We start from the raw sequence: 526,021 nt of genomic DNA, 5'->3' as shown, positions 1-526,021 counted from the left end.
TGTAGAAAGATGCTCCTCCTCCTACCCAAAGGTGGTACTGGCACCTTGTTTTCCTCGAGCTAGTACCACACCAGGGTCAAGGAAGTCACACCCGTCTGGACAGTGGTCAGCACCCAAGGAAAAGGACAATAGCCAAGTGCATTTACCAAAGCCTGAAAGCAACAGGGGGGCTATGCTGCTGAAGCAAAAAAAAAAAAACTGAATTCTCAGCAGGGCATGGGGGTGCGTGCCTGCAATCCCAGCAGCCTGAGAGGCTGAGACAAGAGGATCAAAAGTTCCACATCAGCCTCAGCAAATTAAAGTGACCCTGTCTCAAAATTCAAAAGTGTGACTCAGTGGTGAAGCACCCCTAAGTTCAGTATCACAAAAATAAAACTGCATTCTGACCATACCCAGCTCTCAGTACTGAGATGGACATTCCTTCTTCGAAGCCTGCTTTGGTACAAGGAGAAGCTTGTCTTGAGCAGCTGGGCCGAGTCTTGGGATAGCAGGGAGGAGTGGGCCAGATGTCATGCCTCCTCTTCACCATGTAGTGTGTCTCACTGGGTCCTGGGGGTGACCTATCACAGGCCTGGGGTCTTCAGAACCAGGCAGATCAGGTGTCTCTCACACCTCCTCCCCACCTTGAACTCACAGAATCAAAATGCTGTGAGCTTTTGCATTTGAGAGCCTTGGTGGCATGGTCCAGGTTTAGAAATAGAGGAGCAAGCAAAAAGAAATGGGGTCCCTCAACCAAGGGACCATCAATAGTCCTCTAAATAAGACTTAGATTACAGTAATAACCACTAGGCTTGTCAAGCTCTTGTTACACACCAGACACAATTTCTCCTCCATGGGTAGCATTCTTAGGTACTCACTATTATCAGCTAGGGAAGGTGAGATTTGGGGCAGTTAATTGATCCATCCCTATTTTCATAGCCCTACCCCAACCCCCAAGTGGCAGTAGTTAGTCCCTCATAGATTTGCTGTCACTCTCCTCTGGGATCACTGAGGCATTGGCCTCCCAGGATACGCACACCAGAGAGGAGTGGGCTCCCTGCTGTGCGATTACTGACTGGGGGAACAGGAGATGTTACAAGTCACATCTTTCACTGATTGCAAAAGGCCTTCCCTCTGGTAACTATAGGAGCAAGCTCTTGGCAGCCTTTGTGAGGCAGATACAGCTGCCTATCTACTGAGCAGCGGCCTTTATATCCAGACCCTACAAAACTTACAACTGATGATATTTCCCTTTTTGCATTTGCATTTGTGAAGCCGAGGGATGAATTTCTATCCCCCTCTAGCAAAGCATACAAGACATTGTACTATGAACTTGGCATGTAACAAAATCAAAAAAAAACAAGTTTTGTCTACTCTTTAGGGGTGAATTTTCATGGTTTTGGATTTAGCAATAGTTTCTTAAACAGGACACTAAAAGTATGATAAAAAAAAATAGATAAACCGCAATCCATCAGAATTAAGAAGTTTCGTGCCTCAAAAGACATTACAGAGAAATTTAAAAACAACTTACAGAATGGGAGAAAATATTTTTAAATCATACTCTAAAGGAGATGTAGTATATAGAGCGTGTAAAAAACTCTTACAGCTCAACCACAAAAAGACAAAGAATCCAATTTTTTAAATGGGCAGAAGATTTGAATAGATATTTCTCTAAAGATGATACACAAATAGCTAAAAAGTACATAAAAAGATGCTCAATATCACTAGTTATTAGGGAAATGCAAATAAAAACCACAATGAAATCTCACTTTGTATCCATTAAGATGACTGTAATTAAATAATAATAATAATTTAAGAAGAGAAAATTACAAGTATTGGTGAAGATATAGACAAATTAGAACTCTTAAATATCACTATTGGGAATGTAAAATGTTCAGTGACTGTGGAAAACAATTTGGTGGTTCCTCAAAAAGTTAAGTATAGGGCTGGGGATGTGGCTCAAGAGGTAGCGCGCTTACCTGGCATGTGTGCGACCCGGGTTCGATTCTCAGCACCACATACAAACAAAGATGTTGTGCCCGCCGATAACTAAAAAAATAAATATTAAAAAATTCTCTCTCTCTCCCCCACACACACACTCTCTCTTTAAAAAAAAAAAAAAGTTAAGTATAGAGATTCTGTTTAAGACCCAGCAATCCTGCTCCTAGGTATATATCCAAAATAATTGAAAACAAGTACTCAAACATGTATTTATGCATGGCCATAGCAGCTCTATGTCGTAATACCCAAAAATAGAACCCCAAGAGTTCTTCAGGGGTTGCATGGATAAGCAAATTGTGACATTTATATATGATAGTATATTTTAAATATACATATATCTATATGGAAAGAAAGGAAATATTGACACATTTGCATTAGTCAGCTTTCCACTGCTGTGACAAATATCAGAGATAAATAACTTATAAGGAGGAAAGATTAATAGGAGCTTATTGTTTCAGAAGTTTTGGTCCATATGTGGTTGGTCCTGTGACTAGGCATCATGTCATGGTAGAAGAATGTGACGGAGGCCACTTGCTTCACTCATGAGAACTAAGAAGCAAAAAGAGATAGAGAAGAAGGGGCTGGAGCCCTAATATGCCCTTGAAGGGCACACCCTTGGTGACCTAACTTCTTCTACTAGACCCCACCTCCCTAAGGTTCCATTACCTCCCAGGAGGGGCAAGCCTGGCAACCAAGCCTTCAGCATATGGGCCTCTAGGAAATACTGAAGATCCAAACCACAACCACGCTACATCTCAGATGAGCCTCTAAAACATGCCAAGTGCAAGAAGCCAGATAGAAAACGTCACAGGTCATGTGACTCGATTTATGTGAAATGCCTGAACGGGTAAGCCACAGCATCAGAAAGCAAGTTGGTGGTTGCCAGGATCTCCTGGGAAGGAGTAATAGGGTGTAACTGCTTTTTGGTTGGGAAGAAGGTGAAAATTTTTAGAACCAAATAGATGTGGTGGTTGCACCGCATTGTGAATGCACTAAATGGCATTGTTCACTTTAAAACGCTTACATTTGTTTTATGTGAACATCACCTCAATGAAGAGGAAATCGAGTAAAACAGATAAGGCAACTTTTAAAAGTTTGTGAAAATAAAACAAAGCTGCCCAAAAGTAGATATCAAGTCTCATTCATCTTATGTGATCTTTAGTACAGACTGGCAGAGAGAGAGAGAGAGAGAGAGAGAGAGAGAGAGAGAGAGAGAGAGGATAGTGTTTGCCTGAATAAATGAATCATTTAAAGAAAGGCCATATGTAAATTTAGGGGGTTCTGATGTCCTATAGGATACATCTTTTTTATTTGTTTGTTTGGATGTCTCCTTAAATTTTCATTTCCAACTACAAAAGCAAGACCCACAAGAAGCTACAAGCAGCAGAGGGATAAAGAAAGAATTCCCACCATCTGCCCACCCCATCCCCAAACACCATGCCTCTGTACTCACTAGGTTCCTGATGTTCACAGATTAACCGTATGGTATGTGTCTTTCCACCACTTTCTTGTACTTATTCAAATATCCCCAAATGATGCAAGCAATCCTCCTCTAGTTTATTATCCCAGAATTAGTATTCTGAGGGCAAGTGGCTCTTGTGTGCTTTTATTCCCTCATCTCCTCCCCCGAGATGCTGGAAGCCAGAAGGAAATGATTAGGAAGCATTTTCCCGGGTCAAAGGACTGACATTTCCATTGCTACATGCGCTGTCTAATTACACAAAGTGGGAGTTTGATTTGAAACTTAAAACGAGGAAGCTTAAGTGGGTGAGACATTTGGCAACACCCTTTCTCCCACCCCTATGGCTGTGCGTTATTCTCTAACCATCCCCATTCATCAGTAGTGACCCGTCCACCTGGAGCATAGATTTTACTGGAAAGCATTCCGACTTGTCTTTGAAGATGGAATTTCATCAATTTCAAACATTTACTCATTTATTTACTCATTTTGTTCACCGTCTGCCTCCCTCATTAGCCTGTTACCTCCACTGGGCAGAGACCTTAGTCTGTTCCCCTCCCTGACAGATAACCAGCACCTACAATTCTGCCTGGCACATGGTACGTGGTATGAGATATTTATTGAATGAAATTCTGGGTAGTCTCATCTTGGGGCCTCTTGGAAGGTCACTGCCTTCTAGAAAAAATCAGGGCAGAAGTCTGGAACATTTCCTCTCCTCTCCTTCCTGGTTTCCCACGGAGAAGATGGCACTTGCACGTGGCAATGGGGGCTGGTTGTCTGAGGCCCTGGCTTGCCTGCCCCAGCTTCTCACCTTGTTAGATCCCCAGTGGAGGTCAGAGAAGCCCACCATGAGCATCGCCCTGTGAGAGTCCCTGAGCCTCACCACAAAATCTCATCAGGTCCTTAGTTAGCCTCCTTTGGGGGAGGTGGGAGAAGGCTGTCCCATTTCACAGACGGGCACTCAGGAATTGTCTCAGTGACAGGAGAGAGCTGATATGAGAATCCAGACGCCCACCTTCCTGCTCAGGCTGATCTGCATCTCCATGGTCAAGGAGAAGCAGCCTTTCTCTCCTACAGGGCTGAATTTTGAAACTCTAATTCAGTGCCCCATTTTTCTTCCCCACCAGGGAGTCTCCTCCAGAAATATCCTGAGACGGATAAGATACAAAAGCAGAGGCTCAAGTTGTCTTCAGAAAGTCTCGATTGATCCTCTGTTTTGTTGAATATACCTTGATTTGGGTTTGTCTGGTGTTTTGTCGTGATCAGACTGAGGTGATGCGTTTTGGGGAAAACTTCATCTAGATGAAGTTCTGTTCTTGGTGCAAGAACAGAAAAAGTGTCAAGGTTGTCAAAGACAAGGAGAGAGTAAGGAATTATTAGAGACTGCAGAAGAGGAGGGAAAATAATGAAAGGCAATGTGAGATCTTGATCTTGGAAAGGATCCCCAGGACAGAGAAAGAACACCTGTGGACAGGCATTCAGAGGTGTGTGGTTTAGTTGACATACTGTGCCAGTGTCAATTTCTTAGTCTTATAATTGTGCAATGGCTGTGGAGGTGAATATGGGGAAGCTGAGAGAAGTGTTCGGGGAGATAGTACTGTCTTGCAACTTTTTCTCTAAGACTAAAATTAGTTTGGAATAAAAAGCTTAAAAAAATGGATTTGTTCAGTCCTCGTTCTCTCCACCTGTGTTTGCCTGGAAAGAGAGGAAAAGACACCTGATCTTTCCAGCTGGTTTAGGATCACAAAGATAGATGCACCTAGGTCCAAAGCAAAGACTCCAGATTGCTCCTGGACCCAGAATGGATGACCAGCAAGGAATGGGCTCCTCCCGGCGGCCCAGGTGCTCCGTCCCCCACAACTTGCTGGAATCTGTCTTCCTGCGGCTTTGTTGCATCCTAAAGAGACCAAATTTATTTATTTATTTATTTATTTGTTTGGGTACCTGGGATTGAACCAAGGGGTGCTTAATCACTGAGCCACATCTCCAGCCCTTTTATATTTTATTTAGAGACAGGGTCTTGCTGAGTTACTTAGGGCCTGGCTAAGTTGCTCAGGCTGGCTTTGAACTCATGATCAACTGGCCTCAGCCTCCCAAACCACTGGGATCACAGGCATGTGCCAGTGCACCTGGCTAATAGTCCAACTCTTTACCCATGTGGAACATACTTGCTGCCCTGTCTGTCCACCTGCTCTTCTTCTTGTGGGCAAGCAGTTCTTGGCATCTTAAAAGCTTATTCCCCCTTACCTGTCCTCACACTAACTCTGTCATAACTTAAGGTTGACATTTTCTTCCACCATCCCAGCTATCAGTGGACTACTCTGTGTGTGTCTGTGTGTCTGTTATGGTTGAACTAGGTGGTGTCCCCCAAAAGCACATGTGTGAAACAAAACAAGAAAGTTTACAGGTAAAGTGATTGGGTTATGAGAGCCTAACCTAATCAGTGCATTAAGCCACCTGACTGGATTAACTGTGTGGTAACTGTAGGCCGGTAGGGTGCAGCTGGAGGAGATGTGTCCCTGGGGGTGTGCCTTTGGGGTATATATGATTTTACCTGGTGAATGGAGCACTCTCGCTCTCTCGATCTCTCTCCCTCTCCTCCCTTCCTCCCCACTCTCTCCTTCCTGGTGCCCTGTCCTGAGCTGCTTTCCTCTGCCATACCATTCCTCCATGCTGTTCTGCCTCACCTCTAGGCCAGATCTATAGAATCCGCCATCTGTGGACTGAGACTTGTGCCACCTCTAAAATTGTTCTTGTCAGGTCTTTTGATTACAGTGACCAAAAAAAGCTGCCTACATCAGTGTTTATGTGTCTGTGTGTGAGCCTGTGTGTGTCTCTGGGTTTGTGTCTATGTGTGTTCCTGTGTGTCTCTCTGTGTGCCAATATGAGTAATTTTCTACTTCCACTATATAATTTCCATGCCAACAAGCCATACTTGGATTAATATTTTAGTAGTTTTTGTGAAGTTGAAGTCGAATCAATTCTTAAGAGCAAAACAAGGTATTTCCAACAAACTCTGCCTACCACATCTCATTTATTCATTAAATGTGTGTTGGAAACCTTCGAGTCAGGAGCTGCAGAGCATGGAAGTAACATTCCCAAGCCTGCTTTCCACAGCACAGAGCATGAACCTCTTTGACCAGCCTGAGCCCATCCGTGACATCAAGAGGTCAAGTTTAGTCTGGACCCTGCAATGAGTGCGCCCACCGACAGAGAGAGCAAAGCACAGGATCCCCGTGCTAGACGTTTTCCAGGAATGAGCAAAGACACTTATTATTCATTGCTAACTCTTTTTAAAGGGCTCAGGCCAGCTTCTAGCATGAGTCTTTTATCAACCAACCTCAGTGCCTATTTCTTCCTATAGTAGATTAAGTCCTGGGTTCATAAGTGGCAATGAAAAATAGGAATGACTTGAGTCCAGCCTGGGTTCTGGAGTTCTGGATCCCCCACAGAGCAGCAGAGGGACGAACCCACGGACACACAGAAAACTGCCAGGCCCAGCCCACCTTTGCAGATATGAGCAGTGGTTCTTCAGAGGCCACTGACCACACCCCAAGCCCCTCATCTACTGTCACCCAGACCACAGGGCCTGCTGAGCTGGGGAGGTGACGCCACAAGAGCGCTCCAAACTACCTTCTCTGCCTGCTGAGAGGAGCCGCTTCTCATTTAGTCCCTTAAATGTCTCCCAGCGTGAGCGAGATGCGGCCAGATACCTTGTTGCCCCACACTTCGGGGAAGTGAGGCTGCCCCACATCTGCTCAGCCTGTATTTTTAATTGCTTAATAACACCGAGTGGGCTTCCCTCCTTCCCTCCAGCTCGGCAGCGTGGGGGGCTTTGACATTCAGGGCCTGGTGTGTGGGCAGGAAACACAGATGAGGCAGGGAAAATGTCAACCTCCTACAGCTTCTCTCCCAATTAATCACCACGCCATCTGACAGGGCACACCTCATCTGAGGAGCACTGGGCTGGCAGTCCGGAGAGCTGAGCCCAGCTCCACTACTAAATTAATTGTGTGACATGGAGCAAGTAGCTCACCCTCTGGGAGCCTCATGTTCCTAACGTTTTGCAACAATTTGAAGGCAATGGGAATTAGTCACGAGCATATTTAAGGGATTGTTTTATGGAATAGGGATAAGAGTATGAGCTTAGGATTTAAAGCATCTGGGGCTAATCCAGAACCCACCATTTGCCAATAGTAAGATCCCAGGAAAGTTAATTCGCCTATCTGTGCCATGATTCTCTCAAGTGCAAAGTGAGCAGGAGGGTACCTACATGAGGTCACTGGAAGGGCTTGGAGCAATGCAGAGCCGGTTCATGCACTCAGGAAATGGTCGTCCTGATTACTGCGACTCCAGTCATTTAATTTAATTGACTATTTAAAGTTCCAAGGGAAGTATTTTCAAAGATAAATAAAACATGGAGTTTGTCCCCCAGATACTTACAGTCTTAAGAGGAAGATAAATAAATACGTGCATAAAACCACGGGGGACGGTGTGGACTGCCTGCAATGTGGCCTGTGGTGGAAGTAAGTGATAACGCCACGTGCCAGGAACCATGTTGAACGCCCTGCCCGAATGGCTCCCTTGTAATCCTCACTCCCCGCCCCACCCCCAGACCTGTGAGGCTGGTCCCATTATATACAGTGGAAAGCAGTCACAGAGAAGTCAAATAACTTGCCTTAGGTCACACACAGCTTCTAAGTGGCAAAAACAGGATTCAGACCTGGGTCTGAAGTTGCTGCTCTTCACTGTATCTCTGGGGGACTGGGTGGAGTTGGGGAAAGTTGCAGAGGAAAAGGTGTTTGAGCAGCCCCCACTCTTGTCATTAGGAAGAGGCAGGATTTCTAGAGCAGCTCTCAGCCAAGCTTATTTCTGAGCTCTGTGGGTGAGTTTATTAACTGAGCCTCTGAGCCCCCATTTCTTCATTTTTGAATAATAATAGTGCCCTCTCTGGAGCTTCTGGGTGGTGCATAGAAAGCTCTTCACAAAGCATCTGGCACATGGCACACTTGATAGATGCTGGCTTGTACCATCATGATCTTTGTCATCGTTGTCGTCATCGTTATCATCTATGCTCAGTCCCCCATCAACTGACAGTCAAGATCACTGATGGTTAAAAAATAACCTCCATTTTCAAAACGGGTTCTCAAGACCATTTCCAAACTACTTCCTAGCAGGAGCTTGAAAATATGACAATCAGCCACTTATTCCTCTGGTTAGGCATCTGTCTTATCCTGGACTCTCCTCCTACACACAAAGCCACCGAGAGGAATGAGTAACACAGGCAATTCTATATAGTGATCAGTTAGTTGAGAAAAGAGTTTGTGTGCCCATCAAGGGTAGAGCAAGGCAAGACTAGGAAGATGAAGCAGAGGAAGAGAAAAGCCATGACACTTGGGGACTAGAAAGTAGGGAGGGGGGGTGCTGAACACTGTCTTCCTTGCAAATCCTCCAAGGGATCCTTGTCCCTGACTTTGGAGAGGCTGAGCACCAGCCTCTGGGTAAGGGTGGTATAGGAGCTGCACCCTCATTAGCATGTGCCACTGGAGCTCAGCGGGTGAGTGATAGCTCCCCCAGGACTGAGGCGGGTTTGATGTTGGCTTGTCAGCTCTGCCATCCTTCACTGGGACCTGGGACCAAGATTCATATCCTCTGTCAGAGGCTCATCCAACACCCCGAGCGAGCCTCCACCAGGGTCCAATTTTTATACTCTCTCCCTGAGGATGGCAGGCAATCTTTCAGTTCTTGGAGATGGAGAAACACACAATGATACTCCATTTTTTCCTGGAAATTTCTTAAGGATTGGAGTCAGGAAAAACCAAGAGGAGGAAGAGGATTCAGAGGAATGCATTTAATTGAAGCTTTTTACCTGATTCCTGCCATTATTGCTCATGCCCTCACTCCCCCAGCTGGTGCCAGGTTTGCCAGGCAATATCACCCTGAGTAATGGTTTATTATTCAGAATACGTTCAGGATACTACTCTGTCACAACAGAGAGGAAATGATGCCATGACATGCCAAGGTCAGATTCATAGGAGAAATAAAATTCTCCAATCAAGATGAAACTGTTTGAGTATTTTAGTGGATGGTCTGTACTGCTTCTTCTCCATTCTGTGCCTCACTCAGGGTGCCATGTTTTAATCCAAGTCATTAAGTCTCCAGTGGGTGCTGAGGAGAGTGTTGGGGGTCAGGAGACACTGGGCAATGAGTTTGGCCAGTCCCTCCTCCAGGCACTCACAGCCTTGAGCCTGTGACTGTAAAGACAAGCCAGGACAGGAACTAGGTCTCGTGTCCCTCGCTCTTTCCCGTGGCTTCCACAGTGACTGGCACATAGTAGGTGCTCAAGAGTTGGCACTTCAGTGCTAAATTTCAGTAGCATCTTTCCCAGAAAAATGATGCAGAAACCAACAATGGTGAAATCTTAGATTATTTTCCTTTATCTGATCTGTTCCAGGGGAAAGAGTATTTTCCTCATTTTTCATTAAGATTGGACAACAGAAGAGATGCTACAAAATTTGATACCACACTCTCAGGCAATATCAGCCTTTGGTTTGTGTGGTCCTGGCAGAAAGAATCCTAGGCCAGAAGCCTCCAGTTAATGCTGGTTCTGCCCTCATGTCACCTTGGAACTGTGAAGCCCCTGGACTTGCCTGGGCCTGGTACCATGTTAGGTTCATGCTTCTACTTCATAGATCAGGACGCGGAAGGCAACAGGAGCTTGGTGGCACTATCAAACAGGAGCCTGAGCTGGGTCTGTGGGTTCACTCTCACAGCCTACAACTAAAGAAACAAAATAATAGGCTCGGATGCGGTATTTTGGCCCATGCGGGGCTTTAAAGAAAATTAAAATCATTCCAGCATTTAAAAAATCAGGAAACTCTATATTTTAAAAATCTAGTTTCCAGCTGCCCTTGAAAAATATCAGAAACACCAGACCAGAAGCTGAATATGAGAACAGGCTTTTGTAGTTGAAGGTCAAGTTAGCTACATCCTTGAGACTGGACCTATGCTCCCTGGGTCCCCATTGTCCCCACCCCAAGAGGCTTCTCTCTTGCAGGCCACCTTCTTGGACCCCGTGGGCATCTGGTTGGTTAATAAATTTGACCAGATTGACCAGTTGTCCAAGACAGCAAGTGTCCAGGGATTTAGAGTTACCAGAACAAGTTCCTCCCAAAAATTCAGAGGAAAGAGAGCCCCAGGGTGTTGGGAAGTGGTCAAGGAACTGAAGCTGATTGAAATCAGGGTGGAGGGCTCTGAACTGGGAACAAATTGCTCCTACTGATAAAGGAAGCTGAACACCTGCAACCCCACCTTGACAGGCACCAAGGAAGCTGGGGGCAGAGAGCATCCCCTCCTTTGGCCTGACTAACCAGGCCAACTAAATCTACATATATGTATTTCCTGCCCTTTGTCTGATTTCCCTGCCACTCCCTCTTCTCCCCCACCTCCTCTCCTTTAAAAGTTCTGCTCAATTTCAGGAAGTTTGAAGATAGAACCTTTGAAACAATTAAGTTGCTTCTAGCATCCTTCAAAGCTGGCTTAGAATAAAACCTATTTTCCTACCAATTTGATTCCAAGTATTTCTGGAGCAGCGAGCAGTGTAGCCCAGCCTCTTCCTTCCCGGGTGAAATTAGAGGCACGAGGTGACAGAACGTGTGCATGGTTCTATTGGATGGGGGTCCATAAGTAAATCATCTGGTCAGAGTAGGGGTCTGTGCAGAAGAACAGGGAGGGGTGGGGGAACGTGGCTGAGAATGGTAAGTTGAGCCCACATGTGGAAATGAGGGTCCTAAATGCCAAGTAATATTATTCTCAGCTCTTCCTGCCAGAAACTCCAGATCTAATGTGAAAACTGAGGGGCCAAGGTTGCCAAGCTTACCCCTGCACACCCTTCCGCCCTCACCTTCGTGACAACAGTTGAAGTGGGAGTCCAGGCCTCAGGACACACAAGGCTGAATACACAGTTCTGAGAACCACCCCTTGGCCTTGCAAGCTCCTCCTTCTTCAGGTTTCCTAAGGCAGCCAGAGGCAGCCGGCAAAGACCCAGCCGCAGCAGGAGGCCAACATCCAGGTTGAGTCTTCCCAAAGCACATCAGGGGTAAGAATGGGAGAAAGAAAGACGGGGAAAACCTCCTTTCAGCCTCATTAGAGCCCCTGCTTAACTGAGCTAAAAATAAAACTAATTGCTTTTGCTATTCTAATGTGAAAAATCAGTTTTTAAAGGATCAAGATTCTCTCCCTGGCTGGAGAAATCACTGAATCGGTAATAGACTGACTGCCAATGAATTATGAATATCGTAATCAAGTCTTCTTGGAAGGCCAAAGTCTTGGTTACAAATGGGCACTATAATTAGAAATGTGCTGAAGCTGCCTAAAGCAGACCTCCTTTGTCTTTTTTTTTTTTTTTTTTTGGTTTTTTCTTTTTTAACAGGGAAGAGGCATGGACCGCTCTCCATGAAGTATGTGGCTATTTGGCTTGTTCTTGAACTCTACCTTGTTCTCACCACTTAAGGAGACATTGACACGAAAGAGCTCAGGAGCACCGTCCCATTCCCCTTCCCTTCTAAAAATTCCCACCAGTGTCCCCCCAACAGGAATTGGTAGAAAGCTTCAACTTGCTCCATCTATCACATGGGAATGCTAAAAATGGAAGAGATATGAGGACAGCAAGCAGCTCTTCAAATCCAAGAAGACTCGGGCAGTGTCAGGGGTGTCATTCAGTCACAGCCTAATGGGAATTAGATGGGTTCGATCCTTTTGTCTGCACTAGCTGAGCTCTGCAGGGCTGGGAACCAGAGGGAATGGGGCATGGCCATCCATCAGGGAGGAAAATGAGAAAAGGAGGCCAACATGGACTGGGAGGCTCAAGGGAGGATAAATGTGAATAGGGCTGCCTCTCAGCTCTGAGCCTGCAATCAGGAAGGAGGAGCAGTCTCCGCCCACCCACCCCCAAATCAAGGCAATGCAAAAAGCCAATGAAGCTTGATAGAACTGATACTAACAGTAATTTTCTTCTAAGAAATTCTCATGCCTAAAAATGGGTTATCTTACCTCATTTTTTGGAGGATAGGTGGTTTTGAGCAAAAAATGCCCAGAAGTTGCTGTCCTTTCTTAAATGTTTGCCTCTAGAGATGGACTCGGCTCCAATCAGAGAGATCCTTCAATAGGAGCTACTTCCAAGAATTTCCCTTAGCTCGGCCCTGGGGTGGCCAGCTGGGAACAGGTCAGGGCTCTGATTCTCTCTGAGTCCCAGATTGAAGGAGAACTAAGCTGCTCAATCTTTGTCCCCATTGGCTTAAGTGACTGATTTTCAGCCCTGAGTACATATTATATTCTCCTGGGAGATTTTAAAATGTTGGTACTCCATCGTTTCCAGAGACAAATTAAATGGAACATCTAGGGGTGGCTTTGAGCAACACCATTTGTAAAAACATTCAAGTCATTATGAAGCACAGACATGGCTGGAAACCACTTAGTTAATCATTCAATTCCTGCACCTGTTCTCTGATGTCTGCCTCTCCCCTCATTTCCCAGAGGCTGAGGGCATGAGATGCTCTGGAGGCAGCCATGACTTCATCTCTTAGGTTAGGAGCCTCTCTGTACCCCACCTCCACATCATTCCATTAGAAAATCCCTTAGGGCACATCTTATCCAGGGTAACAAATACAACCCATCTTTCCAGCCAACACTGTTGGACCAGAGAAGCAGTTCTCTAGGGCACTCTATGGAGAAATCCTTCTCAACAGGATATGACCAATCTCTATAAGAAAGAACACCATGATCAACTATGAATGTCAGCAAAAGGAGCAGGGGAAATGACACAAAAGCCTAGTAATTGTCTAGCCTCAAAAAATGGTCCCATCTAGCCTCTGGGAAAAGAGAGAGACAGACAAAGAATGAGGTATGCCCATTCAATAAATCAGGCCAGCTTTAAGCGTTTAAAGATTGGCTTTGTGTCCAATACTGCAGAATCTTCTTGCTCTAAGTGAGGTCCACAGACCAACAGCCATCAGCACCTACTGGAAGACCATGACAAATGCAGATTCTTGGGCTCCACTTGAGACTTACTGGATCCACATCTGCTCTTAAACAGGTTCACCAGGTAATTCATTCTCATAATGAATTTGGGAAAGAATTTCTAGGAAAGAGATAGAAGATGGGCATACAGTGAGTTTGGTCCCAGTCTGGCTAAGGACAACTGGGAGAATAAAAATCAAGTCAAGAACAATGATTGGAAGTGTAAGAGAAATGCTGTGTGAGCCCAGGAACTGAAGGGATTCATATGCAAAAGCAGAGAAGGCTTCTGAGAGTAGGACATGTTGGGGCCAGGTCCTAAATGGTGGGTAGATTTAAATAGGCAGGAAGACACCTGCCACCCTCCAGCAGCTCTCTTGTCACTTCTGGACCCTCCATCTCTCATGATTTCCCCTGCCATAACTCTGGATATGAACCAGTTGTTTCTGGTGGGGGCCTCCTCTCCCTAACAGGCTTGGGAGCTTCTTGAGCCAGGGATGGGGTCCCTCTGCCCAACGTCTCCTGTGCACATCCTCATGGGATCAGGCTCATAAGGACACGTTACATTTTTGAGGGCATACATTAGTAACAATAAACAAAGGACTGAAATCAGGGACACAGAGCCTGGCTCCATTCCACCTTGCCCTAGTACCATCATCCCACATGACCCAATGGAATTCAAACTGGTACCCCAAATTATTAGACTATGACTTTTAAAAATAAAAACTTAATCTAAAACTCCCAAGCTCGCTCAGTTCTGTTTTGGCTGCTGATTCACTGGGTCCTTTCATTCTTCAAGTGACCTCTCCAAACTCTGCGGTTCCCAACATTCTTGCTGAATCCCAGAGGGAGGCTTGAGAAGAGTGGAGGAGCCCTGCCTACAGTATTATGGGAGGGTCAGCTCTCCTGTATTCAGAAGGTTCCTTCTGATACAGTAGGGCTCAAAGGGCCCCTCAGGTCAGTCCTGCAGACCTCACCCACCCCACCCATGCCATCCACAAGGTCAGCACATGTGGAAGGGCTATGTAAAGAGATATGCTATGTAAAGTATCATCATTGCTGTATGATGGGAAACTCAAATCAAATCTTAGAGTCACAGGTGTTTCTCACACCTTTATTTATTCACATAGCCATGCACTTGTGGACTCTTTAGAAGAAAAGCGTGCAGGCTCTGGGGTGACACTCCTTGTGCTTGAATCCTAACACTGGCACTTTTTAAGTGTGTGACCTTAAGAAAGTTGTTTAACTTCTGTCTGGCTCAGGATTCTCACCAATAAGACGAAGATGACAGTAATAAAAGCTACCTCACAGTAGTGCTCTGGGGATTACATGAGCTCTTGCAGATATATGTATGTGGCTTAATTCCTGGAACACACTACATATTCAGCAAATGGTAGCAATCACTCACCTGACCTTACAGGGTTCACCTTCACCAATTACCACCCACCTTACAACGCCATCCCATTACTTCTCTCTACCTCGTGTCCTCTCTGTTAATGCTGCTGCTGGTGGCCCAGGTCCTCCCATGGGTCCCACCCAGTTCTGGTGTAGGACAGTATCTCAGGCTTCAAAGGAATCAGAGCCTTCTAACATTTGCACAATCCCTGTTCTCTCAGGGTCTGCTCAGCAAACTGGAAAGAAAGTATTTGATAATGTCATTGATGTGTTATAGACCTATAGGTGTTTACGTTCCTGTAAAGGTTTATGATACTTGCTTTTAGAAAGGAACCTAAAGATAGCAATGCCTCAACCAAAAGGGATGGAGCCGCCACTACTGAAATTTCAGGCACAGTCACAGATCGGGTGGGCAGGTGTTTTTAAGCTGAATGAGGAGAGAAATCTGAAAGCTCAACTGTGTGGACAATCCTCTTCCTAACGTGATATCAGAAGACAAGAAGGCCCTAGGAAGAATTGCAAGGTAAGTGAACGATTTGATTGATTTGCGTGGTTCCTGAATTTGGGGTCACCCTGTTTTGGATAAGAATATTGGGAGACAACTGTGTCTCTGTTATCTCCACCAATAGACCATCCTCTTACAACCACAGACTGCAGAAACTACCTTGGCCATTAAGGTCAAAGTCCCCACTCTGGGAAAGTGAGTCCCAGGAACTGATTCTCCTAAGCACTCTTCAAGCATAATCCAGAGAAATCTCTGCCATTTTCTCATCTCCATCCAAGGAAACCACCTTCCCTGAAGGTAGGACACGGGGCTAGGGCAGAAAGGCAGAGCAGTGCTAGTCTCACCTTTTCTAGGGCAGATTGAGTGCATCAGCAAGCTGAGGAGGGAACACCTGGATGGGCAGAGAATGTGGTCCAGGAGTGGTTGCTGGGAACTTTCTTTACATTAGCAATTCAGGCTCCATTTAAGAGTGTGATAGGAGTCCAAAGGGAAGAGTTGGAACTTTATTTTCTAATTCTTCCTGTGCAGTTGGCATCTGAAGCTCTGGCATCACTTCCCCACTCCATCACATCAATGTTAGGATTCTTGCCATTTTTTACTTTATCCTGAGCCTCTTTATCCTGCAGCAGTAAAGTCTTGGTTATGTGCCTGCTTCCAGTCTTCCTGGCACTGTTGCCAATATGATTCCTGCTAGAGCTCAGCCTTTGCCCCTCCTCTGACAACAGACCAGCCCTCTTAGCTGCCTCTTCTCCCCAGTAGCAAAGGCCTGTTTGCCATCTGCAGATGTCCACAATCGAGAAGCCTCTGTCCTGGTTAGAACATGCTAACAGTTCTGAGGGGTGGTCTTTACTTATGTAGTCATACCTACCTACCGTTGGAGAAGAGGAGATGGCATAAATAGGAGGGGACTAGATCCTAACTCTCAGCCACCAACCATCCTCAAAAGAACAGCCAGTAGCCTCCATGTGTCCCTATATTTAAACATTCATCCTGTGCACAATCTACAAAAAGTCAAGACTGTTTAGGGGAAAGAATTCATGATACAGGAAGAAAAATAGTGGAGTCTTATCTCAAATGTTGTCTCATTCGTATCCTCTATTAGTATCATCTGCGTTCCTGATGAGTGTGTCACTTGCATGCACAGATGCACCTTGACTTAGGATGTGGTTACATCCCAATAAACCCACTGCAGGTTGCAAATATTGTCAGTTGGAAATGCACTTAATAAATCTAACCTATCAAACATCAGAGCTCAGCAACACAGCACACTTCAGAGTGTCGCTGTTTACTTTGGTCATTACAAGGCTGCCTGGGAGCTTCGGCTCACCATAGGATGATGCTGCCGACCTGGGAACAGGCGAAGATTCAAAATCCAACTTACACTTTCTACTGAATGCCTTTTGCTTTTGCACCATTGTAAAACAAAAAAATCCCTAAGTTGAACCACTGTGAATTGGGGACCGTCTGCACTGTTCATTTTCTTTTCTATATAAAAAGAGAGTCACATACTCAAGAAGGAAACAAAGGTGGAGCTTAGAGGATGAAGTGGAAGAAATTGCTTCCATCCAGTGTTTAAATGCTACCTAAGAAATAAAATGAGGGTTTCCTTTTATACTTGAGAGAGAGAAGATGCAATGACTGACCACTTAGGAAGGCTAGAATCTCACTTGGTAGTTGGCTATGGAAGCCAGATGCTGAATGACAGGAAAGCTTACAGTAACAAAGAAAGAATGCGTTTTGGAATCAGAGAGAGCCAGGTTTGAATTTCAGTCCCTCTGCTTGCTGTGTATCCTTGGACGAGGTTCTTAAACTGTGTGGAAATTTAAAATGGCATCATAAAATGTGACACATAGGACTGCTATTAAGATTAAATGGGCCACTGAGTGTCAAGCCCCTGGAATTAAATAGATACTCAGTAAAAGGGGAAAGTGCATTGACTTTTCAGTTTTCCGTAAGGATTTTCAATTTCTCCCAAATAAGAGTTGCCATGTTTTACTGAAGTGGCTTTCAAATTTTTTAGAGAGAAAAATATTTTCTTCAAAATAAACCAAACAAATAAAATTGGAACTCCTATGATCCCATCAAACCCCTCTCCTCCGTAAGGATCCCCTGAGACACTACCCTACACCCTTAAGAAACTAGGGGCAAAAGATGATCCAGGTAGAAATTGGAAGACCAGGATTCTGATACATGTTATGCCACTAACTTCCAGAGACACCTTGGACAAGCCACTTTCCCTCCCTAAATCACAGCTCCCCTATTGTTAAAATGAAAAATTTTGAGTATATTATCACTAAGGATTCTCTGATTTCTAGAACCCAAGGAAGACATTGATTAATGCATCTGACAACTGGTTTTTCTGTTTTTCCATATGCCTACTCCAAATTGTTATGTATAATAAATATTTATGGGTGTTCTATGAGACAGCTATGTCCCCATCACTAGAGCCTGCCTATTTCTACTTAATGCAGCAATATTATCATGTGTTGTCTCACTCCACACCTGAGCATTTGCATGTGGCAGAATATGACATGCAACTACCATACTGAGAGCAAGCTAAAGGCTCTGGGAATGAGGCTGTGGCTTTGGTTGAAGAGGAAAAAGAAGCAAAAAGAGATAGATGTGAAGACCCTGAAGTATGCTCCAGAGCGGGAAATCAGGAGCTGCAGTTCCATGGGATTTTTAAGACTACATCATTTCTCTTCAAAAGGGAATGCACTTAACCTCAGGACCTAACAGGCAAGTTGCCCTGTGCTGAGTCAATAGCAAGAAGTTGAACAGGAATCATGTGAAGGCTGATTCTTAGTAGGAGACAGGCAGGAAAAGGGATTAGTGGAAGGACCTGGCTTGGGCAGGGTTTAAGGAGTCGATTTTCGGTCTGGGCAAGATGACCACAAGCATGAGGTCAAAGATCTAATCATTTCAGAAAAGTCTGTCATATGGGATCTGCAGGCAGGGCATGAGGGACCTAATGAGAAGTTAAAAATAAGAGCATAAATACGGAAAGACTTACAAGTAGGCAAGGACATGTGGTGTACAGTCAGGATCCTGAACTACTCCTAGCTCCTGCCTTTCACATACACAAATTATGACTTGTGTACCTCTCAGAAATTATAGTATAATCAAACCAAACCACACTTTGTAATTCTTTGAAAACAAATGTCTGTCCATCATAAGTTGCTTCTTACTAAGGTATTGGAATCAGAAAGAAGCCACTTGCAGTCAGCACCAAGGACAGCTACCAGTAGGACTAAATGCGCTCCTGGTCTTCCCCGGATTCAGGATCCTCCTGTACAGACTTTTTCCCTGGGATAACTGTTGGGATTTTAAAAACATAATTTTCTGGGACCTGTCGCGACCCCCTTGCCCGCAAGGAAGACGCAACAACAGGAATCTTCTTTCAGCCGTTTATTCAGGTCCTTGATATTTCTTCTTCTCCTCTCGGATGCCTCTCCCAGCCTTAATAAAGCATCTCAAGCCCCAATGCGAAGCTGCCACGTGGAGCTTTCTCATAGGGTGTTAAAAAACCATGCGCCAACTCTCCCAAATAAGGAGTTGTTTGTTACAGACCACAGCGGAGCCAGCGCCATCTTGTAATGGCGACCACAGTCCGCAGAAACGGCTCACCACAGTTCCCCCTTTTGTTTTCCAAAAACAATACAGGCGAGAGTAGAGGTCCTATCCCACTGTGCAGAAGTGGCTGCATAGTATGGCTCAGCCCCAAGGAGGGCCCTTCCCCAGATCTGAGTCCATATCAGCCGACGCCTTTTTTCGTGGGACGGGGCGTGGACGCGTCTAACCCGCATGCAATAGGACATGCTCTCCTTGAGGTCCACTTCAAGGATCACTCAAGTGCAGTGCCTTGCCTCGCATCCTGTATCGTGATGATGGTGGACGAAGGGGGATGGCTGAGGCTGAACTGTGGCTGTATAGAAATACGACGACAAACAAGTTGGCAACACCCTAAAAGAAAGGCACGGGTCTTAAGGCGATAGAAAAGCACTAGTGTGGAAACCCATCTGCGTGCAATGGCAGTAAAGCCGGCAGAGTGCAAGGGCTTTCCAACACTAAGAGAATAACAAAGAAAGACATGTCGATCCCAGTGCAATGTTCATAAAACTTGGGGTGCAACGACCATGTCAAAGATTTACTGTTTAATCTGCGCAAGCCAGACTTGAGGTGAGATGCCATTTTCTAAAGCTGCAAGAGCTTGTATGATCATAGCTTTATCTGGACCAATTTCCGGCCAAATATTCGCCAATGATACGGGAGGCATTCCTGGAATCATTAAATCATGAACCGGCATCGGCATTGGCCAAGCCCGTGCCGCTGCCCACCACTGCATTGGTGTCGTCCATGTCATCGGCACCAGCACCAGAGCCAGAGCACTCAGCAGAATGAAGATCCTCATCACGGGGTTGCTGTGGTATTTCTTGTTGCTGAGTAGCTGGCGTCAAGACTCTTCTTGTCAGGCGTTCAGGGACCCACAATGGTTCCGTGCGATCCTGGGAAAAAACACATACAGATCCTCGTGCCCATGTCAGCACGGGGTCGGGGCCGTTCCATTGGCCCGTAAGAACATCTTTCCACTTAACATAGCCAATCACAGAGGGCTGAGGGGACACATGTCTATCGGCCGCAGAGCGACCGTGAATATCCAAATTCAAAAAATTAATGGTAAAGAGAGCTAAGGACAGGCGTTCTTTAGGAGTATGTTCAGCTCCTATTCCCCCCTTTTGTTTTTGTAAAGTTTCCTTTAAGGTGCGATGAGCACGCTCAACAGTAGGCTGCCGCATAGTGGCAAGCACACATAATTGGAAAGGTTTATCACTCTGGAGCCTGCATAAAGTAGCATGTTGTATAGCTTCTTCTACTGTCATAAGGGCCGCTCTAGCCTCTTTAGTGAGGCTACGAGGGGAAGTAAGATCTGGATCACCCCTAAGAGTAGCATACAAAGGCTGTAGCATAACATTAGAAATATGTAAATATCCTCGTATCCAATTAATATCTCCCAGCAGTTTTTGATAATCATTTAGAGTTTGGAGATCCTGAGTTCGTATGGTGATTTTTTGTGGTCGTAATTTGCCATACCCAATTGTTGCTCCCAAATACTTAATAGAATCCCCTGTTTGAACCTTTTCAGGTGCAATATGCAGTCCATATTGAGCTAACAACTTCACTAGGTCTTTATAGGCCTCATGAATTGTCTGCTCTAATTTAGCAGCCAATAATACATCATCCATATAATGAATGATCTTGATGGAGGAATACTTTTGTCTGAGAGGTGCGAGTGTCTTCCCCACATACATCTGACACATTGTGGGACTATTAGCCATTCCCTGCGGCAACACTTGGAAGTGACTTCCATGCCCGAATGCAAATGTTATTAATTTGATCATATACCTCAAGAGGGAATCCTGTCTGTTGATTAGCAAATCTACCTTGCCCCAAAAGCATGTCCTTATCCCAATGAGGATGTCCCGCCGCATGGTTTTGGGCGGCCTGTTCTATTGCGCCCTCTAACACAAATGTTCTCCAGTCCAAATATTTACCTGGGGAAACACAAGCCCGAACAAGGCTAGCCCAATCAGAGGGAGTCATACAGTATCTAGACAGACTCTCCACCTGAGTTAGTGTGAAGGCGGCATCCACCCCATAAGTGCGCACAGACTCCGCCAGGGTCTTCACAATTTTAAAATCTAAAGGCTCATGGAATCTTCCCCTATTATCGTCCTGAAAAACTGGATAAGCAAGACCCATCTCAGCGTGAACAGCCTTCCATGTTTGAGCATGGAAAGCTCTCCCCGAAACACCCCCACCATACGGCGGTGGATCCGGAGGATCACATTTCTTGAGCCCCTGCTTATCTTTGCTCCCTTCTCCTACAGCTAAACTCCCTAGCTGGCGAGACAGCCTCCCAAGCTCCTCCTCCTCATTCTCCTCTTCCTCTGACCCACTTTCACATGGAGGTGTGCGCAGCGCACTGAGATCTGGATACAATCGCCTCTTCCCCTGTTTCACGCTCCGCACACTTCCATCCTCCCGAGATACCTCACTTCCTGCCGTCTCTGATTTCTCCTCATGTAATTGTTCTAGAACTTCCTGTCCTTTAGTAAGTGCGTCATGACATCTGTCCTCTGTGAGGCAACTACGGACTATTCTCCAAAGGGGTATCACCCCGCCCTCTAATATGCCCTGCTCAGAAGCAAAGTCAAGATCTTTGCCTAATTTATCCCAACTAGGTATGGTAAGGCTGCCCGAAAATGCAAACCACGGTGCAGCAATATCTATCTTCTGTAAAAATCTCTGTAAAGTACGATGCTTCACTTCCAGGCCCTTGGAACGCAACAGGCCATCTAGGGCCAGGAGAAGCGGACTTGAAGATGCGGCACCCATGACACAACAACAAAAGAAACACAGAAAACAAAAGACACAGACGACAAAAGAAACACAGAAAACAAAAGTGAAAGTACACATTGCAGCTGCAATAAAATATGAGGCTCTCTCTTTCTTTGTAGAGGAGCTGACCCCGCTTTGGTCGCGGATCCCACTTACTGGGACTATCCCCGCTTTGGTCGCGGGTCCCACTTACCTGGGACTATCCGGTGCACCACCCCTGACGACTGAAAGTTCTGGTTCCCCGGGTTTCGGCACCACTTGTCGCGACCCCCTTGCCCGCAAGGAAGACGCAACAACAGGAATCTTCTTTCAGCCGTTTATTCAGGTCCTTGATATTTCTTCTTCTTCCTTTCGGATGCCTCTCCCAGCCTTAATAAAGCATCTCAAGCCCCAATGCGAAGCTGCCACGTGGAGCTTTCTCATAGGGTGTTAAAAAACCATGCGCCAACTCTCCCAAATAAGGAGTTGTTTGTTACAGACCACAGCGGAGCCAGCGCCATCTTGTAATGGCGACCACAGTCCGCAGAAACGGCTCACCACAGGACCAAATTCTCCATAAAAGATTCCCAACATATATGTTACATTTCAGTGCAGTGTTTCCCAGTAAAAGAGCAACACAACTGGGGAGATTAACCAATGGACTGCATCGAGTTAACTTCCATTGTCTTCTAGGGATATGTTTCAAGGTCTTGAAGGGTGGGTTGGACCCGTAGGCTATAGTTTACTAACCCCTAACCTACAGGGTCAGCGGCAGATCATTTCAGGAAGGATTAGATAATCCTTACTGTTAAGTATTCAATGTGTGACCCAATTTGGTTCGACAATGAGGAATATTTAAGAACCATCCTTTCATTATGCTGGACCTCAACTTTGACCTTTATTCCAGATAATCATTTGAAAGAAATTAGGTAGTCCCAGCCAACAAATGGTGAATATGGAAAAGATCAAGAGAAGGAGAGAAAAAAAAAGTTAAGCAGTCATGAAAATTTAGTGGGAAAGCAAACCATGGACACATGAAGTTTTAGAGTTGACCTTGCAAGAAACAGTGATTTAACTGGGAGAAGCATTTCCAAAATATAAGAGTGAACCACTGAGGACTGAATGAGAAGGGAAATCCATGATGTAGTAGAGGCAATTTAAATCAGGAGGATTTAAGGAAAGGATAGATACAAGGAGAGATTTCATCTCAATTAGGCATCTAATTCATACTGGAACCCCCACTGGGAGATCGGCCTCTGTTTTTGCATTTAAGTCCCCTCCAGTGGAATAGTGCTCCTATTCAAACATGAGGAGCAGGAGGACATGAAGGGGAAACCAGATGAAATGGAAGACCATCCAACATCAGAGCCCATGCTCCCCCGACCCCTGCTCTCTGACTGCCTTCAAATTCAAAGGTAATGAGTTGCTTGAAGAGGCTGAGTCACTTGTATCTGAGAGACTCAAGTCCACAGAGCTTGTGACACCTCTCTCCTCCATGACAGCCCCATTTCACCTGGGGACACTCCAACTCTCTCAACAGCCTTCTCCATGGAGTTACCCAAATTGGGAACAACTCTCCCACTCTCTTCCTAACATGCAAGGGGACTGTGGCCTTCATGCAGCTTCTTGGACAAGGCAAGGGCCCACAAAATTGAGACCACTCAGAGGAGTCAGCTTGGAGCTGATGAGACTGTGTGGGGATCGGGGGCTCCTGGAGGTATTCTCTCGCTGCACTCCTTGTTCAAAGAGGACCTGATTGGCAGCTGCAAACTGCATGTGAAATCCATCCTTCAGGGCTGCCAAGTTGGGGGGGGGGGTGTTTTAAGGCAAAGCTACAATATGCCTGCAATAAAAATTTATCAGCTTTTATATAGGTTCCCAATAATGAGAGGAGATATTTCAGCAGCTCAAATAGTGCTGTGAGAGGAAAAGCAATTCCCAGCACCATCTCTTTAAGGTGAGGCTATGCCTCCCCCACATGATTCATAACCGGGAGTTTTTCCCATTTAAAGGGGACTGCATCAACTTATGTGTCCCTTTTATTCCTTATCAGAATTTGTAAAGGTTTCTCAAAACTTCTAAGTGAAAAGAGTCGAGAAACTGACTTTGCATTGACCAGGGTGGTTTAATTTTCACATCTCCCAACTTTGGAAGAGTCATGAGCTACTAAAACAGAGAGGTGAAGAGGTAAGGGATTGTGGAATGCTGCAGTCCAGGGTGGGGGAAGGAGTAGGGAGAGAAAGTGTGCCTTCAAGCCAGAGTCCTAGGAAATAAGATGGGGCTGTATCCAAGAGCTACAGCAAGGACTTTAAAAGGTCACATCCCCTGAAGTGTTTCAGAAACTTAAGAGAAAGAGTGGAGAAGAGTCTCCCAAGGTAACAGGAAAGAAGGCACAAATGGAAGGCCAGAGAGAGGATGACTGGCCACTTGGAAGCAGAGAGACTAGGAAGGGTCAGAGAAAGCAAAGGCAAAGGTAAGGGGGCAGCATGAGGGAAGCCAAGATGAAGGCAGATGAGCCAGCTGTGGGACCAGAGGGAGAGAAGCCTGCTCTCCACGGCACCCAGAGGGTGAGGACTCTTCTCCTCCCCAGGGAGCCGAGTGCAGCCTGTGCCAAGGTGTCCTTGGGATGTGATGCAGGCCTGTGGGGCCCCCTGCGATTCTCTGTCTGACGTGCGTCTGTCAAAGCTCATTAACAGAGACATGCCCCAGTTCAAACTTGGGATCATGAGGACCCAGACAAAACTCAAGTTATATGAGCTCTCAGTGAAAGGAGAGTTTGTTACACAAAATGGAATTTGTGAAAGAATTGGGGGCAAAAGGGATAATTAACCTGCTTGGGGAAAAGAACTAATTTCAAGAACTTGGCCTGACATTGGCTCCTCTCTCTTTGCATCCAAGCAGTGTCACTTACAAATGATTGCCGTGTGAGCTTGGCATATGTCCATCAGGTCTCTGCCTCCAATGCTTTGTTAGTCACTAATTGGTGTTCTGCACATGCCTGAAATGTCCACAGTAACTCTTCTTTTAAGGTTCAGATCCAGTCACCCCTCCTCAAAAATGTCTTCTGAGTCTTCTCAGCCCAAATAGCTTTTCCTAAGGTATCCAGTGTCTAGGGCACCTGTGTGCAGTTTATGGGCTACCTTAACTAACTTAACTTCTCCTGTCCTGGGCCCAATGGCCTGGAAGTACTTGGAGATCAAAAGTCAGCCTTATTTATGGCAATTTGCACCATTAGGCCACTAGGAACTATATTGGTTAATTGAAAAGGACATGTAATTTTTCAGCAAAGTCTTTATATATGGATACTATGAAACACTAAGAAGCAATTAAAAAGAATGAGTTGGAGCTACATGTATTGACTGACCTAGAAAGATCTTCATCTCACTTTTAGTGGAAAAAAAATTGATTATAGGGCTATACACATTATATGATGCCATTTTTGAAGGAAAAAATCCTTGTGAATATTTTATAAACATTTAAATAGGCTCGAGCAAGCACAGAGAGAAGGAAGGAAGGATATATACCAAACTGTTAATGCTGTGCTCTTGAATCGGGAGAGCGGGGGTGGGAAAGAGGAAGAAGCTTGGTTTTCCTCTGCCTCTGCGTGGCTGATAGCATGGGTGTGTGTGTTGCTTTTTACTTTGCAGAGGATTCAGTGAGCATTTCAAGTAGCACAGAGTCAAGCTTGGTCAACCTTTGCAGGAACCCAGACAATACTGCCTCTTCCCCATGTGGCCGAAGGCCAAGCTCAAGGTGGGCAGAAGGGCCCTCAAAGACAATCCTTCCTCCTTCCACGTGGCACCCACACACAGGCTCCCTGGGGAGCTTTGTGAAGAGTCTTCATAAGCTGCACACCCTTCCCCAGCCCCCCTCAGGTTCCATTCCCATCACAAGAGGGTCTCTATCCTCTTCATCTGAGAAAGCCCTGTCTGAAAGGAGATAGCACTGAGATCTAGGTCTGTCTGCTCTTTCTTGCAGAGCCACTGCCACCCTCTTTCACCAGTTGGTGGCTTGAGGGGCCTGGCAGCCATGGACTATGCAAATAAGACTCCCTTACTGCCTTCCAGATCAGAGGACGGGAGAGAGAGCTCAGGTCTGTCCTGGCCCAGCTATAAGCTGATGATAGCTGGTTCTCTGCTGAACATCATGGCTGATGCAAGGCAGCCTCTTCTGATCTGCAGCTGTCCCAGGAACAGTAAGCGGCAGGTGCTTCGGATCTTTCAGAAATAACAGTTTCTCTCTATTGCTAATCCCCAGGTGCTTCACATCCCTTACTGGTCCCCTCAAACTTCCCTACACCCTTGGGACCTGTCCTCTTATTAAACTCTCCTCAGCTCCCCCCTTCTTTTTAAACATGCCATCTGTCCTGCAGGGCCCCTGAGCAGCTGCTCCACTCTCTGCCACCAGCAAAGGGCCCCAGGCACTCCATCAGAGAGCAAGAGCTCTCAAATGCTGCCTGTGCTGTGACAGCCTCTACAAGTTGGGGACACCTCTCCAGCAGGCTTCCCAGGTTTCGCCCTGAGGGTGGTGGGGGCGGGGGGCTTCAAAAAGCACAGTGAAACTTCTTGTTTCTTTCACCCACCACCAGTGGAAGGAGTGGCATGAGTCCAGTTTACCCCCTTGCAGTCCATTCGAACAAAGGAATCCAGATGAACTAAGGCATGGAAATCTCCCTGCCCCCTCAAGTGCTGGAAACAATCAGAGGGGTGCTGTGAAGTCAGCCACTGTAGCCAAATATCTCCCATAGCAAAGTCATGCTCTTGTGCCTCTTACCCAGCGGGTGTCAATCAGGCAAGGAACAGGGAGAGAACAGATGCAAACAAACCAACTAAAAATACCCCAGTTTCAGAATTCGTTAAATGTGCGGGAACATTCTTAGTCCCCAGGGGCGATGATGGGACCTCGAGATCTCAAGGGGCATAAGAGGAATGGCAACTAAAGTAAGACCCAGTATGAAAACAACAGAAATGATGGCTCTGTGTGTGTGTGTGTGTGTGTGTGTGTGTGTGTGTGTGTGTTTCCGATGGAGGAAAAATGTGTTCGTGCTCATATGACCAGTTAGTTCTTCATTAACCTGAGCAAGAATGAACTGTTCCCTCTAAATCAACTTCCTTCTGCTGTCAAAAGCCCATCATCCAATCTGGGTCGGCTAGTAATCCCATGAACTCTGGTGATGTGTGGAGGGGACCCATCCCAGGCCCAATCCAGATGTACCAGGAGACTCCAAACAAATAGGGCCTGAAGGGCAAACATAGGTAAAACTGACAAGCAAACAGACCACCCCCTCACTTGCTCCTAGCAGCAAGAGAGCTAAGGATGTGCTAGACCCAGATTTAGAACAGCCAAGGGACAAAGATTTGTTTTTCACTTCCATCAAGGCAGATGTGAGAAAACTGATGGCATGTCCAGCTTAAATCAGCATCAGCAGAAACGGGGACTGACTGGCTCATTTAACTGAAAATTCCATCGGTAGTTCAGGCATGGCTGGATCTGGGTGCTCGGTGATGTCACCAGGAACCTCTGTCTCTCAGATCCCCTTATCCTTTCTGGTGTGGTGATTCTCATCCCTGGTGAACCCTAGCAGCTCCAGGCTGCCACATACTATTGACCATAAGAAATTTTACTCGCCTTCCCCAAGAGTTCCCATGTGAGTCTCAGGTTTGAGTTTCAGCAGCAGGCTTTGTTACTTGCCCCTCGGTAACTTGTCTCTGTAGCCAGAAGAATGGAATGCTCTCAGAGTCCAAGGAAAAGGGCTCTTCTCATTGACCAGGTCTGGGTCTCAGAGGTGAAAGAGTCTAACACATAGTTGTCACTCAATAAATGTATAGTGACTGCATGAGGGCACGAAGGGATGAATGGGAGGCCCAGAGATAGGCATGTTCATAGCACATGGAGGACAGCGAGCTGGTTACTGGGGGTAAAAGCATGTGACTGGAAGTCCAACAATGGACAGGCCTGATGCAGTTGCCATGGGTAAAGCCCTTCACCAACCACAGCCACAGCTACCAGAGACACAGAGAAGCCCAGGGTGGCTATTCATCTGCAGAGCTTCCAATCTAATAGAAGTGACATGCCAACCACATCAATGCCACGTCACAAGGGAAATGTGGTGAGATTTCCAGGAGCAGAGAGGGTGTCCTCCCACCTGGGGAGGGAGTCCCGGGTCAGAGACTTTTCAGTGGAGGACCTAGGCAATCTGTTTAGACCTGGTGAGCATAGGTTGAACAGGTGAAAACCAAGAGGAGCTCTGTAGACAGAAGGGGGCTCAACCAGGTGGGCCAGGGGTCAGGGAAGGTAGGTCCATGGAGGTCAGTCCTCTGGTAGAGGACTCCAGGTCCTGGAGGGCAGGCCAAGGCTCAGGGGCTTTGTTCCAATGGCTGTGTGGCCTCCAGGCCTCCCGACAGGCTGCCTCTCTGCCTGGGCCAGGGAGTGGGCGGGTCCTCTGTGGGGGTGACAGTGTCAGGCTGCGAGTGGCCCTCCCTCACTGTCCACTGTGCGCAGCGACGCCCGCCGGCCTAGCTCATGTTGAAGTGCCCATTTCCCGGCAGCGTGCTCAACTCGACTTTAAACTGATTATTGAAATCTACAAGCTGTTAATCCAGTGGCTGCCAGCAAAGCCCCATTCTCTCCAGAGTTTAATCTTTACTTACGATGACAGAATTCATATGTCCTCTCGGCTGCTCTGGGCGGCCCCCACCGTGCCTGCCCGAGACCTCTCCTGCAACCACTCCACGCGGCAGAGACAGAAAATCCGCGCCCCGCACCCCACGCACCCCCATCTCTACTCCTTTTTTCTGTTTAACCAAGGTGGAACTAGATGCATCTGGAATTAATGATCAAAGCATGTTAAAAAAAAAATCACCAAGGGGGAGGAAATTCTGTGCAGGGGGACTTACTGCATTCTCAAGGGTTTTTACAAGGGCTTGCCCACCTGATCAGGGGGTGCCCCCCTAGGTTGGGCCCCTCAGCTGTGCGAGCCTTGCCCAGGGCCTTTTTGAGGTAACCTGGTAGCATCCCCACCAGGTGGGGCTGACCCATCTCCCCAAAATAATCAAATAATGCAGGACTGGCGCTCACAGATGTCAGGGCCTGGCGTTCATCTGACCAAGTCACAGCTGCCTTCCTGTCCCCAGGCCAGGTGAACCACAAGCACAGAAACGGCCAGGGCCCCACATCCCCATCCTCATTAGCCTTCAGTCTGACCCCACTCTCAGCCAGCGAGGCAGCCTGAAGTGGCATGGATTCCTCTCCAGGCTGGGCCCACTTACTTCTCCAGCCTCCTCCGCCCCACTTCTCCTCCTAAACCCTTGCATCTAGTCAAACTGAGCTGCTGCTCTGCCCCCAAGTCCTCCTGCCCTTTCTCAACTCTCTGCCTTTGTTTCCTCTGACTCCACCATCATAGCACCCAGCCAGGAGCCGTCCCTCCATGATAAATAACCCAATTCCCAAAATCCTATTAACCTTCAAGCTCAAATGCCACTCTGCCACAAAGCCTTTCCGGGTTCCTGAGACCACATGGGCCCCCCTCCTCTGAATTCCTATGGCACTGATTGTATCAAATACACCGATTGCATTCGTGGACATTTATCCTGTTCTATTTCATATTATAACCATTCAGCACAGACTCAAAGCTTTGCTGTATGCCCCTAAAAAAGCACCTTAGCCTCTCTGTACCTTGATTTCTTTTTTAAAAAAAATTTTTAAATTTTGTTTATTTACTCTAATTTGTTATATATGACAGCAGAGTGCATTCAAATTCATAGTACACATATAGAGCACCATTTTTCATGTCTCTGGTTGTTGACAAAGTAGAGTCACACTATTCATGTCTTTATACAAGTACTTAGGCAATGATGTCCATCTCCTTGATTTCTTAATCAATAGGAATGATCTTCCTACCTCAGAGATTTGTTGACACACATGCCTTGGGAATGCTACAATATGGCTTCTATCAAGTACTCCTAGTCCTTCTCCTCTACATCCAGAGATTCCAAAGGAAGAAACTTTTCTGTCATGCCATGAAAGTACCAGCAGTCACCTCTTCACTCTATCTCTTGCTTTTGTCCCAAACCAACATATTAAAGCACTTTGAAGGCCTTTGCTGTGGATTGTGCAAGAAAGAAAATAAGAGGAGAAAACTTTGTGAAATAAACTTGGGAAACACTGGATTCACTAAAGTTAACTAGGTTTCCTTGCTGCAGAGCCTCTCCGAGCCCTTTTGATGTTCACGAGTTTCTTGGGCCTATTTGACTACACAAGCCTTTCCCACAGAGCTTCCCCTGGGCTGCCGTGGTGCCCGGGGACAACTTCTAAGACTTGCCATCCTAAACCACCTCCACCCCTAACATCACATGAACTGGGCAGTGCTATAGCTTGGATCTAGAATGATGCCCAAAGGCCCACCTGTTAAAAGTTTGGTCCCCAGCTAGGTGCCACTGGGAGCTGGTAGAAACTTTAAGAGATGGAGCCTAGTGAGAGGTTTTAGATCCTTGAGTGTGCCCTGGTCACTCCTTTCATTTTTGCTTCTCACCCATGAGATAAACTTTTGCTCTGCCTTCTAGTCCTGCTATGATGTGCCACCAAAGGCCCCAAAGTATTGGGGCCAATTGCAAACTGAAATCTCTGAAACTGTGAACAAAAACAACAACAACAACAACCAAAAAAACCTTTCTCTTTATAAAGTTATGATCTCAGGCATTTTGTTACAGGAACAGAAAGTTGACTAGCACAAACAGCTCTGAAAAGACTGCTCCCTCACTTGGAGAGTTTGGACTAGAGACTTGGACAAATGCCATGGTTGGTCAAGAGCAGGCTGCACACTTTAGTCACCCAGAGAGCTTTGAAAAAGGACTCTAACCCAGAGATTCTAGGTCTTTTCCCTGGGGCAGAGCATTGCTATTTTGCAATGCTTTCCTGATGAATAGAACATGTATCTAGGAGGAAATAATGTAAATTAATTGAGTTACTTAATGGATCAGTTAGGACTAGGCTCAACTGTGAGAATAAGAATAAATTGTTTAAATAAAATTGAAGTCTAAAGGTAAGTAGTCTAAGGCTGATATGGTAGTTCTGCTTTATAAAATTCTCAAGCACTAACACTCCTTACACCCTTAAAGTATGTTCCAAATCCTCACAGTCCCATATGACAGCCAAAGCTCCAGTCATCACATCTGTGTCTCCCAAACAGTAAGAAAAGCATAAAAAAGAGAAGAGGCAGAAACATATACCCACCTCCTTAGTGAAGTTGCTCCTAAACTGAGCAGTGACACTTTCACTTATATCTCATTGACTAGAACTTGAACTCACACCATCCACAACGAAGGTTGAGAAATAGTCTTCATTCTAGTAGCCATGAACCCAGATAAAAATCAGATGTTCTACCAAAGACAGAAAAACGCATATTAGAGGATGACTAGTAGGCTCTGCCACAGGTAATGAGAAGTTTACTGCCAAGCATCCCACTTGGCTACAGGTGACCACCAAGAGGCCAAATTAGTCTCGAAGTGTGGCAGAGGGAAGGACTCACTTGGCAAGAGGGATTATCCAGGGGAAACGTTCTAGAAGCCTGCTTTCACTGATGAGCAAAGTGTGCCCCCTGGAGGCTGTACAACAGCCCAGAGGTGGCAGAGCTTGGCTCCAACCCCGGGCCTGTCTGGGTGGGAAGCTCTGAGGCTTGGTTGTCTGACAGAGGGAGGAGAAGGCAAGACAACCTTTAACTGAAACAAAAAGCACCCAGCTCCCCCCGGCCTTGCTTTATGTGTGTGAAGGCACAGAAAAATCTAGATGATTTTCTGGAGCGGAGACTCTAGCAGGCCCTCCAGGTGCCCATCCTCTTGCACCAGGGAGAGGCATCAGGGCCTCACCAACACAGTGTTGATGAGCATCTGGGCACCTTCTTCCCCAAAGGTAGAAAAGCAAGGGTAGAGGCAGAGCCAGGAACCTAGAGGGGAAAGTTCCCTGTGGGTGGAGTCGGGAGGGCTGGCATAGAAAAAGAAGCTGACCCCAGGGGTTGGTCTTCTGGGGCAGGGTGAGCTGCCCACTCCCTTTGTCGACTTGACCCATTTGCTTTTCTCAGCACGGGAGCTCCCTTCACTCAGAGGTGCTGGTGGTGGTGTCTGCTCCTATGGCTCCAGCCGTCCAGGGCCAGCGAGTTATGGCAGCAATGGTACCCAGAGCCCTGTGCTTGATCTAGGCCAAACAAGGGTACAGAGAGGGGTCCATGTGCATCCAAACTCAACTCACACAAACAACAATTGCATGTACTTACCCTGTACGTGGGGTTTCCATGTACGTATGCATTGTAGAATAATGAAATCAAACTAATTAACATATCTAATTGATAGGGGACAGATGGGAGCAGTGGAAACATGAGGTGAAGGGGATAGTTCTCTAAATGGGGCCCACTATGCTGACCCCCATATGCTTTTTTTTTTTAAAGCAATTTGCCTACAGCCCTGCCTGGCTTAAGTAGAGAGGATATGTGACATTCCTCAGCAAACTACCTGTTATCTGCAGGAGAAATGCAGATCTAAAACGCTGGTAAGAACACAAGTTACATCAAGGGGTGGAGGGGGACTTTTGTGACCCTTAGGCCAGATCCCATAACTCAAGGAGATAAGGATGATTTCTCCCTGAACCATAAAATTGGTAAGAATGGGTCCACCACAGGCCAAAGTGACCTAGACATGGCACGCGCAACAAGGGCTTGAAAGTCAGATGTCATTCTGCTGTCAGTCAAAAGTCAAGAGGTTACTTCATGGAACGTTCTGGAAACATTCCTGGGACCCACCCCCCCAAAAAACTGTAGAGGTCAGGAGAGGCACACTGTCCTTCTTCTCTCTGAGGACACCCAGTCTCTCCCATGAGAGTGTCCCCTTTTCCCCTTTCCTATGCCTTCTAATAAACTCATGTCTGTCACTCTGAGCAACATGTTTGGAATTTTTCTGTCATGATTGCAAGAATTGGGGTTTAAAGAGGGGGCCTCTGAGGTTGCCTCAGTTTCACAGCAGGCCTCTGGCCTGTAACACAATCACCTCACCTACTTTATGTGTGTGTCTCTGTGTGTTGTGTGTATGTGTGTGTGTGATGAGAATACAAAATCTACTCTCTTAGCAATCATTCTCAAGTATACGATATTAGCTGTTGTCACCATAATGGACAGAGGAGCTCATGAACTTATTCCTCTGACAACAGAGATTTTTGTCTTCTTTGACCAATATCTCCCCAATCTCTCACCCCCTGCCTGATCTCACTTACCTAGGGGAACTGAAAAAGTTGAACTCACAGAAACAGAGAGATAACCAATTTACTATTATGCAAACATGAATGAAGGGGCATCAGCCTCTGCACTTTGTTAAGGGGCAAACTTCAACAACTACATGAAAAAAACTTTCAGCATCATTAGCAATTAGGGAAATGCATATCAAAACTACACTGAGATTTCATCTCACACTAGTCAGAATGGCAGCCATCAAGAACACAACTAATAATAAATGCCGGAGAGGATATGGAGAAAAAGGAACACATTTACACTGTTGGTGGGACTGTAAATTAGTTCAACCACTATGGAAATCAGTGGTTATACTAATTTAATGGAGAATCCTCAAAAGACTAGGCATGGAATCGGCATATGACCCAGCTATACCACTCCTTGGTATTTATCCTGAAAAATTAAAGTCATCACCCTACAATGATTCATGCATACCCATGTTTATAGCAGCACAATTCACAATAGCCCAACTATGGAACCAACCTAAGTGTCCATCAAGGGATGAATGGATAAAGAAAATGTGGTGTATGTACACAATGGAGTTTTATTTGGCCATAAAGAAAACTGAAATTATGGCATTTGCAGGAAAAATGGACGGAACTAGAGACCATCCATTTTTCCTGCAAATAAAGTCAAGTGAAATAAGTCAAACTCAGAAGGTCAAGGGTCATATATTTTCTCTCATATTCAGAAGCTAGAGTGGAAAAAGGAAAAGAAATGTGGGGGCGGATCTCCTAAAAGTCAAAGGGCAATCAGGAAAGGTAAGGGACCAAGGCTTGGAGGTGCCCTTGCATTCCCACCTCTCAAAATGAGGCACTGGTTTGGGGCCATCCCTGAGCAGTTTTTAAGAAAGCAGTCTCACATGAATAGAATGCATTTCCCCACTTCAGATTTTAGCAACAGAGTCATTTCTCCGGGAAATAATGATAATGAAAAATGGCCTCCAATTATTCAAAGGCTGTTTCCATGAATAATTCAGGAGCAACCGAGCTGGGCTCCTTACCTGCTTGCCACATCACCCCTTCTCCTCCCCCACCCCTCCCTTGCTCCTAGGATGTTTCTTGATTCCCCAGAGATGACTAACTCTCTGTGCATGAAGACACCTCCAAACTCTGCCACTTGGAAATGCCAGTTAAGATGGCGCCAGTGCTTCTAGAACCCACGCATGCGCTGGACACTGGGGAAACAGGCTGTGCGCACCTCACATCTACCCCTGAAAGACTCTGATGTTAGCCGTATCTTATAGACAAGGAAGCAAAGGTTCAGAGGGGGCGAGATCTGTGCCCAATTCTACATATAGGTAGAAAGCGATAGAGAAAGACCCAAGCCCCGGAGATGTGAGAGCCTGGCCTCTCGTGCAAACCCTCTGCTGATGTCCTTTGACTCGGAGGGGCGGGTCAGTTCCTGGGCTGCCTTGCCAGTGACCCCTTGTCTCATCCCAACTCTCACCTGCAAAGCAGGGAGGCTTCTTTCTTCACTCCTGGGCTTCAGGGTGTGCATGGAATCATCCCTCTTTCTAGGATGTTCCTGGACTCTGAGTTTATAAGGTTAGCTTCTTGAAGACCCATTGGGCGGACGGAAGACTGGGAAAACTTCTTTGGCATCCAGAGAAGGCTTGGCCTTATTTCAAGTCTAGCTCCTTAGAGAAAACTCTACCAAGTTTTCTATGTAAGTTAAAGAGGCCTCAGCATCCACAACCCCTCCTCCTCTTCCCATGACCATTACAACCCCCACCCGATGGATGATAACTAACAGGAGAGATGGGAGGGGCAAGCCTGAAAGTGGGACTTGAGCTTCCTGTCTGTACCTGGATCTGCTCTGCTTCCTTACCTCCTCCTGTGAGATGCATGTCTCGGCCTCTGCCCCACATTCGGCGAGAAGGCAAGACCCGGCCAAGCCAGACCCCCACACAGGGGGAGAACAAAGAAATCACAGCCCCCTCTGCCTTCACCTGGGCTCTTAGTGAGAGGGGTGAGTCAGCGCTGAGTAGAGACAGCCAGAGGACTTCGGCATCCATCCCCCTCTTCATTAGAAGCAGGGTCCTGAGATTTATTCTCATGTGCTGTCTCCAGGAATAAAAACTACATTTCCTGGGGCCTCCCTGGGCAGCCAGGTTCTCTCCACATAAAATGTAAGCAGAAGTAGGGCAGGAAGTTTCCAGTAAGTCTTCTATTTAAAAAGGGGTGGGGGAGGCCTACTTTTCCTTTCCTTCTTCCCATCTGTGATGGCAGCAAAGACCCAGAGCCACTGCCAAACAGTAGGACGAGCGCCCCTGGCCTCTCTGGTCTCCTGCCTGCCTGGCACCTGCGGGCCCCTCCCATTGGTCAGACCCACCTGGAAGACAAAGGAGAAGGAAGCTGAGTAGCCCTTAGAGGTTAGCCTCTGGGGCCTCAGAGCAGGCAGAGGGTGTCGAGGATGGATCTGGAGGGGCAGGTACAGAAGAACTAGCACAGCCCTTGATTGACAAGCATCTGATGCTCAGCTGAAGGTGTTGATTTCACCTACAGCACAGAAGCCTGAAGGTGCCTCTGTCTCCTCCTCTAGGGCTAAGGAAACGAAGGTGCTGCCTGGTGATGGCCTCAAGTCTTCCAGGCTCAGACAGGGGACCTCCACTGTGGGCAGCCATGACTCCCAAAGACCCCTTACCCTTCCTCCTTAGGCAGGATCCAAGTGGCTCCTATCATTTCTGCTGCTTCTCCCCCCACCCCACCCTTTAACCCACCCACCTTTGTCCCAGCTGAAGAGAAGGAGCTGTGGCCAATTTGTACACAGGCCGTTATTTGCACTCCCCATTCTTTCTGTTGTTTTCATTAGTTACTGTGGTTAAACACACACACAATAAAATTATTCTACCATTGTGAAGTACTCAGCTTAGGAACATAAGCACACCTTGTTGTGCAAATATCATTATTACCCATCTCTAGAATTTTTCATCATCCTGAACTGAAACTGTGTCTGATAAACACTAATTTCCCCTTCCCTCCTGCCCCAATCTCTGGCAACCACCATTCCACTTTCCATCTTCATGAGGGACTCCTCTAGGGACCTCAAGTAAGTGGAATCAGAATGTGTGTCCTTCTATAACTGGCTTATTTCACTCTATAATGCCTTCCAGGTTCATCTGTGCTGTAACCTGCATCAGAATGAGATTCTTTTTAAGGCTGACTAATATTCCACTGTCTATACCATATTTGTTAATTCATTTATTCACTAATGAACAATTAAGGGTATCTCAGACGCTTCAGGCTGCTATAATAAAGTACCGTAGGACTTATAAACAGCAGTTATTTAGTTCTGGAGGCAGGAGGTCCAAGACCAGGGTCAAGCATGGTTGGATTCTGGCAAGGCCTCTTATAGATTACAGATGACCATCTTCTCACTGTGTTCTTAAGTGACAGACCAAGGGTGTGAGCGCTCTGGGGAGGGTCCCTTTTCAAGGGCAATGAGTGAAATTCCACCTCTGGGACCTAGTTACCTCCCAAACACCTTTCAACATATGAATTTTGAGGGGGGCCCAAACATTTGGTCTAGAACAGGTGGCTTCCACCCTTTGGGTACTGTGAATAATGCTGCTATAAACCTGGGTGCACGAGTGTCTCCCCGAGTCCCTTTGGTTTCTTCTGGGTAATGCCCGTGAGTGGAATTGCCGGGTGGTAAACTAATTTTTGTTGTTGTTTATTCGATACCAGGAATGGAAGCGGAGCCTTGCACATGGTGAGCCTGTGGTCCTCCACCAAGCCACACTCCCAGCGTCTCTCAGAAGGTCAGGTTTGAGGAAATGTGCTGTTTCCCACCGCGGCTGCGCCATTTTACGTCCCCTCACCCCGATTCACTTTTTATGGTCACTGATTCATTTTTCATCTCGTTCCCATGACACTTTATGCACCTATGTGTGTTTCCTCTGCTTAGCAATCAGGGCCACCAGGTGACAGCGCCTTCTCACGCAGGAACCACGGTGGGACCAGCTACAGCAAGACGCCACACGCATGAACAATGCTGACCACGACTCTCCTAGACTCAAGGAGTTTATTTTCAACCTAGAAAGAAAAACAGCCGAGAAGATACATGCAGTGACCGAGGTCTGACCTAGAGGTGACGGAAGGTTCCCACGGGCACTCGAGGGACTTCCTGGTAGACACAGCACTGGGCTCGGGCCTTGGAAGGCAGGGAGGATCTCCACAGCCAGCACTGGAGAAGGGAGATTTGCGGAAGGGAGACAACTAGAACAAAGATGCACAGGATGGAAACTTCTGGAGTGTTTAGGGACTCACAGGTGGGAGGGGAGGTCAGCTCCTGGAGCACAGTGGCAGAGGACCAAGAGGCCAAGTGGAGGAGGTGGGCTGAGGCCAGGATGGAAGGCCTTCTTGGCTGCCATGTTGGACTTTATTGAGGAGGCAATGGGGAGCCACTGAAAGTTATAGAGTAGGGAATGTCATGATCACAGCTTAGTTTTAAGATGGTTAAAGCAACAGCAGTGCATGATGGATTTGGAGGTGAGAGATCAGAGGCAGGGAGGCAAGTTGAGAGACCATTGCAAATTCGACCTACATCACATTCTGAACCTTGAAAGTGACCCTGGGGATGGGAGTCTGTGTTTGGAGACCCCTATGCAGAGTTCCCTGTAGAGCATGGGCTCATCCTCTCCAAACTGTGGGAACCTGGTTAGAGCCCCCATTCCCAGCCTCTGTCACCTCACCTGGCATGGAGACTCCAAGTCAAGAATCTGGTGGCTGCATGCTGGGCCCTGTGGCAGGAAGACATGACCCACTGCAAAAGCCCCACAGAGGCCAGCTGCATGGGGCTTGGAGGGAGGACCGGCAAAAATAGGGTGCTCTTAGAGGAGGAGCTAAGGGGAGGCCAAGACAGGGTCTCTACCAGACTCCAGAGCCTGGGAGTTGCCAAGCCTCTGCCCTCCTCCCTAGTGTCAGCCAGGAGACCAACAGTCAGAGGGGCAATGGTGTCACTGCAGAAGTCACGCAGACCTGAGAATTCCTGCCCCTCGGTGATTTGGTAGAGACCCTGGTCTGCCCAACAACACCTAGAAGCAGGGACAAAAATAAGAGAAACTGAGCAGTGGTCCAGATAGGACTCACCCTCAGAACCCCAGCTCTGTGATGGCTCAAACGGCAAAGCCACACGCTCTGCACAGCGAAGGAGATGCTCTCACGTGATCTATTGTCCCCTGCACTTGAAACAGGACTTGCCCTTAGAAGCCTGTCGTCACGTGGTTTAGCATGTCCTGCACCCCTGAGTCAAGAAAGCAGGGCCAGACCACCTCTCAGGACTGTGGAAAGACACCTGAGTATCCATGAGGAGAGCCTGGGTGTGGGGCTGAGGAGCGGAATCGTGGACATCCTGGCAGGTGGCACACTGTACGAGGGCACCGAGTAGCCTGGGCAAAGCTCCATATGGAGTAGAAACGGTCCTGATGAGACGAAGGCAGCCTGGGGCTTCAGAAATCATCTTCCCTCCCTGATGCCCCAGAGTCAATCACCTCTACCACTTGCTCTTGTAGCCCCTCCTTCACCTTGCACTGTTCCAAACTTTTATTTGCTTATGTGATTATCTGTCCTTGTCTACCTTCCCCCGGGGAAGCTTTTCATTTAAGTGAAAATGACTGTTCCAGCCAACGGCCACCACCGGATCCTGAAGGAGGTCATCCATGCCCCAATTCCTGTCCCCAGCACCGGGCTCCGTTTCCCTGGAGAACTGCTATGGACTAAAAGTGAGTGGGAAGGAACGTTGCCCTCTTGCCTGGCCATTGTCATCTCCGGTACCTCCAGATTTTGAAGGGAGCCATTGTGTGAAGCTCTCCAGCCACAGCTAAGAGTGGAAACCTAATTAGGCTCCCTCACCTCTTGTGTCCTGTCCCGTATGCCAGCCACAATGCAATGCACTGGCCAGGAAATCCCATGACAGAATGATGGAAAAGTCCAATTTTCTAAAAGGCATCTAAGTCAGACTCTGTCTGAAACCCACACACCCTCGTGTGCGCACAGAGACATTATTTTAGGCTGCAGAGTAACAGCCGTCAGCAACAGGAAGCAATGTGCTTTGTAACTAGGGGGGAGAACGTGATGCTTTTCAAAGGAATCCAATTTCTTTTTTTTTCCCTCCATAAAAGTCATCACCCTTCAGGTTTAGACAGCAACAGGCTTGGCTTTCAGAGGAAGATCTTTGGGAAATTTTCCGTCTCCCCCACCTCCCTCTCGTCTTCCATTTGGATAATAACCAGCCAGTTCTCCCAGTCACTCCTTGATGTTCCATTCTTTCTAAAATCTCCATGTCAACCCTTAAAGACAGCCAACACCACAAGCCCTTGTGTGATTTTCAGCCTACATTTGAGGTGAACAATTACATTAAGCAATGGTTGCTGCTTAGCAAACCACCTCCGAATCTCAACGGCATCCAACAATACGCATTTATTTTTCGCTGAAAAGTTTGCAGGTTGGCTGGGGCAGCTCCGCTCCAGCGTTTCCCATCCTCATCCTGAGTCAGGGGCAAGTCAGGTGACAGTGAAAGCACAGAGGGCAAGTCCCCATCACAAGAGCACAAGAGCAGTTTGAGCCTCTATTGCATCATGTCACATGTATCCATCCCATTGGCCAAAGCAAGTCCAATAGCCAAACCCAAAGTCAAGGGCAGGAAGTAGAATCCACCTTTGTGAGAGGAAATGCAAAGTGACATAGCACAGGGTGTGGATAGAGAGGGGACAACCCCACCCCTGCAGCTACAATATATATGTCTGTGAATGTATATGTGTGTGTGTGTGTGTCACCCATACCATATACACACACACATGCATGCATGTGTACACCACTACACACATATAAGGCTACCACAATGAATTTGACAGTCTCCACTGTCAAGGAATTCTGAATCCAATAAATGGATCCATAGAGGTATAATTTGATATGACTCACAGATCTCGGGACTAAGGGAGGGAATAACACATTTTGTCCATGAGAGTCAAGGATTACTTTGAAGGGAAGGAACTTCTTAGGTAAAAGGAAGAGGTTAAAAAGGAAACAACCCTCAGTTCACCAACCAAGAGCAAGAAATCCCAGATCTGAAATGATGGCCAATGTTGGGTTCTTTTATATTGTAAACTTAGTTAATAATACTGAATAACGAGAATCCAGAGAACACTGGAATCCCCACATGATTCCAGAGGTCACCTAATCCAAGCAGTATCAGGACCCCCACACTCAGCCAGGCCCTGGGAACACAAAGGTGACTGAGAAACAGTTCTCTGCCTTCAGCTGGGACAGTCATGAGAACACTCAGCATGGATGGGAAAGGCTGGTGTGGGGGAGGAGGGGTGGCGGGCACGCGGCTTGAGATCATCAGAAATCAGCAGGGCCTGTTGGCAACTGCAAAACCACACAGCACCAACAGAGCCTAACGTGGCAGCCCTGGGGTCAGCAGAAACGCCAAGGGATGGCTGCTGGGGGCCCACATGCTGTCCCTTTCTCTGGAGGAGGATCGGAATTCCCTCTGCAGGTGACTTGAAGCCTCCAGACTCCAAAGGGTTCAGAGGAAGCCGACGGCCTGGAGATTAGCAGCAAGACTGCTCTTCAGATCCACCCGTTCTTGGTCACCCTGGGAAACCAAGGCAGCATGGTAGACCCTTCTGTTGCTGATGACCAAACTGACTGGTGTCCAGGGGCATCTAGAGGAATTCTCAGTGTGGGGTGTGGGGATGATGGCCAGAGATGGTGAACACCCTGAAAAGACATAAAATGTGTTTTGTGTCTTTTGGAGTAAGAATTCATAACTTCAATTTCACTTACGTTTTCAAGGTAATTATGACCTACTGCTATAGTTTGGGTCTGGAATCCTCCCCAAATGTCCATGTGTTAAGAGACTTGGTCCCAAATTTGTCCCTGTTGGGAAGTGGTAGAAACTTCAGGAGGTGGGAGCTTGTGGGAGAACAATGGGTTACTGGGGGCGTAACTTTGAAGGGCTTGTAGGATGCTATTTCTTCCCCTCTTGCTTCCCAGACATGAGGGGAGTGAGTTTTCTTCATCACATGCTCCAGCCAAGATGGGCTGCCTCCCCCAAAGCAATGGGGCCACCTGATCATGAACTGAAACCTCTGAAACTGTGAACCAAAATAAACCTTTTCTCTTGACCAGTTGATTATCTTAGGGATTTGTTACAGTAGCAGCAAGCTGACTAACACATCCCCACTCGAAGAAGTTAAAAAATTTGGTCTGCTCATTGCTTCATTTGTTCCATTTATTCACCAAACACTATCAATGCCAACCATTTGGAGCCTGCATACCCAGCAGTCAGGATTTAGGGAGCATAAAACACCACCCCAACCTCCAGGAAGAATCTATATATCATCTTGAGTTTCCAAGGGGCCTGTTAGATCAGCAGAATTTTAAACCCTTTCAAAATGTGGGCCCACCCAGCCCATCTGACATTAGTCCTTATGATTCCCCATGTCTTTTCCCCTCTTCCCCACTCTTCCCCCAGCCACCCTTCCCTTCCTGCCTTCAACTGACATCTAAGCAGCTCCCCTGTCCTGGCCCAGGCTGTACCTTGCTGAAATGCCAGAGCCTTGCTTTGGACACAGCAGTGTTCAATGCAGTTCATCTCTGCGGAGAAAAGTTCTAAGTCTCCTCTTCTCTTCCCCTGTCCTCAGGCCACCCTAGAGGCCACTGTCTGCCCCACCCCAGCCGTGGAGGGCTTCGCTTTCCCCCTGTAGAGGCTGTGATGAAGACTCCCACCTTTACGGTTTATGGAAGAACAGCAGAGAATCGCCATGGTTACAGGCCCGTCCTGCCTCCATCTGAGGACCAGAGGGAGTTGGAGGAAAGCCTGGCGGTGGTTCCCAGTGCCACTCAGCCCGGAATCATCATTTCAAAAAAATGTTTACATCAGAGGAGAAATTGCTTCTCAAATAGCGAAGGGAAAGCGCCGGGTTTGATGAGATTGTTACACGGAATCTTGGCTGGGTGTCTCTCCCGCGCTCCCCTTCCCCGGCCCCATTATTATTTAAGGTTGTATTAAATCAGGCAAAGGGAGCTGATGACAAAATGCGAGTTCACGCTGACTGTGCTGGCAGGACGCCCAGGCCTCCGCTGGCCCCGCAGCCCGCCTCTTCATCTCCAGCAGCCGCGGAGACAGTGGCCTCTAGGATCAGCATCTCCCTGCAGGCCCTGTTCCTAGACCAGCCCAGGGGACACAGAATCAACCCACTCCTGTCCCTGGAGGCTGAGAGGCTCAGGTGGACCACTGTAATACTGAAACAGAATGAGGCCAGGCTAGGGCCCCGTGACCAGGGTCTGAATGCAGCCCTGCTCCTCGATAGCTCTGTGTCCTAGGGCAAGTTTCTTGACCTCTCTGAACTACACTATTCCTTCCTTTAAAACAAGAGCAGAGATAACCATCAAGAGAGCAAAGCAGTTGGATACTGAGTCTAAGAGTCAGGCTGCCTGGGGTCCCATCCATACTGTACCACTTTGCTGGCTAGGTGACTCTGGGCAACGTACTAACCTCCTACGCCTCCACCTCCTCACCTGGAGGACAGGGTAGATGACAGGTCAGCAGCACTGTGAGGACACACAGCCGCGCTCCGAAGCAGGCAGGACCGTGGCAGATGCTTGGTAAACGGGCTTCGTCATTTCAGTAGCTACGTCACATTCTGAGTGTCTCCATTTGTTCCTAAAGCACAGAAACCTCGGAGAGGAAGTGTCATTTGGGCTGTCAGATGGAGGAAGAGGCTGTTGGCATTAGGATAGAAGGACTTTGCCTCCCACTTCTCTCCCCCTCCTCCCCAACCCCTCCCTCTTGATGAATGCATGGACATGCAGGTGACCGTTGCCCTCTGAAGGGCTCATGCTAAGGGGAAGCTGGAGGAGGCCCCCCTTCTGCCACAGGTGTGAGTGGCCTTGACCTGGAGCTCCCCTGGTGTCCAGCACCAGCAGGGGCCAGGATTTCTTCAGTCCAAGCCTGGAAGCAGAGATGACTTTGGGGTGCTGTTTGAAGTGGGAGCTGAGAGAGGGGACCCTGGGGGAAGCCATGAGCTGCAGGTGAGGAACCTGGTCATGATCCTTAGTGACAAAGGGTGTTTTGGCTGCAGCAGACTCTGTGCAGGGCAGAGTGCTAGCCTCACCTTGCTGCAGCCCCTGCTCTCCCTGCTTTACATAAGCAAAGGGTAGCTTTTGCACAGGCTCACATGGCTGGCTTCCATGTAGCTGAGCCTGACCTTGACCTTGGAGTGGTTTGGGCCTGGCTCTTCACCCCTTTGCCCGGTTTCCCAACAGCTAGGAAAAGAGCCGTGGTCGTTGTACACGGTTCTACAGGCTGCAGACCCCGGAGGGCCAACCTTCGGACCTTTCTTTCTCTCTCACCCCTATTCTGTTCTGTTGTCTCCTTGGGATCTGCAAAAATGTAGTAAGGGAATGAAAACCCAGCCTTCTGGGACGGTGCAGAACCAGGAAGGGGAACTGAGCAAGCAAGAGATAGTCTAAGGGCGCCCACACCACCTGGGACGTTTCACCGGAGCTGGTCTTAGACAACCAAGCCGGAGTTCTCCCAGGACAGGGGCTTCCTCACACAGGCCTGGGTGCCTTAGTCCATTTCATGGGTGTAGCAGGGCATGTGAGAGGAGCATACATCGCGGAGGCCTGGGTGCCATGTACCCTAGAGCCTCATACCCTGGGCCAGGTGCTATATTAGTTTACATACATCATGGCACTCACTGTATCCCACAACCATCTGGTGAGATAAGCACTGCAGTGATGCCCAGTATAGAAAAGGAGCATTAAGTGGCCACAGAAAGTGACCGAGTCAGGATTCCAACTCCCGGCTGTCCAAATTCTGAATCCAAAGTCCTTTCTCTGTTCCCACAGGATCCCCTACTCAAGGCAGACCCTGAGAAGAACTGCCGAAAGAGCATAAGGCAGGTCTATCTGACCCCAAATCCCTGCTCTTAGCCATTAGAATAAAAGCCTCTTCTCGAGAAAATCTCACCTACTTGGAGGACAGGGGAGCTAACAGAAGCAGCTGCTACAGTTTGGGTCCCCAAAGGCCCATGTGTTAAAAGCTTGGTCCTTGGCTTGCCACAAGTGAGATGGTAGAAACTTTAAGATGTGGGGCCTCGTGAAAGGTCTTCTGCTCATTGGGACTGTGCCTTCAAAGGGGATTGTGGGACCCCAGCCTCCTCCTCTTTCCCAGCCATGATATAAACTGTCTTCATCCACCATGTTCTCCCACCATGAAGTACTGTCTCGCCACAGGCCCAAAAACAATAAAGATGATTGGCCATGAACTGAAACCTCCCAGACTGTGAGCCAAAATCAATCTTTTCTCTTTTTAAGTTTATTATCTTAGGTATTTTGTGTTATAGTAACAGAAAGCTGACTAAAGCACCAGCAAAGTAGCACTGTGAAAAGATACACAGTGAGGAATGAGGCAGGAGGTGTGCTCGGGCTTCCAGGAGGAGATTCTCCTGAGGGCTGCCGGGAGGACTTCTGAGGAAAGATGAATTGGCAAAACTAACTCCTCAGAGCAGAGGTGGGACCCGTCGGAGCAAAGGCGGAGATGGAGATTGAGATGCATCTGGAAGTGGGGGTGTCCAGGGGCCCCCGAGTGGTAAATGAGAGCACAGCCACTGCCTGTGGGCAGTGATGGGTGGTGGGAGATTTCTGCGTCAGGTGTGTGGTGGATTTCACGGTCAAGAGCCATCCTCTGCCTGTCCCATAGCATGACCCTGCGAAGCTGAACTATGCAGCTTGGACCAGGAAGTCCAGGATCTGCAGCCCCTCCCACCCCAAGTCCCACTCAGAAGGAAAAGTCACTTTCCATATCAATATATCTAAGTCCGAACCTGCTGACCCAGGAATATACCTTCCAGTGATGGATTTGTCTTCTCTTTCTAAGACAACCACCTCGTTATTTTAAGTCGCACACATGGCAGGGTCAGGCCGGGCTTGCAGAGAAGGCTACGGAAAGCAAGGAAAGGGTCCCTGGCCCAGGAAAGCTTTGCTCAGCAGGCCGGACAGAGCACTTTGGGTCACAGATCATGAGCACCTGACAGGCCCCAGGTCTGTGATTGGGCCAGGAGAGGCCCCACCAAAAGGAAGTGTGGGTTCATGGTAAAACAATGTCTGCAACTTTTGCTCTCCCTACCTCCCTACCTCGGAAACAGGGTACCTGTGTCCTGGCAGACACCCCAGGAGAGCTTTTGTGGATTCTGCAGGGACTTGGGGGGATCAGAAACAATTTAAACTTCAAAAATGCCTTGTATAGTCTCAGTAAAAAAAAAAATGACAAGTAACCCTCACACACAACACACACACACACACACACACACACACACACTCACATACACACACTTTGTCCTTTGCTGGAAAAGGATGTGTGTTTGAGATTAATCAGATCAAAACCAACTCAGAAATGGAAACCCAGTTCCAATGGGTCAAATGTTGATTCTGCACCTGGCACTTGGAGCTGGGATGGCCAGTGGTCCCTGGAAAGAAGCGCTGACCTGCACAGGGGGTGAAGTCAAAGGCCTCCCAGCCACCCTAGGCCAGACAGGCAGCCAAGCAAAAAGAGCACGAACTTGGGAGTCTGTGAGCACCTGGGCTCAAAGCCAGCTGTGCTCCGGCAGCATGGCTGCAGGTGTGCTATTGCAAAAAGGGGATTACTTCCCCTTCTTCTTAGGCCTCACTCTTCCCACTTGGTGAGATCCTTCAAAGCTTGTCTGTGCCTGGAAATACGAGCTGACTACCCCCCTACCTCCCGTGACCTCCTGGCACCTCATGGACATTCAGCGTGTGGTCTGTTTTCATGTCCTGCACTGCATTGTTTTCAGGGTGGATGGACTGACCACTCAATTATGGGAACCGTTGCTTGGAGCTGAGGCTGTCTTTATACTTATTGTGGATTGTCTCTGGGATCTAGCACAGGGCTGGCATGGGACCCAGAGGCAGGGGCAAAGGGGAGGACTCAAGCATGTGTTGTTTAACTAAGTGATCACGGAGGTGCAAGGACTTGAGGGCCAGAAAACTTAGTCTGCTGAACTAGACGGGTAAGGACTGGCTCAGTGCACTGAGGATGTGGCCTCAACAGACGAGGAAAGGAAGAAAGGAAGGGAAGAAAGGAAGGGGGAGGGAGAGGGAGAGGGAAGGGAGGGAGGAGGAGGGAGGGAAGGGAGGGAGGAAGGGAAGAGTTTGATGGGTGAGTAAATGCATATATGCATGTTGCAAAGAGGTATGGATAGAATGACCTTATTCAGAAGAGATTTCTCTGGCTCTTAATCCATTCAAAGTTTACCCTGAATCCTTACCTTCTTTCCTCTTGCATAGACTCAGCTATTCCAGCCAGGCTGCGCCCAAAGCCTCCAGGGGCAAGCTGATTCGTTTTCTCACTTGCTTCGACATGGAAGTAAATAATATAAAAGCCAGTGTCATATCCCAAACATTTCTGCTGGTGTATCAGCCTCCTAATTAATGCCATTGCCTGGCAGGTGCTCAGCAGCCTGTCCCCCTGAGCTCCCCCTGGGCCCCCATAGTTCCTGCCAGGCCTGGTGCAGCCTGCATCCTCCCGTGCCCACTCTAGAGACAAAGACATTTCAGACAAGTTCAGCGAGAGGCAGCTGAAGGCCATCCCGTTCCTAGAGACATGTCACAATGTCGTGTAAGAAAACACTTTGCCTTTGGGATTGTCCCACCAGAACTTCCTTTCACAGCCTCAAGTCCGCCCCAGCCAGGAAGCCTTCCCTGGTTTCTCATCCCTCGTTAATCAGGTCCTCCTCCCTCTAGCCTTCACCTATGGGGAAGGTGCAGCTAGCTCTTTCCCTGACTCTTATTTCAGCCTCGGCCCATGTGAAAAGGCATGTCTTACTAGTTTGTTCCCCAGAGGACAAGGAATTACAGATCAGAGTTGAGAACATTCACTGGGCCACATTTTATTCTTGGGCAGTTACCAGGATCTTATTACTGGCACAGGCCATATTCAACTTACTTGTTCCTTAAATAAAGCAGGATGGGGCCTTAAGTTTGTGTGATCTGAGCAGCCCTCATTAAGAAAAAAAAAATACAATGTTGCAAATACAAAATTCGGTTGAGGCCTAATTAGGTGAAGGCTAACCTTAGAAAGCTTCCTCTTTGCAACTCCTAGAAATACTGTACACTCTGTCCACTTCCTGCTCTGGCCAACGAAATGGCTGCCTTTGGGTTTGGCCTAGACGGTGCTCTTGGAAGCATCCCTTTCAATCTCCAAGAGGCACGGCCATCCTGCCGGATGCAGGGCTGAGCTGGCCGTGCCCAGAGCTTGTCCAGGTGGCTGGAGGGATGAGTGGCCATAGGGGCTGCTTCACAGAACTTCTTGTTTCAAGGAAGCACTGGTCACAAGTCCCACAGGGCATCCAGGACCAAGCCTCTTAAACCTGATCTACCCAACTAATAGCATTTTGTGTATCTCCACTGGTAGGAAAAGTTAATAGAGGAGACTTTCACTTTCAATGAAATAAATAATCCCAAAGTATCAAATAAATATCCACAAATCCATGCTGATATAAATAACTGAATCAATTTTATAATGGGAGGGAAAAGACAAAACTCCTGTGCTGAAGAATTCCAAATGATTGATGTAAATACTCCACCCCCTCCCCCCGGGGAAGGGAAGGAAGTACAACTTCCCATTCTGTAAGTAGGAACCGTGCCTAGAGACTTTGGTTTAAAAATACAGTGTGGCAAAATGAGAAGTTTTACTCCATATATGTATGATATGTCAAAATGCATTCTACTGTTCATGTATAACTAAAAAGAACAAAAAAAAATTAAATATGAAGCATTAACTTTGGGCTCCATGGGCTGGGAGGGTTCTTGGGTTCATGATGAGAGTCTTTACAGCTAGGTCCCAGCAACTAAGATAGTTCATTGCACTTAATAGCTACTTAATTTGTTGAACTTAAATAAACAAATATATGAATCATGAACGGATTAAAACGTTCTTGACTCAAAAACAAACAAACAAAAAAAAGTACAGTGTGGTAAGAGGGAAAAGTTTAACTTTATAGTAAAGAAATTCAACAAAAGATACCTAAGCTGGGTGATCAAGTCAAGACCAACAGGGATGAAAATGGTCCTTTACCAACGTGGTCTTCTCCCCCAGACCCCATAAACCAATCAAATCCTGAGGACATCAGACTCCCATAAAGGGCTGTCGTCCAGAACATCTGACCAGTGCTCCTCTATAATGTCAAGGTCATTGAGAACAACAAAAGTCTGAGAATCTGTCACAGTCCAGAGAAATCTAAGGAGACGTGACTATTAAAGATAACATGGTATCCTGCACAGGGTCCTGGAAAAGAAATAGAATATTAGGTAAAAATTAAGAAAATCTGCAGAGACTTTAATTATATGTAAATACTGATCCAGCGGATAGAACAAATGTATCATACTAAAATAAGATGTTAATAATAGAAAAACTTGGTGTTTATTACATGAAACTCTCCGTACAATCTTTTTTCTACCTCTAAATATAAAACTGTTTTACAACTTTTTTAAGTTAATTGAATGATTTTGATTTAATTTTATTTTTTAAAAGTTAACAGAAAGGCTTGGGAGTATAGCTCAGTGAAAGAATGCTTGCCTGGCATGCATGAGGCCCTGGGTCCAATACAAAACCCCCCTACCCTGAAACCCTAACACATATACACCCAGAGAACATGTTCAAACATGGCCTCACATTTTCAGAGAGTGTCCTGGCACAGAACCAAGCACATCACTATTGGTCTTGACTTGATCACCTAGCTTAGATACCATTGATTGAATTTCTTTACTATAAAGTTAAACTTTTCTCTCTTACCTCACATAGTAGGTCCTCAATAAACATCTGATCATTTGCCCCCTACGCCAACAAACTTTGGGGGTGAGAAGAGATGGTGAGCGTTGCCCAATCGTGAATTAAGGGTGGTTGTATTTTTCACAAGGAAGTCAACAGACTGTCAGAGTCTCAATGAGGCACATTAGCACAACTGCACCATCAACTGACCTGCATGAATGATAATAAGGCACAAGTATTGAGCCCTCGTAATATACCAGGTGTTGTGCATCGCCTCATTTAATCCTTGCGAGAGCTCTAAGTAGAAGGTGGTTTCTATCATTATGATCCCCATGTTATAGATGAGGACCCTGGAGCTAAGTAAGATGGTGGGACTTGCTCAGTGTTCTGGAACAACCCGGCCCCAGTGTACGAGAACTGGCCCCAAGGCGCAGTGAGACTGAAGAAGGAGGCAGATGGATCTAGGATTGCACAGAGTGCAATTTCCTGGGGACTTACTGACAGAAGTGTCAACCTGAGGAACAGCGAGGTCAGTGGATCCCATGCTTTGGGTCAGAAGGAGGAGGCTTACCAAGTGGCCAAGACCCAACGGACTCTGCCTAAGCTGGAATATACCTAGTTTATCTTATGTGAATATGAAGGACATCAGACGTGTCTCTGGTGCTGTCAACACAGGTGCTAGTACTTGTACTACTTACCAACCCATGTCGTTCATTTCAACCTGTTTCTCAGCATGGGCTCTGGGTGCCAAGTTCAAATGATTACAAATTCCCACTGAGCAGGTCAGAATAAACAAGGATGTTCGGAAGTCTCTCTCCAGACTAACAGAGGGGAGGTCCAGAGCTTCTGGTACAGCAGCTTCTCCTCCTTAGCAGAAGGCCTTAGGTCTTCCATTGCTGCTATAGTCTCCATTCAGGTCCTGCCTGTGCTACCCAGTGGCTGTGTTCCCTCAGCCTGACCTCAGTTTCCACCCTGTGCAATGAGAAGTTTGGACTAACAGGTCTCTGAGGTCCCCTCCAACTCAGACATTCCAGGGCTCTTCAGACACAAAAGGGGTCCCCGAGGGGACAGTCCTGCCTATGTCAGAACACTGGGGTGCGGGGTACAGATGGGCTCACGGACCAGACACATGGCCCTGCCCCATTCTTTCACTCCAAATAATCCCAGACTAACCCCTCAAAGCTGCAGCTCCATGATCTGTACTCCAAGGCCCAGATCTCAGCAGCCACCTGCCCACCATCCCTTCCCCTGGGATTAATTTTAGTTCCCACAAAATCCTCTACAACAGGGACACACTCAGCCCTAGTATAGGAATTCCCTTGAGTAAGTCAAACGAGAAGAGCTACCTTAAAGAATTCCCTCGCTCATCCCTGGTTTGTGTTTCCACCCAGTCCTGCTGTCCCAGGGGGCTCACTCATTGTCAGGCTATTGGACATATCCATAGTGTTTGCCACCTGCAGGCTGGCAGGTGCCACCAGTCTGCCCTCAACAGCCCCTGCTGATGCTGCTCAGGACCTCCTAGAGCTGCAACTGTTGGTGGCTCTCCCACCAAGGGGCAGAAGCAAGGTACAGGCTCCCCATCCAAATAGGCCAAGGCCTCTGCTCGCCTCCTGGCTCCAGCTAGAATCTCTAGAAGCCACCCCAGGAAGTGATAGCCTTACCTGGCCCTCTAAGGAACCAAAACTACCTGGTGCCAAGTGGGAGGTTGTCATGGACAGAGCACCCGGCTAGAGTTTCGGAGACCTGACATCCAGTCCCAACTTTGGCACTAGTAGGAAGCTGTGAGTTTTGGGGGAGATTGACCATCCCTCCCTGGGACTCTACTTCTATATTTAATTATTTTGAAACATATGACCTTTTAAATTAATACCTTACTATAGAAGGATGATACACCCTCAACCAGGGGTCCACCACAGGGTAGCTGATCCCTCCTGAGCTCCTCATGCTGCTGAACGAATAGGCAGAAAAGGGAGCCAGGGAGAAGAGCGGGGTGATGGAACTGGAGGAAGCTATGGAAGCAGAGGGAACTGGGTGGCTCTTCCACAATGGAGCAGGGAGACGGTGTCGGGAGCTCTGGGAGCCGTGGTGTACCTTTGGAATTCTTCTGTCTGAGAGTCCCGGTCAATGGAAAAGGCAGCAACCTAACCAACTCATATATCACAAGAATAAGGCTTAGGACATATGCCAGGTGATGCGTCCCACCCCAGGAGCCTCCCCAGAAGCCTTTCCTAAGCTTCTTTCTATTTCTGAAAGGAAAACCCCAGGCCCAGTCATTCTACATAGTTCTTTTTTTGTTTGTCTGTTTTTGTTTTAAATTGCAGGAATACTCTGCTCTAAAGACCCAATCACAGGACCTCCCAATGGGCAGTCACTTCAAAAGTGGTTCAGTTCAGAGATACCCACGGTAGTCAGATTCATAGAGACGGAAAGTGAAATGGTACTGCTGGGTGGGAGGAGACAGGGAGTCCGCACTTAATGCCTAGAGTTTCTGTTCTGCAAGATGAAGGGTTCTGGAGATAGTGCACAACAATGTGACTACACTGAAGTCCCTGAACCGTGCATTTTTAAATGGTTATAGTGATAAATGTCATGTGAACTTTGCCACAATTAAAAAAAAAAATCAGTTCAAATAGTCACCACTACCACTCTGCAGCATCCTAAGAGGCCCATTCCATCCCTACTGATACATGGAGAGGGCAGAGGTCTGCCTGGGCACAGTGGGAAAGGGAGCTCAGGGAGAAGGGCCAGGGGTAGGAAGCAGGAGAAACAGACCTTTGCAACTCTGTGCTGGGGACACAGTAGAGGCTCATGCTTGAAAGGTACATACACATGCAAACACTGGCATGTGCACACACACACACACACACACACACGGTCCTCACCCCACCCCTGCTGGCTCTTTCCAGCCTTTCCCTTTCCCCAGCTCCTGTGTTAGCTGACTTCTTGTTGGATTAGACCAGTAGTCATCAGCAGGAGTGGGAGGTATCAGGGTATCCCTGCCTTCCCTGTGTGGCAGCAGCAGCTTCTGTGTACACCTTCACTTCCATCACAAGTGACCCCCTTCCCTTGGAACATCCCACCTTTCTGTTGTAGCTAATCCTGGCTTGCCTCACCCTCCCTTGTAGCTGGAAGATTCTCCATCACACAGCCTAAGTGCCCAGAGTCACGAACACTCAGGGATGTCAGTCTCCCTGGCTAGGCTCTGCCTTCTAAAACCAGCCAGCTGTTTACGCCAGAGTCACAGCCTGGAAGCAAATCACTTTTGCTCCCTTACACTGCAGGCAACTCAGTAGCACCTGGGCTCCAGATGAGTGACCTTGGACCCCAAGATACTAAGGGAAGTGCTTCCTACATCTCATGATCCCAAGAGATCCTGCCCTAGCAACTCCCTGCCCATGCTCTCCCTCATTGTGGGTCCTACCCTGCCTCCAGATGTTCTGAGCACTCAATAGCCAGCTGTGTTCAGAGTCCAAGAGGCTGGGAGCACCTGCTGATGACCTGAGAGTGGCGAGGTTCAGAAGAGGGTGTGGGAGCAGACCCGGGCAGCCTGTAAGGAAGCCGACCCCCTCCACACTCCTCCTCTGCCCTTCCCAGGTGTTGGGGGTTCTGAACAGCAGTATTTGGAGGCCACTCCCTTCTACCCAGGAGCAATGTCATTCCTAGACCTACATTGTCCGTAACAGTGGCCATTAGCTACATGTGGCTTTTCAAACTTCACATTTAAAAGAATTAAATTTAAATAAAGTTCAAATTCAGTGCTTCTGTGGCTCCAGTCCTGTTTCAAAAGCTCAACTTGTGGCTGGCTGCGGCAGCAAATATGGAACATTCCCCTCAGCAGGGAAAGTCCTACCGAGCAGCTCTGTTTGTAGACAAAGCTGAATGTCAACACAGAAAGAAATGGAACCTGCATAATACAAATTAACCAATTACATTTTAACAACTAAACATTCCCCCTGCCATGTGTGTGACCAGGGGATGATTGGGTTTTTATGCAGAAATGGCTTTCAGTCGGACCGGATGGGTTCAGGCAGAGTGGAAGAGGCGGAGAGATTATTTTCTAATGTTTCTCCCAAAGATGCATGAATAGAAAGTTGATGGGATTTATGTAAGTGCATCAGCCCACCAGAGCAAGAGGAGCTTTTTTTAAAAACCAAATGAAAGATATTTAGTTAAATGGAAAAAAAAGAAGAAATCACATGTTTACTCTTTGCTCGGTTCTCTAAAAGAAACAAAAGAGCATCCGTTCTTAAAACATCTTTGCCACCCAAGCTTAGCAGAGCAGGGCTCAGAAGACAAGGCTCACTGTGGTAAATGAGATATTTAAACTGTCTGCTCTGACAAGAAAATTAAACACATTTGAGCAGGGCATTAAACTTAGAGAAATGGAGATGGCTCCTTTGGTTATACCTTTTCTCACTGCAGCCTTGGGTTAGAAAGCATAATCTTTCTTTCCAGTTCATTCAAAATATAATGGGGGGGGGGGCTCTGACCTGAAGAGAGAAGGCCCTTTCCCAGGAACTGGTCTCACTGGCAACTCACCAGTTACCTGTGGTCACTGGTACCTATGATCCAGTAGGTCTGGGGCCAGAGTCTAAGAATTCACATTTGAATAAGTTCTCGGGAAGCTGGTGCTGTGGGTAGAGGCTGCGTTTTGAGAATGACTTCCCAAAAGGCAGCCCAAGGGTGGGCTGAGGTCATGATTGTCCTTCCAACTCGTCCATGTTTGAAAGAGCAAGAGGGAGCACTTCCCCTTCAGAGAATGAGGTACATTCAATTTGTTAAAAAGTCCCATTAAAACATTTTTTTATCTTGATTACTGAGGTGATCCAAGGTGATCCCTGTTTTCTCAGGGATGTGCAATGACTTGCCCAAGAACACACAATAAGTAGAGTCATCATCTAAACCCTCAGGGCCTTTGCCTTCCAAAATCTAGAATTCCTTCCACTAAACAAGTAGATCCCTAATGAGCGATATTTGGGCCGGCTGTGCCTATCATGAGCCGATTTTGTGGCCACCCCTTACACAACGCAAGAGGAAAAAAGCAAGGCCCATGCATCTGTATTAACCACATGCTCTGCGCAAGAATGTTTCCAATTTCTTATTTCCACCAAAGACATTGCACACCTACTCAGTGCAGACAATAAGGAAAATTCAGAGCCTTAGGTCTCAGTTCCAACCCCCAGGATTTTGCATACTTATCTCTTTCAGGCAGACAGAGAAGCTGGTCCATCATGCATAAGGCCCAGATCATTTTTTCAAAAAAAAAAAAGAGAAAAACAATAGCTCATTTTTAGCAAGAAAGAAGATGCCAGAAGGTAATTGGTTTGCAAATGACTGTAAGTTATAAACAGATCAATGATTTTTTTTTCCAAAATCGGAATCAACTATAATTAGCAATATGCAAATCATACCCTAAGCCTTTTGTAGCCCACAATGAAGTGGGAGGCACCCTCAACTCTCAGTTATATTCATTCAGAGGAGGCCGGTGTGAACTGAAGGAAGCAGAGACGAGCAGAGTGGAGTTGCCCGAAGGTTCTGCCTGAAGCTGGGGACCAGACCTGAGGTCACCCCTCACAGCTCTCCTAGCCAAGCCTGCCCCTGCCCCAGCTCAGGCCTGAAGGAGGATTTCAAAGGTGTGCATTGGAAATTACTTCCCTTCCATCCTTCCTATACAAGAAGGTTGGAAGACGGGCAAGGAAACCATTGGGATTTAATTTCCTTGTGAAACCAGCATGCCTGTCATCTGAACAAGGAAGCTTCCAGGGGAGAGGAAGCACACTGCCCAGGAGAGAAGTCTGGGCACATCTCCTCACCAGCCACCTCGCCCTGCTGGCACTAGGTTCTTTGTTCATAAAACAAGGGGGCCGGACAGGTGTTCCTTGGGTCCCCTCCCTTCATTTTTTTCACTCACTACAAGCACTTATTCTGCCTTCTAGTGCCAGGCACTGTCCCAAGCACAAGGGACAGAAACACAAACAAAACCTGTTCCCATTAGCAGGTGTTCACAGTTCTCCACATGATGTTCTGTCTCACCTGGGGTCCCAAGGAATGGAGCCAGCTATCTAGGTTCTGAGACCTCTGAAACCGTGAGACCCAAAATAAACCTGTCCTCCTCCTCTAATTGTTCTGGTCAGGTCTTTTGGTCACAGCAGTGAAAACGCTGACTAACACTGATCCTCCTCCCTCCAGATTTCTCCTTCTGTTTCTCTCGCTCTGTGCAATAGAGGCTCTTCATCTAGCTTCTGCCTGGGGAGCAGAAGGCCAGGGGGACATTGTAAGAGAGAAGAAACACCTCTTGGCAACACTCACCCCCAGATCTTCACCTGGTAGGCTCCACACTGTCAATCAGGCCTCAGCCCACATGGCACCTCTCAGTCTTCCTGGACCACCCACTCCATTAGTCTAACTACTGTCTGTTCTACCATCCCTGGGATAGTCCTTTAATCAGTGACCCCAAATAGACCATTCCTCCCAATACGTAATCCATACACAGTCCTGTCCCCTGGAATCTGTACTGGTCCTGTGAGTTTTATTTATTTGTTTGTTTGTTTGTTTATTCCAGGGATTGAACCCAGAGGTGCTTAACCACTGAGCCACATCTCCAGCCTTTTTTTAATCTTTTATTTTGAGACAGGGTCAAGCTAAGGTATCTAGGACCTCTCTAAGTTGCTGAGGCTGACTTTGGTCCTCCTGTCACAGCCTCCCAAGCCGCTGGGATTACACGCATATACCACCACACCTGGCTGAGCCTTTTCTTTTTAAACCGTAGAATATACCAGAGGTGGGCCTTAAGAAGGACTGGTGGCTTTCATTTTGAGCTTGGAAGCTCTGAGCCCCCAGGTAGGAAGTCTAGCGTCACCCCTGCCAGAAAGACCATGTTGAGAAGTCACATAGAGAAGACGGTCTGCACTGGAGAGACAGGGGATGGGGGGTCCAGCTGATCTCCAATGATCCTAGATATCAACTGACCTGCAAGCTAAAAGCAGCCGCCCAGGCAACTAGCAAGGAACCATGATGGTGAGCCCAGCCTTGGTTGTGAGCAATGAATAGTTATTATTTTAAGCCACTGAGTCCTGGGGTGGTTTATTATTCAGCAATAGACACCTGGTACCCTATCACTCTGTTTCCTTTTCTTCATACCATCTAGCAAATTACCAAAGCCATTTGTTCCCTCCTTTAGAAGATCAGCTCCATGAAATCAGGGGCTGTTTGCTCATTGCCATGTCCCTGAATCTGATACTTGTGCAGAAGCTCCCTCATGTCGATAGAATGAATTCACCATCAGCTCATGCAAACCTTAGGCCAGACTAGAAGAAACTATAAGAAAATAATCAAAAGCCCAGCAGCTTCTTGGCCTGAGCTAGAGTCAGAGAGACAATGTTGATTTTTCCATTAACAAACTTCACAGTAGTCAAAGCAAACTTTAAAGGATTAAATAAAAAAAAAAAACAGCTAGCAAGACATTTTATGCTTGTTCAGAGGTGCCATAAACAGCTGGCTTACAAGCAGCAAACGCTGCAGTTCCCTGGGGTCACAGGATGCAACAGCCGAGACCAAATGGCATTGGCACCGATTCTTGCACAGTCCCAGAGCTAACATCTGGCCTTCTGCACTCCAGCTCACCCTGGCCACACAAGGAGCACACCCCCCGACTAAGGACACTTTCCAAGAGGGGTCCGGCTGCCACTTCCTGCCCAGCAGAGCCAGCTGCCAGTGCTGAAGGACACCAGAGCCCCGTCTGGGGGTGGCCAAGCTGCCTGCACTCAGGACAGAGGCAAACAGTGAAGATGCTCTCAGCTGCTTCCTCAATGACCCCTAATGCTAAAATTTGGGTTATGCCCCCTTTGCCGCTCTCTGGGCTGTCCCCACTTGCGTGCTGTTCTGTCCTCTCTCTTCTCTTCCTGTCTGCATTTGCAAAGGTTTGAAGGAAACTTGGAGAAAGTGGCTGCTAGACAAGAAAGTAAGGGAAAGTGCTACCTCTGGACGCTCCCAAATGCCCCAAAACAGTCATGGTGGGACTTCAGAAGAGACCTAGACAACCCTCTTTGGCCCTTCTAGGTGTCTGTATCTTCTTTTTAATAAGCAACTCTCTTAGTATTTTCATGAGGGCTAAATTACACAATTTATCAAAAGTAGCAGTTCTCAAAAGTTAGCCTGCATCAGAATCATCTGGAGGTTGTTAAGACACAGATGGCCAGGTCTCACTTCCAGCATTTCTGTAGATCAAGCAGGAGGCCCAAGAATCTGCATTTCTGACAAGTACCAGTCAACAGTGTTGTTGATGGTCCAGGGACCACACTTTGGGGACCACTGACACAACACGGGTGGAAACACAAATGTGAAAGCTACAGACACACACATGCACACAAAAAGCCCAGACTTTCTGGAACTGTCCCAAATCTTAGTCAAGGGAAATACATAAATCACTTTAAACAGCCTCTACTATAGTCCTCAAGGGGCTGTCAAAGGAAAACAGCCTTCCCTGCCGCAGAGAAATTGTAAAGAATGCAGAGAGGAGGGGAGGACAATTTCATGAGCTTAGAAACTAGTGTTCCTCACACATTAAGAGAAGGGCCAGGGAGTGAAGGGAGAGGGAGGGGGACCACGCGTCTTCTGAATCCATTGGCCAGGGAGGACTTTAAAGACGGAAGAGGGCTTGTAGGGCTGGGGGCATGCTGGGGTTCCAGGGTAGAGTGAACATCTCTTGCTAAGATCCACCTGCATAAGAACCTCAGAGACGCAGGCTCCCACCCTCACTCCAGACCTGTGAAACAAGAATCTATGAGGGGAAGATCTAGAAATCCTTATTTAAGCATGATCCCCAGTAAGACTTACACATACTTTTTTTTTTTTTTTAAGATGTTGATGGACCTTTATTTTATTCATTTATTTATATGTGGTGCTGAGAATCGAACCCAGTGCCTCACACATGCTAGGCAAGTGCTCTACCACTGAGCCACAACTCCAGCCCCATTACACATCCTTTTTCTAAGTTGTCTCAAAGTTCCGTCAAGAACATAAGGACTGCCGGGCTTGGTGGCACACGCTTGTAATCTCAGTGGCTGAGGCAGAAGGATCACGAGTTTAAAGCCAGCCTCAGCAAAAGCGAGGTGCTAAGCAACTCAGTGAGACCTTGTCTCTAAATAAAAATATAAAATAAGGCTGGGGATGTGGCTCAGTGGTCAAGTGCCCCTGAGTTAAATACCCAATACTGAAAAAAGGGGAAAAAAAAGAACACAAGGGCTGGAACAAGGAGGAAATGGGGAGTTATTATTTGATGGGGACAGAGTTTCAACTTGGAGAGATGAAAAAAAAAGTTCTGGAGAGGAACTATGGATGTAGCTCTGTGGTAGAGCACTTGCCTATTGCCTCGCATGTGTGAGGCCCTGGACTCAACCCTAGCACTGCAATAAATAATTAAATAATAAATAAGTAAATAAATAAAATTCTGGAGATGGATGGTACTGATGGTTGCACAACATGAATTTCCTTAATTCCCCTGAGCCATACACTTAAAAATGGTGAAAATGGTCAATTTTATGTTATGTATATTTTATCACAATAAAAAAATTAAGTCCCATCAAGGAGATAAAAGTGGAATATGTATCTGACCGACTAAAGTTATCTTGATAAAGTTGACATTGTGTATGATTGAACATTGGATTGTTAAGGGACTATCTCCAAATTCCCATATAAATCTCCAAATCTCTGGGGTTTTTGGAAGTGAAGACAAAGGCTTTATTGCGAGCCATCAGTCAAGAGCACAAAGACCAAGCAGTTCTGCAACCCTCAACCCCCACTGAGGGTAGGAACAAGCTTATAAGGCTTAAAACCACAAAGAAGCGGGGTCAGGAGAAACAATCATAATCACAAGATACATTTCATAAAAGTGGAAAATCACCAGGTTGTTCCATTCTCTGAAATTTTTGAGAAGAGCAGAACCTCCATTCTCTGAAAAACAGTCTTGCATTAGTCCCACAGAGTAAGGATATTGCGGTCAGGGTGCAAGTGGGTGGGGGTACAGGTGTCGGCCTTCTCTGCGAGGGGGCTCATGTGCAAAGGGGCCAATTTCACAAAGAGTGAGGTGTCTGAACAAAATGGAGTAAGTCCGGGCTGATTTTCAGATCAGCCCGTAACAGGATGAAGTATAGAAAGGCAAAAGCCCTAGAGGAATAATGTTTGGGGCACACTCTGTCCAGTAGATGGGTGGTTTGATTCTATTTTTTTTTTTTTAATTTATTGTTGGTCCTTCAAAACATTACAAAGTTCTTAATATATCATATTTCACAATTTGATTCAAGTGGGTTATGAACTCCCATTTTTACCCCGTATACCGATTGCTGTATCACATCAGTTACACTTCCATTGATTTCCATATTGCCATTCTAGTGACTGATGTATTCTGCTGTTTAGCCTATTCTCTACTATCCCCCTTCCCATCCTCTCCCCTCCCCTCCCCTTTTCTCTCTCTACCCCCTCTACTGTAAATCATTTCTTCACTTGTATTATTTTTCTCTTACCCCTCCTTTCCTCTTATATGTAATTGTGTATGACCCTGAGGCTCACCTTCCAATTCCATGCGATTTCCCTTCTCACTCCCTTTCCCTCCCACCTATCATCCCTGTTTAATGTTAATCTTCTTCTCAAGCTCTTCGTCCCTACCCTGTCCTTGATTACTCCCCTTATATCAAAGAAGTCACTTGGCATTTGTTTTTTAAGGATTGGCTAGCTTCACTTAGCATAATCTGCTCTAATGCCATTTATTTCCCTCCAAATTGTATGATTTTGTCATTTCTTAATGCAGAGTAATACTCCATTGTGTATAAATGCCACATTTTTTTTATCCATTCATCTATTGAAGGGCATCTAGGTTGGTTCCACAATCTTGCTATTGTGAATTGTGCTGCTATGAACATCGATGTAGCAGTGTCCCTGTAGCATGCTCTTATTAGGTCTTTAGGGAATAGACTGAGAAGGGGAATAGCTGGGTCAAATGGTAGTTCCATTCCCAGCTTTCCAAGAAATCTCCATACTGCTTTTTTTTAATTTGGAAATTGGCTGCACCAATTTGCAGTCCCACCAACAATGAACAAGTGTACCCTTTTCCCCACATCCTCTCCAGCACTTGTTGTTGTTGGACTTCCTAATGGCTGCCAATCTTACTGGAGTGAGATGGTATCTTAGGGTGGTTTTGATTTGCATTTCTCTTTTGGTTTGATTCTAATAACAAACACTTCCGAAGGAGCCAAAAGTATACAACCCCCCTTACTCCTATTCTGGGCTCCCTAGGCAACATGGCGATCTCCATGGGGGGCCTTCTCAAGCACCCCTCTGAACTCTCAGGAGGCAGGGACCTCCCCAGCAGGTGCCTGTGGCTGGCCTCTGACTTCTAAAGGAGAAGGCCTTCAGTGGTAAATTTCCACACAGGCTGTGTGCCTCATTCCCCAGGGAGTAGAGGACTATTTGGTCCCAATAAATCCCTTGCCTCAATGCCTGGCCAATTGAAAAAGCTGAAGTTCCAAAGCTATGAAGTTGAGGATGCAAATGGCCCCCAAGAGGGACACTTCAGTCCTGGAAGCTCCACCTGGGAAGGGAACCGCCAACTCTGAGCACCCCCACCCACCCCCACACACCTGTTCACAACCAAAGCTTAAGCCAGCTCTGGGAAAGGCTCTCATTTTGCCCAGCCATGGGAGAAGCATTATCTGCTTATGTTTTCCAAGCTCATCCCAGGGATCTATGAAGTCCCACTTTCATCTCACCTCCTTAGCAAAATCTTGGCTGAATTCTCCAAACTCCACTGATCTCCCTCTCTCTCTCCTAACGACTGCAGAATCAGAATCAAGAACTTGACATCTAATTATGCCTGGCCTTGTGTCTTTTCCTGGCATAAATAGCTTGATGGCGGTAGAAAAGGTATAACTTTGGTAGACAGAAATTTTGGGTTGAAGCTAGCTCTCGCTAGGTGACCATTTGACGCAAGTGAACCTGCATCCGTGCTAAGGGAATTCAGAAGCTTGGTCAAGGTCACACAAGTAGGAAGGTGAAACAATGACTGCAAGAGTTCCCAGAACTGGGCAGGACTCCGATGATGTCCGGAAGCTCTTGGGCGTCAGAACTCTTCCCCCAAACCTGCTGTTAACCCTGGATGTGTATTAGAGTCTGGCAAATAGCTTTCGATGCCCAGAGATCCTGGGGTGGGGCTCCAGCATCTATTCTTTGAAAGCACCCCCTTCCAGCCACTTTCCTAAAGTGAACAGCTCAATAAATGTTCCAAAAGAACTTAATAAATTGATGGAGACGCCGAGTTCTGGGACTAATGTGATTGGCAAGATGGGACCATGACTTGCAGGTGTCATTAGTATTAGGTTCCATTTTTAATATGGAGAAAACCCTCCAGAATGTTAGGTACATCCAGATGGCCGTGAATTGAGCTGCCAAACTCTCGGTGTTTAGGCCAACCATCTCAACAATATTCTTGTTGATGGTTCCCATTCAACATCAGTGTCTCCTCCCATACTGAGTCTCCTTATTAGAGAAATAACCATCTTCTTCAGTTCATGCTTTGCTGTGGTGGTGAAAAATAAAGAGGTCATGAAAGAACTTTGGGAGGCAGAGTTAAGAAGCCCAGCGGTGTATGAATAAATAGTTGGGTGGTTACTAAACTTGACCCCAGAGTCACATAATTAGAGAACTGGGGAAAACCTCATTAACTACAAAAATCATTATTGGAGAAAGAGAAGGGAAGGCTGGTGGTGGAATTATTGACTGCCAGGGAAAGCTATGCTGGAGGAGGCAGACTGCAGCTGGGACCGGCTCTCTGGTGGGTGCAGAAGTATGAGAGATACAAGGGAGGCCCAAGGGTGGACAGTAAACCCCCGACGCCCACTCGGGGGTTTCCATGAGAAAAATAGAAGGGGTTGAAAATGCCTAAGGCATCTGAATGACCAGTCCCCACTTCCTGGTGTCTTTGCCCAGGATTCTACAAAAACACTGTATAGGCACAGAGACCTGCAAAGGAATCCCTGACCCTCTCTGATGCATGCATGCTCACAAGGAGTCCTCTGTGATCTACAGAGTAGCAAAGCAGAACTCAGAAGGAGGCTGAGAACCCAGGTGAGTCTGTTAGTTCCCAGCTAGTTAGCTCTGCCTGATGCCTGCTCCCCAAATCCCAGCTCCCACTTCTACTCCCAAGCCTGGTGACTGCCTCTACCCCAGCAGGGTGAGCACTGACCCCTGGATGTCCCATCATCTAAGGAAGGATTTGTTCCCTTTGACTGGATTCATTCAGCTAACAGTGAGCTGAGCTCCTACTCTGATTCAGAGGCAGGAAGTACACACACAGGGGTTATGATGAATGGATGAATGAAAGGTAGCTATTACTAATAAAGATAACTAGCATTTATTGAGCATATGTCACATGCTAGGCACTATGCTAAGTGCCTTATGTTGTTATTGTATCCTTAAACAACCCTGAGGAAGGTAGTATTATTTCAGTTTTATCGATTGGAAAATTCAAGTTCCAAAAACAGGCAGGCAGCATAGTCAGGAACTGGTGGAGCTGAAATTCAAGTCTGCATCTGCTTGACCCAGCATTGGAAGAGCTCAAAGCCTACTTGAGCCTCAGGGGAAGTATTCAGAATGAAATGCTGAGGGAATCAGAACATCACACGTGTCCAGCAGCCGAGCCGAACAGCAGAGGAGAGAAAGACCAGGGCAAAGAGGCAGTGGGGCATGGTGAGGGCCAGGAGACGGGTGGTTTGCCTACACATTTGTCCAGCCATTTCTTAAGGTTTCATTTGGATTCATATTGGATGTAGAATATGTACTACTCCCTAATGTCTTCCCACAGTCTGAAACACACATGGGTCACATCCTATGGCCCAACACACATGGCCCAACTCCTATAATGATTCACTTTGAGGACCAGGAAGAAAATTGGAGCCCCCCCTAGGCAAAACTAGTTTCCCACAATAATAAAGTTACATGACAATACTCTTTCCTTTATTTTTAAAATACACAGGAACTATTTTTTAACCTATTTGCAGGTGGGGTGTGTGTGTGTGTGTGTGTGTGTGTGTGTGTGTGTGTGAGAGAGAGAGAGAGAGAGAGAGAGAGAGAGAGAGAGAGTGCCTAAACAGTGAGGCTCCAAGCGTAGAATGCACAGAAATTCTCCATTCACCCTCAAAGCAGATATGCCTGCGACATAGAATGCCCGGGCCCTGGCTTTCCTGTTAAAGAAAATAATCTTGACTTATTAGTATCCTCTGTACCCTTTAGAAAAGAAAAGTCCTTCACAGGGCCACTGCCAAGGATTTCAAATTCTCTATAGGATTTTCACAACGATCCTTCATAATGTGTACCCCTGTGCTCCCTGGCGCAGGAGAACAGGAATAGAATTACAGGCAGTGGCAAAGGCATGGCATCCCCACCACGGCCAATGTCGTCTAGGAATGCTCAGGAGACAGTGTCAAGCACCCAAACATTGTGAAAAATGACTGGAATATGTTTTAGCAGACATGGCCGCTTCTCTGGAGTTTCTGCAGTTCCACTATACTTGAACTGTCAGCATCTGCAAGCAGGACAGCCCCTGGGCCTCAGGCAAGTGTCACTTGAGTACAAGCTGTAGGAAGAAGTCAAGAGACTGTTTACAGCCTGACACCTCGATGTTGCTGCAGCCCACAAAGTACCACATGTTCCTAGACGGTGCAGAAACCCCACCCCCAAGCCAAGCGTCTTCAGGCCTGGGTTCCCTCTGATCCTGAGCCAGCTTCCTCCAACAGCAGAGCAGGGTCATTTGAATGATAGAAAGTTCTGTCCTGTGCAGAGGAGCAGGAGAGTGGAAGGAAATAGAACGTATGTTCATTGCCAGGAAAGTTGGAGTGAATAATGGGTCTGTTGGGGACCCGTCGTTCTGGGGAACATCAGCATATTCACAGTGGCTCTCACAGATTGTTCAGGAAAATAAATCTTTCTCCTTCAAGAGAAGCAAGATCATGCCTTCGTTGTCAGACTAGGCCTTCCAAGAGGCGAGCCCAGGTTTCCTCATGCTTTGTTCAAATAAATCTTCTTGAGTATGAAGAACCAAATCCTTCATCCTCACCTACCTCTGCTCACAAGGGGAATATTTTAAGTCAAAGTCAAAGAACTTAGTAGCTGTTATGGTTCGAATGTGTCCCTGAAAGTTCATGTGCTGCAAATTTAATCCCCAATGCAACAGCATTGAGAGGAGACCTTTACAAGCTGATAGGACATGTGAATGGATCAATGCGCTTATCCTCATGAATGGATTAATGTGTTGTCACAAGAGTAGATTTGTTATAAAAGCAAGTTCAGCCCTCTCTGCCCTCCCCTACACACCTGCTATATGGACCTCCTCCCTTTTGCCTTGGGATGCACAGCAAGAAGGTACCTGCCAGATGTGGAAACCTCAACCTTAGACTTTCCAGGTTCTAGAACTGTAAGAAATAAATTTATTTTCTTTATAAATTACCCAGTCTTTGGCAGGCTGCAACATAGCAACACCAATCAGATTAAGACAATACTCATAATGATATATTACACACAAATAGCCACTGTGCTTAGATGCATAGATCAATAGAACAGTCAGACAGATGGGGAAAAAGAGGGTGCAGATCCCATCTTGAGCCTAAGTGGTATCAGATCTGAGACTCAGACGTGTTTTCCACTGTTTGAAGCATTGGTGGCTCCCTTTAGATCACTGTAAGAAATGGTCAGCGTACTGGCTGTGAATGGCTCAGAGGATAAAGAGAGAAGCAAAGAAGTCTGATCTGGTGTCAAGTCCTCAGGATGAGAGGGGTGGTATGATTCTGCTGATAGCATGGACTCTATCACTTGTCCCGGAACTTGCCCAGGCTGTGCTGAATCATTTGGACCCTATTAGTTAATTAAAGCCAGTTAGAATTACAGGTCATTTACTATGTACCCCAAGCTTTAGGCTCAAATGATCATTTAGGCTCAAGTGATCCTGAGTTACTCTTTCTTAGTGCTATTTCACAAATGAAGATTTTGAGGCTCAAGGAAGTAAAGAACATTCCCTAGCCCAGGCCACTACTGATGGGAAGACTGGAAGTTTGACCCCTAATCAATGGGACTTGTCACCGGGGTCTGACCTCCCACTTCCCTGATCTCCTGCGGGAGGGGACCTTAGCACTCTGTCTGCATATACTTTAAGGCAGCAGCTGCAGCCAGGGCTGCTCTGGGGAGCAAAAAGTGGGGAGAGCCATTCAGCTCTTCCCCCAACATTGCTGCAGATCACCACGCTCAGCACCTGGAAGCTTCTGAGACATTGGTGATGCTCAGTGCCAGGATATGTTCATGGAGGGAGACTCTGGTCCTCTGGGGAAGATGACCGTCGGGTCCAGGAGAAGGAGCAGCACCCTGGGGATATGGTGATGTGGGCAGAGGTACACAGAGGCTCAGGGGCACCTGTGACAGCTGTGCCCAGCAGACATCTGTGCCACTGACTACCCAGACCACTCCCTGTCTGCCCAGGACCACTTGAGGGGCTTTCAGCAAGGGTTGGGGGTCTGTATTAGTGGGAGGGTGAGAGGTAGGAAACCACAGGGTACCCATGGCACAGCCCAGGTTCTACCTCAGGCTGTCAAACCTAAGGTAACTTTCCTTGAAAGCATGAGAGAGACAGAGCACGTATGTCAAGCTGAGCTTTTTTTCAATGATCCTGATTTCTTTCAAATAAAAAGACCAAGTTAGACATTAAAAGTTTTTTGCATCACAATGAGGATAATAGTTTTAGTCATCCAACCCCATACCTGTTAGACATCCTCAATATTGATGAGAATCTTTGGCTTCAGTTTTTCCAACGTTCTGACCGTCCCTGACCATCCAGCCAAACAGCTACTAACCCCATGAGCAGAAGCCACACCCTGTGTCCCTCAAGCCCATCCATGTACCTATGAGCCCTCAGGAACCCAGACCTCCGAGAGCCACTGCAGACTATGACTCCTGACAGGATAGGGTTAAAGACTCAGCCTTGTTCTCCTCAGCAGATGCCATGTGTAAAAGTGCTGGCCTGGCAGTGCCCTGTGGCTGCAGCAATCAGGCAGCGGGGCTAATTAGTGAGTCAGACCCACGGGGAGAAATGCTGACAAACCAGCAAGCAGCAAGTGCCTGGTCCCACAGCAGGAGGCGGAGCCACAGAAGGCAGAGGAGCAGCAGGTCTGGGGCAGGGGAAGGGCAAACAGGTGTCCTCCACAGAGCCCTGACCTGGTCGCCTCTTCAGCCTTGATTCCAGAGCTGAGTTTAGAGCAGGATCAAAGAAACCTTACCAAGCTCCAGGCACTGTGCCCATGCTCTCTGTCTCTCTGACACCTGTGCTCCTGGGAAGGACCAGGAGTGGGTGGTAGGGACAGGCAATTGATGCCAAGGGTCACAGGGTGTCACAGCATGCACACAATACACCAGAAACCTAGAATGTCAATTCTCTGCCCTAAACTATGGAGGCAGAGAGCATCATTGTCTATCAAAACAAGTCTGGGTGTATTACAGAATGAATTGCTAACTCTGCAGGGATGTTTAAAACACAGCAGAAAGTTTTGGGGCTCAAGCGACACTCCGACCCCCCACCAGCACATGGTCACTGTTGTCTGGAGTTAAAGCACATCATTGGAAAATCAGGATTTTTTTTTCTCTCTTCATCTTTTTCTAGCAACTCTAAGGGTTATATTTCTGTATCTCTTTCTCGGGGGGGAAAAAAAAAAAAAGCTTAACAACTTGTTCAAGTTCAACCAGATCACTCTTAGTGCTATTTCTTAGTGTATAAACTAAGTGTGTCCTGAGGCCAACATCCCATATCAAGAGGGAACCTGGGAGAGTTTAAATCTCCTTCCAGAAATCCCACAGGAAGTGAAATCAGTATATCAAAGAGGTACCTGGACTTCCACCTTTCTGCAGCTTCACTTAGCCCATGTACAAATATGACTATGTGACTGGTGTGATTCTACATCATGTACAGCCAGAAGAATGAGAATACTCCATTTATGTATGATCCGTCAAAGTGCATTCTACTGTCATGCATAACTAATTAGAACAAATTTTTTTAATGGAGAAAAGAAATAGACAGGATGTAGAATCAACCCAATGTCCATAAATGGATGAATGGACTTTTAAAATGTAATAAATATACATACATTCTATGTTGTATATATTATATGACCTTGAAAAAGAAGACAATCCTCTAAATTGCAATAACTCTGATAAAACTAGAGGACACAATGTTAAGTGAGGTAAGCAATACATAGAAGGACAAATACCATATGATCTCATTTATTTATAGAATCTAAAAATACTGAACTCTCTTGAGAATAGAAAGGTGGTTACCAGGGGTTGGTACCAGCAAGAGGGAGTGGTCAGGGAGATGATTGTGAAGAGGTACACAATTTCAGTTTGATAAGAGGAATAAACCCAAAAGACCTACTGTATAACACTATGATAACAGTTAATAAAAAGAGTATAATTTACAGTACTTGAGAATCATGGAGCAGATTTTAAGTGTTCCCACCACAAAAGAATTCTAAGTATGTGAGGTCATGCATATGTTAATTAGCTTGATTTAGCAATTCCACAGGTATACATATGTCAAAACAAGGTGTATACTGTAAATATAATTTTATCAATTAAGAGGCTTTTAAAAACATTGAAAATCCCTATTCAGACTAGAATGGGGGCATTTAGGCACCTCAATTATTTCCCAGGTTTTCCTGAGAATACTGAGGGTACCCTGGCAGGTAGAGAGAGATCACTGTCCAGAAAGAGGCACTGGACAGGCCCAGAGAGGATCCGGTCACCCACACATACACAATACCCCAGGCATAACAGTACCAAGAGAGGGGTGAGCTGACCTCACTCCAGAGCACAAGGAAACGATGAAAGAAATAAACAAAAATTGTATCTTCCCTTGGAGAGCAGGTGTAGTAGACACTGGGTTATATAGAGAATAAAATGTTTCTTAATTTTTCATTTCTTGTAATACATCTTCCTTTTGATGTGTTGTGGCTCAGGACTTCACAGAAGCATACCAGGTGTGAAAATCTGATTTTGATTTAATAAATATATTCACACACTTTCTGGACGTTGGTGGGAACATTAAATTATAGTGATTTCCAAGTATTTCTGAAGATTAAAATACATAAAGCTTGGGTGAGTTTTTATTTCATTGGCATAGTCTTATTTCATTGATTTCCTTACACGTCTTCCAAATTGAAAGATACATGGCAGAAAGTGAACATTAATTCTGGAGGCTGTGCAGCGAGGAGACACTTGCAGCGATGTGGCAGGTGCAGCAATGACCACTGCCTAGAGAACCTAGAGTCTTCCTGCATGGGCGGTCCTGTTTCATGGATGTAGCCCATCAGAGGAACAGAGGGTGCGCCATTTTGGAATTCGCTAGTTCAATAGACATTGTTGCAGGTAACTTTTGTAGATAGTAGGAACACAAGAGTGGCCAAAACAGTCAACAGTTTCAGGGAGCAACCCAACTGGTGCAGAACTGGAGATTCTCTGGTAATAGGAACAGTAACCCCAATAATAGCAGGAGCTAAACACGTTGCTTCGTTTATATAACCTGTTTGAACTTTAGTTACCTTAGTTTCCTAGCCAGAAGGTGGGAGTAACTAGCCATCATCATGAAACGATGATGACTACCTCATCTAAAACATATATAAGAGAAAACACAATATAGCCCAGTGACAATAACATGGTCTTGAGTCAGAGACCTGTGTTTGAGAATGTGATCTTGAAGTCAGTCATCCTTTGAATTGCAGAGGATGTAAACATATATGAGAAAAACTGAGAATAATGCATGGCGTATATAAACACACCACGAAATATCAGCTTTTATTTTGAACAACAGTAAAAACCAGAAGACACAGAACAAACTGCTCAGAGAATGGCATGTAGTAAGTGTTCAATATATGACACCCTGTTATTCCTCTTCTTCCTGTGCCCACCTGAGTGACTCGGGGACTGGGAACACATTGAATGATACACTGAATGATGGTGAATATGTTTGTCCAACCTCCGGCTTGTGTATAAACCAAACAAAAAAAAAAGTGATTTTGAGCTTCCTTTGGTTTCTGTATCAGTTGAACCTGAGAAATACTAAACAATGTTTGTGACTGCATCACACTGGTCTGGTGCTCAGGCACAGGAGCCCAGATCCAAGGGTTTTTGGCTAAAATTTCGTTTTATTTATCTCCTTCAGTGATTCGAACCATGAGCTTGATTTCTCCCTTAGATGGGGCACTGGAAGTAGCTCATCCTACATGATAAAAAGACACAAATAAATGAAGGGGTAAAAGGGATGCTGTAACTTATCAAGTGGATAAAAAGAAAACCAGATCTGCGTCTCATTCCCAAATAGAAATGGGACCAGCTCCACCAAATGTAGTCATTATGTATAAAGCGCAGCTCCGGAGCATGCGGCTCCCACTGCCTGTGCTCCCTCCCCCTCTGCACCCCCCACTGCCCTACTGCAGGGCTTCATGGGAGGGGGGCATTTTTACAAAGAAACAACAGCTAGGCAACTTAGCAGGACCCTGTCTCAAAAAATAAAAAGGACTGGGAGTGTAACTCAGTGGTAGAACTTGCCTAGCATGTACAAGCTCCTGGTTTTGATCCCCAGCACCGAAAAGGAAAAAAAAAAAAAAAAAAAAGGAACCCATGAGGACCTGAAGGGAACAGATGTCTCCATTTTCTCTCTGGGCTTCTTAATGCGGCTCTCAGCTTAATTAGCCAGCTGTGCTGCCTCACACCTGGATGGGATTCTGGAGGGCTGAGCGAACACCCCTGGGCCCCTGAGGGCTGCCTCTGTCTCCTCTCTGCCCTCCAGCTCAACTGGAGTTCAGGAATCTAAACCAGTCAGCAGGTCTCTCCTAGGACTTGGGCTGCGCTCTGCATCACAGAAGGACTGACTGCGAGGGCAGGATCTGAAGGGCAGCCGACTTGAAAGAAAGGCCCTTACTCCCCAGAACCCAGCCACGCTGGGGTCCTCCAGAGGGTCAGAGCAGGATGGCAGTGGGGGGAGATTGGATGATTTCAGTAAGTGAAAAAGCCGGCCCCATGCCCCAAAGGAAGACCCAGCCACCTTGCCCAGTATTTTGGTGGCAAGGACCTAAGAGTCCTGCTACCTTTATTCCAGACTAGCTGACACTTTAGGAAAATCATTTAATCTCTTTGAGCCTCGTTTTCCTCACCCATAAAAACAGGGTAATCTTTACTTCCTACATCCTAGAATTGTGAATGTAACATAATACTTGTAAGATGCCTCTCACACAGTACCCCCCAAAAAGTGAATGGATCAATATCTAGTAGCTCCATTTCTATGATTACTAATATGGATAATTTTATATAAAACAGAGCTCCCAACCTCTAAGTCAATTTTCAGAAACTCCTTATCTCTCTGTTCATTGATTAAGATAAATACCTAAAGACAAAAACTTCTTGAAGTTAATAAATCTTTTTAACAAATTTGTATTTTTAATAAATTTTAAATCTAAATCAATCAAAATCTAAATAAGATCTAAATATGTAAGCTATCTTAATAAATAAAATGTAACAATCTCAGTATTTACATCTAAAATAAAATGTATTCAACCTTTTTAATAAATTTGCACTTTTAAATAAGTTTGTATTGCACGATCATAAAGCAGTTGCATATATTTAAAGTATCAGTAAAAGTGTGGAACAGCCATGGAATTTAGTCAGCCCTCCTATCTGCCAGCATGTACATGGACTTGCAAGCACATCATGGTAGCTCCAGGATCTCTCAGCCTCCCTAGCCACAGAGTGGGAGAGTCTCTTCAGGAGTTCATCATCTACAAGCCCATGATAAATGCCAACATTTATCCGTGCATCTGCAGGGTGCAATCTCATGCTGAGGCCACACAACACACCACACTAACCAATCACAGATGAGAAATGATGAGCATCCCGTGTGTACTTTCTAGGTGGCTGAAAACTCTCATTTTAATGCCAATCTGTTAATGTGATTTGATGGCAATCTTTCTAACATATTTTACTAATTTCCCCTGTCTTCTTAAGAGCACTTTGAATAAAGTTGAATATTTCTTCATCCAACCAGGATCAACAAAATCCAAATTTGATTAACCATGTAACCGTGCTCAACTGTTGTGTGTAGTACTGGCTGCAGAGCCCACTCAGGTGTACTGAGATTTTTGCCACTGTGCTAAACATCTCTGACTGCTGTGTTTTTGTAGGTTTTCTAACTACCTTCCATGGGCTTGTCTCTTTCCTCCAGCGTCACTTGCCTCTTCTTCATCACTGTCCATGCATGGCTGATGAGAAGCCCACAGCTTCTGCCCCACACTAACTGGCTACACAGAGGACCTTTATTTTACCCACCAGGTGCGGGCATCATTTAGCTAATGGAAGCAGATTATTTACTGGAGTCTTCTAGGGCTCAGGAACTATTTTCTAAGCACTGTACACATTGTATCTTATCTAATCAACACAATTACCCTCCAAGGATGGATAATAATATCCTCATTTAAGTTTTGGAAATCTAGGTATGGAATATTGAAAAATATATCCAAGGTCGCATGTAAAGAACAGGCAGTGACCAGAGATCCAGCTCACTCTGCCCCCTCGTTTCATCACATCAATTCTATTGTACCAGAGACATTTCTAATAATAAGGTTGGCTTCTGGATTTGCTCACTCTTTCATTCATTCCTAAACATTTCTCACAGATTATCAATGAGGTAGTTAGAAGTCTTGACTTCTGAAATAAAGAAATATAGACATATAAGACACAGTTCCTATCTTTAAGAAGTTTGCCATCTGGAAGGAGAAACAGAGTCAGATACACAGAATTATACTCCTAGCTATATGTGTTAATTTGTTGCTTCTATAACCAAGTGCCACCAAATGGTGGCTCAAATCATGGGAGTGAATTGTCTCAAAGTTCTTGAAAGCTAAAATCTAAAATCAGGGTGTCAGCAGGGTTGGTTCATTCTGAAGCCTAAGAGGGGTTACCTGTTCCATGCCTATCTCTTAGCTTCTGGTGGTTTCTGGCAAGTCTTCGTTGTTCCTTGGCTTTTTAGATGCATGACCCTGAACTCTCCCTTCTGCTTCTCACTGTATTCTTTTGTGCATGTGGCTGTCTCTGTGCAGTTTTCCTTTTCATAGGGACACAGTCATATTGGATTAGGTCTCACCCTAATGGCCTCATGCTAACTTGATCATCTGCAAAGAGCCTTATTTCCAAATAAGGTCACACTCACAAGTACTGGGGTATAGGATGATGAGATCTTTTGCAGGGACACAATTCAATCCAGAGCACTGAAAGGCAGTTAAGGAGGGAACGAGGACATGAGAGTTACGAGCAGTCTGCCCATGTCTTTTACCCCTTCTTTTTAGACTTCACAGTTCCAACTATTTGCCAATTCCTTCATAAATAGATATATTGAACCTACTGATGATATCATAATAAGGCAAAATTACAAATGAAAGAGTCTTAGAGCATAGCAGATAACTAAAGTAGAAGTCATGAGCTGGGCTTAGAACTATTTGGGTTGGCTCTTACCATGATTTTAAAGTAATAAAGTGAGTTAGCCAATAATTAAAGATTGAGATAGTTCATTTTTATATCTTGATTAACATCCTTTCTTGAAAAATCACACTCCGTCCTGTAGCAACAATCACCCGGGAAGTAGCTGCCCTCCGTGGGCAGAGCACACCACAGCCCACCACTCCCTGCTGCCCCCCTGGCCTAAAGCTGGATGTCAACACCAGTTAAGATCAAGTGTGTGCTACAATTTTATGGATTGGATTGCTTCATTTATTTATATTATATGCCTGGCACATTTATGTTTGCAACCCCCTACACTAAAGGAATAGCAATTGGTACTAGCGAACTTCCATGCTGGACATTTTTCTCAATATTTTACACGTTGAGTTAATTTGCTCCTGAAAACATTGCTAAAAAGCAGAAGAGATTACTCTTTTTTAACCAATGATGGAAATGAGGTACAAAGAGATTAAACACACCTAATGCCTCACGGCTAATGAGTAGCAGACCTGGGGTTAAAACCCAGGCGTTCTAGCTCTAGAATCTGGATTCTTCACCACGACACTAGTGGCTTAGCAGATGAGTTCACCAGGCAGCATAAATGGTGAATTATATTAGATTTGAAAGCAAAATATAGATGGTACATTTGAAAAGCTCAGGAAAAGCACAGCATGTCCGTATAGTGCTAAGCTGCTCCAGGCAGACGGACAGAGGCTGGAAATGCGGTTTCTGTTCGAGAGAGAGTCAATGTTTAATTACAGTGATAACATTGGTCAAGCAGTTACCCACATGCCTAACATGTTATTTCCATTCTACAGAAGAGGAAAACTGAGATTGGAGAAAGAATGTGTCCAAGATCACACAGCTAATGAGAACTGGTATTGGGGGGTAGTTCTGTCTGTTTTCTGAGGATGTAGGCTTATCCTAATGCCAGGTGAAAAGTCATCACTCAGGTCAGGCACAGGGGCCAGTCAGAAACAGGAAGAACACTCCTCCACCCTTGCTTCATGCTGCAGGACCTTTTGGCCAAAGGAGATGAACTTGACCCTGTGCCCATCAGGCCCATCTTCAGCTCTCTTAGCTCCTTTGGGGAATAAAAGCATCTCAGGCTGTAACCCCCATCTCCTGCAATGCAGCCTCTCTCCACCAGGGGGACTGTAGCCTGTCTTCAGCAAGGTTGTCTTCTCCAAGCCCCCAGGAGAATGGACACGTGGCTGGAGGCATCTGATCATCCTGGCCTTGGGCAGCGCATGAATCTACCTTGGAACTCTTGTCCAGCCTACTTGATCCCCACACCCACCCCAATCCATCTCCCCCAGGGACAAAAAAAATAATGTGAGAGCTTTTCCAAGGAAGTTCTCTGTGGTTTAGGTTTTTTGTAAGAAGACTATTTTGCATGTTTTGAGACTTTTCTGAAGCTCTGAGCTTGGAAATCCATTGAGGTTTTCCCAACTCACCATTATCATTTATTTGGCATGTAATAGATTCCCTATCCTGCCCCCACCTCTCACTCTTCTCATGGGAGCATGTTAGCAGTGTCTCAAGGTGTGCTGAATCACCTTTTCCTCTGCTTCCTCCTCTATAAATAATCTTCAGCTACATAACAGGACCTCACAAGGGCTGTTGTGAGGACCAAGGGCGGTCTTGAACCTGGATCCTTGCCTGTGGCAAGTGCCGGATAAATAGAGCCCTTACTACTATTCCTCCTATCTCCCCTTCTCACTCAGAAACTAGAAACCCCAAAATACTTACGATCCCTGATCCTAATGGGGAACCAATGGGAGGGGCCAACCTGAAAGTGGTCTCCTTGCAATACATCCAGCTTCAGGAAAAACAGACTATTGGAAGTTCATTGATTTGCACAAGGAACATGATTAGTTCAGATTCAGAAGGACTTCAAAACCAGTGGTTCTCAATCCTGGCTGTATTTTAAAATTACCCAATGGCCATTAAAAAAAAAAAAAACAGAAAGTACCCCAAGCCTTACCCCAGAAATTCTTAGCACTTAGTCTGTAGTGGCGTCAACAGTATCTTTTAATACGGAAAGCTCAGATCATTTCTTTTCTGCCCTTCCAGGCTGCCTCTCTGTCCACGTGCCTCCTGTGCAAGCCCCCTTCTGTTCCAGGTGGGCAGGGCATGTCATCAGTTCCTCAGCTGAAAATTTTACTTGATTTTTTACTTCCAGGTGCAAGGGCTCCAGCCCATGCTGACCACAATCAACATGATCACTTACTGAGCTTCTATTGAGTGCCTGTCACTGTCTTGTCACTCGACCCCTTTATCACTAGTCCTATGTCAGAGGTTGGCTGCAAAAAAATGTCCCACATTCTCCACCATTGACTTTTTTTTTTTCTCAAAAGAGATGAGGACTGTCCAGGGTCCCATTTGAAATCTAACCCTGCTGCCACCTATTCTTGACAGATTAGGAACTGAACTCCCTGCCCTCCCAAATTCTTTTCTTTCTTTTTTTTTCTTTTTGGTCCCAAGGATGGGGTTTCACTTGGTGTCCAACCAGAAAGTGCATATTGTGATTTTTTTAAATCAAATCAACATGTTAAGATGTCTAAGCGCTCAGAGCAGAAGTGTTTGCATCCAAACCCTGAAAAAGAAAACACTAAAGATAGTCAAGTTTTATTGGAGGAAAGAAATTTCTCATGTTTGGGGGTGACTTCTAGATAGATATTCTCATCTAATCTCAGTTATAGTAATAAAATTATTTACTCAATAAGGCAAGAGAATAGTGAGCCCCAAAACACTTTGTGACAGCCTATCCACAGTGATTTCATCATTGTGGCATGGACATGCACATGCCTCTCTCCAGTGTCTGAAACAGACAGGGGACAGATCAGACACACCATTGACACATGGAGTGAATCAAGTTAATGGCAAACAGTTCATGCCACTGTCAGGGCCCTGCTGCTGCTGTTGTCCTGGGAGTCGCCTGATTCTCTCCTTCCCTGTGGCCTGAATGAACATCCAGGTTTTACTTGGTTTCCAGCAGCTGCGTACTCTTCCAAGCTAACTGCCCGGCCCTTCCATTCCTAGAAAACATGTGATCTCTATAATAAATTGATTTTGCTTTAAAAAATAAAATGTCCTTCCCTTGCAAAAAGTGCCTGACCTTCTAGCCTGAGTTCTAGTGCACTAGTTCCAGTGCACTCAGAACCCCTGGCAGCCTGTTGTGGGTCTCCCCCGTCACCTCTGACCCTGTGCCAGGGCTTGTGCATGGCTGAGGAAGGATTCAAGTGTGGGGTGGTAGGTCCATCCCATCTTCTCATGGAGGGACAGGGATGAGTGCAGAGAGCCTGGCTGGGACCCAGAAGAAAAGGGCAGGGAGGAAAAGGAGCCCAGTTTTGTTCTATGACGCTTGCTGCCAGCTTTCCGGCTGCCACAAAGACAGCCTGGGTGGTTTCCCAGGCTGAGCACTTGGGCTCTGGGAGCTGGGAGAGGGAAGAAAGCCACCACCAAATGGCAACCACCTTTGCCAAGGCAATAAACTGCAGTTCATGGGAAAGGTGACCTCAACCAAAGCCGTTACTCTAACGAAAAGCTGTGTGCGGTAGGAAGATGGCTATTGTATAAGAGGCCTGCGATCCAAAATGGAACAACTTTTGAAAGTTGTATTTATCTATATATAGTGTGTGTAGTGTGTGTGTGTGTGTGTGTGTGTGTGTGTGTGCATGGACACACTGCACTGTGTGTCCTTGAACAAGTGACTTGTCTGAGCCTTCATTTCTTCATCCATTTACAAAACAAAGGATAATAATATCTGTGCTGTGCTCATTCGGAGGCTTGCAGGACCTAATGTATAATGCCCAGCATGTATTAAGGACTCAATAGGCAGAAACTGATTTTTTAAAATCATGTTGTTTTTTTCTTTCTCCTCCAGTTGTCCAAGATTCCTAAAACAGAAGATGGCGGCCCTAGCCCTCACCATGAGGAAGAACCAGGAGGCTAAGAAGGTGATGAGTCCCCTGTTTGAGAAAAGGCCTGAGAATTTTGGATTTGGACAGGACATCCAACCCAAAGGGAACCTTGCCGGCTTTGTGGAGTGACCCCACCAAGTTCAGCGGCCAGAGCAGAGGGCTCGCTGGGCTCTGCAAGCAGCTGAGAGCGCTTCCTAGGCTCACCAGTTCACCTAGACCTTGGACTGCCAAACCGCCACTCACCTGCCTGAGCTGGTCCACGACCTCAGCCCAGAGACACCGCAAGAGGAGAAGCAGAGGCTGCTGGCCCAGGCTGAGAAGAAAGCCGCAGGCCAAGGAGATGTCCTTGCCAAAGCAGCACCTGTCTTTCAATCTTGTCACTCACTACCTGGGGGCAAACAGGAAGGCTCAGCAGGGGTTGGCTGCACCAGGTGGCTTCCATCTATCTAGCTAACATCTTCCTGCCTGCCCTGGGTCCCTTCCACATCATGAAGGGGACAGCCAGACTCGGGAGGCTACTCTACAGAAAGGCCTCGCCCTCATCCACCCCCACAAGATAACTCAGAGACACAGGTGTCCCGTCTAAGCTGGTGGGACTGTCAGGACCAGTTGCAATGGTGGACACCTTGGGGACCGCTGTCACTAAAGGGGCAATGTGCTGGATCCGAGGTCTGTGGCTCACACTGTCTGCAAAAGGCAAGGCCTAAAGAATTTTCCACGAAACTGGGTTAAAAATATACTAAGTTTTCTGTATGAAAAAAAAATTATAAAAATTCTCCTCTAACCCGGTCCATTGGGCATTTTATGTTGAAGGAAAATTTTTTTATAAATTTAGCTGGACATAAGGAGTCCTTGTCCTACAACAAGCTCAGTCTCTTCTAACCCCTTGCTGGCTGGGTAGGATAGGAAGCTCCACCAGCATTCAACAGAGCCCCCCCACACTACCCCTGACCCCACAACATTCTTCTGGGTAATCTCTTCTCCTTTACTGGAAAGTTGTAGAGGGAGAGAGGCAGAAGAGGAAGCACCAGGGAACAGGCCAACACGCATGTCCGTCAGGAGCCCTTCACCTCCATGTCCCCATCCCCATCGCAGCAGCCAGGCCAGGCCACCCTAAACCCTCCCTACTCTGTGTGGACAATAGGCTGGAGCACCAGCAGCTCTCTCTCGTCGTGGAGGCACGTGGCTTCAGTTTGCAGCTGAACCCCCGTTCCCCACTGCTGACCCCTGGCCCGCTGCCCTCATTTCCACTGCTTCCCTGACCCACGGGCATCTGCCCATCTGGTCTGGAGCCGTGGGCCTGGATGCTTTGCTAGCCAAACCCCTCGTCTCCATCAGGCCTTGATTTGTAAAGACACTCACAGCACAGGTCCTGGTGGGGTCCTCAGGGTCCCAGGGCCTTAGAATGACGACACGAGAAACCAGGACAGCAGTGCCTTCTGGGCTTCTCTCCTTTACCAAGGGAAAGAGAGCCCTGGGCTAGGGTTTGGCCTCCAGGAGGGTGTGAGGTCCTTGTCCCCTTGCCACCTATCTGGACTTGAGCCTGTCCTCTGATGGATCAGGAGGATGGGAGGAGAGGGGCTCAGAGGCTCATTTTGGTGCTTACTGGTTATAAAGCAGTCAGTCTCTGCGGTTCGGCTGGGAAGAAGCCACACGAGCTGGCCATGCCCTGGGTTTCCCCTTAGCGACAGGCAGAGTTGGACACTCCCAGGACTCTCAGCGTTCAGGACGATGAGCTAGAAACCCTTGTTTCTGGCTTCCAGGACAGTTCATTTACAACCCAGAGGCGCAGGGGGGTGGGGTCAGAAGAAGTGGACTCCTGGCTGGAGCCGGGCAGCAGTAAAAACTTTGAGAGAAGAAAACCTTTAGAGCAAGGGGGGATGGGGCCATAAAAAAAAGGGCGGAGGTAGAGGCACCTCGCTGAGAGCCACATCACTCTGGACTACCAAATTAGATTCCGAGAGGATGTGATTCAGCAATCTGTATACGGGGTAAAAATGGGAGTTCATAACCCACTTGAATCAAACTGTGAAATATGATATATCAAGAACTATGTAATGTTTTGAACGACCAACAATAAAAAAAAAAAAAACACTGAAAAGGGCCATCAGTTCCCGGGGTGACTTAATCCGGTGCCACCCGAGCTCCTGGAGCCCTTTGAGCCTGGCTCCTCTGTCCCCTCCCTTTGGGCTGAGCTCCCTCTGCTGATAGGCCTGCCCCCCACCCTCTCCCCCGGCCAGCCCTGCTGCTTCCAAAGGAGCCCTGGGTTCTGTAGCCGCTTTCTTAGATGCATCTGATGTAAAACGTTCCGCTAGAATGATTCTGTTTTTATTTCACCAAGCGAGAGAAAAGACCTGCGATGCTGGGAACAGCAGCCCAGCCCAGGCGGGTTCAATAGGCCAGTGGGCGGGGTGAGAAGAGGCACAGCGTCTTAATACAGATGTAAAAGCAAAGTGAAAGCTGGGGTGGGGGAATACCTGCAGTTCAGGGGAGTAGGTAAATCTATACTTCACCTGCAATCCACGACAGGCTCTAGGAAAACAAACAGCCACTACCACGTCCTGCCACCCATATCCTTGAAGCAGCCCTGGACTAGCAGAAGACCCCACCATTGTGCAGAGATGGGTGGCCTGATGGGAAGGCGCCCCGTGCTAGCCGGCCTATGGGTGACACCTAGGGAGACCTACATGTGCTTTTTCCAGAATAGATATATGAAGTCCTAGGTTTTTCAGGAAATCAGGCTAGGACTTCCCTTGTCCAGACGCTACATGACACAGGCCCCTGGCAACGAGAAAGGAGACCAGGCGAGATCTACACCTGGCCAACTTATGTGTGGATGGTGGCTCTTCTCTAAATCTGAGGTCTGGGACTTTCTCTGGGAGACTAAAGTGAAAGGGAGTAGCTCCCTCCATGGTATTGACAGGCTTTACCTTATCATGAGCGGTGGATAGCTCTCCTGCACCCTCCACCCCTCCCACCCATCCTCCTACTGCAGCCAGAGTCATCTGAGAAACTGAATCTGGTTGTCTCAGGGGAGAATTTCACCTGCTGAAAGCCGTGTAGGAACTTCCCATTTTTTAAGGTAAGAAATACCTCGTCAGTGTGGCCTGAGAGGGGCTGAGGACTTTGCTCATGTGTGCTTAGCATGCCGAGGCCCTGGGTTCAATCTCCATCCAGTGCTGCAAATGTCAACAACATGGCCTAAAAGGGGGACCATACATTGTGTCACCTAAACCAAGACAGTGTTGAGAGTAAAAGAGACTCTATTCCCAAATTGCTAAGGAAAGAGGGGTGAACAGGATCGTTCCCTACAAAACGATCCTGTTCCTAACAAAAATCATTCCCTACAAAACGATCCAGTTCCCTACAAACTGAGATGCATGGTTTCCATCCATGCAGGCCCCACATGGCCTGGCCCCCTGACTCCCTCACCAGCTTGGTCTGAGCTGTTCCTGAGCTGGCTCTGCGTCATATCCAGTCTGGTCTTCCCTTACTCCCCCGGAACTCCTCCGGCTCTTTCCTACCATAGGACCTTTGCACACGCCAATCTTCTATCTGGAATCCTTTGGCTCCTTCTGTTCACCAGGTACCTCCAGTCCATCGCTCAATCTCATTTAAGCTAGGCTTTGAAGAGGGGCGTTCCCTGACCTCCTGTGCCCACCTGGGGCCTGCCAAGCTGTTGTATGTTCCCAGAGAAAGCTGGACCTTCCCTTCAAATCCATTGTGGTAATTTCCCCTTTTGTGGAGTGACCTGGCTGCTCTCTGTTTGCCTTACCAGACGATGAGCTCCATGAAGGAAGGCATTGAGTGTGTTCCGTTCACATAATGCTCTCAGTACCTGGCACAGTGCCTGGAAGAATTTTTTTAGTTTTTGAGACAGGGTCTTGCTAAATTGCTGAGGCAGGCCTCAAACTTGTGATCCTCCTGCCTTGGCCTCCTGAGTTGCTGGAATTACAGACATGGGCCACCACACCCAGCCTGCTTTGGAACATTTTCAAGTGGCTACATGGGTTACATGTTACATCTCCCTAACAAATATAAGCTCAAGAAATGAGAAATGGAAGGAATCTCCAAGTTCTTCCCACTCCCCTCTCAAGTGGTTCTCAGCCTTTTCTCTTCCTTCCTACCCCAAATGAGATGTGCATTCTCTCAGTAGACTTGAGCTCCATGATTAAGAGCACGTAACAGAGGACAGACTCTCTGGGTTCCAATTCTGGACATCCTTCATTGGCTGGGTGACCCTGAGCAAATTGGTTTACCTCTCTGTGTCCTCATCTGTATATAATCGTACCACTCTTGTAGGGTAGTTAAGAGTTTCAATTTATGCGTACAAGACATCACAATAGGACCTGACACACACCAGCATGCAACAAACCACAGCTACTATACCCAGCAACACTCCAGCAACGACTCTCCAGATGGTGGGATGGTAAGCCTCAGAATGACCCCTAGTCATTTAAATACACATTCCCCTGGGAGAGGCCTGTTCCCATCCTACCCACATTGTCACCACAGAAAGCTCTGCCCTAGTGACTCTGTGAGCCATGCAGAGACCCCCTGCTCTCTTCCCCAACCCTTGCTCCAGGAGCTGCAGGCTGAAAGCACTGCCTCCTGAGACGGGCTCATTTCTTCACATCTTCGGTCCCTGACTCCTTCCATGAGCATTCTGCAGGGCTCTGAGGACTGGGGAACCCCCCTCCCCCCAAGCCAGAAACCACATCTCTTTGTCCACTAGTGGACTTCAGTTCCCAGTGAGGTCCTGGTGCACAGTGGGTCCCAAGTGGGAACCATTGACTCCTTTGTATCAAGCATTGACTGGACACAAGGAAACTGGATGGTGAGTAAAAAGGCAGACTCTCTGCTCCAGAGCGTTATGTCTAGCTGGGAAAGACCTCAGGACCAAGTGCCAGTGCTAAGGAAGCATTTGGACTCAGTCTTCTCCCCCAGGGAATTTAGTCTAGCGCAGGGAACAGACGAGAATCCAATAAGAAGTGAACAGTAGATGAGTAATCATAAAAGGAGATGATCCAGAACATGACTTAGGACCTCAAGTGGCAGGTCCTGTTGATTAGCTTGTCTTGATACCCCTCATGCTCAGAGGACCAAACGGGAACACACAGGATTTAGGTTCCCATCCCAGCTCAGTGTCTTAAAAGCTAAACAACACATTCTTCAAGTCCCTGACTTGCTCTGAGCCTCAACTCCCTCATCTGTAAAACGGGAATAGCTGCTCTACCTAATTCATAGAACCTTCATGAGCATCAGTTGAAAGTGTGTATGGAAAAAACAACCATAAATACTATGCAAATACAAGATACGATTTTAATACATCTTTGTCTCCTTACAAAATACAAACCCATTGTGGAAAATATAGTGAAGCATAAAAACCTAAAGATAAATATTTGATCTGTCTTTTTAGTCATTATTTCTTTGCATATGTGTGTGTTTATCATCTCAAATAAACACTGAGAGCTCACTGCATGCCGTTCTTTTTTTCTTTTGGCTATAGATCATGATCCTTCCCCCAAGTCATCAGATCGTGTTTCTACAACATGGTTTTCAGTGGCAGCAACGTGTTCCATAAGATGTTGTCATTTTACCCTCAGAGCCCATTACTTCCTCCATTAGCAGGTTGAGAGAGAGTCCAGGGAAGTCCCCAACTGCTTTCTCCCTGGCGCTGGGCCCACGGAAGCTGCCAGCACATTCAAATTCCAAAGTGCCAGGTTCCTAAAATCCATTGTCTGGATGCCTCTCGGCAAGCTGGACTACGAACAAGAAAGGCCCCAGGGGGGTCACCAGATCCCACCCACACCTGTGCAGTCCCATTCCCTGCTATTAGGCCAAGTCCAGATGACAGCTTTGTCTCGCAGTAGCAATGGGTAAGGTCGCTGCGTGGATGGAATTCCCCAGGTGTGACCATCACGCTCCTCTTTCCAAACCACTTGCATGTGGGTTATTTGGGGGATTTCACCCTTCCTTTGTCACTGTGAAGCTCCACAGGGCTTTAATATTTTCCAAGTTCAGGTGGACCCGGACCTCGGAGCAGCACTTGTGTTGAATTGGTTTTCAGACTGTGCCACGTTAAACATGATTCAAGAAAAATTACCAGAGCCTCCACTCCATCTGTCTCTGGAAATGGTCTTTGTGCTCAGATCATTTGCCAGCGACACTCCATCTCCACAATTACCTCAGCTATTTTATCTTTATCTGTCTGGAACACTGAAGGGGAAGCAGCAGATGATGCTGTTGTTTAAAAGGCTCCTTCAGCTTGAACTTTCGGGTGCCTTCCAAGCGGCAAATACCCCCAGGCTGCACTGCTCTTTCTTGGGGGACCAGCCTCAGTCCGTCTTGGGGCTTTAAGGATGGTCAAGCAGGTGGCCAGTGAAATGGCTGGATCATAATGAGGCAGCTCCCTTACAGACTCAGGGATGGGGCTGATCCCGGCCATCACTGAACTGTCTCTTCCTGTGTCTCCTGATTCTCAGCGAGGCCCTGTGGATAGGAGGGTATTTTAACAGCCCTTCAGTATTGGTGTGGCGTTTCTGCACCTGGAATTCTGCAGTGGGTGAAGCTCTAGCAAGCCCTGAAAGTCAAGAAGGAAGAGCAAGGTCCAGAGAGCCAGGATGCTAACCTGCCTGGTCTCTGTGGATGGATCCTCTCATACCTCTGCTATGTGCACAAACTACAGACACCAAGAGAAGAGAGATGCTGCTCTGTTGCCTTCAGGGAGATAAAATATCAAAAGATAATGAACAAAACCAGGCAGTACATGACAAGTTAATAATAACAGCTAGCATTTATTGAGCTCTTACTGTGTGCCCGGGCATTCTGTTAAGCACTTCATCACATTTTCTTATTTACTCTTCGTAACTATGCTATGAGGTGGTACATGATGAGCTTCATCCTTCAGGTGAAGACACTGAGCTGTAATAGTGAGATTAAACAACATGCCCAATATCACACAAGCGGCAGATGCAGCCATGCCATTTGCCTCATAAGAAGACATTGCTGCTTTAGAAGGGAGCCCAGACTTGCTTTTTTTTTTTTTTTTTTGTACTAGGGATTGAACCCAGAGGTGCTTTACCACTGAGCCACATCCCCAGCCCTTTGTATTTTTTATTTTTTATTAACAGGGTCTTGCTAAATTGCTGAGGTTGACCTCAAACTTGCAATCCTTCTGCCTCGACCTCCAGAGAAATTGGAATTATAGGTGGGCACACAGCACCCAGACCAGCCCCGCTTTTGATAAAACCAATCCATCTGTTCCAGGAGCAGAAATCCAGAAAGAGCAGGCCTAGAAGTTTCCATGGATGGAGAACTCAACTGTCAGGGCCCATCTTGCTTGAGAGACACATCCTGTGCATCAAGTCCAAGGTGTGCTCCTTTCACTATTCTCTCCTCTCCTCCTTCTAGAGGGAGGCTTTCTCTTTCTTTCTGTTCATTTTCCCCTTAAAATGAGATTCTATTTCCTCCATCAAGTACTAGGCCAAAGCCAGCAAGAATTCTAGCCACAGAGGCCACAGGAGAGTCCTGGGAGTCTACCCGGGTAATTGCCTAGAGGAACCTGGATTAGATATGATCCAAGAAGTCATATAAATACAGAATAAGAAAAGAGCAAGAAGAGCCGGTGACAGTATAAGACAGAGAGAGTCAGGAACAGGAAATAGCATGAGGCTGGGTCCCCCACCCCCCATCTGAGTCAAGGCTCTGAGAAAGGCTGGTTGTGTGTGGTTTGTTTTGGGGGTGACTGAGGAGCAGTGGTGGGGAGTGCAGAACTGAGACATGGAAAGGAAGGACATGTTAAAAATAAGTTTGCCTTTGGGGTAGCTGGGGCTCCATCCTACTGGGCAACTCTGGGAGGCTCTGTAGAACAATCCCAGGGTTGTCCTACCTGGGGGTTAGGGAGCTGGGTATCCACCTACCTCCTTCCCACGGATGGTTGAGGGCTGTTCCCATGGATCTGCCATAACTCTCAGCATTTCAGCCAGCCCCGTCTGCTCAGGTGAAGCCAAATCTTCCTGCAGCTCCAGGAAGCCCACAGGCCTACAGATAAAACCCAGTTCTTCTGCCCGGGGACCTGGCAAGGTCAGAACCAGAGCCAACAATAACTGAAGGATAAGAGTGTGAGGACCCAGTTAAGCCCTCAAGGTAGGAGCAGCAACAGGACTGTGAGCTCACAGGTACACCATACTGATGACCAGGGCTGGGGGGCAAGGATCAAAGCTCAAGGGCAAGTGGCTTGGGCCTTCTGCCCCTCCCAGACCTGCTCTATGGTTCCTTCCCTGTCCCAGGGATGGGCTGGCCTCCTGCCTGGTCAGACTCCAGGAAACGGCAGGCCTCCTGCAAGTCCTTCTCTCCCTCCCCCAGCTTGCTCTAAGTCCCAGGCACTTGTTCTGTGGCAGAGGGCAGGGTGACTGCTGAGATGGTCCCTCCCTTCTCTCCAGTGGAGACCCACAGCCTGACACTGTGACAGTGGCACAGAGCCATCACTCTGTAAATAATTGTGGCTGGGGTGAGAGGTGAGGAAGCCAACCCGAGGATCCAAGACAGACACCTATAATCTCACATTCTGAAAAGCCCAGACCTTCAAATCAAAGTGCTATTTCAATCTTCTCACTTCCATTTTTCTTTAACCTTAGACTAAGGGAGAATAAACCCTCCTTGATTTGTAGACTGAGTTCTTTAAAGAGACAGCTTGTTCTTTTCTAAATTTATTTTTTCCCTTTTCCTTGGGCCAGACACCAGGGACCTAAAATGGGACTTTGGTACTTTGGTCAGATGGCTCAAAATGCAAAAGAGACTGTAGGGAATATTGTGCTACCAATCCATCTTTCCTATGAATCCAAAAGTCAAATAAGTCCACGAAGGGCTTTTTTTTTTTTCCCCTAGAATTTCAGGCTCCCTGAGGGCTAATTTCTCTGAAAGCTGCATTAAACTAATAGCACCATAAAAGGCCCATTGTGAGATGTAATTGGTTTGCAGGACTTTCCTATAAAAATAATAAAAAGACTGCCAAAGGCAGTTTCCAAAGGTCAATTATCTTTGTGTGGCTTGAGCTGAGTGGAGGTCAGTCCCAGAATTCCATTTTATAGGCATATTAATCAAAATGGGTCCTGCCCTACCCATCTGACCCCATCAACTATGAGAGAAGTCACAGGTTCTACCCTTACACTGATTGCCAAGAGGGCGCTTTGGGCTCCTCTTTTCCCAGGAAAAGACTGGCCCATTGTCACCAAAATGAATGCAGAGCTGGACGCTGAAACTTTCAAGGCAGAATAAAAGGCAGAAGAGCTATATCCTGAGCACAAAGAGGAGATGATAACTCAATGAGTCAAGCAGGCCGTGGGCCAGGCAGTGTGCACTTAGAGACTAGGTCAGCTAGGCCCCTTCCTAAACAGCTGGGGAAGCACATTATCCATGACCCAAACCAATTCAACGAGCTTAAGCAAAAGTAAAGTTAGTTGGTAAATGTAACTAGGCATCTTAATGGATCCAAGGGCTCACACAATATCAGCCACACTCTTGCTCGCTCACTCTCTCCCCCCACTATCCCCCCCACACACACTATTTCTGCACCCCTAGTCCCTGCTCTCACACAACCTCACTGCCACATGGCCAGCAAGAAGCCATTGGGCTGCCCACTTGAGTCATTTTTCCCATTGAGCTTCCTCATTATAAAATGAGACTTCTTCTCCTAGTGCTCACAAATCAATTCCAGGAAAAACTCTGGTTAGCCCTGGGTGGATCACATTCCACCCTGGACCAATCTCTATATCCAAGTGGTTGCAAGGATATGATTTGCTGAGATGGAGGTCAAGTGCTCATCCCTGTCACTAAGGAGGTCTGGAGAAAGAAGAAATGCAGCATGTTTCACAACTAACTTGACCACATTGAGTGAGGGTAAAGTAGTTTCCCCCAAGGGCAGGATGCTGTCAAACAAAAACCTATCCTCTCTCCCAAAGAAAGTTAACCAGCTCCAACATGTACCTTACCAGCCTAACATAAGCTGACTTGATTCCAAATATCCAAATATTCCATTGACCAATCTAATCTTTCCCTTCAGACTAATGCAGGAGGTCAAGCTCAGCAGCCAAGACCTATCCACACTGGCCAGCATGTGATCCAGGCTCACAGTAGGCCCAGGTTCCCCCCTCCTCTGGCAGGCACCCTCAAGAGCCCAGCCTCTTGCACAGGACCACCCTTGCCGCTTCCGACCAGTGGATTACCACAGGAGGTCAAGCCCAGTAGCACAGATCCCACCCATACCATCCTGCACATGACCCAGGCTCACAACTACCGCGGGGGCCCTGCCCAGATTTGCCCATACCGACTAGCACAGGACCCAGGTCCAGGGTAGGTCCAAGTTCCTACCCCCTCACCTGGGAGCCTAAGCCTAAACCAATTCCATCTTGGGACACTGCAGTCACCTAACTTTTTGACAGCAGACAGGACCTAGAAGCAACAGCATCTCAGAGCAGGCATCCCAAAGAGAGTGTGGGGCCCACCCTTTCAGCCCCATCTCTGTAAGACATTGCTTCTATCTTGAGGCACCTCAACTATTATCTCCAGTTACCTTGGCTATTGCTGCCACCACCTTTAGGTACAGTAGCATACATTGAGGGACACCATCAGGGTGTGGAAGCCCAACATCAAGGTGAGGTACAGACAATCTGCACGGGCACTACAAGAATAAAGGGAAGAAACTGTAATATCTTAGATCCACATTTCAAGAAAGGAAGACACATGGACAACATGAAAAAACAGGGGAGGAAAGTGCCCCAAACAAACCAGGACACTATAATAACAGAACCCATGGACAGAGAAGTCGATGAAATGTCAGAGAAGGAGTTCAGAAGGTTCATAATTAAAATGATCTGTGAATTAAAGAATGACATAAATGAGCAAATACAGGCAAAAATTGATCACTCCAACAATGAGATAAGAGAGCAAATACAGGTAGCAAAAGATTACTTCAAGAGAGAGATAGAGACTCTGAAAAAAAAAACAGTCAGAAATCCTTGAAATAGAAGGATGCAATAAACCAAATAAAAAACACAATAGAAAGCATAACCAGCAGACTAGATCACTTGGAAGAAAGGACTTCAGATAATGAAGACAAAGTATATTATCTGGAAAATAAAGTTGATCACACAGTGAAGATAGTAAGAAACCATGAACAGAACATCCAAGAATTATGGGACAGCATCAAAAGATCAAAGCTAAGAGTTATTGGGATAGAGGAAGGCACAGAGTTTCAAACCAAAGGAATGCACAATCTCTTCAATAAGATAATATCAGAAATTTTCCCAAGCATGAAGAGCGAATTGGAAAACCAAATACAAGAGGCTTATAGGACACCAAATGTACAAAATTACAACAGATCTACACCAAGGCACATTATAATGAAAATGCCTAGCATACAGAATAAGGATAAAATCTTAAAAGCCACAAGAGAGAGGAATCAGATCACATATAGGAGAAGACCAATTCGTATCTCAGCAGATTTTTCAACCCAGACCCTCAAAACCAGGAGATCATGGAACAACATATACCAAGCTCTGAAAGAAAATGGATGCCAACCAAGAATCTTAAATCTAGCAAAACTAAGCTTTAGATTTGATGGTGAAATAAAAACCTTCCATAATAAACAAGAGTGAAAAGAATTTACAACTAGAAAGCTTGCACTACAGAACATCTTCAGCAAAAATATTCCTTCTATCCATTCACCCATCCATCCACCTATCCATTTAATCAGCGAAAGACTGGTTTTATAGGAAGAAGTTTTCCTGCTTCTTGCTCTTATGTAAAAATTAATCTAAAACACAATTGCTCTTGTAGATCCCTAAGTTGTTAAAAGAATGAACTATCCTCCAGCCCTAGAATATGCAAATCTCAATAAGAAAGCATAGAAAAGTATAGAAAAAGACACCAAAATATTAACAATGGTTGTCTCTAAGTGGTATACATGACTTATTTATGTCCCTTTAGTACATATCACTTTTTCTAATCTTTCCACAATGAAAATGTATTGCTTATGCAATTTTACAAAGAAAAAATAATGATACAAATCTTCTCAATCTCATTATTCAGATTCTATATGCACCAGGCAACTCTCCAGGGACTTAACTTGGTTTCCAAAGTCACCTGCTACTAAAGAGAGGATGAGCTGAACATTCAAAATTCTCAGTGACTATGTTTGTTTTTAATAATAATGATACTCTGCTGTGATAGTTTAGCCAATCTTTTCTCTCAGTCTTAGATATAAATTTCTGGCTCACAAGGTGACAACCCATCAGCTGGCCTCTCGTTGGCCCACTCAATGTCAACATGGTAAGGCCCTGGAGGATGACAGTGTCTGCCTACTCACAATAGCCCCGCTATGACTGGCCACACTTTTGGTGAGCCACAGTGCCAGCAAGTACTCATTGGCAGCTGAGCAAAAGCAAATGCACTTTCTATCATCTCCAAGAGGTGGGATGTCTGTTCTCCTGATGCAATCAGTGACCATCCACACTAAGCATAGAAGGGAAGTGTAAGTGTCATCCCTGGAAGCAGCTGAAAATTTTCCAGCAGAGGTCAGGAGCTCCATCATCATTTCTGTATTGAGAATAAAAGCAGAAACTATCAGACCTTTTAAATAGCTTAAAATTAGATCTTAATATTTCAAATAGAATCAAAGGGCCCTTGGTATCATACATACTTTTTATGTATGATACACAGGTATGGCTGTCACACCGGTATGGCTGTCCACATGCATGTCAATCAAAAGTATTTTCAACTTCTATATACAGAGTCATCTCAAAGAGGAAGACTTGCTGGCCAGATAAGGAATGAAATTTTGAAAGGGTGTCGATGCTTCTTGGATGTGAAACTGTGGAGTGACTGAACACCAAGTTACATATGTAATATTCACAGGGACTCTAAATCAAATATGTTTCCCAGGGAAAATGGCTATTACTCAAACACATACTAACATCACCATTCATCTTCTATGATTCGTATGTGTAATTTCAAGAAGTCCCTTTCAACAAGCCTACAAGTTTTTAAAGATGAGAAGTTAATGTACAGAACTAGAAACTGGAAGAACCAGAATTTAACCCCAAGTGTGTCCCATCTCTCCTTCTAGAAAACCTCTGTGCCCTTCTCAGTGACGCCCCAGCTGTATCTATAGGCATCCCACTGTGATAAACTCATGCGACATCCCAAGGACCATGTTTTCTGCATCTTCTAACATTCAAATCATAGAAACAGTGGCCAAATGAGAAAATCTCAAATGAAAACAGGAACCCAGAAGGTAGAGTTAATTTGACCTTCGCTACCTCAAAAGAGGGAAATCCATTTAACTTGAAAGGTCCTGCTTCCCACTGCAGACAAAGCAGCAGCTGGCCAGTGGATTCTGGGCCAGCTTCACCATTTCTGGCTTAAATACCTTTCCAAAGGAAATTTCTAAGTGTCATGTGGACATACTTCTAAATGTGGCATTAGACATCAGCAGAGAAATAAACCTGCAGTTATAAATCCCATAAGGAAAGAGTGAAATGTCCCTGACTAGATAACAGCATGGCACACCTTTGTGTCCAGAAAAATAAACATAAATGTAAGTTGCTGCTCACTTTAAAGAGGAGCTGGTGACAGATTCACTCCAATCACTTTGCCAAGCCCTGCATAATTAGTGCTCAGAAAGTTCCAGGGCCCAGGAGCCTGTTGTCAGACCCCAGTTTCTGAGAGGGGTGCTGACCAACCTGGGTTTACTTCTTCTAACTTTCAGAGTAGGGAAAGTACAAATCTTTCCTTAGAGGTTTAGAGAAAACAAGACTGGCTTATTGAGAATATGGCTTTTTTTGTTGTTGTTCTTTACAATAACAAGAGGATTTGGATACACACTTGGGTTTATGAAGTATAAATCCTGTTTAAATCTGTAGCAGTTAAGATGGTTCTTTGGAGAAGAAAGCAGCTCCTGACTTGAATTGCACTGAGCAATATTCTTTGTTGTTGCAAGATATTGATAAATCTCCAGGTCCTCAACAAGGAGAGTCAAGAATAGGAAACTCATTTCAAATCATATCTCAGGTAGGCGTCTGAGCTGAAATAAGATGAAAGTCATTAATTTTTTTTTCTATTAAGCCACCAAGCACAAGTGGAATAGTTCTCTGCTTTCCTTGCTTCGACTTGAAATCTGTTAAGGACATGAGCCAAGATTCCTATTCCAAATCTTCAGAGAACTGCCCAAAATTGTTCTTTTCCTTTTTCCTTAACAAAAACAACAAGGTGTGAACAAAACTGTCATTTAACATGGTAATTAATACAGGGAGACGTAATTAGCTGCTACAAGCATTCCTTTCTTGTCTCAAACGTCACTGAAGCCAAGGAGATCTGTGTCTACTTATTGCTGTTAGGGTAATAAATGCACGTGATGGATAGATGAGTTCTACCTGTCTTGATGTGGTAACGTGACATCTCAAATTAATTTCTAAATGATTTCCCAAATCCTCTTTATAAATAGCAAGAGCTTCGGAGGCAAAGTGCTAGCTCAGGCAAATCCTTATGCCAAGATGCTTGACTTTCTATAAGACAACAGAAACGTGGGAAGACTGCCCAAAGGTAACTTTGCAACTCAGGGCCATGCTAGAACAAGCTTGAAGGTAACAGCTAGACAGTTAGGGTCAGGTATTTACCCTCCAGTACCAAAAAAAACACACTACGAGCAGCCCATGCAACATCCACAACACATCTGCAGTAGGCTGCGTTCGGAGGAGGTCATGCAAACTGCTCTAGACCTAGCTTCCCTTTTATTTCATGAAAGCCAAGGTTGTTTGAACAGAAAATAAAGCCGAGATTGCAGTTCACCAATGATGAGCCTACTGCCCCTCTGCCCTGTTCCGTACCTCCAACCATGCTTCCTCCATCTCAAACAAGATGCAAGCTTCTAGTCTTCCTCCTACCTTTTCCCCAGGCCCCTTTTTCTCCCACCTCTGCATCCATTTCTCACCATCTTCTGGAGTTCACATACTTCGGTCATTTCACTGCAGTCTGATATTTTTTAAAATCAGGAGTTTTAATGAGGTCTTCCCCATATAATCAGTTATTAGGTACAATTACTTCTTTATGGGTAGAATTACCATTCCATCAAGTCTATTAATTCTTCAAGAAAATGAGGTTGCATAATATTTGTGTTGGAAGTGCTTCCCCAGTGTCTCTGCTCCAAGCTTTCTCCAGTGAACAAGTCCTGTCTTTGCTAGCCCAGATCCATGATCTCCTTCCACCCCACTTCAATACTTAGAAGGTCACCATATTTGAGGCAGCCCTCTGCATTGCCAGTCTGAAAACCCATAGAACATCCTGCCTTACAGTTGCTGGAGACTGTTTCCTACGACTTGAGTCTAGAAAACAGTCTCCCTCAGGAGCTCCCCAGAAAATGCCATTCCCCTTCTGAGTTGGTAACCCCCCAACCAATAGGGAACAGCAATCAGCAGGAGCACTGGGCTCATATATCCACGAAAGGCACAAATCACACGGGGTAGGCTACAAGGGACTGAGAGGACCCAGAGAGAAGCTCATTCATGAGGAGCAGCCACGAGTTGGCACCATGTGACCACTGTCCTAGATAAATGAAGATTCAGTGCTGCCAGATCTTCCCAACAAGAGAAGCCTTCAATCTGGATTTGTGTGTAAAATTTCTCTGTTTTTGAAAGTTGGCAATCAAATCAGAAAATAGATTTAAACACCATGCAAGCCAAATAAAATATATCTGCAAAGCGGACCCAAACCACAGAACATGAGTTGGAATCCACCTCTCTAAAATCTTCTTTTCTGCAATCAGAGGTGTGTTGGTTTTGATGACAATGGTGAACATTGCTTGGAACCCATTTTTATTGTTATTGTCCCACACGCTGGCCTGCAGAAGTGATTAAGCATCTTGCTGAGAGCATATATTTTTATTTGCCTGAATGTTTTCTTTTTTAAAGCATTTCAGCCAAACTACTCTCCACCCAAAGCTTGTCTTTATAAATATAAGTAAGATGGCTATAAATTATTTAGGTAATAAGTCAACATTATTAGCATACAACATGTTTGGTCTTTAGAAATTGATTTAGCCTCCCTCAGCCTCCGTTTCCTCATCTGAAACAGGATACAAAAATATCTTCTTTGGTGAAGTGTGATCACTACCACCTCTTTCCAGGTGAAGGTTTTGCCAGAATTAGGAAAAGAGTCTGGAAAGGGAAAATCAGAATTTTAGTGGAGAAACTTGTCAGATGCTACCCGAACCAAAAGATAAAGGTGAGCACCTCCAATGGAGTCGTGTGGCCATCACATATCTCCTGAAATGACAATCTTGACAAGTAAGGCCTCTGCAGCATGAGCAGGGTGCCCAGGAGGGGGACAGGTCGATGGATACAATCCAAAGGACTGGTGGGTGGTACAGCTACATGGTCCAACTTCACACATACACTGTTGTTGAAAGGAAAAGAATAATATGAAAGCAGTAATGCCAAGCAAATGTGGCTCTCATCCCACATGGCCTCAATCTCAAGAGTGTGGTGCATGTGATATTTAACAAGAAAAAGGTCTCCATTCAGGGGGGCTCCAAGGGAGGCAAAGTCCATCCATGTCTCCTTTAGGACAGCAGAGGAGGGGACCTTCCCCTGAGAGAAAACTTCCATATGAGCATACATGGAAGTTTGCTCACCATGGGGAAGAGTTCAGAGGGCACAGTGATAGAGAGGCAGGATGGGGGATTGGGTAAATCCAATTAGATTGGAGACGGAAATAAACTTTGATGTGGGTCATAGTGGGATCAATCAAAAAGTTTATCGGTTCAAGCCTTGCCTTTGGAAGTCAAGTTCTGTGACCCAGGAGGTTAGTTTCTCGCTCCCTAGTGATGCTGTGGGAATCTGAACAGGGCTTTCTCCCAGAATATACTGTACGGGAAAAAAAAGCCAGTGATGCTCAAGTCTGGCTGAGCACCAGAACCACTGTGAGCTTTGGAAGTTCCTGATGTCCACACCACATCCAGGCCAGTGAAATCAGAATCTCTCAGGAGGGACTCAGACATCAGTATTTTATCAAAAGTTCCCCAGGTGATTCTCACATACAAACAGGTTTGAGAATGTAAATACCATCCCCAAAGATTCTGGAGTGTGTCTGGACATCAAGGTTTTTAAAGCTTCTGAGATGGTGGCTATTACTACTATTATTATACTTGTTAAATTCCATGGCACTGTCACAGTGAGAAGGAAGAAAGGGACTTTTTGTTTAAGCCATAGAAGAGAATAGTGTTATTTTGGAACCAGAAGAAAGAGTTCCTGGCATTCTGTCTCATATGAAGTGTAAAAAAGACTGATCACTTATGTGAAAGAGACAGAATTGACACAATATACTTTATTTTTTTAAGAGAGAGAGACAGAGAGAGAGAGAGAGAGAAAGAGAGAATTTTTTTAATATTTATTTATTTATTTTTAGTTTTCGGCAGACACAACATCTTTTGTTGGTATGTGGTGCTGAGGATTGAACCCGGGTCACATGCATGCCAGGCGAGCGCGGTACCGCTTGAGCCATATCCCCAGCCCCGACACAATATACTTTAATAGCCATTCAATCTTTTAATATCTATTTAAAGAGCATAATGCAAGGCCTTATTACCTAGGGAAGATTCTTGACCACAGCCATTCAGATAAGTTAAGCAGCTTCTCTGGTGTTTATTATCTATTCACCTGACCACTTGGAACAATACTTTAAAACCTCCCAGGCTACTCTTTAGGAGCAAGGAGATGACTTTGAGACAATAACAAAACTGACATTCACTGAGCACCTACTACATGTTGAGAATTGTGCAAATATCGCTTATAGTTTCCTGTAATCCACATAACATTCTATGAAATGGGTACTTGCACATTTTACAAAATGAGAATCCAAAAGCTGAAGAGGCTGCTTAACTTGCTTTTTTTTAAACAGTTATAATTGAAAGGGTGTGGGTTCGAATTAAAAAGAGATATTTGTTCTCCTGTATTCATTGCAACACCATTCAGAGTAGCCTACAGAGTTAACTGAAGTAGCCATCAGTGGATGGGTGGACAAAGGAAATGTGGTTCATATACACATGGAACACTGTTCAGCCTTAAAAAGGAAGGGAATCTGCCATTTGCAATGACATAGATGAACCTGGAGGATATTGTGCCAAGTGAAAGAAGCCAGGCGCAGAAAGACAAATGCCGTGTGATCTCACTTATATGTGAAATCTAAAAAAGTTGAACTCAGACTCATAAAAGTAGAAAGTAGAATAGTGGTTTTACCAGGGCTGGGGAGGGCAGGAAAAGGGAATTGGGAGTTGTTAATTAAAGGATACAAAGTTTCAATCAGACAGGAGGAATAGGGTTTATGATGTACATACAGCAGAGTAACTATAATAAAAAAAGGAATACTTCAAAAAAATTGAAATGAACCTCTGCTCAACCCTCACACCATACATAAAAGTAACTCCAAATGAATCATAAATATGATATAAAAGCCAAAACTGTAATAAACTTTTGGAGAAAAATACAGACAAAAAAATCATGACTGTCTCATAGTGGGCAAAAATTACTTAGGACAATAGAAGCACAAGCCACATAAGGGAAATAAGAACAAATTGCACCATATTAAAATTTAAAATGTCTGCTCTTCAAAATACATGAAAAGGTAGGTATTCAAAGTAATGAAAAGGTAAGCCACAGGGCTGGGGATGTAGCTCAGTAGGAGAGCACTTGCCAAGCATGTGGAAGGCCCCAGGTTCAATCCCCAGTACCACCAACAGAAAAAAAAAAGAAAAAGAAAAAGAAAGAAACTGAGTGGCTTGTTGTTTGCAGACTATGCAAAGAACTTTTATAATCTAAAAAGAAAATTTTTAAATGGACTAAAAGCTTGAAAAACCTGTCACAAAATAAATCTTATGAATGACCGAAATCACATGAAGAGAGGCATAACATTATTAGTCATCTGGAAATAGAAATTTAAACCACGCTGAGATAGCAATGTCCATCAGTTGGCATGGCTCACACAATGCGAACACTGACGAGGATGTAGGGCAACTGGAGGCCACATGTTGTTGGAAGAATGCAAAATGGTACAATCAGGGAAATAGTCTGGCAGTTTCTTGTCAAGTTAAACATGCCTTCTCCCTCTGATCCAGAAATTCCATTCTTTCATAAATACCCAAGAAAGATGATAATACATGTCCACATAGGGACTTGTATATGAATGTTCATAGAAACTTTATTCATAATAGCCAAAAAAAACCCAGAGGCTACTCGAGTTCCCATCAACAGGTAAAATAAATAAATTGTGCTATTTCTATATGATAGAATATTGCTCTGCAATAAAAATGAGTGAATTGGTAATACACACAAAAACATGGATGAATCGCAAAAAAGCATTGTACAACCTGAAAATAACGCAGGCACAAGAGAGTATATAATGTATGATTCCATTTATGTGAAACTCTAGGAAAGACAAGTCTAATCTATAATCATGAAAAACAGATCCAAGGTTCCTGGAGTTGGATGAGGCTCAGGATATTCACCTGCCCAGGCACAAAAGGGTATTCTGGGAGGTGGGTGCAGGTTTAGGTTGTGTCAGAGATTACTTTGGCATGTGCATTTGTCAGAACTTACCAAACTACACGTTTATCTATAAGCATGGGTATACTTATTAAAGATCCAGAAAGATATACTTACAAGTATAAAACAGCCGTATTTCAAAGGTGATACAGTAAAAATACTTTAACAATTAAGAAACACAAGCACTGACCAGTCAGAACAAGTGAAGGGGTGTGAGCAATTGATACAGCCAACCTACAAGAGCAAAAACCATGTGTTAATCAGGAAACCAGAAGTTCCAATGTGTGTTGAGATTAATGAGGACTTTTTTCTTATTTTTGCTTATCTATATTTTCTAATTTTCTGTAACAATCAGGTCCTCTAAAATAAGAAAAAAAATCTATTTTTAATTATAAAAAAGAAGAATGGTACCCTGTTGATACCACAGTTCCTACTGTTATAAAATTCTAATGGATCACAAAACCCTAATGGAACTTTTAAATAATAGATATGAGAAATGGTTTACTAAAACAGCATTGAATTAGAAGTTCAAAATGGATAATGCAATAAAAATATTTCCACCTATTACAAAGAAAATGGTGAGATATATTTTAAGTTATGACAATTTTAATATTTTAAAATGCCTTCCCTTTGCTTCTATCCCATCCAGATCTCCACATAATTGATCATGTTTAAGGAAGAGACAGTATCTTTATTTGTTCAAATAGTCCCACCTCTGAAATGCCATCCCACTCAAAATTCATTATGTAGTATTTTCCTGTGGGTCTCTTGGACTAGTTCAACTTCAGAGTCTGTCTGAGCAAGTGAGGAAACCAAATGATAATTATCAACCCTGGATAAATTCTTAGAGCAGAATTACAGCCCTGACAGGGAGAATTGCAGCCATTGCTTCCTAGCACAACTCCCATAGTCTCTGTGGCTTATCACAGCAACAAACCTTTGCTCTGAGCAATTTTTCAGAGGTAAGCACAATAACAACCTGGCTACAAGGGCAGTCACTGAGAAGCTATGATCAACAAATAATGATCAGGGAGTCCCCTTTATCATGCCTCTCTCCATTAACAGGGAAACCATACCAGCTTCCCACCAGCCCAATTGGGAGCCAATGGATGGTTTAGCAACAGGACTTCTTTCCGAAACTCAGAAACCCCCCGGGTAAAATCATGCTACTGTACCATCTCCTCATGTTGCTCTACAATGGAGCTCAAATTTGTGATTGTAAAAGCACCTCAGCCCACTGCGAGTTCACACTTAATCTTTCATGATTTGCAAATCCCAGTGTTTTTAACAGCTCTTTTTTGTCCATGGAAACACCTGCACCTAAACAGTTATTGCTAAGAACATCCTGGGCCATCGGGAGATGCCATAAATGAGAGGCCGTGACATTACCTCCTCCTTCCCAGGCTTAACTCATTGCTCCTCCCTCTGAACAAAAGCAAGTGCATCCACCAGAGCTCCCCTGTCAGCTCTCAGAGTCCTCTTGCATCCTGACTCAGGGGACCTCTGACTCAGCCGAAGCAGACCACCCTGCTCTGTTACATTCAGAGAAACAAGAAGAGGTAGCAGAGGCCACCAGGCTCTCTCCCTCTGGTGACTGGAGCTCTGACATCTGAAGGTGAAAGGAGCCAGGTCCGTGGCTCAGGTCTCTAAACCCAGTTACTGGGTGGATTACAGATTAGAGGCCAGCAACATAGTGAAATGCTATCACAAAATAAAACATTAAAGGGGCTGGAGATGTAACTCACAGGCAGAGTGTGTCTGGATTTAATCCCCAGTACTGGGGGAAAAAAAATTGAAGCTCAACGATCACTTTGTCCCCAGATCATATTATAGGAAATATAGATAGAATGTTTCATAAGGCACTCAACATGCCATTTCTGGAAGATATTCAATTATAAATTACATTACAAAAAAAAATCCAGCTTCATCCAGACATTTTGGTGTCATCAACCCTATAATGAAAATCAGGCTCACCTTTATCGTTGATACATTGTATGTGACAAACAACCTTTCTTCTCTGATTTCAAAACATTGGGCATCTCTCAGGTAACGATAACAATGGCAGATGTTCATTGAGCAATCTCTGTGTGCCTGACACTGCTCTAAGTTTAGATGCATTAACTCATTCAATCTTCAAAACAATCTTTGCTATAATGAGCCAGGTTCTGAATCCAGAAGCAGTCTCCAGAGTCTTCACCATACTGAGATAAGTCAAGACTCCATTCCCCTAGAGAAGTGAATCCCTTATGAAGCCACCCAAGAACTCAGAATGAAGTTGGCTTATGGTCCTACTTTAGAACATCTCTGGAAGGATGGGAAAATCGTCAGTGTTGTTTCTTTTATCTAAACAAAACACAGCTGGCTCGGGGATTACATCATCATTTGTTTTTCAGAATGGAAATGGCTCTACTATGGTTTTTTTTTTTTTTTTTTTTTTTTAGATTCAAAATACTCTTGGCAAATTCTCTAGGGGAAATTCCCATACTTCGTATATATCCTTGTATAGAGCCCGAATTGCTGATATCACATCTCACCACAGGGTCACCATGGACAATGGAGTTCTATTATAGAGTTGTCTGTTATAGAGTTCCTTCATGGGGCCCATTTGGGAGAAGCAGTAGAGGATGATGCTCCCTGGCCCTTACCCACTTTCATTTCTAACAGTCACCACCTGCACTCTTTGTCCAATGGCTGCCATCAAGCTGACAGAACCTGCTTTGTCAGTAGGCAGAGAGAACCAGAGGGTCCCTCCAGAGCAGCAGTCCTTGGTCAATGATTGACAGCATGGGGATATAAATACCCCAGCTTTCTTAACCCTGATGGGGAGAACTCTGGGATGTTATGACATGGCCTCTAAAGCTCCCTGCAAGATGGAGCCAAAGTCTCCCAACATGGAACTCAACTCGAGATCACATCCTTGCTTGGCCTCCTTCCCTTGCCCGTCTCATCTCCCCACTCTCTTCCTGGTTTTACCTCATAATGCATCACCTACATAGCCATCAATATCTTTGGTCTGCTTCTGGAGAACCCCACCAGAGACAGGACACTGTCCTTTGTGGACTGAAGATGCTCCCCACTAAGTCCCACTTCCCTGTATAGTCTGAACAAACATCTTGGGCCATTAACACTTTTGCTTTCACAGGGGGAATCTTGGTCCCTTTGCACAAATGGAATGTTCTAAAGATGCACTGACATGGTTCTTGTTCATCCTGAGCTACTTACTACTCAACACCTTTGTAAAGATTACAGAGATCAAGCTATTATGAGAGAGGTGACCGGTGAGTCCTCAGTGTCCCCACATAATGTGAAACAGTGAGCTGGTGCCCAAATAAATGTGGTCTTGACAAAAATAAAGCACAGTGGGTTCGATGGGTTAAAAAGTTGTCTGGAGCCTGAGAGCCAAACGGGTCCCTGTGCTAAACAACCCCATGCTCAAGCATGAGGTCTAGAAAGGCGAATACAGGATGCCAGTCCAGACCCCTCATTTTAGTCTTCATTCCTCTGAATCAAATCCTTATGTTAAACATTTCTCAAGGTAGTTTTAAACTTTAATTACATCCACTACTAAAGCAAAGATCAGAATCTCAATAAAGGTTCTTTTTTTTATTTTTTATGCTTGTTTATTGGCATGTCTCTTTGGAATAGATTTTCCTACCCTAGGCCTGAAAAGAAATTCCACATGGATATCCTTCTCAAAACATGTTTAAAGACTTGAGAGTCTGTTCTTTCTCACGTCATGCAATGACTTGTTAATGAGGAATAATTAAAAATAGATTCTCAGTAATAAGAGGAGATACATTGCCTCTCAAAAATATTTTCAAATATAAAACTTTCAATTGCACAGATATCTATAATAAATAAATGAATATCTACAGCTTCACTCATACAGAGTATCTAAATCTGGTGCATTTCAAATCAATTGATGTGGTTGCAACAACAAGATCACTTTGTGCAATATGGCAGCCTTATTGAGTCCAATAATGATCTGCCAATATCCTCACAGTCCAAGTGAAACATCTTCACTCTTTTATGTACATGACTATGACAGTTCTGCATTCCTTTCCATCCTGGAATCTGGGCACCTGATTTCTCTAAATATCTCTGATCCAAAGGATATAAAAAGAGATTCTGCCAAAATTTTCCAGAGCAAATTTCATGAGCTGTTTAACCTGACCCAGCCAACAGCTTCCAGTTAGGACTTCGTTTTGGATGTCTTGCTGAGGGGAAATCCACCCCCGGTGAAGCGAGGGCCTGTGGGTTCGGCCACTGAGATGCTGTTGTCTATGGGTAGTCTGTTCTTGTTTCTGTAAGAGAGGAGGAAAGAGTTAGCTTCCTTAACATCTTTTTCCTCTTCTAAGTTTGATATTCTGGTAAGTTCCAAGGGTGAGTGAGTCACCAAAAACAATGTTGATTAAAGCTTCTAGTTTTAGATAAGGTGGTTGTATAAATCTAATTAGGTGTTTGCTGATAACACAAAGAATCAGAGGAAGACAATTAAATGTGAAATGTGCTCTCCTAATGTTGATCTAAATATGGACAGAGGATCTCATTATAACTCTAACGCTGTGAATTTGGTGGCTTTCTGACTTGTAAACATCTTTGTTTAAAAAAAATTTTTTTGTTTAGTCCCAAAGATCAGTCAGAAGAATCTTTCTCTTGGCTCAATAATAATGGCAGAATCATCATTTATCAACTGGTACATTACAAAGTACTGGTGAAACTTACAAATGAGTTATCTTCATCAAAATTGGACATTTATAAAAATAAAAACTTTCCCTTAACTCTAGACAAGCAACAGTTATTACTAGAAATAACTTAAGATCCAAGAAAATTTGAGGGAGATAAATAAGATAGGGGTTTTTTTTTTCAACAGATCAAGGAATAATTCCCTAAAATCTACAATGTGTTTTCTATATGGATCTCCTTTGGACACTCACACACACACAGCACAGCACACACACACACAAAACTGCATAATAAGCTCAGATTTACACAAGTTGCCTTTTGTGTCACTAAGGGTCTTACAGAAACCACCAATGGAATCCATTTTAAACAAAAATTAAGCGAATTAAACTACAGCTAAGACCAAAATCAATTAGATTGGACGACTATGGATGGTTTATCCTATGGGAACAAACTCTGCCTTTGGGGAAAGAATCTAACTGGTACTGCAAATTGTAGACCAGTTTGGGGGGCTGGGGTGGTGTGGGAGTCAGGAGCAGGAGGGGTGTAAGTGAGGACCAGCGAGTGACAAAAAGGGTGTTTGGGGAAAATGAGAGAAGGCAGAAAGGTAAAAATGCTATGAGTAGCTATTTTATAAAGGGCATGTGTGGGGAGAACATCCACAGGGAGAAGTCTCAATTATTCCATTTGGAAAGATCCTGGAGAGGATTGGGTAATCAACCCAGCTGTCTCTTAGCAGAACTGATTTCATTATTGTGAAAAACCATCCTCCACAAATAGGACAAAAGCTTTCTCCTTGAGTGGATCCTGCAAAGAAGGCTCCTCCATGTACTTTGGCAACTCGTCCAGCTTGTGATTGGTCTTAGACGTGAGCAGCACCCGCTCCCCCTTCCCCCTGCACTCCCTCGCCTTAAATAACCTAAATTTTCCTTTCTGAAGGAACTTGGGCTTAATGCTTCTGGCTTGGTCTAAGCTGACTAATGGGAATACTGTCTCCTTTGCATTATCTTCTTAATGTATTTATAGACCATTATAATGACTCCCTGCAGCCTTCCTCCTTCCAGTCTAAACTTTCTCAGCACTTTTGTTCTTGCCTCTGCATATTTTTCTGTAGCACCTTAATCTTTTTTCGCTGTGCTCCTATGCACTCATCTGTCTACCAGTGTATGGATCCCCCAACCAGATGGAAGTACCAGTGAAACCCTAAGCAGGTCAGAGTGTCTACTAACAGTGAACATTTAAGGACAAGAAGAGGACAAGTACAGGAAAAGATTCCAGAGCAGCACTAGCCAATAGGTCTTTCTGCAGTAATGGAAAAGCCCTGAATCTAACCCACAGGCACATGTGGCTACTGAGCATTTGAATTTTGGCTATAGCAACCGAAGAACCAAATTTTTAATCTGATTTAAGTGTGATTCATTTAAATTTAAATAACCATCAATGGCAGATGGCTGGGGCAGAGTTCTAGCGGACAGGCCATCTAGAAGGGACGCCACTGCAACATTGTGTAACCAGCTAACAATGGGGTGGTCAGTAAGGTTAAAGAAGACTAAGCCAAACCCCAGAGCAAAGGCAAGGAACTAAATCAGCTCTAGGAAGATGAATAACCATTTGGCCAAATCAGCTGTTTGGAACTGTGTCATCTAAACCACTGGTCTTCAGCTGAGGTCTGTGAGCCCTTGAAGATGAGTAAGATGACCCACTGGTGTAGAAGGAAAGTATCATAGATTCTACTTATGCTTTTATCTTTAAAAATTAAAAAAAAAACTATACTTATCAACAGTTGCAAAATGATGATAGTACTTGCAAGTAATTTAGAAATTAAAATATATAGGAGGTAAATTTAAAACTATTCTAAGACAAAAAATTTATTTTAAAAATATGTATATGAAGGGGAGAAACTGAAAGTTTCAAGAATCTTTTACTGACCAGTGAGAACCACTTCAAGACCACCGAGCTAGTCACCAGCCTCTCGTGGGAACTGGCCATGTTGACATTTTATATGCAGCATCTCCATGTCCTTAAAGAAACCTACAGTGTTGCCACTGCACTGTTCGTTTAATTCACATCATTTATTTCAGTGGTTCTCAAACTCCCGTGTACATGAAAATCACCTGCGGGGTTTGTAAAATCACAGATTGTAGAGGCCCATCCAGAGCCTGCTGGATCCAAACATCTGGAAATGGGGCCTGGGAACCTGCATGTGTTTTAAAATGTCACTAGAGATTCTGATTCCTACAGTGGCTAGCCCACACATGAAGAGAGACGTGTCTGAATTACAGCAGTATTTTACTCTACCGAGAAGTTGGCATCTGAATGAGGAATGGGGGAACACTCTGATTTATTAGAAAGGCAGATCTTAAGTGGCAAATGAATTTGCATCCAGTTACTTTATATGCTGTTTGCCACCAACGGATCACGGGCAGAAGCAGTCAAACCGTATTTCACCATGTCCCTGAAACATCCATGTGGATGAAATACCAAACATGACTTTCAACCCACCAAATGAGTCACGACAGAATTAACTGGATGTCATGAATGTCATGCATTCAAAACGAGTTTCAAACCTCTTGATTCATCCACTCAGCCTTCACCCCTCACCCTAGAATCAGGCAAATGATAATAACAAAGTGAAGGGAAGGTTTACTTGTCAACATGCAGGTTTCTGAAACCCAAAATGTTAACCTCACTTTTGCATTACCGTCTGCTAGGAGAAGACTAACTCATGGAAACCCCACCACAGATACTGAAATCTGTTACTAGACATAGGAGCTCTTTCAGAGACAGTTGATCTAAAATGTAGGAACTATTAGAATTACAGTGGTAAAGCTGTATTACTTAAAAAGAACTCTTTTATTAAGCCCTTCTCCCTTGGCATGTGGTTTCAATTGTGAATATGCTTCAGCCTGTAAAAGGCTGATTTTGAACTTCATTTGCAAACATAGTCCTGGCTGGTTATCTCCATACTGTGACAGGGAGCTGGGGTGTCACAGTATGGCTCCCTGTGCCATGTTGGATCCACAGGTGAACAGATACTCGTGGATTCCTTTTAGGTCCTAAGAAGGGGCCTCAGGATTGGAAGAGACTCTGATCTTGCTCTGATCCAAACCCAGTTAGTGTTCCGTGGAATGTCATTTGTTCACCTTGCAACTTAGTTTACCCTAAAGAAAGCTGCAACTCTCTGAATATTCACCAAATATTTTCTTATGAGCAGCTAATTGGCACAACAAAATTAGAACATTTAACCAGTTCTTACTTCAGAATGAGTTCTTTACGTTTCTGAGCCAGGTATTTTTTCTTTAAATTCATCAGTTCATTGCCAAGTTTCTCGATCTCATACTTATATTCTTGGCTCTGTGACTCATACATATTCAATTCTGAAGACAAAACCTAATGTGGCAAATAAAGCAGCATTAGTCAAAATATCCAAAATGAGACATCATCCTTTTCTGAAAAACCTTTTTAATCCGCTACCATTTACCTCAGTGGAGCTAAAGCACAAAACAATGCCCAGGTTTAACAAGGAATCTTCATGCTTCCCAGCGCAAGGCCCGTGACTGTGGCAACACCTGGCTGAGGGCTGAAGACTCATAATCAGGTGACAAACTGAAATGAAATGTCATTCCCCTGATTAAAAGGAGAACTCTCCAGAAACATTCACACTGGCTCAGGTGGATGGTATGTGTTTCAAGGAATATTGTGATTAGGGACAGAAAAACTCCCAGATACACTCTCTAAACCTGCTTTTAAAACCTTAAATAAAAGAAAAGAAGCTCCAGAAAAAATATCACTTGGGAGTGTGATTCATTAGAGGATCATGTAAGAATTATTCTTTGGTGATTGAACCTGAGGGTGCCTAATCTCTGAGCCACATCCCCAGTCATTTTTATATTTCATTTAGAGACAGAGTCTTCCTGAGTTGCTTAGGACCTCACTGAAGCTGACTTTGAATCCTCCGGCCTCAGCCTCCCAAGCCACTGGGATTACAGGCACGTGCCACTGTGCCCAGCAACAACTATTCTACAATCATCCTGACACTTCCAACTAAGCATTCAGTCTATGTGTTTGCCAAGGTCATTCTGCCAAATGTTTATGACCTCTTTACTGGGTCATAGACAGTGTGTTGTTGATCTGTCCCCCTTCATCACAGTCCTGGGACTCTGATCTCTAAGAAACAGAGCCATGATACGTGCACAGGAGAGCCCAGTGCAAGACAGGCTGTGATACGAAGGCTGACCGCCCACTGCCATGGCCATGTGCAATAGGGACTACTGGTCTCAGGCTGGACGAGAGTAGGAATTGACTCATCCACATGGGACAGAAAGCGTGTCCAAGCAAGGTGTGCTTCCCACCAAACCAAGCCAGGAAAGGCAGGTAGTTGTTCTAAGGGACATGCAATAGACTCCATTTAATTTTCCTCTTGCTTGCTATTTTTAAAGATTTGCACAAAAGAGACACATTCACCTTTTGAGTATTCATCTGCTTCCCAACTCTTTTCCTCTTTATTTCTGTGAAAATGGTTCTGACCTTGCTCTCATGAGCTCAAGAACATGTTTTCATGTTGGAAGAAAACCTGTCTCGATAGTTAAGTGTCTATTAACAAAGATCCTATTTCTAAATAACAAATGAGGAATTTCCTTTGGAGTCCAGATGATGATGTTGAGCTGTCCAGACACCCGAGGTATACCACATCCCTGAGAACCTCTCCTGTGGAGTGTCACATTTCATTCTGAGCAAAAACAGGGATTTTCTGAGATAAAGGGTTAAAGTAACAAAAGGCCCCCGCGAGAGCCATTCACTGACATCGAGAGCTAAGTGAGGATAAGACATTCACTTTTCTGATCTATATCCATCCTGAGAAAATGAGAAAATAATTTTCTATTTTGTTTGAAATATTCAATTGTTTCTAGGAACAAAAATAACCAAAAGCGTATGCCTTATGCAAAAAAAAAAAAAAAACCCTCAAATTATGTCTCAGACTGTTCACATGAAATGAACATTCAGAGTAATCTGGATATGAATGTTCTCATTAGACTTCTGTTTCATCTGCCCTTTTTACTAAAAGGATGTGATTGTACAAAGTCCTACTTTTGAAAGGCTCAGTGCCCTATCAGTAGGGAGGCATCTATTTTACCCCAAGAACAGAAATAATGACAATTACCCTCCCTGGGCAGATAAGTGCCGGAAGTCAGCTGGCAGATGCTGCATCATGTGGCTGTGTGGGTGCAAAACTTCCCTGGCACACCAAGAACATGGAATACGCCCTTAGGAGGTAAATCTCAAAACATCCTGTGAGCACGGATGATTTTTTAAAAAATTTTAGCAAAGTCACATAGAATAGTGAAATATCCCATCTCTCCAACTGATTTTCTTCTGTCAATCAGAAGGGAATTACACTAACAAATTCTTGCATGATTTTATTTCCCTTTCATGAATACTTATCTGACACATGGTCATGAAGGGTGCTGGGGAGGAGCCTGAGCTTCAAGTTCATTCTTGATGGAACAGCAGAAACCTGCTTTGGCACAGGGGCCTGCTTTGGTTGTTAAAGTTCTCCCCTGCTTCTTTCCTCCATTCAAATTCTCTAAATCATCTTGCAATTATACACATAAATCCTGTCCCCACAAATTTCCATCCCATTGCTTTCATCCTCTCTCGCCACCCCACCCCCCAACCCTTTCCTCGCATGCTCACCTCCTTCTGGAAAGGAAGGTGTTTAATAAGCTCTGAGAAAGCTGATCTGGATGGAGCGTGGCATGTGGGAGACCAGCTCACTGTGCCATTGCAGTGGACAGGTCCAGGTGTGTCCCCTGAGTGTGGACACCCTCTGACCAGCCAAGCGCAGAGCCTGCCACTTACCTTAAGCTGCTTGGTCTTCTCCCGCAGGGTGTGCCGGTAGATCTGGAGCTGTTCCGCAGCCTCGGGGCCAGGCTGCCGGGCCAGGATGTGCTTCAGTTCCACGTACAGTTTCTCCTTTTCCTGGTGGAGAGTGTAAACCCAGAGCAGGGATAAACAGCCAGACCAAACAGGGAAAGGGACTTTCCCAGCTCGCCAGGAGGCTTCCAGGCCTAAACTACATTCAGCATGAGTCAAACCAATCCATATCTAGGGCCCAGATGTGCTCAGTACTTGGAAACAAATAACAAGACAAATGAATAAGAGAAAGTCCCTCTCTACCTGGGCACAGGATCACACAACTGAGACCATCTCAACAAAGTATTGTAACCAATGAAAGCCAGCAGTGACTATGACTTCAGAGGTGGGGGAGGTTTTGTAAAAATTGTCATTTCAGTATCCCCTCTAAACACAAGTGTCCCCTCTAAACTTGAGTGTTCCCCAAGCTAAGAGAGAGAAGAAATTTTTAGGCCAAAGTTCTATGATAGGACAGGGGCACAGTAGATCCAGCTCAGGCAAGAGCACAGGGCAGGAGCTGGGGAGAAGTGGAGAGAAGACCCTGTATGGGGGTGAGACCAGCTGTGTTTGGGACCACATCCTGCAGGCTACCGGAAGCCAAGATGAGCTGTGCCTGCATTTGTCTTTGGGAGAATAAGTCCAGCGGCAAAGCAGAGGGCAGGAGAATGTCAGGGGCCCCAGAACGAACAGAGGATGAAGAGAGCTGTACCTCACGTGCCTAGGAAGGAAGGGAATCAGATCAGAAGACACTGCCGAGGTAGAATCCCAGGGACGCGGTCAATGATCAGACAAGCGAGGAAGGACGGGACAGGGGCCAAAATGACCCCAAAATCTCTAAGTGGGCCCCTGGGGTGAGGGAGGGGAGAGGTGATGGGGACAGATGCAGTGAGACTAGATGAGGAGCAGAAGTCCTTCAGAGAAAGGTGCCTGCCAATCAGAGGGTGAAGTCACGCTGAGCCCTCTGGGTATCTGGGAGAGGAGCTAAAATGCCACCCATTACTGAGCAGCAACGGGCTAGCTGGGTCAGAACAGCTGGGTCTTTGAGAGAACAAGAATAAAAGGGGCAGGTAAGGAAAAGAGACCAGAGAAAGAAAATGAGGGAGAGAAGTGAACATCCCCCCAAACCAAGAAAAGGCAGATGATTAATAAGGAGGAATCACTTGAGTGGTCAGTGGCCTCAAGTGAGGGACAGAGAAGCAGCAGCAGGACTGCCGACAGCCTTTGACGTGGTCATCAGGACGTCATGGCTGACCTCACTCAGAAAGGCTGCAGGAACATCTGGAGAGCAAAAACCACAGGTTGAAGAAAATGAGTCTTTTAAGAAACACACGGATGTGGGAAGAAAAGAGATCCGGATACCGTTTGAAGGAAGAATTGGGTAAAAACCCAGGAAAACGAGGCAAAGTTGGCAAATTTGTAGGACTATAAGAAAGGATTCCCTGGAACCTAAAATCGGATCAGATTTCCATAATGTAACTTAAACAATAAGCAATACAGAATTCTCATTTGTATTCTAGAGTCTTCGGGTATCACATACAAGTAGATGTTTTCCTAATGCAGCTCGATTCCATGTTCCTAAATCTCTAAACATTAATGAAGACTCGTGTGGCTACTCATTACTCTTTGTACATACTTACTTCCTTAAGATAATTACATTTTTTTAAAAGAAAATCTATAAATATAAGCCCTCGTGTTAAATGAAACATCCAGTCAAATGGAAACTAATTTCTACCTGGAGCTAAGTAATCTTGGCATTGTCATCAAATAATCTTTTTTTTTTTTTTTTTTTGCCATGGCACTTAAAAACCATTTTTTAAAAATAGGTAAAATTCATTAACGAGGCACTGTTACCATTTGTTTCAGTTTTTCCTCTCCCTCAGCCAAATTACAGAAACTTAATTATAAAGACAGCTCTACCTACAGAAGAGTGTTTGCAACTTAAAATGCGTTGGATAGAATAAGCTTCTAGAGAAACATATCTTTAAAAAAAATAGTACTTGCCATTTAAGACATAATTCCGCAAAAGGCGAGGAACCCCAAAAGCCTGTGCTGAAGAAAAACCTGAACAAATAGAATTAGAAAGTGGTGGTTTTCCTTTGCTGTATGACACCTCTGTCACACCTCACAAAATCTTCTTCACAGTAAGTGGGTATAGCAAGCAATGAGAAAGATATCAGGAGGTGAGTTTATTTTCTATAGCCACTTAACGCCTGCTCTGTTGAAAAAAAATAACACTCTGACAAGGCTTCAAGATTCAATTTGGAGAGGGTAATACGTATGTGGAGAAGCCGGCGAAACTGTTTTGTCCAGTTCTTTCAGTCTGCCTGTCCTTATTCCAGAGTATAGAGAGACTTGAAAAGCAAAGCACCTCACAATGACAAAGAGGAAACAATCTAGTTTGGGATATGATAATGTCTTAAGCTGGGAAAAAAAAATATCTTACCATGAAATGTTTCTCTTGTGTGACTCCTTTCAATTACCCGGGAGGTAGGGAGCAGAGAGACATAGGGAAGAAAGTTTAAAGGAAGAGACTATGGTTGCCTCACTTCATCAGTGAGCCTTCCGGTGTCAGTGGGAATTAAAGGTGCATCCAAGGTCTCTCGACCTGGATATAGCCTTGGCTGGGATATAGCCAAGAATCACTTTTCTCCTACAACACTTCCTCTGGGGTTTGAAGGTATGCAATCACCCTGAAAATCTGGATCCAATGGAGCTACAAAATTCCTGGAGACAACAGATAACATCACAAGAAGACCTGAACCAGAAGGTGCCATCAGTTCAAAGTCAGTGAAGGGTAGAGGAAGTAAAAGATGACCAACTCCTCTCCTAACCACCTGAACCAGCCCTGCCCATGTCTTCTAACAAGAAATGCAGTCTTGACACAGAGCAAACGATGCTGTCCTTCACGCTCCTGTCTTATTTCAACACTTCCATCCCCACCCCCACCAAATGTACTGAAATGGATTTATTCTAAAGAATACCTCAGCAACCCAACAGTGAGGGCCCACAATTATGGAGAAAAGTGAAGAAACTGAATGACCATTAAAACTGAGTATTCAAAGGGTGCTGAGAGCTAAATAACCCAGGACAGATGTTGTCCATGTGTCCATGGTTGGGGAAAGAGAATGCCAGGCAAAGCTTCAGGGGCTAAGATGTGGGATACAGGAAAAGTTGTGGCAATGGTGGGCAGAGGCCAGAGTGCTCAGCAGGCTTTAGTGTGGGTGGATTTGGGTCTATGTTTGCAGTGGAAACCCTAACTGATAAAACCAAAGTGAAGTCTGGTCAGCATTAACATTCTAACCACGTGTCTCATACAAATTTTTATTTTGGGAGAACGTGCTAGTAATTTAGATAAATATGGAGAGCTTGATGGATTGAAGGTCTTAAGTACGATTGTCTTCCAATTTATTTCTCTCCTAACCCTCTACAAGGGCCAACCAAGCTCTTCAAACATTGTGCAATGGTGTGTATAATAACCCCATTTAGAGACAAAGCATGCAATTCTATTATAAAGAGAATCTATCTTATACAACAGAGACTCATTAGCTGTCCCATGTATATTGTCTCCATAAGCCAGCAGTGGCAGAACCAGCTGCCTCATAATACATATCCTGTCCTTCTTCATTAAGCCACATCCATTTCTCTTTAAACCCAGTCAATTAATTTGTCACTTGGTTAGAAGCACCATATGTCAATGAAACATCATAAGAAAATCATAAATAGTTTATTTCCTCACCAACAAAAGATTACATCTTCAGGTTGGCATTTATTTATTCAGAGTTTGTTCTTAATGCACGACCATATTACTTAGTAGCATGCTTTGCTATTTTATGAATAGCTATGCTGGAATAAAGCTAGACTATTAACACCAAGAGACTAGTTTTCTCTTTGGCTGAGCATGTGAGCATTGACCATAGTATGTCCATCCTTGAAGCAATGTTCTCTAACTAGACTTTTCATTCTTTCCGTTGGACAGACTGTCAGACACGATTATGGATTCTTTAGCTGCTAGAGAGTCTTCCAAGGTACGCTGCATAATGGCACATCTTGTTGTAAGTCTGAGCTTGGTACAATGGTAAGAAATTAATTCTAGTATTAGTCTCAAATAATGCTTGGTGACAGTCTACAATTCGAAAAGGAAATTTCAGATGCAAACTCATTCAGACTTTAGGTATTTGTATTTTACCTGACAAATTAAAAGTCTACACTGTAGGGCTGGGGATGTGGCTCAAGCGGTAGCGCGCTCGCCTGGCATGCGTGTGGCCCAGGTTCAATCCTCAGCACCACATACAAACAAAGATGTTGTGTCTCCAAAAACTAAAAAATAAATACTAAAATTCTCTCTTTCTCTCTCTCTCTCTTTAAAAAAAGTCTACACTGTAAAAAAAATGCAAATATAAATTCATGCTCTGCTGGGAACAGTGCAGAGGAAGAAACTGAGGAGCTCAGAGAACTCCTTTCCCTACCAAACTGCAGTCTGGTGATCATCGTCTGTTTAAACTTTCTGCCTTTTGCTTTGTATGTTTGGCTGAAAACAGAAGGTGGTTCACACTCAGCATGCACTTCAACACACCTTCTTCCTTGGCTTGCCTACTTGAAGCAATAACTGACCAAGAGGAACTAATTTACTCTGTTTTCATTTAAACCTGTGTTTGGCAAATGCCAGTGTATTGATTCTGCTCACCCCAGAGTCAACAGTTTGCCTGGGCAAGGGTTGGGAATAATTGCCTCGTCCCTTGGGCCAGCTGACTCAAGGGAAATAGAGGCTCTCCTCCTGACCAGAGATGCTCACATAGCTAACCCACCAGGGCAAAAGCCACCTGCTCAGATACCAGAGCACTAGATACTCCTAGGAAAGACATTCTGTCTTACCTTTCCACTAGCCTCATCCAAGGGATTCACGATGAGGTTGATTAAAACATTAAGATCTTATAACCTTGCTTCTGGGGGGAAAAAAAGCTATTTCACAGAAAAGCAGCTTTTTAGATTGTTAACACATCATCCATGGACCCACTACAGTATTTAATCTTTATTAATTCATTCTTTCTTTCCAATTGAATTATGAGCCTTTGCAGTCAGAGCTATGATGGATCTCCACGCGTACCTCCTACTTACCGTTGTGCTGGACTCAATCTGGGTACTCAATAAATTTATTGATTGCATTTATATTGACAGTACACTACATTCATTGTATTTTGGTAGCACATATATCAATAGAGTCACAGATTTATTTGTGTTAGGAACTTTTACTTGGATCAGACCAGTGGAAAACATCTTCCAACAAGCAGAATTTGCATAATCCACCCTAGAGAGCTGGTACTATGAGCCTCATCTCTTTAAACTAAATTTTCTCATTGTATCTATCGTGGATAACTCAGGAAATCACTTGATGTACAACTTTGATCTTTTAGTCAAATGTTTTTGGAGGTTTTCTGATAGTTCAAGTGGTTCCAAATACTTTTTTCTAGTTCATCAGTCTTGCAAATGTATTTAGGTTAATTGACTCTGAAACCAGTACCTGTACACGCATGTACATATGGATCCATATAAATATGACAATGTAAGCATGCCTCTTAAACTATCTTCCTTAACTAAATAACACTTTGACTTTTTAAACAACTTCCTTAAACAGAAATCCTAATTGCACACATAACTCGGTTCCAGAAGTTTTTTCGTAAATAATACATTTTTGCCTCTGCTTGGTTTCTATTCCTTTTCCTTTCCCCCATGCCTGTCCACTATTCTAAACTAAAAGTTAAAGCCAGATTTAAAATTTTAAGCAAATTACTCCCTCACCCCATATAACAGCAATTCCAGAACCCTGCCTAATAATGTATCTGGAAGTATCTGTTTTTATTAGCAGAAAAATTAATTAGAAACTCTGTACATTTCTATCCATCTTTGGAAAAGGAAAAAAAAATAATGGCTGATACCATGGGGCCTTCTTGTTTATTGGCTTTATAACAAAAATGTCAGCTAAACTGAACCCTGGGCCCATCTTGTTTATGATGTCATGAAGCGGTAAAGCCCCCTGGAGAGGGTGGGAGAGCTGGAATTGGGGATGAAACTAAATTTCACAGTTGAATTCTCTGTGAGCAGGGAACTAGTTGGTTACACAGTGGTTCGTGGCTCTGGATATAGATGATTAAGTGTTTTATGAGGCATAGGAGAAATTTGCATGCACTAACCTTCACCATTTTTGTAACAATAGGAAAAATGCTTCTGGCACTTTCTGATACAAGCAACACAAATTTTCTTGAGAGATCCTTTTGCAAGAGATTTTATTTCCAAAATGCAAATACATGTTTCTGAGATTCTGCACAAGTATATAATTCCCTAGACTAGCCTAAACTTTGTTACTGAGACTGCTTGCTTCACCTTTGAACCTTATCTAGTAATGAGTGCATGTGAGGTATTCGATCATATTAAATCATGATAATGTTGATTTTTATTTTGGGTACCAGATATTGATCCCATGGGTGCTTGACCATTGAGCCACATTCCAGCCTGATTTTTATTTTTTATTTTGAGAAACATTCTCAATAAGTTGCTTAGGACCTCATTAAATTGCTGAGTCTGGCTTTGAACTTGCAATCCTCCTCCTTCAGCTTTTTCCAAGTCACTGGGATTATAGGCACATGCCACCATACCCAGTTAGTGTTGACTTTTCTTAAAGCCATTAATTGAAACAGATCCAGAGTAATTACGCCAACTAAGTATTTATCTATGCTTTGTACTTATCATACAAACGTTAAATGAAGTTTGAAATTCTGAGGGGTTTACCATCCAGTTAAAGAAAACCAAACAACTTACTCATTGTAAGGACTGAGTAATGCCAGGTCCCCAAGACGCGGTAGGTATAATGTCCAGTACATAGGTAAGTTCAAAAGAGGAAATGATGTCCATTTGGTAGGCCAGAGAAAGGAAAATATTTCAGATGGATCTTGGGGAGGACTAGTTAACAGTAACCATTGCCTTAATGGATCAGAAGAGGTCTCCATTATCAAAGGACAGATTTAATAGATAAAGCCATTTGAAGCCAATCTCTGTGATGATTACTTTTCTAAAATGAAGTTTCTATGAATATACAGAAACAGGGCTGAGGTTGTGGGTCAGTAGTAGAGCACTTACCTAGCACGTGCAAGGCCCTGGGTTTGATCCTCAGCACCACATAAAAATAAATAAATAAAATAAAGGTATTGTGTTCAACTAAAACTAAAAAAAAAAAATAAATATTTTTAAAAAATATATACAGAAACCGGTCTTGAGGAATTTTATAGTTATTGATGTATCTGTTAAACTGATGACAGATGTAACTCATCAGTCCCCAGAAACCTTTTCTGATGACAGTATCTAACATTTTGTCTCCTATTAGGTTGTGTTAATGATAAGGGTCTGGATTCCAAACCTTGAAGCTGGATCACTGGGTTCAAATCATAATATGATAGGATAGGGAAGGTAATTATAAAAATTCATGGATGGGGATCAGATTACCAGGGAGATGGGAATGGATTCCTGCCCAACCAAAAAATATGCAGGTGGGATTTTTTTAAATTCAACTTAATTCTGTGGCTCAGTGACAGAGCACTTGCCTGGCACATGAAGGCCCTGGGTTTGACCCCAGCACCATATAAAAATAAATAAAATAAATGATCCATTGACAACTAGAAAAATATTTTTTAAAAATGTCTTGATAGGATAAATTGGCCTAATAGAATTGTATTTTGACTGTGTGTGTGTGTGTGTGTGTGTGTGTGTGTGTGTGTGTGTGTAAAGGGAGGGAGCAAAACAAAGACCTAATGATATATGCTGTAGGAATCTCCTTGGAAAGAGTCAGATGAGCAGATAATAAACATTGAAAGATGTATGGGATAGTAAATAAGTAACTCACTTCTTAAAGAAAACAGAACTGGTATTGGACAATAGGTTTCCAATTAGCTATTATTGTTTTTCTTTGAAAATACTAGCTTTTTTAAAAAATGGAGGGAGAGCCTAGAGGAGAATAAGAAAGGATTAAAAGTAGACATGACTAAAGCATGTATAGAAATGGAAATACACAGAAAAATCCTTTAAAATTGTACAATTTATATGCACTAATAATTATAATTAAAGTAAGTGTCCAACTTTCATAAATAATAAAAAAAGATTTCCTTCTTTGTTTTTATTGTTGTTTGTGTTTACTTTTGATTTTTGGTTTGGGGGGAGCCAATTTAGGGCCTTGTACTCCCCCAGGCAAATGCTCCGTGACTAAGCTACATCCTAGCCCTGTAAAAGTGTCTTGATGGGCTGGGGCTGGGGCTCAGTGACAGAGCACTTGCCTGGCACATGTGAGGCCCTGGGTTTGACCCCAGCACCACATAAATAAAATTAATAAAAATAAATGATCCATTGACAACTAGAAAAATTTTTTTTGAAATGTCTTGATGGGATTTTTTTTCCTTTGAAAAACAAAATTGGTCTAAAACTCATAAGAAGGTTGTCTTTTTAAAAAAATATACATCTTAATCATAATAAGGTATTACAAGTTGGAACAGACAATTGACAATAATAGAAGTACTAGTGATAATAATCAATACAAATTAAAAATGATTGAGATTTATTGACATAACTAACATTTATAGACTTCCTTCATATATCTTTTTACAACATTCTCTGAAATTTGTATTATGGATCATACAAAAGAACATATGTAACCCATACATTATAATAATAAGATAAATGCTCTTTATCTTAGAGTTGGGATCCCTCACCCAACTTGTAAAACAGAACATTATCAGTGCCATGAAGCTGCCTCTGTGCTTCCTCCTCCATCCCATCCCTGGGCCTACACACCTGCCATCTTCATCCATGGACATGCCATTCCGAATCCTGCTATTATCACTTGATTTTTTTTTCATACAGTCCTATCATATATCCATTATTTAGTTTTGGCCCTTATAAAAATATATCCAAGTGAGTCTAGTTTTCTTTGACTTGCTTGTTTTCCTCAACATTATGGTTCTAAGATTTATTGAACCATAAATCTTATGGTTATTATGTGTTTCTATTCATGTAGTTCATTTGATACTTCATTGGGTGAGAATTCCACAAATTACCCATTCTCCTGTCAGTGGGTATTTGGGTTGCTTCCAGGGCTTTGTTTTTATGAACCGTGATGCTATGAATATCCTTATGCATGTTCTCAAGTTCACAAGAAAAAGTCTTTCTAGAATATACACCAAGGGGTGGAATCACTGCATCTCAAAGATATATGAGTGTTCAACTTTACAAAATAAGACAATATTATTTTTCTGAAGTATTTTATTAAACAAATCCCACTGATCTGCATTGCTTAGTATCGTCAAGCATTCCCAAAGCAAAAGACACAGTGAAGCCATACCCAGACCCCAGAGCCACTGAGATTACAAGATATGTATTGTTTTTAGCTACTTAAATGTGTGGGGTTTTTTTAAATATATATATTTTTAGTTGTAGTTGGACACAATACCTTTATTTTATTTATTTATTTTTATGTGGTGCTGAGGATCAAACCCAGGGCTTCGTACATGCTAGGCAAGCACTCTACCGCTGATCCACAACCCCAGCCCAATGTGGTGGTTTTTTAATGGAGCAACAGATAACTAATATGGACCTCCTCACTTTCATCCCTCTAGAACCAGTAAAATGGTACTTCAGTGTGGTCATGCATTTCATCTGCCTGCTTCCAAAATAGGGTCGAGCATCTTCTTCCTGTTTTCTCACCATTTGCATTTCTTCTTCTGTGAAATGCCTCTTCACACACTTTGTCTTCCTGCTCAGTAATCTTTTGCTTATTGATTTGTAATTGTTTATATATTCTGGATATATAAAGTTTATGCCTTACCTTCTTTATGACTGATTTCTCTTAAGCAGCCAATGCTCTTCATTTGAATGTAGTAAGATCCATAATTTCTTTCATGGTTTAAAGCCTTTTGTGTTTTATTTAGGTACTCTGACTCAGTGTTTCATTTCAAAGATTTCTTTCAGCAGAAATATACAAAGGCTTCATTCACTCCTTGTAAATCTCCTATTAATCCTCGGATATTTAGAACATTCTTTTTTGAGGTGCCTGCACTTATCCTGGTTCACTTTTCTCTTTCTTCCACCAGATCCATATTATCTATGATTCTGGCATTTTCCTAGGATTACCTGCATTGACTTCATGATGTCTGACATCTTCTGTAAGGTTTACAATTTTATTTTGCAAATACCTTGCACTGTTTTTCCCTTGTACGGTTAAGATTTTAAACACAGTGGACAATCCTACTGAAAAAAAAAAAAGAGAGAGAGAGAGACCAGTGATGTCAGATGGGCAGGAGTTAGTCACAGGCGGCTGGGGGAGGACCTCTCGGCAGGGAACAGCCATCACGCAGGCTCTTCAGTGCATGTTCAGCTGTGACCACCTTCATTTTCCCACATAATCTCACAAGGAGAGGAAAATAGACAAAGAATACTAGAAAAGAGTCAGAGGAGCAGGAGCAGCAGCTCTCACATATAGACAGGTATTAGGAATGTACCAGGCAAGGTGCTAAGATCAACACATGTTGTTTCAATAGCTCATTGCAGTAAACCTGTGAGCTGCTTATCATTATCTCTGTCCCCCCAGCCAATGAAATTGTGGCACAGAAGTATCAGTGGCACATCCCAACCCCACAAAAGGAAAAAAAAAAAACGAGAAAGTGGCAGTACCAAGATTTGAACCTATATGAAATATATTTTAGAAAATGTGAGTGTGTGTAAACATGTTTCCTGCTCTTCCCCACTACATGTACTACTTCTCATAGCAGGTGGAGCCTAAAGATAATGACACAAACAGGCCTAGACACAGCAACTGAGAGCGTGTATGACCACCAAGCAGTCCAATTTGGCTCAGCCCGCAGTGTGTGCAGGGGAGGTCTTAAGGGATGGCCTTATAGATGAAAAGAGGACTATGTATATCTTGAAGGACAGGCAGACAAGCTTGTTTTCAGTGATTTGCCATAGAAAGCCATTGAGGGTTTCCTGATGTATAATATTAATAATATAAAAAATATGATATTTTGTATGTATTAGTCAAATTATTTATAATGTAAGACATATAAAACAGAACATTTTACAGACCGAGATTAAAATGCATATATGTGTAAAAGTTCTGGTATTTCCTCCATCACTCAGTGGATTGTGGGAAGAGTTCTGTTTTAGAGAACTGGTCTACCAATACAGGGAGACCTGTATGGGGACAATGCTGGCAGGGGTGGGAGTGGGGATGGGGGGCTGAGGGAAACAAAAACAAAAGTTTGGAAAAAAATGCAAGAGCATGGGAAGTTGGAATTGACATGATCCGCAACTGATGGGGACAGGGATAGGAGGAAGATGGAGGATTCAGAGTGACTCTGGTATTTCAAGATCTGGAGACCTGAAAAAGCCAGCCACTCTACGAATGTGCATACTCAGGCCATGGAGGAGATGACTCAGGCAGAAGATGGTGAGTCCAATTTTTTTTTCAATACTAGGAATTGAATTCAGGGTACTCTACCGCTGATCTACACCCCCAGCCCCTATTATGTTTTATTTTGCCATAGGGTCTCACTAAATTGCCCAGGCTGATCTCAAACTTGCAATCTTCCTGCCTCAGCCTCCCAAATCGATAAGATTACAGATGTGCACCACCATGCCCAGCAGTGAGTCCAATCTTAAAGAGCCAATAGGAGGGCTGGGGCGGTAGCTCAGTGGCAAAGTACTTGCCTCCCATGTGTGAGGTACTGGGTTTAATCTTCAGCACCACATAAAAATAAACAAATAAAATAAAGGTATGCTGACCATCTACAACTATGAATTTTTTAAAAAAGAGCCAATAGGACATCCTTTTGACAGGTATTAAGAAATTTGAGGCCAGAATGCAGGAGAGTCTAGAAGAACCATTTGGACTTTGTCTACCTAAAGGTGTTAACTGAAGCCTTAATAAAGAATGAGATCCCTGAGAGCAAAAGCAATGTTTAAGGATATGCTCTGGAGAATGGTTAACATTTGGGGAATAGGAGAAGGTAAAAAGAAAATCAAGACAGACAATCAGCAGGGGGAAGACAATCTATAAACTTCTGAGCCTTGAAAGATAAGAGGGGAGGTGAACTTAGAGTGTTTGATGGCATCATATATGGTAAACAAAAAGGGCAAGAGCTGAAATTGTTTATTCATCTACTTAAACATACATTCATTCAACCAGTCAATCATCCAACTATCTATCCAGACAACACATGCTGATGACATGCCCGGCACTGTGCCACACCCCAGCCTTGTCAAGGCTGCATGGTGGCTGCCCTCGTAGTCACCAGCATTAAGTAACCACTGCCTGCCAGTCATTTTTTTATAAGTCATATTCAAGCCTTTTAACAATTCTGTAAATCAGTGAGTTTCTTCACCTTACAGATGAGAAAACAGGTAAGTTGACCAAGGTCACTAGTCCTAGAGCTGTGAAGCAAACTCGATTCCAAAAGACCAGACTCCCTCCTGCAGAATGCACGGTTCTCAAGGAATTGAGTCCAATGGGTGAGACAGACGAATGACGCAAATTTATGTTGAGATAAGAGCAACTTTTAAGTCACGAAAATCAGAGAAGGGATATTTTTGAAAAGAAAGGCCCCTGAGATCCCATCACCATTACATCCAAGAGTCACTTGGCTGTCCATGAGTTTGTTTTCCCTGAATCAACCACTGTCTCCTGCCCCCAGAAACCTTCCTTCTTGGTGATGTGTTCAGGAGTGGTATGAACTAAGCTGTTTGAGTATTAGGATTCCAGAGACAGCAAGCCTAGGGGCATGCTTCATTCAAACCCAATTTCCTTAGACCTAAAAGGGGTTCATTCCTCAGTCCCTGTTTAAATTATCTAACTTAGTAGGAGACTGTAAGCCTCCGACAACGTGTTGTTCCTTTAAACCTGAGGTCAAGAGTCAGCCCAGACAGTAGACTCTCAGCTTCCTCTCACCAAGGTGCCATTAGAGGTAGGAAATTCTACAATTCATAATATGAATGATTAATAAAAGGCAGGATGACAACAATTACTTTAAAATAGTAATTAGTCAGACACGGTGGCACATGCCTATAATCCCAGTGGCTCAGGAGGCTGAGGCAAGATGATTGCCTGCTCAAAGCCAGCCTCAGCAACTTAGTGAGGCCCTAACCAACTCAGCAAGACCCTGTCTCAATTATAAATGGGCTGGGGATGTTTCTCAGTGGTTAAGCACCTCTGCTTTCAATCCCTGGTACCCACCCCCAAAAAATAGTAATTATAATAATAGTTAACATTTATTGAGCACATACCACAAGCTGAAAACTACTTTATAGACCTTATCCATGTCATCCTCACACACCAATTCCATTTTGCAAAAAAGGAAACAGGTTCACAGAAACTAAGGGATTTTTCCAAGACCATGTGCCTGTGGATTGCAGAGTAAAGATCTGAACCCAAGCCAGTGTGGCTTCTTTCAATCAGTGGCCAAGCACCCTCCCTCCACCACTCTCAGGCGCTAGCCAAACAAGAGGGACAGCCACAGCAGTGAGTTCAGGAGAGAACAGAGCAACTACGGGTAACTACATGAACAATCACAGCTGCACAAGGAGAGGAGCTTGTGGAAGCAGCTTGTTAAAACGTACAATGGAGCCCATGAAAGGCGGCTCTCTGAAATGTCATCACCTTGGAAAATCCTTTGGAATAGTACGCCAAGTTAAAATTTGAAAACAAGAAATACTCAGATGGAATTAAATGCTCAGAGTTGAAGTAACTCCAAGTAATCTGGATTTTGTGATTAAATCCTAAAAGGCCTCCAAGCAACAGTGAACCGTGGCATCAGGGGAGGGGCCCAGAGCAGAAAGCGCGCCTTGGTGGCTTTGTTCCCTTGGCATCCCTGCCTGCCCATCACACTAGTCACTGCACTCCTCACCCACCAGGTTCTCTGAAGTCTGGTCACTTTGTTCTGGTCACAGAATGCCCTTCCCCTTCTTTCACCTCTACCCTTGACAAACTCCTTCTCATCCTTCAAAGTCCTGCTCCAGGGAACTTCTTTGGGGAAGCTTTTCCAGTTGTCTCAAATTAATTTTACCTTTGGTGTCAGCTCAGTGGGGTTGGGTTTTTTTTTTAAGCTCATGTTGATCTAGTCATATCTTCATTGATTTATTCAAGGTCATCTTCAACTTCTTAGCCCCATAACACTACAATAAATATCCTCGGTACAGGCATATACAACCTGATTTATTTATTTTCTCTGGATTCATTACTATGGTAGAATATTTTTTAAAGATTTCACACTATAAGGACTTTAATATGTACTACCAAACTGTCTTTTTTGTTGTTCTTTTGAGTTATATGTGACAGTATATTTTGACATAATTATATAAACAAGGAGTACATCTTATTCTAATTAGGACATCTTATTCTAATGAGGATCCCAGTCTTGTGGATGTACATGATGGTGAGATTCACTATGGTGTATATTTTTCATTCTTTTACTGACAAGATTATCATTTTTACAGGCTCACTAGTCATTCATGTTTCTTCCTTTGTAAACTGTGTGATTATGATAACAATTTATTTACTGGAGTATTTTCTGCTGTCCTGAGGATGTTTCAAACTTTTTTATGTAGATAGAGCTATACTATTCTTCTCCTTTACGATTTCTGCCTTAGCACTTCCCCTGCTTCTAGGTACGTACCATGGAGAGATGCTCATATATACACAAGAAAACTTGTATAGGAAGGCCCGTTGAAACACTTTTGCAATAGTGAGAATTAGAAAAGAAAAAAAAAGCTAAATTAAATGTCCATCATTAAAAAAATGTCTATGGTACAGATGTACAATGGAATTTTCTACAACTCTGATGTGTATCAACCTGGCTAGATCTCAAAAATAGCATGTTGAGTGAGAATAAAAGGAAAGAAATGAAAAATAATGCATGCCATATATCACCATATGTAAAATATATTGAGTAATCCCAAACATTGTTTGTGGACGCATCCATTTGCAGTAAAAGCACCAAAATATAAGAGAGTATTACACATCAAATTCATGATCAACTTTGCCTCTAGGAATGCAAGGAATGAAATGAGACTTTGAAAGAGATACAAAGGAGTCTTCACCTAACCTGAAAATCTATGCACTTCATTTTAAAAAATCTGAAACCAAACATTAACATTTGCCATTTGGGGTGGAGAGAGGATGATATGTCACATTTTCCTGTATTAACATTTTATCAAACAAAACAAAAACCAAGAGAAAAATGAAGCTTTCTCCATCCTTAATAGTATATAAAAATTCATTTCCATTTTAGACTATAACTTTTGCAATATTTCTTAGAATTTCACATACATATCTTATGAAGTAGGACTCTTAATTTTTTCAAACATAAATCCCATAACATTTTGTCCATGATTCTGTGTTTATCATACTGTGCTATATAGTTATTTGTTTACATGCTAGTCTCCTCCACTAGACTTTGCCCACATCATCAAAAAGGACTGTGTTGGGCTGGGATTGTGGCTCAGTGCTAGAGCGTTTGCCTAGCATGTGTAAGGGCTTGGGTTCAATTCTCAGCACTACATATAAATAAATAAAACAAAGGTTCATTGGCAACTAAAAAAATATTTTTTAAAAAAAGGACTATGTCTTTTTGATCCTACAATAAGCAAAAGATCTGGTCCTCAGTGTTTGTTGAATGAGTGAGAGAATGCAAAGAAAAATGAATGAACAAATAACTCATCTAAACAATTAAACAATTCTCTGCCAGTCCCATGAAGACTCATTCAGATAACAACAAACATTCTTATTAAGAACTCAGAAGCCAAGATAGTATCAAAATAATCACCATAAAATTAACCTGTGCTGGTCAATATGGTAGCCATTTGGCCACATGAGGCTATGAAGCACTTGAAGTGTACATAGTGTGTTCACACATTGCTGGTGGGACTGCAAATTAATGCAACCACTCTGGAAAGCAGTGTGGAGATTCTCAGAAAACTTGGAATGGAACATTCATTTGACCCAGTTATCCCACTCCTCGGCATATACCCAAAGGACTTAAAATTGGCATATTATAATGATGAGGCCACATCAATGTTTATAGCAGCTCAATTCACAATAGCTAAGCTATGGAACCAACCTAGGTGCCCTTCAACAGATGAATGGATAAAGAAAATGTGGTATATAAAAAAATGAAATTATGGCATTTGCAGTAAATGGATGGAATTGAAGACTATCATGCTAAGTGAAATAAGCCAATCCTAAAAAATAAAAGGCCAAATGTTCTCTCTGATATGTGGGTGCTAACACACAATAAGACCCAGGGGCAGCGGGAGGATAGACGTTCACTGGATTAGACAAAGGGGAATGATGGGAAGGGAGGGGAGATAGGAATAGGAAAGACAGTAGAATGAATTGGACTTAACTTTTCTATGTTCATATAGGAATATGTGACCAGTGTAACTCCACAATCTGTACAACCACAAGAAGAGTATCCTAATTATAATAAGTTATACTCCACATGTGTATATGTCAAAATACACTCTACTGTCATGTATATCTTTCAACAAAAAAAATGTAGATAGTGTGAACTGTTATTTGCTGTCAGTCTTAATACACACCAGACAGTACAGACTTAGTAATGCAAAAAGGATTGTAAAATATCACATTAATAACATAAAATTCATCCAATGTTGAAATGGCATTATTTTTAATGAATCAGGTTAATCCGTATATATTATTAAAATCAATTTCACCTGATTCGTTTTATGCTTCCTGATTGTGGCTGCCAGGAACTTTTAAATCACAGCTAGTGCTCACATTATGTATTTATTGGGCAGCTCTGAAATAGAGCAACGGGATTGCTTTGGACTGAAAACTACAGAATAAAAAAAAAAAAAAAACAGGTCTGGTTTTCACACCTGCCTAATTCAAATGCAAACCAAGCACCTCTTTATATAAATAATGGCAAGAAACTAGATGGAAAAGCATGAGGTCATTACGTTGCACAGACGACAACTTGGAAAATCAGAGCTTACGCAAATTGTTCCATAAAGCACTTAATAAAATTTTAGGGAAGTGGAAAATTGTGTAGCAAGTTCTGTATTACAAAGTAGATTTGTTTCCAGAAGAAGAGCCTAAGGTGGGAAGGTAAAGTGGAAAACCACCACCATGAGGCAGTGGACTTTCACGGTCAAAGTCATGTTTCTCTTGCACACACATTATCCCTGCACCAGCTCATGCTATTTCAGCGGCCCAGGGGTTAGTTGTTTTTTTGATGCCGTCTACTCTCAACACACCATGATCCCTGTGGTCCAGTCACAGAGATGTGGTCAAAGAAAGTGACCAACAAGCATCTGTTTCTCAACCACTGTGAAGAGGCTACCTTATCCACCTCAGTACTTAAAATTCCCCTCCCCTCATAACACACAGCGACTCTCACATCCTTGACTTCAAAAGTCCTAGAAAAACGCCTTTCATGTGCTGCCCCTCACTGTTACCATGATTATGTACCTCAAAAGCCACGAGAACTAGACTGGCAAAGACAGACCCCTGCCCTGAGCCAGGCAGAGGGGCTGGCAGAGACAGTGCCGAGCCACAGCCCCCTCCAGCCAGCAGAAGACAAAGGCCTGTGAAGAAAAGATTAATTTTATATCTGAGGTCCTGTGCGTGCCAGCCAAAGCCAGGCGCCTACAATGAAAAAGTGGAGTGTTCTATGCATAACCCGAGGTTGACGGGGGAGCTCAACAGATAAGAAAAAATAATCTGTTTTTATAAAACAAAAGCAAGGGATGGTCCCTTCGTGGTCTTGAGTCATTTTTGACTTAGAAGTTTAGGTTGTGTGAGATCTGGCGGAGAGAAAGGATTTCACAAGTCAGAGAGCAACAGTAATATCCGATATCAAGGAGGAATTGAGGCTTTTCCAAATAGGTGCCATTTGGATACATATCCATTTCAGAAATAACACCAAGAGACCCTTAAAAAACAAGGACGTTGTGATAAACAAATGTGAGGGACAGGGCCCGACAGGCCACAGTGGGCACTGGCTTTTTTTTTTTCTTTTATCTGGTTGACATATGACACCTGAAACTCCATAGCCAGTTGAACATGAATGTCATTCATTAATTCAAGAGCTGGCTGTGAAATGCTCCAACGCCACGTGCCCTCTCTCCGATGCAGGCTGCTGACTGATCGTGGCCCTCCCGCCTCTGCTCTGTGCCCCAGCGGGGACCCGCCATCACTCAACCTCCCACTCCACTGGGTCCATCAGCCCCGGCTCCTGCCTTCCTTGTTCTGCTTCCCCACCTCAAGCCCTCAGTCTGATACTTCCCGGTGCTATCCCTCCCTGGTCCCCACCTCTGTCACAGCTGCAGGGCACTAGGCCAGCACCCCTGTCCAACTGCTCAGCTCTCAAGCTACCCTGTGCCACAGGAGTGCCAGGCAGAGCCGCGCAGAGTGAGGCCTTTGCCACTCAGAGCTCCAAACGCTGGTGTGTTCCCTCCCTCTGCTTAGCAGCTCTCACTGTCACTTCTTCAGTCCACCCAGACAGGTGTCCTCGGCAGGTGACCTGATCCAACCAGAGACAAGGCAGCTTAAGAGATCCTGACCTTTATCACAAGACAGGGGTGCTCTGTCCATGTCAGATGAAGAACTGGTGGTCTTCGCCCTCTCTCCTGGGGTGTGTGAATGTGTGTGAATAGATATGTGTAGTCACACAGCCACGCCTGCCACACCGGCGCCTGCGCCTGCTTGCCTTGAGTTTTTCCCCCTCTGGGCTCACTCCTTGGACTTGTGCCTGACATCATCATGAGTCTCACCTCCCTCTCTAAAAGGTTTTCCAGCGATTAGAAGAGCACATTATAGTCCATTGTAGTCACTCAGAGGAGGGGAACTGAGACTAGAAAAGACAAAGATCTTGCAGGGTTTATTCTCTATATTTCTAAATCATTTGAATCTTACAACAAGAAGGTATTTCTGTTTTGTATGTGTTTTTAAACTTTTGCCCTCAAAGCTGTCATAGCCAAATGTCTGACACAAGTCACCTAAGTCTGCTGCCTACATTCTTTCACCTCCTGTTCCTGGTAAGCCCTGGGCAGCTAGGCCTCCATTCCCCAAAACCTAAGAACCAGGCTCTCAAAGGTTCTCTTGGCAGAAGCTAACAGAGATGACCTCTTCCTTCCTGAAGTTCTCCAATGCCCTTGGAGTGCCATTGAAAAATCAGATACATTTCATGAAAGATCCTGCAAACAAATGAACTCTCCCCTTCCTTCTTCTAATATCAAAGGCAGTAGGTTTGTCCAATAAGTGTTGGCGAGGATATGGGGGAAAAGGTACACTCATACACTGCTGGTGGGACTGCAAATTGGTGCAGCCAATATGTAAAGCAGTATGGAGATTTCTTGGAAAATTGGGAATGGAACCACCATTTGACCAAGCTATCCCTCTCCTTGGTTTATATCCAAAGGACTTAAAAACAGCATACTACAGCCACATCAATGTTTATAGCAGTACAATTCACAATAGCTACACTGTGGAACCAACCTAGATGCCCTTCAATAGATGAATGGATTAAAAAAAATGTGGCATCTATACACAATGGAATATTACTCAGCAATAAAAGAGAATAAAATCATGGCATTTGCAGGCAAATGGATGGAGTTAGAGAAGATAATACTAACTGAAGTTAGCCAATCCCAAAAAACCAAATGCTGAATGTTTTCTTTGATATAAGGAGGCTGATTCATAGTGGGATAGGGAGAGGGAGCATGGGAGGAAGAGACGAACTCTAGACAGGGCAGAGGGGTTGGAGGGGAAGGGAGGGGGAATGGGGTTATTAATGATGGTGGAATGTGATGATCATTATTATCCAAAGTACAGGTATGAAGACTGGAATTGGCATGAATATACTTTGTATACAACTAGAGATGTGAAAAAATGTGTAATAAGAATTGTAATGCATTCCGTTGTCATATATAAATTTTTAAAAAGATACATTTAGAGAGAGGAGCTGCAGAAGGGGAAGCCTCTAATGTGCTTATGTACATTTGCATGTGAAATGTCATCCTCTGAACAGCACACTCCACACATTCACACAATTACCTCCTTCTGCACTTTGGGAAAAGCCAAAGATGATAAAGCTATGCCGCAGTTTCTAGAACCCTCCATGGTTCAAGAGGCCTTCTGGTAAATCATCCTCTACATATATCCCCAAGGGCCACAGGACTGGGTCCCTTCTTTCTTCAGCTACCTAGCTCAGCCTCCCTCCTCACCACCTCTACTGTCCCCTTGGCCCCGTGGGGACAGGGCAATGTGACATCCCACCGGAACAGGATTTTGAATAGTGAAGAGGGGTTCTGGTGCATCGACAAGGCAAGGGCAACATTCTCTATGGGGAATTTCATCTGCAGAGAAGAAAAGGCAACCATCTGTGTTTAGAGAACCACAATTAGACCTATGTTTCAAATGTACATTAGGCATCAAAGTGTGTGGGCATTAAATGAGGTGGTGTAGGTGGAAGGGGTTTTGCAGAATGTAACTTGCTGGACAAATGTTAGATACTTCTGTCATCAACCACCTCACAGAGTTGCTGAAGACTAAATGGAACAACACAGGTAAGATTGCTTTGTCAACTGGGAAACACATTTATAACCTGTAATTATTCCATGACATTTTGTCTCTAGCTAGATTAAGAGTCAGGTCATAGCCATATCGAAGGAAATTAAAATATCTGCTAATTTCTTTCAAATCCATGTTCCTGGAACTATTTATAAACTGAGAGTTCTAATTAATTTCCATCCTCTTGCCTCTCTTCTGATGAATAGAATGCAATAAACTTCAAACAATATTAACGGCATAGCCAAGTTCCTAGTGACTATCCATTAAGCTACCAGACTCTGGATTCGAGATCTAAAATTCATCTTTTGTACCCTGCCCACAGTAAGAAGGCCAGTCAATTTTCTCTTGTGACTCTTTCCATTTCCTCAATCTCCTTGAGTATTATAATATCACAATGCCCCTACAATAGCTGCCTGGCCATTCATTCTATCTTTTGCATCTCTGGTTTCCAATCCATCCTTCCTACCAGTGTTCAAAAGCCCAACATCATCACCTTCATCATTTCAACTAATTTTTTCTAAATAACTGATATCATAAACAAAAAAAAAGCAATGTGGGAAAATAAAAACAAATTGAACGATTATTTGGAAAACATGGAGAAAAAATCACTTAAAGGAGATATGATTATATACCTCAAAACCCCAGAAAATAAACTGAGAAGCTATTTAGCACAACAGGCTGAATACAAATAAACATGCAAGAATCGGTGGCTTTCCAACATACCCGCAGGAACCATCCAGAACACACATGGGGCAGGTTTCTTTCCCCATAACTACTGATCCTTACCCCCGAGAGGCACAGTGAGGAAGGGTGAAATGGTATGAGGAGTCCTGAAGTCTCAGGGTTTTCTGTATTAAACACCAAACAAAAACAACAAAACATCTGTAGCCTTTATGCGCCATGTTTCCCCTCCTCCCCTGTTTGGTTTCTTTCTTCTTTCAGCTTCTGTTCATCAGGGTTTAAAGAGTCTTAAGGTCAAGTCTCAGCTGTGGCAGGGGGAGTAGCAGTTGGAGGAGTACAGTCCTGGGATGGGCCCCAAGATGGGGGATGAGCTTCACCAACACTCAGGTGTCATGGACCAAGATGAAAACCAAAGCTACCTTTGACCCTTCTCCCTTGACCTTGGCAGACATTCAATTTCCAAGTCCCATAGCTTCAGTGCTTCTAAGACCTCTTGGGTCTCCTCCTTTCTCTTCATCCCCAGTGCCTGACCCCACCATGGTCCCCATCACCTTGAGTCCAAATTATGATTGCTCCTTCCACCCCGCTCCCTGGCCTCTGCACCCTTTCAGTCTTTCTCTTCGATTTTACTGCCACACCCTTGAGTAGTTACTATCCTGCAGGACGTGGACTTGAAAGGCCAACCAACCAAGGCTGGGATACAGGATTCGAGTCTCACCACAGACCACACAGGTTTCAGTCCCAACTTGGCCACTGAATAGCCATGTGGTCTTGACCATGTGATTAAATAACTATGAGCTTCAGTTTTCTTGTTTGTGAAATTGGCCTCATATCTTAAATAATAAAAAAAAAATTGAGAATAATTTATACAGTATCCTATAAAGGACCCATCATGAGATTGGGCACACAATAACATAACAGGTGTTCAAACCTTGGAACTGCTACCATGGGAGTGGTGGTCATTATCATGATTGGAGTCCACAGGTGTCTAATGGAGCAAGTTCAATGCCTACCTTTGGTCTCCAAGACCATATCATTTGTCCCCAGCAGATATAACCAAAGGCATTTCCCCAAACAAAAGAGCTCTAGGTCCCTGCTATTCAAACTCATCCTCACCCATAAATGTTCTCAGCTCTATTTTAGGACTTTGGCTCTTCATCTTCTCTCAGCCTAAGAATCCTTTTTCATTTGTTTCCATATATATCTCCTTAAAAAAAAAACTTTCCATTACCTTCCCATGTACTTCTATAGGGCCTCTTCTACACCAATACCACCAACATCAGATGGAGTCACCCCTTACCACCTGCGTGTCTGGTTCTGTCCAAGGCATTTGATGCTCACAACAGCCCTATGAATCAAGGACTGGTACTACACTTGGCATTTTATAACTGGAGACAGTGGAGCTCTGAGAGGTTAAGTTACTTGCTCAAGGTTCCAAAATTGGTTGTTGATTAAAAAAAAAAAAAAAAAAAACAAGACTCAAAAACTATATCTGCTGTGTAGTTTTAGGCAACACCTGGTGGAGTCATTTAAACACTTCAAAGTCCAGCCCAACCACACCTTTGTCCCTGAGTAAGCCAATTCGTCACCTGCCCTGCCCTTTTCCCTTTGGTCTCCACAGCTGTTCTGTACAACAAACACCTGTCCTAGACAGTGGCTTTACTGCATAATTAGGCACTCGCTATTGTCAGTATCCAGCATGATATGACTATGGGTAATTGTATACTGTTTACTAAATGGAACCATAAAATAATGATCTAGATTTTCACACACTGTTCATGGAGACCAATCTCATTTCTTCCCAGACATACCTCAGGAATCTTCTCAAATAGACTATAAACTTCTTACAAACAAATACCATGTCTTATATTCCTCTGTGTCTCACAAACTTTGGGAGACATTATAGATACCCCCAAATGCCTTCTGCTACATAGTTAGTCTTCCAAGTAGGCTCTCCTAATTGGTGGAGGGCAGGTCTCTGGAGGTATGCAGGACAGAAGGCTGTGAGGGAATGATCTCAGGCAACTGTCCCCTCATGACAGACAGCATGCTGAGTCCCCGTTGGAGTAAAATGTTCCCTATTGTCAGGAGTCGAAAGCGAACTAGGCTTGATGGCATCACTATAAGGCTTCATATGCTACATATGAAGAGACAGTGTGTCAGAAACTCAGAGAAGGTCTCCCAGGCATATAGGCAGCTCCCAGTCTGTCTCCTACATTAAATACACTCAGGATAGGGAATATACACTTTTAAATGCATGAAACATGAGCGATATTTGACACCCATCTATCAGAGCTGTTTTAAGGATAATAAAATCAGCACTGCCATTATAAGGAGAGGGAACTTGATGACCCACTGGAGATTTCTTCCAATCCAAACGATTCTATAAATTCCCCTAAAATCATAAAAAATCAGATTAAGGATTCATGTAGGTGTTTGCACTATAAATACAAATTAATTTCTGCTCCTGCTGCAATTTTTCTCATCCTTGTAAGAAGCACCTCCATCCCTGAAATATTTCTGAGTAAAACACCAACAGAGGAGCTAAAGATAGTTAGGACTCCCCCAGGTCCTTGTTGGCAACTATTTTCTTCTAATTTCACAAATAAATCTGCATCTTGAAATGAACTGAATTGAATCTTGTTGCTGTCCAAAAACATTTATCACTGAAAATCTGTTTTGTTTGGGGAATAAGATATAATCATACACAGATTCAATAAGAACCTAAATGTTCCACTGAGAAATTCCTTATTGAAATTGTTTGGACTCTAAGTAATCTGTTTATTTCCTTTTTCAGTTGATAGTCATATTATTGCTGTTTGTTTTTACCCCCCAAAAAAATATTCTTGTTTAAATACTGCTCTTATAAAAAGCTTGAATAGTTTCTGAGATCAGAAACGTATATTGTTTTGCTTCTGGCCTGGTTTTATGCAACTTAATTCAAACTGATTCTTATAGAAGAAACTAATTATTCCTCTTTTTTTTACATTCCCTCACCTGTTACAGCTCAGTAACTAAAAATTTTTTTAAAAATCATAATTGGTAACATTTTTAAAAGATTAATTTATCAACTAATACATTTTTGGTTCACATATTCTTTCTGATCCAATATGAAGTCAGAGATCAAAACAGAAATGAACAAATGAATTGTGGATCACATTTCCAAATGTGTGGTGGAAAATGCAGATCCCCAAGGAAATGTGCTCAGTTATGACATCACAGCTGTTTCTCCTATAAAAAGAACTGTGTCCTGCAGCAAACTATAATTTCCCAAATAAAGGGCATAAAAGATTAAAGGAAAGAAAAACATGTCAGCAATAAAATCCAAGGATAGCGACCAGATGCCAGGCATATTAAAATACCGTATCTGACAAAGGAGTAAAAAAAGAAATCTGGTACCACTTGAATGCCTAAATACAAAGCATTTCCACATGAAATCACTTAAGAAAGGAGACTGCGGGATCTTGTTACAATAATGGCCACTTGTCTCTATGATCCTGGAAAGCTCTCTTCCACGTTTTCTCTGAGTTTGGCTATATGACTTGCTTTGACCAATGGGACATCAGCAAATATGAAACAAATGGAGGCTCAAACAGTGCGTGGACACTGGGGTCTGCCCTTCTTGCTGTTCTTGGAAACCCAGAAGATATCACCATAAAAATAAACCTACACTAGCCTGATGGAGACTGTGATTCAGTCACTCCCACCAGCCCAGCATTACCAGTACAACCACTGCATAGGCAAATGATGCCATATAGACCAACCAGCTCCTGGTCCACCGGAAAAAATCTTGAATCCCAGAAAGCCCAATAGAAAAACAAGCCAACTGACCCAGCCCAAATGGCCACCTGACAGAATCTCCACCTACCACACGATTATTATTTTAAGCCCTGAAGTTGTTGACTGGTTTGCTCTATAGCAAAAGTTGATACAGATGTCCTCACAGAAAGATCTCAGGAGCACGGTAGTTTAATGGGCCAGCCACCAGAGAGGGAAGTAAGACAGGTCCTAGAATGGATGGGTCCAGGCAATTAGGCCTGAACCAGCTGACATACGAAATGTGGAGCAATACTAAGTAAGACCTTTAAAAGACACTATTTCAAATAACCCTTCAAGAATATTAATCTAAGGTGCAAAAACATTTATCACTGAAAATCTGTTTTGTTTGGGGAGTAAGATATCATCATATGCAGATTCAATAAGAACCTAAATGTTCCACTATGGTAATAAGAGATAACATTTATTAAATGCAAATACTGTACTTGATAAAGATGGTCTTGTTTAATCTACACAAAATCTCATGTGAAAAATAACATTATTACCTGCCTTACAAGTCCAGAACTAAGGTTTAGAGTACACTGGGAAGTTGTTCAGGGCCACACAACATCATGATTGAGTTTGGACTCGCAAATATGATTTGTTTGAGCTGGATTTCTTTTTTTTTTTTTTTTTTTTGAATTTTTAATATTTATTTTTTAGTTCTCGGTGGACACAACATCTTTGTTGGTATGTGGTGCTGAGGATCGAACCTGGGCTGCACGCATGCCAGGCGAGCGCGCTACCGCTTGAGCCACATCCCCAGCCCCATGAGCTGGATTTCTTAATTGCTGTTTTTCTGTTGGACAGCACCCCATGGAAGCCTTCTCTAGTGCATTAGGCTGGGGAATCTTCTGGCCTTAGAGACCCACTCTCTTTTCATTGAATCTTAGATGGCCAGGAAGGACAGAACAACCCAGTCAGAGATACAGAGGAGCTGGAGTGGACAGTGGACACACTGAGTCTTGCCCAACCCCACTGACCACCTGAAGACACTGAGGAGCAAGAGAGCCTCAGCACAAGGAAGGGGCTATTTAACACGCAATGGCCTGGTCCCCAAGCATAGAGCTGATTAGCAATGCCTCCTTTCCCATTGATGAGAGGGTTGGTAAGTGAAAGAATTTTTTTAAAAAATCTTAGAAAGGGGCTGGAAAAAGAGATGGAAAACTGGACAGAAATGTCTTTCTTCTTGTGGGCATAGAAGGTGGAGTCTACTGTTCTGCTAGTACATGCCAGCCCTTCGCTCATTCAACCTCTGGAATCAGATGGGTTCTTTCCTACATTGGGGACAGCTTAAAATATCTCAATCTTAGCTCTTAAAATTGAGATGAAAATGGGGGCCAAATAAGGAAGTCCACGAAGACAGCCCCTTCTGAAAACACCTGTTTCAAAACATACCTTGAGCCAGACCCTTACTGACCAAATCAAAGATGGAGACCGGCAATCGTCTGTGTATCTCCTTAGGCTGTGAAATTACAAGCATTCAAGGTACTTAAGGTTTAAGGCATAGAAAGGTTTTTAACCTCTATCTGCCTAATCGAGCCTAGCACAGCCCATCTCTTTTGAAGAAATTCCTAATGCTTGTGGGACTCTGACACTATGGAGAGTTGCTCCTGGCACATTTATAGAGAACTACTGAGAGGGAATATGAGAAGCCATTTGATAATTGAGCACATTAAGTATACCTAGCAAGTGTGAAGAGGCACAGGTTGAGAAAGTTATTCACCTTAAATGAAGCTGAACAGAGCTGTAAGAAAAGCCCCAAATATCTGCATATTAAAAACTTGCTCCCATTGAGGAAACCAGGCAACAGGGCACTGTCACCCTTTCCTTAGGGCCACCAGTAATGGCAGCAACATTTTTTGAGGTCCCATAAACCTGTCTGAACTTTAGTTCCCTGATCTGTTGAACAGGGTTGTGGTGAAGATGAAGAGATAAAGAAGGCCTGTAATCCTAGTGGTTTGGGAGGCTGAGGCAGGAGGATCACGAGTTCAAAGCCAACTTCAGCATAAGCCAAGTGCTAAGCAACTCAATGAGACCTTGTATCTAAATAAAATACAAAATAGGGCTGGGGATGTGGCTCAGTGGTTGAGTGCCCCTGAGTTCAATACCCAGTAACCATCCCCCACCCCCCCCCGCGACAAAAAAAAAAAAAAGAGATACAGTAGTAGCTTCTAGATGGCATATTTCTCCTCCGGAGAAAGAATTTGTGAAGGGATATACAATTCCCCTCAAGTCTTAGAGACATCAGCATGGTTTTGCCAACATTTTTTGGCTAAGTTCTAACATGAAAAAGAAAAAAGAAACAATAATAGATAACATTAATACAGTGTATACTATGTGCCAGGGACATGTTTTTATGACCATTAATATCAACCTCCCAATAATCCTAGGAGAGATGCATGATTTCCCATCCTACAGAGGAGGAAACTGAATTACCAGGGACACAGGGTCCATGCTCTTGGCTAACAGGAAATGGTCAGGTGTTCTCATCATTATTTCATAAAGGAAAGGAAGACACACAAAAGAGAGAGAGAGAGAGAGAGAAAAAACATGTCCAAAAGCAAAAAAAGAGAGACATGGGGGAAAAAGGAGCCATCCCTAAAATTGAAAAGTAAACTGGCTTTATGCTCCGACAGTCCCTGTGCACTCACGTGGTTACCTACTACTGAGCATTACATTTGGGGCCACCTACTTTCTCCCCGGCCCCCAGATCAGCACTTGGGAATCAACGTGTAGAAAGTACTGCCTGCTGGGTGTTAAGGTTGCCTGGTGCTAGAAGATTCTGAGCAAGAGGACCAGAACTCATCTGCTTAGAAAGTTCACACCCAAGCTCTCTGGAAAAAGCAAGGAGGTGTCATGCCCCTCTGACAAGCCACATGGAAGTACACACATGACCACTCGGGACTTGCGCCACATTCTGTTTTCAGAACAGCCCATCTCCCACGGCTCTTTCCTTCCTCCCTGGCAGGCAGGAGCATGCACTGGAGAGCAGGCATCCCCAGAAGCCCAGAGAGAAGTGGGGGAGAAGCCTCTGGGGAGGAGGCCTCCTTCACCCTTCCCCGGTCTTCGACATCCTCTGACTAGAACAGCCAGGCTAGAACGGCAGCAGCTCTTACCCCCTCATCTCGTTCTTCTCCCCCATGACTCTAGAACAGAACAAAAACCCACGAGCAGGCTTCGGATCAGTGGTTTCTGCTTACGAGGTGCCTCTCAGCGCCTCTCATCTCTCTAGTAAGGGAGCATCTCCAACCACTCCAGCTCAGCTTTGGGAAGGACCGTTACCCAGACACCACTCTGAGAGTTGGCAGGCATCAGGTTGAGTGCAATCTACACCACCAGCCAAGGCGTCGCACTATTAGGATTCTGCCTTCCGAATCTTTTAATAACAGGTTTTTAATAACAGAACAATTACGTTGGAATTTTTTTAGGGAGGAACTAATCATGGAAATGATTTGTTTAATGACTCTATTTGAAGGCTCTATTGATAGAGAATGGCAGCTAGGGCTCTGTTCAGGATTCCAAGGACTAAGGTCCGTCAGAGGGGTCGGCAAACATTTTCTGTCACAACCACTCAACTGGCCTTTGGTAGCATGGAAGTAGCCATATTCAACATGTGACTGATGTGTGCCAATAAAACTTGATTTATGGATGCTACATTTTGAATTTCATGTATTTTTACATGCCATGATATATTATTTACCTTTTGATGTTTTTTTCCCCTAACCACTTAACTGAATAAACACCGTTCTTGATGTAGGCCATATAAAAACAAGGGGTTGGCCAGATACGGCCCTCGGTGGGCCACAGTGTCCTGCACCCTGGTTTATAACCACAGCTCTGGTACTTCTAAGCTATGAACTTGGGCAAGTTTTTCCCCTCCTCCTCTAAGAGTTTACAGGGTAAGTTCAATTCCTCCTCTGTGAAATGGAAACGGCAGAGTCAGCCTCGTCTGGGTTTCCTGCAGGTGCAATAGGAGCAAAATGGTCAGCACAGGGCAGCTAGACATGTCCTCAGCATTCACTAAGTATGAGCCGTGCCTGCCATTTCCCTCCACTCTTCAAACTCGCTGCAGCTTCTGCCGAATCCATCCAGACTGCCATCAAATAGGATCAAGGATGATTATGTCCCTCTCTCTCTAAAGAAATATTCTAAACTTCCCACACTAACATTAGTAGACTTGAAGAGTTTGCCTGGCCCTAAAACATGTCTCAAGCCCCAAATGCACTCATTTGTCCTTTTCCTCTTAACGTTCTCTGTCTCTGGAGTTCAAGAGCTGGGGGCCAGAGTGTGACCTCACGCTCGTAACTACTAATAACAATATTCTTTTTCAGCTCTGGCCAATTCTCAAGCATTCTACTAAACACTTTGTGTAATGTTTTCACTTTGATCTTCACAGGAACCAAAGGATGCTGTTATGGTGTTTAGTTATAAGATGTCCCCCAAAAGTTCATGAGTAAAACAATGAAAGAATTCTCAGAAGTAAAATGGTTAAAGACTATGAGAGGTTAACACACTGATCTGGATTAACGGGGCAGTAACTGCAGGCAGGCAGGGTGTGGTGAGAGGAGGCAGATCACTGGGGGGGGGGGTGCCTTTGGGATTTATATTGTTGCCATGTCCTGAGCTGCTTTCCTCCACCACACCCTTCCGCCATGACGTTCTGCCTCACTTTAGGCCTAGAGCTACAGTCAAGTGACCACTGAATGAACCTCTGAAACGCGAGCCCAAATAAACTTTGCTTCCTCTGTGTTGTTCTTGTCAGGACTTTTTGGTCACTGCAATGCAAAAGGAGAAGTGGAGGAGATATGAGTTCCAGGTTCCAGAGAAGGAACCTGGGCTCACTCTGCTGCTCCTGCTTTGGAACACTGGAGGCTCCCACAGAGAAAGAGGTGATCAACTTCTAGGGCAACCACACTTCTTGGACCAAACCAGTATCCTCAACCTCTGGGGGTCTTGTGAAGATAAAGATTTGGTGCATCGGACATGGGGCAGGCTGCGTCTGCATTTCTAAAGAGCTCTTGTGGGTTGCCAGTGCTGCTGGCCCTGGGGCCACACCTGCAATAGCAAGCCTCCAGATGCCGTGACAAATGTGAATTTTCTCCATAAATGACCAAGGCAGTCTGTAGACAACAAATTCAGTCCCCAACAAATTCAGTTCTTACACCTCATGCTATGGTGGTGAAGAGCCTTTGGTGCCAAAGTTTGACTCCATGTTCTACCAGAACCACGTCTTAACCTATCGGGGCCTTGTGTCTCCTCGTCTGGAACAGGAAATGATAACGACTCTTTTTGGGTTTCTGTGATCATTAAATGAAATAATACATGTAAAACATTTAAAGTGATGTCTAAGACACGGTAGATAATAAACACAGAATTATCAGGAGGTCAAGAAAAAGGAAGACCCTTACTGGGGAATAATTTTAAAATAGGCTGTGTGAGGTCCTTTCCCCTTGAATGGCTGATGAAACTTGCGCCCATCCATTCCCACCCTCCCATCATTCCAGCCATTTTACAGTTAAGTAAACCAGACTTCTATCCAGTCAATCATAAAATTAAGTTAGAGAGAAAGTTCACCTTGAAAGAGCAGGACCCAGAGGCCAGCAAAGAAGCAGCAATTTCCTGTTCTGTTCATGATTTATGTATCTGAGAGCCACGCCCATTTCCTAGAATTGGAATGCCATGTCCTGAGCTGCTTTCATCCACTACACCCTTCTGCCATGATGTTCTGCCATGATGAACTTCACCAGGTAGCGTTCTCACCTGGCTCACTGCAAGTAGCGTGTCCCTAGCCATCATAACCCTCTAAGTAATACCCTGCAGTCCTTCATCACTACTTGTACACTGAAGGGGAGGGTCCTCAGTGTTCTCATCTGTATAATGAACACTCAGGGTGAGATAACCCAGCACCAACATGCTAGGAGGTCATGTTCGTCTCCTTTTCTAAGGTAAACCGCCCGGCATTTCACCCCCCGACCTGGTGCACTGGTGTTCACGGTGTGCTCACCAGCAGCACCTGAGGTCTGGGCAGAGGGAAAGCAGTGTCTGGCACTCAGTGAGCAGTCAGTGAGGGAAGGCTGTGATTAGAACAAAATCGGGGTGCTGCCTTTCAAACAGACTTAAGTATGATCGTGTCATCTGGTTACTGGATATTAACCGAACCTGCCATCGGTGAGGGTGGGAGAGTGGAAGAAGACCCAGGGAGAACCTGGCTGGGCAAATGGCCTCTGCTTTTACAGTCAAGGCAATTTATAACTTAGGTGAGTAGCTAAGCAAGTGTGGGAGTCCACTGGTTGGAGGTCTTCGGGACCTGCCTGAAGCCTGATCTCAACTAGCAGACACTTCTGAGGCCCAAGTCCCACCCCCTTAGCAGCTCCAAACTCATAATTTGAGCTGAGATGCCTGGCACACCTGGAGGGCACACCCAGAATGCTCTGGCAATTTCTACCTCGAGTGTACACCGAGTCAGCTTTTCTGCCTCAAGCCAGGGCTTCTCTGATTTGAGGGTGGAGATAAGCAAAGGCCCTTCCATCTGCATTCAGAAGCAGCTCAATACCACACCGGGCATCTCAACCAACGGGGAGTGGGAAACCATTGAGCACATGTCCGACCTCCCTCTCCTTGACAGCACAATTCTGCAGTAGTTTCTGTGGGTGGCCAGGGAGAAACGCTCTCCTGCTCCCTTGATTCAGCTTGGGAGGGACCACCTCCCACAGGACTGGACCCCCAAACCTCATTTCAGTGTCTGATTTGAGGGAACCCAAACTAATACACATATGCAGGGCAAAGCCTCATTCGGGGTGCCCTGATGTCCTGTATGGAACACCATTCTTGTTACCCTGTGGTTACAGACTGTGTGATCCTTCAAGGCCAGAACCAAGCCTGGTTCATTCACCCCGGGATCCTAGGTGCTGGGCACACAGGTGGCGCCCTATAACTATTGAGCAGATGCACATTCAGGGTTCTTCTGCTGTGGCCTGCATCACAGGCAAGAGGCCACCTTTGGTCTTTCTGACAACTCAGGGAAACGCTTTTCAGTTTTAGAAAAGTGTATAAAATAAAGGTAAGGGTCATTAGCAAGGGGAAAGACACGTTAAGAAGGCATATATTTGTGGAGCCCACCCGCCCTGCCTGTCTCCACTGTTGAGCCCAACCTCGTTCACCTCAGATTGCCATGCTGCCACACGGCCCGCGGCCTGCTCCTTTCCCTCCCTCCCATCTCCTCTTTCCCTTTTGATTCTCAGGCTCTGCACTTCCATCGAAGAATCACAACAGAGAACCAGATCAAAGAAATCGAAACAAGTAAAGCTGATTGCATGGCTGCTCTTTCTTTACATCTCCTTCCCCCCAGGCCTTGAAGCTAGATACAGCAAAGTACCCACTTGTGGGCCAGGGGTCTTTGACAGACTTGTTTCTGGAAAGCTCATTCCGTGCTGTTAAGGTGGCCACTAGGTAAAACTCAATATATGAACGTGAAAATCCACATTTCCAGCTATTCTTGAAAAATGGGGGATTTGATAGCATAAGTCCACCTTCGGCTGGACCTAAGAGATGGGACCCAAGCCCCCCATGCTGAAGTTCCCCTCATACTCCCTCCTGCCTTTGACCCTGAAGCCCTGAGGAGTGGCCATTTCAGATTGGGCTAAGCAAGTTTCATTTGGCTCTTTCTTATTTGTTGCTTGGCTCTGAGGGTGAGGGTATTTGAGTTGCTTCCCTGTATTTAAGTGCTTGGGAAAAACAAGTTCCAGCTGCTTTGGGTGCTCCTTGTGTTTCTAAGTGCTTCTAGCAGGAGGTTACAGCTTCCTATTCTCATGCTATCTTGCCAATGCCGTGTTGATGGTGATGATGATGATGATGATGATGATGATGATGTCATGATACCTGGGTAATGAACAGCAGTTACTCAAGGCACAAGCCTGCCTCATCCTGCAGAGGCTTAAAAAAGAAGTAGTAAGCCAGGCATGGTGGCACACGCCTATAATCCCAGAGACTTGGGAGGCTGAAGCAGGAAGATCACCAGTTCAAAGGCAGCCTCAGAAACTTAGTAAGTGCCTCTCTCATAATAGTAAGGCTGGGAATGTAGCTCAGTGGTAGAGCATCCCTGGATTCCATCCCCAGTACCACCAAAAAAAAAAAAAAAAAAAAAAAAACTTAACCTTAAGGGTTTAGAAGAGAGGTAGAATACATGGAGCAATACCAGAGAGGAGAGGCCACCAGGTGATGCACCCCAAGTATGCCTTGTTTGCTCTTGTTTCTTTGAAGGGAAGAGAGGCCTGGAGGGAAAAAGAAGATACCAATTCTGGCAAAATATACAGATGTCTTCATTTTCCCTCTGGAACTGCAAAATGAGGAAGTGAGGCTCCAGAGCCATTTGCATGTTAACCCTGAGCAAGGGAGAACTGAGCACATGCACATGAATCAGCCTGCCTCGGCACACAGAGACACTGCAGTTTGCATTGAGTTTATAGATCCATAAACCCACTGTAAATTGCAGACTCCTGCAAAGTTAGAGTTAATAACAAAAATGCAAAGGCAACAAGAGGAATAATTCCCTAGCCTCTCAGTTTGAAGATAGAACATAAATGTGTCTAAGACATCACTTGCTGAAGGACTGCTGTTCTTCCAACAGGTCATCAGTTCCTGGACAATATTAATAGGTGAGGTGCTAGGGCCTGCCTCTGTAAAGCTTATGTTCCAGAAGGAAAGGATCATTGAACACACAATTATGATGATTTCAAAAATTGCAAATGTCATGTGTGACATAAAGGAGAAGCCAAGGTATAGGAACATGGACCAGGACACCTAACCTAGGAAGAAAGGGCTGCTTAAGTTACAAATCCTCTGCCAAACACAGTGGGGCACACCTGTAATCCCAGCAGCGTGGGAGGCTGAGGCAGGAGGATCACAAGTGAAACCCCGTCTCTAAATAAAATTCAAAATAAAGCTAGGGATGTGGCTCAGTGACCGAGTGCCCCTGAGTTCAATCCCCAGTACCAAAAAGAAAAAAGAAACAAAGCATTTACACTACAGTCTCAAGAGGAAGAAGTGGTCCTGGCCAAAAGCCTATCCACCTTTATTTGTCCTTTATTTTTATATACCTCATACTGCATCTGGCAGTGAAGTTGGAAACAAATTATGAAGTGTTCAAAGAGCTCAAAGACTAATGGGGAAAATAGGTTCCCATCTTATCTGCCGCTTGGAAATGATGGGGGTCTCTTCCACACCTTAACACAGATTTAATAGTTAAAATTTAACTTTATTTTATAAAATTTAATAGTTAAAAATTATTCTGATGCTCAAAAAGAATTCAACCAAAATTTTTCATCATTACAAACTGTCCTGTTGTGAATGAATGCCCAGGACTTCTCTAAAAATTCAATAAAACACATGGAATTGAGAAACCATCCAATCCCATGGAGCATCTGGGACTTTGCTGAGATAGCAAGGTGTATTGTTTGGGGTAACACAAGCTACGGGGAATCTCACAGCAGTCATAGAGCAGCCCAATCACGCAGAAAAAAAAAGGGGGGGATAGCAGATTGAATGACAAATTGACCAAAGAGGAGTGAGACAGGATGCTAAACTTTGGAGGCCTGGAAAAAATTCTTGGTGATTAATAATGTTATTGAGGGCTGGGGATGTGGCTCAGGCGGTAGCGCGCTCGCCTGGCATGCGTGCGGCCCGGGTTCGATCCTCAGCACCACATACCAACAAAGATGTTGTGTCCGCCGAGAACTAAAAAAAAATAAATATTAAAAAAATAATAATGTTATTGATAATAATAATAGTAATGTCAATGATAACACTCTTCTGAACTTCATATGCATCAATGTGCTCAATTCTTCAAGTAGGTACTACTGTTGTCCCCATTTTGCATATGAGAACACTAGGGATTAGAACAAGAGGTTTCTGTTGATGGCAACATGTCAGGCAAAATAACCTGAAATCTAAAACCTACAGCAATTCCCATGTTAAATAAACCAACCCATCCCTTTCCTCACAGAGCAGAGTTTACAAGTAGTTTGCTCAAACGTCAAAATCAAAAGGTGACCTAAAGCAGTGAAGAGCTACAAATGGAGGTCATCCCTTGAAGGACCAGACTCACTGTAAAAAAAGGCCTGGCTTTCAGTGGCCACAAGAGGACAAAAGCTGAGGTGCTGGGCTGGTGTAGAGAGTTGGGACTGAAACTCCTTCACATAAAGAAGCTACGCCCTCAGTGAAAAATACAACGGAAGGGACAGGAGGACCACAGGGAAACCCACCTAAGTCTCCTCTGCTCTGGGTGGGAAAAAAAGTTAATTCTCAGACAATTTGAATCCATGGTCCCCATCAGAAGAGGCTGGGGTTCTAACACAAGTTAACCAAGTGGTCCAAGAAGCCCCAAGGTAAAGATTTAACAAAAAAAAAATAATAATCCAAGCAAATGATATCTCTTAGGGTACCTAGCAGAAACAAGTAAGGGAGCTGCTCTTATCCTGGACCCTTCCCAAGTTCCTAAACAAAGGATTTTTATTTATTTATTTATTTATTTATTTATTGGTACCAGAGATTGAACTCAGGGGCACTTAACCACTGGCCCACATCCCCAGCCCTTTTATTTATTTATTTATTTATTTATTTATTTATTGAAAAAGAGTTTTGCTAAATTGCTGAAGCTGGCTTTGAACTCATGATCCTCCTGCCTCAGCCTCCCCAGTTCATGCCCAGCAACAAAGGCTTTCTTAAAATGAGCTCACAATCCAAAATCAATCAAGCGCTCTCTCTCTCTCTCTCTCTCTCTCTCTCTCTCTCTCACACACACACACACACACACACAAAATCCACCATGAAGGAAGTCAGCAGTCACAACTAACAACAGAAAAAAAATCTCAAGAACTTCAAATAATAAAATACTCAGATAAAGAATATACAATGTATTTTAAATTAAGTGAAGACATAAAGGAAGGAATAAAATATGAGGAAAGATCAACATAGTGTCAACAAAAATCAGACACATGTGAAAAAGAATCCCTAGAAAATAAAAATAAAATTATTGGAAATAAAACCTCAGTGACTATTAGCAGATAAGCACACTTTAAGAAGGAATTGATGAGCAAGAAGAAAAAGCTAAGAAAATGTGACACGCAAAAAAAAGAGAGAGAGAGAGAGGAAAATATCAACAAGGTCTGGAGGTAAGGAAAAAAATAAGAAAACCCAACACATATCTAAAAAGGGCTCCAGAGGAATAAATAAATAAAGAGAATGAAGGAGAGACTGTAGAAGACAGAGGAAACCTCAGACTCAGGAAATCAAGTGAGTTCTGAGCTTAGTAAGTAACATTAAGTTCACACCAAGATTCACTGTGCTGAAACTCAAAAGCACAGAAGGCAAAAAGAAGATCGAACAATCAAACCAAAGAAAAGGCAGGTTTCCTCAAAAGCAGCAATAATTGAAAGGGTAAAGTTTCTAAGCTGCAAAGCCTGAGTTAAAATGTAAAGGACCAGGCATTGTAAACCTGCTTCTAAACTGCAAAGCCTGGGTTAAATTCCTGAGGCAGTTAAGACAATGCCCTACTGGCTATTTGGTTGTTTAATAACTTAGGACCCTTGTAGCCCGGCACGTAGGCATTCAAGGCCCAAACCAATCAGTTTGAATGTGTACCCCGCTTAGGAGTGACCAATCACCCCCCGCCCAGCCTGTTCCCACCAATAAATGTACTAATCAAGTCTAAGAATTATTGTTTGAAATTCCCGCCGTGTATGGTGATTTGTTAAAGGAGACTATGATGTGTATAAAGTCCCTGCCCTCCCCAAAAAGTGTACTTAAGTGCTCAACCCTTGCCCAGGGCTCTGGGCTGCTCTCTCTTCCTGAGTGAGCCTGGAGCCTCAGCGCGCTGAATCAGGATCCTCAATAAAAATCCCCTTATGCTTATTGCATGAAGCTGGTCTCTTGTGGTCTCTTCCTCTGACGTTTCGCCGGTCCCTTACATAATAATTAGATGTACAGCCAACTTCTCAATAGATCACTAGAAACTAGGACACGAAGGACCAATATCTTCAAAGTGCAAATAGAAAATAGAATCCCCAAGTAATCTTTTTACAAATAGGCCAAAATTTTTTTTTTTCAGAGAAGCTAAGGAGAGTGGCAACCACTGCAGAACAGATCACTGAAAGAAGGATGAAAAGATGTACTTCAAAAAGCAAAGAGAGGAAAACTGGAGATGTAGAGAAGGAGAAGACCAAAGAATCAGGGTACAACTTGGTAAATCTGAATACACCAATTCCATAAAATAATAATGACAATGATCAATGTTGGGAACACTGGGGTGACTGGCATTAAAGCACTGCATGTGCTACTTGTAAGAAGAGTAAAGATGCTGATCAATTTTAGATGTGTTAAAGTTTGATGTCAACAGCACGTGTCAAATTTTTAAGGGAATCCAAGAGAGAGACAGAGATGAAATTAGGAGAGCATATTTAATGGAATCCAAGAAAAAGAAAATTGCATGGAGTGATGGTGACTCTTTGGAAAAAGAAACAAATAGGACGAAGGCATAGGCAGAAACACGGAGGAAAAGGAGACCAGAGGAGAGGGGAAGAGGGAATAAGGAGAACTCAATCTAATGAAAAGCAGGATTAGAGGATCTTTTTGAGCACTAAAAAACAAACAAACAAAAAAGTCAGGCTAAATAATATAAAATAAGAAGATAGAAAAACATCTAAGATTCTCAATAAACATCAGTGAATTAAACACACCAATAAAAAGATAAAAATAGCCTAGCTGGATTTCTTTTTATTTACAAGAGATTTACCTAAAATATAAGGACACTAACATTGTAAAAGTATAGGAAAAAAACATTTTTTAAATCCAACTGGTGGAGCTATACAAACACCAGATTCATTTTTAAGTTAATTTCTATTGGGAGCACTCTTTTTTAGTTTTTTATAATGCTGGTGCATTATAATTATATGTAGTAGTAGGATTTGTTGTTACATGTTTGTACGTGCAACAACATAACAATATAATTTAGTCAGTTTGAGTCCCCAGTACCTCCCCTGTCCCTCTCCCTGATCCCCTTCCTCTTCTCTACTGATCTCCTTTCTCTTTTCATGAGATTCCACCTCCTCCCACCCCACCCCCACCTCTGCATCTTTTTTTCTTTCTCTCTCTCTCTCTCTTTCTCTCTCAAGCTCCAAATTTGAAAAAAAATATATGACCATTGACTTTCTGAGTTTGGCTTATTTCACTTAACATAAGGCTCTCAAATTCCATCCAAAGGGTGGGGCAGTGGGGGGGGGGGGCCCACTGGTCTTGTAAAATACTAAAGGCACAATTCCAGAAAGAAATAAAATCTGTAAACCTTTACTCACTATTATGATCCTAATATAAAGTGTACTTGAAGTTTAAAAATGACAGAAGTTCAAAGAGAAGTAGACAAATCCTCAAACTTTTTTTCAGTCATTCGGCAGACCAAAAATTGGGAAAAGTATGGATTTGGACAATACAATTAACAAGGTTGTTCTAATAAACAAATATAGAATCCTGACCCCTGAATATTTAGGAACTTTTTCAAACTCAAGGAACAGTTATAAAAACCAACCACTTAGCTCACACAACGCAAGTCTCAAAAATTTCAAAGAGCCAGGAAGTGGCACACGTCTGTAATCCTAGCAGAGGCTGAGGCAGGAAAATCTTGAATTCAAAGCCAGACTAAGAAAAGTGAGGTACTAAGCAACTCAGTGAGACCCTATCTCTAAATAAAATACAAAATAGGGCTGGGGATGTGGCTCAGTGGTCAAGTACTCCTGAGTTCAATCCCTGGTACCCGCCCAAAAAAGTTTCTTTTCAAAGAATCCACCTAATACAGACCACAATGAAAAAAAGTGAGAACACGTAGAAGATAACTTAAACACAAACATATTCAGAGACTCTTAAATGTATTTTTAATTATCGTAAAAGAAACTGCAGATAGTTTTTAAGACTTACTCTCAGAGGAGAAATAATTCTGAAAATAGGAAATGTTTAGAACTCAATGAAAACACCATTTATCAAAACCTGTGGGAAGGAACTAAAGAAATTACTTAAAGGATATTTTATAGCTTCAAATGCTTATATTTTTTAAAAAGAAAAGACTGGGGATGGGGATGTAGCTTAGTGGTAGAGTGCTTATCTAGCATGTGCAAGGGTTTGGGTTCCCTTCTAAGAAAGAAAGTGGGGAGGATAGGAGGGGAGGGAGGAGGGGAGGGAGAAGGGGAGAGGAAGGGGAGGGAGAAGGGGAGGTCAGGGGAGGGAGGAGGGGAGAAAGCAGGGGAGGGGAGACTGAATGTTAATGATCTGGTTGTCAATCTTAAGAAGATAGAAGGACAGAGTAAATCCAAAGTATGTAGAAGGAACGAAATAATAAAGCTATAGCCCCAGTGAGATATAAAACACACTTACAATAGAGTTTTGACCAAACTCGAAATGTGATTCTTTTTAACATTTCTAAATGGTGATAACAGAAGAGGCAGGGTAGTGAAGTGGCAGGAAGTGCTGGCTCTAGAGCCACAGGCCTGGGCTGAATCCCAGCCCTGCCCCTTACCATTGCATGGCCTCAGGGCAGTGCCCGGTGGCTGGCATCTGAGGAGCCACCGCTCAGACTCTGGACAGCCAATGCCCTGTGCCCACACACCCATTGCTTTCCCCTACGGCAAGACTTCCCAAGTTGTGGACTCTGACCCAAGGATCGTCTTTTCCTGATGAAAATGGGTATTACTATCTCCACCTTGCAGAAGGGAGAACTGAGGTTTGGATAATATATGCAATTCCCCCCAAATCATGGAACCATCAAGTATTGGGACTGATTCAAAGCCAGATTCCCCCCAATTTAAAAGTCTGCAATCTCAGCCATTCTGTGAGAGAAGACAAAAATCCCTGGTGGCCACTCAGGGTGATGATGCTCAGGAAAACTTTACTATAACAGCTCGGGAGGCTGAGGCAAAAGGATCGTGAGTTCAAAGCCAGCCTTAGCAACTGCGAGGCACTAAGCAACTCAGTGAGACCCTATCTCTAAATAAAATACAAAATAGGGCTGGGGATGTGGCTCAGTGGTCGAGTGCCCCTGAGTTCAATCCCTGGTACCCCCTAAAAAATTAACTAATTAATTAAAATTAAAACCAACTTTACCGTATACCCAATATTAGGGGAAAATCTCTCTTTTAAGATCAAAGGTAAAATAGCAGGGGGCAGATGCTGCTTAAAAATGTCTATAAGTCCCTACTCCTACTAGGTAGATTATAGGCTTGGGAATGAGAAATAATATGAACAATTCTCATATTTCTTAGACACCATGGAGAATGCTAAAATCTTTCAACATCCCTCTCCAAAGGTTCTACTATTGTCCCATAACACAGATTCAGAACCTCCAGTGCAAAGAAGTTAAATTCAAATAGCTACAAATCGGGGGAGGCAGGATTCCCACCCAGGCCATCTGAATGACACTGTCATTCTTATCCAGGTCAACCTCCTGGGCCCTGACTTCTCGGTCCATCCCTTGGAGATCACAGTACCCAAGCCCTGGACTGGGAAGAGCAGAGGAGACAGGCAGGCCAGCCCCCACCCAGCACAGCCTCTGGCACAAGGTAAGACCGGAGAAGAATGAAGAGGGCGGGGCTGAGGGTAAGGAGGGGTAGAAGTCACAGCAGGTGTCTCTACAAGGACACAGGCCAATCAGCTCCAGGAAAACTTCCTGCATCGGATCTCCAAAGGCGGCTTTCCATTTCCTGAACACAGACCTTCACGAGGACGGCTCATTGGTGCGGCACGTGAAGGCTTGTTTTCAAAATCAAAATCACAGCATTTCATATTATAGGAAGATAGGAAGAAAAGTATTTAAAAGGATCTGTCAAACAGAGCTGTAGGGAAGCGAGGAAAAAGAAATGCTCACATTACCCGATTGCAGTGAGTCTAGCCTTGAACTTAATTTTCCAGAATTCTTGAAATATCAGTGATCACAGCAGAAAAGAACAATTAATCAGGCCGCGTTTGTTCCCTATGTGTGAGTCGCTGTTGCCACCTACAGGTAAACATGGGGCGTGCAGCGCTGCGGAACCGCTCATCCTCAGGACAGAGCCCTGGAGAAGGAGGCTCTGGGGAAGTGGTTTGTTTGCAGGATGCAGAAAACGCAATGATACCTGAAGGAGCAGCTCTTTCTCAACCACCTCTTCGGTCTTGCTGATGAGGCGCTTCTGCAAGGTGTGAATTTTCTGTATCATCTCAAAGGTACTGGGGTCGCTGGCCTGTCCAAGGGGAAGAGCAAAAACCGGCTGAGAGGTCATCAGTTTCAAAACACCAAGGTCCCTACGTAAAATAATTATTGTTTTATCGAGATCTCCTGCAAAGCCACAGCATCAATGTAAAGAGAATTAAAACAAAACAAAGCATGACAGGTGGGATAGTCATAATTACCTGCCCACCACCCCACCATGGTTTTCCAATGTCTTATCTAGGGATCTAGTTCGCCAATATATGGGAAATGGGTGTGTTGACTCCACCAATAGGAATAATGAGAATAATGACAGTGACTGTATATGAGACCTGACTCTCTGTCACCATCGGTACACTGGGCTGCATTTCCTACAACTCATTTTAGCCATATAAGACAGTATTTGTCTTCCTTTCTTACAGATAACACAACTGGGGCTCAGAGAAGTTAGGTCATTTGCCCATATTGGTGAAGGCCAGAGCTGAATTCAAGGCCCACACACACCAGGCTCCAAATGCTGCTGCTGTAGCTCAATCCCAAGGTCAGAGGCTGTCCCTCCCAGCTCCAGTTTCCATAGGAATGAGCTTTGTTCCCTCAGTTTTAGGATCCACTCCCCTTTAGTCACCGTCACCAAGAAGATTCAATACAGTTCCCCATGGGGATAGCTACAGGGTGGGAATCTCTGCTAATAACTGGCTGCAGAATGCGGCCATGGTATTTCACTCCTGGATGGAGTTATCAACCTATAAGGCTCTGATGTCTCTTCAATTGTTATCTGTGCACAATTTGAACAAGACCTATGGTTATAAATTGATCCATTGTCCTCCAGTCCGCCAGCCAAACCTTCCCTCTCAACTGTTCTGACGTTTTGAATTAATCTAGCAAGCTAAATATTTTTAACTGTCTCCCAGAGTCTTCATTTTCTAATTTTTTAAAATAGAAATTGACGCCGAGTTGGAAACTTGAAAGATCTGCTTGAAAACACACGGAATAAACTAATGTGATGGCAAATGGATTTAAACACTTCAGCTCCACTTCCCCGGACAGATCCACACGGTGGCTGAGCTAGTAAACGAGACACCACACTTGGCATGTGAAGAGGAATAAATGAGGGTCAAAAAAGGGGAAATTAAAGAGATGTTGTTGACTCTGACTTTGAGAAGCACTGAGCAGTGCCAATTGATACCCATATATTGGGACTAGGTCTGGCACACATCTCTTGGCAGGACTGGATGTTATTAAAATCCAGGCCTCATGTTTACATAACAATTTATAATGCATTAGCCTTAATGCTTTCTTCATTAAAAGGAAAAAATAAAAATGAAAAACAAAAACCTAGTTAGCTGATTTTCCAGCCTGCCCTGATCTTTCTTGTATCATAGACTTATCTTTCTCAACACCCTAATTGTTCATTTACTGGAATCCCCTTCTGGCACCCACGTTGCTTGGTACAACCAGGAGAGTGCCCTCTTTTTCTTGAATAAGAAGAGTTTATCTTTAACTGCTATTTGCAGTGCTGGTGGTAATGTCCACCAGGAACTCATAAAATATCAAACGAAATTGATTGCCCATCTTCTACCTCTAAGACTTTGGCTATGTCCCCAGATCCTAAAGGGTTTGGCTAGAGCTTTGCAAAGAGGGCTCTTTAAAAAACCATTTTTCATGGAAGAAGGAAAAAAAAATAGAATGCAAAGACCAATTGAAAGATGATTAAGATGCTGGTGGCCCACGTAGCTAAAGGCCATTAGCAATCCAAGATGGACAGGCAGTTGAGGGATAACTGGTGGACCACAAACTCCCTAAACAAGAAAAAGAAATGGCAATTGGTAAAGCCAGTACACAGCTTCTACTGGGTCTTTTTTCAGGCAGAAAGGATTTCGTTCCAGACTTTTAAAACAAAACTCAAATGAATTCAAATGGAGCATCTGGTTCTGGAATAACCCAATTTGCATTGCAGCCAGTCTTACATTCTAGGTGACAATTTGCAGAGCATTAAATTAAAGGGCACTTCTTAATTGTGCTTTAGGTTAGAAGCCTCCAGCAGGGTAGGAGAGAAGATGGGGGAGGGGAAGAACATTCCAGCAGCTGTTACCTCGAGCTTCCTCCATCTGTGCACATTCATGGGGTTCTCCAGTTCCTCCTCCAGGGCTCTGCAGCGGGTCCTCTCCTTTAAGAATTCTCTTTGCATGTGAAAAAACTCCTGCCTGAATAACACAGACTTTCTTTTGCAAAGAAATTCTCTGCCCATTTGATCCCCCACACACACACACACACACACAAACACAAGCTAATGCCTAGTCTTTTTTATTTTTTATTTTGAGGCGGGGTCTTAAGTTATCCAGACTGACTACAAATTTGCAATCTTTCTGCCTCTCAAGAGTCTCTGGGATTACAGGCATGTGCTACTGTACCCAGCTGAACATCATCTCTTTAAATGGCCACATCCATACTACATCTTGGGTAGAAAGTTGGAATTCAGGGGACTTTTGTGAACACTGAGACCAGCCTCTCAAATCTGGTTAAGGCGTAAATGATGTCAGTTCTTGCAGAGCTCAGAGAATTGCCTTCGCTTTAAACAACAACAAAAATGTGACAGGCTTTAGAATATTGATTCTGTATATTCACGGAATTTAGAAGTGTGTGAAATGAAGGAGGTGCAGAGGTGAATTATGAGAGCTTCAATATACTTTTCAATGTTTCTAAATGTTTGTACAGTACAGTGAATGAGCACACAGCCCCTAACAGAGCTATTGAGGCACAGGGGACCACCTGGCAGCAGTCAGGCCTCCACCTCCACCCTCACTGCACGCCACACATTGGGATCATGGGTGGAGGGGGGGTGGGGGGGGGAGAGCTCTGACAACATCCCTTTGCCTGAACCCAATTCCAGAGGGACTCTGCTTGGTCCGGTTTGATGCAGGGCTTGGACTTCATGGGGTTTATAGTTCTACTGGTAATATTCCTGTGCAGCCAGGACCAGGAGACAATGAGTCAGGATTTGGGAGATCTTCTACCTGGCATTCCCCAACCCTAGCACACAGGTGACTGAAAAAGTCCCAGGCACCAGCTCTGCCGCAGACATACTTGCAAAATCTTCAGGAATCTCTAGTTAATAGGACTGTGCTGCAGCCGTCCTCAGGATCCTGTGAGCTACCTGTCACCCTATCAACCAGAAGTTTGGTTGGGAGGTGGAGAAGCAGCAAGCACTTGCATTGACAGGAGCAATGAGGACATTAATGTCTGTCCTCGTCTGCTCTGGGTGTGCAGATCACTAATGCTAAGCCATTTCTTACTTAATTGCTTCATTTAAACCAATAATACAACTTCCCCTCATTAGCAAGACAACCCATTCGAATTAACTGCATGAGGTTCACATGAGATAGGGAGCCCAGAACAAGGTGCTTAGAATTAAAAGCATATTTGTAACACTTCGATTCTCTAGGGTGTCTTTGGAAGAAGAGGGCAAAATGTTGGCTACCATGTTTGATGGCTTGCTTTCTATTAGACTTTGTGCCAGGCACATTACATTTGTTTTCATATTTTATTGTAACTACAAGTCAAAAGCTCAGAGAAGTTTAGTGATTTGCGCAAGGTCACACAAGGCTGAGATTAGAATTCATGACTGCTTGCTCCCAATCTGTATCAAGTTGTCTTCTCATTGAAAAGAAAAATAAAACCCATTGTCCACAAACTAGCACTATTGAATAGAAATGGGTAAAAGTTTGTCCTCTATGGGTGTCATAAAAATAACTGGTGGCTGATAGTCCTGGAGATCTTTCAATAGCTACTTAGAATGAAGCCATTTGTCTCTACACTGTCAATGGTAGTAAAGGTATGAGTGATTCTCTAAGCTCTTCTTTAGATTTCTTTTCTGAATTTCCCATGTTTTCTACAATGAATTTACACTACTTTCATTACCCGAAATACAAGCAATTCTTAAAAAGATTAAGAAAAAAAAAAAGTATTGATCCATCCCTGATGGTGGCTGTCTTAGTATTCCTGAATATATTCCCTATGTCTAAATATCAAAACTATCTTCTAATTCAATTAAATTAAGAAGCAGATCCAAACTGTGTCCTTATCAGGAGTGGTCAAGGAGATTCCTCTACAAGCCCCTGGAGAATACGGACAGCTACTGGGAAAAGATCAGATGCTCTTATTTGGTTTCCTGCAGCTCCCCATATAAAACAAAGTACTGTTTTCCCCAAGGAAAAGTAGATCTCAGGCACCTCAGATTAAAAAAAAAAAAAAAGACGAAGATACACACTAAGCTAAAGTAAAGCTGCAAAAGATAAATCAAGAGTGAGAGAGAAAATCTGACTACCTTCTAGAAAACAGATTTGCAAATAGTGGTAGAATTAAAATTTCCACCTACCTCTTTTCATCCCATATATAGTTCCAAGAACAAAGTGTAAAGTTACCCGGATGAAATTTAAATATTGCTGCTCCACCCCCTACACACTGCCTTATTAAAGAAATTCACCTTTTTTCATTGGGGAAAGAAATTTTTCTGAATCATGACTAGTTGGTGTTTGTGATATGACTTGAAATGTCCTTTTTAAAAATCCAGAATCATTCTTTTAAATATTTTTTTTTTTTTTTTTTTTTGGTACCAGGGATTGAACCCAGCAGCACTTTAACACTGAGCCACATCCCCAGACCTTTTTTTTTTATTTTTTATTTTGAGACAGAGTCTCGCTGAATTGCTTGGGGCCTCTCTAAGTCGCTGAGGCTGGCTTTGAACTCGTGACCCTCCTGCCTCAGCCTCCGAAGCCACTGGGATGACAGGCATGTGCCACCTTTTTGCACTTGCCCAAAATCCCTTGAAAGGAAACAAGTTCGTTTTCGTTTTGCCTGGTGGGCAATGTAGGGTGGGATGGGAAAGTTCTTAATCTTTCTTGGCTGATAATTTCATCATGCAGAATCCATTTATCCAATTAATTTGATGAAGACTTTCAATGACCAACAATCGTGAGAAGCTCCCCGCAGAGTGCCATGCCCTTACCAGTTACCTGAGTTCCTCCACGTTAGCCACGCTCCTGGCGAGAATCCCCTTCTCCCTGCGAAGCTTCTTGATCTCAAGTTTGAGGATCCGCATGTCCTCTACCCTCTGGTTGTACTGGCTTTCGCCCTTATTCATCACCGACTGCTGGATCTTGATCTTCTCGTAGAGCAAAGCTAACTCGTCATTGCGCCGAACAAGCTGAGACCCCAGGATGTCTCTCTCGCTGATGACCTAGAAACGAGGGGAAGGGGCCCCAGGAATGGAAAAGTCACGCTTTTCATTGTGGCTGCAGCCTTCATTCAGCCCACGAATATCTAGCAAATGGCCATGTGGGCGCCACGTGCACCGGCCACTGGAATCACCTGCTAGACCCTCAACACTGGGCTCCTCCCACTAGAGTTGGGGTCCCTTTGAAACGAGAAACCACTGTGCAATAAATAATTTGTAATAATGTTAATAGCCCAGCGGTCCAAAATTTCTTGGCCTGTGGGTAGATCATTTTTGTTTGATGGTATATTTTTTCCAACCCATTTGTCATTTTTTGTTTTGTATTGTTTTGGTTTTTGTTTGTTTGTTTGTTTTGGTATTAGGGATTGAACCCAGGAGCACTTTACTACTGAACTATATACCCAACCCTTTTTATTTTAATTTTGAGACAGTCTGCTAGATTTCCCAGGCTGGCCTCAAAGTTGCAATCCTCAAGCCTCTAACTCTCAGGGCCGCTCCAACCCGTTTGCTTTTTGATGTTTAAATTTCAACAGTCTGGTCAAGTACCACCACTTCTTAGCGTTCTTGTAGGGACTAACTTCTCTCTGCCAGGTCCTTGAAATCATTTACGTTTCTAAGCCCCACACTACACATTTGAGTTTCTAGCTCCCAAATATGTAATTATTAATTGCAATTACATATGAGCTATTATGTTGCCCTGGAATGTAAGCTCATTGAGAACAGGGAACTCGTGCTTCTCTTGACCAAAGTGTCCCCTGTGCCTGGAGAAGGGACCGATGCCTAAGAAGTGCTTGTAAATACAAGCCCATCAAATGAGTTACTATTCCATCCCCAATCAACAAGAGATGGGCCTCTGCTGCTGACCTCCCAATAAGGCTGGCATTGCTGAAAGAGGACAGAGGAGTCATAAAAATTGGAATTGATCACTCGTGACTGTGGTTGAGAGTCTGATGAGGAGACTCTACCTGGTCTAACTCCTTCTTCTGCCTCAATCGTTCCCCATCAGCCTCGGCAATGATTCGCAGGAGTTTTCTCTCCTCGGCCTCTTGCTTTTCAATGAAGTGTTTCGTCTCCAGGGCTTGTTGTCTCAGCTTCTGCAGCTCCGCCTGAGAAAGAGTAAACGATGTGAACAAATTTCCTTCAACAGCAGCACAAACCAGGACTACAGGGCCCAGGTTTAGATGCCCAGTTAGGCTTATGCTTTCTTTGATGTTTCATTGAACGTGATTTGATCACTCTCACAAGCCCAACAGAGACCTACAACACACACACACACACACACACACACACACACACACACACACACATGCATGCAGGGGCACTGACAAGGAAATAGCAATGCCCCATATCAGTGACGGTGTTTTTCTGTGAGTTGTGCCCTTGAGGGATTCCTCTCACTTGTCTGTGTACATGTAGCTTCATTGGTATTCCACAGCGTGGCTTCTCTCACCAAGAGAATTCACTAAGAATAGAGCAGAGGAAGATGCAGGGGTGAGGACAGGCTTCCATTCCAGGCATGGCCCTAACGCCACCAGTACATTCACTGCAAAGCAAGAGCCCAATGCAAGCAGAAATCAAATTAGCCAAAAATAATTTGAACTACTACTATGTGTCTATCTAATGGAAGCAGCCTGATGAGAAAGAAGGGCCAGACTCAGCTGTGAGCTCTCTGATAATGTGTCCCTGATGACCCATCTATAAAAAGATGTAAGCCCCCAGGCACAGTAGCGCATGCCTACAATCCTAGCGGCTCAGGAGGCTGAGGCAGGAGGATGGAGAGTTCAAAGCCAGCCTCCACAACATTGAGGCACTAAGCAACTCAGTGAGACTCTGTGTCTAAATAAAATACAAAATAGGGCTGGGCATGTGGCTCAGTGGCGAGCGCCCCTGAGTTCAATCCCTGGTACAAAAAAAAAAAAAAGATGTAAGTCTTAGTCCTAAGATATTTCCAACCCAGATGATACACAAATATTATGCAAATATTAATTAGCCCAGGCAACAATTTTTCAGTAGCTTTTTTTTTTATCATGAAGTAAATTTATGTCACAGGAGATGGAAGGAAAAGTCATCAGTGAACCAGGGTCATCAGGGACACATTATCAGAGAGCTCACAGCTCAGTGTGGCCCTTGAGGTTATATGGAAATCATAGGAATGATGTGGGAGAGGTGCTATAAACTGAGAGAAATTCTTCTCATTGAAGGACAACCCACTTCTATTCCACAAGTAGGTTTGTGACTACCATACCCTCGGCACAATGCTGCATGTTTTACCAACTCTTTTCTCCATTTTACTAACACAATCACAGAGACAAAAAAGCAAATAAGTACAGCCAGTAAGTAGCAGAGCTGAGAGTCCAACCAGGTGTTTTGGATGCCAAAGTCTGTGTTCCTGCTACTGTCACCACCCCCATCATTCCCAGTGAAATCAGAAGATGAGTAAGACAAGGATCCCGCACCCACTGGAGACGATGAACAGAGCCACTGGGGTGAACACACCATCAACCTGTGTGAGGAGGACATGAGAAAACACAGGAAGGAGTTTCCACTTCTGCCTGGAGTAGAGAAGAAAGAACCAGTCAGGTCCCTGGCTGTCGAGAAGGAGGCAGACCAGGAAGCCACATCCATCCCCTGTGGCTGGAGTAGAGAGCTAGGTAGGAACCAGCAGGAGGTGAGGCTGGTAAGCAGCTGGGCTGGACTAGGAAGGGCTTTGCACACCATGCACAGGATGGAGCACACACTGAGGAACCAAAATGTGTCTTTAAGAGGTTTCGTGCCCAGCTGAGAAGGACAAGTGACCCAATCGAATGAGGAGGGAGAGCTTTGCTTCCCCCAACCCATGCCTGAGCTCACAGGAGACGTGATAAGATGACATTAAGGCTTCAATGTGTCAATTGCTTGCAGGTTGCCAGATGACAGTGAAAGACTTGTAATTTTTCCTTTCAAGTAAATATTGGGACTCACACACACACATAAACACACACCCAGAAAGGTCACCAAGACAATAGACAACTCCATACTTACATGTGCCTGTGAACCAACCCAACTCAGGTCAAGGTCTGCCTCTCACTCATGAACACCAAGAGTCATGAATGCCACACCTCAGCAGCAGTCATGAATGCCACCCTAAACCGCAGAAGATACCAAGATCCCAGCAAGAGATGTTTAAATTAAATGCAACCAGCTACTGTAATATAAAACCAGGGGTTTCTTTTATGACATTTTGTTTGTTCATTCATGAAATGTGTTTTTTTCCAGGGATAAGCAAAAGGAAATGCTTATTGAGAAAAGATCTGGTCTAGTATTTACCACTTACAGGTTTTGCCTGATAGGAAAGTCAGGGAATAACCAGCCTTTCTGTTTCTATAATCATTTAAGGTGACAGCAGAGACAGCAATAAAATACCTGTTTGGCTCCTGCTTCCTTTAATAAAACTTTTATTTTCCCATACCTGCAACACTCACTTCTCTGTTCCTAAGTGCTGAGAGCTGATCAGAATCCATCAGCAGAACAAAATGAAACCCCTGTTATATTAAAATGCAATCAACAGTGTGTAAAAGTATCTGTCTGGAATGTAAAACCGTTCGTGCGTTTGGCATTGCTGGGTGCTTTTTTCATAATATATCAAAATTCCGAGTGGTCTCCTTATGTCATAAATTTATGGGCTGTAAACAAGATGTGGCATTAGACGCTGGCAGCAAATGTGAACATCAACAAAATACCTTGGGTCTAATACATTTAGCAGTTATAAATCTGAGCTGTCTCACCCAGGAAAGATGGGAACAACTGCTGTGCACCCAAAAGCACATCAAGCAGCATCTTGGAGGGGACCTGAGGTTTCTGCACCCATCAAAGTGTTACTGGTGGCAGGAAGTTGTAATGAGATGGCAGGATGCACCATTCAGTCACTGCCCCTGTCATGGTATGATTTTGTGGAAGGTGTTTACGAACTACATACCATCTCATTTGGCTTGGAGCATAAAACATATCTCAAGAGCTACCCTTGCAAGAACCTTGTCCATTCCTGCATGGACGACCTGAAGTCTTCTGGCCACAGAGGAAGTAGGCTGTCTCTCTTTCTCTCCCCGCCCAGCCCCTGCCACCCTGTCTCAGATAACAGCTCCCCCTTTCTATCATGCTACAGAATCCATTAAGTAAAAGGATGTGGTGCCCTGGAGTGAGGTCCTAATGTAGTACTGAGCTCTGGACCCAAGAGAATTTGTCATTGGATTATTCACCAAGAATCAAAGTGCTGTCAGATAGATGGGGGATGATTGGTAAGTGACGAGACAGAATCATGGACCTGTTAGCACTAGAAGACAGACACTGCAAACAAGATGGCCCCTTTGGTGCTGATGAAACAGGACTGGCACAGACTGGGCAAGGGGACACAGATGCAGCAACATCTACAGAGAGCGTATCATAACCATGATACACTGACAATGTCCAGAATCCCAAGAAGTCCAAAGAACCCGGTAGCAACTGGAAAAGGAATTTTGGAAGGAACAAAATTTTTCACTTGAGGAGGATACATGAGGGTGAGGGTGACATATGATGACAATTGTTTGTCTACAGGCTTGGGGGAGAAAATTGGGTTGTCCTGTAGAGAGGTATATCATCCTAGCAAGCAGGCTAGGACTTGTCCCTCCATCGGGGATTATGTGCACACACCACTTTGTAGACCTCACAAAAGTAAGATGAATGTGTCATGGGGCAAAGTTACTAGAATCAGTCCTCCCTCCCCCCGTGTTGGTTTGCAAATTTAGATGCATGAAATCCAGAGACCTGTGTAGAATGTGATTCTGATTCTTAAGCTGAAAAAGTCAAGAGACTGAAACTCAACACTGGAGCTGTCATATTTTTCTAAAGAATGTCAAACAGGCTTAATGATAGGCCGAAATTATCCAGTCGGAGCACCACTGCAAGTCATCCTTGGATAACCTCAAATAATAAATCAGGTGGGTATTCTTCCTCTGTTCCCCACTCCTGCCTTAATGGGAAATGCTGGAAGAAAAAGCATCCAGCTCCATAAAGCCTCCAACCAGTGACCCAAAGCCATCCCAACCAGGGATTCCCCATCTGGAGCTCACCCTCCAGAGCAGAAACCTTTTGATCACCCTTCATTCCACCAGCTACCAACTCTGCTGGTCCAGGGCCACAAAACAGGACCCTATGCCCTTTATTTTATTTTATTTTATTTTATTTTATTTTATTTTATTTTATTTTATTTTATTTTATTTTATTATAATGCTTCTTTGGCGCTATACGTAGATGCCTGTTGGTGGAGGACATAATTGAAGTAAATACTAACTCACATCAAAGTATTGATCTTTTGTACAGGAATCACTTATTCTAGAGCAGAATTTTACAGCAGGCAATTAATTCCACCCTGGACTCAGCTATAGGTTAATCTCTTGGATAAAGCATCACTTGGGAAACAGAGATGAGAATCAATGTCATCCTCCAAGAAAAAAAAATGATTCACCCAATGGATTTCACGGAAGCCTTGATAACGTGGGCCATGAGGCCCCTGGTGAAGCAAGGTTTATAATGAGTTCCTTCTGATTCATTCAGCAACAAATAAACCCCATCCCACTGCAGGTTCCAGGGTGGATGAACTGCTCCCATGAAACTGTTTTTGAACAGGGGATAAGGGCAAAGATTTAGGATATTTTCAAGTTTTAAAAAATATATGTATATTTCTTTATATGTAAATAAAATTTAATGCAGAATTATTCTTTTTCTATCATAAGTTGCAGTTGGAGAAATGCGAGTCTCAGGTAAATATATCAATGACTGTATCTTTTTTTAACCATATCTCAGTAATTCTGTTTCCATGAAAACCTACCATTAGGTTGCCAAAACATACCCATTATTAGATTGAGAGTGTATATTTCTATCTATGGCATCTTAGAATCAAGGAAATGTGATATTAAATCTGTCCAATGCTAGACATACTTTTTTAAGATAGGGACTATATTTGAAAGCTAATATATGCAAAAACTGAGGTGTTCAGTCTCTAATTTGTTGTAAACGGTTCCTGTGAGCAGTTCTGAAGCATGCACATTTTCAAAGGAAAAAATGCCACCATTCTCTCCTTTTTGAATTCCTTGGTCACATGAAGTAGAAGGGAAATCCATTGGATCCAAGAGGGAAAGGAAATGATGTCAGGATTAGTGATGTGTGCAGTGAAACATGTTTGGTTAGAGAATTTGAAATGGTTTAATTATTTGGTATATTTTCTCAGAGTCAGTAGGAACAGAATGTTCTACACTGGTAGGTTTGAAGGATATGTCCTCGTAAGATCTATGGAGACAGGTGGTCCCTGGAAGAACAGCTGCAAAATTCTTAGACCCACAGAGGAAAGTGAACATGAACCTGGCTGGGAGCAAACCAGGTGAAGACAAAGCTCTCACACCTGGTAGTTAATGATTCTTCAGGCAGAAAATTCACACATACACAAAGGAACTTGACTAGGAACAGAGAGACAAACTGTCATCTTCTAGAAAGGCCCAACCAGAGAAATGAAAAGTTGTGCTCCCTTTGTGTCCAATGAATCAAAATGCATTCTGCTGTCATGTATAACTATCGAGAATAAATTTTTTTAAAAAAATTTAAAGGCCCAGAGGAGCTGGGAAGGGCTGGGTAAGAGCACAGAGCTGGACCAGGACTGCAGATGGAAAATCCTGTGAGATCTGAGATCTCAAGGACTTATTAGGCATATGGGTATCTTCTCTTTCCATTGATGCAGGACAGCCAGCATAAACACGCTGTTCTACCTCTGTACCACTCCCTCCCTTGTTCCTCTGCAAGCCCTGATACCTCTTGAGGATGGGTTGGGAAAACTGGCAGGGAAGACCATAAGCAGCCTGGGTTGTCATCCCCGCCCCTTGCTGCCTTCAGTAGGTGGGGACTGTCCCTAGTGGGTCAGTGGACCACTGGTCCACCGCGTCTCTTATAAGGTGGTCTGTACCTTCAGTGTCTCCTTCTCCTTTTCTATTCGCTGCTGTTCCAGATTCAGCTTCACAAGCACAGACTCTTTGGCAGAGATTTCTTCTTTCAGCTGATCTACCTGATGGGTCATAATCTTTAACTTTCTCTTCATTTCTGTTATTTCATCCTAACAAAAAGAAAGGAGAAAGTGAATCAAATAAACATCACCATCTCTATGGAAGTTCAAGACAAATTTCAGAGCTTCCCCTGGAAGCTCTCTCAAAACAAAGTTCTCTTGACCAATTATGATGGGCAATTCTTTTGTGTCTTCAATGCCCGTCAACCTCAAAGTACTTCATAGCAATGACTCAAAACAGTCTCATGAGACATATACAAAGTATACATAATGAGTATCTCAAACACACACACACACACACACACACACACACACACACACACACACAACCCTTTATTCCTCTCCTTATTAAAGGAACTGGAAGCACAACAAACATCATAGCTAAAATATTTCAAAGCAAAGCTCTGCAATTAAATGACAAGAGTGTGCTGCCGCCTCTGATTCTCGGTTGCCATTAGCAGTTTTAAAAATAACAAAGAGGAGAAAGGTAATCCTACAGAATAATTAAAAGAAGGACCATGATCTCCACATCCTATGAAGTTGTGTCATTTCCATTTCAAACCACCTGACAGTTCTGTATAAATCAGTCTTCTTTCCCAGGTGAATTGCACAGGACTGCTTCTTAATCTCATCTTAACCCCTGCCACAAGGGCACCAGAACCTCTTTTAACCCAGGGTGAGCAAGAGTCAAAATGCAAACACATAAATATGTTCTTTACCTGCGCTTCAACCAGGTTTTTGCTGTACAGGTTCCTGTCTGACCTCACAGCTTCATACAGGTTCTGTTGCTGTTTTAATTTAGTCTCCGATTCAGCTATTTTTTTCCTATAGTCAAAAATCTGCATTTCACGGATTTTTATGTCTTCCATGTTCATGAGGACCTGGAGGAAACAGAAGTATAGGAATATGCTTGAACAGCCCATCTGTGCTTACGGACATGGGACAAATAAAGTTCTTTTTTTTTTTTTTTAATCTAAAGGTGGCTGGTAGAGATGCCAGCGATCAGAAAATCTGACTGCGACAATAATCACGGCAGCACAACACAGAAATTCCACCCCGCTGATTAGGTGCAAGCATATATCTCATCTACACTGCAGTTCTGCTCAATGATGAAGGTTTAACACAGTTATTCTGTGAACACAAGAAAGAAAAAGATGGAAAAATTCTTTCAATTCTGGAAAGCCTCTCCTGACCACCCCACCCACCAAAAACGAAAAGAAAAAAAAAGCCACAGGTTTATATAGAGCTTAAGGGAAAGCACTAGGAAAGATAAGAGATAATTTAGCTGTTTGGCCACACAGGCTGCTTTATCACATCAACCACCAGAAAGAAAAGTGGCCTTTAGCCCTTGACAGCAATTGAAACTGTGTCCTGCCAATGTCAAGGCCCTTCCAGCAAGGGAACTCAGAGGACTTCATAAAAATGCAATCTATTGTGCACACAACATTTTTAGGAAAACGGGAAGCCAGCAGGATCACCTCCTTTTGGCAAGTATGAAAAATCAGGGCCTGAAATCCCAGCTTCAGTCAATTCCTCTCAACATCAGCTCATAGAGTAGAAAGTACGACTCTCAGTTGCAGGTCCACAGAAATTCTTTTTTTTTTTTTAAAGGACAGACTTCTTTAAAAATTCCTTAAGAAAGCTCAGCCTAGTGGCACAGGCCTGTAATCCCTGAGGCAGGAGGAGCATCAGTTCTAGTCCAGCCTCAGCAACTTAGCAAGACACCCTGTTTCAAAACAAAATAAAGAGGCCTAGGGTGTAACTCAGTAGTAAAGTACCCCTGGGTTCAACCCCCAGAAATGTCCCCCCCAAAACAAAATCCATTAAGAAGAAAAATGTTAGTGAAGAAAACATTGAATCAATGAAACTAATGTGCCTAATTAATGTTCAATGGCTAAAACACATAAGGAGAAAATTCTCATGGAGATTTCATGTCATTTTAGTGGATTTTTCTTTACTCATGGTTATAATTAGAGGAAATAGAGCAAGGTGACAGAGAATGCAAGAATGGGGACATACTTGAAGTAATAGTCCTAAAAGGTTCCTCAGAGGAAGTGACATTTTGTCTAGAAACTAAAGGTGGATAAGTACCATAGAAATCAGTTGTTTAAAATATTTACCCTTTATGTCTTTATAGAAACATCTTCCAAAGTTTTTGTATAAATATTTAAGGAAGGATGGGATTCAATTTTAGTAAATGTCTTTCAATACATATCATTTTGTATTATTTTCTTATTGGAGCAATTAATTTGATATACTTACCAATATATTTTCCCTTTAAAAAATCTTAGTTCCTTTATACATAATACAAATTCCATAATTTAAAATAAATTCATAAATGGGAAAAGTACATTTCTTTTATTTGCTTGGCTTTTCCTTTTCCCTTGAACTCCCATAACCACCCCTCTCCATATAGTATATCTTGGTTAACCATCTAATATGTGCCTTCCATATTTTTCTTTTGAGCTTGGCATATTTTATTCAGGCCTACAAATATAATAATAAAAACTCATATTCATCAGGTGCTTCTTCTGAACATGGCATTTTATGGGTATTAACTCATTTAATCGTTACAAAAATTCCTATGAAATGTGATGATTCCTATGAAATGTGATGATTCACCTCCCAATTTTGCAAGGACAGAAACTGAGATAAAAATTTAAAAAAAAAGAAGTAATATTCACCAAGTTGGTCAACGAGTAAGTATACAGCTGCAAGAATTTGTTTTTCTTTGTCTTTTGTTTTTCTTTGCTTTGGAGGTTTTGTTTTTTATTTTTAGGCAAATGGGATCTTGGAATACATGTTTGCACTCTGCTTCTTAGATGTAATAATGCCTTGGAGAAATCATCTGAAATAGCTCCAGTCCATTCCCTTCTAAAGGTGCATAATGTCCCACAGTATGGGTGTGACACCCTCTCCTGGCTGTTTCTCTGTGACTATTCACTTGTTTCCACTTTTCTGCCACTTTGAACCAGGTCACAGGAAACACTTTGTACATGTGTTCTCCTTCACCTGTGCTTTTACTTCTGGGGGATGGATTCCCAGGAGTGGAATAGCTGGCTTGAAAAACATATATATTTTTAACTTTTAACAATATTGTTAGATTGCTTTCCAAGATGGCAGTAACACTTTACATTTCCACACCGCCCGCAAGAGTTTTCTTAATAGAAAACTACCCTCTCAGTTTCACAATAAACCCTCTTTGGTCATACTGCATAATTCTTTTAATGTACTATTAGATTTGGTCTGACACAATTTCATTTAGGATTCTGCATACATATTCCCAAGCGATATAGCCTATAGCTTTCTTTTTAGCTTTATTTGAATGTCAAGGTCTGTGCAGATTTCATAAAGTGAATGAAGTGTCTTTCTGTTTACACATTCACTCACTCACTCATTTATTCACTCACTCAAAGAACATGTACTGAAGACCTTTCTTTTGCAGAAGCTGTAAAAGGACAGTTGTTACAAAGAGGAAAAGGACACACCTTCTACCCTCAGGCTCACCTCCAGTGAGTCTGCCAGGCACAGAAGGGTAATCAATGAATGGATACAACCAGTAATTCAGATATTCACATGGTGTTTTGGGAGAACCCAAAACTAGAAAATTAACAGGTAGTTTCTGAGGGTGGACCTATGCATCTTATCGAAGCAGTTAATATTAAAGATCTCCATCACTTGTGAAAACTACCTCTTCATTCTTAGCCCTCAACTATCCTAAGCAATGATTTAACATCAGTAAAGCAATACTTATTGGTATACCCCCAAATAACATATGACACAAAGCATACAAGCAGCAGTTTTCTTGAATTCTCTCTCTCTCTCTCTCTCTCTCTCTCTCTCTCTCTCACACACACACACACACACACACACACACACACACATAAATTATACCACTATAAGTTATATAGTTATCATCTTATGACAAGAGAATTATCTGATTCATACAAGTTTGAAGGAATTTAATTGTAAAGTAATTAGGCCCACAGTCAATGTTGAAGCTAATTATCTCTCAACTTTTCAGCGGCTTCCACAGGTATTGATTTGATTTTTTTTTCTTTTTGTTGGTACTGAGGATTGAACTCAGGGGCTCTTAATCCCTGAGCCACATCCCCAACCCTCTTTTATTTTTTATTTGAGACAGGGTTTTGGTAAGTTGCTGAGGCTGGCTTTGAAATCACAATTCTCCTTCCTCAGCCTCCTGAGCTGCTGGGATTATAGGTTGTGCACCACTGTGCCTGGCAGGTATTGATTTTTTTAAGTTTTCTACTTCTCTTTGAATTTGAAGCACATGTTTTCAAGAGAATCATCAACTTTAACCAATTTTTAAATTTTTTGGAATTAGAGTTATATAAAATATTTTATAGCTTTTGCTATTATTGTTGTTGTTGTTTTCTGTTATCATCTAATTGGTGTGGAAAGAAAATGGCCCAAGGTAAGAACACATGGACTCAGAGGTGAATGGCTTTGAATTGGTTGATGAGGAACTGGAAGGAAGAAGATTATAAAATCAAAGGTCTGGGGGGAAATTTTTTTTAATTTTTTAGTTGTAGATGGACACAATATCTTTGTTTTATTTATTTAATTTTATGTGGTGCTGAGGATCGAACCCAGGGCCTCACATGTGCAAGGCAAGTGCTCTACCACTAAGCCACAACCCCAGTCCTGGAACCAAAATTTTTAAAAATCTTGTATCTTGTTCCTTCTTTCATCATTTCTTTAATCCACATCTTCAGAATCCTTAAAAATGAGTAGCAGACAGTCCTTTAATGTATCAACACTGGTAGTTATGTTAGAAATAAATAAAAAGCCTAAATAAGGTGCCCAACTCTGGATCTGTTGTTTGATTTTTTTTTAAAGCACTATCTTAGCCTAAAATTTAGACTTTTTATGGAAAAGACATTGCCTTCTTTGGGGTCAGTGAAACGAATAGATGGAAAATACTTTGAACAGCGTAATCAGCATTCAGCATAGCAAGCAGCACATCAGAGGAGAGAAAAATTGCTTGTTCAATCATTTTGAGAGATGTTATAACAAGAATAATCCTTTGCACAGGCAGAATAATGCTCCAGAGAAAAAGATGGAGGCAAGGACATTTCTTTTTTGAGCATCCAACTAGCATGGGCCATCTTTTCTGCACACAACAGTGCACAAAATCACACACTTGTTTCTGGTTTCCTGAAGCTGAGGGTAACAAGAACCCATCATGATACCAAGAAGATAGAGGGAATTTAAGTGGCAAATGAAAAAAAATAACAAGTATTGAAACTAAGGGGAAAGACAATTTACGAGGCAATTTATTTCTAAGTGTCTGGACTCAATTTAGTTTGATGGAGATCATTCAAACCAATGGCACCCAGAAGTTCAAATCCTAAAAATTTACAAAGCATGTAGGGTGTTAAGTAGGGGTCAAATTCTTTATCAATAGACTGTCCCCTGTTAAAAGTGGTGCATCTGAAGCTGCAGGATTGTCAGGGGTGGAGCTGGAGCTTAATTAATTGATGACACTTCCAAATACTTCAAACCAGCTCATGAGATAAATCATACTCCAATATAGGAAGTTTTATTACAGCCAGAGATCTCCTAGCATTTACAGACCCACTTGAAAGAGTCCAGAGAATGCTTACAGTGCAAAATGTTAAAACAACCCACCAATAGAAGTAAGAGTGAAATTAAAAAATCAGTTGGGGCTGGGGCTGGGGCTCATTGGTAGAGCACTTGCCTGGCACGTGTGAAGCACTGGGGTTGATCCTCAGCACCACATAAAAATAAATAACAAAATTTTGGAAAAAAAAAACAGTTAATGCCCCTTGGAGACTGTAGCACAGCCAAAACATCATAGAGAGTGAGGCTGGATAAGAAAGTAGGTCATTGAATTTGGAACCCTTTAACATAAATTTGATGAAATATCCGTACAGTGAACTTCTCTCGGAAGTTTTTCTGGCTCGAGATCAATGGTATGAATGCTGACGATGCATTTACCCTCACGATGAAACTGGAAAACTCCTTCTTTGGAAACAGAAAACACCTATATGTGCCCACGCATGTGAAATTTTGAATGTCCCCAGTTTCCCTTGCTTCCAATATTTATCCTCTCTTTTAAATTTAGAGAAACCTATCTATGTTTTGATTTGAGAGAAAGAATACACATTTGTGTCATCATGTAAGTATTTAGCATATGGTAATTGAGTCACTTACTAAATGTCAACAGACAATTGTGATAGGTCACATTACATCATACTATATAATACTAGTGCTGAACTAATCAATTTGATTTTCTAAGAATCAAATCCTGTACTTCAGGAAAGCAGTTATTCTGACACAAAAAGTTAAAAGTTGTGCATGTCCCCTTGCTGCCTTCTCCAGAGTGCTACCTGATTAAAGATGCTCTGCATAAAATTCAAATTAGCATCAAAGAAACAGGAGCTTTGTTTCCTTATGAAGATATCTATTTATAGACAATATTTCTGCACTGAACATTTGCTTTCCTTGCTTATTTCTAAGACCTTCAAAGCACCACCCCACCTCACCCCCTGCCCTGCCCCACAAAACACAATAACATCTGCGGGGTTGATGCAGCAGACTGTCACTGAAGGAGCATGGCACAGTGAAGAACTTGACATCACCATGGGCCATCCCAGTTCTCATGGATTCCTCCAGCCTTCCTGCCCCCGGGAACCCCCACTGGTCAGCCTTCCAGAAGAGCCCAGCCCACTGCCTGATGCTGGTGTTTCCTTCCCCTGTCCTTCTGGTAGCCTTTCCCATCTCCTCTCACCTCCTGCTCACCACCCCCACCTCTCCTCCCCACCCCTAGGACTTTTCTTACCTAACTTTGTTTTGCTGTGGTTGATGGGGCCATGACATTCCTACCAAAGCAAGGAAACCCTTGATGGCAGGTTCCCTATTTATTCTCTTTGAGGGAAGCCAAACCTTTTCTCTGCATTTTCTTCTGTTAGGTTGAATCTCATGAACTCACAAAGAGTGGGTTATGTTTTATTTACAAATAGCTCTTTCAGAGGGTTCAACTTAAAGGTCCTACCATGGATGTGTTTTATGAGTCAGGGCTTTCGCCTGGGGCTCTCAGAAACTGGTCTCTCTCTTTGTGTATTTCCCATAGGCTCCGTTAAGCTGTTCTTTCCTTTATTCATCCTTGAGCAACCTGGGAGTCGTTGCAATCTAAGAGCAATACCACGAAGGGTGGGTTTAGCTTGATCCAACTCTAGTAGAATCCACTCTCAAATCTACCACAGGAAACACAGTGAAGTGCGAGATCCCCGGTCCACCTCCCAATTTCTAGTATTCCTTCATTTAGAGAAATTGTAGGAGCCCATTCCAATTCCCTTTACTCTGAGCTGCTATAGCAAATGGATAACTCTCACTCCTAGTGTGCCCTCCATCCAAGGTGGCTTCTCTCCATCCTGTCACCCCCTCTAGGCCGTGCTCCTCAGAACACTCTTAGCCACATCGGTTCCAACACTTCCTGCTCACGTGCTCTCTGAGCTGGCTACAGTCCTGTCTAGTTGGGCACAAACAGTTGAATCATAGGAAGGTGGGACATGATGGCCAATTTCATGCGTCAACTTGACTAGCCACAAGGTGCCCAGATTAAACATCATTTCTGGGTGCATCTGTAAAGGGGAGGGGTTCCAGAGGAGATTCACATTTTATTCAGTGAACTCAGTAAAGTAGATTACCCACCCCCATGTGGGTGGGCATCACCCAGTCCACTGGCGGGCTGAATGGATCAGAAGGGAGATGAGTGAGGAGCTCTCCCTACCTGCCTGCTTGAGCTAGGACACCTCATCTCAACCTTGCTCGCCCTCCTACTGGGGTTCAATATGGGCTCCCTGGTTTTCAGGCCTCAGGCTCAGACTGATCTACACCACCAGCTTTCCTGGGCCTCCGGCTTGCAAGAGGGCACAGCGGGGGGCTTCTCAGTCCCCATAATCACATGAACCAATCCTCCTATTTGTTCCATTTCCCTGAAGATCCCTGACTCAAGCACAGAGTGACACCTGACCCACGCTTAATACAGACCCCGAGCTGGGGAAGGGACAGATGGCGCGGGAAAGCTCTGGAGCACCTTCCCACCTCTTCTCAGGTCGTCTCTTTGATGAAGAAAATGCAAGGGACCATGAGTGGAGCCCTAGGCTTTTCTCAACTCACCTCTGTTGGCTTTCAAATTATCACCCATCTCTTACATTTCAACATCAGGCTTTATGTGGTCCTAGTGTTCAATACTGTTAAAAACGTCTCATTTACACCTGCACCTTATTGACATTTTATAAGGAGTTGAAATAGCTCCATTCAAATGCCACTCTGAGGAATAACTCTGGATTATTTATCAAACAAATTGATTTATCATTTACCTAACACTTACTATGTGCTAAAGATTCTTCTAAGCACTTTACAAATGTTACTTCATTTAACCTTCACGACCACCTCAAAGACGTGTGCCTCCAACCCTTTTTGTGTGCATACACACAAAATTGGGGTTAAATTATATATGATTAAGTTTACAATGTATTTCTCATATTCATGTTATGAACAAGTTCTCCACTTAAACATATTTTCAAACAATGATTATAAGCAACTTAATATTGCATCATATAAATGTAGCACAATTTAACTTTAAAAAAAACATTTGGGCTGATTCCTGTTTTTGATGACTATAAATTATGCTTGGAAGAATATTCTTTTTTAAAACCTTTGCATTTCTTATTTTTTTCTCTTAGGTTTGTTTTTGATAACAGAAATTTACAGGTCAAAAGAATAAACTTGGAACAATGTATACTCATTTTAGAAGTAAATGAAAATGTCAGTTTCATTATTCCTCAATGTCCTACAAATAGAAAATATGAAAGAGAGCTTTTTATTTGCAGGAATGCAGGGATGTGGTGTGTGTGTGTGTGTGTGTGTGTGTGTGTGTGTGTGTGTGTGTTGGTGTGTGTGGATGGTAAAAAAAAGAAAGATGGAGAGGGGGCAAAAAGTCCTTCATAAGAAGTCCAGAGATGACATCAGTTGTTGCAGCAAATGATAGATGGTGTCAGGGGCTAAGGAAAAGATAGAAATATTGTAGTGGATTAGCAATATTGTAAGAACTTGTGCTTAAATTGTTCTGGTGTCCACTTCAACACCAGAAATTGTGAAAAACAGTTGACAGTAAAACTTGGTACCAGGACCTCTCCTTTACAAGGAAGCAGGGGGAAAAACATGCAGTCCTGTATTCCAACTAGTAGCAGCATTCTTTTTACCGCTCCTCATCTACCCATTTGTTTAATAAACACTTGTTTAGTGCCTACTATGTGCCAAGATGTTAGAAATAAAGAAATGAGGAAATTAAATTTATTGAGCTCAAGAGCCGATCATAAAGCAGAGGGAACAAAAAATAAGCAACTACTTTGGAGGTTAGTAGGTGCTAATCCAGAGACATTGGCAAACACATCAAGTAAGCAGTGACCAGCTGTCCCCAGAGAGTCAAAGGAGGCTTGCTGAGCACTTGAGTTAGGTCTTGAGGGATGACTAGGAGTTTGCCATGTAGAAAAGGGGAAAAAGGACTTTCAGGGAGAGCTTGGAGCTCTGTCCCATATTCAGAGTGCCCTACCTACCTACTGTGCCACGTATGAGCTACAGGTGTGTGCCTAAATATTAGTCCACTCCACCCACAGGACAGCCATATGGGACTGGCAGTTGGCATCCCTGGGCTCGTCCCTCTGTCTCTGAACAATCCCCTACTCCCATGACCACAGACATGAAATTTTCTTCATGTGCTGTGATACGAAAAATGTTAGGAACATAGCCCCAGGGAGCCGAGAGGTGACAGAGCTTGGCAGGGTAGCAGAGTAAGCCTGGAGTAAAGGGGACACGAAGCAGGGCTGCAGCTGACCCTCATGGGACATTAACATGAGAAAAAAAAAGTAGACCTTTGTTGCTGTAACCTAATGTAAGCCAATGTCCTGGTCCAAGCTCTGGAACAGGAAGACCACAAGCTCTCTAGGAGTCACTAAATCAATCAACGGGGCTTATCAGATGATTAAGTAAGAAGCAAATACATTGTCCTCTAATGGCTCCTAATCAGAACTGCAAGAGTCTTCTGGGAATCTTGGACCAGTTCTTCTGGAGCCAGACAGAGCACAGGTACCAGCGCCCCCCAAGAAGCTTCTGTAAATGTCTGCCCAGCATTTGTTCAGCCTGAGTGGTAAGACATTGATTTCCTATCACTAAAGCTTGTTCCTCGCTTTCTTCGTGTCTGTAATTCAAATGCCGGCCATCCCCTGTCATCTTTGAGATTTCACTCCAAAAGACAAAACAAAGCTTAAATGCAAAAGCTTTGGCAGAATGCACTGTGGATTTCACTGGAGAGAAGAAGAGAGAGCTCACAATGCACAGCAGAGTTTTGGTAGGGGAAATACTGCTCACATGAGTCTTTTCCCCACAATCTCTTCTCAGCCTCACAGCTATAACCCTCACTACTCCCCAGTCCCGCAACCCCATCTCCAGATCTCTGCCTGGAACATCTAGGAGTTTGGAGGGTACTAGTTAAACGACTCAGGCAGACACCCGCCATGTGCTAGGACAGCTGGTTAAAGCGAAACCCACATCCTTAAGTCCTTGTCATCCATATGGCCTTGAGCCTTCTCCCTTAAGGAGTTGAGAGAAAAGGAGTTCTAGAACTCAGTTACCACGTGTGCATCTCCACCCGTGGGGGGATTTTACAATCCCAATGTTACTAAAATAAAAATGGCCCTTGAAAATGTGACCCACCTGGCTGATGCCAGTCATCACTGGGGTCTCAATTTGAGCCAGGAGATGAGAGTTCTCTGGGGAGTGAGAAGAGAGGGTTGAGAGATGATGCTGCTGGCAGCCCTGGGACTGGGGACCAACTCGGGGTGGCTGCACAGGAGGACAACAGGAAGGAGGCAGACGCCCACAGGATGGAGGGGGGGCGTGGAGAGCCGAGGTGGGAGGACACCAAGCACGAGCACTTGTCCATTTCAAAATCTGGCCCAGGAGGGCTCCGGGGTGGCTTTTATTCTGTCCACGTCCTTCCTCTTACAAGTGCGTGCAAGCCACGGCAGAAAGCTGAGCAAACCGTCCTCGCCGCCGCCTGCCGGGACCAGAGCTGCAGAGGGAGAACGCGCCGCGCCCCCGCTCGCCCCGCAGTGCCCAGGGGCTCACCTTTTGGGTCAGGTCGCTGGCCTCGTTGATGTACCGGTCGCGCTCCTTCTCCAGTTGGAAGATGATCTTCCTCTGCTTCTGGGCCTCGTCCTTGTAGCTCTGGATCTCCTCCTCCAGGTTCCTCTTGGTCTGCTCGTGGAGTTTCACCAGGTCTATCTGCTTCTGGGTGGCATTGACCGCCTTGAGCATGTTCTAAAATCGGGACAGCGAAGCAGCCACGTCACTCGTGATGTTTGAGGATTCCGTTCGCCTCCTACCTCATCCCTGATATAATTAGATGCCTTGTCCTTGGTATGAATAAAATAATCATAATCTCTATGGACTATAAAGAGCCTACTGTGTTAATTTGGCCCAAGGCACTTTAAATACAGATGCAGCAGGCTCTATGTTGCTCCTATTTTAAGGGGAGAAACAAAGACTGAGGGTTAAGCTACTTGTCTACAAGTTCATGTGACAAGGACGTGGCACGGCCAGGACTGGAATCCATAGCTGGCTGATCCCAAAGTCTATGCTTTTAACCCTCATCACAGCTCCAGTCTTTATCTAGCGAGGTTACAACAATTGAACCCAATCATATAACTCAGACTTTGACCGTGAAGGGGCAGGGCGCGGCGGGGCCGGGCAATTAGGTTGTGGGGTTGTGACTCAGCGGTAGAACGCTTGCCTAGCAAGTGTGAGGCCCTGAGTTTGATCCTCAGCACCACATAAAGTTAAATAAATAAAATAAAGATATTGTGTTCAGCTACAACTAAAAAATAAATACTTTAAAAAGTTAAAAAAAAATGCAGATGCTGGCCGGGTATGGTGGCGCAGGCCTATAATCTGAGCAGCTCAGGAGGCTGAGGCAGGAGGAGTTCAAAGCCAGCCTCAGTAAAAAACAAGGCACTAAGCAACTCAGTGAGATATTGTCTCTAAATAAAATACAAAATAGGGCTGGGGATGTGGCTCAGTGGTTGAGTGCCCCTGAGTTAAAACCCGGGTACCAAAAAAAAAAAAATGCAGATGCATAGAATTAACAATTTCACTCCTAGGTATACCCCTAAAAGAAATGAAAGCAAAAACTTGTGCATGAATGCTCATATTAGCACAATTTACAAAAATAAAAAGATGGAAATAACCCAAATATCAATCAACTAATGAATATAAACAAAAGATGGTATGTCCACACAATGGAATATTATTTGGCCATAAAAAGGAATGGAATATTGATGCAAACTACAACATTTTATAAAACCTGAAAACATTGTTCTGAGTGAAAGATGACAGAAACAAAAGGTCACAGAGTGCATGATTCCAGTTACAGAACTATCCAAAGAAGTCAAATTTATAGAAACAAAAAGCAGAGCAGTGTTGCTAGGGGTGGGAGGATGGGGAACAGGGTTTTTTTTGGGGGGGTGGGGGTGGGGGGAATGATGAGAATGTTCTGCACCAGATAATGATGATGATGGCAAAATATTGTGAAAGTACTAAAATGTACTAAATGTCACTAATAATAAATGTTGTTAGTATATTTTACCACAATAAAAAATTATATATATAGAATATAATTATATATAATATATAGAATTAATTTTATATATATATATATATATATATATATATTTTTTAAACGTGGATGTCCATGTCCCAGCTCCAGCATTTCTGATTTGGTAGACCTAGAGTGGAACCCAGGCACCTACATTTTTTTAATTGGTTGTTCAAAACATTACAAAGCTCTTGACATATCCTATTTCATACATTTGATTCAAGTGGGTTATGAACTCCCATTTTTTACCCTGTATACAGATTGCAGAATCACATCGGTTACACATCCACGTTTAGGCACCTACATTTTTGGGGGGGGAAGTTATGTGTTGATCTCCAGTACTGAAATGGAAACATGCCCCGGGGGTCCCCAATATCCTCTAATGTGGAGTGAACAGCCATGCATCCCAGCAGCCATGCTCAACAGGAGGGTCCACCTCCTGGGAAGGGGACATGGGGGGTTGCAGAGAAAGGGAGGGCCAGACAAAGTCAAAAAGAGGGAAGATGTGATCCACGCAGGATACAGAGATGTGTGGAAATGTCACAGTGAAACCCATTAATTTGTACAATTCATATCGGTTAATGGATGAAAGAAAGGAGGGAAGGAGGGAGGAAAAAAGGAAGGGTGAGTTCATCACACTAGCCACAACTGAATGACCCTGCCAGGGACTTTTGAAATAGAGCCTTCATTAGTCTCTCTCTCTCTCTCTCTCTCTCTCTCTCTCTCTCTCTCTCAGGGCGCGTGTGTGTCTGTGTGGTGCTGGGGACCAGACCCAGTGCCTGTGCCTCTTAGGCAGACAATCTACCACTGAGCCACACCCTTAGTCCTAGGCCTTCTCTGTAGAAAAGGGAAAATTGGCAGCTGTTGGTCATGGCCATATGGACTGGCAAACAGAGAGACAGTCTTCCCTGGGAGGAAGCAGGAACTCTGCAGGAAGTCTAGTGGTGGAGAGAGAAGCCTTTCTTCCCAAGAATTGGTTTCAGGCCAGGATCCAATCATTTCCTGAGGCCCCTGTATCCTGAAGCATCTTACAGTTCCTTCTCAAATCTGTAGCTAACCCAGACTTGCAGCTAGGTCCAAAATCCACTCCCCTCTAAACAGGTCAAATACCCGCCCATAAAACATTGGTTGTGTAATGACATAGAAAACAGAAAAGGTCAACTTTGTTTGCAGGTGTTTGATAGACATTTATTCTGTAAAAGACAGACACTTTGACACAACAATGAAAGAACCACAAAATCTCCATGTTGCTGCCTGTCAAAACCATGTCATTCATTCTTTCAGTGAAGATGGCATTTCAAATCAGTGAGGAAAGAATTTTATTATCAATACAGGTTGATTGCATACCTGCAGAGCCCAGTGCTAAGATTACAATGGCCAGGAAAAATAATTAGAAAATACACCCGTCCCTAAAGGAGGAACCAACATTAATTAAAGCAAACAAATTAATGTAAAACTGCTATTGTGCTACATGTCCTATTGTGACATAAAACCTATTAGTTGTTTACCAACATATAAAAAATAAAAATGAATTAAATGTTGTGCATGTTGAAAATTAATTTAAAAGCTGGTTATAGTGGTGCACACTTGTAATCCCAGCAACTCGGGAGGCTGAGGCAGGAGGATCACAAGTTTGGGGGCAGCCTCAGCAATTTAGGGAGATCAAAGGCAACTTATCAACACCCTATCTCAAAATAAAAAATAAAAAGGACTGATGAGGTAGCTCAGTGGTAAAGCACCCACGAAGTGCGATCCTCAGTACCAAAAACAAAAATAATGAATTTAAAAATCTAAATCCAATAGTATGATTAATATGTATACGTATATAGCTTAACGGAATAATTTCCAGGATTATAGGAGGAAAGAATTGGAATGATTTTCTTAATGAGTGCCTAGCATGGAAAGAAGCAATCTCCTGCTATTTCCGGAGATTTCCTCAGTAGTCTACTTTAAGGGGAAGCATAGTTTGTTTGGTTCACATTTATTCAATTCTGGGAAACCTAAAGGAAAGGAATGATTCAAGTCAGAGTGAACAAAGGCTACTTGTACTGTGATGTGATCCCACTGTCCTGGTCACCCCTCCACACCTGTGGCTTCCCAGGAAACCCTTGGGGGGGAAAGTTTGCCCTAAATCCTTGAAAGGAGTCCATCTAAATGACTGTCAGTGGACCCCTCTGGAAGGAAGGAAGAGAGGGCCCTGCCTTCAATGGACAGCCTCCAGGTCTTTAGGCTTCCCCAACCCCTCAGCTCTGGACCTCTACAACAACCACAAGAGACCAGAGGGACAAGGCCCCCAAACAAAAACCTACAACAATCCAGCAAGGATAGATGGAGGAGAGGTTAGAGTTTTTCTGTAACTGTCTGCCATTTTCATCCCTAAGCCTTCAAAGTAAAAATCTAATTAGTCCTTGCACTTATAATTTTTGGATTAGCCTAAATTGTAGATTATAGATATTAAACTCAGAAAGTTTGATCAACGGCTTAAGATGCCAAATAACACACCAGTAATGAAAACAGAATCTGCAAAACACTCTGAAATCCCCGCTGGTTTATATGCTAATTCTCCAAAGTCCCTTTGTGCTCTCCCCTGATAATGCAGTTTCCATTCAGGGCCAGTGAACGGTAGACTGTGAGCAGCTGCTTAGGGGGAAATTGAGCACTATTATTTAGTCTAATCTACCTTTGTTTGCCTCAGAGTTTTCTTACCCCATTCAACTGGTTGCAGGCAGATATAATAGCACTAAAGAAAGACATTTATTCGCCATTGTTACTGTAACAAACTCACCTTATTTAGTATTTCCCTCTCTCTCAGAAGCTCATCCATGGCTTTCTTATCAAGTTCTGCTTGTTTCTTTGAAGCCTCCACCTCTAAATCGCCAGGGAGAAAAATAATAACAAATGCAGGGTCAGCTTCAGAGAGAATCTGCCAAAGTCGTACAAAAACTGCTTTATGTGTTTGTCGGTAGCTATAAAACCACTATTAGTTGAGTGATATGTGATCTTCATTTTAACTCAGTGAGGAGTCATCCCCCCACACACACTAAAAAGAAAAAAAATTGAGGCTTAGACAGATTAAGCCAGATGAGAAGATTCTCAGCCAAGAGGTGACAGGGTTAAGATGAGAAGCTTGGCTTCTCTGACTTCAAAAAGTCCTTGCTCTTTAAATCGTTTTTATTATATCAGTAAGTAGAAATACAGATAAACAAAGGGGAAAAAATATAATTCAACTAGAATCTACTTAAGATTTTGGAATTTCACTTTTTCCTATGAAAATATGCATGTAAATGTAAACAAATATACAAACACACACGCTAAAAGGGAACCATACTAGACATGTTATTTTGTAGCTTGCTATTATAATTAACAAATATAAGCTAAATGCCTTTCTTTATTATTCACATGCATTACACTTTTTAATAACTCCATGGTTTTTCATTACATAATAAAATGCATAATTTATTTTGCCAAGCCTCCATTTTAAAATTTAAGTTGTTGTTTTTTTGGTTTTGTTTTTTTTAATGGTTATAACCAATGACCTTGTTAAAGTTCTTGTTCATTTGCTCCTCTAATGGAGGAAGTCCTGGATTTTTTTTAAATTTCTTTTTTATATGTAGATGGACACAGTACCTTTATTTTATTTAGTTATATGTGGTGCTGAGGATCGAACCCAGTCCTGATACATGCTAGGCAAGCGCTCTACCACTGAGCTATAACCCTAGCCCTTGGATTTTTTTCTTTTTAAGATATTTCTCTCTGCCAAATTTCTTCTAGAAAATTAATAGCAATTTAAATAGACACCTAACCACCACTAGGTATTATCATTCTCTTTGATCTTTGACAGTGTGATAGATTGTTTTTAAAACCAGTATGTTGTCAGGCACAGTGAGTTACAACTATAATCCCAGAGATCTGGGAGTCTGAGGCAGGAGGATTGCAAATTTGAGGCAAGCCTCAGCAACTTAGCATGATAAGCAATTTATTGAGACCCTGTCTCAAACTAAAAAAATTAAAAGACCTAGCTCAGTGGTTAAGTACCCCAGGGCTCAATCCACAGTACCAAAAAAAAAAAAAAAAAAAAAAAAAAAAAAAAAGCCAGTATGTCAGTATTTCACTTACATTTACATTTCTGTGATGGATACTAAAGTTGATCATTTTTTCACATTTAATAACTACTTGTTTATATTTCTGCTTTTTCTTATTTCCCACATTTTCTCTAACAGTTTTTTCTCATGAAATTGCTTATCTTTCTATGGATTTTTAAGAGCTCTTTATATACAATAAAGATATAAATGCTTTGACAATGTTTTGTTCAATTTGCCTTTATTTATACAGTCTTTTGCTAAAGTGATTTTTTTTTTTATTTTCTTCTTTTCTTTTCTTTTTGGTACCAGGGATTAAATCCAGAGCCATGCACCGCTGTGCCTGGCTAAACAGAAATTTTTATTTCATTGAATCACTCATCTTGGTTTTTATGGTCTCAACATCTGGTATTAACTTTTTTTTTCCCAAAAAGTAGCTTTTTGCCATGCATACATTTTCAAAGTTATCCATATGGCATGATTAGTACAAAATACGACCTTATCTCTGATAATACTTTGGGGTATTTTCTGGCCTTTCCACCAATTTTTTTCCATTGAAAAAATAATTGATCATGGAAGCTTTATAATATCATAATACATTTCAATATCTGCACTTCTCAAAGATTTAAATGGTAATATGATACCTTAAAGTTGTGTTTCCTTGCCATTCTTGATTTCCAGAAATCTATAGCTATTGTCAATGTTTGTTTTTCAGGAGGAACTCTGGAATTTGTTTTCAAGTTCCACGTAACATAACTCATTGAAATTTAATACTGAAAGTATTAAATGCATGGATGGATTTGGATAGATTTATATCTTTATCATGTTAAGTATTCTTATCCAGAAACTCGGTATATCTCTCCATTTTTCAAGGCTTCTTTAATACCCCCCCCCAGTAGAATTCTGTAGCTTTTATACATAGATCATGCAAGTATCTTGGTAATTTTACTCAGATATTTTATTGCTCTAGTTGCTATTGTGAACGGGGATTTTCTATCATATATTCTGATTTTTTGACATAAAAAAAAACAATTGTTGGTATCTACATAGCCTATAACCTGCCACCCTACTGAACTCCTGTGTTAGTTCTAGTAGTTTTTCAGTTCATTGTGGGAGAAAATCCTAACACAGGGAGGACCCATGCTCCTAACCATTATGCTCAATGCTGCTTTTGTTTTGGGGGTACTAGGGATGGAACCCAGGGTCTCGCACATGCTAGGCAAGCGCTCAACCACCGAGCTACATTTTCAGCCTGCAATGCCACTCTTTGGTCAAGTGCATCAAAAGAAAGAGATCTCACAGGGCTCAGTGGTGCACACTTGTAGTCCTAACTGCTTAGGAGGCTGGGGTGGGATCACTTCAGCCCAGAAGCTCAAGACCAGCCTGAGCAACATAGTGGGACTTGGTCTCAAAAAAAAAAAAAAAAAAAAAAGTCCTAAATGACATTGTTAATATCTATGAAATAACCATAGAAGAGAACATGACAACTTTTATAAATATGACTTCAGGATGAAAGACAGGTTTTGTTCTCAAAGTGCAGAACTATTGTAAGCAAAAATACAGAAATGGAGCCAGGCACGGTGGCACAAACTTGTAATCCCAGCAGCTCAGGAGATGAGGCAGGAGGATCATGAGTTCAAAGCCAGCCTCAGCAACAGCCAAGGCACTTAGCAACTCAGTGAGACCGTCTTTAAATAAAATACAAAATAGAGCTGGGGATATGGCTCAGTGGTTGAGTGCCCCTGAGTTCAATTCCCCAGTACCAAAAATAAAAAACAGAAATGGAAATGTGGGAGTGTTCTGATGGTCACTCAGCCAGTCACGTGCTCTAACAGTTCCATTTTTCTTCCTGTCACCAAAGACATTAGACTGCATAATTGTGCTGGACCATAGGTACCCTGAGGGCAGATACTCTCTCTCACCCAAGGCCTGCCACAGCCTGCATTCAATTTATTGAATGGACGAATGGAGAAATGAAGATAATCCACAACTCCACCAACTCAATAAAAGATTATTTCCTAATGTTTTAGAAGGAAAAATATCTACACTTCTCAAAGACTTAAATGATAAATATTTCCAGTTATCTTAACTGGAGATTTAGATCTTACCCCAATGGGGCATTGTAGACTTCTATGATTTTATGTATGTTAACTCATTCAGAGCCCGTGAGAGGTCAGCAAGACACAGTGTTCCTGTTTCACATGGTCAGAATTCATACCGAGCCTCTGTCCCCAAGTCCACTGCTGTTTCTGCCATACCAAACTTGAGCAGGACACCATATTAGTAATTACATTCTTATCAGAAAATAGTCATGCATCCAGATGATAACACATGACATTTAATAAGTACTTACTATGTGCTGAGTGCTATCTACAATATTGTCCCAGATACTGTTAATGAAGGACATTGATTTTAACGGATCTCCTATCCTCTATGGAAAGAACTGACAAGGAATACTTTGGGCTGTTTTACACTGGGACAATAGAAGAACCTGTGGAAGAATTTATTGAGGTAAGCGAGTTAAAGGTATTCAAAATGACGGCTCCTTCTTATTGCTGGTTGCCAGTTTGTCGTCTTGATTTCAATTGGCATGGTTTGTGTTTGTACACACAGAGCCCTGGGTTGTGCGATGCCATCAGTCCCTAGTGAGATGTAAGTTAATAAGCCAAAGCACAAGATGGTTTACCTCTCTCTAATCCCAGGATCTGATTCTTTAGGGTTTCTTTGTGCTGGTCTACTTCTGCTTTTTGCTCTTCGATCTGGTGCAATTTCTTATGGATTTGTTCTCTGACTTTGTTGAGCTTCCCAATGTCAAGGCGCATCTGATGGACTTCTTCCTCTTTGGCCTGTCATTAGTGAGAGAGAAATCAACTAGGACACAAAGTCCATAAAGGGCCAGCAGCTGAATGGGGGCAGAATCAATCAGAGAAGGTCTTCCAGCGTTGAGTGCCGGCTTTTTCTACGGGATCATATCAAAACACACGCTGCTGGAGTGTGAGAGAAAGTGAAAAGTTCTTTTTTCTCAATAAGATATGTGGCCATATAAAATAAAAACAATGAAAAGACAGATAAAATCTGGTGCTGTCAGTTACCATCTAATTGTGCAATCAAATAAGAGGAGAATGCTGAACCATGTGTGTCACAAATATATGAATTTTGCATACCAAGGCTGCATTTGAAGAGCAATTTTCATGGATTTACAAAGTATTCTCTCCGAGAAGGTCATTAACAGGCTATAAAATATTTAGACATTCCTTTGGATCCATGGAGTTCACTCAGCCCAATCAGATCCACTAGAGGAGGGGTCTTTCTTCCTCATAATAGGCCAGTCTGTGGGCATACAGACAGACGCATGCAACAGCATACAGACACAAATCTACAGCATGGGGAAAAAGGTAGCAAAAAAAAAAAAAAATCCTAGCAAGGGAAATCTCCATATTTTTTGTTTATGGACCTCAAGTTTTATGGATTTTTACATTTTAAATTAAATTCACTTTAAAATTTTTCTTTTTCTATTAGAAATGGCTGGGAAAGAGTTGGGGATTCTTCTGCAAACAATGATGAGCAATTATCTTGGCTCTTGACAATGAAAAGCCTGAAATGAGCTGTGTATGTTATCCTTGGGGTATTACTAGATACCTAATCCCATTAGGTATTAACAGATCCCATTAGGTTTAGGATCTGATAATAGAAATAGTCCATCTGTCAAGATGTCCCATTCACCTTATCAAAGGAGAAAATTAATGGCATACGTATTTTTTACTTTAATTTTCCCACAGAGACCAATAGAGTATTCTGACTAACATGGTCATTTCATTTCTGCCTCACATACCACATTCTCATAAAGAATTGGTTTCAAGTCAACCCACTCTGGACTGCTTTAAATGTTTCGCAACTTTAGACCCCTAGAGGGTTCAAGTTAGTTGACCTTAAGTCCCTTTAATTCTAAGATTTTTTCCATTTCAATGGTTATTAATCCAGACCCCACAGTTAGACTTCTGAAAAATCCTAGAGACCTTTCATATTTCCAGCATGCATGCAAAATGAAATGCAGGATGCAAATAAGTGTGTGTGTGTGTGTGTGTGTCTGTGTGTGTGTGTGTGTGTGCGTGCATGTATGTACACATGTGTACTTTCATCAGATTCTCAAAAGAAACCATAATTCAAAGATGTTACGGCTCACTGCTCATATCTATATATTATTCTTGATAGGCTACTCGTTTTCTGCCCAGCATGCTAATATAACCAAATAAGGAATCTGGATATTTTTTTCAGAATTAAACATAAGGCTGCTCTGTTAATTACAAAGGCATGCAATATGTATTCGAGTATAAAAATGCTATCCAAATCTAATTTGCAAGCATTCTTCAATGAGGGAAAGAAAAACAGGAAACTGTATTGAAATATATATTAGTAGTAAAAATCATGATTCCCCAATCCCGGATATAAATACCCAATAGTGCCTGTCCAGGCCCCAGCCCTCCCACTCCACCTCTCCAGAACAAATCGTAAAATATAATCTGAATTCTTTTCCATTCACGCACGTGAATGGTTTCTAGCTCTCGGCAACTAGTTACTTGTGAGGCTCATTATGGAGATGAACATCTGAGCTTGCTTTGGAAAACATTTGCATAACCATATGACCCATAATCAGGTTTGCAATTTTATAAGTAAGAATGGGAGTTATCAAACTGTCTGCTTCCAGGCATAAAGCAATCACCATAGGCTCACACCTGCTTCTGATGTCCTGGGGCCCTTGGCAGAGCTAACAGTTTATCCGACCCAAGGCTCCAAGTGCAAAGGGAAACCTGTGCTCCAGGTAAAGAAGGTTCCTGCTAGGGAACAGACATGTCACTTAGCATTTACTTTGAGCTCTAAGGCCTTCTGCTGGTTCTCCTGGGACAGCTGCTCACAAGCCAAAGTGTGTTGCTCGTTCTCTTGCTGAAGTTTAGCATTTCTCATCTGGAACTGCTCCAGTTCCTTCGCAGCTCTCTCATTCAGTATCTGAAAGAAACAGAACGAGCTGGTTAATGCTTTTTAATCTGATTACAGTGTCTGCATATACACGCGGGAGGCCCCACCAACCTCCTGGGAAGATAACAGCAATCAAACTTATTTGTCTTCGTAGAAATTGTTCTTTATCCCAGATGAAAACACAAACACACTCAAATATGATGAATGCTAAATGGCCAAGGAAAATGATGCCTTCTAATGAATAACAACGCAGTGAGCATGATTTTTTTTTTCCTGAGAGCCTAGGGAAGTCTTGTTCACAGGTGGTGGATAAATATTTTAATACCTGTTTGCCATTTGGCAGGCTTTGCATACGCAACAATTGCTATAATCATTGCAAATGAGCTAGGGATTCAAACGGGTTTTATCAGCTCTGGGACTCAGAAGCTGCATCTCTAGAAGGAATGAATCCTGCTTTGACTTGCCTCCAACGTTCTCATGAGCAGACGCGTCCACCACCAACACAGAGACAACTCCCCTCTAATCCAGCTTAAGCCAAAACCGTGGAGCAGAGTGAAGTGATTCGTATCTACCTGATTTCAGAGTCAGCCGGATATCCCTCGTCCCTACCTTGATCATTCTGAGCAGACATGGATTTATCAAAACAAAGGACTACATCTTAGGAAGCTCTTCTATTGTAGGAATATAAGGGAGGTAGAGAGATAGCAAATGAGCTGAAGGAAAAGGAAGAAGAGAGAGAGAGAAAGAAAGAGTTAAGATCTTCTTCCAAACATAACTCCCATGTATGCAGCAACTGAACATGGAAAAAATTCACCCAATCAACAGATGAATGGATAAAGAAAGTGGGGTATATATACACAATGGAGTTTTATTCAGTTGTAAAGAAAAAGGAAGTCATGTCATTTGCAGGAAAATGGATGAAACTTGAGACCATTGTGTTAAATCAAAATAAGCCAAACAGAAGGTCAAGGGTTGCGTGTTATCTTTCATATGTGGGAGCTAGAGAGGAAAAAGGAAAAGAAAAGTGAGGGAGTGGGAATCTCATGAAAATCAAGGGGAGATCAGTAGAAGAAAGGGAGGTGGGAGAAGAGGAAGGAGGAAAGTGCTAGGGAGTGATATTGGCCAAATTATATTGTTACATTGTGTTGTTTGTGCCAATATGTAACAACAAATCCCATCATTATGTACACCTGCAATACACCAATAAAAAATGTGAAAGAAAAACAAACAAACAAACAAAAAGTATCCAACCAAGTCCCATCAAAGGCACTAAACAAAATGTAACCAGCTAGGCTAAAAATGAAAAGTTTACATGCATACTAGATACTGCTATGCAAAGCACTGCAGTTTTATTCTGATTTCCAAAAGGCTTTCTCTTAATATTCATGTTCAAAGAAGTTTCCTGATTTTTCTCCTGGAGACTGCACATTGTGTATTATCTATTTGAATTCTGGCTTTATGAAAAATTAATAAAGCGACTGACAAAGAAATGTATTCTGACTTTATTTTATTTTTTAAGTAGAAATGTGTTCTGTGGCTTTACAATTTTTTAGATACAAATTTTCTGAGGGAAAATGTTTTTAAGAAAAGATTTAATCCTATAAACTACTTGTTTCATAAATAAAAAAAGCGACTAGGGACATAACATATTGGTAGAGCACTTGCCTAGTATATACAAAGCCCTGAATTTCATCACCAGCATTGAAAAAAATAATAATAACAAAGAAAATGAGAAAAGACATAAAATTGCCAATATCTGTGTTACCTTAAGTGGCTATAAAAGAAGAAATATTTAAAATAACACAATATTTAATATAGCAAGGATTGAGTATGGTTTTCTAAACTTGAAACGTAAAAATGAACCCATTAAGAATAAAAAATGTTTTGTTCACATAATGGAATACAGTACATCAATAAGAGCAAATGGTGGGCTAGGGTTGTGGCTCAGCAGTAGAGCACTTGCCTAGCATGTGCGAAGCCTCAGCACCACATAAAAATAAATAAATAAAAATAAAGGTATTGTGTTCAACTACAATTAAAAAAATATTTTAAAAAAAGAGCAAATGGTTTCCTGAACTCTGTTCAATAGGGTTTTCTGCAATGATGTCATGTTCTCTATCTTCACCAAGACAGTTATCTACTAACCCACTGTGGCTATTGGGCACCTGAAAACCGTACTAGTACATCTGAGGAACTGAATTTTTAATTTCACTTAGACTTAATAAATGTAAGTAACCACAGGTGGCTTAATGGCTACCACACTAGACACTGCAGGTCTATAAATTCATGGCAATTACATGATCAACTCTAATCAACAGAATAGAACAGCAGTTAGACGCCAAAGAATACATCCAGTATCTATCTTGTTTCTGTGAAGCACAAAGACAGGCAAAACTAATGTCTGCTTTAGAATTTGGGGAGGAAAGTGACTGAGAGAGGGCACCGGGGGGCTTCTGGGAGCTGGAAATGTTCTGCTTCCTGGGGTGGGTGCAGGTGAACAAGATGTGTGTTCAAGTGGTGAAAATGTATCAAGTTGCACACTTGTGACGTATACACTTTTTAATGTGTACATCATACATCAATAAAAGGTTAAAAATAATTCACCAACCTAGGGAGCTGGGAAGGAGGAGGAGTGCATAACCACCAGGAAGAACCATTCAAAGACCGAACTACAAAGTGATGTGCTGCCACCATCAGCAGAGAAAAATGTTGGCTGTTTTCTAAGACAACCCGAAATGCAAAACAGATAGGAAAGGGAGGCACCAGGGTGGGGGGTGGGGGGTAGGGGGTGGGGGATACCAAGGTGGGGATGGGGGGGGGACAGTGCACCTGGCTCACCTTCTGCTCCTTCAGCTGCTGCTCCAGCCGCTGAAGCTCCTCCTTGCTCTTCTGCACGTACTGCTGCAGGGCCTTGATCTCCGACTGCCTGGTGTCCATGTCTGTCTGAATCTGCTTGAGCTCTTTCTCAAGTTTTTCCTTCTTCCGAGACTCCCGGGAAGCTTCATTCTGACGATGCTGGATTTCTTGTTGGAACTAGGGGGTTGGGGGAGGGGGCACAAAGGACAAGGAGAAAAGAGATGACCCAATCACCAGGGCGGCTCTCAACTAGCCATGGTCCCCCTTCTCCCAGGCACGTCACTTTTGGGGCAATCACTTAGCAGTAGCTTTTCCGTGTTGAGACGGTCATCCTTGAGCCCTAAAGTTCCAACTTTCAGGAATATTATGCATCGTTCATCGGAGCCTTGCCACCAAAGCCCACGGGTGGGCAACGGATTCCCAGAGGATGGTAGAAAATCAACTAAATATAGAAACCCAGGATTCTAGGGATGTTGGACATGGAAAGAATTCATCCAGATCTGCATCAATAGGAACTAAATAAGATGTAACCAGCTACACTAAATATGAACTTCTGTCTTACATGCTCCTGGACGGTGCTAAACAAAGCATTAAGATTTCATCTGGGGCCTGGCTTGTGGCTCAGTGGTACAGCACTTGCCTGGCAGGTGTGAGGCCCTGGGTTCGATCCTCAGCACCACAAATAAATAAATAATCCATTGATGGCTTAAAATATTTCATCTGGATGTCTAAATTCTATGAAAAGCCTTTCTCTTATCTCACACTCAAAGAAGTCTCATATTCTCCTCTTGGAGATTACACTTGCATATTATCTATTTGACTTCTGGCTTCAGGTAAGAGTGATCAGAGGGACCCAGGTGCCTTTCCTATAGAGAAGAAGGGCTCAGGGAACTACTATGCCCAGAGCCATGCCGGGGCCCCTGGCCTTCACGGGGACACCTGGGTGAGCTCTGACTGTAAGCAGAGAGTCGTGCCTTGGTAACTTCTAAGATAGAACCTGGAGAAAAAGCAGCTCAAGAAAAACTGTTCTCCAGAAAACAAACCAGGGAAACAAGCAAAGCAAGGAATGCCTCACTTAGGCACAAGGGGGACTTTGGAGAGAACAGGAAGGGAGACGGAAGGACAGGACGTCCTTTGAAAGGGAGCTCTCCTTCATCCTGCCCAGATAGCAGAGCCCACCTGACTGATGGTCTGCTCGGCATCGTCCTTCACTCGCTCCATTTCCTGATGCTTCTCAGTGATGACAGCTAAGGACTCTCGTAATTTCACCACTTCTGACAAGAGCTGGTCCCGCTCCTTTGTCACTTCTTCTTTGAACTTTATTAAATCTCGAATACTGAAAATAAGCACATGGAAGTCAGACTAAATGGCCACCTGCTCAGGACTCCTTCCTATCATCCTGAGCCCATCTTCCTGGGAACGTCTACAGGCCCCAGTGGAGTCTATGCAGACGTAAACAGAAAGCCCTCTATGCCCTGACAAAGAGGTACCAAAAATAATGTATAAGAGATGACCCCTTCTTTAATTTTAAGGAAATGCACTGTCTATCCATGAGTGTGTATGTGTATGTGTGTATTCTGTAGGCATTTTATAGAAGACCAGAAGAACAGACACTAGTCTGGTAACCAATTATCTCTGAAGAATTTAGGGTGGGAATGTAGGGAGAATGATACTTTCCACACCTCTGTGTTATTTAGATCTGTTATAAGAAGACTATATCACTCTTGTCAACTGTTGTAATTAACCTTAAGGAGGTGTCAACTTAGGAAATTATTTTTTTTAATTTATCCTCCAGAGGGATATGATCACAGCTATAAAGTCTAAAGTGAAGCATAAACATGAGCCAATAATATGCATTGTCAGTTGCCTCTCCATTCACCCAAAGAGATTTGTTTCTCCCAAAGGAATGAGGCACAGATCAAATGTTCCCCAGGACAAAATTTGAAGAATCACTCATGATGCTGGTTTTTGGAGAGTCTGTGATAACATTCATTAATTTGAATTGCAAACCAGTTACCTCCACGTTTCAAAAACCATTCCATCTGGTTTGGAATGACTTTGTGCAGAATTACCACTTCACCAGTGGAAGTTCCGTATCTGATAGGACCTCGGCAGGAGAATGAACCTGGAGTACAGCGGCTCTCACTAGAGGAAAACTTTGCCTGCAGAATTTTGCAGCTGACAGTCATCAAACAACTACTCAAAACACAGTAATTTGACGACGCTTATTTACCAACATCTTTTGATACAACATAAATGTTTAATAAGGAGCCTTCCAATCCACACTCGAGCACTTCTCCAGAAACAAAACCTCAATTCCAAGGTTTCTATGCAAAGAGACAGCAACATCTGAACACACTGTTGAAGGTGAAAACCTGGGCAGGATAGTTTGTCTTCAGTGTTCTTCCTCTTCCACTCTCCTTAAAGCTTCCTCTCCAAATTAGTTCCCTCATCTTGCTCTTCACTGGCTGCCCTGAAGAAGCTCGAATGAGATCAAATCTATCATGACGGTGATGACATCTTCTGTTTGTTTTTCCTGTCCCCTCCCCTAGCACCTCTACTTAAAACTGTCTATCAAAGTTGGACCAGTGCATCAAGAAAACATAAGAAACCAAGAGAGCAACATTAGATTTGGTTAAAGATGCCAAAGAAACTGGTCATAGTGGCACACGCTGTAATCCCAGCTCCTCAAAATGCTGAGGCAGGAAGAGTACAAGTTCAAGGACAGTGTGGGAAACTAAGTGAGATCTTAAAATAAAAATTTAAAAAGTGCCAGGATGTAACTCAGTGAAAAATTACCGGGGGGGGGCGGGGGGCAGGGTTCAATTCTCAATACAGAAAAAAGGAAAAGAAAAGAAAATCTTTATTATTATGTACATGTATGAATATGTCAAAATGAAGCCCACTATTATGTATAATATAATGTACTAATACATTTTTTTAAAGATGATTTTGACCTACTTGCTGTCATGGTCCAGTGATAGTCCAGACCCTTGCTCAACTAGTTTGGTAAGATTCACTATTTCTTCTTTCAGAGCAAGAATCGTCTCCTTGGCTTTCTGCTCTTTGTCATAGGCTGAATCCACCATCTTCCAGGCCTTTTCAATTTCCTGAATGGGCCACAAGTATCAGTGAGAAAAACCAAACTGATGCCAGATGCAAGACTAACCAGCAAATCAAATAACATCATGATTACAATATAGTAGTCATTTATGGGGAAAGAATATTATACATTATACATTATGCATAAGTTTGTACTGACTTACAAATGGTTCAACATGAGCCAGTGAACAGCACAGTTAAAGAGGGAGACAGGCAAGGAGTATTTTTTTCTTATGTAAGTGGGTGTGGCTACAAGGTCTTGCAATTTACCTAGGAAGATTATTTCTAATAAAGAAGTTGATAGATTTGCAGAATTAAAAATGAAAGCTTATGTGCTTTCCAAATCCAGATTTTTTACCAAAACAATAAGCTTTATCACATAAGGAATGATCACTGATTCAACACCTAAATTGATAGACTGAATATAACCTCTTGCTATTTGCAAATATAAAATACATTTGGTTCTCAGGTCCCAATGAGTACCCAGATGGCAACGTAGACTTTAGAACCCTCCCTAGGGATGCCATTCTTCGATGTTTCCAAATTGTGCATGACCACCTTGCTAATTTCCATTCTCAGAAGTTCAAGTCCAGGTCTTATTATTAAACACTGGCAGGAAAAACAAAACCCCATAGTTTGGAATGAAACAATGACTCCTATGGCTTCAACATCCTCACTGTTATAAAAGCAATGTGCAATATTATCCTATATACTTAAAAGTGAATTATAGCCATTTGAGTGGATAAGCAGCATCTGCAACAGCCTTAACTTTCTTGCAAAATTTTATCAAGGTGGTGGGTCCTCTAGACAGGCAAGAACCTATATAGAATTCAGGTGACAGTATTCCACTCTGATGTTGACAAAAAATAAAATGGGTAGAAGACAGGGTTTAACTTAATAAAATTCATGCTCACTATTATATTACAGAGATTACTCTTGAGTAACCACAGCACATAATTCAGTGACTGAAAACAAAAATATCAGTTTGTGGGATATGTTCTTTCGTAGCAACCCTATGTACTATTTTTGGCAAAACAAATGGATATTTAAGTGAAAATATGATTACATAAAGTTTTATCCAAATCAGCTTCACCAATTAGATTTTAATCACCAATTCATGCCTTCAATTTTCAGATTTTAAATTTATAATGAAAAGTGTTTTTCCTGTCATAGCATGAATTATAGCCTTCTTGATCTGAGTTTTTCAACAAGGTTAAGAAGAAAATGGCAACTGAGAAAAAAATTATACTAAGGAAAAGAGTGGTTTCTAACAAAGATAAATCATATTCTGTACTGGTCTTAGAAGTTAATTTGAATTGGTTGACATCTGATTGCACAATAAGGAAATTACCTAAAATGTTGAGAAATTATTTCTCATAACTAGGGTTTTAATTTTTTATTAATGTTTCAACCTGTTGTCTCCCTGAGATTAACAGGGAATGTTTATGTTTTACCTTCAAAATGTTACAATACAGTGAAGAATGAAAAATACAGCATAAAGCATTGGGGACTTAGCTCAGTGGCGGAGCACTTGCCTCACACCACAGAGGCTCCATCTCAGTACTGGAAATAAATATGTAGTGTAAAATACAGTCATTCTTCCTCAGTGTTCCCCAAGACTGAATCCCTGGTTCTGAGGAACGGGGAGTTCAAAGGGGAAGCAATGAGAAGCCAGGAGTTCTCAAAGTATTCACTCCTGGAATAGGAAGAAAAATAAAAATGTAAAAATATCTTTAGCAAGCTATCAGATGTGCCATTACTCGTTACTCCAACAAGACATCTTGGAACTTCTCAGATGGCATTTGCTTATCTCTAAGTCCTTCTACTAACCCATTATTTCCCAAAACCCGTCAGAAAGCTTCCCCGTTATTTTCTGCATGGTGAAATTCACCCAGACTAATTATTTTCTTTGTGAATAAACATTATTCCCTAGAATATATTAAGCGAATACAGAGCTCACGTACATTTTTACCTAGTCATTCGTTTGCTGCCAACCTTGAGTTGACGAGACAATGAAAAAACAATATTTTAAATTCAGGTTCATCTATTTCTACATCACTGACCTTCTTCAGGGAAGCAATGGTGGTCTGATCGTCCTGAGAGAGCTTCAGGGCAGTGGCAACCTTGGCGGAATTAACCACAATCTCTGCGTTCAGCTCTCTGCATTTGGCCATCAGACGCTTCTCATTGTCATAAGACTTTTTCATGATGGTATGAAGCCTCTCATATTCAACCTTAAATTTTTCCAGACCTTTTTCTCCTGAAAGTTCACTGAGAACCTCCTGAAAATCTCTTTCGATTTCCTCAAATGCAGTTTCTTCCATCACCAGTTTTTCACCCTTGTCCTGTGGCGGGGGGACGGGGGGGGGGGGGGGGGGGTAAGTAAAGATGAGAATAGGAAGGCAACAGTTACTCCATGAGTGTTTATGGATTATTCTATATCCCTGAATGAACAATCTTCATCCACTGGCCGGCAGAAAAATTGAGACTGCATGTTGTGAAGACTACTTTTTCATCCAGGGATGCATTTATATGAAATGCATGTAATGTAGGAAAATTAATTAACATGAGATCATACTGGAGTAAGGTGGGCCCTAATTCAATTAGACTCAGTGTTCTTATTAAAAGAAAAACTCTAGACGGACAGACATGCACACAGGGGAAACACGAAGAATGATTGGGCTGATGCAATCTCAGGAAAACTAAAGACTGTCAGCCCCTGCCAGAAATGAATAAGAAGCTGGGCAGGATTAGGCTCAAGGTCTCCAAGGGAGCACAACTTTGCCCACGCTTTATTTTAGACTTCTATCCCTGAGAACTGTGAAAAGAAAGAAAATTCTGCTGTTTAAAGCCATCGAGTTTGTGGTGACTGCTCTAGCAAACCAGTGCAGCTAGTTCTTACTAGGTACAAGACGATAATACGTGTTAAAATATATGGTTAACATATTTATTTATTCATTCAGCAAATATTGATTGGTAAGTTCTGGAACGGAGCCTGGAGAAGATATCAAGGTAAAGAATAAATGGCCCATCCACAGAGAATTTACATTTGACTAGTTGGTGGAGGATGTTGTGCAGATAATGGAACTATAGAATTTGATCCCTGCCACAAGATGAATTCAAAGTTCTATAAGAATCTATAAGAAAAAAAATTGCTCGCACCACGAATAATAATGCAAAATTCATGAAGGAAGTGGCATTTGAGCAGGCCTAGAAGAAAGGAAGGAATTTTCACAGGAGGATGTAGAGAAAAGGGCAATCCCAGCAGATGGAACTTGTAGCAAAACTTTTCGGCCAAGCAAGTATTTAAGTTGGCTAAAGTATAAAACATATTACTGGGAGAAGGAAGGAAAAGATTAACTAGGGAATCAGGTACAGACTGGAGGCCTGAGTGGCATTCTAAGGAGCATGGGTTACATTGTTCTGTAGAGAACTACTCAAGACTTTTGTGCTTGCAACATTACACTTTGGTAGTCTATGCAGAGAAGGACTGAACCTCAATACCCTGCTACTGATCCAAGAAACTAACCAATAATAGAGTAAAATTCCAATCCACCTTGAAGATTTTAGATAGATATTCTAGTTTACCTTCTGTTTTGACAAAGCTGTCTTGCCCAATTACATATTTTTTAATTTTTAAAAACACATGTACTATTAATTAAATCCTAAAAATGATGTGCAAGCAAAACATATTCAGAGATTAAAACAGATAAAGAGTCACAAGCATATCTGTAACATTTTCTATAACAAGTGAACTATTAAGTTTAATGGAGCTTTTCTTCCTGACTAAAAGCATATTATTACAAAGAAACCAATGTAGCAACTTCACAAAGAAGGGAAAAATCATATTTAGGAAATATGGTACCATTACTGCTCTATGCTTCCCCCTCGTTGATGCTAAACATGAGCACACACAAAAATTTATCATGACAATGTTCTCAGTTCTATCCCTGTAAAAGGAATTAATGTCAACACTTGATCAGCAGCCCAATGATTTGTTGCAGGCCAAGTTTTCCCTGTACACCTGGCTCTTACAACAGGAATGGGAAAATATCAAAGAAAGAAAAAATTTTTTAAAACCTCTAGGAACAAAGAGGTTTTTTTCCATACTGACATTATACCATTTTTAAAAATAAAAGCAATCTTGTAGCTATGACCAGTAAGCAACTGACATATACATTTTTACAGTGCATAATGGTATTTCAGAAACACCGTATCAAGGGGAACTGATCAGTGGAACTGTACATATTCCTTCATTCATCACCTGTCCTGAGCATTTGTATGTACCAGGCACTATTTTAGGCACTTAGAGTACCAATTTGTGGAAAGAAGGGAAAGGAAAAGAGAGGCATAGTAGAAGAGACTGGCATGGAAATAGATAGCAAAAGCAGAGACTAGGTAAAGTTGTCCAAGGTGAAGTGAAGAAAAATAGAAGAAATGAGAAAAAATAATGAAAGGGAAGGAAAACTGAGAAACAATTACGTCCAGGTATTGGTACCTGGGGCTTGTTCATGGGGAATAAAGAAGAATGAAGTGAACCAAGATGACTAGTGAGGAAGAAAAGGAGGAAACACTCAAATGCACACAATGGGAAATATAAAGGAAAACTAGAAAGACAAAGAGGAGGAAATGAGAAGCAAAGAGATGTGGATGAAAATAGGTGATGGGGAGAAGTGATGTGACCATAGCAACAGGGATGTCAAAGGGAGATGATAGTGATTGGGCCCAGGAGTGGGGAAAATGGGAAAAGGTTCAGAGTCATTCAACACAGGAAATAGAATTAATAAAGGAAGACTAGAGGCTGGGAATAGTGGTGCATAACTATAATCTCAGCATCTTGGAGGGGCTGAAGCTGGAGGGTCGCAAGTTCAAGACCAGCCTGGACAACTTAGAGAGAACCTGTCTCAAAATATTTTTAAAGGGGAGAAAGGAAGAGGAGCAAGGGTGTAGCTTGGAGGTAGAATGCACGCAGCTGGGTTCAATCTCCAATATTGAGAAAAGAAAATAGAAAGGAAGGCTAGGCATGGAGGAGATGGAATGCTGAGGGGTGGGAGATGGTGAAGAGGAGACAAGGAAAGCAACTGAGGTGGGAACATGCTGGTGTTAAGAGAAGCACCAGGGCTGGCTTCATGGGTGTGAGAACTACTTAGGTGCAAAAGGTTCAGTGCTCAGAAGAGCCCCATCCTTGGTTAATGCTCTGCTGTCAGGATGTAAAATTCTTAATTTTTGAACAAGAAGCTTGCGTTTTCATTTTGCACTGGGCCTCAAAAATCATGTAGCTGGTCCAGGCTGGAATTGACCATGTCACAGGGAGGGCTCTGGCAGGGCAATGAAGAATTTGAATTGGACCATGGCAGATGGAAACTGTGAATGTCAAGTGATGACAGGGTCTTAAGGCTGTTGAGGTTGTAAATGAGAAGGCTAATGGACAGGCAGGAGAGTCACTGAAAGACTGTGGAAATGACTCCTGACCAATGAGGCTGAAGAGGGCATATACTATAATAGGGAGGAGAGTGATTGGAGGCTATAGAATATAAACACAGGGGTCCATGACAACACAGAAGATGTGCGACTGCAAGTGATCATATGATAGGAAAACAGGATGTGACAAGTGGACACGAGTCAGTAGTAGGGGTGACAAGCGTATCTGTGAAGCTTTTTTCCAGTTTCCATTGAGACATCTTCAATATTTGTATCACCCTAATGGTTCAAACTCTAGGCGTGGGTGCTTGTCGTGTGTCTGGGAACTCATGAGGGAAGGACAGGAGGGGATGAGGCCAGAGAAAGGCCAACGGAGAAAGGCCCCGGGAAGTGAGGGTGCAGGTGGGGATAGGATGTTGATGGGAGAGGATCAGAATCAGTGGATGCGGCAGGGCATCTAGCGGGAGAGATGAGAGGAAGAGGTGGAGCGAGAGGCCACAGACAAGGGAGCCTGACCTCTGCCATCCTGACGCTCTCTCGGGACGGCCTCAGAGGCTGCTGGGGAGACTGAAGAAACTGGCCGGAGTCTGGGGGAGGGGCTGTGCACCGCGCTCAGCGCCTAAAAGGGCGACGTGTTATCTCTATCGCCTGCGGTGGGCTGAAACCCGGCGCTCGGCGCGTCCTCCTGTTGCCTGGCAACCGCCATGCCCCCTAGGGGAAGAACGGGCGTTCCAAAGGGGAGGGGCCTCAGAGGCTGGAGGTATTCCTCAAAGAAATATGCAAATATTTCCTGAATGGGGCGGAACCAAGGAAATAAGTGGGCGGAGCTCGGAGTCTGGGAGGAGGCCCTGGAAGGTGCAGAAGTGGACACTTTTTTCCAGCTGCACAAAGATGCCTACTAGCCTAATGGAAGCCCTGATTACTTAGCTGCACCAAGTACTGTTAAATCAAGTACCAGAATCACTGCCCTACATTCTATGCCCGTGTGTCATACAAGAGTTTCTGACCCACACTCCCCTCCTTGCCAGTATGTGCTAGTTTATTTATTCATAGGCACTAATAAAGTGTTTACTAAGTATCAGACACTAACCAGTGCTTTACAAACTCATCTAATAAGCCAATTTCTAGTTTTTGTCACTATAATGGAAAGAATGTCATTTTCACTTTATCTACCAGTGAAATTGAACATTTCTTCCTATATCCATAGGCCACTGAGGTTTTCTTCAATGAACTGTCTATTCATGGTCCTACTTTTCTATCATTCCATTTTTTTAAAGAGAGAGAGAGAACTTTTTAATATTTATTTTTTATTTTTCGGCGGGCACAATATCTTTGTTTGTATGTGGTGCTGAGGATCAAACCCAGGCCGCACGCATGCCAGGCGAGCGCGCTACGCTTGAGCCACATCCCCAGCCCTCTATCAGTCCTTTTTTTTTTTTTTTTTTTTTTTTTAACTCAGGAGCATTCTACTACTGAGCTATATCCTCAGATCTTTTATTTTATTTTATTTTATTTATTTATTTTACTTAGAAACAGGTTGCCTTGAGTTACCCAGCCTGGACTCACACTTGTGATCCTCCTGCTTCAACCTCCTGAGTCTCTGGGATTACCAGTGTGCACCACCATGCCAGCATCTTTCTATTTTTATAGGACAGTAATCCTTAATTTTGATCCTGTAGACCTTTGTCCTAATTATTCATTTATTTGTTTTGCTTTTTAGGTGATTTTTTAGGTGATTTTTCTCAACTTCAGAGTCATAAAGATATTCTTCATCATTTTATTCTATAAACTGCATCATTTTACCTTTTCATACTCAATTCTCAGTCCATCTGCAGTTCATCTTTGTATTTGGCATGAAATAGGGGTCCACTTGTATTTTTCTCCATGGAGTGAGCAAATTTTCCAACATCCAATACCAAACAACCCATTGTTTCCCATGCAGTTTGGGAAAGTTCCCAAATAAACATGAGTATGTTCTGAGTTCCTGGTTGGTTTCTGTGCCAGAACCATAAAACATGAATGCCACCCATTCCTCACATTTTATTGCTATGGTGTCAGAGTCAAGACAAGCACCACCACCCCCATTCCTATTTCTATGTTAAATTGCTTTGGCTCTTCTTCAACCTTTATCCTCTCATAATAATTGAGTAAGTTTGTGAAGTTCCTCATGACAAATTTTAGTTGAATTTGCATTGAATTGTTTAATTCAGGGAAAATTGACATCCGTACAATGACATCTCATTCATGACCTGATACTATATCCCTGGTAGGCAAACAGGGTATAATGTGGCTGTCACAATATACATGGCTCATATCTTGCACTGGTGTCAAATGTGAGGCTGTCTGTCTCCTCGTTTCCTAGGACTCTCCTAAAGGATCCTTTCAGGTGGCCTGCCAAGGTGACAGCCATGTGAAACAGCAAACATGTTTTTAAGGAACCCACTACATGACAGGCACCAGGCTGATCAAAGGAACCACCAGCTGACTAAGGCAGAGTCTCTGACCTTTGCATTCACAATCTGACACTGAGGGAATGCAGAAAGGAGCATTGAAAATTAGTCCTAACACAATATGAGGCATCTTTTAGTGCATGCCATGCCAAGAGAAAGCACTATGGGAACTCAGGGACTCTAAACACTGATTGATACCTGAAAGCATTCTTTATGATATGGGGACAGAAAGATTCCAATACAAAGAGATGAAAAGACACGTGACATGTTCATCTCATAGGAGTGAGATCCACATAGACATCAAATTAGATGGAAAATGGGTGAAAGGAGGAGCAGGTGGACAAATCCATTTATACTAATAAACAAGACAGATGTTGGATTTCCGATTTTCCAGACTATGAAAGACGAGTCACCATCCTGCTCTCCCTGTGTGGTTGTAATCAAAAGAAGCACTAGGTGGCATCATAATACCGATACTCCTTACCTCTCAGCGCCTCCAGGAGAAACCCCCACTAGGATTTTGTCAGCCCCTAATCTAGACAAGTAGGAGGGCTTCTATTAGTCTCATTTCTCATTATACCCACCTAATTTATTTGTTGGCTACCTACTATATGCCCAGATCTATGCTGTATACTGTGAAGAAAAAATACAAAAGGAGTTGAAGACAGGACCTCTGACCAAATGAGCCTATAGGGAAGCAAGCATGCATCCCACCCATCCTCACCAAAGATGCTTTAACACAGTCAAAGTCAGGGTGCAGGGAGCATTGAGATAAGGATGTCAGGATGTAAGATCCTGTGTGATCTGACACTTTAACATTAATTCTTTGGAAATGTCATGTTCTTCCTCGATGACTGGAATTCATAAATGTTGTCTGTCTGTCTAACATACTGAATCCTCCCTCTTCACCTAGATGACCTCACTCATTTTTCCTCAGGTATTTCCTGGCCTGCCCTCAACGCTCTGTGACCTTTCCACATACTGTGTATTCTACTTCTTGGACCATCCCCAATGGCAATGAACCATCTAGTCATAAATATAGTTTTTGCTATGTGTCTTTCCCCACCAGGTTGTCAATCAAGACAACAAGAATGGGCACGTGGCCAGTCCAGCCATGATCCAATGGTGTTGGGCTTATGGGCAGAATTGTGTGCCCCTCCCCATTCATATGTTGAAGCGCTAACCTCATATCTCAAAAGGTGACTGTATTTGGAGATAGAGCCTTTAAAGAGGTGATTAAGTTAGAATAAGGCTGAGAGGGTGGACCCTAATCCAATATGACTGGTGTCCTTATAAGAAGAAAAATGTAGACACACAAAGAAACACCAGGGATGTGTGCACGCAGAGGAGAGACGATGAGGAGGCTGTCTGCAAGCCTAGGAAAGACCTCCAGAAAAATCAAACTTGCAAATACCTTGATCTTAGAGTTTAAGCCTCCAGTGCAGCAAGGAAATAAATTTCTGTTTTCTAAGCCACATGGTAGTTTGTAATAACAGCCCTAGCAAACTAATATAACTGGCCAACACTGCTCTCAGTAAACAACTATTGGGTGAATGACTATTGAATGAGTTCTAAAACATGGAAGTGAAGGATGGCATCTTAGGGAAAGGTCATTGGTAGTCCTTGAACTTGAACTTAATATGCATTAGAGACATGGAAGAAAATAGAAGGTATCTCAAATATAGGAAATAGAACTGGGCAGATATCAAGGCAAGACTGCAAAAATCCTGCTAGAGGGAGGGTGAGGTCCCTACCAAGGAGCTGTAGAGTCTATCATTGATAAGAGAACAGGTGGATAGTAGAGTGCCTTGGAAGAATAGCAGAGAAGTGTCTGGAAATGCAAGGACCACAGACCACCAAGGCTACAGCCATTTGTTCTGCCAGATAACGCAAACATATGATCGTGAGCTGTAATACCTCTGCAAAGCCCTTGTTTAAACCTGGATATAATAGCCTCTTATCAGCACCCTCCTAGGACATCCAAGCTGTGCACTGTAATACAGGAGTGAGAGCAGCATTATGTACAGAGTGCTCATCTCTTCAACACCCAGTGAGAATATAAAGTAAACCTCTAGAAAAGCAGAAATACCCATTTGTACCCTCCAAGAAGATTCCCAGCCTGCAATGCAAAACAAGCGTGCCTCAAAGAACCTACGTCTAATGGATCACAGAGATCCTGGAAGCTATTTGGGAGAACTCCTCACAATCCACAGTCTCTTCTGAGATTAGTAATTCCCATAGACAAGTAAGTGCCTCTCAGGAGCCACATACTCCAAGTGGCCCTACCTGCCTCCCAAGGGTAGTGTTAGAGACCTGGACCCACGAGGACAATTCTAGTATTTTTTTTCCCTGAAAATTTATAACTAGGACCAACAGTTGTAAGTCAATCATTGCTGGGGCCTGAAACTGAGCATGTGAAGCCCAAGAGAGGGAGAGATGGCAGGCTGCATGGAGGGAAGAATAAAGCAGATCAATGAGGAGTGGACCCAAAAGAGGAAGACAGATCAGAAAGGGGTTTCTTCTTTGTTGCTGATGCCTCTTTAGATCCTGGGGAGGCCCACTAATATCTGCTCTCTTGGGTTCTGCTAGATACTTTGTATCACCCTAAAAAAATCACTGGGTCCCCATATGACACGGTAAAAACTGCTCCAGTCATCGTGTCTAACGTTTCTCCTCCGGGCTACTGGGAAGATTAAAAGCCCACGTGTTACAGAAAATTGTTTTCATTTATCAGCCGACCCTGTGGTCACCTTAGATGACAAAGCAGCCTGCCAGCTGGTTAGTGCTCTCCAAAACCATGCGGGCATATTTTATTCATTTAATCTGTTCCTTTTCCAGCCTGCTACAGACCTAAGTTAACAGAACGTTTGTTGAGCATTTGACATTGATCCCCAAAGGGTCTCCAGACAAACTCCCCTCTGGATACCTGAAGAGGCAAGCAAGCTCAGGCAGATTTATTAGGAAGACTGGAAGGTCAGGCGCCAGGCAGGGGCGGGCGGTGCAGGAGCAGCCAGCAGGTGATCATTTCTGCCTGGAGAAGTCATGGGTGTCATAACCGCCCAGTAATTGTACCTGCTTGGAATGTTCTTGGTGCACCAGTAGCTGCTCTTCTCCCGTCAGAGCACCTTTTGACACAATGCTCAGACCAGCTCATCCAGTCCATGCGTCTTGCCCAAGAGATCAAGGCTGCAGGTCCGTGTCCTCCTAGGACTGGTGAGAACTTGCACAAACCAACGAGCTGACCAGATGGTTCAAAAGACTGACAGGCTACCACAACTTATTCCCACCACAGATAAATAAGTGAATAAACATTTTTAAACATCGAAGCACAAATATCTTTGATGATGAGTCAATGCCCTTATTTCTACTATCCCTAAAAAAAAAATCTATTTTTAAACACCTCTAGACTTCCCATGTGTTCATTGCTCTGTCCCCTTCATTGTCTAATTAGCTCCTTCAAGAGTCAGTTTAGGTGAAATGCCATGGTTCATGCAATCCCAGCAACTTGGGAGCAGAGGGAGGAGGATCACAAGTTTAAAGCCAGTCTCAGAAAATTTAGCAAGACTCTAAGCAATTTAGCAAGACCTTAACACAAAACAAAACAAAAACAAAAAAAAACAAAAAAGTAAAAAAACTGGAGATGTATCTCCATGGTAAAACACCCCTGGGTTCAATCCCCGGTACCAAAAAAAGGAGAAAAAAAAAGAAACAGTCAATTCTGTGTGGACTCCTCCAAGAAGTCTTCCTAGTTGGGCACCCTTCCTCCGAGCTGCTAGTAAACCAGATCATTCTGTTCACATGCAGTATTGTACTTGTGTGCTCACTTGTGTCCTACCCCTCCCCCAGATTGGGAGGACCAGTTTGTTGTTGTTGTTGTTTAAGTATCTATGATATGGATTCATACAAAGGAGACACTCAAAACAGAAAGTTCGATGAATAACGACTGGGAACGTTATATGCTTATATGCTCAGGCACACAGCAATTATTCTTGGGAGTGAGGAGTGACTTAGGTAAGTTGAAAGCAATTGGAACACAAACATTTAAGATTCTTAAGGTAGTTAAACAAATCATGTCCAAGTACAAACCAGAGCCCCAAAGAGAAGTATTAAGGATTACAGTGAGATGCATTCATCTCTTTTCTCTACCCATTCTAAGAAAGTACTGAAGAACTATTTTTTTGTCTTGTCCATAGGGCTGCACACATGGTAGATCCTCAATAAAATTTGGTGAATGAATGGAAAAAAGTTGATTGATGAATGAGTGGCTACATTCATTCACTTCTGCTCCCATGGAACAAAAGCAGCCATAGACAACACATAAATGAATGAGTCAATAAAACTTTATTTACAGAAACAGGTGGCCCTTGGCTTGGGTCTACCAGCCATAGTTTGCCACTTCCTGATTTAGCACAATGACTGGCATAGAGTAGGTGCTGAAACATATGTTGGATGAATAAACAAGGGAAGAAGGTCTTCCTAAAGTTATAACACTATGATTTGTTTTAAAGCTCTGTGTACTGTCTTTAGACATTATCTACAGGGAGAGCAAAGAATGCTTAATGACCAGAAATAAGCTTGAGAGAAATCATCTGTCACTTCTTTCCCACTCCAAGCCTTGCATATAGATGGAACGTTGGCATGCAGAAAACAGGAACGAACAGCCATCACGGAGATGTGAGCTAGAAGAGTCATTTAAAGAAGGATTTTTTTTTTTTTTTGTAAAATGTGAATCTTGATTTATTAATGAGCTGTGGCCTGCATTTGTTTCTCTCTCTCTCTCTCTCACACACACACACACACACACACACACAAAGAGAAAATAGAGAAAAAAGAAAAGTACTGGGGGCATAGTTCAGTGGTAGAGTTCTTGCCCAGCTTGTATGAAACCCCAGGTTCAATATCCAATACTGCAAAAAAAATTAATAAAATAAATGAACATAATAGATTGTGTCACATGTAGTGTACATAAGGATTGTTCTGAAGGAATCTTTCAATTTTAATGCACTGACATGTAAAGGAAAAAGACACAGTATAGCAAGATTCTGGAGCCCATGCCTGGTTCAAATCTTGGCTCTTGGAGCTGGGCAAGATGGTTCACGCCTGTAATTCCAGCTACTTGGGAGGCTGAGGCAAAAGAATCACAAGTTTGAGGCCAGCCTCTACAACTTAGCAAGATCCTGCCTTAAAATAGAAAGGCCTGGAGATGTAGCTCAATAGTAGGTGCCCCTGAGTTCAATCTCCAGTACCATAAAAACAAAATAATAATAATCCTGGCTCTCCCATTTATTAGCTGTGTAAACTTGGACAAATTATTTAGCTTCTCTGGGCCTCAGTTTCTTCATCTGTTAAATGGGAATCTAATGACACCTACTGTGTATGGTTATTATAGGAGTTAAATGAATTATTATGTGCAAAATGCTTAGCATAATACCTAGCACATAATTTAAGCATCAATTATTATTCTGCCACTAACCAACAATGTAACCCTGAGTGTATGACCTAACTTTTCTGGCTTCATCTTCATCAGTAAGTCAACAGAACAGCCCCATAGGCTCCAGCATTCCCAAGGGAGCAGTGTTGCCAGCACTGACCTTGAGGAAAGAAACAGCCAAACATAAATCATCCATCTTGTTCAACTGACACCTTTGAGGTCGCAGCAAAGCAGCCTCTTCCAGAGAAACATCCTGTAAACTAGAGCTGTTATCTCTTCAAATTCCAGACAAAGTTGAATTCAGGGTGGTGAGAGATTGACCAAATCAAGGAAAAGTGCCCTTGTCCCCCTCCATCAGACTCCTGATGACTAGCCATGGCTTCCTGTCCCTCCCATCGTCATGCATTCTGTTCCATATTCTGGGATAACCACAGATGGGGGAGAACGGGAAATCCCCATGTATTCAATGTAAAAATTTTTCCCCTGTGTTCCTGACTGTGGAATGTCTGAAGCTATCCTGCAGTGGGTCCTGGGCTTGCCACCTTCCACAGTGAAATTTGAAACTTCGTGTAATGCTGACCCTCTGCTCACGAAAACAATTCCATTTTCTTACACACACACACACCAACACAAACAGGCAAACCTGGGACTGGTTGTTCACAAATAAAGACATAAACATGTCCAATAATAATGTTCTGTTCTGCCTCATTCATAATTAAAGAAATGCAAATCGAGACATCTTTTTTTTCCTACCCCAAAAAGAAGCAAACTAATTAGTAAATACCCAAAATAGGCAAGGATGTGAGGAAACAGGCAATCTCATACTTTATTGACAAGGGTTTAAATTGGTATAACCACTTTGAAAGGCAATTTTGCAAAAACTATGAAAACAGTAGATGCACGTAATATTTGACCAGTCCTGAAAAAATCATGACATTGAACAGAAACAGCCACCTATACACATGCTTTTTATATTTGAGAAAAATAAGCTCTTCTGTGTTTAAGCCTAAAATCTTACATACTTATAAAATTACTGTTGTGTATTCTGTTACTTGCAGCCAAAAATATTCCTAATTAATAAAGTTTTTTTAAAAAATAAATTAAAAAATAAAAATAAATTAATGAGGATTTTTTAAACGAGGTTATTCTTTTTTTTTCAAAAAAAAATATTTTTAAGAGAGAGAGAATTTTTTAATATTTATTTTTTAGTTTTCGGCAGTCACAACATCTCTATTTGTACGCGGCACCGAGGATGGAACCCGGGCCGCACGCATGCCAGGCGAGCGCCACCGCTTGAGCCACATCCCCAGCCCATGAGGTTATTCTTATTTTGCACTGACTTTAACATGAAAGTTTCTAGTATTCTGCAGTAAGTATGATATAAATTTGGGGGCTGAACTTCACCCTTGTACATATCATGTTACAGGAGCTTTTGTATCTGGATGCTGAATTGTATCTAATGATTTTCAGCATCTATGGTGATGTTCTTTCAATTTTTCCCTTGTGATTTATTTATGTTGTCACATTCTTTTCATGTGCTGCTGTTTCTGTTTGCTAATATTTTACAAATTATTTCAGATTTGATACAGAACTCATAAAATGAAATTATTACTTTTCTTCCTTTCCCCTTTTAATGCGTTTTTGAATGTTTTGACTTACACCTTATTACTATAAGAATCTCAACCACTAAAATGTTTTAAATGTAAATGACTAAATTTTTAATTTCTACATATTATATTTCTACTTTTTCAAATTTATCTTTTTTTCATAGTACTATGTTCTATCATCTTATGTTTGCATCTTGACCATTACTATTTTATAGACTTTTTCAAATTGCTCTATTATCTCAAGAACTTAAGGGGCTAATTCTCCTGTTCATGACGTATAGTATCTACTCCCTGGTGTGATTCATTTCCTAGTTTGATTTATCATTTCTCAGGATAAGCTTGTCTTCAATGGGAGTTATTTCTTTTGGAAAAATAAATAAACAACCGAGTTTTACATTTCCCTCTGACAGGCCAGGAGGATTCTCCATTTGGAAGCAGCTTTCCTCTTCTTCCCTAACTTCCAGATTCCCTCACCACATGAGGAATATAAATTGGGACTTCAGACCTACCCGTGGTGCAGGCCCACTAGGGGTTCTGATTTTTATAGCAGACATTCTTTAATTAAGTCAGGCCCCAGATAAACCACAAACTTCCTTGCTGAACCTAGGCCAATAGAGGAAGATTTTTTTTTTTTTTCCATTCCACTGCTACTAAAAGCCAGCCTTCCCAGAGCCCCAGCTTTGGGCAGAAGGCTCAAATCTAGATCCCTATCTTTCTAATTTAAGGCTTGAATGGATCCTAATTCCCAATCACTGAGTGGGGACTCATCCCAGCCTTAACCATTTGGACTTATATTCATATCATGCCTTTAAGTTCCCTCACACCTAGAGATCCCCCTCCACCACACCACTTTTTTGTTTCTTTTTCTTTTGATATTCTATTCAGCAGTACTGTGTTTGAAGCAGGGATTCCCTGACTTCTTTCCTCACTGGGTTCCTGGAAGCTTTTCCTATCTCTTAATAACCTTTTCAGGAGCAAGACTGATGTGATGCAGGAACTACACAAGAGGGAAGTCCAACCCAGCAGGAGACTCAAAGAAGACTTCCTGGAGGAGTGATAGCCTGTCGGGGGATGTGAAAACTGAACACACAATTAGGCACAAATGGTATGATTGTGCATGGGGCTCACAGGTTGGAGAAAGAGGTGGGGTAAAGGTTGCAGGCAGAAGACAGAGCGCATGTGAACATCCTTAGGGGTAAAACACCGAGCAACCTGCTTATCACATCCTGTGAAGCACAAGTTCCAAGAAGTGCAAGGAGTTTAGTGGTGGAACTTGGACTGAGATAAGAGGTTGGGGAGATAAGAAGAGACCAATTCATAAGCAGTTTATGTGGAAGGATAGTATGGTGAACCAAGTTCTGTGAGCAGACAGGAGCCCATGAAAGAGACCATCAGCCACAGAGGATGAAATCATTGGGTTTAAAAGAAAAACTTAATAAATCTTCCTTATATAAATATACACAGCCAGTTAGAAATAACTAAAACAAATTTTGCAGACAAGATGGCAATCCCAGAGGGCATTCAAGCATGTAAGCACTACCTTGACATTCCAGCAAAACCCTCAACTCTTAGCCAAAGGATTATAGGGCTCAGGTCTGTGTGAACCCCCTCCATCCCCCAGGAAATGTCCCCAGCCATGTTTGGAGGAGGGTGGGCCAGTGTCCCAACCATTCAACTTGTAGACATTTTGGAAACACAAAGCTCTTTCAAAAACGTTTCCCAGTACCCACCTCCCTTCACTCGCCCCCAAAACTGCCACAGATAGATCCCTATTGTCAGGAAAGGGCTGCAGGAGCAGAAGCTCGAACATGAAAGTACCCTGGGCCAAGGGCCAGGGGGTCTATTTTTGGAAATTTTTCTCATTGCCTGTTTATCTTTCAGACTCCACCTAATGTATTCCAGGCGGGTGTTAAAAGTTACTTGGCTGGGCTGAGAAGGAAAGCAAGAAGGTGATCTAAGACCCAGTACCAGTAGCAATGGTGATAACCTCTGGACAGTGTTTTCATTTCCCCAATTTAACCTCACTACCATTTGGCGCTAGTGAAGCACTCATTCAAACCCACTACTGGCGGTGGGGTTTGGGCAGATAACAAAAAGAAAGTGACAGAAGGTTATGGATTTTGTAATCTGTTAAGTACAAGCGGGGTTGCTGCTGACCTCCCTCTTGGACTCAGTTCTCTGGTCTCTAAAACAGGGTTAGAAATACTGCATCTAAGTTCAGAGCCTTAGCCAGGCCTTGGAGAAGAAAGCGCCCCCTACAGCATTTGGTCTTCGTCCTCCTTTGTGCAGGGTTACTTCGGAGATGGACAACAATGCATTCATCATAACGTTTGGTTATGTTAATCCAACCCAAGCTGCAAAAGAAAAAAGACCGGCGTTGTGTCTTTTTGTCCCTTTATTTTCCTTAAAGTGACAAAATAGGTGGCCCCTGGAACTCCGCCACTCGTAAAACGCGCCACTGAAACACTGGTGGACTTGCAGTGACAACCTCTTCCAGTCTCCGGCCTAAACCGGCTTTTAAGGGCGTCCTCCCCGCCCTCCTGTCTTCGCTTCCCACTTTACTCCAGTGGCCACATCCTGTCTCGCCAGGTCACTCTCCAGTTCTGCTGTGTCGTCTGGCCTTCCTGCGGGGGTCGCCGGGCAGATCTCCGCGGCTGACCCTGGACCGGGCCCCGCTAATCCGCGCGGTCCTCCTTAAGGAGCTTCCGCGGTGGCCCGTGGAGGCGGGTGTTTTGTTCTTATAAGGAGGGAAAAGTTTCCGTGACATCCAGGAAATGAGTAACTCCACAGCCTTGCGGAGCCCGGCCGTTGGAGCTAGGAGGCTGGAGCCGGCCGCGGTCCCGCCGCCAGCGTCCCCCTAGCTGCACGGCCGCGCGCTCCGGCAGCCGCCCGCACAGCCCGACGCCCCCCTCGGAGCTGCGCGCCAAACCCGGGTTGTCGCGGGCCTCCCGCGGGACAGCGCTCCCAAGGCCAAACGTAAGTCGGGGACCCGCAGCTCCAGGCTCTGCTGCTTCCCAGGCGCCTCGCGAGTTACAAAAAGGGAGGGATGGGGACCCAGGACTCCGCCGAGCGGCGCCCGAGTCAGGAGCGGGGGTGAGCGGGGAGCGCTCCAGACTTGCCTGCGCCCACCCCAAGTAGGGGCCGACTTTGGGGACCGCTTAAAGTGCGCGCGCACGGGCAGGCGCCGAGGTCTCTTGCGGTCACACCTCCAGTTCCCGTAGCGCTGGAGATGCACGCGGTCCCTCGGCTCCCAACCCCACCGCTGGGCGCTTGCTGCAGCCGGCGCGGCCTGCAGCCGCTCTTCCCGGCGCGCCGAGCCTCGGAGCCCCACGCGGGACCACGTGTAGGTTCCTAGTGCGGGACCATCCGTTACTTTGGCTGAACAAGGTGCTGCGGCACGAAAAAAAGCTGGGTCGCCCTGCTCCTTGGCCGTCCCTCTCTTCCAGCGAGAAAGGAGTTAGAAGTGAAGTTGGTTTCTTCTTGGTTATAGTATTTGCGCAATCAGGTTGCTTCGGGCCGGATGAAGCCCCCGCCACTTCCTCTTTCAAGACTTTTGGCGGAGTAGACCCCATGCTGAGGGAACTTTCTCTTGGCTCTATAAATAGCCTCTGCCTCCTGTTACTCCATCCTCTGCCGGGTCCCTGTCTTGGCCCGGTGGATGCACGGTGAGCGGGTTCGAAAGCCTCAGACCAGACGCCCCATCCGAAATGCTCTTCTTTAAAAACAAAAATGCTGCGGAGCAAGAAAGGAAAATAATCGACCCAGGCCAGAACCTCACTGTGCCTTCGGCCCCTCTGCCTGCCATGAGAATCTTCCCTCCCTTCCAGACTAGACGAGGACCAGGTACTGGTAGCATCTAAATCAATCCAGGGCTCGCTTTTGTTTTGTTGTTCCTCTGACCAGGGCTCTTTCCTTTTACAAACCAGTTCTACCTCACAGAGGCTGCCAGCTAGAGTCCAGGGCTGATGCATTGACAGGTCCAGGTTAGCAGGAAAAATGGGGTGGCAGGCAGACACTGGTTGGGTTGATGTCATTCACGTTCTAGTTAATAACATAGTGGCTGTGTTGGGTACTCCCTCCAGCCTGATGTGCCTAAGTGGCTCTCATTGTTTGCTAATTCCTTGTGTATTGCTGCTGCTCCAGGCCATTCTGCCCTCAGATTTTCCACTTGTGGGTAACCATGGGGTGTTTTTTTTTTTTTTTTTTTTAATTTACCCGCTCCCTGCTCTCCTTGGGTGGATGGAGAAGCTTATTTTCAAGTGCTGGGTAATTTTCAAGATGCAGCAATTTCAAGCTCAGGCTTCCAGGGGGCAAGGGTGTGGACTTTTAACCTGATGTTGTCCTCCCAGAAGTCGTTACCTCTCTGGCCTTGCAGCTCCCAAAAGAGAAACTAAAAGGGTGTGTAGGTGAACTTGATCAGAAGGCAAGAAGGAGCAGGAACTTTGGGGGAGAAAATTGCCCACTGAGAAGGTATTTTCTGGAAGGAACCTGGTTTTGTATTTTTACTTTTTTGGTTAATGAAGAGAAAGATGGTTGGGGGCTCCTGTTTGATGAAGAGGGTGCACAGTCTCAGGGGCAGACAGGGGTGAGCACCATATGCATGGGGCTGCACAGGGGTAGAGTCAAGCCAATGTAGTGCACTAGCCCAGTTCTCAATGCCACCTCTTGGAGGGACACCACTGCCAAGTAGAACTATCCAGAGGAGGACAGGAACAATCTGCAAAGTGTGTCTTGTGAGGGAGAAGATAGAACCACTGGTGTGCACTCCAGAATGGGAAGCACAGGGGGACATGGCTGTATCCTTCATATGTCCCAAGCATGGAAACCTGAGGAAAGAAAAATGGCTTACTATTTCTGGCCTCAGAAACTCCTTGGTTAGAGGAAACAATGACAGATCTCAGTATAGCATAAGAAGGAACTTTTCACAACCAGAGCTCTGCTGGTCATGCTCTGGCCATTGGCCACAGGGGCCTTCAAATCCAGGACTCTGGTTCTACATTTGGAGTCAAGAATGAGGCAGCGCAGCAACCTGTGGGGCTTGAATGGAGACATGTACGAGGGAGGGGCCGGTGCTCCAAAGGAGCAGGACTTGAATTATGGCCAAGACCATCCGTCCATGTTGGACCTTCCTCATTCATGGTTGTTGGGGAGGAGGGTAGAGCCACGAGGCTGAGATATCCTCGAGGACTGCTGCTAGTTTTTCCAGTCCCCTGTGTAATTTAGAATAAGTTTCTCCTCTCAGCAAGAGGGTGACATTTAGAAATAAGGACCTCGGAGCCATGGAGTTGGGACTTATCCTTGGGTTACCCTGGCGGTGTGTCCTTGAGCAGTGCACTATCTGTACAAACATTTACAGCAGCCCTGATAACCAATTATTGAGGGTGCAGGACCTTGACCTAACATTTCCAGAACGATGTTTTATCTATTTATTTATTTATTGGTTTCTCAAAAGCACTCTGCCTGTATCATTTAATCCTCACAGTTGTCCTATGAGGTCTTCTTAGCCCCACTTTACAGATAAAGAAACTGAGGGAAGAGGGAAGCCAAGTGCTCAAGAGCCTGGAAGCTGAGGTACAGTTGCTGAGCATTCAGAGAAGCAGGTTAAACTTAAAGCCAGTTATGGGAACTTAAAGCTCCCTTATGTGAAGGAGGAAAGAGCAGCTGCCTTTTACCCCGGGCAGTGGAAGGATGGGAAGCTCCTGATGATAGGAGGAGAGACACGAGCCTGGCCTCGTGGCTGACCGGGGGAGCCTAGCCCAAGCATCAGATGGTCTTCATTACTGGGCGAGGTGAGGTGGCAGATCCAGTTTGGGGCCTGGTACAAGGGTGATGTGTAATTGTCACCTGGGTGTGGTGCAGAGGGAAAAGGTGTGCAGGACGCGGAGTCTTCCTGGGGTGGAAGCAGGTCAGGGTGACCGGATATGCTGTCCTGACCTTCTAAACCCCTCTTCCCCCACCTCCAAGGAGATAATCACTTGGTTTCCCCACTGTTCTCCTCAGCACTTAGTGAGCTAGAACTGAGCACTGTAAATCGTGCTGTCCGTGGGCACTTAAAGAGGTTTCTGGCCACTGAGGAAGTCAAGTAGTGTCTTGGGAAGGCTGGCTGGAGCCCAGAATTCACCTGTCCCAGGGGCTGGCTCTTAGCTACACCCACTTACAAATCGTACTTATATAATTTTCAGAGTGGTTTGCGCTCAGGCTACTGAATCACCCTGTGAAAGCGGGTGTAGAAGTCAGAATGCTAGTTTATTAGTTTGCAAGGAGACTTTGTGAACACCACACAGACTGAATGTCATCTTGTCCGTTCCTGCATCCTGGGGAAGCCACATGGGAAACTTGCTTTGCAAAGCTGGAGTCACAGCCAGGCAGGGGCTGGGGGGGCGGGGGGCATTGATAGCCAGTGGTCCAGAACTCTGTCTACCTCTGTGGCCCTCTTGCCAATGATCCCCCCTGCTTGTCTCCTTGGTTAGTGCCTCCAAGGCAGTGTTTACCTGGTAGGTTTTCTCCCTTTACTCTTACATAATGTAGCGCTTTTTGTTATATTTGCTTATTTGTTTAGTGCTTTGTAAGCATTATCTCTCAGCTGCATAGATTTACATTTGCATATGGTAAATAACTACTGTAAAATCCAGGGCTGTAGAACCAGGCTGCAGGAATAGATGCTATATGCAAATCAAGAGGGTAATCAGGTGAACTGTGGGGGAGGGGGTGAAGAAGAAGCCAAGCACAGAGCTAAGAAAGTGTCCCTAATTAGCACTGAGACCCCGGGGAGTAGTAAAATCAAGACCAGCTTATTGTCATCCTTGTGTGTGCGTAGGGATGAAGCAGTCCTTTGCAGTGTCTGCTCAAGCCACCTGTCCTGCCTAGCTGGCCTCTTGGAGTTTAAAGGGTCCCTCTAGTCTCTGTCGGGCCCCCTCAGAACTCATCTTTAGTGAGTCCCTTCTCCAGCTGCCCCAGGAGGTGACCATATGGGCTTTGGGATGGGCAGATTTGGGTTGAGTTCTGGCTCCACTGCTTGGAAATTAGGTGTTGTTAGTAGCTGGGCAGGTTCCTTGACCGTTCCAAGCCTCATTTTCACCATTAGTAAAATGGGGATGAACTGTCAGGACCATCAGAGGATTGAGTTGGGTGGTGCATAGGAAGTGCTAAGCCTTGCCCTGCCGGCCTGCAGGCTGAGCTCTTCAGTGCTTAGTGGTCGTCCAGGAGATGCATCTCTGCTGGGCTGGGCACCCTTGTCAGGGTGCTGCTTCATCCTCTGAGGTCTGAATGAGGGGCAAAGCCAAAAGGTCTAGACAGTCCCAGAGGGGCAGAAGGAGATCCTCAGTGTCCCACTCAATTGACTTTTTCAGAGACAAGGACAAAGCTTCTTGCCCTCACTTTTCAGGGGACTCTGGAGGAGGAGTCATATTTGAAGCATGGCCTATCTTAGGCATCAGGGAAGGGGAGAGGGACGGGGGTCCTCTGGAGAGGAAGAGGGTCATTTGAGAGTACTCAAAAGGCCTCTAGGGTCCTCTTGAACAGTTTGGGATCTCTGATGTTTTCCTGTAGGGAGTACATCTCCCCTCCATCCACATGGCCCATTCCGGTGACATCAGTGGAATAGAAGCACCTGGCAGGTAGCATCACTGTTGCCCAGGCAACACCTCCACCTTAAGGCAAACAGGAAGAGACAGACCAATGTCAACTGTAAGACGCATGTTGAAGAGAAAGGACGTAGACATTGTGACCTCTCCACAGGTGTGTTTCTCAGAGGCCCGCTAGAGAGTGGGCTGTGGGGCTTGGGGTTCTGGGGCTACAGTTTTGAGTTCTGGGCCATGAGCCAGATGGTGGTAGGTATTTAGGCCTTGGGTTCAGTCTGTGGTAAGGAACATAGTGCTGAGGGCCCTGGTCTCTTTAGTTCCCCCAGTGTGACTCCCTACAGGGGTTTCTGCTGCCTAAATCTTTGAGGTAGGGAGGGGAGCTCAGGCCAGAGCAGTCATGGGCCAACCATTAGAAAAGGGAATTTCCAGCTTCCTCGCCCTCACCACCCAAAGAAAATGAGATGCAAGGACGCCCACATTCTTACTGTGGGGGCTACTCATTGACCCAGCCATCACTGTGCACCTGTGATAATAGGCATGGCACTGTGTTTAGGGACTCTGGCCTCATGGAGCTTCATGACCAAAAGCACAAACAAGAATGTGTGCAACCCACTACCCCAGAAGGTAGTAGTACCAGATGGAACTAGAAAGTCTCATAGAGCGCCTGTCACTCAGCTCTGTTTCCCATGAAATTCTACATGGGTTCAATTAAACCTGTGAAGTCCCTTGTCTCCACTAGCTCATGCAGAGCATTGGAGGTCACCTTTGAGATAAACTTGGGTGTTTGGAGAGTGAGGTTAAAGAAGACAACTATGGCTGTCTACCGTGTCCCACCAAAGGGACACCCAGAAGACGGCACTTTTCTCAAAGCTAAGCTCATTTGGCAATTCTGAGGCCCTTAATTTGGTGGTTGCAGCCACATCTTCTAAGGTGAGACCCACTGCTTTCCTTCAGGAAGAATTCCTAAGCAAGCACCACAAGCCAACACAAGGGATGAAGATGCAGGGAAGGGAGGTGGGAAACTCTGTCTCTACAAGGTCTCAGAACAGGAATTACCTTGTCTTTCAACTTGATGGTGTCCCTTCAAGATCTTTGTTGAATGCCACTGGGCATCCCTCCAGCCTGTGAGTAGCTGAAGTAATTGTACAAACATGACTTTTTCAGAATCATAAGTGAAAATTAGTGTATGCTTAGTAGAGATTTTTAGCAGATAAGGCTTCCATTGACAAAACTGGTCCCAAATCAGTGGTCATGACCTTTTATTCCTAAAAGCAGAATAACCTTTATAAAAGGGATTGGCTTCCTTTACTGAGCAAAGCCCCATACTCAGGATTTTACACGTTTGTTTCTCTTGCTGCGACATCCCTTCTGGGTAGGTATAGGCTGGGTAGAATAGGCTCCGAGAGGCCAAGTGATTTGCCCACAGTCCCAGAACTAAAAACCACAGAGCAAAATCCAAACCTAGATCTGTGCCTCCACAGCCTAACACACTCTTCCTGCCACCTCAGGCATCTGCCTGGATACCATAACCCAGTGACTATGAAGGAGGGGTAAAGAATCCCATGAGATTTGAGTAGCAAAGTGGAGAAGACATCAGGCAGATCACCAACTCCAGGCCGGAGCCCCAGGTCCCCTCTTGCTGTGACTAGCTCTGGGGTATTAGCAGACAGAGCTCAGTTTCCCACTCTGAAATGGACAGGACCAACCAGTACCCAGATAGCCTTCAGCATACTTTGAGATCCTCAGATGGAGTCCCTGGGGGAAATGCAAAGCCCAGGACTATGGAAGAACTCGCTTGCAGGTGGAAAACATGGCAGCCACTCACACCAGGGCAGAGGGTCAACTTTGAAGCTGCCCCACATGTTGGCCACTGTGTCTTCCTCCTTTCCCTGATTGGGATGCAGAAGCATCTCCAACCTGCATCCATCTGTCAGGAAGGGCGTGGTCATCATTTGGGGCCTGCCTATTGGTGCACCAAGTGTGCTCTTAACACACTGGTCTCCCAGGAGCCTGTTTAATAGCCTTAGCAGCAGTCAGGGGACCGCCTGAAGTTCATGAAAGGGGCCTTTGTTCTGGAGGGAGTTGCTGGAGGCTTGAGAGAAGGAGAGCAGAGAATGCCTGGGCCCCACCCTGTGTGCTACTTCCAAATGTCCTCCTTTTATCCATGATAGTTCTTAGGGACTCACCCAACACTGACGAGCCTGCCAGGGTCAGAAGAGACCTTGTTCCCCTTTCCTATTATGCTGTGGGTACTGGGGATTGAACTCAGGGGCACTCAACCACTGAGCCACATCCTCAGCCCTATTTTGAATTTTATTTAGAGACAGGGTGTCACTGAGTTGCTTAGCACCTCATCGTTGCTGAGGCTGGCTTTCAACTTGCAATACTCCTATCTCAGCCTCCCTAGCGGCTGGGATTACAAGAATGTGTCATTGCACCCAACTCAAGTGCACTCTTTATTCCCAAATTTCATCTCATTTGTCACCTACCCATCCCTAAACAGTGTGGGGAAGGGGAATCCACAGGAATGCATCTAATGTTCCAAGATGCCAGGTCACTGAGCAGTGCAGCATCATGGGAAGCCCATAGGCTTGAAAGACAGGACTGGGTTCAAATCCTGACTGTGTGCTGTTGATGAGTAACCTCACTACTACATGCCTCCGGTTCCAAATCTGTACATGTAGATAAATACCTGCCTTTGAGATTCAACCTGAGGATGACACACATAAAGCACTTTGCACTATGCTTAAGCCTCAAATATTATGTATTGGATGTAGAGGTTTCAGGCCAGGAGGCTTGTCCAATGTTCTCCAGAAAGGGAGACTTGCTGCTCATTCTGCTTTACCACAATTGTATTGGACCCTGTAATCCTGCACTTATCTTGAATTTCTCTCTGACTCTTGAGCAAGAAACTAGGTGTCAAAGGGCAAGGCAGCTAGGAGTCAGATAAGCCTATGTCAGGGTTCATTCCTGGGACATTTCCTTGGAAAACACAGGTGGTCCCCAGGCAAAGGATTTTGCTCACATTGCCTAGGACACTTAGCGCTGTTGGTGTTTTGCTTTTCTGACTGCTCCTGGGAGTCCTGAGTCCATTCATTCATTCATTCAGCAAGCGTTCCTGGAACATTCCTCCTCTTAGTGCTGGGTGCTCAGAACCTAGTACTAGGAGGAGCTGTCAGTGACGCTGCTGAGCCTCCTAGGTCACCAGACTTCCTTCTCCTTTCAAAGACAGAGAGGTAGAGGAGACAACTTAGTAGTCATTGTCATTAGTCCTTGTCCCCAGCCTTCTAGAGGAGCTTCAAGCATATTGGTCATCTCCCTTCTTCCCAGAGGAGTCCTTAAATTGCAAATAGAATAATTCAACAAATCAGAGGGACTCCTGACTTTATCACCACTGCCAGTGTCAACAAGAGCATGTCACTTACAAAGCACTGCATGTGATTGTGCACCACCTGGCCGATGTGCACAAGGCCATGGACTGGGTCATGATTGTCATGGCAATGGCAGAGCCAGGACTCAAAGCCAGACCATCAGATTGCAGAGTTGGCTCCTTAACTCCTCTTCTCTAAGCCTCTATAAATGGTTCAGCTCCTCTGAGCTGAAGACTCTTGGGCTGTTTCTTTCCGGGTAGCCTTGAGGGCAGGAGTAGGTCCCAGTGAACTTGTGAACTTGACACTAGCAGTGGTTGCTTGAGGACCAGCCATGGGATCATGAATTCACTGGGCATTATTTGGACGCATAACTCCTGCATCAGTGATACCACACCATCCCTGTGGCTGGGAAATAGTGTGGCTGTAGGTGGTTGTGGTTGTTGTTTGTTTGGGACAATTCACAAGGAGCGGGACTCCATGTAGTCGTAGGTAATTCTGGGAGCAGTTTTGCTAACTGTTCCAAGCCTTACCGTCTGCTCTCTGGGAGGAGGAGAACTGGTTTGCTGTGACTAACAGGTGTGGGAGGGCAGCAGGCAGCTGGCTCTATTGTTCACACCAGGTTCCTGCAGCAGAGCCAGGTCAAAGAAGCCACCAAAACTCTTAGTGTTTTATGACTGCTTGGCCTCCCCCTTGCTTTTGTGCTGCTTGTTCTTCCCCTTTACTAAGATGAAAGGGGTTTTAGATCTTTGCAGGCATGCAGAACTGTGTGTGTGTGTGTGTGTGTGTGTGTGTGTGTGTGTGTGTGTGTGTGTGTGTGTTGCTCTGGAGCTCCTGAGCTTCTCCTCCTCACCCCTTCTCCCCTTCCCTAGCCCAGCTGGGGCCAGGCTTTGTGTCAGGTACTGCCTAAGCCTCAGGGGACTAAGCCGAAGGACCAGGGTGGAAGAACAAACTGGGATTTTGCTGTGGCCAGGATGTGAGTAAGAGAGGGTAGCTAGGGTGGCCAGGGGTAAGGGAACTGGCCTTTCTGTGGCTAGGGAAAGCTTCTGGGGGGACATCCTCCCCCATGCCATAGAAGCAGGTAGAGAATTCCAGCCAGGCTCTGTTCCCATCCAGGGATCAAAAGGAAAGCAGCAGCTGGGTGCCCGCAGCCCTCTAATTCCTTCCATCCCCAGCTCATCTGGGGGAGGGGGAGGGGGAGGTGGGGCAGGGTGTGGCCCAGGGAGGGCTTTGTTTTCCTTTGTGCTTTCTCCCTGGTTGTGCCCAAGCCCTCCCTGTCTAGCGGGCAGCCTGAGCCTGCATCCCACCCAGGGAGCCTGCCTGCCTGCCTGCCTGCCTGCCCTGACTTTGATAGAGGCTTGGGTTCTGCGCTTGGAAGCAGGACACATGTGGAACGTGGCAGGAGACAGAGGAAGGGGCACGATGTGGGAGCCCTGGAATGTTCTGCCCCGGTGGGTGGGTATTAACGCTCCCTCTGTACAGCACCCTGTGGGTGAGGTGAGGCCACAGGAGCTGGGAAATGCTCCTCTGAGGAACTTTCGCCCAGGCCAAGCCAATACCCAGCTGGGAAATGCTGAGCACAGCGGTTCTGTAATAAGTGCCTGCGTGGCACACACAGAAATCGAGGCGGGATTGCAGGGGTCTAGGGAGGCCCTTCCGTGCCAGCTCACTGTGCCATGTTCACTCTCCTGGCCAATGAATGGTCGGTGTTTGTGGAGACCTTCTTTGAAGGAGGCACCTCCATCCAGGATGGCGTGTCCATGGCCCGTGAGCAGCTCTGTACCAGGTGCTTGGAGGACTGTAAAGATGAACAAAGACCCTGCCCTTGTCCTGGAGGAGCTCCAGCCCAGGAAGGTGATGGGTGAACAAGCAGGATGGGCCCACAGGGCAGACACAGCCTGGAGCATGGTCAGTTGGTGACCTTGAGCAGACTGCTGGACTGGGCTCCTGCAGCCTGTAACAGGGGCTGAGGTACCCTGCCTCAGGACTGCCTCAGAGGATAGTCACAGTAACTAGGGATGGAGGCCCAGGGAACCAGTTTTTGTTGGGTGCCTGCTACCTTCTGGTCACTTCCATGGAGATGCCTCTAGACACCAAATGTTTGCCTGCCTACTTAATAAATAGGTCTCCTTCCCCTTGTTCTTCCATCCCTTTCAAGAAAGAAGGATTTGGCTTAGGAGTTGGGGCATGGGGAGGGGCTGGGAGGGATCCTTGGCAGTGGTTTCTGGGATGGCTTGTTATGAGAATAGATGGGTAGGGTTTTGGTCCAGAGCTATGAGGCACGGGTGTTGCAGGAATGATGGAGATGTGCAGGAGGGTTCAGGGGACTAGAGATGATCCAAAGTGACTGGGCCAGGCAGAGAGGAACCCAAGAGGTCCCTGAGGCTGGTTGGGGCAGGCCAGGCCCTGAACAACAGACTTGAAGTGCTGACCTGTGTTACATATAAGCAGGACTCCACTGAAGAGGGGCAGGGAAACTTTGGGGTTGGGTGTAGGTGGGATGGGTATTAAGGAGAGCTCAGAGGAGCTGGTTCCCAAAGTCTCTGCTGGCCAGGTGGTGAGAGCCCTGTCTCACATGGAATTCCCAGGCTTTAGTGCAGAGTAAAGACCTGAGCAGAGAAGGCTGGGGAGACTAGAAGCACAGCAAAACAGGGAGAGTCTGTGGGGATCACTGGCTGGAAGAAAAGAGGGTGCATCATGCATTAGGGCTGTGTCGGTCTCCTGAGGCTGCTGGGACAAATTACCACAAACTGGGGCACCTAAGACAACAGACATTTATTCTCTCACAGTTCTGGAGGCCAGAAGTCTGAAACCTAGGCGTCCACACAGCTCTCAGGGGATCCTTCCCCCGCGGTGACAGCGTCTCATCCTCCATCTCTGCCTCCCCGTCCCATTGCCTTCTCTGCTTTCTGTCTCTTCATGAGGACACTGGTCATTGGATTTAGGGACCACCTGGGTAATCCAGGATGATCTCATCTCGGGACCCTTAATTTAAATGTATCTGCCAAGACACTTTTTCCAAATAAGGTCACCTCCTTAGGGTCTGGGTATATTAGCACAGTGACACATCTTTTTGGTGGCTGCTGTTGAACCCTCACACTGACTGGGTAAAAGGAAAGGGACATGGGCCAGGACGCCGGCTTCAGGGAGTCCTTTCCTTGTCCCTTGACCATTTTGCTCCTCGTGTCCAGCCTCTCCCCTGCCCACAGCCCAGCCATTGACACCATCCTTGGTCTGTCCATCCCCAGACACTGGCTTCTGTGCTGTCCTGGGGTCAGGGCCTCTGCTGCTGGGGAGTCAGCAGGGTGTCTGGATGGTGGACTCCCAGCCTTCCTGGGAGATGGATGGCTTCCTTTCTCCATCCTCTGCTCAGCAAGGGACAGGCATGAGCCAAAGGCAGGAGAACAGGAAGAATGTGGCTCTCCCACCCCGGGTTGGCTGGCAGAGTCCAGGCTGCTGTCCTTCCTGTGCCTTGGCTTCCCAGCCACCCTTATAGGAGTGGCCATCCTGGTGACTTGTTTGAAGCTCCTTCCTCTTCCAAGAACATGTGACCAGGTACTTCCTGAGTCCAGCCAGTGCCCACCTGTGGACTGTGGAGGCCCCCTCCCCACCCAGTGTGTGTTCCCTTCACCTCCTTAGTATTCCACCTGAGTGGGGGGTCTCCTCTCTGCTCTCTCCCTCTCCTCTGTCCTATTATGCCACCCACACCAGGGTCCAGTGTTGACCTCTAGGTCCTCTGAGATCATGGGCCTACTCAATCTGGGGTCTGAGTTGGGGCTGCAGGAGCCCTGGCTCTCTGGTCCTTGGGAACACAGACCTGACCCTGGAATGCCAAGCACTCCTCAGTGAGTAACCCTTAGACTAGAGTCACCTCCTTCCAGTCCCTGGAGAGGCTTTGGCTGTGGGAGGAAACCCACTCTGGCATTAGCCTAAAGCCCCTCGCTCAGCCCTGACACAGAGTTGGTCCTCAAGTGCTGGTTGTGATTCTTCCCAGTGTGGCCACCGGGGCTGACTGGAAGGCCCCAGAGTGGAGGCCAGACTGGGTTTGGGAGAAAAGGTTGAGTTGGGGGGTGCTTTAGGGAGTTCTGGACACAGGAAATGGTAGGTGTGCTCCGTGGTTGCTGAGGGGTAGGAGAGAGGAGAGCCCAGGCCTGGAGTCACCTGGAGGTGTGCTTCCTGAGGGCGGAGGCACTGGGCAGGAGAGGAGAACTGGCAGTGGCACGTGGACGGCTGCAGACAGGACCCTGGGTGGTCCACAGAAATATCTTATTGGGCTTATGTGGTTTTTAAAGAATTTTTGACATAGTAGCCAACACTTTAAAATTGGAGGATTTTGATAAAATCCAGGTTTACTGGCTTCAAAGGAAAAAAGATCTTGCCCTTCTGGGTACACAAGGTGTGTTGTGGTGGCTCTCCCTATAAGTGAACTGTGGGTCCTCCAGGTGACCAGTATCGCCCATGGCAGCCTGGCTCATTTTCCCTTGGGTCCTGCAAGGCACTTGATTTCACAGCCCCCATCCCTAGGAAGGATGACTGGGCATGGGGCTGCAGGATGCTGGGAAGAGCGCGAGCTGGCAGCTCAGAACTGCACCCCTCCTACCTACTTTCTCAACAGGTCCCCTCCCTTCCTCTTTCCTCACTTCCTTTCTTTGCCCTCCTCTTCCTCTCCTGCTGGGTCCTGAGGCCTGTCAGGGCCCAGCCCCTACAGATGCTCTTCCCTGGCCCCATGTGGGGTGCAGGTGAAGTGAGGTCCCCTCTGGGGACACCATGGTGGTGGTGGTGGCAGCTCTGTGTCTCTATGGCCCTTGCTGAGGCGTGGGCCAGCTCTCGGGCCTTTCTCCCTCCCTCTCTTCTCAGTCATGGTGAGCAGCTCTGCCTTCGGAGCTGCTGTGACCCAGCCATTGATGAGGTGCTGCTGTCCTGAGTTAGGCAACAAGGAAGTTGTTGGTAGAGACATGTCACTTGCACAGCTGTATCTGCCCCAGCCATCTCCCCACAAAGGCATGGTAAATCCACTGCCACTGACGTGTTGGCAGCTGCGTTGTGTCCAGGTCATGCTTGGTGCCCTAGGAGCTGCAAGACATTCAGGTTCATGACCGTATAGGAAGTCAGGGTCCAGCAGGTAAACTGACACAGTGAAGAGCAGGAAGGTGGCCCGAGCTGGGGCAGTTCTGAGAAGGGCGAGGTTGGTCTGCTCCCAGAGCCAGTCTGCTCCCGGGGCCAGCCCTTAGAGGAGTGTGATCTTGGCCTGATGGGAAGCATAGGGCCTGGGCCCTGCTAGAGAGGAGCATGAGGGAGGAATGAGATGGTCACAGAGAGTCCCACTAGGGCTCAGACTGCCCAGCCATGGGCTCCAAAACCAAGGCTCAGGCCAAACACAGGCTCTGCGGTAAACCTGTCCTTTCTCCCGGTCCTGGAAACCTGGGGACAACCTACCTGGATGATTTTGATGGTTATCTCTGACATTGCCCAAGTGGCGCCCCCTGGCAGCAAGAGGTAGCAGGGCTCACTCAGTTCCCAAGGGCCTGCTGAAGGGGCCGGAGGGATAGTCGAGGGGGGAAGCCAGCTGCCAAGGTGCGGCCCCCACACAGACATGTACCGCCATCTTATAGGCCACACAGTGAAGCTCCCTGTCCCTCAGTCTATCTGTTCTGAAAACTAAATGACAGACATACGCATAGTGCCTAGTATTATGCCTGACGTGGAGCAACTTCTTCTTTGTAAATGGTTCTAAAGGAAAACATCCTCATCTTCAGCTTCCCTTCTGTGCACAAATTCCTGCCCAGAATCCCTGGGAGGGTCCATGGCGGATGGCCAGCCTGCCTCGACCATTTCTACCCAACCCTCGGGATCAAGCATGTCTCTTCTTTAGGCCTCAGTTTCCTCATCTGTGAGTGGGGTTTAGACAAGCACGACTAAATTCTGACTTTCTTGAATCTGTAGCTTTATTTCACTCCAAACACTGTGGATCTGATGAGCTGAGATACTCCAGGACAAGGCCAGGCTTGTGACAGTTTGGGTCTGCTTGATTCCCCTTTTCTTGGAGGCCCTAGAACCTAGACAGTGGGAGAGGGACCCAACTGACGCCACCAGGCCTGGGCTACACAGCCCTCCTCTGCCGCCTCCTTTATTCTAGTTTATAAAGAAAACCAGCAGCTGCTCCTTTGGGCTCTGAAGGTGACGCCGGGGCTGTGGCTACATTTGTTGTTGTAATTAGCAGAGCTAATTGCCTCTGATGGGCCTGGTGAGGGGCAAGCCCTTGGCAAGCTCCAGGACCCAGCTGCGGACACCTCAGGAGCCCCACCTCCCTCCCAGAGGATGCCTGACTTGGAAACCTGGCTCGGGAGGAACTGGTGCTCCCAGTGGCCCTCAGACCCCAGTGGACTTTAGAAGCACCTGGAGAGCTCATTAAACATGCCCGCCGGCCCCGCCCCTGGAATGCCTCATCAGCAAGCCAGGGTTTGCCCCCAAAAATATACATTCAAGTTGCCAGGGGTGCTGTTACTGCAGGCGTTTGGGAACCACTATCCCAGAGGGGATTCGGGGCCAGTGAGAATCCCTGGGCACTTCTATGGCTAAGCACAGGCCAGGCTGTCCTGGGGTGGAGGATGGGGGGTGATGAGCAGACGTGGGGCTGGACATGGGCTTGTAGAATTCTGTCTGCAAGGAGAGGAGAGGTGATTTGGAGCCAAGGGGTCACATCAATATCTTCCCAGTAGGTGGGGAGGTCTCTGGGCAAGGAGAGGACCCCAGGGAACAGAAATAAAACTCCCCTCCTCTGCGTTTTCGCAGCTGTAGGTCATTGCCTTTCATGATCCAGTGCACCTTCTGTCTGTGACAGAACTTCATGGCCGACTCCCCTATGGTTTTTACTGCTGGGGCTCAGGCCATCCTGAAGCATCCAGCATATTCCCAAGCTTAGCGGGGACAGAAGTGGGCAGAGGGGCCTGAGTTTCAGCCCGGCCATGACTTTTGCTAGAAAATTCCTTAGTTCCTTGGGCTTTGGGGAAGCCATTTGGGAAATAGGAATCTTCTTAGGTTATAGTGGTCCCTGTGTTCAGTGCCCAGTGCATCTAGGGAGGGCTTCGGGGGATGCTGTGGATATTAGACAACTCTTAGTGGTCTTTTTTGGATGGGGCTGTGGTGGGGAGTGCTGGAAGGCTCGAGGTGCAGGATAAGGGGACCCTCGTAAGGAGTATGGGATTTCTCCTCCAGGGTCTTGGACTTCTGATCAGCCTCAGAGTAAGGGTCTGGTAATGCACTGGTCCTGGCCACCACTGTAGCCCTCTACCCAGGCACCCAGAGGTCAGCATCTCCCCCCAACCCCTGCTGCCTGTGACCTGGCCCTTTGCCAAGCTAAGTTTAGCTGTGAACCGCATGAGCCACCCTCTCTGTGGGTGAGGCGTGGGTGGAGAGGAATTCACAGGCTTCCTGTCAGCTTCCTGACAAGCAGACAAAGCCACCAAATGACCCAGGTTTATTCTCAAGGCCAAACCCACCAGCTGATGTCATGGACCACAGGTGTGAGACATCCCCAGAGAGGTGAGAGCTTTGGAGCAAGGCTGGACTGGGGGAAAGGAGCCCATGAGGAGGGATGTGTGTGCATAGGAGCACACGCGAGTGCACGGGAGTGTATAAGTGCACATTATCCATGGTTTGCAAGAAGCCTGCCCCTCCCCCGCAGTCTCCAAATGTCAACATGCCTGCCCTCAGCCATCCCCTCTGACCTGGGACTGCTAAGGAGATGTCCTGTACAATTTGGTTTTGGTGGGAGAAGGAGCACCACACGGGCTTCAAATTCAGCCACATGTGATGGGCATGTGCAGCCACAGTCCAGTTCTCTGCCTCACCCTGGCCCACCCCACCCCTCTCCACCCCTCCCCACCCCTCCCCACCCCTCCCCATCCCTCGGGTGCTGCAGTTAAAGGCAGGCTGTGCAGAGTTCAGTGAGGAGCAGAGCACGTTGGGTATGATCCCTGGACATGGTTAATGTGAGGAGGTGAGTCAGCAGGAGATCCCAGACTCCCAGGGCTTCTCCCCCTTTGCTGGGGGGCAGGGCGCACCCAGCCAAGTGCCAGGGAAAAGCAAGAACAGTGGAGCACTTTGTGCTCTCAAAGCACTTTTGAGCGTGTGTTCCTTCATGCCTCTGGCACTGGGGCAGGGCTAGTGTGCTTGGCTGGTGAGAAAACAGGCACTGTGCTGAGCACGCAAGATGCGTGATCTCACAGGAGGGACAGTTCTGAACTCCTCACAGGTAAAGCAGGTAGCCTAGAGGAGCTGAAGGATCCACCCGAGATCCCGCAGCAAGGGGCAAGACCCAAGTTCAAGGTCAGGTCGACAGCCCAGGTACCTTCCATTTTGTGCCACTGTTTCCCAGGTGCTCCAGATGGAGTCCCGTTTGTGACCCTACTATTATCAGTGTCACTAGGGGCTACCTAAATCCTGCCAGAGTTCCCATCAGGCAGGTTCAACTGTGTATTCCCATACCATCATAGCCACCCTTTAATAAGAAAACTCACACAGGGGCAGACATTTCACTAAGTGTTTGATGTGCCTTATCTTGTTTAGGCTTTACAACAGCAGGTATTATTCTTTCCATTTGACAGATGAAGAGACTGAGGTTCAGAGAAGATACATGTACATGCTGAGTTCTTATAACCCAGTCTATTTCCTCCAGGTCTTGGTTTGGCATTCTGAACCTTGCCAGCCCCAATACAGAAAAGCTTCTAGAAGCCCATTCTCCTCCAGAAGGCACAGTGGAAGCCATGGGTGGAGGGAAGAAGACTTCCCCATCTAGTCTAGGACTTGGTGATGGCACCAATTAGTGGCATCCTACCCTGAGTTGACAGAAACTGACTCCCTCCTAGGTTGGGAGTTGCCAGGGCTATCCCTGTGTCTGGTCAAGGTCTCCTGTGCCCAAAAGTCACTGGCCCTGAAGGACATCCAAATCCCCAAATTATCATCTGTCTACTGCCAATGTCAACATTCCACGCCTTTACCTTCAAACTCGGAAACCTGTTCATTGGCCAGGCTCATGGCTCTGCTGTGGACCACCCTGGCAAACCTTCCATTACCATTTCTCTAATGTCAAAACCAGGGCTGACCTGTTTCTGCAATTATCCAGCATGCTGCTCCTTGGCGTGGGGACAAAACGCTGGCCAGCTGCCCTGTCTCCCTTTCAGTCTGACTTCCTCCACTTTCTCCTTTCTCCCATTTCCTGCTCTGCAGAAACCCATGCGTGAGTGCTTCAGAGCTCACCTCAGACTCTGGACTTGGGTCCCCACGTGGAGGGCAGCTACCTCTCCCAACTCTTTGGAATCCTCCTGACACACCCAGCTGTATACGGGGTGGAGCTGAGTGTCACATCTGAGCAGCAGCTTGGCCCAAGTGTGGCTGGCAGCCAACTCAGGCAATTTACATCTTGCCCCTTGCTGGGGACATCCTGCCAAGGTATCTTTACCTGGTGACAAATCCCTGTTCTATGCACAGTAAAGGCAAGAATTCCATCATGCAAATCAGGGTCCAGGGCTCTAGCCAAAGGGAATGGGGCTCCTGCCCAGAATCAATGCTGGCTTCTCCAGCAGGGTGATGGGAGAAGCCCTCTGGGTTCTTTCTGTTGTCCGGTGGCAACCTCATGACCTCACTGATTTGCATTTGGCCATTTGGCTCTTTGCTGAGGTCCCAGGAGGAAAAGAACAAGACTAGTGTGGAAAGAGAAAGGGCAGATTATTCCCAAGATTCCTGCTGAGCAGAGGAGAGGGTATAATATACAGAAGTGCCTCCACCTGAGGGGGATGTATCCAGGACCCCCCTGGGTGCCTGAAACTCTATATGGATAGTACTGAATCCATCTACACTGTGCTTTTCCTATACATACACAAGTTCAATGCCTTTCCTATCTTAACTTACTCTGCTTATCACACACTGGGGCTATAACTTTTGCAGGTTGAGGTTCAACAGCAAAACACATTTATTTTCCTCCTTCACAATTTCACAGGTAAAAGATTCACCCTTTTTTTATTTCAATCTTTTTTTTTTTGTTTGTTTTTTGGTGGTGCTGAGGATTGAACCCAGGGCCTCATGCATGCTAGGCAAGCTGAGTCACATACTCAGCTCTCACCCTTACCATAGACCTTAGCAATCTCGGTATATGATTTTTTTCTTTCCTTAAGTTGAGAACTTTCATCCTTTCACTTAAAAGAAGCACTTTACTACCTCTCTTTGGCATGTCCAAATTGCCAGGGTCACTACTCTTGCACTTTGGGGCCACTGTTAAGTAAAATAAGGATAACTTGACCACAAGAACTGCATTACTGCCAGTCAATTTGATGACCCAGTGAGCTACTAAATGACTACAGGAGGGTAGTATATATAAGGTGGATATGCTGGACAAATATGATTCATTCATTCCTGGACAGGAAAGAGTCAAACAGTACAAGATTTCAACACACTACTCAGATAGCTGCAACTTAAAACTTATGAGTTGTTGATTATTTCTGGACATTTCCACTTACTATTTTCAGATCACAGTTGACTGCAGGTAGCAGAAACCTTGGGAAATGAAGCTGTGGCTGGATGGGGGTACTACTATACTGTAAAATGATGCTTTCCAGACCTTAATGTGGATGGTGTTAAAATACAGATTTTGTGTTGGTGAGGATGCGGGGGAAGGTACACTCATACGTTGCTGATGGGACTCCAAATTGGTGCAACCGCTATGGAAAGCAGTATGGAGATTCCTGAGAAAACTTGGAATAGAACCACCATTTGCCCCCCACCCCCCCCAAAAAAAACGCTCCTCAATTTATTCCCAAAGGACTTAAAATCAGCATACTACAGTGATGCAGCCACATCAGTGTTTATAGCAGTTCAGTTCACAATAGCTAAACTGTGGAACCAACCTAGGTGCCCTTCAGCAGATGAATGGATAAAGAAAATGTGGTGTATATGCACAATGGAATGTTATCAGCCTTAAAGAAGAATGAAATCGTGACATTTGCTGGTAAATGGATGGAGCTGGAGAATATCGTGATAAGTGAAATAAGCCAATCCCAAAGAATCAAAGGTCAAATGTTTTCTCTGATATGTGGATGCTAATTCACAATAAGGGGGGGCTGGCTAGGGAAGAATAGAGGTACTTTGGGTTAGACAGAGTGGAATGAAGGGAGAGGAGGGGGTGTGAGGATAGGAAGGATAGTAGAATGAAGCAGACATTATTACCCTATGTGCGTATATGATTACCCAAACAGTGTAGCTCTACACCATGTACAACCAGAAAAATGAGAAATTATACTCCATTTATGTATGATATGTCGTACATAAATGACATATACAAAAGCAAAAAAAAAGAAAACAGATTTTGGAGGAGGCCTGGAGTACAGCTGACATTATGTATTTCTAACAAGCTCCCAGGAGATATTGCAACCAATAGTCTGTGGATCACAATTTGAATAGCAAAGATTGTTAGCCCTCCCCTGTAAGTCACTTAAAGCCTAAAAATTTCATGGGGGAATAGAATATTACCTTTCACAATTAAGAAATCAGATTCCAAGTTCAGATGTATTATGAGAGGAAACTAGTGATATCAATACCATGACCCTGTGGGATACTTCTTCCTCTTGTACCAGGAAACCAAGATTCAGAGACATGAGTTAACATGCCCAGAGTCTCACACAGCTTTTAGTGAGAAGGTTAGCTTTAGAGCCTCTTGTTCTTAACCACTAGACTTGACTTGTATTGCAGGAAGATGAATTCACTAGATGAAATCCACTGGGATAGCAGTGGATGTTTGATTGAGGACTATTTTGATTTTGAGGGATGGAAAAACAACTCAAACTTACTTAAAGAAAAAGGAATCGCAGCCGGGCACTGTGGCACATGCCTGTAATATCAGGACCTCAGGAGGCTGAGGCAGGAGGATCACGAGTTCAAAGCCAGCCTCAGCAACGGTGAGGCACTAAGCAATCAGTGAGACCCTGTCTCTAAATAAAATACAAAATAGGGCTGGGATGTGGCTCAGTGGTCGAGTGACCCTGAGTTCAATCTCCAGTACCAAGAAAAAGGAATGGCTTTCATGCATAGCTAGATCCAGGGGTCTGCTTTCCTCTGTGTTGGCATCTTCCTCAGGCAGGCTCCCCCACCCCGCCCCCAGTGGCTGGAGAGCCACCAGCACTGCAGCTGTGACCCCGTCACCCAACCTAGCCATAAGGCAAGTCTTTCTCCCAGTGCTCCCAGCAAGTCCTTCCTTGGGCTCAAGTTAGGCCACGTGTTCACTGAAGAACCCATCACAGGTGGCCGCAGGTGGGGATGAGTGTGGAATAGCCTGATGGTCTTGGGCCTGGGACACCCACCCCATAAGGACCTAGAGCAGAAAAGGGTTGGCTCCTAGGGTCAGGGAGGTTCTACCAACAGCAGAAAGAATGTCCTGGAAGACAGATGTCCGCCCCAGGAAGCCTTGAGTTCTTCCTCCTGGGCCAGGCTGAAGACACAGGAGGCAGCTGCAAGGGCCAGTGGGGTTGGGTGGGGCCGCGAGGGTCTGGGGACAAGTGCATTAGGGAGGCGTAGTGTGTGACCTGTGGTCTCTCTGTTCCCAGGAAACCTCCAGCCATGGCCCTGGGCCTCTTCCGGGTGTGTCTGGTAGTGGTGACGGCCATCGTCAACCACCCGCTGCTGTTCCCGCGGGAGAATGCCACTGTCCCAGAGAACGACCAGGAGATCATCCGCAAGATGCAGGCCCACGAGGAGAAGATGCAGCTGGAGCGGCTGCGCCTGGAGGAGGAGGAGGCGCGGATGGCAGCCGAGAAGGAGGCCCCGGAGCAGGTGGCGGAGGAGGGCCAGCAGCAGCAGGAGACGCTGGCCTTGAACCTCTGGACCACTCTCTGCATGATCCTCTTCCTGATCATCGAGGTGTGGCGTCAGGACCACCACGACGGGCCCTTGCCTGAGTGCCCCGGTGGGGATGAGGATGAGCTGCCGGTGCTGGGGAGCGCCCCGCTGCGGGGCGTCACCCTACCCAGTCAGGCCATGCTGGGCCACTTTCACGAGCACGGTATCCGCGGCACCATGGCCGACGCCGCCCGCACCCGGGAGTTCGTGGAAGGCTTCGTGGATGACCTGCTGGCAGCCCTGAGGAGCCTCTGCCACCGGGACACTGACATGGAGGTGGAGGACTTCATCGGTGTGGGCAGCATGTACGAGAACTGGCCGGCGGACAGGCCACTGCTGTGCCACCTGTTCGTGCCCTTCACGCCCCCGGAGCCCTACCGCTTCCACCCGGAGCTCTGTTGCTCCGGCCGCTCGGTGCCCTTGGACCGCCAGGGCTACGGCCAGGTCAAGGTGGGCCGGGCCGACGGGGACCCGCTGGGCTGCATCTGTGGCAAGACCAAGCTCGGAGAGGACATGCTGTGCCTCCTCCACGCCAAGCAGAGCGGGGCGCAGCCCTGCAGGGAGATGGAGGACCTGCTGTGTGCCCCAGAATCCCCGTACCTGGACACCATGCGGGTCATGAAGTGGTTCCAGACGGCCCTCACTAAAGCCTGGCAGCGCATCGCCCATAAGTTCGACTTTGACCTTGCCTTTGGCCAGTTGGACACCCCCGGGTCCCTCAAAATCATGTTCCGCTCAGGCAAGGCCATACCCTTCAACCTGATTCCTGTGATCCAGAGTGACAACTCTGATCTGCACTTTGTCTCCCACCTTCCCAGGGAGCTCTCTGGGGAGACCCCGGCCTCCAGCACCGACTGGCTCCTGTCCTTTGCTGTCTATGAGCAGCACTTCCTCAGGATAACTTCCAAGGGGCTGCCCGAGGGGGCCTGCCACCTCAGCTGCCTGCAGATCGCCTCCTTCCTGCTCTCCAAGCAGAGCGGCATGGAGGGCGCCTGCGGCCTCGGCGCCAGCGGGCTCAGCACCTACCACCTGAAGACGGCGCTGATGCACCTCCTGCTCTCCCGCAAGGCCTCTGACTGGAAGGCGGCGCAACTGCACTCACGCCTGCAGGAGCTGCTCTGCTTCCTGGAGAAGAGCCTGCTGGAGAAGAAGCTCCTTCACTTCTTTGTGGGCAACCGCAAGGTCCCCGAGGCCCTGGGACTCCCCGAGGCTGTGCGCAGGGCAGAGCCTCTCAACCTCTTCCGGCCCTTCGTCCTGCAGCGGGGTCTCTACCGGAGGACAGTGGACTCCTTCTATAAGATGCTCGAGAATGCCCCAACCCTTGTCAGTGAATATTCCCTACGTGTCCCCTCCAGTCAGGCCAGCCTGTCCACCAAAGCTGTCATCTTGTAGAGTATGTGGAATTTGAGAGCCAGGAGGGAGGGTGTCTCGAAAGTCGGAGTGGCCTGGGCTCTGCAGCGCACCCAGGGATCGAGGTAGGCTTGGCGGAGAGCCCAGGTGCAGCCTGCCGGGAAGCCAGGCCCCGCGGGCGGAGGAAACAGAATTCCAGCTGGATGCTGATTTGCTTCCCTGCCGCTGAGGCCCAGTGGCAGAGTTATCATTTGGGTTTGGGGACTGGTTCTTTGCAGAGTGCTCTTGGATTACCACAGATGGACAAGAAGGTGACAGAACACTCCACGGAGACTGAGAAGGAGAGAGTGCCGACGTTGACCTTGAGCGTAATCCATTTCCATCTCGGGCCCAGCCTATGCTCTGTATCAACAGATGCTCCACATGAATGCTGCCAGGGACCCGCGATTAGATCCTGTACCCCATGTCCAGGAATGCTGGGCCCCAGCCATCTTCAGGCAAAATAAGAATAAGGACAGATGTGGGAATCCACAACCTATGACCCACGGTGGCTGCCCCTTCTTATAGTGTTGGAAGAAGAGACCAGGTAGAAACCTGGGGCTCCAAGTAGCTCATGCTACACTCAGCTGGGTATTTGGTGGCAGGGGGTTTAAAGTTGGCTGATGCTTTGGCCATGTTCTCACTCAGGTGCACCTCTTCCCAGACCTCTTTGCTAGCACTGTGTGTCCCAAGTGTTCCAATGGCACCTGGGTGCCATTTACCGCGCTGGGCGCCTCTCACCTCTCTCCATCCTTTCAGCTCATCAGTGTGGTAGGGGGATGGCAGATGCTGCAGATGGAAACTGATCTTGAAAAAGAGAGGTACAGGCTGCCTGGGACGAGGGACAGAGCCTGGTTCCCAGGGAGGTAGGGTTGGACTTGTAATCTGGACTAGTTCAGAGGAGGTGGCAGAGCCCTGGGGTAGGGACTGCCATAGCCTTGCAGTGTCCTCAGGCTCTCAGTCCTAGGGCAGGGTGGGCTTGGAAGCTAGAGCTCTGGAAACCCAGCTCTGGGCCACAGGCCCAAAGCCACCTCCTGCCCAGTTCCTCACTACAGGGGGACTCGCTTACTGCCCTGAGCCCACCCTTTCTGCGTGGGCCTTCCTGACCATACAGATAACCCAGACCTAAAAGCCTGGTGTTGGCTGGGCTGACTGGGGACCTGTGTGGGCACCAAGGACACAGCCCTCAGAATTCAGGGGCCACCTTGTCCTGCCGAGAGCTATGGGCCCTGAGTAGGCACCAGAGCCTGAGGCTAGACTGGGCTCCTCTGCAGGCCTCGTTCACGGGATTGAGGAGACTCTTCTCCACTGTGCTTCAGTGGCCCTTTGAGACTTCCTCTCTGCATCACTTCAGGAGAAAGAGGAATGGAGAACAAAGAGCCAGGCCACGCCCAGGTCCCTCTTCCAGGATTCATGCCATCCATGCCTGCCTCCCAGATGGCATAACTAACTCGATGTGGGTGTCCAAGCTTACTGCGACCTGAAGAGAAGAGCACCTCCCTGTGCCCAAGGAATGCTCTCTCACCTAGCCCCGGAAAGCTCAAGAAGGACCACTTGCCCACCAGCGTTAGATCCTGGTGGGAAGACGGCTGCAGTCAGGGCAGCAGATCCCATAGGAAGTGGCCTTGTGTGAGCAGGAGCTGGACTGAGCTCGTGCTTGGGCTCCCCGGGCCCCCCAGCCACCACCTGGCACCCCAGGGAGTGACCCTGCTCAGGTGTGGATCACAGCAACCCTGAGCCAGCCATCCCACTGGATTTCACTTCCAGAATCAGGGCAGATTTCCTTATTTATTGTAACCTCTGCCTTTTCTCCCTTCATCCTTATCCTGCTGTGCTCTGAAGAGAACCCAGTCACCAAGAACCCACCTCCAGAAGCCAAGGCCAAGCCTGCATCTCCCTCAGGTCCCCCTTTGCTTTCGGGAGAAAGTTCACTCAAAAACCAGCCCCAGGGTCTTGTTTGTGCAGAACTCGGTGGAGAAACCGTGGTCTGTTGTGCACCGAAGCTGCTTCTGAAGCAGAACGCAGTGGGGCTCTCGGTGTTTCATGCTGCCTTATTTATATTAAAAATAAATAAATCAATAAATTCTCACAGGGAGGAGAAACGGGCACAGAGTTTGTTTTCAACTTCAGGAAGTTTGTGTGTCTCCCAGGGCAGTGTTGGGGACGGGGTGGATTTCCTATTGACAAGCAGAAGCTTTCGCTCCCCTTTTATTCTTACACTTTCAGGAAACTTTTAAAAATAACAAATTGAAAGACTTCTGTCTCTGAGGCTGTGTCTGCGCTGCCTGCGGAGGTCCAGAAAGGCCTTTGAAAGCCAGCTGGGAGGGCAGATTCCAGCCCCGGACATTACTTCACAGAGCTCCTGTGTGCAAAGAAATGGAGGCTCTGGAAGTCACTGGAAGCTTCCGATGTTTGAAGAAAGAAACTGTCTTGTAACTGGAGGAGCTCTGGCCCTTTAGGGCACATGGACTTTTCCACTAAGGACATCCCTCCCCCTCTGTCTCTGAGGACTTTCATTTCTTTCTAAAGGATACTAACTGCACCTGGCCTCTGCCTACTTTCTGGGCAGGATGCTCCAGGCTGTGATGCACCTCTTGACAGTAGAGCCAGCCTGAGGCCAGGAGTTTGCGTAGATTGGGGAAGTACACTGCATACTTCAAGGCCCCGTCCCTATGTATTTTGTTACTATAATGAAATATCTGAGGCAGGCTACTTATGAAGAAAAGAGATTTATTTCTTGCAGTTTGGGAGGCTCGATCGTATTTATATGGCCTCTGGCTAGGTGTCACATTATGGTGGGGACATGCATGTGAGAAAACACGTCTTGAACTAGGGAACAAAGAATTGAGCTTTTATAACAATCATTTTGTGAATACTAACCAGGGTCCCATGAGAAATACCTCATTTCCTCCTGAGGGCACACACTGATTGACCTCAGGGCTTCCCACTAGGTGCCTGCCTCATAGTTTCTACCACCTCCCAACACCACCACCCTGAGGACCAAGCTTCCAACATGTGAATCTGTTTGGGGGGGGTGAGTGGGAGTACCAAGGATTGAACTCAGGGGCACTTGACCACTGAGCCACACCCCCAGCCCTATTTTGTATTTTATTTAGAGACAGGGTCTCACTGAGTTGCTTATTGCCTCACTTTTGCTGAGGCTGGCTTTGAACTCATAATCCTCCTGCCGCAGCTCCTGCCTCAGCTGCTGGATTACAGGCAAGAGCCACCATGCCCTGCCAAACATGTAAATCTTTGAAGGGGACACAGAACTCCCAAATTACAGTTCTTGCCATGCTTTGCTGATGCACCACCTGGTGACAGCCTGGAACCAGCTAGCACATAGGTTCATTGTCAAGGGTGTCGGGGCCCCTGGACAGCTGGGCCATTTACCCAGATGCTGCATGTTGCCAGAATCCAATCTGGAGCAGTCAGGCAAGACTTACTTTTAAAGCTTTCTCTCAAGTGACTGGCAGTCCCCCTGGTTGAGGAAGGTTTCTCACTTCCTTTCCAAATGGACAGCTACAGGAAGCCCAAGTGGATAGCTTTTGCCCCAGACCTATTGGGAGGTGGACCTGGGAGAATCTGATGAGCCTTCTAGGCATCTATGGTCCAGGGGGTATCAGCTATGCCAGGCCTCTGCAGGAGGCAGCAGGTGGTGCTAATTCCTAGCAGGTCTTAAGGGTCCCTAAGCAGGCCAGGCATGGTGGCACACCCTTGTAATCCCAGGTACTTGGGAAGGTGAGGCAGTTCTAGAGCAGCCTGGGCAACTTGTCTCAAAAGGACCTGGGTAGAGTAGAGCACTTGCCTAGCATGTGTGAGGCCCTGGGTGTAATTTTGGGAGGGACAGAGAGGTGACCTTCTAATTACTCGCCTATGAAAAGTGCCACAAGAAAGACTGAAATGCACACAGTGCTGGTAGGTTCCAAGAAGACCAGTGAGGACCTGTTTGCCCACATGTGGCCCCACACCACCCATATCACGTGGATGTTGGCTCCCGGGCCACATCACAGGCTGCAGAGGTATCTCTGGGAATGGGGTCTAGGAATCTGCATTTCACCAGATTCCTCAGGTAATTCTGGAAGGCCTCCTGGTGGCTCTGAAGGACAGGTAGAACTGTGTGACCAAGAGAAACACGGCAGCCAGAACTACCCGACTCCACAGCAGCTCTTGCTTTGTGTGCCCCCACCTGTGAGCTCCAAGTCAGTCAGTCAGTCCTGAGGCGGCTGTAGTAACTGTCCTCCCATTTTCCTGATGAGGAAACTGAGGCACAGAGGGGTTATGTGATTTATCTAAGGTCACACAGGGGTAAGTGACAGTCAATATTCTAACCAGGCAGTGCTGGTATATATGTTCCTGGGATGTTGTGGCAAATCAAGTTGAGAAGGTAGAGTGGGAACTGAATCATGGGAAGCCTTAGATGCTAAGCTACAGCCAATTTGGTGATGATTGATGAGCCATTGGCAGTTTTTGAGTGAGACAGTAGCTTGATTCACCCCTAAGCTATGGAGTTCTTGGCTCTGTGCCCTGTGGGGTGCTGAGGTGGCAGGGTTGGCACCCCCAGCAGCAGCCAGGGAACATCTAGGAGATCCTGGATTCAGTCTCTCCGAGGCTTATTCAGAACATTCCCGCGTTCTGTCTTGTCTCCACTTTGTGGGACAGAGCTGGAAGGTTGTTTGGTTTGTTCCCATGCAGAGCCGAGAACCGCCCAGCGAAGGCCAGGCCAGTCTCCATCTCACTGCACCCCTCCCCCGCCCACCTCCACCCCCCTGGAGGGGCAGTGTTTACAGTTGACTTTTCTCATGCCATCTAAAGATAGCTTGTTACTTTTAAGTAGTTTGTTTTAAAATAAAACAGTACCAGTCATGATTTAAAAAAAAAAAAATCAACACAAGCCACCTCCTCCTGACTTCTGAGTCCACTCCCCAGAGAGAACCAGTACTGTTTCTTGGGTATCGTTCCAAAATTTTTCTGTGTATGTTTATCACATCTGCGTTTGCCTTGCTTAAATGGCATGCCATCTAACTTTTCTTGGGCATCTTTTTGAACATTTTGCTGTCTTATTCTTTAAAACAGCTGCTCACTGTCAACCTTGTATGTGTGCTTGGGCCTCAGTTTACCAGCCTCCCCTACCGAGGACCACTCAGCTGCCCCCAGACTTTTTGTTGTTATGAACATCTCTGTGCACTTGCCTGTTTTGAAGCGACCTTTCCTCTCCTGGTACTCACTGTATCCTGTACTTAGCAACTTGCTGCAGGAAGATTCACCACCAAGCTCTTTATACCATCAAAAGCAACCATTGCCAGGGATTTCTGCAATCAAGGCCACAGAGTAAAGAAAAGGCATTCGGCCAAGCCCTGAGCAACAGGTGTCAGGCACTAGGTGAGGAACAGAGAGAGGTAAGAAGTCAGGGGTTCCATGCCCAGGGAACTGGGTCTGTTAGGAAGCCAAGACCAATGGCTGCAGAATAAGTCAGAGATCCAGGAAGGAGTGGTAGTCATTGGAAGTGAAGTAGAAGCCACCCGAGTGGCGTGGGAAGAGCTGGGTCCACCTTGAGTCTGAGCTCTCACAGCTTTAGCTCCCTCACAAAATATGAAGCACCTCCCAGAAGAAAACTGAAGCCACATGATTGTTCTGTCTCCCAAATGCCTGGACTCCATTCACTGAGTCCCAGGGTGCCGCAGCCCGGCTGGCTGGGCAAAATAGTGGGGGGAGGGGGTTGACGAGCAACTTGTGTAGATTGATACAGCAGGAGTGGGAGCCATTTATTGTAGGACAGGAGTGGCATTTATACATTCCACACAGCTTATCTTAATTAACATAAACTAGATACAGCAGTCAACCAATAAGGAATCTCCGCGCTTAATGGCTCGCTGGCGTTACTTCACAAACCACTCCCCCTGGCAAAATGCCAGGCGCCATCCTGACTTGTTTACAGACCCTAACACCAGGGCTGGCTGGTTTCCTCCTACACAACGTGAGGCCTTACTTTATAGGTGAAATCGCATTTGTCATCACTCTGGTGTCCCTCTACAGCCCCAGAAAGAAACCAGAACATAAAACTGTCAGCAACAAATTATCTCCCAGCAAGATGGACCCACACAGGCCTCAGAGATGTTCCAAGGCATTGCTTCTGTCCTTGGGGAAAGAAGGGCTAAGCGAAGCTCTCAGGACAGGGAGAGCAGCGGGGGTTTGGTCCCACTGGTCAGTGATACTTTTGGTTTCTATTAGGGTAACTTAGTGCAAAATAGAAACAGAAAGCAATGGTCCACTTCCTGCTTCCCCTTGGCTTTATTCACAGCTGGCCAGGGTTGACTCCCCCTGTACGGGACCCAGAGTTCTCACTGTCTACTCCGTGAGACGGAGGCTTCGGATACGCGTAAATGGCACAGGAGCTGAGAGCTTAGGCTCCGTGTTCAAATCCCAGTGGTGCCTCATCCCCGCACTGCAAGCAAGTCTCCTCATTTTTGTATGCGTTGATTCTACCTCAGTTTTCTCAACTGTAAAATGGGAATAATGCCACCCACTTCATGAGATTGACTGGAAGTGCATGTGTAAATCACTGAGGCTAGGGCCTGGAGAAAAATAAGCTCCACAACAAAACAGCATTCCGTTCATTGTTACCTTTGCACTTAGCAGAGCTCCTCACAGCCAATCCCCACCTCCCGGTTCCCCCGGAGCTGTCAGGGCTGCGCCCCCCCACCCCCACCCCCGCGCGCTTCCTTTCCCTGGACTCCCTCGGCACACAGGGTGGGACCTGCGAGATCTGTTTCCTCTACACCTCCTTTGGGGACAGACACAGGCCAGGTGCTCAGGAAATGTTTGTGGACCTCCTGGGGAGGGGTCTAGGCCATTGCCCCCCAGTTTGTGAGAATAATGAGGGGTCTCTGTCCTCGGCCCTTCCCACTTCTCTGCTCTCCTAGGCTGTGTGCTGCAGGAGCACAGCCAGAGCCCAGACCAGTATTTGCCGTAGTCGGGACAGACGGACGGAGCTGGGGTACCTGGTAGGACATCCCTGCTGCTCTGGAGACACAGGTTCCTCTTCACATGGCAGAGGCTGTGACAGCTGCCTCGTGAGGGGCTCCCTGGACACCCGTTTGTCCAGGCGACTATCTCGTCCTGTGCCCTGCATTCGCTCACTCACAGGACAGCGAGTGAGTGTCATCACCATCACCGTGTGCCCTGCAGCCAGGCGCTGAGCAGATACGAGGGAAACAAAGTCCAGAGGGCATTGTCCTGCTCGAGAAAGGCCCCGGCCCAGGGGGAGCAGAAGAGGAAGGTCACAAGGACAGAGGCAAGGCGATTACTGGTGACAGGAAGACAGAGGAGCTTGGGGCTTGAGGGCACAGGCTCTGGAGTACACAAATCCCAGCCCTGCACCGTGCCAGCTGCATGACATTGAGGCAAGTTATCCACCTCCAAGTCTTAGTTCGCCCGACTATAAAATGATTAGGACTCACAAGATCAGGAGGAGTAAGTCAGGTGTGTAGACTCCCTGTATACAGCAGGCACTCAGTACAGACAAGATGTGTTATTGCTCTGACTACCCCATGCTCCCACCTTAACACCTGAAACCAAACCCCAGCAAACCCTTCCCCTGGCTCCCAGGTGAGCAACCCCTGCTGCCCCCATACCTAGGGCATCTGTGGGTCCCCCACGCTCTTCCTCCCTCTGCCTTCAGATCATTTGGGACAGTAGCTCAGAAAAAGTCCCCAAAGAAGACTTTTCTGACTAGCAAATGAACAGCCAATGACCAATACTTTAGAATGAAATTTTTAGCTGGCCATGGTAGTGCACATCTATAATCCCAGCGGCTCAGGAGGCTGAGGCAGGAGGATTTCAAGTACAAGTTCAGTCTCAGCAATTTAGCGAGGCCCTGAGCAATTTAGTGAGTGCCTGTATCAAAACAAAATATTAAAGCAAAGGGCTGGGGATGGGGCTCAGTGGTAGAGCACCCCTGGGTTCAATCCCTGGTTTAAAAAAAAAAAAGCTCTGGAAAAGGCAAGGAGACATTTGGTCAATCAACTAGCATTAAGGGAAGTCAAAGATGAGTTTCAACATAGAATGAAATTTCTTGTGCTGGGGATGTGGCTCAAGCGGTAGCGCGCTCGCCTGGAATGCGTGCGGCCCGGGTTTGATCCTCAGCACCACATACCAACAAAGATGTTGTGTCCGCCGAGAACTAAAAAAAAAATAAAAAAAAAAGAATGAAATTTCTAAAACACCTATTACCCCTATCATTATATATTTCCTCTTTATTCATCCCAATACCTGCAGCCTTTGGAAAATAACTAGGCTCAGTGGAGGCCAGGCTCCACTCGGACCCTCCCAGGAAGACCCCCACAACCTGCTCTGGTTGTGCATTCTGATGTTAACATCCTTTGTGACCCAAAGTTTTTCCAGAACTGTGGTTGCAACTCATTTTCCCCTTTTCCAGGGTGAGCTTTATCTCTTGCAAAGATAAAGATAAGCTTCTTGAATCCTGAGGTTAAAATGCTCCTTGTGAGACCCACACACGATGTTAAATGTGGTTCTCTCTGGACATAAGATCACAGATGTCCTATTGTTGACATTATTGTGTTTTTGGCCTCTGTTTTGTCTCTGCCCTCCCCGCTCACGAGCTCTCCGTAGTACCCTTCAGTTGCTCTGCCCTCTTTCCACGTCCCCTTAGTTTCATCTGGAGGTCGATGACTTGGTTTCTCTGTATGTCAGTCCAATGACATAAAGAAATAAGGAGGAAGTATAGGGCAGGGCATGTGACCAGGACCTTGGCAACCTGCAGTGGGCCACTCAGACCCCAAGCAGGGCCGTGGGCCACCAGCCCAGCAATCTTTCCCCCCAAAGTAGTTTTATCCATGCTTTATTTCCAGGCTCTTCGAGTTTTCTATATTAGTAGTAGGTGGGGTCCTGAAAGAGACCACCTTCATTTTGGTCACCCAGAGAATGCCATTTTCGGTCACATCAAAAGCAATTGCGGTCCCATGCCAAAGAGTCACCAGTGAGGGCGATTTATACCTGCAAAGGCTGGGTCAGTCCCCTGAGTCCAGGAGAGGCCATGGGAGATGATGCCCCTGTTCCCACGCACAGATCCCAGGAAACACTGATTCACACGCTCCACTCTGCATTCGTTCAGGTGCCATGGCAACGAGGCCCTTCAGAGCAGATGGTACCGCCGACTGCCCGTCATGTGGCACCTCTTCTGGCAGGCCAGGCCGCCTCACCAAGCAGGCCTGCCTCTGTCCAGCTGGCAGGGAGTGACTCCTGGTAACTATGTACATGGGGCAAAATATGCCCAGAGCCAACAGATGGCAAGGCCCAGCCGAGATGTGGGAAGAGAGGAGGGCTGGTTTGGGCTGAGTCAGAGGCCGGGACAGCGGACAGCTCCTGAAGGGGCAGGAACAAGTCAAAACATCACACACGCTGCTGCCTGGCCTCAGCTCGTCTGGGAGGCTGGGGAACAAACTGAGCGGGAGCCAAGCCAAAAACATCAGAAGCTTCGACAAATAACACTGAACAGTCTCAGCCTCCCTCCTCCGGGGGAGGCGATGGACACTCCCAGCAGAGGGCAACTGCTGGTGCCCCCAGCATCCTCAGCTCTCATTGTCTTTGTGCAAATCTCTGGTGGGGCCAAGCCAGAGCCTCTCACTGCAAAAGCAGCAGCTCCAAAGCTCCAGGGTAAACCCTCCACCAAGATGACAGACAGGTGAGGGGCTCCTGTGGGAGGGAGCAGGGCCCGAATCTTTGCCAACTATATCCTTCACGTGACCCTGAGCTTGGTACCCAACAGGCAAATGGAGGCATCTGTTGGGACAGATTGAAAGAGTACGTGACGCAAATCCCACAGAGTGACCTTTACCCGTGACTTGGGATGTGTGCGTTTTTTGCTACAGGATGCTGGTTACAGAACATTTGGTGAGACATCCCGAGCCATGACAGTGAAATTCTGACGTACTTAGCCCAGAGTGATAAACGGGTGTTTCATTTCCTGCTTTGGAATTCTTTCCAGTCACAAGACCCTCCGTGTCTCCCAGGCCCATGGCCAAAGTTTGAACAGAATGACAGGCACTCGTGCCCGCCCATAGGGACAACAGCATTCACTTGTCCAAAGGAGGGTATTTGGACTTGGAGTGTTTTCTTCTTCCCCTCCTTCTTCTCAAGATTTCCTCTCACCAGGGAGGTTTTGAGGAGGTGCCCATCTGCAGTGACAAACGTCCATCCTAGGCAGTCCCTGAACACCAATAGTCTGGAGATCCAATTGCACCAAAGGCCAAGGATCTGAGAGACACACTTGCTCCCAAAATGCACTGGGACATCAGGGTTGGGCACCTTCTGGAGAATCATTAGAAGCTACAGGCTAGAGAAGTCAGACAAATGATTACCAGAAAGAATACATTTTCTGTTTCCATTTTTATTGGGAACCTCAAAGAAAAGGAAGAGAGACGGATTGACTCCTGAGACAATCCCTGATGCAGAATCACAAAACGCTGGGAATTCTGGGTGTTGAATGGGGGACCATGAACCTCAGCAAATTAGTCCAAAATCAAAGGCGTTAGGGTTGTTCTGGAAATAGAGATTCAAGAAGCCCAGGAAAACGTTCTTATCCATGAGCAGAGCACAGACTGTGGGGTCCTGCTTCATAGCTGATATCCAGAGCCGTAACGTTGGGGTGTGATTCACACAACTGCAAGACAGGAAAGAGGGGTCAGCATGTCCCACAGGGAAGTCACTGGGAAGAGGGACACTTATTGCCTTTTAGATTTGCAAGAAAGCAAAAATGAGTTTCTTGGGGGGAATATGGTTAATACAGTTATCATATTTAAGTGAACATAATCACTTAACTGAAGAAGAAAAATTTTTTAAAATAGCTGTACACGTTTTGGAATTGCAGAATCTGTTGCTTCTAATAATATGGGGGATACTTGTGGACTGAGGCTCCGGGGAAATAAAGTGTCTATTTCCTTGTTTACTAACAAAAAATAGAAAACATTCTTAGGTCATTTGCAGATTTTACTTCAGGGAGTTTGAAAAAGATAAAAACAGTAGTTTCCAAAAATACTTTTTAAGTGAATAAAACAATCCTGAGACTTGAAATAATGGAGATACTGAGGGCCCTGTTATGGTTTGGATGTGAGGGGTCCCCAAATGCTCATGTGGGAGACAGTGCAAGAAGGTTCAGAGGAGAAGTGATTGGGTTGTAAGAGTCTTAAACCAATCGGTGATTTAATCCCCCTATAGGGATTAACGGAGTGGTAACTGAAGACGTGGGGTGTGGCTGGAGGAGATGGGAATTGGGACATGGCCTTGGTGTATATATTGGTATCTAGAAAGTGAAGTCTCTCTCTCTGCTTCTGGATCACCATGGGAGCTGTTTCCCTCTGCCACACTTCCACCATGATGTCCTGCCTCACCTTGAGCCCTGAGGAATGGAGCTGGCCTTCTATGGACTAAGACCTCTGAAACCAAGAGTCCTCAAATAAACTCTTCCTCCTCTACAGTTATGCTGGTCGGGTCCTTTAGTCACAGCGCAAAAGAGCTGACGAAAACAGGCCCTCTAAAGATGGATCAAGGAATTTAGGTCAAGGGCATGCAGGGTGACATGCTACAGTAACAACTGGCTAGGGACAGTCCAGGACTGGTGGTGAACCTTCCTGATCTAGAGTTCAATGCTCTGTCTTTGGAGGAGACAGGTTCTTATCATTTACATGTTGGAGTTGAGTTTGAATATCCAAGTTGGTTATGTTACTGATTTCCAAACATCAGAAATGTCCAGCACCATCCCTGCATCTGGCAGGATTAACACGAGTCCTAGGCCTATCCAACATCTCTCTGGGCTTTGGGATGACAAAGCCTGTGTTCTGCTCAGGATGCTACAGAGCTATTATTTCTTTGGCCTTAAACATCCCTACCCTTCTGTGGAATGTGGTTGTGATTTTGTACATGCATTTAAACATTAATCATGTGTTCCTTTTAAAAATTATATTCCTAGGCTGGGGTTGTGGCTTAGTGGTAGAGTGCTCGCCTAGCACACGTGAGGCACTGGGTTCAAACCTCAGCACCACATTAAAAAAATTAAATAAAATAAAGATTAAAAATATATTAATAAATAAAAATGATATTCCTATCCGGGGGAAGATTCCTCATAGACATGAGATGTGACTCGGGTGTGTGGTATCTGCTGGGCAATGAGTGCAGCAGGACCGGATGGACTGGGCAGGACAGCAGGCTGTGAAGCGCTACAGGAGGCTTTTGCTTACGGGGTCTCCCTGAAGAGATGCAAGCAACACCTGAGTCTGCAGGTGGTGGGAGGAAAGCCCAGGTGCATTTGGAACAAGGACGCGCACATGGGTGGCTTGAAACCTGCTTTGGGACACCCCCACAAGGGGAGGTACTGGCACATAGACCATCTCAAACATTGTCACTCAGTGTATTTGCCACCCCATGGTCGAGGGTCTTACTCAGCTATCCCATACACATCCAGCCGCTCAAACCAGGGCCAGAGGAGGTAATCGATCATGGATATGTGGTCCCCACCAAAGAAGGTGGTGTTCTGATAGTCCAGAATCTAGAAAGGCAAACGGAACAAAAGCACGTTAATTCACAGCTCTGCCGGCGTATTTCTAGACATTAAATATAAATATCAGATACATTCCCAAAGAGGGAGATGGAGGCTTCAATTCTTCTTCCCATTTTTAGGAGACTGTCTCTTCCCTCTTCCTGAGGTTTCTTCCACCTCCTCCAGGGCCACACTCCTGGCTGCATTCTGTCCCCTCCCTCCTTCCAACACTGGAATGACATTGTAACTCAAGTGACTGGAGAATCTGGACAGACAACCAGTGGCCCAGTGGCTCCCCCAGTCTGGAGCAGGCTGCTCCAGGTGCTGGGCTTCCACACACCAGCTGGGTCCAGAGCTGGAGGCCTGGGAGCCTCAGCCTGATGCTGAAGGAATCGTCAGGAGCCCCACTTGCTGTAGTTCTGAACCCCATTCCCAGCATGCTCTTCTCTATAACAAAGGGCATACGTAGCCTTCCTACCGCTCACTCTTTCACCTTCTCAATCAGTTCAAAGCCACGGCAGGAAGAGCAGCTCCCTCAAATCCCAGCATTATCCATCATTCTTTTATTTGAGTTCTCTGAACTTCACACTCTGTCCCCTCAACATTATCAATATCTGCATTAAAATAAAATTTCTCTTTCCTAAATGGGACAAATCAACACAGGTAGATAGATTCTACTGAAAACAGATACCCTCTCAACAGACAGATCATCAAAGACGGATGAAAGAAAGCACCGGAAAACCCTAAAAAGCAAACACACTTGGCGAGGCTGTCATTGGGCCAGCTCTTCCTGGTGTCCGTTACCTGGCGGCATCAAGCAACCGCTCGCTTTGGCCTACACAGCTCATAACCAGAGATCCGTCCCCCAGCTGGGGCTTAGAATGTGGCCCAGGTGACTCAAAGAGGTAAGGTCTGTGGTGTTTCCATCTTGAGATGTTGGGGCTGTAGTGAGGGACAGAGGTTTACTAAGAGGCATCCTGTAAATTAGGTACCTGGTCTGAATGGCACCATCAAGGACACACTTGCTTGCTCTCTTGGCTGGGGCATGGTGATGGGCTTGTAGCTAAGAAGGGAAGCTCTAGAGCCCCCAGACCTTGTCCTATAATAGGCTTTACCTCTGATCTAACATGGAACCCAGAGCAACTCACCTCCTTTCTCCTCTAAGCCTCAAAGTCCTCATCTATAAAATGGTGGGGATGTCAGAGGTTCTGGTGAGGGAGTGACATAACATGCATGGAAACCCACCTGACCCTGCTCGGTGAATAAGAGCAGAGACCCCCTCATTCTGCATCCACAGAAATCAAGTAAATACCTCCTGCCAAAAGATCATGAGCTCTCTACATGCCACCCCTTCTCAGAGGGGAAAGAATGTCTTGATGCCCTGAAGTCTAGGTCTTGATATTTCCCAGTGGGCATAGAGAGATCCCCTGGATTGTTGTCCTGAAAGTCTGGATAAATGTTAGGTGATAACACTTGTTCAAGGAGGCTAACAGCAGAGCATGAAGACAGCAGAAGCTACGCAATGAAAAACCCAGAGGTGTCCTCAGTCACATAGAAACAAGATCTGGCTTAGAGGGGAAAGAAGCAAATATATCAGTGTTTATAGATTCCAGCAGGCTCAAAACTCCCTTATGTCCAGGAATAGATAATAAGTGTCTAAACTCTGTGTGTGTGTGTGTGTGTGTGTGTGTGTGTGTTGTTTGTTTGTTTTAGGTACTGGGAATTGTACTCAGGGACACTTAACCACTGAGCTACACCCCCATCCCTTTTAATGTTTTATTCTGAGACAGGGTCTCACTAAATTGCTCAGGGCCTCCCTCGCTAAGTTGTTGAGGCTGGCCTTAGACTTGTGATCCTCCTGACTCAGCCTCCTTAGTCACTGGGTTTCAGGTATGCACCACTGCACCCAGCTAAATACCCAAACTTTTATCACTGGTTTTGGAATGAAGAGCCACAACTTGTTATTGGACTCATGGCACAAATGAAAACCAAATCTAAACCACTGGACTCTGGAACAACTGTATAATTCTTCTGCTTTACAGAGCAGGATGTTCTTGGAAAAGACCTTGTTAAGCAAATCAGACAAAGACATTTAATGGAATCAGATGGGTCCTTTGATAAAATGATGATATAATTTCACAAATGAATCACTGCTTAGTAATTGATAATTGTTCAATATATATTTCTAAAGTTTTCTATTTATTTACTCAGAGTAGGAGCATGCCTTGAAATATATGATCTTATAGACATTATATAAATACTCATAAAGTAATACAAGCAATAATCAAGGTACTCAGCACAGTAAAGTCAACATGAGCCAGGTATGGTGGCACACTCCTGTAATACCAGTTACTTGGGAGGCTGAGAAGGCAGGACTACAAGTTTAAGCTGAGCCTAGGCGATTTAGTGACCCTGTCTCGAAATTTTAAAATGGCTGGGAAAGTGGCTCATTGGTAGAGACCCTAGCATGTGCGAGGCCCTGGGTTCAATTCTCAGTACCAAGGAGGGTGGAATCCATGTGAGCTAGTGGATAAAATAGATCAACTGCCCTTCACCAGGCCCTCAAAGGGCAATACACGTCCCCTCAGCTCTCTCGGAGCCGGCGATAGCTTGACCCGCCCACATCAAAACTGCCGGAACTCTCAATACAGTGCCAGATTATTTTTGTTTTTGTTTTTATTTTCTTTTTTAGTTCTGTGGACAGAAAAGGGCCTCATACATGCTGGGTAAGTGCTCTGCTACTGAGCCCCCCACTCCACTGCTGCAGACCCTTGAGCCCTGCCCCAGACAGCATTTCCCCACCAATTTTAAGCAAATCTAAAAATTCCTAAAGAAAACTGTCTGCCCATCAACTAGCACAGAGTTCTGCCTCCTTTACTGATGAATCCCAGGGATGCAGAACACCCTGGCCAGGCCTCCTTGGAGGATTCTTGCAATTCTTTAGGACTCCCAATAGGAGAGCTCTCTTCTATACAAACCTGGTACTTTTCAGACATTTAAAATTATCTTAGAGTCCCAGACATTGTGAGGGAAGCATTTTGAAAAAAAAAAAAAAAAAAAAAAAAGGCATTTGAGGTTCTGGAATACTACAAAAATCTATTTTAAAATGTTCTGTTTTCCAAATCACCTAAAAATAAGGCTACAGATTTAATGAGGGAAAACTAGTGAGCAATGCCCCAAAGAAGGAAGGCCTTTTTGGCATGAGGAAGGTGCACTCCTCCTTCCCACCCTCTGAACCTGAAAGGCCTGGCTGGAAAAGCCCCTCCTCTTCTTCCAGGCCTTCGGGCGCCCCCAGCGGGAGGAAGATTGAAAGTCAGTCCTTCGAGGTCCACAGGAGCGAGAGCGGAGGGGAAGCACTCGGGTCTCCCTCTAGTGGTCATCCGTGGAGCGGCGCAGTGGCCGTGCCTCCCTCCCGTAGGTTCAAAGGAAGGAAAGAGAAATCTGCAATGCTTTCAAGACAGAAGCAAACTCATAAAAGAGAAGCGAACCCCAGACTTTTTAAATCAAGACAATGTAAAAAAAAAAAACCCTCCAGATTAAGATCTCAGACTCTCAGGTGCAGCCTCAATAACTGAGCTTCAAACCTTGAAGGGGCTGCCTGCCCTTTACCATCATCATTGACAGAAATCCCTGGCCTTATGGTCATTGTGGTCGGCTCTCCCTCCTCCTCCTCCTCCTCCTCCTCCTCCTCCTCACCATCATCATCATCATCATCATCATCATCTTTGGTACAGGAGATTGAGTCCAGTGGAGCTTTACCACTGAGCCACAGCCCCAGCCCTTTTAATTTTTTTTTTTTTTTAATTTTAAGACAAGGTCTTGATAAGTTGCTTAGGGCCTCACTAAATTGCTGAGGCTGCCTTTGAACGTGTGATCCTCCTGCCTCAGCCTCTGGAGTCCATAGGGTTACTGGTGTGTACACCCAGCTGGAAATTATTCTTAAGAAGCAGCCCTCCCTCCCCCAAAACATGAAGTCACCTACCAATATGTGAGCAGTACACTACAAGTGCTTATCCAGATGCCGCGGCAAAGCACTCAATTTTTTTCTTCCCATAAATCTTTTGAGTTCATAAAAGATAAGTGAAAATTCTCAAGATGTAAATTCAGGTCCCTGCTACACTGAGACAGCTGAGGATCCAATGAACAGAGTCTCAGTAAAATGAATCATTTTCTCCTCTATGAAACAGCATTAGAAGTAGGGTTTATGCAGAACCTGCCCCTCCTGCTGCCCCTCAGTTACGATCAAGATTGCCCATGAAGATGCAGAATACAACCTGTCAACATTTGGAGCTTAAAGGGGCAGTGAAAATTCTATCCTATAATCCTTTTAATGGCCCTAATTATTTTGTTCAAAATATCTTTGTAACACTAGGTAATGCCAGTCAAATTCTGTAAAGTGATGAATAGCGTATGCAAGTTTGGCGAATATTTATCACCTCTCTGAAGGGGGAGGGATTTCTATGCATAAAAATCAGTGGAAAAAAGCATATCAGGAAAGACTTACAGAACAATATTTTTAAATGTTACATTTCTATATACATAAAAGAGATAAATTAAAAGTTAAAGTAAAAAATGAGTTTTTAAAACAAGTAGATTTTATACATAAGGAACTCTTTTAAAGGAACTACTACAAATAGACAAGGAAAATCAATAAGGTCTTGAGAGGCAGATGGACAACATCCCTTGAAGAGACAACGTTCACAAAACCAAATACAAAGCGATGACATACTTTGGGGAAACCTCCCACTTCAGATGCAATCAAAGTAATACAAAGGGCTCAGAGTGTAGCTAAATGGTAGAGTGCTTGCCTTGAACGTGCAGGGCCCTGGGTTCATTTCCCCAGCACAGTGTGTGTGTGTGTGTGTGTGTGTGTGTGTGTGTGTGAAGTCAAAAAGGAGAAATTGCTATTTAGCTCTCTAAAACAAGCAAGTATCTTTGTGAATGAAATCTCTAAAGGAGATGGTACCTGGAGCATTCTCATATACTGCTTGGAGAGTGGTGTAAACGTCACACATCACAAGTCTTTTGAGAAGCCATTTAGTAATATATGGCTGGAACCCCCCAAACATGCAGCCCCTTTGATCTGGTATTTCCATTCCCAAGAGTTTCGCCCAATGGCATATTCTAAAACAGAAAACGATTTCTGAGCCAAGAAGCTGCACTCCCCATGGCCCTATTCATAATGGCAAAGGACTCAGAACATTTCGACACCCCTAACCAGGGTGTGGGATGAACAACTATTTGCTTTACACATATGGCAAATTATGTAGACACTAAAAGCGATTTTCATCTATTTTAAAAATTACACATCTAACACAGAAATGCATTGTTATTACCTTTAAAAAATTCAAACACAAAAAAATAGCATAAAAGCAAAGATCCTCCCTCCCCCACTCCCTGCCCTTGACCCACTTCTCTTTCCAACGGAGCTGTAATCAGTGCCCTTCCCAGTGGAAACCACTATCAGGAGTTCAACATGTGTCCCTCCAGACACTTTCCTGGGCATTTGTTCTCATGTATATATTCACATATATTGTGGGGGGTTTTGACTATTAAAATGGGACCATGCTACCTGTATTACTATGTGATTTACTTAAATGCTTCTAGGCAATCTTTTCATGTCAGTACACAGAGATACACTGTATTCTCCCCACCCCAATCCAGTGCTAGGGATTGAACCAGGACCCCAAACATGCTAGGCAAGCACCACCAATCTGTACCCCAAGCCCTTTTTAAATTTTTATTTTGAAACAGGGTCTTGCCAAGTTGCCCAGCTGGCCTTGAACTTGTAATCCTTTTGTCTCAGCCTCCCCAGTTGCCGGGATTACAGGTGACACCACGCCCAGCTCAACTGCATTCATTTCTTTTTCATATTTTTTTACTGATGCATTTTGGCTGTAAATAGTAGCATTTGTTATTACACATTCATACATGCACATAATATAACAATATAATTTGGCTATTGTCATTCCCCAGTATCATTTGTAACTACTCCACAGAATTCCACAAAATGAATATAATTTATTTATCCATCCTCCACCTAATGGATATTATGATTTCTATTTTTTTGCCATCATAAATATTTTTTCTCTAATAAGCACCCTTACATATATAAATATAGAGGTTACAGAATATGAGAAAAATCCTTATGTAATGGTAAGTTTTATAGCAACACATTTTAAGTACATAAAAATATACATAGCAAAAAAGGATAGAAAACAAAAGTATATTCATTTATAATTGGAGAAAAGTAAAATTAGCTTTTAAATAATAAAAATAAGTATTATTCTATTATTTACATGGTGGGACGTGGTATAGCAGAAGGCTATTAAAAGAAAAGGCATAGGCCTATAATCCTAGCAACTAGGGAAGTTGAGACAGTAAGATCACAATGTAGAGGCCAGCCTGGGCAACTTGGCAAGACTCTCAGCCACTTAATGAGACCCTTTCTCAAAATAAAAAATAAAAATGGCTGGAAATGTAGCTCATTGGTAATGTGCTAAAGTGCCCCTGGATTTAATCTCTACTCCCGCCCCCACCACACACACACAAAAGAAAAAAAAACAGGAAAAAAATTTTTCATGATACATCAATTATATCTCAACAAAACTATTATAAAAATAACTAGTAACAATAGGTTTAGTTTGTAAATGTGTCAACCTAGTTGATAAAAAATAACATTAGGTTGTAGATACTTTGTGGTAAAAGACTACAGATTATTTTCAATAAAGAATTAGCCAAGTATAAACTTTCTTTTCTTCCTATCTTAGTGATATTAAAGGAGAAACAAACAACATAAATAATTTCAACTTTGAAATTAATAAAAATTAAAGAAGAACAGCAGTGAAACTTCACCAAGACAGCCAGGCATGGTGATGTATGCCTTTAATCCCACCCAGCAGCTCAAGAGGCTGAGGCAGGAGGATGGAGAGTTCAAAGTCAGCCTCAGCAAAAGCAAGGTGTTAAGCAACTCAGTGAGACCCCGTTTCTAAATAAAATACAAAGTTGGGCTGGGGATGTGGCTCATTGTTCCAGTGCCCCTGAGTTCAATCCCCAGTACCAAACCCCTCCCCCTGCCAAAAAAAAAAAAAAAAAAGACAATAGAACCTAATGGGCTAAAATGTCTTTCTTTTGGAGAGGAAAAAGGACAGATTAAAAGTGAAGATTACAGGTAAAATTTAGAATCAACAAAGTATTCCAGGCATGGTGGTACACACCTATAACTCCAGCTGCTTGGGAAGCCAAGGGCAGGGAGGATTGCAAGTTCAAGGCCAGCTTCTGCAATTCAGTGAGACTTGATCTCCAAATCAAGAATAAAAAGGGCAGGGATCTAATTCAGTGGGAGAGCATCCCTGGGTTCCATCCCTAGTACCTTCCCCTCCAAAAGAAAGTAACCACAGATGCTCCTGAATGATGCTCACACAAATTATGCAAATTTGACCTCATGTAAAGTGCTGCACCTAGAACATGTAACCAGATTTGGCAGTGTGGAATGCAAAGGAACCTAGGACAAAGCGGGTTCATGAATGCCAAGAAGCAAAAGCATGGTGTCCATCGGCTACCAGAAGGGTAGTTGCTGATGCAGGTCCTCATTCCCAATGCGCTGTTTCAGGGTTATGTCACCTGCTCACTCTCACTCTCCTGTACTGAGTCTGATGATGACTGGGAAGGAACCAAGCCATAGCCAAAATGTGGACACTGAATGAAAGAAAGCATGTGAAGCGTCACAGAAATCCAGCCAAGTCCTGCCCTTCAGTGCACTGGACTTGACTTTCATAAAACATTCTGAATGAACTCCCTGGTGAAAAAGAGCTACTAAAAGGTCCTGTCAAACTGAAATCCACAAAGACAAAACCAAGACTGGTCCAAATGCTATTTTGAAATGGAAAAGTCAGTAATACTGTAAAAAAGAGAAGAAAGCTAAAAAATGTGTGCCACTTCAATTAATGATTCAAGAAAAGCTAGAAAATCTGTTTGAAGACAGATTTAAAGTGTGTTTAGCCCAGGGCATCCCAACAGTTTTAAAACTCATGCCAATGTTCAGTAGAGGAAAGCGAGCGGAGAGTCTGCTGGTTCAATAATAAAAGCAGTAGTAATAGATCTCAAAGAAATGTGAAAATATTATAGAAAAAAATGTGGCTATGTAATAATAAATCTTCAATCTTAATGAACTGGGTTTTTAAAGAAAAAAACTTTAAAACCAGACAGGGTACTTATTTCAAAAGAAAAAAAAAGTGTCAGAGTTTAAAATTGCAAAATGTGAACAGCATTTTGCCTGGAGGGAACATGGCAGATTGTATATTGAAATCTTGGCCAATTTATCACTCAGAAAGACCATGGGTATTCAATATATTTCTAGCTCATATAAAATCCTGATTGTACAAAGCCATGTGAAAGAATTATGTGTCAGGGGGTTGTTGCTATTAGAATTATTCTGACAAGTTTCAATTTCACTAGAGTCTCCTTAGAGTCAATACATTGATATTTAGAGGAATTAATCAAATAACACAAGTCCACTGGTCATGTTTTCAGATTCTGACATTGCCTTCATTGTAGCTAATATTCTTGTTAACATTCTGTGGGACAAAAACCACATTCAAACCTGTTAGGATAACGCTACATATTTTGTGGTCCTTCAGTAACATCAGTGAAAGCTACTTGATCCTGGGTGGTTAGCAACAGGTATTTCTGGGGCTCAGGTAACTAAAGATAAAGTGGAATGTGTTATTAGTGATGAACTAGAGCCAGCTGCCCACACCTCTTTCCAACTCTGAATTCAGAGGCAGCACATGGGTAGCTTAAAATCAGCCTTGGGAGGGGATTTACACCATTGAAATTGGCAAAAGCTAAAAATCAGGGACTTTCCCCCTTCTTTATTTCAGAGAGTTGGTTCTTAAACATTTATGACCACCCTACTGATTTGGGGTTAATGCTCCTAGCTAGTAAAATTGTTCCATATCACTCTCCTAAGCTCTGTTTCCAGGAATATCCCATCAGTACCCCCAAACAGAGCAAAATGAATCCTCCTTCCAAACCTCTTTCAGTGAAAAGCATCACATTTACTGGCTACAAACACAAACTTGAAAACCAACTTCTATAACTTCAGCTCCTTCACCAGGTTCCATCTCATCTTTAACTCTTAAAATCTCCCCCTCTTCAACCCTCTTGACTGTGGTCCTGTTGGCCCCCTTACCCATCCTCCTCACTGTTGCTGGGATGAGCATTTTAAAACACATGAAGGTTGATGCATGCCTATAATCCCAGAGGCTTGGGAGGCTGAGGCAGGAGGATCACAAGTGAAGCCAGCCTCAGCAATTTAGTGAGCCCCTGAGCAACTAAGAAAAGCCCTGTCTCAAAATAAAAAAATTAAAATGCTGGGGATGTGGCTCAATGATTGGGGATGAGGCCACTCTAATTTGCAAAGTAGGACTAGTACATTCAGGTTGAAATGGTTGTTGAAAAGAGCAAATGAAGCAGTGAATGCCAAGTACCTGCAGCATTATGCAAGGCAAAAAATACAGGTTCCCTTGTGCTGAACAGAGCCCCAGGTGAAGGAAACCTGTTCCTCCACCATAATTTTATATATCATTTAGTAACCTGTGTGGGGAGCCATTCTGACACGTGATTGGGTGACTCCCGTTAAGGGCCTGAGGCACTCTGGCTGTGTCGGAGTTATCCCGACCCTTTCCTGATGAGAGAGCCCATCCGTGTGGGGGTGTGCGTAACCACTGACCCTGGAGACCCAATCACTGACCCTGACCTTGGAGTGCAGCCCCCCCTCAACCTTCATTGGATGGAATTCTCCCCTGAATCTCTTGTCCCCCCAAATAAAAGGCTACTCCCCGGCGTGTTCGCTCTCTCTCTCCCCTGCTAGCCCAGAGTAATCCTCGCTGCCCTGCTGGGCGGCTTGAGGCGGGGAACCAGGGAGGCGAGCCGTCTCGGACCTAGCAATGTAAAATAAGGTACTGTCTGTGTGTTTTATTTTGATCTCTTCTAACTAACTTAATGCCAGAACCTCATTAATGAAACCACTGCGCAGGCCGCGTGGTAGAAACCTGCAGTTTACAAAGTTCAGCCATCCTCTAAATGGAGAGTTGAGGGAAATAGATCTGGAGCCAGCACCAGGCCTCCTCTTGCTGAGGGTTCTGGAACCCAGTAAAGTCAGTCTAAGACCCAAGACTCCTTCTCCCATATCACAGGCCTCTTTGGCGTCAAGGCCACAGCCCAGGACCCCAGACAAAAGGTTGATATCGTTTACTCGTGACTTCATCATCCACAAGTACTGCAATTATGCAAATCTAAGATAAGGAATGAAGTGTGTATAAATTTATACTGCTTTCACTTGACAAAGGTCAAATGAAAGAGTATTAATAAGCAGCCTTCCCTTCAGGGGCGAAAAATGCATTTTCTGGCTACCAATGAAGAAACGATGCATCCATCCAAGGTATTTATCGATTTCTGGGACAAAGATAAAGGAAGCCAAAAACCACCTTCCAGATTTTTCTAGAGGTAAGGAGTAAGTAGCTCCACTACTGGCAGAGATTGCTCCTTGTCCACCCACACCCACTTTCTTTTTCTTCCTTAATTACACAACACTAACTTTATTCAGAGTGTCCCAGGTAAAAGACAAATTTCCCAGCCTCCTCTGAAAATAGTTAGGACCCTACGACTAAATCCTGTTTAAGCAGTCACTTTTCAAGGAAAAGTCCTTTAAAGGAGCGTCACCATTTGCCTTTTTTTTTCCTCTTTACTCTCCTTTCCAGAACCTGGAATTGGGATGTAATGACTGCAGTTCCAGCAGCAATCTTGTCATTTTGAGGATGAAAACCTTGCACTAAAGACGAGAAAACTGAAAGAGAGAAAGAGTCTCAGTACAGGGTAATTTTATAAGGAAGCCACCAAATGGCCCTGAACTATCTACCTGTGGCTTTCCCCAGCGCCAGGGGGCTGAATTGAGGACTTCATGCATGCTAGCCAAATGCTGTACCACTAAGCCTGAGCTACACCCCCAGTCTCCCATCTTTTTTTTTTTTTTTTTTTTTTTTTTTGAGACAGGGTCTTGTTAAGTTGTCCAGGCTAGCCTCAAATTTGGAATCCTCCTGCCTCAGCCTCTCAAGCAGCTGGGATTACAAGTGTGTGCCATGATGCCAGGTTTACCTCTGGCTTTTTGATGTGAGAGAATAAACTTTTATAAGATAAATACAGAATAGTTAGGCCCACCAGCAGCCAAACACAATCCCTAGCTAATATCCTGGCCTCCCAGGCAGAAGCCAGAAAAGCTGTGCATTTTCTGAGATACTCAGGAAACATGGTGACTCCAGAAAAGGAAGCACTTGGTGCAAATTGTACCCTCCTACCAGATTTTTAAGAATAATTCCAAAGCATGTCAGTGGAAGGTGATGATCTGTGGTACTTAGCAGAGTCTGGCAAAAAGAATAAGCCTTTAAAGTAGAAGGAGTCAGAGTGACCATCCAGAGACCCTGCATGGCTTTCTCCAATCCACCTGACCATGAGAGGGGCCCCTTTTTGTACCTCCTCCAGGTTGCAGAATTCCTGACGCAGGGATATCTTCAGATCAGCACATTCTCTCCCACATCTCAACGCTACCAGACACTCCTTAGTCAACTGTGGGACCTATTCAAAGGACACAGGTTCTTAGTGGAGCAGTCTGTGGGAACCATGTTCCTGACCTGCCTAAAACTGCAGCAGAGCTTTACAAAACAGAACAGACCAACACCCACACACCACGATCAGAGTGCCCAGCTCCCTTCGAGGGGCATGAGGTTATGCAGGAACCCACTTCTTAAAGTACTCGGGAAAATAAGGTGCTTTAACAGGGGTTCAGCACTCCTTACTTGATTGGCTATTTCTATGCTGTACACTGAGGCTTAGAGAAGATGCTTAACCTCTCTAAGCCTCAGTGTTCTCATCTGAAAAATAGATATGATCAAAGTACCCATCTCAAAGAGCAGATGTGGAATAAGTTGGCCTCTGAAGTAGTTAGGGCAGTGCATGGACATCAATTTATGTGTACTATTAACGCCATTGGTTATCGTTTTCTTTCCAAAGAGAATTAACTTAAAATGTCTCCAACACCTCTTCTTTCATTATCAATAGCTGCCCTCTTTCCTCCCTTCTTCATATTTCCTGGATAGAGGTATCCTTGCCCCATTTAAAGGGCAATTCCCTTTCATGCATAATCTTCTCACTCTATGTTTAGAAAATACTCTCTTTAAAGGATCACCAGTTTTCAGTCAGTATCCCTACTTCAATTCACATGGTCATTACCATGTGGCAGTCAGACCTGCCAAGACTGCCAGTTGAAATGGAAACACACCTAGGAGTTAATAAGCCTTCAACCTTTACTACCAGTGGTCAGACCCTACTCTAATTCCATGGCAATTATTCCCCTGAGGCTCAAACGGTATTAAAATAAAACCATTTCACCAATGATTTGACTTTACAATGGGTTGAAATTTGGCAAAGACACCCAAAGTAAAATAGACTGTTAAGTGGCTCTTTAAAATTAAATATACCTTACAGAATAGCTCCAATAACATCTTCTGGCGTGCTCGTTCATAAGGGTCATATGGGAAGAGCCTCCGTCCTGGGTAAGCATCATCCAGGTATTCACATGTGATGACAGACTCATAGATCAGTTGACATTGGCTGGTCTCCAGGACAGGAACTTGGCCAAAAGGGTGTTTTGTAAAGTACCAATCAGGCTTGTTTCTCAGGTTAATGTTGATAACTTCGTGTCTTAAAAAGCAACGACAAAAGAAGACAGAATAAAAATGTGTATGTAGGCAGATGCCCATCTTGAAATAATCAATTATAAAATTAAAATTTGTGATTATAGCAGTTTTTTCAAAAAAGTTCAAGTTTTGTATAAACTATATTACAGCACTGTCTTCATTCCTTCAGTAAAAGGTGTTAGATGTTTTCTATGCCTGATCCCATTTGTTCCTCGGGATTCCCCACTTCCTAGGAAATAAAACTGGAGGTTGAATCTGGTGCCCAATGCCTTGTGCTAAGACGAGCAGAGTCAAGATCAGAGCCAAGCAGACTGACTCAGTGTTTGTACACTGAACCATGGCATTAGAGAGTTTAGGACATTTTAAAGCTTAAAAATACAAATCTGGTGTTAATATGTCATGATATGTTGTGGAAAATGTTAACAATGAAGAGTACAAGTTCAGGCACCAAACTGGACAGACTAGCCCAAGACCTTGGCCACACTCCCTCACCTTCTGTGCTCTGTGTCCTTAATTATAAAAGGAGGGTGATAAACTGTCCCCATCTCTTGGCACTGTTGTGATGATCAAGGAAGTGACTATGAATTATTTGGGACAGTGCTTTGTACATTAGTATACAATAAGCTTTTAATTCTTATTTTTAATTATAATTATTAGAGGTTCAAGCCTATAAAGTTATCAGAGACAGTCACATAATGTTTAAAAAGATTAAAGAAAGCAAATGAGTACATTCTTTGCTAGGTCTAATAAATTATATTAAAAGCAGCAGTGCTCAATCAGGTGACTTTTGCCACCACACCTCCCCAAGGAACATTTAGCAACCTTTGGAGACATTTTTTGGCAACAACTACTATAATCTAATAGGTAAAAGGCAGGGATGGTGCTAACTATCCAATTATTTTCAAAACAGCCCTTCCTCCCCCTCCCCAACAAAGAATCATCTGAATCAAAATGTCAACAGTGCTAAGGTAAAGAAACTGCTTTAAAGAAATATTTACATCATCAGTTCCTAAGCTGCCAATTTGTCCCCAAATAGGCAAAATATTGGGTTGCTATTATTTTTCTTTAAAAACAGGTAACCTTAGAGGCAATTATATTTGAGCAAAAGGGAAGAATCTGGAAATACATGTCATATACACTCAACATCATTTTATGTAAAGCATCTCTGCACCTATCTCTGTATTTTCTGATGCAAATCTGAAAATGCTGTATGCCCCCTGTCCCCATGATGGACTCTTTGAGACAAGAGTCAGAGCCTGAAGTGACCCATTCTCTACCTTTGAACTTGAGGTTAGCAAAGTTGCTTAACCTTCTCAATCCAAACCTGAAGGAGTTCATCTGCAAAATTCCTTCTAGAAGGATAGGTACCCATTTCTCAGGTATATCGGAACCTTAGAGACACCTGTTGGTAGCAGTTCCTTCTATTTCAATTTTTGGAATGGTTTATTCCTTCATTTAAGAAACACTTTTTGAGTGCCTACTATGTGCCGGGCTCTCTTCTAGGGTAGGTCCCTACCCTCCCAAGCTCACAGTTTTGGAGGACATGTTGCAGTAGTGTGGGGGCAGTGGCCGAAACGGAGGGACTAGGAGGAAAGATCAGTGTTGGATGCAGTAAGCACAATAAAGAACAGGGTCCACCTAAGATGCCTGGGTGGGGGTGGGGACCCCATCGAAGGGAGCAGCTGGAGAAGGCTTACATAGCCTTGGCTGTGTCCCTCCTAAACAAACAGGGAGGAGGGAACCAGTTTGTTAAAGCCACCAATCATTCAGTTTGCTCTGCTTTGTCTGAAAGTTCCATGCAGTGACAGGCCCCTGAAAAGAGCTCCGCCTTCCAGGAGGGCTGGAAAGGTACCCTTGCTTTGGACATTTGGGTACCACAGGTGGTGTGGCCACCTCCACATCAAGAATCTGTGAAGAATGGACATTTAAACCCCAACTTTCATTTTAAGGGTGTTTCATTTACTTTGTCTCCAGAGAAAAGGACAGGGAGCCCCGTCTAAAATCTGAGGGTGCCCTAGATTGTAAATATTCCCCCCTGCCTGTGGAGCGCTGGGCTTTATCAGGGCAGCCTTGGCTCCAGCTCCTCACCTGATGCCTTTGGCTTTGAGGACGAGCCGTGTCCTGTGCGAGTAGGGGCAGAACCTCATGCTGTAGACGCGGATTGTACCTTCAGGTACTGGCCCTGGGGGACAGCTTCCTGCAGGGCGGGGAGGGGCGGAGGACGCAGAGGCGGGTTAGCTCGGTGAGGAGAGGGGCTCACTCCCCTCCAAAGCTCTGCGCTCAGCCTCCCAAGTCCCACAGGGGACAGTTTCGCACGTGGCTTTGGTGCAGGGGAGCCCTCCAAGTTCCTCCTAGCTCCGCTGACCTACAGGTTAACGCCTGTCAGCCCTCTCCAGAGCCAGCAGCCCAGTCACCTGGCTCCCCCTGTCTGCGGGCCAGGGTCGATCGGGAGGACTCACCTTTCCCCAAGGACCTGGTCGCATCCACAGACATGGCGTCTAGGTGTCTGCCCTGCGCCCAGCGCTCACAGTCGTAGCCAGGTGGCTCGCCGCCGCCGCCGACTCCAGGGACAGCTGCGCTCAGGAGCCCTCCTGCCCCAAATTCAATTTTTGAAAGGCTGGTCTCCGGCGGGTTAGAAGGGGCGGTGATCTGGGGCAAGAGCTAGGATAACTTAACCCAGGGAGACAGAACCCCAGATTCGGAAGCCCAAGAATAAGGACAAAAGCAATACCAAACCAAGCAAAACCCTGAAAAGTACCCACTTTGCTTTGAACATTCGAGTGCCATCTTTGATGGGGCCTCCTCCACGTCAAGAATCTGTGAAGGATGGACATTGAAGCCCCAACATGCATTGCAAGGGAGTTTGATAAAAAATCGACCAAGATAACACGTTTTTTTTTTCTTTTCCACCCTCAATCCTCCCTTCTTTACTTAAGACAATTGGTCACATCTTTGTGAGTACAGAGTGAGTATGGCTTTTTTTTTTTTTTTCATTTAATAGGGCCAAACTTTTCCATGATACAGCAGATAGGAAGAAAAAGTTATATGTTCAGATCTTGCATCTCCTTGAGAGTAAGTGCCAGCTAAATTTTGCAAAACACTTCACTTTGCCTTGCCCTAGTCCTGGCCCTAACTGCGAGATTTTACCCAAGTTCTGAAAACTAGCAGTTAATAAGAACAGGATACCTAGAGGCAAAGAACAATTTGTGAGCTCTCCCCACTGCAACCCAAATTTCCAAGAAGACTCATTCTAGTGGTGAAGAACACATTACCCACAGCCCAGCAGCACAAAGGTCACTTGAGGTAGAAGAGGTAGCTGGCCTGGGCTTTGACACTGATAAGCTGAGATCCTGAATTTCAGGAGGTGGAAAAATAATTTTTTTAATTTTCCATGACTGAATTGAAATGGAAATTGCTTGCAAGTCCATTTTATGGGATTGACAGGTAATGAAAGAAAGAAAAGCATTGTGTCTTACGAAAAACTAATTATTTCCATGGACCATTTGTTTGCTTCCTAAAACTGCTCAGTCAGGCAACTAGCATTATTCCTATTTTACAAAATAATAAATAGCCTCAGAAAAATAAAATTATTTGCCCAAAGTGACCAGCTAGTAGAGTTGAAGAAATTTAAAAATCCAAAGAATGACTCATTGTCTTGGCCCCTAAAATGGATAACAATGTAGAGGAAAGGGTATATGTTCAGGAAAAGATGTAACACATAATGGCTGTTATTTTAATCTAGCTATCTTATTAAATGAAATAACAGAACCTTATTAAGAGGTTTATGAAAGGGCACTTTTTGGCCTTTGGAATTCTAATCTATTCCGAACTTCTTATTTAATAGTGCAAACATTTTTTTGTACAAAATAAAAATCTTCAGAATAGTGACTCAATCACATTTTTTACTGTCATTCAGCAATTATGAAATAAGCTTAGATAACAATGTGGCTTTATAAGAATTTGGGAATATCGAAAATGTTTGGATAAATGCATAGATACTTAGAAATGCATAAATGTCAGAAATCTGGTATTGAAAAAGACAAATTGGTTCTTGACTTGCTATGTTGACAACTTTTCATTTTGGAAGATAAAATTATATAGCTAATTTCTATCAAAAAGGATAAATTGGATGGTAAAACAGAAACAGGAAATAACCATATCATGTCAGAGCTCCTGGTAGATAAAGAGTCAGATAAATGTGTCCCTTGCATATTTCAAATAGATGAGAGAAGTATACCCAGAAGAAGAACAACATTTCCCATCCCTCTCTTTACTCACCTACCTACACCAAATTAGACCTAACTTCCCACATACAGGTATACTTTTAATAAACAACATTTTCCAATGGAAGGCCCTAGGAGGAAAGTGGAAACTCAAAATAAAAATAAATTATTGGTAACATGTATTTGGTGCTTTATGTGTATTAATTCACTTATCCCTTAAATGGTCCTAAAAGTATTAGTTCATTTTAAAAGATGAAAAAACTGATGCTAACAAAGTTATAAACTTGGCAAAAGCTTCATAACTATTAAGTAGAAATGGAAGGATTAAAGCAACACTCTCAACCAGTAGCTTAATATATTCTAGATATGATGGACTGAATGGCTAGAAAACATTCTTCCCTAGATAAATATTTTAGGCTTTTGGGTCCTTCTGTTCTCAACTACTTTACTCTTGTAGGGTAAAAACAGCCATAAATGATATATAAATGAATGAGGATGGCTGTTTTCCAGTGCAACTATATGGACACTGAATTTCAATTTCGTTCATATTTTTAATAGCATTTATTTTCAGAGAAGTTTTAGGTTCACAGCAAAGCAGAGGGGTTATAAAGATTTTCATATATCCCCTACCCCACACATGAAAGCTTCCCAGACTGCCAACATCCCAACCAGAGTGGTACATTTGTTACAATTCATGAATACATACTGACAAATTATCATTAAAGGTCCTTGTATATGTACATTAGTTGTTCACTATTGATGAATTTCAAGTCATAAGTTATCATTTGTATTTTAATGTTTTAAAATGTAAAAAAACACTCTTAGCCCTTTGGGCTGTAAAAAAAAAACCCAACCAAACAAAAACAACAAAAAAAAAAACCCAAAACAGTTGGCTGGATCTAGCTCAATGGCCTTAACTTGGACATCTGTGGTCTGTAGCACAATGATTGGATTAGCAATGGAGAAATTAATTGATTAATTAATTTGTAAATTAAAATGTTCTATGTCAGAGGATGTAGTTCCAAGTTCTTTCTCTTCGTTCTCTCTTTAAAGAAAATAAAATCCTTTATAAGAACATTTAGAAAATGTTGCTTATTATAAGTGTACCTGTATGTGGGAAGTTAGGTCTACTTAGTGTAGGTAGGTGAGTAAAGAGAAGGATGGGAAATGTTCTTCTTCTTCAGATAGGAAGCAATACTGTTAGAGTTCTCAGAATGTGGAGCCAGAAAGGCAGACTGTGAGACCTGGCTTTGGCATTCAAGCCAGCTATGGAAGTTCTCTGACTTTCCCCTGTACAGTGAGAACATTAAAAATATCTACTAGATGGGTTCATTGTGAGTGTGGACTGCGATCATACAGGCATCATCAATATAGTAAGAGCTTAGTGCACCTCAAAATTAATTAAATACTAGTGACGAGGAACACATTTTCAATAGTATAGAAAATTCCAGCTTTGTATCCCTATAGATGAGATATACTGTTATTCAGTTTTGCTAAGCATATTAGAATTAAAATTCAACTCACAATATTTGTTTCACCAGTTACCAGTTTAATGGCAATTGAGTAGGTTAAATGCTGCAGGCTACATTTCAGTAATGTGGTTTTTGATCTTACCACTGAACATTATCGTTTCCCTAGAAAGATTTTAATTATGACCTTTAAGCTTACTTCTTTTTTAAAGATCCAGTAGGTACCTCTTTGGAATCCTCTTTGCAAACTTTCCTTCTATATTATTTCATGTTTATACTTCTATTATACCAATCCATTCAAGAATGAGACAAACTGTAATGAGGCCATCTTAAACCTGCTCCAAATCGGTTTCCAGCCACTTCAAATATAACTAAATCTGTTTTGAAAATGTAGGGATCTTTAATCATGGCTGATTAATGACTTAAGTCTTTTAGGAAAAGAATGCCACCACAAAAATAATTTCTTCAATTGTTTACATGAGTTTACCTTGAGAAAAAGTAGAGTTCGTATTTTACAATTTTTCAAAAATTTTTTGTCATGCCCACCACTGAGAGAAGAAACCAGAGGATTTTCCTTTTTAATATTTCAGAAGAGGGGTTGGAGTTGTGGCTCAGTGGTATAGTGCTCCTAGCATGTGAGGCACTGGGTTCGATTCTCAGCATCACATAAACATAAATAAAATAAAGGTTCTGTATCCATCTCTGATGAAACATTGGTGAAGGTTAAATAATTGGGCTTTAACTAAAAGTGTTAAAATGTAAAATTTTAAAAAAGTTCACGATGCTATTAAAGAAATTTTTAAAAAATATTTCAGAAGTGCTCCTCACATGTAAGATTATAATACTGGGTATTCAGTTATTGTTCATGGAGTTCATAGAGCAAGATAAACTAGGAAACAGGTTCTACCCTCAAATATGTCTATAGTCATCATTTGTTTCCAGGAAGTGAGGGTCATAGGGAATTCTGTGCTTTAATGAATTTGTTTGGGGACATATTCAATAAGATCACTAAAATTATTAGAGGAAGAACGTCATCTTCCCACTTGGGAAAGTAGAGTCAAAGGAGACTTTTCTTTTAAGTGTTTAAATATATTTTCCTATACCTATGTCTCTTTACAACTTGAGGCATCAAAGAAAAAAACTTAACATATAACATTCAAATAAGCTAAAGCAAAATTCAAGATTCTAACATGAGCAAGTCAAATATTTGTAAAAATCAAACAAAACACATTGAGTTTGGAAAAGAAATATCAATATCTCCTATTAAATTTCAGGCATAATAATGATGTGGCAAAAAAAGTGATATAGTCATCCCTACATATTCACACAGATTTGGCCAAGGACTCTCTTGGATACCCAAATCCACAGCTGTTCAAGATTCTTAAATAATAAAATGGCATATTATTTTCACATAATCTTGCACATCCTCCTATAGAAATTAAATCGTTTTTAGTTAAAATACCTAATACAATGCAAATGATATGTAAATAGTTGTTCTACTGTATTGCTTTGGAAATAATTATAAAAAGTCTGTCATATTCAGTACAGATTGAGGTCTTTTTTTTTTCCCAAAAAATATTTTCTATCCAAGGTTGGTTGATTCTGCAGATGTGGGGCTCGTGGATAAGGAGGGCTGACTGTGCTATCATCTCCTGACTCGACCTCCAAATGCTAAGTTGTTGAATAAAAAGAGTCTGGGGGCAGAGACATATGTAATCCGTTACATTAACAACAGTAGTACTGACTCTAAAGAGTACTGACTGAATTTGAATCTCCTCTTCAGCATTTAATAGCTGGGTGACCTTGGGCAAATCATAAAAACTTTCTATGCACTGGTATTCTAATCAGACACGGGATGAGAGCATTTAATACTTTGCACGCACCTGTCACCTAGTAAGAATTTAACATTAGCTATTAGTTTTATTATCGTTTTCATGTAGCAGGAAAGACTTTCAGTCTTCAAAATGACAGGATAGTCCAAGAAATTAAATTCCCCTGCCTGCTTGTACCCTAATCATGCAGTGTAGCGCAACTAGAGATGCTCCATTTCAGATCTGAGTACCTAGTGATCTGGGGTCTTCGCCCGTCTCCAGCCAAATGAGAAAAATAAGAACAAATTAACCTGACTTAAAAATATTTGATTTAAAGGCCTGTTCTTTACTCTTGGATTATAACCCTTGTATTTTTGTTTTGTTTTGTTTTACGTTACATCCTCTGATGAAACACTGGTGAAGGTTAAATAATTGGGCTTTAACTAAAAGTGTTAAAATGCAAAATTTTAAAAAAGTTCGCGATGTTATTCTGGGCCCTAAAATTCATGAATATCTTAAAGTTCAGAAATGACCTCAGACCCCTCTAGTCTTCCAACACAACGAAGGCCACACCAACCCTCCCGGGAGAGGTGAGAGGAGAGACGCCCTCGCGGAACCTCAAGGCGCCTGACCGCCGGAAATGGATGGGGAGGGGTGGTGGCGCAGAGGGAGGCGGGGCCCAGGTGGGGCACGCCCCTTATCACGTGATCCTACCCGCCAACTGGCCGCAGGGTCCAGAGCTTTAGCCAATCCTCAGAGCTTTTGGAAGTGCCTGCCGAACAGTGCTGAGAAGAGCCAATGGGAGGCTGCGTTACAGCTCTAATACCGAAGTGGAGGGCCTAATCACTATGGCTGGCCTAAGGTGAAACCGGGTAGTGGTTGGTCGTGGCCCCACAGGACCCGGCTACACTTTGTTTGAAAACTCGCCGGGAGCCGCCGTGCCTGGCGGGGCGGGCTGACGACGGCGGCAGAGATGGATACGCCGGCGGCTGGAGCGTTGGAGCGGCTGAGGGCAGGAGTCAGAGGCCGTTTGTGAAGTCAACCGTTCTCAGCTGCCTCTCGGGGTGCGGCCCCCACATCATCATGGGGCGGGGAACTCGTTTCCAATTTAGAACTCGCGGCCCACCCAGGACCTATTAAATCGGAAATGCAGCGCTGAGTCGTGGGTGATTCTTAGGCACTCTTAAAAGACCTAATCATTCGGACATTTTCCTCACCAGCAAATCTGAGCCTAAGTACAGGAAACCAGACTTTGGGGCAGGAAGGCAGCCCCTTGATTGTGATGGTAAGAACAGTGTCCTGGATGTGTTCTCCAGATCCTTCTGCCAGCGTCTTAAGACCTCATTTACCCTCGGGACTAGTTTAGAACAAAATGAGGCTCTCTGATCTGCCTTCTCCTGGCGGTGAAGTGGTGATAAAAATAGAAATCTACAGGTCTCTGGAAACTATGGAAGATGTCATTAATATTTCTCAGTGGGGACATTACCTATTATTTATACAGCCTTATATACTGAATTGATCAATGTGGTCTTCCCACTACTTAACACCTACTGTGTGTCCAGTATGGGGATTTGGAAGAATGGGACTTGAAGGAAATTGGAGGCTGGGAGACCAAACAGGCCATTCAGTTGTGAGAGGTGATGTGGAGAGAGTGAGATTAAATGGATGATGGAAAGGAAAGAATGAGGGAGATTTCTCAACTCAGAAACCAAAAGACAGGAAATTTGACAGGGCATCTCTTGAGATGACAGTAGGTTGTCTTCGTTGGTAATTTCCTATGAGGACAGAGAAATCTAGATTATAAAGTCCAGATCTCACCAGAGATGTTAGTTTTGGGATTTTCAGCACAGATAATGATAGAACCCCCAAAGTCATTTGAGTATTTTGAGATAGAAAATGCATTTACATTTCTCTAGGAGGGCCTTGAGGAGACTCCTTAGTTAGATCATATGTCAGATTGGTCAAATGAGGCAATGGAATGCACTTGATAAAATGAAAGCATGTTATTATACACATAGGTGAAGTAAAATAAAATATTAGACATAACTTCAGTGCTGATTTTTGCCCACTTTAGAGCCCATAGTCAAAGGCCTCCAGGCTGTTCTGTAAGTAGAGGCCTAAGAATCCTTGATGAGTCTTCACATCATGGAGGAGGGCTGATACTGTGGGATCTTTCTTCATGGCTGCTATCCAGAGCTTAAGTTTTGGAGTGTGGGCTACACACCTGTGGAAGGAAGACAGAAAAAGGTGTGACCTAGGTAAACTAGATTGGCATCACAAAATCTTCTAAAGATCATTATCCTTGTCTGCAGTTTAATTTTGTTTTCCTCTAACCTTTTTAAAGATTAAAAACATTTCCTTAAAGTGCATGTAATCACAGACTATTAGATTTTAAAGGTATCACAGAGCTCTTTGTTTTATAGAACAGGAATCTGAGAGTAAAGTGACTTGCTCAGTTTGCAAAGCACTTGTCCAAACTGAGAGACTGATAGCTTTTTAAGAGAGAATTTGGAAGACAAACAAGAATGTTAAATTTTAATTATTCTATCACCAGATTGTGACTAAAAAGTAATCCTAAATAGCTGTAGTCTCTAAGAAGTGGGAGAATGTCAGGGTGCTGGCTGACAAAACTCAAAACATTTTAGAAAATAGCGTGGAAATCTTATTGGTAATTGGGAGGTTAACCCTGGTCATAGAATCCTGCAAAATATCCTTATAAAAATGTACATCCTATGGATTTTTAATCCAGAGGGAAGAAGTAAATTATGAAGCATTTTATTCCATGTCACAGAAATTTCCCATCCTCCAAGGAGTAGCAAATGTAAGTATATGACTTGTTTTAGATAGCATGGGACCCTCCTGTCTGTTTTCATGCATACCAGTTGTATTAAATATTTTAACTTTATTTTTTTTAACTTTTATTTGTTCAGAAAAAAGTACAATGTGTACTATTTCAACTATCCTAAATCATGGACATAATATTTGAAGGTCTTACTCATTTAGCTCCACTGCTTCCAGCCGTTCAAACCAGGGCCAGATGAGATAATCAATCATAGACACAGAATTGCCACCAAAGAAGGTTGTCTTCTTATTAGTCAGAACCTGAACATTAAAAACATAAAGAGTACTGGTAATTTGTGCATCTAGTAAGAATCATCATCAGAAACAATGAAGGCAAATTAAGAAAAGCATATGAGAGCAACATCTCTTATTTTGACATATCCATTTGGGTTTTTGTCTGATCAAAAGTTTAAACAGCTTTAGAGTCCATTGGATTGGCATAAAATGAAACGATGAACAAAATAATCTGAAAAATGGAGAAAAACAGGTCATAAAGCATAAGATCCCTGTAAAATGCAGGACTTACGTGCAGAATGTAGAAATAACTGGGAGTCAGTAAGAAAAATGGCAAAAAATTAATTAGAAAAATGAGCAAGAGGATGTACAGATGGCCAATAATCATTTGAAAGGGGCTCGACTACATTAGTTGTCATGGAAATGAAATTAAAACTAAAAAGCACTGGGGCTGGGGATGTGGCTCAAGCGGTAGCGCCCGGAATGCGTGCTGCCCGGGTTCAATCCTCAGCACCACATACAAATAAAGATGTTGTGCCCGCCGATAACTAAAAAATAAATATTAAAATTCTCTCTCTCTCTCTACCTCTATCTCTTTAAAAAAAAAAAAAAAAAAAGCAATTGCACAAAAAATAATTGCACTGTGTATCAGTCAGAATGGCTAAAATGAACAAGATGGAACCACTGCTGGTAGGAGTGTAAATTGGTATAACCAGGTTTTAGCAGCTTGCATACTCTGTAACCCAGCAGTTCTACTTGGAAATGTAACATAAGTCAATCAAAATTCTGTAATAGTTCAAATGTGAAAATGTTAATTGGGATTACATTAGATAAGTTGTGTAGTCAAATTGTAGAACACTATACCAAAGAACAGGAAAGAACTACACAACGTAAACTTAATATTGAATGAAAGACATTAAATCCAAAAGAGTGTGTATTATATCATTCCATTTGTATAAAGCACAAAAAGAACCCAAACTAATATTCTGGTTCTTGATATGGGTCTGCTACCATGATTGTGTTCACTTTGAGAAAATCCATCATGTAGTACTCATATGCTTTGGGTGCTTCTGTGGTTGCAGTTTTTCAATTAAGAAATGTCTTCAATATACCAGAAATAGACTGGATTAAACATATGGAAATATACAGGAAAAAGACTGTAAAACAGATGACAATTACTTGAAAACCAAGCACAAACAGGATGTTTCTTAAATTTAAGAAAGTGAATTGACATTAGGGTTTTGCCAAAGGGGAAAATTGAGACTCTTGTCTGGCTAACTAAACAAGCACCAAGAAATGTTTCCCTTTATAAATAAACTCCAGAATTTTTCTTAGGGCCCATGTAACATTATGCATTTTTGATTGATTATATCTACCCAACTATTCATCTCAGTAAATACTACTAAAATGTAATCATCTAAAGAATTATGTTCTGCATCTTTGCAGCTTTTACACTGTCCAACAGAAGAATATAAAATTTTTCAGGAAGAAATATAACCCCTGCCCTCATCAATTACCATTAAGAAAATTTAACTGGTAATGAAAAATCTACTTCTGCAAAAAAAAGATACCAGGCTCAAATGTTTTACAGAAACAGCCAGATTAGAAAAAATAGGGAACATTACCCAACCCATTTTAAGAGATTAGATCAGCCTGTAATCCCAGCTCTTCAGAAGGCCGAGGCAAGATGGCATGTACAAGTCCAGTACAGACTCTGTCTCAAACAAATAAAAAGGGCTGGAGATGTACCCCCCAGTGAGAAAGCACCCCTCTGGCTTCAATACCCAGTACAAGAAAAAAGAAGTTAGACTATTTCCAGACAACAAAACAATTGAAGATACTGTGAGAATAGAATATGGGTCAGTTCAGTTAGGAACACATGTACAAAACTTTATTAACAATTATATTAACTTTATGAACTACAATACTCAGGAAAATCCATTGAGAACAAGAAGGTTTTATCTCAGTTATGCTGGTTTGGTTAGACACCAGAAAAATCTATCAGTAGCATCACATTCACCAGATAAAAGGGGAGAATTCTGTGAACATTTCAGTAGATGTAACAGATGTCAAAAAAATTAAACACTCATGATTTTTTTAAAAATTAGCAAATTGAAACTCCATGAAAAAAGTTTCAGAAAAAACTCACAGTAAACTTCGGTACTCATTCCCATAAATGACAGCAAGTGTGAATTCTCTCAGTAAAACTTAAGGCTGTGTATGAATGGAATATCTCAAGGCTAAAGGAAGGCTCTGTCTTAAGCCTATATTACAGCCTCTCCAAAAAAGACAAAACACATCTGGGCTTCCTCAAGTATTTGTGTGGTTCATGGCAATCTTTTTGCAGTGAGAAAAGTTTTATTATACCAAGTGGGGGGAAAACACAATGACATCCATGCTCTGATCACATTTTTTAAAAATATAGACAAAGACTGGAAACAAGAATGTAAAAATGGAAACAGGTGACAAATTGTGGAGATGTGTATAATATTTTTCTCTTTTCTTTGTTATTTTAATGTCAATTTAACAAAGTATTCTAAAAACAAACCTTTGACAGTGCTTTTGGGTATTTGGGTTTATATTATAAGCAGAACATCTTACAGCAATCAACTTTATTTTTTTTATTTTGAATTCTTCCTAATTGCCATAAAGTGACTTGGGAAATGGAAGTATGAAAAAAAGAGTAAAAGGAAAAGGAGGTAGATATAGAGTATCTTGTATCATGATCAAAGCTATGAGAAATGATTACCTCCTCTAGCTTGCTGAATTCTTTCTTCAATTCTTCTTTTAGGCCAGACCAGTTTTCTTTATTTTGCCCTTTAATAAAGTTTGCCATCAAAGATGGTACCTAGGCAGAGAATGATTTCTTAGTGAATCAGTTTGAGGCTCACTACCTTAGCACTCCTACATAAAAACATGATTAATTTAGGCCCTAAGGAACTTAGTGAGAACCTGTCTCTAAATAAAAAAATCAAAAGGGCTGAGGATGGAGCTCATTGGTAAAGTGCCCCTGGCTTCAATCCCCAGTACAAAAACAAACAAACAAAAAAAACAATAAAATTCTCATAGTATGATATTCCAAAAATGTCTCAGGTGCACCAAGTCCCTACATTAACAAAGGCCACAGAATGATCTTAGAAACAGTTTTGTAGACTAAGATAATATGTTGGTTAGGATTTTATGAATTGCTCATAGGATTGTTGGGAGGAGGGGAGGGGAGGGGGATAGTAGAGGATAGGAAAGGCAGCAGAATACAACATACACTAATATGGCAGTATGTAAAAACGTGGATGTGTAACCGATGTGATTCTGCAATCTGTATACGGGGTAAAAATGGGAGTTCATAACCCAATTGAATCAAATGTATGAAATATGTTAAGAGCTATGTTTTGAACAACTAATAAAAAAAATAAAATAAAAGGATTGTTGGGAGGCCGAATAAACAGACCTGGATCTAAGAACATTACAAAATCTGAGAACTGGCCTAATGGGAGGTGCCCACTGCTGCCAGTGCCAGCTGAGCATTAATGTTACAGCTCATGCTGCTGCCAGTAAATGGATTCTGAGGTTATCACTAGTGCCACTAGCCCCCCGTGCCATTATTGTTCTGGAATTTAATCTTGTAACCTCCACTGCACCTGAGAGCTGGAAGCTCTGCCACCAGCAGCAACAGCGACCCTCACCAAGCTTCATATCATGTCTGAATTGAATGCTAACATGTGTGTGATAGGAAGAACCTAGGTCACAGGCAATGGCCCCAGTGGTAGAGGGAACTGGGGAAAAGGATTTTTCTGAGTTCTACCTTTCTACATAAAGAGGTGGTACAAACGGGATTACCTAAAGACACGACATGTGTAGTGTCAGATGCTTCAATGCTTGTAGTGGAAGCACTGAATCTCCAATTTTACTTTTCATGCTCATTATTTCTGTATTTTAATATTTGGTCTTTAAGATCTCATTCAGAGAAGCACACTTAATCCGATTTAAATAAACAGGCACTTGTAAAAACATTAGAATCTCATGAAATCCCATCAACGTCAGTACAGCTTGCCCTTTTGGAACTGAAGGTTTGCCATTAACGTCAGTACAGCTTGCCCTTTTGGAACTGAAGGTTTGCAGGCAACAGTTATCTGCATTTCCATCTCTACCTGACTTGCTGGTTCTGTCTGCATTTCCATCTTCACTTGCCTTACCTTTTGTCTCTTCTTGTTTTCCGTATATCAGTTTCCACTCAATGCTCTTCCATTTTTGCTTCCCCTAAAGATGAACTTCTGTGGCTTTGATTTTTCAAATCTCCTTTATCTATTTTATACTGATTTATACTGACACACACACACACACACACATCCACTGGTTTTTTATCCTTAACACTTTTACTAAATTAGTTTCTGTGTCTAATTTCTAAATTTCCAGGAGAGAAGATGACTAGCAAGGTATGGCAAGGCGGGATTGGGGTTTATTTCTGGACTAATGAGCTGTGGCCAGGAGAGCAGCATCATTAGCCATCTTTTTTTGAAAGTGAACAGGGAAATAATGGTGGGAATCTCCAGCTTTACTTTTCATGCTCATTTTCTTTTTGGACGGTACAATGAATTTTGGTACCAATTTTTAAACACCCCAACATTTCTTGTAAAAGTCACATTCCCTTTCCACCAACTTTAATAGCAGCCACTCTGCTTTTCTTTGACTCTTATCCTGGGAAGCCACGTGATACTCTCCTCCTTCCCTATACCTTTGCAATATCTCCTAAAACAAGATCTCCCTATAAATCTCTCATATTTTATGTATTTTTAAAACACATTCTTTCTTTAGAGGCAAAGCATTCCTTTATATACTAACCATGTTACCAAGGTAATAATGTTTAAAGGGATGTAGTAGGACATTGCTATTCTGGGTATCTACATATACATCCACTGGTTTTTCTTTGCTGATACTAATTGTTAACACATCCATGTTGATGCTAATTATGATGTAAACATTTCTTAAGGGATTCCATTTATTCAGTCAGCTGAGAGTTAGGGCCAACACAGAGTTGATGCTCACTGCTAGATGCTATGACTGTAACAAGAGCTAACACTGAGTAGGTCCCATGAGACAGACTCTGCTCTAGGTGTTTCATATTAATTGATTTTTACTTCATGAGATGGGAACAATTATTATACTTATTTGAAAATGATGAACTAACTAAATAAATAATTAAAAATGATGAACTTAAGAGGCAAAGTAACAAGTAACTTGCTCAGAGTCACACAATGTGCAAGTAGCCAAGCTGGTCACAAATGCAAGCAGTGGACCAAGAGTGATCAAAACACAGCCTCCACACTCACAGAGCTCACATTGCCAGTGCAATACATGGGCAAATGGCGGGTAATTACGAGGGCCAAGTGTCACAATAGGGAAGTGAGCATATCTGGGACACAGAGTAGAGCACTGACCAGCCCAGACAGACATCTGGAAGGCAGCAATACCCAGGCAGACATGTGAAAGATGCCTGGGGAATAACCAGGCCAGGTGAGACTGAGAGACTTGTCCAGCAAGAGTTGAGAAAGAGAAGGTTGCAAGTATGGGAAAAAGTGCAGAATGACTAGAAAACAAAATGTCAGAAGAGTGAAAAGGGAACACTTTGGAGAGGTAAGAGGGAACCAGATCATGGAAGGACAAGAGCTGACAAGAGCATATTGCTCTATTGTCTTCCACTCCCAAATCACTGAACCATCATAAATGACAGTGTTGATTTACTTAAAAAACAAAGCATTTTCAAATAGAAACTGAAATTCCTTGTATACCCACCTTAGAAAATAACTCAAAGACCATCTTTTGGCAAGCTTTTTCATAAGGATCATCCGGCAACAGCTTCTTCCCAGGATATGCTTCATCCAGGTACTCACAAGTGATGGTAGATTCAGAGATCAACTGACCCTGACTGTTTTCCAGAACTGGCACTAAACCCAGGGGATTCTTCTTGAAGTACCACTCAGGCTTATTTCTCAGGTTGATATTGATGATTTCATGCCTGAAAGATACAAGACTATGAAGAGACTGAACCATTTTCTGTATTTCTGTATAAATTTTTAAGTCCCACCATCTACTTAGTTCAGACTCCAATTTTAGGTGTTATTTCTGCCTTGATTTTCTCCATACCAGTTTTTTGTTGTTGTTGTTTGTTTGTTTGTTTTAAGAATTTGAATATTTTAGCTGGCTGTGGTGGCACACACTTGTAATCCCAGCTATTTGGGAGGCAAAGGCAGGAGGATCACAAGTTTGAGCCAGCCTTGGCTACTTAGTGTGGGCCAGTCTCAAAAAAATTTAAAGAGGGCTGGGAATGTAACTCTATGGTAAAGCACCTAAGTTCATGCCCTAATACCTAAACAAATAAATAAAAATTAAAAATTAAAGTAATATGACTATTTTGACTAGTCAACTGTTTTGACTATTCCACTTCCTATGAGTGGAATCATGTATTTATCTGTGTGATTTATTTTACTTAGCATAAGGCTCTCAAGGTCCATCTATGTTGTCACATATTGCAGAATTTCCTTTTTAAAGGTGGAACAGTATGTACTTACCACATTTTCTTGATCCATTTATCTATGAGTAGATATTGGCATTAGACCAATTGTGTAAGAGTGCTAGTATCTCTTTGAGATCCTGATATTGATCTCAAAGAAATGGGCATCTAATTGAATTGTATCCACTACACACCATATGAGAATTAACATGATGAAATTCAGTTTCTTTCACTTTGATTCAATTACTCTGAATTTAACAACAACAACCAAAAAAAAAAAAAAAAACTTGCTTTTTTTCCCCACAAGGGTATTAAGGGATCTTAAAAAATTCACTCACAAAATAAACTTTCAAGTTAAATCGCCATGAGTTGTTACGCTTTTTAAAATGTAACTAGTTTTAAAGCGTACAAGTTAAATCAAAAAAGGAAGAAAATAGGTGAAGTCCAGGCTGTTTTCAGACTGAAATTAGAACTACCATGTATCTTGCTTGAGAGATTACAGAAGAAATAAAAGAAGGGCAAATGTCATGTAATTGTTAAAACCAGGTTTATATAATTGTCAAAGCTGGATTAGTGTCAAATAGAAGAATTACTCAAAAGTAATAGACACCAACATCTTTGTTTCCTGTTTCTCCATGCATAGCAGTAGCTAGAACAGTATTTGGTGTGAGAATTTAAATAAGTAAACCTCTGTAGAAACACACGAATAATCAATTTGAATGTGTGTGTGTGTGTGTATATTAAAAGGCTCATGTGCTGACACAATACTGAATGCATTCACATTCCAGCCAATTATGAGGAAAAACAAGAATCCCTGCCAAAGAATAATCAACATTTTTTGAAAATTTATATTATGAAAACAAAAGGTAGATCCTGGGCTTTTGCCATCAAGAAGTCTCTCAGAATACACATGCATTTTGGTAGCCTGGCATTTTGAGCCAGCAATGTACCTGTACCCCCACTCCCAAAGTTGGAAGATATACCTTTTAGGGAAAACCGTTAATTGAATAGTTACATCATGTGGTAAAAATCTAGTACTTCACCAGTAAAAGTTTCCTGGGGTTCAAAGTTAAAACTGATCCATGAACATAGTAGATCTCTACTGTATGCACTACCTGAAAGATATTACCTCCCCCACTAGAGCCTCCCTCCCCACTATTATGGTAAAATAATTTCATTTTTCCTTAGAAAACTGTCTCAGTAAGACAGATGTTTTCAACCTAAGGTTCCAGAGGGAGTCACATAACTCATGACTTTGATCCCCTGAATCCATTTATGTCCTACTCCTGGATTATTCATCACATAAGTATAAGAAATGTTTTTTTAATCCAGTTTTAATCTTTCTTGGAATGAGAGATTACAGCAAAGATTACAGTGTTTTAGATAAGCATTACTAAATAATGAACATTTTATGTTCTCAAAATCATAATTTTATCCAAATGAAATGCAAGTCTTAGGGAAGTAGTAGCTAATCCAAAAATAATTTTTCTTTCAAAAGCATCTTACATTTCTTTTCAGGAGAACTGTCTGCTTAGCCAATTTTCCCCTTAGATGATTAAAATTACAAACTCTAAGCCCATAGAAGAAAAACTCCTTTAAGAACGTTGTTTTAAATTTCCACAGAGCCTTCTACACCACTGATATCTAATAAAGTTTCAAAAGATTCCCCAGGTCACTGGAAGGGAAGTTGTTCCAACGGATATCAGGCATCAGAAAAACCAAGTGACCTGTCCATTATGAATAACCCATCAGTCAACAACTGATAGTTTAAATAATGAGGCTATGCAAAAGACGGAATTTTTAGACACATACACTTCATATATATACTTTTAGTTGTCAATGGAACTTTATTTTACTTATTTATATGTGGTGCTAAGGATCGAACCCTTTATCACTGAGCTACTACCCCAGCCCCAGACACTTTCTTTTATGCTGACTAAAGTAACAACACAATCTACCCGGGTGTACCCAGGACATTTAACTCAGCGCTCTTCCAAGGAGGGTCAAACCTGTACTAGGGCAAATTACTGTTTCGGAAGGCCCCATAGAGCACCCATGAGTAATAACCAGACAAGAATGAATAGTCACTAGGGTGTGAAACCAGAAAACACGGAACCAGGAACCTGGGACCCACCAGAGCTAAATAACTGCTGCCAACGATCGCCAGTGATCTTATCCAAGAGAGATCTTCGGCAAATCACTAACTTTACTGCACCTTTGGCTTCTCCAATTCTTTATAAAATATTGGTTAATATGGAATGAGCTGTCCTAAATAGGGGAGTCTGTGCCATTTTTCCCCCTTGAGGAAAGGGTCTGTAATTTGCCATATTCCACACAAAAGGCTGACAACAGATTGTCGTAAAACACAAAAAGATCTCCACATGCACTCTCCAAAATTCCCAGCCCTGCCGCCCGCCGAAGTCGCCTCCCTGCAGGATCCGGGAGTGCCTGGTGCCTCCCTTCTTACTCGATTCCTTTGGCCTTCAGGACCAACAGCGTCCTCTGGGCAAACGGACAGAACCTCATGCTGTAGACGCGGATCAAGCCTTCCGGGACAGGCCCCGGGGGCGCGCTTCCTGCCGGGAAGAAGCAGAGGCGTTAGGGTCCCGGCATCAGCGACCTTCAGCCTCCCGCGGTCCCCCCCAGACGCCACGGAAAGAACCCCGCGCCACAGCCCGGGCCGTTCCCCATCCGCACGACTCGGCTCCCGGAGTAGCCTCACCCAACACGCGGCCCGGGGGCACCGAGATCACCCGCTCCTGGCGGCGGGCAGGCCTCACCCTTTGCCAGGCTCTTGGCTGATCCCTCCGACATCGTGGCGTAGCGCCGGCCGAATTCCCCTCGCCTCGGCTCTGGGGTTTGCAGGAGATTCAGGAAATAGGTCGCTCCTCCCTCCCAGCTCAAAAGTGCCTGCCCCCGGCTGCCGCCAACTCCGCCCCGACTGTGTCCCGCAACCCCGCGCAGCCTGCACTCTGGAGAGAACGCACGCGCGCAGAGAGCCGAATAGGTGCCGGCGACCGACGGGCGCAGTCCGTTTCCCAGCCTCACTAAGAAGAAAGCCGCGGCGATACAGGCGGAGCGGCTAGAGGGGCAATGCAGTCAAACAGCAGAAGGCGCCCGCATCCAGCCTCCTGGTTTTAAGAGATATCCCTTAAAACACGGGAGGGGGTTGTCGGGTCAGTCTCCTACAGGCCAAGATCTTCTGCCACCGGGAATGCACAAAAGGAGATCAAAATGCTCAGCCCAAAAGAGGTCTCCTGTCCACCCTGTACCTATGACCCTGCCCCTGCCCCTGACCTCCCTACCTCCCAGACCATCCTGACCCCAGACCAGGAAGGCGCTCCCAGGAGGTTTTCAAGGGGCATGGTCTTGGGACTGGTTCTCGCCCTGGGGGCCCTCGCCCGCATCGCAGCCCCCCCCTCCCACCTTGGTTCAAAGGCTTCCTACACTTAAGCACCGGTGGCAGGTACACATTCATTATTTCAGAGAGCTCTCTCCAAAGGCTCCTGTTCTCCAGACGCCCATGGCTTGTTGGAGGTCTCCCAACCGCTTGGACAGCCTTTTCCTTTTTCTGCCAGTACTAGCATGAAGTGACAACTGGGAGGGACACTGCCCCTACTCTCACCCACAGGACACCTTTTAACCTGAAAGAGTGCAAATGTGGATATTATTAACCTCCCAAGAGTGGTGCTGCTTCCAAAAATCAAATATTTGTATTTCGAAACCCTTACTACAGCACAAGATCAGAGTTAAAGAAGCCAACTGAGTGGATTTAGCCTTCTGGGTCTACGGAAAAAATGGTCTGGCCAGAGGATGCACTCAAACAGCCCCTTTAATTTAGAGATCAGGAAAGATGGTTTCTGGGGTACTATGATACATGTAAGGAAAAAAAAAAGACTATTCAATGATTTGTTTGCCTGCCTAGTTTTAATTGGATTCTTAACCATAAATTCTTTTTTTTTTTTTTTTTGGTACCAAGGATTGAACTCAGGGGCACTTGACCACCTAGCCACATCCCCAGCCCTATTTTGTATTTTATTAGAGACAGGGTCTCACTGAGTTGCTTAGCTCCTCACCGAGTTGCTTAGACTGTCTTTGTCTTTGTCTTTGTCCTGCCTCTGCCTCCCAAGCCTCTGGGATTATGGGCATGCGCCACCGCAGGGGCCTTAACCATAAATTCTTACAGATTTTATGGTTAGGAGGAATTATCCTTATCTCCCTGAGTTTCAGGATTTAATCTGTGAAAAGGGTCACAAAAGTCTTGCCTTTCAGGGTAATTTGGGTTACTATTATCAACATTATTTCAGGCCTGCATTTCTCCTGCAGATAACAGGTAGTTTGTTGAGCAATGTGACATAGCTTGTCCATTTAAACCAGGCAGGGCTGCAGGTAAATTTGCTTTTTTAGAAAAGAAAGCATGTGGGGGTCAGCACAGAGTCCATTTTATAGAATTATTCCCTTAACTTCATGTTCCTATTATTCTCATCTGTCTGTCCCCTATCTTTGTGATCTCGGTCACAAAGGTTTACAGACTTCAATGAACAATAACAAAGTCCACCAGCCTTCCAGTCCAAGAACCCACCAGATCTCCTAGGACCCATACGCCAAAACTTAATATGATGGACAGTCAGGCAAACCCTGCTGAGCAGTGCAGAGTCATCAGAACCACTCCATCCACCTTGTGTCTGGGGCAATAGTAGATGAAATAACAGAAGTTTTTCAGGTCCAGGCTGGAAAAATAATGAGTAGGATTAAAATGAGGCTCTGCCAGGTGTCCCAGCATGGCAAATCTGACTTTCTGGGTATCTTCATTTTTTCTCTTCTCCCCGACACCAGAAGCTCAGAAGCCATGTTTAGCCAAAGGGAGAACTACTCAGCTCTTGGAAAACGCTGAGCTGGGTGTTCAGGCTTCTTGGCTCCACTAAGTGCTGGCTGGTGATTCAGCAGAAACTCCAGGTTCAGCCGCCTGCCTAGTTTTAAAAACTGATAACTCCTGGACTGGTCTGGAAGGGGATGTCTGTTTAATTTTGCTTGGCTCTGTTATGGGAGGGGCAAAGAATGAGATGATAAGCTTGCAGTCTTGGAGCTCCCTGCCTGTTTTGACCTGGTTCTCCCCCTGTGTTAGTTTACTAGGGTTAGAGTAACAAAGTACCAGCATGGCTTAACCAGCAGAAACATGTCTCAAATCTCTAGAGGCTAGAAGTCCAAAATGAAAGCGTCACCAAGGTTCCTTCTGAGGATTGTTAAGGAGTATTTGCTCTATGCTTCTCCCAGCTTCTGGTGATTGGAGGCAATCTTTGGTGTCCCTAGGTACAAAAGCCTCAGCCAGTCTCTTTCTTCACCTTTACAAGGAATCCTCTGTGCTCATGTCCATCAAATTTTTTCTTTTTTAATCAGGACCTCAGTCATACTGAGTTAGGGTCACACTCCAGTATGGCCTCATCCTAATTTAACTAATTACATCTGCTACAGCCCTATTTCCAAATAAGGCCACATTCAGAGGTTCCGGGGATTAGGACATTACAGTATGTATGAAGTTGTGGGTGGACACAGTTCAACCCATTGCTCCTTATTATCCCTGTGGAAGCAGGCAAGTCACTAACCTGTATTTTTCAGTTCCCTCGTGTAAAATGGGATGGTAAAAACTTAATGCCTTTTATAGAGTTCAAAGAACGATTAAATTAGTTAATATATAGAAAGCACTTAAATATTACATGGCATAGAATAAGTGTTAAATAAATAATATCATTACTACATATTTCTGTTTAATTAAATAGGCAAAAATAAAACTAAATTTAAAATACGGGCCTTGCTTTACTCTATTTAAAGAAGTAAAATTTTTAGGAGCACTTTTTTTTATTAGTTCTAATCAGTTATACGTGACAGTAGAAAGCTCTTCAATTCATTGTACACAAATGGAGCAGAATTTTTCACTTCTCTTGTTGTACATGAAGTAAGGTCACACCATTCATACACTCATACATGTGTCTAGGGTAATAATGTCCATCTCAGCCACCATCTTTCCTACCCCCTTGCCCCATTCAAATTTCCTCCACTCATCCCATGCCCCCCCCCCATTATGGATTATCATTCACTTATCAGAGAAAACATTCAGCCCTGGTTTTGGGGATTGACTTATTTCACTTCATATGATATTCTCCAACTCCATCCATTTACCTGCAAATGCCATAATTTTATTTTCCTTTAATGCTGAGTAATATTCCATTGTGCATATATACCACAGTTTCTTTATCCACTCATCTATTGAAGGGCATCTAGGTTGCTTCCACAGTTTAGCTATTGTGAATTCAGCTGCTATAAACATTGAAGTGGCTGTGTCACTGTAGTATGCTGTTTTTAAGTCCTTTGGGTATAGACCGAGCAGTGGGATAGCTGGGTCAAATGGTGGCTCCATTCCAAGTTTTCTAAGGAATCTTTTAGGAGGACTTTTAACATGTTAATGACTTCATGCAAATAATCTTATAAATTTAAACCTAGCTGGCAAATCTTTAATTAGACAAACTAAAAATTTCATATCATGGTATTATATTAGAATTTTATTTGGAATTTCCTGTTCCCTAGTTAATTAGTAGTAGAATGTTTTGTTATAATTTTTTGAAAGAGCTAATTCATCAATAAAGTAAAATAATAATTCCTCAAAGAAACAAATTGAAAAGAAAGTACACTATTTCAGGCAATGCCTGTACTATAGTACTGCTATGTGTTATAGTAGATCATTTCCAAATCCTCTGCAGGTACACACATAATGTGAACATCTGATGTACATCACTGTGAGCAACAGTTGAAATGGCACAGTACTGTATTTTATTTATTTATTTATTTATGCTGGGGATTGAACCCAGGGCCTTGTACATGCAAGGCAAGTACTCTACCAACTGAGCAATACATTTTGCAGTAGTAATTTTCAATAATAAATCTGAGTAGACTAATCTGAACTGATTCTGCTGGTTCTAAGATCAAAAGCAATAGCCATAAGAAATAGTTATCTATCTTCTAAATAGCACCTTTCCTCATTGCTCATATACATCCACTTGATACAGTATTCTTCTGTGACTTTCAGGAATGTAACTTGAGTACGTTTATACTTTTAAATATATATATTTATGTTAACAAGAGTAAGTTAGGAATATTGAAAATCACATTAATTGTTTCACCATTGTTGCTATTTTAAGAAATAATGTTTTCCAAAAAAATTTTAAAGGACATTTATCTTATAATATATATTCTTTTAAATTAGCATTCAGTGTTGGTCCAGAGCAGGGAGAAACAAGTTTTTATAAAAGAGATTCCATGAAAGATACTGGCTAAATGATTGAGTGAAAAAATTAGTTCCAGAATCAGATCAATGAAAAAATATATAATCCTTACAATAAGGATCCATATGGGAATACGTGGTCCATAAAGAAAGGACCTTAAATAGAAAAAAAAAAAAGTGAGGGAATTTAAAAAGTACATTTAGAGATGACTGGATAAATTGTGGTATTTCATTTAATGGACAATTATCCAGCAATGAATACTAAGAGACTACAGCTATAGCTATCAATTTTTAAATCATCTCAAAAACACAAGATTGAGTCATAAAAGCAAGTCAAAAAAATAATATAGGGCATGACTATGTAAAATATGCAAAATTAGGGACTGGGGTTGTTGCTCAGCAGTAGAGCATTCGCCTAGCATGTGTGAGGCCCTGGGTTCGATCCTCAGCACCACATAAAAATAAATAAAATAAAGATATTGCATCCAACTACAACTAAAAAATAAATGTTAAAAAATATATGCAAAATTAAATAGCTTATTATTGGTCATGGCACATGCATATGTGGTAGCATTGAAAATTGAGAAACAATAGCCACAGAATTCAGAATAGTAGTTACCCCCAGGAAGAAGGAAAGGAAAAGAGAGGGTACCTGGTATGGAGGGGATGCTTCAAAGATATTGGCTAACTTCCATTTTTTGGGTGGAAGATGACTTCTGGAGAATGGCATTGAAGCAAGAATGGATGAAATGGGAAGAAACAAGGTGGAGTCTGTTGTCACTTGAAACCCTTCCCATAGAATTTAACCCTTTACTTTTTTGCTATATTGAGAAAAAATAAGAAAATTCAAGAAACTGATTTTTTAAAGAACAGGGTGAAAAAATCCTACGGTTAAAAGACAACTATTAAAAGGGATAAACTAAATCTATATATACTGATACAGAAACATGTTCAAGATCATTATTAAATGAAACCATTGCAGAATAGCATATAGGGGATAATTCCATCCATTGAGTACACACTTCATGCCAGGTATCTGCTAAATTTTTTACCTGGGGGAAAAAAAAGCATTTAATCCTCACAACAATGCTAAGAATAAAGTGTTATGATGGTCATTTCATGGATGAGAAAAGTAGGGGGTCTGAGGTTAAGGGATTTTCTCAATATCAACACACTTTGAAAGGTGGGGCTGGTTTTTCAACTCAAGTCTGACTAGAGTCATTTCTTAATTGCTACTATATCTCATCCATTCTAAGATTTTAATTTCTCCACATTTAATGCCCCTGAAAATTGGGATATTGTGGGAGGCCATCCTCACACGTGATTTGAGTTACCTCCCTGGCTGGGCGAGAAGCGCTTAGGCACATCTTGTGTCCAGAGCTTTCCCCACCCTTCTCAGGTCCCTAGGCTTGTCCGTGTGGAGGCGTGTCTGGCTACTACCCCAAAGACCCAATCGTCGCTCCTGACCTTGGGACATTGCCCTCCTTAATCTTCATTGGATGGGATTTTCCCCAGAATTTTTTGTTCTCCAATAAAAATCCATTCCCTGGCATGTTCTCTCTCTCTCTCTCTCTCTCTCTCTCTCTCTCTCTCTCTCTCTCTCTCTCTCTCTCTCTCGTCTCTTCAATAAACCTCACTACTCACAGGCTAAAGGATATGTCTTAAAATCACTGCAGGCTGGGGGTTGTCCTGACATAGATGTGATTACCTGTGCTTGAATCTGCAGGGTAGATGTCAATGGCTTGGAAGAAAGTCTTAGAAATAATAAGAGAGGTCTCTTGCTATATTATAAATTAAATGCTCTCGTTGGCACAGAGGACAGTTTTGGGGGTGGGGGAAGAAAGTGAAATGAATGCCTAAAACTCTGGTCTGAAAAATTTTCACAAGAGCTAGATTCTAAAAGTGAAAAAGTTGAAGCAATACTTTATTTCACTGAATAATGTTTCTTCTTCTACTTGCACAAAAGTCAGGACAAAAATCTATTTCTAAATAAGCTTAAGAGTTCCTTTGTGATAAAAATCCATCTGCATTTTAAAAAGTTCTTTAACAAGTGTCAAGTAAACATTCTAGGATTTGAATGTAATGTAATTGGCATATTATTTCCCATTTATCAGTTCAAATTAGATTTGATGAAATACAGAACATTTCCCTGACTATCCTCTAAAAGTACTTAATAACTTTTTTAAAAGAAAAAACACATTTTATCTAATATCCAAGAGCAAAATTCACACACACACACACACACACACACACACACACACCTAAAACAGTGTTTATGCTTACCATGTGGGATGCATTGTGAAATTTCTGCTGTGTTCCTTCATTTAAAAAAAAAATGCCAGTCACAACATAATAAACTAGTATGTTGGATGCATAACTGCTCTGGAGCACATACATGTTACCACACATTGGTAACATGTGTTACTAATGCCAGTTAACACTGTAAGGGTGTTTTGTAATTTTAGAATTAGTCTGCCTGTAATATCCTGTACACTTATTTAAAAATTTAGCACAGCCCGTTACTATGTATCCAGTCTGGACCAGGCAGTTCAGCCTGCATGTAAATCACCTTCCTTCCCAGGCCCCACAGGGAAGAGAAATGACTTGCAACTATGTAACAGGGTCAAATATCTGTATAGCATGTTTTATATAAAAGTCCTTTCTATGTGCAGTATTTCATTTGATCTTCACAACACTCCTATGAGCATAACCAGGAAAATATTATCTAATTTGCTTTACAGATGATGAAGTTAAGTGACCTTCCCAGTTACTGCATACCTACCAAGAGTCAGAATAAGAACCATGAAATTTTAGGTTGAAGGCTTTTCCCTCTAAATTTCATAACTTCTGAGAGTCTAATCTGAACTCAGATATGTTCACCACTTTAGTCACATATTCTTCTTGTTGACTCAAGTTTTTGTCATAGAATATATCCCAACACCTGGTTCTTCATACCATGCCAGTTTCCTATCCATGAAAAAGCCACTAGCATGTAATATTTTGGGAAATTCTTTGCCTCTTGTACAAAAGAACACAAGCAATAGGAAAAGACTCTAGAAAGACCAAGGAAACTTATGGGAAATCAGAAGAAAAGGTATAAAATAAAATATAGTGATGAACTGTATAACCATTGAGCTTTGTCTTTTATGAGATGTTAAAACAGAGGAAACCTGACTCTCTTGAAGACACTTCAAGTCTTCATGAAATCATTCAACGTGGGATGAGGAATGATAGTGAACCAGGACCTTCAAATGCTTGTTTAGAGTTTAAATATGAAATGTCTCCCAAAGACTCATGAGTTGAAGGCTTGGTCCCCAGTGCGGCAAGGTTTAAATGTGGGGCAGGAAGTGATTCCAACACAAGGGCTCTAACCTCATCAACATATTAATCCATTTGATGGATTAATGATTTGAATGGACCAGGCATGGTGGCACCCAAAAACCTGAGGTGGGAAATCCCAAGTTCAAAGCCAGGCTCAGCAATTTAGTGAGGTTGTAAGCAACTTAGCGAGAGCCTGTCTCAAAATCAAAATGGGCTGGGGATGTGTCTCAGTGGTTAGGCACCCCTGAGTTCAATCCCTGATACAAAATAATAATAATAATAATAATAATAATAATAATAATAATTTTTTAGAATGGATTATTAAGAAGGTGATGGAAACCGTAGGAGGTGGAACCTATTGGAGGAACTAAGCCTCTTGGGAGCACGTCCTAGAAGGGTATTTCCTATACCCTGTCCTTTCCTTGTTTTTCCTGCTTCCTGGCTTCTAGAAACTGAGCAGATTTCTTATTCTTCTTTTTCTTCTCCTTCTCCTCCTCCTCTTCCTTTTTTTTTCTTCTTTTAACTCAAAAAGTATTAGTATTGAATTTAACAATTTAACAAGATTATTCTAAAAATTTAAATTTAACAACAATTTAACAAGATTATTCTAAAAAATTTACAAGGAATTCCAGAAATCCAAGAATATAGCCAAAACTTTCATGCAAAATCAGACACTTCTACCATGCTCTTCTTTATGATGTTTCACCCCACCTCAGGCCTAGGGCAATGGAGTTGGCTGACCACAGACTGAGACCTCTGAAATTGTGAACCCATAAATCTTCCGTTCTTTGAGTTGTTTTTTTTTTTCCTCAGGTATTTGACACAGTGATGGAAAGGCTGACTAACAGCTTGGTACTTGATGCTCTGCCAAAGTACTATTTTAAGTATTAAGTATGCCACAGTGCAAACTGATTTATGTTTTTATTCCCTAATGGTCCTTGGATTAATTTAAATTAAGTCCATGTTAGAGTCCACGGATGTCAGTGTTCTGCAAAATTGGCTGGGATCCAAGGCTAAAAGCCATCTCAGAAATCATTCTGCCCCACTCATCTCTGTTCCCTCTACAACTGCCACCAGGGGTAACTTCTGTCTGTTTTTAACTGTATTTTGTCACTCTTATAAGTTCCATTGCTTCCTCTTATTTTATCTTTCACTAGATACTATTTTGTCGAACTTTATTGGCGTAGTACAAACCATAGAACCTGTAACATGTGTCCGGGGCAGGGGGCCATATTTTAGAGGGCCCATGCCTTTGCTGTGTGGGATCTGGCACTCAGCACCACTCCAGCATCACCATAACTATAAAGGTCTTCTGCTGTGACTTCATATTTGCTTTATGTCCATGAGACAAGATTTCCTTGCATGAATGCTGTGAGATTTTGTGTGTTGAGCCCCTGCCAACATCTACTTAAGGAATGTGGGAGAGTCTAAATGGCAAAAGTGTTTGGATAACAGAAAAGATAGATTCAAGCATTTGTCGTTCCTTCTTTTCAGATAGCATGAATCATTCATTCAGTGTTCATTCCTGATAAACTAGGTATCTTTTCCCAGCAGGATCAAAATGACCAATTTTTTTTGCCTCTCTGTGGTTCTGGTTTGTGATTCCAGGGGTTCTCATCGATTAGTGTGAAATTATAGAACAAATTCCATTACTCCCACATTTATAAATGCATGCATGTCTAAATATAACATGTATAAAGATTGATACCAATTCTTTCTTTTGATAATTAAATGAACACAGAAAGAAAATTTGAATTATAAACATTTTTGTTTATATAAAATATTTAACAAGATGTAAATTAACTAAAAGTTTTTAGCTTTAAGCCATTTTGACTTGGATTCTTTATTTTCTATTCTTATAATTGGTGTTTGATTTTTAAATTTTTTTTGTATTTTTTAATTTGTTTTAATTAGTTACACATGACAGTACAATGACTTGACATATCATACATTTGATTTTTAAATTTTAAGAAACAGTTTTTTGGGGGAGGTACTGGGGATTGGACTCAGGAGCACATGGTCACTGAGTCAGATACCCAGACCTATTGTTTTTTATTTAGAGACAGGGTCTCACTGAGTTGCTTGGTGCCTTGTTTTTGCTGAGACTGGCTTTGAATCCTTGATCCTCCTGCCTTAGCCTCCCCAGCCACTGGGATAACAGGCATGCACCACAGTGCCTGGTGTTATTAAGAACCAATTTAAAACAGTTGAGCAAATGGTTTTTAGGTCTCCATTATTATTATTATTATTATTATTATTATTATTATTATTATTATTATTTTCTTGGTGGTACTAGGAATAGAACCCAAAGGTGATTTACCAGTGAGCTACGCCCCCAGTCCTTTTTCTTATTTAAAGACAGGGTCTCATTAAGTTGACCTAGCTGTCCTTGAACTTGCTATACTCCTGCTTGAGCCTCCTAAATCTTTGGGATTACAGATGTACACCATTGCCCCCAACTCCATTTATATTCTTTCCTTGGAATTAGGAGTGGGCCTGTTGCTACAAGCCTCTCTTGTGAACTTTCTTGGTCCCTTCCATTAAAGTACTAGAATCATATGTTTGATATGTTGTTTGCTTTCCATGTTTCAACCAAGTGCAGCCTCAAGAAAAGGTAAGAAACCTCAGAAAAGAAATTTCATGATAAGATTATGCTCCACAGAAACTATAAAAATATTCTAAAATGTACTCCGAATCTATTAGATTAAATGCACAAAGCAATAACACGAAGTCATTTTTCCTAAGTGATGCAATATCTCCATATAAATGTAACCTCTTCCCATATTATTTGTTCTAAAACTTCTACAAATCATGAAAGGTTTTCTCTTCTTCCTCCTTTTCTGAAAAATGCTCAATTCAAATTAAAGGCCTAATTAAAATTTACAAGTCTACAACATCTCCTGGAAAGAATTCTTGAAGACAGTTAACACTACCTTGGTTAAAATCCACTTGAAACTTGTAAGCTTTGGGGTAAAAAGTTTAACTTTTCTGAGACTTTCTTTCACTACACGTACAGTAGGTCTAAATCAGTATATGCTTTAGAAGAACATAAGGTGGCAGGCACAGCATTATACAAGAAAGTACAAGGATGAGTCTAGGAGAAGATTCAGAAGGCTGGCTAAAGTTTGCCCAAGAGAGAATGTCATTAGCAGAAGATGCCTATATAAGTACTCATAAGATCATATTCCTTTTCTTCCTATATCAATTTCTAACTCTACAAATGTGTAATGAAATGATGTCTATCCCTCCATCGACCCCACCATTAAGGAAAGAATTTTATCTGTTTTTTTTCCCCCTAAGTAACTAGCACAATGCAAGAATGCATGGGTGATGCTCTGTATATGAAGGAGAGAAAGTGGTGTAAAACAAATGTGAAATTTGTCAAAATCAAAATATAACCACTAGCATTGACCTTCTCAAAAAAAAAAAAAAGGAATCTGGAGGTGATGGTGATGAAGACAGCATTCTCATTCACAGGATTGCTTGATAATAACTAGCACAAAAGACTTTAACAAACCAACTTTGCAAGAGGCCACCTTATGCAAAATGTACAAGGATATCTGCACATCAACAGTCTGTTCAACCTCAGACCAACACTGCTCTTGATATTAATAATAGGAGTAAAGGATTATTGCTTCAAAATATCTGATGTAATCCTCCTTATTTTTATCTTTAAGATTTCTCCTTGCCTCAATCTCTTGGAATATGCCTATAGTTTATTATGATCCGTGTATTGTCATTGCCATTCTCATCTGTTCTCAAATACATTTCACTTTCTTTGGAGAATTTCTCTCTTTGCTTTTTTTTTAAGTTGGCAATGGCAAGAAGGAAAGAAGAGAAAGAAAAAAAAGGAGGGCCAAGGAAAAGAAGAAAGGAGAGAATGAGAGAGGGAGTGAGGAAAGAAGAGAAGCAATGACAAGCTGCTGGCCGATTCATCAGCTTACTTCCTGAAACCGTCTACTTCCTTGAGGTAGCAGAAAGCACATTTGAAAGTGTTTTTCAGCAACTGAGGGTTGGACATTCTGGATTTAGTCTAGCCCTAAACTTAAGTCCCACCCAGCTTTTAGCCTTGGTTAAGTTCCTTCTCAGTTTCCTTGTGGGTAATACGGGCTGATGGGGCATATGAAGAGACAATGAGATATTGTCCGTATGGCGCTCGAAACAAAGTTTGGCATGGTCAGGACTCAAAATAATAGCTGTTTGAGGTTTATTAATATTGTAATTATTTGCTTAGGATGGTACCACTTCAGCACCCGTCCCCAGGGGCCCGCCCTCCGCTTCGCTTGCGCTCGCCCATTGGCAGAAACGTAGAAGCACTTCCACCAATCCGCTTGACTCCGCAAGACCCGGGCAAGGGGCGGAGCCAATGGGCGCAGGGTTACAGTCTCCTGGATACGCTGTAAACAGTGGAGGTTTCTCGAGCCTTGCAGCCCCAATAGCCGAGTAACCGTTACAGACCCCAACTCGGTCCCGCGCTTGCTGCCCGCCGCCCCGCCGAGGCCCATGGCGCAAAACAGGGAAGGAGAAGAGAGTCCCTCCGCTGTCTCTTCCCCCAGCGGCGCGACGCTGTCGGTGAGGTGCGGCGTCCACAGCCCCCGGCCGAAATTAAGTCTTGCGGAAACTCCTGACCTGCGTGCCTTCCCTACCCTCCGCTTCCTCGCCTTCCGTAGACCCGTCCTCCCCGCAACTTCGCCTTCTTCTCCGCCACCCGCAACCCTCCTCACAGACTCAGTCCTGTGTGACCTTTTATGACCGCTCTTCCTCCCCCTTATTCAAGAAGGGTCTCCAGGCCCCTACCGGTTTCCCGCCTCCCCCCCACCCCTTCCATTTTTCTGCCATTCTGACCCTTGCGCGCTTGCCTTTTATTCCTCTGCACAACCTTTCATTTCTACTTCCTATCTTTGGCTAAGTGTTGCCTGCAGTGACCTGGTTCCCCTGGCCTTTCATACATATCCCCTGCCCCACCCCCATCCCACGGATAGCCCCCATTCCGTTCTTGCAGTATTTGGCGACATTCCCCACCACCACCACCACCAAAACCAAAATTAGGACGTCAAATCCTGTTTTCTCTCATCCACTAACTGGATTAATGTGCATTCGTAGCTAGCTCTGAAAAGCATAAAGCGTCACACAGATGCAGGTGGTATTTATCGCCTCACCTACATTGGTACCCGGGGTCTATTCAATACAGCATCCTCTGTCCACCCTGCTGTCTCTTCACATTCCTTGAGGTCACTCAACAAACCAGTGCCCTTCACTTGCCTTCTCTGCGTCTTAAAGCTTATCTTAAATATTTAAATAAAAATAGAATCTCTCTTATCTCAGACTCTCCTTTCTTCCAGCATATACCTAACCACGCACTCCTCACTTAAAAGTACATTCCTTTTATATTCTAACCTATCATTTACATCCACTACACTCTTTGTTTTCTTCATTTATCTGTATTTTCAGGCCTAAATTATGGCTGCATATTCTTTATCTATGTAAAGAAGAAATTTTCCTATTTATCTTACAACCACAAAGAATGTTGCACTAACCCAAGTTTTTTTTTTTTTTTAAGTTTTAGAAATTACTGATTATAAAAGAAGGGCCCAGGATGCACCTTGTTTTCTATTAGAATCAAGTTCTTTTTCCTCTGTGTTGTTTTCACCTTTTTTCTTCTAAGTATAGAAGACCCCAGAAATCCTTCTGAGGCTTTCTTAGGCTCATTCAGAGAGGATTTTTTTTTAACTGAAAAAATTATCAATAAACAGCTCTTGAGAACTGTTCTCAAAGCTAGAAGATGTATGAATTTCTTTTCTAATTTTGCAGGTTATTTTGGCTAGGAAGGCAGTAAAAATAGATGTGTTTCAAACATTTTGATGAGTTTTTGTTCACTTTGTTGAAGAGAAGAAAATTATTTGAAATGTATTATATTGATGGTGACATATCTCTTCCCAAAGATGGGTGCAAGGATTCCCTAAGCAGAATGTTCATTTTGTTACCGAAGACACCATTTGCTACCCTAGTGGGAATTATGTAATATTTATTAATATTGAAACCAAGACAAAGACTGTACTCCAGTGTATTAATGGAATTGTGGGCGTCGTGGCAACTAACATTCCTTATGAAGTTGTGGCTTTTTCTGACCGGAAGCTAAAACCCAACATCTACATATACAACTTTCCTGGATTGACCAGAAGGACCAAATTAAAAGGTATCCTGGGGGAAGCGTCCTCTGTCCACAACTAAAGATTTTTTGTTATAACATATGACCAAATCTAGTTCTCATAAATGAAGGTAGTTTGTATTTTAAAGGTTTTTGTTTTAAATAGAAATCAAACTAAGCACTAAATTTTTAAGTAAGTGGGCTGAAACCCTGCTATTCAAAATGTGGTCTGCTTACCATCAATATTGGTGCTACCCAGGAATCCTTTTAAAATTGCAGAAACTGGTTCCCACCCAGACCTACCAAATCAGAACCTGCATTTTTTAAAACTATTTTTTTAGTTGTAGATGGACACAATGCCTTTATTTTATTTATTTATGTCTATGTGGTGCTGAGGATGGAACCCAGGGCCTTGCATACACGAGGCAGGCAGGCGCTCTGCCACTGAGCCACAACCTCAGCCCCCAAAACCTGCATTTTTAACAAGACTTCCCAGGTGAATCATATGAACATTAAACTTTGAGAAGCACTGGGCTAGAACACTGTCCTTTTTCAGAGCAATGATTTTTTTCTTTCCTGATGATTTATTGAAAATTCAGGTGAATTGATGTTTGTATAATTTATAAGGACAAGTCTCACCCATTAAATTGGGATAATGTTAAGGCTGTGGTAATGAAGAAATACACACACACTCACACTCTCTCTCACACACACACACACACACACACACACACACTCACTGTTCATCAGGGTTACCTACTTTTTGACCTACTCTTGACTTATTCATGGATACAGTTGACCAAGTCTGAGCTGCTGTACATCTCCTGATCCTCCATGTAACAATTCTCACATTTAATACACCATAGTCAGAAAGTTCATGCTGGCCTTAGTTCTGAAATCTTGTAGGTTGAATGAGTGTTTGGGTGACATCAGAAAATGGCACAATAACATTTATTTAAAATTAAAACATTTTATTTGTGGGTAAATATATCTGTGTTCTCAACAGATTAAGACAACTTTTTAAATATAATCCATTCTCATGTTAGGAACTGTCCACGTGGACTATTATAACCACTCTTCACCCTTAAAAATTCTCCAGCTTATTTATTTGTTCATAGCCCTCTGCAAGCAATCAGAAATTAATTCAAGCTGGTGGCCAATGTACATACCAAAAAATGAAACCCTAAAAGAATTCACGATGAAAGTATGAATAAATCATCAAGGATACCTATTATTACTACTGTTATTTAATGGTGTAATAGCCAATTCTGATGTCCTACTCAATTCAACAAAATATAAAACTGAAAAAAATATAACTATGGGAAAGCAGCTTATGGGTGATGCAATAGTCTGCTATGACCAATAAAAGAATTTTCAGTAAGATGGTTTTAAAATACATACCCATGTAAGTATAAGATTTAAATACTTAGGAGTAATCCAAAAACATAATAGTGAACTAGATGAAGAAACAATATCACTAAAGTATTTAACTCCATAGAGACATATATTCCTGGCTGGAAAACTTGGTTATTATAAACAAATATTATTTCTAATATTTGTTACAGAAAATAACTCATAGGTTTATCTTATTTTAGAAACAAGGAATACTGAAATGATCCAAAGTCAATCTGGGAAAAAAGAAAAGAGCATAATTTGAAAGAGGATGGAGGCAAGACAAAAGGTCTTTGTAGCATCTTGGTGCTATCATAATTAGTAGTGTGCTTTTGGTACAGGGACCTCCAGGTCTGTAAAGGAGTTGTGGGCAAAATTTAGAAAAGCTAAGCATATGGTGAAGGAAACTCTCACACAAAAAGGATATGAATTATTCAACAATGATGTTAAGAAAAAAATATTTGAACAAAAGTATCAAATGGGATACTCGTTTAACATATTTAACTCATTTAACGTATATACTCATTTAACGTATATGCTATACGTTAAAGCATGTATCCATTTGAAAAGTAGAAGAAAATGTGGTAGAACATAGAAATGATTCAAACACAATTAAAAATAAAAGATTCACATATTTAATTACATACAAATTTAAAGCTTTTTGAACATCAAAAATACCTTGCAAAATTAAAAGACAACATGCCAAGGAAAATATTTGGAACAAATATTTTCAGAGAATTTATGAAACTATAAGTAAAAAGACAAACATCTCTGGAGAAATATGGAAAAGGAACTTGCCTAGACAAAAGATTACAAATGACCAAAGACATCGAAAAAGTCCCATCTCAATATTCACTTTAAAAAGTGTAAACTGAGGTGCTGTTTTTATGCCAATTGAGGTCACAATTTTTTAAAGATCATGATTGCTAGGCAGAGTACAGTGAAATTGGTGGCATTCTTTTTTGCCAAAAGTGGGAGTATTAGCTGATAGAGTCTTTCTGGGAAATATTTACAAGAAAAAGAGTTCAAGTTTAAGGAAATACAGTAATCAGAAATGTGGTCAAAGATTTGCACAAAGGAGTTTCGAGTAGTGTCCTTATAGCTAAAGATGGAAAATAACCCACATGCCCATATGGATATGGCAAATAAGTTAAAACCTCCCATAAAGGGGTATTATCACAAGCACTAAGGATTACATTTTTATAGAAACATTAATGATCAAATGCTCACATAATATGAACAAAAAAAACCAATAGAACTCAACTGTATGTATAACCCAAATTCCATTGTGAATGGAGTATTTATTATATATAGTATTCAAGCCATGATTATAGCTACAAAAACTACATTTAAAGAACATGTACTTTTAAAGTGAATAAATAGAGGAAAATACCAGAAAGAAATTTTCCAAATTTGGTGATAGAATCACAGAGAATATATTTTTCTCCCCTCCTCCCCCCTTTTTTGTATTTTCTTCAAAAAATCATATTTTTAATTTAAAATGTATATACAATTAATAGTTTTCAATTATCAGGGGCAACTGTATAGCAATCATTCTATTAAGGCCTCATCCACAGAAAAAAATTTTATTTTTACATGGATGCTTCATTAGTATATATTGCTTTCTTTGTTAATTAGACTATGCTAAATAGATTCAATTAATGGCAAATTTACATTTTAGGATTATATTATGGTCAGGTAAAATGAGAAAGGCAAAAAAATTGGAAACGGGGCCATTGAAAATACATAGACTAAGTGATGAATATAAAGGCAGACCAAAACTTGTACCTGTAGACCCACCTGAGTAGAAAAAGCGAAGGAAATCACACCCCCAATCCTGGGAAGCAGAAACAGACACTACTCTTTTTCAGCATCCCCAGGGTGCACATTTTAAACACTGTTATTGCTGAGACTTTAATTTCATTAAGTCATTGAGGCTGGCCTTGAACTTGTGATCCTCCTGCCTCAGTCTCTCAAATTGCTGGGATTATAGGTGTGCACCACCACACCCAGCTCTTTTAAAGTAAAGTTGCATTTCTTTAACTTGATGTACAAATCAGAACAGAGCTTTTTGAAGTTCCAAGAATTGGAAAATATTAAGCTGAGGGGCTAAATATGGCCTCGAAATAGAACATGGAGATAAGCTAGAATTATTACTACCCCTCAAGGTAAAATTTGAATAACTGCTATTGATGGGATACTTCATGGCTCTTGGGTTATTTCAAATCATGCTGGGACATTTATGGTGCAGTATCCTCCATTCTGCACCAAAGAGTAGAGACAGTGACTGCTGGTCTTAATTCATTCTAATATCTTTTAAAAATGAATCTTAACTCTACTCCTAGCTTTCTGTTCATAGTCTTAGAAGTCAGCCAGGGGATCTCTTACTCCAGTTGTTTAAATGCTTTAGAATGATGTAAAGATCACTAGAAAAAAGAAACAGCTATAAGACCATAGTTAATCCCAACATGCCAACCAAATCCTTGTAATGGATTTTATATTTTAGGCAACATTCTTCTGGACTACACTTTACTTACCTTCAGTTACTGTGGCACCTACTTGGCTAGTTACTCCTCTCTTCCAGAATTTGAACTGGCCCTCTGGTAAGTTTCAGCATCCTGAAGAATTCTTTTCACTGGATTACATTTGAATCTTCTCTTGGATTTTATCAAAGGAAATATACATTAGAATCTGAAATAAGGAAAAATGGAATAAATAAAAATCCTGATTGTAAGGTCTAATATAATTGTTACATTTAGGCATAAAATTAGGCAGAGCAAAAACTATAAAATAATGATTGATTTTCTCTTTTTATTAAGATGCTGCAATATTTCCTTTGTCAGGTAAAGAATATATTATATATATTATATGTACGTATAAGTATATTCTTATAAATATGTATAATTATACACCTTTTCTTAACATATGATACTGCTGAGTTGGTAGCATGTTTTCAATGAACGCTGAATTTGAGATGGTCTCTGCATTAGACCTGCATTTGAAGTAATTATGGAGACATTAGAACAATTATTTGCTGACAGTAGAATGATATCCTGCCACCTTTATAACAGTTGCCTGTGGATTAGACACATCTTGATCCACGCTGGCTCATCTCCCAAGGCCAACTTCACAGCTGCATTCACTCTTCTATCATGATATAAATCCATGCAGGGGGGAATTTGTTTTATTAAGGGAAAGTACAAAATGTTCTAGAAATGACTGAGGACACTGGTACTTACCAGCATTTCTTGTACAAAAATGTAAGAATCTAGATTCAGAGAGACATATGTATTTAGTTTATGTAGAGTTTTACAGAACAGTTGAGATATAATTAACATATAACAAACTGCTTATATATAAAGCATACAATTTAAGTATCAAATTACATACACACCTATGAAGCTGTCACCATAATCAAGACAATAAATGTATCCATCACCCCGCAAAATTTCCCTGCACTGCTTGAGATCCTCCTTATTGCAATATATACACTTATCCCTGTCTCTGTCCTGTCTCTACCCCATTTCCAAGAAATTACTGATGTGTTTCTATCATTGTAGATTATTTGCTTATTCTAGAATCTCACAGAGTTAGATAGTGTATATATATTCTATTTTGTCTGCCGCCTTTCATGCAGCATAGTTGCTTTGAAATTCACCCCTGTTGCTGTGTATCCAAGGTTGTTCCTTTCTAGTGTGTGGTATGGGGATACCATAATTTGTTTATCTTTGTATTTGCTTGCTAAGGCTTTTGTCATAAAGTACTGCAAATTGAGTGACTTTACCAACAGAAATGTGTTATCTTACAATTTAGGATAGAAAGCACGTGGGGAGAGAAGACAAGGGCATAGGTTCTGATGGCTCCAAAAGCAGAAGACTACACTTACCTTTCATACGTGCAACCTGTGAATGCTAAAAATAGCACTGACCAGGAATGAACAGGTTATTTAAAACAACAGACTTGGGCCTGAATCCTGACCCCATAAATAGCTAGCTGTGTGATTTTGGAGAAGCTGAGCTTCAATTTCTCCTCTACTAAATATTTTCCAAGAATTCACTCAGTATAAGTATGCACAATATCTATCAAGGTATTTATTTAAGTCAGAGAATAAGAAGTCATCATCTTTAGGCTAATTCTGGACTGGAATATGTTTTGTTTGGGCCACAGAATATTTTATAAATTGGAAACTTTTAGAGAATAAATTATCTGGCTTCTCTTGAACACGGGCAACTCTGGACCTATGGTCCCACAAGGCAGTAGTCTCATATGTGTTATTGTGTGTGGTTGCTCACTCTTCTAGAAGGTCACAGTGGCTTCTACAATCCCAAATGGGGGCCATAAACTACCCATAAGGCAAGGATAGCTCTCCTCTTTTTTTTTTTATTAAAGTTTTATTGGAACATAGCCATGCTTAATTGCTTATATATTGTCTATGTCTGCTTTTGTTCTATAACACCAGAGTTGTGTTCTTATAGGAATCATATATGGACCACAAAACTTGGAAATATTTACTGTCTGGTTCTTTATAGAAAGAGTTTGCTACCCCCTGACTTAGAAGTGTATATTCAAGACATTTCATTCCTTTACACTAGTTTCCTGGCCCCTATGGGCAGCTGCATTTGCTCACTGGAATCCAGTAAATGTTTATCCCCTGATTTCTGCTGGGTATATAATGTCTCTTTTCTTAGGCATCTTATAACATAGTTTGGGGAAGCCTGAGACTTCTGTAATGGGTGAAGCATTTTTGATAGACAAGGTGGGACAGAGACTTAAGGGCAGTCTCTCCCCCACACTCCCGTTCCCCTTTAATTTTTGCATATCTCAATATTCATGAAAATGTCTATTTAGGAATCAGTGTTGGAGGAGAGAAACAAGAGGGCAGGGGTGAGGAGAGCAGAGGAGGACAGAGCAGCTGCTGAAGGGAGACCAGAGATGACTCTGTTGTGAGGAGATTCTTCTTGAGGCCAGGCACTAGCACAGATGCCCTAGGGCCCCATGAATGAAAGTAGGCAGAACTGGGAGATGGACTTTTCTTTAGATTTCTGCTGTGGCACCACAGGTTCTGGAAGCTCTGGGAGCAGCCTTGTGGCACCTTAGGTTGTTGCATAGAATATGTGAGTGGGATTTAATCCTATGATGGGGGACCAAGAGCCTGAGGCTTCACCAAGAGGTTTTGCTGGGGCAAGAGGGAGCTGTAAGATGAACAGGGAGGAGGTGACAGCAGCTCACCAAAATAAATACATTACATTTTATTGGAACATGACCAGGCTTTGACCTTTATCTGACACTCCTTGGAATGGAACTTTGTTATCATAGTATCCTGATTGATAGCCCCATGTAATAAAGGCAGGCGTGACTTTATAAATTAAACTTAGGAACAGATATATGATGCTGCAATTGAACCCTGATTCAACCCCTGGAAGGAACTATGTCCAAGGAGAATTTCACCTTTACATTCTAATGTTTAAAGAGAACACAGTGGATTCATGTATTATTTCTATAATAAAAAAATGAGAATTTGAAAAAATACATTTCAAAGTAAGAAAAGAATGACCTCATGCTATAGTCACAGCTGGGGATGTCTGGGATATCTGGGATCCATCAGCAAAGGGCATTAGGCAGATCCACTGCTATGCTCATCACCAGTTTCATCAGAGAATGAGATTTCAAATGGATCAACCCATTTAATCCCCACAAAAATCCATGGTACATCCACACTGGTTAGTCCTCACTTTAAAGAAAGCAAGCTTCAGAGAGGTTAGACATTAAAACAGAATTTTCAAACAGTTGGTGAGCATGCAGAGAAGTTTTATATTTTTCCCTAATAATGGAACCAGCAGGAAGACAAAAGAAGCTGTTCCTGTCACAGTCCCTTTAGGTTGGATGGCTTATAAACAACAGACATTTATTTCTCCCAATTTTAGAGAATGGAAAGTCTGAGATCAACACACTGGCAGCTTTTGTGTCTGGTGAGAGCCTGATTCCTGATTTGTAGATGGCGCCTTCTCCCTGTGTCCTCTCATGGTGGAAGGAATGAGCTAACTTTCTGTAATCTCTTTTATAAGGGTAACAATTGCTGGGCACACTAGCACAGGCCTCTAATCCCAGTGGCTCAGGAGGCTAAGGCAGGAGGATGGAGAGTTCAAAGACATTCTCAGCAACTTGGTGAGGCCCTAAGCAACTTGGTGAGACCCTGTCTCAAAAAAGAAAAAGGGTTGGGAATGTGTGTTAAGTGCCCCTGGGTTCAATCCCCAGTACAAACAAAAAGAAGGTGGGGTAACAATCCCCTTCATGAAGGCTCTTTCTTTATGACCTAACTCTTCCCCCAAACCATCCCCTATCCACCCCCAACCAGAATTAGCAAAAAGAATGACTCAAGAAAATTTCTAGGTTGCATGCAAGAATGGTTAACTTTCCAGAGGTCTCTATAACTGTAGCAACTTTAAACTGAATTAATCTATCAGGCAATATAGTCACAGCATTATATCTGTTCCAGAGTTAAACTCTAACTTATAAAATCATACCTGCCTTTATCACATGGGGGCTGTCAATCAAGATACTATGACAATAAAGTTCCATTCCTAGGAGTGTCAGACAATGGTGAAAGTAAGGCACAAAGTCTGTTTTATGCTCCTGTTATGTTGTAAAATGCTTTCTGGCATAATATGAGAAACTGAACCAATGCAATCTTTTCTTTCTCCAGTTTGAATTTTTTATGAGCCACTAGCTTAAATTTAAACAGCTGGTGAATTGCTGAGTGGGGTTAAAACCTGGAGGGGTCTGAACATTTTCATAGCTCCCCATGGGAGCATGGAGAAGGGGCCTCTCATCTGAGGATGGAATGGGTGGTCAGGGAAGGCTTCCTGGGGAAGGGAGATGATGTTCAGGTCAATACCTGTCTTAGTTTGCTAGACTCATCATAGCAAAGTACCACAAAAAAGAACAGAAATCCATTGTCTCAAGTTGAAAGACCAGAATTCCTAGATCAGAGTGTTGATTCCCTCTGAGGGCTGTGAGAGAACCTGTTCCATGCCTCTCACCAACTTCTGCTGTTTTTGGCCATCTTTGGTGTCACCCAGATCTCTTATTCTCACATGGCATTCTCTCTCTCTCTCTCTCTCTCTCTCTCTCTCTCTCTCTCTCTCTCTGTGTGTGTGTGTGTGTGTGTGTGTATGTGTGTGTGCATCTGTTTCTTAATGTCCCCTTTTTATAAAGACACCAGTCATTGTACTAGGGCCTACACTAATGGCCTCAGTTTAGCTGGATTAACTCTGTAAAGACCCTGTTTCTAAATAAGATCACATTCTGAGGATACTGGGATCAGGACAGCAGCATATGAATGGGGGGTACAATTCAATTTAAAGCAACACCTAAACGTTGAGTAGGAATCAACCTTAAATGGTGGGAAGGAAGAGGATTTCAAGCAGAAGGTTCTAATTAAGAGGGCATAATAAGGGAAATGAGATTAGACATGAAAGAGGCAAGTCTGGAGGGGTGGTCTGCAGCCAGCTCAGGAGCAGCCTTATAAATAGGTGATCATAGTTGGTCATGCAAACAGGACACTTTTGAGACTGAAAGGGTATGTTATCAATAATTAATATAAAGGACAGACACAAACTGGGTTTATCCTGGGCATTCTGGGAAAGGGACTCACCTTACATATAAGCCATGCCAACGGGCACATCCTTTATCTTTAAGGCAATGGGAAGCTGTTATGAGGTTTTAAGCAGGGATGCAACATAAGCATATCTGCATTTAAGAAGACTGCTTCCAGCCATATTTCGGAAGGTATATTGCAGGCAACAAAGCATAAACATCAGTTTGAAGGCCTGCTGGAACAGGGCAGAGATGAACATGGCGTGAGTGAGGAAGGGACAGTGGGGATGTTTGGGGGGTGTTTAGGAGTAGCATCATAAGACCTGGTGACCTACTGAATATTGGGTGTGGTGCTGAAGGGGAAGAATGGGTTGAGGGCTAAACCTAGAATTGTGACTTGGGCAATCTGGAGACATTACTCAGAAAGATATTGAGGGCCTAGGAAGAGACAAGTTGAAAGAGGCAGGAGGGGAAGAAGAGTTGAGGGGGCAGGCAGAGTTGAAGGTGCATGAGGTATAAATGGAGATGCCCATTGGGTAGATATCAGTCAAGGTTGGGGCTGATTTGCTGAAACAGAAACACAAATCACCAACAGAAGTTTCTCTCCCATGCAGTTGTCTGGATTCGAGCTGCCCTTGGATAGTATTGGTAGCTCCTCAGTGCTGGTGGCCAATCTCCTACTATCTTATTGCTCTGTCATTCCTAAGGTGTTGCCACCATCTCCAGTCTAAAATGGGGTGCTACCCATGTATTTTGAGAAGCTAGAGAGAAGAGGAAAAGATGAGAGGGAGGGCATAGACTTTCTGTTGCACACACCACTGCCACCTAATTCCATTGGCAGTTTAGCCATAGCCAAAAGGGATGTTGGGAAATATGGTCCTCACTGTGGGCAACCATGTGCCTATCTAAAATCCAGGGGTTCTGTACTTAGAGGAAGAAATGGCTAACAGATATTGGAGGACACACATGTTTATGCAACGAAATATCCAGGACTAAAGCTTAGCAGGGAAGTCTAGAGATCATTTTGGGTATTGTTGAAGCAAATTGATCATTCAAATGTCACAAGTAGAGTACTAAAGAGAAACTAGAGAAACACCCATCGAAGGGACTAAACAAGGAAGAGGAACCCCTGAGGAGATTCATAAGGAACAGACATAGAAGGAAGAGGAACACTAGTTGGGAAGGGTCCTAGAATATGCCGCCTCCTGGGTTCTGCAGAAAGCATAGCTGAAGCAAAACCCACAAGCCTGTTCTTTGATAGGAATCACAACCCAGGGGGATGGTAGGAAAGGAGGAGGGCAAATATGAGAGAGAATTACTTTGCAGCCATCACTGGGTACCATGTGCAATTGATTACGCTACTGAAAGTGGCCTTCAGAGATGCTTTATGAACTACTATAAATACAGACTGTCCCCAGGCAATGAAAATGACTGAAGAAGGGAAGAAGAAGAGGCAAGAATTTATCTGCTGACTCCTGTACCCAGTTGATCAAAGCTTCACAACACAGCATGTTGATTCCCCTGCACTTTCAGTTTTCTTGCAGCCTCTTACATCTCGTGCCCAAGTGTGCTGGCTGGGTAACATGAAGCTAATCAAAGCAGAAATGTCCACAGAATTGGAAAATCACTGAGTCAATTTAACAAAACCAGAGAGGTAGTCAAGCACAGTTGAGCCAAAGAGAATATGAAGTGCCCCGTATGAGGAATATGAGAATCCACAAGGTAGCTGCAAGCAATGTCAAATTCTGCAGAGGTAGAGTTGAACAAAAGTGTGCCCGTAGGATTTGGGATGAAGGTAGACATCTGTGTAGACATCTCGAACAGTGTCCAGGGAATGGTGGTGGGGAGAAACAGACATCCTGGGGTATGAGAGAGAGGGGCTAAGGGAGTAAGTTTAGCACAAATCACTTAAGAAGTTAGGCATGGATGCCTGGAATTGAAGGAAGCCTTTTTAAATGATGGTGCAACTGAGCACCTACATGTTGATAGGAAGGAGTGGCTGGGGTCAGGGAGAGGCTGAAGATACAGGAGAGAAGGAGTCATAGATAAATGAATGTTCTGAAGAATTTAAGACCTGTAGGATTCAGCACAGGTGGTGAAATTGGCCTTTGGTAGAAGGCAAGACACATCCTCCATTATAACAGGAGAGAAGATATAACCCTAACGGGTGTGGAAATTGACAGCAAGTATTGGTGGGGGGGGGGAATTCTCAGGTAATGAGCTGTTTTCTTTGTGGGAATCAAGACCACTTACTAAAACTGAGAAGAAGATAGAAGAGTTAGGGGCTCTAGGAGAGAGAGTATTCAAAATGCTTGCATGGGCAAGAGACCCAACCAGAGAAACAGCAGGATTGGAGTTTGTACCAAGGGTCCAGTGGGAGTGGTAATCACAAGTTCATGGTATCACTGACTGGCACAGCCCTGTGACCTTTGTTCCTATGTCCCCAGCTGTCCATGCATTGGTTGTATCCACCCAGGGTTGACAGGCTCTGCCCGGTATCTGAGGCAGAAAGTCAAAGAATCAAGGGAACCAAAGACTGTAGCAAGAGAGTAGTTGATGTGGTGGTCGTGGAAGACAGTGAGAGCAGGACAGAGCTGACTGACAAATTTAGGAACTACTAGTTCCTGTTTCCTGATGAATCAATTTTAAAATGCTACAGTTTTGATTTTAAAATCTCAGTAAATGATCAATTAACATTGATAAGTATGGTATACCCAAATTCATATAGGGTATTCATTCACAGTGCTTAGAGAGTTTGACACCACATATATTTTTCAGCAAATGTGATGATATATTCCATTTTCTAGATTTGGCTGAGTTAAATGCAAACTGAATAAACAGAATAAAATATGCTTGCTGTAGCATAAGACAGTGTGACATTTTAAAAATAGTTATTTTGTTTCTTAAAGGGATTCAGTATAATGATAAGCATACTTACAAATTTTATATCAATGTCATAATATAACACATATATAAATATGATTATATTTTAGTTATATAAATTATATTATAAATTATGTCCCAATTTATGTATTTTATGTATTAAAATAATTAGATACATATTCTGAAAGCATGATTTAAACTAACTTTTCCTCAAATGTTATTTTCCTCTAAGGAACTGGGAATCCAATGTCATCTTGTGCAAGAAATCCCAGCCTGGTCTGGATGTGAGCCAGCTGTCTTTTAATCCCATGAACTGGCGCCAGCTCTGCTTATCAAGTCCAAGTACAGTGAATGTGTGGACCATCGAAAGAAGTAACCAGGAGCATTATATCAAAGCAAGGTAGGAGGCATTGTTACCACACAACCACCAAGTGGTGGTCTTTGTTTACATACATGTAATATGGCTGGGTCAACTGGATAAATCAAGTGCCTTTAAACACACATACATACACACATGCACATGCTCATGCGTGTACATGCACACGGAGCTTAAGTTATAACATCTTTCAACATATATCATTACCTTAGAGTGGTTATTTTCAGTTCAAAAGATTCTCTTTTTCATTTCCCAATGAGTTTCTTTTAAGTATTGAGTCCTTTAAGAGCTTTTCCCAACATGGTTTAATTTAGCAAAATTTGATTTGTACCTCCTATTTTGAAATACTATGATTGTACACAAAGGACATTCATGATGCTCTAGTAAAACATCAAAAGTAAGAAACTGTTAGAGGAAATATACAGATTACAATCTACATTCAGCCATATTACCCACAAAGAAATGGTTACATATAATGGAGTCACTATATGTTTAAAAGAAATGGATCAGGGCTGAGGTTGTGGCTCAGTGATAGAACACTTGCCTAGCATGCATGAGGCACTGGGTTCAATCCTCAGCACCATATTTTTAAAAAAGTAAATAAAGTTTAAAAATAGGTCAAAGAAAAATTCTGGAACAAATTGTTGACAATGGCAATAGTTGATGATAATGGATGACTCTGTCATAAAAAAAAAAAAAAGTCAAAGACTCAATGTGCCACTGAACTGACCACTTCCATCCTACTCCAAGAAGTGTAAAAAAAAAAAAAAAAAAAAAAAAACCGAGATGTTTAACAGATGTAACCTTAAAATTGCAATTTTTGAAAAATTGCCTTAAGTGATGAGTACATCTACCCCCTCACATCCCCCTGCAGAAGTTTTCAAGCTGGAGAGCTCTAAGCAAGGCCCTTCTTTCTGCTCCCTACTCTGCATGTCCTAAGCCAAATCTACCTCTAGGCAGAGTCGACACACTGCTTCTCTTAACAAAGTAGGTGACGTCTCTATCAGAACCTTGTCAGGGCAGTCACTAATTTATCACACCTCTGTCTCCCTTTGCTTCCCTGGAATACACTACTCTAGTTGTGAATGTTAACTTGTATGATTTTTTGATAAGCAGATAAAGTGGGGATTGTCCTGATTCAGGTAGCAAGTGGGATTCAAAAACACTTAAAGCCTTACATTTAAGTACTAGGTACTTTATTTCTCAAAATAATTTTTCATTTATAACATATAATCAAGAAAATTTTAAATTTAGTGTATGAGGCCACAAATTCTCCAAACCCACTTTTATAACCATACTATGGATTAAAAGCTGACATATGATAAATTTAAAAATTAATTCTTAATATGAGAGGTTGCAACGGTAGCCGAATGCAGACTACACATGTTTATTTTAGCCCACAGTGTTTTTTTATTTGTATTAGTTGCTAATGTTACATTTGAGACATTTCTCATAAACATTCAGGTTATGATATTGTCTTAAAAGTTTGGAATAAAATTTCACACAGGTCAACAACCCTCTTGGCTGGAACTAAGTGATATCTGCCACCTTTACAAGGAATATTTTCCTATTGGTTATAGTCCCTCCCCTGCCAAGTCACACACTCACCTGCCTGACCCGTTAGCATTAAAATTTACAACTCTTGCTTTAGATTATTAGCTTTGGAGCATTTTGATAATCCCTAGGTTCATAATTTATAACTGGGCATAACTTGTCCTTTATGACAGATTATTTATTTTAAGATATACCATTTGGCTTTTATCTTCTTGTGTGTTTTTAGGTATAAAAACTTCTGACTTCTGGCAGTCCACCTCCTCTCTGGCTTTTCCCTATTCCTCTTACTTTGCTTGTTCATCACACTCCCTCTTGGCTCTCTCATGTGCTGTCTATGAAAATGATGCCACCATCTGCATCTCCTGACCCTGGATCTACTTGCCAACTTCCACCCAGCATCTCTACCTGGTTGCCTTCCCTGATCCTCATTAGTATGTCCAAAACCAAAACCACACCTGGGCTCCCTGCTCTGCCACCACCCTCCCAGTCATCCAGACTAGACACTGATAAACAGTGGTTGCATCAAAGATTAGTTTCTGTTAATCTGATAGTTCTGATGTTTCTGTTTTTGTACAGGTCGGTAAAACTGCCTCTAGAGGATGGCACATTTGTTAATGAAACAGATGTGCTTTTCCCCCACTCACTGCCCAAGGATCTCATCTACGGACCTGTGCTGCCACTGTCAGCCATTGCTGGGCTAGTAGGTGAAGAGGCAGAAACTTTCCGGGTAATGACCTTGTTTGCCCAACAGTTGAATGGCTCAGTTGATTGTCTAACTGTGGCATGAGGCATGTAGGATAGCTGGGATCCTCCTGGGTTCTAATACAGATTAGCCACAGAGAGTGCTAGAGACAAAGACTGGAGTTTCTAGTCTGGATGACTGGGAGGGTGGTGGCAGAGCAGGGAGCCCAGGTGTGGTTTTGGTTTGGGACATAGTAATGAGGATCAGGGAAGGCAACCAGGTAGAGATGCTGGGTGGAAGTTGGCAAGTTGTTCCAGGGTCAGGAGATGCAGATGGTGGCATCATTTTCATAGACAGCACATGAGAGAGCCAAGAGGGAGTGTGATGAACAGGCAAAGTAAGAGGAAGAGGAAAAAGCCAGAGAGGAGGTGGACTGCCAGAAGTCAGGAAGAGAAAGAGGGGTCTGAGAAGGCCTGATCCCAGAAGTAAAAGCAAATCCAGGAGAGAGGAACATAGAAAAGAGTGGAGAAAACTTTCCAAAGGGAGAGTTTGTCAAAGGCTGCACACTGGTTCATTCCGGCAAGTCCTTCTAAGTAGTGACAATGCTGTTGTAAGCAATGAGGATCACATGGTGACCAGCCAGGCATAATCCTCAGATGGTTGATGTCCTTGTCAGGAGAGACAGCATTAACAACTCAAGAGCAAAGACAGACATAAAATCGTTGCAAAATGTGATGATTGTGTTAACAGGATAAGTGGGGATGGGGTGGCAAGAAAGGGATTCCCATATGCTGGTTGAGAAAGGCCTTTGGGAAGATTTTTACACCAAGACTTGAAGTGTTACAAGCAGAGTTAGTGTATTGGGTAGATGGAACTGCATGTGCAATGGCCCTGGGGGGAGAAGAGGATTTGGCATGTTTGAGGAACTGACAAAAGACCTGTATGATGAGAGCATCAATGAGGACAAAGTGATAAATGAGATGTGTGGTGACGCTCAAGAGGGAGACAGGGCACAGTCAAAAGTGGTGCAAGACCCAACTGGATGGAGAGACCATGGTTCCCTCTGGGGAGCAGAGTTCTTGGGCTTTTGTTGGGGACACCTTTTGGGGCAACCCCTGCTAATAGCTGACCGGGAACCATCCTTAGGAAGCAGATAGAGGGTACTACTTGTTTGCCTCTGGCCACTAGGCAAGCCCCAAACATACCTGGGGACACCCACACACACTTTCTTTTGTAAATTTGTAAATTGTAAACTTAATTAGCATAAGCATTGCAGAGTTGCCCAGAGTGAATTTATATCTGATTTTTTTTCAAAAGCTTAATAAAATAATAATGAATTTTTATACTAAAAAAAAAGTGGTGCAAGACCTTTGGGGTGCAGGTAAGGAGCTTCACTCTTGGGATCCTTTGTGTTATACTGATGCTTGTTTTAAACTGTAAGCGGAGGATAAAAGTGGTGGAAGTTTCCAAATGTTTTTGACCACTGCAGAAAATTGAGCTCTAAATATTAAAAATAGCTCAGTGTGAGAATTGTAAAATCTCTCTGACAAGTAAGAAAAAAGAATCACACCCTTTGGGTTTCCTCAAGTGAATGACAACGATTGCTTTTTTAAAATTAGATCAATTAGAAAATTGATCCAAGATATAATGACAAATTCCTTTGTTTAGATTGTCTTCACCTTGGAAATATCACCACACTCAGCCACAGGAGGGCAGCAAAGCAAAAATAAATAGAGGAACCTCCATGGTTATAGGTTGTGTTTAGTATTTGGTGCCTAGTACTGGCAAATTCCAACTTTCTCAAATGTTTTCTTTTTTCCTACAGTGAATTTCTACAGGAGCCCTCATCTTTCACATTTTGCACCAATATGATAAATCCTACATAAACATTTAAAATCCAGGCAATTGTTCTTATTAGTGGAAAATGCTATGAAACACCTCCTTTAATTATTTTATGTGGAATTACTATTGCTAAAAATGCTCATAATAAATAGACATATTTATTTCCTAGGATTTTTGCACCCAGTGCATTTTAAACTTCTTCTGAAAGCAACAAGTTAAACTTATAGTTTGACATCTCTTAGTCATACAGAGAATACCTTGCATTTGAGTTAGGAATTAATTTTCCCAGTAGTTTAGTTTTTTAATTTTATAGTTAAATAAGTGAGGAAAATGGCTAAAACATTAATGGTTGTGCAGCAAGCAAAAAGCATGACTAAAATAGATCTCAAGTGTCTTGATTTCACTCCTTCCTTTGAACGTCATTTCTTGTGACCTGAGTGCTAGTCACAGAAAAATTATATAATGACTTAATCTATATAACAATCTTAAAACTTACAAGCTGTGGACTTTTACAATATTACAAAAATTAAATAATCCCATTATCTTTCTAGTCGTTAATGCTAGAAGTACACATTATAGGCCTTGAAATAGTCCCGAGTCACATTACATAACTTATTTAGGGCATTAAAAACATATCCCATTGTAGTGTGGGGAAATCTAAGGCAGAAAATTGATCCAAGATATAATGAATTTAATGTCAAGGATCCAGTTTCCTTTTTCCATCTACCCACCCCCATCCCAAGGTTTTTTTTTCTTTTTTCAGAAGTTGATAAATATAAATCTTTTTCTTATAACTTAAGTATTAAAACATATTTTGGAAAAATACATTTTCTTTTTTTTTTTAGTTGTAGATGAACACAATATCTTTATTTACTTATGTTTATGTGGTGCTGAGAATCGAACCCAGGGCCTCATGTGAGGCAAGCTCTATACCACTGAGCTACAGCCCCAGTCCTGGAAAAATACATTTTCTAAAGCAGCATTAAGTTGGACTCCAACTTTTTATATTTAGTCTTCAAGTGATGAAAAAGGAGGTTATGTTATTAATAAATATTTTTAAGCATAATTGGTAGCTTTCCTTTTAAAACTTTCATAACTTTCAGAATTGAAAATTATTACATCTGCTGACATAATCCATATAATATCACATTTATTTTAAGTGACAACAAATAGACTTATTAATGGAAAAGTAGTAAGACAAGTTCAGATTTATCTTAAGAAAGTAAATCCACATATAACACTAGTTTAATATACAAAGATTAGACAATTTCCATTTTAATCTTCATATTCTGCTTCATATGACAGATTCATTGGCTTTGGGAGAACCAGATTGGTGGTGGGTGTTTTGTTGTTGTTTTAAATATTTTTTTATTCTTTTAAATATTATTAAATTAAAATGGAAGTATACAGGGCTGGGATTGTCGCTCAGTGGCCGAGTGCTTGCCTCACACATAGGAGCCACTGTGTTTGATCTTCAGCCCACATAAAAATAAATAAATAAGTAAATGTGTTGTGTTCATCTACAACTAAAAAAATATTTTTAAAAAATGGAAGTATACACCTCAGGTGTTCAACTCTTGGGGTCCTCCGTGTTACCCTCTGTGTTATTCAATTACTCAGTGTTTTAGTCAGCTTTTTGGCTGCTTGTTTTAAAGATTTTAAGCCACTGCCTTGCCAAATAAGTTCTGTTTTAAGGTTTATAATCTAAGGTTAGATGTCATCCAACCAACTTAAAAATACTTTAAATAATGGTGACTCAGTGAATGACTATTTTCCTCTATGAGTCAAATCTCAGTCAGATACCACAGAAAAGTCATTGATTGGCTGCAGTTGAATTCTTTTGGATGGCTTTTTTTTTTAATTCATTGGGGACCACATGATTACTTCAGCATTTATCTTCCAACTATCCAAGGCTAAGAGGCCATTAATAGTCCAATCATATCATTAAAGTCACTATCCTTTTTTAAAAATTGCCATGATGAGTCTTGCCATGTCTGGCTGCTGCCTTAGACATATTTCAAGGCATCTCGAATGATGATTTATCTTGAACCCCAACCTCGCACTCACCAAGAAGAATCCATTGCTTTCAGTGACGCTTCTTAAACACCTCTTTACCATAACCTACCATGTCTTCTCACTCTGCTATTGTCAACACTGCTTGTTCCATCAACAGGTGATTTTCCTCAGGACCTGGCAGGATGCCTGATGTATAACCAGTACCCAGTAAATATTTATTGAAATGTCAATCTTGCTACAAATTTGTACCCCTCAGGAATCTTCTAGAAATAGTGACTTTGACAGAGCCACACTTGCCACTACCTTGTGAGGAGCATAATACTAAAGTGTTATCACCCAAGACAGGGATCAACAAACTCAGGCTTCTTTTTACATCCCAAGCTTAAGAATGGTTTTTGCATTTTTCCCATATTTTTATTGGTGCATTATAGTTGTACATTTTGATCTGTTTTACATGTTGGTTTGATTTTTGCATTTTTTAAAGATCAAGAGAAATAAAAAGAAGATACAGACACATACCTATGTGGTCTACAAAGCCTAAAGTATTCACTGCTTACCAGTAAACATTTGGTTAGAACTTTGGTCCACTTTATTTTCAGTCCGCAAAGTAAGCTTTTCTTCTAGGTACAACCCATAGATTTTGTGTATTTCCCTTTCTAGGAAATTAAATCACACAGGATGTCTCATGAACTAAATTTGAAAGGCCCTAGGTTCTTGTGTCCACTAAGAATGGCCACAGAATCAGAACAAGCTCCTCACATTCTCCATGAACTGCAAGGCTGCTCCAAAGCAGCCTCTTACATTAACCACCTCCTGTAGAACAAGGAGAGGGGACTGCAGATGAAAGTCTTTCCCCCATGGTGATTTTAGCTAGATAATGGCTTTCTTAGATCCAAGACCAAAAAAGTCCACAAAGAAACATTTTAGAAGATATTCCTCAAAACTTCCATGAGAATCCCTGAGAATGGCAGAGCTCTGAATGTGTCAGCAGGAACAACTCTTTTTTTCTTAGTGAATTAAAAATGGAGAAAGGAAGAAGTTCGCTTAGCTCTTGGAATATGGTGGGACCAATTAAATTTATTATATGAGTGTAGTCATTGGTTTCTTTTTGGCAATTGTTTCGATGGGTATTTCTCTGACTCTTAGCCATGACTGCTGTCTTTAACATGAGGTTTTTATTCTTTCCCTGAAGCCAAAAGACGATTTATATCCTTTGCTTCACCCCACTATGCATTGCTGGACTCCATCAAGTGACCTGTATGTTGGCTGCGAAGAGGGTCATCTTTTAATGATTAATGGAGAAACCTTAAAGGTGACTGTGCTCCAAAAGATAGAAGATATGACACAATCAGGTGAGAAACTGCTCTGCCAAGGAGTCCCAGAAGTGCAGCTCTGGCTTTAGCTTCGCGTGCACTTGAAGATGGGTGCTTTCCCCGTTTCTCCTTTCTCAGACACATCTTTGATTCCTCCTTCTCTTTTGTCCTTTAATTATTTCAAAGTCCTGCAGACACTCCTCACAGCCAGCTACTGTCTATATGAAGGGTTGCTATGCACTTGGCATTCTGCTTCCTATTTGTATGTGTGTTTCATGTACCTCACAAATAACATAAGCAGATGCTTTATGACCATACATAGATGAAGTTAAGAAATGTGCTCAAATTCATATATATCATGATGCTAATGTCTGAATCCAGGCAAGAAGACTTCAGTCTAAATTCTTAGTTGCCGACACGAATCCTTTCCCATGTACATGCCCCTTCTGCTTAGACAACTGATCATGCCTTTTCCTGTCCCCAACTCTTTTCAACCCATTCTGCATGGTGATCATCTCCTTTCTTTCCAACTTCTTCATAAATATCACCTTATGTTGCCTGGTTAGAATTTCAAAGAGAAACTTGGTATTCTCCCTTGGGTCCTTGGATATCCTTTCCTGGTCTCATCAGCTAAGGCTTCAGTTGGAACTGGGTCACAGAAGCCAGCATGTGCCCATTGAGGGCTGGGTGTAGACCCAGGGAAAAGTTCCCCAGGCCTGGCTGAGGTAGTCTCTGTTTCTATGGTTTTTATCATCTCACACCTTGATTTATGGAGCAAACTCAGGACTAACTTCACAGACTTTATCTGTCTGACCCCAACCAGGCAGCCCATTCCTGCCCAACTGCCCTTTTTGGGAACCATCTTCAGCACACGTCAAAGGCTGTGCCGCCTCGATTTCAAGCTCTTCTTACTCCAACTCTAGCTGCTCCATTAGTGTTATTCCCCACTCCTCCCCAGCAGTTTTCTCATCTAGCCAGCATTTCCTCCAGCCATTCCAGATATGCCTCCTAGCTCATCCCCCCGCCACATCTCCTCTCTGAATCTCCCAGTGCCCAGCTCACATACCATCCCTCCAGCAATGCTCCCCCATCCCAGTGGACTTCACAGGTCCAGCCTTCCCACCAGCCCTTCCCTTTACTTCATCTGCACCCTCCAGCCTTGTTCTGTTCTCTACTCCAGCACCTGAAGTACCACCCCAGTGGCTGTTGAAAGAGCAAGCCCCTTCCTGCTTTGTCTTTCCAGCATCAGCATTTCCCTCCTGAACCTTTTTTAAATTTTCTCATCTTTTTTGTGCTCTTTCCAAATTCTGTTGGCTGGCTTTTGTCGTTACCTTGGTCTGGGGTGCCCCTCTCTTCTTTGTCTACTCGGTGAAACTTTCCTTCAGTGTGGCACCTTCCCTAGCCTCACACCAACCTTCAGGCACAATGAGGTGCCCTTGTCTGGGATTTCCTGCCACAATCTTTTGTTGGAGCTTCGTCCTGTGCTATTACTATGGCCCATGTGCATGTCTATCTTTCCCATTAGTCATCAACTCTCTGAGGTCATTGACTCCAAAACGGGATCCCAAGTATGGCACAGAGTAAATTGGCACCTATATGCATTTTTAAAATAATTACAAAACAATGCTTCTCATTTCCAAACTTCTATCCCACTTTCAATGTATTTTGCACAATTTAGGATTTCATCGTAAATAGTCTTATATTGCTCATTATTTTCTTCCTGCATATTATTTCTTATAATTTTCATGCTTTATTGCAAGTAATGTTGAATACATGTTTATTGAGCCTCTATGATGTGGCAGACACTAAGCAAGTTACCTTAAAGGTTATAGAGATGACAAAGGGTCTCGTGATTTCCACCCTCAAGCGATTTAGGTTTTATTGAAGAGGATAAGAGCAGTGATCTCATTAAGAGCAAACTTCACAAGTGCCATGGGATCCACATAAGGAAAAGCATCCAAGCTAAGCCATGCTGAATGTTGCATTTGAACTGGCTCTTGAAGGCAGTGTTCACAGAGGGAGATGTGGCTAGATGGAATTTTTGGCCTTGTTATCTCCATGGATACAAAAACATGGGAAGGTTGAAAAATATTAAGTGCCCAGTTTGGTGCATTGAGTATTATAAAAGAATAGTGTAGAACGAGGGGGCATCATGCCACAACTCACCTTTATTGTTCACTCAAAGCATTTATATATATATAGTTAATAACAGTAGGAAGACATCAAAATCCCTAGAATAGGGCCAGGTGTGGTGGCATATGCCTGTAATCCCAGCAGCTCAGGAGGCTGAGGCAGGAGGATCTCACGTTCAAAGTCAGCCTCAGCAACTGCAAGGTGCTAAGCAACTTGGTGAGACCCTGTATCTAAATAAAATACAAAATAGGGCTGGGGATGTGGCTCAGTGGTCAAGTGCCCCTTAGTTCAATCCTTGTTACCCACCCCCCCCCCCAGGGAAAAAAAACTAGAATGGGGATGGACCTCAGTTGAAATTGTTCTTGTGAAGATTAATTTAGCCAATAGTTCTGGAAAGGAGGATCCTAGATGTGGGTGGCCATAAGCAGCAAGCACTCAGACCAGGCCAGGACTCATAAGAACCTGGACTCCAGTGGCAGCTGAATTGGAAAGCCAGGACTCCTGTGCGGTGAGCAGTCTGAAGGAAAGAAAGGGCAGTGTGCTGCTCAGCCTCCAGCAAAATGGCAGACCACAGTAAGCAATAAGCAAATAACTTAATGGATGCCAACTTGAATCTTTGATTTTGTAGTTCCAGGTTGCCTATCTAAAAAGATAATGTGTTTTGTTTTTCCTAAAAAGATAATATTTTATTTGTAACAAAGGACAATATTTTATTAGTAACAAATGTTCTTATGGAACATTTTTTCCTTTTTCCTTTCTTTTTATCCACTGTGCTTTATTTATTGACAAATAAATTTACATACTCTAAAATTCACAAATCTTAAGTATACATCTCCATCAATAATGTAGTTTTGGCTTATTTGGGTTTTTTCCCCTCAACCTTTTCAACCTGAAAGTGCTTTCCTAAGAAATAAAATATATTTACTATATAATTCTATAATATTGATTACATAGATCTGAGGATGGAGACATTCAAAACACCTTCCTGGATTTAATTAGTGATCATTGCTGAGCAGCTTTTGTTAATTATTTACATTGCATTGTTAACTGTGTGTCCTCTACTTTACCTTTTTTTAGAACCTCATCATATCAGCCCAGTCAGCCTGGTGTATCAGAAAGATGGAGTGTTTGCTTCTGGAATTGTAATGTATTTTACTTTTCAAAATCAATTGCTTTCAAGAAAAAAAAATTCCCTTTGCTACCATTTACTATTAGGAGCCATATTTAGGGATGTCAAGTTCTGCCACATTATTAATTAGTATTTTTCCCCTTTTGGATGCTATTAACAATTTTTATTATGAAGAATTTTAGTTAGATCCACAAGGTGAAAGAACAGTGTAATGCAGTATTATATACCTATCTTACTCCAAAAAGCAAAATCAGTTAAAGAGTCCACTGCCTTTCCCCCAGGACAAAAACACATAGTCTATAACCCAATTCCATGCTCCTTTCTGCAATAATGTGTTAGGGTGTCAAATATGAATCTGGAACATTTTCTCTAAGTTTTGGCTTAGACCTTGGGCATGACCTCTTGCTTACATATCGTCATGGTTGAGGTTAGGGTTAGGATCAATATTCTCCCCTGCCTGGAATTCACTTTGTACCAGGCACCACACTGAGTGCTTCACTTGTATTTTCTAATTGGTCCACACAACAACCTTATCAGGTATAGACTGTTGACATCTTCCTCAGTCACATGAAGGAAGCAAGACTCACAGAGAAAGTAACTCACCAGAAAATACGTGAAGGACCTTGGCTTGAACCCAGGGATATCAGACTCCACAGTCTATCTTCTCATTCATTAAACATACAGCCTGAGGCTGGAGGATCATAAGCTGGAGGCCAGCTTGGGCAATTTAGTGAGTTCTTGTCTCAAAGTAAAATAAAAGGGCTGAGGTTGTAGCTTAGTGGTAGAGCACTTGGCTGGCATGTGTGAGGCCATGGGTGAAATCCCCAGTACTACAAGGAGCAACCCCTGCAAAAGCCACAAAAATTCAAGCAAAACAAAACAAAGTAACAAAAAACCAAGCACAGCCCCAGTAACAGCCATATCGTGTGCCATAACAGAGTGTGTCATAACAGAGATAAAATTGAAGAATGATCAAGGAACCTGGTTAAAAGTTACCTGAATAAATATGAAAGAACAGTGTGTTCTAGAAAGTGTAAACACAGATGACCACCCCAAACAAACAGTTGTTGGTAATCCACAGACTTTGCCTGATGAAGAAATTGTACTATGCATTGAGCAAGACTGACTTTCTGATTTTATCTCATTGTGTTTGGTCTGTAGGAAGGCTCTGTGTACTCCTTCATTATTAAAGATTCAAGTTATAAAGTGGAGACTTTTCTTGAGACTGAAGGGCCTGTAGAACATATGCTGTTTTCTCCCAGTTACAAAATGTTGCTGATTCAAACAGACAAGGTATGTTAGATGGTAATTTCTTGATATGCAATTTTCAGATAATATTATTGTCATCATTGCATGACAGGAATAAAAGACAGAGTGTGCCGTATAGTGATTTTCTACTACTCAGGAATTTTACAGTTACAAATGAAAAACTACCCAATTTAAAAGGCCCAAATGAAAAAGAAATGCTCATTTTTTTTCTTCTTTTTTTTAATTTGTTCTTTTTAAGTATGCATGGCAGTAAAGTGTATTTTGACATATTAGACATACATGGAGTATAACTTATTCTAATTAGGATCCCATTCTTGAAGTTGTACATGATGTGGAGTTTCAGTGATTGTATACTCATATATAAACATAGGAAAGTTCTGTCCGATTCATTCTACTGTCTTTCCTTTTCCCATCCCCCTCCCTTCCTTTCATTCCCCTTTGTCTAATCCAATGAACTTCTATTCTTCCCTCTCCCCCACTTTATTGTGTGTTAGCATCCAGATATATCAGAGAGAACATTCGGCCTTTGTTTTGGGGGATTGGCTTATTTCACTTAGCATGATAGTCTCCAGTTCCACCCATTTACCAGCAAATGCCATAATTTTATTTTTCTTTATGGCTGAGTAATATTCCATTATATATATATATATATATATACACACACACACACACACACACCAGATTTTCTTTATTGATTCATCTGTTGAAGCTTGGTTCCATAGCTTAGCTATTGTGAATTGAGCTGCTTTAAATATTGATGTGTCACTGGAGTATGCTGATTTTAAGTCCTTTGAGTATAAACTGAGGAGTGGGATAACTGGATCAATTTGTGGTTCCATTCTAAGTAGAAATGTTCATTTTCATTCATGTAACTGAAAGAACAAAGAGTGGATCTGAATCCAGGGGCTCCCTTGGGCCTTATTTCCTGAATCTCTTAACTGCTTCCCCTCTGCAATTTCCATTGCTATGCAGACTCTCCCCTTGTGGCACTGAGAGCCTCCTGCAGCTCTCATTTGTACTTCTGTCCTCATGATGACTTTGGTAGAATGTTACCAGCTGGGGAAAAAATGCCCTGGAACATAGATTCAGGTAGACAAGTCTTGTCTACCCCTGGATCAGTCACTATGATCAGGGGGAGTCTAAGCTCTGATTGGCCAGACCTCATGTCTAGCCCTGGGCCCTAGGTAGAGTCAACCCATCCATATATGGTTTGACATTGGGGATATAGGTTGTTCTCTAAAGAAAACGAGATCTCTAAGAGAAGAAGGGAGCTGAATCAATGCAGAGTAAAAACTCATGACTGAGTTATACTGTCAGGAAGACTCCTAATTTAATAGAATGACCCTCAAAGGTCAGGATTGGCATCCACTTATATTGCTAAGCAACAATTTTAGGTAGATTACAAATAAAGTTCAATAAACTTAAATTTGAATATGGAAAGACTTCAGTTTCTGGTGATTACCAGAAGTCAAAAAAGCTATTTTAATAAATAAATGATAAACTTAACAACATCTATGGAGGAGAAAAAACTATTTTTAAAATTATCATAACAGAAGAGAAAAAGACCCAAATAAAGGTTCAAAAAAAGAAAAATATGCTAACAAAGCAAAAATTAAATGAACAAAAGTAACAGAAGTTTGGATATGGTTAAAAAGGGAATTTATAAACTGGAAGGTAAATCAGAAATTCTTTAGAATGTACCCCAGAGAAACAAAAGGGAGGGAAATACAGAAGGTAGAATAAGAGACACAAATAATACAGTGAAAAGATCTATTTGATTGGCATCCAGACAGGGGCAATACTTAGAAAGATACTGACTTGAAAATTTCCAGAACTGATTAGAGATGAATTTACAGATTAAAGAGGACCAGCAAAGCCCAAGCAAGATCCATAAAACAATATTCACATTTAGACTTCCCCAAGGGAAATTCTTGAAAAACAAGACAAAGAAAAATTTTTTAATTAGTCTAAGAGAAAAGACAGATTATTTCAAAGGAATTTCAATTTGACTAATAACTGATTTCTCTATGGTAATAATGTAAGTAAGAAATAATGGAATATCTTCAATGTGGCACAGGGGTCAGCAATTATAGCCTGGGTATATTAATATTAGACAAAATAGTCTTTTTTTGTTGTTGTTGCTGGAGATTGAACCCAGGGCCTTGTGCATGCACTCTACCAATGCCTGGAATCCTTACCCAAGATAAATGGCTTTATTTATTTATCTATTTATTTATTTATTCAAATTTTTTATTAGTTATTGACAGACTTTTTAATTTATTTATTTATTTATATGTGGTGCTGAGAATCGAACCCAGTGCCTCACACATGCTAGGCAAGTGCTCTACCACTGAGCCACAACCCCAGCCCGAAAATGTCTTTATTTTGAAATAATAAAAAAAATTAAGTTCACCAGGAATATATAAACATTTGAAATACTGAGGCTGGCCTTTGAACTTGTGATCCTCCTGCCTCAGCCTCCTGAGCCACTAAGATTACAAGCTTGCACCACCATGCCCAGCTTGGCTTAAATCTTTACTCCCTTATTTTGTCTTGTAGTATCCTCCTTCTCTGCTTTCTTCTTCTTTTTCTCTTCTTACAATTGTCTTTATTTAACTTTAAAGATTTGGGGGGATATATGATTTATTGTCTGAGTCTCCCAGTAAAACATAAGTGCCAGGAGGGCAGGGAATTTCTATCTATTTTGTTCTCTTACAGAGCCCCAGCATCCATTCAGTATTTGTTGACAAAATGAATGAGAGGTAAAATTAGCAAATACCTGCCATTTTGAACTATGCAGAGTTGTATTTTTTAGTTAAATAAGAACATTTTGTGTTTAGAGGCTGGAGTGTGGCTCAGCAGTATAATGCTCGCCTAGCACAGTGAGGCCCTGGGTTTGATCCTCAGCATCACATTAAAATAAAGGTATTGTGTCCAATTACAACTAAAAAAATAAAAATTAAAAATTAAAAAATTGTGTTTCGTTCAAGTAAACTTGAACCAGTTGAAACCAAGTTACTTATTGCTGACTAAGTGACCACATTATATCATAGCTGCTTGACAGAGATGCATACATTACAGATAGATTTTTCTAGTTTTGAGAAGTGAATCTGAGAGCTAAGAATGACAAACAAGTCATAAAGTAACCGCCTCAGCCACATTTTGAGGATTTTTACAAAGGCTTGAATTTTAAATCCATGCCTCCCCTCCCATTGTGTTTAACATGTGCCAGGATTTAGTTCATCTTAAAAACTTTTCTGTTTTTCCATGTTTTCCAACTTCTCTACATAAATACATATTATTTTTAAAATCAGAGAAAGTGTTTTGTTATGTTTTATACATTTAAAAAAAAACAAATGTCTGGAATCAGGGAAGTCCTATTTATTATTTTAATTAGTGAAAATTTATCAATCAATCAATAAACAAATCAAGCATCTAGAGTTTAAGTTTTTTAAGATCAATTCTGTGATTTTCCATCACCTATTCCTACAAGGTGCTTTGTTCACAGTAGGCATTAAATAAATATTTGTTGAACTACATACACAATGTTGTAAGATGTTTCCTTCTTTCTTTTATCAGGGATCTGTTTGTATCTACACTTTTGATGAGAAGCCAACCTTAGAAAAAGTCCTAGATGCTTGTGATGGGAAATTCCAAGCAATTGACTTTATCACACCTGGAACCAAATACTTCATGGTAAGGAATATCTTAATATGGCACAATAGGATTTAAAGATATGATGTTTCTGGCGCTAAGGTTGTGGCTCAGCGATAGAGCGCTCGCCTAGCGCATGTGAAGCCCTGGCTTAGATCCTCAGCACCACATAAAAATAAATAAATAAAAAGCAAAGATATTGTGTACAACTAAAAGAAATAAATATGTAAAAAAAGATGTGATGTTTCTAGATTAAATTCCTATCCATATCTAATTAGGTAACTTTGGAAATTCATGTACAAATAAGAGGCAGAGGGTATTTTTGAGTACTTGTAGAAAAGCCAAAACACTTTCATCATCAAATCTTTTCTGCTCAGGCAGAATGATGTCATCCTATTGTGATTCCATAATATTATCTTAGAAGCCATCCTTTTAATATTCACCACCCAAGTCTGCAAGCAAGGATTTCAACACATTCATGCTAATGACTTGTCAGCACCCCGTAAACTGTTAGTATTTATCTCCTTCCAGAGTGACAAAGCAGCACCACCCAAGAATGAAGATTAAATATATGTCATTCACACATCATAAATTCAGCCTATTTAGGGGAGAAAAGAAAACTGGTGCATTTAGAAACTGAATATTTCTGGGCTAGGAATATACCTCAGCGGTTGGACACTTGGCTAGCATGTGTGAGGCCCTGGGTTCAATCTCCAGGACCAGCGTGAGGAAAAAAAAAAGAAAGAAAGAAAAGGAATAAGGAAAGAAAGGGGGGGGGGAAACTATGTACTTCTTTCCCAATGTCTATTGTTTATCCTTATTGATCTCAAGAAACATATTTCAGTTTTCATATGATTTATCAATGTTCTAAAAAATAAAACATACAAGCCATGCAAGGCAGCAAAAAACAAGAGAAAAACTTGGAAGACGCCAGAGCGGGGGAAAGGCATCTTACCCAAAGAAGAACCAGGATAAGAATCACATTGAACTTTTCTTCTGAAACCATGCAAACAAGAGAATACTTAAAATATTGAAAGAAAGAAAGAAAAAAAAAACCCTACTAACTTGGAAGTTTGTATCCAGTGAACTAGCCTTCAAAAATAAAGAAGAAATTATTTCTCCAAAAAATGAAAATCAAGGAAATTTCTTGTCAGTAGACTTGCCTTGCAAGAATGGTTAAAAGGAATTCTTCAGAGACATAGACTTAGCAGGCAGAAAATCAAAATCAGTAGGGACATAGTGAAACTGAACTGCATCATTAATCTACTGCACATAACTGACATCTACAGAACGCTTCATCCAACAATAGCAGAATACATACTCCCCTCAAGCTCACATAGAACATTCATAGAGATAGATCACAGCTGGTCCACAAAACACGTCTTAACAACTTTGAAAGAAAAATAAACCATACAAAGTATGTTGTTAGAACACAATGGCATTGATATATAATTAATTATAGGCTGGGTATTTCTGTAGTAGAGTACTTGTCTAGAATGTACAAGGCCTGGGGTTCAAGCCCTAGGACTGTTTAAAAAAAAAGTCAATAATAGAAACCCCACCACCACCTAAAAACTTGGAAATTGAGCAACACACTTTTAAATATCAGATAGGTTGAAGAAAATTTCTCAAGAAAAATTTTAAAATTTTAAATTAAAATTAAATACAACTTACCAAGTTTGGGGGATGCAGTGAAAGCAGTACTTAGAGGGAAATTTATATAATATTGGATACCTTTATTAGAAAAGAAAAAGCTAAAACCAGTCATCTAAGCTACCACCTTTGGAAACTAGAAAAACAAGAGCAAATTAGATCCAAGTAATTGGAAAAGAGAAAATAAAAATTATGGGATAAATCAATAAAATTACAAATAGGATATTGACCTAGAAAAAGGAGCCCAGAATCTGATTCTTAAAAAAGATTGATAAAATTGATAAAAATTTAGCCAGTTTAATTAATTTTAATTAAATAAAAATTACTAAAATCAAAAACGAAAGAAAGGTCATCAGAGCAAAACCATGATAGATATTAAATAGATAATAAATATGATGAGTTATCCATGCCCACAAATCTCATAATCAAGAACAAACGAACCACTTCCTTAGAAGACAATCTTCCAAAACTCACAGAGAAATAGTTATTCAGAAAGGGCCTAAAATCAAAGAAATTGAATAAATAATAACTTTCCAAAATACAAAGCACCAGGCCCAGAGGGGTTCACTGGTGAACATCTGAATAAGAAATAATACCAATCTTACAATCCTTTTTAGAAAACAGAAGCAAAAGGAATACTTTCAAACTCTTCTCTGAAGCATTACCCTAATAATAAGACTATACAAAAACATTACAAGAAAACTGAACTATAGACCAATATCTCTCATGGTCACAGATGGAAAACATTCTCAACAAGTATTAGTAAATTGAGTGCAAAGATATGTAAAAAAGAATTTTATACCATGACCAAGTGTTTGATTACACCATGGTTTGTTTCAGGTATGCAAGGCTGATTCAACATTAAAAATCAATTAACCCATCACATCTAGGTTAAACATGATAACCTAAACAAGAAAAATCACATTACTTTATCAATACATGCAGAAAAAGTGTTTGGAAAAAAATCTATTTCCTATCTATGATTAAAAACTCTCTGAAAATAAAGGGTAGAAGGAAGCTCAGCCTGATAAAGAATACCTACAAAATACTTTCAGTTAACATCATACCTACTGGTACAAATTCCTATTGAGCATCAAACTGGATGTGTGATCTAATGCAATAAGAAAAAAAAAAGACACAAAAGGTATATAGACTGGGAAGGAAGAAATAACACTATTTTGTTCTCAGTTGTCATGATTACCTTTGTAGAAAATCCTAAAGAATCAACAAAATGCTACTAGAACTAAAAGATTACACCAACATTTCAGGATACAAGCTTAACATGCAAAAAAAGGACAATTGTTTTCTTATATACCAATAATAAGCAACTGGAATTTTTTTTTTTGTGTGTGTGTGTGTGTGTGTGTGTTGTGATGCTGGGGATTAAACTAGGGCCTCACACTTGCTAGGCAAGGGCTCTACCACTCAGCTGCATCCCTATCACACCATTACCACCCCGACCCTACCTCACCCCCCTTTTTTGTGGTACTGGTGATTAAAACTGAGGGAACTTAATCACTGAGCCGTATCCCCAACTCTTTTTTATATTTTATTTAGAGATAGGGTCTCACTAAGTTTTTTAGGGCCTCATTAAATTGCTGAGGCTGGCTTTGAACTTAAGATTCTCCTCCTGTCTTAGCCTCCCAAGTCACTGGGATTACAGCTATGCAGCACTATGTCTGGCCAAACAATTGGATTTTGACATTAAAAACAACACCATTTACATTAACACCACTAAAATGAACTAGGTGTAAACCAGACAAAAAGATGTATATGCTCTATATGAGGAAAGCTATCAACCCTGATGTCAAATAAGATCTAAATAAATGAAGAGATAGTATACAGGACTGCACAGGAAGATTCAGTATTGTCAAGTTGTCAGTTCTTCCCAATTTGATCTATAGATTCAGTGTAATTACAATTAAAATCTCAGTTATTTTGAAAATTGTCTAACTGATTCTAAAATTTATTTAGAAAAGCAAAAGACCCAGAATAGTCATTACAATATTGAAAGATAAGAACAGTCAGAGGACTGACACTCTGACTTCAAGATTTAGAATAAAGCTATAAGAATACAGACAGTGTGATTGTGGTGAAAGTACAGACCAGTGGAACAAAATAGAGGGCCCAGAAGTAGATCCACACAAAAATGCTCAGTGGTCTTTAGCAAAGGAACAAAGGCAGTTCAGTGAAGAATGGATAATCTTTTTAACAAATGGTGCTGGAACAACTAAACATTTACATGCAAAGGAAAAAAAAAGAATTTAGATACAGATCTTACAATTCTCTCTTTCTCTCTCTCTCTCTCTCTCTCTCTCTCTCTCTCTCTCTCTCTCACACACACACACACACACACACACACACACACACACAATCAAAAAACTCCTAGAAGACAACATAAGAGAAAATCCAAGTGACCTTAGGCGTGGCGGTAACTATTTAAATACAATACCAAATCATAGGTAGAGCTCAGGGGATTTTAAGGCAGTGAAACCATTCTATATGATACCATGATGATGAACATGTGTCAAAACATGTGTCAATACATTTGTCAAAACCCACAGAATGTATGATACAAAGAATGAATGAACCCTAATATAAATTACAGACTTTAGTCAATACTAGTAAATCAACATTGGCTCATCAATCATAACAATGAACCACACTAGGGAAGATGTTAATAATAGAAGAATTGTATATGTAGAGAGGGAGGGGAACACTATTTTCTGCTCACTGCTCTAAAAAATAAATTCGGTTAATTAAAAAAAAGAACAGTGTATGATTTCCTATTTTCTAGGCTTATTCATTAGGCAATAATTGCATTGACCTTCTAAGTAATTTTTATCTTAAATATATTACATGAAAAACTCTTTATTTTACTTTTCTAATCCTAGCTAGTTATTATATGTTACTTAAATTGTATTAAAGACATTTCTTCAGAAGAAAAGTGTTGATGTTGAACTTGTAAAATAATTATGTAGAAGCTATATTAATATGATGACATTTTAAAATTTTGTTTTAATTGTAGATGGTTACAATATCTTTTATTTACTTATTTTTTTAACTGATTAATGCCTCACACTGATGTACTAGAAAGCGATTTAGAACATTCATCTGTAGAAAAGTCTTATTTTCCATTTAGAGTTGCCTTTTTCTTTTACAGACAGTCACACATTCGGGGGAAGTTTGTATTTGGTGGATGGAGGATTGTACTTGTGAAAGCAGGATTTATCTGAATACTCCAGTAAGTGTGCCTGATAGATTTTTTTTTTAGTTGAATTCTAATTTGGTCTGCCTTCTATATTCACATTTCAGTAGTCTGGACAAATACTTGCTACTGAAGGTTTATTACATTTTCACCTTATAGCTTTAGAGTAATCCTTGTGTACAGAATCTATGCTGCATCCCAGAGAATGAAACATAGCATGTTATTTCGTTGTATAGGAAAGGATAATTTTTTCCCTGATAGCAGTTACTTCTGAAATCCTAATTGTTTCTATCTCATTCATGCCACAGCTTCATTGTAGACTTGCAGGTGTCTCTTGTGTAGGCTCTTTGCAAGGCAAGCTGAGGTTCCACCAGCAAAAAGCTTTAGTGCTAGGGCAAGGGAGGAAGAGTATGCTGGGGTGGGAAGGGGGGCGGTCATTGCTTTTACTCAGAAAAGAAACAGCCCCTTAACCATGGATAGGTAAATGGTCCTGCTTTACAAGGAGATCAGTTAGAAATGAAAGAAAATTACCTCTCTAACCAGATAAAGCCAAAATTAAAAAGTAAGGGCTATTGGTTCAGTCAATTATAAAGAACAAAACTTGTCCGGCCTCATGTGTGCCTCAGTCCAGTCGCTCAAATCATATTACCCAAGGACCTGTTTCTCTCTATCTCCACCATATGCCTTTAGTTTTACTTTTGTCTCATTTAGTGGGCTGCAGATGCCACAGACTCCAACATTATATCTCATTGTCAGGGAAGAAGCTTCTCTTTCCTATCTATTGTTTTGATGATGTCCTGGAACTAAGTAATATGGCTAAGGAAATGAGAAATGCTAATTGGCTTAAGCTCAACCCCAGAAATGGGAGTGAGATCCATTCCACTCAACCCTGAAAATAGGGAAGGGTGGTTTCTCAGTGCATATGCAAGACATTTGCCAGGAGGAGAGTGTATTATTGCAATAGAACGAACCACAACCTCCACAGCACCTGTCTCAATGTGAAACCAACATGATACTGCATGTTCATCGTGTATTTTGCATAAAATAATGTTTTTAAAAAGGACCAAGAAACAATTGTAATGGTATGATTTTTCTATTAATTATCATCATTTGCTACATTATGCAGTTCTAGATGTGCTATGGATCTTAGTAGGTCAGGAAGTCACAACCTTTCCCCTTTATAAAATTAAAACCTCAATTATAAAAGACTAAGTATCATACCTTATGTTAGAATATTACAAGATGCATAGGACACATAATTCCATGGTATAAATGAAACTCTCCCTCAAAAGTAAAGTAAAAAACTCTGGACTAAAAGACCATAAAACAGAAGACTCTGTAATCTGTGCGGCAAATGCTTATCTGTATTCATTTCTAGAACTAGATAAGATCTTACAAGTTCATCTGATCACATCTCCATTAACAGATGAGACTCAAATGCTTACCAATACCCCCAGGGCCCTATTTAACCTGGACCCATCCTGCTCCTCTTGGCCAAGGAGGGCCACAGGCACCATCAGAAGGCCTCCACCAACTTCACAGAGCTCCAAACCAGGCCTTAGACATTTATGAGATCCATCCTGTGCTGTGGAGGGGTACTGGGTTGTCCCTTTTGAAGGACACTACTGCCCTACAGAGAATTGATCCAGACAAGCCCAGTGATGCTGGGGCCAGATCTGCCTGTCTGTGCCACTGTGAACCCAGTGATCTTCAGGGAGCCTGGCTCAGCACCACAATGGCTATACACCAGCAGCTTTCCTTGATGATACCTTCAAGGATACAGAAGACTCCTCTGGCTAGTGCTATACTTCTTTAGATTAACACTTTTGCCCTGGGATGGAGGAGAGTTTCAGATGATTATTTCGGGAACACACACACACACACACACACACACACACACACAGGCATTAAGAAGTTTAATAAAATCTCTCAGGTAAAATTAAGATTAATAAAAGCCCACTAAAATTGCATTCTAATGGGGCAGGACACCAGGTACTCATATGAGCTTTGTCACAGCTATGGGATCCTAGCCAGTTGATGTACTCCTTGGCCTCTGTTTACTATTCTGCAAAATGATGATTTCTTAAGTTCTTTTTTAGTCCTAATATTCCACAAAGAATAATCATAGATAAGTTAAACATTTCTGAAATATTTAATATTTAAAGATTCCTTAAATATTATAGGAGTTAATTTATTCTCTTAGACATTGTATTCTATATAAATAATTTGAAATAAACAGGGATCTCTTATGCCCTTCTTTGAACTGACATAGTTATCTTCTTAAGTCTTCCTCCATCATACCAGCACCCCAAGATCTACGTTACTTGGAGAAAAACAGTTGTTTTTAAAAATCACATTCTACAAAAATGTCTAGAAGATTCTAGAAATTAATTTTAAATATTTTTATTATTTTGGTCTATTTTTTTCACAATCATTTAGATAGATGATTGACATAATCATTTTAACATCATTTAGAGATTAAAATGATGCTATGGTTTAAAGTTCCAGAAACCTCTTTATATTCTATCATTCTAATTTTAGCAAAATAAGATGTACAAGGGCTGGGCTTGTGGCTCAGTGGTAGAGCACTTGCCTAGCATGTGTGAGGCACTGGGTTCAATTCTCAACACCACATATAAATAAATGAATAAAATAAAAGTCCATCAACAACTAAACTAAAAATTTTTAAAAATAATATGTACAGATTCCTGTGACTGCGTATATAATCGGAGAGCTCAGGAGGCTTGAGTCTGTAATTTGAAATAAGTACCACACCACATACCACACTTACTACTCTCATTCTGCAGGATTTTCAAAAAATTGTAGACATTTTTTGTTTTGCTTGTGATTGTTTGTTTTTTGGTGCAGAGAATGAAACCCAGGGCCTTGAACACACTAAGCATAGCTCTCACAAGGAGCTGCACCCCAGCCCCGTAGACTTCCTACCTGCAGGAAAGCAGGCTTCATTTTGTGGGGTTTCTCTTCAACAGACCACAGCCCTGGCTTGCTCTCCCTCCTCCCACTCCGCTGTTGTGGGGACTGTGGATGGCTACGTGTACTTCCTGGATGTCCAAGAGGCGGACTCCCCTGGGGTGATCCACAAGGCCTTCCTCTCCAAGTCTGCTGTGCAGCACCTCATGTGAGCACCTCCTCCTCCTGGCACACTTCTGTCAGCCTGTCTGTTGAGGATTCCAGCAAGATCGTCACTATTTTGAATCTTGAGTTTTGCGTGTTTCATTTGGTTTTCATATAAAACCTTCATTTGGTTCAGTGTTCACAAGGTACAGAGGGGTGTGTATGGAAAGTTCCCCGAACACCAAGTTCTCTCCCTGGAGGCAGCCTGTTACGAATGTCCTGTGTCCCTTTCCAAAGGCATTTTATCCATAAACAATTGCAAAAATAAGCACTTCTTTGCATTTGTGAATAATTATCGAGTGCTCACTCATGCCAGGTGCTTCTGTTATAGCTGCTCCTCCCTCCATTTTACAGGTGAGGATGATGAGGCATGAAGAGTTTAAACAGGCAGCGGCATGTGTTGGGATCAGAGACCAGGCCTCTGGGCCTCAGAGTCACTGCCACTGCTCTTAAAGGGAGCAAACTACGCAGTGTTCTGGACCTTGTTTTATTTTTCACTTATTTATTTTCACTACTCCCCAAACAGTCTATCTTAGAGAATTTTTATGTCTACATAAAGACCTTCCTCATTCTTCTTTATAGCAGCATAGGATTCCATTATATGAACATTTCGACATTTAAAAAAAATAACAATATGCTAATAGACATTCAGATTGTTTAAAGTCTTTTAAAGCATTATTTTTAAGAAGACAGTGTAGATACATTGTATTTGAACATAAAAGCTATTGTTATTATTGCTCTTTCTTTTTAAAATTTATCAAAACAGTAAATATTACACACTGACATTTGTGCCCTGCTTGACAGCTTATTGGAGTTCATTGGATGGGACCCTTAAGGAAGTCTGCTTGTCTCTGCTGGACAGATTAGGGGATTCAGGTCCAAAGAGGCACAGAGAAGACTTTGCTGAAGGTTTTGCAGGCAGCATGGAGGAGCTGGTTTCTGCCCTCTGTGCTGTTGCTGCAGAGCATCCAGCCCGGCCCGCTGTCACCAGCCGGCTATCACCTCCCCACTGTACTCTGCTCTTCTGTACCATGGTATTTCCTGGGTGCCTCTTCTTCCTCAGATCCATTTCTCTTATTCTGATTTGTCTCTCCTCACTTTTTCTAATTTGAGGGACTAAAGAGATGTTTCACCACATCCTCCTCCTCCTGCCACAGACCAGTCATGGGGTACTGAATGTCACACCCAGCCCTAATTTGAGAATGGCTTATTCCCACTTGAAATAACAAGAAAGCTCTATTGACTTACTTTATTCACTTACAATGACACAGTTGTCCATGTTTCGGGCATCTTCCCGTGTGGAAGGATATCTTCCTGTCCTCTGTGGTATGGGTGTAGAGCACAGGGGTTACATCTACCTGTGATTGCTTGGCTTTCACAAGGTCAGAGACTTATTAACTTATTAACTACCATTGGTGATGGGTTTTGAGCATATCTCCTTGGCCACACATCCATATGCTTGTTCACTATCTCTCTGGTGAAGCAAGTAGGATCTGATCATTAGATTTCTTCTTTCTAGTTTTGACCAGCGAGGAATATTTCTGTTTGTTGGATCCTCAGAAGGAAACATCTTTATTATGAATGCCAATCCTTCAAGCTCATTTGAGATCCTAGGATTCGTAGGTATGACAGAATATGTATTAATTTAAAATGCCATTCACTGTATTTCAAATAATTTCAGGTTAGAAAAATAGAACTATAGCAAAATAATTATTTGTATTATGTTTTTAAAAAGAGAAACATTTAGATAACAGTCATTTAGGAGAATCCCCACATTATATGTAGAGGTATTTGCTGTGTTAGAGTTACCTGCTTATCTGATGCTAAAGAAATTTCTTGAATCAAGTATTGAGTGTGGCTGAATATTTCTGATGTATATTTTAAGGAGAAATAAGGATGGTTTCTCCCTGAAATATTTTAAATGATATTTAGATGTTTATTATTTATTTAAGAACTAATTCTTTTCTCTCTGGCTTTAAGTACCAAACATGTATATATTCCCTCAAAAACATTTTCTAAATTCACTCATGAATTTCTAAGAATATCAAGTGCCTAGTAAGAGCAAAATGCTAAATCTAGGCCTGTGGGAAATGAAAAGGTCAAGGAGACAACTTAGTGAGGGGAGAACAAAGCAAAGTTCTGCATTGGCGCAGAGGCAGAGCAATTAATTCTCCCAGGTGTGAGGGAAGGAGGTAAAGCTGTGTACAGGTATGGAGGTGAAGATGGTAAAGGGAGGGTTTTCCAAAGAAAAGTAGTGAGCTCTGAGGATTCCATAGGTGTGGGATGGGATGTATTAATATTACAGCTCAAGATAAAAAAAAATTTAATGAAGTCTGATGTAACAGGGAAATGGAAGAGTTTATTAGAAGGTGCCCATGACAATTAAGTGTAAAAGATGACAAAAGTCCCTGAATATCATTCCAAGGACTCTGGAATTTGTTCTGTGCTCAATGAGACATCATCAGAAATTTCAAGATGGGACTGACATGATTTGGCTTTGGCTTGGTCTTCAGAGGATGACTCAGGCATGCATGTGAAGGATATAGTAGAAAGAAAAGAGAATGGATTAGAGAAATGAATAAGGAAGCTGTAATAGTAGTCAAGACAAGAGATAACAATACTCGATCATAATGGCAGCTGGTGTTTATTGAGGGGTGCCTTGCTATGTGATAGCAAGTTTTCTATGGTGTGTGTTAACTCCATTAGCAACTCTTGTGAGATAGATGACTGTTGTTATTCACTTTTTATAGATGAGGCAATTGAGGCACAGCAAGGTTAAGTACTTGTTCAAGATCACACAGGTAGGTAGTGGAAGATTCAGGACTCAAAACTCAGAAATACCAACTTTAGGTCATGTGTACAATGCACAAACCCATGCAGTGTCTTGGAAAGAGAGAAGAGGAAACAACTCTGAGTGATGGGAATGGTAGGACTTGGTATTTGATTATATGTGAAAAGGAGGTGTGTTAGCTTCCCAGTCCTATAACAAATACCTGAGATAAATCAAGTTATAAGAGAAAAGGTTCATTTGGGCTCACAGTTTGGGAGGTTTCAGTCCATAGTCAGTCCCATAGCTTTTGGGCCTGTGGTGAGGCAGTACATTTTGGCCAAGAGCTGCTCACCTTAGGGTGTTTGGGAAGAAAAGGAAGACAGAGGAAAGAATTGGGGTCCCAATGTCCTCTTCAGGGCATGCCCCCAGCAACCTAACTTCCTTCCACTGAGCCCCACCTCCTAAAGATTCCACCCTTCCCAATCCCACCACAGGCTAGAAACCAGGACTTGACCCCAGAGTCTCTGGGGGAAACAAATACAAACCACAGCAGGAGAGACCTGCATTTACTCCAAACTTTCTAACCTAGATAGTGGAAGTTTGTGGTGTCATTAATTTGAAGAAGATAGGTTTTGAGGCTTCAATTCTGTATATTTGAAGCCAATAAGCAATTCATTTTGGGATATTTAGCATTAGTTTGGAGATAGAAATACACAGTTCAAGGCCTGATGATAGAATTCTGATCTTGAAAGCATGAACGTTGATTAGTGAAGCAAATCTGAATGTTTACTGGAGTCAAACAGGCAATCTCAATATGTCAATTAGATGGTACCTAGTGTGGTAGATCCTGTGACCAACCTCAGAGTGGACAGATACATGCTGCCTAAGTATCCCACTTCTTAACATCTTTCCTTGGCCAGTGGGTGGGATGAGAAACTGGGAATGGAACACTAGTCTGTTTTGCATTGAAGGTGTGGACAGAGGAAGAGGAGGCAGTGGAGAAAACTGAGGCTGGGTCAGAGTAATGAGAAACAGCCCTGCCCCACCAAAAAGCATGAGGAAGGTGGGCTGGGTGAAGGTACAGCTGTGACTGGTGTGAGTGCTGCAAGGATGATCTGCAGGGGACCTCTGAGAGACAAAGAGGTCAGGGAGGGACTAGAGGTAAGAAAATGGAGTGATTAAATGTCAAGACTATTTTAGGAAGTTTACCCAGGATGGAAGAATCAGATACCAAACTGAAGGGAAGCAGAGTTGAAGGACAGTTCTTATCAGAAGACAGAGCAGAATAGAAGGAGACTTGGGGACACAAGACCAAAGAAGTGATTGAGCTTGGTGGGTGTGGGGGTGCCACTGTGGCACACACCTGTGATTTCAGCAACTCAGGAGGCTGAGACAAGAGGATTTCAGGCTCAAGGTCAGCCTAAGCAACATAGCAAGATCCTGTCTCAAAATTAAAAATAAAAAAGGCTGGGAGTATAGCTCAGTGGGGTATAGCTCATTGAAGGGGCTCCCCTGGGTTCAATCCCTACCACAGACAAACAAGAGGTGATTGATAGTGCAAGGTCCAATTGGGTTTGGAGGGGTAGTCTCAAAATCACAGATGGAGCCTGAGATTGATTCCTGCCTCATTATGGAAATAAAGGAGGAGGAACGAAACAGCAAGAAGATGAGAGAGTCAGGATAAGAATCTTGAGGCTGAGTTTGATTGAGATGGCCTGTTGAAGAACAGGTAAGGGCATGCATCACCTGCACATCTGGGGAAGGGGCTGAAAAGGGGGACAGCTGCAGTATCACCCCTCCGAGATGGAGAGGTAAGTGTGGAGTGAACCCACAGTGGGCTGCAGGCACAATATGCCTTGCTGATGTACAGACGCAAAGAACACCAGTGCCTGAGCTCATCCAATATTTAGAGTGGGCAAACTAGGCTGGGGCTGTAGCCCAGGGTAGAGTGCTTGCCTTGCATGTGTGAGGCACTGGGTTGGATCCTCAGCACCACATAAAAATAAATAAAGATATTTGTCCATCTACAACTTAAAAAGTTAAAAATAGAGTGGGCAAACTGGCTGGAGTGCCTGTGCCAGGGCACAGGACACACAGGGGGCAGATGGGTAGAGATGATAGACTCTGGAAGCCACCCCGGATGGGAAAGAAGCTAAACCAAGCTGGGGGCACTCTGCTGATCTAGATATAATCAGGGAAGATCTTCCATCAGTTCATCAAAAATGTTTTTTTAAAAGGTGAGCATCTTTTTTTTAATATTTACTTTTTAGGTGTGGATGGACACAACACAATGCTTTTATTTTTAATGTGGTGCTGAGGATCGAATCCGGGCCCTGCCCGTGCTAGGCGAGCCCTCTACTGCTGAGCCACAATCCTAGCCCCATCAAAAATGTTCTTGTCACTTATGTTTAAAAGTCACTGGATATACTGGTAAATAAATTTGGTTCTAAAGTTAGTATAAAGGCAAGTCTATAATGTGATATCATAATTGGGGATGGTAAGAAGTTCTGACCACAGGAGCATCGATTTCTATTTGCTTTCAGAGGTGAGCAAGGATATTCTGCAAATATCCACGGTGTCTCTTTTGGAAGTAGACGTGGTACAAGTATTGGTGCTTTCTTCACTTCCAGAAGCAGAAAAAAGCAGGTTGGAATTATTTACTGTGCCCAAAATACTACCAACAGGTAAAGAAAAACCGACAACCCAACCTATTCTATCTTTGACTCAGCAAAAGTGTTCTTATAGTTGTTTTGGGGTCTTTTTTTTTTCTCCTAATTACATCATTTGTGAAGAGGTAAAATGGCTATTTTTTGTGCATCTTTACAAAGTTAAACTGATGTGACTGTGGAACAACCTGAAATGTGCATTTCCCTCTAGACCTTGTAACTCATGAGTCTGCTTTATTAGCAAAGAAAAGAAAAAGGATCAAATGACACTATGTCATTTTGTGATGTCTCTTGTTTTTGTAGCTCTATAAACATATATAGTTAAATTCAGACTCTTTACAGTATAGTTACCTTCGCTGATAATTTTTTTTAAAGAGAGAGTGAGAGAGGCAGAGAGAGAAAGAGAGAGTGAGAATTTTAATATTTATTTTTTAGTTATCGGCGGACACAACATCTTTGTATGTGGTGCTGAGAATCGAACCCCGGCCGCACGCATGCCAGGCGAGAGCGCTACCGCTTGAGCCACATCCCCAGCCCAATAAAAATTATTTTTTAAAACAACAAAAAAGTTTTACTTCATCTTCTCATAGTTCCAAGAGCATTTTCTACTATGAGTTTATATTTGTATGCCATTTAGAATAGTGTCTGAGATACACAAAATATTCCATAAGGGCTTGAGAAATAAAATAAAATACAGAGATAGTCTTTGCTTATACACTAATATACCCCTACTTACAAAATTCAGATTTATTGATGTCTCACTAATAAATTACAAAGAAAGTTATCTGGGTGAAAAATTATGAGAAAATAGATACTTTATTTGTTTTAGATGACAAATATATTTGGGTAGCAATTTTACAAATGATTATAGAGTATAAGAGAAAATCTCAAAGAATATTTTGTTTTAATTAGGAATCTCTATACTATGTACGTTTATTTTATTTTTAAAATTTATTTATCTATTTATTTTTGGGTGCTGGAGATTGAACCCATGGCACTTTAACACCGAGCTACATCCTCAGCCCTTTTTATTTTGAGACAGGTTCTCACTAAGCTGCTTAGGGTCTTGCTAATTTAGAGACTGGCCTCAAACTTGTGATCCTCCTGCCTCAGCCTCCTGAGTTGCTAGGATTACAGGGTGTGCCACCCTACATGGCTCATATATTTATTTACTGATGTGTCTTTAAGTTAATTGATAAAATTAACTAAGACCAGCAAAAGAGATTTTACTCATCAGTCATCAGTATTTTTAGTATAGATAAATTGTTTTAAAATCATTTTCATAAATGAATAGCCTCTGCAATATTAAGTGAGCATTTAAAACTTTTATTTTGCTTTTCATAATTGTTAATAATGATAAAGAATAAAATCAATATATGGTATAAATCAGCTCTCTTCTTCCTTAAATCCTATAGTTTCTGAAAGCTTCACTGATGAAAGGGGGAAACTGAAAGAGGAGCTGATTCATTTGAACCTGTATGAGATGGAGCACACTCTGTCCTCTGCAGTCTTGGACTTTCAAAGTAACCAAATATATGGCTTCTGTAATCAAGCACCATACATCTGTAGCTATCTTCTTCCTGAAAAAGTATGCCAAAACTCTAGCATGCTATCACTCACCTTAGCAATCAACATTGACAATGTGCTATTTAGACGTGATCCTCTTGTCTGCTTTAAAAGAATAGTTCAGTTAATAAAAGGCTTTATTGTATTAATACACTGCCCTTGAATTAGATAATATTGGTGTTACTTGTTAATCCAGCATAAAATACCTCTGAGCAAGCTCACACTTGTGCTGTATATGTCACACTTGCCAGATAACCCAATGAAGATGACCCAATATTGGGTTAGTTGCTTAAAAAAATCTAGCATTAGAAAATCTACTCCATAGATGCCAAGGGCTAGAGGATGGGTAATTTTCAGTGGAACTCGGTGCCTGATCTGTAAGCAAAATAACTGAACTATGTTCCTAACATCCTTTCATCACTCTCTTTGAACTTCTTCCATGTTGTGTCACCTTCTGCTCTGCACACTGTCCCAGTGACCCTCTGCTTGCTGCCCCTTAGCTATTCAGTGTCCCACTGAATGGGTCCCAAGAGTATCTCCCGCCTCTCTCAATTCAATCAAAGCCCTTCTGTCTCAGAGTAGACAGCATTGGACATAGAAATTGCAAGAAGAAAGAAATGGTTCATGGAAAAGGGAATTCAAGAAAATTTCATGAGCAATATTTGAACTGGACTTTGAAGAACAGGTCAGATTAAGACGTGGAGAAGTAATATGAGCTGTCTAGGGGTAGATGCTGATATAAGGAGATGGGCAGGACTGGCGGGGATAGGGTGGAAAGGGACATTTCAGACCAAAGAAGGACATGTGAAAGGCCTGGGGGGAATGCAAGAGACACATAGGAGGTATAGCCACTACCTTATTTTATTCATGTATTTATACCAGGGATTGAACCCAGGCATGCTTAACCACTGAACCACATCACCAGCCCCCACCGCCCCCGCACCTTTTTTTAAATTTTATTTAGAGACAGGGTCTTGCTAAGTTGCTTAGGGCCTTGCTAAGTTGCTGAGGCTGGCTTTGAACTCACAATCCTCCTGTCTCAACCTCCTGAGCCACTGGGATTATAGATATGTGCCATCACTTCTGGCCTCAACTACCTTATTTTGACTTTTACTAGGATTTATAAAAATTATTGGCAAAAATAAAGATTGTCAGTGTCAGCTGAATCTTTAGAAGCAGACTACATATGAAGACTTTCCTTAGCTAGCAAAACAAACTTTTTTTTGCAAACAAAGTATGTGTTACATGGTAGGTACAAACATGAGCACCTACTTTATCCCATACTAATTCATTTCTAAGAACAGCATTTGTGATTTAAATATGAGTATGTATGCAAAATGCACATCTGTAAACATGAATTTGCTGTTCATCTAATCTTTTCTATAATATGGTTCTTTTCTTTGATTAGCAGAAAGATACCAAGGTTTGTATTCTTAAGCCACACCAAAAAGTGCAAAGCAAGCATTATGGAACTGGAATGCTCTATCTATCTTGGCATGGATTGTGGCTCATAACAATAGCTAAATGTGGAATTCTGTGTATCCGAGATATTTATACTTTGGTAAGCTCCTTAAAAAAAAGTATGCAGTGTGTATATTGATTTCAGATAACTAACAAAAGTCCTTAGAAGACAAACCAGAACTTTTCCTTACATTCATTGACTCAACTTTTTCTTATCACTGATGGAATTAATGACTTTGACTTTTTTTTTTCTTAGTACCAAGGATTGAACCCAGAGGTGCTTAACCACTAAGCCACATCCTCAGCACTTTTTATTTTTTATTTTGAGGCAAGGCCTCTCCAAGTTGCTTAGGACCTTGCTGAATTGGTGATCTTTGAATTTATGATCTTCCTGCCTTGGCCTCCCAAGCTGCTGGGATTACAGGTGTGCATCACCACACCTGGTGACTTTGCCATTTTTACAAGTGTCTTGATATACCCTGGTTTGAATCTTGAAGGGAAGAAACTCCCACCAGGAAAAAGAGATCTGCAAACATAGAGCACTAGGCAGGGCACTACCTAACTCTGCAATCAGCTAGCTGTGTCTTAGAAATTCACTGAGCTCAAAGAAGTTCAGGTGCTCAGCCAGGAAATCAGGAAAGTCTCAAGGCTCTGCTATCGGTAGTGGGGGGAACTGTTTTAGAAATGGTGAATTACTCGGCAAACATGCTACCCCCTGGCTTGAAGAGCCTTGACTGGCTTGCTGCTGCCCCACTGTCCCTCCGCACTGGAATTGCACAAGGGAGCAGGGTTGGCCCTGATTCAGTCCTCCACCATCACTTGCAAACTCAATCACCACCACTACTATTTTTGATTTCCATTGTCCTTAGACCTCTGAAAAGGTGAAAGTAGTTGCCTTTCCCCAAAAGGTAGGGGATATTTTTCTAGGTTTTGGGACTGTGATTTTAAGGAATGATTTGCAAACTGCTACACTGTCAACTAGTGAAACAAGAGTAATGTATGGTATATCTGACAGTGGCATGACATGGCAAGATATCAAGATGTTCTGAGTGACTGTATTGACTGTTTTGAATAAGGTCATCCACGGCAGTACTAGAACTAAAAAATAAATATTAAAAATTCTCTCTCTCTCTCTCTCTCTCTCTCTCTCTCCTCTCTCACTCTCTCTAAAAAAATATGGAATATTAAGCAGCTATGATACAGAATGAGGAGATCGTTACATAAGAACATGGAAAATATTCCAATATATATTGATCATTAAGGGGAAAAGCAACCTTGTATATATACATATTATAATTTATGTAAGAAAAATTCATATTGCATAAAAATCTGTTTGTATACATGTAAAAAAACTCTGAAAGAATATTGATGGTTCTTGTTACATTGATTGCCTTTGGAAGGAGGTATTGGGACATGGGGATAGGAGGGAGATTCCATGTCATACACTTACAGTTTTAAAATTTTTGAACTATTGCCTATTCAAGAAATTAAATGAAAAATGGATCATTCTTGAGAAATAGCATGAAAAATCATAGTTTTCAGACAGGGAGCTTAAACAGTTGTTCTGTGTGACACATTGGTGGGTTGTGTGTGTGTTGTTTTTGGATTTTTTTTTCCCAATTGGTTTAATGAGCATCCTCCAAGGGCTATTGTGTATCTTCCAGCTTCTCACCCTCTCTCCTGGGTGCTCAACTGCTTTGCACATCAATGGAACCTGCCTGACTGTATTGACTATTTTGAAGGCTTCTAAATTTGCCACCTCTGCTTGCTCAAGGCCCCACCCCTGCCTGACTCCATAGCCTTCAGCAAGTTCCTTCACTTCCCAATGCCTCATCGCCAATCATAAATCTGTGACAATAATATCTCTCCTTCCACCCTACTGGGAGAATAAATTAGTGCTAATAAATGAGTTTAAACTAGGGAGACATTACTATGAACTACATCCATACCAACTGAAGTGCTATTAGCAAATAGAAAAAGATTTACCCACAGGCTGAAGTACATGTAAGCCTGTTAGGAAAGCCACATGTAGAAGTGCATTTCTAATTTCTCCACTTTGTTCCTAAAACTATTGAGGAAACATTTGCTCGGTGTCGGAGTCATTCTCATCAGGCGCATGGGATTCAGTCCATGAGAATTTCAATGGATGGACAAAGTATTCTGGTGAATGGGAAAGATGACGGCACCCTGGTTTACCTAAAATGGAAGTACGTATGGTATATAGTAAGCAATCCATTTGGTATGATGTTTTAAAATATGGATTTTATTATTAAGTACAGCAAGGCCAATGTAAAGGAATTTGGCTGCTATTGCAAAGATAGTCTCTTATGCTCACAGATTCCTAGAAGAAAGGGCACACCATGCTATAAGGCCATGCAGGAAGCACAAGGGTGGGCCAGGAGGCTGAGGGAGTGGAGAAAGGTGGGCAAGAGCCTTGGTTTCCAAAGTAAGAATCAGGCAGGTTTGGGACAGGCTAGTTTGAATAATATCAGCAGGTGCTGGGACCTAATAGCTGCCTCTAGGTGTCTGGGACTTGGTACTGGGGCTATTAGGAAAGGGAAATGATGACCCTGAGTGTGAGAGCCCCTGAGGGGGTGGCTGGGCTGTGGTGTCTACATCTGAAAGGCCTACTCCTGGCTAGTGGTTACTATCTCCAGGAATTAGATAGCCCTGGAAGAGGTATTCCCCAACAGGGTAATCAAGGCCCCAGATATCAAAGCATTAAAATTCAAAACATAAAAATGGCATAATTAGGCAGCCAGGTGCAGTGGTGCATACCTGTAATCTTAGCAGCTCGGGAAGCTGAGGCAGTAGGATTGCAAGTTCAAAGCCAGCCTCAGCAAAAGCAAAATGCTAAAGCAACTCAGTGACAGCCTGTCTCTAAATAAAATACAAAATAGGGCTGAGGATGTGGCTCAGGGAATCAGTGTCCCTGAGTTCAATCCCAAGTACCGAAAACTAAAATAAATTAATAAAAAAATAAAATAAAATAAATAAATAAAGGTATAGTTTTATTTAGATGACTTTAAAAACTCCTACTTGTCTCCCAAGAAACCTCACACGTGTGTATGTACACATACAAACACATTTACTTATCTTGCTTAGATGATATTAAATTATATAGAGTTAATTTGTTTATATTCAAGTTAAAATTCTAAATAAATATTACCCAAACATATGGATGATGACCAGGGGGTAGAAAACATGAAGTTGACACAAAAAAGACAGACTGGACTTTAAATGTTGCCTTGTTAGATCTGCTAATGGACATCATTCATTAATGTGCCATTGATCCTCATGATTAAAACTGTAATAAAACATAGTCTTTTGTGGCAACATTGTGAAATGTTAACTATTGCAGAAGTTTGTATCATAACACTTTTGGTAGCCATTTATTTCAAGAGTTCATTTGAAGACTGTGTCTTCATGACCATTTTGTACATGGAAACCTAAGTAAAACATAACTTGTATCTTACTAAATGTTAAGTCCCACCAGGCCCATGTGCTTGTAATTTCTGTGGTTTGGGAGGCTGAGGCAGGGGGATTGCAGGTTCAAAGCCAGACTTAGCAACTTAGCGAGATCCTGAGCAACTTATTGAGACCCTGTCTCAAAATAAATATAAAAAGGGTTGGGGATGTGGCTCAGTGGTTAAGAGCCCCTGGGTTCAATCCCTGTGTTAAAAAAAAAAAAATCCTAACGTATCCTTTATAGTCAGTGGGCAACAGCAGAGGGGTGTTCCCACTGTTCATAGAGGGAAGCTTCCATCTATCAGTCATCACCTGAGCTCTGGCTCAGAACACAGCTGGGTCTGAAACTTTAGTCCAGGATTAATGAGCTTATGACCTTAGGCATGTGACATCTCCTCGAAGTCATCTATAAAAAATGTGACTCGAGGAAGGGTCTGTAGCTTCTACAAGATTGCTAGAAGTAGATGTTCTTGGGCCCATCTAGACTTTCTGAATCAACAGAGTCTGCAGATGCACCCAGGTATGCATTTTTCACAAGCCCTCAGGGTGAAGCTGACTTGCCCTGATGTGCTGCAGAAGTAATCCCCCACCCACCCAGGGAGTGGGCTCTGAGGGCCCAGAATGGTAACGTGATATAAGTGGAGCAGTGCAGCACCTGGTGCTTTCTGAGGGCTCAGCAGATACAGTGGCTGTTCTGTGCAATGGCCAGGGCAGGCTCAAGGGCCATGATGGGTGAGGTGATAGTGATAGGGAAAACATGAGGAAAAGTCACCCGAGAGAGGTCAAGAGACTTTTGTTCTGGAGCCTGCTGAAAGGCTTCTCCTCTAAGGAGTGGAGTCCTACTTACTACAGGACACTGTGGAGAATTATCTATGTTTCTTTGTGCCGAGATGATTTGGTATCTAGAAATAACATTGCTAAATATGAATTTTTAAAATTGTGATATTGTAACCTATGTGTTTTCTTTCTTCTTAATATAGGCACACTGGAGGAATTTATGGTGATGAAAGTATTGATTATTTACAGAAACTACTTACATTTCTGAGCAAGACCATAGCAGAGGAGAATTATTATTTAAGCTCTCCAAGAGTTTCTTTAGATTTGGGACATGACTTTAAATATTCAGTTGAGTTCCTACTAGCTTGCTTGCTTGTTTCTTTCTTTGTAAATCATATAGAACTCTTCTATGTTTGCTTTCATAATGTTGACATTCCATTTAGGGACTGAATAAATAAACAGGAAAAAGTTAGGGCATGATAAGTGCTATTCAGTGAATAAAAAGAGGTTAGTATGATAGTGTTTGGCTAGCTAGCTTCTTCTCCAAGGAAAGACCTTTAAGCTGAGATCTGCACTGGAGGAGGGGCCAGGGACTGGGGGACAGCAGACCTCTGTGTAGAGGAGCAGAGCTTGGCATGAGGTGTGAGGACCTACAAAAAGTTTATGCCATTCAAGTGAGCAAGGGAGAAAGTAGTAAGAAAAGAGGTCCTTGGGGGCAGGGGGGTGGCGAGACCAGGTGAGGAAGCCCTTGTAAGCCAGGTAGAGTGTGATTTATTTTGCATGTAGTGAGAATCTATTGAAGTGTTCTAAGCAGAGGATTAACAAAGACCACCTTTACATTTTTTGAAATGATTAATTGCCTCTGCAAGGAGGTTTCCTGTAGGAGACAAGGATGGAAGTGGGGAAATTGCTCAGGAGGCCATGTAGGGGTCCAGTTAGCAGTGATGGCATAGAGGAGAGAAGTGATAGATTCTAGTCAGTTTCAGAAGTAGAGTTGATGGAACTCACCAAGGGGCTAGACTTAGGAGAAAAGAAAGGACCCAAGGACAAGTCAGATTATTTCCTTTGAACAATTATGTAGAAGATGGTACCATTCATGGGAATGGGGCAGACTGTGGGGAAGGCAGCAGCTGTAGGGAGAAAGATGGAGCTTGAGAAGCCTGTTCAACGCGTGAGTGGAGATGCCAAGCAGGCTGTTGGATAGATGAGCCTTGAGTTCTCAGGAGAGGCCGGGACTGGAGATGTCAATTGAGGGTCAAGGCATGTGGGTGGAATTAAAAGCCAAAAAACTAGGTCAAAGTCATGGGAAATGAATGGAGAGAAGCACAAGAGACCAGACAGGAGCAACTCCTAGAAAGTCAAGCCAAGGGAAGAGTACAGGGAAGCAAAGGAGAACGAGGGGGTGGCTAGTGAAGTCACAGAAGAACCAGGAGGGACAAATTTTGCTAAAAAGAGGAGCATGAAAAGGGGGTGACAGTCAAAAGGAAGCATGCCTGTCATTCAAGAGTAGTTTCCTAAGAGATTATCTCTGGATACTGTTGGAAGAGATCCAATAGAAAGGAGAAATGGATGCTACAGGAAGATGGCAGGTAGAAAGTATAAAGACCTCAAGGAAGAGAAGAGGAGGATTGTAAGAACAGATGGCAGAGCCTGAGAACACATGGAACCACAGTAAAAGGAAGGAGACAAGAGCGATGTGGTAACCCTGTGACCTGGGTGATTATTTCTGCCTTCAGTAACTTTCTCAGTCACTTGTAAAGTAGCAGTTAGACTAAAGCAAGGTGTCACAAAGGTGTTATTTCACATACACTTCCTATTTTTTGTCTTTAGAATGTTTTAATTTCTGTAAATAAGGACAGACTGGTAGGAATTAAATGAATAAAACGTAGCATCTTAGTCAAGTAAATGTCTAGTTTTTTAATGCAACAAATGCAAATGGATTGGATGCAGTTCTATGAAGTAAACTGGAAGGAGAAGAACTCAATGAGTTTTTAATATAAGAAACGTCTATCTTCTTCTAAGATTGACTCATCACAAGAAGAATTAGCCACTGAGGAGAGTAAGAAGGAAATTCCCTGGATACAATGGAAAAGCCAAGAGGTATTTATAAAATGTTGGACAGGTTTGAAATAATGCTCTGCGGTGTGCAAATAGATTAGGTTCTAAAAGAAACCTGGTGGAAAGAAGACTGAATGAGACACCACTTGACAGGGTGTTGTATCACTGCAAGTGTAACTTTCCTAAACACCAAGAGACCCCTAAACATAGCCCAGTCTTTTAGATTAAGTTCATGAGCTTTAGGGACTTGGCTAATATGAAACCTGACAAAAGTGTCCAGGTAAGCTAAAACAGAATGAACTGTGGTGCCCCATTTCCATGGAAGTTTTTGGGGAGTGCCCACCTTGAAGCAATGGGGTGGGCTTCTAGTGTCATAAAAGAGACTTAGGCAATGAGCAAAGGGTAGATCTTATCTGAATTCAGCCTGCTTGTCAATTTTCACTCAAGTTCCCAAAGAGCCCATCACTTTTCCTTGGTCAATTAGTCACTATTTAATTTTTCACTATTTAATTATTTTCTTTCCATTGGCATCAGCTTTGAGATGCTTCAACAGTCCCTTCATAGTACAGTTAGATTTAAGCAAAGTGTCACAATGGCTTTATTTCATGGATGTGTTTATTATTCGTCTGGTAGTGTTTTATTTCTCTTTCTAGAGAAGGGCCATCTACCTATCTATCTAAGCATGTATCATTTTTCCCCCTACCATTTCTCTTGCTTTGTTGAGTGATGTTCTTGCTCCATTTCAGGCAGTCGAAAAGGAAATTAAAATGTTTTCCCAGAAAAGGAAAGAGATAAGAAGAGGAATCAAAGAACTTGCTAAAACTGTAAGTGCTGTGATTTCCTACACTAATCCACTTGACCTATTGTCTAAGATCACTTTTCAAACTTCATTTTGTCTAGCACAATAGGAAGCCACACCCTTTTTTTCCTCTGCTTACAAGCTGAAGTTTCTGGGGTACTTTGACAGTTGAATTTTTCCCATATTACACTCTATCTAAATAGTGTCTTCCCCAAATGCCCTATTTTACATGATATTTTCATACTTATTTTTATCAAAGTTATACATTTACATATTTGTAAGTTAGATAACAAGTAACATAATCAAAAATGAGCAGCCTCTGTCCTGCTTCTCCCTGCTCTGATTCCTGTACTTCTGAGGTAGCTGTTTTTAATTTTTTCCACTTTTTCTTTTGGCTCTTTACCTCCAGGTTTCTAAATGGCCATCTTAATACTGTTGTTTCTTGAGATTTCAATTTGGATGCTAACTATGAGCTTGCTAGTATAAAAGAAGGTGGATTCTATTATACACACACATACCCCCCATACAGATCAATCCAGCTCAGTATACACACTATTACAGTTATGTAAATCTTCAAACATGAGCATGAGTTATAATGTATATTATGATTACATATCTATTTTTTCAACTTTTTCTTGGAATTGCCTTTTTTTTTGGATTAAGCCTATGCACTTATTACCTATTTAAACTCCTGATATGCTAAAAAAAACAAACCAAAACAAAACAAAAACTCTTCTCAATACAAATACCTGAGGTAATCAATCAGATGATGGTATGCTCTTATTTTTTTCAAACTCCCTTCTACAGCTTTCCATCTTCTGGGTCCAGTCTAAGCCCCTTGCTCTCAAGGCCAGGCACTCTCAAAGCCATCTTCCTGGAAAATTCTTATCTGCCTCCTGAGTTGGAAGCCCTATTTCCTGGGTCCTGAGTGTTTTTGTTTTTGTTTTTGTTTTGTTTTTTTCCTTGGCATGCATCTTCCAGTAGTTTCCTCAGCAGGACCTCTGTTCCAGGCTTGGGAACATACTTCAGAGCAGAACTGTGCTTCTTGGATGCCATTCAAATGTAATCCAGCATGAATAGTGGCTGTCCCTAGAGATGCACTGTGCTTTGGTGCTGTTCTTGAAAAAACATACATGTGAAAAATATTGTGTGAAATTTGGTTTTTCTTAAAATGTCTTTATCATCCTGCTCTCATATTTCTTCAGTGGTTTGCAAAGGTGCACAGTAATTTCCCCTCAAAATTTTGAAGGCCTACTCCATTGTCTCCTGACTTATAGTGTTTGCTTTAGAGAGTCTAGTGCCTTTTTTATTCCCAGTTCTTTGTAGGCAATAAGATTTTTATCTCTGGAAACTCATAGGGTCCTCTTTTTATCCTGATGTTTAGAAATTTCAAGATTATGAATCTCGACATGTTGATGGATTTTCTAGGTTTGCTGGTGTAGATATATATAAACTGTGCTACCATTTCCGCCCATTTCCACCATGCTCTGAACCCCCTAAAGGCTGGCCTTTCTGGCAGCAAGTATGCCCTCTTTTGCCATTTGACTTCCACTTGGGAAGTGGCAAGGTATGGTAACTATATGAGACTGGAGGGCAGGAGACTAAAGTCAGAGTTCTTATTTTCTCATAGGTTATGAGTTGGCAGTGACTACCAGCCCTCTCCTGAAGGGCTAAGTTCCAGTAACTACTTCCATGCAAGGAGACGGCTAGGCAAAATGCAGCAGCTGGCTATCCTCAGAGAAATCTAGATATGTTGTTAGGAAAGGGACCTTATGAGGATCAGAAACAACAAATTGCATATGATCCTGGTAATGCCGCAGTCTGGCTGGGCACAATTCAGGAACTACTTGTCAAAAGAAACGAACTTTATTTTTAGAACCACACACCTGCACCACACAGCTCCTCAGGAAAAACCCTCAGAGCCCAACTGCCACCACCAGCTTCTCACAAGCCTCTCAACCTCCCCCTCTCCTCCTGCTCTTGAGGCCGATTGGCTGGGTTGCATGGGCAGAGCCAAGAAAAGTCCCCCAATGAGCAGCTCCGTAGTCTGAAAGGGCAGGGAAACAGCCCAATGAGCATCACCGCAGAGGAGCCAATCAGCTAGAAGTTGCTGGGGCCGCTGTGAGCCAATCATCAACTGGCAGTCTGAAGTTTGCTGGCAGCTGGAAGTTTGCTGGGGCCCCTTTGGCTGTGGCCCTCAACACTTCCAACCCTGGCCTTTCAGACAAGGAACATGATAGCTTCCCACAGGTGCTAGCTCAGGATGCTTTATGGTATGTTGCTAGTTTCTGTACCCTGCCACATCTATTTTAAAAGTGCCTCTCTTTAATCCTCCCATTTGAATGTATCCTCCAAGTCCTACCAGGCGCCTAGGTTTTTGGTTTTCTTTTCCCTTTTAAATGCTAGACATTGGTCAGTCCTTTTAATAGGAAAACTTTATCTTTCAGTACCAGGAAATGTTCTAAAATTATTGCTTTGGTAGTTTCCTCCCCATTTTCTTTATGTCCCTGATTACTGATGAGGTCAGCACCTTTTCATGACTCTAAAGACTGAATCCTCTGTTCATGCCTTGCACATTTTGCTATTGTGTTGTTGGCCTTCTTGTTCTTGATTTTAGGAATTCTTTATTTTAAATGTATATATATGATCATTAGGATTAGCTACCCTGTGGTAACAAATAAACACAAAAAGTATAATGGCATAGAAGAATGAGAAGTTTATTTCATCCTCATGTAACAGTCTTGGGTGACCCTTCAGGTTGGCAGCTGCTCTGTTCCATGTAGTCATTCAGAGACCCAGGCTGCTGGAGACCCTGCTGTATTTAGCATGTAATTTCTAAGGCTGTCTTGCTTTATCTTAACTTGATCAGGCAAAAAGGAAAAAAGAGCATGGAGGTGTACATGGGGAAAATCTAGAGGTAGTCATTATTAGGCTGAACTGCTTAAAACTACAATTTTATATAGTTCAACCTACAAATATTTTCTGTGAAAATATGTGGTTCAATCTACAAAAATGTTTACTGTCTTGTCTCTTAACCTTTCATAATGTGCCTTTTATTAATACAAAGTTTAAAAATTATGGCATGGTCTGGGTGTATGGATCATTTTCTATTTAGCTTTATATTTTTTGTGTCTGACTTAAAAAAGCCTTCCCAAGCCTGGGTATGGTAATGTGTGCCAGAATTCCTACCTACTCAGGAGGCTGATGCAGGAAGATGGTTTGAGCCCAGAAGCTGGAGATCAATCTGGGAAGCATAAGTAAGACCCTATTAAAAGACAAAAAAGACTTCCAAAGTCTCACTTATTTCCTTCTGATGCTCCTTTACTTACTCATATGATTTATTTTTGCAGATAGTATATGAGGTCTGGTTCTAACTTGATTTTTTTTTCAAGTAAATAGCCCATCTCCCCAAAATTTTTTAACTGAATGTGCCATTCTTTTGCCACTGATTTGCAGTGACTTCTTTCTAAATCACTGGATTCCCAAGTGTACAGGAGTATCTCTGGATTCTCTTTTTCATTTTTTTTTTCTTTGTGATTCTGGGGATTAAACCCAGGGGCGTTCAACCACTGAGATAAATCCCCATTTCTTTTTATTTTTTTATTTTGAGACAGGGTCTTGCTAAGGTTGCGCAGGCTGGCCTTGAACTTTCAATCCTTCTACCTCAGCCTTTCAAGTTGCTGGGATCACTGGTATGCGCCACTATGCCCAGCTTGTTTCTGGATTCTGTATTCTGAGACTGATTGATCTTTTCCTGAGCCAATACTAAAACATTTTAATTATTTTAATTTTATAATATGATTTTATATCTTGAGAGTAATTATCTTTTTGCTCTATTTTTTAAATGGATTTTTATGCATATTTATTTTCCACTTGAATTTTAAAACTAGCTTGTGATGAGCTTGTTTATTTTGGGTGTTTTAGTTATTAGATAAATGAATTTCTAAGGATAAAACCTTAACACTTTAATAACCACAATAAGTCTATAAAGTGACTCTTTACTCAGTAGTATATTTAGATAAACAGAACATCTATTTTTTTATTGGTTGCCATCTACAATTCTTGTCATCATCCTTTCTTACTTGAAAATTTAGGTTCTGAATATGATGGAAGAAAATGAGAAACTGGATAATATTGCAAAATTAGAGCAACAGGAGTTCGGCCTGGATCTTGAGGAACTGGAAAGGCTCCATGAAGAAAGTGAAGAGGAGGTGGCCAAGGTAGGGAAAGAGTTCATCTAAGCATCCATGTTAGCCTACCTGAGCTCTTGGCTTTTGAGGAGATACCAGCCCTGGATTGTATGTGATAGGGATCCAGAAGAATGCTAGCAAATGGCACCCTAAACCCAGCTAGCTTTCCACATGTTGTGGGAGAGTTAGTGACACCTACCACTGAGGGATCCCAGTCCTAAACAGAGGAGGCTACTAGTCAGCCCCATCCTGGATCTCAACAATAGGGAGGAGACCAAAGCCCAACAGTGATTATCTGAACATGGCCCCAGGGAGTGGAATAGTTAACTAGATAGCCCAGCAGTGGGGAGAGGAAGGCTGAGGGGCAGGGGTCTCACAGCTTCTGACAACAGATATGCCAAAATGGCTATATAAATCATTAAGTCAGGGGATCAGAATAAAAAATAAATGAAATGCAAATTAATGCAATTAAAAAGTACATAATAGGGGCTGGGGTTGTGGCTCAGCAGTAGAGTGCTTACCTAGCAGGTGCAAGGCCCTGGGTTTGATCCTCAGCACCACATAAAAATAAACAAAATAAAGATACTGTATCCAACTACAACTATTTTTTTAAAGTACATAATAAAAAATAAAAGAAATAACAGAAAGACATTTTGGAGGAGGGCACTGGGAATTGAACTCAAGGATGCTCTACCTCTGAGCTATATCTCCATCCCTTTTCATTTTTTATTTTGAGACAGGGCCTTGCTAAGTTGCCCAGGCTGGACTTGAACTTGTGATCTTCCTGCCTCAGCATCCCAAGTCACTGGGATTATAGGCATATGCTACTGCACCTAGCTAAAAGGACATTTTTAAGTCTTAGAAATACTATTCTTAGCTAGTTTATTAATCAACTTGCCAACCAAGTGAGATGCAAACAAAAGGTCTGGAGAAGATCTTTAGAACTAAGGGCTATGGGTTTCATGGTCATACCAGGTCTTTTCGAAAACTCCATTAAAATAGGGATATCTAATTACTTACCTGTTAAGTGATATCAGCAGATAAAACTAATTAAAGTAGGACATTTGATTCTAAATGGATAAATGTAAGTTACCTGATCTCCAAGAGTAAGTGGTAGATTTTTTTATTGTGGACATCAGTAGTATGGGAACTATATACAATAAAGACTCCCAGAGGTCACTGGCACTTCAAATATGTGTTGGAAAGAATTAAGCTGGCTTTTAGATCTCTGGTAATTCAGAGATATTTGTGGTGGGGCCATCCTATGTATTGGAGATGTTTAGTAACATCTCCAGCCTCTGTCTACAAGACAGGAGCATCTCATACCTCCAGTAATAAAAATTTTAAAATATCTCCAGAGATCTAAAAGCCATCTTAATTCATAATATGAATTTCAAACTCCTCTGAGAAAAGGTAGACTTGGCACAGTAGTGTCGCTTCCTGGCTATTCCAACCAGCCAGGTCTGTGAGCATCAGTAGTCCAGCTCCCCTGGGTGAGGGATCTGTCCTCAGAACCCCCTGTGCTCATGGGTGTGACATGGCTGCCCTTGGAGGCATTTGTGTTGCCACCCCAGTCTTCAGGGAAGGGAATACAGCCTACAGATGTACTCTTCAGGAACTGTTTTCAGGGGCACGGCTTGCACTCCAGATGTTCATCTCCAGGCAATGTAGCTCAAAAAGTGTTGGGGAAAGATAATCAAACTGTCCCACCTCAAACATAGCCATGACTTACCTTGGTAGTGCATTTACGATAAGATTATTTTGTTCTAAGAGGCCACACTTTCATTTTTAACTTTTCCCTTCATCCATGTGCTTCAAGATAAGAAAGGATGTAGAGATGCACAATCTAGCCAAGGGCTACTTGACTGAGGTTATCAAAGAAGAATGCTGGAATGCCATGGCTGTGAAGGGCCGAGCACTTAAGGTAAAGGACACAACCCCAAAAACCTTAGCTGCTGAGAATTTTCAACCAAAGTCTCATGGCATAACATTTAACAACAGTTTTTAAAAAGAAAATCCACATGTAGCAAAGCATTTGAAGCATGCCCTGCCTCTTCTACACTGACTTCCACCTAGAGGTGTTGCTTTCTCTTAATGCTTTCTTCCCTCTGCTCAGTCCCCATATGCTTCCAAACCAGCACCTCTTAAGATTGGCTTTAGCACCCCATCTTTCTTTCCACTGCAACACTTCCTGTTCCAGGTCTTAGTATTTGTCTACTCCAAAAGCCCACCTCATTCACGGTCCACACAGCTCAAAAGGTGGGATACAAGGTATTGTTCACATCTATACCTCTGCCTGCCTTTGCATTTTCTAAGGAGCTATTTTTTTAATTTTTTTATTCTGATTTGTTATACATGATGGCAGAATACAATTCATTTCATATTACACACATAGAACAAAATTTTTCAAGACACTGGTTGTATACAAAGTATTTTCACACCATTCACGTCTTATACTTAGGGTAATGATGTCTAACTCATTCCCCATCATTCCTACCCTCTTGCCCCTTCCTTTCCCCTCCCTCCCCTTTGCCCTATCTAAAGATCCTCCATTCTTCCCATGCTCCTCCCTAATCGCCATTATACATCTGCATCCTCATATCAAAGAAAACATTCAGCTTTTGGTTTTTGGGGATTGGCTTGCTTCACTTAGCATTATATTCTCCAACTTCATCCATTTACCTGCAAATGCCATGATTTTCTCTCTTTTAATGCTGAGTAATATTCCATTGTGTATGTATACCAAAGTTTCCCTATCCATTGTCTACTGAAGGGCATCTAGGTCAGTTCCATAATTTAGTTATTGTGAATTGTGCTTCTACAAACATTGATATGGCTGTGTCTCTGTAGTATGCTGTTTTTAAGTCCTGTGGGTATAAAACAAAGAGTCGGATAGCTGGATCAAATGGTGGTTCCATTCCAAAATCTACTATTTTCCAGATTGGCTGCACCAATTTGCAGTCCCACCAGCAATGTATGAGTGTGCTCTTAAGAAGCTATTTTAATTTACCTCTTTAAAAATACAGTGTGACCAAAAGTCTTGAGTTTATGTCTGTGGACCTACAGTAACTATTCACAACACCTTCTTCACTTTCAAATGTCACACACACAAAAACCCACACATATTTGGATAATGAAGCACGTATTGACCCTACCTTGACACGATTGAGTTTCTCTCTAGAACAAGGTTTCCCAAAAGTGGCATATTTGGGGCTGGACCATCACTTGTCATAGGACTATCCTATGTATTAGAGATGTTCAGCAACATTCCCAGTCTCTGACTACTAGATAAGAGCACCCCACACCTCCAGTAATAAAAATTTAAAAATGTCTCCAGACATTGCCAGGTGTGGGTGGGGGGAAGGGAGGCAGAATTGCTTTCTAGCTGAGAACCATTGCTCTAGAAAGAAATCCTTCAAAGTGTTATGTACAAAGTCTAACCAATACTAATGGCATGCCTCAGTTTATTTTTAAAATTTCCAGTGCCAATTTTACTCATGGCATAATATCCCATGAGTTAATTTTAGTCAGAGAAAACACCCCACACCTCATCCCCACATACCCACAATTATACTCAAAATGAATTTATTGGGCCTGGGGCTGTAGCTCAGTGGCAGAGCACTTGCCTCTCACACATGTAAGGCACTGGGTTCGATCCTAGCACCACATAAAAATAAACAAATAAAATAAAGGCATGTTGTCCATCTACAACTATTAAAAAAAATGAATTTACTTCCTCTTGCTTGTTTCCCAAGTGCTTTCACATCCCTTATGTGGTCGAGAACTTCCCGATGAAAGAGCGCTCAAGTGAAGAGCTGAAGGAATTGAAGACAGTCTTGCAGCAAAAGAAGATTGAAGCAGAGTGTCTTAAAGTACAATTTTTAATATATGTGTTTATATAAGTGATGTGATTTATTTTAGGGTTTCCTTCATACAGACTTGAGTTGGGATACAATTTAGGATAATAAGTTAATATATTGTGTGCATTTTTATATATGTATTTTGTTCCATTTATATTTTATTTCTAATTTGCAGGATTCCTTCATTCTTTCCTTCCTTCCTTCCTTCCTTCCTTCCTTCCTTCCTTCCTTCCTTCCTTCCTTCCTTCCTTCCTTCCTTCCTTCCTTCCTTCCTTTCTTTCTTTCTTTCTTTCTTTCTTTCTTTCTTTCTTTCTTTCTTTCTTTCTTTCTTTCTACTAAAGGTTAGACCTAGAGGTGTTTTACCACTGAGCCACATCCCCAGCTATTTTTACTTTTTATTTTGAGACATGGTTTCAGTAAGTTGCTTGGGACCTCATTAAATTGCTGAGGCTGGATTTGAACTCATGATCCTCCTGCCTCAGCTTCCCGAGCCCCTGGGATTACAGGTATGCGCCACCATGCCCAGTTTACAGGATATATTCTAATAAACACAGGACCTATATCCATATAGTAAATCCAACACTGGCTAGCCATCAGATACCAAGGATATGCTTTTAAAAACAACAATTGGTGTTTTGTTCTTATTTTGCTCAGAGGTCTATACTCCCTTCTCACTCTACCTTACCATTTGGGATTGTGTTTTAAATTAACCAACAAAGATGAACTAGAATCTATTTTGATGTAAATGCAATTTCCCTAAAACAGCCCCACTTTTTTTTTAAGAAATAATTTCTGTGAAATTAGTTTAAAAAAAAGAAGAAAGAAAGAAAATGGTCCTTTGTTATAGCTTTGTTTTGGCCAGAATTTTGCATCTACTCTTTCTCCAAAACATAAAATGAAGGCTTATGTAAATCTTAACCAACACCCTCTAGTCCCATGTGAACAAGTTTGTTTACTTTTTAATGTTTACATACCAAGAAAGACTTGAAATATTTACAAGTGGGTATCATCCTGACACACAAATATCAATATTATGTAGTGTTCAGGGTCATTTTGTTCTTTGGTTTACAGTTTGTCAGTTTCTGGAGCTTTAATTTCTTCTGTGGTGGTTTCAGGATCCTATCACCTTGAATTAAATTGTTGGCAAGATGATTTAACCTCTTAAGATGGTTGTTAAAATAATTAAATTGTTGCAAAATTGTCCTTTAGAGAATTTTTCTTATTGCACAACTTCCATGTAATCTTTTTCTCTATTCAGCTACGGAAGGAAATTTCAGAGGTTCAATCTGCAGTCTCCTTGGTTAAAAAGCGTCATGAAGAAGATGATGAAGAAGAAGAAGATGAAGATAAGATAATCAGAGACTCCAACTTGCCCAATTACCTGCTTGGTAGTCTGAGTACTGATTTTGGGGTAGATACCTCTTTGTTATCAAGCCAATTGGAACTTCACTCCAGAGAGGAGAAGATCAACCAAATTACCTTACTAAAAGTGGGTGGCTTTTCTCTTTATTCTTAAAAATCTCTGAAACTCTTATGAGATGTCTTTAAAGTGCTCACATTGAAACCTAATTCCAATCAAATGATTTCATCAAAGTGCATAAAGAAACACACAGATGGCTACCATCCATGTCCACAGACAGAGCTTATGTACAAGAGTTGTCTCCATCCCTCCAAACTGGGTTCTGTGATCTCACATTTTCTAAAGAATACTTTACACTGGCTGATACCACAAACCATTCTTCTGTTTAGATCTTTAGTCAGTTCAAAGAAACTCTTGGATTCCATCTTCTCAGTAACTCAAGTTTCATTTAGGAACTCCTTTTAAGGTTGAGACACAACTGCTTATTTATCTGCTTAACCTGAGGAAATATAATTTCTTCTCTAAGAATTTTGGTACATTCTGGGTTCTAGAATAAGTCCCTTCCTCTTTACTTCTAGAATAAGTCCCTTCCTCTTTACTTCTCCACTAAACAAGTCAATCTCATAACACATCTGTCTATGGAGAAGACCCTAAGGTGCTCCAGAGGTTCCCGGTCATGGGAATTAGATAATTTTGAGGCTGTAGGCATAGGCATAATTTTTGAAAATGCAATGCCTGAGACTGTAGATAGTTTGAAATTTAATGTTAGCTATTCCTTTTCTTAAAAGTCCTTCAGCCATGTCTGCAATTCAAGTTCTAGCTTCCTGTCATGTTACTCAGCTCTCACTTCCTTTCCTTTCCTTCTTCTATTCTAACCCTTTATTCCTCAGAGAATAAGCCCTCAATTTATTCTAAGAACGGTTCAGTTACCTTTTGTGGCCCAGCTTCTGCAGACTCATGCCCCAGGCATCACCTTCTTGCTACTTTATTCCTACAAAGAGGTAATTTCAGCCCAAGAGAAACTCTGGTGCTAAGTGTTAAGATCATTTTTTTCCAATTTAATGGCTTCTTCTCCAATAACATAGATGTATAGACTGAACTCTGACAGTAACATAAAGGCCACTTTGAGTTGAGCCATTAGGAGTGGTAGCAACCCATCTGGACTCACTTTCTCTCTGGCTATTGACTGATCCTTCTGGTGACCTCAGATTCTCTCTTGCCTGAGAATGACCTGACCCTATAGCTATAGAAAGAATATTGTGCCTGGTGGACTTCTCTGGAAGCTTCTCTAAACACTCTGTACTGGCCATTTCTTCCTCTCTACATCTGCCACAAGATTCTAAAAAAGAGATTTTTTTTTTTTAAAAATGCATGCACAAAAGTAGAGAGAATTGTTCAATGAGCCTCTGTGTGCACATCACCCACCTGAACATTTATCATCATACTTGCACATTGAATGACAGCTTACATTTCAGAAAGTAGATTATGGAATATGGTTGCCTTAATCCTACCTATGGTTGGATGCCACTATCAATTATGGAATCAAGAAATGGCTTGATACAAATGGCATTCCAGGAAGATTCATTTTACCTTCTTAAAAGATAATTTCAGGACTTACCTTGGAGGGAAAGTGTAACTTGGGATCATGTTACTAGTAAAGATATGAGATGTGGTGTTTTTTTCAGTAACATATTGATATTTCAGGATATCATTTACAAGGTAAAAACTGCTTTCAATAATGAGTTTGATGCTGCATATAAACAAAAAGAGTTTGAAATCACACGTGTGACGGAAAGAAATGTTAGAATTAGAGAAATTATTTCAGATCTGGAGTTGGAAGAAACAGTCTGGCAACCAGAATTTGAAGACTGTGAGAAACCAGAGAGAACCTTTGTTGTAGAGGATCATGAGGTATGGCTGGCCCCATCATCTCTTCCCTCTTTCTCAGATTTCTCCCAGATCCTATTTGTTCACCTTCTTCTCTATATTATTGCAAACAACTCTATTAGCTAGCATGCTCATTTACAGATAATAAAAACAGAGGATAGAGCTGCAGTATTGAGAATTTCTTTTATGGACCCCAGAGAGTCCGGGGAAGATTTGGACACTGCACCTAGGAAGAAACCGGCAGCAAAGATTAGAGCTTTATGGGGAGTCCAGGGCCCTCTTTCTTTATCTCCTAGCTTACTTATCTGTACATATAAGATTCTTCTAGCAATTTCTACTTTGTATCTCCTCTACCAAGACAGCAGCTGGTCTGAATTAGATTATCTTGGTCCCAGTTCTAGGCTTGCCTGGGAAGGGGCTCCTTGGCCCAGTGTTGGCCCAGTGCTTGAACCAGAGGGGTTGAACCACTCTGTGGGAAAAAGGCCAATGGAGTCATTATCTAGATCTTTGGTGGGCAGTACAGATACCAGGGAAAGGGACTTGTGGACAGCCTTCTTCAAAGCATAGGCAGTTGTGAAAAGAATGCCTAAAGAAAACAAAATATGACCATATTTCATTTTTTTGAAAGAAAAAAATCCTGGAGAATACTCAAAGAAAAACTATTGTTCACATGAAACCAATTTGACTACTTTGGGGCAAAAGATAATACTGGTGTTTAGAAGAAATATTTTCACCATCCCTATTAGCTGCCAGGCCCCATTCTAAGTGTCCTAGATAGATGAGAATGAATATATAATTCTACATCCATAGAAGGTAAGTCCTAACATTGCCTCTATTTCACAGATGAGGAAAGTAAGGAACAGAGAAATTAAGTAGCTTAGCCACAGTTTCTTGGCTAATTAGTAACAGACTGGACCCAAACCATTTGCTTCTGAGGACATTGTCCTAACCTTTGCACTTGTTTAACTTCTACAAGTCATTTTTCCCTGGTCTCTTTGCTATGTGACCTGGGAGCTAGAGCAAGGTGAAAACCAAGACCTCATTATGCCACTGCTCAGGGCCCAGCTCAAGGCAATCCCTTTGCACATGCAGTAAACCCCCATGCCTGCTTTTTCTTAAGCTCCCATCAGTCTATGTTCAGGAGAGAGATCTCTTTGCAAGTCAGATGTGACTTCCTGCTGTGCCTGACCCCCTGCAGTGGCTGCCCAGGGCACTTGGGATACAACCCACCTTCCTGACCATCTCCCTGCCCTCATCTTGTCCAGCTGCTCTCCCTCCCTTCTGGCCATGCTTTACTGCCCACAGTTCTTAGAATGCTCCAAGCTCTTGACCTCTTAGGACATCTTTAGGATTTGACTTAGGTGACACTTCTTTGACCTCCCTTCCCCTCACCCTTCATCTAAATCAAATCTCTTCAGTGATGAGACAGAGCTGAAAACTAAGAGAAAAGTAAAGATCTATTCTTCTAGACCTCTCATTTTAGACTTTGTCTTCATTCCAAAACAGAAATTGAATGCAAAATATGGATTGTACCTTTAATTCTCACAGTACTATTTAATTTCCTCCCAGTGTATAGAAGGAAAGTTTGGTTTGGATTTTGTACGAATACCAGCAGAAAGCTGTATTTTCTCTTTTAGATTACAGCTCAAAAACATGTTTCTCCATGGCAAAAAGCCAAAACAGAATTGATTTCACCCCATGAAACAGAGGGATGGCTTCATTCACAGGTATGCAGCTCTGTCCAAATAATACCCAAGACCCTCTTTCCTTTAGAGATACTTGTATCCCATTATAGAAGCACATAAAGATAACTGTCTTGGTCCAGAGGCCACTTGAACCTCATCTGGCTTCCTCTGTTCTCTCTTCCATACCACTGCCACCATTCCCTATCCTAAAGTGGTCATCCTAACACCAGGTGGGAGGTGCCCCTGGGGTCAGAGCACTGTCTCAGCTGCCCTCTCTGACCCTGGCTCTTTCTCAGGGTTTGGACGTTAGAAACAGAGCCCTGATGGACATGATGGGAGGTGTTCTGGAAGTCAAGAAGGAAGACGTTTTGAGAATGGTGAGATATCTGGCCCTCCTTGTGAAAGGTATAGCAGAGTTGAAATACACTTACATTTCACCATTTTGTACAAATTCTATGGCAAAAAAATATTAGACAACCTTATAGTACCCTATAAACATACACAGTAGGCAAATAAGAAAAAAAAATTGGCTTCCATTCTCACAAGAAGCAAATGAGCACCAACAAACCACAGTGGTTTTGTTCTCTACCAAAGGCAGGGATACCACTTCAACTCTACTCTAACACCTGCAGTACAGGTGTAGTTCTGCACACACCTCTGTCACCTAAGGGTCCAGGTATATCCTAAACTGCTCTCACTCTCCAGAGTCACAGAACAATAGTCATGATGTTCATACTCTTTAGTAAAAGTGTGTTAGGCTATTGTCCTTATTGACTTTTTGTTTGTCTTGTTTTGTTTGGTGGTACTGGGGACTGAACTCATGAGTGTTTTACCACTGAGCTACATCCATAGCCCTTTTCATGTTTCAATTTGAGACAAGGTCCAAAATTGCCCAGATTGGCCTTGAACTTGCAATCTATCTGCCTCAGGCTTCTGAATCTCTGGGATTACAGGTGTGCACTGCGGGACCTGGCCCTTGCCAACCCTTTTAAAGGGCCTTTGCTTTTTTATTTCTTCAAACTGTAACCATACCTCTGAGCTTTTACAGTACTGATGCATTTCCATTTGAGCAAGCATGAGTGTTTCTTTCTATTGTCAGGTGATTCCTCAGCCTGCTTTCATGATAAAGCCCGATGCACTGTGGACAGAAGAGGAAAGGAAACAATTCAAAGAATATGAGAAGAAAGTCAAGGAGTTAAATGAAGAAAGAGATAAGTATAGAAAGGTCAGAAGATCCAAAAATCAACATAATCTACCATATCCAGGGTTTGTTTCAATATTTTTTCAATTTTTTTTGTTTCTCAGTGTCTTTAGTGGCTGAGAATGGCATCTCAGCTTAAATTCTCAAGAATTTAGAAGATTTTAGAGAAGTAAATTTTAAATTTAGAGAACTTCAAAGAGAACAATTTAAAACAAAAAAATTTGAGCAGTGGTTTTTGAAAGTTCTTATTGATTTCAACATTTCCCACATTGTTACCATTTGTTTGTTCCATTCATTCTTGTTTAACAGACACCAATTCTGGCACATGCAAGTCACTGTGAGGGATTGTTCTCTCGTGTCTGTAGCCATCTGAGTTCAGTAATGTTTCTGCTTGATTTGTTCTCACAAGGAAAGGATTTGAGAAAAGAATGGTACAGACAATGGTGTAGCACTTAGTTTACAGTTCTTATTCCAAGTTTCTGCAGTGCAGTTCTGCTACTTTTTATCTTCTTCCATCACAAAGAAACATTCCCACATTAAAACTGCTTACCATTCTAATAGAGATATAAAAGACTATGGTGTATAACACCAAGTGATGATATCTATGATTCTGTGAGGGAAGTAATATCATACTTCCCTCATTCAAGACAGGACTGATTTCTACCTTTTTTTGAGGCTGCATCTTATGAACAAGTTCTTTGAACCTTTTGTTAACCTGTTATATTTTTATTCACTGCAATTCTGACTTGTATTTTAACCTAAGATAGCACTTGCCTAAAACCTGAATCCATAATTCTACTCATTACCTATCTTGGTTCATCTCATACCTCCACTTCTTCCCTAACACTGGATTATTTTTTCAGTGATATAAAAAATTAAATATAAAAATTATAATATAAAAAATAAAATAGTAGTCATCAGGAATACAAACAAAAATAAATCCTGGAGAAGATGTGGAGAAAAATAAACACTTTTTCACTGTTGGGATTGTAAATTGATACAACCACTAAGGAAATCAGTTTGGAGGTTCCTCAAAAGACTAGGCATGGAACCACTGTAAAATCCATTCCTCAGTGTCTATCCTAAAGAATTACTATAGTGACATACACAGACCCATATTTATAGCAGCACAACTCACAATACCCAAACTATGAAACAAGTCTAGGTATCCATCAATGGATGAGTGGGTAAATAAAATGTGGTATATATACACAATGGCGTTTTTATTCAACCGTTAAAAAAAAAAAAAAAAATGAGAGTGTTGGTTGTCCGGAAATTACCGCAGTGCCTCCCGGGAGGAGGCAGAAAGCCCGGAAGTAAACGTTGCGGGACTAGTTTCCTTTCTGTCGGATGGTTTTGGCGTAGGCTGCGGCCTGACCGGGCGAGGTCATTATGTCGGCCGCAGCAGTGGACACGGTTAATGCAGCACCCCTATCGGGGTACAAAGAAATGAATTTGGAGGAACCAAAGAAGATGACTTGAGAGAACTAGAGAAAGAAGAAGGAGCTAGAAGAAAAGTGAAAACTGGGTAATGCTCCAGCAGAAGTTGATGAAGAGGGAAAAGACATCAATCCTCATATTCCTCAGTATATTTCTTCAGTGCCATATGATATATTGATCCATCAAGAAGACCTATTTTAAATCATCAGAGACCACAACCAGAGAAACAAAAGTAATTCAGCTCATCTGGGGAATGGTACAAGAGGGGAGTAAAAGAGAATTCCATAACTACTAAGTACCGCAAAGGAGCATGTGAAAATTGTGGGGCCATGACACACAAAAAGAAAGACTGCTTTGAGAAACCTAGGCGAGCTGGAGCCAATTTTACAGGTTCTAATATAGCTCCAGATGAACACGTCCAGCCTCAACTGATGTTTGACTATGATGAAAAAAGAGATCGGTGGAATGGCTATAATCCAGAAGAACACATGAAAATTGTGGAAGAATATGCCAAAAGTTGATCTAGACAAACGAACTTTGAAAGCCCAGAAACTGCAAGAATTAGCCTCAGGAAAACTAGTGGAAAAAGCTAATTCTCCAAAACACAGTGGGGAGAAGAGGAACCAAATTCCCAAAGGAGAAAGATCACAATAGTGAAGATGAGGATGAAGACAAATATGCAGATGATATTGACATGCCAGGACAGAATTTTGACTCTAAGAGACGAATTACTGTCCGAAATCTCAGGATTCGAGAAGATATTGCAAAATACTTGAGATAAGATCCAAATTCTGCATACTATGATCCAAAAACTAGAGCAATGAGAGAATCCTTATGCTAATGCAGGAAAGAATCCAGATGAAGTGAGTTTTGCAGGAGATAACTTCGTTAGATACAGAGATACCATCTCAATGGCTCAGACACAGTTGTTTGCTTGGGAAGCCTATGACAAAGGATCTGAAGTGCATCTACAGGCGGATCCTACAAAACTAGAGCTATTGTATAAGTCCTTCAAAGTCAAAAAAGAAGACTTTCAAAGAACAGCAGAAAGAAAACATTCTAGAAAAGTATGGTGGGGGCTGGGGATGTGGCTCAAGCGGTACCTCGCCTGGCATGCATGCGGCCCGGGTTCGATCCTCAGCACCACATACAAAGAAAGATGTTGTGTCCACCGAAAACTAAAAAATAAATATTAAAATTCTCTCTCTCTCCCTCCCTCCCTCTCTCTTAAAAAAAAAAAAAAAAAAAAAAAAAGTATGGTGGCCAAGAACACTTGGGATACTCCTCCAGCTGAATTACTTTTAGCCCAGACTGAAGACTATGTAAAATACTCAAGACATGGTACAGTCATCAAAGGACAAGTGCGAGCTGCTGCCTGCTCCAAATAGGAGGAGGATGTAAAGATTCACAACCATACACTATCTCGGGATCTTACTGGAAGGATGGCTGATGGGATTACAAATGCTGTCATTCTTTTTTCAAGTATTCCTATTGTACTGGAGAATCTGGGAAGGATATTGTTAATTCAGATGAATGTATTATAAATGATGTAAGTGGAGAAGAATCTGTGAAAAAAACTCAAACCCTCATGGAAATGCATCAAGAAAAACGAAGAGAAAAAGAAGAAACACTGAAAGAGCAGCTCAGATAGTGATGATGAAGAAACATGAAAAATTGAAAAAGGCACTGAATGCAGGGGAGGCACGCCTTCTTCATGTCAAGGAGATCATGCAGGTTGATGAGGGGAAACGGCCTTACAATAGCATATATGAAACTCGGGAACCCACCGAAGAGGAAATGGAGACCTACAGAATGAAACGGCAGAGGCCAGATGACTCCATGGCCTCTTTCCTTGGACAATAACTAGTCGTAGAAATTCATCCAGGATGGATTCAGCTGACATGGTCTTTTCAATTTCTTGCTCATGATTGTAGACTGGAAAAATGCTTGTCTTCTCTTCTTTGCTACTTGACTTTAATAAAGCTTTCAGAAGTCCCAAAGTAAATTCCTTCTTTTCCACATTGAAGAAGTGAAGAACTCAAATAGAAGGTACATTAAGTGTGGAGTAAGATTGGAAATACTCTAATTTTTATATTAGTTATATGGAAAAACCTTAACTCTCTACTTACCAAGAATGTTTTGTACTCAACAGTTGAGTACAAAACAGTTAAATATTTCCTCAATTTTTCTGGCCTTCTGTCTAGTATTAGCACACATTTTGAAAGTAGATTACTCTTTCTCAAATCTAGGGCTTCATTTTTTTAAATAACTAGCAATTACAGTTGTAATTTAACTTAATAATTGCAGTTATTTTGTAATCATTTGTTTTTACCTTATCAGGTTTTCCTGGTCTGAAAGGAAAAAATTATTTTTACCTTGGTCTTTGGGTCACTATTTTCTCATCCTTGAGTCAATACTAATAGTACTTTTACTACTATAGGAAAAATAGTAGTAAAAACATAGAATTTCTTTCATTTATCATAGTAGATATGGTTTGTAATATTTTGTTATTTTATTTTATTATGCCTTAATGTAATGATCATGATATTAAGTTAGATTTTAAGAGAGTGTGGAATATCTGGGAGATACCTAATCTTCATAGCTAGCAGGTGTCGCTTTGTAAAATTTGCAGGGAGCAAAACCTGAAGTTGAAGGTTTCTTCAGAGAATTGTAAGATAGCTTGTATGGATCTTAGTAACTGAGACCACCATAATCCCCAGGACACTTTGTGAAAATAATGCTGACAGAGTAGAATCAATGAAAACAGACTAAAATCCCTGACATGAATGCATCTACTTAACACCTTTCTAAACTACCCAAAAAAAAGTGTGTAGTATACTGTGTTAAGTCAGAATCTCAGAAATAGTAGTTCTAGAAGAACAGCTGAGTCAAATTGGCAAATACCAGGAATATACATGGTGTCTAGATTCCAACTCATTGAAATTAAAATAGCAAGGCAGATCTTATTCTTAAGATGGTCAAAATTTTGTTTTCCTATTCCTACATTTAATAGGGTGGTTCAACGTCAAGTCTGACATTGGTGTCTGTCTTATTTTTTTTTGCTAATAAAGATATGTAATTAAGAATAAAAAAAGAAAAATGAAATTATGTCATTTGCAGGAAAACAGATGAAACTTGAAACCATTATGTTAAGTAAAATAAGCCAAACTCAGAAGCTCAAGGGTTGTATGTTTTCTCTCATACGTGGAAGCTAGAGAGAAAAAAAGGAAATGAAATGTGGCAGAACGGGGATCTCATGAAAAAAAAAAAAAGAGATCAGTAGAGGAAAGGGACCAGGGGTTAGGTGGTAGAGAGGAAGGGAGAATGTGCAAGGGAGTGCATATTTACCAAATTATATTGTTCTATTTTGTGCATATTCAAATATTCAACAAATTCCAACATTATGTACAACTATAATGCACAATAAAATAATGTGGAAAAATATATAAAATTTTCATGAAAAGGAATTCAAAGCTTGGGGGAAAAATAAAAGCAAGAAATTTTTTTTAGGGCCAAATCATATATCTGGAAATTACTATCCTATAAAGGGAGTCGGTTTTCTGAAAAAATTTACTGCAGTTTGTTTTACCAGGCCTACTTTTGGCTGTATCATTAGCTATCATTAGTGATTTTTATCCCTCCTCTGCAAAGTAATCTTTTTAAAGCAAAAACCCCAGACACCCAGTATCCAAGTGGAGAATCTCTGGTTGAAGGGACTGAGGTCTCAGAATACCTCACAAGCTCTGCCTTCCTCCTGCCCCTCCCTAGGGGCAAAATGCAACATCCCATCCTGGGAGCACTCTATATTCCTAAACTCTAACTTCACTATGGCCTTCTTTTCAGTCATTAGAAACAGAATTGAAGAAACTTCAAAACTCAATTCAAGAAAGCACACAGAGCTTTGATGAACTTTTGAAAAAACTCTTTGAAAGGAGAGTGAAGGCCGAGATGGTTGTCAACCAGGTAAACAGAAGCTTTGCTTCTGTAACTTGTTCTTTTAAGGAACCCCCAGGGACCTGGCTGATGTTAGGATAATGACCAACACCCTTTACTGGTACCAAGGTCCTGTAAGCCTGAGTCCCTGGGTAACTCTTCAGCCTCCTGTTGTTGCACCTCCTCCCTTTCACTTGGCAGACTTCCTCTCTTGAGTGCCCTGAGAAGTAGCTGCCTTGCAGGGAGGAAGGAGGCTTCTGGGAGGTGCAGGGAAATGGGAAATGACAGCTAAAGTGATGACATGTTCTAAAATTGATTGTGACAATGGTAACACAACTCTAAATATACTGAAGACCACCCACTGACTCGTATACTATAAATGGTGAATTGTATGGTATGTGAATTATATACTTCAGTAAAGCTGTCATTTTGAAAAAACAGCTACACCTAGGTTACAACTAGTTAGAACACCTAGTTGTACAAGATAAAAAGGGTACTATCAGACTATTAGATAATATCCAAAGGATTCAAGAGCCACCCACATACATCTCCTTTAAATGAGAACATTTAAGATTCAAAGATGATATAATTGCAATTAAATGAAACCCATCAAATTTGTTTAAATTCACAAATTTGTGATATTTTTTTAAACAGAAAATGCCAATTGGTTATCTTCAGAGGATGACAACCAATTCTTATATAAAACTAATAAAGGAAAGCATAAAGTATCTATTTGGCCTTTCGTATATGAACTGTGCCCTCAGGTAACCAAACAGTACATAAGTAGGAGCACTCTCTATGAAAGTATTTCAATTAATAAGTGAAAATGGAAAGTAAAAACAGACAATTACCATTTTTCAACTCTTGTTGAATCTATGGACCTAGGCATTGAGCAACTACAGCTGTGATCATTATAGAATGATGACCAGATACTGTGTCTCCTGATCACAGACCATAGTATCACCTATGGTCTTCCAAAAGGACCAAAGCTGGTTCTCATCAGGCCTCTGGATCCAGCTGCCAATTTTCAGGAAATACAAAGGCTGAAGAACCAGGAGTATGCACTGGGTAAAACGAAGGCGAGGTGGAATGACAAGCTCCCAGTTACTACAGATGAATTGTGAGGAAAGAAAGGGAAAGGGGACATGAAGATTATAAGAGATTTAGAAGACATGACAAAAAAAATTTAATGGACAAGTTATACTGTAGTGTCTAGATAAACACACTTAAGCTTCAGAGAGGTTGTTACTATGAAAGTCAAAGCACTGGTTAGTAGTGGAGTTGAGATTTTGATGGGAACACCTGTAAGGAGCTTCTAGGGTGGCAAAATTCTATTTCTTGAATTGAGTGCTTATGATATAGATGTTGGCCCTTATAATAATTCATTAAACTATGAGTTCACATTGTGTATTTTTCTGTATGTTTTACCTTATAATGAAATGATGAAAGAAAAATAACCAGTTACTGTTAAGTCTCTATTCTTTTTCTTTAAGAGTTTTCTTATGTATATGTCATGAACTTGTTTGAGTAGAGTCAAGTCTATGACCATTAGTAGTCTTTTCTCAGGAGTATCAATCATAACCCCCCCCCCCCCGACACAAACACACCTTTTAAAATATTTTTACAGGAGGAATTGAAAATAAATAACCTTGTGTTTTCTCTACTGTTGGAAGAGGAATTAACCTCCAGAGAAATATTCCTGAACAACTACCTTGTAAGGAAGCAGCAGGAGAAAGTAAGTACAGAGCCTGATCCCTGAGTGCCAGGCTTTCCTGACAGCCCTGCTCCTTGTTTAGCAAGAGCTCCCAGACCTTCTTAACCTCCAGCAGTCCTTGACCCCTGTCTAAAACTTTGCTCCAGGGCCAGGTGAAAAGTACCCATTCAAATTTGTTAATAGTTATGTGATCTAGCCTCTGGAATCATTTAGTCAAAAGAACCATGTAGGCTTCATATGAAGTGGTTTGTAAAATGAGGTTCATGGTTGAAAGCACAACTTTAAGCCATTGACTATGGGACCTAGAACATTTTAAGCTGCTTGCAAGCCATTCTTCAGGAAGCATTGTTATCCCTGGACCACTGGATGCTCTTTTTTGTTTTCAATTCTGTTTATTTATTTATTTGCTGTACTAGGAATTGAACCCAGGGCTTCATACTAGGCAAGGGCTCTACCACCATATTATATCCCCAACCATTAAATTTTTTTAAAAATTTTGAGTCACAGCCTTACTAAGTTGCCCAGGCTGGCCTTGGCACTCTTAAAATTCACTAAGCATGGAAGAGTATTGGGTTAGCTCATATTCTGAAAACCATCTAAACACAACCATAAATAGGATACAAAATGTTTATTACACAGTAAGTTTTGACAGATGTTAGTATTAACGATGCAAATTTGTGAATGTGTGACTTATTGTATCATAAATGAAATATGTACTTTTTTCTAAGAGTCTATTAAACAGCAAATGTGTGTGTGTATATATATATATATATATATATATATATATATATATATATATATATATATAACCCTGACCCTGACCCTGACCCTGACCCTAAACCCTAAACCCTAAACCCTAACCCTATATATATATATATATATATATATATATATATATATATATATCCCTCCTCAGAACAACCCTGCATGATACTAGGTTTCTTTCACAAATGAGAGACTGTCTCTGTGAGGCTGGTAACATGCCTCAGTCATCCAGTGGTAAGTTACAGAGCAGGAACTGAACTGTGGAAATAGATGAAGGCCACCCAAATGAGAATAAGCAGAGGCTATTTATTCTGAGCTTGGCATAGCAGAATGGTTGCCATCACTAGCTTTTGGCTGACAAGTCTGGAAGGCAGGCAGGGGAGCAGGAAAGACAGGATGGAAGCAGGGAAGACACAAGCACACCTGGCTGGATGTTGTTGGCACAGGCAAACCAATTAGAAGCCACCTGGTTTGGGGGAACATATTTGGCCCTCTCTAGACGATCCTGAGTTGGAAGTAGGTACCAAAGTTAAACAGCTGGAAATTACTGACCAAGTCCTGACAGTTTGGGGCAATCACTGCAAAGGTTTTGGTTTAGTTTGCCAGGTGTTTGCTGCAGTGGGTCAGAGTTCTGTTTCTACATATGGCTGGCCATTGTCCATATTTACATTCAGTCTCAGAACCCAGGTCCACGGAACTCTCAAACCTGCACACTTTCCTCATCCACACACTCTGTCACTGATGCTTATGCACTTACACAGTGCTGACTGTCCTTAGGAACAGGTGACTGGAGGTTTGTTCAAGTCTCCAAATGGTTTACTTCCTTCTATAAAAGTTTTCTGTAACAGATACTACACGGCACCTTTACTTTGTACTAGAAAATTCTTTATTCATCTTTGAATCTCCTGTATTTTTATACTGAAGTCTCTAGTTCCAATTAACTACTCCTGCTGTTATTCTAGAACCAGACTTCAGAAGCCATCCGGAAATCTAGAGAAGAACTGGATGCATTTAAGGAGCACTATGACAACTTAATGGCAGAAGACAAGGTGAGAATCATTGTCTCACCAACTGATAATGCAGTTGAGTTGTTGCTCTTGGGATTAGAGGAAAGCTGAATGACGTATAACTCTCTTGTAGATTTCTCTCCAACTATAATTACCATATATGAATGAACTTCACTTTGTGCCATTGAACACTTCTGAAAATCTGAAAAAAGAATTTTTGTAAACTTCTCTCATCTAAGATTTCTTTTATGCAAAAAACAGATCATTGAACTTCCAGGGCTTTAGTTAGTTATGAAATCAGTTTAGTAGGTCTGACCAGCAGCTTTCTAATGCAAAAGAATGGGATAGGATAGCACAAAAAAGACAGCAGAATGGAATGGAAGGAGATGGAATAGAAAAAAATAGAGAAACTTGCATGTTTTGTCAATAAATATTATTTTGGAAAACTTATGAACTATTTCTAAGACCTCTCATATGAAATAACATTTTTAATACACTGAGGTGCTTCCTATTCAAAAAAAGATCTTTGGGAAATACTTGCACTGTGAATCATCTTCAATTTTATAAAAAAAGGTTTTGTGGATTTTTAACATCAAAGTGCTACAACCTGTATTTTAAAGAATATTGTCAACAAAAAAAGTTTTCTGAATAAAGTTACATTCTTGCAATAATGTGTTTATCCTTAGGTTCTGGATCGAAGCTTTAAAAAGGAATTTTCTGAAATTCCCAGTCATCAGGTGGATCTACTCTACAAACTTTTTAAACGCCGACCAAGGTTTGTTTCTCCTTTGCTATTATGTTTCTAAAAAAGAAAGAAAGGCCTTTAAATGAAGAGGAGGATTATAAGATTTTGCCTTTTTCTCTCAGAAATTGTCAGTGTAACTTTTATGGAAAGATGTTCATCTTGATCATAATTCAGCCTTTTTTGAGATTATGCCTACATCTTAAGGGAAGGAAATCAAGTATAATATATTCCTTTTCATTATTTAAAAATAAAGATTTCTACGTAAGCAAGGTACTTACATAAGTGTCATAAGTGCATTAAGTGTCTTTCACTCATAAAAGTCGTTCCTCTTGAGTCATAGATAGCATAAAAGTTCATAAACTGTTTTTTTCCCCAAGATGTGTTCCAACAAATACCAGCCCCTGATGGTATGAGTTGGATTTGCACCTAACAGGTTTCCAGGACTACATAAACTGGGGAAAATACAAGATTAAAAAAAAAAAAAAAAGTTAAAACAGTATTCCTTACTGCAGAACCTCTCAGAGATTATTATTGGCCTTTGGATCTCCAAGTATAAGAATAAGCAGTGTTTTTTCAAACTTACATGATCAGAAATTTCTTTTCTTCAGATTATGTGATTATGCTCTGAACAAAGTTTGGGGAAAAAATGCCAGTATAAATGGTTGAAAATAGTGATTATCAAAAGAGTTCTAGGCTGGGATATGGCTCTGTGGTAGAGTCCTTGCCTAGAATACACAAGATCCTGGGTTCAATCCCCAGGACTATAAATAGCCGCCCACACTTTAACTGAGAGTAGCCTTAGAATTATATTTTGCTGATTTGTAGTCTAAAACTCATGAAGTTTGTCACAAGAGTATACTAATTTGTGTCTGAGATTTTACCTGTTTCATTCATGTCCTGGTTTCCCTATTTTTAAAAAGGTATGTAAAAATAAATAAATAAATAAAAAATAAAAAAATAAAAAGGTATGTTATCACAAGCCCAAGTACATACCCTTTCCTTGTGAAGAAAGCAGTGAGACCTGCTACCTGTCAGGAGGCAACAATGGAGAAAGCACAAGCTTTGTTAACTAATAGATTTTAAGTCCCTAAGTCACCCATCTATCAGACCTGAAGCTAGCTGTGGGCCAACAGCTTCTCCCAGGGCCAAACCTTCCTATCTAAGAGTTGGGACAGCAACACCAGTCTCACTGTGGATTACAAGGGTGCCTGCTGCAGTACAGGGAAACAAAGCTAATCTGTTTACGTGGATAAGAGGAGACACTTCCCCAGTTCACACATCTAAGCATATCTACTGCAAAAAAGGATATCAGCAGAGGATTTGCCAGACAGACCCAAGGACCACCCACACTCCCATGGGCATTGCTTTGCCTGAAAGTTTCCCCGCAAAAGTAATGCTGCCAGAACTGACAACAGTTAGTCATCTGTAGTCCAGTCTAGGGTCCCATCTGGGGACCCAGAGTATGGAAGGACAAAGTGGGTGCTTCTCTCTTTGGACTAATGTGCCCACGAAAATTGCCATGCAGTATGTCCTATGAGCCTAGGCTGACAATATTATTTTATAATGATTTTGTTGTTGTGTCTCGAGAGAATGTGAAAGGTTGACAGGCTTTTCTTGCTAATACCAGGATTCACAAACAGAAAGCGCCCTCAGAGGCAGCCAGTAGTACCCCATTTGGAGAACGACCGGGATCTGGCAAGTTGAATAAGGACACTTTTGCCCACTTAATGAAAGCCATGGATGAGTTGGATAATATTAACAACATGCCAGAAGGCTTGGACCCTTCAGTCTGGGATCATTTCTGTGCAACCAGACGAGGAAAAGTTGAAAATGAACACAAAGTATGTAATATCATTTTATTCTTAATATACTAATATCAACTATATAGTATCATTGACCAATGCATACAGAAAAGCTAACGATTTTAGATATTAACAATAAAATAACGAAGTAAAATATTAACTTTGATGCTATCAAGGGCCTCAAGCAGGTCTGTTTATAGATCTACACTATCCAAAACTGGGCCAGTAGTGATGTGCGGTTATTGTGCACTTGAAATAAATGTGGCCAGTCCTAATTGAGATGTGCTGAAGGTGGAAAATAGATTTAGTTTATGGGGGGGGCGGGGAGGAGAAATGTCTCATTAATGTTTTTCATACAGATTTAAGTTTATCTGTTTCATTTTACTTTTAAATGGCTATGGCTCACATTTCATTTCTGTTGGACAGCACTGTTACAGCTGACCCTGTTTTGCAGACTGGAGTTTATTAAGCTCACTAGACCAACTTTATATAGTTTTTCTAGAAAAGATGTAGCAAAGGGTGGAAATTTTGAGAGTATGAATCCGGGGAAAGAATCCTTTCTCTTGCTGATGCTCAAGGGGCTTCCTCCTCCTCTCCCCAGATTCCTACCTTAGTGCCACATAATCAGGCTGGCTTATTTTTGTTGAAGTATCTATGATCTGACAATTTTATCTAAGGGAACAAATGTCAAAAAGATATAAGAAAATTCTAGTTGCTTGCATACTTGATTTTCAGCAAGAAGCCAATTCTATACACTTCAAAATTTTCATGGAATGTGCCCCGCCAAGTTTTACACAGCTTTCATTACATAATGGCAAGAATTTAAATTCTTTTTAATCTTAGAAAGATGGGCTTGTTAAGATTTGGTGATTTTTTAAAACAAAATTAAAGATGTATGTTTTCTGAAGTCAAAGTTTGCTGTTGGGTTTCTTCAGGTGAAGCAGAAGGCAGCTGGCTTAGTTGAAATGATGGCTTTCCTCCGGAAGAGAGTTGAGGATGATGAACATGTGCAGCGCGAGATTGAAAAAGTGTTCCATGAACTCCTCCTGTAATTTGAACCTCTCATTCAGGTTTACCTATTCAGTCTTGAGCTGTCTCAGGTGGCAGTGCCCGTGGGGAAAATGCCTACTGGCTGTTCAAATCTGTGCAAACCCATCCATCTGAATCCCTTTCAATCCTAGCATTGGGTTTAAAATTTCTATACTAAAGAACACATTTTGTAAATTTACTCTAATTACTTATACATGAGAATGCATTTTAGCACATCATACATATATGAGTATAACTTCTTATTTGTCTGGTTATACATGATATAGAGTTACACAAGTCACGTAAATCATTTATGCACATAGGGTAATAATGTCAGATTCTTTCTACTATCATTCCAACCCCACGCCCCCTCCCCTCCCTTCACTCCTGAATACCACTATTCTCCCCCACCACCCCCTTGTTGTGAATTAGTATCAGCCTTTGGTTCTTTGGGATCGGCTTATTTTACTTGGCAGAATATTCTCCAGTTGCATCCATTTATTGGCAAATGCCATAATTTCATTCTTCTTTAAGGCTAAGGAATATTCCATTGTGTATATATACCAGTTTCTTCATCTGTTGAAAGGTACCTAGCTTGATTCCATAAGTTTAGCTGCTACAAACACTGATGTGGCTGTGTCGCTGTAGTAGGCTGCTGATTTTAAGTCTTTTGGGTATAAACCTAGAAGTGGGGTAACTGGGTCAAATGGTGGTTCCATTCCAAGTTTTCTGATATGGCCATACTGCTTTCCATAGTAGCTGCACCCATTTGCAGTCCCACCAGCAATATTTGAGTGTACCTCGCCAACATTTATTGTTGCTTGTATTCTTAATGATTGCCATTCTTACTGGATGAGATGTAATCTCAGTGTAGTTTTGCTTTTCTCTAATTGCTAGGATGTTAGAATATTTTTTCCATATATTTGTTGATTGTATTTCTTCTTCTTTGAAGCATCTGTTCAGTTCCTTAGCCCATTTATTGATAGGGTTATTTGGGTTTTTTTTTTTTTGGTGTTAAATTTTTTTGAGTTCTTTGTGTATCCTGGAGATTAATGCTCTGAGTTGAATGTGATAAATTTTTCCCATTCTGTAGGCTCTCTCTTCACATTGTTTCCTTTGCTGTGAAGAAGCTTTTTAAAGTTTGAGTCCATCCCATTTATTGATTTTTGATCTTATTTCTTTTACTCTTTGAGTCTTGCCAAGGTATTCAGTTCCTAAGCCGATATGGTAGAGATCTGTGCCTACTCTTCCTTCCAATAGGCGCAGGGTCTCTGCTCTATTGCCTAAGTGAAAAGAGCACATTTTGTCACATAAGACTTGTTTCAGTATAAAACATGCCACATGTTGTTCCATTGCTTTTAATATAAAGAAGCAAATTTTAGAAAAATTTTGGCATTTCTTAAATCTGCCCTTTCCACATAAAATACAACCTGTCTCTACCAGTTGAGTGTGTGGGGGATTAAGACATATAAACTATGTGGAACATTAAGCACATGTCCAAGCAGTGACCACACAGACACCTCCCAGCTCCATGTTTTTCAGGGACAGTGTTGTTTTTTACTGAGTGATTTGCATACTCTTTAAGACCTTGCTTCAAAAGGTCACACTGAGGGCTGGGGTTGTGGCTCAGAGGTAGAGCGCTCGCCTAGCACGCGCGAGACACTGGGTTACGGGGTTGGATCCTCAGCACCACATAAAGTAAAACAATGTGTCCATCTGTAACTTAAGAAAAAAAAAAAAGGCCATACTGATGACTTCATGGATAAATTTCATCTTTGATATTCCCAAATTCATCATCATTCACCATTTTTAGATCTAGACTTCTAGACTACCGGGAGAAATATGAATTTTGCACAATTAGATTTGATAAGTAGAACATGGATTAAATATTGTTAGTACAGTATCAGAAATCAATAAAGTCAACTTTAATGGACTCTAAACACTTGGCAGCATCGCTATATTTTCATTTTTATTATTTATTTATTGCACTAGGAATGAACCCCAAGGCTCTTTATCATTAAGTTCCATCCCTAGTCCTTTTTATTTTTTATTCTGAGACAGGATCTTGCTAAGTTGCTGAGGTTGGCCTCAAACTTGCAATCTTCCTGCTTCAGGCTCCCCCATCACTGGGATTACAGATATGCACCACTATGCCTGGCTTTAACTTTATTTTTATTACAATCAAAATCCTACCATCTTTTCTTAATCCTAAAGTAAAAATTTGTGGATGTATTTCTGTCCGTAGTATTCTCTGAACAATTATATTGCAAATCAGTAGGATGGAGTATCACTGGGGTGTCCAGGAAAGCTAATCACTTGGGAAAATATTCTTCACACTAATCTCCAGGATGTTCTCTTTTAGCTGATCTGAATTTTATACTAAATTTGATATGTAAATGTACTATACCTACTTATTTAAAGCCTATTTCCATTTAGATTACAGGACGAGAAAGTGAAATTCCAGTTGAATTTGACCATCCAAATTCTTCTTAAGCAAGGACAAGTAGAACTAGAGAATTTCCAACTAATCCTGGAGTATTCTGATGCAATTCTCATGAATAAGACTATAATTGAAGACTTGAATTCTGTAATTCGGGTAGTTATACTTTACATTATTCCCTCATTTCCACGACAAATAAATTTTTTATCTTTATTTTTATGTGGTGTTGAGGATCAAAATGAGCGTGCTACCGCTTGAGCCACATCCCCAGCCCCATGACAAATAAATTTTAATCCTGATAATCCATGATAAATCATAACAGTTGCTGCACATTAGAATAACCTGTGCATAGATCCCATCTTCAGGTATGAGTATTTTTTAAAACTTCCACAGATAATTCGTTAAGACATGGAGTTAAATGTTCATTCTAACATGGCATAGTTTTATTCACTGTTAATGTAATTTTCATTAGATATTAATAATGTCTCTGATTACATTTCTAATTTTGGATAATTGAGTTTTTGGTTTTTCCTATTCAAGCTAAAGTTTTGCCAATTCTGTTAATTATTTTTCCCCAAGAACCAACTTTCTGTTCTAATCTTCTATGTCCTTGGATTAGTTTGTTCTTTTTCTAATGCCATAAGTTATAAAGTTAGATTGCTGATGCAAGGTCTGTCTTCACCAATTGGTAAAGGTCAAATAATATGAAACAGGAAAGTGAAGATAGTGTCTATAACTGCATCCTACAAAAAAGATGACTGATGGAAAGCACACGGGAGAAGTAGCTCTAAAGCAGCGTGTCTCAGGCCTGGCACTCCAAACATCTGAGGCCAGAAGGTTATTTGTTGCAGAAGACTGCTCTGCACTCTGCAGGATGATTAGCAGCATGCACAGCCTTTACCTACTGGGTACCTATAGTAACCCCTCCAAGTTGTGTCAACCAGAAATGTCTCTAGGCATAGCATAAGCACATTGTCCCCTGATGAAGGGATGTTTCGCCCAGTTGAGAAACAGTGTTCTGAAAAAATGTTTTAACTTTACATTTTGGAGCTATTGATGATAAATATCAGAGGTATGACCATGGGAGGTAGCCAGCTGAAGTGCAAGGGAGTAAAGGTCATGGAAAGTAAGGAAATGAGAGGCCGAGACTACAATCAGAAGATGAAAGTAATAGAAAAGAGAAAAATGTAAAATCTTAAATTAATACAAGAATGTTAATTGTCTTAGAAACACCATTGTTTTATTATTAGCAGTCTTGGAGAATAATTTCTTTAAAATTTTCCTGAATTTGCCAGGTGTGGTGGCGCACATATATAATCCCAAGAACTTGGGAGGCTTGAAGCAGGAAGATGACAAATCCAAAGCCAGTTTCAGCAACTCAGTGAGGCCCTAATCAACTTAGCAAGTTTGAGATAGGGCTCAGCGGTTACGCACCCCTGGGTTCAATCCCTGGTACCAAAATTTTTTTTTCCTGAAATTTCATATAGGTAATTCAAAGGAAGGGGGGGGGGGGACTGCTATTCCAAGACATCAGATGGGAGGGCATGTCTAAAATAAATCAACTTTGTTATTAAATGTTTCTGTCCCTTCTATTTAGTCACTGTCCTAGTGATCAGATCTTGACTAAGTAATTTTTTTTTAAAAGATGGAATTAGGGCTGGGGTAGTGGCTCAGTGGTAGAGCACTTGCCCTAGGTTCAATCTTCAGCACCACATTAAGAGAATTATCTCTGTGATTCAAGTATTTTCTGAGAATAACATTCAACTTCAAATCTTCCATAATTTCGCATGCAGAATCATGTTATATGAATATCAAATACTTTTTTTTAAGACTCAAGGTCAAAAGAAAGTTGCTAGCATGATGGAAAGTAAAGAGGTACACAAAGGAATATATCAAATTGAGTGGGAACATAAGAAAATGGAGATGGAAATGGAAGACCTAAATCAGAAGGCCTGGGATATTCAGACGCTGTTTTTTTCAAGACAGCGTCAAAAGGCAAGTTCTCCCTGCCCTCTACACAGTTTTAATTTTATCCATTAATACATTTGTTCATTTAACTGGCATTTAATAAGAAGCCTCCAAGATGTCAAGTATATTCTGAGCCAGAAGTCTTTCCTAGGTGAATATGTGAATGAGTTATTTTTCTTCCAGTAGTTATGTCTGTTGCCTACACATCTTCATGACCCATTCAGTAGCACAGTTCTCTTATAGTTCACTAAAGATTTCCTATTTGTTAAATCCAGGGCTTCTTTTCCCAGTCTCTATCAGCCTTCAATTCTTTGTAGCATTTGACCACCTTAATTACTCATTCCTTTGTCTTGTATGACCCCCATTTTCTCCTCCTTTTCCTCTAATGTCATTCTTTGTCTTGTATGACCCCCATTCTTTACTAGGGCATAGTAAAACATTCCTGAATTTGAAGAGCTGGGGCAAGAGGACCCCCAACCCCAAGTTGGAGGCCAGCACGACAAACTCAGCAAGATCCTATCTCAAAAATAAAAAGGACTTGGAGATGTAACTCAGTGGCATAGCACCCCTGGGTTCCTGGGCTCAATCCTCAGTGCCACAAAGAAAGAGAAAGAAAAAAAAAAATCAGCCTTAGCACTATTTTCCCCCATGTCCTCTCCTTTGAGGATCCACCTCTATATTTCTAACAGTGATCACATTTAAAGTTGAATCTAAGCTCTCTGGATTCCAATCTAACCCTCCATCCGTGACTTCCCTCAAATTCTGTTTTATTCCCTACTGATAGCTCCTCTACTTTCGTTGGTATACCACTATCAGATTTTTTCCCCATAGTTCTGGGTATTAATCTCATTTCCTACTATTAGTACTCTCAAACCAAATGGAGTACCAATTTTTTTTAGGCTTCTACCTCTGTCTTTGCTCATACCAATTCTTCTATCTGGAAAGACATTCTTTTTTTTAATTTTAACATCCCAAACCTACCACTTTTCCCATGTTTTGTTTAAACATCACCTCCTTGTAAACCCTCTCTTAATTTCCCAAGTGTGGAAAAATGCTGTGAATTTGCATAAATCTCTACTCTTGTTTTTGAAGAGTAGGTCATGCTACATATCTTTTTTTAAATTTCCCTCAGTATCTTTAACTGGAACACTGTTAATGTGGGTAACTTGTTTGATGAGCTGAAAGAAAATAGACTCAATCAACTCAATATTTGCTATGCAAAACAATAATTTTCAGAACTAAAAAAAAAAAAAATCTTTATAAGGTCTGAAATAGTGGTACACTCCTATAATCCCGATAACTGGGGAGGCTGAGGCAAGAAGATCTAGCCTCAGCAACGTAGCAAAGACACTGTCCCAAAATAAAATAAAAGGACCTGGGAGTGTGGCTCATTGGTAGAGGGCCTCTGGGTTCTCTCTCTAGTATCATAAGGAAAACAATATCGTAAGGAAAACAAAAAATCTTTATGTATTTATCCATTCAAAGAAAGAGAAAAAATATCCTTATTTGTGGTTTTTTTTTTCCCCTCTTGAAGTACCTAAATGAATCAAACTACGAGACTATGATTGCTATTCAGATTGGAATAATGGAGCAAACCATTGAAGTTATAGATAAGGTAAGTCTCAATGATACTGATCACTGTAATCCCAAGAGTTGTGGATTCTTTGAGCAAAGGAATCAGTGTTTCAATTATGAACTCCGACAGAACCTAACAAAACCTTGCTTATTTCCCAGTTTTCAAAGTAATTACAGGTCTCTGAATAATAGTGTCTTGGCAACCATAACCAGTAGCATAGACTAAAGCATATATTTTTATATGTAGATGGACAATTAAACAAATACCTTAATTTATTTATCTTTATGTGGTGCTAAGGATTGAACCCAGGGCCTCAAGCACGCCACCACTGAGCCACAACCCCAGCCCTGAAGCACATTTTTAAAGATTAAAATTAACCTCTGGGGACATATCTGAGCAGTTAGGTTGTTATAATTTTACAATAAGTGTTGGCAATTTTCCTTGGCATTGTAAAAGCTTTGTCTTAACTGAAAAACAAATGCTTAATTTTGATTATGTAGTACGTGTAATATGAAAACAAAGTAATCTCAAATATCTCATTTTTAAGAACATACAAAAAGTTTTGTAAATTGTAGTATTTAACATATCATTCTATCTTTAAACAAATAATTTGAGTGACTACTAGGGACGGACAGTACACCGGGCACTGGGGATATGGTGTAAGATGTTATCTTAGTGATGATAACTTTTTTTATATATAAATTACATTTTTTTTTTCAAAATTATTTTGTGGGGCTTCATGGGAATAAAACTTTCAGACCCACAAAAAGAATGTCGAAAACTGCAAAAAACTACTCAAAAAATTGGAAAAATTCAGTAATCAAAAAGATGTAGCAAATTACACTCTAAGCTGCAATCTACGAGAAGAGTTGGTAGCTGTGTCAGAGAGAAAAGAAATCTGCAATGCAATAGGTAAGCTTTTTCCCTTTAATCATATATAGATTTTCTTTAAAGTCTATACTCCTGAAAACTTAAGAATAGTTGTAAAGCTACCAGTGTTTCTTCCATACAACTGACTTGAGTGCTGTTCCTATACCCTAAAGCATTAATAATAATCCAACTTATTCCTTCCTTCTTCACTTTTGGGATAGGGACGCAACTGACTTGTGAAAAGATTGTCAAAGAACGATATAAAAACATGGTGCAACAACAGAAGCTGACAAATATTTCAAAACAACAGGCTGAACAGATTTCAATACTACAAGCAGAAGTTGAAAGATTAAGGATGAAAACATTTCCTGCTCTTGTTCAAATGTAAAAAGGCTAGCAAGAAAAACAAAGTCAAACTAATTATTGCAAAAACCAATTCATTTGGGTAAAATGATTTCTTTTTCTTTCATATTGGGAAACTTAAATTAGTCACCTCTTAGTTGCAGGTTTTCAATAGCAAATTGTTTGATTTTAGCCTTAATTAGCATATAAATCTTTGTCTTGCATGATAAATGTGTAAAATACTGGAAATTGTTTTTATTCAAGAACAAGATTTTTTAAACCATAAAGTATTCGAGACTTATTTTAATTTTATTTAAAATTACTAAAAATTTGGAATTTTTCCCCCATTCTATTAATAAAGATAAACCTGTTGACTTTTTCCAAGCCTTAACTCATTTGTAAATTATGACATATTTTGAGAATATAATTTTCAAACAGAGCTCTAATTTGTGCTCTATCCAATAAGCATTTAGTAAAGGAAAATATGCTTTCTCATTTCCATTAAATAATTTATCATTTTACTCATGTAGATGATAATTACATAATGAAAACACTAACTGGCAGAAAACTTCTTCACCCTTCCACAGCCAGTAAACTGCTGCATTACAAGGTGATACCACTGGGATCACTGACCACACTCTCCAAGTGATATCACTGCTTCATTGCTCTGCAATTTATAAACTAAAGGTTAAGTTTAATCCACACTACCACTTCCAGTATACACTGGTGCTGGTGAAGCCAGAGAGCTATTATAAAACCTTCCATTTAGGCTGGGTGTATTGGTTATCACCTGTAATCCTAGCAACTTGAGAGGCTGAGGCAACTTAGCAAGACCCCATCTCAAAATTAAAAAAAATTAGAAGGTCTGAGGATGTAGTTCAGTGGTAGAATGTCCCTGGGTTCAATCCCCAGCACTGAAATAACAAGGAAAAAAAATCCATTTAGAAAACAACTAAGGTTCAATTGATCACCCACATAGTGATTAGCGCTGGATAGTGATGGTGAAATAAATGATTGAACCATCATCATTTTGGTGACTCTTTAAATTTGGCACAAAGCAAGGGTTTAGCCCTCTTTTTTAATTTATAAAAATGTGGTATTCAGTGGTTTTCAATAAATGGAGGTAAAATTCACCAAAACGATAAAAAGTAAGACTACCCAAGAGCATCCTCAGACCTCAAACTATATTCCATAAGCCCCATTCATCCACCATAATCTACCTCCTACTTCTCAAGTGCCCATTGTGCTTGCTGTTGGGGTCCTCAGCTAGGGCTAGGTGCCAATGCCTTAAATTCCATTATCATTTCCTCAGCTCTCCCAGAACCAGAGTCCCGCTCATGCTATAATTCCCACCAACAGACACATAATGGTGACTCCAGAGAATGGAAGCTACAGCCTCCAAGAGCTAATCAACACTACTACCACCAGGAACATGATTCCTCTGCCACATTTAGGCTGAATGAGAAGCAGTGATAGAAGCTGGCTAGTAGCCACTAGAATAGTACAGCTCCCCAGGAGTGTCCAACTAGAAATCCCAGGAGAGGCTCATGTGAGGCTGGGGCCAGTCCTCTAGGATTCACAAATGCCAATGGCAATGTCAGTGTCAGAAGCAGGAATCTGTGTGTAGTGGTGATGGGGCATGGTATTGAAATGGATGCAAGAGTAGGGCCCTAGTTCCCCTGCTGTGCCAAACATTAAAAGATTTGTAGATCAAGAGGGAAGGACCTAGGTTCAAAGTGAGGAACATCTGGGGGAGGGCTACTGTTTACCAACTAGCAGCCAAATGCTTTTTTTCAAGTAAATAAAGCTGTTAGCCCCTAAAGGCAGAAATTCAAAAAACCTTTCAGAATAACTGGCAATTGGAACCAAGAAACTACTAATTCACAAAGATCTATCTCTATCCTTCAGTAAGCACACACCACCCTTCAAGGATGTCAGCTCTGCAGCTTCCAAGTTTATATATAATAGCTCCAGCCACAAACAGGTGAGGTTTCTTTCCCTGAGCTCAATTTTAAATTCTGTGACTGGGCCAGCTTGGGTCATATCTCCACATACAGCCAGGATGAAAAGGTACAGTTGTGAAACTTGGCAGCACAAATCCATCCCCGTGAAGATGGGTTTCTGACTAAGGCACTAATGAACTGAATGGACACTCTCAGTTCATTTCACAGATGAAACTAGAAGGTAGATGAATATGAAGGACCTCCTTTGCCAGGATACCTTGATATAGGAAATGATACATAGTTTCCTAAGAAACAGTCATTTCACTAAAGGAGGAATATGAGAAATTTCAAGAGACAAAACAATATAATTTTGGACATATGTTTAATAACCCTATTAGAGCAGCAGATGAAAAGATGTGGAAAATGAATGGAAACAAAGATTCCTAAAACTGAGAAGAGGGACTTTTTAACTACCAATATGTAGAGTGAATTAGATAATTTTCCTATGTTCACATATGACCACACAACCAATATAACTCCACACCATGTTCAACCACAAGAATGGCATCTAATTAAAATGTTATACTCCATGTATGTATAATGTCAAAATAGTACACTCTACTGTCATGTATATCTAAAAAGAACAAATTAAAAAACAAAAACAATCCAACATTACCACCAGGAGCATGATTCCCCTGACACATTTAGCCACCATTACCACCACTCCCTGCCTGCCTGCCTGCCACCCGCCCCGCCCCCACTCAGACCCTCCTCCCACCACTCCACCCTACAAAGCAGAAGTGATTGATGGAGGCAGGCTGGTCAGCAGTACAATAATACAACTCCTCTGGGGTTCCCATCTAGAATGAACTATTTTTAAACATTGAAAATAAAACTTTTTGCTACTAAAAGCAAAATGATTTACTAAAACTAGTTGCCAAAACTATCCAAATTCCTTTTTAAATATGATTTTTTTTGAATGTCAAGTTTTCTTTACCAAATCTACCCTAAACATTGAATTTTCGAACTTAAAATTTATACATTTGGGCTGGGGTTGTGGCTCAGCAGTAGAGTGCTTGCCTCGCACGTGCAGGATCCTGGGTTCCATCCTCAGCACCACATAAAAATAAATAAGTGAAATAAAGTTATTGTGTCCAACTACAACTAAAAAATAAATACTAAAAAAAAAATTTATACATTTCACAGGGCTGGGTTTGTGGCTCAGTGGTAGAGTGCATGCCTTGCACGTGTGAGGCACTGGGTTCGATCCTCAGCACCACATAAAAATAAGTAAAGGTATTGTGACCATCTACAACTAAAAAAAAATATATAGATTGTCCTAAACTGATAGTCATCAAGATACCTTCCTCTAAGCCCTAATGTGCATATCTCCCCTTTAAAATGTGCAAGTATCATTTTCAAAGATATTTCTCAAGAAAAAATTATGAATTAAACACCTGCAAATTCTTCTTCACTTCTATTAAAATGCAGCAGTGTATCATCCAACCCATAGAGGTCTATCAATTGAGTAAGGGTTATTTTCTTCTCTTCCGACATGAGTGACTGCAGCTCATAAAGCAACAACTGGCTACAGTTTCTCCACTTTGATATTAATATCTCTAACTGAGACAGGTTATTCTGAAACAGAAAACAAAACAAATCAATGAATGTTAAGTCAATAATCAGACGATCATGCTATTTTAACTTACTTAATCAAAGCTGTTAAATGTAATGTACATCTAAGTTAAAGGCAATCATCATCCTGGGGATGAATAAGACATTTACCTAGCAAATGGTAGAATGGTTGTAAGCACAATGGTTATAGTGTCACTCCCTTGAGTTCTACAGCTATTCAGGATCTGGGCCAACCTTACCCTCTGGGAAAAACCAGATCATTAAACTATATAGAGAAACAATAACACACTTAAAAATAGTCCACTTTTTATAGTAGTTATACTTTTAAACTATGTCCTTATGATGCTGTACCTTCCACCCAATTTTGCTGAGAGCCCAAAAGTTCAAAAAACGACAATGTATAAAGTTTTTTCAATTTGATATTTCATAAATAAGCCATGTTTAGGAAACTCCTAAAACTTCAAAAAGAGAAAATGATATGTTATTCCATCATTTATTCCACATTGTTGAGGAAATATGAATTATTATATATTCAGAAATTATCCAAGTAATAGAGGCTTCTTCCTTCTAAGAACCAGGGTTCTATACAATTCAACCTATCTGAGTTAAAACCTAAAATCTAATATATATTTTTTGTTGTTTTCAGACAAACTGCCTAAGACATTTTAATTCCTTGGAAGAAACACAGTAACATTACTAAAAATATTTTTTATTATACTGTGACCACTTTTGATTTTATTCATTGTCAGTAGTCACTTCTGTTCCCTTTATACTTTCATCTAACATTTGATACATCTAATATTGCTGTGGGTTGTAAACTAGAGAAAATCTCCTACTGCGTTATCAAATGAAAACTGGGACATTTTCTTTAAAAGTTTCATTGGTATTTACAGGTCTCTCTTACTCAACCCTAAACTGATGACATTTTTCTGTTATTTATTACACTAAAATAAATTTGCTTCCTATTTTTTAAATTACTTTTACACAATTTATGCAAAAACTTATGATTATGCAATGGTTCTTAAATTCTCACCTTTGATCTATACATTTTGACTAGTTTAAGCCTCCGAAGCAGCTCTTCTTTGTCACGAACCTGCTTCACCAATAGTGCTTTTTCTTCATTTAATCCTTGTTTAGGTTTCTCAATCACAGAATCAACGGTCTCAGATTTACATGCACTGACATTCTTGACTGTATTTTTCAATTGTGCATTTTCTTCAGATTCACTGCCTTTGTGTTTAGAACTTTGAGATTCCAAGCTGTTTTCTACTGTTGAAGATGCTGGTTTCTCTGAAAAATTCTGATCATTTTCTTTCTTCTCTACTTTAAGACGCTTTATCACACTGCATGAATTAGATGAAATTCTTGTCTTCTTTACTTTGTCTTTAAGTGTTGCACTTGTAGGCTGAAAAGGGAACAAGACATTAAAAATAAAAACATTCATCAAGAGAAACACATCCAAAGAAAATAAGGCAACTAGAAGTAACAATCTTACATTTCTATGGTAGGTACCACTAGCTGGTTTTTCTGTCTCCATGCATCAAAGCAAGCATGACAAAATGTCTAATTTTCAGACACTCCATTAGTTTCATTTTCTTTTACCTTAGCAAGATCAACACCTTTCTAAAACAGTGTTGAGACATTTATCCCAGTATTAGCTGGAGTTGCAGCTCAGTGGTAGAGTGCGTGCCCAGCATGTGCAAAGCCCTGCGTTCAAACTCCAATACTACAAAAAAAATATTTTAAAAACCTAGCATGGGCCTGACACTATTCCTGACGTTTTGGAATTACTGAGGAAAAGACCTACTGCACCAAAGACTTTCATAAAGGTAATATTGTACAGATTCAAACTTCCTTGATTTGGATCCTAATAACCTGACCTTAAACTAAGTGAAATGGATTCAGAATGAAAATCTGTTAACCATCATGTTAATTACCACTCTTCAGTAGACTTAAAACAATTACTGCCACAACACCAGAACCAATCCATTGAAAGAACCAAGACCGTCATACTTCTTTTTGTGAACTATCCGCATCAGGAGATGGTGGATCCACAGAGTCTTGTGGAGTCCTAGTTTTATCTGGTGAACTTTGCATTGTGGAAATGAGATCTTTACTCTCTTCTAAAAAAGAAAAATTATAAAATGAGAATCAGATTAACCATATCGTTACAGTTCTCATCTTTTATCACAGCCTTTTTTCATAGTGTACAAACACCCATAAATAAACTAGCAACTTCTAACTACATAGAGTTGTAATTCAATCTTGCTCCTTTTGCAGTTTCCCACACAGAAACTGTTTTGGGGCTTTTTTTTGCATATATTTCAGAGACCTTGTTTTCCTCTCTCAAAATATCAACATTACGGAGAAGAAAACGGGAGAGTTAACAACTATCCAGTCAGGAATTCCTTAATTTCATTAAGATCGCTTCATAATTGAATGAGATACAGCCAAAAATCATGACTTGAAAAACATCGGCAGGCCCATCAAGCATCCTGAACCCCGCCAGTTGCATGATGAGAACCAGTTAACCCTCTAGGCCAGGGGCCTAAGAAATACAGGCCCAACAAACGGAGGTCTGTCCGCGCCACTTTTAAGCACCAAAAAACTCTGAAAAGGAGACGACGTCGTCTCCTCCAACAAAGGAATCAACTTTAGCAGGGTGAAACAGAGGGGGGGTCCTCCCCGCCTTCCCCCGCCTGCAGAAAGCCCACTACCCCTCCAGACACGAGCCCCCGTCGAAGGAAAGGCGGTACCCCACGACTCCACAGCACACTCCCGAAGCCCAGCTCCCTGGGGCCCCCCAGCCCCGGAGCCCGCCACCTCATCAGCCATCCCCCGCCCCCGCATGCGCGCGCAGCAGCGCCGGCAACCAACCCTGCCCCGGGGCGTGGCCGCGCGAGAAACGGAGGGACCAAGTATTCGCGTGCGAGGGCGCGAACCTCCACCAGGGGGCGAGATGCGGCCACACGGGAGGCGCCAAGATGTGTGATAGGCAGGGTTGACGGGCGCGCGCGGCTATGCCCCGCCCAGCGCTACAGGGCGGTGACCGCCGTGCGGGCACGAGCTTCGCGTGGCATCTGGGGCGGGGCGGGGCGGGGCGTCTGGCCTACCCTGAGCAGGGCGCGCTCCCTCTCGCGGCTCCGCTGGCCTTTTTTCCCCGTCAACCGCCTTCCCTACCTGCATCCTTGTTTGTGTCCCCAGCACCGTCCTCCCGGTGGATTTCGGGCTTGTCTGCGCGCTCACCACAGCACTTGCTTTCCTCAGACATGGCGGGACCCGAATTGTACAGCTCACAAACGCTCCAAAGGGCAGAGACCGCCAAAGAGCAGCGATGGGTTCCAACCTGTGGAGAATCAAACGTACAAGAAACCCCCCGAGTCCCCACACGTTCTGCTGAGATAGTTCCTAGCTTTATTTTGCTGCCCAAAACTCAGCAGTCGCCTCACTGCGCTTTCCACTGCCTCCACCTCAAAACTCAGACCCCTTAGAACGTGGCTTCCTACCAGTTAGCCAAATGCGAGCTAAAATGAAGACAACGGAACTTGCCGTGGCGCAGTACCGGAAGGAGAATGAGCGCTGAGGACGATTGGGTGGGTCCAGAAGGAGGACGCTAGGGGTGCGCACGGCCCTTGCTGAGCCCTGGTTGGCTGCGCTCTTGGCTGGAAAACGCAGTTTCCGGTGTTGCGACGTGCTGTTGCCACGCAACTGCAAAGAGAGCGAACTTGGGTGGAGAGCTGGGCGGAGGGAAAGGCCGCTATGTAGCTTCTGAGTCGTGGGGAAGTTGGGAATTTGAAGGAGCCAGTGTTTTCAGTCTTAACGAGTGGCCATTTTGAGTCTTTATATTCTACTAAGGTCTGATAATAATGGCTTAGAAGCAGCCAGAAGGAAGTAACTGGAGTCCTGAGTGGTCAGGTGTAAATACAGGACCCGAAGAAAACAATGCACTGATTTGGAGCGTAAATGTCGGCATTGGACTGTGTAGGTCCAAGCCGCGGCTCCTCATTTTGTCTCCTTTGTTATGTAGTAACCGTTATTTCCCCCTGGGCAAAGGGAATTCATGAGAGGCCACTAACAGTCAAGTTTATTCACCGGTCCCTGATTTAAAGAAATGGATCACGCAAACTTTCACTCTTTCTCTTCTCTTTCCCCCGCCAAAAAAAAAAAAAAAAAAAAACCCACGGCCGGGGCGGGGGCGGAGGGCGCTAAAAAAGAAAAAAAAAGGTGCTGTGATTGATTCTAAATCTCGGATTTGGCTAACTAGTGTGAAGCCACGTTCCCCACAAATCTCAATATGTACATTTTTTTCCTTATTCCCTGGCATGCTTTCATCTCATTGAATAAAGCAGAATGATTTGTCCTGATAATAGAAGCACAATGCAGACTCCGCGTATTCTTTACACCTAGGGGCATAAGGGTGAGTTGTTTTTATGAGTCCTTAAAATCAGCTGCTCCCAAATCCTTCTATAGTTACAACCTAGAGCTGTGTTTTTGCTGGCTACATAAAGAAAAACAACATCTTGCCTTGCAAATGTTCTGACTTGTTTTTTATATGAATTGGTATATTAAAACAAGATTGTTTGGCCCGAGTTTCAAAGCTTCAGAATGAGTACTCAGAAAAATCTGAATTCAGAAATGTGCATTTGTTGACGCCCATCTCTGACTTGTACATGTTGTTAGGAAAAAAAAATGAACTCCCCTTTACTGAATTTGTATTACTCTTGTTACATACAAAATTGGAAATCCATTTTCCACTCTCAACTTAGTGTAAAATAAATGGATTTTAGCCCCTGTAGTTTTCATGTACCTTTAGATAAAGCCTAACCAACGTCTCTGTGACTTTAGTGACCGGAAATCTATTTGACTGTGAAGAGTTTGGTATATCTGATACAGGATGTTGTATGTTTCAAATGGAACTTTTCAAGTAGGAAAGAACACTGCCCAATTGAGCGAGAAAGCAAAGACTCCATACCCTGCCATAGAGAACAATTTAAGCACTAGAATTAAAAGATTATTAATTGTGATTAATAGCAACCTAAGTCAGACTTTCTGCATGTTTTAAAATTTCTTCAATACCCTAGGCTACTGTTGGCCCTTTTGTTATTCACCAGGGAGTGGTAAAATGCTTCTTCCATTCTTGTCTATGATTACTGTTGGTGCGATGATGACATAGACCTAAAAATCTTTATGAGTTTATTTTATTATTCTTTTTTAATGACAAGAAAACAATAGTGAATAGTCTTCTCTGTCTCTCCTCCCCCTCAAGCATACACACAAACACACACAAGTGTACTTTTTGTCCACAATTTAAGTTTTCATTTCAGTAGAATTCTTTTTTTTTTAATTTCTCAGGTTTAGCATTAGTTTTTAAATCTTAATAATCTCAGGATGATATAAATCTATTCCACAGACTTCTTATATTGACAAAAAAAAGGTGTCTTGTAGACATAACTAGGATCTGTAGGAATTTTTTAAGACTATCAATTTTTAAGACTATTTTATTTTTTAAAATCCATTTGAGTGAGGAATTGTGCAAAATTCATATGATTAAGTTGATTTATAATGTCTGTGAGGACGAATTAAAGAAACTGAACTCAGATTAGTTACAGAAGAAAATCTGCTAAATTTCCTTAACTGACTTTTTTTTAAATTTTTTTTTTTAGTTGTAGATGGATACAATACCTATACTTATTTATTTTTATGTGGTGCTGAGGATAGAACCCCGTGCCTCACACTTAACTAGGCAAGTGCTGTACCACAGAGCCACAACCCAGTCCCCCTTAACTGACTTTTAATATTTGTTATGACATTTTTTTTCTTGAAAATCATCTTCAAAAAGTCTTCTGTAGTTTTCTCTTCCTGTGAATTCCAAATGTACTTACAGACCTATGCATGGAACAGAGGTGTTTTAGTGGTCTGTCATTTCATAGATGTCTCTTTGAGAATAATTAACAAATAATTTCTTCCTCTGTTACCTAAAAATCTCTTCTGGGATTCCAAAAGTGTAATTGCCTCACTTGTAGAGACTATTGAAGACTTAGTTACCAAATGGTGATCTTTGTGAGCTAACTGATTAATTTTTTTGCCAGGTTAAGCGAGAAAGGAGTCTTGCTTAACTTGGGATTGAAGCAATCCCAAAATGAAGGAGCTCTAGATTTAGTTCTTAGGCAAGCCTCAGATATTGCCTTACTGAATAGAGTGGTTACTTAGAACACGGACATGGGGGGAGGCTCAATATTGTTAGTGTGATAAAAATCTTTCCATGATCAGGCATTTAGAACATTTATCTAATAACTAATATTCAGGATAACATAAAGAACAAAAACCTAAAGAGCTCGCCTCACTTAAGTTCCTATTCTTTTTATTCTACCAGATCTGGCTTTTTGTCAAGTCCATTAGAGACTAGAGAAGCAAAAGTGTCTATGATTCACTGCTGTTACTGGGTGTGTTCACTTGGAGAAGAATAGAGTCATTCAGGTTAGATTAATAATGATGAGAGAGGAGGTAGGCTGTGTGGGTGCCTAGGTGGGGGGATAGTGGCATAGGCACATAGAAAAAAGCTAATGAGTATAAAAGTATTGCTCAGGGCCACATCCTTCTCAGATCCTTTATTAACTCAGAAATGTCATCCTTGCATTCATTTGAAGAAAGAAAGGCATTAGATGTCAGCAAATCCTTCAGCAACAGAACTTGTCTTGTAATCATCTTTAACCACCTTGAAGTTTGATAACAACCCCCATGATAATTTCACAGCATTGAAATCTGTCTGAAGTGCCAGTAAACACACCAACTCAGTAGTCTACTCTGTCTCTCATTACTGTTTCAGTCCTGAGGGTACAAAAGGTTTTTTCTTAGTGGGTTTTTTTTTTGTTGTTGTTGTTGTTATTGTTTGTTTGTTTGTTTTTTAAGATGGAGAAGCAAGATTTTCTTATAATGCCAGGAAAATAAGGAGTTAAGAGAGCATTCTACCATGTTTTAGGATACTATTGGTAATTTCATTTCCAGTCTTGGAAAACTTCTTGGCAAATTTCTATAAGTATAATGGTACAGCAAATGTGTTACTTTAGCCTAACAAGAAATTTTCTGGTCTGATTCAGCTCTGAGAGCTAGATTGATTTTAATCCCTTTCCCACCATCCCACCAATCAGGAGAAAACATAGTTTGCCACTTCCAAAGGCAACGTAAAATGTCTTACATCTCTACCATCATTTCTACCAACATTATATAATGTTGGAAAAGAAGTATAGAATACAACTCCCTGTATTCTGATATGGTGCTGCAAGACTTTACCCAACTATTTAAACTTTGTCAGCACAAGATTAAGACTGATGATACTTTTCCTTCAACAAAATAAGCCTCTAACTGAAATTCTTCCGAATTTTCCTTCCTCCCCAAATTTCTCCTTATGTGCCAGTCTAGTATTAGCCTACCACCTATCAAGATGATGTGGGTTCATCATCTCAGTTTTTTTTTAACTTGATGTAAGTACCTAACTCTGAGTTAAACTGTCCTTTCTTTAAGCCACTTTCAATCTTGTTTAAAAATTTTTTTTCTTTTAAATCAAGAAGGGTTACTTATACCTGTAATCCCAGCAGCTTGGGAGGCCGAGACAGGAGAATCCCAAGTTCAAAGCCAGCCTCAGTAAAAGCGAGGCACTAAGCAACTCAGTGAGACCCTGTCTTCTAAATAAAATACAAAATAAGGCTGGGGATGTGGCTCAGTGGTTGAGTGCCCTTGAGTATAATCCCTGGTACTCCCACTCCCCCAAAAAAGAGAAGGGTTATTACTTAAATAATTCTCTCCCAACCCTCCTTGGCACATGGAAATAAAGACTTAGTCTATCTCTATTGTGTTGTTTACTCTCTTCTTTTTGCTCTGTCATGACTTGTGAATCTTTGCCCTTTCATGAATTCTGGATATTGAAAACGGAGCCTCTATATTGCTGAAGGCCTGCTGTGAGTAGAATTCATGAAGTACAGGGACAACACCCACCCCAAAGATGGCCTTCTCGGGTTTCTGAAAAAACTTGTCATCTGACAGACAACATCCTAGGATATGAAGAAATATAGGTTTGGGTTTTGGAAGGCAGACAACTAACCACGTCCACATTTGTTAAGCAAATTCCTATGAAACTGTAAATTATAAGCTACTCACAGGTTTAAAAAAAAAAAAAAAAGCAAGCATTACTACAGTTGGCATTGTCTGAAACGCCTTCATAGCCTAACTCTGAGCCATTGAAATAGATTTCTTGAACTTGCACATACAAGTTTAAAATTTTTGTAAAGCTGCCAAATCTTTACAACAGTAATTAGCATAAAGCTTGCGCAATTAAGCTGCCCCAAAAGGAATGAGTTTGGCTCTTTGGCAAGATGTTCCACTTCTCCTAAAAAGAAGAAAAGAAAAAAAGCAGTTTAATCAATTCATATTATTTTCACTCAGAGCTCTTTCACCCAGAATCTGAAGAGCTGTCACGATGACTTTGTCTCCTTCCAGTTACTTGTCTATAGGGATAGCAACTTATTTTCAGTCACTAGTTTTCAGAATGAATCAATTAAAAATTGGTATTTTATGATCAATACCACTTTGTCTGCTTATCAACGCTTTCTTTTTTAACAGTTTGAAAGAATCGGTATTACTATTCCCCACCATCAGACAGAATATTTCCTTCCTCAGAATAGGATTAAGTCCCCAAAACAAATTCAAGGAAGAAAATTCATTTCAGAAAAACAAATTCAGGGATATTGAACAGTAGATACGGTGAGTCAGTATCTGACTAGACTTTGATGAGTGAAAAATGGCATGTTATTACATGCATGAAAGACTACAAGTAAGAATTACGTGGACTAATGAGAGTACTTAGGAGGTTGATATTAACATTTGCATACTAATTAGCAGCTCTCAAGCCTTACAAACCCCTCAGCTTCCAGTCAGTAACTGCTGGAGCTGAGACTCCAGACAGCATCGCTGGATCACTGTGTTCATACCGGAAATTGGGCCTCCTAAGTATTCAAATATTCAAATATTGTCTGCCAACAATTATGTAGAAGAGGAGTAGGGAAGTTGGAGGAGGAGAGGGAAAGAGTGGGGGTTGGAGGCAAGCTGTCTTTACTTCATGTTTCTTACACTTAAGCAGACCAACAACTCATGTTCTAAAACACTATTTTTTCATAACAAATTACTGATTACTAGACTTGTTTACTCCATTCTACAAATTATTCTGCAGATTTAACTTGAGTTTTGAAATACAAGCAGCAAACTAAACGCCACAAATCCTGGGCACATTGACTTTGAGCTCAATTCTGAGAAAATAATGATTTCTTCCTAAATGAGAAACACAAGCTTCGTGGTCTTAAGGCCTTTTGATAAATGAAAAGGGTTATGGAAGAACAAGATTTTGTGATTGATAAAGATGAAAGCCTGTATGACTGATACACGAGCACTCTCTTATTAGAACTGTGGGATATGATGATAATCAGGTTCAGCCTAATTATACCATGTGAGAGGCCATGTTTATAGTAGTTGAATTTTTGAATGGGTAAAACTGTAAAGCCACAGACCTTACTGATTTTTCTTTTGAATTTTAAACCTCATCTTTGTTGATTTTCATTGCCATTCACTTTAAATTGAGGAATGTGAGGAAGTCGTTTGGGGATTTTCACCTAAATATAATGCCACTCATGGACATTGACATCTTTTTTTTTTCTTTTTTCTTTTTCTTTTTTTCCCCTCTAATTTGCTCATTCTGATGGAAATGTGGCTGTATCAGAGATAGCAGTAAAGGGGGTGGGTCTGAGTTCTTTATTGACCCTGCCATTTATAACTGAGTTATTGGGCTTTGGCAGGTTGGATGCAATTCTATGGTCTTGGTTTTCTCCTCTGTGAAATGGATAGAAAGGGTACTTTTTCCACCTCTGATTTTCTGTAATTCCAGTTTGGGTTCATTTTGGTACACCTGAAATTACCAGTTCCCACTAGAGAGTTAAATGAAGTCACAGGAAAATTTTCCTATAGAAATAGCCATTATGATAATACTATGGAAGATGTGCTAAGTGCTGCGGATGGAAGACTAAACACATTTTTAGGAGTTTACAAATTGGACACCAGTATTTATCTCATAGATTCAAACAGAGTCAGCCCTGGGGAAAATTGGTACATAAAGGATATTTTTTCTTTAATGACCTCTCTTTCCTCTTAGACCTCCCACATCATATGAGCCCACCCTCCCAGCCCAGGACTTCAGGCTAAATCTTACTTCTTGCCACTGCCAAGCATGCGTCTAGCTATTCTGCCTGCTTGTACTGTCATCTTCTGGAACTACACATCATCTTTTTTTTTTTTTAAAGAGAGAGTGAGAGAGGGGGGGGGGAGAGAGAGAGAGAGAGAGAGAGAGAGAGAGAGAGAGAGAGAATTTTTAATATTAATTTTTTAGTTCTCGGCGGACACAACATCTTTGTTGGTATGTGGTGCTGAGGATCGAACCTGGGCCGCACACATGCCAGGCGAGCGCGCTACCGCTTGAGCCACATCCCCAGCCCCACTACACATCATCTTAATATCTGATGCATGCAGTAAGTGCTCAATATATGTTTTGAATGGAGGAATTCAAGAATGGATGGATTAATTATTTAATCAACGGAATTACTGGTCAAGTCTATGCACTAACTATACCTGCCTTTAAACAAAAATATATAACAAAAAATTAATATGGCCAACACAAACAAAAGGTCTAATGAATTTGATGACATGGTGAATAGATTGAGTTTGGGGAGAAGCAACTGGAAACCCTCCAGGCAAAATTCTGGTGTATCTTTTTTTTAACTTCTGTGTTGCTGGTGGGAATTTAAAATGACACAGCCACTGTGGAAAACAATACGGTGGTTTCTCAAAAAATTAAACATAGAATGACCATATTCCACTTCTGAGTATGTGTCTGAATGAATTAAAGCAGAATTAAACAGATATTTGAATATCCTTGTTCATAGCAGTTTTATTCCCTATCATCGAAAGGTGGAAGTGACCAAAGTCCATCAGCAGATAAATGGATAAACAAAATCTACATACATACCATGGAATAATACTCAATATTTCAAAGGAATGAAATTCTGACACATGCTACAATATGGATAAACTTTGAAAACATTAGGCCAAGTGAAATAAAGCAGACAGAGAAAGATAAATACTATATGATTCCACTTTACCTGAGATTCTTAGAGTAAAGCAATTCATAGAAACAGAAAATAGAATGGTGATTACTGGGTGCTTAGGGATGAGGGGAATATTGTTTAATGGGGTCAGAGCTTCAGTTTGAGAGGATATAAAATCCTGGATAGGTGATGTTTACATAACAATGCGAATGTATTTAATGTCACAGAATTATATATTTTAGAATGGTTAAAATGATAAATTTTATTTTGTGTAGATTATCACAATTTTTAAAAATCTCTTTTTGGGAGTAGTGGTGCTCCCAGCTACCTGGGAGGCTGAGGCAGGAGGATCAAAAGTTCAAGGCCAACTTATGCAACTCAGTGAGAACTTGTCTCAAAATAGAGAGAGAGAGAGAGAGAGAGAGAGAGGAAGCATTGAGGATGTGTCTTATTGCTAGAGCTCTTGCGTAGCACGTGTGAGACCCTGGGTTCAACTCAGCATTAAGCGTTTGCGCACGGGCACACACCCACACACAAAGGGCTGGGAATGCAGCTCAATGCTTGCCTACCATGTGCAAGACCCTGGATCCAAGCAGGTCTCTCTCTCTCTCTCTCTCTCTCTCTCTCCCTCTCTCTCTCTCTCTCTCTCTCTCACACACACACACACACACACACACAGAATCTCCAAGGAGAATATTTTCAATGTAACTGATACCAGGATTGAACTGTTTCTCTAAGGCAAAAAGTATTCCTCCAATCTAATCTAAACCTTTCAGCTGAATGTTTTCTTATTTCTTACAATTGCTTCATATTGTCCTGTCATTGGACCAAGGATGTTTACTCTCACCAGAGTAGAAATGAGCTTCTACAAGCTTCAAACATGAGCTTCCTTTCTGGATGATGTCACTGGCCATCTTTGGAACAGGTGTCTTTTTTTCACAATTGGATGGGTTTTAACAGACTCATTTTCCTGTCTTCTTATCAGAGGCAGCAAAATCTGTGGTCTGTGCAGCCAGGAGTAGATTAAAGGTGAGTAAGTTTCATGGAAATCAACCTATAATTTCAGCTTCAGGAGAACAAGTCGGATAAGGCAGCATGAAGTAAGTATATGGGGGGGCAGCAACAAAGAATATTGAATATCATTCCACAATGTATATATGCATCAAAACATTACCTTGTACCCCATGAATATAAGCAACTATTATTTGTCAATTTAAAAATACAACTTAAACCTTGATTTTATTAATTCTGCCAACTGTGCTCTATACCAATAGTATAACATTGAAAAAAGGCAGACATACAAATCCTTTCGGGAATGACCTCAGAAAGTAAATAAATTTTATTTCTCTGAAAAAACAGATTGTGTTTTATTGGCCTCACTTAACTATTTTATTTGCCTAAATATGTCTTGCCTCTCACTTCTCTTTAACGTCAGCTCAGGTCTGGCCTGTGTGCAGAAATCATCTCCTGACTGGACTCCTGACTCCTGGAAGTGGACACTACTCTTCCCGTGCATCCCATTGCCCACACCCGTCCATTCTACACCTCCATGCAGGATGACTTTTAATGATCTTAAATTCTTCACATTACTGCCAATCCAAACTTCTCACCAACTCACTCATCATACTTTTCCAGCCTCATCTTGTACCGATCCCTGCACACACCCTACACACCAGCCTCACGGCTTGGCATTGTGGACTGGAGTTTCCAGAATGGTGAGGCTCCTCTCCTTACCATCTTACCAGTTCTTTCTGCCTAGAAAACAGATGTGTACACCCATGTTCTCTTTTTCTGTCTGTCTCTCTTTCTTTCCACCCCAAGCCCAGCCACCATGGCTAATTCCTACTCCTACCTCAAGACTAGGATCCAAGGTCAAAACATCTGCTTGCTCTCACTTGCTCCCCAGTGGCCCACATTCTCCTTCTATTCTCTCCCTCCCCTAAGTCTTCTAGCTAGAGTTAGGTGCCTTTCCTATCCCATCGCACCCGGCAGGTATCATATTACATATTTCACTGTGAGCAAGTTGAGAACAGGTCTGTGTCTTTGATCTGTTTCCCCATCACTCCAACAGAAGGCTTAGCAGATTTAGGGGTTCAGGGTGGAGATACAGTGCTAAGGGTAGAGGGAAAGTGCCAAGAGAGTTCAGAGAAGGTTGAGTCAAGGAGGGCTTCATGGAAAAAAAGTGGTATGTGAGTTCTATGTTATTGTCTTTACAATAATCCTGATAAATTCACTCCTCTTACTTTTCAATCAACTTTTTTTTTACAACTGATAAAACTAACTCTGAAAATAGATTCCACAATTATATAAACCTGACTATAGAATACAGATGTTTCTTAGATAATATAGCAATAAACTTGTGATTGAGAAGTTTTGAAACACCTACCTCAGGACTGACTGACACACATGAAATACAATGGCTTGGGGTTTTCCACTCGTGTTGGGTCATAAAGAAGGAAGTACTGTTTAGGGTAGCAGTTAAAAGAATGAATATTGGAATCACACATGCCTGGATTTAAATCTCAACTCTTCCCTTATAAAATCTGCTAATGATAATCTTACTAAATGTTTTCTCATACATAAAATGGAGTAATAATATCTACTCATTGATTGTAATGCTGCAGATAAAGCGATTGACATGGAACTTGGCAGATAGTGACACTCAGCATAGTGGTGGTGGACTCAAGGTGGCAGTGCTAGTGGATACCTTCAGATGGAGAAGATAGACAGATGGAGGCAGATGCACAGAGGCCATAGTAGAATGAGCTGCTTGAGTTTTCTCATCTCTTTCATTAAGACAGATTTCCTCAAACTGTGCTCCCATCAGAAAACAGTGTCCTGGGAGCTGCTCCAAGGTGCTTTATAGTAAAATCAAATTAAAGGGAACTTTTCCAAATTCATAGAAAAATATAAGTGGAATGCTTTCAATTTGAATTTTTTCCCTCTTTTTAAGGGAAAAATTGTCTGCTAGTGGATAATAGCAGATAACTGAATGAATAGCAAATAAATATTAAGATTTTCAAATGTTTATTCAACAGATACTTTTTTTTTTTTTTTTTGCAGTACAGGGGATTAAACCCAAGGCCTTGTCCATGCTAGGCAAGTGCTCTACCACCAAACTACCTCCCAGGCCAACAAATACTTGTTTTATAAGAGTTTTTTTTTTCCTCCTAAAGACCATAAACATGTAGTTTCATCATTTTCCTGCTAGCATGATTGCTCCTACTTCATCTGGCAAAATTAAATATGACTTTATTTCATATTTTTCTGCAAAGAGCACCATGACATCCCCATCCCTGACCATCTGCAGAGGTACAGATCTGCTATTGCCATCAACCTTTTGACACTTTGGAGATCTGATTTTTAAGACAAACTTAAGACTTCACTACGATATTTATGAAGAGACTAACCCTCTTCTAACCCTTCAGAACTTCTATTTTTTGTGGCCTAGTCTAGGAATAAAGAAGTACATCCACACCTCCTGGAGTAATAGTACATGAGGATGTCCCAAAGCGTGGGAATAAGAAATAGGAAATCCAGAGGAAGCATGTCATGCTCTGGCCTTGGGCTCAGCCAGTCACCAAGAGGGAAAAACTAAGCTGGACTGGGTGGCACATGACTGTAATTCCAGCAACTCAGGAGGCTAAGGGAGGACCACAAGTTCAAAGCCAGCCTCAGCAATCTAGCAAGGCCCTATCTCGAAATTAAGTTTTCTTAAAATGGCTGGGGACGGAAGCTCAGTTGTAAAGTATTCCTGGATTCAATCCCCAGAACTAAAAAGAATAGGGTGGTCAGGGGTGGGGGTGGGAGTGGAGGTGGAGAATCAAGCTGTTCATAGCTAGTGACTAGGGAGCTACTCAGATTTTGGAAAACACAAGTGATTAACTCTTGACTCATCTTCCTCTCAGAAATCCCCAGAGGCTTAGAGTAACTTGTTTATTGCTTGTTCCTGATAAGTAAGAGTCTAGAACATGTCTAGGTGTTGACAGGCACCTATGCTGTCACATAGCTTTGGGTAGCCCTCATCTCACCATATGGCTCAGCACTATTTCCATGTTCTTCCTTGTGCATCATCCGTGGTTACTCAGAGGTGTAGAAGGAAAGGAATTTGGGGATCTTACTGTTCAGTCACAAACAGAAAGGCCCAAAGAACATGGCATGAATTTGGGGACCCAAATCCAGCTTTTCCAGGTGGTCTCACCCTGCTAAGAGTCTGGATGAACACATCAGTTTGAGCCAAATTTTATGCTTCACATTCAAGGAGCTATCATAATCATACATTTAATTCATATTTTATTAATTGTTCATCTTAATTCCTACATTTATTGCTGCAAAGTGAATCTGATATGCTCACAAAACAGCTAAATTTATAAGAAAAGTTTGAAAGGTAGCTTTAGTTTTAAACAAGGAGAATTCAAAAATTTCTTGGAAAAATTTCCTGAAAACGCCTACTTCTCACTATAGCTACTGCACCATGATATTATTAAATATGCCACAAATAGATTGGGGTATAGCTCAATGGCAAAGTCTGCTTAGCATGCAGAAGGCCCTAGGTTCGAACCCCAGTACTGTGAAAGGAAGGAAGGGAAGAAGGGACAGAGGGAGGGAGGGAGGAAGGGAGGAAAATAAACCACAAAGTCAAAATGGGTGCCACAGTCTAGGAGAAGGTATTTATAATATGTATAACTCAAGAGGAAAATGAATTAAGAAAAAGATAATCCCAAGTTTAAAATGGTCAAGAAATTTGAAAAGAGGATAACTAAATGTTAAGTAATGCATGAAAAGATAGGGAACTTCATTAGGAATCATGGAAATTCAATTCAAACTGCAATGAGATACGACCACACACCTGCCAGAATGATACAAGGGTTAGTGTGAATTAGAGCAACGGGAAGTCTCACAGTGGGATCAACCACTGGGAGTTCTGGCATTGCTTACCAAGGTCAAGTGCACATACACTCTGTCATTCAGCCCGTGCCCCTGTAGGTGTACATCCTGCAGGAATTGTGTGCATGTGCTCAACAATGAGGTGTACAAAAAAGTTTATAGCAGCATATTTTTGTTAGTCAAAGTCTAAAACAATTCAGACGCCAGAGTGCTCGCCTAGCACATGTGAGGCCCTGGGTTCGATCCTCAGCACCATATAAAAAGAAATAAATAAAGATATTTTGTCCAACTACAATTAAAAATATATATATTAAAAAGAAAAGTAGGAAAAGTGTTTCAAGATGTGTTCCTTTATTTGTATTCAGGAATTTTGAGGCAGCAACAAACTTCTCTACACATTGTATGTTAGCTATATAATATACATGTATTGAAATTATTTTTCCTTTTTAAAATTAAGAATGTAATTTTTAGAGCACTTTTAAGTTTATAGAAAATCTGAAGAGAAAATACCAAGAGTTTCCAATATGCCTTTACCTGTAACACATACACACATATACACACATACACACACATACACACACACAATGGGCATCTTACATCATTAGTGTGGTACATTTGTTTCATTTGGTGAGTCAATATCGACATACTACTTTTAACTAAAGTCCATAGTTTGCATAAGCGTTCATTCTATGCTGCACATCATATGGATCTGTACAAATGTGTAGTTATACATGTTCTTCATCACAGCCAAATATGCCATTTAAATTTAACATGGTGTTTCACTGCTTACCTCCATACAGTTTGCTTAATGATTATTCTGCTTCATTGCTGTCCCATTTATTTTTTTTCCTTTAGAATTGGAGCTATTTCCAAATTTCTTTTTATGTATTTAGCCAATGGCATAAGTTAAGTAACATCAAAATAAAGATTTAGGGCGAAGGACTAGAGCCAAAGATATTGGTTTCCAGGCCTAAAATTTCAGAACTAACTCACCTTCTACTTGTCTTTGACAGTTGGAAGATGTGTCAAAATTCCAGTGAAAGGTTTCTTTGTAATGTTTCAGGGAAGACCTGCCATGGGCCATTCTATCCACAGCCCCCACACAGAGGTTCTCTGAGTCATGCTCTGAATCATCCTTAGGCTCGGGACAGGATTCGCCAGTTCCTGCTCCTGGCACAGTCATCCCAGGAGATTCAGTCTACCTTGCTGTGTGACCATGGACCACACTCAACCTGGACAGGATGCTCCCAGCACATCTGTCTTCCTTCCCCTTCTGGATTCCTCAGGGCAGCATCTCAGAAATGACAAATGCCCTCTCAAAAAGGAAGGTAGTGGCACTCCCTTGCTCTATTCACAAAGAAGCAGCAGGGTTTCTAATCCCACCTGCTGGGGAGACTGAGGTAGGAGGATCTGAGTTCAAAGCCAGTCTCAGCAAATGCAAAGCACTAAGCAACTTAGTGAGGCCCTGTCTCTAAATAAAATACAGAATAGGGCTGGGGATGTGGCTCAGTGGCCCAGTGCCCCTGAGTTCAATCCCCAGTACTAAAAAAAAAAAAAAAAAAAAGAAAAGAAAAGAAAAAAAATACTCAGGACAAAGGGTAGTCCTGCATTTTTGCATTTTGGTTTTAGAGTGAACTTTGTTGACTGTGTAACTATGAACACTAGATAAGAGAATATCTCACTATTTAGTCACTGAATAAAGAACAAATATGGAAATATTGATTATATGTTAGAAGAAGAGAGAGCAGATATACTCAATATATTTAAAAAATAACCAAACAACATCACAGAAACAGAATTCATAAATAGAATAGATGAAATCCAAAGTTAAGAATAAAATCAATAGGGTAAAAATGGGAGTTCATAATCCGATTGAATCAAATGTATGAAATACGATATGTCAAGAACTTTGTAATGTTTTGAACAATAAAAAAAAGAAGAAGAAGAATGGTAATATTAGTTCATTGATAAAATTAACTTAAATCTTTAAAAAAAAATAAAACTCTAGGCAAAAGTTAAAAAAAAAAAAAAAGAAGAAAATCAAAAGCAACCCAGGGGTGTGGGTATAGTTCAGTGGTAGTTTGCTTGAACAGCAGGCATGAGGTCCTGGTTTAATCCTTAGCAACCCCCACCCCCACAAAAAAACACCTCAAAGTTGAGATGGGTTTACCAATTTATCAACATTGTAAATCACACAATACTTAAATCACCACTAGCACAAACTCTTTATAATTGTCTGGTTTACAATGTTGGTAAACCAATTTCAAAACAACTGAGCTGCCTTTGATATTATTCTTTACTTTGAATCTCATCAGAGCATTGGAAATGATTAGATTCATGCATACCCTAAGCTTAATGAGTTTTTTCCTTCATGGAAATATTAAAGCAATAAGATTATGGAGGAATATCTAGGACTCTAGGAAATAAAACTACATGCTGGGTGCAAGGGTGCCTGTACTTCCAGCTACTTGGGAGGCTGAGGCAGGAGGATTGCAAGTTGAAGGCCAGCTTGGGCAATTTAGAGAGACCCTGTCTCAATTTTAAAAAGGGGCTGGGGGGCTGGGGATGTGGCTATAGCGGTAGCACGCTCGACTGGCATGGGTGCGGCCTGGGTTCAATCCTCAGCACCACATACAAACAAAGATGTTGTGTCCGCCGAAAACTAAAAAATAAATATTAAAAAAATTCTCTCTTTAAAAAAAATAAAATAAAAATAAAAGGGGGTGGGGATCTAGCTCAGTGGTAAAGCACCCCTGGGTTAAATCTTCACTACCAAGAGCAAAAAGAAAACTAAAGCAGATGAAAATTATTGTTGATAATTTTACTATGTATTTGTATGTCTACAATCATGATGATGATTACCTATTAATAAATAAAACAGCTCCTCCAGGAGCTATAATAAAGCAGTGTGTGTGTGTGTTCCATGACTTTGAGTTATGATGAAAAGAACTTCACATTCTTTAACTCAGATTTTCTCCTGTATCATTTTCCTCTGCATGAAGTATACAGGAGTTTTTAAAGTAGTTCAAATTATATTTCTTTCCTCTGTCATTTACCTTTGTTGTTAGAGATTTCCATCTATCAGATCACAAGTCTTCTTCTAAAATAGACAATCTACAAAATTACATTTCTTTTCTGAAAATGTTCTTACTTGATGGGACATCATCAACTTTAGGAGAAGTTGAAAGGCCTATGAGATACCAGTAGGCTTCCCTGCTCTGAGGCCAATTCCAGTCTGTTCTCTGCTTTTTGAAGGGCAAACTCGTGCATATTTAGGCACGTAGAGCTGCACAAATATAAACTCCGGTAATGGAAAACAGAGTTCATCCATGGAGTCAGCATGATTTATAGGATGTCAGAATATCTGAAAATGAGTCATGTGATCATTCAATTTGCCATGTGGTAGGTATCACTTGTTTTATTAGAATAGATGTGTTGAGCCGCTCGTGGTGATGCCTGCCTGTAATTCCAGCAACTCAGGAGGCTGAGACAGGTGGATCATAAGTTCCAGACCAACCTGCACAACTTAGTGACAGCTTGTCTCAAAATAAAAATTTTAAAAAGGGCTAGGTATGTATGTTGGATGTGACACATGCCTGTAATCCCAGTGACTTAAAAGACTGAGGCAGGAGAATGACAAGTTTGAGGCCAGCCTCAGCAATTTAGTGAGTCCTTAAGCAACTTAGCAAGACCCTGTCTCAAAACAAAAAGTGAAAAGGGTTGGGATAGGGCTCAGTGGTTAAGTGCCCTTGGGTTCAATCCTGATACCAAAAAAAAAAAAAAAAAAAAAGACAGAGAAAGAGAGAATGCATTGGTCTTACATAAAAATGTTTCTTGGCTAAGAACTCCAATATTTTAGGACAATCCTTTGAGCTGTATGGAGTAGTACTGAACCTGAATCTATACCATGGCTGAATTTCCTTGTGAGTACCATGCCCAAAGGCAACAAGCTGTGAATAAGCCGTGCTTTCAATATTCATTTATATTTAAAACTTATGGAAAACTCTTAATAGAGTTTGTACAGGTTAAATAATTTGTTCCACAAGTACTTTTACTGTTTTGTTTAAAATTGCCAAGGGGCTGGGGTTGTGGTTCAGTGGTAGGGCACTTGCCTAGCACATGTGAGGCACTGGGTTTGATCCTCAGCACCACAATCAATCAATCAATAAACAGACAAACAATTGATGAAAAATATTTTTTAAAAAAATATTGCCAAAAAACCACATGCCTCCAGTCTCTGCGCCATGGGTGTCAGTGGCGAGAGATCACCTGTGTTTGTTTTCACAGCCTGCTTCAGGTGCTGACTGAGGTCGTTCCCACCAGAAAGGAAAAAAATCCAGGGGATCTCAGAAACCTGGGGTGTATAAATTGTTACTAAGCCAGGCACAGTGGCACAGACCTGTAATCTCAGCAAGGTTGAGGCAGGAGAACTCCAAGTTCCAGACAAACATTGGCAACTTAAAAAGACTGTCTGAAAATAAAAAAAAATAAAAATGGTTGGGATGTAGCTCAGTGGTAAAACGCCCGGGGTTCAATCTCCAGTACCGAAAAACAAATTAAAAGTAGATCGGTGCTAAGCATGTGGCTACAGCTGCCTTAATGCATAGCAGGTGCTTTTCCTGGTTTAAAAAAAAATTACAGCAGTCCTCTAAGCCTCTTTTTGGAACAAGTGTTGAAAAAGCGAATTTTTTTCTGGAAAATGTTCTTATCATATATCTAAGCACCCTTCAAAACTACCTGATGTCAGCATGGCTTTTCCAGTCCCTTACAAAGATGGAATAGTTCTTACAGCTTTCCCCCCGCGGGCTAAAATGTACCTCCCACAAATAAAATCAAGGAGTGTCTGCATCTTGCCTTTACCTGAAAATGTCTTGGGTTTACAGTCATGACTTGTCATCCCTCAAAGAGATTAGAGCATCAAACTTAAAATAAGCTGGCAACAGAAGCCCAAAAAGAAACCATACAATAAGTTACAAGACTACAAAAACTTCAGGACCAGCCGAGCAAGCAAGAGCTTGTTCCTTGACCTTCCTAAGGCAAAACAGGAAATCGTTCCCCGTGGGAAAAACAAATGAACCTCATTTCAGAGCCTCTTCTTTTAAGTACTATGAGTTTTGGAATGGGGGTATGGCTCAATGCTAGAGCACTTGCCCTGTATGCATGAGGCTCTGGGTTCCATTCCCAGCACTACAAAAATCAAAAGCATACAAAATAACCTATGAGGTTGGGAACAAGGAGATTATTCACACTTTTTATTTTCGCCAACTGCTGTACAGTTGGTCGTACTCCACAGTGGGAACTAACCCAGCTGTTGATATTATGCACAGGAATGGCTGGGGAAAAAAAAAAAAAAAAAAACAGAAAATGTGCTCGTCAGCCCTTTCTCTCATCACATCAACAAAACATTTAGAGTCTAATCCAAATTGCTTGCAGTTAAGAAAACACTGGAAGGGAGGTGGAATAAGATGAAAAAGGGCTCCAGCACTTTGGAGGGCTCTAGGTTCATTCTACCCCTTCCAATTTGAGAAAAAACTAACCTAAAATATTCTTCTGACTCTCTTTAACTACCCTCTTCTTTGCCTCTCAATTCCCTTCTCTTCTCTGTTGCCTTCATAATTTTCTTCTCTATTTTTCTCCCTTCATACTTCTTTCCTCTTCTTCTCTCTTCCCTCCTCTCCTCACTCCACCTTCAATGAACACTCAGAGGGAGCCCAGGACAGATCAGGCCCTGCAGATACAAAGACAATACAACAGCGGAGTCTTGGCCACTAGGAAGGGACAGAGGAGGAGAGAGAGGTCACAGGTTCTGATTTTCAACATGTTGAGTCCAAAGTACCAGCAGGTCATCCATGAAGGTAGCCAGAGGTTGGGAATGCTAATGAGGAGCTCAGGAGAGAGGATGTTTTATTGAATCTGATACATATTTTGTTTGGAATTGGGAATAGAGATAAAACCCAGTCCATTTCAAGCAAGAGTAAAGAGTTGGTAGCCAGGCGTGGTGGCGCACACCTGTAATCCCAGTGGTTTGGGAGGCTGAGGAAGGAGGATCACAAGTTCAAAGCCAGGCTCAGCAAAATCGAGGTGCTAAGCAATTCAGTGAAAACTTGTCTAAATAAAATGCAAAATAGAGCTGGGGGTGTGGCTCAGTGGTCATGTGACCCTGAGTTCAATCCACGGTGACCCCCACCCCCCCAAAAAAGAACTGGTGGTGGGGATGGTAAGTATGAGGAGATATTAATAAGAAAAGAGGTCAGATTTGCCCCAGATGGAGGAAAGGGACAAGTTAGCTCCTTGGCTCCACAGAGCAGACCTACCAGGTGGCTTCTAGGGGTTGGCCTCTTGAATCTCTGTCAATGCCAAGATGTTCCTACCAGTCTCACTCATAGAGTGGTAGCTTTTTTTTTAATATTTATTTTTTTGTTTTAGGTGGACACAATATCTTTATTTTATTTTTACGTGGTGCTGGGAATCGAACCCAGTGCCTCACGCATGCTAGGCGAGCGCACTACCACTTGAGCCACATCCCCAGACCCAGAGTGGTAGCTTTTCTGATTTGTGTTTCCTTTACTCTAATTTAGTTTTGATCTTCGAGTAGCAGAACAATTTCCATTTCTTTATGAGAAGGGGAAATCCCTGGTTACCTTGCCGTCTCATTACCTTGAGGCTTAATGCTATACATACTCTGCAAAATAGCCAATGATCTCTTCCATTTCTTCCCATACATTTTATGGTGCCAGAAACAAGGACAGGGATGTTCTAGGATGAATGTGCAGACTTTAATGAAGGCTGGAGTACAGCAAACTGCAAGGATTTCCTGAGAATACAAGTAGATCCTCACTGCAGTCTTCTGTCTTATGCGATCTCAGGAAATTAGCTTTCTGCTCCAGAAACACTTCCCAGTTTTTTGCAATAAAATCCCCTTCCTTAGCTCTTGGAAATTCCCTCCCACCCTGCTCTCTCCAGCTCTATTTGTTTGAGCATCAGAGAAAACTCAGGTCTCTCTCTTCTAACCTAAAATAATCCACATAGGCTGATTAAATAGGATAAAATTTACACAAATAACTTGACCCTCTCAGTCCTTTCTCAGATGCCTAAGTTCACCTACACAAACCCAAAATGGAAACCCAAGAGGCACATACTTGCATTTTTATTCCTTTAAAGGAAAAGTCCTCTTTTGTGCTTTCTCTGTGACAAGTTACCATTAAGAAAACTGGCAGCCTTGAGCATTGGTGGGATTCCCCTGTAGTAAAGCAACATGGTTATGAGCAACTTGGATATTTCTTTTCAGTGATAGCTGGGTTTGTTCTCCCAGGTCTTCAATTTAGGTTTTGCTTCCAAAATTACCTTTTCAAACATTGTAATTCAAATTATGATAATATATTATCAGTCATCTCTCAAAACTTCTTCAGGATACTCTTGCAAGTTACATGGGATTATTATAAATACTTACATTGAAGTTAATGCTGCTTCTCGTTTGTTTTAGAAGAGGAAAGGATTATTTATTGGGTGTTTTTTCTTTTAGCCATTTAAAAACTTGATTAAGCATTCTAGCTGAAGGCCCAGGAAGCAGAAGATTTGAGATCATCAGAAACAATAATATTTTCCTTTAAAGTTTAATACCTCACTTCAGGTAATCTTCCTGCTGTGGCTGTTTTATCTAATGTAGATGAAATGACATAATCTGATACATGTAAGGTATATAAAAAAAATCTTGTAAAATGCATTTGATTTTTTGCTTCCCTTTGAAGTATACGGTGATTTCAAGGAAATTTATGGTTTTGTGGTTCATCTGGCTTTTTATTATTGCTAGTGTGGAAGCAGTGCTCATTTCAGTCTTGTATATTCCATACACATGTAGAAAATTCCAATTTAAAAAAAATCAATAGTACTGGGCACAGTGGTACATGCGTGTAATTCTAGCTACTCAGGAGACTGAGGCAGAAGGACAGCAAGTTGAAGAACAGCCTGGATAATTTAGGAATATTTGACTTAAAACAAAATAAAAAGGACTGGGGATTAGCTCAATGGTAAAGTGCTTGCCTAGCATGTACGAGGCCCTGGATACAGTTTCCAGTACCTAAAAACAAACAAACAAACAAAAAATTGTTCCTTTATCCTGTCCTAATATTACAGCATTAAAAATCATTCAAAATTTACCTGTGCAGTAATGAAATTTCTTCTTTTTTGGCTTACCTATTCTGGAATGCCCACTTTTAAACTAGGAAGAGATGCAGTGGGTTTTGCCTGTTATTAGGTGACTCTTTTCAGAAAGAAGTAGCCTGGCTCTTTTTATTACTAGTTGTGTGACAAAAATGATTGACAGTGGTAATATCCATCATAACCTCTGTGATCTCATTTGAGAATGTTATGTGGGTAGATCTCTCCATTTCTTCCCCAGTAGCAACATTAAATAGTAAGAAAATACTATATGTTCTCTATGTTGCAATATTTGAGATTTATCCTCTTGGAAAGATGAACATTACAAGTTAGGGTGATTCACTTCACAACCATGAATTTCATTTTTTTCCCCATAGAATATAAACCATTAATGGTGTGGTGAGTGTTGATGAACTTTGGTCTCATATAGAAAAATTGATCAAGAATTTTCAGAATGTTTGGGGAAGTGCACAGTAGGGGTCTTTGCACAGCAATCTCTGTAGACTGAGAACATATTACACATTACTGTGGTTACAGGGGTTGCCTTCCTATTTTGACCCCAAAACTGTTCATCTTCATCCATTGTCCTTGTCATTAATGAATGTAGGAAGATATGTGACCCATTTCTTGCCTAATGGTACATAAAGAAAAGTCAGCCAAGGGACTTTTGAGATAGGCTTATTGCTTTGAAGGAGTCAAGAAAGAGAATGCTCTGCTTTTTCCCTCTCTCAGGACATGATTAGGTCTGTTTGCCATCTGACCTGCTGAAGCACTGCGGCCACAGGGGAATCTCCACAGTGAGGAGATGGGATTGGAAGTGTCTCTGCTCCTCAGTGACCACACCAAGAGCCTGAATAAACAGCCATGGAGCCCCCATACCTCTGGACACCATGTGTGTGAGATAACAAACTTATCAATTAAGCCAGTTTGAATTGATACTTTCAGCTATTGAAGTTGAAAGCATCCTCACTGATACATAATTAGCAACAGTGTTCTCCAAATACATGCAGGTGTTGTTGTAAAGAATAAATACATCCCTCCAGTCAGAATGGCAATCACCAAAAATACAGGCAACAATATGTTGGTGTATTTCCTCACATCCTTTGGTGAGGATATGAGGAAAAGACACACTCATACATTGCTGGTAAGACTGCAAATTGGTGCAACCACTCTGGAAAGCAGTACAGAGATTCCTCAGAAAGCCTGGAATGAAATCACCTTTTGACCCAGCTATCCCACTCCTCAGCATATACCCAGAAGACTTAAAATCAGCCATGTCAATGTTTATAGAAGCTCAATTCACAATAGCTAAACTATGGAACCAACCTAGGTACCCTTCAGTAGATGAATGGATAAAGAAAATGTGGTAAATATATTCGATGTAATATTCCTCAGCTTTAAAGAATAAAATTATAGCATTTGCTGGTCAATGGATGGAGTTGGAGAATATCAGGCTAAGTGAAATAAGCCAATCCCCCCAAAAACAAAGACCAAATATTTTCTCTGATATGCAGATGCTAATTCACAATAAGGGTTGGGGGACACTAGGTAAGAACAGAGTTACTTTACATTACGTATAGGGGAATGAAGGGAGGGGAGGGGATATGAGGATAGGAAGGATAGTAGAATGAAACAGACATTATTACCTTATGTACATATATGACTGCATGACTGATGTGATTCTACAACATGTACAATCAGAAAATTGAGAAATTATACCCCATTTATGTATGATATATGAAAGTGCATAAATGCATTCTACTGTCATGTATAACTAATTAAAACAAATTAAAAGTTTAAAAATATATTTTAAAAACTGTTGTAAATGTTATTGAAGTCAAAATAGCCACCTAGAATTCCTCAATTTTTCAACTAAATAATTTGAAATCATAGGAAAAAACATTCTTTTCTTTAAGGGAACAGAATACAAGTGCTGGTTACCTGTGACAAAACACAGAAAAAAGTTTCCAGCCCCCTTTCAGTGAGTAAAAAGAATTTTGGTAAAATTTTTGAACAAATTTCTAAAGTCTTCCTTCAAGTGTATATGAAATATTAAGAACATCGATCAACAAACATATGAAAAAATGTTCAACATCTCTAGTAATTAGAGAAATGCAAATTAAAACTACTTTAAGATTTCATCTCACAACAGTCAGAATGGCAGTTATCCAGAATACAGACAACAATAAATGTTGGTGAGGATGTGGGGGAAAAGGCACACTCATACATTGCTAGTAGGTCTGCAAATTGGTGCAACCAATCTGGAAAGCTGTATGGAGATTCCTTAGAAAACTTGGAATGGAACCACCATTTGACCCAGCTATCCCACTCCTCAGTCTATGCCCAAAGGACTTAAAAACAGCATACTACAGTAACACAGCCACATCAATGTTTATAGCAGCTCAATTCTCAATAGCTAAACTGTGGAAGCAACCTAGATGCCCTTCAATAGATGAATAGATAAAGAAACTGTGGTATATATACACAATGGAATATTATTCAGCATAAAATTATGGCATTTGCAGGTAAATGGATGGAGTTGGAGAATATCATGCTAAGTGAAGTAAGCCAATCCCCAAAAAACCAAAGGCTGATCCATAATGGGGCGGGGGAGGGGGCATGGGAAAAATGGAGGAGCTTTGATGGGGCAAAGGGGAGGGAGAGGTAGGGAGGGGCATGGGGGCAGAAAAGATGGTGGCATGAAATGGACATCATTACCCTAGGTGATGTATGACTGCATGTGTGGTACAACGCTACATCGTGTAGAACTAGAGAAATTAAAAGTTGTGCTGCAATTGTGTACGATGAACCAAAATGCATTCTGCTGTCCTATAAACCCAGTTAAAATTAATTAATTAATTAAGACTATCTGGAATATGAACAAACCTCAACATATTTAAAGGAATTAAAAGCATACCAAGTATATTCTCTGACTACAATAAAATTAAACTAGAAATTAATAACAGAATATTTGGAAAGTCCCCCCAAATAGTTGAAGATTAAATAACATATCCATGTGTTAAAGAGAAGTCACAAGGAGTATTACAAAATATCTCGAATCTAATGAAAATGAAAACACAGTACATTAAAATTGCAATAAAAGCAAAGCTTAAAGATACATTTATAGCAGATGTTGTAGTAGAAAAGAACAAACATCTCAAATTAATTATCTAATTTGCCATCTTAAGAAGTAAAAACAAAAACAAGAACAAAAAAAGACCTAGTAGGAAATTTGCTAACAAAATAACAAAGAGAAAAGAAGAAATTGAGGACACCAAAATAGTAAGTGTCAATAATAGTGATAATAAATAATTAAACTTTGATAAAATTATTAAAACTCTAGTCTGACTTATTTTTAAAGGGGGACACAGAGTACAAACCCCAAGAATGAAAAAAATGACATCATAGCTTCTATAGATAGTATGAACACCTTTATATCCCTAAATTCCACAACTTAGACTAAATGAACAATTTTTTGAAAGGTATAAGCTATCAAACTCACTCAAGAAGACACAGATAAGCTTGATAATTATGTAACTATTAAATAAATCATATTCATACCTAAATAGCTTGAAGCCTTAGGAAAAATATTTTTCTAAGGATAAAAGAATATTCCTTTTTTCCAGGAAAAAATATTTCAGGCTCAGATAGCTTCCCTGAAAATTCTAGCAAACTTTAGAAAAGAAATAATATGAATTCTACATAATTCTTCTAGAGAACAGAAGAAAAGGAAATAATTCCCAACTTATTTTATGATACCATCATTACCACTGCTGAAAGATTTGTCTTTACAAGAAAGAAAATCTACAAATTGGTATCCCTCACGAATAGGAACACAAAGCTTTTCAACTAAATATTAGTAATTAAATTCAATGATATATAAAAAGAAAAATATGTCATATCTAAGTGTTAGGAGCTATCCAAGGAATGCAAGGTTTGGTCTACATTTTAAAAACCTATCAGTAGGAGTTATATCAGTGAATAATGGCAGAATAAGGACCCCTGAAAATTTCTCTCCCATGAAGCTATGAGGAAACTAGAAAAAAAAATTAAAAAGGTTCAAATCAACTTTTTCAGAACTCTGGAAGTTAATCAAGGCCCTTAAAACCATCTTGGAAGTATCTATTCAAGAAAATGGAGCCAGACACGGTGGCACACGCTTGTAATCCCAACAACTTGGGAAACTGAGGCAGGAGGATTGAGAGTTCAAATCTAGCCTCAGCAACTTAGCAAGGCCCTAAGTAATTTATCGAGACCCTGCCTCTAATAAAACATAAAAAAAAAAAAGGCTGGGGACGTGGTTTGGTGGCTAAGAGCCCCCGGGTTAAATCCCTGGTACCAAAAAAGAAGTGAAAGTAGGAAGGTAGGAAGGTAGGGAGGGAGGGAGGGAAGGAAGAAAGGTAGAAAATGGTACCAGGGATTGAACCTAGGGGCATTTTACCACTGAGTCACATCCCCAGCCTCTTTTGAGACAGGGCCTCACTAAGTTGCATAGAGCCTTGCTAAGTTATTAAGGCTGGCCTTAAATTTGTGATCCTTCTACTTCAGCCTCCAGAGTTGCTGGGATTTCAGAGGTGTACCACCACAATTGGAGTTTTGTGGCATCTTTAACTTGCCCTGTTCCCATGCCCTCCCAGCTCTATAGTAGCCTCAAAACCCAAAAAGCCCATAATCATGGTAGAAACTAGCAGCTTGGCAGCCACTAGAGAAAGCAAAATGGGGTTGGAGCTCATTCAAAGCCTTATTTTTCAGAAAATTGTTATTTAACCTGCTTGGTGGTTCTTTGGAAGATCCCACTTGCAAGACTTCTTAAAAATTTTATCATTATTATGGTTTGTTGTACTGGGAAACTGACTGAACCCAGAGACTTGCCAGGAGCTCTACCACTGTGCTTCATCCCCAACAATAGATTGTTTAACCCTACTCAGATTCCTTCCATGAGGAAGGCCTTTTCTCTGGGGCATTTGTCAAAAATAATTGAGTGAAATTGTCTAGCTTGCAGCCACCTGGGGCAATGGATTTGTTGGAGCAAATAATAGGATAAGCTAAAAGCTTAAAAGAAAAAAGCTAGAAATAAGATGTCCATAGGGTCTTTGAAAAAAATTCCGACCTATTTCTGGGAATCTAGAAGGCTACGTACATAAGAATATGTGCATCACCTGGCTGCATACGTGCTCAGAAAAGACCTACAAGTCCCTCAGTTCTTTCCTATGGATGACTTTGAGGCTCTGTGAAAGCAGGAAGTGAAGATTAATAGAGAATTGTCAACAAGCTGGCTGAGTTTGAAGCTGCTCTGCACCATGCACAGAGAGTCCCTTGACGAAGACTGGGAGATTTATTGGTTCCAGGCATTTAAGGAAACCTATGTCCAGTTCTTAGCTCACTACTAAACCAACTGCACAGAGACTTTAGTGTTCATATACCACAAAGAATATAAACTTTGCAGAGGTAGTTCCAAAAATTCAAGGGGCAGGAGAAAGCAGCAGCAAATAGCAAGAATAATAAATCCTAGGTAAGACTTGCCATGTTACATTATTTGAAATGTCGAGTTTCCAAAAACAACACATAAGTATGAGACATGAAACAAGAAAGTACCATTTGTACACAGTTTTTTTTTAAATAGTAGGGGCAGACAGAGTAGCTTAGTTGTAGAGTATGTGTTTACCACATCCAAAGCCCCGGGCTTGATCTTCAAAACCACAACAAAAATAATGATGATGATGATGAAGAAGAAAATGATGATAAATATGATGATAATAATAAAAAATAGGAACTCTAGCCAGGTGCAGTGATTAGAGTTTCTGTTTATTATGCCTATAATCCTAGTGATTCGTAAGGCTGAAGCAGGAAGATTGTAAATTGGAGGCCAGTCTCAGTAAGGCCTAAGCAACTTAGCAAGACCCTGTCTCATAATAAAAAATAGAAAAGGCTGGTGACATAGCTTAATGGTAAAGTGCCCCTGGGTTTATTCTCTTGTACCAAAAAAAAAAAAAAGAAAAAAGAAACTTTCTGAGGAAGCCTATACATTAAATTTATTAGTTAAGAACTTTAAGTCAGTTCTTTTATATATTCAAAAAGCTAAGACAACACATCTAAATAATTACTTACCTGCATTTCAACTTTAAATCCAAGATATTTGGTACTGTCTAGTAGGAAGAGGGAGATGGAGGGACAGGAGGAGCCAGTGAGAAAGACTAACTTGTGCTACATACCTGTAATCCCAGTGACTTGGGAGGTTAAGGCAGGAGGATTGCAAGTTCAAGGTCAGCCTCAGCAACTTTGTGAGATCCTGTTTCAAAACAAAAGAAAAAAAAATTCTTTTTTTTTTAAAGGACTAGGGTTGTAACTTGGTGGTGAAGCATTTCTGAATTCAATCCCAAGAGATATATTGATTGATAGATACAAAAGAATAGTATCTCACCAAAAGAAAATATCAATAAAGATAAGTTATTAAAAGAAACAAAACTTAATAAAATCATGTAACCACCATACCAAAAGTTTAAAAAGACAATGTATCTGATAATTTCAATAAATAACAGGAAACAAATTGACAATTAATATACATTTATGATTAGAAATAAAAACTGTCAAGTGGCCTAACATGCGTGAGGCGCTGGGTTCCATCCCTAGTACCACCCAAAAAAGAAAAAAAAAAAAAGAAAGACCACAATGATAAACACCCCATACTTAGAATGGCTAAAATCAAACAAACTGACAAAACCAAGAGCTGACAAGAATACAGAACACATAGAACCTTCGTACACTGCTCATCAGAATGCAAAATGGTACTTTCAGAAGGAAAGTAAAATTTCTCCCTTGTCTTCTCAAGGTTCGATGAAATGAGCTGACAATAGAAAAACAGGAGAAAAGATACAGAAAGTTATTAAGGTGGATAGGGGTGAATCACAGGAATTAGTGATTACCCATTAACTCAGTGAGATTCAGATGTTTCTATCTCTTCTTCATAGAAGGATGTGGGAATGTAGGTAGTTTTGAGGGATAGTAAATGATTATTAGGGGAACAACTGCCCTAAGAGGCGGAAATCAACTTGTAAAACGATTCTCTCTGGAATTTGAATGAGACCAAGGGGCAGACAATACCTGTGACAAAGTCCATCAAGGTGTGGTGGCACTCCTCAGTCCTCTTTTCTGTAAGACATACTAGGATTTCAAGGTAAAGATGGAAGTCAACTGTGGGCTCTGTGGCAGGTCTGGTGGGCTTCATTCAGATGAGCAGAGGACAGTTATAGTAAAGTTTTCCCAGATGAGAGCGCATGAGAGAGAGGGGGGGGAGGGGTAGAGACCTTGATCTGAGACTATTTTTCCAGCTCAGCATGTCAAAGCACTGTTCTTTGGGTCATTGTTTTCTGTCCCCCAACAGTACAAACACTTCAGAAAACAGTTTGCCAGGTTCTTATAAAGTTAAATATGTATTTACCTAGGCCATCGTTCCTCTCCTGGGTACTTACACAAGAGAAATGAAAACTTGTGCTCACAGAAAAGCTGTATGTGAGTGTTTATAGCAGTTTTATTTATAATCAGCAAAAATGGGAAACAACCCAAATGTCCATCAACATACAAACATAGGAGAAGTATATACCATAGAGTGGAATGCTACTCCGTAACAAAACCAGACAAGTTAATGATGCACCCAACATGGCTGAATCTCAACTACTAAGTTGAAAAACCCAGACACATATACATCCTTCCATGTATATGACATTCTGGAAAAGGAAAAACTACTGATGTAGAAAACAGACAGATCAGTAGTTGTCAGGGGCTGGAGATGGCAGTGGACTAGAACGGAGCAGAAGGAAAGTTGGGGGTGTAATGATTGTTCTATTTTGAATATAGTGGTGTTTGTACAACTATATTCATTTGTTAAAACTCCCAGGGGCTGGGGGTGTATCTCAGTGATACAGCACGCATTTAGCATGCATGAGGAACTGGGATCAATGCCCAGTACCAAAAACAAACAACAAATGAACTCCTAGGGAAAAAAAAAAAAAGGGTAAGTTTTATTGCATAAAAAAGATCTGATTTGCATCTCATTCTGGTGAATGGTTAAAACACGGGGGTCCTCACAATTCGAGTGGGAAACCACTGGCAGAACATCAGTACAGAAACTTGAAGACCAATGTTATAATCAGTGGAATGTGAGTCGATGAGTCTGTCAGGCCACGAGACCTGAGTTCAGTTTGAGTCTATGTACTGGAGATATACCCCTGAGGAATATTCTGGCAACCACAAACCAGATAATAGGGTGCGGCCTTCATGTTAATGAAGACAGTCTTTGTGGGAACATGCTTTGTGAAACCAAGCCCATCCCCTGAATCATGGCCTCCAGCACAAGGGAATGTTCTTCACCTGACGCAGATCTTACAGCTCTGGGGCCCCAAAGCCTTGCTGGACTGTTTTTTCAACTCCTCAATAGGAATCAAGCCTAACACAAACTTGAAACAACTGATCTACTTTTGTAAAATAATGCATTTACAAAAGCTCAGCTTTTTTGTAAGCAGTATTGAACTTTTCCTCTCCTCCTTGCTTCTGATGTCCCTCCTCTGGCATTTATGAACAAATCATGTGCAGATGACTTGCTTGCCCAAGTTGTTGGAGAGGTTCAACTCTGCTGGGGTGAGCAGGCACACATTGTCAGGAATAAGGTTAGGAATGACCTCCCACCCCAACAGGAGGATTTTTATTTCTTCTGCTAAGAGGGGGAATCTTTGGTCACCCAAGGGATATTTTTTATCTTATTATGAAAATGGTCTTGGTCTGTTTTGTGCTGGTATAACAGAATACCAGAAACTGCATAATTTATAAGGAAAAAGAGTTAGTTTCTCTGGAAGCTGGGAAGTTCAAGATTGAGGGACCAGCATCTGGTAAGGGCCTTCTTACTGAGTCATAACATGGCAGGACACATCACGTGGGTGAGAGAGAGGAGGGGGCCAAACTTACCCTTACATAAGGGTTTCCTCCTTTCTCCAAGGATTGAACCAAGAAATGTTTACCACTGAGCTACAACATCCCCAAACACCACCCCCCTCCCAACCCCTTTTTAAAATTTTGAGACAGATTCTCAGAAAGTTGCCCAGGCTTGGCTCAAACTTGTGACTCTCCTATCTCAGCCTTCTGAGAAGCTGGGATTACGGGTATGCACCACTGCACCCAGCCTCAGCCTTTTATAAGGAAGCTACTCCAACAATAATGAGCCTGGCATTAATCCCCCATCTCCATTAGAGAAATCTAATCATCTCATACAGGTTCCACCTCCCAACACTTTTGCATTGGGGATAAATTTCTAACACATGAACTTGCTGGGAAACCTTCCAACCACAGGAAGGAAGGAGTGAATGTTAGAGCGCATGCTTCATCTATTTTCCTTGAGCATTGTTGTCTTTTGATAAAGTTGATTTATAAATGCTAAGCAATTAGAAATAGGTTCAGATAATTTAGTAAGGTACATGTTAGAAATCACATATGGTGGCCAGGAACAGTGGCACACACCTATAATCCCAGTGACTCAAGAGACTGAAGCAGGAGGATCACCAGTTTGTAGCCAGATTCAGTAACATAGTGAGACCCTGTCTCAAAATCAAAAACAAAACAAAATAAAAATGACTGGGTATGTAGCTCAGTGGTACAGTGGCCTTGGGCTCAAGCCCCAGTACCCGAAAGAAAGAAAGAGAGAAAGAAAGAGAGGGAAGGAGGGAGGGGAATGACGGCAATGTTGTTTTTGGATGAATTAAATGTATCACCCATGGGTGACATATGCTGATATTTTTCTATGTCTTAAAGTCTAAATTCTTAAGAGAGAAAATGGAACCATTATTTGAAGTCTCCCACTTATAAAACGTTAGGGATTGAACACCAAGTAAAATGGGGGCAGGGAGGAGTCTTGCTGTTTTTGGATCGTCCACTGGAATGAAGCTTAACACGTGGACTTTTGAGAAAAGCAACTTGGCAGGAAGGGGAAATTGCTGTGGTCAGTGGTTGGCTTGGAAAAATCTCAGCAGGTCTTAGGCTGAGTCTCTCGGCCTACCAGCAAACACTGAATGTCCTTGTCTCCGTCCAGACTCGCTGGCACAGCCCCCTCGGTTCCTTTTTCTTTCCCGTCTTCCCCTTGCTGAGGAGCAGGCCCTGCACAACTATAGCTCCTGTGTTTTCACAGTCTCACTGCCTGGTCTCTGTGTCCTGCTCCACTCTCTGTATTGTCACCACATCGATGCTTTTCTAGAACAGCTCTCATTTCACTTTTCCAAACTTCAATAAGTCCCCCACCTTTGGGTGATGGAGACACCCTGGGTCTGGCACTTCGGATTCCCCATGACTGGCCGGCCTCATCTGCTCCTTGCTCACAGGATGTTCCACCCTCTGTACCCAAGCCCTGCCCCTTCCTATGTCTGTGCCTCTCATGCTGAAACCTGTACTTGAAATTCCATCTCCACCCTTGGCTTCTCAATGCCACCCATCCTCTACGGCCCAACTCAAAGGACGTTTATGGCTGGGAGTGACTTTTCCATAGTCCTTAACTCTCTTATGTTTTAAAGTTTTGTTTTATGTTGTAATTATTTGCATATGTATTCAATATATCCATATCCATATTGTAAATTCCTGGAAGTCAGGTTTTTCCATCTCAACTTCAACTGTGTAAATGTCTTGCTCACAGTGGACACTCAGGAGTTGGGGGCTTACACACTCAATGAATATGCTTTATTTTTGAATGAATAAACGAATGAATAGAACTGAAGTTAGAGGAAGAAAGGAAGCCGGGTGTTCTGTTAATATAATAAAGGCAGCAAGGAACTCAGCAGGGAACAATTTAAGCAGACAGAGACCTTGAAGGGAAGGAGTTGATACTGTTTCTCAGCTACATCCTCCCAAAAGCCGAACTGCTCCAGGAACTGTGACATATGTCATTGTCATAGTTGTTTATAGAGATGTTTTTGTTATCCAGGAGCATGTGCTGAACAGAGACAGTCAGGCAGAATTAGGGTCTTCTAATCATAGAACAATAGTAGCAAACTATGGCAAATGATTATGGTATTATTTTTGTTTTAATATGTGCAAATTTGTTTTTTTCAAAGAAATCAGTAGATTTACTATCCAATAAAAGAGATGAATCAACAATAATAGGTTCTAGGATTCTCTCATAAAATACAAAAGTATTTTCTCTCATCTCCCTCTTGGTTAACTTTATTTCTTATTGTATCTTGAGGATAGAGGGCAGATGTGTCCCAAAAACTTAGGCTCCTTAGAGAAAAGTGCCAAAGGATATCCTATCAGTACGTTGTGATGTTCTATAAGGGAGGAAAGCCTCAGAATATGTAGAAATCTGTGTCCAGAACCCACCCATTTCAAGCCAAAGAAAGAAAACGTGTGCTTACAAAGATCATTGAGACAGTGACCTTTGATAAAAGCCCTTGCCCAGGTCACCAAGAACTGGCTTTACCCATTGTCTTTCAGAACCCATCAGCCACTCAAAAGTCCCTCTGTATTCATACCACTCATCAGGTGAAGAGGCCTAGTCACTTGCTGCCCATCTGAGCCACACGTGAGCAGAAAGGTCCACCCAGACTTCTTTGAAGTGAACAGATAATTTTGGAAAGACGACTATTTTTCCGGTTGCCTTTTAAGGGACTTTTACTTCTTAGTCAATCAAAAATTCATCAATGTGACTCATTAACACAGCTCCAAATGCAGTCAGGAAGCAAGAAACACCTTTCCCGTGTCTTAGTCACTTCTATTTCCTAATATTTCCTTTATTTTAGCAAGAATTTTATTGTTTTCTGGTTAATTTAAAATATTTAAAAGTTAATTCCCTTAGTACCAAGCATACAGTAGGAATTTAATATGTGAATATTGAATGAACATAAGGTTTCTTTCACTCCATGTGTCAAGAAGCTTGAGAAACTAGAATGTGAATATTTGAATGGTTTTCATTTTCTTCTCCCCGCAAGGTGCCTAGTACAAGGCTCTGTGTGATGTAAAATATGTGTGATTTGCACATGAATATAGGTGCAAATGTAGGCACGTGCGCGCGCACGCGCGCACACACACACACACACACACACTCACACTGGATCATTGGCTGATGAGTTAGCTTACAGACTCCTCAATCAATTAACTTCTGGGGTTATCTATTATGAATCTATGAATATTCCATGAATGTGGAGAACCCCAATACTATTATGAGAATCCAAAGGGAGAGGAAAAAAACCCACGTTTATCCTGATGGCTGCTTAACACATTTGAGTTAATATAGTTGTAGTTGAATAGTTGGTTGTCTTAGCAAGCATGTTTCTATCTAATCTTTTATTATCAGTAAATTATACCGGCAACTTAGTGCTGTTAACTGAAAACATCCCTCCATTCAGATAGTTTTAGATCTTATTAGGTTGTCATTTGTACTTATCCCAGTCTGTTTTCATATTGCCTATTTTGTCTCTGTTCAAAGCCACTGGTGCCCTTAAATTCTGGTAATACCCAGAAGTGGGGAATGAAGATTTGAGAGTTGAAAGGAATACAGGCTCTGCTGCTTATGATAGAAGACCTTTGGCCTAATCACTCACCCTCTTGGACCTTCACTTTTCCCAGCTATAAAATGAAGGTAATAATAGTACACACCTTTTAGAGTTGCTATAGGGATTTTGTGAGATAATGTACATAAAATATCTGGCACATAATAGGCCTTAGAAAACATGACAGTTTCCTTCTTCCCCAGGATTAATAATCTAGACACCCACACATACTCATAAAGACTGTCAATTTAAGAATATTTTCTAAGTCTCAAAAACACTTCCCCACTGTGACCTGTGAGGCTCCAACAAGGTAGTCCTGCCTACCTCACCAGCTTCTCTTCCCCTGCCACCCTTGCTTCACGCCAAGTCCTTGAACACATTGGCTCATCCCCGTTCCTCTGCTCACCATGCTTCCCCTGCTGCAAAGCCTGCTCAACTGCTCTCCCCCGTCCAGGCTCTAGAATGCTCTAGATCCTCCCTTCATCTGTGTAATATCTGCTCAACCTTATCTATCAGTTTAAATGTCACTGATTTAGCAGGACTTCCCTAACACTCTCTTCGTAAGAATGCACCCTTTTATGTGTCCTCATGTAGCATTCAGGACTCTTTCTTTATAATAGTTTCACATTCTTTGTTTACTTGTTTCACAATGCTGGGGATCAAACCCAGGGCCTCTGCATGTTCGGCAAGTAAGTGCTCTACCACTGAGCTACATCCCCAGACCTTCACATTCCTAACTATATAGTTTTATATATTTGTTTGTTATAGACTGACATGTGTCCCCCCACCCAAATTCCTATGCAAAGCCTCAACCCCAGACCTCAGAATGTGACTCTATTTGCAGATGGGGCCTTTAAAGAAGAAATTAATTTGGCCCTGAATCAAGGCCAGCAGTTTGTTGAAGCTGTTGGTTTCAAGCAGGAGCCTAAAGAAACGTCTTTCTATGGTCTGTTGGCCATTTCAGAACTTTGGAAATGTAATGGTCAATTCATTAGAAAGAAACATTTGAATCATTAGTGATAGATGTGGGCTAATTTTTCAATTAATCTCATCATGTCTCTTGATTCTGCTGTAGGACTACATATACCATTTGACTATAAAACTTTATTATTAGATTTTGAAATTGCATCTTGGTTATAGGTATTGATTGAAAAAATTACTTTTTGTCATAAAAATACTTATTAAATATGCTCTTTAAATGAAAAATAAATAAATAAAGAAGAAATTAAGTTAAAATGAGGCCATTACAGTTGGCCCTAATCCAATCTGACTGGTGACCTTCTAAAAAGAGATTGGGACACATAAAGAGGGACATACAAAAGAGACCAGAGATTTGTGTACCCAGAGAAAGCCCACATGAGGACACAGCAAGAAGGTGGCCATCTGCAAGTCAACAGAAGGGTCTCGGGAGAAATCGAGCCTGATGACTCTGATCTTGGGCTTCCAGCCTCCAGGACTGTGAGAAAGTAAATTTCTGTTCTTGAAGCCAACTAGTTTGTGGCATTTTGTTATGGTAGCATGAGCTGATCAGTAGGTACTTAAGGCCTATCTCCCTGTACTAAACTATGATTTCCATAAAGACAGAAAATTTGACTATATTTCACCCTGAACTTTCAGCATATATTTCAGTGTTTTGCCCCAACCAGGAGCCATTAACATTTTGTTTAATTCATGAAAAAAAAAAAAGAACAAATGAAGAATGATGCCAGGTATTTCGATTTTATGTTAAAAGCTCTGACTTCTGGATTTTTCTATGAGACTGACAGCAGACATCTTGAGTAAGTATTTATTTGAGGAAGCCAAGAACATCCCAGAAAGTGTCAAACTTAGCTTTCTGAAAGTGTTCTAAAATGTGTGACTCCATGCAGAATATGGGTGACTTATGGGCAGGAGCCCTGCAGTTGGTTCCTAGTGGCCTGCTGCCCTTGCATGGGTGTGAGAGCCTGTAGCAGAGCACAGATGTGCACCAGGGCTATGCTGCAGAGATCCCTCATCTCCCCTCCTGAGGGTGATGCCTCAAAACTGGGAATCCAGAGCTGATATTGGGTCCTGTGGATATGCTATGGCCCTAAAGGACCGCCTAGGCAAATTCCAGTTCAGACTCCACCTGTTACTAATACCACAAGTCTCAAGCTAGTCTTTGGGGGTCCTAGGAAGCTAGGTATTCTGTGAACACCCATCTCAGGATTGTTGCAAATTGGCCCTCTAGGGAAGCTTAAAGGCCCCAAGTGAGTTAATTGGAGTTATAGAGCATCTGGGGGTCCACACATGACCTTCAGTGGTCACCATCTGAAGGATAACAGTGTCCTTACTCCTCCCCAATAGCATCTCCCTCCATTATTAGGTGACTAAATACCTAAAGTCCCATCCCAACATGCCACACTTTTAGGTTAGCACTATGTATCTGCCTCAATTGCTCAACCTGTTCAGTCATGAACATCTTTTCTTCCTCTTTTTTTATTTCCTTTTTCTTCTTTTCTTTCAGTACTGGGAGTTGAATCCAGGACCTTGCATATGCTAAGCAAGTGCTCTGTCATAGAGCTACATCCCCAGCCCTTTTCATTTTACCATGAGACAGGGTCTTGCTAAGTTGCCCAGGCTGGCCTTGAACTTGCAATTCTCTCTCTTCAGCCTCCCAAGTAGCAGGATTAAAAGCATATGCCACCATGTCTGGCCATGAGCATTTTCTTAGGCATTAGTTGACTATCTTCTCTGGATGAGCTTGGCTTGGCTTGAGTCAGAATGGGAGAGGGAGGTCAAAGGTGAAGAAAGGGGAAATAAATCTTGAATATAAGTTCTTAACAGTTTTTCTAGGACTCAAGCACTTTGACTATAGCCCCCCATGTGCCTAGATACCACTGGGACTCTATATCCCACAGCAGCAAGGAAGAGGGATACCAGTTGTGGTAGCTGTCTGGCCACAGAAGCTAAGAAGTTGTAGAGGGCATTTCCAGTTGCTGGCTCTTTGTTCAGGTTTCCCCATGAGTCTATAAATGGTTAATTACCTAAACTGGTAGGAGAAGCTTTCTGCCTCCTGTAAAGTTTGATTCCTGGAGGCAGACTTTTTTTTTTTTTTTAATCCAGCAAGTGTAAGATAATTGGAAGGGTGGAGTAACGCAGTAAACCACGACACACCTTTGTCAGGACTTGTTTGGAAGCAAAGCGTTGAAAGAAACAAGGGGGGAGAAGGAGAAGCAAACATTTTTGAAAGATCACTCAGCTTTAACACACCTTGGCTGGATCTGGATAAAAAAAAGTGGGCATCGCAAATCTCTAGAGGAAAACATCAGGGGAAGAAAGAGAGAGGGGGGATTCAGACAAAGTTGTTTCTAGTTCCTTCAAAATTGCAAGCCAGGTGAGTAAGAGGAAGACTGAACTTTCTCCCTTTTTTTCTGAGACTTTGATTTAAGTTTTGCTGTTTAGAAATTAAATGCTTGTTGGAGAAAATAAATACAACGAAGTCCTTTGGTTTCTAGAGTTCTGGGTGAAGTGATTAGTTGGTCGTAAATGATGACTTTGGTATATGTGTTCTGCTTAATTCAGGTCTTTGAAAAGAACACCAAGAAAGATCTGTGAGTGGACAGGAGCAGGCCAGCTAAGATATGCTGGACTCTAGTGGCAAAATGTTTCTGTATTATTGCCAGTATTGTAAAGGGATGTGACAAGCTGTTTATTTAGAATAGGATAAAGGTTAGTAATCCCTTCTCTCTCAGCCTCAATTTCCTCTCTCACCAGCTGGTTCTCCCCCTCCCTCTGTCTCCTTCTTCCTGCCAGACAGTACAGAATAGCTCAGAGGTGAAGTTGAAGTGCAGGTAAGTGGGGGCTTCCTAGAAGCAGCCCCTGTGCTGCCCAGGACTCTGTGCTGCCAGGTTCCAATAAAGCTCCAGGAAGTGGGCAAATATTGCTGTGTGTCATGTTGTAGGATTGCTGCTGCCCTGAGTCTAAAGTGAAATGTTGGCAATGGTCTAGTTGGAGGAAGAAAAATTAGAGAAATGTTTTCTAGGTATAGATTCTCAGTGGCCAACGTGGCTCCCCTCTTCCCCACAATCACTTTGGGGTGAGAATTACCAGTTTAGGTATCTAGCAGGACCACAGTAACTGCTAACTGACAAATTACCAGTTTGCTCTCTGAAGTGGAGGCGAACCTCTGGCACACCACTTCTTTTGAGAAGCAGCTAATAGTGAATCTAATAGTTGAATGTATTATGACTGCAAAATGTTTTGAGATTTTAAGAAGGTATCTGTTCAAAAAGCGGAATTGTTTCTTCTCACCTCAGTGTGTTCTCTCTTGGAACTAATGCACAGATCTGAGGCAGAACTAACCTAAAATACAGCTTCAGCTGCTGATGGAGGCCCTTGAAGTGTCTGGGGTCTGCTTTACCTTTGGGACCTGCAAAACTCACACATGAATCTAATCAGAATTTACCTGGAACAGTTAAAGTGAACAGCCCTGCTTCAAATATGCATAGAAACTCCTCCAATTGGCGAAACTGATTAGACTTAAGAATTAATCACATTCTTAGATTAGGACTGACCAAAAGAAGTCTGCCTTTGCAGGGTGTTGTTCATTTGCCCTTATTAATGATAACGGCCACAATGGTAAACGAGCATAAGTGAAAAGTGGGTGCCATATCCCGCCCAGCCCAGGGCATGGAAATCAGGGTGACCTGAACAAGCAAGTGGCAAACTCCTCTCTGGGTGTGGTAGAGACCAAACCTCTGAGGCGACTACCTCGGGGCACTGGTTTTCCTGGCAGCCAACCGGCTTAGCTCGTATGTGTGATCAGGTCACTAGGCAGTGGATGCACACTTCAGCACTTTCGCTGTTTGGTTCTGTAATTTAAAGTGTATGGAGACCAGAGTAATAGAAATTATAAAAATACTGTGATTCCTTAGCAGAGTATAGGAATGTTTTGTTTCCTAGATAAAAGGAAAAATTAGAAAAAATTAGCTTCTTCATTGCTTTCATCAGGGACAAATGTTTCAAGTGTCATTAGATTAAGATAAGGTCACTGTGATGGTTTGCTATTGCTAACAGTGGTTGGCCCTTGTGTGTGTGTTAGACCACATCATTGTCTGAATAGTTTTAAGTGGATACGGCATCGTTTAAATGAAGTGGAAAGGGAAAAACTCATAAAAGAAGAAAACTGATTTCAAATTATGTATTCCTGCATAAGAAAATGACATGGGATGGTGGGTGCAGTATCGCACGCCTGTGATTCCCCAGACTTGAGAGACTGAGGCAGGAGGATTGCAAGTTGGAAGCCAGCCTGGGCAATTTAGTGTCATCCTGCCTCAAAATTTAAAATAATAATAATAAAAGGGCTGGGGATGTAGCTCAGTGCGTAAGTACCCCTTGGTTCAATCTCCATTATTGAAAAAATGAAAAAAGGGAGAGAGAAAGACAGACGTGGGATCGCGGGATCATTTTTACACTTTCAAAAGAGCATTAGCTATGAAATAATCACAAAGCAGTCCCTTAGAACCAGAGGGGGACATGTTCTCACTCATTTGCAGAAGCTATGTAAGTTGATCTAAGAAAAAGTAGAGAGAAGAATAGTGATTGAAAGAAGCTAGGAAGGATGGGAGGAAGTGGGAGAGGTTGAATAATATGTACCCAAATACAGTTAGACAGGAGGAATGCGTTCTATTGTTCCACAGTACAGCAGGTGTCTGTCATTTATAATAGCTTACTATATATTTTATAAGAAGGTTAAAAAAAAGGAGTTTGTAGGCTCAGAACACTAAAAAATGATAAATCCTTTAAGGAGATAGAAATGCTAATTACCCTGATTTGATCTTACATGTGCACATGTATCAAAAAACCACACTAGAGACCATAAATATGTATGATTGTTATGTGTCTATTAAAAATTCATTTTCCTGAGTCTGATGGCACATGCCTGTAATCCCAGCTACTTGGAAAGCTGAGGCAGCAGAATCACAAGTTGGAGGCCAGGTTTGGCAACGTAGCAAGACCCTGTCTCAAAATAAATTAAAACAAAACAAGGGGCTAGGGATGTAACTTAGTGGTTACATAAGCATCCCTGGGCTCAATCTCTCAATCTCAATACGGAAAAAAATAAATAAAAATAAACAAATTAAAAATGAAAGTAAATAAATGAATCATTTTAACAAAAGAATTATGGATGGAAGTGAGTCTAATTTTGAAATTGAAAACTTGAATGATCCTCTCATTCTTAGTGCTAGTGAAGTGATCCAAACGTCCAAGAATTTAAAGCTTATGCTATTTGACAGAGCTTCCATTAAGTGGTGCTTTCGGAAGATGGGTGCATAGGTGAAGCCTGCCATGAAGGGCAGGCTCAGGCATGAATCCGAGCAAACCTTTCTTTTCCTTATGCTGCACTTTAAAAAATTACCAGCACTTCAACTGTTCTAAACAGAATGCTGTAGTTCCCATAGGATGATCCTAGTCCAGATTTGTGCCTCAACCCATCCCTTTCTACTAAATAACTCTGATATATTCCTTGTACATTTGGTTTAACGGGATCCATCTCCCAATAGTCTGGCAGAGAATTCTGTATGATCATGGGACACATGGCCATTTTTCACTTCAGATTGAAAGAGAGGCACCTACCTGAAAACTACCTCAGCAGGCTCTATCCACACGGTGCCTTCCACTGAGGCATCCCAGGCCCTGAAGGGGCTTCTGATTTCTTAGCAGGCTGTCTCTTTGTGCCTTCTGAAAATTGGGGAACACTTGGATTTTTGTTATAGAAATTGAAGCTTTGTCAATGAAATTTAGAGAATAGATGCTTGAGGTTTTTTTTCTTTTCTTTTTTTTTTTTTTTTTGCTTGTTGATTTGGTTTTTTGGTTTTTTTCTGGATACGGAAAGAACAAGAGGAATTTATTAAGTTAACTGTCTGGAGGCTGAACACTCACCACGCAGAGCTTCAAGCATCTGCCTTAATGGCTGCGAGTGGAAACAAACCCAGCCCATCCCAGTAGTAAATTTCAATGAAGGATCAAAATTAAACAATAACTTGTGGGTAGTAAATCTTTCTATTAATTGTTATAAATAGTTCCTTTCATGGTAATATTTTCTATCAATCTAAATGCCATCTTGGAGTTAGTCACCTCCCAACTGGCAACCAGATATATTTAAATGTTCAGTCTCCCCAGATGCCTTCTAGTCCACAGCTAATGACCAATTGGAGGAGAAAAAAAAAGTCAGAGAGAGGCTTCATAGTTCCCAAAGGTGATTAATGCTTAAACTAAGGATTTAAATAAAAGAGGGTATCCAGTTGCACATAGGTTTGCATGAAATGGTTATATAGGTGGTAGTCACAGTGTGAACATAGTCACAGGCCAGGTGTGGCCCTTAATGAGTCCAGACACCTTTATTAAGCTGTTTATGGAGCCCTTTTTCTTAGCTCCAGGAATAATACCTATAAAGACATCTGTGGCATCTTAGATTCAGCTAGAATTTTTTCCATGATACTTCATCCCTTGCCTAGAGCTACATTTAAAAAACACCAATGAGCAAGAAGTTGGCACATCTGACCAGGCCCTGAAGCTAACTGTGCCAGTCTCTGTTAATTTCACCAGAGAGTGGACCAGCTGGTTTCATGAAGTCTTGGTTTTCAACTGGGAAGTCCCCCAGAGATACATGATGACTTTCATGGGCCCTACACACTTTAGCTTTCATGGGCCTCTTATACAATAAAAGAAAAAATAACTTTTTTTTTCTTACTGGGGATTGAACTCAGGGTGCCCTTCTACTCAGCTTCATCCCAACAACTAAAAAAAATTTTTTAAATTATATTTTACAACTGTATTGTCATCGAGAAGAATATGATCAATGTTAGGGTGTGTTCCATTTTCTTTTAAGAAATTTTTTTATTTGTTCTAATTGTTTATACATGACAGTAGAATACATTTATGCATTTTGATATATCATACATAAATGGAGTATAATTTCTCATTTTTCTGATTGTACATGTTTCAGTCATTCTACAACCAGGTACAATCAGAAATTGATTTTAAAAAATTTAAGGGCTGGGGATGTGGCTCAAGCGGTAGCGCGCTCGCCTGGCATGCGTGCGGCCCGGGTTCGATCCTCAGCACCACATACCAACAAAGATGTTGTGTCAGCCGAGAACTAAAAAATAAAATATTAAAAAATTCTCTCTCTCTCTCTCTCTCTCTCTCTCTCTCTCCTCTCTCACTCTCTCTTTAAAAAAAAAAAATTTAAAACATTTTTGTGGATTCTACCCCTCCCAACCCCCACAAACATGTTGTGCTCTAAGCACTGTGTCCACTGTGCCCAAAGTGGTTAGGCAGACAGAGGGTGAGCAGAGAGCTTCAAGCAAGGGGCATCTAGGATTTCAACCCTGGAATCCAATCTAACCACAACAAGAATGGATTAGGGCAGGACAAGAAGGTTAGGGCAGGGGAAAGAACTACCAGTAAGGGAATCTTCTGGAACCTGAGACTAGGCACCATGGCAAGAAGAGCCCAGATGGGATGCAGGTGCTTTCTGTGCATTCCTGTGTTTAGACCTTGAGCTCCCAGCAACACTCCTCCCCAGCAGCCCTACCTCATATCACCCATGCTTAGGAACACTGCAGCCAAAATCTCAACCACTTTCCTTTTCAGAAGCAGAAAGAATGGAGGAAGAGCACAGAATGCTGCAGAACTGTATTTATCTACCCACACATCGCCATAGATTGCACACATATTTTCTTCATCTATTTTTTCCTACTTTGCATATAAGCCTCTGAGAGCTGGTGTGTTATGAAGAGAAAATTCACCTCCGCAAAGGGTGAAGTTCCATGCACATAGAACAATTAAAATGATTTTCATGCTGATTTAAGTCCATCAAGCACCATGCTCACATCCAAACTCTAAATGGTACAGCATGATATATCCCTGAAGCTCCTTAGAGAACATCAAACACTATGGAATACATCAACATGAATTTGCTAATTACACACTAAGTGTCTTGAAAATTATCCTTCAGTTATTTATTACTTTGGCAGAGAATAGAGGTTTATAGTCAGACAAGGATCAGGGTACCAAGGCTACCATATAAGCTCTTTGATGCTCAGCAGAGAGCAGTCTAATCTATTAGATTTCAAAAAATAAGATCCCAGTACAAAGGAATAGAATCCAAAGTGGAAATATAAAATTCAGTTACAACTAATGGCAAGAAATCAGAATGATTCTTGTAAAAAAAAAAAAAGATACACAAGAAATAATTCCAGTTTGAATTCTAAAAATCAAGTTCTCCGCTTGACCAGCAGCAACCTATACTTGCTAAAAGCAATGGTTAGAGACATGGCTGTTCATGGTTTCTGGCTTTTCCAGCAGGTGGCTATGGGATGGATGTGACGAAGAAAAACAAACGAGATGGCACTGAAGTCACTGAAAGAAGTAAGAGCATCTGAATTTTTTAAATTTATGATTGTTTCACTATAAAAGTAAAAAAAAATAGAAACAGAAAAAATAACATTTATAATTCTACCGCAAACACTGTAGAACTTACAAACATGTTCCTAAAGGAATAAAATTCCTTTCCTGAAGAGGGCTCTTATTGGTTTTGATTTGAACACATGTATGCAAAATAGGTCCTGGCTTTTCTTCCAAGATGAAAATTGCCGTTTCCAGAGCTGTGGATGTGGCTCAGTGGTAAGCACTTGCCTAGCTTGTGTGAGGCCCTGTATTCAAACCTCACCACTACAAAAAGAAAAGAAAATTTCCATTTCCATGGATAGTTTTTGTAATGACCAGTAATTTTAATGACTGCATAATATTCTCTTAAGTAAATCCACTAATTTATTTGACCATTTCCTTGTTTAGGGATATAAGGCAACAAAAATCTTAAAGTATAATATCCCAGTTATTTCAGGGCTAAGTTGAAATGACACTGGTGTCATAGTTGAAATGTACACTAAGGATTGAAAACAGATACATTTATTTTATGAAACTGCCCAAATGATGAATTCAGAGACATTTAAACTGTCCCCCTAGCAACTCTAAATTAGGGAAGCTTTTCACTTATTCTGTGACTTTCATGTATTTCCAATAAAAAGCTCCTGGCTCCGTAGACTTGGAACTTTAGGTTAGGAAATAATTTCTTTTGATGTGTCAACGAATCCCAAAGGTCTGTACAATGAGAGGTTTAGTGAAAGCTCAAGGACTATTATTCAAATCAAACTGCCACTTTGCTCTGAAAAACCATTCCCTTTTATGCTTTGAATGCTGTTTCTGCTACATTCACTCGTGGTCCTAGTAGGTCAACCGAACTAATCGGGAAAATGAAGCATGAAGATAGACGGGCAAATGAGAAGAAGCAGGGGCCAACGAGACGGAGCAGGGGCCAACAGCACAGCCTCCAGTGGCACAGAATGACCCTGTGCCATCTCCTTCCTCTCTTCTCCATTCACACCTCTACCCAGATGCTTGTGTGCCTGCACATCCACATACATACATGTGCACACCCACACACAAGGGAAGTCGGCTCTTAAAGACCACTCCCTTGAAATGCTTCCAACTTCTTCCCGAGGCACCTAGTGACATCATCCAGGGTGTTGATCCTGCCTGGCCTGCGGCACTTTGGAAGGGAGGGCAGGAAGACAGTGTTCCTTGAGACAAGAGGGCCTGGCCCTTCTTCCAAGTCAAACCCAAGACTGGACTGCTCTCACTGTCAATGAAGAGACCTTGACACCTAGACAACTCATTTCTCAAATCAGTGCATAACGGCTTTAGGTTCCAAAGAGATATGAACTTATTTTCCAGGCACCCTGAAATCCATTGCTATTGCTCATGTTTTCACGCACAACAGATCAGATCACACACTTTAAGCCACAAATATGCAAAAACTATGTTGAACCTAATTTAATACGCTTAGCTCATGACAGAAAACAGGCCTTGCCAAAATACACAGATGTCAGTACATCCCCTAAAACCTCTTCTTTTCTTTGTCTTTTCCAGTTATCACTGAAACAGTAACTACAAGACTTACCTCCTTACCACCAAGTAAGTAACTATCTCATAGCTTTCTTCTCAGCAGGTCATGTGTGAAGGCCCCGTATGATAACCTTGAACCTGGAAGCTCACTCTTCAATGAACATATCGCAAATATCTAAGATTTTTCCCCCCTTAACAGCTATATTGATGTTGATAGGTGGACCACAAAACCAATCAGTTTGAAGTGTGTGGTTCACCATTAGTATATTTACAGAGTTGTGCAGCCACTGCTACAGTCTAATTTTAGAACATTTCCATCACTTGCTCCAATAAAAACCCTCATGACCATTAGCAGTCACTCCCTATTCTCCTCCTCTTCTCTTCTAGCTCCCAGAAACCACAAATCAACTTTCTGTCTCTACAGAGTTGCCTGCTATAAACAATAAAATACCAGAAATCCCATCTACCTGAGCATTGAGTAGCTTGACACCTCTCAAACTTCCATTGTACTTTTCTTTTTTCCCAGGAGCTCCTTGGGTTTAGTGGATTCTGTAATAGGGATAGGGCCCCAAGCTTCCCCTGCACGAGCCCAGCTAGCTGGGATGGGGAGACGCTGCCCCTCAGCAGGGGAGGCCAGAGCAAAGATGGGCTGCCAGATGGAACTGAGCGCTGCCATATGTCCCTCCAGCACTTCTGGCAGCCGCTCTGTCTGGACCTCAACCAGGCATTTGAAAAGAGCAAGCCCAACCAGGGCCTGGGCTCAAGGGGCCTGTCCTCCCTCAGCTGCTTTGTCCTAATGAGAAACTTGCTGCGCTCCATCCAGAAAGCTTTACTTTCACATTCAGAGGAACATGCACTGCAGCTTTTGGTACCCAAACAAGCTGGAGCTGGGTAGTTTGCACCTTGTAGTGTAGGTGGGAGAAGAACTCAGCCAGGAGGGTGCTGGTGAGGTGCAAGGGAAGGCTTCCAGAGGGCAGGGATGCTGGCACCCTGACTCCACCCTGAAACTCTCATCTGGCTTTTGGTTCTGGCAGAAGGGGGAACCAGCAATGGCTACACCAAAACAGGCTCTCTGGGTGGAGGGAGCCGGCTGGAGAAGCAAAGCCTGACCCATGGCAGCAGTGGCTACATAAACTCAAGTAAGTGCCTGCAGGTGCCAGGGCTGGGGGAAGAGCAGGGAACAGGGAGGGGGCCACCAACAAAGACCAACGAAGGAGGCAGGCAGATGGGATTCTGAATCAGTCCATGAGAGGGACAATTACAGCTACTTTTCATCCATTCCAAATGTCCCAAAGAGTCATCTAAATGACACAGGACCCAGGGAAGTTGCCACATTTAAATCATCCTCATTCAAAGCCCACTTAAACTGGATCCATTTGAATAAAGTCCCAATATAAATAACTATCATTAATTCAGAAGACTTTGGAGATAGGTGGCTGTTTTCTTACTGAATCAATCACTTTAAGCCACCTCTTTGAGGGAAGGTGTGCACATCCAGGGTTCAGGATTTGAGTTACCAACAGCAACAACCAGAGAAACTCCATGATTGGGTTAGTGAGCTAAGAGAATCCGGTGACATGGAATCCCACAGTGTGCCAGGTCCCCCTGGGCAAGCATCCAACACAGGCCCATTGTTCCTGTGAAGCTCTCTTTCAAAGGAAAGCAAAACAAAGCAGAGCAAGGCAAGATAAAACAAAAACGAGTGCGCACTGAAGATACCCTATAGTGAAACTACAAAGGAAAACCCAAGGTGAAGAACCCGCCCTACCATGGAGAACATTCTAAGCCATGGTGCAGGGCTCCTCGATTAAACGTCAGGTCCTAGTCCTGGCCGTTTCTGTGCACTGTCATTAGTCCCACGAGGGAAAGGCAGTGGCAATGATCCTGCCTTCCCACTTCTGAGCAGCCCCCTCTCTCCCCTGTGGTCTGCTGGCATCCCCTGTGCCTCCTGCAGGGCCCTCCCTTAGTTGTGAGCTCCTGAGTGCTCCTAGCTAATGTCACTGGGCATACCATTCAGCTCATCTCTGCCGAAGGCCCACGAGGACCTCCCTTGTCCCCCGCTTGCAGGTGGGAGCCTCAGGGGCAATGCCTCTACCTCCAGTTACAGGAGGGCACATTCGCCCGCCTCCACTCTGCCCAACTCACCAGGCTCCACCTTCGAGAGGAAAACCTACGTCACCCGCCATGGGACATACGAAGGTATCAGCCCCCAGACTGCAGGAGAGAACCTGCCTGTGACACCTCACTTGTCCTCTGAAGATGCGTGGATGGGCCCCTGGCTTCCCCTGTGTCTGCACCCCACCCCACCTTTCTCCTACTCCTTCCTCCTTGGTTTCCTTTGTAGACTCCCATTACTTGGCCCACTTGGTCACTTTTTCAACTAGCACTTGATCATGTATTTAGCATCGTGTGGAGCGCCTTTGTGGGTGTTCGGATGAATCAGACACAGATCTTGTCTTTAAGGAGTTTACATTCTGATAGATAAGATGACAGACTAAAAAGCTATATGGTGCAGAGTAGGAGGCAATTATCATCTTCAGCTGAGGAAATCAGGGAAGACTTTATAGAGGAGGTGACATCTGATTTGGGCCTGATGTGTAAGATTTTGGCCTCCAGAGATGGAGAGCGGGGCAACCCAGGCAGAGGGAGCAGCGCATAAGCACAGACAGGCAGGAGCATCGAAGGTCCACAGAGAAATGGCAGAGGCACTTATGAGAAGAGGAACAGGGCACCCGATTCAATGTTAGGATAAGATATTTAGACTGTATTCACACACAATGGGGAACCATGGAGGTTTTTATTTATTTATTTATATTTTTATTTTATTATTTAGTACTAGGAATTTGACCCAGAGGTGCTTTACCACTGAGTTACATCCCCAGCCTTTTTATTTTGAGACAGGGTCTTGTTAAGTTGCTAAGGCTAGCCTCTCACTTGCAATCCTCCTGCCCCAGTCTCCCAAGTTCCTGGGATCACAAGTATGCACTGCCACACCTGGCTCCACATAGGTTTTTAAGCCAAATATTTGAGTTTTTGAGTCCATCATATTTGAGGTCCAAGACTAGAATTCTGTAAGAAATGTTGCAGGAAGAATTGGCAAGGAAGGGCTGAACACAGGTGACAGATTAAAAGGAAAGCCACAATAGTCCAGTGGAGGGAAATGTGCAATTAGATTGGTAACGGTGGGGGAAGGAGAGCTGGAGGTGACATGTATTAGACGTAGAATCGACAGGTTTGGCAGTTGATCAAACATAAGGAGAAGAGAAGGCAGCAATGTTGTTAGGGTTTCAAGCGCAAGTTGGGCTAATGGTGGTGCCAACAACTGAGACAGGGGAGTCCAGTGGAGGACCATCCTTGGATGAATTCAGTTACTTGGTCTTAAAGAGGGCAGCAAGTAGGCAGTGGGCCTGGGACCTGAGCTTGGGAAGAAGTCAGAGCCAGATACCCAGTCAGGAGGCATTCTCACAAAGAGGCTGGTGGAAGCTGGAAGACTGAAGGGTTTGCCAAGGAAGGGAGTATCAGAGCAGGAGGGAGCCGAGGAAGATAAAGCTAGAGGAAGAGGGCTGAGAGGAGGAAGAGTCGTGGACTCCAGTGGAGAGGCCAAGAACTTGGCAGCAGCACTGAAGAAATACTCAGTGCTCAGCTCAGGGAGGAGTATGGAAGAAGCTACCTGGGCTACATGATAAGGCCGTTGGAGTCCTGGTCATCCACAGGAACAGTTTCAGTGGAAAACCAACAAGCCAGTTGGGTTTATAGTGAGAGCAGAGAGGTACCAGCGATGGAGAAGCAGGATTAAGGGACTGGGTATCCTAGTAAGTGACAGAAGTGGGCTGACACCCCAAACTGGGAGAAGGTGTCCCTCTGGATGGAGGATGAGAGCTGCAGGAGGGTGTTGGGAAGCCCCTCATCAGACACGATGACTTGCATAGCCCAGTGCTTGCTGATCCAGGGCCTGAGCAGGGGCTTTTACTGTGCATTTGTGTAACAGGGTGTGCATTTCTTCACAAAGGGATTTTTGCTTAATCAGAGGCAGGTCACTTGCTCTAGCATTGATACCAGGGCAGACCAAGTCATGCCATGATGAGGTGACAAAAAAAAAAAAAAAAAAAAAGGAGAGGGAAGGCAGGCAGGCCTACTTTCCTGTGTTCATACTCTCTCCTTCTGAGTAGATCAGTGACCAGAGTATAGTGCTATGACCAAGTCCATGAGGGTCGTGTTCCGAATCATGGGCCTGCTCCATGGATCATGGGAAATGACTGCTGAAGAGCACAGCCCACTCCCTCCTGGAGCACCCTTGGCTATCAGGTTCAGGAAGGAGTGGATGGCACCACCCACTCTCTGGGAAGCCTTAAGTGACCAAGTTGGCTACTTTTACCAAGTCTTTCATCCCCTCTTTAGGGAGCTCCAGCGGCAACTCTTCTCCAGAGTACCCCCGGAAGGAATTTGGTATGTTCTCTCCTTATTTTCAAAAGAAATGTTCAAGTGGGCAAATGCCCAGGAGACAGGGTGGTAGCAGAGGACATCATGAGCTAAATGACTTCTTCTAAAGGAGTTGACCTCAGCTGACCTGTTGTTCCCTTGTTCTTCATCCTGAAGCACCTTAAGAGGACTATCAGTCACATTACTTGCTGTCATAAGCATTTGTTCATGACACTGTTAAAGGGTTTATACAAGGTTCATGCTTGGACAGATACTCCCTGAGGCCAAGCAGTAATTGTAGGGATTCTTCCTTCCATTAGAGGCACAGAAAACTGCGAGCAGAGAGGAGCAGTGGTTACCATACCCAATGCCCAACATTCCAGCCCCTCCATGACAGCCTAGTTCAAAGGGCCACATCACATGCCTAGTGACATCCTAGGCTACACATATTCACTTGGCCCTAAGTCTTGGTTCATGTTCATGATATCTTATTGTGCAATGAATTAATGATATAACCATTGATGATTCAGTGATTACCATTTTATTTATTTATTTACACTGGGGAAACAAAGGCAGGCTTTAGTGAGCAACTTAAAGGGACAATATGGCAGCCTCTTAAAACATTTAATTGGTGCAAGTGGATCATGCTCCCAGATAGAGTGACTTAGCTAACAACAGCTAATAGTTAATGGTAGTTAGTGTCAACTAACTCTAATTTTGTGTGTGTGTGTTGGTGGGGGCAAGAGGTACCGGAGATGGAACCTAGGACCTCATATATGCTAGGCAAGCACTTTCCCACTAATCTACATCCCCAGGCCTCATTCAGTGACTTCAACACCCTAAATGTGCTAAGGCATCACAAAATGTCCTCACTTATTGAGCATTCACTATCCAGAAGAGCCCTTGTCTGGATATTAGACACACTATGAAACTACCTCCATGACAAAAGTATTCTGCATGCCACCCCTTACATATGCCTAAGATGACATTTCTCTGTTTCTCAGCATCATCTTCAACCCGAGGACGGAGCCAAACACGAGGTGAGTGCTATCCCTGGCTTCAGTTCATTTATTCCACGAGCATTTTCTGAGCAGCTAACATGGGCCGGCCTGGAGCCAGGCAGGGTGAGGCAAACAGGAGAATAAGGGATGGTTTCTGCTGTCCAGTTAACACCGTAGGTTTTAGATTTCTCTCACCAGTGCCTGAGAGGCCACAGAGAAAGGAGGGAAGCTTGGTCTGGCCATTGTGAAATGGAGAGGAGCAAGGGCATGGTTGGCGCTGAGTGCAACAGAGCTTGCTTGCTTAGTCAGCGGTCTCTGGAGGAGGTCTCCAGGTGCCTGGGGGTGTGCAGTTGGCAGGTGGAGTGAGTAGAGGGATGTCCCCTTTTTAGCAGCACTATTTTTGGGAAACTTAGGTTTCCCAGTCTCAAAAGTTAGAAATTTCATAATAGCCCACAGATTCACCCACTGCTCAGAGCTCAGCGTCAGGGGCTATGATCCTGGCTCCTTCCCTCACAGCCTCTCCATGTCTTCTCTTGTACAGAGAGTGAGATTCGAGTTCGACTGCAGAGTGCGTCCCCATCTACCAGGTGTAAGTGACACCATCTTGCTGCAAAGGATCCAGGAAGCCTTCAAATTCAATCACATGTGAATGTAGCATAATGTCGGCATTGTGGGCTAGTGCTGAATGTGTGTGTGTGTGCTCATGAGCATGCCCTCAATCATAAAACATCTGTAAAGGCTTTCTGGGGGTTGGGCTCTGGGGCCAGGTATTAGGGTTAAGTTGCTAAGTAAATTATGGTCACTGCTGTTTAGTTGTTCGAAGACTAAAGGGGACATAGTAGACCAGCCTGTCACCACTGCTCAGTATGGCCAGGGAGCAGGGAAGAGCTGCTCCACATCAGCCCAGGGGATGGGCACGGGTGCCAGCAGCCAGAGAGGCCTTCCTGGGTTAAGTGTCCCTTAAGGGAGACTAAAGTGGATCAGAGTTAAGCTTAGAGGATGGGGCCAGCATGAGACATCCAAGGAACATCTCAGTCTGGTGACACAATGGCAGAGTTCAGGTTAGGGAAGGGTCAGAAGTATATGGGCTTGAACTTCATCTCAAAGATCAGACATTCCCCACTCTCTGCATTGGGTCATTAGACTCCTGTGGCTGTGGCTAGAGGGTATTTGACAACATTTTGAAATGAATCCAACTTTTAGGGCAGGAGCCAAATTCAAGGAATAAAAGAAGGAAGAGCTGGGATGATGGTTTAGGTCACAGATGGGGGGGTTGCCCGCAGAGTTTAGCAGTTGGGGTCAGGGGCACTGACTCCAGGCCTGATGCTTTGCCACAAATCCTTCCAGGCATGGGGTGTTGAGCTGAAAGGAGGAAACTTTCCAGGCCAGGGAGGGAGGCAGGGCCCCAGCACCTATTGTCCCCTCCTATATTCTGCCTTTGTGTGTGATTTCTTCCTTCTCTCCTGTCTTCCACTTTGGGAGGAGGTCCGAGGAGTTGGCTCCATTGGTTTACCTTGCTACATAAAACATCAGACAGACAGACTTGAAATTAGGTCACACATAAATGCAGCACCATGTTTTAAGAGTTCTGGGCCACACATTCCTTTTGACACTCCCAGACATACAAGGTCAGGACCTGACATCTGAGGTATCTTGAGCAGGGGAGGGGATTACTGTTTGTTTCAAAGGAACCATCTAATTAAGGGTAGAACAATCTGATCTAATCTAAAGTTCTCTATCTGCCTGATCCAAGATGACCATGTCCTCCAGCTGCAGAGTCACCTCGAGGTGTCCGATGAGGTCTAATTAGAAAATATCTCCCCAGGATGCTGATCCCTTATGGGAGGCACTGTATTTATGAGATTATTGATATTACAAAGTGCCAGGTTGATAAGTCCTGTAAATTGGAAATATGCAAAAATTATAAAGCTAACCCAAGTCATAGTGTGTGAAGCAGATGTCCTCAAAGTTCCTCCCACTGCAGTTGGACTCAGGAAAGAATCCTGGGCCTGAGGGTTGACTTTGGGATTCTTGTCCAGGGACAGAACTGGATGATGTGAAGCGTTTGCTCAAGGGGAGCCGATCAGCAAGTGTCAGTCCCACCCGCAACTCCTCCAACACTCTCCCCATCCCCAAGAAAGGCACCGTGGAAACCAAAATGGTGACAGCAAGCTCCCAGTCAGGTAAGCATGACAGCCCCAGGCTTCCATGGAGGGATGGGAACATGGCGGCAAGTTTATTCTGCCTGGGAAATTTCACGGTGCCCTGGCACAAACTTTTCTGACTTTTCCAGAGACCTGCTCCTCCAGCAGTGTGAAATTGTGGGCCACACATTTCTTACCAAACTGTTCAACCATCCCATAGGCACTCAGTGGCCCAGTTCTAAATCCTAGAGATTGTCCCCCGGAAGGTTTCCACATTGAATGTGTTGACCAGGTTCCCCCAGTGTAGAGAACTGGGGAAAGTTGCAGTGTCTTCATTCATTCTCTAGTGACAATTTATTATATGCCTCCTCTATGCCAAGTGCCAGGCATTGAGGAAAAGCACTGAATGAGAGAGACATAGCCACCGTCCTTGTGGAGATGAAGGTCTCTTGGGGAAGTCAAAGAGGAAACAAGGTGTCCCCAAGTGTTTACCAAGAAGTGCAAGGGAGGTTCTGCAGGTAACAGGGAGACAAATGAGCAGGTCTTTGGAGGGAGGTGAGGAAAGAAGCCAAGTCAGCTCCAACAGGAAGCTTTCTTCTCATTTGCTCCTAGGCAATAGAAGCCTGGAGACCCTGACCTTGCTCAGATTTTTCCTAAAGGAGCAAGCCTCGGGTACTCCATGGCCTGGCTGGCTAGCTCGCTCTCAAAAGAATGATGAGGCAGAACTGGCATCAAATTTAAAGAAACACAAAAAGCCTTATCAGGGCCAGTACTTGCAGATCTGGTTTGCATATAGGAATATATAAGGAGAATTTGACCAGAGAAGTTCACCATCTTGCAGTGTGTCCTCAGACCTGAGGGCTCCCTGGCCAGACATACTGCACCCTTGCCATGGTGCCTGGAGGTCTACTGAGATTAGCTTTGGGGGTCTTATTTTTTGCTCCTAAGAGAATGGCTCCCTGCCATCTTTGAAGGTGAAGGAGCCAGCAAAGGATCATTGGAAGGTCGTTGGTGCAGACAGCCCACCAGGAGGTGAGGAGCAGGGTTTAGGAGAAAGGAGTAGACCCCAAGGAAAAAATCAATCTTCATATTTCACTAAGAGCTGGCAAGAATTTCTAATCGAAAAGACCAAGTTTTTATCAACTTTGAGATTTCAGTCAAAAGTAGTCCCAGGCTGCTCTGAACTGAGGGAGCTCCTATGGGACCCTCAGTGCTAAACCCAGGAAAGTCCCAGGAAGCAGAGCCAGCTAAGTCCCCCGGCAGGGAAATATTTATTTGTCTCTCACTGTGTTTTTTTGTTCCCAGTGTCAGGGACCTACGACACAACAATCCTGGATGCCAACCTTCCTTCCCATATGTGGTCCTCTACTTTGCCTGCGGGGTCCTCCATGGGGACCTACCACAACAACATGACAACCCAGAGCTCATCTCTCCTCAACACCAATGCCTACTCAGCAGGATCAGGTAAGTGGCAGCAGCGCTCACTGCTCTCATCCACAAAAATCACAATCGTCCCACCTCTACCCTAGAGCTGAATGACTCCTCGGGTATCTGCCATCCTTAGGGCTCTTGAGAAGTTTCTAGAACCAAGTGTCTCAAGAGTTTCTCACTGGAACTTAAGTTCAATTCAGTCTAGAAGGGATTTCTCCTGCTGAGCCCCTAGTAGAGAGGAATATACAGTATAAGATATCAGAAAAAATATATAAGGGTAAAGGACTTCAAAAATGCATGCAGGAGAACTGCATCACTCCATGCAAATTGACTCTGGGATCTTGAGCAGTCACTTCACTTCTTTGAGTTTCAGAGAACTTCTCTGTAAGATTGGGTCACTAACAAGAAAGACTTTGGCTGAATCCACTGTCCACTACTGACTGATCACCTGTTGACTAGAACCCAACAAACACCATAGGTGAATGTTTGGTTCCCCGCTGAAAGGCGAGAGAACTAAATATTAAAGTTTTTCCTAAAAACAAAAATGTACCAAAATATAAAAATCCAATCCTGGCATTTCTGCTGGTATCACCACAGTATCCAAGTCTCTGCCTCTGCTCTGGGTTGAACATCCCTCTCCCCCACCTCTCCTTCTCCCCATTACAGTCTTTGGAGTTCCAAATAACATGACATCCTGTTCTTCCACCCTGCACCCAGGACTCAGCACCTGCTCCTCAGGTCAGTGTCACCATCTTGAATCACCTTTTCCAGGTTATTGACTTTAAAATATAAGAATGTTCTTTCCTGGTGAGGAAAGTAAAATGATTTCTAGAAAGGATGTCCTTTCTGCTCATGAGCACGAAGGACTTTTCTCCATGCATTCTGTGACCCATAGCAGAAGCCACAGCTGCTTTTAGAAGCTCAATTGCAAATAAAACTCGGGATCCCAAGGGGAAGTTTTAAGGGAAGGGGGCCCAAGTCCATGCAGATGTGCTTATTCTGTGCTGATCCTTTATTTTCTGGGAGAGTTGGTGAAATGAAAGTACATGGACTTAGTCATAGCTTAGGACATTTTCAGGGTGAAAAGCATTGTTAATTTAGAGGATCTTATTTTAGATCTTTTAAAAAATATGGTAGTTCAGGGCTGGGATTGTGGCTCAATGGTAGAGCTCTCGCCTAACACGTGTGAGGCTCTGGGTTCAATCCTGTACCACATAAAAATAAACAAATAAAAATAAAGATATAGAAAAACTTTAAAAGATATGGTAGTACATCAGAAGAACCACACTGTGGTAAATAATGTTACTACTTAGTTTCCAATGCAAGCATATGACAATTTTAAAGAATCATTTGCTTTCACATGTATCATAATAATCCATATGGTAATAAGTTGCCAGTCTTACCTTTTTGAAAGCAATCTGCCTTCTTCCTGTGATATTGCTGCTAATAAATATATTGACAGGTCTTCTTTACTTACTTAGCTGGTATAGCTACAAGTGCAAATTTAATGATCAGATTTCCAATAACTCCAGTTGACTGGAATCCCTCCAAAGTCAGAAGACCCCAGTTTCATGCTTTTTCCCCCCTTTCTACCTTTGAATTTTGTTTTGCAAATACCCGACTGAGCCAGCTCCCCAGGAACGGAGAGCTAATATTGATCTTGAGCCCCAAGATAGGATGAAGGAACAGAAGCTATGACTAGGGAGGAGTGGGCTTCTGGACATTGGCCTTGGAAGTCCTAATGGGGGTGAGAGGAGTTCCATGGGTTTGAGTCAGGAAAAGAAAGAGCTGAAGGGAAAATGAAGAGCCTTTCACATTAGTGTCTCTCAGCCCCAATGTCTGTATCCCATGTCCACGGCATCCCACACTGTATACCACGTCACTCCAGAGTGCTACAGGGAACAGAAAACCCTGAGGATATTTTAGGATTTTGAGAAACACAGCAACATTGAACCCTGTGTGAACTACTACTGTTAAGTTGTGTGGACCTAACTACTCAGCAAATGGGACTGTTAACGAAATTTGCCCTGGAGTGAGGAGGTGGGAATATTAAAAAATATATATATACATATATAATCACTAAGAATAAGGTGAGGGATCCAAGAAAGTCTGAGAATCTGTCATCTGCAAAGGTACGTGTCTTGAAAGTGCTTGGGGGCTGGAGTTGTGGCTCAGTGGTAGAGTGTTCACCTAGCACGTATGAGGCATTGGGTTTGATCCTCAACACCATATAAAAATGAATAAATAACATAAAGGTATTGTGTCCATCTATATCTAAAAAAGAAAAGAAACTAGTTTGGGGGGTTCCAGGAGGCTGCCTGCAGCGGGGGACATCCTCTGTGCCCTCTGGTCTGACCTGTTCTCAATCCCTCTCACAGTGTTTGGCATGCAGAACAATCTGGGCCCCAGTTCGTCTGCTCTGTCCCACAGCACGGCCACTGTCACCACTTCCACAGGTTCGTAGTAGCTGAGGTTTGGAGCTCAGGAGTGGGGTCATGACATCTCTTTAAGGCTACAGTTCACATATGCCTTTTCAAAAACTGAATTTGAAGGACCAAAGGGCCTCTGCAAAGCAACTGACCTTTCCCCAAATGGCCCCTCCCTAACTTAGAGTTGTCAGTCTTGCTCATTTACTGGCTGAGACATGAGTTCAACATACAGGGGAGCCTACACTGTCAATGGTATCTCTGCCCTGTGACATGTCACCTGTACACCCCGTGTATCTCACATCCCAGTGGGTCAGGTCCCTGCTCCCTGCCCACTCCTTGGCATTCCACTGTTCCTACCAATCAGCTAGTTTATTTTATGGTGCACCCCCCCCCAGGTTGCTGACCCTGTGCAAACCTGCAGGGAGAGAGTAAAAACAAAAATGATGTAAGACTCAATGTTGATTTCAACTTGCCTGCTGTTTAGTTAGAGTGGAAAGTCCAGCACACAGGAAAGGAAAGGGGGATCCTGTGAACAGCAGGAACTAAGGAATGTATAGCACAAAATAGGGGTGCAGAACGAAAGAGGCAGAGGACTTCCTGGAGGAGGTGGCCTTTAAAACACCCTAGAAGGATAAGGAAGATTGTACCCATGAACATTCCATCTAAACCCTCCTTGCTTTCTCTGTGGCAGGAGAGGGTTGATTTCACAGCTGCTGATCTCCCTGGGGAGGCTGCCTCTCTGCCAGGGCTGATCAGGCTGCTCTAGAGTGGCAGGACCCACCCTCCCACACTGGCCCAGCTCATCAGTGGTCCCTTTTTTGCAGCATATGGTGTGAAGAAAAACGTGCCCCAGAGCCCTGCCGTCGCGAGCACCGGTGTATCCACCACCTCTACAGGTGAGAGCTGTTTCTAGCTGCCACAGGTCAGGCTGGCACATGGAGAGAATTGCCCAGCTGTGACACGCAACGTATAATACAAGAGGATAGAGTCCCTGGGTGTCCCGAGGTCCACAAACACAACCCCCCATGGATGTTTCCATGAGATTCAGATTCAGAGATGAGCATTCCTGCGTTTGCCTGGGCCTGCCTGTCCCAGGAGCAGGAAGCTCCGTGCTCCACAGCTGCCTAGGGTCTGGTATGACCCTTGCCCGGAAGCCCTTGGCCTTTTCCTGTTACCTGTAACCATCATAAGACCCAGGAGCCCCTCGGAAGCTGCCAGCATCCTCTCCACTTCCTCTAGAACCGTTATCAACATGGGCTCCCACCATTGTTGTGGTCCTGGTGCATCTCCTCCCATTCAGAAACCCAGAACTGCACACATGCTAGGTGAGCGCTCTACCACTGAGCTACATCCATAGTACTTGTTATTATCTTTTGAGACTGGGTCTCGCTAAGTTGCTGAGGCTGGCCTTAAACATGCTATCCTTTTGCCTCAGCCTCCTGAGTAGCTGGGGTTATAGGCATGTGCCACCACACCCGGCTAATATTCTTTTTTTTTTTTTAATTATTTATTGAGCACCTCCTTTGTTTCAGACAGACACTATACTAGGTGCTGGGAGAGACAGTAAGCTGGCAACTTTGGTGGAGTAAACAGATGACAAACACAAAGACAAAGTATACAAGATAACTGGAGAAAATGACACAGATTTTAAGGAAACAAAGAGTCATGTGGGAGAGATGGTGAGGGTGGAATGCTTTAGATGCAGTGGTAATGAAAAGCCTCCCTAGAAGGGTAAGACAAGCCTCCCATGCTTGTTAAGGAAGGACCTGCCTAAGGGACTGTGTGGTGAGGCAGCTGCAAAGACCACTCACGCAGTACTTATGTCATCGACCCAACCTCCTGATGGCCAGGCCCAGCCAGGCAGGGAGGGGTGCTTTGGTCCCAGAATGCTTCATAGCACCACAGTCAGTGAGATCAGGAGGCTCCTACTGCACTTGCTAATCTCTTTCTTCTGCTGCCTTCTTCTTTCCTCCTCCCTCCCCTGCCCATCGCTTCTTTCTTCTCCTTTCTCCTGGCTTCTTCCCTCCCCAGCCTCTACCACCAATGTCCAGAGCGATGACCTCTTGCACAAGGACTGCAAGTTCCTGATCCTGGAGAAAGACAATGTGCCTGCCAAGAAGGAGATGGAGCTGCTGATCATGACCAAGGACAGCGGGAAGGTCTTCACGGCCTCCCCTGCCAGCATCGCTGCAAGTACGCCAGGGACCCCCACCCCCCATGACTTGGGCTACAGGAGAAAGGCAAATGGTGTAGGAAATGGTGTCCTAGCAAGGTGGTTTCAGACAATGTAATCATGAAGCCACGGTTTTCCCATTCTAATGAAAAATGTCTGCCTGAATGGAGCCTCGCAGGGTCTCCTTGAATGCCAACCAATGAGCCAGGAAAACTCAGGCAGAGCTCCCAGAGGGGTCCTTGGACCACTTCAACTCTCACAAGCACAAATGGGGGAAGTTAGCCCCAGGAAAGCTGGGCTCTCTTCACCAGGGTACCCTTGACCTCCCCAAGCAGCAAGGAGATATGCAACAGGCTGGGAGGGGCGGAGAGAGAATACTCCAGATTGTCATGGGTTGTGCGCACAGCTTCTTTTTCAGAAGACACCCTGAAAAAAGAAAAGCAGGCTGCCTACGCTGCTGACACTTGCCTGAAAGCAGAAACTAATGGTAAGAACCAACCTGATCGCTGTTCCCGTTGACTTCAGTCAAGCCACAGTTCATTTTTCTTAGTCTTCTGAGACTTTGATACTCAAAAGGGGGTTCCAGGAACCAGCAGTTGGCAGTACCTGGGAGCATGTTAGAAATACAAGTAAGACCTTGATACTCAAAGTGTGGATGTTGGAAATGCAAGTGAGACCTTGATACTCAAAGGTGGTCTGGGTACCAGCAATACCTGGGAGCACGTTAGAAATACAAAATCAAACTCCGCCCCCTGCACTGTGTGGGAAGCTGCATATTAACGAGTTCCCCAGGTGATGTATATGTGACATTGAAGAAAAGCCCTCCCCTGGCTTGTTGTCAGGGGTATGTTTCCTCACCTTATTAGTTCTCCCATGATTTTCAGAACTGATCAAAAAATGCTTTGTAAAGCCTTGGTTATCATCTTCTCCTTCACATTCTCCTTCTTCCTTCCCTAATATCTGAATTCTTTCTTGGGTCTCCACATTTCTTCTCAAAGTCCTGTAAAATCTCTCCAAACCACTGATTTTAGGGAACTCAGCAAAGAAAGGGAAAGTTAAGCCATGGAGCATTTTAAAAATTTTATTTTATTTAGCCATAGAGCTTTTAAAATAAAGTAAAATAAGACAGCTACCATCCCAACAGGGCAGGAGACCAAGGTTAGTGATTCCTCATTTTTTTAAGGGTGGAGCTAGGCTGTGAAGCCAAAAGACCCTTTCCAGAATCTGATGAAAACTATGCGCAAATTCCCAGGAAATTCCACACATGCTCACAGTAACAACAGAGACTCAAAGAACAACAGAGACTCACTCAAAACCCTCATCCTTGCTGGATTTCCCAGTTCACACTCCAATGTCCCAATTGTGCACCTGCGCTCAGAGTCCCTTAGCCAAGATATTAAAGTAGGGATGGGGGTGTAGCTCAGTGGTAGAGTACATGCTTAACAGAGTCCTGAGTTCAAGCTCCAGCACCAAAAAGAAAAATAAATCAGTCATGTCCCATGAGCACATTTATTTTTTGAATAAACAATGATCTTCCAAAAGATGTGTTGAGGTTTAGGTTTAAGGTTGTAAGAGAGTTAAACACTATCCATTCTTCCACCATTACGTGCTTGGCCAAGCCATGCCTTCATCAGTTTATTTTTGCAAATATCAGCTGCCCGAGGACTGAGTTGCTGTATGTCCCTGACATTGCTGTTCTGCGAGGTGCCTGAGGGGCCAATTGACCTAACGTCCTAAACCTCGCAATGGGCAGCCTATGGGCTCCTCCAGTTTAAAAGCTCAGGTCTGAACTTGTGTTTGTCTTTTTAGGAGACTTGAAGACCATATCCACAAAGGGCAAAGGCACCTCCGCAGGTGGGTGAGAGCTGGGGACCCTGCAGGGACAGGATCCAAGGGCTGGTTATACTTGGTCAAACAGATTACGGCCCCTTGCCAGGAGCCAATGCACACTTGAGCCACCCAACTCAGGCTCCCTGTGGGCACAGAAGGGCGGGAATAGGGTAAAGGTGGGAGTGCACAGGCTGTAGGCTGGCGATGGCCTCAGAAGGAATGCAGCCCAGGACGTGTTGCTTTGCAGACCCCACCACCCCTAACTGGCAGCCACTGTAAGACCTAAGGTCCAGGATCTCCAACCAGGGCAGGAGCAACATGATGGGCTACTCTGGGTCTCTCCAGAACCTCCCACGGGGGCCCAGGAGGACACTAAGCCAAGCACACTCCTGCCCCCTACCCTTTTCTTACCTCCTATCCCCACCTTATGTAGGAGCGCACTGAGTCTTACCTCCCCAGAAGTTAGAGAACTATAAACCCTGAAAAAAATGTTTAGGTTTACTGGACTGAATGTAACTCTAGGCACTGTGGAGATCACAAAGAGTGGGCTGTGTCCAGTGGTCCTGGAGATGGGGGAGCTTTAGATTCAGGCCTAATAAGATGCAGGAGGTTGTGGCTTTGAGCTGCATCTCTGCTATTTTTTTTTTTTCTGATTTCTTTTTGACCCTTATCTCATCTCATTCAACAACCGTCTGATGAAGTAGGGAATCTTTTAACTCCATTTTATAAAGAGGAAATGGAAAGGTTAAGTGACCTTGTCAGGGTCACACAGCTCTAGCCCAGCATTGTCAGACTTCCGCTCCTCACCAGCCATGGCCCTGTGTTAACATGGAGCTGCCCAGGAACTTTGAAGTCCCCACTCCCACTCAGGCCCATAGGAAGTCACCAAAAGCTAGAGAATTTCGAGGGAAAAGAACAGGAGCTGCCTGCATTCACCCCACCTTCCCTGTCTCTTCCACAGATCTCCACGGCTATGACCGAGGGGGCGGTGTTGGTGGAGGTGGAGGCGGTGGTGGCGGGGGACTGTGGGGGAGTGCACCTGCCTGGTGCCCCTGCGGTTCCTGCTGCAGCTGGTGGAAATGGCTGCTGGGCCTGCTGCTCACCTGGCTGCTACTCCTGGGACTACTCTTTGGCCTCATTGCTCTGGGTATGTGCAAAGGCCTAGGGGCAGGAGCAGGGTGGCAGGGGGCCCCCAAGTCCCTTCCGAAGGACAGGCATCAGAGAGTGGCCCTGAGTGTCAGGTACAAGAGGCTTGAGATCATAGGCGCAGACCTGGTGTTCCTGCAGATGAGGACACTGAGCCCCAGGAGGCACCTGGCCATGGTCATGTGGCCAGTGAGCTCCTGGTCCTTCCCCACCCTCCCTGGACCCGTGGCAGCCTGCTGTGTGCATGTGGCTGCCCCTCACAATAAGGTCATATCTTCTCATTGCCACCTTTTCCAAGCACCTATGGCTATGTTCCTGCCATCTCTCACTCCACCTCACAGGAGAAGAGAGGGCAAGCTTTGGCACCCAGCTCAGGCAACAGGCCAGGTTTCTGTGCTGCTCTGGGAGGATGCTGAGGAGCTCATCCTCCTGGTGGCCTTCACAGATTGTCTCTGCATAAGTAGTTCAGCAACTTGTGCCTAACAGAATGAAGCAGCCCATGGCTGGCTCCCCACACGGAGGCTCAGCGGGACAGGCACTGGGTAGAGCCCTGGCTGATGTCGCCTGTGTCTGTCCCCTCCAGCGGAGGAGGTGAGGAAGCTGAAAGCCCGCGTAGACGAGCTGGAGAGGACCAGGACCAGCGTGCTCTATTATGAGGACAAGATGGAAAGGAGCAACAAGGACCGCCTGCAGGGAGCCGCGCCCGACCTGGGTACAGGCATAGACAAAGCAGGACTGGACATCCCCAGCCAGGAGGCACTCTGGCTGTTCGTGAGGAACAAGCTGATGATCGAGCAGGAAAATGGTGAGAGTTCAGCCGTTGCAGGGCCAGCTCAGCTGAGCCTCTTGCTGCTTTGTGTGGGTGTGTGGGGGGACCAGGGCCACCACTCAGCAGGCTCTCAGCCTCTCTCCCGCCTCACCTCTCCATATCGCTAAGAGGCAGGTGGTACCAGGACTGGGATCCCATCTTACAGATGGGAAAACTGAGTCCTAAAGAGGAGAATTGTCCAAAATCACTAAACCCTGTGTTAATTCTGACTCCTCAGCTAGCTTTGGTTTCTTCACACCGCCCGTGACCCCCTCTTATGTGCAAATGAGGGACATAGGAGATGTGACACTAACTCAGGATTTACTTTCTCTCTCGTAGGAAACCTCCGAGGAAGCCCTGGCCCTAAAGGTATTGCAGTGGACCCAGCCTTTCCCTGCTCTCATTCCTGCAGGTGGAATCTCTGGGTGGATTATTTTGTCCTTTTTCCAAACACGGAGATGAGGCTGTGGTTCCACTGGGAGGGCTGAGAACTGTCTTTAGAGTCAGAAGATCTTAGTGTGGGAAGCGACCTACGAAGCCTGTAGGAGAGTTCTGGCAGTGTACCAAGGGACACAGATGGAGACGGAGGGACAGATGGAGACTGCCATTTCCTTGACATATGGCTTCCATATTGTCAAACAGCTGTGAAATACCAGGGAGAGAATGGCCCTTGGTTCCTACCGATCTCACAGTTTTCATACCTTTCTCGTTTTAGGGGACATGGGAAGTCAAGGCCCTAAAGGTAAATATCACATGGACATTTTTACCTTTATTATTAGTGAGGGTTGATGGTTTAAAGTAATCAGCATGGGTCTGAAAACCCCCTTCATAACGGGAAAAGTGACTGACATTCCATGGGACAACTGCACAGTGAGGAGGAGGAGGTTTCCAATCCCGGTGACCCTCACAGGACAGAGCAGCTTTCCTTAATCCTCTGACTGGGGCTGATAAACTTCAGTGTATTGGGGAATTGCCACAAGATTGCTGGCCCCACTCCCAGAGTCTTAGCAGGTGTGGATGAGGTGAGCAGTCTTCAGTCTGCAGCCAGGGGTGCAGTCAATGCTGAGGACCACCACTCAAGAGGACAGGGCCACCCTTTGTCCCCAGATCAATCTTGCTTCCCAATAGACCTGAGTGCAGGAATGGGGTTCCTCCACTTAGTGGCCCTCTCCCTCTCCCTACCCCCTCGTGGCTCCCTGCCCACCCTCCCCATATACCCTGGCTCCCCTGCCCCCTTCCCCCAGCCTACAGTCCAACCCTGATGGGGATAAGTGGGGACTGGTGGTTCCAGAGCCCCTCAACCTGCAATTACCAGGTAAAACACTGGACTCCAGTTACATTTGAAGTGCAGATAAATGATAATTTTTCACTCAAGGTGTGTCCCGTGGATCTTAAGGGATATACTAGCACTAAAACTTTATGTTGTTTATCTGCAATTCAAGCAGAACTAGACATATGTACTACATTTGCTAACTTTGGCAACTCCACCTGAATCCCCCCAAGGGCTCCTTTCAGGTCCTCTGACTGACATCCATTTACCTTTGTTTCTGTAGGAGATCGAGGTCTCCCAGGGACTCCAGGTGTGTAACCTCCCGTGACCTCCCTCTGGCCCTGGTGGTGTTAGTGCTGCTATCTCCCAGCTGCCTGCTTCCAAAGGACATGGGGGCTGAGGTCTTCTTGTGTATCCACAGGTATCCCTGGGCTCTTGGGCCACCCAGGTCCAGAAGGACCAAAGGGACAAAAAGGCAGCGTGGGTAAGAGCCTCTTTTTCTGTTCATTCATTTGGGAAACATTCATTAAGTGCCTGCTGTGTTCCTGGCCCAGTTTCAGGGAACATCAGTTAACACAGAAGAGAGGCCCCTGCAGCTGTGTCACTTCCATCTGGGTGGGGAGAGACAATAAGCAGGGTAGGGGGCCAGTGTGAAGTGGGAAAGACTGAACTGGAGGACGCTGAGAGTCAGGGCTGAGGGTGAGTTACATAGGGAGGTCAGGGAGCAAAGACTTGAAGAGAGAGGGAGCCAGGCGCCAGATCTGGGGAAACATTTCAGGCAGGGGACGGCCAAGGCCAGTCCCAAGGGCAAGTTCAAGGAGCAGTTCAAAGAGCTCCAGGAGGCCAAAGAGATGGTGAGAAGAGTGGGCCATTGGGGCCCTGAGACCAGCATAAGATGCCAGTCTTTCCCGGAGCGAGCTGAGAAGCCATGTGCAGGTTTGGGGCAGAGCTGGAACATAATCTACTCACATTTTAAAAGGTCACTCTGGCTTCTGGATTGAGCCAAGACTGCAGGGGCTAATGGGGATCAGGGGCCAGGGAAGAGGCTCCAGGCCAGAGTTCAGTCAGTGAGAGGCTGCCTATGGGACCCACCCTAACTGTGACACTGGCCATTCCTATCTTTAGGAGATCCTGGCATGGAAGGACCCATGGGCCAGAGAGGGCGAGAGGGCCCCATGGGACCTCGTGGTGAACCAGGGCCTCCAGGGTTTGGAGAGAAAGGGGACAGAGGTAAGAAGCAATTCCTTCACAGGGAGGTTTCTGGTTTTGTTGGTGTGTAGTGGCTGGGGATAGAAACCAGGGCCTCAGGAGTGCTAGGCAAACATACCACAGCTAAGCCACCCCCTCAGCCCCGCTCCTCCTTCTTTCCATCTGTCCCCTTTCCTCCTCCCTTCAGTTGAGCTGTCTCCTTGAGCTGGGCTTGTGCCAGGCCCTCTGGAGACAGAAGACTAATCATGGGGCTTGAGACAGGATATGCTCCAGGCCTATGGCCTAGGAACAGCTGTGATTCCTGGACCCCAAAGAGGCCTCAGGGAAATGTCCTTCCCCAGCAGGGTGGAGGGAGGAGGGAGGTCATGGTGGACAGCTGAGGGCAGGCTGGGCTTGTCAACAGCACAGCGGGGTGGGGTTCAGCCCTGTCAGGGCTGGAACTCAGCAGGACAGAGGGCAGGAAAGCCCCAGGCATAGGCCCAGCGCTGCGGGGCAGCTGGGGAGCTTTTGTGATTTAGAACCTGAACCCCGAAGCTGTATTGATGTGGGGAAACCAAGACAGACCCCAGAAATCCTCTAATGCCGAAAGACTAAGCAGGAAGACGTATTTTTTGTTTCACTCTCTCTTAAAAATGTTTCTCAACCCGACAGCCAATATTTGTGGAATGCCTCCCAGGTGCCAGACTTCATGGAAAATTAAGGCTTGGGGGTGGAAATGGAAGGCATTTTTTCTGATTAGTGGCCTCAAAGAGGCATCAAATGGATCCTGGACAAATGGCAGGGAGGGAAGAGACACTGTGGACTGGGGGAGCAGCCGCCCGGGAGAAGGACTCTCTCAAAGTGCTTCTTCCTCCTTTTCTCCTCAGGAGCTACTGGTGAAGCTGGTCCTCAGGGCCCTCCTGGTGTCCCGGGTTCTGTGGGTCCAAAAGGTATGTCCGGTGCCCAGGACAGGATCCAAGCCAGGCCAGGGAGGAGCCACATCTAAGAGGATCACAGAGAAGCAGGCCCAGGGGTACCAGACAGAACTGGCCCCTGCCTAAGGCAAAAAACATAAAAGAAAGAAAGAAAGAAAGAAAGAAAGAAAGAAAGAAAGAAAGAAAGAAAGAAAGAAAGAAAGAAAGAAAGAAAGAAAGAAAGAAAGAGAGACGACAGCCGAGTCCCTGAGGGTCAAGACTGGGCCTGTAACTTTAGCCCCATAATGGGGTTGGAGCCACATTTTCTTCTCTCCAGCGGCCACCTTGTGTGATCCTTAAGCGGTAGATGGATCATGCAGGAAATCAGAAGTCGATTTTCTCCACTGACTGGGGCCCAGCTACACACATCAGAAACAGCACATCTGGACAACCCAGGGAGAATGGGTCCCTTCTCACAGTGTGATGCCTATCTGGCCACCTGCCCTCTAACTTTTGTCCCAGTTTAAATTTCTTACTCTGACCAGGAAGGAACAAGGGTCCCTTGACACTCTCCACCCTGCCCACCTGCAAACTCCTCCTAAGAAGGAGATTGCACTGAGATCCCTCCTGTACTGTCTCATGTGGGTCCTGGCAAGGACCCCCTCTGGGCGGGCAACACATACCCATACAAGCCCTCACCTGGAGATGAGCTCGCTCCACACCCACCTGCCCTTCACCATGGAGTCAGGAGCCTCTGCCCGCATCTGACTCTGCTGATTGTCTCGCCCTTCTTCTCAGGTTCCAGTGGCTCTCCTGGACCCCATGGCCCCCCAGGTCAGTGTGCTGCTTCTTGTAAATTGATTTTTTATTTATGGGCAAAAGGTGGGGTGGGTGTTAAAAGGAAAACTAAACATTTTTCAAATAAAATAAGCAATTACAGGGTTGGGGATGGAGTTCGGTGGTAGAACACTTGCTTAGCAAACCTGAAGCCTGATGTCCCGGGGATAAAAATAAATAAATAAAAATAAATAATTAAAATCTAAATAAATGATAAATTAATAAGACAGCCTCCTGAAGACACAAAACTCAAGTCTAGGCATGTGTCTCCTGCAGCTGAGCTCAGGGGCCCTCATGAGTTCTGTCCAGGTCTGGTCTGAGACCTGGCATGGGTCTCAGACTCACCAGCAGCTTTGGCAACGGGAGATTCCCATCCTCCTTTCACCTGAGCCAGTGCCTAAGCCCCACCCTGCCTCCACCCCTGAGAGCCAAAGAGCTCTTCCTGCTGTCCTGAGGATCTCAAGCTGCAGCCAATGTCTGTGCCTGGGTCCTATGAGGTGTTCCTATTCCCAGGGCCTAGTGATCAGCAGGGACAAGAAACTTGGGCCAGTTTAGCAGGGACATGGGGAGGAGTGCATGGAAAACAGCCCTTGACTTGATTCTAGGGTGTGTGGACCTGGGTGGTGTACACAACTATAGCATGCATGTGCACAAACACACGTGTGCATCCATCCCTTCCAAAGATGGGACACTCATCCACCTGTATGCCTTCCTCTGCTGGCAGGTTCTATAGGTCCCCAAGGGCTCCGAGGTGAAGTGGGACTCCCTGGTGTCAAAGGTAAGCTGGTGGGGGGGCGGGCAGAGAGAACATCATCCTGGGATCAAGAAGGAGGTCTGGGAGGACAGGGGACAGGAGGTAAGGGTTGGGTCTGATGGACAGGTGACGCCCACAGTCTGTGCAGCTGACATATGGGAGAGTGGGGGTGATGAGGTCAGCATGGAGGAAAAGCTGTCTTCAGAGATAGACATTGACCCCTCTTGGTTGTCCCCATGAGGCCCTTTAAACAAGGTGTCCATTTCCTTTTCAGGTGACAAAGGACCTATGGGACCACCAGGACCCAAAGGTATATGCTGTTCCCACTGCTGCTCAGTCATTACCATAGTCTTCTCTACTCCTGGGCACCCAGATGTGACCCCTGGTGAAGGGTTGGAGAACCCATATGACTCTGGCTCCTAGACCCTGGGACTGAGAAGGAATGAGAGTGTCCTCTTATCTAGCCCCTTGGGGAAACTGAGGCACAAAGAGGGGAAACAAAGTACCATTACCACCTGTCCGTGCGTAGTGAGGATGCCCATTCTGAGGTGTCTGTCCTCTGGTCTGGTCCTCCTTGTGCCCAGGGCACCGTGTATGCTCCAGCAGGGACTGGGAGTCTGTTTGTGGGTGGGACCTGACCCGACAAGAGCTCAGGCCTGCTCCTGCAACTTCACCAACGCCACATTCCTACCAGTATCCTGCTGGTGGGAGCCTACAAGTGTGAGGAGACCCACGGGTCCCTGTGCCTGGGGAGATTCTTTTCCTGGTTCACAACTAATGACGTCCCCACCTTGTTTCGTTTTAGGTGACCAGGGTGAGAAAGGACCTCGAGGCCTCACAGGTCAGTCCTCCACAGGAATCTACTTTAGTTCATTCATGACTTTTAAGTCTATTGTTCAGTGGAGATGGAAAAAAATACAGAAGGAGACAGAATGTCTGTCTCAAGACTTTCAGGAAACTTGCCTTCTAGAAAAAGCCGAGAAGATAAAATAAGGCCATAAATGGGGGTCAAACACTCTTCAAAATGCACAGTCCAAACAGTAGATACTTGGAACAAAAAGGGGGGTATCTACTCATCTGTGACCCTCTGGACGAATCCAGTTGGGAAAATTGATAAGCCAATTCCAGAGTGGAAGAAAATGTGTGCCACTGCACCTGCTCAGCCACTTACCGCCTGCCAACTGGCATCATTAAAAAGGACATGGATGGTAATGATAATTTGACCACAAAGGTTAGCTTTCTGTTTCCAAGGAAATTGGGTTCATACACAAGTCCCTTCAGATCCAGTGTGGATTCTGGGTCAATCTGTGCCTACTTCCAGGGGGAGCAGGGGTCTTTGGCCTTGGAATCAAAGCAGCAATTGCTTCCCACCTCCTCTATGTGAAGAGGAGACAGGCATCTTGGGCTGTGGGAGGAAGTGGGCTCATGCTACCATGTTCAAAGCACACATTAGCTTGCCAGCCTCCAACCAGCTGGTCCTCTGTCCTGTGCAGGCGAGCCTGGAGTGAGAGGTTTGCCTGGAGCGGTGGGTGAGCCCGGAGCTAAAGGAGCAATGGGTAAGTGTCCCAAAGAGTGTCTGCCTATTCCAGAGCTCATCATGGCCCTGTAGAGATTCTTCTTCTAGAGCTGCCGCTCCAGCTCTCTTTCTCCTGCCCACCCTTGGGCAAGCCCCCCCTTTGGTCATTTCTGCGTCTGAGGATTCATCTGGGGCTCAGCAAGCTGCAGTTCTCTGTGGGCTTCTCACTGCTCTAGGTCAGGCTTGGCTGGGTGTGGCCCATCATCCTGACTCCTGTCTGGAAGCCAAGGCAAAGACAGTGGAGGTCCCTTGGGACTCCCAGTGTCCCACCCCAGGATGAGCTTCACAACCAGATCCAGGTGGCCACCCTGTGGCTACCCTTTGCTGCCTGACAGCCAGGGCATACAAGCTGGCTGAGGACCTGCAGAGGACCAGGCTGGCTGAGAACCATGGTGTCTCAGAGGGCTTATGCCCCCCTACCCCACTAGGGACACCCTACCTTCTCTTGTCCCTTTCACCAGCTCTTGGCAAGCACTGACTGTTGGCAGGACAAGTAAGACATTTTGCTCCCTCGAGAGGAGATAAAGCTTACAAGAAGGGACAGGGGCCAATGAAAGGTCCCAAATACTATGGTTAGATAATGGAGGAAGAGATTTCTCCCAACCAGAAGGATAGAGGAGATGGCATTTCAGATGGTTCTAAAAACTTAGGCAGATTTTCATCCTAATCAGCTGGGAAAACAATCCATGCAGACACAACACGAGTAAAGACAAGAGAGTAGAGGCACAGCCCCGAAATACACCAACTCAGATGGGGTTAGGATAGCAGACACCTGGAGCAGAGGAGACAAGAACTAGAAGACCTTGACTTCCAGGACCTCAAGGAAATGAGGTGAACACTTAAGAGCACTCAGCCCTCGCAGTGGGATGGGAGCCCTGGACCACTCTCAGCAGGCACATAGACCGTGGCTGGCTTAGGAGAAGCCTGTCTCCAGAAGGTGGGACAAAGGCAGGCTCTCCTGCAGTCAACACCATAGAGAGGGTTTGGAGGGCTTCCACCTGGGAGACCTCAAGCTCTGAGGCTACTGGGACAGGAGGGGAGTCACAGAAATAGCTCCAGGGGTCCATGGACTGATGAACTTTGCTTTTCTGCTTGCTCAGGTCCTGCTGGCCCTGATGGACAACAAGGCCCAAGAGGTTGGTTACTGATTTCCTGTCTTCACTCATACCTGCCCATGTCTCCCATTCCCTGCTCTACCTGTGTCCCTGCATGGGTGCCCAGTTCCCTTCATCATAATGCCACATGCATTTGGCATGTGGAAGTGTGCCTGTCCAGTTCTTGTTCCCCTCCTCCTTCCTGCCCACCAGCAGGACAGTCAGGAAAATCCCAGAGGCCTTGGCTCTGAGGCACTGGTGGTCAGCTCTCCTCAGGGAAACCCTTTCTCATTGTCCATGATCCCTCCAGGTGAGCAAGGCATGACGGGGATGCCTGGAACCCGTGGCCTACCAGGACCTGCTGGAGACCCAGGAAAGCCAGGTAACAGGGCAGGAAGAGGGAGCCACACCCTGCTGGTTTTCAGGTGGAGATGTGCAGAGGTGTGTGGGCATCTGTTTAGGGGTGTCATGGGATCATATGTTGTGTGTGTGTACACGTGTGGACCCCAGTGCACCCTCACATGCCTTATCCCCTTTACCTCCAACAGCTCAGCAGAAAACTCACACAGCAGGTGGTGCTATGCGTGGTGACTGCAGGGCCCTGGCCACTTAGAGCCACCAAGTGTGGCACTTGGGAGAGAGGGATTAACAACTGAAAGCAAGGAATTCTAGAAAAGGGCAAGGATACTTAAAATGGCACACTCAAATGCCAGCTTGATACCTTGCTCCTTTGGGCCTTTCCCATTCTGTCCTGCTTTCCTGGGGCCATACCTGGTCCCTACCAGTCAGAGGAGAAAAGCCCTCATTAGCGTTTCCACCAAGGGCCAAGCAAGAGCAGGATTCTTAAGGAGGCAAGAAGAACAGATCAAAAAGAGCCAAGAACCTGGCGTCATGGCCCAGGCCTATAATCCCTGCAAATCTTAAGGCTGAGGCAGGAGGACCACAAGTTCAAAACCAGCCTCAGCAACTTAGCAATGCCCTAAGCAACTCAGTGAGACCCTATCTCTAAAAAATATTCAAAAAGGGCTGGGATGTGGCTCAATGGTTAAGCACCCCGGGGTTCAATCCCCGGTACCAAAAAAAAAAAAAAAAAAAAAAAGCCAAGAAAGTTTTGTGGTTACAGCAGGTGTCCATTCATCAGGGGTCACGGAGGGCAGGGGGACACCTAGCTGGTGTGTGCAAGTGTGGCACTAACAGAGGGAACCTGGGGCAGTATTGGGGGGTCTGTAAGTGTGTGTTCTGGTGTTCTGGGTCCTTGGCTCTCAGATTTCATAAGATTTGTGGACCCAAAGAAGTTTAGAACCAGTGCCTGAGGAAGCAATGGCTTGTTTCACTGAAAAACTGAAAGAATTGCTCTCTGTCCAGTGCTGGGAGGGCCCTGGACACCCTAGTGTGAGGCTTGTCCTGTACCCACTGACCCCTCCACTGCTATGTCCACCTGTCCCTGCACCTGAGGACAGCCCCTAGCACCTCAACTCTCACCCCTGTGTCTTGTTTTCTGCAGGTCTCACAGGACCCCAGGGACCTCAGGGTGAGTCTCGGGGTCAATCCCACTTCTTTCCAGGATAGCCACTTTGGCCAGCACTTTTCTCCAATCACCTGAGAGTGTCCTCCCCCTCCCCTAACCCCCCTTCCACAAGGAGACTTGAGAAGAGCAAGAAAAACATACACAGAACAGCCTAGAACACCATTCTGGTAACGATGAGGTTGGATGGCACACTGCTGCGGAGCAGGAATGCCCCCAGAGCAGCTCTGTGGGGGCTGCTGCTGGGCAGGAGCTCTGGTGACCGACACAGGCTCACACTCCTCACTAGCGTGGAGGGAGTGGCCACCATCCCCACCTTGTTTCAAGTTCTCGTTTTTTGTTCAAGTCCATCCTATAATTATCCATCTGGATTTGAGAAACCATCTCCACATTCAGCCCTTCATTTTCTAAAGGAAATTAGGCAAGGATTTCAAATGAAACCACACAGCAGGGTCCCAGACACTACATGCTCAGTGACATCCTCAGATGCTCAAAAGCGAGCAGGAACACTGCAGGCCAGCCCCAGCCTGGGGGAACAGGGGGACTGTGGCTGGCTTTGCAGGTACCAGGAGCTCACAACCCAGTGGGACTGGAATCCCCCAGAGCAGAGCTCATGGGCTCAGCCTACCTCAAGCCCAGCTTTTGCCCAATTTCCCAGAGAGGGATGGGCCTCAGGGCAAGAGGCTCCCTCAGGGGCTGCCTGAGGGCCAGGTCGTATTTCTCAGGGCTTCAACCAGCAGCCAGTGTGGCTATGCTGAGTGACAGAGAGCGTGGTACTGCCCCAGGCTGTCTGGAATGTTGGGACCTTAATTATCCTGACTGACATGTTTTTAATCACCTCAGGACTTCCTGGGACCCCTGGCCCTCCGGGGACTAAAGGTAAGTGATTTTCCAAATGAGATGTGCTTTCTTTTCACTAGTCATTTTTGCAAAAGAGAGGCCCCTCTCTGGCCAGAGCCTGGACCAACAGTGGCATCTAGTGGCTCCAGCAAATGCTGAGAGATGGGAGCCCAATGGTCCCTGCTGAGCAATCAGGCCCTGGGTCCTTAGGCCTCTTCCTCCACTCCACCTCCTCACCCCACACCAGAGCCTCACTGTTGGTTCCAGACATTCATGGCAGTAAGAACAGGAAGGGAGCTGCCCACCCCCAAAATTCTTATTCCCTGATTTTCCTCTAAATGCCCCATTCATGCCTCCTCCCCCTTGCTTAGGCTTGGTCCCCAATAATGTGACTCTTAACCAGGCTGGAAGACATGGTTGGTCTTTTTCTTCACACAGGCCTCAGTGTGACTAGGTCCACCAGGTCCTCCTGAGAGGTGGCTCTGTGAGAGTGTTAGAATAGTATTAAAATGGCAGATGCCCCGCAGACAAGACTTGAGCAAGCCCAGAGATACACAGTGTTCTTTCTGTCCCTGTGACCCAGCTCCTGAATCCTGATGCTCTAGAGCTGTAGTCTGTCATGAGCCACTGTCACTCCTGGTGGGACCCTCGAAACAACCATTTTCCAGAAACTACTTCCGACAACTGATTGGGCCAAGGAGTTCTTACAGGATAAATAAATGTAACCCTAAAATAATGACAGCCGAGGTCATCCATCCCAGACATATCTGAGTCCATAGATGTATTAGTGAATGGATGAAAATGATTTCGTGAGCCCCTAATTACCCTCCTGACCAATCCTCCTTGTCCTCCCCAGGTGAACCTGGCACTCCAGGCAAGATAGTGACTTCAGGTAGGAAGGTCTGGGAGGGCCCTCCGTATGGTGTCTTTCTCTTTCCTGTGTGGTGCACCTGCCCTGGCTCTGCCTTTGTGTCCTCCAAGAAGCACTGGTTGGGAAGCATGGCACTTGGGATGGGATGTGGCGGTGAGGTCTGTGGGCCAGCAGGCAGGCAAGGTGGGGAGTTCAGAGGTGAAGAGAGGCACAAGTGCCAGTCTGCCTGGCCCACAACCTGCTATAGTTGCCGGAGCCTCAGAGCCAGAAAGTGGGGCTCAGGGTTCATGTGCCTTCTGTTTCCAGGTGGATCATCAACAATCACTGTCCCAGGCCCCCCCGGACCTCCTGGAGCAATGGGACCCCCAGGGCCCCCTGGTACCCCAGGTCAGTCTGTTTTCTTGCTTTGCCCAATCAGCAGCATGCTGTGGTTGCATTTGACTCTAGCCATGCTTGCTCGAATCCTGAAACCCCGGGGAAGAGCCTGGGAAAGAGAGTGAGGAGGGCTGAGAGACAGAACCTGGTGTTCATGGTCAAGGAGGCAGATCAGCTATCCTGCCTCACAGGAGAGGAGGCCACATAGCATTTGCAGATGGGAAGGCTGAGGCTCAGAGCAGGTAAATGATGCACCTAAGATCACACAGCCAAGAAGCAGCAGGCCAGAACATTTTGCCTCTAAAGTTTAAGAGCAGTTAGAACTAGACCAGTGAGCCCATAGCTTTTTCTTTGAAAATGGGCATCAAGGGCAACACAAATGCTAGTGATTATTAGCAGAAAATATCCCAAACCTTCCAGTCACATGGGATGGTTACAAAACCATGAAGACTTTTGGAGAAAGTTGTCAGGAGTCATTGGTAAGCATTTAAAAGAACTTGATATGTGCTTTGTGGTTGCAACTATAATTTTGAAAGATGCAAAAAAAAATTGATGGAAGGAAATAAAATGCTCAGAAGGTAAAGAATGATGAATAATTTTTTTCCTTCCAAAATTCCCATTATCTTGTCACATATTTTTAGTTGCTTAAAATATTTATGAAGGCCTGGGGATGTGGCTCAGTGGTAGAGCATGTGCTTAGCATGTGTGAGGCCCTGGCTTCAGCCACCACCATCAAAAATAAATAAATATTTGTGAAGTACATAACTTAATACAAATAATGCAAGTATATACCAGCCTTCCCTCCTGATGAGCTCCAGTGAGAGAGGACAGTGGGGACATGTGTAAGTCCCTAACCACTGAGAACAGCCCTGACTACCCTCAGGATTCCTGGCACCTGTCAGAGAGGTTCTCTCTGGACTGGCCTCAAATTGTTTATTGCTCTCAAAATAAACAAGCCACCCCCTCTGGGCCACTGGGCCACACCTTGTGAGGGTTACACATGGACCTGGGTACCTCCCCTTTCTTCCTGTGACCTAGAGGTGTGATTTAGCCTCTTCTTCCCTGACCCCATCTCCAGGTCCTGCTGGCCCCGCTGGTCTCCCAGGACAGCAAGGTATGTCACACCCTGAAAGACTTCAGACTGTGGCTCTGTCAGGGGACTCTCTTCCCAGGTGGGGCTTGGACCCTTGTACTTGGGAGGAAAGGAGCAGGAGGGTGGGTGGGGCTCTTCCCCTGGGGCCCTGCGAGGCCTGAGCTGCAAAGAGAACTACCTGCTCTCACCTCCTTCCATGTTTCTCAGAAATTCGGGATCCTCAGGATGGGGGATTAAAGCTCTTTGGCCCCCTACTCAAGGTTGAACTCTGGCTAGACCCTGATAATCATGCGGCTGTCAAGAGATTTATCCAAATATCAAAAAATAGCCAGGTTTAGGGAAAGCTGGCCCAAGGCCTCCTGGGGAGTTTTGGCTTCAGAAGGAATTGTCCTTTATCAGCACACTGGCCCTGCTCACTGGCCCTTGGCACTGCCCTCCCTCAGCTCTGCCCCACCTTGGCTCTGGCCCCTGTGACCACTGCAGAGGGAAAGCAGTGGCCGGTCACTGCCAGGGGCGCCCACCTAACTCTGTACCCCACCCACAGGTCCACGAGGGGAGCCAGGACTTGCGGGTGAATCCTTCATCAGTTCTAGCAGCTCCATCTCCGAAGTCCTCTCTGCTCGTGAGTGCCACCATTCTCTAGGGCAGGTGACACTGGGGGCAGGAGTGGGAGAGATGGCAGCTGCACCAGTGAGTCATCCGCGAGGGCCCAATGTGAGGATGACCAGATCTTACGCAATGCAGTGAGGGCTCAGAAGAACAGCAGGGCTTGTCTGGTGCGGAGGCTCAGTCATTGGGGATGCAGCAGCTGTCAGAGGCTCTGGGATTTCAGAAGGCCCAGGGTCAGGCCAGGCCGTGGGAGCGAGTATGGCTGGCGGGAGTAGCACATCCCCCACTCAGAGAGGGCAGCGGCTAGGCTCTGTGATTCTCAGCCACAGGCCCAGGCTGGCACAGCTGGCTCTTGCAGCCGCCTGTCTATGAAGTCCTTTCCAGAGCCCAGGTGGAGTTACAGGTGCCTTCCACCTGGACATCGGACATGCCAAGCTATAAAACGACACCCCCACCCTGGTCAGGCCCTCATCTGTGCTTGAGTTGTGTTGGGGACTTAGCATTCAGTGGCATTTTATGCTAAGATGCCACCATAATGTAAGTTGGCTGTGGTTCACAGGGAAGAAATCAAGGCTGAACTTGCCCAGAGTCACCAGCCGCATATGCAGGATAAAGATTTGATCCCTGCTTTCTAGGGGAAGGCCAAGTGGCACCAAAACCCAAGCTTTTACCCAACTCCCTACTTACTTTTAGTTGCCAGGAAGTTTGACTGCAGCCCCACCCTGCCCCTGAGGGAAAGGCACCATCAGCAAATGGGGTCCCAGAGGGTCCTGTGCCAAGACCCACGGCCTGGTCCCTGGGGCATGAATGTAACCTGGCCGCCTGAGGCTGACCATGCTGGTGGGCAGCCAGGAGCAGGGCAGAGAACAGCCTGGCCACTGCTTTCTCTCAATTCTGTTTTCTTCTCTCTACAGAAGGTCTTGATTTACGAGGTCCCCCAGGCCCACCTGGGCCACGTGGGCCACCAGGTGAGCAACTCAGGGATCTAGAAGGCACTTAGTAAGGAAGCCTAGATCCTGCTCTCGGGGTGAATTGGCCCCCTGAGCTCAGTGCTTCCTCTTACTCACTTTTGCAGGGCCTGCCATCCCCGGCCCTCCAGGACCCCGAGGACCTCCAGGTGAGAGCTAGGCTCCCTGCAGGAGTGGGGAAGGGAGGTAACCGGGAAGGGAGGTAACAAGAAAGGGGGTGCCCTCCGGCCTGGTTTTTAGGAAAGAGCTCCCTGTCTCTTTTTCCTCCCAGGCAGAGGGCCCCTGGCCCACCTCTTGGCACTAATGCATCTTGGGGGCTCCTCTTTCTAGGGGAAGGCTTGCCAGGCCCACCAGGCCCACCAGGATCTTTCCTGGCTGACTCAGGTAATGTTGTGGTATTGAGTCACACCTGTCCCTGCCCTAGCCCTGGCATGATCCATGGTCACAGCCTCATGACCTTCCAGACCTATATGTCAGGCATCCTCCTTCTGCCTCTCCATGGGGGTTGTGTCTGCATAATTTTCCTGCTTCTTGCTGCACATGGGGAGATTAAACCATGCCAGCCCAACCACCTTGGCCTGAGGGAGCAGCAGCTCTGCCCCAGGGGAGTTCCTGAAGTGATTGGGGAGGCCTGGGTCTCATCCTCAAGGATCCTAGGTCTGAAAAAGTAACAGGACACATGCACATGAAATAAATGCCAACAGTTTAGCAGAGGAACTTATGGAAATAAACTTGGAGCAAAGATCAGGCCAGAACTCGTCCCTGTGGATGATCCATCCATCCATTCATCTTATCACTCATTCATTTTTATACCCAACCTCCCAACCATACAAACATGCAAACACCCATCCTTATATCCATCTGTCAAGTGTTGACTGAACATCTACACCATGCCAGGTGCTGTGCTGTGCGATGCTTCCTCAGCACACCACTGTGTCTGCACTCAAACTGCTTCTTTCCTCTACAGAAAACTTCTTCTCTGGCCCTCCAGGCCCACCTGGCCCCCCAGGCCCTAAGGGAGACCCAGGTGAGAGCAGTGTCCCAGGGAGTCCAGGAGCCAGTATGAATCCCCTGCTTACCCACCTGGTGGCTAGGAGAGTTTAGATGAGGCTGCCTGAGCATGGAGGGGCGTTTCCTCATCCTCCTGCCAGGTCCCTTTAGGGGCTCAGGAGCCTGCAGCAGGGGGCGGGAGTGTGGGGAGGAGTCAGAACCTCTGTAAAGAAATTCCCGGCCTCCTCCTCCTTTGACCTGGTGGAGCCCCAGGTTCTGCATCTGCTGCAGCACTGGTGCCCCCAACTCCTCCTCCGTGTTAGTAGGTGTCTCAAAGCTCTCTGCCTCCTTCCCTTAGGTCCCCCAGGCCCTCGAAGACATCAAGGTACAGTAGAGCTGGCATCAAACACAACCAGGAATAGGGGTGGGGTGGCAAGAGCTGATGCGCAAGAGCTTTGAGCTTACAGGAAGTACATTTGGTTCATGTGAGCCAGAGTAGATCCCAGTGCCTCCAGGGGTGGCTGAGTATTTTCATTTGTGCAGGCAGCTCAGGTGCACGAAAGTGTGCAGCCGGCACTGACTGCCCAAAGTGGAAGTCGGCCCAGCAGTCATGGATCTTGGGGGCTTCCAACATGGGGTGGGATTGGGAGGAGAGTGAACCAAGAGCAGGGTCTCTGGGCATTCTTAGCTTCAGTTAAGTGCTGTGCATTGCCCCTTCCAGCTCTGCCCAGGGACTCTCCCAACCCTGGCTGACTGTACTGTGTGTTCATGGCTTTCAGGTTCCAGTTCTCTGGCATTTGACCTGCAGGGACCACCAGGCCCACCTGGCCCACAGGGACCCAAAGGTAACAAAGGTCATTGAGGGTGTAGTCAAGAAGGTGGTGAGGAGGCAGAAGAGAGGACAGGTGGAGGGAGATAGAGACAAGGACGTAGAGGACAGTCTCTGCCCAAACAGAGCTAATGGCATCATTACAGTAATAAGGCCCAGAACCATACACTAAGTGTTGTTGGGTTCAAGCAGGGAAGTCTGCCCGGAGGAGGGGACACAAACAAGGCTTCACTTTTGGATTGCAGGTGATCCCGGTGTCCCAGGGGCTCCTGGCATCCCTGGAGTTCCCTCTCAAGGTAAGAACAAAAGGTGACCCAAGTCCCTCTCCCTACTTCAAGTGAGACTGATCATTCCAAAGAGGACATTGATCTATTTGTTCGTTAACGTAGCCATGATTCAGTACTGAGTCAGTGCCTCCTCGTGGGTGAGGATCAAGTGCTGACTTTCAGGCTACAAGCTGGTGGGGTAGGAGGGAAGCACAGGTTCTGCTAAAGACATCTAAAGATAACTAACAATGCCAAGTGACAAATGGCCCCTGGTGTTATGGGTGATCAGAGAGAAGGGAAATTCTGTGAGGTGGTGAACAGGTTGCTGTAAGAAATGGGAATTTAGCCTGGGACAACTCCCATCTCTATGCCCCTCAAAGAGGTGGCCCTTTTATTATGAACAACCAATAAAAAAAAAAAAAAAAGAGGTGGCCCTTCTCTTGGCCACTGTCCTATTTCTCCTACTGAGAAAGCCCCTCCCTCCTCAGGGAGCCTGGGTCTGACCCTAGGGCCAAGAAACCAAGTCAGGACACTTTCTCTTCCCTGCAGGGGGATCATCAAGCACCATGTATGTGCCAGGCCCACCTGGACCACCAGGACCCCCTGGGCCTCCAGGCTCCCTGAGCAGCTCCGGCCAGGAAATTCAGCAGTACATCTCTGAATACATGCAGAGTAAGTGGCCGGCACCCATGCCAGGGGTCTGAGTAAGGCAGCAGTGGCCAGGGGGTAGGGGACGGGTTATGTGGGATGCAGGGAGCACCCATGGAGCCTGTCCTGTAGGTCAGTGAATGCCCCAACCCCTGTCCACACATGCAGCCTCATCCTCGCTCCACCTGGAGGTCCAAATGCACACACTCTGCATCCTGGTACGTGGGTGGCTGCTGGAGTCATATTGGTCCACAGCCCTCACGGGCCACCGGACCCAACACAGGCCTCAGTTTCTTTATCAGTACCAAAGGAGCCCAAGCTCCCTGCAGGCCCTGCTTTGAGCTCGTGTGTGGGGTAGCCCCCACGTAATGCAGTTCTCCTCCACAGAGAGAACCAGCTTGACTTTATATTATTCCTTTGTTGGCAGGTGACAGCATTAGGTCTTATCTATCTGGAGTACAGGGTCCCCCAGGCCCACGAGGTCCTCCGGGGCCTGTCACCACTATTACAGGAGAGACTTTTGACTACGCAGAGCTGGCAAGCCACGTTGTGAAGTACTTGCAGAGTAAGCCTGGCCCCACCCCTGGCTCGGTCATCTTCCTCCCAAGGGTCCACTCCTGTTCCCGGAGTCTCATCTCTTAATTCTCTGTTTGCTTAGCCCTTGTGAGTATCTGGCCAGTGTGTTCCTAATCACAGGCCTTTCTTGTCTGGCTCATAAAAAGGAATCCTTCATATTGGCAGTATCTGGAAGGAGTGAGACTAGATCTCATTGTGGAAAACAAACTGCATTTCTCACCAAAATAATAACAACAACAACAATGATAACCACCATTTGGGGATTTTCTAAATGAGTGCTTTCTAAATGCCTGTAATGCCCCCCATTCATTCATTTCCCTCAAAGAGAAGTGACTGGTTGGCCAGGTATTTCAGATCTGGATACACAGGATCTGCTTTAGGACTAGAGTAGGTCACCTGACGTCTTTCTTCTGCAGCTTCAGGGTACAGTATCAGCTCTTCCTCGTCCTCCATCTCCTCCGAAGACATCCTGGCTGTGCTGCAGCGTGAGTCACCTGTGGGGGATGAGAGGGTGGGACCCTCCTTGCGGTCTCCAGACTCCACCTGTCATACACACCTTGTGAGGGCTTCAAACGGGAAGCAGTCCTTTGGAACAAGGAGCTGCTAACTCACTGCTCACTCTGTTTACTGAGACACAAATAAGCTGGAAAGTGCGAGGCAAATCTCCCCTCCCCAGACAATGCCAAGCAAGCAGGCAGGGGCCCCTCCGGATGCCTGGAAGCTTGCTGACCCCCCTCCAAACCCTGCCTCCCCATACACAGTGTGGGCCTGACAACCCAGAACTCACAACTGTCACTGGGGGCCAGACTGTGGCTGAGGAACCCCACGGCTGGGTGGGTCCTCACTAACTAGCACATCCTCTCCTTTCCAGGTGATGAAGTGCGTCAATACCTGCGTCAGTACCTGATGGGCCCTCGGGGTCCCCCAGGGCCACCAGGAGCTAGTGGAGATGGGTCCCTCCTGTCTTTGGACTATGCAGAGCTGAGCAATCGCATCATCAGCTACATGTCAAGTGAGTGTCTGCCCTTCCTGGCCTGCCCTCTTCAGGCAGGGTGGTCAGGAAGGGCCTGCAATGAGGACCAGATATTGAACTTTGCTGAGATGGCCCAACTGACACCTCCTGCCAGGCTTCGGCAAACCCAGTAGGGGGAGCAGCCTTCACAACTGTTCAAACCTGTAGCCCTAGAGCAAGTCAAAGAGTGTGGTGAGGGAGGCAAGATGAGCATGGAGTTTGCACTGGGCATGGCATACATGCTCACACACCCCTATAACCCAGCAGGAGGATGACACTGGACAGATGCTGACCTGCCTCTCCTCCATGCCTCCTCTGGTGGCATTGCACAGGAGTGTCTCCACATCAGTCCTCTCTGCCTCTCTTTCTGCCACCTCTTCCTTCCCTTCTTGGACTCCACATCTGTCCAGATCTCTGTGTGTCTGAACTCCTCTCTGACAGGGCTTTTGCATTTGCCTTCCTTTGCTTGATCTGAGCCCATCACAACTTGGGACTTTGTTCCCCAGGTTCTGGGATCGGCATTGGGCTTCCGGGCCCCCCAGGTCCCCCTGGCCTCCCAGGAACTTCCTATGAGGAGCTCCTCTCCTTGCTCCGAGGTAAGGCCAAGTAGGGGCATCTGTCCATGAGGTTTGGGATGGAGGCACACCCCTTGGTCCCAGCTGTGACTGATTGCTTCGCTCTGTGTCTCAGGGTCTGAATATAGAGGCATCATTGGACCCCCAGGTCCTCCAGGGCCACCAGGGATCCCAGGCAATGCATGGTCCAGCATCAGCATGGAGGACCTCTCTTCTTACTTGCACAGTAGGGTACTGGGAGCAGGGAGGAAGAGGGCAGAGGACTGCAGCCTGGCCTTAGGGTACCCATGGGTCTTAGCAAAGGCAGCCATGGACAACTGAATCAATTCACTATCACCAAGGGCCCTGGGGTCGTTGGTCCCTTATTGTGAAGGCCCCTCAGCCTTGGCAGGGGGAGAAGTAGAGGGAAGTCAGGAGGGACAGAGTTCCCAATTCATGAGCCGGCCTGGATGCTCCAATGCTCAGTAGTGAGGGGCTGGGAAGAGGGGCACAATCTGGGTTGAAGGAGGCTCAGAATTACAGGTGGAAGGGCCAGGCAGGAGCAGCCATTCCTGGATGGTGCCAGGACAGGGGCTGCCCTACGCCTCCTGTTGTTCCCTCTTCCCCGCATCCAGGAGGCCCAGCCTCACCTTCCCACCTTTCAGAGGGAGTCCACAGCAGGTCGAGAGGCCAGGCTGAGAATCAGCTTTCTCCATAAAGGACTATGACCTTTCTCTTCCTTTCTTCCCCCTCAGGTGCAGGCTTGTCATTCACCACAGGCCCTCCAGGCCCTCCTGGGCCCCCAGGTCCTCGAGGGCCCCCAGGTGTCTCAGGAGCTCTGGTAAACTATGCAGCTGAAAACAGTGACAACTTCCGGAGTGAGCTGATTAGCTACCTCACAAGTATGTGTCCTGACTTGGGTGTGCCCCCATAGCCCTTCCCCAGACCTTGCTTTTCCCTGTAAGTGGAGTGGCAGGTGGTTGAAGGAGCCTAGGAGGCAAACACCAGGGAGCCCCCCAGGCAGGGAAAACCCACTTGCTTTCCTTCCAGCGTCCTCCCACTGGTGTGCAAGGACCTTGAAGTTCCCTTCAGATCACTAAAGTGTATTCATACCCCAAGAGAGACTATCTAGCTCCCAACTCTTTCAGCCCATAAGGAGTTGAGCTCCTGCTCAGGCAGCTTCCTACCCCGCAGGTCCTGATGTGCGCAGCTTCATCGTTGGGCCCCCAGGCCCTCCTGGGCCACAGGGACCACCAGGAGACAGCCGTTTGGTGTCACGGGATAACTCCTACAGTTGGGGTCACAGCTCTTCCTCCAGTCGGGGCACGTCCTACAGTTCTTCAGGTGTTGGAGGAACCAATGGAGGCTCCCTGGGTGAAGGTGGAGCCTTTGGCACAGGAGATGGGGGTCCCTATGGCACTGACATCAGCAGAGGTGGGGGCTATGGGGCAGCATCAGAAGGCGGCGTGTATGGTGGCAATGGCGAATCGTTCCGAGCTGGCTTCGCTGGAGACCTGGATTACAATGAGCTGGCTGTGAGGGTGTCAGAGAGCTTGCAACGTAAGTAGGGACATGGGCCTTGGTGCAGGGGGAGCTTGTGAGCATCTTAGCATCTAGGCCCCAGAGACCAGCTCTCTTGTTTTTAAGCACTCAGGCTGTGAAGACAGTGATTCTGGAATCAGATGGGCAGGGACAGAAGACAGGAGGCCCCATTCCTAATTTTCAGCCAGCTCGGTGCAAGGGGGCCCCAGAAATAGAACCTAAGCCATGGGAAGCAGAGCACACTGGGCTCTCAGTACTTTGCTTTCCCAACACCTAACCTGTCCTGGGTCTCTAAGGACCATGATGACTTTCTGGTGGGGCTGAGTGGAGGTGGATGGCTAAGAAGTCCTTTCTCCTTGTAGTTGATCAGCACAGACATAGTTGGGCAGTCCAAAGTCCTTTGGGAATGCCCGTACAGGCAGAGACCTGTGCCAGTCACACAGGAGGGTACAGTGGAAGTCTACAGGGTTTGTCCCTTGGGACAGCTTCATTTAGCTTAACTGCTTTGGGACTTAAACAATCTGTGAGCAATGTGCTCCTGCTGAAGACAGTGGTGAGTGATCCCAACCTCCCGCACCGTGCTCTGGTGTTTTCCAGGTCAGGGCCTGCTACAGGGAATGGCCTACACTGTCCAGGGCCCACCAGGGCAGCCTGGGCCCCAGGGTCCCCCTGGCATCAGCAAGGTCTTCTCTGCCTACAGCAACGTAACTGAAGACCTCATGGACTTCTTCCGAAGTAAGGCCATCCCCACTGCCTTCCCAGCACCCACCCCATGGCAGTGTCTCACATGGGGTCTGCTCCATAGATACCAACTCATGAAAACCTTGAGATGCTGAAAATCAGATAATTTTTAAAATTTGCTTCCTCTTCCAAATGCAGACTCCTTTGCTACCAATTTGTATTACTTTGAATAAATCACCTGACCTCCCCAGCTTCAGGCAATCTCTAACCTAAGGCCATTATTTTCCCCCCATACAGCTTATGGAGCCATTCCAGGACCCCCTGGGCAGAAGGGAGAAATGGGCACCCCAGGACCCAAAGGTAAGTGGTGGCAGGAAAACAGGCACCAGAGGCTGTGTAATGACAACCTCTTGCTGAGAAGCAGCCCCCACAATGGGTACGCCTCGACCCCCAGCCTTCCACACTCTTTATTAATGCCATGCTCCCTTCTACCCTTTTAGGTGACAGAGGCCCTCCTGGATCACGAGGCCTTCCTGGGCCACCTGGCCCTCAAGGGCACAAGGGAGAAAAAGGAGACAAAGGTAAATACTGGTGCTGATGTTCTGAGTTTCTGGAGGTTGGTGCTCAACAGAGCAAGCTTGAGATATTCACGAAAATGCCAAGGCAGCACCATCAAGCACACAATTGGCAATAATAATCACATTACAGCTGGGGAGACAGGAAGGGGAGTTCTATTTGCAGGGAGGAAAAGGAGAGCCAAGCTAGTAATGATACAGCGTAAATGATATAAATGAATTCAAAGTATCACAAGAGTTCTTCTTTTAACCATCGTTGTGGAAGTCACAGTCACCATATTGCCCAAGTTAAGGTCCCCATAAACCACAGATAATTTTTAACTTCTTCCTCACCTCCTAACTTACAGGTGACCAAGTCTACGTTGGGCGGAGGAAGAGAAGTATTGCCATCAAACCATGAGCTGGACTTGGCAGAGCAGCCCCCTGGACAGTCACCTAGGAACCCTTGTTTTAGTCTGAAAAGAAAAAAAATTCAGGCAAAGATACACAATCTGAAACAACTTCACTGGATGGACCTTAAGAGTAGCTGCAACATTTTAGCATGAGACTTACTTCCCTGCTGTCTAGATCCAAGCTCCTTGGCTTCTTTAACATTTAGTTCAAGCTACTGTCTAGGAAAGTCAGTTACATAAGCATTGGCTTGCAAGTCTTGGAGCTTTGCCTAAAAAATGAGCCCAAAAATTAAAGATAGGGATGGGGTGCCTCTTGGAGGCAACACTTGATGGGGGTATCTTTTGATTATTGTTGCAAAGTTGTGCTATCAGCTCCTTCCTCCTGTTTACTACATTCTCAAGTCATGGAGAGTTAGCTAAGAAGAGACTTGCAATTGAAAAAATTAAAAAATCTTCTTCCCCTGTGGGAGATCACAAGGTTTCTAATAGTTATATATGCATATATATGCAGATCAGATCCCCACTTGCTTAGGAAGTATGATTATAGCTATGATCTGCATCCACAGCCCCCTGCTAGGATGTATAGATATGTTATACTCAACTAGACCACAGCAAATAGGACAAGAGGGACAATGGGCAAGGAGGGGCAAGAAGATGAGGGCAGAAATAGAATACCTGAAGCTGGAGGATAGCTTCCGCTCACAAATGTCACCCTCTGTTCTGCTCTTAGGAAATGGGATGGGGGCTTGGTGCAGTTGGTTTTTAAGCACTTTTCACTGTCTAAAACATTTGTATGTGGTCTATAAGATGAAAAGGCATTTCAATGTAAAATTTCCAATTAAAGTTTTTTTTCTTTTTTAATATCATGTCTAATATGAACCATCTAAGCAAACAATTTTTTTTAAAGAAAATATTCTGGGTTAATTGGGTCTCACAGCTTATTATAAACACAAGAAAACAAAATTAATTGTACTTTGGGACAGAGCTAACATTTTATTAAATTATTAAGCTCCTTTAAAGACAGAACTTCATCTGCAATTATTAACTCAATCTGGGCATATTATAAAGTACCTGAAAGTTTTCCTTAAACATGGATTACTTGAAATAGACACATATGCACCAAAGAGCAACATTATTTGCAATTAATGTAGTGATTTATCCTGGTGCAAAGGAATTATGATTCCAAGCCAGAAATAGAATATCAAAACAGTCACACAGGAGGGTACAGTGGAAGTCTACAGGGTTTGTCCCCTGGGACAGCTTCATTTAGCTTAACTGCTTTGGGACTTAAACAATCTGTGAGCAATGTGCTCCTGCTGAAGACAGTGGTGAGTGATCCCAACCTCCTGCGCCGGTTAAGGGAGGATATGCAAATATCAAATACTCCAAGAAAATGCACCTAAAATCAGATATTCAAATTCCATAGAGACTGTACTTGGCCAACTTGTGAATTTGTTACAAGCTCTGAGTTCTGACTACTGGATAATTAAACATGGGGTTAAATTAAATCTACTTAACCTCTGCTTTTCTAAATGACTGAAATATAGCCTCCAAGTATTAATATATATTAATAGAGATTCTTGACTTGTCAGACATAGGACTTTTCATCTTATTACTAGACTTACTTTACTAAGGTATCAAAAAGTCTTCATAGAATTCTATGCCCAAGTCCAACCTTGGTACTTTCTCTAGACAAAACCCAGAAGAAAGATGGGCAGACATGAGAAACAGCCGCCATTGGACAGCAACAGAGCTGAGCCTCTTTTGTCTTTTTTTTTTTTTTTAAGTCAAGATTGAGCTCAATAGTGCAATAGTACTCCTAGATTAGAAAATGACAAGCTATGCCTTCCTGCAGCTAAGCTGAAGACTTGCCAAATTATGCTGTCTAGTGTCTACTGAATCTTGTATGACAGTGTATCAGTGTATAATCTTGTATCAGTTACGAATGACAGAGGTTATTTTAGCAGAACTGAGGTCATATGATTTGTAATGCTCAGAAGAATAATTGATCCTAAGGCAGGGAAAAGGCAAATAAAAATGTGTGTATATACATGTTGATGGGAATATTTTAAGTACCTCCCAAATGAGGGGTTTGCATGCTAAAGACACCTACCAGCAAGTTACCAGTAAAACTTACATTTGTTAATGTGTGTGTTTGTATGTTTATGTGTGTTGTGTGTGTGTATCACAGATAGCCAGGAGCTCTAATAAATCTGGAAGGTCAAAAGACCCAGAGATGGCAAACTTGAAAATATGACTAGGACCAAAGAAAGAAAAGCTACAACATGTTCTCACACAGGACAACTAGTTTCAAAGAACCTCAAAGAAAAAAAAAAAAAAAAAAAAAACTAAACAAACTGCTTCCCAAAATAGATTAAGAAATAACTTTATTTTTCATTTGTCAATCTCATGATTGAAAAGACATGTTGATCCCAAATAGATAAGAGGCATAATCTAAAAATTCTTTCTGGAAATTCAGCTTATGAACTTATTACACTGCAAAAGATCACAGAAAGCCGCAGCCAACATTTAAAATTGATAAAACACTCTATTCCAAGCCTTGCAGCAGAAATTCTAAAGCGTTATCAAAACCATGTCAGCCATAGTACAGCAACAATAGAGGCATTAACTGTTGCGCCTTCAATGTAAAAAAAAGCACTTAAAATATCATCCCATTTCCTACAAAAGATCATTTCCCAGAAAAGAATTGATTTACTTAATCAGAAGACAACTGGAACTCTCTTCTTTACCCTGGATTCTAGGTTTTGCACTAGTCACCAATATCCCTAGCTAATAATTTGACCGAATTTGGCTTCTTAGAAGAGTCTTTGTCATGTGAACAGTATGGAATGAGAAAAAGTGTATAGGTACAAAATAACTGGAAGAATACAAAAAACAGTCACTTCTGAAACTTGCTGATGCTCAAGAAATCAGAGCCCCTCAATTAAAGAGGGTCTCATATGCCTGAGAGCTTTGTGCTTAAGGAAACACTGCTTAGAGGTAGCTCTGGTTCTGGTTTATGTTTAGTTACAATTTGCTGTATCCTGTTATAAGAAGGTTCCAATATTTTCGAAAGTACTCTAAATGTCCTTCTTACCCACCCTAGAGCTTCCCCATAGAAAGGGTAAGAAAAAGCTTAATGTGACTCCAACTAGAATAGCAGCTAATTCAGCAATCCATAACCTATGGACTGACAGGACTAGGAAAAGCAGCCCAATGCTCCACACTACAGGAGCTGGGCCTGCAGAAGTGTGGAGGTGTGGTGTTTCCACAGTATGCAGAGACAAGGGGAGGAGGCGACTGTTCAGGGTGCACATATGGAGAATTATTTTTATGTATTTCATAGCACATTCGACCTCAGCAATAAAACAAGGCAGGGATGGATTTGACTGCACTTTGATTTCAAAAAAGTCTATGCCCCTGACCCACTCCTCTACACTTCATGCAAGAAAGAAAGATCATTATTATCTATTTAAGGCCTTAACAAAAAGTGGGCAGGTATGCGTACAAATATCATGTTCTATAACAAAACACTTTGTAAAGATTTCTATAACCTGAAGTATTAAAATGAATGTTTCTTCTCTACGTACATATCACTGTATAGTCCTGAACCCACATAAAGATGGTCATGTATGAAAGAGAACTCAGTGTGAGTACAAACGGCAGGTTTAAGGGAGATAAAGGGCTGCACATGAACTACCCAGCTCCACTCTGAGTCTCTCTCTGGATTCAATACTCTGAAATTCAAGGGGAAAGGATTAGAAAGACTCAAATATTCAGATAAAATGATACCTGAAATTATTTGATACTGAAAAAATGATAAAAAAAATATAGTGAAAAAATGTCCATTGCCTGAAGTATTTCTTTGTAAAAAGCCAATTAACTGAAAATTTCAAAGGTGAAAGTGAGAGAGCTTTTCTCCCATCTCTCATTTCACAAAAGTCATTAAATACACTGCGCAATATTATACCATTATTTTTATCATAACAATATAAACAATTTCCATCATCACCCTGAATATTACTTTATAAAGATATATATTTTTAAAGGCTTTCAAAAGTTTCCAACCCAACTTGAGAATAAAGCATTAAAAGTTTTGTATACAGTAACACATTCATATGATAAACGTATGAATTTATAACCATACATAATATATACTTGAGTGTATTCATATATTTATATTTATATAAAAAAACAAACTTGGCCAGAAGTTAAGGCTACCTATAGTTTGTCCAAGTAAATTATGTCTTTCAAAACAGTTACAAAATTAAAATTCCACATGCACTTTTAAATCACCTAAACCACTGACAAAATAAAGTTCAGCATCCAAAGTTTTCAAATTAACTGCAAGAAAGTGCTACAGACATTTTACATTTTCTTAATATGAATCAGTGTTCCCAAATGTTACATTTAAATGTTTCACCAGCCTCAAAAGTATCTAACTAAAAAGTGAAATGTTTACAATTTGGTACCTAGCACTCTTAAACGAGAATAGGCAGGCAGAGAGCATCATTTATAAATGTGCTGTCTCACACACCAGAGGACAATTCATAATACTGTTTGACCTGACATATGGTAGAAATTCTAGGCCTCAAAAGGGACCAAGACTGTACATTTCATCAATAACTGCACATATCAGCAACCACATGATAGAGGGGCTTTCCCCACTCAAAGTAAATAATTTAAACATGGAACAAAATAAAACCAAAATGTAAGTAACCTCATTTCAAAACAACAAAAAGTCATTTCTGATGTGTGCCTAAATATTTAACACAAATCCTTTTTTAAAAAATTACTCTGAACAAATACTTTTAAAATTAATTTTAGAAAATATATTTATAAATACAACCCAGAGCCTACAGGCCTCTCAGAGTTTTAAATGAACAGAATTTTCTAAGATGTAGAGCATTAACCAGCTCATGTTTTATTTTTGGAAATAAACTAGGACAATTAAATCTGTATTTCAATGCAGTTTTATATTTCCAATTTGTACATTTAACAGCTACCTTTTTAAATCTTTCTATACTTTGTACAACATATATTTCAGGATAAAATTTTCTATTAAATGGTAATATGAGCAAGATTTTTAAATGATAATGTTCCATGCTAAGTGTGTTTTGTCCCTGTTGATCAAAAAGATTTTTTAGGTGATTGAAATTTAGTGTTTTAGGCACTATTTTAATAAAACTAGCACCTTGATTAATAGTTCCCACCTAAATAGGCAAATTTTATTGGAAGAATTTTTTTTAAGTTTGTTCATCTTTGATGATAAAATGTATTTATTTACTAAGTCAACAGCATATTTTGATCAACTTGTAGCTTTTTCATGAGAGCTGATTCACCAAAAGAAAATTATTCTAACTCTCTACAGTAGAGTTCCAACTCTAGAATATAGGCATCACTGAGAAGTTAGGTCAGGTAAAAAGATATTTATTAATACTTAGTGATGTAACAGGTTTTTTCTTTTTAATAACTTTGAACATTATTTCTCTTAACAGTTTTTCAGTAACAGTGTCTAAAGAATACAATATTTAAGGGATATACAAAATCACCTTAGGGAATTACTGCAAGATGCTACTTTGCCAACATGGCCTAGCATCTGTCTTAGTTCGTTTTCCCTTCATCTTTGCTTTAAAAAAGCAAATAAACAACAACAACATAAACCACCTAGGAGGTGAGGCAGGTGATTGTCTTCATGAGCTATATTTGATATATAGAATGTGACAGAAGATGAAAAGGAAAAAAATGACATATTTAAAAAGCTAAACCCAACCACAGAATGCTTCCCGTTGTTATGATCCAGTGGAATGCAAGCTAGGAATAGGATAGAACTTGGAAATCCGGCTCTGTGTTGATGGGTTAAGGCATTCCGACTCCCCAGTCATTTTAAAGAATACTTCCTGTTCCTGCAGTTTCCTGGCAAACTCTTCTTCCAGGGTCTTAAAAAGGAAGGAACAAAGAAATTATGTGTTGGTGTACCATATTGTATATAGAATTTACTCTGACAGCCAAGATAAAACTGCTTTTCCAAAACACTTTCTCTGCATACTAAGGAAAACATGACTGTTCAATAATTATAAAATCATAAGCTCAGCACAGCCCCATGTTCAAGACTCAGTCACATGAATGGAAACTTGGATTAATGGCTTAACTTCTCAAAATTACTGAATCATTTAATTCCTTTGCTATACAATACCACCTACCCTACTGTATATGAAGATTAAATGTGATAATGATGTACTTAACACGTACTGAGCACTCTAATAGATGATAACTATTATTAATTATTATCTGTCTTTCTCATATGCACTTACCACTCCCTACTTTTTGTGGTATTGATGTGAATGTTTTCCTTTCACACTGGATTATAAACTGTTTAAAGATAATATCTAAATCAGACTTATCTTTACATCCCCATAATAAAGCATAAACAATAAGTGTTTGATAAATGTCTGAATTAATTGTAACTTAATCCCACATGTGATGTTTATTAGGAGTTTAGGACTTTGGGAGGTGATTATGTCATAAGGGTGGAGCTTACAAAGGGCTGAAAAGTTTAAAGGATACAATGAGAAGTAGCACTCTGCAACCCAGAAGAGGTCCCTCACCAAAACCTGACTCTGCTGGCACCCTGACCTTGGACTTCCCAGTTTGTGATATTTTGTTATAGTGACCTGATGGACTAAGACAGGTATCAGTGACTACCGACAAGTGATTTAGAGAAAAGTGGTGTGTTCAGGCCAAAAAAAGTACAGGAAAAATATGAAAGGATTCAAGGAGGTTTCTCAGAAGAGGTAAAACACGAGCTTAGTCATGAAGGAATGGTTAGAAGCTGATAGGCAGGACCAGGAAGGCATGCCAAACAGGGGAAGCTAAAACAATGGCACAAAGTCAGGAAACCATGGTACTGGTGTAAGGAATGGTGATTCTACCCATGCTGGAGCATGTATGGGGAACAAAATGGCTAATGGGACAAAAACTAGAAAGGTCCAAGTGTGACACTATCAAGGCTTCAAAGTAAAAATGAGGCACTTATATTATACTATGATGGAACTAATGATTAATCAGCACTACTATGACAGTTTTGGAGTTGTTCTTGAGGATACACACTCTGATGACAGCATGCTAGTAGGAAGAAAGGAAAGGGAACTAGAGGGCAGAGGGCCCATGAGGATACTACTAAACAATTTCCGTAAGCAGTGGGAAAGAGAAGGAGAAATATTATAAAAACAGTCAAAATTAACTGGCATCTGATTGAATGTGGAGTATTACAGAAATGAAATTAGTTTAGGTTTCTAGCTTGAATGTCAAGAGGAGGGAATGTAGGGAATGTAGGAAGAATGGCTGGAGTTGCAGGGAGGAGGGAAAGGTAAGATATGTGAAGGAAGAAAAAGGATGCAAAGTTTGGTTTGATATCTGCTGACTACTTGTCTGCTGACTACATTCTTTAGCCCATTTTCCCAGGTATGTACTGATCATTTACAACATGCCAGGAACTACTCTATTCTAGTAGCTCAGTATGTATTAGTGAATGAAGAGATGATGTCACAGCTTTTAAGGAGCTTATATTCTCCTAGAAGACACAACAGACAAATTTAAGATGAATGTTATAAAGAAAAATAAAGAAGGGATATAGTGATCAAAAATAGGACTCACTCATCATACTTGAACAGAGGCCTGAATAAAGTGAGGAGAAACAAAATATCCAGGTAGAAAATGGCAGCATGATGCTCAAACTGATTATAAAACCAATGAACAACAACATATTACTTCTTTTAGCTTTCTTAATAACCCTAATTAGGTAGATAGTATCACCCTTATTTTTCACATAAGGAAAACTGGACCTAGAAATTTTAAATGATAAAATTTTTCAGTGTCAGCACTGAGATTTGAACACGTACCTGTATGATTTTAAGAGTTCATCCTGCCCAACTCTACTATTTTAGTTTTGTAACTGTCCTTAAATATGCAACAGCTAATCATACAATATCATCCAGGGAAAGAACAGAAATGGTAAAACTCAAGACACATCTATGTTTTAGGAGATCGGAAGACAAATAAAAAGTAACAAAGAAAAGCAAAAAATGGACAGAATTGTCACAAAGGCAGGGTGAGAAGAAAATTTTTTAAAATAACATTTTTGATGACAACAAATACAGTCAGGGAATTTAATTAGCAACTCACTCGTGACCCTGTCAACAAGGCCTGTGAGGCAGAAGCCAGACTGTAAGGAATTAAAAGTGAAACTGGAGACAAAGTATTTATTACTGTTTGCTCTTCTATCTCCTTAGAGCTCTGAAACAGTTGAATGTTATTACTTTTTCAAGAAACTTAACAATAAATAAAACTTAAAAACTATACTCTGGGGCTGGGATTGTGGTTCAGGGGTACAGTGCTCATCAGGCACATGCAAGGCCCTGGGTTCGATCCTCAGCATCACATAAAAATAAATAAATAAAGGTATTATGTCCAACTACTTCTAAAAAATAAATATTAAAAAAAAAACTATACTCTTAACTGATTCTGTAAACCTTGGGCACATAACAGGGGCTAAATACACATTTCCTTGACTGACTGATCAGAAGAATGGAACAAAGGACTGGCTGACATACTGTAAGCTGGAAGGGCATGAGAAAATAAGTTCAAGTTTGAAGGTTAACAAAGAGAAAGGCTCACAGCAAGGTAACCAGAGTTGAAATAGTTAGCCAATGAGACCAAGGACATAGAGTACAAACAAGAAAAACGGAGGGAGGAAAAGAGGGAGGAAGAAGGGAAGCCATTCCTATTTTCCTAGATTTTAAATTTACACAGCTTACAAGGGCTCAGTCAATCTGAACCTGTCCAGACTCAGTGTCATCATTTCCTTTCTTTCTCCCTCCCTAATGCCTCCACAAAGGAATTCCCGGCCCCCACATCCTCCAATGATAGGGAACTACTTGCAATTCTCTGAATATATCATTTTTATTCATTCTCTTTTTTCTACTTAAACTGTCCCATTCCACTCCAATCTGCCTATCCACCCTGCAAGCTCTTACTCACCCTTTAAGACTCACTTGTCTTATAAGAATCTTCCTCTCTCTACAGCTTTCCCTGACGTCTCCAGGAAAATTTAAGCATTCCTCTTCCTTTGCTTGTGCATTCTGCTCCCTTCCCTTGTACCCTGTACTTACCTCCTTCAGACAATAATTCCCACCAATTTAAAATTGCCTGTCACTGAAGTCTTTTAGGGATAAGGACTTTGTCTTTTCATTTCCATCTCCTGTCCCTGACACACAGTAGGCAAAGAGCCAATAGCTGGGTAATGGATGAGTAAAAACATAACATTTTAAGTAAAGCTTTTAAAGTCACCTTTTTCCTAGGTCTCAATTTCTCTCTCCATTCCTTTAATTCTTGGCTATGTTCTTCATCTAACTCCTTGAGTTTCTGGGTCTCATGCTCAACCAACAGGTGGCATTTTTCATTCTGAAAATAAAGTTTAGATTTAAAAAATGTTAGATCAACCAAGTAATTTTACACAAATACCATCGTCTCCCAAAATAATAAATTATTCATCATCAACCTATTACTGAAGTACAAATTTTCTTCTAAAAACCAATAGCCAAAAACTATGAAATAAGTAGACATACTTTTATAAGTTTAGAAATTAGATTGGTTCGCATACTATCTAAAAGAACTTAAACAGAAAGAATTAGTTTGGGTCTTTGCTTTTTTTCCTTTTCACCAGCTGGTACCAGGAAGAGGAATTAGGATGTATTCTATTCCAGTATATTATAAGCAAATGTAGAATAATCCACAAGGTTGATACTACTATGAAACTTTAAACATTTTAGATTATATATTAGCAGGGCTGCACACTTCAGGCAAGGTCCCAAAACAGCCCTCTCTATAAAGAAACCTTAACATATCTTAGGAAGAAAATTCCCATATATTTAATTTACCTTTTTCCCCCCACAAAAAATAGAAAAAAATCAATTTTAAAAGGAAAATAAATTTTAAGTTCAGAATCTAACAAAAAATTACCTTCATCATTTTGAAAGATTCACATCATCTTGCAAAATACACTAAAAATCATACTCAAAATTGTTTCTGAAAGATTCCACTTCTTAGGCTATAATTTAGCTTCATGATCACATTAATCATGTTATACAAAACATAAACAAATACCTATGATACTAAATTGATCCTCATTTGGGTCTTCGAAGGAAAGACAACCTTTCAATCCCAGCATTTTTATAAATAACAGGCGGTTTACTTTTGTTAGCTATTATTTTCTCTGTACCATCCACTTGAGCTGCCTAGTTCTGTTGTCATGCTTTTGCCTCTAAACTGCAGTTGGGGGCTAGGAATGTAGCTTAGTGGCAAAGCATTCACCTAGCATGTGCCAAGCCCTGGGTTCAATTCCCACTACTGCAATCAATCAATCAATAACCTGCAGTTGGTGCAATTCTCGGACATTGGCTTCACACTGCAACTGAAGATCCCGCATTTGATTTTCATGTTTTTGATGTTGAGCCATTCTCTCATTTTTCTGCCTCTTTTCTTCTTGTGCAGCAAACTACAAAGAAAAACAAAAGATAAATTACAATTAACAATCAATATAATTTCTACACATTTTAAATGTGTAATTAAGAAATTTAACAAAACTTAGAATACAATAAACTAAAGATGCAAGAAATAATATGCTATGACTCAGAATTGGAGTCTACATGATGACCTGGGTAGGGGCATATTCTAGAAATAGAACAACTTCTGATTAAAAATCTTGATCCTAACTGCTTAGTGAACTCATTTAATTTGTGTGAGATTTGTGATTGCAAGTATCATAGTGAAGACATGTTTTGACTTAAAAAGTTGTTCATGTCATCTCATTCCCAGGACCCAAACTCTGTTGTACAGCATGGGAAGGAAGGCTTTGCCCTCTAGGGTCACCAACCTGGAACAACTAAGTTAGTACATATCATGCGCCTAGCTCAAGGTCTTAAAGTGAATATTGACAAGTCCAAGGTAGGACTAAATGTTTACAACCAATTATGTAGCATTTCTAAAGGGCACTCATATTTTCAAAACCTAAAAATGAAGAGAATAATTTGCTTAATTTACCTGTTTAATTTTGTCTCGGTCCTGGTCTGGTGTGGCTGTTGAGTTAATTCTCAAACTCTTTTTAAACATGGCCATTCGAGTCTTGGCTTCACTACGCTGAATCTTGGGCAGTCTCGCTCTTTCTTGAGTCTGTCTGTTTTTCAATTCCTCAATAAGTCGTTGATTGTAACGCTGCATTTGTTCTGTTTCCTAAAAATGTTTTAAATAGAATCCAGTAATGTAAATATTATTTAATACACAGTTCCCACACATATGTTCAAAGATTTCACTTGTTTTTCCCATATATACTATCTCCCTTATTGTACTGTGACCAGCAAGATTATCGGGCAAAAAATACCTTGTAAGAAAAGTAAAGTTATTAGTGGTAAGAGAGTCTTATACTGAAATTCTTTTACTAAGTACAGGGAACCTACATTTTTTACTTGAACCACAACAGAAACCAAAATATCTTCTTCTGAGATACAAAATGTAGATTACAACATAGAGGTCATTAGACATTGTAATTAATTATCATCCTTGTATTTATAATAATGACCAAGATATAATTACTTCAAACTTCATTAAATAAATCAGAATAAGAGAAAAAGAAATAAAAATGCATTTTTAAAGAAATAGAAGCTTCAAAATGAAATAGCTTCATAAACTTTAAAAAGAACCAAAAAATTTTAAAAAAACATTAAAAAAAAAAACAAAAAAATTAAGGAATTTTCCTTTCATTAACCTTTTCATGGCGCTTCAGTAGCTGATGTCTTTGCATGAAATACTGATCTTTAAGTTGCTGTTTGAGCAGCTGGTGTTTTTCTTGTAAGTGCCGTTCTTCAAGCTCCCAAATTGCAGCTTCTCGAGCTAGAAGAAAATAATTTTCAAAAAGTCACTTTGCTCTTTTTACTAATATACTTTGATCTTCATTTTAATATTTACATAAAAGTTTTATCTATATACTAACTTATATACACAAATGGATACTATGAGCTATAAATAAAATATTATCAATGTGAATATCCATTGTCATTCTTAATTCTGTTTTAATATCCTATAAACTGAGAATATTCCACTATAAAAAAACAAATTCTTGGGGCTGGGGTTTTGGCTCAGCGGTAGAGAGCTTGCCTAGCATGTGTGGGGCCTTGGGTTCAATCCTCAGCACCACATACAAATAAAATAAAGGTATTGTGTCCAACTACAACTAAAAAATAAATATTTAAATAAATAAAATGAATGAATGAATGAATGAATGAATGAATGAATGAATAAGAACCAAAATTTCTCTAAAAAGAAAGAAAAGAAAATCTAAGGTAACTTGTTAGGGAAAATAAGTTCTTAAAATTCCATTCTATTACATAACTACTAACTGTACCAACAATTACAAGGTATAATAAATACTCAAAATTATTGAGATATATTTGTAGCATTATCTATACAGAAAAACATTTTTTTCCATTTTTTTTTTTGTTTGTTTGTTTTGTTTTGGGTTTTTTGTGTGTGTGTGGTTTTAGGAATGGAACTCAGTTCCTATCACATGCTAAGCATGAGCTTTTACACACTGAGCATCAGCCCCTAAATTATTTTATGCTGTCTCTTTTTTATCCTGAGGTACTAAGGATTGAACCCGAGGGTGCTTTACCACTCAGTTACATACCTAGTCCTTTTTTAAAATTCAATTTTGAGACAGGGTCTCCCCAAGTTGCCAAGGCTGGCCTGAGTTCTGGAGCAGCTGGGGGTTACAGGTGTGTACCACCATGCCCTGAGCCAGCCTTGTTTTAAGTGTTTATAGTCACTTCTACTTTCATAAAGGAAGTCTATATCTTGTAGTATTTCTTAATTTTAAAAGACTTTTTTCTCATTTACTAAAGAAAGATAGCTTTCTTTAACTTTCCCTTTATTGCCCTAGTAAAGGAAAACATTTAAATATTTCCAAGGTATACCTCGACAATGTTTCTGAGATACCATTTTATGTATACACACTTGCTGTAAAACTTCATATACCTCTCATGAGCTGCTGTTTGTTATTCAGGCACTCTCTCTCGATATTAGCCAACTCTGCCTTCTGCTGTTGGATGATCTTTTTCAAAGAGCCATCTAATTCTTGTTGTTGCTTCTGAACAAATTCTTGTTCCTATTAGACAGTTAACCGTCAGTTAATAAGTGTCTACAGAACTAAATATCCATTTATTTATATGACTGTATATATTAGTAATTAACAAGATTTCTTTTTATCTTTCGGAGGTGCTGGGAATAGAATCCAAGATCTTGAGCATCCTAGGTGAGCACTCTACCACTGTTAATCTTATTAATCTTATTAGCCAGATTTTAAAATCACCCAAATTATATAGTACATATGTAGTATACATGTATTAGTCATCCAATTCAACTTTGAAAAAAAATTAGAATGCAAAATATTCTAAATTCACTATTAAGAATGACACACATTCATAATTAAAATGCCCTATTACACTAGCAGCTTTTGGAAAACAATAAGTTTACAACTTCTAAAACTGACTATTCCCTCTAATAGGGAGCAACTCCTTCTAATATGGAGTGACAAGAACAAAAATATATAAGAAATGTCTTTTAGGAAGAAAGGCAATGAAAGAGCTGAAAAGTAAAACAAACGTCAGAATTTTAAACTTTATTTTTCTAAGAAATAGAGTAAGTGAAAAATACTAAGCCTGCACAACAAAGAAATACAGTTTCTATTTTCTATAGCCTATTACTGAAAAGAATAATAGTTTCAAGACTTAATAAGAATGTATGACTAAAGAAATATAAACTAGGATTAGAAAAGGGAGTTACATATAAATATATAAATAAAATTCTTATAATCACAAGATTCTACCAACATGTTTGGGGTTTACTAATTCATTCAACAAGTATTTGCTGAGTACATATGACATGCCAAATTTATGCTTTAAAAAAAGTAAATTTGGATCTCTATCCCTCGCTTGGCAATGATAGCAATTGGTGATTAACTCAAGGGATATGCTGATCAATTTAACTGTGGATTTAGGGTTGAAGCAGCACTTTACCATAATCCCCCCTCCTGTATATCTAAGAGAAGATCAAACCCCAAAATCTATTTTGGAACCATTTGTTGGGTTTTGGACAGTCTAACAAGGTCTGAATCACTACTAACCTGGTCCTGAGTGCACATAGTAGTCTAGCAAGTTCTTCAAAATATTTGCCTTACAATAATGTCTCTGGAAGTGATCAGTTCAGGCTGTTTCTTCAAAGTAATTTAAGTCATAAGTGTTGCTGTTTCAGCATCATTTGTATTTTAGCATGAATACAAATATACAGTATACAACTTTATCATACGCAAAATTTTTCAATGAATACTTAAATTCAATAGGACTAAAGAAGTGTGCCCTGAAGCAGCTAATACATAGAAGGTAAAGGGCTAAAATGGTTATATACAACCAGGTAGAACTAATGGTATGCTGCTGCAAAGGTAAAATCTAGAATATGGAGTTTTAATTTTATTAAACAGATGCAAAATCTCCATGCTTATCTTTCACACAATTACCACAAAGAGAGTTCAAGATTCTTATTTTCTAGCCAGGCATGATGGCACATACCTGTAATCTCAGCAGCTCAGAGGCTTAAGCAGGAGGATCACAAGTTCAAAGCTGGCCTCTGCCACTTAGTGAAGCCCTAAGCAATTTATCAAGACCCTGTTCCCTGTCTCAAAATACAAACTAAAACCAGGCTGGGGATGTGGCTCAGTGGTAAAGCACCTCTGAATTTAATCTCTGGTACCAAAAAAAAAAAAAAAAAAAAAAAAAAAAAAAAGATTTTTTTCCCCTACAATAAATATTTGTAATAAAAATTGTTTCTCTAACTTCAATTACAGAATTTCTATATGCAACTTGTTTAATAAACTTATAACCTGCAGATATATTAAAGCGTTTCTTTTAACATTTTTAGCGTTGGTTTGCAAAAAGGATTTTTAAAGGATGCCTGCATGAGGAAAGATGATAGAATGAGATGGACATTATCACCCTAGGCACATGTTGGCTGCACATATGGTGCGACTCTACATAGTATAAAACCAGAGAAGTGAAAAGTTGTGCTCCATTTGTGTACAATGAATCAAAATGCATTCTGCTGTCATGTATAACTAATTAGAACAAATTAAAAAAAAGAAAAAGAAAAAATACCTCTATGGATAGAATCAATGGTCTAACTTAACTAGTATATACATATGAAGACTTGAAGTCAAATGCAAAGGTATAAAATGGAGTCAGTAAATGTGCAATTTCTTATCTATGCAATTTTGGGACATATTACTATAATACATTTATATATATAGATTACACAAAGAGGTCAGGTCCAAAGAAAACCTTCATTCAGCATTCTGTAAATGCTGGATATTGCACTAGTTATAGACTTATTAAAATTAATAAAAGACAGTTTTGCCTTCAAGGAGCTTCTACTCTACTGGTCCCAACTACCCCTAGTCTTGGATTGTCAGTTCCTTCCCTTAGTATCATACTTTCAAAAGTTCAAAATTAAACCACAGAAAACTCAAAGCTGGAGATAAAGAGTCCAGAAGCCATGCCCTACAATGAATAACAGTACTACAGAAGTGTACCCTAAAGCAGCTAAAACATAAAGGGCAAAGAAGGGTAAAGACAGTTACATAGAAGCAGGCAGAATTTTTACCTTCAGGTGCTCCAGAAGATAAAATAAGGATCACCAAATAAAAATTAAGGTAGGCAGTTACAAATCCAATAAACAGATGCAGTTTCTAACAATCAGAGTTAGCAAAGAACCCAGGTGCCTCGGAGTTGAATAAGCAAGCAGGATCTGAACAATGATGTAGTCAGGGATAATACACAAAGAATTTTTTATGTTAAAGCTAAAAATTATCTGACAATGTCCTTCATACACAAATTAATATATTTCATCACCTCAAAAAATGAAATTCTACATTATAATGCATTCATTAAATTTTCTAACATCAAAGTCCAAGTACAATACATTCACAATGGAATTTACAATTAGAAATTACTCTTAAGAACTTCTAAGAGAAATTAAACATTTCAAAAATATTGCACAAATTACCTTTTAAAAAAAGATGTTTAAATCACTAGAAATAACAAATAAAAGACAACAAAATAACTCAAAACTATTAAGACCAAAAGTCATTTTTTAAAATGGGTACATAAATTATAAAATGAGTGCCCTTTAAAAGTACACGTTTAAATTCTATTAGGAAAAAATAAATAAATAAATAAATAAATAAATAAATTCTATTAGGGAGTTTTATAATTAATTAAATAATTATTATAAGCATTAAAACTACAACTTTGGGTTCTAGAAAACTATAAGAAAGAAATATGATATACCAGACTATTTGATCATTGTAACTCAGATGTGCTCAAAAATGGTAATGATCAGAAAAGTGATCGTAATTCATAATTTCTCCCTCATTAAAAAAATATTTTGCTTACTCTTTTAGAAGATGATAATAAGACTTGAACATCTGCCAGTAATTTAAAAAAGAAAGTCTAATTTTGAGAGGCGGGAAAAGGAAAGGTTGAAATCAAGCTGTAATCTCTCTACTCCAGTTGTATATATCAAACCACAAACAAAAATTAAAATTTTAAATGAACTAGTCTTCCCTATGGAAACTGTAAGAAAGAATACAGCCTAGAATTCCAGACTTAATTTACAACTATAAAGAATAGCAACTCACTATTCATTATTAAGAATTTGAACAAATGAAAACTAGAGTTAAATCTAAAATCACTACTTTTACTATGGCTTTTCTGACCATATCCATAATTAAAACATCTCCATAAACATATGCAATCAAAAGGTCACTTCACACAAAGATAAAAATCTGATCACAGCATTCAATTTCTCACATGTGCAAAGCTTATAAAATACTATTGCAAAGATATTTTACTTCTTTTTAAAGATGAATATTTCAAATTAAAATTTGTGGTGGAATAGATAGAAAAAAAGAACACTGTATTAGAAGTGTTCTAGTTCCAGCTCTTCCATTAATTTCTTATGTGACTTTAAGCCGATCATTTAGTCTTCTGTGACTCAATTTCTTCATCTGTATAATAGATACATTCCATCCCATTTTAGGATGGTGGCAGTGATAATCAGATGTGAAAACTCTCTGAAGAATAAAGTTCATGTCAGGCTATTATTGTCAATACTGACATTATCATCTATCAGTCTTCTAGATTTTAGCAAATGAAGTCAACAATGAAAAGGCACATGTGAGTCAAAGAAAGAGTGGGTAAAACAGGAGAAGGCATCCTCCCACAAGCACGCGGGACTTACGTCCTGCATTTGGGCGTTGAAGACTGCACAAGAGGACAACTGAAAAGACTGAATCATGACCTGAGCAACACCCTGTGGATCAGAATACAATGCACCTCCCAGATGAGAATATATCTGAATGACTTTCATAAATAGAATGAGTAATTACACAAATGTTAATTTCTCAGAGCCTAGATCAACTCAATTGACAGAGGGGCCTCTTTCTCATGCCTTGAATAAAGTTTTTGAACTAGACCAGTGGTTTCCAGACTCTAGGGTGTTGCCATTGTTTTTTTAAACCATATTCCCTTTTCAAAAACTCATCCAAAAAAATCTATTTATAAACAGATTTAAAAAGTGGTGCTACTTTAGTTGAGGTAGAATCAGGGACCCACAGACCCAACATTCCTTGACTTTTGAAGAGCTCTTGGGAGAACAGACTGAAAACCACTGGACTAGGTGATTAAATATGTTCTAGCTCCATAAGGATATAGCTAATATTTCTTAATTCTAAAAAAAAAAAGTTTAAAATAGACTGTAGAGTTATCAAGTTTTAGAAACTTTGTCAAAGGAATAAATACTTTTGAAACCTGTTAGATTTTAAACATTTCATTAAGTTTACAGAAAGAATTTACTATTATTTTCAGCTTTAGTTGGAAAATATAAGAAGCCCACAAAATTCAATGAAAAATCACCAAGAAGACTTATTAAAGCAAAGAATCACCTAATTCATTCTACACTAAATTCTCAGTTTCAACTCTACAGTTTAATATATTACCTTTTAGAATTTAAATGAACTTAGAATTTAAATAGTCTACATTATGTTATAAGGCAAGCTATATTGTTATTTATTATATGGTTTGAAATTCAAATTAAGCAAAAGTGGGTATGTGGCCATCAAGGAATTCATCTTTACTTTATTCACAAGAAATGGCTAATAACCACTGGACCAAGTAGATTAGAGTTTAGATGAAGCACAGAGTGAGTAGCTTAAATCAGAGGTAATATGGTATGTTGTATGGAGATTCAATATATGAAATATGCATATAAGTCCCCCCTTTTCTGGATGACAATATTGGCTCAACCAGTAATCAGATGTGTGATCCTGAGAGTCACTCAACCTTTCTATGTTTGGTTACCTCACCTCTAAAATGGGAGTAATATTTATTCTGAGATTGAATTCAAATATTTAAAATTTAGAACAGTGCTTGGCACATAGTAAATGGCTAAGCATTACCTTAAACTAGTAATCCTTACACCAGGCCAAGATAAAATCTTTCACTGCCTCATAGCAAGCAAAAAAAAAGGGCAAACTAATTCTACTCAAGTAAGTTAGCGGTACTAAAATCTTAATTCTAAGATTTTATTTTCCTTATTTTTCTTAACATTATAATATTCTCTCCTCTGAAATGATAGCAACAAATAAATGGTAAATTTAAAATACCTTTACTTGGCACAAAAAACGTTAATGGAAATCCATGTCACTGCCTCCACTAGTTTTTGTTCATTCTGTGAGTCACTTTTTGAATCACATAAAACCATATTAAATGGATAAATCAAAGCAACAATTAATATAAATCCATATCTCTTCTTTGTTTAACTGACATATGCAAACTTAAAATTGAATTTATTTCTCTTTCCCTTCAGGCTTAATATGAATTTAAAGATTCTTAGTATAAGAATTTTGTAAAGCTACATGCAGTGGAAAATTCTGTTAAAAATACTAATTTACTGGGCTGGAGATGTGGCTCAAGAGTGAAATGCTTACTTTGCATGGGTTCAATCCCCATATTACAAAATAGAAAAAAAAAACTAAAACTAATATATCTAGTTTTGTAAATAATGTCCACATGTTAAGATAAAGCCTTATCATAACCTAGAATCAAGTTTATTTAACTCCATATAGATAAAAATTATCTATTTAATTTCTCGATTTTGAATCAAAGAGATAAACAATATACTTAATATTTAAAATCTGAATTTAAAATTGTTTATGTGGTCAAGCTTAGAAGTAATAAATGTTTGATCTACCATTTAACATTACCAATTTCCATTTTTCTTCTAACTTTGAGCTTTATAGAAATAATGGCCTTTTATTTCCATAAATAATGGCAATCTTTTCCTAAGCACAATGCTTATATACTCACCCTCTATTTTTCTGTTCTAAAAATCTGCTATCAAACATAGGCATTACTACATAAAATTTAAGATTCTGCCATAATTAAAATTTGGATAACAGTGGATTTTGCATATATTTGTTTCTTTCATCTTAAGTCAACTTTCTAAACATTCCACTTGATCATATCAGCAATTTAAATGTCACCAATAGTGTGAACTTAGCACTATGAAAAGAAGCTGGGAATCTGGATGCGGAGAAGTGCGACTTAATGATTACAGTTGAAGTCTTCCCTTTCAACCACGGTTTACTGAACTGAGAAAATGCTGCTTTCTGTTTTTAGTAGCATTAAGCTGCTGCTGTTACCTGAGCATGCTGGCTTTGTGCAAGCTCCTCTTTCCTGCGTTTCATGAGCTCTTTTCTCAGCTCTTTGGGTGCTTTCTCCACTTCATTTATAACCTACAGTGTATAAGCATGCAGGAGGTGGAGATATAATGCTTTCTCCACAGCAAGCATTTATGTGAGCAGACAAGCTATAGGTCAAATATTCAAGTTGTTAGAAAGTTTCTTTCAACATGCATTAGCATAAGTGTTAGTTTGGTGAAAAAGAATAAAAGGACAGAACATGCTTGATCTCAGTGCAGAAAGGTACACTGTACCATACAAAGGTTAATTAGTTGCTTAATTATCCCTATATATCATTTTCTCTCTTAAAAAGACCCAAAGACAATCAGTGAAGAATTACTCAGAACACTAATGCTGAAGTAAAGGTGATAAGCTCAACTGACCTTGAAAGATCATAAAATTGCAAATGTTTTCTACTGACATTGTTTGAAATACTGGACATAAGAAAAGTTAATGCCATTTATAAAAGTGCAAACTTTTATAACTGGCTTCATAATACCAAAGAAATAACTCTAAATGAAATCCATATAATGAGACTGAAAAAAAGAAAAGAAAAAGCAAATCTTACAGTATACAAAGGAGAAATAAATGGATAATGTTTTTTCCATAAAATACACCATTTTATACATGGTGAGATTAAATGAACATAACTGATGACTTTGTGGAATTAGAACAACATTCTCCTTTGCTGACAATTTATTAAGCTTTTCAACTTTAAAATCAGTAACATGAGTACTCTAAAATAAGTTTAATAAACTATGATTTATTATAGTTTATCATATATTAATAAAGTATATTAATAATATCAAATATATTTATTAATATATTAATAGTATAGTAGTACTATTATAATTACTATACTAATAGTAATTAGTCTATTTATCAATATAAAATATATTATAAAATGAAGTATATTTTTGAGTTCCTTCTTTAAAACATTTCAAAATCCTAGATATGAATTCCATCTACCAATATAGATCTGTAATCTAACATGAAAAGCAATCATAAATTTATAAGTAGAAGCACCAAAGAAACCAGATTCCAAATCACCACATGCCATTGATGGTCCAAGAAAGAGACTGATTTTGATGTAATAGTGCACTTAAAATTTCCCATCAGTAATCCCTCATGAAACCAAATCACCAATAAAAGGAAGAGTCGCCCCAAATGCAAGAAGTTTAGCAATAAGGGAAAAATACATAATATAGTTATTTAAAATATGCAATCATGATCTCAAATATGTTCACCAGCTAAAGTTCTACCTCAAAACAATAACTAAAGGCTTATTTATTTAGGATTAAGTTATATATTTACCCATAAAATATTTTTAATCTGATACAAAGAATAGCCTCTTAATCAAACTACCCATGGTTTCAAGAAAAATTGCAAATACCCTCATCATGGAATATACAGCAGTTCTATATAATAAACAGTAATAAAATTAATTTTTAGAAATGGTAGCTTCATCTACAAACCATTTTATTCATCTTTACCTAAAGAAATCATACACACACTATATTTATTAATCTTCAATTCTATCCCATTTTTAAGCACATCCTTAAGATTTAGAAGCATTGTTTGAATTTCTTCATAATTTAAATATTAAAGTTGATAAATCTGAGTATTTAAGAAGTATAAAAAAGAGAAAAAGCATTCACTAGTTATGTTGAGATCTTTTTTTTTTTCCTGGTCCTAATAAAATTCATCATAATTATTTCCCTGGAGTCTTTTAAATCATGAAAAGGTTAACTCCTCCTCCTACTGAAGATGCAGAATTAATCATAAAATTATCTCTGAAAATTACTTAGGACACAAAGGTCTTGTGGTTTTAATTTGAGGACACACAGACACAACAATATATAGAAATCCTTCTTACATATTGATGACACTCTTTTATAAGAAATAATACTACAAATAAATTCTACAACAATATGGAAAGATTTCAGGAAAGATGGAAAAACTCATTCTAGTCAAATGACTTTACATATATTTTGCAGTTTTGATTTTTCAAACTACGTTGCAATTTGATAAACTTAGATATTATTTTTTAAATTTCAAGTTATTCAGTTGTTTGGGACACTGTCTAAGAAAATCAATAAAGCTAATCAAGAAAAACTGTGCTAAAAGTATGAATTAAAGATGACATGCAAATAATTAATAAATAATAAAATGAATTATAGTTGTTTCAGGGAAAATAACAACAAAATAAGTTTTCTTGGAAAAAAATTCCTATATAAGTAAGGTCTTAAGTGTTGCATTAATAAAAGAGGAATGGTAGATTAGAACAAGGACTAGATTTTATTTAAACACTCAGTTCAAGGTTTAGCCAGACATTTAGTGTCAGTCTGTGAACCTGATTAGGCCACTAAAACCTCTTTAACTCTAGTTTTCTTGGCAATAAAATAACTTTACTGCTACCATCTAACTTTACTGCTACCATCCCGCATCACTGTTGCAAAGACAGGCCTAAAGAAAGACAGCACTATTTGACTCTCATTTATTACTCCTAATTCCTTAGACAGCATTAAATTTACACTTTAAAAATAGATTTAAAAATGAAAAACAGTAGTTACACTTACCTCCTTCTTTCGGTTCTTCAGCATATTCTGAAATTTGGATAGCTCTTTTTCTTGTTCTCCTTTAATGCGTTTGGCTTCATCTCGTAGGCGATTTGTGTGTTCTTGTTCTAGTCGTTCAATAGTCTGTTTCTGCTGCTTTTCTAGATTCTCAATTTCCTGGTCATATTGTCGCTTTTTACCCTGTAAAACAATGTACTGTAAGATCATTTAATTCTATCACCCATATTAACTCATTAGTAAGTACAGTGTTAGTATGTTTACTAACAGCACATAACTAGTATTTAAATTTAGTAATATGATATAACTTTTGCCATGATGAACAAATCAAATGAACTAAAACAGTTTACAAATTTTTTCAAAAAAATGAATAACATTTATAACATGTTAAATATTTTTACTTCTACTATAGAAGTAGCACAGTTTTTAAAATTCTTAGAGAATCCAGAAGAACACCCAGTTGCTTTGAATTACTCAAGTAAATTAGAATAATATCAGTATTCATTCAATAAAATTTTTTTTGTTAATCAAAGGGTTCATTTGAAGTCATTTTAATAACATCATTTGTCATTTTTAGATTTACTTTTCTTCATTATGACTCTTAACATTCTATTCTATTGAAACAAAATTTGAATTATATATCTACTCTTTCAACAAAAGACTCATGTAATATTTGAGTAATAATGCAATTTTGAATTACAGGTATGGTTAAAATATTTGTAAAGGACATTTTCTTTTTCAAAGAAACTTTAAAACAAAACATTTTGGAAAAGAGAATATAACCAGTATTCAATGAGGGAAAAAAAACCTCGTTATTTTCTTAGGAATTTGTATTACAATCTAATACAAGTAATCAACAATGCCACACTTCACACTAAACAATCCTTACCACTTAAAATTACAAGACAGAAAAAGGACTATATTTAAAACTTGAATACTATTTCGAATGATTTTTTCTAACCTACCTTAAGCCATACATTCAATATAAAGTTATCAAAATTTTGTATCACATTAATAATTCCTTTTCTGGGGTTGGGACTGTAGCTCAGCAGTAGAGCACTTGCCTAGCACATGTGAGGACCTGGGTTCCATCCTCAGCACCACATTTAAAAAAAAATTAAAAAAAGATATTGTGTTCAACTACAACTAAAAAAATAAATATTAAAAAATAATAATTCCCTTTCCAATTCTGGATACAAATAAAAAACAATTACCCTTGACTATTCAGCAATGTTTTCTTTAGCTGCAATAATAAGGAAATGGAAGCTTAACTGTGGGAGCCAGTGAAACAAGTGAAGTTTGAAAAGGGTCCCCATAAGTTCTAACACTCGGTCAGTTTTGAAGAAACTACTCTAGAAGGGTTAAAATTTTGGATTCTACACTGAAAGTTTGAATTGAAACACTGAAAAATTATCTGGCAGTAGATACATTTAAGAACTTCATAAACCATCTATTGGTTTCATGATTCTAAGTTTTCATGACAGATTTTATCTGGGAAAAAATCATCACACGATAAATCAGTAAAAAGACAGATTGGGATTCTTTCAAAAAAAATAATTTTTTTTTAAAACAAGGCATCCAGAACACCAAGGCAATAAAGGCCAGAAATACATACAAGACCAAGAACATCTAATAATCAGAGAACAAATTCTGAAACCTGCTGGTGGGTTTTATTAAAAGCATTAAATTTCATTAATAAAATGGTACAAAAATCTAAGACTTTACCATCATTTCTTGCTCAAAGCGCCGGAATATTTGTTCTCGTTGCTGCTGCAGCTTGCTATTGAGCTGTTGTTGGGCTCTTTGCTCTTCTTTCTGAAGAAATCTTAACTCTCGAAGTTCCTGACGTCTGTGACAAAAAGTAATAATTAACAACAGAGAGGAAGACAGAAAAAAATTACACTTATGAAATAACATTTTTAAGACCCAATTTTTAAATGAAAAAGAATATGTTGTCTACCCACCTGAGAAACCTCAATTCCTCAGTTTTGGAGTCACTGTCTGTAACTATCTTCGACGTTGTTACACTCACTTCTACACCATCGACAATAAATTTGCGTGTTTTCTTCAATGTTTTCTTTTGTCTTCTTGTTTCCTGAGTGAGATTTTTACTTTAGTTAGGTTTTATGTAAGGAATACTGAAGAAATGAAACTTTTTTCTTCAAAAATAAAAATAGGGCTGGGGATGTGGCTCAAGCGGTGGCACACTCGCCTGGCATGCACGGGATGCTGGGTTCGATCCTCAACACCATATAAAAAAAAATATATTGTGTCCACCTAAAACTAAAAAATAAATATTAAAAAAAAAGTTAAAAATAAAAACAGATGCACAGCCCTGACAACTATACATGTGAAATAAGAATATAAAGTAGGGAGACTAGCCTCTAACCCTTAAACTTTGACCTTCGAACTCCACTTCCTTTATGGATAAATTCAATTTTTTTAAAAAGTAAAATTGGGCATTTTGATTACATATATATATAACTTCTCTGACACTACATAATTAGGAACAAGTGAATGCTTCACATAAATGGATAATTAGTATAACTTACATATCGACCACTTTTTCTTCATCTTTTCATTTTTGTGATTTCTCAGATACCTCTGCCTTTTTACTGACAAAACACTTCAAAATGAATTCCTGGGACTTATCCCTTAAAATATCTAAATCTATAAATCTGAGGGCAGCTGGCAATGTTTTTTGAAAAGGTTCTCTGGTAAGTTTTAAATGCTGTCAGGACAGGGAATCAAAATCTATTTAACCAACAGCAATAATGCCAACAGCACTCCTCCACTAGGGCCAGGGTTGGATGTGTGATTTTATAATTACTAGAAAGACAGTGCCTCTACTATACCCCAAAGCACCTGACCTACCTACTAGTTACTACCTAAAAACTCTTTATCAAGACCTTTTTAAAAATTCTGTTAATTGCTCAACAGGCACCCCAAATCTTTTAAATGTATACAGAAATAACAGAAATATAAAACTCCTACAAACACATTTTGATAAACCCAAATGTGTAAAGAGCATACTTGGTTTCAATATGGAGAAGGAGGTTATAGCAGAGAGAGCAAAAGTAAAAACACTAAACTCAAAATGCATTAGAATTTTACAGTTTGCCTCTGGCACCTTTTGATCACCTTTCTAAAAATTCTCTTACTCTTTCATCCTCCAGGACCCACAATCTTCATGTTCCTCTCCCTAGCCCTGGGAGGCTACTACTGGACTGCAGTAGCCTCCCCAGACTCCCTCTAAAATTGAACACTGGCATGCTCCAAAAAACTAATCTGCCTCCCTTAATCTCCAACTTTCACATTTCTTCAGTTTCTCCTAAAGTATCCACAATTACTATCTCCATAATTCTCATAGAAGAATTTGTATTTTTAAAAGAGGCTACTAGGTCAGTGAATGAATTTTGGATTGGTGGAATTTCAGTTGGCAAAACAAAGCAAACTGAAGAGAAAAGAAAAAGAAGAAAATCCAGGCCAAGTAACACTTTGGAGTGGACAAGTAGGACGATCAGTCGTTCTGTGGAGGTCTGTCCCTATGGTCAGTTTTCCTACGTTGCTTATGCTTGTCAATCTCCTCTTATTTATCAAACCAAAATCTCTAAGAAGTATTTTTCCGAAGGGTAATTCATAGCTCAAACTATTGGAACCCCACAGGATCCTTTGTTAAGATACTGATTATCAGGACCCTTCCCAGATTTCTACATAGCTCCCCTCATAATTCCTAAGCACACCAAAGACTTGAGAATTATGCTCTAAAAGCTCCAAATGTTCTAGGTTTTAGTTTTTGGTTTTGTTTGTTTTCCCACAAGGCTATCACCTGTATAAGCCAATGGTAAGTGGAGGATTGTTTACCTCCTAAATGTGCTTAAAAATAGATCATTCTTTCAATTTTTCAGTTCTTTCATATATTAGTCATCATTCCTCAAATCGCACCTAGATATGTGCAATAAAAGACTCTAAATCAAACTAATCGACTATATACTGTAATTATCTACATTAGGTGTACAAAAATAAATAGGTCCTACCAAAGGACTGAAAGAATATAATCAAAATCTCTCTTCTTGGTTCTTTTTAATTGATTGCCTTAATGACCAAGAAAGAACTCAGAAGGTTAGTATTATTACTCTGATTTAATGCTGCTTTATTTTCAAGACATCAATGAACTCTAAAATTGCCAAAATGACAAAAACAAAAACAAACAAACAAACAAAAAAACCCAACCAAGGACCCACATGTACTTACTTGTAAAGATATTGACCCACTGTCTTTAGTTTTACTTAGGAAGCTAGAGATGGATAAATTCAAGTCAATGCTGCTATTATCAGCAGCAGAACCAGTGCCTGAATCAGTATCATTTTCCTTCTGATTCTCAGATTCTGGTAGCAGTATGGTTTCAGTTTTTGATAAAGCACCTATTTCTCCTTTATTTTCTGCATCTTCAGAGTTGATATTAATACTGGGTATTGAAACAGGCTGAGGTTCACTGGGCTGTGAAGTTGCAGAAACTTGAGATTCTATTTTAATTGGCACTTCACGTGGAATTTCTTTCTTCTCTGTCTCTATCTGAGCAGTGGCTTCCTGAGCATCCTGAGTTTCACTTCCTACAGCCTTTTGTTCAGTATCAATCACTGCACTTCTGACCTCTATTTCTTCAGTGCCACTTAACTCACTAACTTCCTCAACTTCATTTGTCCCTGGTTCTTCATTGGTCTCCAATATGTTCTCTGAACTGTTGACTAGTTGTTCTTCACTTTTAACTTCTACAGATCTTTCATCTACATCTTTAGTCTCAACTATTTCTTTAGTAGGAGGAACATCCTTAGTACTACAAACCTCAGGACCTTCCATGGGCTTATCTATTACTTTCTGGGCTACTTCAACCACTTCTTTCCCATCATTAGTCTGAACAACCTCAATATTGTTTTCAACTGCCTTCTCAGCAACATTTGTTGCCTCATTTGTCACTTTGCTACTATCTATCACCTTGCTACTATCTACCACGTTGCTACTATCATTGATCATATCATTTTGAGTTCTGTCATCTTTTTCCAATTTCTCTGGGGTGTCCTCCTTTGTAAGCCCAACTTCATTGTCAACTACCTGAATATCTGTCTCTTTTTCTCCAGTCTCTTGAGAAACTAAATCAACTGTCTGAATGGTAGAATCTTTCATTTCTTCAGATTTTATAAATTTATTTTCAAGTGTCTGTTGTTTATCCTGATCCTTTTCTCCCTCCTGTTTCAAATTATGTTTGTTATTTGTTTCTAAAGTTACTGTTACATTATTCTCTTCTCCTTCATTGACTGAATTAATGCCCACAGCTGCCTGATCTTCTGTGTCAGGCAGATTTTCCAACTTGAGTCTCTTCTCTCTCTCATTGTCCTGGATTACTGTTGGTCTATCATGGTATTCAGACACAGCTTCTAAATGAGTATCATTTGTATCTTCATTAATACCCTCCACAGCCTTTTCAGCTTCAGCAGTGGTGAGTTTTTCATTAAGAACTTTGCTGCTAAAATTATCCCCAGAAGAATTGCGTTCTGTTTTTTCTGAGACAGACTCCAAAATACAAGCATTTTGTGAAAGTTTATCTTCTTCTGAACTGGCAATACTAAGGTCAGAGGAGGCACGCTTACTTGCAGGTATTGGCTAAAAAAGATTTTATACATTTTTAATGTTAAAACAGGATTCAAGATGGTGATCAAAACAATGTTTACAATGGTTTAATATCTATATTCAATAGAAGTTATTGAAGTTATAATTTAAGGAATTAACAGTTCTTCAACAATAAATATGAGAAAAATAAGTAGTAAGAAGCAATCGTTATTAACTTCACTTTTAAAATTAAAGATTTTATACTCCCAGCCATCAGTTTTATTCCTTAGATGTAGGTACAATCCCCCACCTCAAAGCACAACTCTAAAAACTAAATAAAATTTCCTTTCTAAATACTGACCAGAGAATTTTCTGTTTCCTCATCATCATCTTCCTCTTTACCATCTTCAACTTCTTCTGTTACTTCAGCCTTTGCTTCTGCTATCAATTCTCGGATTGGTTTATTGGAATCAACAGTAACAAAGGGATGCTGTTGAGCATTAAAAGAGAGAGAGCTTTTGGTAAAAAAAAATCCACAACTGGATTTTTGGGTTTTTTTTTTTTTAAAACAAATCGAAGTAGGCCAGGCACTATCCTATAATCCTAGCAGCTCAGGAGGCTGAGGCAGTAGGATCCTAAGTTCAAAGTCAGCCTCAGCAATGTAGCAAGACACTGTCTCAAAATAAAAAATAAAACGGGCTGGGGATATGGCTCAATGGTTAAGTCCCCCTGGGTTCAATTCCTGGTACCAAAAAAAAAAAAAAAAAAATGATTTGAAGTAATTTTTATCAAAAATGAAAAGATCTGTTATATATGGGTCCTAGAAACATATTTGTTTCTGTATATTTAAAAATTTATCATTAAAAGTTTTAAATTAAAATGTAAAGCTAGTTTCAAGTAAGTACAAGTCACTTCTTAAAAAAGTAATAGCTATTAAATCCTCAATAAAGCTGGGTGTGGTGGCACATGCCTGTGATCCCAGCTTCAGAAGGCTGAGACAAGAGAATCACAAGGTCAAGGCCAGCCTGAACAACTTATCGAGACCCTGTCTCAAAATAAAAAGGACTGGAGATGTAGCACAACAACAAGCACTTGCCTAGCATGCACAAGGTCCAGGGTTAAAAAAAAAACTTCAACAATGAAATTACAAAAAGCTTTACAGTTCTATCCAAAGTATCTATAATCACCTATTTTGTTTCTGAGATGGTTTTAATATTCTTAAAAGAAAACATTCATCTCTGTATACTCAACACTTAATAGTGTCTGTCACAGACTAAAACTTTCAAAGTAGTAAAATAATATTAGAAAGTGTATACTAGGGATATGCTTGTTGCACACAGCAAGGCAATTTTTTTTCTGCTTTCCTCCCAACCCTCAAATAAATAGGTCAGGACTAGTACAATGTAGGAGTTACACAAATCATTCTAACAGATTTGTCATTCTGTTTATTTATCTATAATATTAATTATTTGACAAGCTTTTATTTCAAATATTATAAGCAGATCCCACTAACCAAAATTAAACTATCTGATCACTTTAACATCATTTTTTAAAAGCCAACAATATTTACTACTGAACACAATAATAAAAAAAAATTAAAAATTAATTAGTTCGTGGTCCCTGTCCATAAGGAGCTTGCTTTCTAGTAATTAGAGAAATATAATGGAAATAACTAACAAAAAGAAAAGAATGTAATTAAACTAAATCAAAAAAACACAAGAAAGGGCTGGAGATAGAACTCAGTTGGTAGAGTGCTTGCCTTGCATGCACAATGTGCTGGGTTCAATCCCCAGAACCACACACACACAAAAAAACCCACAAGAGAAATGGCTTATAAGAAAAAATGGCTTAATTTCTCTTAGTAATGGCAGCACATGTTAGTAAAAAGCAAATGTTGACTACTATACCATGTATTTCATCTTTCCACAGAGAAACTCAAGTGGGAAAAAAAATAACCACAATAAGTGAATTTGAAATTGCATTATTTTTAAGAGATGTTAAAGCAATACAATTTGCTATTATCACACTATCCCTATTTTACCTGCAGTAGTTGAGACGTAGTCCACCTGGCATCCACATTCTTTTCCAAGCATTTCTTTAGAAAGTCCTTAAAATTTGAAGACCTTCAAAATAAAATTTTAACAATGACATTCTATTTTACTTTCTTGTTATTAAAATCAAACAAAATTCCTTAATAAACCATGCTTAAGTTTAATTATGTATGTAATCTTATTCATTCACCATTAAGAAACCTAGTTGGGCTGAGGCTCAGTGCTAGTGCACTTGCCAGGCATGTGTGAGGCACTAGGTTCGAATCTCAGCACTACATATAAATAAATAAATAAAATAAAGGACTATCTATAACTAAAAAAAAATTTTTTTAAAAAGAAAACTGGGGCTGGGGATATGGCTCAATTAGTAGCGTGCTTGCCTGGCATGTGTGAGGCACTGGGTTCGATCCTCAGAACCACATAAAAATTAAAAAAAAAAAAAAAAGAAAACCAGTTTATGAGTATAAGATGTTATAAAACTTATTCTTCTATAAATATATATTAGATATATATTAAGAAGGTACATAGTTGATCACTGAGATACAGCTATATATTTACAAGTATGCCAAAAAATCACAGATTATCCCATTATACTAAATTTCAAAAGTATATATCAACCACATATATACGTTACTTTCTTACACCACAGAAAATACTTTTTTCATGCAGAACTCACTCAGGTTTTTTCCTCTGTGTGGTGTAAGAAAGTAACATACATATTTTTTTCCTTTTTTTTTTTTTTTTTTTTTTTGGTATAAGGATTGAACCAAGGGCACTCAACAGCTGAGCCACATTCTCAACCCATTTTTTTTTTTTTTAAATTTTCAGACAGGTTCTCACTAAGTTGCTCATGGTCTTGCTAAGTAGCTAGGGCTGGCTTTGAACTTGTGATCTTCCTGCCTCAGCCTTTGGAGACACTGAGATTACAGGCATGTGCCACCATGCCTGGCTGATATAATTTTTTTTTGTATGGTCATTAAGTCTTGAAAATATAACCAAAATCAATTTTCTGATTCATGTAGTTTTTGTACCACATAACCAAACTTAAATGCCCTTGGAAAATTAGAAAAAATAAAATGTTGGGGCTGGGGATGTGGCTCAAGCGGTAGCGCGCTCGCCTGGCATGCGTGCGGCCCGGGTTCGATCCTCAGCACCACATACAAACAAAGATGTTGTGTCTGCTGAGAACTAAAAAAATAAGTAAATAAATAAAATTTAAAAAAAAATAAAATGTTAAAGTTTTGCTTCCTGAAAATCTTTCTTTAGAATAATTTACCATCGTGATGGCTGTGCTAATGTAGGAGGTTCAGATTTTGCTATTTTTAGCAGCACTCGCATTGGATTTAACTCATGATGAGGTGGTTCTATCTCAGCCATTTCTATTAAAGTGATACCCAGGGACCAAACATCAGCTTTATAGTCATAGGGTCTGTCCTTCGATGTCTCACACATGACTACTTCAGGAGCCATCCTATGAAGACAGAGAATTTGAAAAGTTGTTAGGATGTTTAATTTAAGAACTGTTATTAAAAAAAAAAAAGAACTGTCATTTCAAACCATACAGACAATATAATAATTATTATTTGTTATTATTATTGAATTATAACTATTGACATGACTAATACTGTAAATTCATAAAAATACCTACCAATATGGAGTGCCAATAAAAGAATCCCTTCTTTGAATTGTCCTTGTGTTTTTAGCTGATACTCCAAAATCCGCTTAAAATAAATAAGCATACATTAGCATTAATGATAGCTTTTAAGCACAGTTAATTGTACTCAATGGGGCAGAGAAGGGGAATATTACAAGAGTGAATAAGGACACTCTTATTAAAGGGTAAATAAAATAGAAATAATTTCTCTACCATTCTAATCTTGACTATATAGTACCACTTTTCAAAAGCACTGCCAAAGTTTACATCCTCAACACACTAATACCACCATCTTCACATCTTCAGATGTTAAATTCTTCAAAATTGAAAACAAAAAATAGTAACTTCCAAATAGAAGAGTGTATCCACTTCAAAGCAAACATCAACTAGTGCTACAGGATGCAGTTAAATCAACATTTTTTTTTCCTATGGTGTAAAAAAACAGAAATTCTACCAAAGGAATCTTTATGACAGCATTATGATTTGCAAACATCCTTGTAAAACTGTATCAGAAAAGAAATTGGAAACTTTGTGTTTTCTGATTTAAATTATAAAAATAGCCACATTGTAGCTTTATCAGTTGTCAACTCCATCTCTTCATCTCAGATAACCACTAAAGAACCAATTCATTGTTTTGAAAACTAAATAAATAAAAAGAATAAAGCATTTTCCTATCTTTTAATATGGACTATAGTTCTAAATAGTCAAATAGTTAAAGAGGAGTATCATCTTATTAAAAAAGACTGACAATTCATTTTGCCACCCAAATCAAAGAAGAAATCTAGGTATGAAGCATCTAAACACCAATAGCTGCTAACATCAGAAAAGAACAAAGGGAAACATTGCATGTCTCTTGATGAAATAATGCAAAACCACCTGTTTGTTTTACCAAAGGATCAGACTTGAGACTCATCAAGATTTTGGATTCAGTTACCAATTTGAAGGAAATATAAAAAGGAAATTATTGAAATCATCATTATAATGCAATCAGCAAAAAGCAGTTGGAGGGAAATGATATAGGTCAAACAGCCCAGGTCCTTTGGGCAATGTTTTCCACCTTGCTTTCATTATTATTTCACTGAAGGACCCTTTTAAGACAAGTTTTCCTAATCTTCCCAGCCCACATAAAAATTTAATACCACACATACACTGTATGTATGTTCTTGTATTCTGGATCTTTGAGGGAATCACAAACCACTATAATATCTAATATTCTTTGCCCCAAACATACTAATTATTGTTCTCTGGATAGAGACATTATTGCCTCCATAAGAATGCACACTATCATGTTAAGAAAGAGATATAGGGGGCTGGGGTTGTACCTTAGCGGTAGAGCACTCGCCTAGCAAGTGTGAGGCCCTGGGTTTGATCCTCAGCACCACATATAAATAAATTAAATAAAGGTATTGTGTCCACCTACAACTAAGAAATATATATAATTTTTTAAAAGAGATATAGGGGATTCTGCAAATTAAAGGAGACTTAAAAAGAAAAATTTATATATGGGCAAGTTTAAGTTTTTATAGAGATGAATAATGGGTGACTGAACCATTAAGAAATGCAAGGAAGTCACTGCTGTAAAAATCAGGATGAAGCGTGGAGAGAGGAGGGACAGTGACTAAGATAGACAAGTAGAAGAACCTCTGGGATGTCTAACAAAGTTTAATTTTTTTTTTTACCTAGATGATGATTTCAAAAAACTTTTGCCTAAAAAGCTACAAAGTAACTACACTATATGGCTTTTTGTGTGGTTTTCAATATCTGTGTTTATGTCACATTAAAAAAGAAAAAATAATACTGCATATATGTAGATGTCATGACAAAATAGTTAAAAAAGTATTTATAATAGTTGCATGTATTTTGTCCTTTTAATATGCTTCCAAAATGTGCAAATTAAGACTGCATCACTATATTTTTTTTTTTTACAATTTCATCTTATATGGGTTCTATCTTCCATTTGAATAATGGATGAAATAAACTCCAATCTAAAATCTACATCTAATTCTTACAAAGTTCATTACTTATTCCTTCAGTGTAAGAAAACAAAATTAAAATACTAGTACTTACACTTACTTTAGGTATCCTTTTCAAACCTAATGTTACTTTGTTAGTTTATCTAGGGTACTATATTAATAACATAGAGTATAAAACTAAACATGAAAAAAAGAAACCTGCTAGATTTAAGTTTTGGAAATAGAGATAAAATTGAGTTAGTGGTACTATACTATATTTATTCTAAATGTAAAATATTAACATGTATTAAATCTATTCACAAAAATTGAAGGGAAAAAAAACATCTTTTAAAAGTTTGTCCTTTTGAAAATAAAAAAAACTATACTTATGGGCTGGGGTTGTAACTCAGTGGTAGAGAACTTGCCCAGCATGTGTGAGGCACTGGGTTTAATCCTCAGTAGCACATAAAAATAAATAAATAAAAATAATGGTTTTGTGTCCATCTACAACTAAAAAAAAAAAATTTTTTAGGGCTGGTATTGTGGCTCAGCGGTAGAGCGTTCGCCTAGCACGTGCAAGGCCCTGGGTTCGATCCTCTGCACCACATAAAAATAAATAAAAGTTTTGTGTCCATCTACAACTAAAAAATAAATTTAAAAAAATTTTTTAAACTAACCTTTCTTACTTTTTTTTTTAAAGTGTTATATTAAAAATCTATAGGAATCTGGAAGCTAATGCATATTTATTAAGGAACTATTTAAAAAAACTAGTAAGGAGTAATTCTTCATATGTCACCTATTTGAGTAATAAAATAATATTAAGAAACATACACACAGTGTAAATCTCAGAACACAAATACAAATGTTTTATTTAAATGAATAACTTACCCAATTTAATATCTCCATCTAAGGTAAAAAGAATGTTGCCAGCTTTTAGATCTCTATGGATGATTTTATTATCATGTAAGTAGTTCAATGCCTCTAAAGTCTGCTTGCAAACTACTTGTATTTGGGACTCAGTTAATGGTCTCTCAAGTTCTACAGAAAGTAAAAACAAATTTTTTTTAATTTTAAAAATCTGCATTTTTATACAATGAAAACATAGCAGTGAGCTATATCCCTTTTGGTATATACCATCACTGTGAACTTGTCAAAGATCATATAGAGTAAATTTATTTTACAAGAACTAAATATCTATAAAATAACTTTCCAGATATATTATACAACATTTCATTTTAGAACTACAATTATCCAAGAATATGAAAACACAATTAGGGGCCAGGGTTGTGGCTCAGTGGTAAAGCACTCGCCTAGCACGTGCAAGGTGCTGGGTTGTATCCTCAGCACCACATAAAAATACAATAAAGGTATTGTGTTCAACTACACTAAAACAAAAATTTTTTAAAATTGATTAAATTGATTTTTTAATTCACTGAACTTCACTCAATAATTATATTACACATACATATATATAAATGGTTGAAATCCTTTACTCTTAAGTGTAATTTAAAAGGTAAACATAAAGAATAAAAAGGTATTTACCAAGCATCACAGCATCTACTGCTCCACCTGCACAAAATTCAATGAGGATCTGCATGCAAATAAAAAAGCACGTGTCTAAAACTACATTGAGTTTCAGAATTTCTTCTTCAATTTAGCAAAAAAGATAAAGAAATAGACACTGAACAATCTGGGTTATATAAACAATATTATGGTAAACATGAAGATTTTTCTTTGTCAAAAGAGTTATAATTCTTAATATACATTTAAGAAAGCACAAAGAAATCACATTATGAAAGGAAGTGAGTTGTTGTTAAAATTCTCTAAAATTACCAGGTACAGAGTTTTTATTCTATTAAATGTTCACTTTTTTCATCACGGAAAGATTTTATTACTCCCATTTTAAGATAACTATTGTGGAATTATGTAATTAATTATCTTCATTCTTTAAATATATTAAGACTAAATCATAAAAATATACATACAGATTTCTTTCAGCCTAAAAAAGTAGAATATATATATATGTATATACATATATAGAATGTGTGTGTGTGTGTGTGTGTGTGTGTGTGTATATATATACATACATACATATATATACAAAGCAAAAGTCCCTGCTTTTTTCTCTCTCTACAATACTTAATTTTTTCAGGTGTTTGCCAATTATAATTATTTTCAATGTCATTATATTCTGTAAAAAATAATTTAGAAGGTATATCATTATTCATCCTCTAGATGAGTAAACAGATTTACAAAGGTTAAGTGATTTATACAAGCTTCAAACTGATAAGACTAGGATCAAAAGTATAAGCCTTCTGCAAGAAGTGGTGGCACATGCCTGTAAACTCAGAGACTCTCAAGGTTGAGGCAGAAGGATCACAAGTTCATGTGCTACGCAAGTGCTCTACTACTGAGCCATAACCCCAGCCCCTGGATCACAAGTTCAAAGCCAGCCTTAGCAACTTAGTGAGGCAGTAAGTAACTTAGTGAGACTCTATCTCAAAATTTAAAAAAAAAAAAAAGGAGAGGGGCAGGGGCTAGGATGTAGCTCAGTGTTTACGCACTCCTGGGTTCAATTTACAGTTCCAAATAAATAAATAAATAAGAGTGTGTGTGTGTGTGTGTGTGTGTGTGTGTGTGTGTGTGTGTGTGTGTAAAAAGCCATTTGAGGGTGCTGGGGCTGCAGCTCAGTTGTAGAATGCTTGCCTAGCATGTGTGAGGCACTGGTTCGATCCTCAGCACCACATGAAAAATAAATTAATGAACAAAGATATTGTGTGTCCATCTACCACTAAAAAAATATTTTTTAAAAAATTTAGATTTCCAGTCAATAATTCTTTATGTTGCTTACTGTTCTTCCCTAACACTTTGCTTCTTTCTTCAAGGAAAAAAGCTAAAACTCCATTTTAAAATCTCTCTTGATTAAACTATGCTAGAACAGAACAAGTAACTGACTAGTTATCATAATGAATATTAACATTTTACTTTTGTATCTGTGCCTATTTTCTTAAAAGTGAATGAAATTTATATCTACAACCTTAGTCACTATATAATGCACTGAAATTGAGCCTGGTAATATATTAAGATATTTAACATTTACAATAAGCATTTTATACTTTATACATGATTTACAAAAATTTTTAGGATAAAAATTTATAAGCAACTTCTAGGAAAACAAAGAAAATTTAACAAATTTAAAATAAATACTTAAACTACAATAAGGACATCTAATTTCATACTTTGGGAAATTCAATATTCTTAACCAAGTTTTTCTACCTGGATCCAATGTCAAACAATTAGGATGAAACTGGTATAACTGGAAACTTAAATCTGAACAACTGTTGAAGCTGTGGGTAATTGTGTTATTAATGACTCGCTCATCCACAGATCAATTCTCATTCAAGTAATATAAGTAAAAAAATAGAAGAGGTAATACATAAAATAGGTTTTCACTCTCTCTTTAGGACAATTATCTCATTTAAGCCATTCCATAGATCAGTATGAAATACTTACCCAAAGATTGTTTTCATAATAGAAAGCATCTAGAAGCTTGACTATGTTTGGGTGATCACAAGATGCTAATATATCAATCTCAACCATATAATCTTCAAGTTCTTCTTCAGATTTAGTGTCAATCACCTTTGCAGCTGCTAAAACATTGGTCTCTTTATTCTGTGCCTAAAAATGAAAGTACCAGAAGTGTCACACTTCAAATGTATACTTTTAAAAATTTATTTTAGAGCAGTTTCAGGTTCACAGCAAACTTAGCAGAAAACAGAATTCCTTTACACCCCCCACTTCCTCCCTCACACACAAAACCTTCCCCACTACCAAGTCTGCACCAGGGTGATAAATTTGCTACAATGATAAACCGACATTAACACATCATTATCACTCAAGCCATAGTTTACATTAGGGTTCACTCTTGGGGCTGCTCATTATCTATTACTTTCAACAAATAAACAAATGGCATGTATCCACCATTATAATATAACACAAAAGTTTAGTGTGCTCTAAAAATCTTCTGGCTATTCCCTTCTCTCTTCTCACCAACTTCTGGCAACCCCTGATTTTTTTTATTGCCTCCTTAGTTTTGCCTTTTCTAGAATGTCATAGTTAGGATCTTACAATCTGTAGACCTTTCATATTAGCTTCTCTCCCTTAGGAATATGTAAAGTTCCTCCAGGTCTTTTCACGGCTTGATAAATCGTTTTTGTGTTGTTGTTTTTTTTTTAAGAACTCAATTATATTCCAGTTCAGCTGTGCCAGTTTATTTATTCATTCATCTGATAAAGTATATACTGATTGTTACCAAGTTTTGGCAAATATGAATAAAGTTGCTATAAAAATGCATGTGTAGATTACTATGTGGACATAAGTTTTTACCTCATTTGGATAAATACCAAAGAATGCAAGTGTTAGATCCTATGGTTTGTTTAGTTTTGTAAGAAACTGCCAAACTATCTTCCAATGTGGATGTGTCATTTTGCAGCAACAAATGTGAATTACTGTTGCTTCAAATCATCAGCACCATTTAGTATTATCAGTGTGGATTTTCACCAAATAGATGTGTAGTAGTATCCTATTGTTTCAACTTCCAATTCCCTAATGATATGAGATATGGAGCACCTTTTCTTTATTAGCCAAGTTTATATCTTTGGTGAGGTATCTGTCCAAATTTTGGTGAGGTATCTGCTCATTTTCTAACTGTTGACGTTTTGGTGGTTTTGTTGTTGTTGTCTTTCTTTCTTTCATTCTTTCGTTCTGTTCTGGTTTCCAGTGTTGGGGACTGAACCGAGGACATGGTACATGCTAGGCAATTGCTCTACCACTGAGCTTCATCCCCTGTACTTTTTTTTTTTTTTTTTTTTTTTGAGAGAGAGAGAGAGAGAGAATTTTCAACATCTATTTTCTAGTTTTCAGCGGACACAACAGCTTTGTTTGTATGTGGTGCTGAGGATCAAACCTGGGTCGCACATATGCCAGGCGAGCACGCTACCGCTTGAGCCACATCCCCAGCCCCATCCCCCTTACTTTTTAAAATTTTATTTTGAGACAGGATCTCACTAAGTTGCCCAGCTAGCCTCAAACTTATGATACTCCTGCCGTAGCCTCCAAGTCGTTGGAATCACAGACATGCAACACCTGGCCAATTTATTGGTTTTTTGTATTGGGCGCTTGGGGATTTGAACCCAGGGTCTTATGCATACCAGGCAAGCACTTTACCACTGAGCCATATCCCCAGCCCCAATTTATTGTTGAGGTCTTTGCATATTTTAAATAACATTCCTTTATCTGATATGTGCTTTGAAAATAGTTTTTCCCCACCTGTGGCTTGTCTTCTCATTCACTTGACATACCATTTTAAAAAGATAAATAGTAACTACAACTTGCTATGCATACTGCTAAGTGCTTAGTGCTTTAAATCATCCCACCAAGTGGGTCAGAGTGCTAAGGATTCAAATTATGGTTTTGCCACTTATTAGCATGTTGCTTGGGGCAACTTTAAAAAAAACGTGTGTGTGGGGGGGTGTGTGTGTATTCAATACAATGTTTGGCACATATAGTAAGAATTCAAAAATATTAGCTGTAATTATAACTACTAATTAATTTTAACAATACCACCATGATACTTTATTATACCTACTTCAAAGGAGGATATATATAAACTTGGGCAGGTAAAAAGGTTTCCCCAGGTCATGTAGCTAATAAGAGGCAAAGAGTTTTTATATTCAAGTCTGCTTCCAAAGTGCACCCCCCACTTTTTTTTTTAACCTTTATCATCATCCTTAAAGGGTATACACCCACTTTGATATAAGGATTACTTTGAGGTAAAAGCACTTGAAAAAACAAATGCAAGAAGAAGATTCTTACAAAATTTCCCCATTCTCTTCCTGAAAAAAAGATTAAAAAAAAAAAAAAAAGAATCCTACTAGAAAGGTACCCTCTGTGTACCAAAAAAAAAAAAAAAAAAAAAAAAAAAAGCTTCAAAGAGAGTCATAACAGAACATTCTGTACAAATAGACCTTATTAAAACAATTCTTATTTTCATTTAGTCTCTCCACACAATTTACCAACTTTTCTACAACAATCTCTTTCTTTATTCAACCTAATACAAAAAGCATGTAGGTTTTGCCTTTCCTTTGCCACATAAAACTTTTATTAAATTTTATGCTTTTCTTCTGCTAATGTATGCCAATTTAATTCTCAGGTCCAAAGGGCAAAGGTCAAGTTTTTGCCTCCCCTACACCCTTTCCAGTCTTTCTGTATTTCCATCAATTTGGTCATTTTTCCTTGCTCTAATTAATTTAACTTTTCTATTTTCTTTCTTTGGGTGAATAACTTCTCACCAAATGGAAAGTTTCAAATATGTGATAGAGCAGAGATTATTTTTTTAGAAATCAGATTTTAAAATACTAATCAGGTTGTTTTAAAAGACATTTCAGTATTATATGTTATCATCACTTCAACAAAACTGCATTATTACCTAAAAAAAGAAAAAAATATTAAAGTTAATAACAGCATTTGAATCAAATGTATGATATGTCAAGATCATTGTAATGTTTTGAGCAACTAATAAAAAATTTTTAAAAAATAAAATAAAATAAAAATTTTAAAAAAAGGTTAATAACAGGGGCTGGGGTTGCAACTCAGTGGGAGAGCGCTTGCCTAACATACATGAGCACCGGGTTCGATTCTCAGCACCATATACACATAAATAAAAAAAATAAAGATCCATCAACAACTAAAAAATATTTTTTAAAAAAAGTAAATAACAAATGTTTCAATACATAAATATCCAAATCACACTTTTAAGAACTTATCATAAAGATATAATTTCATAAAATAAAAATATGCCTGCATAAAAATATGATCGAAGCAATAATGCTAGAAAAATTGAATCAGCCTAAATGTCCATTAACAGGAACTTCCTTAAATCATGTAGTATAGTTCTACAAAGGAAAATTACAGTCTTTAATCAATTGACTAATCAATTAATATTTCTTAAGATGGAATAGTAGCCACAACACATCAATGACTGAGAGAAAACAAGCACGAAAGATATGCAATTTCCCTAAAAATTACACATGAATTTTCACATATTGATGGCTACATAGGAAATACCTGGAGATACGTCATGGGTAAGGATGGTGGGGTTTCTACACTTATAAATTTCTGTATTTCTCATACTATTTTAATTTTTTAATGGACTTGCATTCTTTTCACAGAATGCAGAAGAAATAAAGTACTAAAAAATAAGCATATAAGAAATTTCTGAGATCTATTATCTAATCTTAGATATAATAAAGAATAAATGAAGCAGGTATCAGGCTTGCACATGGACATTGCCTAAGTAGATTATTGCTAAATTTTACTTCTTTGGGGGGAAAAAATAGAGGTAAAGAGAATACTACTGTTTGGGGTTCAGAGAATATCCTTCAGATATTAAAAACAATTTCCTTACCACTCTAAAAAGAACATTCTAATCCACTACATCATCAAATCTGGAATGCCTTTTTAAATTAGCTATTATTTCTTAGTTCACTAAGGAAAAAAGCACTTGGTAATTAACTATGACAATTCATCATTTAGAATTTTTCTTTTTTCTTTTTTTGAGAGAGAGAGAGGGAATATATTTTTTGTAGATGGACACAACACAATGCCTTTATTTTTATATGGTGCTGAGACTGAGAATCGAACCCGGGTCCTGCCCGTGCTAGGCGAGCGTTCTACTGCTGAGCCACAATCCCAGTCCCATCATTTAGAATTTCTATTATGCTTTTTGAACGGGTTCTTTTGGACATATTTAAAAATAAGCTGTTATCACATAACTATTATATAAAAAGCTAAATAATTCTTCCTATTCAAGTTTGACTCTTCCAATAACTATTTTTTCCAGTTATATAATGTCTTTGTTTTCCCACACAAAACTGTCCTCTGGCCATTAAAAGCAGTGGTGATGTGGCTTTCTGAAGAGCATCCCACCAGTGTCTCCAAGGTTTTCTTGGAAGCCAATGAATCCTGTTTTATAGGTTATAATGCTGGTACGTTCTTGATCTTACCACAGGCACTAAATGAAGATTTCTGGAGAAGAACCAAGTCTCACACTGACTCTTCAAAAGATCCTCAAATAGTTTACTGATTGAAATATTAAGGGTTTGCAACAGAATGATACCAGAATATATGTAAGTTCATAATACACAGGAATGATTGCTGTATCATGACCACCTAGCCAAGAACAAGGACAAGATGGTGTCAAACAAAAACAAAACAAAAAGACATTTCAGACTTTCCCAGTTTCAGAAATGTTAAAAAAAAAAAAAAGACCTGTTGTAACTGGTAAAATATGGCATTAAATTTGTCTCCCTCAGAAAGAGACTTAGAATTGAGTCAATAATTAGAACTCACCCTCCCCTGAGGCAGATGGAATAAACCAGTTAGAGATGAACCCTTCTCTTTACCATTTTAATTTAATTTGGAAGAAAAAAATCAGAAGGAACATATCCTTAGAAGAATACTATAAAATATAGGCCCTAGTAGAAGACCAAGAATATTGGGAGTGGAGCTACAAGTCATCCTGCTTCTGCATGCTATATATTCTGCATCTCTAAGATGTCCTAAGAAACAGTAAAGATGTATTTTTTACTTGCAAATGAAATAGGATGAAGGGGAAAAAGCAACTGACACTACATAACCTCTAAAGTTCTAGTAACAGATTCTTTATTCTACTGTCCTGTATATTATATCAACAATGGTATCATTTGGTTTAATATAAGTTATAAATAAAAGTTACATTAGAAAGTACAGTGCCTCCAGGAGCTATGAATATATTTAACCTTTGAGATGTCCAGAGTTCAATCCCCAGGGAGGGAAGGAGGAAGGGAGGAAGGAAAGAAGAGAAGGAGAGAGGGAAAGAAGGAAGGTGTTTTAAAATAAAATGCCTCTTATGTTATTGCTTGAAAATAATTTGATTACTCATAAGAATCTGGTTCTAAAGACCTCTAAAACAATAAAACTGAAATAAACACTGCTATTGTATGACACTAATCTTTAAACAAATATAAACAGACTAAAAAATATTCTTAAGTGTCATCTATGTAATATCAAAAGGCATGTCATCTATGTAATATCAAAATGCTTCAAATAAGACAAAGGGGTTTTTTTAGTGTTTTATTTATTTATTTTGCTTTTTTTATATTGTTCTGGGGACAGAACCCAGGGCCTTGCATATGCTAAGCACATGCTCTACCACTGGGCTACAAATAAAGATTTAATGAAATAAGCCAGGTACAGTGGCAGATGCCTGCAATCCCAGCAACTCGGGAGGCTGAGGCAGGAGGATTCCGAGTTCATAAGCCAGCCTCAGCAAATCAGCAAGCCTCTAAGCAACTTAGTGAGACCCTGTGTCCAAATAAATATAAAAACAGCTGGGGATGTGACTCAGTAGTGAAGCACACCTGGATTCAACCCCTGATACCAAAAATATACATGTACTTAATGAAATAACTAAAGATTAATAAAATAATGGAATAACAAATTCCAGATATTAATTTAAAATATAATTTCATTTGCTAAAAGATTTCTAAAGATTAGTCATGAACATTCAAAATCACTGTTTTTACTTTCATGACTGATCAATACAGCTTGGTCACTTTACATAAATAAATAAGGAGCTGTGGGAAAGCATATCTTACCTGAATTTTCTGTACTGGTTTTATGCGCTGAAAAAAGGTGGGTAAAAATTTTTCAATAGTGATTATGTCCTGGGTGATGAGTAATTTTTAAATCCTCATTTATTTTCTTTCTAGAATTCTACATTTTCTAAGCCTATAAATTTTTGTAATGAGAAATATATTTTAATTTAATATTTATATTTTAGTTGTAGTTGGTTGCCCATGCTAGGCGCACACTCTATCGCTGAGCCACAACCCCAGCCCTGAGAAATATATTTTAATAAACTCTCAGCTGGACCCAGGCATGTGACACATGCTTGTAATCCTAGCAACTCAGAAGGCTGAAGCAAGAGGACTGCAAGTTTAAAGCTAGCCTTGGCAACTTAGCAAGACCTTGTCTCAAAAATATAAAATCAAAAGGGCTGGGGATACAGCTCAGTGGTAGAAAGCCCCTGGATCAATTCCCAGCACCAAAAAACTAAACAATTTTTATTGTTATTCTTATTATTCTCAGCAGAAATTAAAAGATCAGCAAAAAAAAAGAGATGATTTCAGTCCCAAAGAGGTTATTAGTCAATCTAAAGGGAAAGTAAAAAAAAAAAAAAAAATGTAGAATAAATACAAAAGGAACATTTAAAAAGAATAAAGAATTCAATCAATTCAATAATCACTGGGGTTGATTCTGTTAATATGGATGATTTGATCTCAAGGTTGAAAACTAAAAGGTATCCTTTATCCCACCCACCAAAATAAGAGGTAAAATAAGAAGTATGAGGATATTCAATCATAACAAAATATAAAAACTAAACAAACCAAACCTCAGATCAGGATCATCTACTATATTCAAGGCATTGCTCAGGGCCGAGGAAAACAAAAAGACAACACACCTTAGTGAGCTGGGTGCAGTGGACCATGTCTGTAATCCCAACAGCTTGGATGGCTGAAGTAGGACAGGATGGTGAATTCAAAGCTAGCCTCAGCAATTTAGCAAGGCCCTAAGCAACTCATCAAGACCCTGTCTCTAAATAAAATACAAAAAGGGCTAGGATGTGGCTCAGTGGTTAAGTGCCCCTGAGTTCAATCCCAGGTACCAAAAAGAAAAAAAAAAACAAAAAACAAACAAACAAAAAAAAACACTGTAGTGACATCTGTTGCAGGAATAAAAGAATAAAATGCAATATAAAAATATACTGAAGTATGGTCAAGTGTTGATCTGCTAAAATCAATTCATTCTTTTTTAAATGTTTTTATTTGTTCTTTTTAATTATATGTAACAGTGGAATGTATTTGACCTATCATACATACATGGAATATAACTTCCCTTTCTTATGGTTGTATATGATGTGGAGTTTTACTGATTGTATATTCATTTATGAACATAGAAAAGTTATGTCCAATTCATGATGTTTTTCATATTCCCATGCTCCCTCCCTGATATCATCCACATATCAGAGACAGCATTCAGCCTTTGATTTGGGGGGGATTGGCTTTTTTCACTTAGCATGATGGTCTTCAGTTCCATCCATTTACCAGCAAATACCATAATTTCATTCTTCTTTATGGCCGAGTAATACTCCATTGTGTAAATATACCACTCAATTCATTCTTTCAACAAATATTATGTGCCTTCTATGTCAGGCACTGTTTCAGCTGCTGACAAAATAGCTCTTATCTTACGGCACTTATAATTACAGGAAATGAACAGTTGATAGGACAACAAATAAAATAGTATACAGGGATTAGCACTTTGGAAAACTTAAGGTAATAAGAAAAATAAGGAAATGGGGAAATGGGAGCACACAGGGAAGAGATTTCAATGTAAATAGGGAGATTAGGCCTAAAAGAGAAAATAAATGAGTATATAAATATCGATAAAATTCAATGATTTTATTTTAATGCTTTTTGAGACTAAATTTAAATTTTCAGCATTCTACAAACAATAGGGTAAAAAATTTTCAAATTATTTTAAGTATGAAGTCTCTCTTTCTCCTCCTCTTTGCAGCCTCTCTCTAGTGACCTCTATCTGTGAAACTTAAAAGTAAGCAGCTGACAGGGCAGAAATGTGACCCGCAGTCTTAGAAGCAGCATCACAAAGCAGAAAATAGAAGGGTTATGTTTGTAGGTGAGAGGAAATCGTTTAATAACTAGCATGATCTTTCTAAAATCTACGAGGATTGCAGATGGGAGAACTAAGACACAAGCAGTACCATGCATTTGGATAATAATAAATTTCCAAAGTTCCAAAGACTTAAGCAACAAGAGGGATGACAGTATAAAGAAAACAAATACTTTAAGACTGTTGTTACCTGTTTTAAATTATACATTAATTCTGGTGATCTTTTCCTAGTCTTGGTAAGATTTTGGTAGGAACAAGTGTCAATATTAAATAAGAATAAAATTATTCATCAGGGCTGGTGGCTAAATGGTGGAGCATTTGCCCATTAAGTACAAAGCCCTGGGTTCAATCCCTAGACTATGCCCCCCCCAAAATTAAAACACTGTTTGAGTCAGCTATTTCACTGCTATGAATAAAAGATCTGACCAGAACAATTGTAGAGTTTCAGAGGTTTTAGTCCATAGAAGGCCAGCTCCATTCCTCAGGGCTCAAGGTGAGGCAGAACATCATGATGTAAGAGTGTAGCAGAGGGAAATAGCTCACATGATGATCAGAAAACAGAGAGAAAGGCTCCACTCACCAGATACAAAATATATACCCCAAAGCCAAGCCCCAGTTCCCACCTCCTCCAGCCATATCCTACCATTTCAGTTACCACTCAGTTAATCCCTATCAGGGGATTAAATCACTGATTGGGTTAAGATTCTTACAAGCCAATCATTCTCCTCTAAATCTTCTTGCATTGTCACACATGTGAGCTTTTGGGGGACATCCAACCATAACCACCACTTAAGACATAGTAAATTATTGGTGAAAGCTATGTTCTATAAATTTGTTATCAGCATTCACAAATCATAGGGAAAATATATACATAAAATGTGTATGAGTACATCTGGAGGGGCGTACACACATACACACAGCTCACATAGGTTATAATCTTACATACTAAAAATGATTCATCCTAATAGGTTCTTTCTTTTACAAAAGAGAAATGAAGTTCAGGAGTGACATATGACTGACCTGATGCCATCTCAATAATATATGCCAGAGTTGGGATTCAAACCTCATCCAACTGGCCCCAGGTTCTTGCTCTATACTACAGAATCCCAGAATATCTCCATCCACTGATGATCCTCTTTTGACAATTGACACAACAAGGCAAAGTGTTAACTTGCTCAACTTTAGCTGGAAAAGTGCTGAGGATACTATGATTTGAACGACCCTTGTAAAACTTATGTTTAAATTTAATTGCCATTAAGAAGTGGGACCTTTAGGAGGTAATTAAGCCATGAAAGTTCCATCCTCAAGAGTAGGCTGGGGTTGTGGCTCAGTGGTAGAGTACTTGCCTAGCATGTGTGAGGCACTGGGTTTGATTCTCAGTACCACATAAAAAATAAATAAAATAAAGGCATTGTGTCCATCTGTAACTAATAAAAATATTTTTTTAAAGAAGAGTAGGATTGGCACCATTATAAAAGGCCGAGTTCATCCTTCTCTTACTCTCTTGTCCTTCCACCTTCTGGCAAGGGATAATATAAGTAGGCCCTCATTAGATGCCAGCCCCTTAATCTTAGACTTCTCAGCCTCCAGAATTATAAGAAAATTAACTTCTGTTCTTTAAATTATCTGGTCTATAGTATTCTGCTATAATAGCAAAAATGTACTAATACAGAAGATACAATTTTTTTCATAGCTCTAATACAATGTAAGCACTGCTAAGTATAGAGGTTAGGAAATGTGCAAATATAGATTTTGCAAATAATGAAGGTCTTTCCAAATTTCTGCAAAATATTACATAAATTCTTTTTCTAGAAAGTATTTTCATGTCATTTCCTGAATTATGCAAAAGAAATATGCTTTACAGTCTCTTTATATTCCCAAACACTATTTTTAATTTTGATGTTCTGGTTATTTATTTAAAACATAAGTCATTGGTTAGTCAAGATAAATCAATAACAAAATGATGTCAGTAATAATTTAACTTTGGCTAACTGCAGTTTCCAAAATACTTTACCAGTTCTCAGATCACACAGATTTCCCACTTATTTCCTACTTATTTCAGACTTACTTACTCAGCAATAATGAATTTGCTGAAAGAAGCACAATTAATAGATAACCTAAGAAATACATAGATTAGTGGAGCTGGGGTTGTAGCTCCAGCACATGTGAAGTACTGGGTTCAATTCTCAGCACCACATATAAAAAAATAAACTAATTTAATAAAGGTCCATCAACAACTTAAAAAATATTATAAAAAAAGAAATACATAGATTACATAGTTGAAAAAGAAAAAAACTGAGAACATAAGAGACAGGAGATTTTTTTAATATTTAAAAATAAGACAAAGATGTACCATTTTTAGAAATTAATTCAAGAAAAATCATGGTTTTTAAGTATAAGGAAACTAATTTCATTTATAATAGCATTGAAAAGAATAAAACACTTCTGAATTAATCAAAAAGATGAAAAACAAAATAAAAACAAAACACCGCTAACAGAAATAAAATATAAAAAAGCATATCACATGTTGCTAAATTTTGCTAAAACATTGCTAAAATTTCAATAACTACCAAAGCAACCTACAAATTGCATGCAAACCCTATCAAAATTTCAACATATTTTTGCAGAAAGCTATCCTAAAATTCATATAAAATCTCAAGTGTCAGCAAATAGTGAAAATAATCTTAAGAAGAGCAAAGCTCAAGGAATCACACTTCCTAATTTCAAAACTTACCATATAGTTGAAATAATCAAAACAATGTAGTACTGGCAACAAAGACAGACATACAGAATGGAATAGAGAGCCTAAAAGAAATCCTGGCATATATGGTCATGATTTTGACAAGGGTGTGACCATCCACTGGGGAAAGGACAGTATTTTCAACAACTCATGCCAGGAAAACTGGTATCCACATGGAAAAGAATGAATATGGACTCTAATGTCACATACAAAATATAAGCCTAAACTTCAGACCTAAAACTATAAAACTCTTTGAGGAAAACATAAGGCATAAGCTCTGGGTTTGGAAATGACTTACTGGCTGTGACGCAGGCAACAAAAGAAAAAACAAAGTAGACTTCATTAAAATTTTTAATTTTTGTACAACAAAAGAAAATTAAAAATTTTGTACAGCAAAAGAAAATAACAATGTAAAAAAGTAACCTACAGAATGAGACAAAATATTTGCAAATCAGATACCTGATAAGAATGAATATCTAGAATATAGAGAATTCTATATGGTGCTGAGAATCAAACCCAGGACCTCACACATGCAAGGAGAGCACTCTACCTCTGAGCCACAACCCTAGTCCCAGAAAAAAAAATTTCTACATTTTTTATTGGTGTATTGTAATCATACATAATAATTGGATTTCTTTCTAGGAGTTTATCCTAAAAAAATAATAAAATATCACAGAACTATACCATAGACAAACATCTAATAAAGAATGAAGGCAATGCAAAGCAATTAGGAAAGGATGGTCCTTCACAGAAAATGGCATTTGGGTCAACTGGCTATCTACACAGAAAAATTAAAACTGGATCCCTATCTTACACTGTAAACAAAAATCAACACCAATTTAATTAAGACCTAGTATAGATGTCAACACTATAAAACTTTATACAGATACAGGAGAACATCTTCATACCCTTGGGTAGGAAAGAATTTCTCAAGACAAAAAGCATTAATCAGGGCTGGGGCTGTAGCTCAGTGGCAAAGTGCTTATCCAGCAAGTGTGAGGCACTGGGTTCAATCCTTAGCACCACATAAAAAATAAATAAAATAAAGGCATTCTGTTCACCTACGACTACAAAAAAAATTAAGTATTAATCATGTAGAAAAAGTTAACAAATTGGGCTGGGGCTGGTGCTCAGTAGCAGAGCACTTGCCTCGCATGTGTGAGGCACTGAGTTCGATCCTCAGCACCACATATTAAAAAAAAATAAAAAGGTACATCAATAACTTTTAAAAAATTAAAAAAAGAAAAGTTAACAAATTGGATGTCAAAATATAAAATGGCTATACCAAAAAAAAAAAAAAACCATACAGTGAGAGGACAAACCACAAGCAAAAGAAAGTGTGCTCATCATACAAATAACAATGGATTAGTATGTAGAATTTATAAAGACTCCCATAAATCATTGAGAAAAAAAAGAGAATCCAAAAGACTTTAACAAGTACTTCAGATGAGATCGGGCCCATTCAGGGTGGTATGGCTATAGACTTTAACAAGTACTTCAGAGAACAGGAAATCTAAATAGCCAATAAATGTGAAAAGGAGCTCAACTTCATTAGTAATCAGGAAGATTTGTCATAAAACCTGGAAGTTCTTTTTTCTTTTTCCTTTTTTAGTTGTAGGTAGACACAATACCTTTATTTTACTTAACATACATCCAGGGTAGAGATTAGGAAAAAGAGGCAAGCAACTATAACGATTCTATTAAGATAATTTAAAGATCAAAAACTAGATGTGGTATGATAGTTTCTTGACCATTCTTTATGAAATTTTGGCAGGATATCCTGAAATAAACTGTATAATATTACGTTGTCATTGAATGCTAATAAGCCACAACACAGATCTTTACAATTTCACGAGACTTTAAAAAGCTAACACCTAGATATAAAATAGATATGCTTAAAGTGCAAAAGTAAAACAACATATCTTGTTTTCTAGTATAGTTCTTCAAATTTGAGATGTAAAAAGACAATGTACAAAGAAAAATGAAATTTATTAACTTTGTTTTCCCTTCTGAAGTCATGATATTAAAGAAGGAAGGGAAAGAGGAAAGATTGACTCAAATACTTTTCCTCCCCCCCCAAAAAAAAAAGCACTCTTATTAACTAGTATTTAAGCACTAATTTATAGGAAGTAGTGTGATCAGATAAACTGGAAAAGTTAACCATCTTATAAAATAATGACAAGAATAAGAAACGACTATTCTGTTTTTATTCTCTATATATACACTCATTGATTTTATCCTTGCTAGTAAGAAACACAGGGATATAAAGCAACTATCTTGGTTTTGACATTTTTCTTTAAATAACCTTGAGATAAGATTACCACTTAAAAACTATTTTGTGGCTGGGCATGGTGGTGCATGCCTATAATCCCAGCAGCTCAGGAGGCTGAGGCAGGATGATTACAAGTTCAAAGTCAGCCTCAGCAATATAGTGAAGCCCCAAGAAACTAGTGAGATCCTGTCTCAGAATAAAATTCAAAAAAAGGGCTAGGGATGTGGTTCAGTGGTTAAGCGCCCCTGGTTCAATCCCCGGTGGGGGAGGTGTCTTTTTAGTAGAGGGACAGGTACACTCATACAATCCCAGCAATGTGGGAGGTTGAGGCAAGAAGGATTAGAAGTACAAGATCAGCCCGGACAATTTAGCAAGACTCTGTCTCAAAACATCAAATTTTAAAAAGCTGGAATATACTTCAGTGGTAAAGCATCCCAGGGAGAAAAAGGGGACGTGGAGAACACTACTTTTGAAAATGATTCATCATTAGGAAAGAAAAAGAAATTATTCACTGTGATTCAGAATAGTGTTTTCCATTAAAATCTGTTCTGAAACTCTAAAACAATTCTTATTCTCAGTACAAAAAAGTAATATTTTTATTAAAAAGATCCAACATTTTCAGTAACAACAACAGCATCTTAAATTCAAAAAGCAGTATACCTTGGCATAGAGACTCCACTGTGACAAAATAAGAATGAATACTGGAAGCCAAGCATGGTGGCACACACCTCTAATCCCATTGACTTGGGAGGCTACGGCAGAAGGATCACAAATCTGAGGCCAGCCTCAGCAAATTAGCAAGACCTTGTCTCAATATAAACTAAATTTTTAAAAAGTGGGGCTGGTGACTTAGTAGTTAAGCGTCCCTGAGTTCAACTCTCAGTACCAAAATAAGATAATAAATAAATAATGAACTGCTTCTGTTACTAAACTGGGAAAAGATCTGGATAAACTTAAAATGGAGTTACAAAGAAAAAAATGGAAATACAGTAACATTTCATTTATCTGTATATCTGTCAGTATATAAACAGTAACTCTTTAGTTAAAAACAGAAAGCTAACAATGTTTAAAGGTTTAAACTTCTGCTAAAAAAGTTTAAAAGTTTAAAAGCTGAAAATATACTATAAAATAATTCACTAAATAGCATTTCCAGTATCAGATTATTTAAAATTGTTCAGGAAAGATGAATCAACACAATTATGTAAGTGAAAGAAACAAGAAGTATAAATAATTGAAAGAGGAAAAAAACCTCAAAAGGAAAAAGAGAAACAAGAAATGAATGGATAAATGGACAGGCAGACATGTAATAAAGCAAATACAACAAATATGAAAAACTATAGAATCTAGGCACTGGAAATGTATGTGCACAACTCTTTTAAACTTTCTGTAAGACTGAAATTTTCATAAAGAATGTTGAGAGAAAAATAAATAAGATAATTCAATAAGGTGAAGAAACTACAGAAATAATAATAGCTTTCCTACATGCAAACATTAATTGCAAAATCTAATGAAAGAAATATCCCATTCAAATTGGCAACTGAAAACTTAAAATATCAAGGCAAAATTTAACAAGATAATACAGAACTTACACACACACACACACACACACACTCACTCTTACACACACACTAAAACTTTAAGAGAGAATAATTTTTAGTGAGGCTTTGGAGCAAGCACAATTAGTGTTCGTTCAATTTGTCATAAAACCTGGAAGTTCTTTTTTCTTTTTCCTTTTTTAGTTGTAGGTAGACACAACACCTTTATTTTATTTATTTATCTTTATGTGGTGCTGAGGATTGAACCCAGTGCCTCACACATACCAGGCAAGCACTCTACCACTGAGCCACGACTCCAGCCCCTGGAAGTTGTTTTTTAATAAATTCATTTTCTATTTTTTAAAACCTCTAGAAGTCAGAAAATGAGTTAAATAAATGAAATCAATCCACATAACAGAAAAAGGACTTGTGTTCTACAATTCATTAATAAAAAATATAACTAATTTTTTTAATGGGCAAAAGATGAACCCCACAAATACTGCACTCAACCAATGATGTTAAACTAGAGATGATTCTGCATTCCAGAAGACATCTGGCAAGATCTAGAGGAAACTCTGGATTGTCACATGGTGCAGGGAGGGTGCTTCTGTCATCTAGCAAGTAGAGAACAAGAATGCTACTGAACATCCTACAATATACAGTTTAGGTCTCCACAAAAAAAAGAATTCTCTGGTCCTAAATGTCCATAGCACCAAGATTTAAAGAAATCTGATGCTAAATGAGAAAAAATCACACATATAAGATCACATATTGGGTAGAGCATTTGCCTAGCATGCATGAGGTCCTGCATTTAGTCCTCAGTATGGTCAAAATATATATTGTATGTTTCCTTTGGTCTGATATCGCTAGAAAAGGCAAAATTTTACAGACAAAAAGCAAATCTGGTTGGTTGGTTGTCTTAGGCTGAGTACAAATAGGAACAGGGATTGACTACAAAATGGGTACAAGGAAACTTCTTGGGGGTGACTGAAGGTTCTGAAACTTGAGTATATTATACCATACTAATTTACTAAAATATACTAATTTATTAAAACTCATAAAATGGGTGAATTTTGTAGTTTATAAATTATATGTCAATAAAGCTACTTTTTTCTGTCCTGGGATTTGAACCCAGGGCCTCATTACATGCCTTTGCAGGCAAGCATTCTACCACTAAGCTACACTCCCTGCCCTTTTTATGTTTATTATTTTTCTTTTAATTTTGACACAGGGTCTAAGTTACCCGAAGCTTGTCTCAAATTGAGATCCTCCTCCTCCTCAGCCTCCCAAGTTGCTGGGATGATAGGCATGGGCCACTATACCCAGCTCAATAAAGCCACTTTTTAAAATGGGCAAATGACTCAATAAGAAATTTCACAAATATTAGAGACACTCAATTTCATGGGTCATCAGGAAATGTAAATAAAACCAACCACTTACCCTCAACATAATGGCTAATGTAAAATATTCAGTATAATATTAATAACAATAACAAATGTGAGTGAGGACATTAGGGTAACTGGGAAAAATATGTTTTGAACATGTCCCCCAAATTTCATGTTTTAGAAACTTAATCTCCAAATTCATATATTAATGGTATTTGAAGTTGGGACTTTGAAAGGTAACTGGATCATGAGGGCAAAGCCCTCCACTAATCCATTTATAGATTAAGACTTATTGAAAGAGTGGTTTTCTTATAAAAGCAAATTCTCCCTGGCATGCTTGCTGTCTCACCATGTGATAATCCCTCATCATACTATGATGCAACAAGAAGCCCCTTATCAGATATTGAGCAGATGTTGGCATTATGCTCTTAGATGATTCAGCTTCCAGAACCATAAGCCAACAAAAACTTCCATTCTTTATAAGTTATCCAGTCTATGGTATACAGTTAGAGCAATAGAAAATGGATGAAAACACTCCCATATCCTACTGAAGGGAACACAAACTAGTATAACCACTTTGGGAGACAGGCAGTGTCTTCTAAAGTTGAAATACATAAACTGTATAATCTAGAAAATCCTTTTCTAGGTGTATATCCAACAGAAATGAATGCATATATGCACCAAAACAAATGTGTGAGAATATTAACAAGTCTTTCCATCTTTTCTTCTCCCAGCACTGGGTAATAAACACAAGGGCACTTTACTACTGAGCTACATCCCTGATCCCCCTTTTTTAATTTGAGACAAGAGTCTCATTAAATTGCCAAGGCTAGCCTCCCACTTGAATTCTCCTGCTTTAGCCTCCTGAGTCACTGGGATTACAGGTATGTACTAAGTGTCCGGCTATATTATTTTTAATACACAAAAATTAAAAAACATGTCTACCAACAGAAGAATACTACAGAATGAGGACAACCATCAAATGACTAACTACTACATCCAACAAAATGGATGCATCTCTCTAATACAAAAGAGCTTAACTCAAAAGAACACAGGTATGATTACATTTATATCAAGCCCAATAAGAATCACAATGGTCTATGTAAGAGAGAACAGCAGTTTTGACTAGTATAGTGACAGTGAAACAAGAAAGGAGGAAAAATTAATTCTAGATTTAGATTCAGAGTTTGATTGCATTTGGTGTGTAAGGCAGTAGGAGGTATTAAAAATGATCACTGGTCTCTACCTATGCAGGCGGTAGATGGAGATGGTAATCCCTAAATGGGAACACAGGAACAAACTGGAGGCTGACCCCATGAATTGAATTAGTTCATGTTCTAGACTTGTTTAAGGTATCTATGAGACAACCAATGGAAATTTCTAATTGACAGCTGGATATGCGAATCTATAGTTCAAAAAGGAGGTCTTTGGGTAGAGACATAAATTATAGTTAAAGGTAATTAAAGCTATAGGAAAAGATGGGTTCTCATAAGAAAAAAAAAAAAGCCCTATAGAATACCAACACTTAAGAAAGAAAAGAAGCCAACAAAGGAGTCCGACTAGACAGAGAAGTTGAAGGAAAATCAAGACTACAGAGCCCTAAAAGTAAAAAGATGAGCTTTTTAAAGAAAAAAAAAAAAAAAACAGCCAAGTGTCTCAAACTTTCCTAAGAGACCAAGTAAGACAGTAAGTGCTGATTGAATTTGGAAACATGGAGAATCTAAGACCACGGTGAGAGCTTTTAACTGGGAGCTGGGAGGGACAGAAATTGTCAAATAAATAATACAGGAAAATGTCACAGAACTAAAGGACTAAGTTTTTGAGCTTAAAGGACTTACCAAGAAACCAGCAAATTAAAAAGGGGTGAGGGGAGATGTACATTAAATCATATCACCACAAACAGGGAATAAAAGAAAAAAGTTAAAAGCCATCAAGAGAAAAAGATCACAAAGAATCAGGAAACAAAATGGCATCATATTTTCAATAGCAACACTGGAAGCAAAAAGGCAAAGAATGGAACAAAGTCTTAAAAATTCTAAAAAAAGCATATTTTTGAACTAGAGAATCTTATATATCAAGTATGGCATTATAATAAAAACATATTCAGATAGGCAAGACCTTTAAAAGTGCACTTTTCATGGATCCTTTCTAAGCTACTAAAAGTTGCACACAATAAAAACAAGAAGGAAACTCTAATAGGAAAAACAAAGATAAGAGGCTGGGGTTGTGGCTCAGTGTCAGAGCACTTGCCTCACATATGTGAGGCGCTGGGTTCGATCCCCAGCACCACATAAAAAATAAATAAACAAAATAAAAGTATTTAAAAAACAAACAAAGATACCCTTGAAGTAGTTTGTGATCCCTAGATTTCCAGGGGAAAAAATTATGACCTATTATTGAGAAAGACTAAAAAGACCTAAATATTGACAAAACATATGCACAGATGGGAAGATTCAGTTATCACAGAAATATTAATTTTCCAAAATTTGATTTATAAATTCAACAAAATACTTCCAAAAAAAAAAGCACACTGTGTGGAACTTCACCAAGCTAAATCTAAAATGTACAATGAAGTTTGCTAAGACCCAAGAATATACTACACACTATTGAAGAATAAAAACAAGAAGTCGTCCTACTATAGCAAGAGATTTATTTTTATGCTTTCCTAATTAAGATAGTTAGATACTGGTACAGGAATACACAAATAGTTTGACAAAGAGAATAAAAATTGCAGGAACAGACAAATGTTACAGCAGAGTAGTAAGGAGAAACCCCACCCCATCCCCACTCATTATTAATTCTGGGACAATTGGGTGTGCATATGGGGTAAAAAATAAAATGGACCCCTAACCTACACCATAAACAAAAATGTATTCTAGGTGAACAGTAGACCTACCTGATAAAGGCAAAATCAAAAAGCTTTTTGAACCAAAGGCCAAATGTGTTTTCTCTCTCTCTCTCTCTCTCTCTCTCTCTCTCTCTCTCTCTCTCATATGTGGATGCTAACATACAATAATGTGGGGGAAGGGAAGAATAGAAGCTCACTGGATTAGACAAAGGGAAATGAAGAGAAAGGAGGGGGAATGGGAATAGAAAAGACAACAGAATGTCAGACATAACTTTCATGTATTCATATATGAATACACGACCAGTGTAACTCCACATCATGTACAACAACAAGAATGGGAAGTTATAGTCCATGTACGTATAACACATCAAAATATACTCTACTATCATATATACCTAAAAAGAACAAATTAAATAAAAAGCTTTCTTTTTTTAGGGCTGGAGGTACCAGGGATTGAACTCAGGGGCACTGAGCCACACCCCTAGCCTTATTTCGTGTTTTATTTAGAGACAGGGTCTCACTGAATTGCTTAGTGCCTCACTTTTGCTAAGGCTGGCTTTGAACTCTCATTCACCTGCCTCAGCCTTCCCAACCACTAGGATTACAGGCTTGCGCCACCAAGCCCAGCTTAAATAAAAAGCTTTTTAAAGGTGAACCAGGAAATTATCTTCATGAACTTGGGTTAGGAAATAATGCCTTAAATGTAACATAAAAACCACTGATAAACAGAACTACATTAAAATCAAGAATTCTATTAAAAGGAAGACACTATAATGAAAATGAGAACAAGTTACAGAATGAGAATATATTTGCAATAACAATAACCAGCAAGTGGTCAAAACTCAAAATATACATATCCGTGTGTGTATGTATACACAAAAATAAACAAAAAAAGGTTATCAATAGAAAAATGAACAAAAAGAGAACACAAAAGAATCTCAAGTTACCAATAAACATACAAAAAGAATTACTTATTCATTATCAGAGAAAGATAAATAAAAACACATCATCAGATTGTCACAACTAAAAATTCAGACAATACCAAACATTGGTGAGAATGCAGAGCAAGGACATTCTCATACACTACCAGAGGGAAGTAAACTTGTATAATCAGTTTGGCATCATCTAGTAAAATTAAAGCCACACGGCTCTATAAACCCAACAATTCCACTCTTGGATTATGCCTTAGTGAAGCTCAAGCATTACATGCACCATTGTGTGTAATAGCCAAAAACTAAAAACAACTAATATGCCCATAAACAGTATAATGATAAATAATTGATGATATAATCACATAATGGGATACTATGCAACAATGAAAAGGAACTAACCACAGCTTTAAGTGATAATAAAGATGAATGTAACAAATGTAATACTGATTTTGAAAGAGACAAGACACAACCAAATACACTTAATATGATCCCATTCTTACAAAGTTCAAGTGCATACAAAACTAAATTTGTAATATTTAGGGGTAGACACCTAGGTAGTAAGCAATAAAGGAAAGCAAACAAATGAATAACTTCAAGATAGGATAGTGGTTTCCTTTAGGGAGAAGGGATCAGATTCAGAAAGGAGGCAGGAGGGAATCTGGGGTGTTAGCAGAATCCCTTGACCCTAATGTCATTAATATAAAATCACAAAATTATTTGCTAAATGTACAAATGTTTCTATACTTTTCATTACAAAGATTAAATGTTTCAGCCAGGTGCAGTGGCACACTCCTGTAATCCCAGCAGCTTGAGAGGCTGATGCAGGAGGATGGCAAGTTCAAGGCCAGCCTCAACAACTTAGTGAGGCTCTATCTCAAATAAAAAATAAAAATGTCTGTGGATGTGGCTCAGTGGTAAAGAACCTCTAGGTTTAATCCCTGGTACAAAAAATTAATTAATTAATTAACTAAATAAATAAATAAATAAATAAATAAATGTTTCGCTAGTTTTTAAAGGCATACACCTATCGTTTGTCAAAAAGAATCATCCAGCACACAACCACATGTCAGCTTCAATTGGTTTCACAAATAAAACAGCTTTCTAGAAATGTAATTCAGTAAACAATTTTGTTATTTCTTTTTTTCCTGTTAATAAAACAAAAATCCAAAGAGAAAGTATTATAAAGAATATTATATACCTTCATTTTATATCAATAACATCTTAATAAGAGAAAATAGCCAGGTGTAACAGCCCACACCTATAATCCCAGCAGCTCAGGAGACTGAAGCAGGAGGATAACAAGTTCAAAGCCAGCCTCAGCAACTTACTGAGGCTCTAAGCAACTCTCTAAATAAGATATTAAAAAGGGTTAGGGATGTGGCTCAGTGGTTAAGCACCTTTGGGTTCAATCCCCGATACCAGAGAAAAAATATATTTAAAATAGTGAAGATTTTTCAGGACAGGAAATAACTTTATTAGAGTTATACAAAGCTTGATATAGCTGAACTAACTATATGATGGAAAGATCATTCAGATAAACTAAACATACAACATGATTTCCAAGTTACAACTTAATATTTGTTAACAGTTACCATTTCCATAAGCAAATAATAGCTAGATCAGGTTTAGAAATCATTTTCTACTGCACTATACTACATAAAATATTAAGGCTTAAAAATTTACAATTTCTCTCATATAAATTTACAATTTCTGGAAATCTTGAAAAACAAAAACTTTTAGGAAAAAAGGGCCGAAAAGGTCTGATAAGTTTAAATTTAAAATTTTTCTTTAAAAAAAAAAAAAAAAGAATATCCTGGCTCCTCAAAAACAAAGTAGTGAAATTAAAAAAAAAAAATTGCAAAGTATTTGAAGTACTGTACTAAAACATAATCAAGCCCACAGAAATTATCCTGGCCACAGTTTTATAGTTTTAGCTGCAAGGATTAAGTCACTAATTTTTCAGAAATTTTTCAACTGATGTCTCACTATAAGAAGAGACATTAACTTTGCTGAAAGTCACTACACCTGAAACACAATCTGCCTGTACCATGGGAAACCAAGAAAATGGCTTATAGTCTTCTTAGTCTATTTTTCTGTCCTATCCAGGTATTTTGATTCTTTGAGTTCTAAATGTAGTAACAGTAATTTGTATCATTTACTGAACCCTTTCTAGTGTTCCTCTAATCCTCACATACTGAGTAGGCCTTACTGATGAGGAAAGTCAGGTACAGAATAAGTAATTTGTCCAAGGTCATATAGACTGCTACTCAGAAAGGGAGTCGAGAAATATTCCCCTTCAGAGTCCGAGCTCTTAATACTATACTGTTTATATTCAATAAAACATACTTTACACCATGAAAACTACCTATGATCACCTAGCACCTTCTCTACAAGATTCCAGATGTCTTGAAGGTTTATTTCTGTCTTTCCTAGTTAACTGCATACTCACAGAATCTTAATAGAAGGGATCTTAAAAAAACACTTAGGAAAATCTTTGATTTTACAGCTAAGATTATGAAGTCTAGAGAAGTTAAATGTTTTGTCCAAGACCACAAAGCTGGCTTGGGACCACCAGCACCAAAACATTACTCTTAACTACCAGAAATAACCTTCCCACCACACTAGAAGTCCTTCCTTCCTATCATGCATATTATACCCTAAGCTCTTGCTATTACCATACTCTACCTCCATACAAACACTGAAGTTCACTTTGCCAGCTTTCAATAGCATTCACACATAGGTTACATATTCTTTCATTTCAACAAATACAAAGTGAAATGCATGTGCTAAGGCAATGGCTGCACCCAAATGTATAACTTTGACCCCTAATTTTATTATAGAAACCTGAACATATTAACTATGTGACAAGTGCTATAGTAGTCATGTTCTGAAAGCATACAGAAAGGAGTGGTATTCAGGCTGGGTAAAGAGTGAAGACTGAGGTTCTAACAAGATGTATTCAAGGCATGGCAAAGCAGAAGTCTAATAGTGCTTAGCAATAAGGAAAAGGCTATCACTTTTACCTATAGGTAATAAAGTTAAAAAAAAAAAAACACTACAAATGACTGTGACTGTGAACAATTTCTTACTATCAGGATACTCACCCATGAAATGTGGACACTACTACTGACCTGCCTACTTTCCAGGATTTGTATGGGGGCCAAATTATGTGAAACAGTTTAAAAACTGCAAAGTTCTGTATAAGTTATTTACTGTTTTCATTTCTAGGCAACCCGGTGGGTTCTTCCCCTAAACTATGTCTCATAAAAACCTCACCCTTCAGGATGAAAATATTCCTATGACATCATTCATATGCTCCTTAGGAGACTGTAAACAGTTCACATTAATGCCTTCAGGTTGAAATGCCAAACCCCTCCACTGAAATAAATAAACATACATATGTAGAGTGCTTTTTTTTTTTTAACTTCTCAAGTGCTGGTATCAACTTCTAGTCAATGCTTATTATATTTAAAAACTAGTACCAGATGCAAATTTTGTTCTGGAAATTTTTTACCAGAAACTTCGTTCCATTTTATAGTATGAGGTCCAAGCAGCTAACTCAAGAACTGACTACAAGTGGCAATCACTTTGTTCTGATCCTAAGAGACGGGTTATGTTTTAGCAATAGATACTATCAAATATATGCCATGATCTCCAAAAAAGAAACCGTTTTAGTACAGCACGCATGCACGTGCAGTTGTTACACAAACATACACTGAAAGGTGTAATGAGTTTCCGATTTTAAAATATTTGAGGGCCACAACCCGACCCCTCCCATAAATTAAAGAACATTAATCTCAAGTTTGACAGAGTAGACTGAACAACCCTGCAACCTCAGCAATCACTCTAAACTACATTCAAGCCCCATTGTGTTCAGACCAACTATTTAAGCCACTGCTTGGATGATAAGCTAAATAAAGTTCCAACGCAAATTACAAAGCCAAAGGACGGGGCAAGAGACAGGAAAGGGACTGGGAGAGCGAGAAGTCCTCGCGCCACTCCGGGCTAGTGGCAGTTTCATCTCCCAAGTGCAACTTCCCGTTTTCTCCCTCTTACCTTGTACACTTTCCCAAAGGCTCCGTCGCCCAGTTCTCCTATAATTTCCCAAAACTCCTCGGGGTTCAGGTCCCTCTTCACATGTTCGTACTGCTTCTTCTTCTTCTCGCTCCCCAACTTGAAGATCTTACGGAAATTGAAGAAGGACATTTTTCCTCCGAACAGAGTTCCTTGCACTTAAGGACTAGAAACAACAATAAAAGGCAAAGTTTCTCCTCCCAGCTCTCCCGCGCGAGCTCGGCGGGCGGCGGCGAGCGCGGGGTCTCTGGCTGCTGGGGCCGGGCGGTCCCAAGAAGGCGGGGCGGGACTCGGCTCCGGCCCGCCGTGGGGGGGCGCGGGCAGGCGGCCGCTCCGGAGAGCTCGGCCGCGAGCCGCTCGGGTCGTCGCCTCACCCCCGCCGGCCCTCGGGGGCTGCACCTGCCCGAACGCTCGTCCCACCGCCCCGGCCCGACGGGTCGGAGCGGCCCGGACGCCCGCGGTCGCCGAGACTGAGGCCCGTGTCACGGCGAGTCTCAAGGGGCGGCGGCCACCCCGGGCCAGGGAAGCGGCCGGCGCCTCCGAGACTGGCCGTCGACAAGCCGAGCTCTCCCGCCCAGGGTCAGAGTCTCCTCCACAGCCGTCAGCTCCTGCGACGCGAGGCCCGTGCGTCCCCTCAGGTCTGGGGTACAGCCGCCGCCTCGCTCTCTCTGGAGCCCACACAGCCTCGTCTTGGAGCGCGCGCGGACGCCGACGCCGACTCCGCAGCGCGCCCGCGCGCTCCCGGCCGCGCCCGCGCGCGCTCGTGAGGGGTGGGGGCGTCCCCTCTGGCCCCGCGCACGCGCGTTAGGTCCCACTGACTTGCGGCCCCAGCGGCTTACAGGCTCCCGGCACTTGGTTGGTGGTGGGCGCTTAAGCTCTTCAGTCCCCGACCCTGGTTCCCAGCCAAGCCTCAAATCCAAATCAGTCCCAGCTTTGTGGAGCAGTCCCTGTGGGCATGACCCGGTTGATTGTGCTTTAGTTTGTTGCCTCCATTCAGGATCTGGGGGAAGCTGTAAAGCGAAAAAGCTAATCTGTCCAGGTTGGGCCCAAAAGTTGACTTTTTCCACTCTTTATGTCGCAAAATACTGTGAGAGGAGCAGACACGTGGTGGCTGTGAGCTTTGGCTCTGGAGCCAGGGGTCTGTAACCTTGGGCAGGTAACCTCTACACGCCTGTTTCCTCATTGTGAAATGAAGATCCTAATAGTCCCAGGTTGTGGCGAGGGAACCCATGGTGCCTGCACCAGCAAAAGCTTCGTTCTTTCTGTTATTTCAGTGTGCAAGTAAGACAGACAAAAACTGTTTAGCACTACTCGAGAGTGATGACCGCGACACTCCCTTGAAGGTGACCTAACCTCTCAGCCACCTCCACAGCCATAAACCTGGTGCCGCCTTTGGTGACTCCATCTGAATCAAGGCCCTTGCTTCCTGATCTGCTGGGGTTGTGTGGGCGTTGACTGGAACCCGTCAGATGGTGACCTACCGTTTCCCTCCTCCACCTGATGAGAGCTCTTTCAGGGCCGCGGCCAGTCATTCATCATAGTATCAAGTACCTAGCAATATTCCTGGCATGGAATAGGAAGGCAAACCTGATGAATGAAGACTGGAGTTAACTGAAGCAAGGCAATGCTGCTATTTACATAATGTCATACTCCACCCCCAACCATTGTGTCCTCCAGCCCTAAAATGTTGACACAAAAATCCCTCTTCCAGCAGAGGCTTAAAATTAATGGGTTTCTCAAGATCCTTCTATGTTTTAAGCAGTTTTATTGAAATATAACTTCAATAAAATATACTTATAAACTG

The 526,021-nt window shown here is 42.0% G+C and overlaps 9 protein-coding genes, 1 long non-coding RNA gene and 1 pseudogene across 18 annotated transcripts; 5 read left to right on the top strand and 6 right to left on the bottom strand.

Annotated features, from left to right (window-relative positions):
* Positions 1–100,082: 100,082 nt before the first annotated feature.
* CFAP58 (cilia and flagella associated protein 58) lies at positions 100,083–205,514 on the bottom strand (the record flags this gene model as incomplete). Its single annotated transcript, XM_081268244.1, has 19 exons — positions 100,083–100,194; positions 103,830–103,963; positions 106,433–106,552; positions 147,755–147,859; positions 149,918–150,029; positions 152,838–153,061; positions 154,024–154,164; positions 160,029–160,175; positions 160,844–161,005; positions 171,303–171,494; positions 175,613–175,695; positions 179,593–179,752; positions 181,773–181,910; positions 184,719–184,913; positions 185,916–186,072; positions 187,698–187,846; positions 189,902–190,183; positions 204,954–205,101; positions 205,342–205,514. The coding sequence occupies 19 exons, from the start codon at positions 205,512–205,514 to the stop codon at positions 100,083–100,085; spliced, it is 2,934 nt and encodes a 977-aa protein (XP_081124370.1).
* ITPRIP (inositol 1,4,5-trisphosphate receptor interacting protein) lies at positions 205,380–230,631 on the top strand. 2 transcript variants are annotated; one of them, XM_081268178.1, is made up of 2 exons: positions 205,380–205,723; positions 226,289–230,631. In XM_081268178.1, the coding sequence occupies exon 2, from the start codon at positions 226,302–226,304 to the stop codon at positions 227,970–227,972; it is 1,671 nt and encodes a 556-aa protein (XP_081124304.1). In that variant the 5' UTR covers positions 205,380–205,723; positions 226,289–226,301; the 3' UTR covers positions 227,973–230,631. The 2 variants fall into 2 exon arrangements, with proteins under 2 accessions (XP_081124304.1, XP_081124303.1); XM_081268177.1 differs by lacking the exon at positions 205,380–205,723 and adding an exon at positions 225,626–225,643.
* A 7,755-nt stretch (positions 230,632–238,386) lies between these two features.
* On the bottom strand, positions 238,387–261,743 carry LOC308634499 (glutathione S-transferase omega-2). The gene is made up of 6 exons (XM_081268348.1): positions 255,737–261,743; positions 255,366–255,474; positions 253,059–253,281; positions 252,055–252,156; positions 240,425–240,531; positions 238,387–238,650 (listed from the first exon to the last, which is right to left on the bottom strand). Exons 1-6 carry the CDS (start codon positions 255,768–255,770, stop codon positions 238,491–238,493), a joined length of 735 nt encoding a protein of 244 aa, XP_081124474.1. The 5' UTR covers positions 255,771–261,743; the 3' UTR covers positions 238,387–238,490.
* Positions 261,744–262,759: 1,016 nt separating this feature from the next.
* GSTO1 (glutathione S-transferase omega 1) lies at positions 262,760–273,499 on the bottom strand. Of its 2 annotated transcripts, XM_081268346.1 has the most exons (6): positions 273,144–273,499; positions 272,831–272,939; positions 269,646–269,868; positions 266,605–266,703; positions 263,776–263,882; positions 262,760–263,004 (listed from the first exon to the last, which is right to left on the bottom strand). In XM_081268346.1, exons 1-6 carry the CDS (start codon positions 273,175–273,177, stop codon positions 262,851–262,853), a joined length of 726 nt encoding a protein of 241 aa, XP_081124472.1. In that variant the 5' UTR covers positions 273,178–273,499; the 3' UTR covers positions 262,760–262,850. The 2 variants fall into 2 exon arrangements, with proteins under 2 accessions (XP_081124472.1, XP_081124473.1); XM_081268347.1 differs by lacking the exon at positions 266,605–266,703 and having other exon boundaries at positions 273,144–273,498.
* Positions 273,500–285,463: 11,964 nt separating this feature from the next.
* On the top strand, positions 285,464–364,423 carry LOC308634338 (cilia- and flagella-associated protein 43-like; the record flags this gene model as incomplete). Its single annotated transcript, XM_081268172.1, has 32 exons — positions 285,464–285,537; positions 286,903–287,156; positions 291,007–291,103; positions 299,212–299,379; positions 301,486–301,636; positions 306,642–306,801; positions 309,973–310,037; positions 311,186–311,317; positions 314,873–314,989; positions 319,764–319,844; positions 322,799–322,947; positions 324,463–324,566; positions 328,257–328,397; positions 329,795–329,967; positions 331,354–331,506; positions 333,483–333,613; positions 335,855–335,999; positions 337,674–337,751; positions 338,456–338,533; positions 342,603–342,728; positions 344,518–344,622; positions 346,454–346,570; positions 347,817–348,047; positions 349,623–349,829; positions 351,443–351,532; positions 351,787–351,867; positions 352,590–352,715; positions 357,975–358,094; positions 359,692–359,799; positions 361,506–361,592; positions 362,237–362,325; positions 363,923–364,423. The coding sequence occupies 32 exons, from the start codon at positions 285,464–285,466 to the stop codon at positions 364,167–364,169; spliced, it is 4,185 nt and encodes a 1,394-aa protein (XP_081124298.1). The 3' UTR covers positions 364,170–364,423.
* On the top strand, positions 354,084–356,020 carry LOC308634339 (pre-mRNA-splicing factor SLU7-like; annotated as a pseudogene). The gene is made up of 2 exons: positions 354,084–355,218; positions 355,400–356,020. The product of its transcript is annotated as a pre-mRNA-splicing factor SLU7-like (transcript).
* Positions 364,424–366,022: 1,599 nt separating the features above from the next.
* SFR1 (SWI5 dependent homologous recombination repair protein 1) lies at positions 366,023–423,712 on the bottom strand. 2 transcript variants are annotated; one of them, XM_081268175.1, is made up of 7 exons: positions 423,597–423,712; positions 406,301–406,377; positions 379,081–379,246; positions 377,914–378,023; positions 376,934–377,305; positions 375,723–375,903; positions 366,023–366,409 (listed from the first exon to the last, which is right to left on the bottom strand). In XM_081268175.1, the coding sequence occupies exons 3-7, from the start codon at positions 379,169–379,171 to the stop codon at positions 366,261–366,263; spliced, it is 903 nt and encodes a 300-aa protein (XP_081124301.1). In that variant the 5' UTR covers positions 379,172–379,246; positions 406,301–406,377; positions 423,597–423,712; the 3' UTR covers positions 366,023–366,260. The 2 variants fall into 2 exon arrangements, with proteins under 2 accessions (XP_081124301.1, XP_081124300.1); XM_081268174.1 differs by lacking the exons at positions 406,301–406,377; positions 423,597–423,712 and adding an exon at positions 379,407–379,555.
* LOC308634342 (cilia- and flagella-associated protein 43-like) lies at positions 366,418–375,714 on the top strand. The gene is made up of 5 exons (XM_081268176.1): positions 366,418–367,722; positions 369,397–369,561; positions 371,069–371,149; positions 371,869–372,022; positions 372,202–375,714. The coding sequence occupies exons 1-5, from the start codon at positions 367,681–367,683 to the stop codon at positions 372,366–372,368; spliced, it is 609 nt and encodes a 202-aa protein (XP_081124302.1). The 5' UTR covers positions 366,418–367,680; the 3' UTR covers positions 372,369–375,714.
* Positions 421,940–463,764, top strand: COL17A1 (collagen type XVII alpha 1 chain). Of its 2 annotated transcripts, XM_081268170.1 has the most exons (55): positions 421,940–422,005; positions 423,566–423,610; positions 424,576–424,680; positions 425,609–425,740; positions 427,940–427,987; positions 428,965–429,000; positions 429,503–429,550; positions 431,001–431,144; positions 432,411–432,569; positions 433,203–433,274; positions 434,915–434,992; positions 435,790–435,861; positions 436,997–437,158; positions 437,545–437,625; positions 438,948–438,992; positions 439,930–440,115; positions 440,698–440,919; positions 441,262–441,291; positions 441,638–441,664; positions 442,476–442,502; positions 442,614–442,676; positions 443,318–443,422; positions 444,268–444,330; positions 445,093–445,128; positions 445,856–445,909; positions 446,160–446,195; positions 446,691–446,726; positions 447,379–447,441; positions 448,562–448,597; positions 448,866–448,937; positions 450,060–450,086; positions 450,924–450,959; positions 451,777–451,812; positions 452,098–452,178; positions 453,245–453,280; positions 453,804–453,881; positions 454,783–454,836; positions 454,944–454,985; positions 455,167–455,220; positions 455,804–455,863; positions 456,185–456,211; positions 456,606–456,671; positions 456,901–456,951; positions 457,471–457,593; positions 457,997–458,134; positions 458,562–458,630; positions 459,017–459,157; positions 459,664–459,753; positions 459,848–459,958; positions 460,467–460,613; positions 460,906–461,271; positions 461,851–461,988; positions 462,232–462,294; positions 462,435–462,515; positions 462,857–463,764. In XM_081268170.1, exons 1-55 carry the CDS (start codon positions 421,954–421,956, stop codon positions 462,907–462,909), a joined length of 4,503 nt encoding a protein of 1,500 aa, XP_081124296.1. In that variant the 5' UTR covers positions 421,940–421,953; the 3' UTR covers positions 462,910–463,764. The 2 variants fall into 2 exon arrangements, with proteins under 2 accessions (XP_081124296.1, XP_081124297.1); XM_081268171.1 differs by lacking the exon at positions 425,609–425,740.
* Positions 444,086–453,912, bottom strand: LOC308634343. Of its 3 annotated transcripts, none has more exons than XR_014019000.1 (3): positions 453,781–453,912; positions 445,832–445,965; positions 444,086–444,382 (listed from the first exon to the last, which is right to left on the bottom strand). It is a non-coding gene; the product is annotated as an uncharacterized lncRNA (long non-coding RNA). The 3 variants fall into 3 exon arrangements; XR_014019001.1 differs by having other exon boundaries at positions 444,301–444,437; XR_014019002.1 differs by lacking the exon at positions 444,086–444,382 and adding an exon at positions 444,521–445,107.
* Positions 463,765–468,315: 4,551 nt separating the features above from the next.
* On the bottom strand, positions 468,316–524,359 carry SLK (STE20 like kinase). 2 transcript variants are annotated; one of them, XM_081267549.1, is made up of 19 exons: positions 524,200–524,359; positions 500,155–500,319; positions 498,184–498,232; positions 497,530–497,679; positions 494,684–494,756; positions 494,312–494,506; positions 493,026–493,107; positions 491,346–491,474; positions 489,632–491,038; positions 487,342–487,472; positions 487,103–487,226; positions 485,381–485,560; positions 482,763–482,855; positions 475,988–476,117; positions 474,723–474,847; positions 474,002–474,190; positions 473,331–473,456; positions 472,250–472,363; positions 468,316–468,840 (listed from the first exon to the last, which is right to left on the bottom strand). In XM_081267549.1, the coding sequence occupies exons 1-19, from the start codon at positions 524,347–524,349 to the stop codon at positions 468,694–468,696; spliced, it is 3,759 nt and encodes a 1,252-aa protein (XP_081123675.1). In that variant the 5' UTR covers positions 524,350–524,359; the 3' UTR covers positions 468,316–468,693. The 2 variants fall into 2 exon arrangements, with proteins under 2 accessions (XP_081123675.1, XP_081123674.1); XM_081267548.1 differs by lacking the exon at positions 482,763–482,855.
* Between the last annotated feature and the right edge of the window lie 1,662 nt (positions 524,360–526,021).

This window comes from Spermophilus citellus, assembly GCF_964194105.1.
Source record: "Spermophilus citellus genome assembly, chromosome: 15".
Taxonomy (NCBI): Eukaryota; Metazoa; Chordata; class Mammalia; order Rodentia; family Sciuridae; genus Spermophilus; species Spermophilus citellus.
The sequence above is the reverse complement of the archived record's forward strand: the minus strand, read 5'-3'. Positions and strand labels throughout refer to the sequence as shown.

Coding starts and splice junctions, on each gene's coding strand:
- LOC308634342 (XM_081268176.1), top strand. CDS start 367,681: ATGAATAAGACTATAATTGAAGACTTGAATTCTGTAATTCGG. Junction 369,562..371,068: donor TTTCAAGACAGCGTCAAAAG/GCAAGTTCTCCC, acceptor CCCCTCTTGAAG/TACCTAAATGAATCAAACTA. Junction 372,023..372,201: donor AGAAATCTGCAATGCAATAG/GTAAGCTTTTTC, acceptor CTTTTGGGATAG/GGACGCAACTGACTTGTGAA.
- SFR1 (XM_081268175.1), bottom strand. CDS start 379,171: ATGTCTGAGGAAAGCAAGTGCTGTGGTGAGCGCGCAGACAAGCCCGAA. Junction 375,904..376,933: donor TCAAAATGTATAGATCAAAG/GTGAGAATTTAA, acceptor TTTCTGTTTCAG/AATAACCTGTCTCAGTTAGA. Junction 366,410..375,722: donor AAGTGAAGAAGAATTTGCAG/GTGTTTAATTCA, acceptor CTTTTCACTTAG/GCAATAGAGCAGAGACCCTG.
- GSTO1 (XM_081268346.1), bottom strand. CDS start 273,177: ATGTCGGAGGGATCAGCCAAGAGCCTGGCAAAGG. Junction 266,704..269,645: donor TCTTTGAGTTATTTTCTAAG/GTGGGTATACAA, acceptor TTCTCTGCCTAG/GTACCATCTTTGATGGCAAA. Junction 263,005..263,775: donor GAAGCAGTGGAGCTAAATGA/GTAAGACCTTCA, acceptor TTCCTTCCACAG/GTGTGTAGCCCACACTCCAA.
- COL17A1 (XM_081268170.1), top strand. CDS start 421,954: ATGGATGTGACGAAGAAAAACAAACGAGATGGCACTGAAGTCACTGAA. Junction 429,001..429,502: donor AGGACGGAGCCAAACACGAG/GTGAGTGCTATC, acceptor TCTCTTGTACAG/AGAGTGAGATTCGAGTTCGA. Junction 461,272..461,850: donor GGTGTCAGAGAGCTTGCAAC/GTAAGTAGGGAC, acceptor GGTGTTTTCCAG/GTCAGGGCCTGCTACAGGGA.
- LOC308634499 (XM_081268348.1), bottom strand. CDS start 255,770: ATGTCTGTGGATGCGACCAGGTCCTTGGGGAAAG. Junction 255,475..255,736: donor GACCAGGTCCTTGGGGAAAG/GTGAGTCCTCCC, acceptor CCCGCCCTGCAG/GAAGCTGTCCCCCAGGGCCA. Junction 240,532..252,054: donor AATTCTGCAACCTGGAGGAG/GTACAAAAAGGG, acceptor TTGCCTTTCTAG/ATTCTGGACTATCAGAACAC.
- SLK (XM_081267549.1), bottom strand. CDS start 524,349: ATGTCCTTCTTCAATTTCCGTAAGATCTTCAAGTTGGGGAGCGAGAAG. Junction 485,561..487,102: donor GCTTTGAGCAAGAAATGATG/GTAAAGTCTTAG, acceptor ATTGTTTTACAG/GGTAAAAAGCGACAATATGA. Junction 474,848..475,987: donor CAAACAGCAGCTCATGAGAG/GTATATGAAGTT, acceptor ATTTTCTTCTAG/CTCGAGAAGCTGCAATTTGG.
- ITPRIP (XM_081268178.1), top strand. CDS start 226,302: ATGGCCCTGGGCCTCTTCCGGGTGTGTCTGGTAGTGGTGACGGCCATC.